Source organism: Colius striatus, chromosome 1, assembly GCF_028858725.1.
Source record: "Colius striatus isolate bColStr4 chromosome 1, bColStr4.1.hap1, whole genome shotgun sequence".
Taxonomy (NCBI): Eukaryota; Metazoa; Chordata; class Aves; order Coliiformes; family Coliidae; genus Colius; species Colius striatus.
Window position 1 is genome coordinate 58418869 of NC_084759.1, and position 576716 is coordinate 58995584.

The 576716-nt window shown below is 37.7% G+C and overlaps 1 protein-coding gene and 1 long non-coding RNA gene across 3 annotated transcripts; one reads left to right on the forward strand and one right to left on the reverse strand.

Moving 5' to 3' along the window:
* Positions 1–37170: 37170 nt before the first annotated feature.
* Positions 37171–411513, forward strand: MYO16 (myosin XVI). Its single transcript, XM_061996543.1, has 35 exons — positions 37171–37290; positions 137221–137484; positions 158910–158980; positions 162122–162265; positions 188732–188840; positions 199835–199959; positions 203766–203891; positions 220290–220365; positions 220971–221124; positions 225056–225206; positions 233177–233287; positions 235448–235513; positions 238217–238344; positions 247686–247791; positions 251437–251554; positions 255641–255788; positions 284161–284272; positions 287610–287727; positions 288502–288573; positions 289162–289303; positions 296707–296779; positions 307632–307784; positions 308400–308600; positions 319501–319576; positions 322031–322206; positions 326461–326541; positions 326780–326985; positions 349080–349182; positions 363071–363167; positions 366443–366689; positions 368527–368834; positions 370612–371814; positions 388092–388250; positions 395589–395680; positions 410633–411513. Exons 2-35 carry the CDS (start codon positions 137259–137261, stop codon positions 410864–410866), a joined length of 5712 nt encoding a protein of 1903 aa, XP_061852527.1. The 5' UTR covers positions 37171–37290; positions 137221–137258; the 3' UTR covers positions 410867–411513.
* A 17355-nt stretch (positions 411514–428868) lies between these two features.
* Positions 428869–450905, reverse strand: LOC133625477 (uncharacterized). 2 transcript variants are annotated; one of them, XR_009818761.1, is made up of 7 exons: positions 450445–450905; positions 449015–449097; positions 441449–441681; positions 440019–440137; positions 433378–433559; positions 431418–431547; positions 428869–429818 (listed from the first exon to the last, which is right to left on the reverse strand). It is a non-coding gene; the product is annotated as an uncharacterized LOC133625477 (long non-coding RNA). The 2 variants fall into 2 exon arrangements; XR_009818762.1 differs by lacking the exons at positions 440019–440137; positions 441449–441681.
* Between the last annotated feature and the right edge of the window lie 125811 nt (positions 450906–576716).

Genomic DNA, 576716 nt, shown 5'->3' on the forward strand with positions numbered 1-576716 from the left:
CAAACTAATGTTAGAGTTGCCTGGTTCTACAGAAACAGTGGACCTATACTGTGACCCTAAATGTTTATACAGGAAAGCACACCAGAACCCATATATAATTTGTAGGGAAATAATGTCTAAAATGCAATACTATTAGTCAGACTACTCAGGGGTTAAGAAGACTGTACCTGCCGGTTGAAAGCTTTGCTACATCCTTCAAAGACAGACCACAAAGCATTTCCAAATTTGTAGTTGCTGCACATGTAGGGATAGGAATGGAGCTATGGGAGCATGGATTTCTTATTGCTTAGCCAAAGTTTGTTATTAGTTGTTGACATCTTCTGTGGGCTTGAGAGCCTTACGAGCTTTTCAGACCATCTGTAGTATACCTGAATAACCTCATCAAGGTCATTTTTTTTCCTGGAGAAACAGAATAGTCAGTGACAGGTAATCTCATCTAGGTAGCACAAGGGTCCCCATTCAATAAGTAATAAAAATCTGGCCTACCATCTTCTTCCTAGGAGAGATGTGAGACAGCTTTGTGGATAGTCTTTGTTGCACCACACAGAGATGCAGCACTTTGGATAGTCCCACCAGGAATCACTGCCATAGTCAATTCTATGGCTGAGAAGATGATCCAGATAGACAGATACTTTGTCCTGTGTCCATGCATGGTTTAATACAAAACCAGAAGCAGATGCTACTCTCATTGCTTTGATGTAATTCAATAATCTTCCTACTGAAATTACAGAAAGTGTGGTTTAAGAAATGAACATGGCAGTAAATGAAATAGTTTATCCTATGTGCAAGCTAAGTGTGGTATTTGTCTTCCTGACAAAATATCTACAATGCAGGTCTCTAAACATGAGTTGGGTATATAGCTGTCAATTATAGCCAATTAAGTGAGCTATAAGTCATATTTCATAGAATCATAGAATGGTAGGAGTTGGAAGGGACTTGTAGAGATCATCTAGTCCAAACCCCCTGCAGAAGCAGGTTCACCTAGATCAGGTCGCATAGGAACATGTCCAGGTGGGTCTCGAAGACCTCCAAGGAAGGAGACTCCACAACCCCTCTGCGCAACCTGTTCCACCTCTCCGTCACTTTCACGGTGAAATAGTTTTTTCTTATGTTTAAGTGGAACTTTTTGTGTTCCAGCTTCATCCCATTACCCCTTGTCCTGTTGCTAGCTACTATAGAAAAAAGGGATGTCCCAACCTCCTGACACCCACCCTTTAGATATTTATAAATGTTAATAAGATCTCCCCTCAGTCTCCTCTTCTCCAGACTAAACAGCCCCAGTTCCCACAGCCTTTCCTCGTATGAAAGATGTTCCAGTCCCCTGATCATCTTGGTGGCCCTGCGCTGGACTCTCTCCAGAAGTTCTCTGTCCCTCTTGAGCCCAGAACTGGATACAGTACTCCAGATGAGGCTTCACCAGGGCAGAGTAGAGGGGGAGAAGAACCTCCCTTGACCTGCTGGCCACACTCTTCTTGATGCATCCCAGGATGCCATTGGCCTTCTTGGCCATGAGGGCACATTGTTGGCTCATGTTTAGTTTATTATCCATCAAGACTCCCAGGTCTCTCTCTGCAGAGCTGCTCTTCAGCAGTTCGACCCCCAGCCTGTACTGGTGCGGGGATTGTTCCTTCACAGATGCAGGACTCCATTAACAGAAATGGCTGCACACAAAACCAACACAGAAATAGCTCCTAAAATGTGCACTTCCAGCAATGTGCTATAAAGGAACGTATGTAGCAATTATTTATATATATTTAAAACTTCCATTCAAGTAAGTCTACCAACAATACCTGCTTTGGCTTGCCATCTTATAGTGACTTGCATTTCCATCAAGTAAATGCTTCTATAAATACATGGTTTCATCAAGCAGACAGTGCAGACAGAAAGAATATATAATGACAAATGACTCCTTTTCCTCTTTGTATCCTTCCCTAATCTCATTTTTGGTGCTTGTCATATACCTTCTACACCATATAGTACAAGAAGACTATGTGACAGTTGACCAACAGGGATAAAATCCAGGATAATGATGGATTTTGACCATGAAAATCATCAGTTACTCTTTTTCTGAGGCTTGGGAATAAAATGTATGCACAGCTGTGGTTTTTGTGTGCAGAGGAAGCATTAAGGTTGTACGTTAAGCTCCCAGCCATTTTCTCCTTGACACTTTCCAAGATCATCAAACCAGGAACTAACACTAATATGACAAGGACAAGCAAGCTTAACAAATTAGCTTGTTGGCCTCCCACAAACAAGGCCTTGTTTATGTTGTAAGAATTGTAATTTATTTATAGTGAATCCTTGCTTAGATACTTCCTCTACTTTTTTAAATAAGTGTATGAAGACAGACTGAGACAAATGCTGTCAGATGATTCCACGGGGTATGATTTGTATTGGTACATATGAGATGACCTTCAAATAGGAAACAAAAGCAACTTTTAAATTTTTAATTGGAACATATTAACTTTTGTCCTTGTGTTCCTCTGCATGAAGTTGGTAAGGATTTTGCAAGTCTGCCAGGAAAAACGAGCCTCAGATATTTTCTATTCAATGCACATCCTTTCTGAAGTACTGTATTATACATGTTATTGGATTTGCAATGCTAAACATAATTTGCTAGAAATTGCATAGTCCCTATATTATTTGGTAATAGTGCCATTTTATCCACAATAATCCACTTTCCTAGACTGATTTGATGTGTATTTATGGAAGACTGAAACTTCAGGTATTTGTTTTGCCCGAAGGGAAAATCATCTGTTTGTTTGTATCAAGCTTTGTGTCAGTGTGCATTTAATGTTTATTTTTTTAAATCACAATGTGTGAGTGTGAGAATCTCATATATGTTTGAAGGAGAAACTAAGAACTGATCTCTGCATTTAAGATTTAATCATAATTGGAAATCAAGAACAAATGTTAAAGGAGAGTTTTAAGTGTATTCTTCAAAGGAAGTTAGGTTTATACAACTGTGCTTTTTGACTTTGTATATTTTGAAGCTGCTGGCCAACTTCAAATAGACTTGGCAAAAAGTACAAAGAGATCAAGCACATTTAATACTTTAAATTTTGTTGAAAATGGGCAGCAGATTGCTGGTTTATTACCATCCACATAAAGTGAAAGGCTCATAATCTTACACTTTGTTAGATGTAAAAGAATCTGTGTGAATAAATAATAGTAACAAAGATATGTGGAAAATGAAATTTGATTAGTTGGTGACAGAACTATCTTTTGGAGTAAACTTTCCAGTCACCTATTTTTATTATTATTGGTATTAAAGACTTATAGTTGAGAATCCTAAAGAGAAATTGATTTTATCCTACTTTTAATCTGATTCTTCGAAGGTGTCTCGTCCAAAAGTTACTTCATGTAATTCCAGTGTCTCCATTTATCTCTATGTGGGTACTCTGTAAACTGACACATGACCAGCCTTAGTGTGTATTCAATGTGCACATTCACACTCATGGGAATAAAGAGTTTCTTAAGACATAAGATACTGTAAATTCACATTCTCACTCATGAAATCAGATTGTTCCAAAATAGACAAGCCCTCACAGACTGAGTACCAAAAGAGATGGATAAAGCTTTATTTTTCCATAAAACTGGGGGTTTGGGATGTTTTGAGTGATTTTTTTCCCTTAAAGTCTCAATAGAATTTTCCACCTGAATTGACATTTAGTTAGGTAAATATTGTATTCAAGATTTTATTTTACTTAGATCTTAGTACTCTTTTTTTATTTTGGTGAGTCACTGAGCTAGTTGCACAATCTACATGAGCATTCTGTCTGGTAATGGATTGCTGTGATGAGTTCACCTAATAGTCCTATGTGTATTACCATAGCTCTTTTCTGTGAACCTCTGATCATGTCAGAAATACTTACCTTGTTCATGGTACTCACATAATTAGATGACAAATGAGGCAATGACCCTTGATGACTAGGCTAAATATTTATAATATTACAAATTGTTCCCACTTTTCAGTTCATTTAATTTTTATTCAAGACCAAACATAGGTGTTGCTATGGTTGTCTAGATTGTAATTACTTATTTACTAAGTAATTTACCTTCAGTGTGAGGGTGACAGAGCACTGGAACTGGCTCCCCAGGGCAGTTGTGGAGTCTACTTCTTTGGAGGTCTTCAAGACCTACCTGGATACATTCCTGTGCAACCTTATCTAGGTGGACCTGCTTCTGCAGGGGGATTGGATTAGATGATCTCTAAAGGTCCCTTCCAATCCCTACCATTCTATAATTCTATGATTCTGTTATAAGTATTAGTAAAAAACACTATTTCACCTTTACAGATTTGTATTATTTTGATGAAAACAACACTTAAAACATTTGTCAATTTTTCAAATACTGATTAAGTCATATTTACTTTACTAATGAAATATGGGGGAATCTTCATTTTCTATGGAGTTTAAGCTTCAGAAAAAAACCCGAAAACTAACCTTAGGAGCGGAAGTATATGGTATTGAAACACGTAATATCTTTGTCTAAGCTCATGGTCATCGATATGTTGTGATGAATTGTTTCTGTGGAGAAATCTCTATGTGTCAAAACATATATGAAGTGAATCTAAATTATGGCAAATGCTTTAGTTGTACTTTGTAATATGACTTTCATGCTTTTATACTCATTCGATACTTGTTCCAAAAATATAGAACTTTCATTAGGCTTTTCATCTTAAACTTTTAATAATAAACTTTACAGATCTGAAATAGCATCGTAAAGGCAGGCAAGTATCATTTTTCCTGTTTCACTGAAAATTAATAAAACTAATCAGGAAGGACTAATTTCATAAAGTATGACAAGTTGTTATGGTTTGACATGAAGCCATTTCTGGTAAGGTGGAATGGGCTGTAAAGATGACTCCTGTAAGAAGTTGCTCAAAACTCTCCCCAGCTCTGAGCCAGACTCACTTCTGGGGCTGAGCCAATTAGACGCCTCCCTGATCACTTTTTAAGAAGAAGCCAGAAGAGGAGGTTTCCTCCTGTTTCGTCTTTCTTCTGTCTCTTCTTCTTTTCCAGCTGTTAGTGGTGCGAGGAGTGGGGAGAGATGGAGAAGCAACCATGCGGACCCCAAGGTCAGAGAGGAAAGAGAGGAGAAGATATGTTGGAGCAGAGACTTCCCTGCATCCTGTGGTGAGGACTGGTAAAGCAGTGATTTCTTTGCATTTTGTTAAACGCCCCACATCAGGGGCAGTGACTCATTTTATTAAAGACCCCGTGCCAGGGGCAGTGACTATGGCCAGAGGAGGCTGTGTCCCGTTTTAGGGACCCCGTATTCACAGAGGCTATAACTGTGGGGAGGAACCTACGCCACATTAAAATTATACCCACAAGAGGCTATGTCCTGTGGGAGGGATCCTGTATCTGCAGAAGCCACAGCCGCTGGGAAGAATCCACACCAGAGAAGTTCATTAACGACTATGTCCCATGGGAGGGACCCTGTATTGGAGCAGGGGAAGAATGCAAGGAGTCATCCTCCTCTGAGAAGAGAGCAGTGGCAAAGCCCATCTGTGAGACACTGACCACATTCCCCATTGCCTGCCCCCCTGAGCCGTTGAGGTGGGAGGAGGTAGAGATAGCATAAGCAGTGAGCTGGGCAAGAGAAGAAAGGAGGGATGGGGGAGGGAGATCTTAAAGTGCTGGTTGTAATTTTCTCATCATCCTACTCCCTTTTTTGCTTTTTGTTCTGTTCTGTTTCTTGTAGGCAGTAGAATAAACTTTCCTACTTTCCTCTCTAAGTCGAGTACTGGAGTCTGTTTAGCCTGGAACCATAATTGGCAGTGAGCTCTCCCTGCCCTCATCTCAATCCACAACATCCTTGGTTATCTTTTTTCCCTCCCATCTCACTGGGGCCCCTGCCATCCTAGCAAGGGTGGGGGTGAATGAGAGGCACCAAGCAAGAGACTGTCATAGTGCTTCATTGCTAGCTGGACAAAACCATAAAACTAGATAAGACATCTGAAGAGATTTAGATAGCTAGATAATGATCGAAAGCTGGGAAACAAGAAATGCTAACAAATCACAGATCACAGAATCATTTTCGTTGGAAAAGACCTTTAAGATCGAGTGCAACCACTAACCTCACACTGCCAAGCCCACCACTAAACCATGTCCCCAAGTACTTAATCTACACTTCTTTTAAATATCTCCAGGAATGGTCTTTGACATAAATTCTTTTTTGTCAAACTGTTTCCAACAGTTAAGGGAATGGTCACAGTGAAAAAATAATTTAATCACAGTCTCATAGGAGATTAATGGTAGATCTGTGGGTAAGGAGACTATATTAACATTTTGGCCCCCTCGAAGTTAAAAGGAATGTTGTCATTTTCTTCTGTAGGTAGAGCATCATGCTACTTCTGATGCCTTCTTCATACGATTTCTCACACTGCCTCTGAAAGTTAAGTATTATTGTAGGTATGTAGGTCATTCTCAAAAGAAAATCTCATGGAACTTTGTGAATTGCAAATCCCCTTTCATTTATTTTTCTTTTCTAGTTTTTTCCCTTTTCTTGTGAGATATATTTGTGTTTGGTCAAGAGGTACAAAAGGACTTCCATTAAATGAAACCTCAAATCTGCCTTGAAGGTCAAGTTGCCATTTGTTTGTCTGAAAACTCAAGAAAAAGTAATAGCTTTCACTAAACAAATACATTTTAAAAAAACCCAACAATCCAGATTGCTGGTTAATACAATTCTAAAAGAGTTGTGGTCTCAAGCAACATTGACATCCTCCACATTTTACTATTTATATATAAGTATCTGTCTGTCTGCTGAAGGGATGTGGGAGGGTGACAAATCTACAAGAAAGCCTTTAATTTACAATTGCTTTATTTAGACTGGATGGATTAATTTTCTGTACTGCTGAGAGGCAAGTTAATAGGTCCTCCTACTTAAATCCAGGAACAAAGTGAGTATTGCAGGCAAATACGGTGCAAAGATCAGATCATTTACTTGATGAGGGACTTTTATCTATGTTTTTAATTATTTTCACTCATTGCTAGCTATGTTCAGCTACATATTTTTAGTAGAAAACACACATCTGAGTTACACTGGCAATGTGGAGGCTGTAACTATAATGTTACATTACTGTGTAAGCACTCTTTCTTCTAGATTGAGCACCACTGGCTGATTTTTTTTGCTATTTCAAAATATTAGCCGTAGCAGAAATACTGTAGTATTACTTTTAGATATTTACTTTTTCTGTATTTTGAATGAATGACTATTGTATGAAAACCAATCATTTGTGACAAAACCATAATAATCCCACAGTTCAAGCTCAGGCAATTTCTTCCCTGCAAGAAGCTAAGGTGTAATCAGTGAGGAAATCACAGTAAGACTGTTTAGATGACATGTAGGGCTAAGAATAATGAGGAATTAGTTGACAATCTTGTCAAAGGAAGTCTCAAAATATGTTTTGAAATGACAGACACTAGGAAGAAAATGCTGGTATTCGAGCAAGTAGGAAATTTTAGTATGTTTGGCAAGTGTTTTCAGTAGAAAGCAAGTCCTAGATCTATAACTGTCTGTTACTCTTCCTTTCACACTTAGTAACAAAGAAAACATATTTCACAGAATTTCAGCACCAATCACTATCAGACCAAATCCTACCAAACAGCAGTGAAACAATAGTTTTTTTCTCTCTAGATTTCTTACACACATGTAATTAAATATATAATTAATAGAGATGATTAGTGTACTGTTTCCTTAAATCACAGAATCTCAAGGATTGGAAGGGACCTCGAAAGACCATCTAGTCCAATCCCCCTGCTAGAGCAGGACCACCTAGAGTAGGTCACACAGGAACTCGTCCAAGTGAGCTTTGAATGTCCCCAGAGAAGGAGACTCCACAACCCATCTGGGCAGCCTGTTCCAGTGCTCCATCACCCTCACAGTGAAAAAATTCTTTCTCGTATTTCTTTGGAATCTCTTGTATTCCAGCTTATACCCCTTGTCCCTTGTCCTATCATTGTACATCACTGAGAAGAGCCTGGCTCCATCCTCCTGACACACACTCTTTACACATTTGTAAACATTAATGAGATCACTCAGTCTCCTCCAAGCTGAAGAGCCTCAGCTCCCTCAGCCTTTCATCATAAGGGAGATGCTCCACTCCCTTCATCATCTTTGTGGCCCTGCACTGACCTCTCTCCAGCAGCTCCCTGTCCTTCTTGAACTGAGGGGCCCAGAACTGGACACTATTCTAGATGTGGTCTCACTAGGGCAGAGTAGAGGGGGAGGAGAACCTCTCTTGACCTACTGCCACAGCCCTTCTAATACACCCCAGGATGTCATTAGTCTTCTTGGCCACAAGGACACATTGCTGGCTCATGCTCATGCTGTTGTGCACCAGGACCCCCAGGTCCTTTATCCCTACACTACGCTCTGTTCATTCCCCAACTTGTACTGGTACCTGGGGTTATTCTTTCCCAGATCCAAAACTCTACACTTGCCCTTGCTGAATTTCATTAGATTTCTTTCTGCCCAACCCACCAGCCTGTCCAGATCTCGTTGGATGGCAGCACAGCCTTCTGGTGTGTCAGCCACTCCCCCCAGTTTAGTATCATCAGCAAACTTGCTGGCAGTGCCCTCTGTTCCCTCATCAAGGTCATTAATGAATATATTGAACAATACTGCTACAGCACCCACTTCTGAGGGACTCTGCTAGACATAGGCCTCCAACTAGACCCTGCCCCATTGACCACAACTCTCTGCCTTCTTTCCTTCACTCAGTCAACTATCCACCTCACTACCTGAACATCCAGCCCACCCTTTCTCAGTTTTACTGCCAGGATGCTGTGGGATACAGCGTCAAATGCTTTACTGAAATCGAGGTAAACCATGTCCACTGCACTGCCACCATCTATCCACTTGGTTACATCTTCATAAAAGATTGGTCACCTTCACAAAAGGTTGGTCAAACATGATTTCCCTTTGGTGAAACTGTGTTGACTGGTCCCAATGACCCTCTTGTCCTTCAAATCCCTGGAGACAGCATCCAGGATAAGTCATTCCATCACTTTTCTAGGGATGGAGGTGAGGCTGACTGGTCTTTAGTTACCCAGATCATCTGTCTTGCCCTTTTTGAAGACTGGAGTGACATTTGCTTTCCTTGAGTCCTCAGACACCTTTCCTGTTCTCCACAAATTACTAAAGATGGTGGAGAGTGGTCTAGCAATGACTTCCCCCAGCTTCCTCAGCACCTGTTGGTGCATCCCATTGGGGCTCAGGTAAGTTTCCTAATAGAGAAATTAGACATAAAAAGCTAAAGATTAAGAGATGATAAAAAGCAAAAAATTCTACACTGAATGAGATATGTTTCTTACTGTGTTTGTGACATTGTTCCATCTCAGAATCTGAGGAAAGTTTGTATCATTACAAATTGGCTCTCCTGCATGGGACTGGCTAATTCTCCCAGACCAGAGCTTGGTGGCTGCAGGTTACAGTTTCCTTATGGCGATTATGAATCATTATGCAATCTGAGTTATTTTAGGAAAATTTAATTATGTCACAGAAAAAATTCCTACTTTCTTAAATTCAGAATTTATTTCTATATGATGTTGAACTATATGTGTGTAAAAGGTAGTTTAATAATATCTTCTATACTGCTGAGCTTTCTTTCCTTTTTTGAAATTTAAAGTTCAATAAATGTAACTGACTGGGTAGATGAGGAGAAAGCACTGGATGTCATCTACCTTGACTTCAGCAAAGCTATTGATGTTGTCTTCCATAGACATTCTCTTCCTCGTGGAGAAGCTCAGGCAGTGTGGGTTGAATGAATGGATAATCAGGTGGATCAAGAACTGGTTGAATGACAGAACCCAGAGAGTGTTGATCAACATCATCAAGTTAAGTTGTAGGCTGGTGGCCAGTGGGGTACCACAGGGATGGGTTCTGGGAGCAGTCTTTTTCAACATCTTCATCAACAACCTGGATGAGGGGACAGAGTGTACCCTCAGCAAGTTCCCTGATGGCATCAAACTGGGAGGACTGGCTAATTCACCATAATGCTGTGCTGTCATTCAGTGGGATCTTGATCAGCTTGAGAGTTGGGCAGAGAGGAAACTCATGAGGTTCAACAAGGACAAGCACAGAGTCCTGCATCTGGGGAGGAACAATCCCATGCACCAGTACAGGCTGGGGGTGACCTGCTGGAGAGCAGATCTGCGGAGAGAGACCTGGAAGTTCTAGGGGACAGCAAACTAAACATGAGCCAGCAATGTGCCCTCATGGCTAACAAGGCCAATGGCATCCTGGGATGCATCAAGAAGAGTGTGGCCAGCAGGTCAAGGGAGGTTCTGCTTCCCCTCTACTCTGCCCTGGTGAGGCCACATATGCAGTACTGTGTCCAGTTCTGGGCTCCTCAGCTCAAGAAAGACAAGGAATTTCAGGTGAAAATCCAGCAGAGGGCTACAAAGGTGGTTAGGGGACTGGAACATCTCTCTCACAAAGAAAGGCTGAGGGATCTGGGACTTTTCAATCTGGAGAAGACTAAGAAGAAACCTTATCAACACTTAAAAATAGCAAATGGGTGGATGCCAAGAGGATGAGATGAATTATTTTTTCTGTAGCACCCAGTGACAGAACAAGGGATAATGGTCACAAGCTGGAAAACAGCAAGTTCCACTTGAAAATGAAGAAAAACGTCTTTCCTGTGAGGATGAGGGAGCCCTGGCACAGGCTGCCCAGAGGTGTGGTGTCTACTTCTCTGGAGGTTTTCAAAACCCACCTGGACATGTTCCTGTGTGACCTGATTGAGGTAAACCTGCTTTAGCAGGGGGTGGACTAGATGATCTCTAGGGGTCCCTTCCAAACCCTGCCAGTACGTGATTCTGTGATTCTATAACTGACAGATTAGTTTGTAACTAAATCAAATGGCTCAACATATTTTTTGGTTTTACATCAGTTGTACTTTAAATGGTGAAACACTGGCCGAGTATAATGTTGAATTAGGCCCAAAATCGTCATGGGCTTTGTGACGGCCACTTGGTCTATTCCTGAACAGCAGTGATGCCACACCTCTGTAAAACGTAAAAGACTACAACAAAAGGAAAATCACTATGAGTGATTAAGAATATCTTCTATTATGATGACAGGCATCTCAGCTTGACCTCAGACTTGTCACTATGAACGTGCCTGATGCCTGGGTTTAGGATTGCTCCTGGCTGCTGTCTCTCCTGCCCCACTCCCTAGCTGAGGTTGCAGGTCAGGGTCCTGGCTGCCCAGTCCTGCCTGCACAGACTCCATGGTGACTCCCTGTTTATCCAAGCCTCTAGGGGGCTCTCAGCCCCCAGTATCTACTTCTATGAGTTTTCTCTTTATATATTAATTTTCTAAAGTTAAAGCTAAGGAAATAAAAAAAGATTCAAGAAAACCTTTAATCTCCTTGCTCCCCATACACAGTCACCTAGGAAGAATGCTAGGAACCAGAAAACTAGATAGTTGAGGTAAACTGAAATATCTTTCCTTTAAGAAATGCATTTTAATGAGTCCAATCTCATTATGTGGTTTCCTCTTTAAATTGATTTGGAAATTAGATGTGGTAGCTGCTATGACTTTTACCAAATACAAAACAGCAGCAAGTTGAGAAGTGCTTATGAGCACAAAACTGACATACTTATTTTGTTCTGCACAGATTGAGTCAAAGGTTAAGGAGAAAGAAGAGACATTTGTCATCCTCATGGCAGAATATAACATTTCATGTTCCTCTGGTGATGCTTTAACAAAATTTATCAAATGGATTTTTCACAGACCTAAAATATGCCAAGAACACAAACAGTAACATAATACAGTGGCCTAAACAGAGAAATGCATGCTTTAGTGTGCTGCTGTGTTACTGGTTTGTCTCAATCACACCAATTACTTTCTCTAACTCCTTCTATACCATTGCCAAACGCTCACTTCCTCCTCCTTGCCCTGCGCTTTTCTTGCTGAGCACAATATCACCTTGTATGGAATATCCCCTTGGTTAATTTGGGTCTGCCATCCAGGCAAGCTTCCCTGACAGCTTCTTGCTGCTCCTAGTCTACTCACATTTGGAGACAGAGGGAAGAGGAAAACTTTGACCCCTGGGTTGGGAAGTAAAACGTACTGGGATGTTCCTGAACATGCAAGTAATTTCATTGAATTGGTGTGAGACCCAGCAGCTCCTAGGACTGTTTAGGGGCTTAGTCTCTGCCTGTTGAGCCTTTGTACATCACCATCACAGGTGCAGGGGAAGGAGGGCCTTTAAATTTGAGGACACCGTGGCTGAGGCAGAGACCCAATCCAAAACTTATCTTGACATCCAACAATCCAAAATGCTGCCTCTCTCCTGAGTGACCTTCTTGATGGATGGGGCCCAAGTAATTGACTCTTGTTATAGAGACTGGGTGACAGCATGGAATGAGGGAGTAACATCATGGCATAAGATATGGAAGTGCATATGTCAAGGAACAAGTGATAGCGGTTAACAAGGATGTGTAAAGCTGACTGTTAGAAAAGCAGTTTAAGTATGTAGTGCAAGTTGGTTTAGTAAGAGAGGATTTCAAGAGCAAGAGAAACAGAATGGAAAGGAAAAAGAAAAGTATGATTTGGAAGGCTCAAATATTGCAATGCAGTCTGGATTAGTTAAGTGAGCGGAAAAGTTTGAGTGGAGTTCAGAAATGAAACAATATAGGAATGAGATCATCAGAAAATAATTTGATGCATTGGATAATATGAGACATCATCATGATGCAAATGATACAGAATAAGGAGGGAAGATTGCACTAGGTCTGGATAGAATGGAATGACCCTTCTTCCTAGCAGCCCTTACACTGCCCTGCTTTGTATTTGAGGCTAAAAGGGCATTGGCTGTTGCTGGGCAGGGTTTGCCTGTTGCTGTGCAGTGCTTGCACAGCATCAGGACTTCCACTCCAACTGCTGGCCCAAAGGCCCACAGGCTGGAGGTGGAAGGAGGCTTCCAGGGTACATTGCCTGTCTGACAGACCCACATTGACCAAAAGGATTCTCCATATCACACGATGTGCTTCAGCAAGAATGTCTCAGAGCAAGCAGGAAGATGGGGGGATGTTCCTGGTGATGGTGTTTGTCTTTGCAAGAAAGCATTATGCATTCTGAGGCCTTGCTTGCCAGGAAGTGGCTGGACATTTGCCTGACAATGGAAAACAGAGAATTAATTCCTAATTTTGTTTGGCTTATGTGCACAGATTTTGCTTTCCCTGTTAAACTGCCACTAAGATGCCACAAGTCTTCTTTCCTTTCCTTTATCTTCTCCTCATTCTGTGGGAGAGGGGAGAAGTAGAAGGCTGGATTTGTGTTGGCTAGGATGAACCTGCTCCAGATATAGATGACAGTTCTTCCTTAGTACAAAATATTAATATAGTTTACTGTACTTTGAAGACATACAAAACCATGCTAAAAGCAATGCTTACATTTATTTAGTCATTTAACCATTTTCAAATAGATCTTAAAGCCATATTGACAGATTGGCATCAGATCATGTAATTAGTAGTTCTTCACTCGGCCCATCCCTTTCACAAACACTTTGCATAGCTTTCAAGATGATGTACTGCACTGCTGGAGAAATTAAAATATGCCTAGAGAGGCAGCATTTGAGAGTACAGAGCAGAATGCCTCATGCTGATGCCTTCTGAGGGCAGTTTGCAAAGGCTTAATGTGAGAACATGGTCACACTCACCAAAGATGTGAAATCTGTTGTCACGTTTAAAGAAAAAGTCAGTGAAAATGAGATTCCTTCAGTGAACACATTTACTGTACTGAATTCATAATCTTTTTCTGAATAAGAAGCTGGATCACATGGGAAGTGATATGAACAGTTATCTGACTAGTTAGTTGTAGTCTTTACTACGTAAAGTTATAGTGAAAATCTTTTATCCTGAAGTTATTGGTAGCTCTATCATTCTTTTTATTAATGGTAGGTGAGTTCTTTTTTTTCTCAGTATCTCGTTCCTTTTTACAGGGCAAACGTGTTTGTTGAACAATTACTATTTCTGTCTGTTTGCCTGTATTCTGTATTTTTTGAGCTTGGCAGGAAAAAATGTGAATGGCAAGAATTAGTTTCTCCAGTATCCCAGTTGACAAAGTTCAAATTTATTTAATTTTATTAAAAAATAAAGAGGGCATGGGAGAAGCACTTTTACCTGATTAGTAATGTATAATCTAAAATGAAAGTGGGAAGCAGGCAGGAGAGGGAGGAAGGAAGCTGATGCTCTGAGCAATAATTTGGCTTTCAAAGTTGTAAAACAGTAAATGTGTTATGTGACATCCGCGAGATTTGAATAGCACCTTATCTTTATCCATTTTTAATACTTGAAAGATCTGTTGCAGATCAGGAGACATGCATTCTGTTTGCAAAGCTGACAAAATCTGTTCTACAGTCTGCTCCCAACTACGTGATCAGGTAACTTAAGAGTATTCTGAGGCACTTGGCAGCACTATGATGTTTACAAATAAGGGCCTTGGTGGAGCTTATCTGCCTTATGCAGGATCTTTTTCTTTGACAGCCAAAGGCTTGATGCCAGTGAGATTGTTTGAATGGTATAAATGCTCTTAATGTAGAATCTTATATGCCAAAATATGTATTAATATAGCTTCTGTTGAGATTTTTATAAAGAAAGGTTCTGTCTTGTGTTAGAACTCTTGTAGGAATTTCAGTTTAAGAATAAAGAGGTATACATCGTGCACTTGCTGGAAAGACATGAACATGTATTTCTGTTTTGCTCTGCAATAAATAAATGAATTCAGATGATCTTAGCTGTTGTGGTAGCTGTGGGTAGCTCACTGTTAGGATGAACAGATTAGTGTACAGAATATAGGAAGCAAGGATAGACTTCCCAGCAAAATTAATTCATGTTTAGTACATGATCTGGTCTTAATCCTTTCATTGGGCACTGATGCCTCTAAACTTTATTTTGATGTCCTTTATTTTTCTCTAGGCTTTATTAACTTCATAAAAAGAAAAAAAAAATGTATAGGGGATTTTATGTGGGTCTGCATCATTTTGACTTCCTAGGTCAAGGTTTAACATACTCTTTCTGCTTTTAGTAACATGATTTCATGTACACTGTCTGCTTCTTTTTCTAATAATTAGATCTCACTAAGAATTGTGCCGTGTTTATGGTGTAAGAATGCCCAAACTACCTGTCACTTCCCCTCTCTGTGAAATAACTCCCTGTTTTCATCTTTACAATCTGTAAGCTGTCTGTGTATTTGGAAAAGAAAGCCTCAAAAATCCAATTTAACAACAGTGTAGGCTCTGTGCTCATGGTGTTCATATGAAATTTTAGACATTAATCTTACACCTTCCCTATCATGAGTTTCATGCTAGTAATCTTTCAGTGATTCTAGGACTCTTTTTTTTTTTTTTAAAAAAAAAGCAGGCTGAAATGCAGGTTATAGCCTAACAGCACTGTAACTATTCTTAAGATATCATTTAGAAAAGCCCTGAGAATATCTACTGGAGCTATTTTGTACTGTCCCCTAATATAAAGTAAAATACATACGCTGTTTAGTTTAGATACATGTTATTTTGTCCTCTGTTGGAGCTTCTTTTCAGATGGCAGTCTCTATGCTAATCAAAACAAAATGCTGAGATCAGACTTCGTCTACATATCTAGAAATAGAATAATAGCTTAAAAAATTAGAAATGCTTGCTTTTTTTTTCTTCTGTGCTTAATCAGCTTATTGTTATTCACAACATAAAAACTATGTTAACGACTAGTAGACCATTTCTGGCTTTCTGAAACTGATGTTCAAGCACATGAGAATTGTAGGTCTGTACTTAGGTTTGGTTTAGTTTGGGGTTTTTTTAAGATGTAATCTTATTCTTTGCCTTAGGTAGCATGTTGATCGCACATTCAGGGGTAATTCAATTCCATTGAAAATAAAGTTTCTCACCCCAGAGGGTTTGAGTTTGTTAGTAGGTGTCAATATGGTCAGAACATCTGCTCTATCGAAACAATATTTTACAATATTTATCCAGCTCCTTATTGAGACATGATGTGTGCTCTGCCTCCTTTAGAAATACAGGGGATGTATTTGTTCCCATAGACAGGGCTTGGCTTAGTAAACTGTTTGTGCTTGTGTTTGATGAATGTCAGGATCCCTTAATGAATGTAAGTTGTTCCAGAAAACTACCATTCTATAATAGTGGGACAAGAAGAAAGTAATGATATTAGCATGAAGGAAAGTTATTTTTTGATAGTACCCAATCCAAATGGATCTTTCCTGGGCTTATCAAAGACTGTACTGACAACCCAACATAATTTTAAAGGGAAAAAATAATTGCTGGATATCTTCTGAACTAAATTTCGCTGCTAACAACTACTCACTGCCTTAAATTAACTAAATTTTTTCTATTATACATCCTGCCTGAAGCAAGGAGCAAAATAAGTAACTGCAAAAAATGTTACAATTGCATCAGCAAACTGAAAACGACTGTGTTACTTGATGCAACCTTAAGGGAGTGCTACCATGTATCATGTGTAGCATTTAATTATACCCTCATCAATCATTGTATCTTAAAAAGCAATCTTATACCAAGTGTCTTCCTTCTTTTAAAGGATCATAATGCCTGTTTCCTGGATTGTCTTTTGGCTTTCACTTCACATAGCAGACAAAAGTAAACATCAGCCAATCTGGTAAACCCTATTTTGTCAGTGTTGCCCAATGACAGGATGCTGCTATTCCCCATTCGTTGTTGATTGGGACAATTAGAAGCAGCAACAGAATGAAATTGCCTGACTGGTTTTTGTTCCTCTACTGTCCATCTTTACTGTTCTTGTTTCATTACAGTTCTTTTATTAGACCAACTGGGACAGGAACAGGTTGATTTTCCGAGTACAAGCAAGGCTAGAAAGATTCTTTAGAGATTTTCCTCAGAAAGCTTTAGACATTTTCCTCAGGAAGCTCTCTCTGCCTGCTGTGGGAGAGGGAGTGACTTCAAATCTTCAAAGTCATTACTATCCTGGAAAGTTAACATTTTCAAAGTTATTATAAAGCACAGTTTCCTTTAAGACAACCAAATGGTGAATACAGGTTGATTTAAATAGAAGTGATAATAAAGTCTTCTTTTCCACATAACTTTCTTCAGCTGGAAGTCATAACTCACTAATGCATTGCTATGATTAATAAGACTTTTCAATTCTAAATGGTATGATATCCTTAATCTGTGAACATAGCATTTTACACCATTTTCAAGCTCAAAAGGCTTTCTTCTTTGGTTAATTAATACTAGCTAGATACCCACAAGAGCATAACCCTGTAATGCATCCAAATAGTGAGATTTAATTGATTCTTCTATGGCCTATTAAAAATGCATTGAGGGCCTAAAAGATTTAAATGGAAAAAATAAAAAACTCCCAGAGTGGCCTCCATCTGACACTGGGACTGCATCTGAAAATTCCAATAAATGGAAAACTACTCTATATGCAATTTTCCAACACAGAAGTAATGACATGGAATTTAAAACAAGAAATTGTTACTTAATGCCAAATATAGCCTTTTATTTTGTGGAGATTTTAGACTGAATGCAAGATGAGGTGAATAAGTTGAGTTCAGCCTCATACATTATTCACAGGGACTGAGCTAACATCATTCTTTTTTTGTTAAAGACACTGCAAATAGCACAGCTATTCATTTTAGCACTGTTAATATAACGAAGACATGTTAATATGGAACATCAGTGTCTTAAATCTCTGTTACTATTCTATCAAATCTATGTATGTTTAAAGTACTTTTTTCTGTATACTCCTATCTTTTCCAACTCTGATACTTTCTACTTAATTTTTTAATTATTTGAAATACATGCAAACACAGTGCAAACTTAAATAGTTTTCTACAAAGGTTTTTGCAATAAACTCATTAAACCCTGTTAGCTGCTCCTTATTTCTTGCATCGGTTTTGTATTGAGAGGAAATAATTAATGGTGGAATCCTTGTTAATGGGTGGCCTGCTGACAGGTCTCCTGAGTTCATGTTGACCTCTGCTTGCTTGCAGGCCAAAAACCTCCCATTTTTAATGTCTGCAGCCTTCCTGACCAATTTGGATACTATGGATCTGATTAATTGTTTGGAATGCAGTAGCCCTGGAGGCTCTAATCAGACACTAATGTTCTAGTAGGACAAGTATATTCCTTTTTACATGCACATAATAGTGTCTATGCACATAGTAGCAGTGCTCAGCAGTGTAACAACAACAACAAAATGGTTAGCAATTAATATTCCATTTTCTAACTTTCGTACATCTCATGAAGACATGAGGCAGAGTGGTAAAATGACTTTATCTCACGGAACCTGGATCGGAGCTTGAAATACAAACCAAATTTTGAGATCTACTCTACTGCCCTGCTTGCAAATCGAGTCTGTGCAACCTTTTTTTTTTTGGTCAGATTTGTTGGATTTTTAAACTACTTTGTATGACTACAAAACAGCAGTGAGCACAGTGTTTCGTAGCATCCTTAACAACACGGAGTAGTTGTTAGTTCTTAATTTTCAAATCTTCTTGAAATGATTGCATTCCTTGTCACCTTCCTGTGTGAATGCTGTAGTCCTCTGTAAGTTTATGAAACCTATGCAGAGTATAGAGTGATGTTGGATTTTTACAGCTAGCCACGAATATTTGTCTGTATAGGTATTCTACCTGGATGCTAGCTTAGAATGACCCTATGACAAATCTAAGAAACATATTATCAAAATAGAAATAGTCCGCTGTCATTTTAAGGTTCTTGCAAGCAGTACCCCAGACTATCCTGAAAGAAGAATCAGCTGCTAAATACCTCAAAAACACGTTTTGCCCCCTCTTTGGGAGATGTTCGGTTTGGCTTCTTCCTTTCTTTTCCTTCAGCTATGATATATGACAGACTCTCCCTATAACCCATAAAGAATGCTTAATGCTGTGGTTTTCTTTCAATTCACCCTTGATTTTATCCCAGTGTTATTGGTAAGGTTCATCTGAATTAGGTGTAATGGGTAAGAAATTGTTCCAGATGGGAACACATGGATACCCTCTTGACATGAATGTATGCAATCCTGACTGGCATGGACTCAGCAGCAGTTAGTTACGTGGTTGATTAACTTCTGGGGTTAGATTGTGTGATCTCGTGAGCCATGCTGTCAAGCTCAATCATTTGATGAAAGGGAAGGCCATATTAACCCTTCCGTTTCTAACAAGAACCAACATTTCCAAGACAATCTTCAGTGGCTGGAGGTAGTCAGCAGAACAAGGGGGTTTTGTGAGTCTGAAGCACCAATAACTCTGAGAAAAAAAGAAGGAAGAGCAGTTTCAAAATATAAAGAATGCAAATGAGTCTAATGGCTTGGTTCTGCAATTGCAAATACAAATTTAAATTTCCTCAGCCAAAGGAGATATTGAAGCTGGATCTCCCAGAACCCACAGATTCTTATTTTCTTTTTTTTCTTTTTATTTTCTTTTGAATGGGAGAATTCACAGAAAATGAAATTTCAAAATTTCTTTATGTGTAAAAAAAAAGGTCAAGTCATAATTGATTTTTTTTTTCTCACATATTTAGCTTTAGCTACTAAACTGAAACGTTAGTTCTTCCAAAAGTTCCCATCTAGGAGGTCAGGCTAGCTGACTGGAGGGATTTATCTGGAGAAATAACTTAGCAAGATTATACACATAATCATGTCCTTTCAGTATTTTTTTTTCAGTTTTGTCAATTCTCCTTCTCTTTCTCTCATATTTGGGGGGAAAAAATCACAAACTAGGCTTTTCTGTTACTGCTTGAGTAAATACTAATATATGAGACTGCTTTCCTGCTTTTTTCATTATAACCTGCAAGTCAGCAGATAACTCCTATTTAAAACTCAAACTAGGGCATAGATGCAGTACAGTGTATCAGCAAGCCCTTTGCCAGAGTTTTGAAGTCTAGCACTCAGTCAGCCATGTGAAATGTGGCTTGCAAGTCCTCCATTATTTGCTTACTAAACCTGCTTTTTGTTCCCGACTGAGCAAACTGCAATTTTCCTAGTAACTCCAACTAAGTGATCTGCCATTAGATCTAGTAAAAGGTAAGCTTTAAAAACTTCAGCACCATGCTATTCCTGTTTTGTAGATGCTGTTTGATAGCCCAAGGCTATCAAATAAAAGAGGAAGCTGGTCAAGAGTAGCTCAAAATTCAGATGAAGTGGAAAAAGACAAACAAGAGTATAAGACGTTCCAAAGAAACATAAGGAAAAACTTCTTCACTGTGAGAGTGACAGAGCACTGGAACAGGCTGCCCAGATGGGTTGTGGAGTCTCATTCTCTGGGGACATTCAAAACCCACCTGGGCGACTTCCTGTGTGACCTACTCTAGGAGGTCCTGCTCTGGCAGGGGAGTTGGACTAGATGATCTTTTGAGGTCCCTTCCAACCCTTAAGACTCTGTGACACAACTCTACTGAAAATTTTGACTGGGAATGGCCACCTCCAATGGGACATCCTGAAGTAATATAACAATTTGCCTCCAGGTAGGACCCCGTCTCCTTCCCAGCCACCTTTTGTCTCCAGCTCTTGTCTCACCACCAGTTTTATAATACTCATTTAGCTTTTTTTCTCCTTTCTTGCCTTCCTATTGCCTTTTCTTTAAACTCCAATCCTCTGAACACCCAAGTGCTAGCCTTTCAGGATTAAGTCCTCTGCACTTTAGAATCCATTCAAAACTCTACTCTCTGCCTAACAGTTGCAGAGTGCATCCATCTACACTGCTGTGCATTGCTTATAAGCACCAGTCTCAAGACACATTCAGAAACTGATTCCCACATCTCTGCTTTCCTCTCCAATGCTCTAATACACAATGATTTGTCTTCTGCACAAATCTGTATGAAATACAGTGAGATTTCACAGCCAATGTTTGTTGTCTTTCCTTCTCCCCAGCTATTTACTTACCTGATATCTTGTTCATCTACTGTCAGTTCATCTAACAGCAAGTCATCTCATCTTTGTTCAGTGCTTCAAGTAGAGAAGTGGATTCAGACGTGAGACGTTATCTGAGATCTGTGTTTTTGATTATGGCCCAAATGTGTAGTTACATTTCCTGGATTAGGGTGGAAAGAAGGAACGATGAACAGGACTAAGATACAGAGATAATAAAACAGTCATGAGTGAAATAGTGTGTCTATATGTTGTGACTATGAGGTCTAATGCAATAGTAGGGTCACAAGCACCCAAACAGCAGATTCCAGGCCTAGGATTCCTTCGCTAGATATCTTAGAGCAGCGTCCAAGCTAGGCAATATCAAATTCTGTAGCCATCTAAGGACTGTTCTGGTAGGTCTGAGAGAGAGTTGAGAGATGAAAAAATTGTTGTGGCCTCAACTGGCTGAATTCAAAACCACTCCAGGATTCCCAAGCATCCAAAGATATCTATTAAGCTAGCATTTCAGACGTCTTATACAATGGAAATTAAGCAGGAGCACTGTCATTACTGAGGTTTCACAATTGGAAGTAGTAGAAAAACAAGTAAGAGCAGTAAGAGATTATGATCATTATCACTGTTACATTTTGTCACCTGTGCATAGTTGTGAACGAGACAAATTCTACTTGCTCAGCCAACATATATAATTCATATTGGCAAAGCTGATGAGAGAACAAGAAAAAATTATGTAATATTTGATACTATTACTTCCTCTGCTCCTTCATTTGAATTCTCTTAGTATAATGGTAGAGTCATGCTAGTTTGAACTTGCCTTATTAAATGCTATAAATTGTTATGGTAGTTTCTGGTAGCACAATAACTGTCTACACATCAGAGAGTATTTAAATAATTTTTAAAGAAATAAAACTCTAAGTGCATTTTTTTTTTTCAAAACTGTAACAGTCTGAAGCAATGGGGTGTAGAAAATCTGAAACATTTTCATTTTTTGCAGTAGACTGAATTCAAATAAGTCTGGAAAAAAAAAAAAATTAGGTCTACCTTTGACTTTAAATAAAGTAGGGGAAATCACATCTTAGGCTTTAAGTCAGAAAAACCCGCTATTGCAAATAGTGCCAATGATAAATAGCTGTCACAGCAGGGAAAAATGATAGAGTATGAGGAATACTTCTTCACTGGAACGCTCCTTAAGATTGAATTATTATTTTGGTCAGTTTAGTTTGTTTCTATGTAAATACAATAAAGAAATTTAATTATTGCTAAGTGAAACTAAAATTATTGTCAATTTTCTTTGAAGAATAGGAAAATGATAAAATAACTTATCTTTCATAACACTGTGTGGCAACTGTAGGTGAAAAACTATTTGCAGTACCAGGTACTCTATTCACTGTTATGCAAATCTTTGTACTTAATGTACTTAAACTCGTGAAGCAGAGCATAAAATTTCATGCCTTGATTATGTCATGTCTGTAAAATGCAGCTTGCAGCTCAAAAAAGATCCCACTAAAACTGAAATCTGTGTGAAGAATTTGTAGGTCCAAGTTTGTCATCAGTTCATCCACTCCTGCTTCCTGATATCACAACCAGGAGAGAATGTATGATGCAGAGTGAGGTGCTGCTTCCCTGTACATCCAAGAGAAAGAAATAACCTCAACCATTAAAGTATGTGATAAGCAGTTTGAAAGGGGTCTAAGTCTTCCAAGTTAGTTAGGTGTCTGTGAGGCAGCAGCTGAATATCAGTAATAAGGCCAGTGTATACTTGAATCAAAATAGATATCAAAACATCTTTAAGAACTCAGATCTAACAAGCTCCATTTCATAAAATGACAGATCAGGTCCTCTCAGGAATGCGAACTGGTCGCTGGACTTTAAAGAGTGCTCTGTTTTTTATTTTATTTCAGCAAAAGCTAAGATGTGTTAGCACAGAGGCATTACACAACTTACTACATAGTAGAAACCTGGTTTTGCTCCTGCCTGAGACACAAAAGCTCTGACCAAAAAAAAAGCAGAATACAGGTAAGTTGCATAAGCTGTATGGAAAACTATTTCCCAAATGATCATCTGTAATTTATATTGCAGGGCCTAAAATTACTTAGTCCTAGTCAGCAAGTGTGCTACTAACATAATGGAGACCATTCCTCTTCTGAAAAATGGGCTGTGTTCTTACCCCAGCATCATGATAGCCCACTGAGACTAGTCAGGTTGAGCATCTCAGGCCAATACACATAATCTGTTTTGTCCCCTCCTGTGTTTCCAAAGATATTCTTGGATATTCTTGGAACTGCCGCAGCTTTACACTTACAGAATGGCAACTAAGTGTGAAATATCTTAGAAAGAATAAAGCAAAGCTGTTAAAAAAAAAAAAGGGATTTTTTTCCACCTCTTGTTTACCCTTTTGCCAATATTTGAAACAACAAAAACAATAATAAGCAATATATCAACTAAAATTGTGACAGATGAGACAAACTGTGAAAACGCTACCAACAAAAATTGTCTCAAAATGTATAGTTCAGATATGCAGTATACAATGTGCCTTAGAAGTTCTATAGAAGAAAATACAGAATTTATGGGATTCAAATTTTAAATTAGGAAATATTCCTCTGATTCTGGCTTTAGGAAGATATTAAAGAAAATACTCATCAAATCAATGGGGGTTTATATTTAAACTACATTTTAAAATCTCACTTGAAAATGGATGAGAAATGCAGATGTAGAATTGGAACAACCTTTTATGCCTATGAAAACAATAGCAGGATGAATGATGGGATGAACATACTTGGGAAGTGAAGTTTAATTTTGGCAGCATTTTAAATGTATATGTTTGGCAGCATCTACAGCCAAAATGTACTACATATCTGACAGCAGACAGAATCCAAAATCAGTTACTCCTTTTTTTCTGGTACACAGGACTGTTTTAATGCATAAAAGTACATTCACTCTAAATATATTCCTTTGCTTTTTATTCACTCCTTCATCCTTGTTGAGGGAAATACAATAAAGAAGCACAGACGAAATGTTGTAAAGAAAGTCTCTTTGGTTGTTACCGGAGTCCTTTGGCACAAGGTTTACAATAGGCTACATCAGTAGTGAACCCCAGAGTTATCTGACAGAAGACTCTTAGAGTCAGTAGTCTGTAACAGCTCTCAAATTTCCTCTTTCCCTCATCTCTCAGCGTCCCCTGTACCAAAGAAAGGAGAGCTTTCAGGACCACATCCAAAATAAGGCAGCACTACTTTTCTTTCGTGAAGTCGAAGGAGCAAAGCAATAACATCTTGCCTCTGTTTTGAATGATTTATGTTTTAATTTTATTTTTGTCTCAAAGATACCGATGTGGTTTGGTGCTGGCTTTGATCCAGAATAGAAATAACCATATATATATATATATATATATATATATATATATATACACACAAAAACCCACATATATGCACACTGATAGGATTTGTTTTCAAGATTTTCTGGCTTTTGCATGGTAGTAAATATGTTGCATTGTTTTGTGGATTAAACCCTTACAGAAAAGGTGGTGAGCAAATAAAAAAGAAAGAACTAACTAACAAAGAAGCCATCTGTTCTTCTGCCACAAATAATAACTATTTTAAAAAGTCTATTTTGAGTCACTTGCATGGCTTGGACATCTTGCCTTCTCAGTGTGCATATACAGTACATTTAAGCTCACACCAGAGACCTTCCTGGTTGGCACTGGCTAAAGAATCTGTGAATATGCTGAAGATATGGGCTCTGAGAGAAGAAAAACACAAGCTGCTGAAAACAAAATGTTAACACTTTTGTAAATCTGCCAAGTTTTTCAATATAACTGCCAACAGTTTGATGTTCAGAGGAACTCAGCAGAATTGCTAACATGCATGCTGCATAAATGGCTATTCATTAGAAAGATGCTGTAGTTTATGTGTGACTGCTTTCGTTGGCTGGTTAATATATCAAGTATGGTACTTGTTTTGTACTGTGAAAAACTTTCTCCATTACCATAGTAACCTCTTGCATGTTGGCGGAAGCTGATGTCATTCATGGTATTATTCACTCTTAGTGAATTGGTCCTCAAAGTGCTAACAAGTTTGAGGAAGATAAAGAACACTAAGTATACATTCTGGTTAAACATGATTTAACCCTTTCACCTCACCAGGTCCCTGAAGATATATAGGTTCATATACTTGATATGTACACATATTTAATTTCTTTCCTATTGCTAAGGAAAATGTTAGAATGTCATATTTGTCAAGTATAATTCTGGTTTAAAGAACAAAAGCATGAGTCCTCTGTCACCCTCTTTTTATTCTCTGATATCTCAGCCATACAGGTAAACTCATTTAAGGAAAAGTAATTCTATATGTTTTTTTCTATTTAGCTATTCACCTAAAGTTACTTCACTCTTCTTCATTATCAATAGTTTGTACTGTAAAATAGAAACTATTTGTTTTCCAAGTATCTTTACAGCTGCTATTACACATATCTAAAGTTTGAACAGGATTTGTATTATACATATTCTACACATATTCTGTTATTAAACTGGTAGCAAAAAAAAAAAAAAAGAGAATATGGTTTTGATTGAACAGGATCAAACTATAGAAAAAGGCAAATCTTTATTCAAGTTAAAGATAACCTAGAAACCTCAATGCATTCTAGAATTTTTGTCTATGAACTTCATGTCTCATATACAGTAGCAGAGGCATGTGTGTGGTAGCAAAGGACTCTTAATCAATTCCAGATCAAGGGCAAGGAGACAGCAGGACTGGATCCTCAAATTTTTTCCTTTGCCTTTCCATACATATGTACACATACACACAGGGAGAGGAAGAGTATCTGTGTCAAAGCCTGAAGGGGCAGAGAAGAAAAAGCAAGCTTGCCTTGCCACAGTGAGTACAGCTATATGACTACGAGAAGGGGAGACAAGGGTGGTATGGAAATGAACTTGCTGGAGATTGATTCCACTGGATTTGTTGAAACTGTCTCCAGTGTAGCCTTACTGGAAGATGTATACATTTTGCTGTACTTTTGTTTTTAGGTTTATACAACATTTGCTGGTTCTTCACCTTTATGACTAAATTTGCTGGTATTAACCTTCAGTCAGACTTAAAGAAGAAGATATTTTGATCCATATTCTGGGCTGATAGCATAATATGTTGTCACCAATGGACATAGCCTACAAACCAGAGGGTTCTAATTAGGCCTCTGTTTAAACATAGAGTTAGGCAGCTTACTCTTGAAAGTTGAGTCTTGCTTTCTCTTTCTGCTTGAGGTTACATCCAAATTGGGGAATTGTGATCCTGTACATCTTGTTGCAATAGATTGCAATGATAAAGGGATTAAAGCTGTGGACCTTATTCCAAGATATACTTCTCCCATCCTTTTGACAGAGACTTTTAAAATTCCTACCCGAACACAGAGTTATTTTCTAGTTTATTCATGAACCAAGGTGCCTAAATGTAGACATCTGAACTAGTAGTTTCCCACATATATTTTTACTCAGGTAGTGTCTTTCTATTTTATCATAATTAATTTCAATCCTATTGCCATTTGTGCAAGATGGGACTAAAAAGAGTAGAGTATTATACTGGAGTGCAAAGAGTAAGACTACTTCTGACTCAGTAACTTCCATACTCTATGCCCCATGTTTCGCATTTTCGTCTCTTCTTTTAAAGAAATCTGTCAGCCACAAAACACTAGCCATCAAGTCTAACAAATTTCCTGTGACCAAAGAAAATCTTCCTGAAATAGATGTGGGATTTCTGGAAGCCATATATTGCCATTTAAAATATTAATTTCTCATCTGTTGGCATCTTATTCTGTCACTGGTTCTACTCTCTGACTTTATTTCACATACTTCCGCTCTGCAGCTCCACCCTGCATCTGAAGCAGGGAATTCATCAGCTTGGATTCTTCACTAAGGGTCAAGAATGCCAAGAATCGCTTACCGTAGAATTTAAAAAGCTCTACTGATGTTATTTCAAAAGAAAATTTTCAAGAGCATGTTAACGCAAGAAGTTTGTTTCAGAAGCTAACTTGAAAGAAGGTAGCATCCTCCAAGCTACACATACAAGTTATATTCTGTTCGTAATAAAACCTTCTTTTAGGGCACAGTGAAGACATCCAATATGTCACCACATTGTTTGGGATAACTACTGACTCACAGAGTTTGAATGCATCTTCTGAGCTCCGTACAGTCATTTTCATCTCTGATGAGACACTTCACTGGTTGCTTAATGCTCAGGTCCTCTCAGGTAGGGGAAAGAGTTTGAACTTTTCTGTACTGAAATGTTGATTCCATCAAGCATATGTTCTATTTGTATTTTGAAAGTAAAAATTGCAGTAAAAACTTCTCCCTTATCCAAGACTACACATAAAATACAAGTTTTGCTAATGAGAGAGAATGTCAGGAGCCAAAACCTGCCAGAAAGATGTGCAATTCTCCCTTGTTTAATACTTTCCTAATAAATATGAAAATAGGTAGAGAACAATTTATTTTTGAAATAAGCTTTCAATTAATGTTTAAAAACATAATTTACCAGAAAATCACACAAATTTAGCTTTCATGTTTGGACAAAAAATCAGTCTAACTCTCTATTAAAAAAAAAAAAAAACAAAACAAACAGATTTTTCTTTCTCTAAACAAAATGGGCACCTCTGGTGAGATCCATTTGACTAAATTATTATTCCCAGTAAAGAGAATCACTCACTCTATTCAAAGCAGATGTACCTAGACACTTTCCTAAGGTTACAGCCTGGAAAGATTATTCTAAGAAGTTTCTACAAAGAATACCTACATTTCCAGTCCTTTAAGCCAATCTAGAGGACACTGGATCCAGAAGATACAATAATGGGGTTTTTTACTGAGTAATTCCATCCATTCCATTCCAGTAGCTTCATGAAACTCTTGAAAAGTCAGTTTCAGCCTAATAACAAATTGTGAATACCCAGTAAATAACTGAGCTATTGTTTAAACTATGGGCAAAGTTTAAGCAGTTTGCTGGATGGATATTTATCAATAATCAGTGGAGACAGCCAGGGTGGTTTTCCTGTGAAGTGGAAGAATGATGACTGAAGGCACTGTGTTCAGATGTGATTCTCTAGGATGTGGGTTGTTTGTAGAAGAAGTGGTCGATGGCAGGGTCGATACCATGGCTCTGAATAATGAGGTCTTCATCTTTTCATCCAAGATGATGACAGTAGGACTAAGGTTACATAGAGGTATGGGGCAGTACATCATAGTCATCTTCTCTGGAGATCTCCTCAGGGATAAAACTCTTTTTGTTGTCCAATTCCTTCCTTTCTTCCTCCTGCTCCCCTCTGTTCTCCTCCACCTTCAATTGTCATCATGAACTATGTGTCAAGTTCCTCTGAAATCATAGAATCACTAATCTCACACTGCCAGGCCAACCACTAAACTATGTCCCTCAGCACCTCATCTTTGTGTCTTTTTAAATATCTTAGAATCATAGAATGGTAGTGTTGGAAGAAACCTTTAGAGATCATCTAGTTCAACCCTCCTGCAAAAACAGGTCCACTCAGATCAGATTGCACAGGAACATGTCCAGGCAGGTCTTGAAGACCTTCAAGGAAGGAGACTCCACAACCCTCATGGCCAGCCTGTTCCACTGCTCCCTCACCCTCACAGTGAAATAGTTTTTTCTTATGTTTAAACAGAACTTTTTGTGTTCCACTTTCATCCCATTGCCCCTTGTCCTGATGCTAGGTACAGCAGAAAAAAAGTGATATTCCAATGGCCTGACACCCACCATTTAGATATTTGTAAATACTAATAAGTCTCCTCTAGACTAAACAGCTCCAGGTCCCGCAGCCTTTCCTCATAAGGAAGATGTTCCAGTCCCCTGATCATTTTGGTGGCCTTGCACTGGACTCTCTCCAGCACTTCCCTGTCCCTCTTGAGCTGAGGATCCCAGAACTGGACACAGGACTCCAGATGAGGCCTCACCAGGGCAGAGTAGAGGGGAAGCAGAACCTCCCTTGACCTGCTGGCCACACTCTTCTTGATGCATCCCAGGATGCCATTGGCCTTCTTGGCCACGAGGGCACATTGCTGGCTCAATCAGGATCCCAGGTCTCTCTCTGCAGAGCTGCTCTCCAGCAGGTCAGTCCCCAGCCTGTACTGGTGTATGGGGTTATTCCTCCCCAGATGTAGGACTCTGCACTTGTCTTTGTTGAAGATCATGAAGTTCCTCTCTGCCCAATTCTCAAGCTGGTCGAGATCCCGCTGAATGGCAGCACAGCCTTCTGGGGAATCAGCCAGTCCTCCCAGTTTGGTGTCATCAGTGAACTGTCTGAGGGTACACTCTGTCCCCTCATCCAGGTCGCTGATGAAGATGTTGAACAAGACTGGCTCCAGAACCCATCCCTGTGGAACCCCACTGGCCACAGGCCTCCAACTTGATTCTGTGCCACTGATCACCACCCTCTGGGTTCTGTCATTCAGCCAGCTCTCGATCCACGTCACCATCCACACATCCAAGCCACACTGTCTTAGCTTTCTGATGAGGATGTTATGGGAGACAGTGTCAAAAGCCTTGCTGAAGTCAAGGTAGATGACATCCGCTGCTCTCTCCTCATCTAGCCAGTCAGTTATACACTCATAGAAGGCTATCAGGTCAGTCAAACAGGATTTCCCCTTGGTGAAGCCATGTTGACTCCCCCTGATAATCATCTTTTCTTTCATTATGTTTAGTGACTACCTTCCATCACCTTTCCAGGGATGGAGGTGAAGCTGACTGGCCTGTAGTTTCCTGGGTCATCTTTCCTGCCCTTTTTGAAGACTGGCATGACATTGGCCTTTCTCCAGTCCTTAGGTACCTCGTCTGTCCTCCACGATTGTTCGAAAATTATGGAGAGCAGCTTAGCAACTATATCAGCCAGCTCCCTCAGCTCTCTCAGATGCATCTCATCAGGATTCATTGACTTATGAGCATTAAGCTCATATCTTCAGTCATAGTGACTCTACCACCTCCCTGGGCATCTTGTTCCAGTGCTTAACAACCCTCTTGGTAAAAAAGTTCTTCCTAATTTCCAATCTAAACATCTCCTGGTGCAACTTGAGCCTGTTTCCTCATGTTCTATCATTCATTACTGTGGAGAAGAAACTGACCTGCACCTTGCTTCAACCTTCTTTTAGGTAGCTGTGGCAAGTGATCATGATATCTCACAGCTATGCCTCATAACATCTTTTGCCAATTTACTATGATTTTTTTCACCATTTTAGTTTTGTTTCATATGCCTTGATTCAGTTTTCTCCAATTGGTCCACTCAGCACTCTTTGTTTCAGAACAGTCATCGTAAATGGCTTTGGGGAATCTGTGCTAGAGTACTCGAGGCACAGTAGTGATGTGGTTCACTTGGAAAATGTAAGAGTATTGTAAGAATTATATGCATTTGGCATTTGCTCTATGTTTTTCCAAGAGCATGGTCCAGAAAAAGCCTTAAACTAAGCAAGTTAAACATTTCAGGAATGTGACCTGCAGAGTACTACCACATGCCATGTAGCAGAAGGGCATAGATATAGACAGTAATTTCAGAGATAGATTCCTTTTGCTCAGTAAACGGCTTGATTAGCACTCATGTTTATAATACAGATGATATTTTCATTACTAAATAATATCTTTATTGGTAAATGTGGTGATTTAGCCCTGACTGGGTATCAGGTGGCCACCAAGCTGTAATATCACTCCCTCTCCTAAACTGGACAGGGGAAAGAGAAATCTGATAGGCGTTTTGTGACTCAAGATAAGGACAAGGAGATCATTCAGCAATTAGTGTCACAGGCAGAACAGACTCAACTTGGGGAGAAAAAGGCTTGATTTATTAATAAGCTATAAGAATGGGGAGATGTGAAATAAAACCAAATCTTAAAACATCTCCCCCTACCCTTCCCTCCTCCAGGACTCTCCTTCCTTCCCTCCCCTACAGCAGCACAGGGGATGGGGGCTGTGGTCAGTTCATTACAGATGGACTTTGCTACTTCTTCTTCTCAGGGGGAGGTCTCCTCACACTTCCCACTGCTACAGTGTGAGCCTGCTTTATTCAGACTAGGAGCTGGTCTGCATTGGATTAGTAAGGAGTAGATCCTTTTGTTTTAAACAGTTACACTGTCCATTTAGTAACCCTGGTAGGACAAGGACATGTACATTATTATTTACTACAGTTCACTGATTGCATTGTTGCATGTCCTTCTCTTGAGAAAGCCTTTCCTGACAAAATGTGGTTTTTAACTCTGAGTATTTGATCTCTAAAGGTCCCTTCCAACTCCTACTATTCTATGATTCTATGATTAAGGAACTGTTTTGGATTCCAATTATTAAAAAGTTCCTCTCAATGATTCACTAAGAATTTAAAATCAATGAAGCCATATTGTAATTGAACTCAGTCTAAATGCAGATATCCTCTGCCTCGCATTAGTACAACAGTCAATCTCCATTGACCGTTTCAATCTCAAAAAACCCCAAACATACACCTCATCCCAGTATAGAAATCACTCAGTGATGAAAATGGTAAGAACCTATGGAACAGTTGTCTGAAATCGGTATTTTGGGCATAAGTCTATAGAATGCCTAAATGTAAGTTTTCTCAATGATTTATCCTGCCAATGTAATGTATTTATTTCCCTCTGTAGAAGCCAATGACATCTAATTCAATATTTAAAATGCAGCTGTAACCAAGCAGCTAAAGCTCTTAGTAACTCAATCCTCGATTAACATATCAACAATTAGTAGTTTTATTGTTGTGATAGGCCCTAATGGAGTAATAAATTCACACCAGCAGTGGTGCTATTCAGAGGTAAGTAGCTGCTCCAGTATTTTCAATCATGTACTTCCCTAAACTAATTGTCAAGAAGATATGTAGCATATTAAAATATTACAGATCTTGATTAATGCAAACCCATGAACAGAAATCAATGTCTCTGTCAATTTGCCCAAGCTTAGCATCTGATCTACTCCACAGAGTGGATCTAGATACACAGAAAATCCATAGTACAAAAGTATTACGTGTTTTTGCACTGTGCTTTGCAGTATGGCCTCAAAGTAAAGCTTTGAATATGGCACAAGATCAACTTTGACATTTTTTAATTTACCCTGTTTATGCCAGTATTAAAATGACATACCCCATGCTGTAATTAGTTCACTGCCAGAAGAGAGAATGATACATGAGTCTCCAGGTTAGAGTATGGAATTTTTTAACAGGAAAACAAATTCCTATTGATGAATTCAGCTAATAGAGCTGGAGAAAGAAAACAATGTCATCAGGGCATGGTCTTTTCTGAAAAATCAAACGTAAATGAGTATAATTTGAAGTGACAGACCCAAAAATACTGTGAAATTCATACACACTTGAGTGGATACGAATTTTTTCTCCTTGACTAACTTTCGTAATGTTTCATTAACCTTGGTGGAAAACTTCAGCAAAGACGTTTATTCACTAGAAGTTAGTCAGGCTGCTGTGTATAGGTTACATGTAAATAAAGATGTTTTCCATGCCAAAAAGGGCAACTCCTTCTCCTTTCCCTTTTCCCTTTCTCTGTTAACTTTGCTCTTTTCCTGATGCTTCTGTGATGCTGCATGAGGTCTCCTCTAAAGATAACAATCTTTAATGTGGGTATTCATCGGCTTGGCAGTGTGAGGTTAGTGATGGACTTGACGATCTTAAAAGTCTTTTCCAGTTGAAATGATTCTATGATTCTACAATTCTACAGCAAGCAATAGAGAGAAATCCTTTGATGTGCATACGCTAGGTCACTTTCTTCTCTTCACTTACTTTGTCTTTTTGCATCACCTACCATGTCCATAACCATAGCGGATTATTTACCTGTCAGTTTATTTTCTTTGACATCACCTGTCTATTTGTGTCTATGCAGCAAAACTGGAATGCCTTCAAAGTCAGAAAACTAGGTACATCTGGCATGATTAAAAATATGCCCTCTCTCTTTCCTTGACTCCATTCTTCTTTTGCCCAACTTCCTTGCATTTCCTTTCTTAGATCACTACAGTTCTGACTGTCTAGAGACCTTTCACTGTCCTCACTTCACCTCCTGCAATTCACACAAACCAAGTGTCTCTCAGCTTCCAGGCAGTGATTCACACCTCCTACCTAAACTTTTAGCTGTCAAGCTACAGAAGATTTTCTCCCACAATTGACTATTCCCTTAAAAAGCAGACAACACATCTATGTGGCATGTGTAATAGCTACATAGGACAAGTAGAGGCAATGTCATGCCCTTATCACTCTAAAAGGCACATACCTGAAATTACATTTCTAAAAAAATTATCATAGGTTAATGTGTCCTGAGGAAAGTGTAGGGTTAGTATAATCTTTAGTTTGGTCTGGAGATAACATTACTCAATTAAAAAAAAGTGAAAAAGTGAAAGTCAATCTACTTTGAGCATAGGAGGGCAGCTTCAAAACAACCACAGAGGTTCAGTTCCTTTTCCTATCAAACAGAAACTTCTCAGCCGCAAGGAGGAATGCTGCTCATATTTATGCTATTCCAATGGCATGCTTGGCATTTTCATCTTCTTATGAATGCTCTCTACCCTTTTACTTGTAAAAATACCTGACAGACCCACACTAGAATTTCCCACCAACAGTAGGTTACAGAAAGGAGCTGATTGACAACAACTTCAAATGATTTCCAATTCCTTCTGATTCAGAATTTCATCTCCTGACTGATTTATAATGACATGCTCTGAGGGAGATGGAAGGAGCAATGACTTGGTGCAGGTTTGCGTCAAATGTGATAGCAATTTAGATTCATCACTATCAGTAACAGAATAAATGAATGAATTGTAATGGTATTCTTGGTAAGTTGCACACAGATTGGAAACATTCTGCTCATATTAGAGTTTGAATAGATGCAGTTAACACCACTGAGTAATCTTAGCTTACCATTACACAGGTTTTACTCCAAATTAATATTTTTCGTTGGAAATTAATATCAAATTATTTCTGCCATGAACGTTATTTCATATCTCTTTGGTGGTAGGGGTTTTTTTTGTTGTTGCTTCTAATCTGTGACTTTGCAAAAGCTGAGCTGTACACGTTTCCATGTCAGCAAACTTATGAAAATTTTAAAAATTAAGTAGCTTTATATACATTGGATATAATGGTAAGCTGACCTTTTAGGTCTTCTAATAGAAGAAGAATCAGCTTGAGAACCAGAAACAGTATTGCTATTTCAATGAAATATTACCAGTTTAGTGGAATAATTCAGTCTTTTATTAACTGTTAGAATTATATTTTAATAAGGACTGCCTGCAGGGTGCTGTGTCCTGCAAAGACACTAGGGCTAGCTTATGTGCAGGAACCACCACAGACCCCTGCATTCCCGCTGAGATGACACTGTAGGCACTGTACATGCTTCTGTGTTGAGAGCTAGGCATGTATTTCTCCCTAACTGAAAGTCTGGGGATAGAGAATCAGGTGCAGGAGTAATTGGGAACACTGCAGGAATAGGGAGACCTTAGTTTAATGACTTGCTCCAGTGGCTAGTATCAATTCTACAAGCATGTACTTAAACGAGGTCTTCCATCTGCCTAACAGAGTGTCCTAACCATGGAGTAATAGAATCTTTGTTTCTCTTAACAGTTCATTTATGCCACGCAAGGTAGAACAGTATATCTAGGAAGAGCAGATTTAAGGCATGCACTCTTCTGAGCTTGTCCTTATAAATGAGTTTCACAAGATGGTTAAGTCAAATTGGTGGCTGCCTCTGGGATAGTTCCTCTCACTGGCACTACATCTGTCCTCTGCTTCCTTTTCATCTCCCCAGCACTGACTTTCAGAGAGTCTGTTCAAGCAACTAAATTAGCTGTGAAAAAAAACCCAACCTTTAACTTTCTTTAATTTTGCTCCAACAGAGGAAGCATTAGGAGTAGGACTGTCACCTTTAGGACAACAGATAGCTCCAAAACCAGTTTAGCTGCATTGTAAAACTACACCCTTAGGAAAAGCAGCAACTCTACTGCTGGAGTCTCCTGCAGTATCTACACTTTAAGTGACCTAGGCACCAGCGAGCATGAAGACACAGGGGCAGTGTTTCTATTTCCCCTCTTACAAGAACAAAAAATGAATGGATTGATCATTTTGAGACAAGCAGTTCTGATTCTTCTGTAACTTTTTAAGTTTTCTCATTTTTGAGAAAGTCTTTCAGCTTGCAGGGACTTTCCTCTGAGCTTTGTCTCATGAGTCCCCTCAATAACTTGCAATACTATTATCCTTGTAAATAAAATACTAGATGTCAGTGTTTGCAAGAATGGGGCTTAGCTCAGTAATGCTGGCAATGATTCCTACTGAGTTGAAATGGTTACTTTGAAGTAATAGTCCAATGTGTCAGATAGGATATCATTGACATCACGTTTTGAAAACAAGATGAGCTGTAAAGAGATCTGGATTTGGTGTACCTTAACTTAGGTACTTCACACAGCTATTGCTTCATTTCTATTTCAGATTCCTAGTCCCTTAAGGAGGAAAGGTGACATTAGAGTAACAGTCTATATATGCAGTTAAAGGAAAGAAATAAGCCGACAAAGGCTTCTAGCAGATCTCTTCCACCTGAGACATCAGTCTTTCTGAAGTGAGTGTAAATCAATAGGAAATGACAGATCTTATTCATGAAAGTTGCTTACAGAGCACACAGGGGAAGTTACTTGTCTTTTGCATAACCCCTGATTCCGTAGAGCACTTGGCCAACAAGCAAAGAGCCATTATGGGTCTTCCTCAGCCCCAGAGAGTTTCAATCCACTTTCTAAGAAAGTGCTTCAGCAAGGCACTAAGGTATGCTAAGGCTTGGGTAAAAAGGAAATAAGGTGCTCCATTGTCTTCAGGCAAGAGGGCAGCCTGGAGTCAAGACTCAAAGCCTCAAAGACAAGGAGCCAGAAGACATCACACAGGCATTTAACCTGCGGAAGACTGAATGAGAGTCTAAACTCTCCTCCCTATATGAGATACATCCTCAGGATAAAAACTATCCTGGGAACACATTTCTTAACAGAGCACTCCAATCACAAAACTAGAGTAGGTTCCTCAGTCCCCATGGCTCCTTTACTCCTGCTGTGTACTAGGTCAGCTTCCAGGCATGGGGAAGAGTGTGGTCTGCTTCAAGCCTAACTTTATGTCTATTTAATCTGTCTAGAGAGACACTAAGTGTTCAGGCATTGGGTACTGGTGCCCTAAAACATCAGGTGAAGCTAGTTGTGGTCAAGTCCACAACTGTCAGCTTGAGTTTCTGGGGAAGGCTTGAGTGTATTTAAAAAGTAGGCTACTTACCTTTGAATCACAGTTGAACTTTAAATGAGGGACAGCTGCCTATGTTCCTAATGACCAACCTTGAGTCAGTGCAGGTACCATCATCAGGTAAGCAGGGACCATTCAAGACCAAGTGAGGGGTAACTAAATATATAGCTGTTTATACTTCATAGTTAATCCCTGCAAACAGATGCACTGTTGTGCATCAATGGATATTAGTTTAAATCAAAGTTAACCAGAGTTCTCACCTGTGTGTAAAATATCTTACCAGGCAGTCTCACCACTCAATCAGCTGTCAGAAAAGATTTTTCTGTTATCAGGACCTATGGCTTTGCTGCCTCTATGGGTTGGTTTGGTGGTTTTGGTTTTTTTTTTTTTTTCCCAAGATTTCTGCCTACAGTGCCAGTAAACACACAGCAGGGCGTGAACAAGCTGCTTATAGTACTGGGACAGAAATAGACACATCCAAGCTGCCATTTATTTTGTAACTACAAGCCTCGTAAGAAGTGTTGGTTCTGCCTTCATCCCACAGGGTGGTAATTATGACATTCCCAGCGTTTCCCTTTTGTTGGGCATTATGTGCCAGCAGGGAATCAAGTGGGTCTTTGTTGTGCTCAACTACATCTAGGCTACTCGTAGCCTACTCGATCCCATCCATCGGGCGGTTTGCCGAAGGAGAGAGGCGGACAATGAAGGTGGAAAAACAAAACAAAACAAGCAGCAGCCCCATGCGGCGTGTCCCGGCGGGTCGGGTGAATCCCAGGCACGGCGTGACGGGGTGGGGGGCGGTGCTGGGGGAGAGGCAGAGGGATGCGAGGTCGACCTCCCCCGGGCCGACTCAGCAGGTAGGAGAGGGCCAGGACTAGGGGCTGTGCGGGGAGAGCCGTCTCCCGGGCAGCGGATCGCATCGCATCGTGGGGAGGCGTCTGCGAGAGGCGGGCGAGGAGGAGTGGAGTGAGTGCCGGGGGCGGCGCGGCGGGGCTGGGCTGGGCTGGGCGCACCGTGCTGCAAAGAAAGACCCTGAGAGAAAGTGGAAGTGTGCCTCGGTCACGCCGCCGCCTCGCCCCGGCTGCCCGGCACCGGCGGAGAGGCGGCCCGCGCCCCCGCCACCCCCTGCCGAGGTTCCCTGCCGCCGCCGAGGCCGCGTCCCCCCGAGGTGAGTGCCCTGGGGGGGGCTGCGGCGGCGGCCGGTAGCGGGCAGGGGGCAGGCACGTTTGGCTGGTCTCTGTGGGTAGGTGATATTAATATATATACATATATATATATTTTTTTTTCCGTATCTTTCTGTCTGTGTGTCTGGCCGTGCCGTGCCTTGGTGGGGGCTTCCTCGGAGTAAGGCAGGAGCTGCTCGTGCTGCTGGTGAGGAGGGAGCGAGCGAGGGAGGGTAGGAGATCCAGTGTGTTACTGAAGTGCTCGGTTTAGTCCGCTCTTATTGTGCGCGGAGGTGAGAAAACTAACCTAGCCCCTGCCAGGTTTCCACTTTTCACTGGTGTAAATCAGCGCTGACAGGCAGCTGGATGGAAACGTTCTGATAAACGTTTTCCTTCATTGGTCGCGTCAGTTGGTTAATTCCCAGTGTTTTGTGGCAGCGTGCCTACCAAACGGCAAATGAAAGAAGGGTTGCAGAGCAGCGCGACGTGCCGGGCTCGTTTCCACCAGCCCTCCTCAGGTAGCTTCCGAGCCTGCGGCCCCCCGGAGGGAGGAATCCCGGAGCACGGGGCCGGGGGGCTCGCAATAGGCAATGGGAAGCTTGTGGGCATGTGTGAGGGTGGATACCAAAACCCCTGGCTTGACAGGGCGTGGGCTTGCTAGCCTTGGGAGCCTGCTGGCCTCAGGCTCGCTCTGGAGAGGAGTGACTTTTACTCCCCTCTGTTGAAGGCAGCAGGTAGTGTGCCAGAATAATCCCGCTTGATTCAGGCAGTGAATGAGATTTAGGTGTTTGCATAGCGTTTTACTTGAACTTTCTGTGGGAAACTTTTAAACTCGAAATTGTTGTTCCAAGGGGAAAAGTGAGACTGTCAGCCCTGCAAAACAGAAGTGTCAGCCCTGGAGCAGCTCAGGAGTCTGAGTCTCCTGCCGGGGGTTGTTTTTTGGGCAGAATATCAGGTAGGTTGTGGCTTCTTGTCTCCTGTTCCCATGTCTTTGTAAGAGAGTATTCTCCATATATTCTGCTGTAGATTCCTAGATATACATGCTATTGTCAGTAGCTGATACCTGAAATGAGCAGGCAGTGCTGAAACAGTAGCTTTTTAGGTGGTGTTTCACTTTGGGAATGGTTTTGTCAGTGTGAAACTATTCCCTTTTGTTGACAATAGAACAAGTTTAAACTTTATTGTCAGCATCTGAGATGTGACCTGAGGGTTTAAAAAAAACCCCCACAAGTGTGTATAAGTATATATGTGCATGTACACTAAGTTCAGAGTGATGGGACAAGTTCTCTTGACTGGACTATTGTTGTGGAACAGCAGGGGTGCCATTAAAAGTACCAGTAAAGACTGGGATTAGAGTGATTGGTAGAGCAGAGCTCTTGAACCATTGCAGTGATTTTGTGTTGTAGCAGCATTCAGAAATCCCAGCTGTAAATCACATTATACAAAGAGAAAGAAAGCCAGTCGTTGGCCTCAAGGGATGACACAGGTACAGCAAGCAATTTGTAAGAGGAAGAAAGACAGGGGAAGCCATTTGTCTAGTGTTACATAGGTTAGGCCAGCACTGAAAGTTTCCAGACTGAAACTGGCTTTATACATTCTGTCTCTCTTCTGGTATTTTTTCATCCTGAAATGAATATTTCCTGATTATGGAATAATTTTGCAGGTACTAGTGAGCATGTATTTATTGTGGAAAATAAATGAATGTTGAGAGATCAAAATACTTCCAACTGGAAGTATACAAAATTACTCTATCTAGAGTATAGTATAGGAATTAAATGGAGCTTGAGTTGCTTGGAATTTGTAGTGCTGGTTGAGGCAGCTGACCATCATGAAACAGAGGTTTACTGCGCTGCTTTGAAATCTCTCTTGCATTTTATGCTAGCATTATTTTACTTTAAGTAGCACCATTATTTCAAGCCCGCATAATGAGATGAAAAGCATTTGGCATACGCTCCCATAAAACAACATTTTTGTGCTAAATTCAGATCCTTGCTTGAAGGTATCTATAAAATACTATGCTTATGTAGGGAATTGTACCAAGAAAAATAGACATCTAGGTTAAAGCTGTCTTAAACCATTTTTGTCATGAAATAACAGCAGAACAGCAATTTCAACCACATTTTTCCTCTCTTGGAGAGGAATGGTTTCTCAGCTTAGACACGGAAATGCTGACAAAGTGATCATGAGGTAAGTGGCCATAATAAATGGGATGCTTTAATGAGATGAATTACAGATTTGAACATGAGCCTCTTCTGCTTCACCTGATTCTCCTAACCAACAAGTGATTTCTAGGTGCTTGTTTCACAAAAAGGTGTGCTTAAATATACATTCCATCAACACACAATGGGTTGTTGTTGTTGAATTGTAAGATACAAAAGAAAATACTTTTCCAATCCACATATGGCTTTTGTCCAGATTTTCATTAACATGTGGTTTTTTTGTGTGTCCAATTCTATAAAAAGTGGCAAAATAATGAACTTTTCATCTGCCTTGAAAAAACACAGCAAAGCCGATATGAAAACAGGCAGTATGGGCCAAAGATGCTTTGTGCAGTCAGTCAGTACTATCTCATGCTAAGCCTGCTTGTTGGCTTGTAACTGTCTTTCTGGTCACAGTCTAGCAAACCTTGCTTGCACGTTCTCTGTGATTTTTTTCCACTTCATCTTCTTTCTGCTATTAACTGTTATTAAGGTAATTGTAGCTAATGAACATAGGAAAATGTTGTAATCCTGCGTAAAATTAGCAGTAATTGGGGATGCAGTTGATGATGTCTGGAAATACCATGTTGTCATATGTTGTCAACAACAACAGCTGATGGAGATACTTGCCATTTTGTGGGCCAGATCTGCTGGTTTAAGACTGTGCCAAGTTCATGTGAAATACAGTTGGTTGCATCTTTTGTAAAAATATGACAAATATTTTTTTGGCTCAGTAAGATAAAAAAACCTTCCTGGCAAGCAGCTATCTAACCTTTGCACTTAGGTTTGTTAATTTTCCCTAAGGTGTGTGTTTCATGTGGTGCCAAGCCTAGCTGTTAATTCATTTTGCTTCTTAGAGACATGTCACAGCAGTCAAATAAATATCAATGTGTATATATGTGTGTGTATATATATATTTATGGCTACTCACACAGCCTTTTTGTGGAGTAATTGTTAATATATCATGTTCTGATTCATGCCTATAAGCGTGTATATTCCTGACCTGTCTTATTACACATGCAGAAGAGGAGCGTTGGATTACGGGTTTTGGGTTTTGTTCCTTATTTCTAAATGTTTCAGTTTTAAATGTGACTCATCCTAATGTTAGTGAAAACATTACATCTGTTTGATCAGGGGAATATTTTTCTCTTCCCTAAAATTTTGGGGATTGTGAAAGTAAGCTGTACAACCTGGAGTGTAAGACCAGGCTTCAGATCTCGACCGTGGCAATGCTGGGTCTTAGCTACTGGGTAATGTGGCTGAGATCTGTGGTCATCATGCTTTCCCTCAAAACTACATCCTGTGATACAGAGTACCATCCAGAGAACGGCTCTTTCTTCACCAAACTTGTTCCTTCTGACAAAGCACCTGACCTGTTTTTAATTACAGCATCTCTGGCCATCTCCAGTATCAATGAACACTTGAATGCAGAGTATTGAGTGTATCCACTAGAAAAGAATTGAGGTTATTGTTAAGTTACAGTAGGAGAAAAATATTTTAAAAAATCCTTCACTGTGTTGTGCTGTAGGGAAGAAAATGACTGAGTGGATTTTTTTTGAGGGATGTAGAAAATGTGTATGTTTTTGCTGGACTAAGCGCTGTGATATTAAAGAAAAAGAGACATTAAGAGGTCGATTAAAAGTAAATTAAACAATCCCAACAATGATGTCTAACAGGTAAATGGCTTCAGCGTGGTTGAAATAACTCTTGATATTTTTTTTTGGTTTTTTTGAGCATACACAGAGAAGCAGATGGTTATTTCTAGACATGCAGAAAATGGCTTGTTCCTCTCTGGAATGAATGTATGGCTAGGGTAAGGTATCAAATCTTATCTTCAGAGGCCTCAAAAAGATGGAAGAGCACATGCATCCCCAGCAGTGCAAGGCTGATACCTGTGTTGACTCAGAGATATGGACACTACAGTAACAAAGCTATTCTTTTTTTTCTGGTGCTTTTAAGCATAAGCCACTCTCATCTGAGCTTGTGGATGAAAGAGTAAGTGCTGGAGAGAAAATACAATTTTTTCCAAACTACAACAGTACTTTTAGCACCTGAAAGGTAAATGAATTTACTCTGCAAATGACTTAAAGCTTTTTTTTTTTTTTTTCTCCTCAATAAAAATGGCTAAGATGGCACAGCTGGGTTTGTCACTTGGGTATTTCTAGTGATGAGGGGCTACTGCTCAAAGATTTGTCTAAAGGTAATTGGGCAACGTGATTGCGGTCTGTAGTGAGGTACTGGAAGCTAGCTCTGTCCCAGGGGCATGCATGCAAGGGTTCCTTGTAGGCATCTCAGGTATGTTACAGCCACAGCACAAACATATAACGGAACCACATCAGACAGTAGAATCCAGGTGACTGAGAGTTGCTGCTTGAGATTCAGAAGATACAATGAGTTCTTTTGATGGTTGGCAGTGAAGTTTTCTATACAAATAGCAATTATTTTGTCATGTGAAGCAATATTCAGGAAACTTGAAATAAACTCGTGAAAAGCTTTTTTTTTTTTTTAAGAGTTTTTTTCCTTTTGATATCTAAAGATCTGTGCCTCTGCTTGTCTGAGATCATGGATGGTTTTCTTTTGAGAGTAGACTGGGACATAAAATGTTTGGAAAGACTGTCTGCAGGATGCATGGAATGCTAATATAGTTGTAGAGGTTTTTTGAAGCAGTTAAGTGTTTCTCAGATAAGCAGGCTATAAAGGAATTGTAAGTGGTGGTGTTTGTATTGCAGTAGTTTACTGTGGATCAATTCTAAATTGAGATGCCTTTGTGTCAGGTGCTGTTTTATTAGGTGTAATAAAACAAAAGCATCTCTCCACATGCATTTATCTTCGAGTCTGAGAAATACTGTGTAGGAGGAGGGAAGACCAGCAAGTATTGATAGCTTTATGTTTTTATGGTACCAGCAGCTAAATCCCATCACAGAAGCTTAATCTGAGCAAGTGCTCCTGCTCCCTATGTAATCAAGAATGAGATGAATGGTGGTAGGTGTCTGATAATATGGCCGTGACTCTATCTGTTATGCCTTTCTTCTTTGGAATCAAAGCAGGTGGGCACAGGAGTCGTTGCCTGTACCTGCACAAGTCAAATGAATGCTCCTTCCTGAATAGAGTGCTGTGGGTGCTTGACATGTTCCTGGCAGTGTCCTGGATATCAGCTGGAAAGGGAAAATTTGGGCAGTTTGTCAGATCTAGCAGGTCGATAAATGTGCACTGTGTCCTAATTAGTGGTTTTATTTAAGGAACATTAGTGATTTAACACCCTGATCTAATTACTCGTAAGCTTCTCACTAATTTTGTAATTAGCACTGGAGTAAGACTTTTTATGGAAAATACATACTTAAGGAAATTACAACCACTAACTTCCAGTGCTTATAGAGGGCTTTATTTCTGTGACAATGTTCTCTTGACAGCATTCGAAAGGAAACATTACTATTTTTTGTGTTTTTACATGATGACAAAAATAGATCATGTGCCAAGTGTTTACAAAAATTGACTGTAGTCAACTCTCACAACCCAAATGACTCTGGCTTTAGAACCTGTGCCTGAAGGATCAGATTCTGCTTCGTGGAGAAGTCATGCGTGAATTACTTTACACCACAGTTATCTTTGGCCTTCAGAAGGTGAGGAGGAGAACTCAGGATGTCGTCAGGGTTTACCGGCTGTGTGCTCTTGCAGTTTATAGCAGCTTTTTAGATGGTAAGGTGCAACTTGGAGCAACCATAAGCCAGCTCTAAAATCTAGCATGGCCTTACAAGGATAAAGCTGCTCTTCTAAGTTTGCTTCCAGGTAATCTACATAGTATGTTTCAATTGGACAGAGAACCTGGTAGAGCATATCAGGGCCAGGTGGATGAAGAAATTTGCTGCGCTGAGTTCTGGAAGGCAGTTCATGCTTTGTAGAATTAAAACCTAACAATTTGCTCTCTCTAAATGCAAAGTTTTTAATGTTTTTGAAGATCGGGAGTTTTGTAGCCAGTCTGAAGTAATGTAATATAAATACAGCCTGTAGAGAGAAATGTGTTTATTAGTTTAATAGATGTAGCTGGAAAAGAATCAAGCTCTCAGGCTCAGAATACCTTATTCTCTTATTGGACTGATGAAGCAATTAAGCCTAAAAGCTTGTCACTTGTTTTTTATTGCACAACAGTTGTAGTAGGCTTTTAAACTAATCTTTTGGTTGTTTGTCTTCGTAAAAGAAGACGGTTCACCTATAGGCAGAGCTGCCATGTGCTTGGTAGTGGGGCACTGAGTGTGGATCTGGGCATTTGATGCCAAAAGAGCCCGAGTTTCTTCAGCATGCAAGATCGTGCCCTGGACTCACGATTCCTCAGTCCTGTCACATCTCTTCCTTTCCCAGCAGGACATGCTCGTCTACATCCCAGTGTGCCAACACAGCCATATAAAGGAAAGGATACAAAAACACTGCAAGCTACTCTGCTTCCACTTCCTACTTGATGTCAAGTGGCCCGATACTTCCTTGACCCCTTTCACTATTTTTCACTGAATGTGTTTTAGTGTCAAATAATTTGGCTCTCGCTTTAGTTCCAGGTTCAAGTCTTCTGATTGTTCACATTGCATATATGCTAATTAATTCAGCATCCCTACCAGAGATAGAGAAGTAGTTCCTTCTGAAGAGGGGCAGGGAAGGGAAAAAAAGGCATTGTTGGCTAATTTGCTTCAAGTTCTGCTCTCGACAAACACTGTGGGTATAGACCCTGCCAAGTTTGGCTTCCTCTGCCTGGGACATTTCTCTAGCACTCTCCCAGGAGGTCTACTGCCCTTAACTGCCCCCTCATGCCTATGATGAAAAGATCTTGGAAGCACTCCTGAGTGCCTAATCTAGCTGGGTTTTAACACAAGTACTGTCAGCAAAGAGACATTAGCCCTGATGGTGGCTGTACCTTACTGTGCAGAGGGTAAGTGGATGCTGACAGCATCAGTAGTTTTACTCCAATTCTATATCAAGTGAGATTTTAGTATTTAATCATCTTTTCTATGCTTATAGACATACTCTGTCTTACCCTGTGGAAGGAAACGTGGTCACAAACAGCACACAGGAGCTGCAGGGTGCTCTAATAAACAGTCAGTATCTTGAGAACAAAACTGTTCATCAGGGTGGGGAATCCTCTCTCATTGAGTAAAGGCTGAGGAAGCCAAGCTGGCTCGTTGTTAACTTTCACCCACAGAAACTTTATAGCTTCAGAATCTGAGCAATTTTTATTTCTGTGTTTTGTCTATTGGTGTAACTACTAGCCAGAGTTTCTGATTTTATGCTTGCGTTAATACTTCTTTGTTGCAGCTACTGCCATCCAGAGTGCTGAGGGCCTTTTTTTACCCTGAAGGAAAAAGGAAGCTTTATTCCTTAGTACAGGAATGGTAACTTTTGCATTGGTGGTTGTCATATTCCCTCATCTTTTACTTGAAAAGAGAATGTTTGAGGATGATGTTTCATTTCCCTTAATAAAAAGTGCTAGATTGGAGTAAATGTGTAGTTATTGCAGAATAAGGAATCCTGGGCATGCAAAGGAGGAGCCCACAGCAACTGCACAGCATTGTGCTGACTGCTGCTACTGAAGCAGTCTGTGAGCTGCAGGGATGCCTGCATTTCTGTCTCTGATGAATGTCATGTTCCACTAGATCTGAATACCCATGATCTGAATACCTTGCCAATATTTTCCAGGTGAGTAGTGATGAAATGTCTACCAGAGGTCTAAGGACTATTACAGGGAGATTTCAGGGCATGAGGACATCAGGTTAATCGATCAGGAGCACAAGTAGTGTTCTCTTCTACCTCTTTGGTTATGTACAGGGATGAGGAAAGCACCTGGGAGGCAAAACAGATTAATACCTAGCTCTAATCCTGGTTCTGCTGACAAAATATTGGGTTTTTTCATCATAGGGCAGTTTAGAGGGCACTGAGGGTACTTCAAAGGGATGTGATACATCTATCACAAAGAAGGGAAAAAGAAACTGGGACCAGAGTTAGCGGGGCTCACTGGGAGGGCTTTAAACTAGATTCGAAGGCAGAAAAGGAGTAAAACCAGGCTTGACATAGATAAGCCTGAGAGCAGCATTCAGGCATCTGAGGGATGGCCTGCTCCTGACGTCCTGGGGTCTGCCACCTCAGTGAAGGCCAGAGATAGAGATCATTGTGGCAACAGGGAGGCAGGGGTTAATGTGTTAGAGGCCACAGAAGCATCTGCAAATGGTCGTGTGGAAGACAGGACATCTTCCTCCCGAAAAGTGGTGGGATCAGTAGCTCATCTGAAGTGCATCTACACCAATGCACGCAGCATGGGCAACAAACGGGAAGAGCTGGAAGCCATTGTGAACCAAGGGAAGTGTGACGTTGTTGCTATTGTGGAAGCATGGTGGGATGAGTCCCACCACTGGAGGGCTGCACTGGATGGCTACTGACTGTTCAGAAGGGGCAGGCAGGGCAGGAGAGGCAGAGGGGTAGCCCTCTATGTTAGGGAGTACCTTGACTGTTTAAAGATGGGGGAGGATAGGGTCCAGTGTCTATGGATAAGAATCAAGGGGAGGGGCAACAAGGGCAATGTCATGGTAGGAGCCAGGATGAGGAAGTAGATGAGATGTCTTTTTAGGCAGCTGGGAAAACACGGGATCACTGGCCTTCATTCTCTGGGAGACTTCACCTTACCAGATGCCTGCTGGGAATACAACACAGCAGAGAGGAGACAGTCCAGGAGGTTCCCAAAGTGTTTGGAAGATAACTTCCTTACGCAGCTGGTGAGGGAGCCAAGGAGGGAAAGTGCCTTGCTGGACCTGGTATTTGCAAACAAAGAAGGTCTGTTAGAGAACGTTTGATGACTGGAGGACACCTAGGGCATAGTGGTCATGAAATGATTGAGTTCTCAGTCCTCAGAGAAGCAAGGAGGGGACCAGAAGAAGTGCCACCTTGTATTTCCAGAGGGCAGACTTTTAAGGAAGATTATTTAGGCAGTTGGTTGTCAGTGTCCCTTAGGAGGCAGTCCTGGAGGGCAAAGGAGTCCAGGAAAGGTGGACATTCTTCAAGAAGGAAATCTTAAAGGCATAAGATTGAGCTGCTCCCATATGCTGGTGGGGCAGAAGACCACCCTGGTTGATGCGAGAGCTTCTGCTAGAACTCAGAAGCAAAAAGAGAATTTACAGCCTTTGGAAGAAGGGCAAGGCAGCCCGGGTGAACTCCAAAGCTGTGGTGAGGTCATACAGGGACAAAGTTAGAAGGGCCAAGGCTCATCTTGAGCTTATGCTGGCCACTACTGTAAAAGACAATAAGAAAAGTTTCTACAGCTATATTGGCAACAAAAAGAGGTCTAGAGGGAATCTATAGACTTTAATAGATGAAGATTAAAACTTAGTGAACAAGGATGAGGAAAAGGTGGAGGTACTTAATGCCTTCTTTGCCTTAGTCTCCAATGGTAAAACCAGCTTTTTCCTGGCCACCTGTCCACCTGAGTTAGAAGACAGAAATGAGAGACAGAATGAAGCCCACTTAGTCCAAGGGGAAAGGATGTGTGACCTACTGCTCCACCTTGATGCACACAAGTCCATGGGCTGGATGGGATCCACATGACTGTGCTGAGGGAGCTGGTGGAAGTGCTTGCCGAGTCACTCTCCATCATCTACCAGCAGTGCTGGCTCACCAGGGAGGTCCCAGCAGACTGGAGGATGGCAAATGTAACATCTATCTACAAGAAAAGCCGGAAGGAAGATCCTGGGAACCACGGGCCTATCAGCCTGACCTCAGTGCCAGGGAAGGTTACGGAGCAGATTATCCTGGATGCCATCCTGTGGCATATACAGGATAACCATGGGTTCAGGCCCAGTCAACATGGCTTTATGAATGGCAGGTCCTTTTTGACCAATTTGATCTCCTTCTATGACAATGTGACCCACTTAGTGGATGAGGGAAAGGCTGTGGATGTGGTCTTCCTGGACTTTAGTAAGTACTTTGACACAGCCTTTCACTGCATCCTCCTGGAGAAACTGACTGCCTATGGACTTACTCTGGGATGAGTGGAAAACTGGCTGGATGGCCAGGCACAGAGAGTCATAGTGAATGGAGTTAAATCCTGTTCTGTTCAATATCTCTATCGATGACCGTAATGAGGGTATTGAATCCCGCCCCCCCCCCCCCCGCAGTAAGTTTGATAATGACCCAAAACTGAGTGGGAGCAGCATGGATCTGCCTGAGGGCAAGAAGGTTCTTCAGAGGTACCTGGACAGGCTGGAGCAATGGGACAGGGCCAATTGTATGAGGTTAAACAAGGCCAAATGCCAGGTGCTGCACTTAGGCCATAACAACCCCATGTAGCACTACAGACTTGGAGCAGAGTGGCTGGAAAGCTGCACAGAGGAAAATGACCTGGGGTTCTTAATCAACAGTTGTTTGAATGTGAGCCAGCAGTGTGCCTAGGTGGTCAAGAAGTTTAATAGCATCCTGGCTTGAATCAGAGACAGTGTGACCAGTAGGGCCAAGGAAGTGATTGTCTCCCTGTGTTTTGGTAGTGGTGAGACCACACCTTTAATACTGTGTCCAGTTCTGGGTCCCTTACTACAAGAAGGATAGTGAGGTGCTGGAGCGTGTCCAGGGACAGGAAGCAAAGCTGGTGAAGGGTCTGGAGAACAAGTCTTATGCAGAGCAGCTGAGGGAGCTGGGGCTGTTCAGCCTAGAGGAGAGGAAGCTGAGAGGAGACATGATCACTCTCTACACCTACCTTGAAGGGGAGTTATAGTGAATCATGGAATCATAGATTCATAGAATGGTAGGAGTTGGAAGAGACTTTTAGAGATCATCTAGTCCAACTCCCCTGCAGAAGCAGGTTCACCTAGATCAGGTCACATATGAACATATCCAGGCTGGTCGTGAAGACCTTCAAGGAAGGAGACTCCACAACCCCTCTGGGCAGCCTGTGCCAGGGCTCCCTCACCTGAACAGTGAAATAGTTTTTTCTTAAGTGGAACTTTTTGTGTTCCAGCTTCATCCCATTACCCCTTGTCCTGTTACTATCTACTATAGGAAAGAGGGATGTCCCAACCTCCTGACACCCACCCTTTAGATATTTATAAATGTTAGTAAGATCACCCCTCAATCTCCTCTTCTCCAGAGTAAACAGCCCCAGTTCCCGCAGTCTTTCCTGGTATGAAAGATGTTCTATACCCTTGATCATCTTGGTGGCCCTGAATTTTTTATATTTTCTGCGGGCCGCTGGGGGTGGGTGGAGTAGGGGTCGATCTCCTCTCTATAGTAATGAATGAGGAAATGGCTCAAGTTGCACCAGGGGAGGTTTAGATTGCACATTAGTAAGAACTTTTTCAATGAGGAAGTTATTAAGCATTGGAATGGGCTGCCCAAGGAGGTGGTGGAGTCACCATCTCTAGAAATAGTCAAAAGATCCATACATGAGGTGCTGAGCGATATGGTTTAGTTTAGTGACAGGCCTTACAGTGTTATGTTAGTGGTTGGACTTTATGTTCTTAAAGATCTTTTCTAACCATAATTATTCTGTTAACTGTGAAAAATAAACCTAGTTAGTAACAGTGCAAAAAGGCAGAGTGAGTTAGTTTTACAGTGTTCTTTAATAAAATCATAGATTCATTTCAGACTTTGTCCTCATTATTAGTTTTAAATGTAGCTACTTCAAGTTGTGTCTACTAGAAAAAGGAGCCAAATGTCCTCATTATTTGATGAGGACACTGAAATGCAGTAGCATTTCAAAGCCTTTGGGCTTCAGTGGCCTAGGTCCTGTACAGGCATTTAATAGATGACAGTCCCTGCTCCCAAAAAAACTTTGTATCTATCAGATGAGAGAAGAGCAAGGGGAAATTAGGTAGTGTCCACAGGGACAAATGAGATAGTGAATACATTTGAAGTCAGGGGAGTTTCATTAGCCAAGAACACATTCCTTTCATTTTTTTTTCTGCTGTATTTAGTAAAGCCATCATTAGACTAGCTGGATCTCAATATTTTAAAGACCATAATTTAAATAAAATATATAGGAGTTTTTTAAAAAAGTCAGTTCAGTGCCAGGGAATAGGTCAGAATTTCTCAGCCACCCAAGAGCAAGGGCCACAGAATGCAACAGTGCCCTGGTACCAGGGGAGGGAATGGTAATGCTGGTCTACTTTTAAGGGATGAAGCTGATTTTTCTGTTCAGGTTGTTTGCAGATCTGTCAAGTCGGGCATGATCATACTTTCATGAAAAATAGCGACCTGTATGGCAAGTAAATTTGTCCTTCCTGATTTTTGATGCACAATAAAGCTTATATGCCACAGCAGCATGTTGTAGCTGTTTTCAGCGATTAGTCAGGCAAAAGGTGTTTGCAGCCAAAGACAAACATTATGAACCCTTTTGTCACGTGCCTCTGGCTTTCAATTCATACAGCGTCCTTTTCTATGCTGGGATGAGGATTTCTGTGAGGCCCATGTAAGGTGGCAGAGCGCTGTGGTACTGGTAGCATGGCTGTGCACATTCCAAAAGGGTTATTTGTGCTGATAAAAAGGCTGACATTTTGGAATGGCTAAGGGTGGGCCCAAGTGTCTTCCTATACCCATGCTTAAATGTTAGCTGATCTTCTCAGAAAGGAAGGACAACAATGTTGTGGCTGCTGTGGCAGCATATTTGCTGAACTCACACAGGGAACTGTTTCCTCTTTTTTTGGTCCTGCTGATGGGTTGGGTGCACAGATGTGAATTCCTTCTCGATTCAAACACATGCAGCTCTCTCACAGAGCCCACTGTTTGAGAGAGGCAAGTCTAATTCACAAAAGATGCAATTTTGCATATAAAATGTAAGGTTTTATAAATGTAAGCACAAAACACAGGTGGGAGTTCTGCAAACCTGGGAACCAGTGAGACTGAAAAAACTTGCAATACTGTAAGTGTAATAGTATGACAGACTTCAATTTGCTCTCAAAACCTTTCATTTATTCTTGGTAGTTTAAAAAAAGCTACAGATTTGCAGATTGTCTCCTACCGGCGCTTGTTAAATTTCAGCCAACGTACAACAGCTGAAAACTACAAGTGCCATTTCCAGCTCCCAGCTGGTGCTGCCACTGGCTACTGATGACCTTTCCTCTTTTCTTCCAGAGACATAATGGTACAGGATTGAGATAATAAGATAAGATACATTAAAGGAAAACAGAGGAAACCAATCTCTGCCTGCACCACCTATCCCCTAAGAGGGGAGTTTTTTGACTCCCCTGAATGTTTTTGTGAAAAGGCAGGCAGTGACTGATTGTGATTCTTCTGTTTCAAACATCATTTAAATTCCTTTTCAGAACTATTCTTTTAAAGTGCCATCGTGACTACCGAAAACAAAGACATAAGTGATGGTTAGGAGCCTATCAGTACATCAAAAATATGTAATTGTAGCTGAGATAAATGACTAAACTTATTGCATGTTAAATGTTATTGCCAGTATCAGTGTTACTATTCTCCCAATGATTAGCCTGGGACCTGTCTTTCCCCTTCCCCCCACCTCCTTAAATGATGTGGCTTCTTCCTGCAGGGACTTGATGACAAATAATCTAAAGTCAATTTGTTAGTGTCTTGAACAGGGATGAGCAGAGTATAGCTGTTCTCATTAGCTCTCTTATTGCCTAAGTGTCAGCACAAAACTCTTGAGGACCTGTTTGTAACATGAGTATGTCTTGATTTGTTTAATACACATTTTTATCCGATCGTGGAGATGGCATTTAACTGTGCTCTGGCTTTTGAGTCCTTTGTGAATTAGTCTGAAGTGGCCAAAATCAATTGAAAATGTCTAACAACTTAGCATGATTGATGGACATGGTTCTGTTTGCAGAATGACTAGGTTTTAAAAGAGTTCAAGGTTTGCTTAAACAGCTATCTACAGGATTATTTACTTCTAAGGAAAGAATTTCTGGTAGCTGTTCTCTATCAGGACATGCCTTGTGAAGTATACCTTTTTTGTTTTGCATTTGTCAAGTTAATGTTACTGTCATAGTGCAGAGCAGCTTATGTGATGCAAGATTAATACTATCGCATTCTCTGGTGCTGCTTTGGTAGCAGATTTCTTCTGGATCTTGTTTCAAAAGGTTTTTTGTGATGACAACTGATACCGAGATCTTACCTATTTGGACTGGCATAACCATGGGCATTGAAATGTACCAAATGTTTCTCGTGATTCTCAAAGAATCAGGAATTAAGCACGTTAATTTCTTTGGGCTAGGTATTTTTGGGGAAAAGAAATGTAATTGAAGGGATGAGAATCACTTAAAGACTGAGAGCCTTTTTTCGAAATACTATCTTTTGTGTTTATTGTTCTGACAGAGGGGAATTAGAATCTGTTGCTTTAAGTTACTTTTAAGGAATTAACAGAATTTAAGGAGTTAAAAATTGGATTAATATCCCAGGGTTATCTAAGAAACTGTTTGAGCATGTAATAGTCAAATATTGCTTTAAATATTTTATCAAGGTAGCACTGGTGGTTTCACTGTGAATTGTACATGTCCTAGGAAGGTGAGGGGACTGTGTATTGATACATTCGCTGAACAATGTTTAGTTAATGCACTAATGCTGCATCCCAGACAAAGTTGTGTTCAGGCTATGTTTTACATTAAAATAAAGGTATTTATAATATCAATATGACTAATGTACTCTGAGCTGTGATTTGCCATCATTTCTAAATTGTGGCATGGGAAGAGATCAAGTGGAAAAACTTGTGTATGTGGCTTTTTTCTTTTGTTTAAATCACAGCATAGACCAACATCCCTTGGAGCCTTTGTTTTCCAGAAAATAAGAGTGTAGCAGTCTATACTTGTGACGTGACAAATGCAGCCACAATTTCAGTCTTCCATAGCATGCTAATAACAGAGCTCAGTAAATGCAGGAACACTCATATATCACCACAAAAATTAAATTATTCATCGGGGCTGGATATGGCTTCCCTCAGTGCTGCCCAGCCTCTTCCCAGTTTGTAATTGTGACAACGGGGTTATGTGTTTATCGTCTTCAAACACTGAGAAGCTGCAAAAGCATAATTCTCAAGTGTAGCAGTATTGTTTTTTTTAATGTATGTTTCTGATTTATATTTCCCAAGAAGCTGGAAGTCATCCTGTGATACAAATCGGAAGTTTTCCTCTTATTTTTAAGGAGCAGGTGGTTCTTAAACCTCAGCAAGAGCGCCTCTGCAGTCCAACTTTGTAAAGTCTGAACTTCTCTGGCAAACTCAAACCCTGTAGGAAGCGGTACTTGTCGATGCAGTCTAGAAGGTAAAGTGACCACCTAGCATAAATGTTACTAGCTTGTATCCAGAGCTTTAGCATGCAATTAGACTTGCTGCTTTATTTTGGTTTTCTTTAAAGAAAAAATACGGTGCGTGCACTTAAGCGATTTGTCATTGCTTTTCAAGCTATTAACTCATTAAGTAGCATTTAATGAGGATAACTACAAAGTAATTAATTTATACAGTATGTTTATTGCTTCCCCAATGAATTTATGTATTTAAATGTAGAGTTTATCAATGAATATGTTAGTCTGTTTTTATACTTAGTATACATTTTATTCCCTAAAGACTCCCTTCAGAGTCTTTATTCCGGTCTAGGGATTATGTGTAAGAGTACCACCAGGTTTAAGCATAATGTAAAATTAAGTTTTCTTAGAATGGACCCTGCCAACATCAAAGCTTGTTAAGTTCATTGTCCTATTTGAAGTGTTTGGAAATGTCTTGCATCAGGGAAAAGTTATACTAGGATCCTAGTTTATTGTTTTTCCTAGTAAATGGTAGCTGTTTGATATCAAGTTCTTGCTTTGGGAGGCTGAAGAATTAAGCACTCTGATATGATATATGGAAACAACCTATTTGGCAGCAAATAATTGTGATGAGTGTAGGTGTTGGTAGTGATCAGGTTGCAGGAGTGGCCTCTGTGGGAAGCCACGAGGGGCTTCCCTGTGCTGAACACAGCCAGTTCTTGATGGCTACTGTGGATTCGCTGCAGCCATAGCCAAGTTCCTCAGCCCAGCTGGTGGTGTCTCTACAAAAAAAGGGCAATATACCACACAGCAGAGTGAGGGTTAAAAAAAGGTGTGAGAAACAACCCTGAGAATATCCAGATCAGGGAAGAAGAGGAAGGAGGTGCACACACCAGAGCAGAGATTTCCCTGCAGATAGTGGGAGGGATGCTGGTGGAGCAGGTATTTCCTTACAGCCCATGGAGAACTATGCCAGAGCAGATGTTTGCACTGCAGCCGTGGAGGATCTCACGATGGAGCAGGTTGATGCAGCCTGAAGGAACTGCAGCCAACGGAAGGCCCATGCAGGAGCAGATGTATCCTGAATGCCTTCAGCCTGTGAGAAGGACCTGTGTTGGCAGAAGGAAAAAGTATGGGAAAGAAGGAGCAACACAAAGGAACTGCTGTGGACCCTCCACAACCCCCCATTTCTCATCTCCCTGTAGGGGTGGAGGAAGGAGGTAGGGGAGTCTCAATGAGCCTGGGAACAAGGGATGGAAGGAGGCATTTGAGTTTTTGTCTTTGTTTCTCACCATTCTACTCTAATTGACAGAGAATTAAATTAATTTTCTCTAAGTCAAGTCTGTTTTGCCCATGTCTGTAATTGGTAAGTGATCACCCTGTCCTTATCAGGATCTGTGACCTTTTCCATCTTGTTTTCTCCTCCTGATCTGTTGAGAAGAGGGGGTGATAAAGTATCTGGGTGGGTGCCTGACAGCTGTCTGACAGCAAACTTCAACAATAATCTGTTCAATAATTTGCATGTGGAGTACCAAATGGTAAATATAAAATCCTGTAATCTGAGCTGTCAGATTAGGAATCTGTATATAAATTTTATGGTTCATCATCTATGATACTGAAGAAAATAATAAACTGAATACAGGGTTGGTATTCTTTTGCTCCTTTTCACAGACTTAATATTATAAGTACTGAACTTATGCTAGTATGCAATCATTCAACTCTTGGACTTACCTTTTAAAGAATGAGTAGTAATAATTTGTGATTTTTAAGTTACATGATTAATTTAAAAAGGAATAAAGTTAATTTAATAACATAGAGTACAGTAAATCTGAATTAATCTGATAAAAGATTACGTGACAGAAATGACTGTGCTTGAGAAGAAAAATACATAGATTGGCATAATAAGGTGATCATAAAGTGATCAATGGCTGTTTTTGCTCTTGTGGTAATCCTGAATCATGCCTCCAAATTACAACCTTTGTAGGCAAAGTAGGAGCTGTAGTCTCTGGCACCTAAGATAGTACAAGTGAAATACTCTTGCATCTTTATGGACATGTTTAATGTATCCTTTTGCCTTCAAACAATGTGTGGCTACATATACAAATTTGTGAGAAATTGATGTGCAGGATTAAAACATTTTTCTGGAAAAAGGATACATTTTGCCTGATGTAGTCTGAGTTTTGAGACATTGTAATGGTTTCCAGAATAAAGGGAAAGCTCAGCTATGTGGTCAGAGAGAAATTTTCTGCAGCCCTGTGGTTTTGTACATATTGCAGCTAAGACTTAATTATTCATCCTTTGAGGGACATCATACTGATCTTATTTAGTCTACTACGTTGTCTGTGAATATCTGATATTAACTGAATCCATCTAAAAAGCATATTAACTAGCATAATTTATTCAATATCTCCTTAGAAAAGAAAATTATGTGTATTTAAAGTAATTCAAAAGAAGCAAAGACTTCCTCCCTCATTAAATGGGATATCTACAAAATCTTGGGTCTTCTCTAAGCACATGGAAGACTGTAGTTTTTCATTTAATACCTTAATTTGTGTCAGTGTGAAATACTGCCTTGTTAACTGCAACCACTGTCACAGAATAAATGCTGTTCATTTTTGCAAAAGGACTGTATGAACTTTTTCATAAGCTACTATATATGATAGAAAATAGCAAGCAAAATCCATTAAAAATAGGATGAACTGCAGAATTAAATTCTATGGCAAAACCTCTTCATTGAAGGGGAAAATGTATCTCTCTTTGTGCAGGTATTAGTATTGTGGAATGCAGATAGTAGCATTTTAATCATCAAATTGTCTCCTCTTCCTGCCTTTCCTTCATGCAAAACACTTCCCTGTACTGTGTCATGACTACTAAAACTGACAGTTGACAAAAATTTATGTGAACAATTGCAAACTCCACATTCACAACATTCTGGCTTTGACTCCTAGTGACAGCTCTCTCCATTTTGACCAGGTTTTGTGGCCAATACGGTAAGTTGTTGTTGTGATTTACCCCAGCAAGCAATTAAGCAGCACATAGAAGGATGGGAATTGGGATAGAAAAAGTAAAACTTGTGAGTTAAGAATAGTTTACTAACTGAGTATAATAACAGTTTACTAACAAGAAATATAACAATATTAACAAAATATGTAATGCTAATTAAGAGGAATATAAAAACAACACAAAAAAGGGAAAACCCAAGGGAAAAAAACACAATCAAGCAAGTGATGCACAGTGCAGTTGCTCACCACCTGCTGAGGGAGGCCAGAGCAGTGATCTGCTCCTCCTGCCCAGCTCCTCAATGTTTTAATACTGGGTGTGACATCTTGTGGTATGGAATAGCCTTTGGGCTAGTTGAGGTCAGCTGTCCTGGCCATGCTCCCTCCCAACTTGTGCCTCCCCAGCCCACTCACTGCCAGGGCAGAGTGAGAAGCAGAAAAGGCCTTGACATTCTGCAAGCACTTCTTATGAATAACCAAAACATTCCTGTGTTATCAGCATTCTTCTCATCGTTAATCTGAAGTGCAGCCCTGTACCAGCTACCAAGAAGAAAATTAACTCTCTTCCATCTGAAACCAGGGTAGCTGTATAGGTTTACCTGCATGATTTTCTTTTCGTGCTGGTGATGGGATTAAGCCATTCATTCTCAGTTTGGATGAAAGGTAAATGCTATTAATGTCAGCTCTTGAGTGAATTACATTGTTTCTGCTGTAATTCAGTTTAGCTCCAGTGTAAGTCAGTGTTACTGTACCAAATTATAGAAGCAGATGCATGATCTCAAAAAGGCATTTACTGTAATAAATACTAATATTTATTAGTAATACAGTATAAATATGGAAGATATGGCTAGATTGTACCAGTGTTACTGATGCTTCACATGATTTCTATGATCAGAAGTCTTACAGGAGTGCACTGAAATTGAGTCAGTATTTTCTTGCTATAGACTTTAAAAGCTTGTGTTTGGTTTAAAAGTATGAAGATCCATTAAAAATACAACCCATTTATAAGCAAAAAAAAAAAAAAAACCTGTATCATATGCATGCAGAATTAGGACTGATTCCTTCCTTCTGCCTCCCAAATAGCTTGCCATGCTTTTACATAACTTACATTTCAAGCATGGAGTAGCAAAATTATTGATTAATGATTAGAGACCTATCCGTTTTTTTGTGGTATGTTTTGAGGTTAAAAGAGGATAGATACCTTAACTTACTAATATAGGTTTGAAGGGAATTTGGCACAGTGCTTTTAATACGAAAGCGGCAGAAGATGGATTCATAGATAAGATATCTAATCACCCCTAAAGCTGCCATACCTCAAAGTTCTCAAAGACATGATTTTGGCCACAGTTTTCTTGTGGGCAAGAAATTTTGTCCTCAGAAATGAGGGCAAGGTAAATATCTTAAAATATGGAGGGGTTGCTGTAAAATAATTGCCTTGTTTATGTGGAAAATATGCATCAGAAAAACTCCACTGAAAGTGGATCATGTGCACCTCCTTAAAAACAGAGTGTACAAAAGAAAAACCATGTCTATTCTTCATTTGGTCTCTGCTATGATTCAGAAGTCACTCTTTCCTAAAATTTCCTTTTGTGTATATTTAAAAAAGAAAATAGTTCTAGTTAAGGATTTGTGAGAATAAATATAGTTTGTATTTATTGTATTTTGTGAGAGATTTCCTATCTCTGGAACAGACCTCTTAACAACCATTTATCAGTCTTCCTTATGCGTGTATACTCCAGTCTTTGAATTCATTTATTATTCACAGTTATTAGCAGTACATACTTGAAGCCTGATTAAGTACTAGCCAAAAAGACGATCTTACTCTTCTACAGTGATGACTTTATCTGCCTAATGAAGGTAAGGTTGAATCTCAGCATGTATTTTAGCAGTATTGCTACCTCAGCATTTCAAAGTACTCATCATTTAATCATCATATATTGTCTTGTAGTCCCTAAATTAATATTTTTAGATTTTTAAGGATGCTTCCATGTGTGTATATATAGATTAAAAATATGTACATGTAAATATAACAGGAGTGTTAGTGAATTTGATTGTGTGAGAAATCCAGAAACTTCCAGAAAATAACCTTTTTTACCTAATGTTTTTTTTTAGAGCTTCTTGAGTATTTTTGTCAGAGGCACTTGTCCTGTCTTCTGAAAGAACAAGTGTGGACCTTGGATACCATACTTGAGAGAAGACAGGGCTAGATTGTACTGATGTTATTGGTGTATCACATGATAAAAATAAGACATGCACAGCTGTTGCACTGTGTTGGACATGCTCATGTTCATATTGTAATATGCAACATAAAAGGATTAAGGAGAGAGCTGTACTGAACTTGTTTGGGTTCTATGTGGAATGTTTATAGAAAAAGATTTTTTCCATTTTACCTGTACTGCGAGAGACTGAAAAAAAATGGAAAGTGGGAAGAAGAGAATTCTTCAGGTAAACAATCCTTTTTTGTGTTGCCAAAAAGTAAATTAGACAACCTATTGCAATTTTCTTATCTATTGGTTTGGTTTTTGTTCCCACTGTTTTATGAAAATGTTGATATGAGATTTAAAGGAGATGTGCATATGGGGCTTCTACATGTAAACAGAGATAGGATTTGCAAGCTGATAAAATATATTCCCATGGACAATCTAAGTGATGCAACCTGTCAAGGTAATGAATGAAGTATTGTGCTTAGGCAGGAATATTACAATGGCTAACGTATGCAGAGAGGATGTTTCCTAAATTGAAAAACAGGTTTATTAATGATGTTCTTATAAAGACAGGACTAATCTGAGATTCTACGACCGTATTTAATTAACAAGTCAACCATTAACGATCCAGGCAGTTCAGCCTGCAAAGTGAGGGATAATCAATTTTTTTTGCTGTAGCATGTTCACAGCTATGAAAGAGTGGTTGCAAACCTCAGAAAGCTAATTCAGAATCAAAGATCAAGATTTCATTCTGTCTTTTGATTACGCTAATTTAGTAGAAAGAAGTGTTCACATATCCTGAATTTTGTATATGATTTAAGCTTCCTGCTTATTTATCTCTTTGAAAATATTATTCTTTGACATAAAGACAATATAGTCTGATATTCTTGTATTGGGGAATCTTCTTGGGAGTAAACAGACTTTTCAAAACATGCCACCTTGCCTCTCAAATCTTGAAATCAGTGATTCATAAATTACACAATATGAACCAGAGGATGGGTCTCCAATTTTCCTGAGAAGAAGGGCATTTGTAGTGTTGGGAGCTCAGATGTATGCCCTCAGTTTTGGCAACTGGAAGCTGTCCCTGTAGATGTACACATGAAGGCAGACAGCAGAGGTACTGGACTGTGACAATGACAAGAGCAGAGGAAAGTGGCTGGGGCACAGTATTATCTTGAAGCATTTCTAGTACTGTGGCCACCAGCACAGATGGCAGGGGCACGAAATGGAAAAGTGAAGTTTGATTTATCCACAATTGCCTCTTCTCCTTTTGTTGTGTCACTAGTGGTATACTGAGGAAAAGGGCCACTAAAGGCACACTTTGGGAGGATATAATGATTCAGCAGTGGAAATTGTTAATGAAGTGTTGAAAAAAAGCAGAGTGGTTGCTTATCAGTATATTGCCTTTTTAATGGGAAGGGTTCCCTAACATTAATGGCCCTGATCCTGATTTAATGCAAAAGATTGCATTAACAGCAAAACATGCCACCTTTCAGTTCTAAATGGACAGAAAGTGGGAAGGGAAATGAGAAGGAAAACACGGAATTCTTCTGTATTTAAAGTAAACTTTAGTAGACTTTATGAGCTGTGAGTATAGTGGAGAAATGAAGGATGCATGAAGTGGTATAACATGGATCCTGAGAGATGAATTTAATGTTGAAAGCCTAGGCAAAACCCCCAAACCCTTGAACTTGCATAGACTGCAAAATTTCCAGTCAAGTGACACGAAGGAAAAATGGGGAGAAATGATTGGAGGACTGCATGAAGCCCCCGTTTATGCTGGAACAGTTGTACAAGGCTGGTACCTGGCCAGCTTTAGTCAAAGCAGACTAAAAGCTGTGACATTTGGCCAGAGTTCATTGTTGGATGTAGCTAAGATTATCCAAAGTACTTTATCACTAGGTAACTGATCCAATGACCTGCTTTAGGATCCTAAATATTGTAGTAGCCTCTAAAAGATCATCCTTTCCACTAGACTGGTTACTAGTAGTTACTGTACCAAACAGTACTGTACTGTACTGTTACTGTACTGGTTAGTAGTAGTATAATATGGTAGACACAGTTTCTTCTGCAAGGAAGGTAAGAGAGACTTGTTCACTTTCTTCTTCTATTATTTTACATCTCAGTCTGCACTGTCTATCTTTAGCTGCAAAGCTAACCATATATACAGCATTGCCATCCCACTGTGCTGGGCTATATATGCAAGAATAAACGTATAATGGGACAGTACTGATGAGTTACTGCATGTACAGAAGTTAACACATCTAATTTCAGTCTTCTTGTTTTTTGTGATATCATACAAGTACAAATTATTTAACGGGACTTTCCACAATGATATCTGTTTCCCTTCAGTATGTAATCAGTTATTCTGGGGATCAGACACTGTTCTTGTTTGGTTCTCTTAAAATTTAAAAAAAGAAGAAAATTCTTACTAATATATAAGTGCTATGCTGCCGTGTGGTTATGCCTATAGCTAAATACAAAACCATATAGCTTCCTTGGTAACAGGATCCGTAGCCCGCTTGCTTCTTTCCCTTTGCCATTATACACTGCATTAAAGAACTCGCACTCTTCAGGCTCTCTCCTCTTGACGCACAGGGAAGCGTGTGTGCAGATATTTATGAATGGAGATGAGACTGTACCCTGGAGTAAATGTTTAAGCCACATACGTCCTTATGCTGCATAGAGGTCTAATGTGGTGGAAATCGGCTGACGAGTAAGCAGGCTATGCGTTATTTTATGAGATAATGAGCTGTAGCAGCTAAAGGGGAAAATACTTGCTACACGGTGCATTCAAATGTAATCATCTCTTTATTGTCATTCTGAGCATTGAATAGTTCAGATAAGCATATGGAATTTGTAGTGAAATGCCACCCAAAATAGTCTCTAAATATTTTACGATACCTAGGCTGGTAAAGGGTAAGAAATCTTTAAAGCACATGCTGCCATATCTGTGCCTTCTGGCCAACTGTCAGGCCAATAGAAATGGATGCAGCTGCAACAGTATGTATTCTTACAGCAGTGAGGTGCTTGGATGCAGATTCAATCCAAAATAAAGCTTTCCCAAAGCAAGGTGCCACATACAGTAACACAATGCATGAGCATTAGGCTTCCGTCAAAGCATAGCAGCATTTCGTGCTAGAAAGTGATTTGAATAATAGTATTAAAAGTAATTTTTCATAAGTTAAGAATGTACTAACTGACCCTCACTGACCCCAGGTCTAAATATCAATCTGTTTCTTAGGTTGGACCTGCCTTGGGAAAGTGTGTTTTGTTGGCTGACCGATTGCTTCCTTCCAGGACTGACTACTAGTGACTGGTTAACTAGAGAAGTGCAAGGGAGCTCAGTCCTAGTATTTTCTTTCTCAATCTCTCAAATATGGAATAATAGAGAAATAGGGCTGGAAAACCTGGAGAACTTTTGTACTTCATTTTTGTGCTCCAGGGAAAAAAAACAACCAATCAAACCAAAACCAAGACCCTTTTTCTATTTTTTCTCAACCAATATTTGTCTAATTGTGCAGAGGCTGTGAACCTCAAAAGCAGGACTTCTAGGAGTAGGAGCTCACTGAACCAAATACAGATGTGGATAGATGTGACTGCATTTGGTACTTTGGAAAAATCATAGAATCATAGAATGGCCAACGGAAGCAAATTGTGCTGTTAAGAGATCCCTGAGAGGAGCTCTGCTGGTTTTGGTTGGGGTAGAGCTAATTTTCTTCATAGTGTCTAATGTGGGGGTTATGTTTTGGATTTGTGCCAGAAACAGTGTTGGTAATAAAGGAATGTTTTAGTTATTGCAGAGCATCAACAGCAATTGCCATCAGCTTGGTGTGAGATGGTGTGTGCATGTTTGACTGTCTCCATCCCTAGGTAAAACTTTCCCACAGAATAAGCAGTCGTATCCCCCTCTGGCCTCTTACTTCCAGCCTTCCTCATATAGGGAAGCCAAGCTCATACATTTACTTTGCTTTGCTTTGCCTTGCCTTGCCCTGTCTGTAACCAGTTCTGCATGAGTTCTGCCTTGGTTGAGTTCATGCACCAGGTTCTGCCTGTGGGATAAACTTGGAGAATCCATACCTACAGGTTTTGGGAATCCACAGCAAAATCAGCCCATCAGCAGCAGTTCTGGAGATGAGTCTCTTCTGCTCCTTAGTTAAACATCTCCACATATCCAGAGTGAAGGGGCATTGCACGTGCATGCTGATTTTTTGAGTAAGGTCATTTCCCGCCAGTTTTGTGAATACTACATCTTAGAATATGAAGAATTATATTAATTTGGGAGTTTCTTTTGCTTTTACTGTTTCTAGTAGACAGCATTTGAGTATGGTATACTGTGCCATTTACATTTTTTAGTTTGGGCTCTCTTTAATTGCTAAGAATTTTCTTAATGATTATTTGACTACATCATCCTGTTTGAGATTTTTTTCCAGAATATGTTCATATAACTGAACTTGCACATAGTAGTACTAAAGCAAGTGCCACTAATATTATGATTACATTTTTCTTCTTGTTTCCATTTCAAGATGCATGTTTCTAACACTCAAAAATTTGCTTCTTGAACTTTTAATGGTCTGCTCTTGCCTTGAATATTTTGGATAAGGAGAAAAAAAGGAGAAATTAGTTTTCAAGTAGGTCTTCCATAAAGAAGTTTTGAAAAGCAAAGGTGCGAATATCTCTTGGGTATTTTTTTGTCACTCCCATGGTACACAAAAGTGTACAAAGGCAGAAATTGGGCAGGATTAGGCAGGACAAACCCTCACAAAAAATGTAATGCATAGTCCTGTTTCAGTAAATTACTGTGTCTTTATTACAAAGCTTTGTCTCATAGGACTCTAAATCCTATGGGATGATGAACTGTTCTTAGTGCTGAGTAACCTTTTTAGCAAATGATGTTGATGTTCAGTGCCTTTCACTGTTGTTCTTCACAAAACCTTTTACATGATGTGGAGACACAAAATTAAGACAACCCATATTTCTTGGAATAATGCTCCTCTAATCTTACTACTATATTTACTGTATGAGAATACCTCCGAAAATTACGAACTCACCTATTCTTCTTAGCCTAATGACTGCTCTAGGTTTACACTTGAGCTCTGTTTTTAAGTATCCAACTGTTAGCTTGCAGAAAGGGGATCTCATTTTATTTTATTATTTTAGAATAATAACTCTTCAGTCATCTTCAGGTCTCAAAACACCACACTGTCAGCCAACTTCCTTTCGTAAAGCATTGTAATGATACTTTTGTTGCCAGAAACAAAACATCATTGCATTCTCATCTAACTGAAAAAAAACCACATCAGTGAAAATGTTACTGTGCTTTCAGAGTTATAAAAAGCCTCATGCCAGGTCTAAGTTCATATGCTCTCAGCCTGAGAAAATCCTGTAATGTCAGTGTTAACCCTCCTCCTGATTTCAGCACTACCAGGACAAACTGATGTGCTGAAGAGTAAAGAGTGAAAATGCGCAAATATATGTACAGTGTTTCTGTTTTATCAACCTAATGACATAGTAATGAATGGTTTGCAGAAATGTCTTGTTCTAAAAGGTCATATATCATAGTTAATTTATGCTCAGGAGATAAAGAATAATCAAAAACTCACAGCTGTCTACATTTTTCTTGAAAGCAGTTTTGTTCCACTCTTGCAAGTATTTTCAATTAAATGTTTGGCTTCATACAGATGAAAAAATATGATAATCCTAGACAAACTTGGAATTGGCCTTTTCTCCTACTACTATGCGGCATTTAAAGTAATGTTGTCATACTGATGTGAATTATACACACTAGCTTATTGACAAATACATTTATTTCTTCATGCCAAATCTATTAACAGTACTTGTTTGTGCTGCTGGTTTTTTATAACTAAGAATAATGTGTTTACACATAATCAATTTTTTTCTCTATATTATCATCCCTTTTTCAAGACACCATTGTTATCAAAGTGTCATGAAGTTGGTTCATGCCTCCAGAGATTAGGAATTTACAGAGCAAGTTCCAAAGAAACACAAGGAAAAATTTGATGGGTTGTGGAGTCTCCTTCTCTGGAGACATTCAAAACCCACCTGGATGAGTTCCTGTGTGACCTAATCTAAGTGGGCGTGTGATTCTGTAATCCTACTGGGCCTGCTAGTGACTTGTCTCCTAGCTCAATTCTGGAGCCTTTCACGTGGCACTTGGGAAACAGCTTTTCAAGCAGCATTGTTATTCCTTTCTTGAGGGCACTGTTTCCTTTGATGGTCTGTATCCCAGGGGGTCTGTTGACAATGTCTGTAAGCTCTTGATTTTTCCCTTTTTCTTTTGAATCAATGAAATTACTGATTCCTATTTGAGGAAGGTAGGACTTGAATAAGAGAAACCCTTATGTAGATAGTGTAGAGGCAAGGGAAATTAAAACACATTTATGGAACTGTTTCACCCACAATAGAATCATATGCTTGGGCTACTTTAAAGAAGATGATTCTTCAGCACACCTTTTTACAGGATTCCTTGAAAGAACAGAGTAATTTATTCACCCAAAATAATTTTTTTAATAATGAGATCTAGATAACAATAAGCTGCAAGACTTGCCTTGGTAACTTAGTGCTTCAGAAGTCTTATGCATAGCTCTAAGACTTAGAGGAGAGCTGAGGGGGAAAAAGGAAAAAGAAATCAGTATGCAGAAAAATGTCTGTCAAATGAAGAGAACTTGCAGAGAACTTTTTGTTTAACAAATTCCAGGATAATTTTTCTTTTTCACTAAAATGGATGCTAAAAATTTCTCTGGTGCTAGATCCAGCTCAAATAAAGTGATTTTTTTTTCTTTCAGACAAAAACAAAATCGGTCCCTAATTAGAAGACAAAATACAGCAAAATTGTGATTTCTTTTGGTTACCATATAGAGGCCAGATCAAGAGTCAAGGTTTAGTATTTATTTTCTGCAGATGAATTACAGAACGGACCATCACTAGCTCTACTGTATTTCCTTTCCCTTTATGAGGAGCCCTGTGTTTTTAAAGCACAAGAAGTGGTGGTTTGCCAACTGAAAAAAAAAAGCTTTTTTTTTTTTTGAACATTAAATCACTTAGTTTCTGATGACCAGCTGTATGCTCGGATTTAGCAGCATTTCAGGGCCACTTGCCCTGGGATAATTTGTGTGGAATGTTTCCCAAAAAGCTTTTCTTTTCATCAGTGATGAGTTGTTAGAAAGACAGAAACACGAGGCTCTTTTAGAGAAACCTATCAATTACAAAAGTTAAGAGACTGACTTCAAAATAGGTATTTCTCCACTTCCTTTAGCTGTAAATAATTAGGTATTAAAAATCTGCTTTCGTGTTAGTTGGTGGAGTGTAGCCTTAAAAACTTTTTTAAAAGATTTATTCCAGTCATAAGATTGTAATATAAGAAATCACTGGAGCTAACAGCAGGTTAGGGTTTCAGAGTAAGTGAAACTATACACAAGAATGAAAGAATGCACTTAAATTCAAGATTGTGCTTTTAATTAGAGTTTTACTTTAGAGGTGTGCAATTGCATGAGAGTAAATTTTGTTTCTTTTCTCAGTGTTAGAAAATAAGGAAATAATGGAAAAGATAAAACTCTTCACTTAAATGGAAAATAGAGATAAGACCATAGAGAATGTCTAATCTTACTGTCTTCCTTAATTAAAGCCATGGAAATATGATACACCAGTTGACAACCACATATCAGTGACTGCACAAGTCGTGACCAATTCACTACATTGCGAATTTGATGTAGTGTTTAACGTATCTATGCAGCATCTGACATTTCAGTAAAAATAGTCTGATTCTTTTGTTGCTCTTCAGGGAGGACTTGAATCAATCTACCTAGTGAATATGGGAGTATTTGTAGTTATTAGTTAAGAAAGGCTTGTATCAGTGAGATGCTAAAAGCTATACAAGTGCAAGGAATCAGGCCTGGTAAGTCTTCCTGCATCTAGCGTTGTTGGCTTTCTACTGTTTAGAAAACAAAAAGCCATGCATATGTTGAATAAAGTACAGCATAAGATTTGAATTGTTTATATGTGTTGCAAAATTACTGCTGGACTCTAGTGCCAAAAAAACCCCTAGTGTCAAAATCGAACTATAATGAAAATTGGATACACCAAAGTGTCCCATTGCTTTTATTCTTTTTTTTTTTTTTCCTGTTGGAAAAGAGATTATACTGTAGAGTTGTAGAAGCCAATTATAATGATCTCTCATTTATTGACACTTTGCTCAAAGAGTGAGCAAAGCAGGCAGTTGGTATTACTGCTTAAATTTTACAATGCCCTTCTTTATTAATGGATTTGTAACTTCATTTCTGCAGAAAGGATAACTTTTGAGTCACGAATTAGTCTGATATAATTTGATTGTCGGGACTCTTATCAGTCCCTTCAATTACTCAGCTGCTGCTGCATATTTAACAATTGCTTTCTAGTCCATGCCTTTTACCTCGTGGTTTTTCTGTCTGGCTTTAATTGTCTTGTCTTTCAGCTGTCTACTACTGGAAGGTCTAAATAGGTCTATTGTGAAATCAGAATAACAGTTTGCTCATCTCTCCAAAGAAACTGCAAATAATATCTATTTGCAGTGCTGGTATAACTATTTCCAAACAATGAGCAGTATTAGTAGAATCTTCTTTATGGGATAAATTTGTTTGTGAGGTAAACTTGAATTCCAGTCTTGCCCATATTGAGTAGGTACTCCACAAGTAAACTTATTTTTTATAGTAGTGCTCAGAGCAGATTTGTTATGTGAAATTAGAGGGGGAGTGAAATGTGATGTTTTTTGCAAATTGATTTGAGTAATACTTTTAGCATATTTCATCTGTAGATATTGATTAACTCCTGGGTGGAGTTAAAAAGATACCAGGCATACATAGCATGTAATGAGGGGCAATCAGAATCCTGCAGCTTTAGCATGGTGAATAAAATACTCCAGCAAAGCTGGAGTATTTTATCAATGTATTGGAATCCAGGCAAAAAATTTGCTACATCACAGCACCAACAAAAATATCTATTTGATATTTGACACTACTAAATAGAGCCATTGACAAAAACACAAGGAATAAATCTGTAGGGAAAACCAATAGCAATGCAATCCAGAGATACTGTTACATTATCTATTTCATTATCATATTGAATGCCATGTGTTAAGACTCATGAAGAATCCAACCAATGAGGCTTGGTTGTGACACTTCCTGCTTTTCATAGATTTTTTTCATAATTGTAACAGCAAGTGATAACACTTCTATGCTTAGTGAGCCCTACATGCCAAATGTACTCATCTAATGAACCCTGTCAAGTTCAAATATATGACAAAGTGTGTTTTCTCAGGCTCATCTTGCATTGTTTTGGCATATGAACAAATTTTACAGTGTTAATTTATTTTAGGAAAAAAAGTTCATTTTGTAGGCCTTTTAAGTATTGTGAATTTCCAAACATAAAAGTGAAACAGTATTCCCTTTTTTCAGGTGTTTCATTAATAGCACCACTATAGTGTCAGCATGCACAGGTAAGGGAGTAAAGGGATGAAAGTGAAATTTTGAAGGACCTAATCTCACAAGGAAGGATGGCTTTACATACTAATTTCTAAAACTAATATGATTGTAATTTGAAATATGAATTGAAGAGGGTGTGGCATCTCCTTCCTTGGAGGTCTTCAAGATGTTCCTATGTGACCTGATCTAGGGGGACCTGCTTCTGCAGGTAGGTTGGACTAGATGATCTCTAAAGGTCCCTTCCAACCCCTACCATTCTGTGATTCTGTGAAAATTTAACCTGGTCATATGAATGTAGTTATACATGATGATTTTGACTGTCCCACACAAGTTATCTGTTAACTATGATAAACTATTAACAATTAACTATCTATGCTACTATTATTATGTAACTGGCTAAATTGTATGTAATGTAGTCACTAAAAATAAGTGTGATGATGTAAGACATTCCTAATCTGAAAAAGGTAGAGGTGTAAAACCTTTGTGAGAGTCGGTAGCATTTTTCTGAATTGAGCCTTTTTAAACATTCTCGTTAGAAGTCCCTGTAAGGATTTGTCTTGTCCTTGTGATGCCATAGAAATCTGGATGCATCTGAATGTTCTCTTCCCTCTGATTTCTCTAACAAACTTCATTTAAAAAAAAAAGTTATTAGATGTGGAAGAAGAGCACATTATGCAGTGATAGTAATACCTCTTTGCCATATACATTCCATTGTATATCTGTGTTCATCTTGATGGAGAAGGGCACAATCATTAAAAAATAATATAATGTCATAGCAATACATGTTAAGCCTAAAATAGCAATGCTAATAAAGATCTCTAAATACACATAAAGATATAACCAATTGTTTTACTGGATAGGAACTGACTTGCAGTCCCTTTATTTTTTGCTTGCACAGCTTGCCTGATGTGACCTGATGATTGCTTATGTTGACATCAATTTATTTGCTGACAACCCATTTTGTCTGCTTGAATCACCCATTTTGTCAAGCTAATTTTCTGTTGTTGCAATACAGTCTGCTGATACAAAAAAAAAAAAAGCTGCTCAAAATATGAATGCTTTTCATACAGGGTGTTTGACAAGTCTCAAGGTTTTTACAGACTAAACTACTGAGAGTCTCAGCAAGTCAAAATCCCATTTGTACTGAACTGCATCTCTGCTGAGAGAATATAAAGGTATCTATGCGTGCATTTGAAATAATTATATATAGGGATTGGAATCTTTATGAGAAATCAGAGTCATTGCTCCCCTCATTTGGTCTAAATTAACAAATAACTGAAATTGAAGCCAAAGTCATGTTGTATGACCTTTCTGTTATAATTTAGAACAATCTAATTGGCAGCCCATGCGACAGATATGACTGAATATAAAACGCTTTTTGAGATGTGGCCTTGTGCAGTGGATGGAGATAAAGGAAAAAAAAATTATTCCTGGCACTGCATTAAGCCCAAAGCTGTCAAAACATCCTAGTGTGACTGTGTAGGCCTTGACACTAAGGTCTGTGAAGTACTCACTGTATCTGTGGGTTTCTGGCCCATGATTGTTCCCCAAAGATGATATCTGACCCTCAGCAAAAGCAAGGCTATGCTGTTGCAATTCAGTGACTGTGTGTGTTGGCTCTGTGACTTTAAACAGGTATTACAGTCTGATAAGTAACTAAAATGTTGCTTTTATTCTTTGCAGTTACATTGGGTTTGTAAGGGCAAGGTTTTGGTAGTGGGGGGATAACAGGAGTGGCTTCTTGAGAAGCTACTTGAAGCTTCCCCTGTGTCTGATAGAGCCAATGCCAGCCAACTCCAGGTTGGACCCACCACTGGCCAAGGCTGAGCCAAAGTGCAGCCGGAAAGAGGAGTGAGAATATGTGGGAGAAACAGCTCTGCAGATACCAAAGTCAATGAAGATGGAAGAGGAGGAGGTGCTGCAGGCACTAGAGCAGAGATTCACCTGCAGCCAGTGGTGCAGCCCATGGTGAGGCAGGCCCTGCCCCTGCAGCCATGAAGGCAGTGGAGCAGAGATCCACCTAAAGCCCAGGCGAGGGCTCCATGTTGGAGTGGATGGATGCACCCAAAGGAGGCTGTGACCTCATGAGAAGCCCATCCTGGAGCAGACTCCTGACAAGACCTGTGACACCATGAAGAGAGGAGCCCTCACCAGACCAGGTTTGCTGTCAGGACCTGTGACCCCATGGGGGACCCACACTGGAGCAGTTCATTCCTGAAGGACTAACTCCTTGGGAAAAACCCGTGCCAGGGCAGTTAAAGAAATGCGGCCTGTGGGAAAGACTCATATTGGAGAAGTTCATGGAGGACTGTCTCCTGTGGGAGGGACCCCACTCTGGAGCAGTAAAGGAGTGTGAGGAGGAAGGACTGACAGATACAATGTCTGATGAACTGACCAAAACCCCCATTCCCCGTTTGTCTGCACTGCTCTGCAGGAGAAGTTAGAGAAATCAGGAGCAATGTTCAGCATGGGATGAAGGAAGAGGTGGGGAGAAGAAGTTTTAAGATTTGGGTTTATTTCTCATTACAGTACTCTGAGTGGCTTGGTAATAAATTACAAGTCGAGCCTGTTTTGTGTGTGACATTAACAGGTGAATTATAAGTAATTACAGTGGTAGCAGAGAACGAAAGAGAAGTGTTCATAAAAAATAATATGAGATCTGTAAATCTGAAGATGAAAGAGCGTGAGAGAGTGTCAAAGCTAGCGAGACTCTATGCAAACTGAGCTTTCATTAGTTCATGTGACTGTAACTTTTTGCAGAACTTTTTGCCTCGATTTCCATGTTGCTGAAATGGAGGACTACTTTGGACCTGTAAGGAAATTACTGTATCATGTTCAATTGCATTTTCTTTATTTAACATTCGTAATAGTACTTATGAGTTAAGTAATTCTATAATTTTGCTAAGAAATTAAGTTTTTGCAGTTGCTGAAGGCCTGAGGGGCAAAAGGAGAAGTGAGGGTGGTATTTCAGAGTCCTTTCTTGAACTTTAATGTAGATTTGCATTAGGTTGCTGGTGACATTTAGATTTGGTTTATTGTAGAGTTAGGATTGTTTGCAGTTTCATAGTTTCATTTAAAGATAAAGTATTTATGTGGAAACTGTAGTACTACTGTACTATTCCTTGCTTTCCAGAATGTGTCCATGGGATGCATGCCTATGGGAATGATGCTGAGTATCTTCACATATTCATACCCCAGTTTTGGGCATGAGTTCACAATCTGTGTATGCACAGATAGCTCCCATCTGGCCCTTGCTGGAAGTCATTCAGATTAATGCAGATAACTGTGCTAGAGTCTGAAGACTCGGATTCTTTACTGAGAGGATGAAGACGAGAGCAGATAGCAGACCTGTTGCTAATGTTTAATTTTGCTTAGATGACTTTGTGGTATAATAACTGTAAGAGCAAAGATCACTGTATATTATGTACTTAGATGAAAGAACCTCTCACATTAGGCAGAATGTAATTTTTCTTTTAACTTGGGTTTTAGACCTTATTTGTCAAAGAGAAAGCTAAATACATTAAGATAATTAATATTGCAGGTTGCCTAGAAGTGTAGAGCCATCACAAATTTTACTGGAAGAGAGCAATCATCTAGCCATTTGCACTACTGTAAGAGTTGTCCCTAAGCAAAAAAGCCTAATTTCCTGGTAGTACGAACAGATGATATCAATTTATTGTTTTCTTCTTTTAGTACCCTTCCATCTTCTATATCATAGAATGGTAGGGGTTGGAAGGGACCTTTAGAGATCATCTAGTCCAACCCCTTGCAGAAGCAGATTCACCTAGATCAGGTTGCATAGGAACATGTCCAGGTGGGTCTTGAAAACCTCCAAGGAAAGAGATGCCACAACTCCTCTGGGCAGCCTGTGCCACCGCTCCGTCACCCTCACAGTTAAATAGTTTTTTCTTATATTTAAGTGGAACTTGTTGTGTTCCAGCTTCATCCCATTATCCTTTGTCCTGTTATTAGCTACTATAGAAAAAAGGGATGTCCCAACCTCCTGACACCCACCCTTTAGATATTTATAAATGTTAATAAGATCTCCCCTCAGTCTCTTCTTTTCTAGACTAAACAGCCCCAGTTCCCACAGCCTTTCCTCATATGAAAGATGTTCCATTCCCCTGATCATCTTGGTGGCCCTGTGCTGGACTCTCTCCAGAAGTTCTCTGTCCCTCTTGAGCCCAGAACTGGATACAGGACTCTAGATGAGGCTTCACCAGGGCAGAGTAGAGGGGGAGAAGAACCTCCCTTGACCTGCTGACCGCACTCTTCTTGATGCATCCCAGGATGCCATTGGCCGCCTTTGCCACGAGGGCACGTTGCTGGCTCATATTTAACTTATTATCAATCAGGACTCCCAGGTCTCTCTCTGCAGAGTTGCTCTTCACCAGTTCGACCCCCAGCCTGTACTGGTGCATGGGGTTGTTCCTTCCCAGGTACAGGACTCTACACTTGTCCTTGTTGAACCTCATGAGGTTCCTCTCTGCCCAACTCTCAAGCCAGTTGAGATCCCACTGAATGGCAGCACAGCCTTCTGGGGAATCAGACGGTTCTTCCAGTTTGGTGTCACTTCTCTCTCCTCCCCCCAAAAAAACCCAAACCAAAACTGAACTATTGGTGCTCTCAGTGGAAACAACTATTGAAGGATCAGTACTGAGTGTGGAGTAGTTACTATGTCCTGGAATTTGCGAGAATTATTTTTTGGATGAGAACAAATCAAAGCCAAGTTACAGGAGACAGTAATAGAAACCTCTTTGTCCATTTTATGCAATTAATGCTGCTGTTACTACACTGGAGGACAGTGGAATTCACCTTGGAACAATTTCGTTACTCTTGTGTTTGCTTGTTGGAGAATGTAGTCAGGAACTGTAACAATGTTCATTCAGAAACACTTTTCTCCATCTCTCCTCTGCTCCACATCTTTTCCTTGTTGTTATCTAAAGAAAACCCAGACCAAAATGAAAGCCCTTGGTTTCTAGTTCATGCAGAGATGTTTTTGTGGTACATATCACATCACAAACCTTTGTGTGTTATAGCAAGTGGCAGTAACTTGAATTTTGACTGTGAAACTCATACTGTCTCACAGATGTGTTTTACACTTAGCCTAAGGCAAACAACAACATTTAACCTTTGAGCTTAAGCACAGCGTGGTCTTAAACAGTTGTGCTGTTGATAGGTAGGTAGAAGGAGATGTCCTCATATGCTACCGCTTTCAGAAATGCATTTAGTCCTAAGGTATCACTGGTCTCCATTGTGCTTTTCTGTCTTATATGTAGTCAGATCTTCTGTGTTTTGTGGGACTCCTGCAAGAATGTCTGAGGACAAATAAACTGCTTTTCTTAAAACCCATTTAGGTCAAGCCATGGTGCAACCTAGTTCAAACATAAGGATGTTTCCACTGTGAGTAAGCACAGTTGTGGAACAGTTGCCAACTTGTGAAGATAAAGACTCAGTCAATGAGACATTTTCAGCTCCCACTCATACTACTGCCCTGGATGATTGCCTAGTCTCCTTGCGACGATCCAAATCTGTGTTTGGGAATGCCCTGATTTGCATAATATTGATGTAATAGACTTTGTAGCTTTAAAACCTCTATTGCTTCCTGCAGCAGAGATCCCACTTTTGTTCTGATATGTTGCTTTGTTTCGAGTTTTGTTTTACACAAATGAAGGAAACGTACTGTCTCCAGTTAGTAACTCAGAGCATGCTGCAAGCCCCCGCTGTTTGTGGGGAGGTTGTGGAAGCAGAAGCTGATGGAGCATCTCTCCCTGCCATCCCACGAGCTCAGCCTTCGCTGCATCCCCAGGAGCAAAGCACCACCCCTCTCCCTTACCAGCCACTAGCCAGTTTACTAGTGGTTTCCTGGGGAGGCATGATGTGGGAGAAAGGGTCTGTACTCCCTCTTGGCCACATGGTCTGATGGGGAAACTTCTTAAATTGAGCATGTGTGTGCTCTCATGGTAGCACAATCTGATCTTTGATTTGCCAGTGTTTGCTGCATGGGGTAAAAATGCAAGAACTGGAGAAGCCCTGAATCATGGGAGTAGGAGTAATGCTGTTTGGTTTTTGGGTTCAAAACACATTAGTTGGAATTTATAGTAGAAATGTATCCTGGTTTTAAATTTGAGGTAGTAGCTAATTTTAATAATTAAGCTAGGACCACTACAAATTAAATACTGTGAAGGTCATGATGCAAGATTGTTAAAAATGGTGATGTTAAGCCAGTGGCTTGATAGTAGGAAGCAAAGATCAATATACATTAAAATATTATGCTATATGTACCAAGCAGCTATTCACCATGTATTGGGAGGTGAGCAGCATTGCTTGGCTGACATGTTACCATGTTGCAGAGTTGCTATGGCAATATCAAACCAATGAATAAACCACATCACAGAGACAGGGAGGTGAATAAGTGTGAAATTGATTCAGTGGAACACAGGAATATGTGGGAGCCAAATTGGTCAACATAAAATTTCTGGTAGGAAAATCTATTTTTTTTTTCAAACTTTCAATATTTTATTATAATGACTTTTTTAAAAAATGGAAATCTTGTGGGTATTTTTTTCCACTATAGACTCTTATGTATATTTCATCTGATGCTATGTGTGTGTTTCGACATGTAGAAGGCATTGAAGAAATGTATCCATGCATAGTGACTATAGCTAAATACTACAAAGATAATTTTTATAAACAGAAATAAAAATAATTGATAATCATATAAAATCTAAGTAAGGTAAATTAACATGAGTTTAAGTTCTGTTATCAGCTGGAAGCTAATATTGCAGAAGTTGTATTTGAAAGCATGTTTTCAAATACATCAAGCTTAAACTTGCTCTTTATTTCTAAATGTACAATACAGTAATATAATCCACAGAAATGTCCTAGAAACAGTATGCATTTGGGATAGCACACTGTTATAACAAAAGACAGAGATCCATGCTTATAAATGGATTGCACAAATATTGATCATGCTTCATTACCCTATTTTGTGATTTATGTGATCAGTATTGGAATGTCTTAGGAAAAAATCTTTCTTTTTTCCATTTATTTTAAAACATGCCATGAAAAGAACAATTATACTAAAATGCACAATCAGCATTATATTTCTGTTACCTAGGAAGAATAAAATATGTATCAGGCATGTTTTAAATTAGGACTTCTGTTTTACTAATTCATCACAGTTCAGTTGGGTAATCAAGTAACGATAAAGGTTTTAGTCCTGTGAAAGATCCTATTGCAGAGAACTAGAAGGTTATTTTGTTGTATGTGAGTTATAAATGTTACATGTGGATATTTTGTTGTATAAGACATAAAGAAATCTATTTTAAGAACATTTTTAGACTGGCTGCTAGTTTTGGGCAGGAAATGTGGTTTAGTGCTTGCAGTTCATATGTTATTAATTTGATCTGAACTTGCTGTTTATTTATAGCTTTTTAAAAAAAAAGGACATCTTACGTGCTTTTCTGTTTCATCCTCATCTCCCCCTGGGAATGTATTTTTATGTCCAAGCCTTTTTATTTGTTCATGAAGAAAAATATACATGATAACAATGCAAAATTAAACACTATTAAGTTGAATTTTATTTTGTTTTTATTTTTAAATTCCAGAATGATCTTATCAAGTACAGTCAATAAAATGAAGAATGTAATTTGTCCAAAGTACTACTGCATCACATAAAAGTCACTGTGCTATTGCTTTGGTTTATTTAGTTAAAAGCAGACATGAATAGCTCAATTTATTTACAGAACAGAAACCAGTATTTGTTTGCTTTTACCCTTTTGGCTTAGATTTTAGAGATCAATGTTTGCCAAATTATTGGCAAAGAAGTTGCTGACCAATGCTTTTTATATTGAGAGGGAATGATTAGGTGAAGACAGAGTGTGTTGGCTATACACTTCAGTTTTTGTGATTTGGAGGTTTGAAGCTTGGAATAAAGCTCTTCTTCAACATAGTAACATCTTAAAGTCCTTCAGATACACATTTTCCTGCATTTCCCTGCAAGTGCTAAGCTCTGACTAAATAATGTTCCTAAATTCAGTTCATGTGATGGCAGACAGCTGCATCTCAAGGTATTGCTCATTTGTGTTGTTTTCAGATGTGAACAGAATACCCAAACTTAATTGAGCAAACCTTTAATGATCAAGGTTAAACAGATGCAAAAAGAAATAATACAGGCCAGGAGCTAGTTTGTATTGTACACTTCATGTGTCTGAAGTGTCTTTCTTCATTTGTCACTGACCATTTTAGCTGTACACAGCGTACAAGACCAGCCACACACCAGTCCACCCAGCGTGGACTTTGCCGAGGCAAAGTTGTCACTGTTGAAGCTCCTGCTCCCTGCATGGCTCAGTCCTATGGTCTCTCCTCCAACTATGCTGGGCACAAGACTAGCCTGAATGCTTGATGAGATTGTGCATACAACTCAAGTAGAGGAAATGTCTTTGAGGGATGGCTCTTTCAGAAGAGTCTCGGTTCTCACCTACAGATTTTGCTTTTTCACTTTTGATGCCTATGGTGCCAAATGTGGAGAAGATTTGTTCCTGATTTGAAAGCAAAGTCTGTTCCAAAGGGTGTCTATTTTAAAACATACTAGAGCTCAGTTAGTAGCCCAGGGTGTGCACAGAATGTTGTGCCACTGCAGACAGTGGTTCACTTCCAAAATCATCAGAAGCAGTTTTTAAAGCACAAGTTCATAGTGAGACCGATGTATCTAAAACAAGTTTTTGGGGCAGAGAAGGAAAGAGTGATTCTTCAGGAGGCCTGAAACCTGCCCCAGATCAAGTGTGCTTATTTTCTCAGCAATGCATATTGAATCACCTTCAGCTTTTTATTTCTAGCTTTTATCTCCTATGAAATGAAATTACTTAGGTTAGCTACCCTGAGTAGGCAAGCCTTGACAGCTTGTCCGTGAGTAGAAAAACCTGTATCAAGCTAGTGCTACCTCCTTATCCTGCCCTCTGAAGCAGATGGTGACAATGGTTTATTTTGGCAGAAGTGTGCATGCAGTCTTGTGTCATCAGAAGTACTAAGTGACAACTGCCATATGCTTCCTCAGCAGCATTAGTGTCCCCTTGCTGGCAGCTCTCATCATTGCAGCATGGTGCTCAAAGGTGTACCTGTAACAGCAGACACAGAAACAAAAGGCTGCAGGTTAGGAGTAATGCATGCAGGTATCTCTTCCCACAGTGGGGCTAGACACTATATGGCACTGGAAATTTTCTTCTCTCTGGACCACTCTTGGGCATGTGATGTCCTGCACTGTGTAACTGACCTTCATGCCACTTCCTCCAATAAAATTCCCAGGTATGGGCATAATGAGTGCATGGAAAAAAGTGCTATCTCCATCTCAGTAGCTAACTACAATACAGAAAATCCTGATCTGCACACTTTTCTAAGATTCAACAGGGTGGAAGTGGCATTCTGAGTAAAATTCTATTTGTTTTTTCTCACATAGAACTCAGCACTGATTTATTCTTGTCCCAGTCTCCTTTTCTTCCCCACTCTCTGTGTTTGAGCTTGGTCTCACCTTTCTCCACACAATCTTTTATGCTAGCAAGGAGGCACTGGAAGGAACGGGGAGAGTGCAGCTGCCTCTGCAACGCTCAGGGCTAAGCTGGTGTGGCAAGGGGCACAGGGCAGAAGTCAGAGACTCTGAGTCTGGAGAAGGCTGAGAAGCCTTTTTGACTTTGCTTGAGGAATGTATTTCTGGTATTCCCTGAGCATTTCTGAGAGTCTATAGTTTCTAATGCCTTTCGTATCTTCTTTGGGATTGGTGACAGCCTCTTCCCAGCCCTTTTGGGACATATGGCTCCTCCTTGAGCATAAAAGTTGCTGTGGAAGATTCTCTGTAGTTTCAGGAACATGTAGCCATTTATTTAGTAAATCACTTATTGCAGCCATAGGTGCCAGCCACCACTGTTTCCTGCACAATTGCCAGTGGTTTCTGTGGTCTAGCTTCAGTCCTCTTTGAGACAGCTGGTTTCTTACTTCATTACTCAATGCAGCTGTTTGGTTAAGGCTGTATTTTTATAAGCTTTTCAGACAAGCTGCATTGCCTGCCATTAGTGTCTGTTTCTTAAGGAATCCCATTAGCAGTTGAATTAATTAATTGTTATAACTGTATTCCAAAGCTTTTGTGCCAATATATGCAAATTAAAGTTCAATGTTCCTGCTAAATTGTTATCTTTTTGTACTGCACTACTGTAAAATGAATAACACACAAGAGTGGCTCATGTGGATAGCTTAGGTGGCAGAAATGAGAGGACAGATACAGCAGTGAGTTTGCTTTCTCCCTGGAACTTTAAAGAGAATCAAAGCACAGAATCACTGATCTTGTGAATGAATTGCAGTTGTGATGCTACTCGGTGGTACTTCCTACAGCCCATGGTATCCTTGGTTCTCTACCTGTTGAAACTGGAGCACCCACACTGGTTTTTTGCTCCTACTTTTCTACTGTCTTTTAGGAATCAGATGACCAGAAGACTGTCAGGTCATCTGCTGATAGTTATGAACTGACATGCATTAGTAATGGCTTGAATGCTTAAGTTCCCAACGGGGCACTGATTTTCTGACTTTCTAGTACCTGTACGTGTGGTATTTACCGATAAACTTTAAAAGCACCAGATTATTTTTTTTCCTGTAGTAGGGAACTTAATGTATTACAAAGAAGAAGACAGATAGACTCCAATGGATCAGAAAACAAATTTCATGGTTTTGTGGAGCTGTTTCTGGTAAGGGGGAAGGGACTGTAAAGATGACTCCCTGTAAGAAATTGCTCAAAACTTTCACCAGCACTGAGCCAGACCCACTTCTGGGACTGAGCCAATTAGGTGCCTCCATGATCATTTTTTAAGAAAAAGCAGCCAGAAGAGGAGGGTTCTTCCTGTTCCTTCTTTTTCTGTCCTTCTTTCTTTTCCGGATGGTGGTGGTGCAAGGAGTTGGAAGAGAGGAAGAGGTGACCATGTAGACCCCAAGGTCAGTGAGGGAAGAGAGGAGGAGGTATACTGGAGCATCCTGTGGAGTGGACTTATGAAGCTGAAATTTATTTGCACTTCATGAAAGACCTCATGCCAGGGGAAGTGACTATGCCCAGAGGAGGCCGTGTCTCATGTGAGGGATCCTGTATCTGCAGAAGCCATAGCTGTTGGGAAGAACCCACACCAGAGAAGTTCATTAAGGACTGTATCCCGTGGCAGAGACCCCTTATCAGAGCAGGGAAAGAATGTGAGGAGTCCTCATCTGAGAGGAGAGAAGCAGCAGAGACCATCTGTGAGAGAATGACCACATTACCCAGAGCCATTGAGGGGGGAGGAGGTAGAGACATCGGGAGTAATGAGCTGGGCCTGGGAATAAAGGAGGGATGGGGGAGGGAGATCTTAAAGTACTGGTTGTAATTTTCTCATCATCCTGCTTCCTTTTTGCTTTTTGTTCCATTTTGTTTCTTGTAGGTAGCAGAATAAAATTTCCTTTCTAAGTTGAGTACTGGAGTCTGTTTAGCCCTGAACCATAATTGGCAGTGAGTCCTCCCTGCCCTTGATCCACAACGTCCTTGGTTATTTTGTTTTTCCTGTTTTGCTGGGGCCTCTGCCATCCTAACGAGGGTGGGGGTGAATAGGGGGCAGTGAGCAAGAGACTGTTGTGTTGCTTCATTGCTGTCTGGGCAAAATGACAACTAAAGAGCAATAAATCCCCGTGCGTTACAATAATTTTGCCTGTTTGATTTAAAAAACCCCAAAATTGCTAAACCAAATTTCGTATCTTCTTGTACATTTGCAGTGCCTGTAGTTACCAGTGAAGCTGAGGTTTTAACTTGTCTTCCATTTCTACATAAACATTATGTGCCTGGTTATCTGTGGGAAAGTCAAGAGTTTCTTTTCTAGACTGATGAGAATGGATGCTACAACCCTTTTCCAAGAGTGCACCAAGATCTAGGTGGAAAGGTCCTAGAGACTGCTTCAGCAGGGCAGAAGGCAGTGTTTGACCTGGTTTTCCAGCCTTCCTGACTTCTCACTGAACTGAGCATTAGGGGATTGTGTATTCTTGGTGGATGGTGCAATGGGTGTGACCTGGATTACTTGGCATTAGAAAAATTGCAGGATGCGCTTTTGCCAAATCAGGGCTCTTGACAATAATCCTGTGTGAACTTCAACGGCTTTAATTACATGCTGATTACATTTTCCCTCTACAATTTTTATTAACTATTGCAGGCTTCACTTCTTGTTTTTAAAGAGGTAATGCTGTTGCTCTTAAAACCCTGCCGTGTTCTATATAATTGCTTGACCAAATCTCTTGCTCTCTGTAGTAAAGATCATATAGAACTTGAAAACTTCTATGCAAATTAAGTATTTGCATGTGAACAAGGTTTTTCCTAGGAGATTCAGAGTGTCATATATAGGCCTTAATATTTACAAACATTAATCACTAAAGATTGTGAACGTAGCTGTGCCAACTGGAATGTATTCTATCCAATAGAACAGGTCATTGCTTGTAGTGTAGGTTATTACTGAGAAGTTTTCACCACAGAGTATGTATATACTTCTTAGAGGCATGTTCTAATGAGTAAGTTAATATTTCTTTTTAATTGGATTAGGTATTTTTCTTTGTAATATTGAGCAGAATTGCTAGGGTTATTTACCTCTGACAGAAATTTCTGTCGGCTTTTCTACTCAAACTTCTGAGCTTGCAACTTATGCATGAAGTCTTACCCAAATAAAGGTGTTTCAAATAATCTGTAACTCTCTGGAAGATAGAACTTTACAAGAAATTTCTTACACTGATCATTTCACTGTAGTATGTAGTATTCCAATTAAACCTTAGATTAACTGGAATGCCCGTGGATGTTTGCTGGGTGTGGTCAGAGGGCTGTCCTATGAAAAAAGACTAGGAGAGTTGAGGTCCTTCAGCCTAGAGAAGTGAAGGCTCCAGGAGACCTTATTGTCGGCAAGAAGGAGAGACTTTTTATCAGAGCCTGCAGTGACAGGACAAGGGGCAGTGGTTTTAAACTGAGAGAGAGTAAATTTAGATTGGATGGACATTTGTTACACTGGAACAGATTGCGTAGGGGAGCTGTTGGTGCCCCATTCCTGGATGCCTTCTAGGTCAAGTTTGATGGAGCTTTGAGCAACCAGACTTACTGAAAAATATCGCTGGCCATGGCAAGGAGGTTGTTCTAGGTGATCTTTAAAAGTCCCTTTGAAACAAACCACTCTATGATTCTGTGATTCTTTGTTCCTCTGTCCTGATTATTTTAGCTATGGATAAAAAAAAAAGTTCCATCTTACTATTGTGAAAGATACTCAGAGTGTATTTCAGAAATTGTGACAGCTGAATTAGCTGCTATGTTAGTTCATCATTGCATCTCAAGGGGAAATGCCTCTCTGAGGAAGTGGCAATACCTCAGCAGGGCAGCTGCAGAGATCAAGTACCCACTGAGGTTATTCATCAGTGCTTTACATTGATTTGAAGGTCTGAGAGGGATAAAGTTATTTTGTAAGATTTTTTTGTTGTTGTTTTTCATGAGGAAGAATAATACTGGTTTATTCTGTATAACATTCTTGTGCATTTTTTTTTTATTCTTCTTTTGTTTTCTTAGGGCATTGAATTTACTTTCTTCTACACGAACTGTCTGTTGATATTATGAAAAATCAAAGGATAGGTATTTATAGATAAAGAAGGTGGGCAATCTTGTTCCGAAGCTGAAATAATTTAGTAGAACACAGTCTTTTTTTATCTTCTTTTTTGTCTTTTTTTTTTTTCTTCCATGTATACAAATCTAAATCTATGTATTTTTTTCTCTCTGAAGGTAGAATGGCAAACACTCAGGAGACTTCTTCCTCCATCTTCCCTCTCACTCCACTAAAAAAAGGTCCCTGTGAACCCCTTGAGATCTTACATCCTGGGAGACCTAGTTTACATAGGAAACTGTAATCAGAACGGAATGAAATATAAGATCCTAATCGTATTTCCCTACAGCCTTTTTGGTAACTCTGAGGACAGTAAGATTATGCTTTCTTAAAAAAAGAGAATTAATGTTCCTCTTTTGCAGAGATGCTGTCAGGAGAAATCTGTTGTGACTTAGAAGTATAGGCTGGCAGCCTGCCCTCTGAGCTCAAGAAGGCATGGCACCATGCCCAGACTCTTTTTCTCAGGGCTTCAACTGTTTTTCACATGGCTGTGCAAAACCAGTCAATACTTTCTTCCAACCTTGGTTCTTCTGCTGAAGACCCATCTGTACTATCTAGAGGTTTCTTCTGTTCTTTTCAACTTAGAATTCACTCCTCCTTGATGTCAGCTTTCTTCCTGTAGCCAGTGCATCTTAGTATCTTAACCTTCTTACAAAGACCAACTTTCTTAATTCAGCTCAGCTGTTGGATGGCTTTTCCATCCTCATAGTACTTTTTGATGAGCCTCAGGTAGGGGGTAGCTAATCCTCTGGTAATTGCTGGAACGATGGTCTGCCTTGCCATATAAACTCAGCCATTCTGGGAAAAACTTAAAGTGATTGGATGCTTTGGTAATGCATGCTATATAAATTCCTTGAATCACATTTTTTTTAGATGAGTCCAATGTGCTAGTAAGTGATTGGATTGCCAGAAGTTTTCACCATGCTGTGAACAGTGACCTTCAAAAACATGATTTTTTTTTTTCACTCTGGTAAAAGGAATTAAGCTTTGCTGGGATTCTGTTCCTAATGAAGAAAAAGGATTAACAGCAAGCAAGGAGGTCACACTAAATAGTATGAAAGGAAAGAAGAGTACCACTCTATTGGCATTTTTGAATGATTGAAAGTGAATATTCAGCCAGCCTAAGAGATAATCAGAAGACAGAACTTCTAAACATAGGTGCTTTAGTTGTATTTACTTCCTTTGCAAAATAGAACACTGAAAAGATTTTACAGTATTGAAATTTGTAGTATTATATCCACAATCTCTACAGATGGTAACTTCAAAACTAGTAAAAAAATGTACTGTGTGATATATTGCTATACATGCTGTGCTCAGTAATTCAGAGGAAAATGTGCAGAAAGCTGGTGCCAGTTGATGAAAGGTCTACCATAGACTTTTAATTTGGCATTATTTAGTCCCACCAGTCCTGAAGTACTTTCTATTATCTTTTTGCAATACTTATATGATGTGTCTTGCTAGTTCCAGGCAGGATGCAAAGGCATGTGGGGTGGAGCTACCTTCCTTGGCAACATTTATATGTCATGTATCATGTTTTCCTTGAATTCATTCATGGATATTAGGAAGAACTTTTTCACTGAGAGGGTTGTTATACACAGGGAGGTGATGGAGTCACCATGCCTGGAGCTATCTAAAATCTTTACAGATATGGTGCTAAGGGACATGGTTTAGTGGTGGGCTTGGCAGTGTTAGGTTAGGGCTTGGACTCATTGATATTAAAGATCTTTTCCAACCAGAATGATTCTATGATTCTATGATCTGGCAAGGGAAATTAGACAAAAAGAACACAGACCACAATTCCACTTATAGACTACTACAAATAAGAGCTATCTCATGCATGTCACCCTTAGTGAATTCAACATGAATTTTGACAGGGCTATGCTAGTAAAGGTCTTGGAGTCATCAACAATTCCTGATATCATCAGCTTAGCATGTAGCAGCACCAGCCAGAAAAAAAACGTTAAAATGTTGGACGTCGTCAGGAAGAGTATTGAGAACAAGACACAATCTCTGTGGTATACAACCTCAGTGTACCCAAATCTCGTATTTGCTCACAGGGATCAAAAGGATATTCAGATATACTTTTTTGGATGAAAAGGCTTGAAACTGAAATGCTGCTGAGAGAATATGATAAGACTAAGTGATCTTCCTTTTGACTGCCTAAGAAGATTCCAAGCCCAATTGTAGATGCTTCGTGTGGTGCGAACCTGCTTCAGCAGTCAGTGAGAAAAGCTTTATAATTTCAGGACTTCTTAATTGCTGCAAAGGGCTAACATTTGGTACAGACATTTAGGAAACTTGCACAAACATCATTAGCATTTGATGTTCTGGACATCCTAACGGAATCTCAGCCCAGAACCTTTCAGTTTGACTTACACTCTTCACAAAACCAAATAATGAACAACTGATTTCACTCTTGGCTAAAACAGCTATTGCCTTTTGCAGTGAAACATCCTTTTGCTTAGAAACATACTATATTCCAGATACTGAAACAAATCTCTTTAGACACACAGGTTGTGTCCTATGTAACTACCTCATAATATCAAACTTTCCATTCCTGAGCAAGTTCACAGGGAGCAAGTTAGACAAAAATGTTTTTATATTCTAGAAGTTAAGTCAGCATGTACTATGAAGTTATTGAATTGAGGTAGTTACACATACAGTTAACTAGGTGACAGACATCAAGTTTTAGTACTTAAACATTTTTCATCACAAGCCCAGGCCAGAATAGACTTTTCACCACTGTAAACCTGCTTATAAGTTATAAATTTACTATTTTAGGATTTTTGTTGGAATTTTGCTTGTTTTAGGGATGTGGGGTTTTGTCTTGTTTTGTTTCTGCTAAGTACCAGAGGCAGCTACCTCTTTCTTACAGTGAATTGTGGTATAGTAGTTCATACTGTTGACCGTGGGATGTTTATTTTTCAAAGATGTCTATGAGAATCAAGATCTAAACTCATTTCTAGGTAATGATGAGTATCTTTCCCTAGATGAGAACATAGAATAAGCAGCTGCAAAGTCCTTCAGCTGCAGAGCTACTTAAGCATCAGTTATCCCTTAGATGCTTTTTAGTGGTTAGCTGACAGCACAGACTTCAGTATCAGCAAAACAAAAACTAAACAAGAGTTCATTGAATTAGTGTTATTGGCATTTTATTACTAATGAAAACAATCCCATAAATGGAGGACAGCTGTTTGAAACTAAATACACAGGTGTTATGGATGGGAGGGGGAAAAAAAATGAGGTTTTGTAGCATGTGTATTCATGTTGCATTCCTTCATGTGGAAGGCATATCTCCAGAAATGGTGTAAACAAGGATGAATGGCTGAAGTATACATCTTTGTTAAAATAAGCTGCTACATATGTCTCAGACCAACACTTAACATCTCTGGTCACAGAGATTTCTGCAGCCATCTTAGGATATTCTTACTAAGGTTGCTTCTTCGTTTAGACTCAGGCTGTCCAAGAGACTATTTGAGGCTTTAGGGTAAAGATGATAGCTGTGAGTACCCACTGTATAGCATACCTTTCATCAAAAAATTTGAAATCTGGTGTCTACAAAGCTTGTTTGTGTGGGAGACAGAACTTGTGGTGGGATGTGCAATACCCAGGGATCTCATACCAGGGATCATTGTTCCTAATCCATGTTTGTGAGCATAAAATGTACAGCATAAAATGTGGAATACAGTCAACCTTATCTCCTCCTCACTCCCTTAAAAAGGACACTATTGAGACTACTGTTGTTTTCTTTGTATCACTAAGGCAATTTCCTTCCTACTGACTCATTTATATATTCTTGCACACAGTGTAAGTTTGCTTATGACACTATTATTGTACGCAATATTTGCATGTTTTCCCAATGTGATCATTTTAGTGTACTGAGATTCGTTTTTCACTTCTGAGTTTTTATAAAAGACAATAAATACATTTTTAAAAACCTAAATAAATACCAGTTTTACTTGTGGGACATAGAACTGTAATTCCATCCCTCACAATTTCATTTTGCTTGCTCTTTTGGGACCTGTTTCAAGATATTAACTATCCACCTGGGCTGCATGCATAGTGAAAGAAGTATCCACTGAATAGTGAGATTATAACTTTGTATATCTACCTGCTTTAAACCATGTGCAGAGCTAATTTTGATGCTGATGCTATTAACTTACTGCTTTGCTATCTCATTATAGAAAGACTAATGCCATGTATGGGTCTCTGCTTGTTTTGTTGGACTGTTGTACAAAATGATTGGGTTTTAACTTTCCCATGTTTTTTATTCACCAATAAGTTATTACTTGGTTGCAGTAGACAAACAGAATCCTCAGTTCTGTTATGAACAAGATGGTTTTTTTTAAAATCATGCTTATCTTTATATCTGTGTTGTTTTTTGTTTAACATGTTTAGAATTAAAGTACAAGAAGAAAGAATTATATAAGAACAAAACTGAAAGCATACAATGATCTTGTGAAGAAAGAGCTGAGAAATAAACTGCATTATTATTTAAGAAAAGGCTACTTTTGAACATTGAAGTTGCCACGCCAAACAACAGTGTATAGTTATCACATTGCAGTGGTCTATGACTGCAGTTCTCATAGGAAGCTGGGAGAAGGGGAGATGCTGTTTTCATTAATGAGTATGTAAGTATTACTGAGAGAAAAAAAAATGAGGCTTATTTCAGTATTAGCAAGAGTAGTTTTCACCAAAGTCTGCTTCCAGTTATATTCAGATCATTGTTATGTGTCTATTTCAGCTGGTAGAAGGAGGAGACTATACTGTGTCCTGTGTAGAAGCTTGAAAGGGGAAGGTCAATGTTTAAGAGTTTGTAGGGAAAAGGAGTTGATCAAGACATGACTTACAGCTGCATTTTCCTTCCTGACTTTGCCCCTTCATGCTAAATGAACCTCACTATATAGTTTTCTAGGGTTGGAGTCAAGCAAGGAAGTGCTGGAAGCTTTTCACCCCCTAGATCCAGGTCTTGGTCTTCCCTGCCCCAGTGCACACAGGCTGCTCACAGCCAGTAGCATCCCCTGTGTACCCACTCCCATCAGTAAAAGCAGATGTCATTGGGCACCTATTCCTTCTTACAGCCTGATGTACCTACTGTACATACACTTTACTGAAGCTTTATGCCGTCATTCCTTCTTTTGCCTTTCATCTGCCTAAAATTTGTTTGCTCGCATATTCTGGAGGTAGATTTGTCCTGCAGAACAGGAAAATGCATGTGCCCTCGCAGTCCATACAGTTTGGGCTATTGCTTTTCCAGCTACACTAACCAGTGCTCACTGCAAAAATACCAGCCAAAACGTGTATAGCCAGTTATTTGATGAAGTCTGCCCAGGTAGTCTAGACCAGTTTTCTGACTTTTTTGAAAGATCTTCATAAAATAGCCTCAGTTTGACAGCCTTCGATGAGGGGCAGCAACCCCTGCAGTTATGTTGGCAGAGGGTTATGATGAAGATATGGGAAGGCAGCAGTGGAAGCTGAAGGAGGATGCTTGCATAGTCCAGTAAAGGTACTGGCAGAAAAAATCCTAGGTTTTCCACGTGCAAATTGTCATAGCACATATACTATCAATGCTATTTTCCAACCATCTATTAGTTTGTTATTTTTACTTTGTGCTGACACTTTCAAGGTAATAAAGAATAGCTAAATCCTTTTAGACAGCTGTGTCTGATGCTAGACAAGGAATGGAAGTCATAACTACCTTGCCCTAGAGCCATTAGCTGAGCTGAGTGGTTTCATAGAAACTTTGGGAGAATACTTGGTGTTTGTTAGAAATGGATTTTAAATCTTTCTCATTGGTTTTCTGCAAAACATAAAATCTTAAAAGCAGGCAATACTATTTTGTAAACAATACTTACAAAGAATCATTCATCTTTTAGCTATCTTCTATCTTTCTGAAGGTAGAGTTGTAAAGATATTTAGTGTAAATGATGTAGACTCAAAAGAAAATGATTTTTTCAAAATCTGTATGTTTATTATTCTTTGTCTCATATCAACTTAGTGGCTTTAAATTAGAAACATTGTGTGACTGCAGCACTGTTATTTATGGAGAGTCAGTGAAGGATTTGTGAATTTTTTTGTTTGCTTTAGGTCTCTTCCTGCACCTTCAGAAGTTAATATGAAATTATAGGTTTCAATGCTTACAATGTGGCCAGATCCTCACACTGTACTTTAGCATAGCATAATCCTAATTTCTTCATCAAGCAGGAGCTTTAAACTTGTAGAATTATAGTATAAAATTCCATGTAGGCGAAGTGTTCAAACTTACCTGCTGTTCTTTGTTTTACCTCTGAACTTCTCGTTTCAGTTCCACCAACATGGAAATTTCTTAAATGGGATTTCTGTCATTCATTCTTTTTTTATGTTGTTCATTTGGATTTCTAGTTTTTGTCTTGTAGAAATAACTAGTACTTGTGGCAAACATTGTTAAATGTGGCATAGATGTACTTCAGAAAATTATCACCATGACTCGAAGGATCCTGGAAAATTCTTTCCTTTCTGAAAGATGTGATATACATATGTTTTTACAGTAGGCACTCAACAATGCACTTAAATTGCAAATAATATGTTCCTTGAGTGCATCATCTTTATTGAGATAAGAATTTCAGTTCATAGTAATTCCAATAATTTGTTACATCTTTTTGATACAATTGGTACTGTATCAAGTTATTTTGAAATTGAAAAGGTTATCAGTTTAGATTGACTATCTGGATAATTTCAGATTGTTCAGTTCTTCAGGTGCACTGTGTGTTTCCTAGCTTTTTACTGGCCTGTACCTACTTGTGTATATTACATATCCATGTAAACTTTCAGGAAAGAAAACACCAAATTTGAAAATACTTTATTCTTTATCAAGACATTTAGATATGTATATATCCGACAGTGTTTGTGTGTGTGTCCACATATGTGGAAGAACTGCAGTATGAAATGCAGTTTAACACCCATTAGACACTGCTCCTATCTCCAACAATGGTATGAAGCTGATACTTAAAAAAAAAAAGAGAGAAAATAAAAGTAGAGCATGTGTACAATGATTATTTTTCTTTCCTTTTTGGAAGTGTCAAAAAAGTTGCAAAATGTAATGATGTAACATGAAAAAAACACATCTTTAGTGTCAACTTCCTGCCTGATAATTAAGGACACTGCTTGTTTTTTATACTATGGTAAACAGTAAAAAATATTTTCCCATATACTGGCATTTCCATATTCACAGTGTCTTTCTCAAAAGAAGAAATTTATTCCATCTTGGTATTGAAGTTGCATTGTGCTTGAACTGTATACACCTTTTCTTTACTTTCTGTAGTTATGCTGCATTTATGTGTTTGAAGTGAGCCAAACTGCATAGGGTATATATATTAGAATATGTATAGAGTGAACATATTCTGAATTTATGGAATGAATACTAACAAAGTCCACAATGTTAACAAAGTGATTACATGTAAGTACAGAACATTAGCATAGCACAATGACTTAGGTAAATGAGCCTAAACAGATATGAGTAAAGCTCTGCTCCCGTGATTATGCCCATATAGTCTCCCGAAGGCTTTTGAAGTTCTTAGTCAGTGGATAGCAGAAGCTGGACCCGTTTACTCTAGAGACCAAAGTGAGTTATGGCTTTTGAATCTGTTTGTATATCTGAGTCTCTCCAGATCTAAGGTTAGACTTATGGAAACATTTAGTAGTTGTGGATTTGATATTGTTCTATGGGTCTATTTCAAATGGATGAGAGTACTGCTTTAGGTGCGTAACACATGGTAGGTTCTTCATGCTTTTTTGAATGTATGTTTTAGAAACTGGGTTTCCCAAACAACTGTGGCCACCTTGTGGATTCCACAAAAGAAAATTATATTTTATACTGTAACAGAGTAGCTAGGGCAGTTTTGATAGTTAAGAATTATTCTCATTGTGTTACTGGTCCTGATTAATAATTTTCAATCAACATTTCTTTTTTGTTAGAAATGTATTATTGTTAGTAGATACAGTAGTACCAGTTACCATCATGGGCAAACAGACCATGATGCCATCCTAGCAGCCTACCCTACTGCCAGTACCTTGCTATGTAAATCCAATAAAGAAGGAAGAACAGGTCTTTAAAATAAAGCATAGAGCTGATTTGAAAGCAAATAGATATAAATTACCCATTAACATATAAAGTCTTGAAATTAAAGATTTCCAAATTGAGTTGACTGAAAGCTGGTATTGTCAGTCTGTCATAAAAAACAACTTTGATTTTGGTTGTATTCTAGACAGACCATGCAGAATAAATATACATTTTTGCCACCTCCAATCGAATTTACAAATGCGGATGTGCTAAGGTTTAGTTTATTTTGAAAACACATACCCTTACTGAGATTCCACTTGGTTGCAATCTTTTTCCCATAGACACTGCTCAGGATAAGAGCATTCCTGGAGAGACTCTCTTCTGTACCCCACTTCTGAGCATATGGGAGTGCCCTGAGCAGAGACTCTCCGTGCAGAAATCAGAAGATGTATCAGAAAGTATACGGGTTCTTTAGGAGAATGGTTCTGTGGGAAAATGAAACACAAATGGTAGCTTTTAACAATTAATTAAAAAAAAAACCAAACAACCCTGAATGAAGTTGTGCCCTGGAAGTAGGGAGAAGGAAGTCCTTCTGAAGATAAGCAGAGAGCAGATCTTGTAGTGGAGAAGGGAGCTCATCTTAAGGGGCAGTACTACTCCATATGAAGGAGAATAGAGGATTTCTGTTGCTGCTGACCAGACAGGTTTCCCTGTTTGGTCTTGACATTTTAGGAGGTTGCTTACTGAGTCAGTTCAACTCACCTGTCACCTGAGACTCCTTGAATTGCAGTAAGAACCTTAATAAAAAACCCAAAGCTTTATGATTTTTTTGCAAATGTGAACTAATCTACCCGAAGATTTTTAATAAAGATTTAAAAGTTAACTGTTCAAGCATGACGAGATCCAGATTCTGTGTCCCCGAAAAGGCAAGGACAACTATGAGCAAGTGGGGAATAATGATTCTTCTCATTCCTTAGGTCACACTTCTTCTTGTGTGAGTTGTTCAGGAACACAAATTTTTGATGAAAATTATCCACTAAATTTGTTCTTCGACAGAACTTTCTCAGGGACATTATGAAAATCGTCTCTAAAACTGTCTGTCTATGAGGACTCTCAACTTCCCCTGTGTGTAAGTCAATACATAAATGGCTTGTGGTATTCTATGAAATACAGAATAATGATTTGTCTGAAGTCATGTAGCAAACTGAAGGAATTAGGGAATTTAAAGACTACATGAACTAGTTAGAAACCACTCTATTATGCATACGCTTACATGGCACATTGCTGGTAGTCTGTAATTCAGATGCTGGCTAAAGCAGGCTTCTGGAATTGAATCCTGATGAATAAAGCAAAGATGGCCAATTTAGTCTCAGGCAAAGCAGGAATTGAAATTAACGGAGTAAAGCCTTTAGATGATGTTTCTTGAGAAAGCAAGCAGTGTGGAAAATACATTTCTGATCCTGAACTTAGTTTAAGTATCACTATGGCAATTCCTAAGATACTGTCCAGAATGACTATATTAAAGGATCCATTCAGATGTACAGGAGTGCAAACATATCCTTTATTTTCTTTTTATGATAGCCTTGAGAGAAGTCTTTTGCTGAAAGATTTAAGTGTCTGACCCTTCCTTCAGACATACAAGCTTGTTGGGTGTAAGACATATCAGCCTGGAAGCAAAGTAGTTGTTATAAAATTGTCACTGGAGAGGAAAAAATATGTAATATTTCATACATAAACTGCATAAATTCCTGCCCACTGAAATGTGCCTCAAGATGAGACATGAAGCAGTTTAGAAGCTCAGGTGTACTCGTGTCACTTTGGAATCTTATTCTTTATAGTAGCATTGTTCAGTGGAAGACATGCATGAAAATAACAAAGGTCTCACTCTGACTGTGCAGTCAAATAGTGATCCTTATTTATCACTGTTAAATAACAGAATGGAAGCAGTGAAGCAAAAATTCCCAGCTGATAACATCTTTTTTGACAGCTGAAGTGAAAGATGCCTGTGCCATTAGAAGTGGATGCTGGAGACCTTAGAAACTTCAGGTTCTTTGTGAAAAGCAGAGAAGGGAAAAAAAAAATAACAGCTCACTGTGGCTTGAAATCTCAGACGCTGGCAACAGATAAGCAAAATGATGTTATGGATAATTACAAAACTAAGACTGAAACAACAGTGAGATGCCATTAAGTCATCTTTTTTTCTCAGTACTCTATACCTTTGTCTGACTTGGGTGCTCCTATGTACCATTGGAGATAGCTATTTACACAAACACTTTGGCAATGACAAAAGCTTGAGTGAACAGAAGTTGTATAAGGCATGGCTAGTCAGACTGTTGATATTAGCCTTGACTGAATAATCTTGTGTCATAGCATTCCTATAGTCTTGCTCTCTTAAATGTTTAGGTGAGCAACCTGTCCAAAATATGCAGTCATTCCCTTGGAGACAATGCATTTGAATATATTCCTGAGGGAAAAGGGTATTTGTCCCATGTATCTTATCCCATTGCATAGTGAGGATGTAGCAGAGGTCTTTACCAGACACAAGTGTCAGGCATGTTCCTGTATTGTGCAGTTCTGATGTAATGTGTTTTCCTTGACTTCCTTATATTCCTTATGAATCCTGTCTATTACCTATGATTAAGAAAGGAATGGGCAATGGTAACTGTGGAAGAGAGTCACCAATGGTAAGACATTTGTACCTTCATTATGTTCTTTCTCTGGAGAAGTTGTGAGAGCTTTTTAGGCAGTTTTGAACAACTACAGAGTAGAAACTAAAGAGGGCCAAGGGGTGAGTTACACTATGCACTGTTAAATCAAAGAAGAAATTCTCAGGAAGGAAAGTTTTTAAGTTGCTCCCTCTAATTTTCTTTTTAATGACCCTCTCAGTGTGCTATGCTCTCTCCTTGCTAATTAGACTAGATTATATCCCAGGTCATCAACTTTACATAAGCTTTTCTTTCTCACCAACATTCATGTGCTCTGCATTCTTCTGGCTATATAAACATTTAATCAGTTACAATTTGTTAGTTTAATGTTACCTTGAATTTGCTATTCCTCTTTTACAACTGTTTTATCAAAATGTCTGTGATGAAATAAACCTGAGACCTAGACCACGTGTCACCACCCAAAAGTCTTTATACCCCATTTTCCAATTATGCAAGGTCAATATTTATTTTTACAATTAAGATAAAGCTGGTTTATGCCATCTGGAAAGTAAACAATTTGTTTTATAAGAAATTATTTCAAGCGTTCATATTCTCTTCTGTTTGCCTCTAGGTCAAAAGAGGGACAAAAAAGAGCTGTGCCTTTAAAGAGGTTTTTATTAGAGCTAATTAGGATATGTTATTGAATTTTACAGAGGCCTTTGAGTGCAGGTCAGCTGTAATCCAGGCATGGCATGAAGTTAGGTTCTGTCAGGCATGCGGTCTCAGAGTAACTATTGGCACATAAAAATTGGTAGTATATAACCTTTCCTCTTGCATGTAGTCTTCTTCGAAGCACCTATAGTAGATCTTACACAATGCAGGTTAAAGCTGTCTGTAGTAGTGTAGTTTCTCACCATTTTATGTTTTTTTCAGCTGAGCAGTACCTTTTTCCTTTCATTTTTCCTTTCTGTATGACAAACAAATATAACTTTCATGAGTTTTTCTCAAAGATACATCAGAATTCTCTCAGTCTTTGGGGCCAAGAGGGAGTGTTTCATTCCAGAGCAGAGTGCTTGGGCTCATACTTTAGAAAGAGGAAAACCAGATTTAAAGATGCTTCGCATAAGCTTGCCTTCTGCCATTTTCCATGGCAATTCATTAGCTGCTAGGAAAACGTAAATGGGCCCCTTGGAGCTATTATTTTGACAGCCTTATGCTGGAATTTTGTCTTAACAGTGCTACATAATGCAAAGTTATCTTATATGGATGCTGTTTGGAATATTTTAAGGATTTGTGTTTGCTTTCAGTGTCAATACTACTAGTAGAAAAACAGCAAAGAAAACAGCCATTTGCCACGTCTTTGGCAAATGCTTCCCTCCCTTTTCTTTGTTTAAGATAGCAAATGAAAAATCTTGTTTTCTTACTCTGGCTTATGATGTTCACTCAGTCATTGTTATTTAATACATTTGCATCTAGATGATTATTTTTGTATGTAACTAGATTTTTAAGCTTATAAAAGAATATTCTTGGTATTTATAAAACTGTCAGCCAGTGATACAGTACATGTGATTTTTACAGCTAAGTAATCAAAAGAACTCAAAAGAGTAAGGCTGTTTCTACAGAACAATGAGGGAGAGGATTTGGTTTTTGGTTTTCTTTTTTCCTACATTAAAGCTCTCTTGCTCATTCTATTGTTTTTATCTTTCTGTATTGCTAATTCTCAATGCAAATATAAGTTCCTATGTATTTCGGTTACCTTAAAGAGTCAGTTTGTCTCCTGGTTCCAGTGTGTTTTGTTTGTTTTGTTTTGTTTTTTTTTTTAATAGACTTCTAATACAGGTATAAGGGTAGTAATAGTATTCTTTGTGATACAGCTTATTTGGAACTCTCAGCACTGTTTTCAAAGCCAGTACAGCTTTCTCTTTTTTTTTTTTTGGCATGATTGTAGAAAAATATTATCTTTTTGTTATTGAAAAGTGTTAAAAATGTGCCACAGTGTACTGTAGAATGCTGTGAAACTATCACCGAGGCAGTCCGTGGATCATGCTGGGTTTCTTTGTTTTGGTTTGGTTTTAATTCTCTTTTCTTTTGAGTAGCCTCTGACTTTGGCCCATAGTATTTTTTTTTAAACTAGATCTGGGCACTAGACTTTATCAAACCAAGCCAGGAAAGTGATTCCCAATGGGAATATTTAAATTCTGTTTAAACCTACTCACCCAGAACACTGTAAGCAAGTCACTTCTAGTTCAATATTTCCTTTGGAGTGCTGAGGAGTCCATAGTAGGCTCATACCAGTGCTTCAACATTATCTTTAATAAAAGATCGTCAAACAAACAGATAACAAACAGCTCCATTCTGATCAGGGTTGTACTCTGCTGCTGAAATTGTATTTAAGAAGAAATTGCTCACCTCCATGCTGATGTGTTTCCTTCCTGCCAAATACTTCTGCAAGAGACTTGAGTTACAAGCTCTTAAATCAATATAGCTTTCCCTTTCATATTTAATCTTGTTGGGAGAGAATTTTGCTAATTTGGGGAGTATCCCAAAGTGAGAGAAAACCATAGCAATGATTTTTAATTCTTTTCCCCAGCTTTCCCTCTCACTATTACCCTTCACTGTTACTATTTGCTGTCCATGACACAGGAAAATTCTGTAAAGTTAAAAGATATTTCTGGACTTTGAAGCACTGTTGGTTTTTTGTCTACTCCCTTTTCAGAATGACCTTTCAGACCCTTAGAAGTGGCAATCAGTCCTCAGGGTCTGCTTTCCTGGTGTGGGAGATGGTGAAGCACTGGGTGAGGCAGGGAGCCAAGTCAGGTGTGCCAGGGGTGCTGGGCACTGGCCTTCAGAATGAGGGCTGGAAGAGTGTGAGTTCAGTGAAAATAGCTTCTGGGGAGGGGTGGACAAGCAGTGGTGCCAGTGCAGGTGCCAAGGCAGCTGACAAAGTTGTGGGGAGCTAAAGCCCCCCTAGCAATCTTCTTCTCATGAAAAATACGAGCCCTGAGAGGCCTGAAATTAGTTTTACATGCATCTGAGTGTTTGTGCCATTGAATTAAGAATCAGCTAGGTATAGCTATGAATGTAATTCTTCCCTCCATTGACTTGTACCACAATCACGTTTCCTGCTTGGTCCACCTCAACACGAAGCCAGGTTGTGGAGTTCACACTGTTAAGGAATAAAAATATTAGAGCAAATTTACCTTACATTTTATTTGTACAAATATAACTGAAGTTTGAAGTGTATTGTTTGAAGTATATTGTGACGCGAATGGAAGCTTAGAGTTACATTATACTGTGATCCCCTGATGGCTGAGATAACTGGAGAACTTCTCCCCAAGAACGAAGGAATTTAGTGTTTCTTTCTGTTCTGCCATCTAGAACGTTCCCCAGGTGCCCTTGAGGGTAGTCACCTGCCTCCTAAGAACTTGGCTTAACTAGAAGATTATTTAGCATGTCTCAGGGAAAATTTTCAGTTCACTTCTAGTTTACAGAACTTTGCAGAGGACAACTGGCAGAAGAAAAAACAGATTTGGTCTTTTCCCGCAGCATCCAGTTTTCTGGTGTGTCAGGATACAGATGGTGGTGATGACGGCAAAAAGAAACAACTTGCAGGCTCTTCTTTTGGGGTTATTACTGTACAGGCTATAATGTCTTTTGCACCAGGGAATTGGGGATTCGTTAAGAGTGTCATAGTAAGAGAGGTATGATCTCTGGGTACTAAGAGATCATATTATTAGTGAGCACTGCTGTGAAATAGGGAGCAGTCTCAAGAGCACTCTAGAAGTAAATGTGAAGCAAGTCATACTGAGAATATTTTCATAAAATAATCCCATTGGGTTTTCTCCTGATGGTGATATTTTGGAGAGAGGGACCAAATGCGACTGTTTATCAGCATCCTAGATGGTATTGAACAGAATTTACCTGCTGTGAAGCCAAATATTCAGTATATGCCATAATGATCCTTTAATTTCAGCATAATGACTAATACTGGCAGCAACTGAAGTAGATAACCCAAAGGAACCTCTGTAAAGATTTGATCGTGATTAACTCATTTGTCATTAACTGGTATAGAATTAATATGGATTGAGAATTGCATTGCAATTTACCAAAATACGAGATGGAAAATAGCTAGCAAGCCATCTGACAAGGGAGATCTATCACTGCATGAGAATTAAAATCAGCAAAGCAAATGACATCACTTGATATAGCTGCTGACCTAATGTTCCTTCAGGCATCTGAGCAGCATAATTCCAGTGCAAACACAAGTGTCTGTGTTTCTACATTATGCATAGTTTTAAATCACCCCTCCCACATTTTAAAAATACTTGAATAGTTAACTCGTTGGCAGCAGAGTTTCGAACACTGTGTGCCGTGACAGCTGTCTGGAAGCTGGCTCTGTGGCAGGGAGGAAACAGCCGTCTTCTGGTAGGTTGGCAGCAGGTCCTGGCAATGAAAATGAGCTAGCAAAGGGGAATGACCATGTCAACTCCAAGGAACACACGTGCTAAACCCTCGTAGCTGTGTGGTAGTTAACACTTGGTACTGAATTTTCTGCCAGCTGAAGAATGTGGAAAATGTAAGTTAAATTTTAGGCACAGGCAGAGCCCTGAAGTTGATTGGATTTGGATGCACAGTAGTTGGAAACAGCTGGTCTGCTGTGTTTTAAGCTTATTATGTTCAGTTTGGTTTCACTGGCCCAATCTAGGTGAACTTGCTTTAGCAGGAGGGTTGGATTAGATGATCTCTAGAGGTCCCTTCCAACTCCTACCATTCTGTGATTCTGTGATGTTTTATCCTTTTTCTTTTGAGTCCATTATGATATCCGACCCACTAATTGTCTTTGGACAGACTCACAGCACCTCAGGGCAAAGACTGCTCTGCCCTCGGTGCCTACAGTTCCCGATAGACTGAGGCTTTGATCACGTCTTGAGGCTCTATTTAAAATGGATATAATTAACGATGTTCAATAATAATCAGCTTCTGTAAGTGCTGAAGTATACTTTCCTCATTCTTCTGCCACTTCGTGTTTTTACTTCATGAATATTCTTTCACTTAAAGCAGCAGGATCTTTTTATAATCTAGAACATACTTTTGGAGACTCATGAGTGTGGGGAAATCATTACCAGGCAAAAATAAAACTTTAATAGATGTGCAAACAGACTGCAAGCTTAAGCATCTGATGGGATACAGTGGGAAAAAAAGGCCTCAGGCAGCTTGCAAAAGGGACATGTGCACATTTCCAAGTTTCAGTTAAACCCTATGCAGTAATTTTCATTTGAATGTGTGATTTCACTTGAGTCTGAAAGTGATATAAATCAAAAAATAAGCATGTCATCTTCCAGTTTGAACAGACTTTTGTATTGTGTGAGAGAATGCCATAGGCTTTCTCACTCTGATAATCCTGTTCAGAAAGTGTGGAAGAGTAGGAAAAATCAGCAGGCTGGAGGGACTTTGTAAGAGCATAAAGTAACTACTGCAGCTTTTAATTTCCTTAATAAACATTGAGATACTTTAAGAAAAGCAATGACTAGATTTTAAAAAGAAGAGAAACCCAAGACGTGCTAATGTGGAAATCTGTCCGTTTTGCAGCCGTCCTGCAGACACTGCTCCCAGGAACAGAGCCTTTGACTATAATGCTTGAACCCAAAATGGGAAGAATGGTGGTAACAGCAAGCTCTTGTGAATGCTAGTGAAAAATAAGCAATTGATGGGAAAACAGTTTTCTCATATATTGTATACTAGTCTTGGCATAATTTCCTTTTGTTGCATGGCATAAATAGCAGATGTATTATTCATGCAAATGAAATTTCCTTGTCTGTCTGTCATGATCGCCTGTCTTTTTCACAGTGACATTGGAAGGGATACAATATGGATACCTAATGTAATATTTAGCTTGTATTAGATTTAATTAGAAGAATGTATTGGAATTTCTATTTTGCAGGAAATTTTTCTACAAGCTTGTTTCAGAAACAAGCACTGCAGAGAAGGGATAAAATTATTTAGGAATAAGATCGTGTATTCTAGTTCTATAGGAAGCTGCACACACAAAACTAAGGTTCTTGGCTCAGCCCTTGCCTCCTGATTCTCCCAGGCCATTTGCTCACTGTTGTCTCTAGCAGGAGTCAAGCAGTCTTGGGAGCTGGGACCTCTATCACGGGGAACTTCTTCAGACAGTGACCTGCAAGACGCCTCTGTGGCAGGGCTTTCCTGGAACTGTAGACCCTAGAGACCTCAGGATTCATGATGTGAAAGCAGTCCAGAGGGCAGGACTGCCTGGAGACACTGCAAGCTTTGTTCCCTTTCAGGTCACCAGCCAAGCTGGCAGGAAACCTGGCAGGCTTTTGATAGGACTTGCTCCTCTTGGAGCCAAGTCATATACTGATTGCTGCACTGTTGTCTGTTCTAGTGTTTTGATGTATTTTGAATATAAATTTTATTTTGGCACCTGAAAACCTTTCCAAAAAGAGGTTCACAAAAAGAGTTCCAAAAACCCCTTTTGATCTGTTTGAAAATTAAGCAGAAAATAAAAGCTTGGTCTTGTGCTCTCTGTACAGACGTATGTCTGGCTCTTCATGGTAAGGCTGAGATATGGCTTCTTTCCAAGTCTACATTAAATTTTCATGCAGAAACAAACCCTCAGTTTTCTTCATTTAACTGACATATCTACTTTTTCTCCTCTTCTCTGTATTTATGATATTATGCCCCCCCCCCCCCCCCCCCCTTTTTTAATATACTTTTTAAGACGGGAAGCTGCTTCCACCTGAAGTTAGAGGTCAGACCTCTACTTGGATAAACTCCAAAAGATGGATTTCATGAAGCTCATAGATTTGTTAGTTTATTTGTTAATTTTTATGAATGCCAATGAAATGTTAAAGGTTGTGTAGTAGTCTTAGCAGTTTTAGGTTTTACCTAAAAAAATATGAGGCTTCCAGAGACTGGTAGTTTCTTTCTGTGAAGGTGTCTTTAATAGAGGTGGCATCTAGCCCAAAAGCAAACAATTTATGATGCCTAGTGGTGCTGGAATGATTTTCCAGAAGGGATGTTGGAAATTAAATTTGATGATTGATGGGGGGGAAAAACACCCAACAGAAACTTGACTAAAAATTGTGCTACAAAAAAAGGTGACTGGCAACATGTTTTAACCAAACTTCAGAAAGATGACATCAGTGATGAGTATTTGACAAAGGAAATTATTGTTTCAGTTAGCAAGTATGTGATTCTTTAGTCTACACTATGCCAGAGAGATTAATGTTAAGACATTATAATTACAATTTTTTGTGGCAGTTATATTTAAAATCCATTCTTACTTAGTTCTTAATCTTTACTATTTAATGAGGCATTAAGATTCTGCATACTTTTTTTTTGTTACTATATTTTGTTATTGTATTTAGAGAATATGAGATGATATAACAAGGGTATAAACACAGGTTTTGTTTCTGTCTTGACTTTTATATTCCCTTGAAATCATTTCTTGCTGTCCTTTAAACCACATTCAGAACAGTCTATAAACTTTTAGTTAGTTTATGAAACTGCATATTCAAATTTTTGCTGACCATATTGGCACCAAAGTGACTCTTGATGCTGGTAAGATTTAAAGGACAAACCTTATTGTTCTCCATATATATATATATATATATTTATGTATGTGTGTGTGTGTATATATATATATATGTATTTCTATGTATATATTTAATAGTTTTCCAGTGGTTTGTTTGAGTGTATTCTGAAATCTTACCTTAGTCCTTCCATCACTGATCTCCATGGAGTCCCAGGGCACACATCTTCAATTATTTGGAAAGATGAGGAGCTGGATCTTCCCCCTGAGGCTAAACCACCGTTAGCAACATTCTCTGTCATTTAGCATGATCATTTCTGTCTCACTCACCCAAACAATGTTACTGGTCAAGAAACGTCATGGTAAAGGACTTGGGGGGGAAAAAAAGTACAAAATGCCACCAGAAGATTCTGCAAGTTAACTTCCAGACCATAACCATCCATCTTGCATCCTGAGTATGAAACATATTTTAGAAACTCCTGTAGTCTGGAAAGGTGATTTCAGAATGTGCTCCCAAGGAAACCAGGTGGAAGATTTTGACTGCTACAGATACACATGCCATGAAATGTCAGATGTGCTCTGTGCAGATCTGGAGGCCAAACTGATCCTGTAACCTGCAAAGTTTTCATATTCTCAGGCCAGGGTTAGTAGATTCTCTATCTCAGAAACCTTTTGTCTGCCTACTTTGATCCCAGCTTCCCAATCCAAAGGATGTCTTTTCTCCAAAACTTTAATCCACGTGTTCTGTGTTAGTTCTCAGCACCTTGGTCTTAGCATAACTTTCAATTTTACATATTCCTAATGCCATTGTCTGTGCCTGCTAGGTTTGAATAACACATTATGATCTCTAGAGACCTAGTCCAACACCCTGCAGAAGCATGTTCACCTAGATCAGGTCGCATAGGAACATGTCCAGGTGGGTCTTGAAGAACTCCAAGGAAGGAGACTCCACAGCCCCTCTGGGCAGCCTGTTCCGCTGCTCCGTCACCCTCTCTAAAGACTTTTCTTTCCTGAAGATCTTTCTAGTCTTTTTTTGCAGCCACATCTCTTTCTCTAATGTTCTGATCCTGTGATTCTGATGCAGAGTGTTAAAGACTGGTTCTCACTCATATGCTTTTTTCTTCCTTACTTTCAGATTTTTTCATGTCTTTCTTTTCTTCTTGGATTTCTCCTAAGGTTATCTAGGCATCTTTCATGATTCTTATCACAAGCTGTTAATAAATTTCTAGTCAGGTAGAAAATTCTTTGTCTCACGTCATTATGCTGTGCCTTAGGTAATGAAACTTTCCTTTGTTCTTACACTGGTGACTTCTATCCTATCAGATAAAACATTCTTCCCTAACACCGTAAGCAACATTAATTCATGAAATCCAATTCAATTATGCAGGTTTAAAGATACCAGCAGTGTCAGCGAAAAGAAAGGCAAAAAGAAAGGAAATGCAAAGATATCGGTTTATACAGTGTTTTGTATTTTCCTCCCAGTCTTTGCTGATTGAAGGAAGCTAAGCAGATGAGAAAGGTGCAGAGGATGCTGAATGAAAGAGTGACATTTTTTAAAAAAAGTGACCTCAGGTCTTAAGGGTAAGAACATATGAAGTGGGCTGAATACACTTTCAAGGTCCCTTCCACTCCTTAAGATTCTGTGATAAGTGACAAGGCAAGGCAGAAAGACTGTAGTGGGACAGCACCCACTACAGTCCCCACAGGTGCTCAATAAAATTCTGCTAGCTGTTTGCACTATGTTCCTTCAAACAAGAAAGTATGGAAAACCCCAGATTGCATCATAAATTTAATGGAACATGTGCACTCATGTAGACAGATGTATGCTTCAGAGCAGGGGCTAGAAAGGCAATACTGTCAAGTGTTTCAAGACCAGTATGCTTTGCCTGTGGATCAGATCATATCAATGAAATGAAAAATACCCATCATGGTAAAGGAGGCTAATAATTTATGATTCCAATTCAGTTCTGAATAAATTTATAAAGACTTTTTTTTTCCCCCCTCCAGACACCTAGCTGATTCAGGAGGGAAGTTTTCAGCAGATTACCAGCATCACAGCCTTTGTACACCTTTCCATAGATTATGATTTATATACTAATTCCTCTGATTATGTATCCTATGTCTGCTAAAAGTATTCCCTATTAATTTTTTTGCCTTCAGCTTCTTGAAAATAATGTCTTGTTGATAATATATGATTTCTGTGTAATGGGATATCACTTCTGCAGTACTCTTCTTGACATCTCCACATGAACATATACCTGCATAATATTTTCAGGTGAAACTGGTGTCAGTTATTTGTCTACTTTACTGCCAACTCTTGGTACATAAATCTTATTTGTGAAGCATCTGTCCTTCATCTCTCAGCTGCAGTTATATAACATGGATTGTCTGAAATAACTGAGCTTTTCTCACTTAGTTTATCAACAAAGAACCACCATGCAGTAAAGTCTTTGAGCTGCCTTTCAAAACTTCAGTATTTGAACAGTTAAATTGTCTTCCTTGATGGGTTATTTTTCCTTTCAGATGTAGATCTGAACAGAAACTGGAAGGAATATAGTCTAGTTCTCACACTGATTTGCTTCTTGAATACTTCATACTCTTTAAAAACGAACACTGATGTTCTTTGTGGTGTTCCTACATGGGTATAAGTACAATTGGGTCATCCAAGAGCAGTAGATGGACCATGACATTACCTATTCAAACAGTAGCCTGTATGTGTTTGCCAGCAAATCCTCTGTGTGCACAACTAATCTGTTTTGCAAGTTACAGAAGAGATTTTGTCCTCAGATTTTGTTTAGAGCTTCCTTGAGAAGATTAATTTATTTGTATGAATATTTATAAAAAGGCCCAGAGAGATACAGGAAATCAACTGTAGAGACGCTTGTCATTAGAAGAAGAATGTGTTATTAACTTCATGTACTAATCAGCGACAATATTCCGCAAGTGCCCTTCTTAGTACACAACTGCACAGTGAGTACTCAGAACAGGTAAGCAGAAGGAGCTGCCTCCTTCTTTTGGCTAAGAGGTATAGTAGAATGCAAACAAAAATACAATTCAAAGCCACACAACTGGTAAAAGATCAGAGTGGGGCCATCATGGTCAGGGATTGTGGAAGATTTTTAAGAGACATTTCAGAAAATGAAGCTTGAACAAGAAAGAGTTTGTGACCTTGTGTAAGGGAATATCATGCAAATACTCAAAGTGGAGACTTGGTGTCAGTCTAATGCATGCCAAAGCAGCATTATCTTCACCTCACTGCTATGAAACCTCTGGTCTCCCGCCCTCTATGTTTTCATTGCAAAGAAACATTTTTCAACCAGAAGAGACACTGCTGCTGCAGCTGCCAGCTGTATCACTCCTGTCCCGTCCAGCTCTGATCTCATTTCAGTCAAACACAGCTCTTCCCCTCCTTAACCACCAAGGCTTTTCACCCCTCACTCAGTCCTGCTTTCTCCTATATTCCAGCCCTTCATTTCCCTAGGAGGTGTCTGATAAGGAGGAGGAGGAGAATTGCTCCTAAGTCTTACAGCAAGATTCCCATCAAACATCATTGTTGAGGACTGATAAGCTGTCACCTGCCTGCAATACACAGAACAGGACTGTGAGCCAAGGGCCTCTTTTTTACCTTTGCTTACCCTCCCTATCTTTGCTGCTGCTATGTTGGGAGGCCCTGCTGGTGGGCTGAGCCAACACCTGAGGGCTGCCATCCCCAGCTCTGCTCTTGTCTAGGCAGCTGCCACAGCTTGTGAGCAGGCAGGGAGGTGGCCAACTGGAGCTAGACTGATGGATGTGCTGGTGAGAGCCCTACAGCTGTCAGCCAGCCATTCACCCTTCTCTCTGTTTTCTCTTCCCTTGGTATGTTTGGAGCAGCTGGTAAAGGCATAGGGTGAACAGCTGCAGATTTGCCTTTCCCTTCCATCATGACCAACTGAGGGCACATTCATCAGAGCAGACTGCAGGAAGTACACCTTGAGTGCCCTCTCTCGCCTTCACATCTCTGATACTGTTATCCACATTGCTAACAGCATTCTTCTCCAGCACCACTTCTTGGCATCTGCCTGATAAAACAGGGAAAAAAATACTGCCAAGTCTCTTAGGACATAATATTATGAAGAAGAGCCAGAAAATACAATACAAACTGCTTCAAATCAGAAAGGAAATAACCCCCCCCGACATTTGTTATTAAAACCTGATCTTTAAAAAGACACTTGTTGGGAGGAAAGCACTTGTTTGTCCTCTGTAAGGGAAAGAATGAAGGGAAAGGAAATGTCCTGTGAAGAGGATGGTAGCTTCCAACTCTGTTTACCTCTGGCAGTGGGCTATAGTATGATTGTTGCAGAAGAGTAGGTAGGAACTCTGCTTCTAAAAGCCGAGATAATCTGAGTGCACTTTGCTCCTTTCATGTATCTGTTTCAAGGAGAGCATTTTTTATTTACTCAGTCTATTTTCCACTCATTGCCATTGTTTGGAGCATCTCAGATTGCATCGTGGTAGGCTGCAGGGCTCTCAGTTTACAGGTGGAGGATCACCATGGGGCCAGGGGCTGCCAGCTCATCTGAGAAATAATGTGAGGTAGCTATCAGACAGATGGCTCTTGTAGAGGTATGTTCACACTGGTAGCCTAGTGCTCACTGCAGAGCCCTTTTACCTCTCATATTTAGATCATCATTGTTTTTACTAATGTAAAGTGCTTTGATATTGGCTAACTATCTTGAAATCTCTTATGATAACTGTGACTAAAAATATTTGTTTACTACATACAAAATATAGTTGCAAATATTTATACAAAAGAAAAACAATAGCAAAAGAAAAAAGAGCTATTAATCTATTGTTAAAATGTTGAAATCTGAAAAACCTCTTTCCTTTGTTCATCTGATTTGCTGAAGATTTTCTGAGCAGCATAGTCAAGGGCACTGCATTTTTGCCTCTCAGATTGCATTCATCACATAGCACTCTTTCTGGTGAAAAATGCTACCTTTTGGTGTCCATCTAGTTAACCTATAAATTAACTAGTCTCCTAAGTTAGTCTTTGAGAGGACTCTGTTTACTCACTTTTTTACCTGTGCCAACTTTGAGGTATTTGAACTGTGCTTATATGTTTTAGATTGAACCACAATAACCATTTATAACTTGTATGATATCTAGATGAAAATGAGATAAAAGAGGCAAAGCAAACCAAAATTCTTAATATTATAGAGCTTTGGACCTTTCCATATTATTATTGGTATATCTATGTGCTAAGCCTTTGTAGCTTTATCCTATGTTTAAAGTCCATTCTTTAAATTTGCTTCTGACGGCATCCTAATATGAAACTGTCATCAAAAACTGTAAATACAAGTTACTTTCAGACACTATAATTAGGTTCAGTAAATGCCAACATTTTTAGCAGATGTGATTATTTTTCTCCTTGAAACATAAGGAACTGAACTCAGTAAACCTGTGTTAATGTTTGATTTACATAGATGGAAAACCCAGAAAAACTTAAAGTAAAAGGTTCTGATCCCTACCTGCTCCTGACTTCAGCTAAGGCCATAAGGTTAGACCTAGAGTGAAAAAAATCCCACTAATTTCTCTAGTCAAATTAGCATTACCTACTGCTGTGTTGTCCTTGAATTTGACAAAAATGTTAGTAATGATAAGGAAAAGTGGGTTTGGAACGACAAAGATATTGAAAAATGGATAAATGCGTAGTATCCAGTTAACACCAAGTTCAACGGGAGCATTTGAAAGATGTTATGGAAATTAGTTTTGGTATGCTATGCATAATTGCTAATTATTTTTTTCCAAGATAGCTCATTTTTGTAATTTTCCAATAATCTTAGGTCATTCACATTAAAGGGTTTAGCATTGCTCTCTTTGAAGGCAATGACAGAACCCCTACTGATTTTGAAGTTAGAAGCTAGTAATCCTGAAAGAATGCCAACTTGTGTGGCTTTCTCATTTTCTAAGAACTTAAAATATTGAGTGGCAATCCTTGGAGATTTCAACATAATGGATTTTGTCTAAAGGGTGAAGGAAATAACTTCTCATGCAGTTTGCCCTCTGCCAGGATGGCAAGATACTGAATACGTCTTTTCTTATTCAAATAAAACTGCGCTATAAATGAAAACAAAATAAGCACCATATAAAGTTTTTGGAATGACATGATTTACCACGCTGTATAATTCTTCTTTACAGAAATGTTTCATCCCATTATGTTTGTGCATTTCTTTTTTGTTGCCTTCTCAGGTGTCCCTTGCTATTTGAAATGAAAGGTAATTACTATTGTATTTCCAAGAACAGAGTATTAGAATAGTAACTACTTTTTCTAATAGTGTTTGATTGAAAGAAGAGCTCATTTGAGAGTAAGTGAATCTTCTGTTTGTTATGAACAGTCATCTCAGTAAGAAAAGAAATGCATTATTCTGTAAGAATAGATTCACAAGTTTTCAAGTCATTGGGGAATGAAATATAGCATCAAGTACATTATTATAAAATAGAAAAAAATGAGCTCCAGCTATCTGAATTTTCACTAAACTGACATTGATTGCTTCTCTAGTGGTATATGCAGTAACTGTACGAAGCTGCCCTACACTTTCCTCATTCATGTGTAAATCAGCTGCTCACTGAGTTGAGGATTTATGTCTATTTTTCATGTTTGTACAAATCACAGAAATCCGACCTGAAATTGAGAGGAACTGATTATCGGAACATCTAGTATTTATTAATTAATCCTCAGCACCTTCCACATTCTCAGTCTGTGTTTGAGGAATCCTCTGTATTTCTGTTCGTACTCACTAGCATCTCAGCTGTGACCTGTCCACTGCCCACATGGGAGAAGTTCTTTTCCACCATCTTTCTGACTGCTTTTGTTTATAGCCTCACTGACTGCCTTTAATTTGACCTCAGATTTTTTTTTTAAATGACATTCTGCTTTCTCAGTGTTGCTTGGACATTCATGTAAATCAGTGCCTTTAACAGTCATCTTACCATGCCTCTATTTCTTAGCTTTTTTATATACTTCTTTCATTCTCCTTCCCCTAACAACAATTCTTGTCATCTCCTTATTTATTCTCTTCTAATTTGAGAATGGTGTAATTCCTATGTGTTCATGCTGAGTGCTGTAAATTCTACATCTCTCTCTTGTTCACTGAGTTTATCTACTGGTCTGTGTCATCTTCAAGCTATATCATAATATTTTATATCATCTCAGAAAGTTTTTATCATCGTACCCTTTGATTTGATTATCAGTCTGACCAATTCAGACTCTTACCTGGTCTCTGTAGATAGAGTGATGAATTAGGCATTGATGCAGACAAATTAAAGAGAGGAAATAAATACAGCCATCAGAGACTGGAGAAGGTGCAGAATCAGAGTGACCATTCCAGCTTCATGTAGTTACACTATGCATATCTGGCAGCATTGTCAATTTACTAAAAGTGACATTTTTCCACACCTTGCACCTCTTCTTTCCCTAAGTCCCATTTCTGCTCCATGCTTCATTCATAAGAAAAGATTGGGAGTCAAATATACATTAACAAGTTTTACTGATGAAAAATTGAAAAATGGAGTGCAGGAAAGCCCTGGGTAAAAAAAAAAAAGCGCAATATTGTATTTAGTATGAGATAAAAAAGACAGTAGAAAGATAACAAAAGTAAATAGGTCTTGGATAGCCCTTTTAACCTCATTTTAGTCTTTGCTTTTCAGATTGGCTTTTATATCACTGAATAATACTCTCTTTTGATTACAGTGCTTATATTGAAACAATTACAGAATCACAGAATCACAGAGTGGTAGGGGCTGTAAGGGACCTTTAGAAATCATCTACTCCAAACCCTGCAGAAGCAGGTCCACCTAGATCAGGTCATACAGGAACACGTCCTTACGGGTATTGAAGACCACCAGAGAAGGAGACTCCACAACCTTCCTGGGCAGCCTGTGCCAGGGCTCCCTCACCCTCACATTGAAATAGTTTTTCCTTATGTTTAAATGGAACTTTTTGTGTTCCAGCTTCTTTCCATTACCCCTTGTCCTGTCACTGGATACAGCAGAAAAAAGTGATGCGCTGACATCCGCCCTTTAGATATTTGTAAATATTAATGAGATTCTCCCACAGTCTCCTCTTCTCTAGACTGAACAGCCTCAGAACTGGACGCAATACTCCAGATAAGGCCTCACCAGGGCAGAGTAGAGAGGGAGAATAACGTCCCTTGGACATGCTGGCCACACTCTTTTTTATGCGTTCCAGAATGCTATTGCCTTTCTTGGCAAAGAGGGCACATTGCTGGCTCATGTTTAGTTTGCTGTCAACCAGAACTCTCAAATCTCTCTCTACAGAGCTGCTCTCCAGCAGATTAAGACCAAAGCAAAGAAAAGAAGAAGATGTTTTTCAGGTACATCAGTAGCAAAAGAAAGATTATGGGGAATGTGACCTGTTGTTAAACACAGAGGGTGCCCTGGTGACAGAGGATGCAAAGAAAGCCAGACTACTGAATGCCTTTTTTTGCTTCAGTCTTTACAGCCAAGGCCGTCCCTCGGGAAGCCTCGGGAAGCCCAGTCCAGCAAGGATAATAGGATGGCCTAGAAAGTGGAGGACTTGCCCTTGGTGGAACAGGAAGAGGTTAAAGACTTCCTGAGGAAGCTTAACACTCATAAGTCAATGGGTCCTGATGGGGTGCACCCAAGAGTGCTGAAGGAGCTGGCTGATGTGATTGCTCCATCATTTTTGGAGGGCAGGCGAGGTGCCTGAGGACTGGAGAAAGGCCAATGTCACGCCAGTCTTCAAAAAAGGCAGGAAGGATGACCCAGGAAACTACAGGCCGGTCAGTCTCACCTCCATCCCTGGAAAGGTGATGAGACAACTCATCCTGAATGTTATCACTGAACATGTAAACATATAAAGGAAAAGATAGTTATCAGAGGGAGTCAACATGGCTTCACCAAGAAGAAATCCTGTTTGACCAACCTGATAACCTTCTATGAGTGCATAACCAGCTGGCTAGATGAGGGGAGAGCAGCAGATGTCATCTACCTTGACTTCAGCAAGGCTTTTGACACTGTCTCCCATAACATCCTCCTCAGAAAGCTAAGACAGTGTGGCTTGGATGAGTGGACAGTGAGGTGGATCGAGAGCTGGTTGAATGCCAGAGCCCAGAGGGTGATGATCAATGGCACAGAATCGAGTTGGAGGCCTGTGGCCAGTGGAGTTCCCCAGGGATGGATTCTGGGGCCAGTTGTGTTCAACATCTTCATCAGCGACCTGGATGAGGTCACAGAGCATACCCTCAGCAAGTTTGCGGATGACACCAAACTTAGAGGACTGGCTGATTCCCCAGAAGGCTGTGCTGCCATTCAGCGGGATCTCAACCTGCTTCAGAGTTGGGCAGAGAGGAACCTCATGAGGTTCAACAAGGATAGGGTCCTGCATCTGGGGAAGAACAGCACCATGCATCAGAATAAGATGGAGGTTGACCTGCTGGAGAACAGCTCAGTGGAGAGAGACCTTGCAGTTTTGGTTGATAATAAACTAAACATGAGCCAGCAATGTGCCTCTGGGCTCTCTCATAAAAAATGATAGTTTCTTCATCTCATCCAGTTAAGGAACTGCTGGAGAGCTCTACACACAGCCTAAAAATGGTAATTTGGGGATTATGTGCAGATTTTTGTTGGGATAAAGTTAATTTTCTTCATAGTAGCTAGTTTGGGGCTATGTTTTGGATTTGTGCTGGAAGCAGTGTTGATAACACAGAGATGTCTTAGTTGTTGCTCAGCTTTTTTGCCTCTTACCCCACTCCACTAGTGAGTGGGCTGGGGGTGCACTAGTTGCTGAGAGGGGACATAACTTAGACAGCTATACTAAACTGATGAGAGTGATGTCCCAGGCCATACGACCTCATGGTCAGTGTATAAAGCTGGGGGAAGAAGGAGGAAGTGATGAGCATTTGAAGTGATAATGTTTTCTCTTCCCAAGTAACCATTCCACATGATGGAGCTCTGCTTTCCTAGAAGTACCTGCCGATGAAAAGCGGTAAATGAATTCCTTGTTTTGCTTTGCTTGTGTGTGCAGCTTTTGATTATTTATTAAACTGTCATTATCTAAACACACTTTGTTTTTCACTCTTACTCTTCTGATTGTGTCCCCTACCCCACTGTGAGGGGAGTGAGTGAGTGGCTGTGTGGTACTTAGTTGCCAGCTGGGGTTAAACTGTGATAGTGTGGGAAGAAGCAAGGAGTCCTCTCAGATGGCACATAACTTCTACTGGTAATTTTGCGAACTCATCTGTACTAGATAATAATGTTCTGTGATTTTAATTTACTGTTTCCAATCCATTAAAAATCATTATGGATTAGTCCACCTCTATACATACAGTTATAACAGTAAATTAAAAAAAATAAGAAAAAGGATTTCTTCACTTTTCTTGTGGGAAAGGAGGAAAGTGTAAAAAGGTTGGAGGAAGAAAAGAGGAAAAATCTCAGGTGGTCAGTCACACTCTGAATGACTAGATTTGGTTTGTTGATGCTATCTGAGGAAAAAACCTTGCATCCATCTTACAGGCCAGTTCATCTGAAAATGTATTCAGAAAAACTGCTTTGTTTTATTCTACTATGGAGCAGATTAATATAGAGCCCTTTTTGCTAAGTATCTGCATCTGCTGTGGCTCATCCCTAGCTTCCTGATGAGCATACAACTACCAGATGTTATCTGAAAAGTGGCTTGTTGGCAGCTGGATAGCATGGCCAAGGATTGATTGCTAAGCAGTATCACTTGTCAAAACATAGGAGCAATGTTAATGTTACTTTGCATTCCTTTCATTTTGTCTGCAGTCTTAAATCCATAAGTAATGCAGTGAAATTGTAACACCTGAAGGAATATAGCAAGCTTTGCTGCACTGAATAAAAATAGCATAAAAAGAGAGCATCTGTCATGTTTGTCAAACCAGTAGTTACAGTGTTTTTCTCATTATTCAAATTGTTTTCAGATAGTTTTGCATTTCTCTATCAAATCTTACTTAAATGTGAATTATAAAAAACTAAGACAATAAATATATTGGATGTTCATTTGTTTGCAACATCAGAAGACAGCAGAAGAGTAACAAAATATTTACATGACATGAATACAATATAGTATATCAGGTTTCGACAGGAAGACTTTATATTATAAGCAGTGCTTTTATTTGGTGGGTTATTGTAGGAAACATTTTATAAGTACTTTTTCTAGGAGCTACTTGAGAGAGTTCAGCACAGGACCACAAAGATGATCAATGGAGTTGGGCATCTCCCTTATGATGAAAGGCTAAGGGAGCTGAGGCTTGTTAGCTTGGAGGAGACTGAGGGGTGACCTCATTAATGTTTACAAATACATAAAGGACGGGTGTCAGGAGGATGGAGCCAGCCTCTTCTCAGTGATGTCCAATGATAGGACAAGGGGCAACAGGTACAAGCTGGAACATAAGAGGTTCTAAAGAAATAAAAGGAAAAATTTCTTCACTGTGAGGGTGACAGAGCACTGGCACAGGCTGCCCAGGTGGGTTGTGGAGTCTCCTTATCTGGAGACATTCAAAACCCACCTGAATTAGTTCCTGTGACCTACTCTAGGTGGTCCTGCTCTGGAAGGAGGTTGGACTAGATTATCTCTCGAGGTCCCTTCCGACCCTTTGGATTACGTGATTCTGTGACAAGCTTTGAGCCTTGGAAACTGAGATGTAGAAGCAGTGTCTACTCTTGAGATGAGAAACTGTAGATATGTGTTTATATAGTGATGATTGAACAGTTCCAAGATGCACTCTTGTGCTTCTTTTTAGACTTCAACACTGATGTAGTCTTCTTGGAACTGGAGGGACTGCGAATGAAAGCGTTCTTCTGTCCCATAGTGTTCAGAGAAAGCAGTTACAAGGCACTTGCAGCTTGTCCAGATATATTTCCATGGTTCACATGGTCAGATTTTAAGTGTTGTGTTTTTGTTTTGTTTTGGTTTGGTTTTACTTTAGAGTTCTTTTTTTCAGTTCTGGAGTTCAATTAGGAGAAAATACCAAACATGACTAATATCCTTTGTGAATAAGAAAATTGTACAATTTGCTTTGTAAAATCACTGGCAGCAAAATGTTCTTTCCTTTGGGCTCATCTCAGAAACGTAAATCTTTTTGTTCTCACACTTGAAATCTTTGTTTATGGCATGGACATCTATTACCATCAGTACTGCAGTTTCTTCTCTCTCTGTTCTCTCTCTGCTTTCCAGCCTAGCAAAAGGTTGCAGTAGAAATAATTTGTCTTTCCAATAGGTGAACCAGATTTCTTCCTCTTCAGTATTCATATTCTGGCTTTCTTTTGTCTCAAGTTTAGCTAGCTGCCACTTCTCCTCAAGGTTCATCTTACCTCTGCACTCACAGGTTTCCCTTGTTCTCATTTATCTTTTTTTTGTTCTCCATTTCACACCACTTACTCTGCCTACTGTTTTCATTCCATCATTTCTTTGAGACCTTTCCTACCTCATTTTTGTGCTGCTTTAATGTTACCCTTCAACATGGATCAGAACTTCCTGCTGACAGTAATTCACACTACTGTTTTATTTCCATTAAAACTTTTACTTCTTTTGCAAAGCCTGATAATTATATTTATCCATGTAGGAAAACCTTTTTTTTTTTTCCCCCTAAAAAGAACATGTGATTATTCTAAAATGAAAGGCCTTCCTGAAGTAGCCATCTACCAGATACCACCTCTGAAAAAGTTGGTGCCTTTCTTTCATTCATCTGCAGGCTGTCATTCACATTTGAGCAGCTGACCACACATTTTTGGCACATGGACTCCTGGAGAAGGGGAAAGTTGCCCTGATGTGGGTGGATATGTGCCACCCCATGGACTTGCCCAGTCCAAAAATCCAGCTGAAAGGCACAATTCCCTGCTGGTATTATGAACCCTTCCTTGCCAAACAGCCTCATGTACTTCCCTGCTTAGCATGGAATAGTGCAAGTTAGGAGGGAAGAAATCAGAGACATGTTTGCCATATAGACAGCAGCTCTGTTCCCGGTTAGTCTGATGTAAATATGAAGTCAACGTCTTGCAGCGTTAAACAGTCCTGTACCTTCATACTCTCTCTAAGGGACTACAGTACCATAGAATAGTCTGGGTTAGAAGGGACTTTTAAAGTTTGCCTGGTCCAACCCTCCTGGCAGTAAGCAGGGCCATCTTCAATTAGCTCAGGTTACTCAGAGCCTCGTCCAACCTGAACTTGACTGTTTCCAGGGACGGAGCATCTACCACCTCTCTGGGCAACCTACTCTGATGTCTCACCATCCACATCATAAGAAAATTATTCCTTATACCTAGTCCAAATCTACCCTTTTGTAGTTTAAAACCGTTATCCCTTGTCCTATTGCAACAGGCCCTATGAGAAAGTCTGTCCCTATTTTTTTAGTAAGCATCTTCTAAGTATTAAAAGGCTGCAATAAGGTCTCCTCAGACTTTCTTTACAGGAGAGGTGTTCCATCCCTATGATCATTTTTGTGTCCCTCCTCTGGACTTGTTCCAGCAGGTCCTTGTGTTTCCTGTGCTGAGGGCTTCAGAATTGGATGCAGTATTCCTGGTGGGGGCTCATCAGAACAGAGTAGAGGGTCAGTATCCCCTCCCTTGACTTGTTGGCCATGCTTCTTTTGATATAGCCCAGGATACAGTTGGGCTGTGAGCACACATTGCCGATTATGCCCAGCTTTTCATTCACTGGTAGCCCCAAGTCTTTCTCTGCAGGGCTGCTCTCAAATCCCTTAATCGCCTAGCCTGTATTGCTGCTGAGGATTGCCACTACCCAGGTGCAGGACCTTGCAGTTGGCCATGTTGAATTCTGTCTCATGCCTTGCAGGATGGAGCATGAAGTCTAACCTGTCACATAAAAGCTACCAAGTTCCACCATCCTAAATTTTAACTACAGCATTTCAATAGATGAACACATATATTAGGATCTGAAATGAGAAAAATAATTAAAAAAAAATTCTCTACATGTTGTTAAAGCCAAAATGAGAAATGCTGCCTCTTCCTTTTATCTCTGTCTTCAGGAAAGAATCTTTTGTCTATTGCTCATGAATGTTTAGAGTCCCCCTGATTTTAACCATCATGGGTTGATGGAAGCAATGGTCTTTCTGTCTGACAGTGCTACCAGAGATCATAGAATGGTAGGGGTTGGAAGGGACCTTTAGAGTTCATCTAGTCCAACCCCCCTGCAGAAGCAGGTTCACCTAGATCAGGTCACACAGTAACATGTCCAGGCAGGTCTTGAAGACCTCCAAGGAAAGAGACGCCACAACTCCTCTGGGCAGCCTGTGCCACTGCTCCATCATCCTCACAGTGAAATATCTTTTTCTTATGTTTAAGTGGAACTTTTTGTGTTCCAGCTTCATCCCATTACCCCTTGTCCTGTTGCTAGCTACTATAGAAAAAAGGGATGTCCCAACCTCCTGACACCCACCCTTTAGATATTTATAAATGTTAATAAGATCCTCCCTCAGTCTCCTCTTCTCCAGACTAAACAGCCTCAATTCCCATAGCCTTTCCTCATATGAAAGATGTTCCATTCCCCTGATCATCTTGGTGGCCCCGTGATGGACTCTCTCCAGCACTTCCCTGTCCCTCTTCCGCTGAGGAGCCCAGAACTGGACACAGGACTCCCGATGAGGTCTCACCAGGGCAGAGTAGAGAGGGAGAAGAACTTCCCTTGACCTGCTGGCCACACTTCTTGATGCATCCCAGGATGCCACTGGCCTTCTTGGCCATGAGGGCACATTGCTGGCTCATGTTCAGTTTATTATCAATCAGGACTCCCAGGTCTCTCTCTGCAGAGCTGCTCTTCAGCAGTTCATCCCCCAGCCTGTACTGGTGCCAGAGGTTGTTTCTTCCCAGATGCAGGACTCTGCACTTGTCGTTGTTGAACCTCATGAGGTTCTTCTCTGCCCAACTCTCAAGCCGTTCGAGATCCCGCTGAATGGCAGCACAACCTTCTGGTGAATCAGCCAGTTCTCCCAGTTTGGTGTCATCAGCGAACTTGCTGAGGGTACACTCTGTCCCCTCATCCAGGTTGTTGATGAAGATGTTGAACACAACTGGCCCCAGAACCCATCCTTGTGGAACTCCACTGGCCACAGGCCTCCAACTCGATTCTGTGCCATTGATCACCACCCTCTGGGCTCTGTCATTCGGCCAGCTCTTGATCCACCTCACTGTCCACTCATCCAAGCCACACTGTCTTAGCTGTCTGAGGGGGATGTTATGGGAGACAGTGTCTAAAGCCTTGCTGAAGTCAAGGTGTATGACATCTGCTGCTCTCCCCTCATCTAGCCAGCCGGTTATGCACTCATAGAAGGCTGTCAGGTTGGTCAAACAGGATTTCTTCTTGGTGAAGCCATGTTGACTCCCCCTGATAATCAACTTTTCCTTCATATGTTTAATGATAACACTGAGAATGAGTTCTTCCATCACCTTTCCAGGGATGGAGGTGAGGCTGACTGGACTGTAGTTTCCTGGGTCATCCTTCCTGCCCTTTTTGAAGACTGGCGTGACATTGGCCTTTCTCCAGTCATCAGACACCTCCCCTGTCCTCCATGATTGTTCAAAAATGATGGAGAGAGGCTTAGCAATCACATCAGCCAGCTCCCTCAGCACTCTAGGATGCATCCCATCAAGACCCATTGACTTATGAGCCTTAAGCTTGGCCAACAAGTCTTTAACCTCTTCCTCATCCACCCAGGGCAAGTCCTCTGCTGCCCTGGCCATCCTGTTATCCGTGCCGGACTGGGCTTCCTGAGCATCGGCCTTGGCCGTAAAGACTGAGGCAAAGAAAGCATTCAGTATTTTGACCTTCTCTGCATCCTCAGTCACCAGGGCACACTCAGCGTTTAGCAGCATGCCCACATGGACCCTCGCCATCCTTCTGCTGATGTACTTGAAAAATGCCTTTTTACTGTCCTTAACTTCCCTGTCTAAATTTAATTCTAGAAGGGCTCTAGCCTTCCTAGTTGCACCTCTGCAAGATGAACCTGTCAGGAATGTCTCTGACAAAAGATATTGCTCAAACAGCTTTTTGTCAAATTGCTTGAAACTTGCTCCTGAACTATGACTAAAATGGCCTCTTAAAACACTCTGTATGTTTATTTCATAAGCCATATGGTCCAAACTGGCCTCATGTTGTATAGGTGTGAAAGAAAGTCTTGATACATTTAATTACTTTGGAATTCTGAGCTTTACAGTAAAAAGTTTCCATGGTAATGTAATTACTGTATTGTGGTTTATATAATTTATCCCTATTTCCCCTGGTTATGTCTAGATATTTTTTTCTCTTTCTTTTGAAAAATTATGTTTTCTGGAAGAAAAACCCCACCTAAGTAATTACTTCTGCAAAATTATTGTTGTGCATACTATAGGTAAAACCAGATTTAAAGTATGTGGTTGTTAAGAGCTGAGAGATTTCACCTAAGGGTTTTGCTAGAGGATCACTTGAAGGCTGTGAATATGTATCTTTCTGTTCTTGTGGGAACTTTGCAGAATAGTTAATAGAATCTGAATTTGTAATCCTCACTAATGAGTTAGGCTCCTTTTCCCTTTGTAGTCCCTCTAACACTTTGTAGGTCTTAAAAATGATATGTATACAAAATAGTAGGTAAGAACCTTTCAGATGAATAAAACATTTAAATGTGTCTGGGCTATCAATTTCCCATTACAAGAGCTCTCACTCAGTGAAGTGACATACGGTAGGCAAACATAAATCTTCTCTGAGCAGAGTTTTCTTAAATTACTGTTTGATTTTATAAAAATAATTTTACTGTAGATTTGCTGTAGGTTTCTCAAAGAAGTAGTAACCAAATTTCCTGTTCTTGGGAAAGCAATGCAGGAATTGTGCTCAGAAGATGATGCAGCCTGGCTGTTTAACATACAACGCAGGTCTGCCTTTTGTGTGCCCTTAATCTGAAACTGGGTAATGCGTCACTATCCATTGACTTGTTATTCCGCAGTCTGATAAATAATTGTATGGACTTGTTCTTAGGGATGCATTTTCCTGGGCTTTTTTGTTTTACAATTTAATGAGTAAAATATCATTAAGTAACATGCACATGATTGTGATATAAAAAATGCAGAGCTTGCAGTTTCTTTCTTCTCACATAAATATTCCATCTGTGAAAAAGATGCAATGCAATACAAAGAAATGACAACACAAGAATATATCAAGGACTGTACACACAAGCATGTTTCTTAGCTCCATTTAAATGAATGCATGCATAAACCAGGAGATTCTGAAGATGGATGTGTGCTCTATCCTAATTTTTACCTTACAACACACTGAAAAATGATCTGTGATGCTAAAAGGCAGTTATTTTCAGCAGCCTATATCAATTTCCTATTCACACAGCAACTGGTGGCAACTAAAAATAATCCTGTTTTAGTACCGGCTAAGAATCTGGTCACATTTGGCACATGAACAACACGCACAAAATTTAAGATCCCTTGTTCTGCTATTTCATTCCAGCCCACTCATCAAGCTTAGTTTGCTGCCATTTGAAAGCTATTGAAAAGCCATTAACTGGCAGGACTGTGAGAGCCGCAGTGCAGCAGCACACCTCAGTGCTGGAAGAATGTGGCTGCAAGTGCACACCAATTAAATCTTTCTGTTCCCGGGGATGTGGGATTAGGAGCGGTGTCAATCAATTGTGCTACAATAGCACGTGCAGTAGTCATGGTTCAAGACGCACCGAGGTTTATCGTAACTCCAGCAGTCGGATGAGGATGACTTGGAAGCCTCTGCAAGATCCTGGAACAGGAACTACGTTAAATAATGTATTCTGAGGTATACTGGATACCTGAGGAAGGGCTCTAAATAATGCATTTTCTGGGCATGACAGTTGTAGCAGAAGAGAGTGCTGAAACCTGTAGCAAGACTACAGCCTGAGATGAAAGCATGTCTCATTATCATTTTATCAAATGCTGTAAGTAACAAAATGGTTATTTTTATTTTAAAACCGTCTTTTATTTTTCCGAGGTGTGTCTTTTCAATGCATATGCAAAAAGTCAAAGGCAGATGCTGCATGATGTCAACGTGCTAGTCGGGAAGGGGAGTTGTTACTTTGCATGTGAATATGCAGGCAGAGCACAGCGTGTTTCTTTTTCTCTGTTCAGAGGCAACTTCATTGTGTGTGTGATAAAGCTCTCATTCTCAAGTTCATACTGATCGGCTTTTAAAACTTTTGATTAAATTAATCAGTGAAGTAAATAATACCCAAAAACAAGAAACATGTCATTCATGGCATTATGTTAAAGACGACTATAACGGCAACCTTGGGCATGGCTCTTACACTTTACAAGGATGATACAAATGAGAATCGCTTCATAATTATGAGCGCGTGTTATCATCTGTGGTAGATCAAACGCTTGTATCCCCTCCTTATCAGAATATTGAGCTATTTCGTGTGACACTTAAAAAATAATAATGAACTTTTAACCTTGAACCATGCAAGCTGCCTCCTTAAGGACTGAAATTAGGATCTATGTTAAATGTACTGATTCAATGCAGAGCAAATTCCTAGCAGCATTTTCTCCTTTTTCTGTCTATCAAGACTGCTTGTCTTCCTAGCTGCGCATTTTTTCAAGCTTTTTGGGTTTGCCTTCTAAAGCATCCAGGGTTTGACTGGAAATTGCTGGTTTTACATCAGATAAATGAATTATTGTTTAGATACTTTTTTGGGACAGCCCTGGCTATTTTTTACTGCAGGACGTGGAAAACTTCCGACTTATAGTGATTATGTTGCTTTTTTTGCGTGACAAATAACAAATTGCTGTAAAAGGTTTTCTCTCCAGGCTGTGGTCTTTGATGACTTAAGTGTAACCAAGGACATTTCTGAAATTATTTTTAAATACTGTGTAACAGTTAAGAAACAAGTAATGTGGTTCTTTGATGTTTTAATATTAAATTAAGGTGACCTGGAAGTATTTTAGTAATTTAAAGAAAAATTATTTCTGAAGGTTTCGTCTTGTCCAGTGGGACTTGTGTATGGAACTGCTTTTAATCTGTTGAGACTTAGAAGCCTCTCTGTTCATGCAGAGAAGCACAGCTTAGTTTTAATGCATAGTTTTAAAGATGCATTCTAAGAATAAATCTTTGAGCTTGTCATGAGATTTGACAAATGCAAATGAGAAATTTGTGGCATAATAACTGTCTAGAAGATGTCAAAAAAGTATTGTTCGGTTTTTATTCACTTTGGAATTACTTTCTTAAAGTGAAACTGTAGTGAAAGTATGTGGGCATATGTGTGCTCAATAGCATATCAAATACACAACTCTACAATGAAACTATAGGTTCCTTTATTTAAAACAAATGAGTTCCATGAAGTTCTCTCATTAATAGGAAGGGGATGACTACTTGGGTTGTTTATTGTATTGGTTACAGGGCAGGGATGAAGGACAGCGAAGGGAAAGAGCATTAGTTTGGGCAATATTGTTTCCTCTTTTCAGACTTAGAATTTTGTAATTAGTGATTTCTCACTAAATCAGAGTGTTTTGCCTCATAGCACTTTTCCTTCCAAAATAATGTGTTTTAGAAAACAATGGGTGCTGGCAGGAGCCTGCCAGAAGGGCTTTTTACTGCCTGTGCTTCTCCATTCAGAATTGGCAAAAGTGTTTATTTCTTCACCTATAATTAGTGAAACACTTCCTCTCTCATCCTCCCCTCAGTGTTATCATTTCCCTTAACTTGCCAATAGAATTGCTGGTGTTTGTGTTTGGCAGGTAGCTGGGATCAAATATGGGCCAGGCCTATGTGCAGGGTGGCAGCACCAGTGATGTTCTGAGATCTACTGAGAACAGCTGAACCTCAGAGGGTTTGGGGTGGGACTTATGCTTTGTTTTTAATCCATTTCACTGCTGATTTATGTATCAGAAGGAAAAGAAGTTGACCCAGAGGAAGTGTGTTTGTGGACCACCATCTCTTGGTCTACTTTAGGGAGTGAAGAAGTTTCTAAAAGATAAGAATTAATGGCACTTTAAAGCTAGTATTTTGTGAACCGTAGCGCTATGTGCCTGGCTTGTTTGTTTGTTTTAATCTCTGTGGAGTTTAAGTGTGGAGATCTGAGCTGAGAAGAGCTATAGCTTTTCTTTTGTAGTGTTTGTATAATTTTACTATATGTTCTTCCATTTTTCAGTCACTGCTCCCACTAGGAGGCTGTGAAAATGAGATATATCGTCATCATCTTGTCATAGGATATTTCAGGTTGGAAAGATCTAACCTTGGTAGGTCTTCAGTCCACTGTCCTACTAGAAGTAGAGTCAGCTGTGTCAGATCAGACCAGATTGCTGGGGCCATGCTCAGTGGGGTCTTTCATCTCTATAATACTCTGCAATGAGGCCTGCTGCAGCCATCTTCTTGTCTTCAGCTGGCACCTGCAGCATTTATAACACAAGCTCTATGCGTGTCTTGCCTGTTTGAGTAGCTCATGTTGTCACTACTAGTGCCCATCTCCTTTTTGCAGCCAAGTGTTGTTGCTGACGAGAGCTGTCTCTGTCTCTGCTAGTAGCTTCTCTTTATCAATTAGCTAGCAATAGCTATTTAGAAGAGAGAACGGTGGTACATAGGAGAGTACTACATGTTATCTGCCAGCTGCTGGGTACCATTTTATGTCAATGATTTATGTGACAGACTATACAAATGATTGTAATTTTGCAAATTAGGCAGCACCTTGCTGTTATCTTCTCTGCCTTGTATATCTACTTATGATATAAATGTCATCATTTACATGTTATGACTGTGGTTTTCCACCTGTGCACTGGACTGCCTCTCATGTATCTGCAAAGGTGACTTAAGGAAAACAGTACTTTAGTCAGGAGACTTCAATTCATTACTCAAGAGTCTGATTTCTGCTGCAAATGCTCTAAGAGGTGCATAATTGCAAACAGAATTAAAACCTTGCTAAGGAGTTACAGTCATGCCAGCTGGAAGCCTGAGCCAAGTGAATTTATCCAAATATTAGGATCATCAAATCTGAACATCAGAGTCTACCTCCATTGTTTCTGGATTATCTCTGATTCTGATTCCTTTATCTTCTTTGTATGAATTATGAAACACTGAATTGCACTTTGTTACAGACCAATGCTTACAGACATCTGGGATGGAAATACTAATTAGATGTTTATTTGTGATTTCAATTCTAGATTGGAAAAAGATACAAAAGAAACGTAAAAATTCTCTTCAACATCTAGTTCTTATTACCTTCAGCATCTGAATATGTGTCAAGGATTGTCCATAAAGAAAATTAATAGAGTAGAAGATGCACTGAAATATTTGGCTTTTAGATCTTGCTATATCCTCTCCGGGTACCTTGTAGTCTGTGCTGGGTTATTTCTTCTTTTTTTGCTATTCCTAATCATAGTATTTAAAAATTCCATGTACTATGGGGGTCTTTCCTTATATTAAAAAGAAATTGGTCTTGACTTTAGTCCACAGTGCCAGAGACCTTAATCATATACTTCAACTTGAAAGGCCAAAGCCAGAGGTAATGTTCTTACAGATGTCATCTTGAGTGTATTTCACATTGATTCATGCAGTATTTGATAACAAAATTATCCTCATATTTGTGAACGAAAGAAGAGTAAATTCTGTGGATTATTGTTATGATTTCCATATTATTTAATTTTACCCCTTTCCCATAGCTTATCATTTCAATGCATTTTCTGTTTCGATAAAATTATTAATCACTAGAACTTGCAACATAGTAGGACAAGCATTTCACTCATTATGGTGTCTGTCCCTTTTCATTAATGTTATGGGACAGATTGCATTAGAGCATTCCAGAAAACTTTGGAGGAAAGCGGCATGTCATCTCAAACTCTCATTTAGCACTTGAAATTCAGTCTGTGCGCTTTACCCAAGGGATTCAGCCATTCTCACATCACCCAGAGTCTTCTGAGGCTCCAGACGTGTCACAGTGATGGCTCTATCTGACCCTTACGCAGCTTGGAAAGAAGTGGGGAAGATGTGATATGATACACTAGTTTTAGTTTACAGTGGATGGGGACTCAAACTTGATTGTCTCATGGATAAAGGGGCAATACTGTGGGTAAAACACATAATGCCTTCGTGTCAGCTTTCTTAATGTGAGATAGCCTGTGAAAATTTTATCTATGTTTCAATACAGTGAGTTACTGTAGCTTAGACTGAAAAGTGGAGAGGAGAGGAGAGGAGAGGGGAGGGAAGGGAAGGGAAGGGAAGGGAAGGGAAGGGAAGGGAAGGGAAGGGAAGGGAAGGGAAGGGAAGGGAAGGGAAGGGAAGGGAAGGGAAGGGAAGGGAAGGGAAGGGAAGGGAAGGGAAGGGGAGGGAAGCCTGAAAAGAAAAATTGGAAACTCTTAGTTGCTTTCTGATACAGGAACCCTTTGCCTCTGTGGTGATGTGTGCAGAAGGTATGACCCAAGTAACAGTGACCTACAGGTGCTCTGTCACCCTGGACAGTTAGTAATATGACAGAACTAGAAAAGTCTTCAAAGTATTCTCCCAATGAACAGGATTTTTTTAATTCCAGGATTGGGCAGGAGATGATAGTTAGTTAGTTTTATGGCGTCCTGGAGAATTTGTATATCCTCTTAAGACGTGTCTCTTGGCACCAAAAGTTTAAGGAGTTTAAGGCACAAAAACCCTAAAAATTTTACAGGTGGTAGTAGAAAGATCTGTAAATAGAAGCAGGATGTCTGTAACAGTCCTTATTCAACAGCCATAGATCAATCAACAGCTTTAGATTGATATTTCATGATGGTGTAAACTAACTCATGTCGTGGTTTATTTCTTCTGTAGGAGAGCTAAGTACAACATGGCTGCAGGGAAAACTTCCTTTTCCTAATACGTGTTTATGACATTGTGACCTATGACAGAAGGTTAAGATTATCACTGAAATGAGATGCTTGGCATGACTGAGAGATCCTGCCAGTGGGAAAATGAGATAGAGGCAGGAGTCATCTTACCTAGGAGTCCAGAAAGAGCGAAAGGAGCAGCTCAGTGTGATGAGCCACTGCTTGGGAGGTTTTAGATCCTGTAAAGATGTGAAAAGCATTTCTAGGGGAATAAAAAGATTTTAATGAAAGGTACTTGTTTGAGAAGTTTACACTATAAAAGACAGAAGAAGAATGGTAATACAGTACACCATATTTCTCTTTCCATTTTGACAAACTGAACCTGAGTGAGAGGTATAGGTGATATAAAATGCAGACTCTTTAAAAAATAAACATTTAGTCAGTGTGATATTAAAGATGTCTTGAAGGATATCTGAAAAATTAGGTAAAACAGGTTTTTAATTCTGCAGTAAATAAGCAGTTTTTGTCTTGCAAACCTCAACAGTAGAGCCATAGCTAGAATATTTTTACTTCTGTTAAACTCTTTTATGTCTCTATTCCTCTGATTGTAATCACAAGATAGGTGCAGGCCCACAAGAAGAAAAGAAAATTATTTACAACCTATGAAAACTAGTACTTCTGTACCAGCTTGGGGTACTAGACTTACTTATTTTTATTCTCCAGTTCCTGGGTTCATGTGACACTGACAGAAACTCCTGTGATTTTTTTTCTTTTTTATTATGAACTAATTTTCTACCTTACCAAATATCAAATGTTAGAAATCATCAAAATCATGTCACTGGATGCCAGGAAAGACATAAACAAGAACATTTAATTTAATATCTGTATTTAGACATGGGAAATGATATTTAGAAAAAATCTATTTTGGGCTGGCAGTATCCCAGTTATCTTTGTACTTTTGTAATACTGGTCATCTAATAATTTGCCAAGTGTGCCTCCAATTAAATATGACTTTCCTAAAAGTAACAACTAACAACAACTTTTCTAATAATAACAACTACTTAGGATAGCATTTGTACTTAGGATAGCATTTGGAATTTATAGTAAGATGCAGATATATATTAAATTGGTATTGGGAAAAATGGATTTAGAAATAACAGCAAGAGGAGCAATATTAACTTAGACAATTGAAGGCTACAAGATATCCAAGTTTGTATGCAAGTAAAAATAGGCTTTACTTATTTTTGATTGAAATTACAGTCATCCAAAAAATAACTTTTATGTCATCATTTTGTTTCCCACTGTAAAAAATCTGTCATGAGAGAGGTGCATCAGCATTTTCTGTGGAAAACATTACTATGAACTTATAAAGATGTTATAAAGAAATCTCTTATCTTTTTTGCGCTTTTTTCTTCTGATATAGTGAGTCTGCCAACAAAAAAAGTAATCTAGCCACTGAGAAAATAAGATGAAAGAAGATTTTAAAGGTCAAAGTATTGTATTTTCTCACCATATTGGCACAGCATGCATAAAACTTCAGAATTCTATACATTTTTAAAAGATTGCTGCAAGGGCAAAGAACAGCAAAAAAAAACCCCAAACCAAACATCTCTAGGCTCACTATGTGAAACTGTAATGATATAACCACTTTTCCACACAGTTCATGGAAATTTTTAGGCTAAAGAACATATTTTCACTTCTGAAGTAACTTCTTGCTCCAAATAATCACAATTCCTTTTCTTTCTTATTTCAGACAAATTAATATACTGCATCATGGTAAATTTTGCATAGTTGCTAAGACACAAAACCAAAAAGGAAATATTTGAAGATAATGAAATTGCCACAGTTAATTGCCACAGTATAAACATAGTTATTTTAAAGAGAGGAAAGTTTAAGTTGAAGTAATTTTAATTTGTTCTTAAAAAATGGAAATAAGTTAACTTAACAGAAGTTTAGTTTTACTGGTTGTAAATAAAGAGTTATCCTATTGCAAGTTTTTTAATATATCATTAAAGAGCACTACCAACTCAAAAAAAGAGTTTGATTGTTTATTAAAAGGTGGGTTTTTTTCCATTTGTTTGCTTTCAAGCAACTGCCTTGAGTGCAAACAATAGAAAAATAAGTCTTACTAAAAGAAATATTTATGTTCTCATATTTTGACTACTGGACATTGTGTTAGGTGACAAATGACATGGGTCAATCTATTATAACCTGCAGAATCACAAAGGCAAATTACATCACCCAATCTGTTTTCCTTGCCAGTGCCATTCTTGTACACTGAAAGACAACTGTTCTTGACAAGTTCTCTCCATCTGTAAGGTGATTCAGAGAGCTGGGATAGAGTCCATTTTAATCTCTTTTTGGCCAGTAAGAATGGGGAGCTGGCAGGGAGTGTGGATGGGAGGGCACATCACAGTAGTGAAAGAGCATTTGGTTGTTTATTACTAGATTTTTATCTAGCTAGAATACAGAAGTTCTTGTAGGGTTTACACTTGGAAGTGCTTTACTCTCTTCATAGCTGATTTTAAACCAGAAAATGTTATTCTTGGTAAGAAGGAAAACATGGAGTCTGATACCTTTGACCGTAAAACCTACTATGAGCATCTCTCTATGCAGTATGACTTTTCAACAGGAGAGATTGAAGTGATATTCAGAGCATGTACACAGGCAGTAGATCTGGGCCATACCACCACAGGCTTATGGAGTCCTGCTGTGGTCCCATTTGGTGCAAATCCTGTTATGAAATATGATATATAAAATATATATGGGATCTTGTAGAGGCATCCACACAAAATGGAGCAATCTATTAAGGTCGTATCTTGAAAGCTAATTGACGGCTTTCAAATGAGATCCTTTTACTATGTAAGGAATCAAAACTTTTACCCGTAAAAGTTTTGTAAATGTTGATGTCCAAGCAGAGGAAAAAGGAGGCATGTAGAAATTTCCCTTTTTCTCAGTCTTTGGAAAAAGTAGTAGTGTTGTCTTTCAGTAGCTTATTACTTGAGACTCTGAGAAAATATGTGAAAACAATGTATCCCTTAGTTACATGTAATATCAGAAATTTATATTTAGATTGCAGATGGAATTAATATCTTGCTTTTCAGGTGCTTTGCTTTGGACAATTATTTGATTTTGTTAGCTGAAGTACTAATAATGTTAGTTGCAGAAGTGATATGTGTAAATTGTATAGACAGTTGTGAGAAGTAAAGCTCTTAAGGTAATCTGAATGACATACTTGATTCCTCCTAATCACCAATGAATATATTGATTTATGGGGTCTTTGAAAGACACTTTTTCTATCTTGTGACCAGCAATATTGGAGGTGCAGTGATAATTTCTACTTGATTTCTACTTCCAACTCTTCAATAGCTTTGAAGCTTTTTTAAAAAAATGTTTCTCTGGTCATTTTCTCAGTGAAGGAATTTAAATTTTCATGTAGAATCCATCCACTGATACCATGATATTTTTCCTTTTTTTTTTTTTTAATTTGTCAGGTGAGGTGAAACTGTTCAGTTTCTTCTTTTTCCTCTTCTTCTTCAGATAAATAATCAACCAAATTTCCCCATTTTAACTTAACACAGAAGCGATATTGCTGTGCATGTTCACAAGCAATTGTGATAGTGATTCTGCACGCTTCATTTTCTGAAGCTGTATGTGCCCAAAGAGCTGTGCTATATATGTTACCACAAGCATAATGCTAGACGGTAGATGTGGAAGGTGACCTTAGCAGATTTGTAAACTCTGCTGTCAGGACAGTTGCACAGCCTGCTTTCATTTTCACTTACCCATGAAGATCCAGCACAGACTGGCAATCATGCTTAATATTCTAACCGTATCCTAGGACATACTCAATAAATATCGCTGCAGTGCAAAGGAGAGAGGACTTTCAGATGCCAGTGGCGTAGCTCTATGTACCAGAAGTTCTCCTGGGTTTCTTCTCCACTTTACTGTTCAGAATTTTTCAGGGCCATCTGGAGGTGCCAGATCTGAGTGAGTGAGCTGCCCTAAATACTAGAAACACTGGAATGCTGTGCCAGTGTTGGTGCTTTTGTGTGGATGTCCACCTAGTACACAAAACAAGGAGTCTTGAGATTTTACCTGTTATTCTCATCCATATGTGGTTGTTTTAATCTTGATATTCTGCCTAAATTGACACTAGATTTAATTCATTTTTTTGTTCCAAATTTTATTCCTTTTTATGCTATATAACCTTTCTCCTTCCCTTCCACCCTTCAAAATTCTGTTAACTTGCCTCTCCTTAGTCACTGCTTAGCTAAGCTATGCATATTTAATTCTTTTTATCCTTCCTCATAAATCAGTCCCTCAGGCCCCAGAACCATTTGTGATAGTTTCTTTTGAACTATTCCAATTTGACTGGCTAGAGTTGAATGCAATATTCCAGATAAGTTGTCTTTCTGAAGAAGGGAGGAGAGCCTGTTTCCAATCCTTTTGCAATTTGAAAACTGAGATGTCAGTCCCTTGATATACACTGAACAGTAACCAAAGGCCTACATATTAGCTCTGCTGCAGAATTTTTGTTAACTCCACTGTACTGTAAACTAGTTTTCCATCTGCTTTCACTTTACAGTAATCTCTGTAAATGATTAGATTGTGTGTAGAACCACAGTCCACTTGGCACAGGGTTTCTGTTCCTATGTGCTTGCCAGTCCTTATGGTCAGGTCTTTGAACCACAGTTTCACTTTTGACTTTTGACTATCTGTGATGTATTGTACTGAATATACTCCTTGTCTTGATCCACATATGCCTTTTTTTTTTGGTAACTAAATTTGCTACATGCAAGTTTTTGCAGATTTTGATGTATGTGGTTGTCTTTTATTTTCTGTAATTCACGTACGTTGTACAGCTCTTGATCCTTGACATATTTGCAGCCTAAATAGTGATATCTGAGAATGTCTGTGATGGATGCAAGAACTTCCACAAGTTTTGAAACAATCTGATTTTTTTTTCTTTGTCCAGACACTAATTTACAGTAAAACAGTTGTTTCTGCTACTGTTGGGCTTTCTCAGTACTTCCAAGGTATAGCAACTATAACTTTTGGCATCCTGTCACCATCCACCTAAGTGTTAATGCCCCCTTCAAAGTTGCAGATTTACAAGTATCAGACACAGTCTTAGTGTTCTTCATTATTTATTGCGATCTGAGTGTCCTTGGTCTTCATAACAAGCCTTTTATTTTATACCGTGATGGCAGGAAGAATTTTCTAGTGCATCTGTTCCCAGATGCATGTCCTCCCCTCTTCTCTGTCCTGTATCTGAAAGGGTGGACTAGAGATGAATGTATCATTACATCTCCATTTACTGCACTGTAAGGAAATAACTTTTATCTTCATAGATTAGTTGCAACTTCATAAGTTTTGCGTTGCAGCCAGCCAAATAAAGACAGCCAGGTCTGTACAAGGACTAAAAGAAAATATTTTTTTTCTAGAGGATTTCCTTCTGGTCTTATTTTTATTATTATCTGGAAAGCCCAGATATTCTTTGCCCTGATTTGGAGCTTCTTGAATTTTACTTAGTGGTGGTGTGATTTATAGCAGTTTAGTTATTAAAATAGGATCAAATATGTTGATGTTATTGTCTCAAAAGCTACACTGCTTTCTTCTGGAAATACCAAATAATGAGTAACATAAATTCATAGGTCCAAAACTGAGCAAAAGATCGTAAGATTTAGCTCAAACAGACAATTTAGTTTTTCTTCTAACTTTTTTATATAAAAACATATCTTTTAAAAGGTGTTAGTGCAGTCAGTTTGAATGAGATGACTTGCTTTCTGATTAAACTGAGTTCAAATCCTTGACATGGAGATTTACAACATTCCTTGAAAAAAAAAATTATCTGCTTTAGGAATAATAATGTTAATATTTGGGAAACAAATTGTTTCCCAACAGTTTCAGGTAAATGTAGAGAGTGATCATATCCCGTCTCAGCCTCCTCTTCTCCAGGCTAAACGTTCCCAGCTCCCTCAGATGCTTCTCATCAGACTTGTTCTCCAGACCCTTCACCAGCTTTGTTGCCTGTCTCTGGATGTGTTCTAGCACCTCTTTCTTGGAGAGGCCCAGAACTGAACACAGCATTCGAGGTGCAGCTTTATCAGCACCGAGTACAGGGGGACAATCACTTCATTGGCCCTGCTGCTCACACTATTTGTAATACAGGCCAGGATGCCATTAGCCTTCTTGTCCACCTAGGCACACTGCTGGCTCATGTTTAGCTGACTGTTGATTAACACCCACAGATTTTTTTCCCACAGGACAGCTTTCCAGCCACCATGCCCCAAGTCTGTAACATGGCATGGGGTTTTTGTGGCCCAAGTGCAGGATCCGGCACTTGACCTTGTTGAACCTCATACAATTGATCTTGTCCCATCTTTCCAGCCTGTTTAGGTCCCTCTGAAGAGCCTACAGATGCTACAGTACAGCCCTGAATCCAGAACAGGATTGCCTTGCTTGAGGACAAACTTTAATCTCCTAAAATCTTGATTATTTGGAATATTGTATGGGATGAATGAGTTAATGTGTTTTACTTATCTCTGAGCTTACGCGGTCTTTTCAGTTGGAAACTCCAGTGCTCCAGAGCAGACAATGGTGTTTTAGTTTGTTCTGTAAAAGGTTACGATGTTTGCAGGAGAGAATGTACTTGAGGCATACTGTGATTTGTGGGAATCCAGAGTGCACCTTTGTCTCAGACACAGCAGCTTTATCAAAAGAAGCAGTATGAGCTTGAGCAAATTGTCTGTTCATCTTGCTTGCATGTGAAACACCGATGAGGACTACTGGTCTGGGATATACAGTTTCTTTCAGATCATTCAGACCTGTGAGTTTCCTGTGCTTAAAGACAGGAAAAAAAAAAAAATACTGATTTTTTTTTTTCTTGAAAATGGAAAGAACTCCTTACATATGTATTTCAAAACTGTGTTTTACACATTGAAGGACAGTGCTTGGGGAGGCAGTTGGATTGTGTTTATTGAATAGGCTGGCACATGGTTAATGACTTTTACCTAGAACGTAAAATATCCATACATTACAGATTGCTACATGACATAAATCACAGATGACAATGCAGAGCTCTCTGTTCTATTTGATTCATTATTATTCAGGCTCCCTTCTGTCACTAGGAAGGCAAGATCCTGAAGTGGTTGCTTCTTTGATTTAAATATAATAAATTTCTAGAGAATGCCTCCGTAACTTCACTGAATGGCTGATAGGTAGATAATAGAGTCTATTAGAAAGCCCATAGAGTTGATTAATAGTGTCTGATAAGTAACTTTTCCTTGGTATCAAGCTGGAAGTTGATTACAGTTCCTGCTTACCAGTCCAGTCACATCAAAAAGCTCTTGAAGAGCAGCATACAGGAGTGAGGTTGTATAAGAGGATGGTTGCTTGAATGTGCTCAAGATTTTTCTTCAGCAGAGTTGGGTGTTAAGCAGAAAACTAAGCAGCTTTTTATATCGTGTCATTTAAGAGTCTTAAGTTTGAAATTACACTCGAAAGCAGCTCTGTGAAGCCAAGAACAGAAGCGCATCAGCTCCTTTACTGCAGTGTAATTTATTGGCAGAAGACTTGGCATTAATTGAATTCTTTACATTCTTTACAAGGTAAATAAATAGTTTACATTTATACTGCTCCCTCACATTTATATGGTTATGGAGTGGAGAACCAAGAAAAAAGAATAAGTCCATCCCTGCAGTGAGTAAAGCACTGCTGATGAAAGTACTTTAGCCATTAAAATCAGGCTGAGGGGTTATGAGTGCTGATCTTCAGTTACAGCTTAATAAACGTAATGGAGAAGCTTTTCAAATGGTAACTAATTTTCCCTGCACCGAACAAAGGATTTTCAAATCCTTATACTGACCTTAGCATTGCAATTTGAGATGGATTTAAACTAATCTAGCCCGTTCTGTGAGTAAGAAGTATGTCTTTTTGAAACTGGAAGATCAGTAGACAATACATAATAACTTCTGACTTCAGAAGAGGGTATCACTAAAAAAATGCATTGGTCTGTGGTCCAGACACTGTGTCTTCAATTAGGCGAAAGTATTTGTATCACTGATTTATTCTGGAATTCAATTCAGCTGCATACGTTCAAATAAATTCTTATTTCTAATGTAATACAAGAAATCTAAATAATATGCATTGTTTGTAGCAGAATATCATGATGTATAGTAAAGTCATTATGTATAGCAGCAATGTGCATTATCGAAAGGTACTCTAGTTTCTGGTCTGATTCTTGTTATCATACATGGGGTGTAAATTAATGCAGTGTTTTTAACTGGATGAAGCTGCACTGATTTACACCATCCATGTTTCTGATTCTTTAAGTTCCAAAGCACTTGCTACTCACTGCATGCTTTTCACTCATATCTTTGTACTACTTTGAATGTGTTTAGCTAACCAACTTTAAAAGTAGCTATTTTTGATTTTTTAATGAATGATAATCTATTTAATAGTTCACTGAAGTTGTTGAAATATTTTATCTTTCTGAAAGTCAGGACAATTTCAGGTATCTAAATCACAACACGGTGTTTAATTGTAGTTATGAAGAGGGGCTAATATATCTTTAGAGAGACCAAGACTGGAGGTGAAGTGTCAGAGGACTGAAGTTAAATGCAGTGTACATCTCAAAGAGTTTTTTACCCTTTTGGCTTTAATGAGATCAAGATACTCAAAGACTATTGTTTAGGTAGCAGTCTCAAGAAGACACATTTACAGAATCTCAAATTGCCATTTTTCTGGATACTTTAGGCCTTCTGTGGTTTGTTTCTGTGAAAACCATAGTCCCTCAAACATCCACAAGCTTAATTACTTATTGTTTAAAATGCTATCAAAAGCAACATGAATGTTTACATAAGTAAAGAAAAACAAGGCTTAGTATTTGCAAATTTGTAGTTTTAAGCATTATGCACTGTAATTCTGTGTCACCTTATTTGAGTTAGTTAGTGAAATGAACAGACAAGTTTTTAAACATGCCATACTTTCAAAACACACTGTTCCCAGTGTCCAGCAGTTATTGCCTCCCTGAATCAAAAGAGCAAATATTTATATCACATGAAAAATCAAAATATAATATGTATAAGGGTAGTGACCAACTTTTTTGTAGTGCCTGTGTGAACATGTATATAGGCATTCAGCTTCACATTCTGGAAATGCCTCCTGACTTGGGATCCAGATTAGACAGGAACGGAATCACCTCCAGGCAGTGTGAATTTTTTTTAGGATGATTAGGCTCTCAACTTCAATACCAGAGCAAGTAACTAAAATTAAATGACATAAATCCATAAGAAATGGAGATATAAAGAAAGGTTTTATCAACATGGTTTCTGAAAAGAGGTATACACACACACACACAAAAAGTTCCTACATGCTGTTAGGTTTCTTGGGCTCAGATCACCTGGAGATAATGGAAGAAAATTCCTGTAGCAATATTATTCTTTCCTGATTATGTCCCATCACCCGTTCATGTTGTTCAGCAACTGTTGCTTGTAGTGCCAAAAAATACTTCTTCTCTCACCTTCGTGTTGAGAACTGGTGGCAATTCAAAGCAAGTGATTCCTCTTTGCTCCGAAATCTCTTGTTCATACAGGCAGGATCAAGCTAACAATTTGTGTTGGAATACAACTGGCACTCTGCCCAATCATGAGAAAATTGCTACCCTTTTTTGAACGGATTGTTTTGTAGCAGTGATTCTTCTCTTTTGAGTGGTTTGGGGTGGACCCAGTCAGTGAAGCAGCTCTACTCTAGCAAGCATTCTTTATTTTTCCTATTACAATGGTGGTGACTTCCTTTGTCCTGTGCTACTTAATAACTAATGTGTTATAATAAAAGGCTCTCTAGTTTTGATATTTCAGGGTTTCATAAAGATTTTTTTGTATTGTGTGCTGATGCAGACCTTTAAACCAAATACATGCCAACAATAATGTTTATTCCAGTTGTTATGCTCCAGTGCATCTCATTAAATGAATAACAAATTTTTTTCACTGTAAGCTTTTTCAGAGTTTTGATGGGAGACACTGCTAATGAGATATTCAGTGCAACATACCGTGACAATCATAGTGGCCTCATCAACACTATACATAACTGTAGTTTGTCATACACTGAGGCAAGAATCATTTGAAATAATCTTCAAATACCTTGTGTAATAAGATATAAACTCTTATGCAAATTGATTCAGAATGCAACCTGTCTCCCTACACATAAACCATTCCTTGTTACTACACTGCTTTCTGACTAGCATACTCAAAGTCAGTTCTGCAGCATGCCCAAAGAAGCTGGTGAAGGGTCTAGAGAGCAAGTCTGAAGAAGAGCAGCTGACAGAACTGGGATTGTTCTGCCTGGAGAAAGGGAGGACCAAGGGAGACCTTATAATTCTGTATAACTATCTGAAGAGAGGCTGTAGTGAGGTGAGGTCAGTGTCCCAAGTAACAAGTGATAGGATAAGAAGAAAATGACCTCAAATTGCACCAGGGAAGCTTTAGATTGGGGATTAGAGATTTTTTTTTTTCACCAAAAGCATTGCCAAGCTTTGGAACAGGCTGTCCAGGGAGGTGGTTGAGTTATCTCTGGAAGTATTTAAAAATGTGTAGATGTTGTACTTAGGGACATGGTTTAGTGGTGGAAATGGCAGTGCTAGGTTAATGGTTAGATGCAATGATCTTAAAGGTCTTTTCCAACCTAAACAATTCTATGATTCTATGATAGGATGTTTTGCATGTATCTTCTGTTATTTGAATGAGTCCCATACAAGTTTCAGTATGAGAATTTGTGGCATTTTTCTCTTATACTGAAAAGGATGGACCGACCTGCTGTACATGTTATCCTTTAGGAAGCTCTCATGAATTCTCTTTTGAGCCTGTCTGTAGCTAAGTTGTCTGTCTCTAAACAGTGACAAGTTACTGTCTAATAAAGTTTGGGATTCTAGCAGCTAATTTTTCCTGGAGTTTTTTTGTTTGTTTGTTTGTTTTTTTTTTTACAGATGAAACTGTCATTGCTGTTGGCAATGCTCAGTTAGGACAGAGGGTTGGCATACTTTGAACAGTAGAGCTTAATCCCAAGGACTGGGCTGACATAAACTTTGGGCAGTTCAACAAAGATATTTTGACGTCTGAGACAGGATAACCTTATGTATTGGTACAGGCTGGGAACTGGCTGACTTGAGTTGCAGTCCTTTTGAAGAAGATGCAAGGATTACAGTGGACACAAAGCTGAATGCCAGCCAACCCTACACAGTAGTTGTAAGTAAGGCAAATATAATGAGCTGTATGAGGAGTATGGCCAGCAGAGTGAGTCATTGTCTGTTTCTGCTTAGGCTAGTGAAGTTGCACCTGCAAGTCTGTAGTCTTCATACCTCCAGTGTAAGATGGACATTGAGGAAGTGGAGTGAAGGCAGAAGAAGGCTACCAGGATAATTACAGAAATGACAAAACTGAACTCTTCTCAGTAGTGACAATAGTAACAAGAGATAATGGCCACCAAAAAAATCCAAGGCATTTTTTTCAAAAAACAGTGCAACACTGGAACAGGTTACCCAGAAAACTTGGAAGAATCTCTTGACAGAGATTTTTAAGACAAGATGTGATTACCTGATCTGATGTTGGTAGTTACTCCTCTGCTCAAAGTGCTACTAAGCAATCCACAGAATTTCCTCTAGAATATATCTATATCGCTCCTGGGTCTAAGTCCAGCTTTCTTGGGGTAATAGCCAGGAAACTCTGTATCTTGTGCCATTGGTGGTTCCCCATACTCAGTAGACCATACCAGGTTCTAAAACTAGGACTGTTGGAATGCCTTAAAAGATGGGCAACCAAAACTTCAATTCAGAGAGTTTGCCTTGTCTGCATCTATACTGGGTTGTTTAATCCAGGCTTAACCTGATAAGGTTGCTGACCTGCAGCCGTTATATCCATTCAGATACTGATCTCATCTGGGATGTGTCAGGTTCCAGATGTGCTGAGAGGCAAAATCCCATCTGCATCTCATTACTTCTCAGATGAGACCAGTGCCCAAGTGGATTGAGTCCTCTTCTGAATCTGCTTAAATTGTTTGGCTCCATCCACACATTGGTACATGTAAGACCAGTTCTGGCAGTCAAGCACTGTTCTTCAGGTAGCAAATAGATGGGCACTCATGCAGACTGAAAGTCATCTCAGTGGAGAGGCAGAAGACACTAAGCCAGCCACATCCTTCCTGAAACTGGAATCTGGCTGTATGAGCTCTTTTCTGCTGTGTTCTATTTGTCCGAGAAGTTAAGCTAATTTGTTTGATTTTTCATCCTAAGGGGATGCCGTGATTTAACCCCAGAGGAGCAGAGCACCACAGCAGCAAAAGTGTCCTACAGCTTTCACCAGTCTCAGTTGCGATGTGGCAGCAAAAACTACCCATTCCTAGTAAAAGCAGAAGCTGTACATGACTGAAGCTAAGAAAAAGCAGAGATATGATTAGGTTTAGTCTGTTGTCAGCAAACCATACCGATTTACAGCAAACACTAGAACAACTGCAATTCTCACCCTCAGTTGAGTTTTCGAGATATAGATGACAATTTCATTTGTAATCTGTTGTATCCCAAATGCATGGCTGCTCTTTCTTCCTTTCATAAAGAAGAAGGAAGAAACAGAGCAGAGGTAAAACTCTTGTACAGATGGGATCTTAGCTGCATTGTCAAACATGGTTTAACATAGCAAGTTGGTTTTCCCTCTGAGACTTTAAGCCTGGCTGGCAGGCACTATACCCAAATTTAGAAGTGTTAGGGTGTAAGCTTAGAATCTTACTAGCCAAAAATACTGTGTAGACTTAAGACATGAGTACTGAAATATTTTATACAAAGCACAACAGTTCTAATAGGGAAGATTTGAAATTGGCTCATTCCCCAGCCCTGTAGTGACAGAAAGGAGACACAGTTGCAGGCTACCCTGAGCTGAGGATGGTCTGAGTGCAAAGCTTCTATTTGATTGAATACTGTGAACACTGAGTCTGAAGGAGAGAATAAAGTTACATTTTTTGCAGATTTACAGAGCTACCCTTTCATTCCCTTCTGTTTTCTGATGTGTGCTCAGAAATGAAACATATCATTTAAGGTCAAAAGGAAAATTTAGTTTTATACAGAAGGAGTTCTTGCCTTTTGATGTGCAAAAGGAAGGGTTTATGTTTTGTCTTAATGCAAGCCAATGCTTGTTTCCAGTTTTTTGTTTGACAGCTCATTTTCTTTTAACTAGAAGGATATGCTAAGAAAGGAACAGAAATTATAGGGAGGGAAAGGGTAGTTTATGTTAAAAGAAGATGACTGACCCATAGAATTGTATTCTGTGTTTGACTCTGTCATGGTGTTCTCAAGAAAGCACTGAGCATTTTTTGCATAAATGTATGCTCCTCAACTTTGGGAAGTCTGATTTGAGACCTTGGATTGTATTTCATAGTGACTATGCATAATATAGAATAGAATATGTATTTTATAATATAAAATAACAAATATATAATTTAATAGATATAGAGTGTTTGGCATGCAGACCTAGGACTATCACTTTGATAGTGTTTTATTATGACATTACAATACATAGTAGTTTATATAATACTGTACCTCTAAAGCAAAAGTTTCAAGCAAAGAATCTAGAATTCTTGAATTCAACACCCAAAATTAGTGATTGAAAAATAAAATCATTGTCTTTCAGTTCTTCAGTAGAGAATGTAGATAGGAATGCCCCTTTATCCTTCTCATTTTTAATGAAAATAACTATTTGTGAAGCATTTAAATGCTGTAATGATATGAGCTTTACAAAAGCCTGTCAGGAAAATACTAATTATGCCTTCAGAGCATGATTTTAATGGTATCCAGTAGATTGGACATGTATTGTCAACAACAAGGAGAAAACAAAGTGGTCATTTAGTCAGCACTATTCTGCTAGTGCCCTGAATGAGGTAGAAGTCCTTTGATGATGTAATTCAGGATTTAGTAAAATGAGTAGACAAAATCAGGCCTAATTTAAGTTGTGCAATAATACCTAATCTTGTCATTTCTTAACTGCCCAAGGTGATTTGAATCTATATCTCCTTCAAGTGCTCTTCCATCAAACTAAGGAGAGAAAACCTCTTGTCTGGGCTGCTAATAGACCTTACATATTACAAATTTGGGCATCTAACCCCATATGTAAAAAAATTAAGTATGTATATAAAGTAGAACATGAGAATCAGAAGTGATTGAGTGGTCTCCAGCCACGACATCAAAGGATCTTCGGGTAGGTTATCTGGTATATCATTGACGTATATGGATTCACATCCAAGGACTCAGGTAATAAAGTACTTGACAACCTACTAGTCTCCTTTTGTAACAGAACTGCCACCTGAAAAGCAACTGTCTTTTACAGTCTTCACCCTTGGTGGAAAAGAGAACATACTGGAAAAGAACATCACTGTTATTGCAATGTCAGTAAAAATACCAGATTTAATAGCAACAACAAAAGAGGAAATCTGACTCAAAGGTAATGCTATGAATGTTAGGATTAACTGAACCAAAGACCCATTTGTGATCTGTTTCTATAGGAATTTTTCAGAATATGACAGTTTCATTTGAAGATTCCATTTGGATGGCTATATACAATGCAAAAAAAAAGTCATATACATAGTTCGGAATCTGAAATTACTTTGATGTTTCTAAATGATGGTTGCCTGTGTACCTACTGCATGCTAATGTAACTGATATGATGATTTTGCTTCTCACTGAGTAACAGGAATTTGCTAACCTAAAGAAAGGTGAACATGAATAAAAAGGAAGCATGGGCGTCAGACTGACATTCCTTTGCATACACTCTCTTGTTTGTGAGCAAATGTGAGCCACTTGAATTACAATGGATTATTTAGATATCTTGCCTATCTCACTTTTGAAGTTTTACACCTCTTTCTATTTGCATTTATTGACATGAACTGGGATAGCTTTTAAAAAATGCATTGGTGATTTAATGGCATTAAATGGAATTAGTTATTTTCCAAAAGTTGACAATGACATACTCTATAATAGTCAGCATCGGTCCTGTAGGAGGAGCTCGGAAGAAAATTAGTAGAGGTTTCATGGCACGTGTGAAAACATATTCTAAATTCCATAACCTAATTGTGTTTGTCTTTAACTTCTTACAGGCTGTTTCCAGCTATGTAATGTTTTTCGGTCCCATGAGATGGAAATTGAGCAGTGCTTGCTGGAGTCCCTCCCTCTCGGCCAGCGGCAGCGGCTGGTGAAGCGGATGCGCTGTGACCAAATAAAGGCATATTACGAACGAGAGAAAGCTTTCCAGAAACGAGAGGGCTACGTGAAAAAACTGAAACATGGAAAGAATCATCGAGTTCGTTTTAATCTTGCTGATATGATACAGGATGCAATCATACGTCATGATGATAAAGAAGGTACTCAGTAGTACTGAACTGCTTTTTCTTTTTGTATAGCTAAAAGTTTCAAGGGCAAAGCTTCCCTGTTCTGCTTACTTTTCTTTAAGAATAATACATTTTTACATGCTAGTAATCATAAAGCGACTGTTGTAATAGAATAGACAAGTGTGTATTGCATACAATGTATTGTAGCTTGTTACTGAAATAAGGTGTGGAGAATAAACCTTCAGAAACCTGATGAATTTATTCTGAGGTTCATATGTGCATAAACTAAGATATTTCAAAACCAGTAAGGACTATGATCATTATTACATGTGGCCTTTTATATACCTACAGGATCTATGCAATTTAACACAAGTTATTTGACAATTAGTTTCTCGATGTTAGAATCTGAAATGATTAAAGTTATTAGTGACAGTGGCCAGACTAGAGTAATGAGATGGTTTTGACTCATAGTCACTCCAGATAGTGGGTCATCTTTCTGATTGTGAAATGAAGTTTATGTCCTTTTAAAATATATAATCACCTTTTAAGCCTTCTTTTTTTTTTTTAGTTTCCTGGCATTGTTTTAATTCCTGGTGCAGCCAATAGTAATTCAAGGAGTTTTAGCATTTAGTCCTCAAAAGGGGACCACACCTTACAGTAAAGAATTCTTAAGTTTTAGAAGTCCCCAGGAATCCCCATACTGTTTTTGTGGGAAGGATATCAGAAAAGAACTGATGAAATGCTTTTAGCAACTCCTTTGCAAACAGATTTTATGTCAGTTCTTCTGTAATCGTATTATCACAGAACTACCTGGTTAAGAGAGGCTCTGAAATAGTTACATCATGCAAACGAACTTATAGTTTCATATAGTTACATCATGCAAAAGACAACTTTCTCCTAACTTTTATCACTTTGATTAGCTCTGTTTTTTTTACTCAATTCTGAATTGTCATTTTAATGGACATTTGCTATGACTGTCATAGCTTATCAATGAGGCACAGATCTACGCCTTTAGGAAATACAAGAAATTAATAGAAGAGCCCAGGGCATTGTTTATAACTAAGTTACAAATACAATTCATAACTTTTCATTCCACTCTCCTAGTGTATAAAAGTACAGGGATTACAAGTGAAGCTCTTTGTCTCTGTTCCCATAGCTCCAAACTTTCTAAAAACCCAGCAGAATATTAGATAAGACTTTTAGCATTCTGTAAAAGTCAGATACTTGAGGCTGTTTTTGACATTTATGTTGAAGAAATGTAGCTTGCTTATCGGAGTGCTGATGAGGGGCATGAAGAGTGTTTTCATAGAATCATAGAATTATAGAATAGTAGGGGTTGGAATGTTGCCCATACTTGGCCTTGAGCTGTACCTGAGTAAGAACAGAAAGTTCAGCAACTGCTGAGACTGAATAGCATGAGTATAAATGTAAGATACCTCAAGCAGAGGGAAGTAAGGTGGGGGAAAACTAGGGATGATGTCCTGCACTTGAAATATATAAAATAGGTGTCCAGAAGTGAGGAGCCTAAATAGCCTGCAGATAACCCCAGTAGGACTAACAACACTATTCTGAAGTGTGATTGTTGTCTTTAAGCAGATTGGGGACCTGCAAGCACCTGTTTGTTGTGATTTTAGCCAGAAGTTCCCAGACCCTGTTTACTTTGATGTGAGCAATACTGTACTAAGAACTGTTATCATGTGAGCCAATGAAAACAAAACCAATTTAAAAAAAAAAAAAAAATCAAACCATGGCTCTTTAGTGATTATATCTACATTAGGATTTCAGTTCAAATTAGACAAATGCTTTTGTAGTAAAAAATCATATCCATTTACTGTGTTTGGTCTTGTTTTATGGAGCAAATAGACTAGATTCCTTTCAGACGGAACTGAACTGGAAGATGTGTTCTGGAAGCACACCTAGTGCCTCCGAACAGGAATGGCTTTTCAGTCCATAAGGCCAGGCTAGACACAGGTTGAAGTAATCCCACTGAAACAGTTTTATCTGGGGAAGCTGGATTTTTGGCACCACCTGTTTATTTTTATTTATTAATATTTCAGTCATTTATTCAGACATTCATCATTCATATCACTCAAGGCTATTTACTAATAAGTATATATAGCCAGTAAACTAATTGTAATGGATTGTTATAATTGTATTGGATATTCTTCACCTCACTGCAGTTTCACATCAACTTGATCTATACAGCTGGAATTAAATACTCCTCCAGCTGATGTCTTCCATAGAAAATGAAGATCTGAACTCTCCTCTTTACTGGGCCTTATAGCAAAAATGACTGTAATATAGGGCTCCAAATGGGAATGAGCACATACTTCCTGGCTTTTCAAATATCACACCATCTCTTCAGCTCCCTGCTTTTGGTAAAACAGCCTAGGGGAATGAGAAAGAGTTTGTAATACTGGGTTAAGTGAACAAAGGTGGGAGATAGGTTTTAACAGCGTATTAGCCTTCTTCCCATAATGTCTAGTCTCTAGGATCTGGCTTTTACTGCACAGTGCTCAGTAATTAACAGCATTTGCAATTGTGCTCAGTTTGAATATAAGGAACCAAAATCAGTAATTAGTGTTTTAAAAATGCATCTCTTTGGAAAAGCTGGGCATTGAAGAAGCATTTTTTAAAAAGTAGCTCAATGCAAGTAAGTATCAGAGAAGTACCTTAACATAAATTAGTAATCATAATTTAATGACTTTGAATAAACTGTTTTCTACTCTATGAAAATTAGTTGTTATCCTGGGAAAAAATTGGATTCAGACTGATGCGAATATTGTATATTTTGGAATAAATGCTGAATGTAAACAAGATGAGTACTCAAAGTCTTCAAAAGTTCAGTTTTGTTTGCTCAATGTTGATAATCAGCAGCAGGGTATCTTAATGCAGTTTGAATGTCTTTACTTTTTCAGAGATAATTTTAATTCAAACTAGACGTTTTGTTTATAATGAGATATTTCATAACAAGCGTAAAGGTGTTGTACAATGGATTCAATACCAAAAGAGCTTTAGTCAACTAATTTTTTGAACTTGAATTGAGATTGCTTTGAAGAGATGAATTCCATTCAAGGTATAATGTAACTCAGCTGGTTGTGAATAAGCCCTATCCTGTCATTCAGGATATATGGGCTGACTGTGGTATCCAAGAAGAGGCCTATGCAACCTGGATACTTTAAATAACTGGATACAGATAGACTGAGTTATTTTTGTGATTACACTATTTTTTTTTCTGATCCTTGAGTTCAAAGTACTTAAAAGTCCTCAGACTTCACAGCTTTCAGGGTGTGGGGGCTTTGTAAAATGAAACTGAAAATTAAGGCTAAATTTCTGGGATTCATACAGATTTCCTCCAGTTTTACCCTTGGAAGAGGGTGTACAGCAACAGAATTACAAAAGAGTAGACTCATCCACAGAGAACTGCAGTTGAGACTGTTTTCTTCAATTTTTAGACATATTTAAGAATCTGCCAAAACTGTGTGCTTCCTCATTCTTTAAATTGAAGCACTTCCAAAGTCTGCTTGACTATCTTGAGCTCCTCTGAGACTATGAAGCAGAATTCTGTTTGTTGATAAATTCTAGACTAGTTTTACTTGGTTTGAGGCATGATTATAAATAAAATCTATGCCACTTACACATACTGATTAGTAGAAAATGTAGAATAAGTTGTGTGGAGCTCATAGAAGAGCAACAAAACGGTGCAGACTTACGAGAGTGATAAAGTAATGCTCACATCTGAATAGGTTTGAATGCAGCTTGTAACAACCCAGGAAGAAAGAACACAATTCCACAGATATAAAAGACAGCTAAAGAGGGACGTTTTACAGTTCTGGGAAGGGAGGGGTTTCCAGTTCTACTTTTCTACTAAAGTGTAATGTAGAAAGAGAGCACAACAAAAGAATATGATAGAAGTAGCTTCCCAGGTAAAGTCCAAAGGCATATTGCTTATGGAATATCATAAACTATACAGACTGGACAGCACATTTTGAAGTGGTGAGTAGTCTGGTTCAGTAAGTGAAATACATGAATATATATAAAGGTTCATTTATAATATGACTAGTGCAGAGACATTTTGCACCTGAGTCTGATTGGAATTTCACTCCTAAGAATTCATTGTCTTTGTTATTCATGAACAATGTAATATATCTTCTCCAAAATGACTAAAGCAGCTGCTACTGTGCACACAATGCATCTCTGATACTGCATGTGAATAGATGCGACCATTAGTTTGCATTAAAATTAATTGTAGGATGGGCTTTTAGAAATTTTTAGCAATGGCATGCTTTGTCTCAGGTTTAGAAATTAAATATATGCTCATTACATTTCTCACAAAGGTAAGAAACTAGCAAAATGTTGTAGCTTTGTTCTGTTTGGAGGCATTGACATACTTAATTGTGTTTTTTTAACTATTGTTCCTAACTGATATTTAGCCTTTTATCCAACTCAAGGAGACAGAAGAGAAATTCTCCTTCTCTTTCTCCTTGCAGGTTCCTGCAATTTCATTTTTAAAGTAATATATTTTTTAGTGCTGTTGATGGACCACATTCACCCACACTAACAGTGAGCATACTGAGAGATCTGAAACTATCATTGTCAATGATGACGTGTAGAAGCAGAAGCTGGTGAATAAGTGAACACAGTGTTTTCTGAAACTGACTTTGTATATCTTTGCAGCTGGCAAGGAAAATATCTGTAGTTTGTTTGCCTTTAAATCTTACATGGCTTTGTTCTATGAGATTTTAAGTATCTACTAATAATTAGTCATACATTTCTATTGCAAATTGGGAGATACAGCCAAGCAGGCTTCTGCATCCCATTCCTTCCCACTGTGAAGTTTGCACCTACACTTAGCATTAATGTGGACTCAGATTTTCTTCTCTAGTACATGTACTCTTATATTTGCTGAGCCTGCACATCAACTAGGACTCATGGTCCAGCAAATAGTATATGAACTGAGCAGGCAGGAAATAAAATGAATGAATCAGAGCCTGAGCTTCTGCTTCAAACACAAGGCAGTCATGCCGAATGGATCTTAGTGTTTTGGCTCCTTGAGAATAAGGGATATGCATCCTTTGTGAAGCAGTGGTGGAGTTATTGCCACTGACAACAACAGGTGCTTTGAAAGAGGTGATTTTTTGAGCGTGAACAGAGAGATAAACTTGCTATGATGGAAACGGTAACTGAAAGTGAATGTGACAGTCCAGTATCTGAAATCTAATGGAAGTAGGAAACGAAAGCACTGGGTTTAGTTTCAGTCATCTTTTGGTTTATTCTGTTACGGAGATTTTCAGACATCTTGTAAATTTATCCCAATCATAGTACTGCCAGAAATTCTGTACATGTAGTATCTTTTGTTATGAAAACTCATAAGCTGTAAAGAAGTCATGAAGGTCTGCCATGCTGGCAGAGTGTGAAAGGTCAGGGTTGGAAGTCCAGAGAGCCATCAACTCAGTTGTGAGACAAAAGAGTTACTTCTGTGAAAATCAGCATTTCTAAAGGGAAATACAGATTCTCTAAACCTAATTAAAGTCCATTTCATCCTTTTGATGGGCAATATGCTGATTCTGTGGCAGCAGATGCCTGGTTTAAAAAGCAGGAGATCCCAACATCCTACTTTTGCTGTTGTGTTCACTGTTGGGAGTGGGGAGGGAGGGAGAAGGGAGGGGTCCTAGTCTCAGCAACTGACTGACTGCAGAGTAGTGCTTAGGGAAGGGGAAAAAACAGGGATTTCATCTAACTTTGCCCTCCCCTGTATCTCAAGCCATTTGAAAGATTTAATGCTGTTGTGAGATATGGTAGAATGAGGACATTTGGGAGGACTGGAATAATCAATGTAACAGAAAGTTTTAATATTATTAGTTATTTTTTGTAAGCACTGTATAATGTATGATGTTATGATAATTTTCAGTTCCCCTAATTAAAGGGGTGTGTAAGGAAGTATAAAGGAGGTACAGGTGGGGCTGGTGCTGGAGTGTAATTTGCATCCTAACAACTTTGGGTTATAAAAAGGGCCCAGGGGGAGGGAAAGCAAAATCTGTTCAAAAGAACGATGTGTCTTTAATTTGAGGTGGCAGATAAGCTGACCATTAGCTTTCAATCTTTAGGGGAATGCACCAAAGATGTTACTGTGACCATTCCTATTCAGAGGAAAAAAAAAAAAGAATTTGAAACAGAAACTGAAGCTTAAACTGAGCTGAAGTAAACCCCACTTTTTATTGTTTCCTTGCATTGTTTCCAAACCTACTAACTTATTTCTGCATCTTATTACAATAGACCTGATTTTGCTTTGCTGTTCTTTTTTCCAGTACTAACCACCTTGGCTGGTTACAGACAAATTGTTCTACAAAACAATGGGTTGCACTGCTTATGTCTAGCCAACATATCAGGGCAAACTATACTGATCCTCAGACACCAGGTTTAAGAGTTGCCAGCAATCTTTTTAAATAGTTGCAAGAGCCAGGATGTGAGCTGTGGTGACAGGTTTGTGAACAGGTAGGTGAAGCCTGTTGTTAGGTAGCAGGAAACTGGAGGGGCAGGCTGAGGAGTGAAAACCACTGAGAGTGTGTGACATAGACTATTCATTGCAAACATTTCTATAATTAAGAAGAGTGGGAATATATTCAGTTAACCTGTCTGCCCTTGGGATTCTGACTTTCAACCTACCTTTTTAGATGTTTGATGACACCTCTAATTCATAAACTGATTGCAGGCAGCTTTTCTGATTTACTCTGTTGCATGTGCTGGGATGAGTGGTTAGAAAGTGAGGCTCTGAGCATGGCAATGCCTTGTTTTTTAAAAATCACCAAAGCCTTGGATGAGGATTGCTTTTTTTAATGTGTCAGTAGTTCAGAGGAATCTTTGCTACTAGACAGGATTGAAGGTTAAAAGATTATGTTTACTAAAGACAGAGAATTGCAGTCATAGAACAGATTTACAGAAAGACACAGCAATAATAAGAAGAAATAAGAAAACACATTATTATACTTAATATTTAGGAAAGAGGTTAAAATTAGTTGTAGTATTAAATCTGCCAAGTTACGTCTTTATCATTAAGCCATAAAAACCCTCCGTCTTGAGTTAAAAAAACAAGTGACTCTTGAAGGACCTCTGTGTAAAGAAAGTTCAGAACAATCTTCTGTGCATCCCACTTTACAATAACCCACTTGTTTACTTCCACCTTGAAAAATCTTCTTGCTCTGTTTCTTATTAATTTTTAATTAATTTTTAATATCAGCTTCTTTCATTCCTTTCTCCTCCCAAAGGCAGTTTAATTAGCATTTCTTTTGCATGCTGTTTCTTTCAGCTGCAGCCTTCTGAAGAGGCAGGGGTAAAATTTTAAAAGTGATATTATAAGAAATATTAAATACATGGAGGATTCTCCTAGCAAAATATAAACTTGTTATATATGTATTATCCCAAAAGAATAAAGGGCATAAATATAACACAACTGATGAATCAGGATTATGTTGTGTAATCTGTGTAGTTTTACCCAGTTTTCTATGTGCCCTTGATTTTACACTTCCCTTTGGGAGAAGTGTAAAAGAAAATCTCACTTCTCACCAATCATTCCAGCCCCAAGCAGGATAAAATGGCAAACGGCTGTAGTATGTTTAGTATGCACATGTAAACCTTCATGACAAAAGAAAGCCCCCCAAAATAAAGAATCTAAATCTTGTGTCAAAAGTGTATTAATAGAAAATGAGATCAATTTCAGCAATTAGTAGTTTGTTGCGTAATGATATCATGACGAGGAACAACAACAACAAAATCAATTTAATCTAATCTCGGTTTGAGGAATTTAAAACATATCATAGTCAAGGACATTTGAAACAGAACTCTGGGGCAGCTAAAATGTTTTTGAGAGATTACACACTCTGTATTTCCTAACATACTCTGTATTTCCTTACATTAAGATACTCAGTCCTTGTTAAAATTTAAAACACAAATAGGTTTTTCAGGTTTTATAATGCTTTGTTTAAGGATTGTGCTAGTAGTACTTAATATATTTGAATTTTAGATTGTTACTTGCTCTCATTCTAAACTTCACCTAACCTTTTTTTTTTTTCGTCTGTACTAGGAAAGCATGTGAAATTTACTATGTATGTAATAATAGAAACGTTCGCCCGTACAGAGCTATTTTGTGAATCAGAGGAGAAATCTGTACGTTGGACGATAATCTACAAGTGACTGTTGATAAATGTTGATTTACTAGGAAGTATTGTGGAAGAAATCATGATATATATGTATGGTAATTTATACAATTTAATATTTATTGCCCAATCCTTACGAGACATGAACACTAGACACAGAATAGTAAAGTCAAGAATATTCAAAATTAATGAAGTACACAAAAATTTGCTCAATTGGGTCTCTTAGAAAGAAAAATTTATAGTGTAAATGAATATATCCACAAAACAGACTCATGAATGCATTCTGTGTTGTGAGCTCATATGTCTGTAACTTTGGAATACACTAACACAGCTGACTGTCAGACACGCTGCTGGTGATTTAATCAGCTCTGTATATAGAAAAATGAAGCATCAATCAGCCATCTCAATCCACCCATTCATTGATGTAGAAGCTGTCTTGAAGGCCCAGGAGGTTAGAGGCACATTTAAAACCAGAGCAAGTCTTCAATCCTATAAGTTCAGCATGGTTGTTAACCTTGTTCAGCTCCATGTGTGCTGAATTTAGCAACACAAGGCACCTTTTTGTTATGATGCAAAGAAACATAATGCCTTTAGTTATTGGGTAACAGATGTTAAGTAATTAAAGCAGCCCATTTCAAAAGCAATCATAAAATCACAGGGAGATGAAATTTGAATACATTTGAATTCCTACAGGATTCTACATGGGCTTTTGGGTTTTTTTTTTTGTTCATGTGTTTACATTTTTAGTAATTTGATAAAGCTGAGATGAGAACTGAATGTTCAGCTCTTTACTGTTGATAAAAAGATGTATGACTCCTAATATACAACACTTTATTAATGGGAAAATGTGAAACTCACACAAAAAAAAAGGTATAATATATGAAAAAAAGTAAAGGATATGCTTGATAGTGTAGATATTATCTAGCCCTTTTGTTCTGTCAACTGCTTAACCATAGGAGTGCATCTGCTCCCTGACTGCTTTTCTCTTAGTCTTGAAGTCTTGCTGGGTTATTTCAGCTGCAGTTTTTGTTTCTGCACATGCCCAGAACTACTTTGATTTGAACAGCTGTCCTCTGCCTGTACCAAGTAGGGAACTAAAGGCAAAGCATCTCTCCATTTTGGGTCCCCTTCTTAGGAGGGAGATTCACATCAAAAGTAATTCATCTGTTTAACCATCAAATTGAATTATAGCTTCCTCCTTTTCTTCACGAAACTGAGGTGGAAGCTGTTACCCACTCTTTTTTCCTAGCCTACAGCTTGTGCTTGTGTGTTGCTCTGAGAGCCATTTCAGATCTGTGGATTTCTCTCTCACACTGCTGCTTCTTGCCTTTGCTCTCCCCAGCCCCCCACCTCAAGTCTGTTGAGCAGTGTCTGTCCTAGCATGGCTTTCTCCCGAGGAAGGGGCCTGAGAAGCAAATTGAATCAAGGTGGTCTTGCTTGTTGCATAAAAATTAAACTGTAGAAAGTTGACTGCCTAGTAAGCAGTTACTCAAAACCCCTTGATATTGTCATCATCTCCGCTATTAACTATTTTTAAAACAGTGGTATGTACTGGAATTTTTGCAGCCCTGTTTCACATGTTTAAGCTCTGAATAAATCAAGATTGAGATATGTGTTTGAATTTGGATGCCCATTTGATGTTTTTGAGTATCTCTAATTTGACCTTCAAGTATTTGTTGGATGACCCCACTGAAAAGTATGTCTTTTCCTTGTTAATACATAGGGGTTTTAGAAACTTGGATTTGGGATTTTTCTTTGAATTGCAAATCTCTAAAATGTAGGTTTGCTTTTTATGTTGGTAAGTCCATGCTTGCACTTTAACCACCTAAGTCCAAACAAGAACACATTTGGTTTACTCAAAATTGTAGTCTTGAATGTTGCCTCAATTACAAGTGTAAAGAATAATATTTATGAGGAAACCTTTGTAAAAATTTACAAATTTTCCTAAGAACTATATTTGTTTCCTTTTGAACACATTTTCAAAATTCTCAATTGTTTATTTTGGTGGACTATGACAAAAAGCTTTTCTTCAGTGGGACAGTATGTAAATTATTCATGACTTTGCATGATCAGATCTAATTCAAAGGGCTTTCACAAACTGAAATGTCAAGAAAAACTATTCAGAAGACCATTATGCCTACGCAAGAACCCAACTTCTTAAGAGTATAATCTGAACAGCTAACCTTTGTAGATGTATATCTGTCCTTTTTTCATTTTAAACCTATCAAGCTTATTTATAGTTCCATGATGATGTTTTTCTAAACAAGATCTTCCTTTCATGTACTGATAAAAAGTTTTCCGCTTAAGAATGCTCTGGCACCCAAAAGCAGCAAGAGAGAGGAAGACTAATCACTCACAAATTCACTGTTGAGCCAAAAAAGTATTGTTAAGCTATTAACCAACAAATTGGCACCTGGCATTCTTCCTATTTTTTTCAAAGGGATCCACAGTTGATTTTCCAACATTTTGCAGCAGGATGCAAGACTATATTGCAACATTCAAAAGCTTATTCTCTCAATGAAAGATGGCATTCACTGAGTGGCACGTACTGCTGACATTCCCTGGATATTGTTGTAAGTTACACTGATTAAAAGGAAAGATTGCTGTGATGACAGAAGACTGTAGTCTATACTTGTAAAATATAAAGATAGCAAGAATAGAATCTTTTCTATGCAATTTGCAGGTGATTTCATCTTCAGTGTACTTACTGTGCTTCAGAATGATTTCCAATATTTCAGCACAAAGGGGAAACTTCTCTGTATTCATCTTTCAGTAGCTCTTACTTTAAAGTGTTTTCATTTCAATCACAGATTATCATAGAAACTAAGCTTGGAAACTACAGAAATCAATAAAGAATAACCTTTTCTGTTTCCTTTTTTTTTTTTTAAAGAACAAGTCTTTAAATTAATAATGCAGTTCTTTATAAAGAATCAACTGCACTTCTAGTAATTCCTTTAAAATATTTTACACTTAAAAATTCAATTTTAGAAGTGTTTTTTCCAGCAAAGTATACATTTGCATTGTTACACTGGAGGAATTTGATAAAATGGAATACTTAAAAATAGGATAGGGAAAAGACCTTATTTTGTGGTCCTGCATCATACAGACTTCGGTTTGTCGCTGTCGTATTTATTGCCAGATTGAGGACATTTGTTCAAAGCTTTTGAGAAATTGAGTTTATTTGAAGATTTTGTGAAGTGGTACACGTGGAACACGTGGAGTAACTCCCTGTAGAAGCTCTAAATGACTATAGCCAGAGCTATTAAATGCAACAAATTATATTTTTAATTGATAAATCCTGTCTCTTTAAGATTTCTCTGTTAGCCTTCTCTTTCCTTCTACCTGAGTTGTAGTACCTTTCCCAGTGAAAACTCAACTATATCAGAGGCAGAGCCTGGTTTACTTGTATAGGTTTTTCAGGTTTTTCTCCCTTGATAAAGATTCCTAACGCAAAGTATACATACTGCTTATTATTATTGCAGTCACCTTTCTATTCTCTGACACATGAATTGGAGGATTCCTCTTAGTACATTGAGATGTGATCTTAAATCTGTCTGCAAGGCTTTTTAGCTCTTAAAATCTTTTGCACTTTCAAATTGACACTGGGCAAGCTTTGTAACTGTGAGAGAGAAATAAGTTAAAAGGTTGTATGGCTTAATGAATAGACAACTGTTTTTTCTTGATAATTATTATCATTGGCAGCCGTCACAGTAACAGATTATTCCTGTGGAGGAACTGAAGCTTGTAGGAATACAGTCAATGAATCTAAGGAAATGGATGATTTAGCTTATGTTTCTGTGTGAATTGCATCCAAGAATGGAAGTGGGAAGGTGAGTACTTAAGGTGAAATTGGCAATATTTCTAAATGTCCAGCTTCAAACAGGATTTTAAAGCATATGTAAAAGGTTCTAAGTAGAATTCAGACAGTCAGCCTGGGGCTGCATACTATTTTCTTACCATGTTCCAATAACTTTATTACAGTGTAGTGTATATGTGACCTTGAAGCAGTATATGCTGTCATTTTACAGAGCAAACAACACGATGGTTACAGGAAGCAATTTCTCACACTGTGCACTGTTCAGGGTTTAGATTACATTCAGACTCAAGAGGCAAACATGACAACTGCAGCATTAAATCTTTGAGATAGGATCTGTGCTTCAGATTTTAGCAAGCATCATAACTATTGTTGGCATATAGTGGTAGTTTTTTGTAGACTTCCACATTTACCCATTGACAGTATGGCAAATATGACTTGGAGTGTTCTTCAAGCTGGATGCATCTATGAAATTTGAACTGCTGCTTTGTTTCTTAGTCTAGTAAGGGGGCATCCTATAAGAAGGTACAAGCTATCAAACCTTTTAATAACTGCTATCTGAACTTCACTGACTTAGTTCTTATATGAGATGAACATTCAGTGTCTTTTCCTTTTAAACCTCTCCCTAAAAATCCTTAAAATACTTAGAATGATGCAAGTTGGGCAGAAACGGACAGACATAAAGTCCAACCATACATAAGCTCTACCAATGTTTATAAACGAATGGGCATTAGTTTATTATTCCAAAGATCTCTTTCTCCATTGGTAACTGGCAACTTTCTCTGTTAGTAACTTAGGCTCTTCCAGCACAAGGTTCTCTCTAGCTTCTCCCTGATTTATCAGGTTTATGTGCCAGATACATTTCAGGTGCATAGATGGAACAAGTGAGAAAGTTTGGCGTTGTGTACACTTGCGAAGCCTGAGCCTCTGCAGATGTAGCTCTTTGCTGTAGCCCAAACCTACTGTGTGGCTCCATGTGGACATAAATTTGATGGTATGACTTAGAGTTGAGAGGCAGTCTCTGTCAGATGATGTGATACTGATTATTCCTTTGCCTGGTAATATCAAGATTGCTGAATTCATAGAGCTGTAAAACTGATCAGGCTAGAGAGGACTTCAGGTCTGTATACCAACATCATACTGAGTTTTGGAGAGAACTGAGCAAACAAGGGTATTGAACTAAGGTAGCTCTTATTGTAATGCAAGAACAAACTCAGCAAAAGAGATTCCTATGGGCAACAACTGATAATTCTACTTCAAAGTCAAATGAAAATATCAACTTGAATGTCAGACTTTTGCTTTTCATAAACTATACAAAAAAAAAACCTATGTGAGTATAATTTTGTTCTCTCCATGAGTGCAGTCCATACTGGGACAATGCATACCTGTAGAAGCTTAACTAAAGCTTAAATAAAGCAAAATTTGCTTTGTAGTTTACTAGTTCATCCAGCTTTGTCATGACAGTTTGACCCTTCCAGAGACGTACTGGTGTCAAAGAAGAGGCATTAAGTATTAAATAGAGGAGGAGAGTCTGTTTCTCATCATAGATTCCCCTCAAACGCTTTACTGGCAACTCACGTTCACCCTGTGTAAGACTAGTATGCAGGCTTAGCCGTCTGTGAGTTTGGCAGTACTGAATGTTGAACTGTTTGTGTGCTTCAAGTTTGTGTCTTTGGTTGGAACCTACATTTAGATGAACTGTTATAAATCTGTCATTTCAGTCCCTGTGATGTCCTTGTATGATTTTTGTATTTCAAATGCTGAATGTTGAAACAATTTTTGAAATATATTGCTACAATCTTCAACTGCTCAAGTATGATAGCCTTACCTCAAAGCAGATACATAGATTCATTGGTAGTGGTGGTTGTTGCTGTCACTGATGTGAGGAAATGAAGGTGTTAACCAGAATGCACTGAACTTGCAAGCACACAGAAGGAGCTGTAGGATAAGAGTGAGTGAAAACAGGATGATTTCTAGGAGACTGAGTTTATGCAGTCAGAGCAGCACTGACCAGAAGAAATTACACAGATCTGTCTGTGGACAGTTTGCTCTCCTTGCTGGGCATACAGGTTATTCATCAGCTATCAGGGGAATTAACTCATCTGAGAGACTAATAAAGATTCCGGTATATGTTAAACCAAATTTGAGACAAAACCCTTATTGGTGTCATTAGGAGAAGCACCTAGTCTGTGTAAAGAATACACAACAGGTAAATGTCAAAGGTAATATATGGGTCACACTGTCAGAAATAGACAAAGGTTACAAATGTTGTTGTGTTATATTGTGAAATGTGATAAGCTTGTCCTTTGCCAAGTGTGAAAGAATTCTTCGAAGGTCAGGAGTTTGGGAGCCAAGATGTGAGAAAAGCTCTAGCTGTAACTGTCAGATCCTTCACGTCCCTGTGCTTTGAATGGAAAATGCTGACCTAAAATTAGAGAAGAATACGGAAGATTTGGAGACTTATGGATATAAAATCCTTGGATTATCACTAGGAAAAGCATAATGTATTTCAAGAATGCAGCAGTTCAGCCAAATCCAGTTTTGGGAAAACAGGCAATGAGGAATGAAAATTCCCTTGAGCAAGATGCAGAGGCAGGAATTAGAGCTGTGCAGAAAATAGGCCTAGTTATTTTCTGCCAAGATATGTGACAACTAGCCAAGATGTGAAAATGTTCATATTTGTTGTTCATAGTACACAGCCTAATAGGAGGACTTAGCACCTAGCCTGCTGCAATCAAATGCAATAAGTGCTGAATCAGGGTATAAGGAAATATTGGCAAGAGGTCACCAAAACCAAAGTATTCATGCAGCTTGTGTGCTTTTTATCTTTGTGTTTATATGGGAGACTTGTGTGACAGGATTACTTATCCTGCTTTCCTGTGGAGATCCTGGCTGTTTGCACAGCACAGGGTAATCTCTGCAGCTCTCAATCAGCTACCTTAGCAGATAGGTGAAGAGTAGGAGGAGCACCACACTGTATTTCCAGGAGCTCAGTCTTCTGGATGTGTCTCAAACTGAGGACAGGCCAAGGTTAGGCTGGATCATCAATCTAAGAGTAGAGTCAGGATCAGACCAATGAGTGGAATCGGGGCCTGACACAGCGACAGGATGGCCTGACTGGAAATCATCCAATATAACACCCATATATAAGAAGAGACAAAAGGATGACCTGGGAAATTACAGACCTGTCAGTTTGACTTAAGTGCCCAGGAAGCTATGGAGCAGATCATCCTAAGTTCTATTATGCAGCACATGCAGGACAACCAGGTGGTTCAGGCCCAGTCAGCATGGGTTTATGAAGGTCAGGTTCTGTTTAACAAACCTGATCTCCTTGTATGACAAAGGTGACTTGCGTGTTGGATGAAGGAAAGGCTATGGATGTTGTCTACCTTGACTTTAGTAAGGCATTTGACACTGTTCCCCACAGGGTTCTCTTAGGGAAATTAGTTGTTCTTGGCTTGGATGGGCATACACTTTCCTGGGTGAAAAACTGGTTAGATGATTGGGTCCAACAAGTTGTGGTCAATGGAGATAAATCCAGTTGGCGGCCAGTCACAAGTGGTGTCCCCCAGACCTCAGTACTGGGGCCACTCCTGTTTAACATCTTAAGGGAGTGCACCCTTAGTAAGTTTGCAGATGACACCGAGCTGGGTGCAAGTGTTGATCTGCTTGAGGGTAGGGAAGCTTTACAGAGAGCTGTAGATAGGCTGGATGGCGGGGCCAAAGCCAACACCATGAGATTAAATAAGGCCAAATGCTGAGTCCTGCACTTGGGCCACAACCACCCCCAGCAGCGCAACAGGCTTGGGGAGTGGCTGGAAAGCTTTGAGGCAGAGAGGGACCTGGGAGTGTTGGTTGACAGCCAGCTGAACGTGAGCCAGGAGTGTGCTCAAGTGGCCAAGAAGGCCAATGGCATCCTGGCCTGTATCAGGAACAGTGTTGTCGTCAGGAGGAGGGAGTAAACACAAAATTTGGAAAGGAATTGTCTTGGAGTTAGTTACAGCAAGACAGATAGAAATAAAATTAATAGTAGATAGAGCACAATAGGTGTAAATAAAGTCAAGGAACTATGTAGGTGATATTTAGATGATGAAGAAAAACTCTTTTTGGATAGTGATATCTGCCAAAAGGACCACGCAATATTTGAAACACTTAAAATTATATCTATATATATTTTAAAATGTATCAATTCTGTATTTTTTCATTTATGAAGTTATAGTTAACTATATAGTTAAAGTTTGGGGATTTTGTATTGATTACACTCTGTACTGGTCCTGTATGTGTCATGATTTGCCTAAAAAAGAATTGTATCGCTCGAGTCACACTATTTTAATTGAAATTGAACTGCTCACTCTCACAGGGGTGTATTTACACCAGTAGGCTTTGAGGTACTTCAGTGAGTTCAGTGCATTTCTCACTAGAATCAAGCTGTATCAATAAAGTCTTTGCATATTGTGGTATGCCTCTGTGCTCATTGGATGTTGTGCCAATGCTTGATTTTCTAATTCAGAAATTTTCATTCATATTTTTATGATCCTATTCCTACCACTGCTCCCACTGCATGCTCCTTGTATTTAGTAATTGTGTGGCTGCAGAGGAATCCAGTTCCACAAACTGATCCAAGAGGGAATGAACCAACTCCTCTAAATCAACAGTTACATTCTGTGTCAGCCCTTTGAACCAATTCACCAACCTTTGTCACAGCTGATGGAGCTGATGCAAAGAAAGAAAAGGGAATATACAGGCACCTTGAAGCCACTGATATAATTTTGACAGTACCAAATGACATTGGTAAAGTGTGTTTCTAACACGGTTTAAAACTAAGCTAAAATTGAGGTTGCCATTGGTTGCTCTCCTTTCTATCATGCTCCGCTCTGATTTACCCTTTTGTACTACTGTTTTTATGTTCATCTTGGAGTGTGCCAGGGGGCTAAATTAGCTTTTATAAGGTTAGCCTTCAACTGATTTTGCTCCTCATACCAGGTCATAGCGGAGTCACATTTGCTACTGCTATGCAAGGTCAAGGGTAGGGGCACGTGAATGGAAGTATGAACAAGAGTGAAGCAAGTCCGATTTTGATAATGTAAACTGTCACAGATTACATCCCATGAAAGGAGGTGCCTGAGCTACATATGTCAACTGGTGAGATATTCCTGGAACGAGACATTTCCTGCATAGCTGTGGTCACTCATACACTGCATGCACAACTATTTTGGATCAAGGCATGGATAGCTAATATCCCTAGTTTGGTTTGTACTGCCTGATTTAAGTTTGCTTTGTTGTACACACCTTGGAAATTCACTATACACACAAAATCTAACAGCTGGTAATTAGTACAGCTAAGCAGGATAATAGCCCCTTATCCTTGAAGATCTCTAATACAAATCGTAATGACTTGCTTACACAGCTTCTAAACCAGCTGGCATGAACTTGCTCTGCATGATGTGAGAGTTGAAAGAGGGTCTGAGTCTTGCTTCATATGGATTATAAGTCAGCAGTATTTTGATTTATGCCAGTTAAGTAACGTTGGCATAGGATCAACAGAAATGATGAGTGAAACAGAGGTGATGTACAGTCTGTTCAGCAGAAAATTTATGTTGTATGCATATTCTTTAACTTACTGTTACACTAGGGAAAAGCATGGATTGGCAATGATTTTCAAATTAGGCTATTGACCATGGAAGTGAATTATTTTGCTGGTGTAAAATAGTAAAATATTTGAAAGATCTGAAACTTTTACTCAGTTCTACAAACATTTGAACACACAATCAAATGTGTCTGTAGCAGAAAAGTTTGCCTAAAGTTTACAACAGTAATTTTAAGAGCTTTCAAATTGACACATACTTCTGAGGTGAACCCAGTAGGGTGTGTAATAACCAACAGTAGCCTGGTGACTTCTTTTCTGCATTATGTGAAAGGCGTAACATTTAACTGCCGAAATGTTGTTCATATTTCCTTATGGTTTGTTGTCTTTAGGCAGCAAAGGAGAGAATTTCTTTCCAGGAGTTCTTTAGGAAATGGGAAGATGAGGTTTGAATGAGATGAGGTTGCTGGTGATTGCTGGAAATCTTTCAAGGATGAGAAAATAGTATTACAAATCAGTTGTTTGAAAAGCCCATTGAGGGCATGACTGCTCTGAATAAGGACTGTCAAATGATAAGTATAGAGCTTGCTTTGAAAGAAAACATCAGCTATCGCACTAGTAATGGTGTAATAACAATATTGCTCCTTTAAAAGTGTGTGTTAGATAAACAAGACAACTTCAAAGAATAATTCAATTACCAGTACTGGTACTTAGGTTTTAAAATTTCGTTTTAAACTAATCATAGCAAAAATGTTAGATAAATATTTTAATAGATCACATTCACCAAAAAATTATGACATCTTGCTTGATTTCATTTGCTGTTCTGATTAAGAAAGATTTATCAGAGACTGGCATTGATCTGTTCTCATGTGCAGGTGAGTTGTGTAGCAAGTTCCTCATAAGTACCTTCTGTACAAGCTGAAAGTACAGAGTAACTACTAAGGAATAAGAGTAGTCAAGAGGCACGATGGTAGCAAGAATTACAAGTGGCTTATCTGTACAGAGTTATGATGCTAGTCTGGGACCAATGGTCTGACTATGGAGAGAGTAAAGGACAAACTAGGATACTTTCTTAACTGGTGGAAGCAAAGGAGATGGAAGTATGTTGTTTCTCTTCCTTCAGTATCACTTCTGTTGTCCAGTGGTTCAATTTTATGCTCAATTTATGCCCAAAGTGCTTTCAGACATTGACAAAAGTGGTGGCTACCCTGTTCTCCTATTTATACCTATTATCCAGTGCCACATTCCTAGATTATTGATCTATTTGAAAAGTAAACTTTGTAATATGCCAGCGTGAGGCAAGTGACAGAAACATACAGCCTGAGGCAGGAGGAAAATGGGATAATCCGTTCCAGCAACAGCATGGGCTTAGCTAGACTTCTACAGTAAGTCATGTTTCTGCACATAATGAACAAGTAAAGCCTTACAGCAAGAGTTATTCCTTCTAAACTCAAGAGAACAAAAATAGATGTTAACAGGAACAAAGTCTACACTAGCTTGCTGCTACTCCCTAGAGGAACGATTAATAGAAACATATATCGGCATTCATCTGTTTTACTCTATACCCAGCACAACAGATGGCAAACAGTTAAGTTTCACATATGTTAGGCATTTTTTTTTGGATCTTTTTTGTTACTACTAAAACTGAGTTTGCTGTGAATGTAATACTGCCCAGGTCTCAAATCTGCATTGCCATCAGTAGCTGATCACTGGTGAGTTATTGATAGCCCTGGGCCTGCTGAATTCATATTCCAGACTCTGCTGTCACTTCCAATCTGTACTCCTTTGGTGTATGGCATAGATAGTTCTACAATCCAGAGTAGCTAGATGCTATTCAACATAGCAGAGCATAAGTACTAGTTATTGCCGTATATAAAAAAAATCTTAACACATGGCCAGGGAGAGTGTGAAGTCTCCTTCCATGGAGTATTACCTCTTGAGGAGAATGTAGTTGCACACCTGTTTAAAGACAGAGTATTTACAACAAGATATTTACTCCATAGGTAGAGGTAGAGAAAGCCTCTCGATATGTGATCAGCAATTTAGGTATTAAAAGAAGGAAGTAACTTAGTTTTGGACCTTTATTTTTAATAGTCTCTGGATGAGGACAATTTTGCATTTTTAGTATTGCATTTGTGGATCTAAGAGCAGAAAAAATCCCTCTGTTTTTTGTCATTCATCCATTTTCCCAAGGTTACAAAAATTTTTAAATATTTCTCCACCTTTCCACTCTGTTTCAGTGCTTTTCATCTTGCTTGCAGTTGTTATACAGCTCATTTATTCTATGTTACTTTTGGTAGACATGCTGGGGACAACAGTGACTTCCAATAGATAGCTTTCAAAGTGGCATTTACCAGAACATTAAAGTCTTTTACAGTTATGTAAATGAAATGAAATAAAATCTTTGGTTAGGTACTGTGGAACTATTAATAATCTATGAATTTATTCAATGGTTTGGATTATATTTGATTTTTCAAAGCTTAAAAAAGAGCAAAATATTAAATGAATTTTTGTATAATATATATTTGTCCAATTTACCAGTGTGTTTACAATTTATGAAGTATCTAGTAATGATTATGTCAATTCTTTTCTATTCTGTCACTTTTATTTTATTGGTTTACAACTACTTAACTGAATTTTCTCTCTTAGACTGAATTTTTCTGGTCAAAGATCACTCAACATATAAAACATTACTTGTGTAAATTGACAATACCTGAAGACTGAACCCTTTCAAATAGGTCAAGTGAATGAGTGCTTAAAGACATGAAAATGTACAGTCAAAATGGACTTAGAAGATATTCTAGAGAGAAAGAAAAAACATGCATGGAAAAGGAGATGGTGTACATGAGTCTATTGACAGATTCACAGAGGAGCCTTGAGACAAGTTTTTGTGAGCTACTCAGAACTTAAAATTTCCTTGCAGACCTTTGCACAACTCCATCCAGGAATGTTAACTAGGAATTAAAACCAGGGTATCCAGGTGATGGAGGCAGAACTATCTGTGTTCCTATATAGGAAAAACTATTGTCAGTTCCTCCTGGAGGAAGGCCTTTTAATAGGGTTTTTCATACCAATTTAGTGAAGACAAGATTGCAATGCTGGTGTGGATTCTCTTGGTAATGTCTAGCATTGGTACTGTGCAATTCTGTTCCAGGACTGAACACTGGTAGCATGAATCAGACAATGCTTTGATTCCGATTGAAAAGATTATAAAGGCAACCAAGACCATGAGGGGAAAGAGCTAAATGTTCACACTTGAGTGAGCACCATTATGAAGAGATGTGATTTTGCTTGCGTTTATAAACCTGTTTTCATTTCAAAGGGGTTTGATGCATGTAACTGAGAGTGCAGTTTGACTCCACTATAAGAATTATGCTGCGTCAGTGATCTGACAATGCACTGGAAAGGTTAAATTGAGTGCAGATTGTTTCGCTTTGGTGTGATGATTAATTTCAAGTGATACCAGTTACAAACACTAGTTTTAATTATTTACTGAGAAATCCAACAAACCTCATGGGAACGCTTCAAAGTAAAATACAGTCAGTTGACTGTGAATTTGCTCCCAAATGAACTAATCAGATGATTGTGACCTTGAGACGGGATCTGTACACCAGATCACCCGTCCCTTCTCCTATGTACAGCACTGACAATGCTCATCTATCCGCTTGAGAAGTCCTTGATACTCTTCATATTTAACATCATTATCAAAGGTCTTTTGCTTCAAGGCTTAGCCATTAAAATAGATGAGATGGGAAATGCTGACATGATGGCTTTGCAAATGTTATCTGAGAGGTTTGCATGTATTATTAAATTTCTTAATGAAGATGATGAAGAATCAGCATATAACAGCTTGGAATTTGTTATATTGTGGCATTAATTCTTGCTCCTCTTTTCTTTGATATTTCAGTGCTACGGCTATTGAAAGATGGTGCTGACCCTCATACACTTGTTTCCTCAGGAGGCTCCTTGCTCCATCTGGTAAGAGTGATTGAAGATTAGTGTTAGTGACTCTAGATAAATATAGTGGGATACTGAGTAGCAGATTGCACATATTAACAAAAAGAAAGGCTTAGCAATAATTTTTGATCTATGCTGACCTACGTGGTGGATATGACTGCATCCAGCTATGTGTGTGAAATAAATGATAGTTTTCAAATTGCTTACAAAAGGATGATCATGTCATAGGAATGGTAGCTAAAAAAGTAGAATTAAATGTTTTGTTTAGAATATATTTGTGCAGTAAGAAAGAACAAAAGAAATACTGCTTGATCCCAAAGACAGAATTACATGATTCAGAAACTCCCAGGTCCTATATGAAAGACACAATAATGTAACATTTTTAGTTTTGTTTTTATGCTTGTTCTCTTGCACCAATTTCCTACATATGGATATTTAACACGTAATCTGCATTTAGCTTATTGTTATTTGCTTAGCAACTTAGATTAAGTAACTGAAAGATAAAAGGAAAACAGTTTGCATACAGTGACCAAAAACGAGTCAAGATTAAAGGGCTTGTTGAGGAAAGACTGACAGACAGAAAGAAAATACTGAAGACGTGAAATTTTGCCTTTACTGAAACTAATAGCAAAACTCATCATAAATTCTGAAGTCTTATGATCTTTTACTTCAGTCTGTGATGTTTCAATTGCAGATATGTTTTCTATTTGATATGAAACTATTTTAAGATATTAGGATCTAACTTTTCTCCACAATGATGCTAAAATAAAAGTGACTTTATGAACACAAATGTGTATCAGATTAATGAAAAGTCAGCAAGCAGGATGTTTCATTTCAATGTAGTTGGATTAAGTTTCTTGCAGTATGTACATAAAATAGATTGGTTTTTTGACCAAAAAAAAGAATTGTATAATACTGCATTTCAGCACATCTGCAACCATACTTCTTGAAAGATATAATATTTCCCTTGTGTAATTAAACTATGTTTCCATCTTCCATAACCATGCTGTTTACCATGAACTTTGAGAAATAGAAGCCTGGGTAAGGAGAGGATGCAGTAATGAGTTGAAACAGAGAAAATTTAAGTACCCTTTTCTCTCCTTCAGCTACTTGCCTGCTGTGAAGATGCTCAATCACTCTTTAAGAATGCAGCCCATATGAGGTGTTATTTTTGTGATTCCCAAAACTGAGGCATCCCAAATCTTATCCCATGATGAAAGCCCTAAGAGACTATCTTTATCATCTCTATTTTTTGTTATGTCTGTAGATAGTATCCCAATATGGCTGAATCTCAGGAAAGCTGTGGGAGCTTTAAAGTCACTGAACTCTCAGTAGACTCCTTGAGAGGAGAATTACAAGAAAAGGAGAGTACTTGCCTGAGTTGCATATTCAGTAAGAAGTACATAATGTCATATCAATTCACACAGGCAATCACTCAACCCACCCTAGTAACAAAAAATGTGAGTTCCAATTTTCACCTGAAACTTTGGCTGACACTGCCCAATTGTTTCACAAAATCCTTTAAATAAGGATCAAGGAACAGCAGCAATTAAATTACTGCTACAAATCTAGGCTGTTTTCAGACTGGTAATAAATCACAAAAGGCTTTGTATCTATTATTAATACAGAAAATGGCTCAGTGACATCTGTCATTTGCTTTGAATTGAAGGTCTATATAAAAAGCTTAGCTTAACAATGCCTTGAAAATGTGATTGGGATGAGGCTGTGTTGATCTATTTTATAAAATATATCTGATTTGTTAAAATTTTAATATTGAACAACTCCATTGAAGTTATACTACAGATAAAATGAATGGTACTGATGCAACAAAACAAAACTGTTTCTAGAGCTGTCAGAGAAGTTACAAAATAAAGGAGACACAACAGAACTTAATTTCTGTTCTATAATTTAATGGTCAGTATGTTTGGAAATCATTTAAATCAGGAGTGCTTTTTAGCCTGATAAACTCTTATTTTAATCTTCAGAGTTACTGTATTTATGATTGCAGTAGTACAGGAAGCCCCTACATTCAGTTGAGCATCTCATTTATGTCTTGACTTCACAGTGGAATCCAGTTAAGCACTTTTCCTTTTTCCTCTTTTCCTCCACTGTCCTGTATTCCATGCGAGATTCACATGGATCAGCAAACTAGATGCCATGGTGTGGTTCCACATGTGATATGGACATAACAACATGCTTGTTTAACCCTTACCTGCAAATTATCTGCATAATTCACTATATTTATAGTCTCAGTGTAGATGTGTACTTTTTGGGATGGGGAAATACTATGTAGTTCTAAATATTGAAAGAAGCATAGATATTAAGGATTATATTCAAAGCATCTAAGTATCTAATAATGAAAATTAGTCTCCCCAAACTTCTTTCCAGTGGGGAAAGAGAGAGAATCCTTTTCTAAAGAGTTACGGAGATGGTATGTTAGGCCAGATTTAGGATCTTAACTTAAGTGCACAGGTTGTCTTTTAAAGTGTTACCCATAAACACATCCATAAAGTCACAGATGTTGAAGCTTAAAACAATGACTAAGCCAGTTTCTACTTTTCTGCCAAAATTAGTGACCACTGTGATCAAAACAAAATATAGACACACACATGTGTGTGCAACCCTCTGTGCCCCCAACACACCCTTAGCATGCAGAGTATTTCTCTGTCAGAGAGGCCTGAATAGGGATAGATATAATCAGTGGATTGAAAATAGGAGTGGGATGGAGAGGAGTGAATTATTGCTGTGGGCTGCATAGAAGGCAGAAGTTCGTATACATGTGGACATATGTGAGTGGGTGTATGTACACTTAGATTCCACTACTTGTGATGTGATCATCACACACTGATGCCTGTGCAGTGTTTTGGAATACAAATATTGGACAGAAAGCAAACCTAATCTTTACTGTAGATTACAGCATATTTCACATAGTGCTTTTTTCATGAAAAGTAAGAGATTCTGTGAATCATGCATGTAGAACTTGTAGTCTCCATAAAACTAATTGTATAGATTCATCAGCTGTTGTCCCCTGCAAACACAGCAGTTCAATGACAGTGTGTCATCTGCTCCATTTAAATGTTAAATGGAGCAAAAACTGTATGCAATAAGTTCAGTTGTACAATGAGTAAAACACCATCCGTAATCTGCTCTTCTTTCTTCTAGTGTGCCCGCTACGATAATGCCTTCGCTGCAGAAATTTTAATTGACAGAGGAGTAAATGTAAATCATCAAGATGAGGATTTTTGGACATCAATGCATGTAGCCTGTGCCTGTGACAATCCTGACATTGTCCTACTACTGCTACTGGTAAGTAAATCAATCCAACGCATTGTGTACTTACAAGGAAACAGTGTAACACCGTAAGGTTTGAAACTACTGTATGAATGCGGTATGTTACTTCTAACCACTTCAATGAAAGCATATAGTGTGTTTGTTTGTTGACATTGTTTTGGTGCTCAGGATTTTGAGAACGCATTTTTAGGCCTTCAATGAGAATAAAGAGAAGGGAGAATAAACATCAGTGTCAAGTATCTCCAGTGTCTTCCCTGTGATCAGAAGCCTATATCTCTGATAAGCACTCAGTCCCAAATGGGACACACAGATAATTTATTTTCTTTTCTCCTTGTCACTTTCTGTTAAGAGCTGAGTTCACAGACAATCTTATAAAGCTCTCATTCTTAAAAGCAAATATTCACTCAATTATACTCAATATTTATAAATAAATGTTTGTGGAAATGGTCAAAATGAGGTGAATTTAACATTTATCTAAAGAACTCTGACTTTTTGAAGCAAGGTTTACCTAACATAGAAATCGATACAGTGTCCAACCTTTGTAGAGAACTGCATTGTTCATGCAATGCTTCTGTTCCTAGGATCATAGCCTCTAGTTTTACACCGTATTAATGAAGCTCTTTCTCCCAGTTCATTTCATATTCCTCTTTAAAACAGTAATACAGAAACAGTTCACAATCTGATTTACTTTTTTTAATCTAATCTGTTTGTATTATTTAAAAATGTGCATGTTTTTAATAGGTCCTTGAAAGCAGATCAACTTTTCTTAGCCTCCTTACAATGGTATTTCAATGTTACAGGTAAAATAAAAGGAGAAATATTTTTAAAGACTATATTTGATAACAGCTTTCATGAAATCACTTTGGGAGATTGTGTAGTCCAATTCCCCTTCTCAGGCCAGAGGCAGCTGCACCAACTTGCCCACGACCATGTCTCCAAGGATGCAAAGTTCAGAAACTCATTGGGCAACTTGCACAAAAAAAAAAAGAAACAGAAGAAAGGGTTTTTTTAGATTTAAACAGAATTTCCTGTGTTTCAGTTTGTCTATTTTTTTTTGACCTTTCATTGAGCACCACTGAGTAGAATATGGCTCCATCTTTTTTACCTGACCTGTCAGGTAGGAGCCTTCTCTTCTGAAGGCTAAAGAGTCTCAGCTCCATTGACCTCTCATTGTGCAGTTGATGATCCTGTCTCTTCATCGCCTTTGTAGCTCTTTTGCAGAACTCCCTCCAGTATGTCCATGTCTGGGAGCAACTGGTACCTCACCAGTGTTGGCCTCCCACCTGTGCCTAGGCCTGTTGGTAATGCAGACTAAGAAATCCATGGCCCTGTTTGATGCAAGGGCACATTGTTGCCTCATGTTCAACTTGTTGTCCACCAGGTCCTGGTCCCAGAAGTATTTTATGTGGGATGCTACTTAGCATAGTAAATACTGAAGTTAGTGTAGCCTAAGTTTTGTCCTTCACAATAGTTAGCTGCCTAAGATCATCTTGTAGGGAAATATTGGTCTCTGCATGAAGGTAGTAGCTGGGAACACTGTTCTGGATCTGTATACCTAAACTAGGTCAGTGCTGGAAATGAGGGCTTTTAACTAGTACATTACTGATTAGAGCACTCTTGAGTTTTTGAGGAACTTGAGCCCAAATGTCTCCTCTTCTAGAGAAAAGTCAGATCAATGTATGTCTTCTCCCAGAAAAGTATTTCACTAGACTGTTAGACCTCATAATGTAGTTGTTTTCTTAGGAATGCCTTGGTGCCTAATTGCTCATGCTAAAGCATAATCAGCAGATTAATATCATCCACAGAGATTAACATGACAGTTCACACTGTAGAGCCTGTCATTTCAGGCTGTCTTGATTACATGTGAGCTCCTTCTCTAATATAAAGATATCCCTTCTTCTAGCATATAGACTTAATTTCATAGAAGACAGGGTAAATAGTAACATATACTAAATTAGAAAATAAATTAAAAATAAAATCTTTTATTCAGTTCAGAATTATAGATACCTTCCTTCCTTTCATCTCAGTTCTGACTTCCTAAATTTCAACCCTTATTTGAAATCAGGACAAGTAACTCTTGAAGGTTTTCCTATATAGACTCTTATTTCCATCACACCAAATGGTGAAGAATTTCTGAATGGAGACCTTTTTCCACAAAAATGTTGTGTGACTCACAAACATATGTTGTGCTTTTGAATTGCTATGACAACTGTAATGAAACACAGGGGATCGTTATTGTTTTGTGTTTTTTAATAACCTACAACTCATTGCACTTATAATCTTGTAAGTGAAAACTATCACATTGAGTTATACTTTGTGGAATATATGAGTGTACTGTATCTGATTAGAATGACACCACAAGTAAATAGTCCTCAACAGTCTTGAGTAGTAGATGAGAAAATCATCTCATTTTCTTCAGTGAGTTATAGTAGTATGATATTCAGTTACTGCTTATGCTAACTATAATGAAATACCATATGTCAGAAAATACTGTGGCTACTATCTCACCTTTTGTAGATGGCATGGGCTTCAGCAGAATCCTTGTTTTGAACCTGGAATTACTTTTACTGTACTGTGGTTGCTTCTTCCATTCTGTAACTTCGGTTTTAATGTTGATCTGTACCAGAACTTCTCTGATAATCTCTTGGGATTCTGGTGGCCTCTGAGGTTAAACCTGCTCTAGAAAAGAGAAAGAAGTGCCCAGAAATCTGCCTGTATGCTGTCACCTCTCTTAGCAAACTGTTAGAATGTCCTCTGGCATGACTTTGGCATGTGCTATCTAGATTCCTTCCAGACAATTCCTTGGCATGGTTTTGAAGCAGGAAAGTCCCAGGGACCAGTTTGTATCTAGCTGTCACATTGTACATGCTGAGTCTTTACTGGACTAAAAAAAGTCTCTTGCATGCTAGCTGACTTCAATGCCTAGAATTTTCCCAGGTTCATTTGATTTAATAGTAGAGATACAGCCTTTGCCATGCTAGGAATGTAGTTTTCACGGCTTTTCTGTTACAGCTTCAGTTAAGTCCAGTAAATGTACAATGCAATGTGTATAAATCTAATTTTCTGTTCTTAGTGTTTAAAATAGTATTGCTTACCTAACTAAAGTCATCAGATATGTTTGGTAGGAGTATCCCATTCTAAACGTTTCCACTAGTCTTGTCAAATAAAGGACAACATTGCCAGGAGGTGATATTTTGTTTTGCATTGCCTTGATCAGTTCAATATGTATTCCTTTGGAAGCCTGTATGTTCTTTGAATTCTGTGTTTACTCCTAAACTGATAAACAAATTGGAACCGAGAAGCAAATCTGTAAAAATTCTTGTATTAGGGGAAACTCTTGTAATGTGGAGAATTTTCAGAAATTTTAGGGGTTATATAGGGCCAGTCTAATAAAAATGCATTCAGTATTTCTTCCCAGGGTTATGTACAAATTATTTTTCACCCCTAACATTTGAATATTGTTTGATTTACTCCCTGTATATGATAAGCTGTCTCCTTCTGAAGACTCTAAATATCTTCTGATAACATGGGATAAACAGGTCATCTGGTGTATTGAAGTTTCAGTAAGCAGAGGTACATCCATATGGATTTTTGTAGGTAGTGTTTGAATTGTCTATATTATTTGCAATAACTTCTGTTAAGTTTTCCCACATTTTAGACAGTCAGCACTTTTTAAGGCTGAATTTCCTTGACTACATAAATAATACCTTTATGCTCTCCCTTCTGGAGTGGGAATAATAAATAATGTTATAGCAGAGAAAGGGAAATATTCTTAGGTAAGCAATAATTTTTGAACCATGACATTAATGCTATCTTTAATAATGTTTGACAAAGTGAAGATGGAAATTGAGGTTGGAGGGAAGTATTTTTTGCAACTTTGATCCATTTTTGCATAAGCATTTGATATTAGGAATTTCCCTTGAGGTTAGAGTGTTTCCTGGGCCGTGTCTAACGTGTATCATGAGCCTGAATAATGCTAATATGAGCTACAGGCAGCTTTTGTTGTGCCACAATTTTTAGCTGTGAGAGAAAATAACACTTCATGTACCCATATGAATTAGTTTTAGGTAAATATTTATTTTGGATTGACTTTGCAGCATAGAAAATGTCATATTAACTGTTTAAGATGTGAGCTAAAAGGTAACAGTATGAGTCTTTGAGACCTGTACAAATTCTGATTCCTGGAAAACTGTCACAGAGGCCAGTGGAGGTTTCCTCAGTGAGCACTTCAAAATTTTTCCTGAAGGGAAAATAGGAAAAAAAAAAAAGATTTATAGGCTGTATGTAGATCCCAGAAAGCTATTGATGAAGACTTAATTAAGCATGTCCAGTTTCTGAATGTATCCCACTTTTGGTGGTCTTCATCTTTCTCTGACTGGTACAAGATAGTGACTTGTCATTCATTGGCTTAGCTGTGGTAACTCGCTATATCTGTCTTGTGGTAGATAGCAAAGACAAAAGTAAAGCTTGTTAGCTGAAATGTCTTTCAGTGAGAACTAGGAGGGGCTGTAGCTGTTGGTAACATGATAATCTGCTGTCATGTCCTGTTGGAAGGCTATTGGAATTGTAGGCACTGTTTTTGGAATAAATGCAGAATGAAATGCTTGAAGCTATTTATATGCATCTCGACATTTTACTTGAGGTGATATAGCTTACCAGGAACATATTTATGTCTTCTCCCTTTTGTAGCTCTGGACAAGGTTAGGGAGGTGGAGGGAACATGGGCATTGGACAGTACAGCAAGTAGATAATCTCATGACTGCTAAAGAGTCTGTCAAGGAAGAATTTGCCCCCTGAGGCGACTGTTAGCACAAGAGGAAATGTAGAGATCAAAGGTAATCTGTAGAGGTCTGGCTGCCATACATGCAAATGAGGTGTTAAAGGTCAGATTCATCAATCCTTGGCTGACTGCATTATGGTTGGAGGCTTTCCCTTTGGGACAGGGGACTGTTTTGGTGGATGTTGTACAAAGGAGACTCCTGTAGCAGGTTGAGGAGAGTGCTGAAGTGCCTTTCATTTAAGAACAAACATACATAGGCTTATATACATTTGTGCCCACATCAAATCTCCAAGATATTTTGAAAAACAACCAGATTTATTAGAAGTATGTGCTCTGTCTTTCCTCATTGATTTTTGAAAGCTCAGGACTGGACACACTGACAGCAGTTCCATCCAGCTGGCGTGTCTTCATTTTTCCATCATCTCTGAGCACAATTATGTTAAAATATTAGCTAAGATTTGTAACAATATCTAACAAATTTTGTCCTATTGAAATTGCCACCCACGTTACAGAATATCCAAGCACCAATATTTGTATACTGCTCTTGCTTTATTTTAGGAGGGAATTGTTTAGTCCGTTCTGTATGACTTTAAATGGTTGTAGCCTTAAACTGGTATCTAGTGCTTGCAGTCTAGTTTTTCCTCCACAACACACACTTTCTGGCTTCAAATACTTCTAATTAATACGTAAGAGTGGTTAACTTTCACTTTACTTATGTACTTATTCAAACTATCATCTGATAGTAACATTAATACTGTTACAGTGTAGTAAATTAATTTTAGCTACTCAGGCAGTAAGGTATATAGATCAAAATAACACTTTATAGAACTTTCTTTTTTCGTTTTCTCCTCATTCTTCAGTCTGACAGTATTACTTATTATCATTAATTCTCTGCTCTGAGTCATCACTAAATAGTTAAAAAGCCAAAGGATGTCAAGCTGTTCAGCTGCCTTACCTCCTGCCCTGTGTTCCTCCAATCTATTTTAAAATTAAATGGAAAAAAGGAAAGTGGTCAGATTCTAATTCACGTCTCTGCTATTCAATCACATATTTAGTTGGATCCTGACACACTGTTTTCTCTCCATTTTTGAAACATGCTGTTTAGGTACTTATTAAAATGTTCACAATCTAATTGAGCTCCTATGGGCTACTTCATATTCTCAAGATAACTGTGGTTTCATTACAAACTACAGGCTTATTTATGACACTCTGTTACAATTCAGTTTCAGAGTGTGTTATAGGGAATTCATCATTGAGCTACTGCACTGTTGGGTTCACACATACAAAGTTAATAGGAGTTTCCTTTTTTAATGTGTTGTTGGATCTGTTTTTGGAGGTGATTCTTTTCCATCCTCCCCACAATCCAAAAGTAATGGAATTTTTTTTACGTTATCTGGCCTAAAGCTGAGAGCTGCAGAATAAAATAAAACAAGTATTTTTATAGTATGATTTACTTTATTTTACCATCAACAGGAACCACCTTTTAGTGGGCAATACGAATGTAATGTTTTTACCATCTGTAATGGGGATCTTGTCAAACGAAACTAGGAAGGCAGAGACAGTATTTTAGCGTTTGTACAGCACTTTGCACAGTGGAGATTTATTCTTTCCTAAACCTGAAGGCATTACTTTAATAAACATGACAATTAATTGGAATGGCAGAGAACAGTAGTGCATCCTCAGGAATTTTTACAAGTAGATAAAGGAAAACTTGTGAGTAGAAAGATGGTTTTAGTATATTCTTTTAACTGATCTTACCAGGAAAAGCAAATGTAACTACTGTCTGTCAAACAACTAAATGTATTTCATCATGTGCTTTTTAGAACCTACCCTTGAAACACAGAATGCAATTCTGGTATGGAAGCCTAAAAGTACAGTTGTTTAATAAAATTGAGGCTGAATATTTTTTTCTCTTCTCTTTTTAAGAACTTAATAAAATCTGTACTCAACAGTGTGCAAAAGAGAGTTACGCTCAAATCATTCATTATTTTTAGAGCCACTAACAGTAGGTGAGCAGTGTTAGATTATTTGAACAGTATAATGCTATCAACTGTATGTGTAATCTGAATTTGCTGATATACTGTGAGAATAAACTGTGTGACAGGATGCTAATGGAATATTAAAAATCAAGTAGGAGCAATATACAGAATACAAGATCCTTTCAGTATAACTGAAATATAATTTGTCCTGCGAAGAAAAGACCTTAATACATTATTACTTACTATTACCTCATTTCAGGGGATAATTTCTACAGAAATCATAGTGTCACAGTATAAACCTCCCATTATTTCACATAGAGGGGTTTAGGTTAGTATAGGATTTGCTTTTGTGCAACATTACAAGTCTGTCTATAAATCTTTGTGTGATTTTGGAATGAGTTTTAGAAGTGTGAGACCCAAATAATTTGTTTAAATTCATGACTGTCAACTCTGTTGGACTGAAATTGAAACCAATATTTCATTCATTCTGTATGTTAGATAAAACATACTGGATGTAATTTTAGAGCCTATCAAGTAGCTTCAGGGGCAACTTCTCCCTGAGAACTAGGCTATATTTACAAGAATTTTGAGTAGAATACAATGAAAAGTTATCAAGAAATGCTGCATAAAAATTTCAACCAAAATGTTCATGCTGATACAATATGAAAAGTGTAATCAAGGCCTGTGCTGCGATTCCAGCTTGGGACTTGAGTTTCATTTTTTCTTATAAGCCACACAGCTTTCTCTAATCTTTATCAACTGTGTCTGTTGCTGCTCTGTATTTTTTTAGCTTCGCTTCTTGCTCAAAGTGTAGGTCTGTGACTTACTATTTCAGGTCCTTGTGTTAGGATACCTGATTTATCTAGAAACTTATGTCTTCCTTTGTTCTCAGTTTCTTGGGTTTTCAATTTGTTGCCAGAGATATTGAGAAGGTTTTTGAGGCAAAAATGGTGTTCCCAGAACGTGCTGGGTCTTCTAGGCCACCACCACAACAACAAATAACAGATTATGTGAAATGTGGAGTTTACTAGGGAGCAGGTGGGATGAAAAGTGGATTTAACAGTCTCCATCTCACTACAAGGAGCCAAGATGCTACAAAAGTGGTATTTAGACCCTGCAAGGGTAGACAGAGGTTTCTGCTTCTTCAGATTATGCTTGTGGTATCCCAGTGCCTTACAGGCTATGTGTTGGAGAATACAGTGAAGCTGCATATTAGACATGTGGATGTAGGAAGTATTTATCACAGTACAAACCGGCTGCTAAACAAAAATCTTGTTTATATAGGAGCAGTACAGCTGTGTCTATATTCTTTTGACCTCCAAAGGTATATGAGGTTGTCTTGGAAGGGCAGGAATTCACTATATCTGCCTGTGTTTTTCTTCATCTTGTGTGATAAGAAATAATTGAAATTTTTGAATTGTAAATTGTCAACTTTATTTCTAAACCTTCTCCCTCATCAGAGTACTGAAGAGCTATTTGGATTTTCAGTGCAAATTGCGCAATCAGCAGAGATAAGCTATTGTGGAAATTTAGCTTTTTCTGCACTGAAACATAATGATTCTACTAAAAGGTCATTACATGCTGCATAAAGGAAAGAATGCAGAAGAAACTACAGAGGATATGCCATTAAACAAAATAGGATTATACAAGTTCAAACTCGGTCATCTGAACAATTCCACTGTCTTACAAAACACAGAGTAAAATTAGTGCTATATAACATTTAATTTATCTTTTTCAAAAGCCTAGTACTTTAATTGCAATGTTGGACTATTGGTGATGGCTGGACATCATCCTCAGTTTTTCTTTTCTGAGTATGCTTTAATGTCATCTATCTAAGTGCCATGAATTAGCCTCATTCCACTCAGCTTGTGAAGCCTGATAAGATTGCAGTTTTGTATGGGGCTTTTGGAAGTGCTTGTTTAGAAGCCTCAAATAATTGCTGCCGTGTATTCACTGACAGGATCAAGGCTGAATATATTCAATCAGCCAAATTTGATTCCAGAATTAGTATTAGTTTAATGTTTTAAATTTGACTGCCTCTTCACTTATAGAATTTATTAGTTATTTCATCCTTTCCTGGTTTAGTCCCAACTTTTTTGATAGATATTTTTTTATATATTTTGTATGGGTTGTGTACATTTTATTTTAGTGTAAAAATCTTTTTTCCAAAATCAGATATAGTTTTACTAGAAAACATACAAGAACAGATTTACTGGTGGTAGTAGAAAGGAAGTTTTACGGCGTTATAATTCTCTTGTCTCTTTCCCCATAAACTCAGTATGACATGTCTGAAGTCATGTAATCCGACAGCAGTATCATAGTTATTTTGCCCTTGTTCTTTGCAACTGTGTCAGGCCGTTTTAGCAAGAAGAGATGATCAAAATGCTATTATCTTTAGAATTTAATGAAAGATCTTTATCTTTTATAATTTAAGAAACAAAGCAGAATAAACAACTGCTTCCTCAAAGGAAGTAGTTCTGTCCTCCCACTCAGTACTGCTCAGTATGAGTTCCTCCTTCATTCAATGTAAGAGGAAATGGTAAAGGAGAGAGAATGGAGGGCAGTTAGAGGTCAGGATAGGGCAATGGATAACAATTTAAAGTATACACTTGGCCTAAAAGAAAAAATATTCTTTTGCCTTTCTAGAGGCAGTTATCAACATCTGGGAGTTGTAAGAGATTTTAAATAGAACCTTTTTATATGAAAAAAGTGTGGATATCTATCTGAGTTTAGTCACAGTTTGAAGAGGGACCTTCCAGAGAGTGTGTACTACTGGCTTACAGCCTTTCATCATTGCTGACTGAGCTAAAATAGAACTAATCTATGTGAAGCCTGTTAATGAGCTACTGAACACCAGATGGCAACACAAGGGGAGCAAGTGGGGGTGGGAACTGTAGAAATATTAGTCTTTCTCCTTTAAAATTAAAAAAAAAGGGATGAAGCTAGTTAGTGATGCTGCACTAACGGTAGTCCAAGGAGAGAGAAGAACAGGAACCTAACTAGATATAGGAGCTTTGGAAAGCATTTTGTCTTTGAGCAGTATCATGGCAGTAATGAGATAGCTTCATAAAGAAATTAGGATACTATGAAGAGAAAGTAAAAAGCATCAGAAACTTCAATTGACAGAAGAAATAACCAGTGAAATAGAATCTGCAGTTCACAGTACAAAGAATGTCTTTTTACACAGGAAGTAGCCACAGAAAACCCTCTCTTCAGACATAAGACAGTGATTTTGTCTGAGGAGTCAATACTTGTTGGGTAGCTAAAAATCACCAAGAAATCTGTGGCGAACAGTAAGATAATTTAATCTTTCTGGCCAAAATCTCACAAATAAAACACCTACTTGGTTGAAGAAACATCATGAACTGTAGACTCTGGCTAACAGTAACGCTACTGAATATAATATCAATTTATATAGAATATAGTATATTTACAAGAAGATAGAACTTAAAAAAATTATCTTATTAAAGAGGGTGGAAGAGAACATGAATGATAATTAATTTTGTTGCCAGTAAAAATTCATAAGTAAAAATTATAGGTTGATAGCCTGGTCTATGAGTTGGGATGTCTGGCAATGCTTTAATACATGTCATGGATGGCAATACTCGGTCTAAGATTCATGCTTTTTTACAACAACAGTAAAAAACTAGGCCCTCCCCCCACCTCTCCCACACACACCCTGTGTAGATGGTGGCAGAAAATACTTGGACTTTGATTTTGGAGAACGTATGGGATTGGAGGGGAGACTTATGACATACACCAATACTAGTAACTAGCAGATCTGTGTTACTTGGAGTCCCTAGTAACAAAGCATTTCCAGAAAGTAAAAATTCATGGAGTTAGACCTGTTGGGAAAAGTAACAACTCCAATTTGGACTGGAGAAGGTCAGAACAAGTATGCAAAGAGTTGGACTACATGCACAAAGATGGGGAATTTAGGATCAGCTTCAATGTGATTCTCTTTATCCCCAGAGAAAGAGGATAAAGGAATGACAAGATAACGAAAATCAACATCTGGTATTTGATCTTCAGTAAACATAGTTTTATGCTATGAAGGAGGTGGTTTGGGGATGTTCCACCACTGGGGGATATTTGTAGAAGGTGAACTTCGTTCCTTATGCCAAGTGGCCTCTGCTTTAATCAGTGACAGAATTACCCTGTGAGTTGCCCTTATGGAGTAGCTAGGGAATATGAGGAAAACTGTGAGTTAAATTATAGAAGTGAAAAGCTGCCTGATAGTCAAGGACTTGGTAATGACACAGCAGCAGCCTGTCTATTAAGAGAGAAATTTGGGAGTTACTGGGTTTTCTTTAAGATCAGTCCTACAATGCTATTTTATTTAGAATTTTCAGTGATAACCTTGGAATTAAAAATAGCAGTATGATAATGAAATACACTGATGACACAGCTGTGATTTGTCAATTCAGGTGAGGATTGGAATGTCATGCAGAAAGAACAGGGTATCTTTGAAGATTTCACTAATAAAAATGAGTTTAAATTTGAGTGTGCAAAGTACAAGGTCATATTTGGAGTTATGACTAACAAGCATTTCTATGATATGCTCAGAAATAATCAATTGAAAATACAGAAAAAGACCTTGGAGCTTTAGTCAATTGTAAGATGATTATATTCTACAAACATATAGCTGCCAGTAGGGAAAAGAGATTCTTGGGTTTTCAGAATTAAGATGTTTCCAGTAGAAAGGAAAAAGTGTTGTTGATGTTGTACAGGGAATGACAGCCTGCAGTTAATTATATACAGCCATGTTCAAGAATGGTAAATTGTATCAATGAAAACTTGCAAAGATAAACAGGGGAATAGAAAGCTTATATTATGAGAAGGGTCTAAAAATAATATGTTTCACCTTTAAAAGAAATCAAAACAGAGGTTGTAAAAATTTCTATAAATATGTCAGGACAGAAGAAGATGTAAAAAGAGCTATTAAAGCTTCAAGTTACTACTGACATGAAAACAAATGATTATAAAATACCCAGGAATAAACTCAAACCAGAAATTAAACTAATTTTTCTGAATGTTGGGAGGCATAGACTGGAGAACAGCATTCTGTGCAGGAGTAATAGGGGACAAAAAGCCCCCAAAAATCCCTAATTGGCTTTAAAATTAATGTTAAAGTTGCGAATGAGATTATATGTTATGTGTTTACCTGCATTATCAAAGTAATGCCTCAGGAGATCCATTCTAGTATTACGTTCCCATATGACATCTGTTCAGAGAGCTGTGTATATATAATTATCATGGGTGTGTGCTTAAAAATAAGTAACATACAGAGGATCTTAAAATTATACTTTCCTGAACAACAGCAAATAAAGTTATGCGGTTATTTGATGCCTGTGAGATTGTGGATAAACTTCTGTGATCCAAAAACAGGGAGGAAAAAAGTTCATGGAATACGGAATTCATGGAATACTTGGAATTCAGAAAGAGAAGTTAGATATGCTAGCTAACAGGAAAACATTAGTGTTTTTCAAGTATTTGAAATAAATTTGTTTTTTAATATACTGTTGTCAGATATTTAAAAAGTGTAACAGCGAAGTAGTATGAAATCAAGGGAAAAAATTAAAAAAGGATAACTTTTTCTCAAGAAAAGAAAACTCAAAACCACAAATGATAATATATATAATTACTTGTAGTAAGTTGAGAATAATATTTAGATCTGTAATTAGTTGTGTGCTTCACCATTATTTGTAAGAGAAACTACAGACTGATTCATTAACCTGAATATTCTCTCAATAAGCGGTATGGAAAGACTGACACATAAGAAATATGCCAGCTTGATTAATCAGGAAAATAATCAAAAGAATTACAAGAAAATAAAAGTGCTATAAGACAATCTTTTGGTGACATTTTCTTGAAATTATTTAACAATCCCTGCTGAGTTTTTTATTCTTGTAGGGTTCCACGTTTTGCCAGGAGCTATATAAATGCAAAGAATATTGGAAATGAGAAGACTTGAATTTGTGAGGTCTAGTGCAGTCATCTTCAAAGTGGATGCACTACACAGGAGGTGCACAAAATGATTCATTGACAGTATTAGAACTTCTATTTTTCGTTACTGCTTACTATACTGCTTACTACTGCTCCAAAATGGACAAGTGGCTTTAAAAACCTTCCCAAAAAGAAAGCACAAATAAGATAATAAAGCTAATAATGGCAGCATTAATGAACAGGAAAATGGCAGAACAAGCAATTTTTTAAGATCTAGTATGAGCTTTTCATCTTTACATGATAAAAAACACTGTTAATCTAATCAGATCTGGTCATCAATATTTAAAGTCGTGCAATACTAAACACAGTATTTTACAAAAGTTCATTAAACTTAATGATAAATTTTCAGATGCCTCTGAGGCTTATTCATAGCAAAACACAAAAGACCATATACTCTTGGGTTCCTGCCACAGCAAAAATGGTTGAAATTCCTCCATCATGTCATACAGTTGGAAGATGTGTAGAAAGCATCATTGAAGATTTGAAGAGACAAGTATTAGAAAAAATTACAGAGTGTGGGAGGTTTGCTATGCAGTTGGCAGAAAGTACAGATATTTCTAACATGTCCATGTCTAAGCTTATGGTATTTACTAGATTCTATTTCAGTAACTAAATACATGAACTACTTTCTTGTGAGACACAAAAAGGAAGATGTGCCAAAGGAGATATAGTCTCAACAGTAAATGACTTTCATAAAAACAATTTTTTATGAAAAGACTGTGCAAGTGTAACTTAATGAAACAACTAGTGTGACTGGAGTAAGAAATGATTCTGGGGTGAGGCTGCAGAGATGGCACCGCAACTCAAATTCACTCATAATATGATTCACAGGCAAGCTATTGAAGACAGGAAGTTAAACCCAGAAGTGCACAAGGCCTTTGAATAGTAGAATCTTTACAATACTTTGTAATGAGATGGAGAGTGAACATGAAATTCTTTTGTACTCCACTGAGGTCCACTGGTTATCTTATGGCAAAACATTTAAAAGAGTTGTTGAACTTGGAGATGAGTTGTGCACTTTACAAGAAGACAAATATTCCAAATTTGCTGACCTTTTCTGTGTTCAAAAGTCACTATCACTAGTATGCTACCTAGCAGATGTTTTTGGAAAAAACAAGCACAATTAATCTGTCCTTTCAAAGTGAAGTTTTACAGTAAGTAGGAAAGTAATAGCTTTTCAAAAGACACACTACAGGGAGAACATTTTGAAAAGAGTTGTTTGATAACCTTTCCTTACTGAATAATGTTAGTGCTGAAAATTTTAGAATCATAGAATGATGGGAGTTGGAAGGGACCTGCAGAAGCAGGTCCACCTAGATCAGGTCACACAGGAACATGTCCAGGTGGGTCTTGATGACCTCCAAGGAAGGAGACTCCACAACCCCTGTGGGCAGCCTGTGCCAGGGCTCCCTCACTCTCACAGTAAAATAGTTTTTTTCTTATGTTTAAATGGAACTTTTTGTGTTCCAGCTTCATCCTATTACCCCTTGTCCCATATAGGTGTATGTTTTCCTTTTCATGTAATTGAAATTTGGCACAGAGTATACATTTCCCTTATTGTTGTTTTACAGAGTAACTTGCTGCAGTCCCATGCAGCAAGTTACTACTTTTTATATCTGAAGGGTTTTGATATCTGCTACACTTCTTCTTTTACACAAGCACGAGAAAATAATAGGATAATCAGCTGATCTGGCAAGTCCTCTAATTGCACACTGCTGTTCTGAGAAGCCAGTTCCATATTCAGATACTAAAGTTCCTAAATATATTTATTGTTTCACGGGATGACTTGTTTGTTGAGTATATAGATTTAATTACTAACTGGCAGAACAATGTCACCCTGAGTGTAGATTAAGCTGCCATACACTCCTTTCCCTGAGAATATGTTGATGTTATCAATCAACACAATGAATCTGTCTCATAACAAAAATGCAAATTAACTGGGTTAAATTAGCAGTTTTATACTCTTGGTTCCTTGTGTGAAATGAATGTGTTTATCTTTGCAGAAACTATACACTGTGCCCAGATATCATTTATTATGTACTATTTAAACTCTGTCTTTAAAACAGCAGGCATGAAGTACAGACTAGTCTTTATTTTTAAAGTGCATGTATATATATGCATATAGACTTTGACCTTTTCTCTGCATTAATAAAATTGTAATGTCTAATATCATGCCTGAAGTAGTGCTGTTTAATTTCTTTATGCCATTTGTAGCATATTAATGTACATATATATATATATTTGTGTGTGTGTATGTAATCTCAAGATGGACCAACCAATGAAAATCAGAACATTCAGCATCTTTATATTCCGAGTTGCATAAAATGGATATGAATGTGCATAAGTGGGAATAAAATTCTAGCTTCTCACACAGAGAAAGAAGACTATCCTGTTAAACAGTTAAACAGGTCTTCAATTTTTACCCTAGTTAGATTTTCCATCCTTGATGTTATTTACCTTGTGCCTGGAAGCTACCAGCTTTTCAAAGTCAGCTTCCAATCTGAATACTGAGACATCAAAATCAGCTTCCTTTCCTTGCTGCTCTATGTGGTCATTTTGTTTGTTCTTCCTTCATCAATGGTGGGTCAGGGTTGGAATCCTTTTGAGTGGATCTGCTAGGCAGAACTTTCCCCATATATGTAGACATGCATACCAACACACACACACAAAACGTAGTGGGAAACACCATAATAGTTGCTGTCCTATTTTCCTGTTTGTGCCCTGTACTTAGCAGTACTGTAGTTGATAATGAGAGGATGCTTTCTGTTGCTATTTTGCCTACAATAAAACTGTGCCTTACTAACTGTCCAGTGTTCAAATGATAGTTCTTACTAAGCCCAGGGAGTGATCTTTTTATTTCCTAAAGTATGAGATTTAGTTGACTTTATATAATTACAAGTAACTTTTACCTCTAATTGTAGTGCTGGATTTAAAGACTTTTTGTCAGGGAATCCCAAAGGCTCACTCCTTGCTGTGTGAAGGAGAATTTTCTTCTATTTGTTCTAAAAATCAAACACAATAATTTATTAGAGTGACCTTTTGTTGCAGTATCATGAGACAGGGACTGATCATTTTTTTTGTGTGCTTGTCATAATTTTGAATTATTACAATTAAAAATGAAAGTGTGTTCCTATACTGTTATCAGAGGCATTCAGTGCTTGAATAATTTCATTTTTTTTTCCATAAGCTCCACTACTGATGGGGAATGTGCAAGTCCCACGTGCACAAGCAGATGGGGAAATTTTAGTCTTTAGTCATCAGTGCTCTTTGAAGGTTCTCCTCTAATTCCCTTTTCTTGCCAAATAATTTGAGAGCTGGCAATATCAAGTAAAATACTCATCCTTCTGCACTTCAACCACCCTTTTAGTTGACCTTGTTAGAATCTTTTTCATTTTTGCAGCAGTGTTTTAAAAATAGAATTGAATGCTGTTGAAGGCAAATAGAATTTTTCTTTGTGATACAATATCATACAAATAGATTTTGCTGTAATTTCCTTATTGGCACTCTTTACCTCAACTTTCAGTATAAATACTAAATTACATTTCTTCTCAATTTTGTCTTGCCTTCAAAGAAAATTATTTGATTGAAAGATTTTAAAGTATGTCTTAGCTTATTTTTGTGACATTCAAACTGCTCCAACCAATTCATATCATTATCCCAACTAAACTTTTTTTTACATACTAAACAAAAAGGAGTAGCTGCTTCTTGCTTCTAGCTCCCTCCTGATAACCTAATGACTCTTTTTTGTCTCTTTTTTGAGAAGCTCTCACTAAAACTGTGCAACAAGTATTTTGACCTGAGTTAACTCTGTAAAGGAAGAAAGAAAAAAATATAGACACTGTTTTCTTTTTGTCATGCTTGACTTTGGAGATGAGAATCACGTCTATATAATTCTTCACTTAGCTGCTCTTTGGTATCATATATTTTTTTAATGCAAGGCAATTTTTTGGCAGGCAGAATATTGAAATACTGTTTTACATTAAGACAAATGCATCTCTTGGTATCAACATTCGCTCCCATAATTTCTTTTTTAATAAAACTTACAGGCAGAGACTGGAGAATTTGATATTTAAAGTCATTGCTATGTAGGAGCCCTAGTACTGGACTTAAATGTATTCTGCCCATAATCCAAGCTTATTGATGGAAATCTTAAATCCAACAAAACCTTGTAGATATATGCTAAGAGTCAGAATATGAAGAACCACCATGAAAGTTGACTTGCCACCTAATTAAAATCCAAGTAAATGTCTGTATGCCTTTAGAATTAATAGAATATTCCCAAGTTTTCTTGAATGTTGTAGTGCTAGGGCATGGAAATAGTGGTAACTTGAGGGAAAAAAAAAAGTTTGATATCTTCTTAGTAGGTATTAACTTTTCATCTCCTAACTGTATGCTTAGTTGTATTTTATTGGAAAGGTGTTACTGAAAACATACTATAATTTTGCAGTGTTATCAGAAGTGTTCAGTTGAGTGGGATTTTATTTGCCTTTTATATGCCTTCCAGCTGATGGGTGGAATTTAAGTCCCCATGGTGCACAAACAGATGGGAAAATGTTGGTCTTAAGTTTTCAGTCATTAGTGCTAATTCTTTTATCTTCTGAATGCATTAGTCAAACAGACTATGGCTGTCAAGCGATCCATAATATGTGCCATGACAGGCTTTTCTTTTTTTTTAAACTCTACTGAAAATCTTTTCTGTGAACTGACATTGCCTACATTCTATTAGTTTAAGTAAAAGATGCCTTATTCATGAATTAAATGAGTGTCAAAATGGTTGTGGAACTGAGGTGATTTTAAACTACTGTTTTTGTTATTCATGTGAAGTAATTCAACAGTCAAGAAATATGTTTTCAAATACAGTTGGATATTTTTGTGTGCATTTGTGATCATAATGTGTACATCTGTATGATATTTTTTATAAACAGACACTGTATTGGCACGTTTATTTTTAACCTTTCTGAACCAATGTGTCAGAGGTTAAGATGCCTGGGATTTTTAGAAGATTATAATGTTCTTTATGCACATTAACATGGATACATAAATCCTGATTTCTAGATTATAACATAAAAGTCCATTTTGGCTAGGGCTTAAGTTGCATATTCAGGTTTTGATGCCTGTTTCTGGAACTTGGAACCCTGAAGGGCCATGAGTTAAAGAACTTGTATCCACATGGCAGCTGAAATACTTTACGTACACAAGAATGAGTAAAGTTCCAACTACATTTATATGCAAGTTCCTTGACTGGTCTAGCATGTAGCTATGAGGGGAAAAGTAGTAATAGCATAGCATAAATTTGTATTAATACAAATTAATATATTTTAGCAATCTCGTATTGGTGTAAAAAATTCAGCACTGAGTTGTCTCCTGACTTCCTTTAAAATGTCTTGTCAAAGATAGGCGATTACTCCTGTTTCATTTATTTTATGTACCCAGAGGGCACTTACAAGGCTCTGAATTCAGCTTTGTTTCTGTAGGCTGTGTTGTCAGAGACATAAGGGATTGAGCTTTGTGTTTGTGGTTTTATGATGTGGAATCAGGCATGCTGAAAATGAATTCAAACCTTTACTTATATCACAAGTTAAGCTCATCCAGATGGCAGACAGTTCCTGCTTCTTGTGAAAGAATAATTTTGTAATGTGACAGGCATGGGTTTATAGACAGTAGCAACTCTTACAGAGTTTAAAGCCCTGAAGTAGAACAAAGATTGCAGACAGCTTATCATCAGAATCTTTTCTCTGAGAGAGGTGCGAACTCCTGCTTCCAAGGAGATGCAGGTAACCGTTGACTCAAGGTTATACAAGAAGTCCTTGTACGTGGTGTACTGAGCCAGCCCTGTTTAAAGAGCTGTGCTCTCTGCAAGTCTATTTAAAAGGAAGAAGTTTTTCTAGTTGTGTTAATGGAGAATTTGTTTTCATGAATATGCCTTAGCATGATGCCCTCCTATGGAGGAAATCACCTGAGCATTTGTTCTCTGCATTTTCTCTGTAGCTGTACAAGCCTATGTAAAGAATACACAGAACATTTGTTAGTTTCTCAACTTGCAAGCATGATAGATGCAGTTAGGTCTCTACAGTTGTTACTTTGATTTGTGATTTACAGAGTTGACTTCTGAATTGCTGTATGGAATTTTGATTCTAGTGTAGACTATTTTGCTAACAGATACTGAAAAGAAAGAAAGAAAATATTTTCAATTTGGAAGGTGTCCAGTGATAGAACAAGGAGTAATGGACATAAGCTGAAACACAATAAGTTCCACATAAACACAAGCAAAAACTTTCCTGTGAGAGTGAGGGAGCCCTGGCACAGGCTGCCCAGGAAGGGTGTGGAGTCTCTCCTTCGGAGGTTTTCAAAACCCACCTGGACATGTTCCTGTGTGACCTGATCGAGGTGAACTTGCTTTAGCAGAGGATTGGACTGGATGATCTCTAGAGGTCCCTTCCAACTCCTACTATTCTGTGATTCTGTGAAGTTCCAATCTGTTTGCATTTCTTTAATACTTTTAGAAGTTCATGTTTCAATAAATAAGAATTTACTAAGGAGAAACTTATTATTTTGGAGAAGTTATGCCTAGGTCTAGTATACATTATGGTTGGAGGATGGTGGTATTTGGATGTGGAACTTTACTACCTGCAAGTAACTGAACTACCTGAGAGAAGTTATAGTTTTTTATTTGTAAAACATAATACTTTGAAACTCATATCATCACTCTTGACTTATTGAAGTCCCCTTTTATTGAAGATTAGGTGTGTCCCCTCAGGCTGCATTGATTTTAACTGCACTAAAGAGGATGGAAAACAGACTTGTGTGAGGTTGCTTTTACACAGCTGTTTTTTTGGTTTTTTTTTTTTCCCTTTGAGATATATTAAAAGAGGCTGCTAGGATTAGCTGTATAGCAGATATCCCTGTTTGGGGAATGGATTTCTCAGTCCCACTCCTGTCTTCCATGAAAAGGAGTTCTGTTGTCTTTTTTTTTTTTTCTTTTCCTTTGACAAGCTACACTAAGGATCATTAAAGCCAAAACAGAAGCTAAAGCAGCTTTGAGGTGATTGTACTGTTTGCCGTGGACTATAGCAGAACTTAGGTATCTTTATAGATGGCTTATAAATATTTGGATCCCTCTTCTGTTCTCTGTCAAGCCCAGGGGGGAAGAATAAAAGTAAAAATTTAGAAACAGGTAAGCTGCATGGTAGACTCTTAGTTCTGAATCTGATCAGGAAGTAGCTGGCTTCTTTTGACTTTTTGTTTTGTTTCAGGAATCCTTGCTTTATTCTAGAGTCCATAGAAATAGGTTAACTATATTCCAAATATCTTAATAACTATATCCTAAATAGCTTAAGAATCTTATCATGGGGAAGGGGCTTCCTTAAAGATTTATGTGGAAAAAGTTAAAATGAAAGTATTAAGACTGCAGTTAGCCTTCTGAGAGACAATATGTAGATTTAGTTAAATAGTTTCCAGATTGTTCTATAACCAAAAAGAGAAAACAAAATAAGTAACAGCCTATGTATGTCAATTTGGTTCTTAGAAAGCATGTAAGCCTAGATTATGATGTGAACAGGTAGGGGAACTATCAGCAGAAGATGTATAATTGTAATCACTAAAAACCTCATTTGTTTTTTCCCAGCTCTTCTAGTAACTAAATTGTTATTTCTGTGAAATAACTTCCTGCCTACAGAAAATCTGTTGTTGAAATGAGTTGGAAGAAAAACATGCTTTTGAACTGAGAGCAGCTGCTCATCTCATTTAATCTTTTATTTCATTATCTGTGGTTTGCTAATGTGGAGAAAGCTTTGACTTTTTTTGACCACTGCCTTGAGAATAGTTCCTGTCCTGCTTAGTGTTGTGAATTTGTGAAAAGTGAGATCCAATGCTAATGACCTAAAACACAGTACTGTGTAGGGTAACTTTATCCCTTCTATGTTGTTAATGAATGAGAGTCAAACAAGTCCAATATGAGCCACAAAAAGAGGAGCTATCTAGATTTCTGGGATTTGGCATCTTGAATAAAAATTTATTCAAGCCTTTGATGTCAGAGAGCAAGATTGCATGACACCATGTGTGATTTCCTGGGTGTTTCCTTGACTTCAAGCAAATACAGCTTTGTATCCTATCCTAGTGTTGCTTTGTTTTTGAACTGGTTGCATACTGAGGGCTTTTGGAAGGATGTAGCATTGGCACAGTAACCATAGTATACATGAGAGCATGAATATGTGTATGTGTAAACTTTGAGTGTTCTTCAGTGAACAAAACCTTTTAATGAAATTAATGCAAAAAAAGTAGATTGATAAAGGGAGGAAAAGTAACTATTCATGTTACTGGAAGGGAAATGCAACAAATGTTGTATGAAGAACTACATATAGTGTTGATCTACTTACATGGTTAATGCCATCTTCTAAGAAGGAACAGTTTGTAAATCATGTGAGTATATTTAAAAATGAGGGAAAACTGAATTGTCCAAACTGTTTCTAAAAAAGCACTAGCCTGTCCCTGTTGGGGGTTAATATAGAAGCAAGAAATAGTGTGTAAATTTTGGTGTATTTATGCCCATATAAATATATAATTTTTTATATACATGGAGTTTGTATAGTATAATAAAATGGATTACCAAAATAAATAAAAATAAGAATATAAATAGATATCAAAACCTCAATTTTGTGGGAGGCTGACAGGTGACTGCATAAATTGCACATGGCTAGTACACTGTGGATTACTTGAAACATAGTAGCAACTGTGTAGAAACCTAGTAGTAGGAGAAAAAGGGTTTGGTTTGGTTTGGTTTGGTTTGGTTTGGTTTGGTTTGGTTTGGTTTTCATAGCAACAGGTACATTAATGAGGTGGTTGTTTCTGCCTCTGTGTTTTTTAAATTTCTTTCTTTTTTTGTAGCCCCGTATTCCTCAGTTTATTCGTTGTTTCTGATTGCCTTCATAAAGACTCATGAAGCCAATGGTGGTAATCCTAGGTAAAAGAGGCAATGTCTGGGTCATGATTTCTACAATGAAAATTATTTTGTAACACACCTGGACTTTTTTCTTCACAACTAAAGCTAAATTAGTTATTTCAAACGTTTAAATAATCTGCATAGAACATAAATTTGAAAGAATAATGTAAAGCATGCAACAGAATACAGGACTTTAAGACTGAATTTCAGTGGATCATATTCAGACTTTCTTTTGAATCATCTTTTCTGAAAACAGAAGGAAAATCTCTCCTTTCACTATCCAAAGGTATTTTCTCTTTGGCAACAGGCTCTGACTGGTCATACGAGGATAGTGTGCAAATCTGGCAACATCTACTCAGTTATTATTGATCACCAGAGTTAACTCTCATGTTTTGTCTACATATGGATGTCATTCTGCATAGCAGAGCATGCACATAGTTGCATTCTGTGTATTAAAATAGATGTCTTTGGGAACTTGTTTTAATAATGGATTTAAAGACGTTCCTTCTGCAGTCTTTCTGAAATTGAAGCCATTTGTCATTTCAGGCAAATATTTTTTCTGAAAAATGATTTTTTATATTTATGAGATATATTGGATAAAGTTTTGCAAGTCATTTATCTTTTTATTGAGAAATGACTTGAGAATAAGAATAACTTGAGGATGGATAAGCTGGTAATTTTTCAAGTACACTGAGCACTACATACAGAATTTCAGTGGGTGGATAAAACATTTGAACTGAAATGAAACAATTATGGAATTGCGTTTTGAATATAAACAATGTGTACATAGAAATTTGGAAACTGTAATAGCAGCAGCCTGGGGACAGTATTCCTCATATTTTCTTCAAGAGTTATGAATAGAAACCTAAGAACAAAGTAGGGCTATATTCAGAAACTTGGAATTCCATCAAATTCAGATCTAATTTCTAATCACGTCTGGCTTTCTTATTGTCTGGCCTACAATGCCATATATGTAACAATAACACTCAAGTTCTTTAGCACAGTTTTGATTGTCTGAATTTGAACTAAAAGTACAGTATTTGAGACATTTGCTACCTGCAATATGTTATACATCTTTGTTACACTTCGTTACACTGTCTATGCATTAGCTTGAGCCTGCTGCTTTTCTGCTTCTGAGTTTGCCCCTCTCTTTTATTTATTCTTCTGTAACCCCTACCAGTTACTTGTACCAGCTTCTACCAAGTCTTCTGCCACCTGTGGGGCTGCCATCTTTACTCGTACAAGTAGCTAAGTATGAAGTTGGCTTTATAATTAGAAAATAAGATTCCAAAGCTTTCAGGACTGGCAATATCTAACTGAACGGTACCTGGGGATAAAATAAATCCTGAGCAACTGAGAAGTCTATGTCACATTTAACAGCAAGTAATTTCCAATGTATTGCAAGCAAATGTGTTATCAGAGTGAAGAGCAAGAAATGCCCATACTATGAGAACTTTGAAATATTGATGTGTACAATTTGCATCATACTGACAGCCTGTCACACAGTTTTTGTCAAGATATTGCTCAATACACTAAGGAAGGGAAATACAATGGAATTTCCCACCTTTCTATACCTAGAATGGCTTTCTTTCTAAAGCACACAGGAGTTCGGTACTTGCCATAACCTACATGATGCCAGCAGTGGGAGGCTGCAAGCAGGGCTGGAGTGAAAAACCTACCCAAAAGTGAACCAGGCAGAAGTCTTAGGGGGAGTTATGTCTCTGGCAGGACTGTGGCTAGTGAATGAGCCCATTGCCAGGGCTATGGAGGAAGAAACAAGGAGCTAGCAAAGAAAGGAAAAAACAACATGCTGACCCCAATTTCCTGCACTGCCCACAAAGCATAGCATGTGGGCAGCAAGGAGATTGGAGACAGGAAAGGGAAGGAGTGCTGTTTCAAAAGGAGTTAAAATGATAACAGGGTCAGTAATTAAAATTTTGTTAATTGGCCACTATATTAAATAAAATTCCCCAAAACAAAACTTGTTTTAGAACCACTAACAAATTTTCCAAATTACAGTGTTTGTGGCTATTCTCAAAACTTTTATTACTGTTCTTAAAATTAGATTTGCTGGTCAGGCAAGTCAAACAGCCTTCTCCAATGAGGTGAGTATCTTGGTGGGTGAGAGTTGGATGTAATTTAACTCTATTTTAGTAAGGCTTTTGACACTGTGTCCCATGGCATCTTCATAGAAAAAGTGTGGGTTAGGTAAGTGAGCAGTGACATGGATTGAAAACTACCTAAGGATCTGGGCATAGAGCATTGTGATTGGCAGCACAAAGTCTAGCTAGAGACAGTTCACTAGTGATGTACCTCATGGGATAACAGTCCCATTCAAGGTCTTTGTTAGGGGTCTGGACAGTGAGACAGAGCACAGTAACTTCATAGATGATACAGAACTGGGAGGCAGACATGATACACCATGTTAAAAATGCTTATTAAAACTGTTTCTTGATGAAGCAAGATACTACTTTTCAATGTGCACCAGTGTCCAGAATTGCTTGTTTAACTGAATTCTGAGAGCTTCTTCTGCCTCTGCTGACACAGCTTTCTCTAAACTCGACCTTTTGTTTGGGAGCATTGTGAACATTTCTTAAGAAATGAATTAATATAGAACTACTCAATAAAAATTACTTGAAGCCAAATAATTGCATGTTATATCATTCTTTTAGTGACATTATATCTTAAAGGGGAATAAAAAATATGCTGCTGGCCAAGTTAATTATGCTACTTTTCTTGAATATGTTAAAGATCTTTTTCTTTCTTAATTTAACAAAGAAGAAAAAGTATGTAGGTTTGGTTCATTATTATCCTCCTGACCTCCTTCTGACATTGCATATAGATTATTTACATGAAGGGAAGGATAGATACCTTCAAGACTTCCTGCTTTTTTATTGTATGCAAGTCAACTAGATTAAAAAATATTTTACTTCCTTGATTTTACCATCACCAGCAAATTCATATAGGTCAGTGTGCACAAAGCAAAACTAACAAAAATCATGCTTCCTAGTAATGCAACAAATGCAATAACTGGTTCTTAAACCATCCTGCAAAGATATTATGACCTTCAAATCCTTCCTTTATTTGATTTTTCATCATTTTAAAAATTTTGTCTGGCAGGACAGGAAAGTAAAAATTTATTTTCATAGCAATATAATGAATATAAGATTTTATACTTTGTGTCTTTCCTTATAAATCTCCTTCCATTCGTTTTCACTAAGCGTGAGAGTCAACTCCTCTCATCTAATATTATTTAGCAATGTAAAAGCTACACATCTAATCTAAATTTGCTATCTAGGTTCCTTTTACAGTCACGGAAGCAAAACAGGAACTAAAAAAAAAGTCTTGCATTTAATAGCAGGATAGATTATTTTGTTATGTAGGATAGTGTCTATTAGGATATCTGACGTGTTTGAGATTGCTGAAGTGAGTCATTCCTTGATACCTGTCTGTCCCTTCAGCACTGTGATGGAAACCCAGGAGATTACCTAAGACCAGCAGTCCAGCCTCAACACCTTAGGTTTTGTGACTTCAACTCTACATGAATTTGCTAGTTTTTCGTGTCACTCAGAGTCAGGACCTGAGCACATTACAAGTTTTTCTTTGATACAGTCCTTATAGAGTAAGCTCCTGAAATAAGCAGTTATACCTTGTATTAATAATTCCTTAATACATTTGACCTCTGCTGCTGTGGTTTTAAGAAAGGCTGTCCTTGGTACCCCTCATTTTTAGTAGCTACACTTTTTATCATACAAGCTGTTAAGAAAAGTAATTAAATTTGCCAGAGGTCACTCTTCTTTAATAATTCCTTGCAGTTACAAGTCCTAGAGAGAACACTTGAAATGAATTAAAGTTATGACCTTTTAAAGAAGATACATGACGTTTCACTGTAATGTAAACTTTTATGCCCACCAGACATTTATAATGTTTTCAAGGATAAGGTGAAAACTTATTTTAAAAAAAGAAAAAAATGCCCTTCATAGTGCAAAACTTCACACTAACAATATTTAACATAGAACATACTAACTTCCTTATCATGCTGGTTGTTTCTTTTCAAGCTTCTCATGAATCTATTGTGATCTTGCCTGCCACCTCCCCCGCCCTCAACTCGGTCTCAATGGCTCCTTTTAGTTATCTGTCTTTTATATTGAGTTTTGAATGAAGCTTATAGAAATGTCAGTCTGTCTCCTTTAGGGACTACAGTTAAAATCATCAAGCTTACTTTCATTGTCTCCAGTTAGTGACAGATAGCAATTTTATTTAGCAAGGGATGGTTCTCTTTGAGGTTGGAGTGGTGTATGAGGCCATAAGAGGTTGGGCTGACTGTCAAGGTCAGCCTTACCAACTGTCTACCTGTCCCCACTGCATGGATGTCTCTGCTGCTTGTCAGTCAGCTTTTGAACCACTGCCGTTTACTGTATAGTGCTTTAAGGCAGACTGTAATCTGTGACAGCTTACTTTACTTTAAAATGCTGTGCTGCAAATAGTGATGGTTCCAAAACACACTCATGAGCAGCTGAGCAATCTGTGATTGGACAGCTAGGGTGACAACAGTGTCAGCTGTCCCAAACAAAGCTACTCCTTTTTGACATTCAGGAATCCTTTATTTTGTCTTTGCTTTTTATATGTTTTGATTTGATTTGTTTCAGGTTGGTAATCAGCCTGCTATCTAAGGACCCCAGCTTTGAAATATTTTTACATGGAAATGTGTAAGAACTCCAATAGTGGCTTGAAATTTCACTACAAAATGCTAAAATGTTTTTAATTCTCTTCTATAGGCTGGAGCAAATGTGCTACTGCAAGATGTTAATGGAAACATTGCACTTGATTATGCCATAGAAGGGACTGAATCTAGCAGCATCCTTCTAATGTACTTAGAAGAAAATGGTAAGTTAGCTCTTCAGCTTCTGGAGTGTTTTTACAGAACGTGATATAAAATCATAAAGGATGGATATTGATTTGATATAAAACAGCACTGAAGCCAATGAAACTATATCAGTTTGAAGGTGAACAGGTGGAAGGTGATTTGGAGTCACAAAAGTTTTCAGTGTGTTTAGATTAGAACAACTAAGAACAGTCAGTGGTCATTGTCAGATTTGCTTTGACCCACTCATATGGAGCTGCTAGAATGGGAATTCAAAGAAGAAAAACTGCAATAATACAGAAACTTTTTAAACAACTAATTTCAGTGTGAGGACCAGGTTTCACATTTATTTCATTTCACATGTGAGTAATGTATAGCCTCAGAGTACTTTTTCCAGCGACAGATTGTTAAATAAATAAATCCCTGCAAATCATCTGAATGGAAGTGTATGTGAAATTCCATAAATTACTCCAAAATGTTAGTATTGGGTTTGTTTTGTATTGAGAAAACACTGTAGCTCAATTTCTATTATGAAGTATGCTTAATATGTTATAGATGACAGGACCTGTATTGAAAAAAAAGGATTCACCAATTTCATAAGGGTTCTGAAGTGAGATTTCTAGCATTGCTTATGACTATTCTAGATTGTCCTAACATTGTGTGTGGCTTATTGTAACACTGAGAAAAAAATTATTAAGCAGAAGTAATGAGCACTAATATAAAAAAGTGTAATTTCAACATTGTTTCCATATAAGAAATAATTTTAAACAAATTATGTTTCCTTGCCAATCTAAATTACGTTTCCTTTCAAGTGTTCGTTAACAGGAGTTAATGAACACTTAAAAGAGAAGTCAGCTTCGACTGGCAAGGAAATCACACTTAATGTTAGGTCCTGTACTCTTAATCTGTATCATTTCCACTGTATTACAAAGATATGTTTTGTAATTTTGCTTCCTTGGTGCCTGGCAATGTCTTCACAACTTATGAACTCTGGATTTGGATTTTTCTAATGGCAAGACAGGTATCAGCTTCTAACAAACTTAATTGCCTTGCAAAATGCGGATATTTGGAGTCTAAATGTTCCAAACACTTTGGCTGATGTGGTATTTAACATGTAGCATACAGCAAGCATATAGCATACAAGAAGATATCTGCTTACGTGCAATTATTAATGCAGATCTATCAGAAAACACCTCCTCTTTTCTTGGTTTAACTCTCTTTTTTTTGTTTGGAAAATGAAATAGATTTGTGAGGAGAAAAAAACAGATTTGCTGATTTCTCAGCAACATGTCTACATTGAAAGAACTTATGTGGAACAGTGAAATTTTATGACTTACCACGCTGTCAATGTTACCAGTAGCTAGGAGAGGCACCATTCCTCATTAAGCAATGAATCTGTGAGTGTGAGAAGTTTCCAGAGAAAAAACCCTAAACATTATGAAGGTGAGAGCTACCTCTGCTAACTTTAGATGGCTAACCCTAGGCTAATCATCAAGACATTTTCTTATGGTTGATAGAAATAAATAAGAAATCATATGTGTCGTTTCAGCTCTTCCGAATCTGGTTAGGTGAGGGGCACCAACTTTCAGGACTGTTTATTTCTCCTGACTAATAAGAACTTAAGTTGACGCTCTATATTTTATACTAGTGGAGTAGATCAGTCCTGCCACTTAATTGCAGTACCCTGTGAAATCCTGACCTTTTAGTGATAAACTAATCCAAGATATCCAGGGCTATGTTAGGTTAGGGATTCTACAATCTCTCTGAACTTTCATTCCAGTACTGAGCCCTCTTCATGTAATGATTTTTCTTACTATTTTCAGTTAAAATTTTCTTTGTTATTACTTACACCTACAGCTTCATGTTGTTTCATTATTTATCTCCAGAAAGTGTCTTTCTTCAGAGGTGCAATGAAAATATTGAAAAGTGTAAAAAGGGTGGATTTTTTTCACTATTTGTTCTGTTTTATTCTGAACCTGGCTGATTATTGGAATCACTAAGGAAGTCCACCTGGCACCTTGCATAACCTTTCTTTAGATTAATATCAGATTTATGTTTTAAAGCAAAGCTTTTTGTTTCATTAATGCCATTTTAAAAAGTCAGCCTTTAAATGACAGCTAGCATATTCTTTATTTTTAGAGGCAGAATGTTCTACTGTAGAAGTGTGTAAGTGAAACACTGATGATAGCAGGTGATCCTTATATTTCATCTTTTTCCTTTAGTCTATTCTTAATATTTAATCCTTTGAAGAATGCAACATTTTTGTTGACTTCCTTTCTTGCTATTTAGTTGCATAGAGGATTAAATGACTCAGATATAAACTACAAATGAGTGACAGATATTTCTTTGTTCCATATTTGACAAGTGACAGGAGGTGACACATTTGCTGTGTAGTTTGTTTCCAAAAAAGAGGTTTTTCCCTCCAAGATCTCAGGCTTCATCCTTCAGAAGGATAACTGTGTTCCAAGAATATCAGTCTTGTTATTTGACCTGAGAAACAGTATCTGGGTATTCACTCTTTTTTCTTTCTTTTTTTTGACAAACTGAATGCCCTACACATCTGAAAACAAAATAGTGTATCTTTTTTTGTCAATTGTGTAGTGAAAGTTTATGCACTAGCAGATTATTTCAAAAATAGAAGAAAACAGTCTGTTGTGATATTGTTTGAAAAGAACAACCACCTTTAAATAACATATCTACCTGAAGGTATAGATGGCTTTTCTTTTTCTAGTGTGACACAGGTACAGGCAAAAAAATGGTTATTGCTTTTCTACAAAATACTCTTTTTGTTTTTAGCAGTTCTCTTTCTGTGAGGTAAATTGAATTTAAAATAACTAGTTATAGGTTATTGACCTCTGATAGTAATAGAGATTTCATGTACTTAATCAAAATCTTTTATATTATTCCAATCCATGTGAATAATGGACCTGTTTTGTTTTGTGGATATTAAGGGGGTCTTATTCAAATAACTTGGAAAACTGTATATAAAGCCGAAGACATGTGTAAGTCTGATTGATTTAGGTAGTTTTTTATGGTTTATATTAGTTAAAATATTGTGCAGAATTCACAAAAATAGAGCATGGTTTATTAAATTCTTTCAAGCATACGGATTATGTCTTACTTTTCTGCCACAAAGTAGAAGGAATAAATTTCTTTTTCTGTCTTGCAGCAATATGTCAAATCAATAAAATAGAAGCTGAAGGTTAGTACAGAATGCAACATTGAATACAGTGTTCAACATTAACCAGAAACAGCCAACCTATAAATTACTACAATAAGGAGATTTTCCCAGAAGTCAACAGTTAACAACCTAAGAGAAATGGCTTGTGTGGGAAAAGGTGATTCAGAAAGGTAGTGGGCAAAGGATTAAGGAAAAAATACTGTAAGACTGACTTATACAGTGATCTAGAACATGATAAGAAGATAGAACAAAAATTATTTTGGTTTAAAATTTAAAGTAATTTTAAATTATTCATAAAATTTGGTGTGGTTGGACTAAAAGCCAAACTCACATCCATCTGCTCTCATTCTCCATCCCAAGCAAGAGGAATTAGGATGAGTAATCTTGTGGTCCAGGATAAAGACAGGAAGATTGCTTACCAATTACTATCACAGGCAAAACAAGCTTGACTTGGGGAAAATGGCCAATTGGAGTAGATTAATGTAGTGAGAAACAGAAAGGCAAACACTGAAGTTCCACTTTTCCTCCCCCTTTCTCAGGCTTTACTTTACTCCTTCACTCCAGACTCCTCTACCACCGCAAGTGGCACAAGGGGATGGGAGAGCTAGTCAGTACATACCAGTTTCCTTCTGCCAGCTCTTCATTTTCACACTTTTCCTCTGCTCCAGTGTGGATTTTCCACAGGAATGTCCATCTGCTTTGCCATGGATCCTCCATGGGCTGCAGGGAATCTGCATTAGTACCTGGAGCACCTCTCACCTTTTCTGAACTGTTTCTCCCTCTTTTTGTTCTATCTGTCTCTCTGTCAACTGTTTTCTACTCTTCATTAGATACATTTTCACAGAGGTGCCCCATCAGCTAATTAGACTCAGCTGTGGAGCTGAGCAGACTTGTGTGTGGTCCACATGGGACAGCCCTTGGCCTCTTTCCACAAAAGCCACCCCAGCAGACCCACAACTGCCAACACCCGGACAATATGTCGGGTCATGTGTTTCTCAACACTGACACTTTCTATGAGAATAAGATCAAAATTAAAATCCCAGTTTTCTATATTTTTCATCAGTTTTGATTGTTTTAATTGAGAAATCATTGCTAATGTACTACAGTAAGAACTAAAATGTCAACATGCACAGATTGTTAGCACTAAAAATCAGTGAACTTAAACTAAAACTAAATCCCTTGATATATTTTCTGTTTTAGAGATATATCCAACATCATCTTGATATCTGCTTACAATTTTTGTATTCATAATATTGATGCAGTAGGTTGACAGAAAAAAGGCAATCAAAACCAAACAGCCTCAGGACGATTCAAAGTTTTTTTACTCTGATTCTTGCTGACTGGGAACCACCTACCCGTAAGATTATCACACACACAGAAAAAAATCACCTGTCTGTTCTCTGCAGAGGGCTTGAATAATTTATGATTGAGGTACGTGATGGTGTTACCAATGAGGTGTTTCTGTAATTCTTTTCAAGTCCTTAAAAATGAAGCACACAAGAAAATGTGTCACATTGAAAATGTCATAGTTGAGAATGCTCATCTGTCTTCCATTGGCCTTTGTGTTTGCTAATGTAAACTTTAACAAGCTGTTGTCATTTTTATATTTTTTAACTCTTGGGGAACTCGCTTTGAAGTCTTAGACTCCTCCAGATATTTTTGTGTTTTCAGCAGGCAAATATATGGGTATCTGAATTAAAGAAAAAAGTCCGTCATATGGAAACATTTTGTTACCCATGAATTTCTATCAAAGGGAAAACCTTAAAGTGTGCACTTTTGGCACTTGAATTAAGATTTGCAGTAACAGCCAGTAGTTAGTGATTTACTTTGTAACAGATGCTAGAAGGAAAACAGACATCTCCTTGACTAATACACTTTGCAAAGATTTGAAAAAAGGTTGTGGAGAACATCAGAAAGTGGATGCCTTTTAGTATCCTTTCAAACAACTTGCTGACGAATAGTCTAATTCTGTTACCATCAGAAATAAATTGTATTTTTGTATAAAACAACTGAAATGATAACCTTTAGCAATATAGAAAAAATATTTCTGTGCCTGGAGTGTACCCACAGCCCCTGCTTCCAGTGATTTGTCTGCCTGTGTTCAAAGTCAGCTCAGATATGGTAAAGCCATGTAACCTGGGAGCAGTAAGCTGAGAAAAGAGTAAAGTTATGAGGCGAAGGTGGGAGAAGCCTTGTCATGATCCTTCACCCATTCTTTGGCTCAAGAGACACATTTTGGCTCAGGTCCTTGACCTTGGTCTTTGCTTGAGGTATGCCTATGCTCAGTCATGAACCTTGCTGATCTCAACCCTGAATCACTGACTTGATTTTCCGTCATCACGTGATTTGGCTGGATTTGTTGTGAGAAGCTTTACTAGAAATCACAGGACTATTGATTTGCACTGATACTCATCAGAAAACCTGATGGATTTTGTTGTATGCATGTTTCTTTTGGCTGTGCTCTGGTCACTACCCTGCCTGCAAAGTTCATGACTGAGCATAGGAGTGAAAAGAACCTTCCTGTGTTTACAGAAAGTGCAGGTATAGACAGGGTGAGACAAAGCTAAGGAAAGAGAGATTTGCTTTTCAAAGCTGTTGCAAGTTTTTAACGTACATTTGTGTTTTCAAGATGATACTGATTTCTCCTAAAAACTGTTAAGCCTGCTGGAGAGTGAGACATGCAAGTTACAGAAAGAGTGGCTGCTGGATGCGTGCGATGGATATTTCCCAAAGAGTGCTTCAGTGTTTTGCTTTTTACTGGTGATAGCAATGAGTGTTCCTCTTGCAGATGGAGCGATTTGTTAGTACTGGACATTTCTGAGGAAAATATTTTTATAGCAATTCTCAGTTCTGTTTGCCATGTGTTTGTAACCACTCTTTGAAAGTTACTTTCCCTCTTTTTATCTGAGGTTTTTACATTCCTTTGGGTTGTCAGTTCTGTAATTATATGCAGGAGAGGGTGAGAGTGCCAAAGCACATGAAATGGCCTTGTCAGGTGTTTTTTTTAAACAGCAAGAAGTAACATAATTTGTAGCTTTTAGGTTATGCTCCTGCCTGTCATCAGCACTGATCCTCATCACCAAAAGCTGTGCCCTGCAGGGTCACTACTGTTTTGACTGTTCCTTCTCCATCTCACCTCCTTCAGAATTTGTGAGGGCATAGTTGTTGTTTTGATTTTACAGGGTATTTGGAGCATATTTTTCATCTCATGACTTTTTGTTTTTTTTACTTTTTTTTTTTTAATGTTACTCCTTTCTCATAGTACATGTCAATTTGATTTTCGTCCTCTGTTCATGATGGCAGTTGTCCCATTTCAGGTGAACATCTAAACTGAAATTCCCCTTTGAAAAGCAGCATGGAAGGTCATTCTTTGATGCAGGCACCAAGAGTTACTTACTCTATGAGTAACGTTTTGTTGCTTCATCAAAAGTCATGAAAAGTATCACTCCCTGAGGAGGGAGAGTGCATTCTTCAGAATGACAAACTTGCTTAAGGTAGGCAGTTATTGACAAGGTGTCCTTGTTTGGGCCTCAGAGAGTGATACATGTGGACATGGTAAATCTGCTTCTCAGCTCCCTGACAGAGAAGCCTTTACTCCACAGGCTAATATTTCCTGAGTTTTTGGAATTAAAAATTTCTGCAATTCTAAGATTGTAATTTAGATTATTTTTTCATGTTTTTATTCTCTTTTCTATAAAGGCAGAGGAGAAGAATCTCTGTTGCTTTTTTAACATTTTCAAAACTCCTTTGGAGATCTTATTAACATTTATGAGATCTTATTAACATTTATAAATATCTAAAGGGTGGGTGTCTGGAGGTTGGGACATCCTTTTTTTCTATAGTAGCTAGCAACCGGACAAGGGATAATGGGATGAAGCTGGAACACAAAAAGTTCCACTTAAATATAAGAAAAAACTATTTCACTGTTCAGGTGAGGGAGCCCTGGCACAGGCTGCCCAGAGGGGTTGTGGAGTCTCCTTCCTTGGAGGTCTTCGAGACCCACCTGAACATGTTCCTATGCAACTTGATCTAGGTGAACCTGCTTCTGCAGGAGGGTTGGATCTCTAAAGGTCCCTTCCAACCCCTACCATTCTATGATATTTACAAGATAAAGCCTGTGGAACCATGTGACTGTGGTACCTCGCTTGCCAGATTGTTTACTGCCATATGTTTAATGAAATGTGTATCATTCCTTTATACAACTATTAGTTGTATAGTTGTATTAGTAAAGCTATCTTGAAAGTCACATGTGCCTTTTGTTGCTATGTAGCATTATTTATGCATTTTTGTCTGAACTGATGTATCTAATTGTATTTTTGATAGAATGTATATAGCAATTGATGCAGCTGCAATCTTTCCTTGATTTTTTTTCTTCAGCATGAGCAAAATTAATCTTTCAACAGCCTTTTTTTTTTTTTGTGGCACCAGACAGCATGCACCAAAATTCTATAAAATGCAATTTACAAGATGTAAGGATCAATATTTCACTGTTAGTATAACAATATACTGAAAAGTTAATTCTCTGACTGTGATGAGCGTAAGTCAGTAGTAAATTACTAGAAAAGGCTGAGTGGACTCAGCTGGCCTCTGGTAGCTATTACTGAAATTTCCATAAAATATGATAAACCAAACAACCTGATAATAACTGTGTTTTGCTCTCAGTCTGGGTTTTTTTTACCTTCCTGAGCAAAGTCAGAAACTAGTATTTCTATTTTGTGAATTGTGAACATAGTTTTAATTTTTAAGTGTTTGAAGTATTATTCTTAAAGAGTTAGTATGTTAATTTCCATCTGTTGCCTCTCCTTGAAAGACAAAACTTATTCTAATTGTTTAATGCAGACATCAAGAGGAAGAAAAAAAATACATAATTTCTGACAGTAGTACTTGAAAATCACAGAGTAAGAGAATCATAGGTGTTTGAAGGGACCTCTAGTCAAACCTCCTACTAAAGCAGATTCACCTTGATCAGGTCACACAGGAGCATGTCCAGGCAGGTTTTGAAAAGTTCCACACCCTCTCTGGGCAGCCTTTGCCAGGGCTCCCTCACCTTCAGAGGAAAGAAGTTTCTTCTCATTTTCAAGTGGAATTTCTTGTGTTCCAGCTTATGCCCATTACCCCTTATCTTGTCACTGAGTGCTGCAGAAAAAAGATTCACCCCGTCCTCCAGGCTAAACAGCGTCAAGCCTCACAGTGTTTCCTTGTAAGAGAGATGCTTGAGTCCCCTGGTACCTTGCTAGCCTTCCATTGGACTCTCGCCAGAAGTTCCATATCCCTCTTAAGCTGGGGAGCTGAGAACTGGACACAATACTCTAGATAAGGTCTTATCAGGGCAGAGAGGAGGAGAATAATTCTGTCTCAACCTGCTGGCCACACTCTTCTTGATGCATCCCAGGATGCCATTGGCCTTCTTGGCCATGAGGACAGATTGCTGGCTCATGTTTAGCTTATTATCAATCAGCACTCCCAGGTCTCTCTCTGCAGAGCTGCTCTCCAGCAGGTCAATCCCCAGCCTGTACTGGTGCAAGAGGTTGTTCCTTCCCAGATGCAGGGACTCTGCACTTGTCCTTGTTGAACCTCATGAGGTTCTTCTCTGCCCAATTCTCAAGCCGATTGAGATCCTGCTGAATGGCAGCACAGCCTTCTGGGGAATCAGCCAGTCCTCCCAGTTTGGTGTCATCAGCCAACTTGCTGAGGGTACACTCTGTCCCCTCATCCAGGTCGTTGATGAAGATGTTGAGTAAGACTGGCCCTAGAACCAAATCTTGTGGAACCCCACTGGCCACAGGCCTCCAACTAGAAAAATGAATGCCTTCATCAGGTAAAAAATTATACATGTATTTTTAAAATTTAATCTTTATTACCTGATAATTTTGGGAAAAGCTTATTCATGATCAGTCATTTTAGTTTCAGCTGCTCAGTCTGTCTATGATGTTTAAAAAGTAAAGTCAGTGCTACAAATGTTAACTAATTTCGAGTGTGTATAGCCTTTCACACCACATAGTGTTTTGGAAATTTAAACTTAATGCAGTTGAGAGAGTTCTGTCACTGGGATAAGAGGATTGTTGATAGTTACAAGACTGTCAATTTACTATGGCAAAAAAAGAAACAGGAAACAGGCAGAAACAAAAAGAAAAAGATGTAATTGTTGTCATGTGGCATCTGTAGTCTGTAAATGTTGTTAGGTAGTTTTATATTGTAACTGTGAATTGTGATGATGGCATAAAAACTTCAGTTCTGACAAAATTAATACATTGATTGTTAGGAGATACTTGGAACATCCTATAAAATCTGCATTTTGTTCCAGTCTAGAAACTATAAGGTAAATTAGCACATTCTGTTTTTAGGTGGCTATCTAATTTAAGCTATCATAGAGATATATATATATATGTGAAAGATCACAACTTTTATTCCAGATACAGAAAACACTTCATTTTCTCCAGCTTAAATTTAGGTTTGTGTTTTACATTTGGTGTCATTTGGGTGACAGGTGTGAAAATATGAGAATAAGTAAATGTGTCCAGAAAGACAGTGCTAACAATGAACATCTCATTTCAAAGCTGAAACTCTTAGAAGTGCTACAGGCAAATAAAATTCAGAACATAAAGCAGTGTGTATAGTAACATCTTAGAAAAAAAGAATGATTGTGATTCTTTGATGAACTACGTATGTTATACCCGTTTACATGAGTTCCAAGGTAGATGAAAACTAACAAACTTATAATGTGCTTTTACCCTGAAACATGCTTCAATGGTTTAGTAATGTAAAAAACTACAAGAATTGTTAAAGATAAAATGTGAAATTAAATACTTATTAATTAAATTAATTGTCACTTTCTGGCTCACTGACAAATGTAGAAGAGCCTAAGATATTGTTTATTCATATATATTTTGTTATGCTGTGTCCAGGACAAAGGGGGATGATTTTTATACTTAAATTACATTTTTCTATATATGGATGTAATTGCCCATATGAAGCTAGTAGCAGAAGAGTCTAGCCCTGAATTTTACTTAGATATTCCAATCAAGACCCAGCCACTTGTTAATGTAACCACTTAGCAATTTTGTTGTACCCTCCATTTCTAATTTTAAATCTCTTCAGACTGGAGGCCATGCTTTTTTTTAGTTATAGACTGCTTTGCTTATCTTCCTTTTAAAACTGTACTTTGACAACTGTTTCTTTTGGTAGGAATGCTAACAAAAGCAATCCAGTGCCCTTCATTCCTTTAATCCCCTCCCATTTGTTCCTGCCTCCATACCACTTTTCCTCTTGGTTTATGGGGCTTTGCAATGATCTAGGCTCAGCTGGAGAACTAATCCCAGCTAAAAATAACCCAAGCAGATAAAAAGTGTTGAGTTTTAATGTCATTTGCTTCACTTCACAATCTCTCAAGCTGTTGAGACTACAGATTTAAGGGACTGGTCTGGAGACTGGGATGCTGAAAGTTTGCATCCAAAAATATTTTTTGTTAAATAAGACCCAAATACTTTAATGGGTTCCATAGATTATTTAATTCTTTTTCCTTTCACAACTATTTTCAAAATCCCAGTGGATTTAATGAGATTACAGCTGCTTTACCTACAACTGCTCTTGCCAGTCAGTAGGAGATCAGGCACATTTATTTGATGTTGCTGACTGACGTGAAATCATCCATGTAGTGACTGATAAATACAAATATGAGTAAACTTGGTAAATAAAAGTAAATAACTTCTATAAATATATATTGAAATCTGATTAGATGTTAATTAAACTTTTTCAAACCTGTAACACAAAATCACATGTCTATTCTTTATTGATGAACGAAAGAGCAGAAGGCTTTAGCGTTTTCTTCTTTTTCAGGTGTAGATCTGAATTCATTGCGCCAAATGAAGATACAGAGGCCTATGACAATGCTTACAGATGTCCGACAGCTCATATCAAGTGGAGGAAGTGTGAATCAAAAGAATGATGAAGGAGTTACCCTGGTGAGTGGGAATATGTAATCATCACCCTGTGGATATGAATGTACTGCAGCTGTGTACCAGTGAGCAGGTTTGCAAGGCAATTCTCTAAGAAGTGAAATGAGGTTATACAAGATTTTGTTTCTCATCTGGCCTTTGGAAAATAGATAATATGTCAACGTCACACATAGTGCTGATTTTAAAATAGAGTAGCGCAACATCTGTGCCATAACGAATTTGCAACACAAAAGTTAATAACAAAAAAAAAATCATCCTAGCAGTATAGTTTCAAACTGCAGTGGATACTTGTGGTGTCTGACATTCTAAGAAAGTGCCTGAAAGTTGATTCAGTGATTCCTGTTTTAGGCTTATATGTTCTGGCCGAGTCAGGCTAAAACAGTGTTTTGTGAAGCTATCTCAATTCAATGTAATAAAGCATCCACCATGTCAGTGGATAGGTGTTCTTTCTCTCAAATTTGCATGTTATTTGTAGTCACCAGACCTCATTATACTTTTTTCTGCTAACAGATCTTCTGTTCCTTTGTTTCGTTCATGATCACTGCTTCTTCAGCTGTCAATTAATTTTAAAAGTAATGTAATGAAATCATTATTAAATTCATGTATTTTTCCCTAGAGAGCATGTCTGTGGAATGTTCTCTTGCATACAAAATCTTCAACATCATGATCAATCAATAAATAGTCAACAGCAGCATTAAGATACTGAGTAACTTCTTAAAAATTCTTTTGTGCTTTTCTGCAAATATTGTACTAAAACAATTATAAAGGCATGTATCTATTATTGTTATTTTAGCATTTATGCTGAATTGCATTGCATGGTGCTGAATTAATATACTGAATTGCTAGTATTTAATTCAATACTATAATACTTGTGATGTGTTTAAACTACAACTGAAAATGTGAACAGTCTCATATCTGGAATTGTTGAATCCAGCCATTGTCTCTGTCTGTACAGAAAGTTATGACTTTGGAATGGCCACCAAACTAACTGCAGTTAACTGTAATTAAAACCAGGAGGGAAGCAGAGAAGAGATGGGAAGAAATAACACATTTTTTAGTTTAATTCATAAAATCATTAAGTTAACTTCCAGTTTTCCAAGACATTTAAGCTAAACTTCTAATCACAGTAAAATGTAAAGTTGTTTCTATTGTACTTTACTCTTGTTGCTACTTTAGTCTGAATTGGCTTAGTTAAACTGAGTTATGAACTTATCTAATTATCACTGTATAAAACTTTTTCTGAACTAGGAGAAAAGCATTGTGGAAAAGCGTTTTGTTTTCTGTTGTCTGGTTGGTGGGATGTTGACAAAAATGACATTTTTTGCATGAACAGTTTATAGGTTGAACTTTGGTATTTTTTAACTTCTTTCATAGTCTTGCAACAAGTAAAGAGAAGATCATTTTGCTTTTGTGTCAGATTTCTATTATGTGAAACTTTTGTCTGACAAACTGGTGGGAAATTCAGAGTTTGTTAAACTACTCTGTGTCTATTCATGGATGTGGAGTCAGCCAGTCTGTGATAGCTGTGAAAGCGTTCTGGTAATAGCTTTTTGCTTCTCTACATCTATCTGTACAGAGAAAACAAAAAATATCTCAGTTTTAAGTTATAAACAAGAATTGGTTTTACTTGATGGAATATGTCTAAGTCCACGTGTAAGTTAAGATGAATCAGGCAAAACTTAATGCTGCAAATATATACATGCACATGTTCTCATAGATCCATTCTCATTTACACATGCAATGAAGACATAGAATAATATATGGCAAAATTATTTTTTCCTATAAATTCTCTTGTAATATTTTTTCTTTTTAAGATTACAATCATTGACTATTTCCTTTGTCCTGCAAGCTTTTAAGCTACTTTAAAATAGCACTTGTCAAATTGATATCTGAATAGAAAATGTAATTTCTTCTGTTAAAACAGAAGAAAAGCTAAAGCTATGTCAAATTATAGGAAAGGTTTTAGAGCTTTGTACTTTTGAAATTAGAGCATTTATAGCAGACAGAATTGATGTGCTGCCCTTGGGGCAGGGATATTCTACTCCTTTTATGGGGGAATTTTAAAAATTTTTTTATGTATTTCATCTCTCTGCATCAAGCATGTTCCTGGAGAAAAAAAAAAAAAAACCAACCATACTCTGCAGGTAATTATGACCCAGAAATTTCAAATAAGGCAACTAATATCCTGGACTTTGGTTTTGGTGTCTCCTATGCCTTTAATGGCTTTACAACTACACAGTTTTTGTAACAGGTTTATTTCAAGACTTTTCTTGCCATTAGCTATACATTTCAATCCTCAGAAAAACAATCTCTGACTAATGTTAATTCAAAGGAAAGAAATCATGTAGTTAGGCAATGTGGTTTGAGGATACAGATTACTGCCTGTAATCTCAGTTTACAATTTCTGCAACCTTCCCATCCCCCTAATGGGGGATGAGCAAATTGAGACTTTGCATTTCCAGATGCAGATTTTGTCCCCTTTGCTCCCATAGAGGGAATGTTTGAAACGATAGCAAGAACCATGAGAAAATAAAAATCACTGGACTATAATTTGAATCAATCTCATCATGCAAAGTATGTGCCTTAACAGTGATTCACCATATATAGGAAACAATTTCCACCAACTCCTTTCAAATGACAAATTATCCCTGATGTAGAATTCCTTATGCATTTTCCTATTTTACTTGATTATTACCAGAGTAAATAGTTGTATTGCCCTGCTATGTCTTTCTCTCAGATAATTTTCTTTTTCTCTTCAGAAGTCCTTTTTTGGTATTATATTACCTTTATGTTGCTTTTGCATTTATTTTACATGCTATTTGTATTAATTAAATATAACAAAAATCTATCTTTTAAAAACAAATGCTAATTCTATGAATACCATTTCTAATGGAATTGATTGCTGATAGAAATGTCAAACACATATAGACCTTTAAATAGTAATATATTACAAAAGTTAATGTCCAGTTTCTCAAACCAGTCATTAACAAAGATACTTTTGAGTTGCCTCTTTCCCCTTCTTGCCACTACAGTTTTTAGTATCTTATCACTTATCACTGTATTTTCTGCTCAAAATAGCAAGCCACGTGAAAACACAGCTACCTTTGAAGTTGTCCCTGCTTTAGCAGCAAGTTGCACTACTTGACCTCCTGAAACTCCTGTTGACATGAGTTTCTGTCATTCTGTTACTGCATTTTCTGCCCTCTCTCCATTCCACTTTGACTCTGAAATGTTTACTGTTACGGAAAAACAACTAAAACTATGAAAACAAGTATCACTTAAAATAATTATCTACAGAAGCAATACAAGTAAAATAAATAAAATCTCTGTGGTTAAAAATGGAGAAAGTATTTTTGTGACTGATTTTCTGCTGCAAACTCAATGTGCTTGATTTGATTATATGTTAATGAATTCATTTTGCAGTAAAGTAGTGTTAGCTTACGTCTGGGATATTTGAGCTGCCACAGAAGAAAGTTGGGTCTAGGCCAAACTCTGTTGAAATGTATGAATCTACCTGAGTTTGTGTTTGAAAGGAGATATGCTTGACATTATATGAAACGTACCTAGTGACACTAGATGGAATAGTTCTTAGTAAGCTAAAAATCTTAATTGTTTTGCAGGTTTTGTTTATAAATACTAAAAAAAAAAAGGACTCTGGAGTGGTTTTGTATTCTGTTGTAATTGCATCTATGTATTGTGTTTGTCGTCATTGTGATTTAGCCAATTAGGTCTGTGATGTGGCCAAGAAATGCAATAGCACATCATGGCATTTTACGAATTCTTTAAGCTATTAAGATGCTTTTATATTGCAGCTGCATGTGGCCTGTGCTAATGGATACAAGAATGTTGCATCTCTGATACTGGATCATGGGGCTGATCTCAATGTAGTAGATAATCAGTACTGGACACCTCTACATTTAGCTGCTAAGTATGGACAGGTAAAGCATGATTTATTTTTTTTCAGTGACTTCTCTGTTCTTTGTGATAGGCTTTTGTAGCAATAGCAAACACATTCAAGTCAAGGAGACTGTTCTGGTTTTAATGTAAAAAACTTACACGTTCCTGTATTGTGGGTGGCATCGTAAACGACAGAGATCCTTTGGTAATAAACATGTTAAAGCTGTCAATCCAATATAGCTCATTAAAATCAGTCTACCATCCACAGCAACTTGTCTCCAGCAAAAATTAAATTTACATTGACATTTGAAAGAGAGCCAAAGTAAGGAGTTTTGTCTGTTATTTTTGTGTATTTTTATGTCAAACTTTTATTTTTAGATAACTTTTCTCCTGTGTCCAGGATTCATTTAACACAGCACTTGCCTAAACATGATTTATGCCTCTTAATATCCTGCCTTTTCACTTTGCCTTCATCCTCACTCTTCCCTGACATGCTCACTGAGCCTTTTTTGTAGTCTGATGACTTTGGGAAAGCTCCCCACAGCTCCCACTGACCTACTTCATGGCTCAAATCACCAGTTGCCCACAGGTACCTTCCAAAAACCTCTCTGATGCATCCTCACTCAGCCTCCACATGCTCCTGCCATTTCTCCTGTCAGGTCTCTGCTGTAGCTCCTGGAAAATTCATCCCGTCCTATCTCTGTCCTCCACCAGGGTGGACTGGACCTTCTCTGCCGTGGACAAAAGACTGAGTCTCCCAGTGTTGTTCTGAATACAACACACTTGCTTCTGTCTAGATTTCTGCTGGTGGCAGGGATACCCTTCCTGACACTGTGGTTGTAGGTGTACTGAGTTAATCAGAAAATGCTATGAATTGTAGCTTTCAAGCCATTCCTCTTTCTTAGGTACTTTTCCATCTTGTAATACCTATTTCTGTCACCATCAAACATGCTTTTAAAGATGACTCAAAATGGCAAAAAGTTGTTGATCCTAAACAGGACTCTGTTTTCTTTTTTAATTTTCTAGTAAAGAAAAATATGTACTTTTGTACTTCTAATGTACTTCTGCTGGAGTATGAACTCCATAGTTACATAATCTTAATTCTGGTTTTGATGTCAACAGAGACAATCCCATTCACTTAGCTTAATCTCTAGCCAACAATTGAGGAGCACTAGGACTTTCCTTCTTGCCCGTTTCTGGTACTTCAGTTACTTTTTCATGCTCGTGAGTAAACCTGTGAGTTACAAGATGGAAATGCCGAGAGTTACAAGAATGAAATTCAGAGATACAAGATCTGGGATGCAGCTGAATTTACTACACCCTTGTGATCTGAATATGAAGACAAGGTTGCTTTTTTTTGATGGAGGTTTGGGGTTTTGTTTGTTTGTTTTTGAGACTTCCATATGATAAGATTTAAGGAGTAGATTCTAAACATAACAAAATGTCTAATGAAAGGGGAAAAAAAAGACAAGTATGTAGGTAGAAAGATATAAATCAAGTACTGACATAATTCACTTGTCAGACTATCATCTTCAGAAAACTGCTACATATGCAATATATTTTTAGGCTTGCAAAACTGTTTACAGTACTTCTGTTACATATGGATTTGAGTCTTGTTGCTTATTAAGGTGATGGACATGTATTTCATTGTTGCATGTGTTCTCATTTTCATTGAATTAAATGTCTTCCAATCTCTTTTCAGACTTCAGAAAATAAATAATACACTTTACAGCAAGAAGACAGTAAAAATTTAGTAAAATAATAGTAAAAATAGATGTATTTGAGACTAGTTAGCTCTGGTGGGGTATAGATTTCTCCTATTGAGATACCTTGTACAGAGTATGAAAGTTCAGCATATTTTCAGAATAGATTGTCATTGATTATATATGTGTGTCTTGAAGTGTACTCTCAGTAATTTCTGGAAGGTTAAATTTACAGCGAAAATTTTTCTACAAGAATGTCCTGAACCCAAGTTTTATTAGCAAGGCATCAGTGATAATTTAAATATGCTGCAGTTTTATCTTTCTCATCCCATCTTGTCCTGTGCTGTTCTGTAGTTCTGTTCCCTCTGTATCCTCATGTGATACTGGGAGCAGGCATGCTCTCATTTTACCTTCAGTAAGGAAGGAATAGTTTTATCCAGAAGTAAAGTGATTGCAGTGATGTAATCTTGAACTGGAGCTGCTATTTCCTACATATCAGGATGGCATGCAAGTTCAGGCTTTGAACTTCATTGATGTAGTTATACAAAGGCTGCAAGTGTCCTCTAGTGTGACAACTAAACACTAGTTTTATTCAAAAAGACTTTAGAAGACTGACTTGAAAGGGCTAGGGAAGAACTTTTCTTTGATTATATGTAACATGTATATGTTTGTAACATCAACCCTAAATTACTTGAAATATATTTTTTATCATGAGGTTAGATTGGGTTTGGCTTTTAAAATAGATCTGTACAAGTGAAGTTTGTAATTGAAAGTGGCTTGGGAAAAGTGAAATTGAAAAAATTCTTTCCTTATGAAGTGTTCTAAGAGCTCAGAACGTTGTTTTGTGAGATAATCCTTCTTGCTGACTCTATGTTTCCCTTTACGTCCTAGATAATGGTGGTGGTGATTTGTACTATACCAAGAGTTTTTGGTGAGAAGTTAGGGACTAGTTGTGTTAGTCACTGCACAGAGACTCTGGGTACATGTAGACGAAGACAAATGAAGTAACATCGCACTCTTCCACAATAAAATTAACAAAATACAGAGCAAATACTTTTCCTTTGTAGCGTTAATGACGAATACATTTGGAGATACCTTATTGTCGTTATTGATAATTTTTCATCCTTATTTAGGAGATAAATTCTGGTTTCATATGGGTTTTATTCAGAACAAACAAGTAAATCATTTAAATTCCCTTAATAAGAGAGTTTTATTAAATATCAGAGAAAATATTTAATCCAGTGGCTAAGCCATCAAGGTGTTTTTAAAATTCCCTTTCCTACAATGATAATTTGAAACATCTTTTAGCCTTAGTATAAATTCATGTGCATATCATATTTATAATTATATAAATAATTATAAACAAATACAAACTTTGTTACTACTTTGAGAAAAAGTAGTATTGCACAGTAGGAATAACCTTGGTCAAGACATGATTTAGGTAGTCTATTTTAAATTAAAATATATTTATGAGGGAATAATTATTTTTTAGCCAAAAATATTAATATTCCCAGAGAAAGTCATTAATATAAATTATAGACTCCATCCCTTACATTTTCACTTTTTTATATTTGTGGCAGTTTATTTTTTCAAAAGTCTCACTTGAAGAACTCACTGAAGTGATAAATCTTTATGTTCTACTAGAAGACTGTAAAAAAAAAAAAAAATCTATTTGGATTTAGTTTGACCTTTTTTTTTCAGTTCTTGAGAGGATTTCTTTCTTTCGAGGATGTATCGGAACAGAAAAATAGCCTTTTCTTGTCTTCTGACATGTATAATAGGCAGTGATCTTTTAATAACTGGCCTCAGAAGTTTAAAGAAACCCGTTCTAAACCATTATTGTGTAGTAGTTTACTAGCATTGCCTCTGCAATACATGTAGTCAAACTCCATCCAGTGTATAATTAATATTAACTTCCATGAGTCATAAGGACTGATAGTTTTTCTTGTTTATAATGTACCTAAAAAATTCTTAGTAATTCAGATATATTTTTTAATTAGAGAAGCTACCTCCTTTCATAAAATGCAATTGGATTAGTTCTACAAATTACACATACTTTTTGAACCATTTTATGTTGTAGACCTTACATGCATACATTTTTTAATTATCTGATGAAAAAAATTGAGTATTGCTATTATTGTAAAGAAACAATTACATTGTTTTAAAGTGACATCTAGACCCAGTTGAAGGATCTGAACTCTATACTTATACAATTTTATGTTGGCAGATAGAGAAAATAGAAGAAAAAAACAAAACACTAAACTAAACAAATTCACAACATTTTAAAAAAAATCCCATATTTGGCTATTTGTAAGACCGTAACAAAAATAGAGATGGTCCTAATTTACTTTACCTGGGGAAAAAAAAGCATCTACTGAAATTTTAAATTTATGGTGAGAAAATTTAATTTGCATTTGTACAGCAGGAAACTTGTGAAGAATAAACACACTGCAAGCTTCTTTTTACAAATCTCAAGTTGTAAATTATTACACGATATAAGTGGAGTAAAAGATGCTTATTGCTCCATCTTTCATAGTAAATTATATGAGAAATTATTGAAGCAAAGATAGGTTATTCTAAGCAAGCTAAACACATGAAAGACATCACACTCGCACCTTATAATCAAAACCTGACTTGTAGAAACACCTCCATAATGGCAGCCTCAGTTTTATTTAGGGTGAGATTCATCTCAACCACATTTAGCAAAGTCAAAGCTTTGTTTTGTCCAATGTGAAGAATCACCTCTAGAGTGCAATTCAGACCAGTCTAGGAGGGGCATTTAAAATAGTTGAAATGAATAATTAATTAGAGGTCTGACCCTCCCTGATTATAGAGGTCATGGGGAACTAGCATATGTTAGAGGTGTAACTTGAACATTTAAAAATTTTATATGAGGAATCTAGACCAAAGTGCAGGGCAAATGGGTAAAAGGTTGAGTCTGTTGCACACTGGACGTGCTGTATCTGTCCAGTCATCATGAGCAGTGTGTGAAATTGATGGCTTACTGTTAGTATAAAGCTGCACAGAGAAAGTAGAGTTAAATACTTTAAACAATACCAATCTTATCAAAAGCAAGGTTGTTGCATTGTTTCCAAATGGGGAATAACTGATATTTTTAAGTGCTAATATGTATTAACTAAAATGTAAAAAAAAAAAGTTAAAATCTGTACCTGTCTTTACATGTTTGTGAAGAAAAGCAGTCTCATAAATTTACCATCTAAGATTTGCTAGAATAATATTGGTCCAAATATTGAAAAATAGCATAAGTGAGTGATAAATGAATGATCTCATTAGTGTCAGAGTGTATAGATCCAGAGTAGAACATCTTTCTTGCATAGGCATACAGGATATTACTAATATTTTTGAGGGTTATGTACAGAATAAGGCAACTGAGGCTACTGCCTGCAGATCAGTCTTTCAGTTTGAAAGATGAATATCTGCTTTGCAGGAACAGATTAGGTTACCACTGAGTGACTATTAATTGAAATACTACCAGATGCATACATTAAAAACTAATGATAATAACATAAAAAATAGGCATATTTTAAAGCAAGGTTATTCTGAGTTTCTAGGACTCAGTTTCCTCCCTATAACTATTAGGGCCACAAGAAGTTTTTATTATTAATGCACAATGAGATTCAAACATTGTACCAAAAATTGATATTATGGAGATATTAGGGTCAGAGTTGCCTACTTTAGTGATTTTTACCCAAATAAAATGGTGGAATACAATAACCTCTTTGAGACATATACAAATCTGCATCAGTAACACACAAAAACCTCTTCCAAATAAGATTATGAGAGCAGCAAAAGTAGCCTCAAGAAATTAGAATATACCAGGATTACCTGTTAAATTTAACAGGACTTTTGGACATATACATCCTTAATACTGATGGCAGTTTGAACTCCTTTGTCTCATTCACATGCAGCATGGGAAGTGCTGTTATGTATGTGGCTGCTGCACCAGAGCAGGGCATACATTGTCACTTGGGTGCCACACCACCCATGTGGGCACAGATACCAGCTGTGGAAGGGCAACTTGTATTTCTCAGGCTTGAATTTAGCACAGCAATCACTTTGTGAACAGCTAGTAATCTGGCATTGGTAGTGCTGTCCCCACTGGACATCTTCCAGGCTACTGTGATCAGGAGAGCACACACTTGCCCTCCCCATGGTGGGAATAGGCTGCAGCTCTGACATTTGCCTTGGGTACTTTGGCACAATTCCCAGGCACAAGCTGTTTCTTTGTTGTTTATCACAGAAATGTCACCTTTAAAACCAGCTATCAGAGGCACCCAGGTCAGAGCTGACTCCCCAGCAGCTCCCAAAATTTCATCCTTGGGGGATGCTGTCTTTGTCTAAACTGTTAAATTAATAAATAAAAGAAGGCTAGGGATTAAGCCAGGCAACAATCTGGCTCACATTTGTTTTGTTTAGAGCTACTTTCTTCTACAGGAGATTAGCCTTGTTTCTAGAGAGCTGGTTGGAGTGGCCCAAAGCAGACTCTGGGACAGAGCTAACAGTTAAGCAGTGCGGATTATAAGAGATACTTAAGCTTTCTCTACTGCACTGTCTTACTTAGCAGGACAGATTTAGCCTCTGGCTTTGTGATTTAACAGTTTCATGATGTCAAAAATAAAATGATAAGAAAATTGTTGAACTGCTGATTTTACCTCTCCAGGCTAGCTCCTGTGCTAGCAAGAATTTCTTCCCATCTGTAAATTGGAAATGTCCCAAATAAATTCAAATTATTTATCCACCTCACATTTCTTAACGTTACATGCTCCTGTGTCTTTTTCAAAATCTATGTGTGAGACTATCATTTTATAAGCGTATTCTCCCTTAACACTCATTTAATTGCCTTCTTTGCTTGAACTGAATCATACCCCTCTGTCTAGTTAGTTTATCCAAACACAGTATTTCTTTCAGATCATAGAAGGGACTCTGTACTTCTTAATGAAGTCCGAGAAAATGGACCTTACTGTGTGATCTATATGCTTATCATTACCAAAACACATTAATCATTCAATGCAACTGTGAACTTCAGCTTCATTTTCTTTCTTTGCATGTTGACCTCAAATTAGAAATTAGATCCACATCCATCATTATAATATGTCTGACCTCGTTGTAGGAAATTAATATTTAATCTCATTCAGGTTTGGCCACTACCGTGGCCATTCCTTTGAATGCAGTTTCTGGACTTCTGCAAACATAGTCTACAAATATCTTCAATGAGAAGAGCCTAAAGAAGGGAGTGCTTGTTCAGTATTTCAAAAGGAGTGGAGTATAGTCACTCAGGGAATACATATTTTCCCTGTCAAGCAGTTGAAATCTTTCATTTATGGTCAGAAAATCCTCTGGAGAATATTTTATCCAGACATATCCCACCCTCTTTTCTTTAGTCTTTTTGTTTGTCTTTGGCATGTGTGACTCTGCTCAGGTAGAAGAGCAGCATTTCCTTTCAGATCTTATTACACTCATTTTCCTCAAGCAGAGAGCCACTTTGGGATTTCTGCCTCTGATATCTTTCTTTCAGTCTCAATATATTCAGGTTCCTATAAATTATTCAAATGCTAATTGTGGTTATAGAACACCAAGACAAGAAAAGCTAGATTCACACAATACTAAATAATAAGAAAATAGATGTACAAGTTTGAGTTTCACATACAAATTAGAGACAAGCTCAATTTACAGACATGCTATAAAATTCCCACTGTTTACATGCATACTTTTAAAGCTAACATGTGCACAGACTACACTGTATACATATTTGTTGCAGGATCTCAGTCATCCATATCCATTTAGTTTTCCTTGAAATAGCAGTTACAGTAGCTTGCATATACAAGAAGCATATATGAAAAAGAAGTCTAATAAAACTGTTTAGACATAAACTTTGAGAAGCATCTCTCTGTAGTGTTGCAGGAACAAAGTTTAGAAGCTTATTTATTAACAGGATCACAAGTTTTTCCCTGTGCATGTTTATTAGGATTGAAGTAAAGATTGCTATGGTCTTGGCAGTTCATTCCTCCCACATATAACCTTATTTGTCCCATTGCCTCCAATTTGTTCCATTATTGTCTTTATTCTGTTGCCTTGTTGTCTGATTCATTTGCCTGGCGTCATGGCCTTTCCTTACACATTTTATTCCAATCCTAATTTCCTTGCGCAGCCAGTTTCTGTTCCTCCTCCTTTCCCTGGTTCTCATCCAAGCTTTGGCTTCATGCCAACCTTCCTGCCCTTCTGTTGTACTTATCCCTTTTTCCCACTTGCTCACACTCCCAATCTCCCAATATCAGTGTTTTTTCCTCACCTTGTCACTTTCTCCTTTCATTTTCTTTTTCTGCTTAGTCTGTCTCTACCTACATCCTGGCTCCTTGCCACATCTCTCTTCTTCCCTTTCACTTCATTTATTTCATGCTGTTAGTTCCAAAGGCCAGCATTTTATTCAGGCTCTGTTCTATTTTTTCCCCTCCAATCATTCTACCCTGCTGCTAGTCTCATTCCCGCAACCTACTTTTCCTAATCTGTTCCACTTTGCTGATCACAGGTGGTTATGGTCTCCTTTTTTCTGCACTCAATTGAAAAAATGTATCATCTATATTGTATTAAGAAGGGAGATCTGTAATGACTTTCAGACATCATTTCCTGTGTCTAGAGCAGTACTGTGGATGAGATTTGCAATTGCAGTGAAAAGGGTATTTAGCCTCTGAAAAATATTCCTCTTGTTTAAGGGTTTGTATATGAGACTTTAGTTTTAAGGGAGACTTGGACTTCTAAGGCAAACTATTATGTAATGGGGAACAAACACATGATCTTCAAAACTCTATTCATGGTAACTCTAATAGTTTAATAATTACCTTACTCTCTAATATTGAGAGTCTCTGTCATGGGATTTGGTTTGTTTGTTTCACTTCACAGTAGCTTGAGGTCCCTAACCTACACTTTTCTTCTTAATGTCCTTGATGCTTAGTGAAGGTCCTATTACCATGTAATTGCATTAGTTAAATAGTCTCCAGTGTTATTCTAAAGAGTTTTATCACTCTGACTTATCTGATAATTTTTTTACTCCATGACTTATCTGATCTTATATATTCCATCTGCTGAATATGCAGTTAATATGAAGCTACAGCACTTCTATCACAGCAGCTTAGTACTACTACTAATAAGAGTAGAAGCTACTTCCCTGATTTATATTTTATAATTGCAGGTCTTTTAAACATCCAAATGTATATTCAAAAAGAGCCACTGAGGCTGGTTAGACCAAAATTTAGGCCTACAATGGACCATATTAGCCAAAGTGGGCTCTTTGATTTATAGTCAAAAAACTGTCTTGTAAGCATCTGGTTTGAAACTTGGCTAAGTTTTGACGAGTTTCCAAACAGATAACAAAAGAAATATTCTCAGCCCATAGAATTCATCTTCAGCCTCATACAAAGTCTTCAAGTCATAAAAACATTGGAGCTCACAAGGGCCAAGCAATATATTTTCCCACACTTTGCTCCCAGAACTGGTTCATATTGAGTGGGTTTTTTTCCTGCCTAATTAAAAAAAAAAAATAAAATCATAAGCACTCAGAAGCAGCAGTCCTAACAAACTGCCTAACAAAAATCAGAGTTTGGTAAACATACACTTTTCCAGACCAGTGAAGTAGAGTTTGCTTTACTTTATATTGTTCATTACCTTATGAGCAATGGAAAGCTGATTCTTATGAGTATAAATGTAGGTTGTCTCAGGGGTGAGGACTGCAGATTATAATGGTGTAACCAGTGGAATTTCATGTGTTCTGCCTATGGGTTTTGTTGTTAGTGAATAAACACTTAGATATTGAAATAATACTTGGGGATTTCACTGTATTTCACAAGGTGAGACTGATGGTCCAAAACAACAACGATTTTGATCTAAGATTGTTGATCCACTAATTTCCTGTTACATGACTTTGTCTCATTGTGGATGAGGGCATGCAGGGAACCATATCCAAAGAAAATGGAGTGGTAACCTGAGAAGTGACAGCAGGTGGAAGGAAATTGCAGAAAGATGGTGGGAAGGCCTTAGTCAAAGAGAACAGAGGAATGGATGGCAAGAAGGAAAAGAAAAATAACATAAACCCAAAAAAAGGGATAAGAACACCAATAAAGAGTGGAAGAAAACAATGTGGGAATATACATGTAGGGAACTGGGATTATCAGAGACAGGGAACAGAGAAAAATGGCCTGAGGAATAAGAAATTATGGGAAGGGTGAATGAAAGGTTGATGATGAACCAGGTCACTGAGGATTATAGGAAATATCCAGTGTTGAAATAGAAAGAGAGGAATAGAGGACCAGAGAGAAATGTTTTGACAGGGAAGAAAATTGAAAGACTGAAGGAATTTACCTTTGGGGATACATGCAAATTGGACAATGCATATTCATTACTGTGCAAAATAGCACATCAGGACATTTGCATAAAACCTCCAGCTTTCTGCATTTACAACTTAAGCAGGTATCTCTCCAATGGTAAAGAAAAGAGAATAAATTATTCAAGTTAATGGCACTCAGGCTTGGATAATAAGAGTTCAAAGCTCAGCCATCAGCTTATTCCTTGCAGGTGCTGGCACAGATTTAGCATCCTGTGCATAGATTCAGAGGAAAGTATCTGACCAGATAGGAGAGCAAGACATTTCAGGAACACTGGTTCTGCTTCCCAGATAATTCACTAGCAATAAAACAAACATGGCTTGAGAGCAGTTTGGAGCTCCATTTGCAGCTATAACTTCAGAGTGACAGAGATTCCTCTCAAGTGCATAGGGAGGATTCTTCAGGAATCTCTATCAGTCATTCATACTCCATATTTCCTGACCTGTCACAGCAATCACTTATCTCTGGCAACAAGCCTGACAACCTGTCATCTGGCCAACACTGATGCTCCTAAGTCTGCTTTATGAAACTGAGCATTGGGTTTTCTTAGCTAAGACTTAATGTGTGGTAAAACTTAGGACTTTTTTGGCATGGGGAAACTGTATTTGAAGGCTTTATAATGTGCCTAATGCAGTAAATCTTCTGCCTTTTAGCCTCTGACAGCTTTTTATTTTCAGTGTTGCACTCCATGTTTCATTGTGTTTAAAGAGCTGCTCAATGCTCCCCTGTCCGGTCTGTTTATATGTGCATGTTTTTCTAGCTACTTAGATCATAAGTGTTGCTCCCATAAATGTGAGTTGCATTACATTTCCTTGTAACATTTGGTTTGAGGACTAAAGCTCAAGTTTACAGTAGTCAGACTGCATTTCTTCCCACTTGCTGTTTGGAAAAAAATACCACGGCTCTTTTGGTATAACTGTGGTGGTCTGCCTGCACATCTGATCAGGCATTCTGTTTTGTTTATCAAGCTCAGAGTTTCTACATGCACAAAGCCATTTTTTATTCAATCTTGTCTATGTAAACCTGTATTTAGTATAATCTTTCTTTATATATTTTTGTCAAAAAACTCCTGTGTTTGTAAACAGTCAAGCTGTTAAAGGTTTACTAACCAATTGATTATGATGGAGGAACAAAAAAATGATCAGTTCTGGAAAAGTCATAGGTAACTTTTACTCCATTACATAGAAACACAAAATGTTCGAGGTGGGAAAGGACCTCTGGAGGTTTCCTAGTGTAGCCCCTGTGGTCACCTAGAGCAAGCCTGGGGCCACATCCAGACAGCTTTTGAATATCTGTAAGAATGGAGACTTTACACCTCTCTGAGTAACCTGTGGCAGTGCTAGCTCACTGTCATAAGTGAAATAGTGTTGTGGTTTGGCCCAGCTAGCACAGCAGCACCACGACAGTCTCTCGCTCAGTGCCCCCATTCACCTCCCACCTTCATTAGGATGGCAGAGGCCCCAGTGAAAGGGGAGGAAAAGATAAGCAAGGTTGTTGTGGATTGAGACAAGGGCAGGGAGGGCTCGCTGCCAATTATGGTTCCAGGCAAAACAGACTCCAGTACTCGACTTAAGAGAGGAAAGTAGGAAAGTTTATTCTATAAGAAACAGAATGGAATAAAAGCAAAAAGGGAGTAGGATGATGAGAAAATTACAACCAGCACTTTAAGATCTCCCTCCCCCATCCCTCCTTTCTTCCCTTGCCCAGCTCATTGCTCCCAGTATCTCTACCTCCTCCCCCGTCAACGGCTCAGGGGGAAAGGGAATGGGGGATGTGGTCAGTCTCTCACAGATGGGCTCTGGCACTTCTTTCTTCTCAGATGAGGATGACTCCTGGCATTCTTCCCCTGCTCCAACACGGGGTTCCTCCCCTGGAACACAGTCCTTAACAAACTTCTCTGGTGTGGGTTGTTCCCAGCAGTTGCAGCTACTGCCGATACAGGGTCTCTCACATGAGACGCAGTCCTTGGTGAATATCTCACACATGGATTCTTTGCCACGGTTGCAGTTTCTGCAGTTATAGGGTCCCTCTCTTTGGACAGGGCCTCTTCTGGGCATGAGTTTAATGAGCTGCTTTGTAGTGGGTTCCTTCCCACAGTTACAGCTGTGGATATTGGGTCCCTTCCTCAGGACATGACCTGCTCCGGCCATAGTTTTAAAGAAGAAAATCACTTCCTCTGGCTCGGGACCTGCAGTGAAGTGACTGAGTCTCCCCCATGGGACACGGCCTCCTCCAGCCAGTCACTGTCCCTGGCTCAAGGCCCCCAATGAAGTAAATCACTGCCCCTGGTCCGGGGCCAGCTTCAGCAACATGAGTCTCTGCCCCTGACACGAGGCCACCATCAAAATGAGTTTCCACTGCTGATGCGGGGCCTTTAAAGAAATGAAAATAAATGTCAGCTTCACCAGTCCTCTCTGTAGAATGCAGAGGAGTCTCTGCTCCAGCACACCTCCTCCTCTCTTTCATCACTGACCTTGGAGTCTGCATGATTGTTTCTCTCACTGTTCCTATTCCTTGCACCACTACCAGCCAGAAGAAGAAGAAGGGACAGAAGAAGGAAGAAAGAGGAAGAAGAAGGAGGAAGAAGCCTCCTCTTATGGCTTCTTCTTAAATAGTGATTGTGGAGGATTGTCTCAGCCCCAGAAGTGGATCTGGCTCAGAGCTGGAGAGAGTTTCGAGCAACTACCTACAGGAGCCATCTTTACAGCTCCTTCCCCCTTACCAGAAAAGGCTGGCATGTCAAACCATGACAAATAGTATTTTCTGATGTTGAGATAAAACCTCCTGTGTTTCAGTTTGTGCCTGTTGCATCTTGTGCTGTCACTTGGCACCACTGAAAAGAGCCTGGCTCCATCCTGTTTGCACCCTCCCATCACATCTTTTCCTACATGGATGGAATCCCCTTGAGCCTTCTCCAGGTTGATTACAGCTTTCTCAGCCTTTCCTCTAATGTGAGGTGTCTAGCCTCTTAATCATCTTAATTGCCTTTTGCTGTACTCTCTCCATATCTCTTTTGTATTAAAAGGCTACAACTGGATACAGTACTCCAGGTGCAGCCTCACCAATACAGAGTACAGTGGAAGGATCACCTCCCTTCACCTGCTGGCAACATTCCTCCTAATGCATCTCAGGGTAACATTAACCTTCTCTGCAGCCAGAGCACAATGCTGGCTGAAGTTCAAGTTGGTGTCTGCCAGAACCCCCTGGTTTTTTATAAAGCTCTTTTCCAGCCAGGTGAATTCCAGCTTGTACTGGTGCCTGGAGTTGTTCATTCCCAGGTGTAGGACTTTGCACTTCCTCATGTTGAGCTTCATGAGGTTCCTGTCAGCCCATTTCTCCAGCCTATCAGGATCCCTCTGGATGGCAGCATGAGCCTCTGGCCTATTCAACACTCCTCTCGGATTGGTGTAACATGCAAACTTGCTGAAGGTACACTCTATTATATTGTCCTGATCATTATTGAAGATGATGAACAAGATTGGACCCAATATTGATCCTGGGGGTACACCACTAGTTACTGGCCTCCACCTAGACTGTCTTCCCTCCAGGGCTTTATCCCATGGTACTCTACCAAGCAATTCTCTGAACAGACCAAAGTCTACTCTCTTAAAGTCCAGGATAGTGAGCTTTCTATGAGCCCATCTCACTGCCCTAATGATCTTGCACTCCACTATTTAATTTCCATTCATTTCATGGTCACTGCAACCAACCTGCCTGTGTGTTTCACATTCCCCCTAGCCCTCCTTCTTGGTAAGAACAAGTATAGCACCTCTCTTTATTGGCCTTTCTATCACAGAGAAGGAAGATATCATCATTGTATTCCAGGAACCTCATGGATTGCTTATGCCCTGTACCCAGTAAGAGAAGTCAGAGAGAGGTAGAAAAATTATAATTTGGCCAGAACACCAAGATCATAGAGATAGCCCTGCTTTATTTGGACAGAAAAAGTAACTAAGTTTGTCTTTTGTGAAGGAGACTAGTCAAAGTTCTAAAAAAAAAGGAAAGAGGTTTCTGTGAGTCCTGTCAAAAATGCACTGAATAAATAATTAAGGTCATGAGAGGAGAAGCAAGATGGGTAATATTTTGTAAGTAGATGTCCCTTTCTCTGAGGACATTCAAAACCCACCTGGATGAGTTCCTGTGTGACCTACTGTGTGAAGTGGTCCTGCTCTGGCAGGTGGGTTGGACTACATAGGTCTAGCAGAGGTCTAAGACCTAGCAGAGGTCCCTCCCAGCCCTTCTGTGATTCTCTGACAAAGATAACACTGGTAAATAGGCATCTCTATATATATTAATATTATTCTTAGGTTCTACAATACATCATTAGATGTTGCAGTTTCTCTTAAAATAGTCATATTTGCTTTTCCTGTAACTCTGCAATGGAAATTCCTTTGGATAGTGGTAATTTGCTGTAATTATTCCACAAATATTTCTACTGTTAAGAACAATTCTGAAGATATGGCAATTAGATTTTTTAAATACTCCTTCCGAGACATGAGTGAATGAGGTAAAAACTAACACAGACTGTTCTATGTATCCAAAAGCAGGTAATTGAAATTGCCTGTGACCTGAATACCTTAGTCTTGGTGATGTGCATGAAGGATTCCCAGCTGGAGATATTTCATTGGCAGCAGGAAGGATTGATATTGGAGCATGGAATTTCTTATGGCATAAATCCAAAACTTGGTAACCCAAAAAACTGTGTATTGTTACTAAACTGAAACTCCATTTAAAACCCTTCTCCTTTGATAGAAGCACAACCACTTTTCAGAATGGCTGTTAACAAGATTATGCAACTGCTACTGATTTAGTCATCTCAATGAGTAAGCATGTTCCATTTTTTCATAATGAAAAAACACGGAGATACATGTATTACGGGTTTTCAGTTGAAAGCAGGTCTAATTGGATTTGGAAATAAACATGTTACAGCTTCTTCCCTGCTTCCACAGTTTGCTGAATTTTCTGCTGTTGCTGCCAAAATGGAAAGCCAGCATAAGAAAGCTGAGGAGAATAATTTTTTTTTTTTAATTTATATAAAAATTTGAAACAATATTTTCCTGGTCTTTTTCTGTGATTAAAAGCTTGTGAGGTTTTTTTAATGTTTTAACTAATTCCTCCTTATCATAGTCCCTTGTAGCAAGTCACCTTCTGGGTACTGAATCCATATTGAAGTTTAGTATTTTTACTGCATTGATTTCTTTCCTCTTTAGCCTTTATTTATTTATTTATTACTTGTTTTTATGCCAAATTACTATCCTTTCCCTTAGCTGCCTGTCAATTCAGTTTTCATTTATCTGTAGTTCACTTCTCTGAAGAACTCTTTCTATTCTGCAAAGCTTATTTTTTCCTATTACTCATCCTGGCTTTCCCTGCTGGTTACATTTATGTTATATATTGTTTGTTTTAGCATATATCCAAAACTGCAAACAATTATCTCATTTACTTAAGCTTTATAGTCACATTATAAATGGGATTATTTTTTTTTTCCTTAACAATTTCTTACTCATTTCTGACCAACCAATTTATCAGGGTAGATATCGTTACAGCCTTTGATAGACAAATAGCTCTAGAGACTTCAATGCAAGGATAGAAGAGCTCACTAAAAACAGTTGCTTGAACCATTCTTGCAGGAGTTGAAAAATATGTCTTAGACTTTTTCATTATGAGATACTCTACCCTACTTTACTATGTTTGCTACCATTACTAATACATTAAATGGATTTGATAAACATGAGATGAATGTGCCAAATTCTACTACTGACAGAGAAAAGGTTTACTTCCATGATGGCTGTGAGTCAGACTCCTTTGGCAGTGGTGGTAGACAGTTTTTGAATTAGTGAGGCACAAAGAAATATTTGTGATCTAAGTCATACCAAGTGGTGATAATGGCTTTTTTTCCTTACCTATGCAGATTTGTTTACCATATAAGGATTGAGGGAGACTGGGGGTATAGTTGTGGTGAGGATACACTGAAATTGTAGGAGAATTGTATTCTATCTGCCTCTTGTGATTTATGCTAGTGTCTATAGTAGCTGAAGAAGGTGGGATTTTTGAGGTATTGCCTATGATTTATAAGCTTTGCAGTTCACTTGATTGCATTAGTTTGCTTTCTTCCCACGTGGTCTTGTAGGGCAGCTGAGATCCAACTTTAAAGAAGTGAGTTATCATGAGAGTGTAGATGTGAGACTTTAGAACATGGTTTAGTGATGGACTTGGCAATGCTAAGTTTATGATTGGATGCAATAATATTAAAGGTCTTTTGCAAATGTAGGAAGGAACAAATAAACTGAATGACAGATCCTTCTGCCATTTCAAACATCTCTGGTTTTATCTATTTCAGACCAACCTTGTGAAGCTACTTTTGATGCACTGGGCAAATCCCAGTCTTCTTAACTGCAATAATGAAAAGCCTTCAGGTAGGTGAAAATCTGTGTAAATTATGTATGTACTAGTTACTGTGACCCTGTTTTCTTCCCTTCTTACTCTCTTAGAGACACATATCTATGTGTATACATATAGTTTATATAGTGTGTAGTGTTATCATCTAACAATACAGATAATCTAGCAATATAGCTAGCTAATCACATTTGTTATGTTTTTCATGCAGTCAACTGTATTTCTCATCTGCAAATGCAACTGATTTTAGCACCTGTATATGTGCAAGACACAAGTCTAGTTTGTAGAAATGTTAAAGGTTTGAAAGGGATTTAAGTACGTTTTCATTGAAATACAGAATTGAAAGCAGTTGTGAAGTCCTATGAATTATCAAATAATATTTTCGTTCACTACACAGTGAGAATTATTTTGAGGTTTTGCAAATGTCAGCTTAATTCCATACTGAATTTACTTCACCTTTCTTTTCCCAGTAATTTCAACTAATATTTTATGATCCATATTTGAGCAGTTCTGTTCATTTTAGCTAGATCAATGCATAAACTTAATCTGATCTAGAGATTTGAATTTACAGAATCTTTTCTGCACTGTTTTCTTTGTCTGATATCTTGATGTTCCAATGTCTTAGATGTTGCAGCTTCTGAGTTTATTGAGGAAATGCTTCTGAAGGCTGAAATTGTTTGGGAGGAAAAGATGAAAGACCCTCTAGCTGTTTCTACTTTATCTCAAGAAGAGCCATATGAAGAGATCATCCATGATCTGCCCACAATTTCCAATAAACTGTGAGTGTTTCTGTTGTTAGAGTCATGCACTGAGGCCAGATTATCATTTGTATTTGTCAATCTGTGACTGCTGTCTGTGTGTCCTTGGAGATAGTAAAAATCTGTGTGCACATGGTTAAAAATTTTGAATCTTGATGTATGAAACTAAGGCTTTAGATTCTCAAAAAGTAAAAAACAAACAAACAACTTTATTTTCAGGGTGACAGAGCAGTGGAACAGACTGCCCAGAGGGATTGTGGAGTCTCCTTCCTTGGAGGTCTTCAAGACCCGCCTGGACATGTTCCTTTGCAACCTGATCTAGGTGAACCTGCTTCTGCAGGGGCATTGGCCTAGATGATCTCTACAGGTCCCTTCCAACCCCCAACATTCTATGATTCTATTGATAAAGTTTATAATACCAGAGGTAGAAGTTACTCTTGTAACTGTAATAACACCTAACAAAAGAGTTATTCTTAAAGGTTTTAGAGACTTTGAGAACTTTCTCATTTGTTTTGCGTCTAGATGATGCGTTTCCATATGTTCATATACTAGAAATTCGTGGTGTGGTGCACATGTTGGATACTATTCTTTGGTGGTAAAACCCATCAACCTCTAAAATACACAACTTGCACATGTGATTGCACAAGTGGTCTGAAAATCTTCTTTCTCTGCCCTTTTCTTCCTGAAACACATGGATGAAGAGAGATACTATTTGAGAGTTTCAGCATCTATTGGCAGTTAAATCCCAGTGTGTGACTGCAGGTGGTTTGATGGTGCCTCCATGATAACACATCAGAACCAAAGATCTTTAGCCTTGTGCACTGACTTTGACAGCTGCCCCTTGCAAATAGCTAGGCTACATATATATATATATATATATATATATATATATATATATAAGGATATGCTAAGCTGGAAGTAATGCCACTTTGGCACATTCTCAAAACTTTCATCAGTCTTAGGTCAAGAGACCTAAGAGCTCAGCCAGAGCTTTGCATTATCTATCAGGCCTGCTATGAGGGCAGGAAGGTATCAGCAAACTTACTGGACAGCCAGCAATTGTGAGGTGGGAGAGCTCTTGGAAGATAAAAGTATTGATGTATTTTGTCTGTGCATGACTCAGCTATAACTACTGAAAATGTGGAAAGTTGTAAGTGAACTATACCACACTGTTTGCAGAATTCTGTTTTGCTTAGAAATCCATTGAACTTACTTTATAATCACCTGAAAATCAGATGTCTTTTCAAAGCTAGTTATCTTAGATCTGTAGTAGAACACTTGTTCAATAGTGAAAACTAAAACCATACAGAGAGTGATTCTTATAGTAGACATATGCTTAAGACATACTGAATTATCCTCCAGAGTGCTTGCTGCCAGGCTGCCTTTTAGAGAGGGAAACTAGATGATTGATTTCAAGCAAATTTTTACCTTTCCAGTGGTTAATGTTGAAGGAAGCAGTTTTGTCCTTCATACTCTATTGAGTCTACAGAAAGATTTGTAATATGCTAGGATGAAGATGAATGTCTCTACTATTCTTGTGCACCAAACCAAAGTTTTTAGTGCTGCGAAGTGAAGTGCACAATAATAACTCAGTTATCATTGCTTTCTTCTATAGTGTGTCCATTCTCCATCAAGTCTTCTGACATAAGGAAGTATATTTAAACTGAAGGGATAAGTAAATATAACCCTGTGTTGTGGCTGTATTGCTTTGTGCCCATCTCTTAGAAGAGGAGAATGTTCAAAAGCAGACTCAAAAATGATGAAAAAACAATTGTGAACAGCATGTGCTCTGTCAACACACCTAATTTTGTTGACTCTAGGCTAAATTACAGTGTTCATAATAATAAGATCTCCCCTCAGTCTCCTCTTTTCTAGACTAAACAGCCCCAGTTCCCACAGCCTTTCCTTGTATGAAAGATGTTCCAGTCCCCTGATCATCTTGGTGGCCCTGCGCTGGACTCTCTCCAGCACTTCCCTGTCCCTCGAGCTGAGGAGCCCAGAACTGGACACAGGATTCCAGATGAGGCCTCACCAGGGCAGAGTAGAGGGGAAGAAGAACCTCCCTTGACCTGCTGACCGCACTCTTCTTTATGCATCTCAGGATGCCATTGGCCATTTTGGCCATGAGGGCACTTTGCTGGCTCATGGTCAGTTTATTATCAACCAGGACTCCCAGGTCTCTCTCTGCAGAGCTGCTCTCCAGCAGTTCAACCCCCAGCCTGTCCTGGTGCATGGAGTTGTTTCTCCCCAGATGCAGGACTCTACATTTGTCCTTGTTGAACCTCATGAGTTTCCTCTCTGCCCAACTCTCAAGCCAGTCGAGATCCTGCTGAATGGCAGCACAACCTTCTGGGGAATCAGCCAGCCCACCCAGTTTGGTGTAACCAGCCAAATTGCTGAGGGTACACTCTGTCCCCTCATCCAGGTCATTGATGAAAATGTTGAACAAGACTGGCCCCAGAAAATGTCGTTGTAGAATCTGTCTTGATAAGGTTCTTTTACTGCATCTTTGTACCAAGTAAGAAGCTACTGTAATGATTCAAATACTGATGATAAAACTGCCAATTAATTGACTGTCATCTCCAACTCTTTTGTATGATTCTTTTTTCTTAAAAACCTTTTATAAAACCATATCAGATTAAATTTTTAAAAACTCACCTCTACACAAACATTCCAATTAATTCCCTATATGATGGCTTATATACCTAAAAATTAAAATGATTATTCTTCCATATAACATGCAGGATTGTTTTTCCTGGTTAGGTATGACAGTAGCAACAATTCCTACCTTGTTCAAATAAGATTAGCCTAGATAACTCTCCTACCTGTCTATTATGCAATGTTATTTTGGCTTAACTCTCCCTTTGTGGTGAATTATCTATTAATTATCCATTAATTTTCATAAAAGAAGACAATTCATGCTAATTCACTTGCCTATATTAACATAAATTCTTCTCTTGTGTTGTCCTGTGGTTCAATTTTAAATGGCATTGCTTGACTTCACTTTGTGACTAATAGAAATACATGTGAATATTAATAGAAATAGTTTTCTAAAAAGCCACTTTTTTCTGAAAATATTTTATTTCAGTTTGTTTTATTGTTTGCAGTGTCTTCTTGAACCTGAGTCATAATGAACTCTTGGAGTAATTTTAATATGTTTGGGTTTGTTTTTTTAATCATTCACATTTTTGTCATAGTATGAATTGCATGTCAGCATTTCCATTATGTAAATTCCCATATTTCAAAGATGCACATAATTTAAAATCCTCCTGTACATCAATACATGGAAAATGGCTGTTAAATAATATTACAATACCAAGATGATCAGGAGACTACCAAGATGATCAAGGGACTGCAGTATCTTTGTTATGAGGAAAGGCTGCAGGAACTGGGGCTGTTTAGTCTAGTGAAGAGGAGACTGAGGGGGGGATCTTATTAATATTTACAAATATCTAAATGGTAGACTTGTTTGAGTGTATCACAAATTCAGAATAGCTTTTGGTCATAAAATACATCTTGGATATTGCCTCATTAAAAGTAAGCTGAAAAGTTGTGGAATTTAATTTTAATAACCACAATGGCAATATCTGTATTGAATTATTTAAAAATATTATTTTTCAAAATAGTGTTGCATAGATTGTGTATTTGAAATTCAGTTTCAAAATTGGCTATTGATTTGCCAGCCTAATGCTGTCAAAAGCAGATTCATGCATATTCTCTTTGGCTTGCTCAGTTCTGCTTCAGGAACGATATGCATAAAGGTGAATTTTAAAGCAGTCTTTTGGTCTGTTTCTTTGGGAACAGAACAACCTATGTGAACAGTACAATTTCTTTGTACTTGGACCAGGAACACGTGTCTCAGCCCTGAATTTTGTGTTTGTGCCACCCACATTTGGCACTCTTTTGTTTGTCTGACATCTGAGTCTAATTGCTTTATTGATTCTCCTTGTAGCAATTCCCTGGCTTTACCAATTGCCAAGCAAGACAGTTTGCTGGAGAAAGACACCATGTTTAAAGATGCAGCTAAAGGCTTATGTAAGCAACTATCTCAAGACAGTGCGTCTGAAAATGTCACCATGAACACTACAACCAAACTTGAACAGGTAACGGCATGCAATTTCTTGAAATGTTTCTTAGCACTTAGATCTGGAAACTGTAAATTTAATGAAGCTGAAGACCATAGTAATTTTTTTCTCATCACCACACAACAGTATCATTTGCACTGTGAAGCCTTGTCTCCTTGATTACTCCCTGCAATCAATCTGGCCCTGCAGTGAGCTCCATTTCCTCAAATTGGGCAGCTGCTCCTGACAGCCACTGGTGATAGGTCTGGGGCTGTTTGGTCGGAGGGCTCAGAGCTCTTCAAACTCTATTCATGGTTCACAACAGGAGAGGGACAACTGTTAACACTGCCCAAGGTGCGCTCTTGTTTTCAACTTTGGTTTACAAAGAAACACAACCTGGGAGACTGCAAAAACAAAAAGAATGCCCAAGGAATATTAAGTTTCAAAATAAGTGACTGTAATTTAAAGGCAGGAATTGCTGGATTTACAGCGGCAGTGTTAACTCCCTTTCTTGTGCCAATACATTAGGATACAGGCACTGATTATTCAGATACCCTTTGCAGTTTTCTCCACAGAATCACAATCTCAGTTGAGGTATAGAGTGAATGCTACAGGAGGTAATTATCTGTTGCTTGTAAATGTAACATGTTCTAACTTTGAATGTTTAGGACTTAAATATTATTTGGATTTTTTTTGTTGGTTTTTTTTTTTGCTTTTGTTTTTGGTTTTTTTTTTTTTTGTACAGGGGTTTTTAATTTTGTTACATGCATTTGGGAAACACATATTCCACAAGTATTTAGCCTTTTAAGATCAAGAAACCTTAAAATATGTGTGTGTGTGGGGTACACAGGATGATGACAGGGGATGGATGAGGAGGGGAGAATTTCCATTTCAAATAATTTATTGTGAATTTGAAACATAACAAAGGAGAAAGATATGGATTACATTTAAAACTCATTCAGTGCAAAAGATCTGCATTACTACCTTTGCAGAAGCATGGATACTACACTGCCTCTTTTTGAACAGAGGGGTTGGACTGGACTATCTTTCAAGGTCCCTTCCAGCCCCTGTGATTCTATGTTTCAGAGAAATATGTTGATCATATGAGGTCAATCAATGAGTTCATATGGCAATCATATGAGTCCATCTCTGAAAGTCATCAGCTTTGTAATCCTGTAGAGCACTCAATTCCCCATTCAGTCAGAAGATATCACTTGTTTTGTAGTTGGCTTACATCTTATTTTCACATCATATAATTTCTGGCCTTGCTGAATGTGCAGTGATGTGATGAAAACATAGTTAATCCAAAAGAGAAGCACTGCTGGTCAGAAAAGCAAATGCTTGCAACCCTATTATGATGAAATGGGTTCCTATAATTGTAGGAAAAGAGAGGGAGGCATTTAGCTTAGGGTCTTGCTGATACTATTGGTTGCTTCTAGATATTCAACAGAAGTGTAGTCAAGAACACCTATACTTTCTTCAGCTTGATTCTCTTTTGGTGAGAACCTAGCTAAGATTATGCAGGTCTTCATTATCTCTAGGCTAAACTTTTGCTTTATAGTTTGTGCAGTAAAACATATGCAGAAAGAACAACTAATATTCCATGTGAGAAAGAGTGACCAAAGTCACTTCAGAGTCCCAGGGCAAAACTTTACTTTCGGCTGTTTCACCATACTGCAGTGAAACTTTGCACAACAGTTAGAATTCAAAGACAAGACAGCAGAATTAAAGGTGAGAAATTTCTGCAGAAAACACTCCATAAAATTCTGCTCTATACAAGGTAGAAGGAATGTCTTTCTTGTGGTCCTTCAGAATCACCAAAAACTACAAACTATGCCCAATATCTGCAGTTGCTGAATAAGAAGTGATGATCCCTTGGAAAAGAATAAGAACAGTCCTATCTGGGAAATCAGCACTGGTAGGGGATAGGTTAGAAACCCTCCTATTTCAGTATGTGTTTTAAATGACTGATTGCATTACAAAAAATCATAGACTAACAGAATTTTTCAGTTGATAAGGGCTTAATGAGCTTTAGCTCTTGTGAACAAAAGAAGGTGAAATAGCTTAATCACTTCAGGAAATATTTTAATGTTAGTAAACTGAGGAATTCTCATATTTTGCCAAATGAAAATTTGACGTTTTTGCTTCTCTGAAGTGACATAATTGTGATCCTGGAAATATGAGGAGTGTATTTCATACTACTTGCCAAGCATTATTAATTGTAGGCATATGTATACCTTACCCATATTCCTGTATGTCATATGTAGCTCTTAATATTCAGAGATTTTATTTCCAGGTAACACATTATTTATTTATTTTTATTTCACAGCTTGGGAAGTAAAATTTTTATTGAATTTTGATACCAAAGGAAAGCTTTGAACAACCCTTTCATGCTGTCCTTGCCTCTTGAGTATACTAATTCTAATGAGTTTTACTATCTTTTATTCTTGCCAATTGCGTTCCAAACTACACTCAAAGTAATCATGTTCTGTTTTAATTTTTCAATAGAATATGTGGAGTCATTACTTAGATTTTATGTTCATATATTATTGAAACAGACCAGCATGATGTTTTGTATGCTTTGTGTCAGACATATCATACATTTTTAGGCAATATGGCACGCAGATTAGGCCTTTATTGGGGGATCAGAGAGAAAAATTTCATCTTATTACATTTGAAACATGCATTTTTAATAGAGAAAGCTTGTAACTTTTTTGGCTTTGAGAAAACTAACAGCTCGAATTTATATGTAGCCTCAGGGTTTTTTTAATTGCAAAAAATAATGAAATAGAGCCTTAGCAAAATATTATTTCTCATGAAATAAGATTTTTATTACATGAAGTATAGGACATGGGAATCAAATGGCTACATTGATGAAGCATTTTGTTTCTCTCTTGCCTGCTATTAGCTTTTGTGTTTTTCAAGGTAAAATATATTCTTTGATCATCTGTAATGTCAAGGTCTGTGCTGCCAAACCAAGCAAGCAGTATGAATAATTTCCAAAATTTTATCATAGCTGATAATTTCCTTTCCTCTCAGCTGCGAAGGACAGTTTTTTGGTAGCAGATTGAAATGACTGCCCTGGAAATGAATTATGTGGTTCATGCTGCAAACAAATATGGCTTAAATATTTTCTTTCTCTTTGTCCTATAAGTCTTGTTTACATATCGTTGTCCATATGAGTTGTGTGATAGAGTATCCCCCAGTGCCCTTTTGATTGTTCTAGCGTCACATACCACATACACAAGGGACGATTGTGTATATCATAGTATTGCACAAAAGAGCTAGAATGCATACTTATTACAGTGACAGAAGGATGTAAAAATTAAAAATCGTTAGATAATTATATGAGCAGATTGTGAATGTTGTTTAAGTGTATGTAATTTAAATATGTAAGTAGGAATCTTGATTGTTAGCATTACAAAAATCTCAAAACCTAGTACCTTCCAGAAGCATAATTATATTGGAACTTAAGCAGTACTTATGGCATTTTTTCTTTTATATGTTGTAAAATATGAATAATGCATCTGTATGATAGCTGGATATCTGCATCAAGGTGAAAAAAAATCAAAACTCACTTGTATTCTCAAAAAAGATAACAAACAGAATTTGAAGATGCTTACAAATAAGTTATTAATATTGTAAATAATGTTTACTACCAAATCAAATTGATTGTGAGTTTAAAGCATTTAGCTTTTCTTATTTCTGTGTGATTTATTTGCACATTGAGCTGTAAATTTTAATTCAAAGAGTCTGCTAGGAAATACCAAATTACTGTATGCTAAACTTCATATAAAAAAAATGTTGATGGAAAAAGATATTTATTCCGTTTTTCGGAGTTTCACTGAGCACCTCAAATTTCTAACCATCTATCTATAGAGTTAACATCTTTGACTATATCTAGATTATGAAATAAATGCAAACTGCCCTAGCCCTGTTCTCCCTCAAAAGACAAGGACCAAACAGCCTGTTGGAAATCATACAATCATAGAATGATAGAATGCTAGGAGTTGGAAGGGACCTTTAGAGATCCAACCCCACTGCAGAAGCAGGTCCACCTAGACCAGGTCACATAGGAATGTGTCCAGACAGGTCTTGAAGACCTCCAAGGAAGGAGGCTCCACAACCCCTCTGGGCAGCCTGTGCAAGGCCTCCTTCACCCTCACAGTAAAATAGTTTCTTCTTATGTTTAAATGGAACTTTTTGTGTTCCAGCTTCATCCAATTACCACTTGTCCTGTTGCTAGATACCATAGAAAAAAGGGATGCCCCAACCTCCTGACACCTACCATTTAGATATTTGTAAATATTAATGAGATCCCCCCTCAGTCTCCTCTTCTCTAGATTAAACAGCCCCAGTTCCCACAGCCTTTCCATGTATGAACGATGTTCCAGTCCCCCGATCATCTAGGTAGCCCTGTGCTGGACTGTCTCCAGAAGTTCTCTGTCCCTCTTGAGCTGAGGAGCCCAAAACTGGACACAGTACTCCAAATGAGGCCTCACCAGAGCAGAGTAGAGAGGGAGAAGAACCTCCCTTGACCTGCTGGCCACACTCTTCTTCATGCATCTCAAGATGCCATTGGACTTCTTTGCCACCAGGACACATTTGCTGGTTCATATTTAGCTTATTATCAATCAGGACTCCCAAGTCTCTCTCTGCGGAGCAGATTGACCAGTAGGTCAATCCTCATCTTGTTCTGGTGCATGGAGTTGTTCCTTCACACCTGCAGGACTCTGCACTTGTCCTTGTTGAACCTCATGAGGTTCCTCTCTGCCCAACTCTCAAGCCAGTCGAGATCCTGCTGAATGGCAGCACAGCCTTCTGGGGAATCAGCCAGTCCTCCCAGTTTGGTGTCATCAGCCAACTTGCTGAGGGTACACTCTGTCCCCTCATCCAGGTCGTTGATGAAGATGTTGAACAAGACTGGCCCCAGAACCCATCCCTGTGGAACTTTACTGGCCACAGGCCTTCCACCAGTGACCATTTTCATGAAACCTGAATGATATAGAGGTACTATCTGCATAAGTGCTAGCTGCTACGAGCCAATGAACCTGTGAGGAAGTGTGCTAACAGTTTAAAAAGTATGGAAAATCCCAAGACAGTGGTCAAATTCAAGCCATTGTTTTATGTTCAAATGAAGATATTTATTTCTAGCCTAGCATAGGTTTAATCTGTAGAGACAGATTAAGAAAAGCTTGTTCTCTGACACAGGTGTTCTGAGTTTTGATAGTACACAAGGGAGTAAAGTGAACAACTATACCTGCTTTGTTCCTGCAAGCCAAGTGAACACACTAATAAGGGAAGCAAGACACAGGCTTCTGTCTTTCATTTGCTTTCCAAGACCCTTTAAAAAGTTCTGGGTATGCTTTTGTTCATTTTGTTCTATTCCAGCATGCATCATCAAAAACAAATGTCAAAATGTAATTTATCTTTTTTTTGCCAAGTGGAATTCTTGCTTTCTGGCCAGCTTTACATCCAACTGTCATGATTAAAAAGCAAAAAGAGCAAGGAATGCCATTTTCTGTGTGCATCTGCATTCACCTTAATGAGGTGAGGAATAAATCTCTAGAACAGGTAGACAGAAAGACACAGAAATAACAGGCAATCTGTGTACATTCATCTTGTTGAAAACTCCTATTCACTCTTGTTTTAAGAAGAAAATATTTTAAATAGACAGGAAAATGGAGAATAGTCATAGTAACATTTTGATAGACTCCACCATTTTAGAGTACATCTTTTTGGGAAAAAAAAAAAAAAGAATTGGTGAGATAAGAAGTATGGGAAGACACATAATCACATTTTCAGCTGGCATGTTTCACAGTTGGTGCGTTGGATAAATTTTACATGTATGTGTAACAACCAGTCATTACATTAGCTAAGTCTGGTAAATAATCTCATCTTGCATTTGTACACTTACTGCTTTTAGGTCTTAATGGAATGAGAGGCCTTTTTTTTCTCAGTTTTTACATGGAAAGACATAGAAAGCATACTAAATTGTAATTGGGCACTACTATCTTCTTGTCCTTGTACATTGATGCAGCTAGTACATTAGAGCTACTGTTGCAAGATATATTTTCCTTACATTTTTATGGGTTGCTATGTTATCTGTCTAGTTCCACATCTGTTGCAGATTAAATACAGATTAGATGCCTGCCTTTCTTCTTTTAGTGGGTGAGTGGAAAAACATTGAAAAATCTCTTGCTGTTACATATGAGGTTTACATATACTATTGTAGTTATCAAAATTTATTGCCTGTTGGTAGAGCTGATAAAAAGGCAGACAGCTTTCTGTGAGGAGTTTGCCTGTTTCCCTTTATCCTTGTTTTAATCATTATTTTCTACTGAATATATAGATTTTTTTTTTAGAGGAATAGTAAGGAAATTATTACAGACTAAAGGAGAGGTCCCCAAATTTTTCCAGTCACTCTGTCAGTCCCAAAATGAATGTTTTTTGAAGTCTTCAATATTATTGTGAAAATCTCCAAGACAGTATTATTAAAAGAAACAAAATGCAATAATCACTGTAACACTTGAAGTAGAGACAAAAGTCAAAGTATGCCCTCCATGAATGAAAGGTACTGCAGGGACCTGGGACTTAACAGAAACTGGGACCTTGCAAGCCCTGCTTACATATACTTTACCTCTGTGTGGTGCTATAGCTTCATACATAGAATCATTTAGTTTGGAAAAGGCCCTCTGGGACATGGCATCCTCTGGCCGTAGTCACTGTCCATGACTTGAGGCCTTTAATGAAGTGAATCTCTGCCCCTGTTCCAGGATCAGCTTTAGCAACATGAGTCTCTGCCCCTGATAAGGAGTCATTATCAAAATGAGTCTCTACCACTGATACGGGGTCTTTAAAGAAATGAAAATAAATCTCAGCTTCACCAGTCCTCTCCGTAGAATGCAGGGGAGTCTCTGCTCCAGCACACCTCCTCCTCTCTTTCATCACTGACCTTGGAGTCTGCATGGTTGTTTCTCTCACTGTTCCTACTCCTTGCACCATCACCAGCCAGAAGAAGAAGGGACAGAAGAAGGAAGAAAGAGGAAGAAGAAGGAGGAAGAAGCCTCCTCTTCCGGCTTCTTCTTAAAAAGTGATTGTGGAGGTGTCTAATAGTCTCAGCCCCAGAAGTGGGTCCGGCTCAGAGCTGGAGAGAGTTTCGAGCAACTACTTATAGGAGCCATCTTTACAGCCCCTTCCCCCTTACCAGAAAAGGCTGGCATGTCAAACCATGACACCTACATTTTAAGCATGCATCATAATTTATAAGCACACTGCTTAATGTATCAATGTTTATTTTGTCTTTAAATAGATTTCTATTATCACTGATTCTTTTTTCTTCTCTCTCCTAATCTGTCTTTTGGATTAGTTTTGTTTTGTTTTGTTTCTTTAGCATTTACCTTGTCTTGCTAAGCTTATATTATTCCTCCCAAATCTCAAAAATGTTAAGCTTATTTGATTCACCAGTTTTAGCTAAAGAAGCTGCTTCTGAATATCTTCCAGTCTCCTTGACAACATGATTCCCACTTCTTATTAGCTTCCTTCTACTCTGCAGTAAAAATTCTAATAGAATTTTAAGTCCTACTTAATGAAGTGTAGGGTGAGAGCTTTGTTAAGTACTAGGCAATAAATAGTTTACAAGTGGTCTAACTTTTATAGTCTTGATTTCTTCTGCCATAAGCATATAATGAAGGGAGCAAGAGAACTGCATTTGAATGGGGAATCTTTATGGGTTTAGGGATAGCAAATGCCACTCTAGTACGGGTCTATGTTCTTAGGAACCCAACAGACTCATACAGTTATATACCTTAACACAATTTTTTAAATTCTTCTCTTGGTTAAGAATAATGATGTGTAATTATTTGGGAGAAATAACAACTTTCCAGCTTCCTAATGCTTTTTTTTTCCCATAAATTCTAGCGATTTAGGTTTATACTTCAGGCTAGATCCTTATGGTACAAAATGAATGGTTGTGAATTTACTTTATTTCTCTAATTTGTGTTTTATAGATCAAGCTAATGCCACCAGCTCCAAATGATGACTTGGCTTCTCTGAGTGAGCTAACAGACAGCAGCCTGCTTTATGAGATCCAGAAGCGTTTCAATAATAATCAGATCTATGTGAGTTGCTATTCAACTTTCAACAGTAAGCTTTCAAAAAAAGAGAAAATGAGACAATGGGAAAAGTGAGATTACTATCATAACTACTGGACAGTAACATGACCTTGAATCATGACTAATATTTAAATAGATCAGGACATATCTGTGTGTAAGCCCTGCAACTTTTGAAGTTTATGTAGGAAAATCAGAAACAAAAGAGGTAACACTTCAGATAGCTTTGGATACAATTTATGTGTTTATTTCACAGAGGAAACATATTGGTAAAAACTGATGGGCACGTGTACTCTTCCTTCCCAAGCCACTGAAAATATGCTTCCATCTTTATCATTATGATAACAGTTTTAACACAGCACATTTTATAGGTGGTCTTGCTCTTGCAGTGGGGTTGGACTAGATGATCTTTCGAGGTCCCTTCCAGATGTAGATGACTTCTGGAGAAAATTCTGCACTTGAAAATTTTAGTATCTTTGTTCATATCTTATTCAGAACAAATTTCTAACTTACTGAACAGCTGAGTGTCACGTTTAATGTGAAATATGCAATTTTTCAAAAAATAAGTTGATGGCACTGTTGACTAAAAGTATATGGGGAATTGTCATGTTGCTGTGAATATCTTTGAAATGATGGGAACTTGAGTTCTAGATGTTATGGCATTCAATGGTAATAAAAGTTGTGGTAGTATCATGGATCAAATCCTGTTTTAAGTATCTCTTTTACTTTATATCACTTCCAAAGGTGACAAACACAGATAACTTTAACTGAATCTACAGATATTTGATATTTATTAAAAGGGAATTGTCTGAAAACCCTTGCATCTTTCAGTGATTTCTTTCTCAGAAGGAAAATTCCAAAGCAAAATCCTCCTTAGCAATGAAAAATTCCTATTTCATATTCACAGAATCACAGAATCTTAAGGTATGGAAGGGACCTAGAAAGATCATCTAGTCCAACCCCCCTGCCAGAGCAGGACCACCTAGAGTAGGTCACACAGGAACTCATCCAGGTGGGTTTTGAATGTCTCCGGAGAAGGAGACTCCACAACCCATCTGGACAGCCTGTTCCAGTGATCTGTCACCCTCATAGTGAAGAAATTTTCCTTTATGTTTCTTTGGAACGTCTGATGTTCCAGCTTGTACCCATTGCCCCTTGTAATATCATTGGACATCATTGAGAACAGTCTGTCTCCATCCTCCTGACACCTGCCCTTCACATATTTGTAAACATTATGAGATAAAGTTCCATTAGGAAGGAAAACCCAGTAGTGAAGTCAGGATGGGCGAGAGAGAAAGTAACTTATTTTCACAACAAAAATAGTATATTTAGAATGAAAGAGAGTATTTTCTACCTCCCTAGGTCAAAATATTTTATTTTGAAAAATGACTAGAGATATTCACATCATGATTTGCTGTCTGATCTCTTCAGAGGTCTGACATCTTTACATTCTGAGCAGCAGTGATTCAGCAGCAGCTTCTTATGTGATGTGGGAAGTATAGCAGCAAGGGTGACCTACAATCTTATGCTTAAGTACATCTTTCACATATGAGTGTTTAAATATGAAATAATAAAAGTCTTGTCACCTTTGCCATAAGTGGATGGTTTGCTATTTTTAATATAGCTGGGACTTATTTTGTGTATGCATGTACATATGTTCATATATACCTACCCTTGCATAAATACTGATATAAATTGCTCTGTCTTACCCACAAGCAACACATTTCAATGTTTCAATATCTGGGTAATCAATATAGCACTTTGAAATTATGTCACCTATCCCATAAAAAATTGCTTGAGAAACTTGTTTGTGTGGGTAGCGTGTCACATTTTTGTAGTTTAATGAACAGTAAATTCAAAATTAACTTTCAGATGATCTACCCATAATATATGCAGTGCAATTCCTCTATGAATAATTTTCCATTAGGAAGAACTCAGTGTTATAACAAAAAAGCATAATTAATGCTGTCTGAATTGTAAATTTAGATCTGTATTTAAAGTTACAAAGTTAAAATTCTGAATTCACGAATTATATTTAATATGTTGATAGCTAGATACAAGAGGCTTTGCTAAAAGTCTTTTCCACAAGAAAACCCGTAGCCTCCTTAAAGACTTAATTTATTACTTAATAAAACAATTATATACTTCTGTTTTTTTTTTTTTCCCCAGACCTACGTTGGTGATATATTGTTACTTGTTAACCCATTTAAAGAACTTCCTATTTATTCTACGGTGGTAAGTATTCTCTCTTTCAAATGTTACAGTGTGGCTCTTTTTCATTGGATTGCTATAGTTCATTTAGCAGGCCAAACCCTAAAATTAAGTAACATATATGTCATTTTTTATGTAGGAGTCATCTCACTTTTACCATTTTAGCTAATTTAAAAAAAAAAATCCAAGATAAAAAAGTTCTTCCTGTGTCTTATTTGTAAAACAGCTGTCTTGTTATGTTTTATGTGAGCAATTCCACCTTCAATTGTTTAAAAACAACTCTTGATAACCTTGGTGGTTCTGCTGCAGCCAAGCTTGCAAAAATAGCTGTATACTTCATGCACTGGTTGTTTGAATTCACTCTTCCCGTTTCCAAAACTTAATTACCAAGATAATAACTTTCAGTGGTACAGAAAGGATCAGAATGGCTGTTAGTGCTCTACTATGTTGTCTTTCAGACACCAGAAAGGCAACAAGTGCTAAGTGCTAGGCAAAAGACCAGAACTACACAGGGGCAATTCTACAGAGGTGGCTTGTCTTGGGTACAGGCAGCGTGTAGGCAAAGGGGACCGGAGTCTGTGTGTGCACTGTCATATATACAGGGCCACTTAAGAAGTGCTTCAGATATTTCTCTCTTAAATAGTAGTAACCTTATCTTCCTAAACTTTCCCTTATGAGATAGACTAGAGGCTTATCATTTTACTAGCTAGACACTGTTACTAAGTTAGGTGGATTTTTTAGATCAGTGGGAGTTACATAAATTCAAATGATATGATCTTTACTTCCTCCTCACTTGGACATTTTAAAGACAGCATAAGCATCCATTTCTTTACCCCTCTCCCTGTTATTTTCTCATTGATGCACTGAGATCATGTTATTGAACAGAGATCAGACACCTTGTTATGTTAGGGAGTGTTTGAACGTGTTTATTTAGTTCACAACAATTATATAGTGTTCAAAATTTGGTAGGCAAATGTAGTCTGTGGTTATATGCTATGTCATGTAGCTTCACATGTTTCAATAGTAAATTTAAGAGGAAGAAATGCTGTGTCATTCACTGGCAGGAGCAGCAGATTCCAGGTTGGAAGTCTAAATTGAGTTTCTAGAAATCAAAATCATCTATCATCCCCAAGGTTTTAACTGATGGTATTTTTTCCTGTCACTGTCCATTTTACATTAGATACATGAGTTTGTGCACCAATAAAGAACTATAAAGAAAAGAATTTAGGTGGCAAGCTTATATATTAAAATATTTCCTGAATTTTGCTGCATTTTCTCTTGACTTCTCTGTGATAGATCTATTTTAGCAAGTTTAACATGAGGCACTTGTTGTCTTGTAATTGTTTGGGTCAGTTGAATGATCTCTACTTTTATTCCATCATTATCTGCATGCTATTGTGCATTAAGCAGGTATTTCCCAAAAATAAACAACTCAGAAAACCCCAGGGTTGTAAAATAGCTTTGTTTTCTCTGTTTTTGAAATGCTCAAGCATACTGCAGCAGGTGAGCTGGTATTATATTGAAGTCTGTAAATGTTAGATGGTCTATATATTAAAGTGATAAAAAATGATTATGTCAATTCCTCAGTAGGCACTGATATGTCATTTGATGTGGCTCATTAGTTAGTATTTTTGTTTCAGGTATGTGGTTTGTTAGCTGTCAAAATAAATAATGCATTGATGTATTGGGCATGTTACTATTTTAGGAACCAGGAAGAAGTAATGAAAAGATAATCAGTTTTTAAAATCAATTTTCATAACTTCTCGGAAGTCTTTGTTATCCTACACTGACCTCCCACACTTAATTCCAATAGAATACTACTAAAAGAAATCTTTTTATAAGCAATTATTCATGGACATGTTGGAATGGAAGAGATTTGGTTATTTAAATGATAGCATACAGTATCATTCTAGATGCTTCATAGTGTTCCAGTTGTCCTCCCACGTGCCATGGTTTTCTGTAGAGCCTGTGTTAATTTTCTAAACTCATGAGAATGTTTAATAAAAGCTACATAAAAAGATAGGTTAAATTATTTAAGGATATTTGTAAAATTGTATGGTGTTTCTGCTCACAGTCTTATGTAAATCACATTCTATATTCTTATATTTAGTTATTCAGAAGTAACAATTGTAGATATTAGCAAACTATCATTTTTTTCTAAATTCTGCTTGGTATTAGCTAAAATTTAAATCAGGATATCCTCAGAAAACATGGAAGTTTCAGTAGTAGATTATTGGTTCCTTTCAGACTCAAGCTTTAAGATTACTACATGTTTCCAGCTACGTGTATTACAGAAATTACTCTGTATTGGAGAGAGAATATTTTTGAGACACTGCTCTGTCATGTAATAAATGAATTATTTTATAACTTAAGCCTTCAATTTCAATTTTAACTTTTTATGGAATGATATTTAAGTCAGGACATTGAAGAAGTATAAATGTGAGGTATGAAAAAATTAACTTACTAGTTTTTGTTTTACTCAGTGCACAAACCGGTATTGTTGAGTCCTCTAGTTATGTTTCATTTTGTATCTTAATTAGATCTCCTGTGCTTAAGCTCTGTTTTTTTAATTAAAATCTTCATAGATACTGAAACGGCACCACTTACGTACATATAGAGATTCTGTTAATAGTGCCTTGAGAGCTTTACAAAAGAGCTAGGATTAGGGGTGTGAAACATAATTGGTTTAAAATGTATTGATCATGTTAATTTTCTACATTTTTTTAGGTCACACAGCTTTATTTAAGTAACTCTGGAAAACTGTGTTCCTCACTTCCCCCACATATATATTCCTGTGCTGAAAGAGCTTACCACATGCTATTCCAGGAGCAACGTCCCCAGTGCTTTATCCTCAGGTGAAAATTTATCTTTCTGTTAAGTAATTTGTAACTCCTGCCTTTCAGCTGTTTCCCCCAGGACTCAGCATTTAAGATTTCCTTTTTATTTTTATCTCCAACTGATTGCTTTCTGTGTACTGATCTCTGTATCATATGTTAGAGCAAAATAGAATTGAAAAAGGTTTAATTACATCACAAGTTCATAAATTCTCCTGGGGAGTTGCCACTGCATCTGATTAAGAACAAAGAGTTAATGGTAAAGAATTCAAAACTACTTTGTGTGTTTGCTAATATTACATGGATCAGGGTTAGAAATAGAATCGGATGACCTACTCTAGGTGGTCCTGCTCTGGCAGGGAGGTTGGACTAGGTGATCTTTCAAGGTCCCTTCCAACCTTTAAGATTCTGTGATGGCAATGAAAAATAGAAAGTCTTTGTCTAAATTATAAAACTCTTGAGTTGGGGCACCTGTGCAGGAACTTCCTCTCTGCCTCACATGTTTGTGCAGCCGTGAACTTGTTACTTAGCTTTCCAACTTCAAAATGTACTTTAACCAGTTCCTTTATTCACAGTGTTGTATCAATCATAAATAACTTCAAGATTGTGAATAAATATGTTAGAAATCTCTAGTGAAAACAAAGTTTCATCTAAATATACTGGGTTTATTATGGTGAAACTTAGAATTCACATAGCCCTTTTGATATCCAAATCTGTTAATCCCTTTGCTGAAAGCAATGAGGCTGGTGATTTAGATGTATTTGCCCAAAGAAATTTGTTGCTCAGTCATGTCACTTTGACAATTACTGTTGGCTGAAATATTGGCAAGGATTTGCAGAACTTCATGGGAGGTGGAGGGAAAAAAGAAAAAAAGGTTGATTTTGATTCATCCAGGAATAAAGGCTGATACATTTGATAATCTTATAATTGGTCTTGAGTTACCTGTAATTATAAGAAAATTGAATACTGTGAAATGGAGAGGATATGATACTATAAAGCAACTAATGATGATGGTTTAGAGTTATAAGAGTTAAGCTGAACACATAAATGCAATCATATATACCCATTTATATTCCATTTTGTTGATGTGGATACAGTCTGAAGTGAATATTTGAAGTTCTGTGTATTAAGTCTTCAAATATATCTGAATATTGTAATTAAATCATTCTTTTAAAAGCATAGTTTATAAAAAACATAGTTTATAATTTTGCAAATTATAGATGTATAGAAACTGACTGTGATTAGTGGAAAAAAGGGTAACCTGAGTTAGTTATTTAAACTAGTGGAAGCTAGTTATTTAAATTAGTGGAAAAAAGGGTAACCTCAGTTATTTATCCAGTGAGCGGTAGTACAAGCAATAATAGGAAATAATTACTGTATGTTCATATTATCTTCCTCTTTAGATAGAATAATTTTTATAAAAATAAGAAATATCTGAATGCACTGTTTTCAATAGTTTTTTTTAAATAGGAACTTGGGACACTGTTAATTGATTACAATCTTTGTGAAGTTGCCTGTAAGTGTAGACAGAGAAAAAGCAGAAAATAATATCGAGTGACAAAGAAAAAGGCTAACTGCCAAGTTAGGTATTATTTGGCAGTGCAGAGAATATTGTAGTTAATAATAAATGGCTTTGGTATCAAGGACTAGTTGCTACTGTTGATTTCATATCAGAATGTCAAGGAATGTGTTAGGCCCCACTGTCTTGATCCCTCCCAAGCCCACTGTAGCTTGTTATAAATCAGTGACCTGATAGAGAACGTGACAAGAGAGTGCTCTGTTGATAGCAACAGCACTTGGCAAGATATTTGCATATCACAGTAAGGCAACCCATAGATATGCCGTCCTAAAGTATCCTTTATGTGGTTAATTAATTAGATCTAAAGGTCACTTACGAAAATGGAAGCTGAAAGGAAAGCATCTGGTAGTTTGAAATATGAGATAAGTATAACTGCAACTTAAGAGAAATGTCTAAGAACAGTTTTTTGTAAGTACTTTTCTTATGCTAGCACTAAATGAGAAAACAGAAGGGAGTTGAGATCTTTTAGAGGTTCATAAATAGATATTAAAGATGAATTATTCTCATTATATTAGTCCATTGTTAGAATCTAAATAATAACGTCTGGAAATGACATTCAGCAAGAGAAGGTTCTTCCACCTTTGTGAGTGATGATTCTTTGGTTACATCTGCACTAATAAACAGCATGGAGCAAAGCTTATTTGCCTTACTATGCTGAGGGCATATGGTAGAGCATCCAGTCAGTTTCTCTTTCATTTTTCACATTGAGGGGTTTGTGGAGATGTTTTCAAGATTTCATTTTCATTTACTATCAAAACCAAATAACTGCAATTCTGAAATATACTCTTAAGCTTTTTCTCCAGCCTCTCTGAGTAAGAAATTCTGTACATGTTTGACCTATGGGCTGTGATTTTAAAATACCTCCAGTTATAAAACTTGAGTTGTGGATATATTTCTATGCATGCATGTGTTGTGCTATGAGTGTACCAAATCACAAATTTAAAACTCAAGAAAATATACTTCCCTCTAATGTGGAATCACAGACTGAATGAAGATCGGTGGGCTCCAAGAAGCTCTCTATAGCTAAAAAGGCTATTTCATGTCAGTGGTCAGAAGCAAGGTGTTTGATGAACAAGTGAAAAGGACTCTCAGATCCTTGTGAACATTAAACTGGAATAACCTGGCTAGGAGTGCATCTGTCACTCTACTTTTGCTGCTCATTTCCACACCATCCTTTGTGTCAACACAAGCGTTCAAATGATGATATGGTGAACTCAGCTAGAGAAATACTATCAGGTCAAAGTTGTACTTGGGAGGGTGGGTGATGATGTTGAGGAGCTATTTTAACCTGAATCTGTTCCAAAGCCAAGTTCCCCTAGAAGTGAAATGAGTTGCCAGAGTAGGATTGGTGAGCCCCCCTGTTTTTGGTAGTGGTTATGGCTTAGATTAAATAGTTCCTAGTACTGTATTTGCTGCTGATGTAATATTGGAATGGTTTGCCTGAGGCACTATCCAAGTCGGAGCTCTAATGATAAGGAGTATCAGTGTGGCACAGAGGAAAATAGCCACACCATATTGCAAGGGTGTTAGTTTTGTTTGGTTTTATTAGTTGTAAATCCAGTGAAAGTAAATTATCGCTGTGGGTATGCACTAATCTCATGATTAAATTCCCTTGATGTCTGTAAAATAGGCCATTTTGGCACATAAGCACTCTTGGAATTGTAAACCGAGAGTACGCTTTTGCTTTCTGTGGTCATCATTAGCAAGTGAAACATGATGCAATTATAGAATAAAACCCTAAAATCTATATTTATTTTTACATCTACTATAAGAAATTTTTAGTAGAATTTATAAACACAATTATGCTTTAGTTTTATTGTAAAGATTTTCAATGAGGAAATGCTACTGTTTTGATGTGCATGTTATAGAATCATGCAATCATACAATCATTTTCGCTGGAAGAGACCTTTAAGATCATCAGGTCCAGCCTTTGTCCCAGCCTTACCAACCGCTAGACCATTTCCCTAACATCGAACCGTCTCAAACCCCTCCAGAGAGGGTGACTCCACCACCTCTCTGGACAGGCCGTTCCAATGCCTGACAACCCTTTCAGTAAAGAAATTCCTCCTAATATCCACCCTGAACCTCCCCTGTTGCAACTTGAGGCTGTTTCCTCTTGTCTTATTGCTTGTTACTAGAGAGAACAGACTGACTTCCACCTCGCTACAGCTTCCTTTCAGGTAGTTGTAGAGAGTGATAAGGTCTCCCCTGAGCCTTCTTTTCTCCAGGCTAAACAACCCCAGATCCCTCAGCTGTTCCTCATATGAGACATGCTCCAAATCCCTTACTAGCTTGGTAGCCTGCCTCTGGATCCAGCACCTCAATGTCCTTCTTGCAGAGAGGGGCCCAAACTGGACACAGTGTTCAAGGTGCAGCCTCACCAAAGTCGAGTACAGGGGAATTTAATATGGAGCAGCTAGGTTTAGTACAATAGCAGTACTTTACTTTTCATGTGCAAGAACCAAGTGACTGCAGTATAAATGTTATCTGAATTCCTCCTGAAAAGTTTGAGTTTGTCATAAACAGCAATTTATATAAAGATGACTCTTATTTTCAGTACATAGATTACCCATTATCTTTTCAAAAAGATAAGACTGGAAAGAGTACCAGAAAATGAACCTCGATTCACAGTAAACTTTTTATCTCATGAAGCTCTGTAGCTTGTTTATTTCTTGAAGATAAACTTTATTTTCTCTTAGCAATGTTTTTTCAGTTCATTTTTCTTCTACCAAAGATTAATTTAAAAAAAATATTTCCCATGAGTTTAGTGGCCATTACTAATGATTCTTGAATTATTCTTTTACTGGACACTTAACAGTGCTAATAAATTTTGTATGCAGTGTAGCCCTTAATGATACTGCTTTTCTTAGTCTGATCTTTTTTGCTTTCCACATTTTCCTAAGACATGATAATGAAAAGAGATGAAGGCACCTGAAATTGTTTAAGTTGGAACTTAACTCCTTAAGTCCAAAGCTATGGTTTTGAAACCTTTGCTAAACTACCAGACTCTACTCTCTAACCTCAAATTATAAGTTCAGTTTTCAGCCCATGTGTTTGTTCAGGAGAGGTTTAGTTTCTGGCAGGGCAAAGTCCACAGCACTATTTCATACTTAAGCCTGTACCCAACCCTCTACAACAAAGTTTGAAAAAATATTGCTAACTCACATCAGTGAGATTAGTATCTTTATAAATATGAGCAGTTGTGCTTATTGTATATGATGCTGCTATTGGAATGTTCATTCTCATTACATTTCCATCTGATTTTTATTTGATTTTAACTGATTTTCTTCTGCTTGTCTCTAGTCATGTTTTTTAGAACTTCAAGTCTAGACCATTTCTATATTGTATCCTTAGCCAGATACGGTTGAAGTCTCCTGACTTCACACCAATGATTGTGATAATGATAGCAATTATATATGTGGAAGCAAAAATTATAAAGATACAGACAAAATGGCTAATATGCAGAAATTGAGGGTAAGAGAAATGTACCTCTCAGTACTTGCAAGAATTAATTCTTAAAATTTTGCCTGGGGTTTGCTGTTTTCTGACTTTTGTTGCTTGGTTAACTACTTCTATGTGATGGTTCTGTCTGTCCCCTGTAAGTCTGCCTTTACCCATTAACTTTTGCAACTGTGACTGCTAACAGATGGTGATTTCAGAGCCAGGGTGTTCATACAGGCTTTGTGGGTTTTGGGAGCTCTCATGAAGACAATTGTAACTCCAGCAACAGCTATGCTAAAAGTGAACAGACAGGCAGCTCATGGCAACTGTCTGGTGAGCACATACTTATTGCTGAGCTGCCCAGCATGGCTGGTGCCAGTGGCCCACTTAGACTGGCACAAGACAGCAGAAAAGCTGGAAGATAATCCACATGCAGTGAATTTACAAGATGTAGCTTCTTTAGTTCCCCTGGTTGTAGAGCATGTTGTGTTCTTTGCTTCACATGTTTTTGCATTTTCATTATGCAAATTGGACTTTTTCCTAAAAATTTTACTTCTGAATGTTTTATTTAAAAATCACAGAATCACAGAATCTTAAGGGTTGGAAGAGACCTCAAAAGGTCATCCAGTCCACCCCCCTGCCAGAGCAGGATCACCTAGAGTTGTCCAAGTGGATTTTGAATGTCTCCAGAGGAGACTTCACAACCCATGTGGGCAGCTTGTTCCAGTGCTCTGTCACCCTCACATAGAGCTTGTTTTTTGCTTATTATACGCATTTTTTAAGAAATACCAACTAGAGTTGTAATTAAGGTTGTGTTAACAAAATATTAATAAATAGTGACAACCAGGCCTTCTATCAGTCATATAGGAAAGCTAGAAAGCCAAAGGAGGAATAAAACAAGAAAACTTATTGGAACTTGCCTAAAGCCCATGGTGAGCGTAGGATTCCAAATTCTCTGTTCATTTGCCTTTCCCTTGAAGTATGCTGTCTCTAATTTAACCTTCTTTATCTGAAATAAGCCTTCTTTGCTTTGCCTGTTACATAATGCCTTCTAAGGAAGTTTTACTGTGGAAGAATGCTTTTCTGCTGCAATGCTAACTTATCCTCTCCCTTGATAAGGCAGCCCAATCAAAAGTTATAAGAAAATAACAATTATATTATACATTCCATTTTGAAAAATACCACGATGAAACAGTTATTTAAAACAGAGAAGAGGAATTGTTCTCTAAGCAGAATTAAATTGTTATAGCAACAATATTGTAGACGATGGGAACATTTAAAAAATTTTACTCAGCCTCAAAGGAAATGGAATAAACAAGATCTGTGTCAAAGGTGGTCAATTACTTTTTCATTATTAAAGTATTTACTGCCTCAAATATTCTGAACAATAATATCAAGAATTATTAATTTCACCTATCATGGCATTTATTTCTCAACACTTCAGTCTGTATTTCACTGGGAGTGAACATCACCCTTTGAAATACACTCAGCGATCAAGTTCTAGTGAATTCTAACCTCTGAATTGTACATTAGCAAATACTTTAGCCAACAAGCTGTGACACTACTGGAAAATATGTCAATCACTGTGAAATTAACAGTTGAACTAAGAATGTCAAAACTTTGTAGCTGTGTCACTGCAGCATTCAGGAAACAGCAATCTTGAGAAGATATATTCAGGAAGAGACAGAAACTGTCCACTTTTTGCACCCTTGCATGGTTCTGTGTTGTCTGGGCCAATTAGCTTTCAGTGAAAAACAAACATAGATTCATTTTAAAAGTGAAAGAAATTAATTAAGTGGGTAAACTCATGGTTAACACTTCAATTCCTTTGTTTAAGGAAGTATTTTTCTGGTTTCAATTACGATTTGCATGCTTGCTTTGGAATACTTAAAAACAATCAAGGGTGCATGGAATGTTATTTTGGCATCCATTTTCCCTTCTCCCTAATTTCTCCAGTTGAGAGAAAGATTGAAAAAAAAAAAACCAAACACAAATCAACAAACAAAAACCCAAAAACTAGTCCCACCTTGCCACTCCTGGAAAAGCCTTCTGTTAAAGAACCTATTTTTGGCAGATGAGGTTGGGCTTAAGCAAACATATTAATAAAATTCTGCAACAATTCATTAAATATCAAATCCTGTTCAGCCCTCAGAGGGATACAAATACTTATCTTCTGAATATAAAAGACAGTGCACATTGGGCCAGCGTTGAGTTGTTACAAACAAATTCTTTCAAATGAGATTTTGAAAGATATATGAACACTTCTGCTCAGTGGCATAATTTGTAACTGTGACTGTACTAAACCTCAGAGATGTTTTAAGTTCAGGGAGCTACTGTTGCTAATCGTGTTAACATATGGTATAGTGATAGCAGATTGGAATTGTGATTTTTGGATTAAATATGTTGTGGACCGAGAAAATTATTTCATCATCATGACACACAGGTGCCAGTGGACTGGCCAATGTGAGTGGACAAAAGGAAGAGTGGTGCAAGATAGATTTATATCTGTCTGTAAGCTCACTGATTTTCTGGATAATAAAGGCATAAGACCTGTAATTTGCAAGAATATGAAATGTTTCTAGGGAGGGAGTATCACAGGACTAAGGCTCTATTTCACTTTTTTTCTGTTTCTGATAGTGATAACAGGAAAAGCAGCATCGAATTTGGAAAGTACCATTAAGAAAGCAGAAGGGCAATGCTACTTCTTAACTATTAGCACTTGGAGAGTGAAATCATGATTCAGAGGGCAGAGATGCATGCAGATTTTAGATGGTGTCATCAATTGTCAACTGACTTTCAAAACTCAGGAAGTCAGAAGCTGATGATCTGAGCAAGGGATAATGCACTTATGGAGAACCTTCTGTAGAGATGCTAGTTTTATATTAGCTTGTGACAGTGACCTTCTTGACTTCACATGATTTCGACTTGGTTTAAATATGACATTGTGACCTATTATTTGAGGTCTTTGCATAATAAATCCTGGTTGCAAACCTTTGCACTCTTGAACCGCAAACCTCCTACTGATGCCAAGAGGAGTTTTAAGTCCAGGGTGAGACTACAGCTCATTACAGAAACATGGATAACAGAGATAGAAGCAGTTTGACATATCACATATAGTAATGAGACATCTGTCTTGTCACCCAAGACTACAGTTTACCAGGCAAACAAAAAAGATAGTCACTAGACCTGCGTGTATGTCCCATAAAAGCTGTATGAGATTAAATGGTATGGGGATTATGAAGATTGTTTTGTCCTCTGGTCTTTTGTTTCTTCCTTTATTTAACTGATTTCTCCTTGGAAGTGAGATTTGAATAGATAAAGCAATGGCCAGACAGATGCTGTGTTTTGCCACCCTCTCATTTTCAGAAACTAAACTATACGGATAACAGACTGACCAGTCAACACGGCCATTGTACTTGTGAAAAATCTAATTGGCTGTTATAGAAACAGCCTTTTAAACTTGATCAAGCAGGCAAATGAAGGAGGAGCAACAAATAACTTCTTTTTGTTTCAGTTGTCTGTAAGGAAAATAACTTCTTATTATTCAAGTAAGAAATTCTTGCATTAATTTCTTAGTCAGACTTCACTAGTTTCCTTTCCATCTCTTTTGTTTCTTTTCCTTCCTTCTCCATGCCTAAAGTGCACTACTGAGTTTGCTTCCCTCCTCCTTCCCTCCACTTTCTTGTTGTTTCTTCCCACCTTCGTTGTTCTTATTGCCTTTTACCTTTGTTTTCTTTGCTCATTTCCCCCCTCAGAGATTCTCTTTCTTTGGAATATTTGTTCCACACCATGAACAAAAATTTAAGTGAAACAGGATCACTGAAGTCAGAGTGTATTACACTGCAGAAACTGGGCAGGTTGTAAAATCAATAAGCTTTTTCTTTTCTTTCTTATTCTTTCCCTATTTACTTTCCCTTCTTCCTATTGTGTTCTACACTTGCCTTTCCTTCTGGCTCCCATCATTACCACAGTAGTATTTCCCTTTCTGCAAAGAGAACCAGGCAGCATAAGCAAGCTCCTTTGCTGGACAGAAGATAAAGGAGAAGATAAAATCTTTACTGTAAATACTTTCAAAATGACTTGAAAGCTTTAGATTTGTTTGGCTTGGCTTGTGATACAAGATAATATAGCTTGACAGGTCTGACAGTCATTATGAACACAGACTATCTCCTACATTCTGTTCTTTATTATTTGCCATCCATAAACTTTCTGTTATTTTAAATAAAAGTTTGACTGAAATATCTTAAATCCATTCAAACAGAGCTAGAAGAGAATATAAATAACATATCAAATGTGAAAGTAACAATGATTCCCCCTCTCTTTCTTGCCTCTCATCTTGCAGTGGAGAAAGTGGTTCTGGGAAGACGGAAGCCTGCAAACAGATAGTAAAGCACCTCACTTGCAGAGCCAGCTCCAGCAGAAATATCTTTGATACAAAGATAAAACATGTAAGTATCATTCTGTCCACTAAGTAGAACAAAGCAAAAACCTAACCTCGTGGACAGGCAAAGACATTTGAGCTGTAAGGAAAAAGACATCTGCTATGCAGAAATTCATAAAGGGTTTCTTTTCACCATTGGAGTCAAAGAATGTTTCTTTCCCTGAATGAACCTGAATAGGGGCAGGATTAAGCTCACACTGATGTGGTGAGAGGAATCTGAAAGTGGAGGCCAGTTTTGTTTCTCTGTTTAGGTGACTTTGGAAAGCACTGTTTCAGAGAGTAGGAAGTATTTGCGTGGTAAAGTACCGTCTCCTAAGTGTGTACTAATTGCCTTCAATAAATAAACAAATTTATCTGTATGGTTTTGGTGGTACTTCTCTGGACAGTATAATAAGTGCTGAGGCATCTGAAGTAATAGTAGACAGAAAACGGGAAATACAGAAATTGGAAAACTGCCGGAAAACCCCAAGGACTCAACAAAGTTCTGCGGTCCATTGTTTGTTTACTAAATATGTTTATGAAATAGGCAAGAGTTCTGAATATTTGCTCTGTCATATTTAATCCCCACAGCAGAACCAACTTCTGTCCAATGTATGTCACAAAATCATATGAACCACCTTCACATTGTTTTCATTTGACTGAAAGTTGCAACCCATGTTTCATTTTTACAGCAGTAACACCAGTTTAAAGTTTCATACTGACATTAAGTTATGCTTAACCCTAGATTACCAATTCAAATTATTTTTTAAAATTACCTTTCCCGATGAAACTTGTCATCTGACAATCCAGCTCAGAGACACAGTTGCACAGAATGTTTTAGCACAGTCTGCAATGTCATAGTTCAGGTCTGAATTTCATACTAAGAAAAATATGTTTAGACTCTAACTTACTTTGGTGACCTTCCTCTACAGCACTTAAAGTCAACATAAGGTACTGGTTGGTGTTTTTTTTAGCTTCTGTTTGCCACATGCATGACACCCAACAGACCTCTAGAATCATTCATTGTGAGATTTTTTTAATAGCATAAAACACATCGTTCAAAAAGCACTGCTTCCTTCTTGAGTTATGAATTATTTAGTCCAGAAAGAAGGTAGCATCAGAAGTACAGCTGACACTAACAGGTGACCTACAGATTAGGAATTTTGGGATGTGAGAGGACTACATATACACTGGTTCATATTTGGTACATTCCAACTGTTAAAGTAATAAGAGTTCTATGGATTCTGGGTAGATTTTAGAAAAGTGTTGCATTTGTGTTTTTTGAAGATATTAAAACACCCTGATGACACTGAAAATGCCATAACTGCATAAGCTGTAGCTTTACTTTGGGTAGTTATATAATTGCCATGTTAAAGTATTTTTCACAGTGTCTTCTGATTCATTGACAATATTCCTAAACTGACACATTTAATCTAGGTTTCACATGACAATGTTAGGTTTTGTGTTTTTTAACTTCTTTAATTTAATTTTTAAAGTATATAAAGTGTTACAGTAATACTGCTATATAGGAACAGCATACTTTATTTTAAATCCAGAAGCTAGATCTACAAGTGACATCTATTTCTACTGTGATTTTTTTTTTTTTATATACTACCATAACAGACTTATAGTAATATCAGGCCATAGATATTCAAGTATAACTATAAAATTTAGGCCAGGTCCTCCATGTCCTTTTCTTTCCTAAAGTTTAGATTAAGTAGTGAGTAGAAGAACTAATAAGTAATTTCATGAAGAAGCCACTGAAAACTATGCTTTGGATACAAATATGGCAACAGTTGGAATCAGGAGATGTGGAAAGTAGTATTGTCTGTAATCTGTCTCCTGACTGCAGGAAAATTCCCAGAGACAAATGAAATAAGATGTTGCCCTCAGTTAAGGAAAGGAAGCAGTAGAGGAGAAGTTGACCATGCCTGTTTTTCTCCATCTAAAATAAATTGACTTTGTAGACTACTTTAACCTTCTCTACATCTGTGTAGTAAACTGAACAGCAACATATATGTGCTTGTTACTCTGTTCCCCAACACAGTTTAAATCTTAAGAGGTTTCCTAGCAACAGTTCAGAGGATAATGTTTGCCAGGGACCATTCACAACAATATGTCCACTCTATTCGTCAGACAAAGAGGTGTTAGATGTCTGAACATGAACCTCGTCATGCCACTTGCCATTGAGTTTAGAGATATTCATACACACACACACACACACATAGGGAATCTCAAAGGCTGGAAGTGAAAAATCATCTAGGCCAACCCCCCTGCTAGAGGAGGACCTCCTAGAGTAGGTCACACAGGAACTCATCCAGGTGGGTTTTGAATGTCCCCAGAGAAGGAGACTCAACAACCCATCTGGGCAGCCTGTCCAGTGCTCTGTCACCCTCACAGTTCAGTTTAATAGTACAGATATAGTCATATGTGTCCATGGACATTATTAGTTAATGCAAGTGGAAGAGAATCGTCACATACTCAGAAAAATGAGCTGCCTTTTGATTATAGGAAGTTCCCTTGTAACTAGCTTAGATGAGACACATTTTTGACAGTGAAGGTAGATGTGGCAGATCCTACTGATGGGGAATCAAGTAGGGATTTTTGTTTAATTGCCTTTTAAGGCGCTTTGATGAACACAATAGCCTGAATTCATTCCTGCTGCAATTATGCATGGCATCATTAGAATTAATAAAACTACATGAGTTAAACAAAGTGCTGAATTATCCTAATGAGCAAATACATCCTGAACAACACTACTAGAGTGGATGCAAAACTAGGCTGACCAGTTTGCTGCTGCCACCTACTGCACAAATAGGTGGTTTAATTAATAAATCTGAAGGGTTGGATTTTTAGAGCTTCCTTCTTTGTTATTGGAGTCATACATTATCTGTGCCATTTTGCAGCCCTCTTCCCTCCCCAGCCCACTTCTGCAAACCACTGTTATATCAGAACAACAATGTGTTTGGGCCACAATGCAATCAATTTCTTAGGATGAAAAGTGAAAAGTAAAGAAGGAAATCTTTCAGGGTATAAGAAACTAATAATACTCAGAAAGCTAAATACAGATAAAATATGGAATAATGGTGACATATTCAATACTTCTTTTAAGATGCATTTTTTTCAAATAATTGCTGAGACCATGGAGATGTAACATGGAAATGCATGACAGATGCTGTAAAAAAGTCTGAATATTTTTTCCTCAGTTTTCCACTGCTACAATGCTGAAGTAACTGTATTTAAAATCAATAATTGATGCCATTTCTAGCATCATATAAAGCTGGTAAATTCCTTTGATTGATTATTACTATTGATGGACTGTGACTTTACAAACGTAGCTGCCTTCAATGACTCTAATTGTTTTGCTAAGTGTTCCAGTGCTTGGAACGTTATTCTTGTTACTTGTGCCCAAACTACTGGTAAAGATACAGGTCACGTGTGAGGCATTGTCTTCCACCTTCTATTTACAATTTCCCCTATTCTGGCAGCACTTCCCCCCCCCCCCCCCCTTTTGAGCTATCCTATTTTAATTTCTACTGAGAAAAAAGAACTATCAAGGATTTTTTAATGGATTTTTTTAATCCTCAGTTATTGATAACAAACCAATCTTGCTATTGATGATGATCTTGTTGTTTATTTCCTCTCTTATTACTTCTTTATCATCATCTCACAGGTAAATTGTATCCTGGAGGCCTTTGGACATGCTAAGACACCCTTGAGTGACTTTTCCAGCTGTTTTATAAAATATTTTGAACTACAGTTTTGTGAGAAGAAAAAAACATTAATTGCAGGTAAATATCATTTAACTTGTTTATTTTGATATCACTCACAGACTAGTAGATTGGGTATCCCTATGTGCCATACATATAGTTAGGCATCCATGCCTTTGAAGTATATGAAAGAGGCAAGTGGGGTTTAGGTAGTCTTAGGCGAATTATGTTTAATAGCACGTGACTTCATATCTTAACGAGAGTCGTGTGCAGTATTGAAAGGGAGAGCCCTGCTCTGTATAAACACTAGGTGGCAGAGAAAGACAAAAAACCCCAAACCTGACACCACTGATTCCTCTTCTATTTCCCAGGAAATAATTTCCCTGTGCATCACTTTACTAAGAAATAAAAGTAACAGATTATTTTGTGCATTTGTGAATATTTTAAGTAACCCTTTAATAAGTCCTAAACTCATCTGTTTAGGGCAAACAAAATACAAGCATCACTTCTGAGTGAAAATGTCCCAGATTTATGCCACTGTACATGAGAAAAGAATCAGTCATATTGTCTTTTGCAGGTTTAAATCCCATCCAGTAATTCTCTGTATCTATTTGCATGATCATTTGCAGCAGTATTTACTGTCTTGCACTGTTTAAACATGAATGAAAAAAAAAGGTAAATATGCAGAGCACCTGATTCTGCTGAGACATGACTTTATAACTCAGTGAGGCAAACTGGGCTAAATACGTCTGGTTTGTAAACAAAATAATAAGTGACACTAGACTGCCTCAGTGAAAGGTTTTAGGTTGTTTAAAGTCCTTCAAAGATAGACCTTAAGGGCAGAAAGCCAGAACAGTTTACGAAGGAAGAGACATGCAAAGTAGATGTGTACGTTTTTATTATAGAGGGAAAGCTCAAGGTAGCATTGCTTGCGTTTTTGTGTGGACATCAGTGAAGCACTGTCAGCTTTTTGTTCATGCTGAAGTTCTTTTATGCCTAGACCCTGGAAATGCTTGCACTTCTGTCACATAAGGATTATTCTTGTAGTGGAAAGTCCAATATACCAAAATAATGGAAACATTCCTCAGAATGCTAATCTAGAGGCTTGATTTGGTTTTTCTCCTAAACTGGATGTTTACCAAGAAGTTTTGAAAACAAGGATGGAGCTCTTGAGTGTAGTTCTACGCAAAGCTAGTACAGCTATTTGTAGAGGTTTTGTACGTCTTCTCTGATTTATTTCTGATGAGGTGTGCTGCGATGTTGGGTTCAAATGGGAGTTTTTCTATGACAAGTGGCTTTGTGGCAAGGTAGCTTTCATTGCTTTAGCCCTATCAAACAAATTGAGAAGGTATAATCCAGGTTACGTCACTGTTCTTTGTGACTGGATAAGACAAAGCAGTGGGAACTAGTAAAAAAAACTTACATCAGAACAATACAAAATAAACTACAGCCCAATGATGTCACTAAAATAAAAATAAATTCCTATCTAACAGAACTCCAAGTCTGACCTTTTGCTAAAAATCATGATCATTCCTAGATGATGATCCACATCAATGTAGTAAAAGACCATTTATTTATTTCCAGAAGTTAAAACTACTGCATTTTATTTCTATTTGAAAGGGAGAGAGTAAATGGTCTTCAGGTAAGGTGACATAATTCCTAAGGTGAAAGGTAAGGCTTCTGGCAATTTCCTCAAATTACTAAAAAAGCAACTTAGGAAAAGAACATCAAGCCTGACAATCTTATTCTCCAGATTTTCCTGCCTTACTTTTCAGGTTTTGCTTTTCTCAGTCTTCACTTTTTGAAAAACAGGGCCTGATTTTATTTTATTTTTTCTAACTTGCACTCAAATGGAAGGATCTAATTTGGTTTTTAAAAAGAAGAAGAATGTGTATTCACCTGTGTTTGTTATAGGCACTTTTAATAAAATAAAACGTTTCAGACATGAACTTCCTTTTTTGGTATAAGAAAGACTGTGTCCAGCTAAGGTCTCTGATGTGTTTTTGTACCATGTTTCAGCTCTGAACTTTCAAATGTTATTTTGACTTTAGCAATAGCTGTGTTTAAGACAGCATGTTTTTTGAGAAAAAGCAATGTAGTTTCAAAGAATGAGCAGCTGCCAGAAAGATTTCATTGGCCACATTTTCAATACAAAGTCTGCTTGCTGACTTTGTAGCTGCTCGGTAGATCAAGTCGTCTGTTAAAGGAAGTACAAATTTCGTTGTGCCATTGTGCACAGTTATCATTGCACAAAAATGGCAGACTCACTCTGGAACTCTATTATTTTTTCATTTTATTTCACACATAGCTATTTCACACGTAGATTAATGAACATGTCGCTTCACTTTGTAGAAAAGCATATTACCATGATAGTTTTATTTTAAAGTTACTTTAGCTCCATTATGACACTGGTGTGTCTGATTCTTTATGATCAGAAATTCAACTTTTCTTAATAGCTCTTCCCATTGCTGGAGATGCTAATTGAGATGAACCGTATTTACCCTCATTAAAGTGGGTGACTTTAAGCACCTGTAAAGGGCTAAATTAAATTGTATCATCGAAATAAGTGGTGTTGCCTGTCATTAAAGTTAATTTGATTAATTTATCTGATAGATGATCTCCAGTAACATTTTTCACGCTTTTATTAATCAATCGATGTTGAAAATGCCTGAATGATAGTTATGCAAGCCTTAGTGAAGATCATTGTATACACAAAAAAGTAATCAAAGATTACTAATTAGTAAATTAATTGATGGTAGGGTCAGTTTTATTGAGAAATAATTTAAAAGCACAATAAAAGATGGAAATCATCCTTGAGGTTTATCTATTCTGTTTTACCTTGTAGGAATGGCAAAAAGATAATGATTGATTCTGATGAGTGTGTGTGTCTGGACCAGTCCTACTGTGATAAGTTAAGACTGCATTGCTTCAATTTGCAGTGTGCTGCAAAGTTACTGGAGCGAGAAGCACATCCTGCTGCCAGCTTAATAATTTCCCAAGTGTGTTCTTTTGTTTCCAGCACAGTTCTTTTCTTCTGTAGTGTAACAACAGAAGACTAGATGGTTGATACACATTTGCTCATAATATGAACCTCAAAGTAGCAGGAGTTCACTTCTTTTTTTGTAGGACGATTAAATGGGCCAGATCATGTCCTCTTGTTCAGCAAGTCAGCTGTACAACTCTTCTCTGTTACTCCTATCTCCTCTGTAGCTAAAATCCTAGGTTGACAGTTGCATCTGGAACTGCATGGTGCTATATGTTCAATGGAGGGCTAAGGAGTAATCTACCCAAAACAGCAAATCTCCCTATCTCTTCACATGTACCTCTAAAATGCCTGTAAGACTGGTGAAGCAAGTGAATGGTTCTGATGATCCAATATTTACTTTACATCTGTGCTTTGCCTCTTTCAGAACCTTAGTGGGCCTGAGGTTATTGTACAATTCTGTAATCAGCACTTCTGTAAGCAAACTGTGGACAGGTTCATGCTCCTTCACCTTCCCAGATGTGCTGATTCATATGGCTTCTTATCTGGTCAGCTCATCGTAGCTCTTCTGAAATGCCCATGTATCCTCAGGCATAGGTTAGTGAGCTTATTTATGACCAGTTCTGCAGATGATTTGTCTCTTTCTAGCAGTCTAGAGGTAGCCATCTAGGAATTAGGTGGTTTATCTAAACTATTCATCTTAGTGTTCTTGATTAGCAAACAAGAAAGAGAAAATTATTTCAAGGAGCACTTTTTCCAAGGTGTCTGAAGTCTCTCACATCTTTCTCTCTCCATTAAGAAGCTTAGAAAAGATACTAATGCTCAGATGGCTGGTGAAATGATTAATAGCCCGTATCTTAGAAAATCTTGCCAGATATGACGACTCCTTTCTTAAATAAGTGAGAGTACAAATCAACATAATTATCTTTAAATTAAGTAATTTTAAATATAGTGTGAAACAGTAAGTAAGGTATTAGTTCCATTTTTAATGGAATTAGGGCTTTAAATGTGATTTATATAGAAAACCATGGTAGAATGAATGATTTTTTTTTTTTATATTTTGACCTCAAACTTTTATAAGAAATCCTGTTTATTCTTCACTGTTGCGGTGATGAATGGTTTAAAATAGATAAATTTAGAGCAATCAATATAATGATGAATTTATTTGTTTGTTTCTCAATCAGCTAGGATTTATACATACATGTTGGAGAAGTCTCGTGTCATTATGCAGCCTCTCAACCAGAGTAATTTTCATGTTTTTTACTTGATGATGGATGGGCTCTCTGCTGAAGAAAAGTACACCTTGTACCTCAGTAATTTGTCTGCACACAGGTAGGAAAACAACTTTATATTTAGCATTAATATTTTTCTTATTTTAATGCCTCTTTACTGTTGAGATTCTTTCTCCAACAGTTAACATTTGTGTCCTAACTTTTCAATGAGCTCTGAATTTTTGTTACTATTGAGTACCTGCTCTTGAGGATCTAATTCTAGAGTACATATACACTTTCTTAGCAAGATCAGAGTGTTCATTATGATTATTGTCTTAAAGAAGAAAAAGGAAGGAAAGTTCATAGTTGTTTTTCCATCTTCTGTGAACTAGAGTAGGTTTGAGGTTTGGGTTTTTTTTGTTTTGTTTTGTTTTTTCCCGAGGAAACGTTTTTTCTTCATGAAAAAAGGTTTTCATAAAATTATACTTTTATTATGGGATATATTAATTTTGATCAAATATCACTATGTGCAATTGATATTTTCATTTTGATATTTACTTCATATTATTAAGACACAAAATTTTGAATGCTTTAAAACCAAGAATAAGATTCAAAACTCAACACCTAAAATTAGGTCTTTGCATGTGTCTTCACATAGCATGATGGTCTTAGCTCCCATTTGCAATCAAAGGAGATTGAGTCCCTATGCACAGATGTACATGTAGGGATATATATACATTTGTGTTTCGGAGTGAACTGAACCACATTTGGGTCTTCTTAAACTGTGATGACTCTACAGTCACTTTAACAGTAACAACTTTAATGTAAAGAGCTGCATATAGATATCTAAATGGAGTTTCTAAGACTGAATACACTCCAAATGTTTCATATAAGGGGAAACTTGTTTTTCCAGGAAATTTTGGGAGTATCTTAAAACTTATTAATTCAGACTTGTTTGGAATCAAAACATTCCTGATTTATATAATTTGCCTTTCTTTTTTCAGTCCTTCAGAAGAGGTATCACTGAAATGAAAAAAGCCTTTTTCAGCCATTAACGATCTTCTCTTAAGTTGACTCTGACTCTTAAATTGATTAAGTTTACTCACTAAGATTGAGTAACTATAAAAAGATTGTGAATAAAGTTATAGAAAATGAGTGGTTTGTGTTTTTCATATTTAAGCATTTTGCCCATGGGTTTTCCTCACAACTTTTCTATCTCTTATTCTGACTAGCACTTGAATAAAATAGCAGTTCTAGAATTGCAGCCTATAAATACAAGTTTACTGCATTATTTTTTTTCAGAAAAAAAATTACTTGATTCTGATTTTTTTCTTAAACCCAATATTTCAAACTATTGTTCAGTAATCCTTAAAAATGTCAGCACTTCTGGTGTTATACAGAATTCTGTAATGCACTAGCTCTGAAGAAACCTGAGGCTAAGTTGCTTTCCTAAAAATTACCCTACCCACTTGAAAGCTGATGAGGGGAACGGTTACATTCTATACTATAAATCCTCTGAAGACAAAAAGAATTCTGAGCTCCCAATCACTGACTTATTCCTGTTTTAGCAAAAGTTGTTTGAAATCACTAAGTTTATTTAGAAAATGAAGCAGTTTGAAGTCACTTTGCAAGAAGCTCCAACAGGAAAGAACTTAGCAAAAACCTGAATAATTGGATTCACATGAACAAAGCTTTATCTGATAAGATATCTGATGAACAAAATAGTGTTTCTAAATAGATGTCTGAACACTGTAGTGCCAAGTCTTTAGAAGCAATTTATAGCTGAATATTTGCATAAAGCTGCTGTTATCAATAAAGCTTTGCTCTGCCTGCATAGAGTAGATTGTATCTTGTGTTATCTAGAGTTTAGGCCAAATATTTCTAGCCTTAAACTCCTCGGTGTAGTGGTTCAGTGGGCTAGACGCTTCTTGGTTGACAGGTTAAACTAGGGGTGAATTTCTACTGCATCAAACTCATCATAGAATCACAGAATCTCAGGGATTGGAAGGGACCTTGAAAGATCATCTGTACATGACTCAGGAAGACAGAAGTTGTCCTCTATTGTAAATTTCCTCTGTTGTAAATTTCTGGCTTAGTCAAATGTTGATGAGAAGATATTCCAGTAACATCAATAAGTGAATTTGTCATGTTTTCTTTGGGCAAGTGTAATCTTGACTCTAATAGTAAAACGAATTAGATAACAGCCCTTTTGAAACTATAAGTGGTTCATGCCCAACTGAATTTTTTCATAATTTTCCTGTTACTCTGCATTGTTTAATCATGCAGCTTTATGTAGAACATTGAATAATTGTAGTAAATAATGGCTGTTAAGATCAGAAGATACCCCTATTTTTTCATTGTTTGTTTAAGCCATTGCAATGTGAGAAATGAGACATAGCATTGGGCTTTTTATTCTCATTTTTGATAAAAAGTACCCTAAAGAGTCAAAATAGTACTTGCAGTAGTGGTTGTTGTTAGACATGATGCTGTAAAAGGTGGGAGATAGTTCACGTGTTCAGCAGTATATAATCCTGGACTAAGAGTTAATGTAGATAACTAAAAGCGGAAATCCCTCCCCTTTGGAGCCACTGAAAGTTTCATTAAAGCTGATGTTTCACCCCAATGTGCAGAGGGAGTTGTTAGGTTACAATTCCATGCTATTTGATGTCATCCTGAGAGGGAGCTTGAGCTCAGAAACTTAAATCTATGTTCCTCCTGGCATTTTGACTGATAGGGCATCATTTGAAGACAAATAGCTGGCCTCTTTTTGTTGAACCTGTATACAATCAGGATCTTAAAGTAGCAAGCCATCTAAATCTAGTTAGAGAGGGCTCTGAATGAATACATCTCACACTGTATCTGCATGTGGGTCATGATGGATAAGGACAGAAGCAATTCCTGAAAGGTAAGATCGTTTTTGAAGATTGTGCAGGGAAGCATGTCAGAAACAGAGAGGGAGTCTCGAAAGGGCAAGTCAAGGCTTTTTGATTGACAGCAATGACTGCTGTGTGTTCATTACATTCAGAAGCTGATTTTTATCAGCAGATGCTCGATTGAAAAGGACTGCAGAATATTTATTTTGCTGCTGATGTGTAATACAGAAATATTAGAGATTTGAAGTTATATTCTCAATTTGCTCTTATGGTTTTTTGCTGCGTGCAGATACAGTCTATTACTGTAAGCATTGCTTTTCTGGCATGTGAAGTTTAGCCTCATAGTAAGAATATGAACTACCTTTTCTAGCACATGAAGTTTAGCCTCATAGTTACAGTAGGTACTACCTTAGTGGTGAGTCTTTCAAGCAAAGTGAAAAAGAGAGCAAAGAAGAAAGGTGACAAGGGTGATAGGTCAGCTTGTAAATGGCCTTCAACTCTGGCGAAAAAAAGGGTATTAATGGAGATCTTAGTCAGGAAAGAAAAAAATGTGATAAAAATCTTGCAGAAAAACATGGAAAGTCCTGCTTATATATATTTTATATTTTTGTAGGGCCAAATTGCTTCGTATTAGCATTGATGTTTCAAAGGTGTAATATATATAACAATATATTAATGTCTTTGAGTATCTTTCTTATATGTATTACACAAACATACTGTCATTAAAAACCATGTCATTACTTTTATATATGTATATTAGAAATACAGCTTAAGGCTACTGAACTACAGGAAATGCTTTCAAGGAACAGTAGTGGGTTTGGCAGCTGTTCAACTTGATGTCACCATTTTTAGTTTAAACAAGGCTTCTAGTTCTCCTAACTGATCATACTGTAATGGCTTTTGGTAGCATAGGTAAATTGATAGAATGCTCTCAGTATTGAAAGGCAATTCTGATAGGCTTTTTAGTCCTCCCTTTTAATGTCACATCTGTCACCCAGTATTTAGAGGTTGAAATATACTGCTTGTAAATAAGCTATATATGTAAAACTAAACAACTGCAGGCTGGGGAAAATGTTAATAAACGGATCCATGCAGAAGCTGGATTGTGCTCAGGGAGTGCATTTTGTATTTGCATTGTCAGATTGCTATTCCCAGTTGTATAAAACTTTCCTTCCTCCCACAGAATAATGATGTGCACTGCAGTGTGTGCTCTCCCTGCCTGTGCTGTTTCTCCCATTACTTAAAAAGTAGTGAAATTCTTCTGCAACAAGAACTGTAGATCAGTTCACAGAACTGATGTATCTTCTTTTACAGTTTTTCAGTGCAGGTACTCTCTTCACTAAGAAACTTTCCATTAATTTAATGTGTAAAGTAGTAATTGTAGTGAAGTGACTGAATTTCTTTTTAAAGTCTAAACTGTTCAGAACCTCTTTGCTTGGTAACTGAGGAAATCATTCCTCACTCTAAATTATAAAGTAGGTCTTCCAAAAGACCTTAAAAATTACAGTGCAGGAAAATGAATGGTATAGAAAAGATCCTAGTAGACAGTTTTCAGAGGTATTAAGTGCAAAGCTGTATGGCTGATTTTTTGTGTGTTTCCAGTTATCATCTTTTCTAAGAAACATTAATACAATGTGTGGAAAATGATGTTTATTCTAGTACTATCCATGTTGATCTCTGTTCTTTCTTTCCCTCACACACAAGAGCTCAAGATGAGTGTTTTCAAGACTGTGAGACACTAGTTACAACTCTCCCCAGTTTAAAATACTTTGCTTTCTGTGTGATATAGATATAAAACCTGGAGCACATTGCATATTTCCATGCCCTCTCTCTTTCTTTTCATCCTTTTTATCTTTGGATGACACTTTTCTTTCCAATAGTTTGATTATTTTCTCAGTTAAAATGCAACAGAAAGAAATAACAATCCTGAAAATAACAGTTTTCTGTACCTGTGCCTCTTCTCTGCAAATGTAGCTGTGGCAGTCTAAAGATACAAGGTAAATTCATAGAGAAAAGTTGGGGGTTTAATTAGACCCACATAATTGGAAAATGAGACATTTTAGAGATGTTCTAGTCCTCTATTATTTCATGCTCTTTCCTTGTATTCAAACCTGATAGATCATTTTTTCCTTATTTATAGATTCCTCATAGATTTCCTCATTAATTTTCCTAATTCACTTTGAATGAAACTTTCAGTACCCCCATAACACCAAGCTGTGTCCATAAAAATTTATAATGATGGTTATACAGTACCATTTTGATTCCTTTGCTTCACAAATTACCTGTTGTTGATATCTGTGTCTGATGACTAGAGGAAGATCGAAACAAGTGTTAGACTTGTATTACAAAATTGGTTGGATCTGAATACTGGGAATGAAATAACTAGATCGGGAAAGGTTACATCAGATTTTCCCACAGGTGGTAGTTCGGCTGTAGTAAGTTTCTGTGTGAAAGTGCCAAGTTACATCACCTGATCAAACTGCCATTAGACTTTGCAAGCTGAAACTCAGTGTACGTTCACAGTACTAAAACTCTCAGTCTCACTGCAATAAAGTCTAGTGTTGAAGCTTCATGAACTTCGCTGTTGAGGATCAACTTTGGTTTAGAATGTTGATGACAGAATAAAGCTCCAGGCAATCAGGAAAGTGGTATTCATTGTATTTAAATTTAGGAGGAAGACAAAGATCAGATTCAGATATTCCTCATCTGTGTTTCATTTTTCCATTCTGGGAGATATGGGCACAAGAGGAAAGAAAAGCTGTAGTAGTTAAGCTTACCATCCCTGCAGCTGAACGACCATAATGGTCAAGTCTTTCTCATTCTTCTGTGACAATAGAGAAATCATTCTGGGTGAGACTTTCAAACCTCGGAATCATTCTCATATGCTAGTAACAGTTCTGTTACAGCTTCTCTGAGCTGTGAGTTTCCAGTGAGATTTCCAGAATTTAGCCAATTCTGTGTAATGGTCAGAGAGAAGCTGAAGCAGGTGCTGCCCTGTGTGAACAGGGGAGATGTGAAGCAGGAGATAGAGGCTGAGGGAAGGCAGGCAGAGCCCTCATCCTCCTGGCACATCCTAACAGCACCCAGCAGGCCTATGGATGGTCACTAGGGTTAGACACAGCCCTGGATGCTGGGAAGGGCCATGCAGATAAGGATGGACCAAGGTCAGACTAGGATGTTGGCCTACATAAAAGGAGTCAGGAGGATCCATGGCCGGACATATTCATGGTTAACCCCAGCTCAGGCCAACTCCAACACTTGAGCTCAGAAGCTGCTCCTGAACTAAAGGGGATCCCAAAAAGCTTTCTTGCATAGCTTGGGAAGCAAAAGCCTTGAAAGAGGCAGAGGGTATTCAAAGCATCTGCAGAAACATAAAATATGCATCATAAATTTTTAATGACAATTAAGGAATGTCTAATTTTTTCCCACATTATCAATAAACATCTAAATCTTCAAAGTGTTCTATTAATTGCTCTCCTTTGCATACGTGCATTTTCTTCAATATGTGTACTTTCGTTATCATACTGCCTGTAAAAATTTACAGCTCTTAACAAAGATGTGAGTGAAAAAGAGGCTAAACCTTAGTCAATCTCCCACTTATTTTTGATATCCCAACTTATTTTTAACCTTACATTTTATACTACAGATAACTTATCACTCATTTCTGCTTTATATTCATTTTCCTGTACTTGGTATTGACCACCCTAGTAAGACATGAGCCAACACCTTCACAAATTGGAAGTGCACTTGAAATTTTACAGTGAATAATAAATTTCAGGACTAGATGATTATATTGGAGTAATGCTTAAAGACAGTGTCTGAAATTTATCATCTTGCTAATATCCCGTGCCAACATTCTTCTTTTATAATAAAAGCTGAATAGAAAGTTGTTTTTTAATTAATATACTGGAGTTGTTCTAGAAAAAGTAACTCTAGCACACTCTGAAAAAAAGTTATTTGTCTTTGAGTGTCCAAACTAAGTTTCATATCTAATACAATTTATTTTTTTCTTTTTTTTTTTCCTGCTTTTAAACTTTTTCATAACAGATGAGGGGTTTAGAGTTGAAGCTTAGATTATTGTAAAATAAGATTTTATGACACGTTTTCTGGAGTCATTACAAATTTTAAAAAAACTTTATTAGAGATTCAAAGTCAACATTCTTTACTTTTTATGTCTTGGTTGGCTCAAAGTAATGTACCTTGAATTTGTGTGTACATGCACATACGTAGACGTATTGCATATTACTTAACTGTTGTTTCCATTCCTCTGCTTCTTCCGTGTTCTCACTTCTCCAAAGAACTCTTAAGTTGGAAACAAACATTCAAATTCTCGTTGAACAATCAACTCTGTGGATTTTAGGTACCGTGCAAGTTTTCCTGGTCTGACTTGATTACCTGCTTTTCTCCAGAAAAGCTTGCATTTTTATTTAAATACATTAACACTTACAAGACAATGCAATAACACATATAGCACAAGCTATGTATGTATGTATGCCCACACAGCAAGGGACTGTTGGGGTATAAAAACCTTTCAAACACGGTTATCAAACTTTCTAAATAATGGGGTAATGTGAAGATGCAAGTTTTAAACACAGATATAAGAAATAGAGTGAGTTAGCTCTCAATTAATTTTGCCGGAATTTGGGTTGGAGCAATAAGTGAATGTGGATAGGTGAAGCCCTGATTAAAAGTGAAAATAGTTTGGTGTTGTGTTTTGTTTGTTTGTTTGTTTGTTTTAAACTACATGGTAGCAAATAACATAAAAATTATACACTTCCATCAGTTTGAATCTTCCTTATATTTCAACTGTCTACCGTAAAGCTTTAACTGTGAGTTTTTGTTTCTTCCTCATATGGTACTACTGTGAAAATCTCATTCACAGCTAGCAGTACTATCTACAGACAAGATCTGTAGATTTTGAATGAAATGAGGCAATTCCATTTACTTAGATTCAACTGAGATCTGACAGATAAAGTACACCAGCTAGTTAGTAAGAAGGTAATAGAGAGAGGAGAAGCAGATATATTTGTCTGAGATTCTGAGGCAGTTATAAACTTGCTTCAGTGAGTTTTCTATCTATGTAACCTGGAATAATTTCAACATCAGAAGAATTCTCAAAATTTTTTCTGTTGTCTTTTGCTTTTTTAGTTGTTTTGTTTACTTTTGCTTCACACCATATTTTTTCGTGTTTACTCTGCATTTAATGATATACAAATTTTTGACTGTCCATTTTTTTTGAGATTAAACACTCTACTGCATATATAACATGCATATTCAGCAGAAGGTGCTTTCACATTGTTCTCTTTAACATGTTTTTTCCTGTCCTTTTACAGCTTCAGCCTTTAGTTCCTTTTTATTTCAACTGGTAGAAAGAGTACTATTACTATAGTACTATTTAGTACTATTACCTTCTTCAGTTTTCCTTTGTCTTCCTCATTCATGCAGGTTTTCTGAGTAAATAGAGTTTATGAGGTTATTCAACTGGTTTTATTCTATTTCCTCCCCAGAAATGAACAGGCATTGAACCAAAAGAAACAAACTTCTTTCCCCCCCCTGCCCCCCCTTGGCTTTCTTGTCCTATTGTTGCTCTGAAATCCAGGCTTCATTAAGCTCTTGGAGCATGATGTTCAAGCATCAGTGTTGCTCTTTACGCTTCAAAGAAGAAAGATTTGAGAAACAATACCAGTAAATGGCTGGTGTGTGTGATGTGTTATGCTAGATAGTAATAATTATTATATATATTATAATAGTTATTACTAACTTAGTTTTGTTAAGGATGGACACCAGAAAGTACATATTGTATTTTCGGTTGTATTAAGATGCTTCTTCATGTTTTAAAGTTATATTGATTAACCAAAACTAAATTTTATCTAACTCCAGTGTAGCATTTTTCAGATATATGAGATGGAAAAAAAACCCCAAAGTATAAATAAATTTGGGGTTTTTTTACAGTTGTTGTTATTTTTTTAAAATGTTATTCTATGCTCTAATTTGTCTCATATTTCTTATTCTTGCATTTCTGTTCAGATAAGCTTTTAAGCTTAGTCTCTCATATTTTAAGGCTTAGACTCTCATGTTTTAATGAATATTAGATCGAACCTTGAGCAGCCTATTAGTGTACAGAAGCTAAGAAATATGTCAGTGTTTTTTAACCAAGCGACTTTGACGACTGGACTGTGTAGACTAAACCTTTCTAAGACCATCACTGTGCACCTTAATATTGAGGAAATAGCTAACAATAGTGTCAGCATTAAAGTTAATATTACACAGTATCTTTTTGAAAATTGACTACATTTCCTCTATCTAATATTACACAGTATCTTTTTGAAAATTGACTACATTTTCTCTATCTTAAACTCCCTCTTTCTGTGAGATATTTGTGGATAGTTGTGTCCTGCAAGATACATTGCTAGGAGGTTAGCACTGCAATTACAGAAGATATAATCAGGATCACAGCCTAGGTTTTCAAAACAAAACTAAGTCCTCATTTATGTTGTCTACTTTATTTTGCAAATTAAATGGTTATTTTTCTATTTGCAGATACCTACACCTCATGCATAAGGTATACCTCTATATTATTAACTTTATTTCACAATATTTGTTTTGAGTATCTAACTGTGCAGTTGTTTTGAGTGGTTCACCCTGAATTCAGGGTTAGTTATATGCACACACCTGTGCACTTGCATTGTAATTACATGTCAAGATATCCAAAACAATATTTTTCTACTTGAAAGCAGAGGTACCTTAGCTTTAGATTTGATGATTAATTTATTTATTCCAGTTTTGACATTATCTGCTTTTGAAATTACTGCTTTATTCCCAAAGGATCCTTTAGGGAAATATGACTGCAATGATGTTTAATAATCATCAATTTACATGTAATCCAAGAATAATTTTTATTTAACAATGTAGAGGTAGTAAATAAGTCTGAGACTTAGCTCAGTGCCTTTGTTTTAGGTCCCAAGTGGACTTGTTATTTGTCTGACTTTCAGAATAAATGTGATAGAAATTCTCCTTTGTTCAAGAGTGTAAATCTAAAACTCATATTCCTCTGGGTGTTTTCTTTCATTTGATGTTAACAATCCCCTCTTCATTGTATTCTTCTTCATAAATATTGATTGAATGGTTGCAGAGGATGTTGCGTGCTCCATTGACAGATTCTCAGAGGTAAAGAAATCATTAATTGCTGTTACGTTTCTTTTCAATAGCTACTTTTTTCTCCATTGCAATTCTAACAGGCCAAAGTTGTAGAACTAATCATGTGTAAATGAAGAAATGAGATTTTTTTTTTTCAGGAATAAATTGTATGTTTAGGGTGGTGCAGTAGAGCCAAGACCCTCCTTCTATTTCTATATTGTCCTAAAGGAATTCAGATATCTGGTAATCTTTAGTATTTTATGTTCCATTGATGCCAGTGAGCAGTTGAGAAGAGAAAAAAATAACATCAGACCATATAAAACCATTTTGACTTTTGCCTTTTTATAGCTCTAGTCAATTTACTAATGCATGTTTTGTTTTAATGTTTGCACTTACTTCACTTGACTTGGCATGATACTGTTTGCTTGACTTGGCATGATACTGTTTGCTATTTCTTTGAGAGGCTTTGTCTTTCTTGTCTCCTTTCTAGTAGACATGATATGGAGACACATGCAGAAAATAAGAGAGAAATAATCTGTCTGTGGTATGGAAGATAAAGAGTAGGAGGCAAGAAAAAATGAAATGTGTTTAACCCAAGAGAAAGAAACAAACTTGATAGTTAAGAGCACTAAGACCTATAGAGACTACTGCAGACAGAACATACGTCTGTCTTAGTTTTAACAGATAACTAAACATACAGTAAAACATTGTTTGATATATATTGCCTGAAATGGAGAAGGAAGATGCAAAAATAAATATTACATGAATCATATGACTTTTCAATTAATTCATTGTGAATTCTGTTAATGAGGAGATCTTACATCTTAAAGTTTCTGGACCAAGTTCAATCTTTTGTTGGAGAAAAGAAATCTCTGGAGATTCGTGAAAGTTATGTATGTATTGAGGTTCAACTGGGTCCTTGTCGAAGAATTTAAGTGTTTAGACAGTCCACCGGTGTTTAGTGTTTAGACAGTCCACCGGTATTTCATGCCAGACTGAACTGAAAATAGATGTAACTCTAAGGGATAAAATTGCTATAGAAACACTAGCTTAAAAGTAGTTGTGATTACTCGCTTATAAAAATGGTAGAGGAGCCCATTTGGCTTTTACTTTAAGTAAAAAATGCATCTCTGCACTTTACTGGGATGATAATCATCTCGGATGGGGAGGAGATTCAGTGGATTCAACTCCTGAAACCACTTAGCTATTACATTGCATAAATCTAGTGCAATAATATAGTTCTTCAATTTATGTTTCAAAAGTCACTCTTATATTCATCCTCATACAATTATTGTAGATGAATTTCCAGTCAGGAATGGGTCATTTAAGAAATTATTATTGGCATTTGGAAGCTCCAGTCATTCAACACAACTCATCTGAACTTAATGTCAGATCTAGGAGAGGCGATACCTCTCACTGTTGTTTGAACTTACTGTCTTTACTGAGCTCCCTGAGCTGGCTTGAATTTTTCAGTGCACTGCAGCAACTTTACAGTTACTGTAGCCAGGTCTCTCCGAGAAAGTTAGTCAAAATCAACCTATAGTGTTGCATAGTTCTCTTCAGAGTTCTTTCTTTAATCATAACTCAAAATGACCTCTACACCAAGGTTTTAAATGTGATTGTGTCAGTTTAGTACACAATTTCCTTTGATTGCTTCTGAATTTGCACACAGATTTTTTTTAAGTTAAAACATAACTACTCAAACCAAATTGTATCTAAAGCTGTGTTTAAAGCCTACAAATAACAAGTGAAAGTCTTCTGAATTTGTTAATGGAATGCTAATGATCAGAAGATGTTAGAATCTCAGTCTTATACAGCTGCTAAAAATGGCAACTTCATCAGTCTGGCTTCTAAAATTATTTTATGCAATGTAATACGTGACAGAATGGTGCAGAAATATCTTTTACTGAATCACTCATCTCCCAGATGATATTTGGAAATTCTTTATTCTACATATAGTTCTTGTCTATCTCCAGTTAGTTTATGACATATCTCTTGGAATCACAGCACTGAAGTGTTATTGCTGCAGCTCAGTACAACATAAATCATTGAAACTCGATGCACTCAGTGACTGATATCAAAAGTCAATGAAAATAGGTTCAAGTATAGTGTCAATAGTTTCAAGTCACCTTTGGTAGAAAAAAGATGTAAAATAGTACAGGGATTTGGGGAATGCTTAATGATTTTCACAGAAATATTAGCCTATCTGATGAGAGAAAGCTGTTATATTTGTCAGATCTGTGAAAACAAGAAGCACTGAGGAGAGATGAATGGGAGTATTTCAGAATGTTTCAAGGAAGAGACATGTATGAGGTTCTGTTCTTCCTAATGTACCATTTTGGACTCTGATCTTAAAAGTCTTTTCCCACTTATGTGATTCTATGATTTTGGTTTGTGACCTGTCTGTGCTTATTAAGCTTCTGCTTATTTGATTTGAAGTTTCAACATTTCTTGAATAGCAGTAATATGGATGAGAAAAATTGTTAGAAGAAATCCAGTTTTCACAAAGTCCTCTAAAGTAAATAACTTGACAGAAATTTTCTACTGACTGAAACAATGGAAAGGGACACTGAAATGATGTAGAAATACCATTTGACAAACAAAATGCATTTATAACCATAATTACAAAGAATTGTAAGTTATGGCTTATGACAAATACCAGCACCTTCTAATTTCTGCTCTAACCTTTATGAAATTTTAACATACGTAAATCATTAATTGGATAGAAATCAGTTTAGCAAGCTGCTGTTGCAGCTTACCATGAAACTTAGACAATAATTACATTGTTTATTTTGACACCGGTACACTCAGACCAGTTTCAGGATCTGTTTTGTTCACCCAGGGTGAGGATTACAAAGACTAAGAACAGTGCCAATAACTTGTTAAAGAAAACCCAAAACAAACCAACAAAAAACGATGACCTTTCACAGTAAAGTGAATACTTAAAATTATATTATTAAATAGGAACATTATTTAGTGCAAGAATTTGTTGAAAAACAATTGGAGTCTCTCTTAAAATTTTCAGTAATGACTAAAACACAGAGAAGGTCTGTGTGGTCCTTATTTGATGTGTTTTTTTATTGACATTATTGTTAACTTGGACTTTATTTTCTACCACTTTCCTGCTCCAAATCCAGATGGGTTAACAGTGCTACAGATTGTACATTTTTACCTCAATATTTCTGACTGTTTTCTTCTGTATAAGTCACATCATTAGTTTCAGGTGCAGCTGCAGAAACCAAATTCACTATTAAAGATTCATCTGTACTTTCTTGTACCTGCAGTCCTTTCCTTGTTTCTATCATACTCTCAGTGATTGCTTTCCCATGGTATTTTAATCCCCATTTTATTTGCCATATTTCCAGACCTAACCTCCTGTTTAAACAGGACTCCTCAATTAGGTAGGAATTAAGAGGAATAGAACAACATCTAATAAAGTATGTACTATGATAAACCTAACTTCAGTGAGTATGTTATGGAGTTAGATTAGTCCTTAAGGTGAAAGTGGAACAAATGGAGCATCTTATCAAATACTATGGTTCTGTAGTTTATTCCAGAGCTTGTTTTTTAAACAGACAATTATAATCTTCTTCAATTTCTTCCCATTCCAGCTTCCCATATGTCTTAGAAGGGAAAAAAGAGGCTATTCTGCAGTATAAGTTATTCTGCTATCCTCTTTCTTCTGATTTGATTTGATTTGTTTCATTTTTTCCTTTTATTTCAAAAACAATGTATTTTAATACAAACCTAGCTTGCCCATGGAACTAAACAGCACAACCTGCAAATCTGTATGTATAAACACAATGTGGATTTTAAGAATAGAACTCAACAGGGAGCTCTTTGTCATATTTGGATATGCAAACTATGAAAGTTTTGAAATAAATCTGAAAATTCTTTTGATTTAGGAAGACCAGTTCTTATTATACAGTGTAAGGTCATTGTGATTTCAGCATGTAACAGGCTTAGGTGCAGCCCTTCAATTGAATTCTCAATGTGCAACCTGTAATGTTTCCTTCAGGTTTGCTGAACGTACAACTTTTGAATCTTTAGTACTTTCTGGCTTAGGAGAGACAATGGAAGACACCATGGGAATTTTAATGTCAGTGGTTCATTTGTGAGCTTTCATCCAGTATGATTTTACTGGGGAAGCTGAGAAAATGTGAAAGAAACACACACACACACATGCATCCATCCTGTTGCCATTTTTGGTGGTCCTGCAATGCACTTGAGGCAGAAATGGGTCCTGGGGCATGGAGAGGCAAGGCAAGTGTTGCGGAGCATGGGAGAGGAGCTGTGTTTTTTCCATAACTGCACCCTGTGTTAAGTGTTGTGTAGCTTGCCGTCTGTGCAAAAAGCAGGACCCTCTGCTAATGAGGTTGATTGCTAAACACATAACTTACATACATACATTTGTGTTTACTCCATTTAAAATAAAAAGGAGGATATTCTTGCTTTGTGCAACAAGTTGGTAAAGTTAGGAGCTATACCAGCTCATACTTGTGTATTGTGTGAGACTATCTTAGCCCATAATAGCTAAATAATTATTAGTGATTAATTAATTTTATTAATCCTTCTTAAAAATGTGTCATTCTTGTGTAAATAAGATATATTTCCCAGAATTTCAAAAGTCATTAGGATGACTCGGGAGCCTAAACCTTTTTTTTCCCAAGTTAATGGGCTTTAAAGGGATCTCACAGTTCAAAATTAACTTCTTTAGTATATATACCTGAATATAAATGGCCATGCCTGCATATACAGGATGAAGGGACGTTCTTGTAAATCGGTTGATCTGAAACTGATCCTTGAACTACAATCAGCAGTTATATGAAATAATTTTAAAGTATATTATCAAGGTTTTAACTGGATAATGGGGAAAGTTATGAGCAGGTACCGAGAGACCTGCGAAAGTTTAGATCTGGTACTGTGGCTCTTAACCCAGTAAACTTTATTTAATGAATCAGCATTTTCAAAGCAGCAAACGCTGGTGGATAAATGCCTTGAGGTTCATAAACTTAATGACATCTACCTGGCAAGTAGTGCCAAAGTAAGTCTGAACATAGGAATACAAAATTACTCTTGGTTGCAGGAGCAAAGTTCAAATACAATTTCTGAAGCATTTCAGGACATGGATTAGACCAGTTTGCACTTGCATGCGGACTGACTTATTTTCTTTATGTGTTTAGCAGTGCTCACTATTTGCTTCTTTTTTATCATTATCATTATGATCCTTATTTAATATATATTCGTCTTCAAAATTATGCTTATAAAGTGATAGTTCACAAAATTAAGATCTCCTGGGTAATTCTGTCCTATAAAGTACTGAATGATATGAGTCAGAGAAACAGTACTAAACGTATACTGCCTTTATAATTTCTTTTATACGTCACCAGAAGTGCGTAGAATTTTAAGTAACTCCTGTTGTGCATTCAGTTTTTCCTTTAATAGAATTACCATAGAATTACATTTTGACATAATTTTAAGAACCAAAGGCTTGGGTCTCTGGAGGAAACCTATTCCACAGGAAGATCGATACTTTTCTTTTTTAAAAAAATAAGACATTTGTCATTTTGAGAATAAAGACCAAGCTGTATTTTTCATTTTCTGTTTGTCTGTAAAAACTTAAATACTTCAAAGTACAGATGCATTTAGAGAATTATTTGAAATTTCGTCTTATGACAAGAGAGCAAGACAAAGGCTAATATGAGCTCTCTGTGCTGAAACCAGTTTATAAAAGACATATCTTAGCGTGTGATTTTCTTAGTTTTAAAAAAAAAAACCCAACTGTGTTCTGGAAATCACCAAATCTGCCTGCAGTGTTTAATTCATTAATGTTATGCTGCTACTTTACCTCTTGACATTAGCAAAAGTGTTTCTTATTTTTGAAATGCCTATTTTGGTGCTTTGTTACACTAGTCATGAGCAGAAATCTGTGCACTTAAATGGTTAGGAGTAATTCCAGCTCAGTGCTACTGTGTAACACGGTTCAAAGGGTGTAGAATTTGTTCAGATTGGAATAGGCTTAAAAGCTGGAAACAAAGGAAAACAAGGCAGTAAAATATACCCCTTTTCCCTCAGAGAAAAAAGCCAGAAGCTATTCATTATCATGTTCTGTAAATGTCTTTACTTCATTGATGTCAACTGTTTTGCTTTGTCTTTATCTAGTTCCTGTTTACATATCAAACAGTGCTAAGTGCAAGGCAGCTTTTCCTCACTAAGCAGAATACATTGTCCTCCTATTCACATGAGACTTAAAAGAAATAAAAATGTTTGTTGTAATTTCTGATTCTGTGACTTTTTAAATATAGTAGAGGTTATTGGGATTTATTTTTCAAAGGTAAAGTCATTTTAAAAGAGTCACACTCTTTAAAAAATATATATATTGTAAAGGTATGAAGCGTGTCATTCTCAGTCTGGCAAAACAGTCTTTAAGTTCAATGTTTAGTTATACCTGAATTAAGTCTTGAGATCTGGCAAGTAGTCACAGGAATAGCTAAGCTTTTAGAAAAATGTAGTGTATTTCAGAGAAAGACTTCACAAATATTTAATTTGAGTGCAATAAACTGACCTAGTTGTAAGAGAACGGGTTTACAAATGGTTTTATTACGTGTGGAACTGAAAAATATTCGAGATACTTTTATTTTGTCCTTAGCTTAAAAAATTAGATGATCTGGTAATGAATTTTCAGCAACAACCACTGTGCTTAATCAGGGTCACTACCCTGAGCTGGATGACAATGAGGGGTAGGGACTGCAAAGGCAAAAGCCGCACGCATTCACATGATTGTGCAGGTACATGGTTCATTGGACAGCACTAATAAGGGGAAGGAAGGGATTTAGCTTGTTAATCCATGCTTCTTAATGCAATGTCACATTAAATGACACCCAAAACATGCATATTGATTGTGTTAGAGCTGGAGCCTGATTATGAAATATTACTTATTCTCCTGTGATATCGACTCTCTTAACAATTTTCTCTTGACAAAATATCACTTAATGAAGATTTTGTAATAAGAAGAGTTCAATTAAAAATTTCTTTGTTTTAGACTTTATATAAAGGCAAAAAGTTTACATAGAAGCAAAAGTTAAGGCTGTGTGATTCATTGTGGAGTGTAGCAGAAACACCTCAGATGGTGTTGTGTAAAAAGTACCATACCTATGTTGTGGCTGTGACCCATTTGGGGTAACAAGCCTTGCTTATTGTGCTTTCTGTACTGCACGTAGGTCAAAGAATCACAGCATCTTGAGTTGGAAGAGACCTCAGTTCAAGAATCTTTGTGTAACACTGCATTGCACTATGTAGAAATAAATGTGTGATAGGATGATGTGCCTAGAAATTATTTAGGCAATACTTAGGGCAGCCTGAAGTCTAGGTCTATAGTATTATCTCCTACACTCACTTAAACACCTCATCTGCCTTTTGTTTATAGTGAATCAAAGCTCACAGACTGCCCAGAGAGGTTGTGGAACTGTGGAGTCTCCTTCCTTGGAGGTCTTCAAGACCCACCTGGACACAAAAAGTTCCACTTAAACATAAGAAAAAACTATTTCACTGTGAGGGTGACGGAGCAGTGGCACAGGCTGCCCAGAGGGGTTGTGGAGTCTCCTTCCTTGGAGGTCTTCAAGACCTGCCTGGACATGTTCCTATGCAACCTGATCTAGGTGAACCTGCTTCTGCAGGGGAGTTGGACTAGATGATCCCTAGAGGTCTCTTCCAACCCTAATAATTATGTGATTCTGTGCTGCTGCAGGGGATTTGGACTAGATGATCTCTAAAGGTTGTTTCCAACCCCTACCATTCTATGATTTTATGAAAGCTCGACTTACACTGGTCACTTATAACTTCCAGTTGTGGTTCGTGTCAACATTTATTACAGCACTAAGATTCAACTGAAATAAGTAGGATGAAGCATGGGTTTAAAGTCACTTACATATATTTTGTTGTATTGGAATGATATACAGTAGTGGAATGAATCATTATTCTACTTCACATTACATGTAAACATGTCAAGAAAAAAGAAAGTCTTCACTACTTTCTTGTTGCTCCAGTGGTCTGAAATCACTAAATATGATGTCATGATGTGCATGGTCTGTGTTTGGTTTTAGAACACTTTATAAAAACTAGCACAGAGAGGATACTTGTGTACATTTTTTAATGGCACATTTTAATTAAGCTGTAATAAAAGCATTTGCAACACTAGAAATGTATTCATGCTCCCAATAGGCATATCTGAATCCATCCAGTCTTTAAGTGATATGTTCTCCTCTAGGGTGTAAACACAATATTTCCTACAAGTTGCCTATAAAGCTGACTCTTCAACCAGCTCATGCAAAGCAGGTGACAAGTCAGTTCTATTTCCTACCTGTCACCACAATTACAAAGGATTTGAATACCTCTGTGTGAGGGAAGAGGTATGCAGAAAATCATATCTAGGGTGAAGATAATGTTGAGGAACAGCCTTATTTCGTTTCTCAGTTCTAACTAAACATCAGGAGAAGTACTTCATGACATGTTTCCACATGATTACAGTATGATATTGAAAACAAAAAAAAAGCGTGGATGTTGCTTCTTAAGTGAGAACAAAAACGTTCTGTCTTGTATAAACAAACATGAGAAACAGGATCTCATTTTTAATAGCTATTTTGAGTTAGTGAATGAATATTAACAGTTTCATTTGTACATCACTTTTATGAAAAAAATAAGGGATATATAGACAAAATCCAGAATTTCTGATTCATAACATATCTGCAGTGGCTTGTATTGCATAATTAAGTATTGATGCAGAGTCCTTTATTTAATTAGTTGTTATGTTAAATATTTGTTTATTTGCTATTTCAGTGGGAATTCTTTACCCATTAATCTTGAACTCCTTTTAGCAAAACTATGTTGTCAGTTGTGCTAGAATACAATTTGACAGTATTTTGTTTCTCTCAGGGTTACCTAAGAGAAATCTTACTAGTAGCAGAAAAATGACACGTGGGCAAGTGAATCAGAAGAGGAAAGCAGACCATAAAAGTTCTGATTCCTCACAGGAACCAGTTACTCTGGTATCTCAGAAAATAACATGACATTCAACTCTTCTGATGTGTTTTGGGGTTTTTTTGCTTTTTATTTTTTCTTTCACCAACGAAAGGAATATCAACAGAGAAAAATTATATTTTGCTTTTTCCTTCTGTTGAAAGGTACTTCCAGAGATCTGGTCCATCTCTTTGTATGGAGACAAATAAAAGTCATTTTTCCTCAGATACCTGATGCCTCTAAGAGCTGTATTCAGTTTTTGTTTTAGGGACTGTTCAAAGGTCAAGGTAGTGTCCCCATGAATTTGAGACCTACCTTTTCTTGGTCAGCTACTTTTCTGGGGCCAAAGTTACTGTTTTTGTCGAGGATTCAAAAAAATCTCAACATAGCTGAGAAATAAATTTAATATGTTTTGTAGTTTTGTAGGATAATGAATTTTGGCAGGGACTTTAGGAGTTGCCTAGTGCACTGCCTGCTCCAAGCAGGGCCGGCTGTGACATCAGATTAGGTTGTTCAGAGCTTTGTTCAGTCAAGTTTTGAAAACCTCCAGGGATATTTGTGTCTCCGGAGCTCCCCTTCCCTGACTTGAACAAGTTTGCTCACTTAACAAGCCTCCCACATCACAGGGCCAGTCCTGACCATTGAAGTGGCTCTCCACTGATCTTACTCCACTTTAGCAGTATCTCCTGTGTGTTGTGTGTGTGTGTGTGTGTGTGCATGCACAAAGCTGGCTCCAATATAGATGTAGTCTAACAGTGAGTGCTAGGCAGGGGGAAACAACCCTCTGTCTCCTGATAATATTCCTGGTGATGCGGCCCTGGCTGCTCTTGGCCATTTCTGCTACCTGGGCTTGTTGCTGACCCCTATCCAGCTCACTGCCCTTGAAGCCCCCAGGATCATCTCCTCAGAGCTGCTCCCCAGCTCATCAGCCTGTATCATTCCAAGGGCTTATTCCTTCCCAGCTGCAGGACTTTCTACTTGTTGTTACTGAATTTCATGAAGTTCCTGTTGGCCCATTCCTTCCACCTGCAAAGGGCAGCCCTACCCTCCAGCATATTGACTGTTTTCCCCATTTAGATGTCCTTTGCCAACTTGATAGGGATGCAGTATCAAAATCCAGAACAATGTGAACATTGGAAAAAAATCCAGTTTCCAATGTGAACATTGGAAATTATCTTCATAGCTTAGCTCTAGGATAGTACCTTCATAATTTGCATTTCCTCAAGATTGACTTCTCAACAATCTTTTTCATCCTCTGTCATGGTATTCTTCTGCGTCCCTCAGGTCAGCCACGTAAAGTGTGTACTTCCATGTCTGTGGTTTTGAGCCCAAAGGAATGTAGGACTTTTCCACTTTGCCATATCTTTCTTAGTGTTCTGTAGGCTACATTTAATGAACTCTTTTGCTCAAAAGTCATTTTTCTGATATATTTTTCAATTGCTTTCCAGTGGATTTTCTCCAACTGATATTGATTTACTTGCTCAAAATCATGCCGAATACTACAGTTGAAGCTTTATCGTGCTAGATATTTCATGCTTCTTATATTGTCATATGTAAATAGAGGTATTACAGATGATTATTATTTGTTTTGCAATATCAAAGCATACTTGACTCTCATTTAGTTTATGATAAATGCTTTTATGATGACCCACTGCCTAGTCAGCTTTACCTGTCTTGTGTCTATACATTGTTATCCCTTTGTCTTATTTTGTAATTGTTCTTAGTTGAATTGTATCTTTATAGTACTCATTCCTGTTTGGCTTAATCCCTTGATAAAATGTGCTTTGATCTGGTCTCTGACCAATAAAGTAGCATAAATAACCTCATTCAGCTCCTTTCTTCTGTGATTTTCTTTTTGTATTAAAAATATCTCCTCAGTTTCTAGTCTGAACACAGCCCAGGAACTTTAGAATACTTTTAGACCTAAAACGGAGAATCGTTCTGAGTATAAGAAAATTAAAAAACTAAGTTTTTTCTCCATAAGCAGAGATTTTTTTAATGAAGAGTTTTAACTGTGATCAGTGAAATCTTGTGACACAAGCAACATTTATTGCACTATCAGCTAAAATTAATTTTCAAAACTAGCAATCTGGTATTATATATCCCCTATATCAAGCCTGCTATAGCCCAGAAAACTTTACAACAAAATGCGACAGTGTTAGTGCTCAACCTCTATCAGGAAGGAGTCAAGTAGCAAGCAGATAGATGCTAGATTAAAAAAAGAAACAAATCAAACTCTTTTCTTTCATGTAGGGCTGTATACTAAATTTTTATAGTGATTTCTCTTAATAGAATTCTCTTAATTATTCATGACAGAATGTATTTACTTCAGGAAAGACCTCTGAAAAGAAGTATTCATTTGGCTAAACCATTCTTCCTCTTCTCCTTTAACTGGAATCTAACTTTAACCGTCCTGACAAAAGGGAGTTTCTGACAAAGTGGACTCAACCTACTAATCTCTTTCAGACAGCTTCACTGTCAGATATGAGTTGAACCACTATAATGAACCAGATATTTCTATATGATCAACAGCAATAATGTATATAGATATGTGGCATAATGTGGTTGTTATTATAGAACATTTGAACATTTCAGGTGTCACATATTACAAATGTGGAGTGCTTAGGTATCAAGACAGTAATGCCAAATTTGCTCTGTTAGTGAAATATCAGAGTTTATAGCAATCCTTAGGAAGGCTTGCCACTTCAGGGCCCTTGTGGCAAGCCTTGAGATCTCCATGACTAGCATTGTGTACCAAGGTCGTCTTTTCCCACTTAACAACTACAGACAATACAACTTGAAGTATTTTATGATTATAGTTGTCTAAAGATTGATTAGTGAAAAATGTAATTAATTTGTCAACTTTTATTTGCTAGAGATCAGAAAGGTTACTAATGCGACAAATCAAAAGTTGGGGTCTCCCTTGAAACGCTGATAACCACAGTCTGTAGACTTTGATGACTATAGCCAGGAAGTTTGTAGATATATTGAATTCTTTACTCCCCAGCTTTTCAAGGCTGGGGAGTAAATCCAGGGCCAAAAAGTGATTTTCTGCCTTTACTTTGACTATACTTAAAAATAGCAAGAAAACTTATTTTTGGAAGCCTGTGGTATTCTTGAGTTTCCCACAAAAGAAGGTGAAACTTCCTGTGAAACTGTGCTAAGGTTTTCTGCATCACCGTGAGCTAACTGGTAAGTTGCAGCACTTACTTACCTGGGACATGAAACGTGAAGGTTTAATATCCCCTCGTGCTCTGAATGCTTTGATCTCACTTTGAAAATACCAGCCTTACACACTGAGTTGGGAAGCTCCAATCTTTTATGAGAGTCATGCTGACTACGTGACACTAACCAGAAAAGGGATACCCTATTCTCAATTAAACTCCCTAATTAGCAAATTTGGAAATTGTGTCTTTTTGTCTTTTCATATATTTTATAAAAACATAATAGTTCTAGTAGGAAGAATGAAATAAAAAACTCTTTCACCTTTTGTAAAAATTTTGTGAGTCCTACTTTTTATTTCCTTTCCTTCTCTTGTAAGGAAGTGGAAGGATGTGTTTTTCTTATGTTGAATGAGACAATGCTTCATTTGATAATAAAAGCTATTGGGTTACCATTTAAAAAAAATAAATTCAATCTAAATCAAATTTTGATTTGTTGAGTTTTTGACAGAGCAGCAAATTGATAGTCAAAACTTTCCTTTATAGACTCATCTCCTTGTTATTTGCTCAGTCATCTAGGTAGATGGTAGAACTTTAAATAAAGTTTTAAGCCAGTGGGGTTGTGTAAGACATTTTGAAATATTAAGTCACAACAACTCAGTATTTTTCAGGTAAGCTGACATTTGTTCCTACGTATTTCTTCTTCATATTTGAGATGTATCTACCAAATTCTGAACTTTACCGGGGGAATAAGTTGAATACTTGAAATTATGATGACACATAATAATTATTATGAGTTAGTTAATACATAAGGAATTTACTATTGTAGTAAGTACTTTTTTATATCATTAGGCAGACCAGTCACATCCTTACCTCAAAATGTGATCTATTGATGTAATTTGTATGATGGCTGAAAAATTTTATATTATGATTAGTAATATACTGAAAAATTACCACCATTCATTTTTTTTCTTCTAGTATTTTTTTTTCCTTTGAGACAACTGAAATATATGAGATTGCTACAATGCTGCAAATCAGAACTGGTAGAAGAAAGATCAGAAAGAAAAAACAGTTTAGATAGTCTCTTTTACTTTTGAAAATAAATTGTCTGTCTAGTGAAGCATTATGTTTTACTGAAAGTGACTATACTACAGTTATTGACTATCTTCTTAAAAAAACCCACACTTTGTGGATCAGTCAGTTTTTTCTTTTTTTGAAGTAAACAGTCACAGATCACGTGCCCTCAAAACTTTTTGAATGCTGATAAGCTGCCTGTCAAGAGTACTAGTCCAATACAAATGGTGACATGGTTTCATTTTAAATAAATCCTTAGACAGTCAGTAGAAAGGAGTTAATTATTAGAACTGCACACACTATTTGGTTTGTCACTTTCACCAGAGACATAAGTATTTATCTGAGCAGCTACCTTCAACTAAAAACCTCAACTTCAGGCAAAATCATTTGAACACAGGCTACCTCGTTGGAAACTTATAGTAGCATTGCATACACTCTAGTAACAACATAGATTTTCATAAATCTGATGCCTATAACACTATAGTTTGCAATAACAAAAATCTAAGTAAAAACTTAAAATCTCCATGGTAGGTTTGCAATGAAAAGTTTAAGAATTTTTTTCCCTTTTCATCACTAGCAATCCAGGCCACTTCAGTATCAAAAGACAAAAATGCTCTTTAAATATGAGGAAAGCTGCACGTATTGGGAAAAAAAAAAGTTTACGTTTTAAGGAATAATGATGCAATGAAATGATTTTTTCATTACTATTTGGAATTTTGTAATATGACACATCTGTTTCCTTATTTTTGCAGGAAAGATCACAATTTAAAATTTGTTCTAAACTCTGATTCTTAAAAATAAGTAAGTGATTGTAGTAATATCAAAACAAAGGCTGTCTCAAGCCCTTTTGATCTTCAGATCAAGGGCAAGGAACTGTTTTACAAGCAAAAAGAAAGACTTTCTATTTCTTACTAAATCTCACTGTTTCTGAATGAACTGAACAATAATTAGAAAAATGTGATTCCTTGTATAACTAGTACATATTACATACCCACTCTGCTACATTGTGTATTTTCTGCGTTTTGAGGGAGTTGTATAATATCCATCAGCAGTTCCAAGTACTCCATGCAATTAATCCATCCTTAATATACTTCATATTATAAACATCTACCAGCTGAATGTGCATATCTTCAAAGCAATTTTCTTCTTTCAGTAGTCCTTAAATAGTTTGGAAAATGAGTGGGCCTCATGATATGTTAAAAAAGAATTTGCTTTTAGATGGGGGAAACATTCTAAATTGAAATGCTCCTTAGAAAATGTCCAACTGCAGCCCTTTCCAAGGGCACCAGTACATCTGCTGATTAAATCTTCACGAGATTTATACAGGAAAAGTCAGATTCTTTCCAACAGGCATGTCCTGGCAGATGCTACAGTTTATGGACAGGTTGTTGGAGCCACAGGCACCTGGTTTGGCAGGTACCCAATTTGCCCCCCTGCTATATCAGCAAGAAGTGCTTGTGCTGAAGGCAAGAGCTGATGCGTGTTGGTTCATATCACAGCACAGCGTTTTCTCCAAAGGAGTGAGCGTTCTGGGTCACTTTGCTGTGCCACAGCCTGCTGTGATATGTGATGGTGGTGTTCACGCATCTTTTTGCTACGATACCCCTGGCTATGCTAAAAAGAGCTGGTTAAATGGTGTTGCTTAAATTAGAGAAATTTGCAATATTCTTTTCACAGGACAGGAAAGAGTATGCCCCCATCAGTACACAGAGAGAGTTATTCAGGGGGAAAAACCAGGAAGGAGGCTTTTTTCTGTTTGTTTTTCAGAAATTGCCATGAGCTTGCAATTCCTCCAACTCAACGATGGGATATATTGTTGGCAGGGTAGCTGCCACCATGCAGCTCCTAATTATGGATCAAAAATGCCACAGAAACATGATGCGTAACACTGAACTCATAAAAGCTCACACAGCAGTTCAGAACAGTAGAAAATTTTCTGCTGTAATAACCTTTATACCATTGGGTTCTATGCCAAATGCAGTATCAGATGTATTCTAGCCTCATTTTGAAACCTACAGGTAATGTTAAAAAAAAAATCCCAGAAAAGAACCATAAAGCTGACATGCACTTTGTATCATCTGCCCTAGCTAATTTGACAGCTGTGCTATCATTTCTATCTACCCGATTTGGAGAAAATTAATGTTTTTAGTAACCTCAGGGAAACAGTTCAGCATTCTGGCAGTGATATTCACAGACCCACATTCTCAAAGGTTGTGTTAATTCACTGGCTTTAGCCACTGATGCAAGGTTTGTTTGTATTTGAGATATCTGCTGACAGAGTTCTCCTGTGGGTGCAAAAAGTACTTATGCACCCAGGCACACATTTTTTTCCCCCCATCATTCTTCATCTGTCCACCTGCTGTGTAACTTACACTATTGGTGCTCCAAGGGAAATTCACACTGGTAAATCTAGTATCAATCCACTAAAAATACACTTTGCGTTTCATCCTGTGTACCTCATAAACCTCATTATAAGTTAGAAAAGTGCAAAAATGACCTTTACAAAAGCTACCACCTTTACTAGATTGTTGCCAGACTTTCTGTGGCGATAAGAGTTTTATTTTGAAACCATGTCTCCTCTGTAGTGCAGATAGAATAAGATTGTGAACAAGAATTGTCAGAAATTAAACCAGTGTTGTTTGTCTATGTGACAGATCATGAACAGCACATTATTAGAGAGCAGAATGACTGTGAGGAATTTTTGTTGTGGTGAAGGGATGAGGGGTGGAGTGTGTGTAAATTGTCCATCTTTGTTGGTGTTGTGATGACATTAGTTTAATTTAGGTATGGGGAATTCTTTTATTGATATAAGTGATGTTTGTGAAGATTGTATAATGAAAACTTACTCGGCAATGATTTTTGCTGAAGCATAGCGTGTATGAAATGCAGTGTGGCTGGTCTTGTGTGTTTGAAAAAGTAACTTTTATGTGATGTGTCTTAGTTATGAAAAACTGGCATCTTGTTTTCTCTGAATTTGGTGACAAGTGATTATATTCAAAGACCTAGAATCATAGAATGGTAGGGATTGGAAGGGACCTTTAGAGATCAGCTAGTCTAACCCCCCTGCAGAAGCAGGTCCACCTAGATCAGGTCACATAGGAACGTGACCTAGGCGAGTTCCTGTGTGATCTACTTCTATGTGACTACCTAGAGTGGGATTGGACTAGATGATCTCTAAAGGTCTCTTCCAACCTTTAGGAACCTGTGTGATTGTAGATTTTGTGATGTATATTTTAATGATCATAATAATGTAATGATAATGATAAAAAAAGCCTTCTTACATTCTCAGCATGATGTAATTAAAAATCACATCTCATAAGATATTCAGATATTTCATTCTTAGTGATTTCAGGGGTCTGAAGATACCTGAATACTTTTATAAATCTAGCCCATAGACATATTTCAAGAGGGTCAAAATACATTGTTGTAAAGTTTAGATTGCTGTTTTTTTCAATAGTCTGTTTTGCTATATTTTTATTCTTCTGACTTGTGTTACTGCTTTTTGTGTTGACTTGACTTCAGCAAGGTTTTTGACACTGTCTCCCATAACATCCTCATCAGAAAGCTCAACCAATGTGGCTTGGATGAGTGGACAGTGAGGTGGATCGAGAGCTGGTTGAATGACAGAGCCCAGAGGGTGGTGATCAATAGCAAAGAATCCAGTTGGAGGCCTGTGGCCAGTGGAGTTCCACAGGGATGGGTTCTGGGGCCAGTCTTGTTCAATATCTTTATCAACGACCTGGGTGAGGGGATGGAGAGTACCCTCAGCAAGTTCGCTGATGACACCAAACTGGGAGGACTGGCTGATTCTCCAGAAGGCTGTGCTGCCATTCAGCGGGATCTTGACTGGCTTGAGACTTGGGCAGAAGAACCTCATGAGGTTCAACAAGGATAAGTGCAGAGTCCTGCATCTGGGAAGGAACAACCCCCTACACCAGTACAGGCTGGGAGTCGAGCTGCTGAAGAGCAGCTCTGTGGAGAGAGACCTGGGAGTCCTGATTCATAATAAGCTAAATGTGAGCCAACAATGTGCCCTCGTGGCCAAGAAGGCCAGTGGCATCCTGGGATGCATCAAGAAGAGTGTGGGCAGCAGGTCAAGGGAGGTCCTTCTCCCCCTCTACTCTGCCCTGGTGAGGCCTCATCTGGAGTCCTGTGTCCAGTTCTGGACTCCTCAGCGGAAGAGGGACAGGGAAGTGCTGGAGAGAGTCCATCACGGGGCCACCAAGATGATCAGGGGAATGGAACATCTTTCATACAAGGAAAGGCTGCGGGAACTGGGGCTGTTGAGTCCAGAGAAGAGGCAATTGAGGGGTGATCTTATTAACATTTATAAATATCTAAAGGGTGGGTGTCAGGAGGTTGGGACATTCCTTTTTTCTAGAGTAGCTAGCAACAGTACAAGGGGTAATGGGATGAAGCTGGAACACAAAAAGTTCCAATTAAATATAAGAAAAAACTATTTCACTGTTCAGGTGAGGGAGCCCTGGCACAGGCTGCCCAGAGGGTTGTGGAGTCTCCTTCCTTGGAGGTCTTCAAGACCTGCCTGGACATGTTCCTATGTGACTTGATCTAGGTAAACCTGCTTCTGCAGGGGGGTTGGACTAGATGATCTGTAAAGTTCCCTTCCAACCCCTACCATTCTATGACTCCATGATTCTATGTTGGTTGTGGTTTTTTCTTTCTCAAGTTAGCTGCAGCTCTCGGCGTCTTTCTCTCTTCCAATCATTATTTTTGAGAAGGTTTGTAAATTTTATTTTGCTTCACAGTATGCCAAACAGTACTACTACTTACTACTTTGTTCTAAGAGATGCTGAGTATACCTGTTACTCATTTGGTTGTTAAGGGAGAGAGTGATCATGAGATCAAACAGATAAGAGCTAATCTATTCCCTAGACAGCAGGAAGGGAATTTAAAGTAGACAGTTATCAGAGGATCTCCTCAAATCTTCCTTCTGGAGGGGAATCTCTGGTAGTGCAAAAATTACGAAACTGTCAGTGGTACATATTAAATCTGAAGTTTTAGCTTACAGGTGGGGCTAAAGTTGGTGGGAGGTAGCCTTAAGCAAAAGCTTAAGGAAATGAGAGCATTTTGTCATTGGTACTGTTCCTTCCAAAGACTGAGAAAAATCTGTAATAGTCTTCTGCTTAGAAGAGCAAAGCTGGCTTTTAACTTCAAATGTTCAATTTTATACCAGCCTTGTAAATACTATATAGACTGTTTTTCCTCTGTGCAGATATCTGAGCCGGACCGTACTGGAAGAGACGATGTTAACAGCCAACCCTCAAAACAGAGAGAAATTAGCCATACTAAAACAAGCTCTAGGTGCTATGGGATTCAATAGCCTGGTAAGTTACACAATCTTGTGTTATTTGTGGCTAAAATCACCATATTACTTAAAAGCAGGCCATAAGGAACTCTCGCTGGTAAGATTTGTGGGGAAAAGAAGTGCCTTTCTGTCTTTTTTTTTTTTTTTTTACTGTTCATTAAGAGCTTGAAACAGTATACAGTACATGAGCACTCCAGGGAAATTACTGTAATCACTTTTAATTAGACACAGCATCAACAATGTAAATCTTTTTCATTCTTAAAGATTCACAAAACAGCTTCAAGGTATAATACTGTGAACAATTAAATTACATAGATAAAAAGAAGTAATCAAATCTCATATGACAGAAACTTCATAAAACCCACAAGGAATTTTTCTTTTTCCTGATTATCTCCCTGTCCCTTTTAATTTTGTGAAACACACATTCCAACTGCCTTTGCGAGCAGCACCTGAAAATAAGTAAATATGTATTTAGCCAAACAAAATTATAGCTGGGTAACTTGAAAGAGCAGACTTAACCTCCAAAAAGCAACAAAAAGAAGAATCTGATGCTTGTCTTTAATCCTATAAAGCTAATGAAGAAGATAATTTTGAAAATTAATAAAGAAGAGATTCTAGAGGACAGAGGTGTAATAGGAATCAGAATAAATGGAGGACTGAGTATAAGAACTCACATAAGCTGTGTTAATTGCCTTTGGGATGCTAGAATACTTGACAAACTCTTACAAAATTCTTACATAGGTTTGTGCTACCTAGCACACTGTAGCTAGGCCACTTGGCAAAATAAATGCATAAGCAACAGCATTTCTAGAAGGACGTAAAATTTGTTTACCCCTACATGATATTTAGCTTCATTTAAAAAAAATGCAGAGGAAAAGTTAATATAACAGTATGTTAGATTATAAGATGAGATGACAGATGGGTAACAGTTGTAATAAAAAGGGATCAAGGGCTATCAGCAAAATAAATTGTAAGCTATTCACAGAGGTAAACTTCTGTGGTGGTGGTGCATCAGGTAGTTATTTGGCATCTCCTAGTTAAGGTAGGAACAAATACGCTTTGGTAACCTATATGACCTTTTAATATAGAGGAGTTTGAGGTTTTTTTCATGAATGGCCATGTTCAAATGTGGACACATATGGCTATATTTGACAAAATTATTCCTTCTTCTTAGTGGTTCAAGCCTGCAACTGTAGATTTGATAGCAAAAGTTCCAGGCACTTCTGCATTTTGCCCAGTGTTCACAGATAAATGTGTCTCTCTAGCTCTTTCATTAACCTTTCTGTTATGTTGAGGAAGGGGTTCATCCTATAAATAAGTCATTGGTTGCATAATGAATTACATTTTAGGGCCTGCAAAAACTGTCTGAGAACACTTAACATACAGTACTCTTTTGAATCCAGCACTTCACTTAGCTAAGGTTTCTTGAAAGGAAATAAATTACCTCTCAGAAAAACATAAACCATTTAGCAGACCAGAAATCTGTGGAGTACTGCAGGCTGATCTGCTGTTCTGGAGATTAGAGGGAAAAATGTACATAAAACACATCTGAAATTTCTACGTATTATTATCTGAAGTACATGAAAATGACTGTGTGTATTATTCCTTGACCATCTAGCCACATTTCATAATGGATTATCTTTTTGAAGAGTTACATAAAAAATCCTTAACAGTCTTTAATGGTATCTTGCAAAGTATGTTAAGGTTTATTAAACAAAAAAAATTAAGTTGAGGGAACATCTGAGAGCACAAGGAGAAAGTATTTGAGAATCTGGAAGGAGAGCTAAACCTGAGGCCTTGCCAAAATCACTGGAATAAACAAACAGCTATCCCAACCTACTGTAGTAGGTCATCCCCAAACCAGTTCTTAACAAGGTAAGAAACAAGCAAGAAGTATGCAGTACTAGTATGCCATTCTACCTGGCCTAAGAGGCCTACCCAAGAAGCAGTGTATAGCACCCTCGTTTGAATGTCATATTAGCATGACAGTTCTTCTGTTGTAGGAGCTAACATATTCAGGCTTTGCCTGTATATATTGCTTTTTTTAATCTTCATTTTTGGTACTATATAATAGAAAAATATAGTTACCCTTTTTCTGCCCATCTATCTCATATAGTATTGAAGTTCTTGTTTTAAAATGTAGTTTAGAGAATCAGACTTGCTTAAATAGAGTCAGAGGGGCTGTAAACTGTATCCCAGAAAGACTGTGAGCTTTTTGAAATATCTTCTGATGACAGGCATATTTATTAGAGAAAGGAACAAGACAAAGATGAAAAGTTGGAGTTTTTTTGACTTGTTGCTTTTGAAAGCTGTTGAAAAGTCATCCAAGCTTGGTTTTGGTGTATTCTGAATTCATTGCAGACACCTGAGAACAAAGAGGACATACTAGTGAAGTATTTCATTTGTAGTGTATTTTTTAGTCTTACTCTGAAAATTACACTAAGTGAGACTTCTGTCACTTCCACTGTTGCAGTAGAACCAGGTTCTAAATATTATTCTTCAAAAATATTTCGACAATTAACATTTAAGTTTACTGTGCATGATGTCATGTAATGCTATAGTGGATATGAAGTTTCCTGTTTTATAATTTGAAAGGAGCACCATTTTTACAAAACCAGCCTTAAAAAAAAACTTCCAAAACCACACATTTTCCATGTCTTAGCATTTTTAGTTCATATTTCATGAATATTTCTTTTGTTTGAATTTAAAAACATCAAAAAACAAACAAACAAACAAATTAGTTCTCTTCTTGATGTGGTTAAAATGAGATCAGGAAAAATTAGGCCTAAAGGTAACTGCTTCAAAGCCTTAGAGGCATCAGAACATAGCATGCAGTCAAGGGGAGAAAGTGTATGTGTAAGGCAGGTTGTTTTTTTTGTTTTGTTTAGATCAACTTTTACTACCAGAAACCTGTTATATTTCAGAGCTAGACACTTTGTATGTGAATGCAATTGACTGAGGTAAAACCAAACCTTGCTATTCCCAGATAAAGGAATTGTCTTGAAAAAAATTCTCTATGGAGAAGGTACATTTATTTCTTGCAGAAGCAATGCATCCATTAAAGACATTTCAGTATTTTTATCACATTCTGAAAAACTTTATTAACTCAGTAGTTAACATGGTTTACATTTAAAAAAAGGGTAAAAAATAATGGTGTTAATTTATGTCCTAGGTAGATGCCAGTTTGATTTCTAAATCCCAGTTTCCTGTTAATAGTTCACAAATCAATACTTTCTAATTTGGCAAATGCCAACGATGCAAACTATTAGAATTTGTATTTTTATAAAGCATTGCCTTCCACTGGTGTGGCCAACAGATCTCTTCTTTATCTTTAATTCTGCATTAAATATATGCAGGAGGTGGAGAACCTGTTTGTCATTCTCTCAGCAATTCTACATCTTGGAGACATTCGCTTTACAGCTCTGACAGACGCTGAGACAGCATTCGTGTCAGACCTGCAGCTACTGGAACAAGGTCAGTAGAACGTGACCTCGGAGCATCACCTGCCTCATCCCACAGCAGGATCGTTGCTCAAATCTGCCAACAGATGGAAACACAATTCCAGGGAGACAGAACAAATGACTTCAGAAAATTCATAACTTACTGTAGGGAGAGTACATCCAATTGACCTGGATGTTTTATAAACTACCAATTTTTATGGGATGAAATAAAATGCTAGTATCACAAATTATTTAATTCAGTGTCATATTTAATGCTATCATTTACCAAAAGAAATTGTACGGTGTACATTGTGCAGTCTTCTTTTAAAATGCTCTTGTACTGCTTGTCAACAGCTGAACAATTTGTATTGAACTGAATTCCTTACATTCAAAATCTATGTCTTAAAAAGGTCTCTTGTTTCCATTCTTTAAAGTGTGCCCTCTTAGTCACTAACAAATCTCCTCAAAGTGGCTTATGGATACAGAATGTCAATAAGTAGCATATCTTAACTCTTAATAGGAGAGACAGTCTGCCAAGCACTGGGGAAAGTCCTGAGTAATCTTTAAAGAGGAAAGCAAGCTGTAATGTAATATACAGATACTTTCAAACTTCACAAAGTGCTGATTATAGTAATCTGATTTTATGTGTTCATTAATTTTGATTACTCCTATGACAGCACAATTCCCTTTAATGTGTGGGTTCTTTCACTATTCAAAAATAAGATCTACATAAGAAAATCTGTTATAAAAAATAAAATACAGAGTAGAGCACAAATCAGGCTTTGTTTAAATTTTCTTTTTATTTCAGTGGCAGGGATGCTGCAAGTTTCACCAGATGAATTTGCTTCAGCCTTAACAACTGATGTTCAGTATTTTAAAGGTAATCTTTTCCAAGCTTACATTCTCATAGATCAGACCTGATGGGATTTTGGTCTTTCTGAATTGAGAATTTTAGAAGCAGATAATCTTTGTTTCTTATTTCTTGTATGGCCTTGTACACTTTCTCTGAGGAATATGTAGGATTATCAACCACTGAATGGAAAATGTCTTTGTAAAATACAGCAAAGTAGTTTTGCACTTTGACACTCTGGACTCCTAACTTGAATAATCTTACAAAAGTGTGTCAAGATAACAGATTAGATATTAATACTAAGAACTCAAAGCAAGAGGAATGTCCTGGAGGAAAAAAAAGTTTTGAAAAAGTTCTTTTCAGTAAAACGATAGTTCTGTGTGGTACTCATACTCTTTTCTATTGAAAAAGAGTACAAATGTATGTGTTTCCAAAATGAAGATCTTGTACGTGTTGATAGTCTTCTCATGTTTCACTGGAATCTTCAGAAGAAAACTATCACTATGAATAGGTTTAGTGAAGGAGAAGTAATTGTAGCTAAATGTACTGTAACTAAAATTACTGAAGGTGATCTTTACAATATACTTTCATCTCCTTTTTTTTTGCTTTCTCTCTTAGGAGACATGATTGTACGGAGGCACACTATAGAGATTGCAGAATTTTATCGAGATCTCTTGGCAAAATCTCTGTATGGTCGTTTATTTAGCTTTTTGGTCAACACCATGAACTGCTACCTTCAAAATCAAGATGAGACTGGCAGGTAGAAGTACTGTTACAAACTATTAGCTGTACCATTATCTGTTCAAATCTGATCCATAAAAGAAACATAATTTCATCATTGAAAGTATTTTATGATAGCATGACAGTGATGCTTGGATCTTTAAATCATTGGCCAATCCTTTAAGTCATTTCTATGGTAACATATTTGTTTATTTATTTGTTTGTGTAGAGGGACATGCTACTTTATGTTGTAATCTAGATTGGTAGTTAGAGTTAATGGCCTTTTAAGAGCTGAAAATACTAAGTCTTTCAACAAGCAAAAAGCTATTTGGTGTTTTTTTAGTGGAAAATATGCTCATTCTTTCTCCCCAAATCAATAACCTTAGCACAGGGTATTAAAACCAGAATTTTGTTCAAAGGCCTTCAAATTAATGTTTAAACTTCACTGAATTAAATGTTCTAAGATTGTTCTGGATGTTTACAGGTTATGCACTGCTAAACTCAATGTTGTTGCTATCCAGTTTGTTTACAATACACCTGATTAGATGATCATGTTCACCAAGGTTCAACATCTCACATGCTCGGATAAGCTTTCCTGTGAACGCTAAGCACAAGGTGTCATTGGTAAATGAAAATCTGCAAACCACAGGTGTGGAACCTCCAAAGAAAAAAGATTTTTTTCCTTATATCATATATGCATTGGATTCATAGGACAGGTGTTTATCAGCTGTTCTCTTTTAGAGTTTGAACATGTCACAGTCTTACTATTATTTCCATCCTATTTGTAGACCAATGAGTAATAAATCACATTTCTATAGGAATGGCTAAGACTGCACGTAAAATATTTATGTCATTATATATATGACCAAAGTGCCTAGCTTCCTGCTGGAGGTTTGCCAGCAACATGGAATGGTTTTATTTGGCTGTTTCTGATTGTACAGCCCCTTACAATTAACAAGACAAGTTAAATTTCAGCAGGCCAATTTCAGTTTTAGCTCCCTTTCCAAACTTGAAGCTAAATAGCTTATTTTAAGTAAAAATGAGATTGACTATTCTTCACTGATATTTCAACTTCAATTCAGATAGTTTTATATAAAAAAACCTCCTCCTCTCCTAGCTTTCTTTTGGTCCAGTGTAATCATATTGCAATACGTGTAGCAGTAACTCAAGGCGTAGCACAGTTCAAGAAGCACATTGGATTAAAACAAGTCATAAAGCAGTGATTTTTTTTTCAGATTTACTTCATGTGCATTTGAATAGTTCTATCAATTAGCAGCATTATATGTCCAGTTTGGTGTGGTTTTAATAAACTTCTGCTTAAAGATCCAGCAAAGACACTAACTAATATGATTAAATAAGAGTGATACATTTCAGGCCACACTTCATTCCTGGGTCAGAAATTTATGGTTACTACTTTTCAGATCATAGAATCAAAGAAAAGTAGGGGTTGGAAAGGACCTCTAGAGATCATCTAGGCCAGCCCTCCTGCTAAAGAGGATTTTCATCAGAAACATGGAAAAAGGTTTCTAACTCAGTTCTCTTGTTTTGTTGTGAGGTAGCATAACTCTACTTCTATCCCATTTCAGTGAGAATTTATGATGCAATAAAATTAGATTTATTGGCTTAGTAACTCTAGCAGAAACATTTGGTCTTGGTATTTTTTAGGAAGATAGTTACCTGGGTTTATCTTTCATGGTGAAGCTACCCAATTTTTCGCTATTAATGTTGATTTATATTTACATGAAATAGTTTGTGACTGATTTTAGGCAACATAAAAGTGATGATTGCCATTAGATCTATGGGAGGGGAAGATGGAAAGTTGCAAGCTCTGGATGTGTAAAGTATAAAAGATAAAAGTGTTGACACATTCAGCAAATTTGTTACTTTATAATACTATCCAATAAAGATAAAGCTAGATGTTTAGTTTCAATGTTAAGTGAGATCATACAGCTTCAAAAATGTTGTTCTTTATAAAGTTATTATAACCATGGATGCTAGTTTAGACTGATTGCAAGATATTTTGAGGTTTATTACTTTATTCATCTTGTTATTGTTTCAAAGAAATTCACTAAGGAGAAACCATTTTCTGTAACTGACATCTAGAATTGGATTAGAAGAAAGCTATTAAAAATTATCACATGTGCTTAGAATTATTTTTAATAATGAATGTTTATGTTAACCAACTTATGTAATTATTTCCTATTCTACTGATTTTAGTATTATAAAAATTGCCCAGATTAACTTCTTCTCAAGAGTCTTAACTCTTTAAAGTTTAGTAGTTTTACCTCCATTCAAGTAAGTATGCTGATTTTTCAGTTTGTAGTTAAAAGAGACTAAAATATTCATGATTACCTAGATGTGGCATTTCAAGGTATTTGATTGCAAGCTGGCAAAGTTGTTTTTCCTATTTTATGACAGAAAATAAGCTAAGTAAATTACTCACTTGCTTGAGAAAATCTTGTTTGCCTTGCCTGCGAGTAAAAGGCATGATGTTTTATCAGCTAGTGAGCAGTTTCTTATGTGGCCCGAAGATGGGGCTAATGCCAATATGCCTGCTGTATTACAAGCAAGCAAAGAAAGCTAGCACACAGTTACACTCCAGGTCAGTCATACGAGATTTCTGTTTCAAATGGAGCACATAGACTATTTCTAACAGATATTTTCTGAAAGCTTATGTATCTTATTCCCAGCAAAATGAAAACACTGCCAGAAATTAGCAGTGACAATACCTATTTGAGCAAAAGAGAGATCTCAGGAGTCTCATTTACAAACTTCTTAATACACCTAATCTGATTTACAGAACAAGTTATGCCGAAATGAAAATCTTCCCATCTTAAACAAAAATTGAGAGCATAAACTAAAACATTTATTTATCTGTTATTGAACCCAGTAGAAGAGTATTGGGAGTGCAGTAAGGATAGAAAGAAGTTTCTTATTCAGAGCATGAACCCATGGCATAATGAGAATTTTCTCTGTATATGGAGGTAGGGAAATCTTTAAAGCAGGCAAATAATACAAAGCATCTAATACAGTATGAGGTGTCATAAAACATCTCATGTTTTGAGTTCTACTTTAGTCTGGATCATTTCCAGTGTTGCCTCAAACAAGACTGCCATTTTTTAAAGCATAGACCAAATTTTGCTTCACAGAACTGGGGAAAAGTATGTGATGAGGACATTCTAGATCTTGAGTGTATTAGCAAACATATTTCTCTCTTTGTGCCATACCTGTCAAGTCACTTGAAGAAACATTCATCAGATACAGAGCCAATGTTTCTTTCCACCATGTCCAACCATGTCCCTATCTGTGCCACCCATACTTGAGTAAGGTAATGTTAAAAGAAAGGGGAGAGCTGTTGAGCAAGATGACTGAAGTGACAATGACACCAAATCTCACAAAAAAATCTCATAATCTTAATATATTCTCACAAAAATCTCTCTCAAAAGTCTGAAAAACTAGTTTGATTTAGTAATTGAGATGAAGAACATATCTAACTGGGAGTATTCAGCTTGTTCGCTTCAAGAACTGTATTTATGACAAGGGGTGTAATCTGTCCCCTTGGGAGAACTGAGGGAGTTTTAATTAGGATGCTGAGGGTCCTCATTTGAAGGCTAGGTTATATGCTCCATCTAATCATAAAAATATTTCCTCATTAATCAGTATCACTTCTAGTTTATCCAGATCAGACATAAGCCTACTGGCTTCCTTCCTGTTTACTGCCAGAAGTTGACGAAAGAGCACGAAGCATTATATCTGGGGCAGATGCAAATGCAAATAAAATAATCCTGCCTTAACAGATTCACCTCACTGCTTTATGTAGGCAGATTACAAAAAATGACAATGGGCATGAACCCTATGGATTTTAGAACTGCAGACCATCTAGGATGAAAAAACGGTGATCAAATAACATCCTGTAGGCTTGTCTGAAGTTATGGGTCAGAAGTACTGTGAAGGGAATTCTTTCCACCTTGCCAGGAATGGCTAACAGGTCAAGAGCTTCTCTTGATGAATAGCAAGATGTCTGCCAAGACAGTAGATGATCAGATGGGATGTCTTCTGTATGTGTTGTTTTTAGGAGCTATCAAGTACTTTTATGTAGTTTCTTTATAATGCAGTTGTTAAGTGTAAAACATCAAAAGATATTTCTAGCCTGTAAGGACATCTTTACAGAGATGTCACTCTGAGGAAAAAGATATAACTGGAGGCATTATAAAATATTATCAGTCAAAATGCTGATAAATCAAAAAATCAAATGAGTTCTGGTTAATATCCATGCCTGTTTTTAACTATTCATAGTTACATACTGATCTTTCTTCAAATATTGACAAATTGCTTTTTCCTCATTTCTATGCTAGGAAATACTGTTGAAGTCAAAGTCTTAGTCCCTGCTAAAACTATAGCAGTTTCATTTATACATGGTAAATATTAAATATCTGAAACATAATGAGAAAAAGTGTCAGTGCTGTTTAGTAACCATAAAATAATAAAACAAAATAAGGGGATTTTTCAGAACAAAAACTGCTCTTTTCTAGTATTTGTTCTTTTAGACACTAGTGATATGCCCTTTCATTTGTAAATATGGGATCATTCATGCTGTGTTTTGCTTTGGGAATCTCTCTACGATTAATTTAAGGAAAGTAATTTTGCTGGAATTAATAAGATTGACAGCTAGCCAAGAAAAACATATATGGACCCTCCATCTGAGAAGAAATGTGATATAAACCAGAGGAAGATAAGAAGAAAGAAAAAAAAACCAAAGTAATTTATAGCCACATATAAAACAACACTTCTAAATTTGATATTGTGCTGTCTGTTGCTCTTTATTTTCAAAATCTGAGAAATAATTTAATACATAAGATGTATTACCATACATGTGACAATAACATGTACCACAATGTAGTAATAAAATGTCACTGTTGTAGAGGTTGCAGAGCCTTGTTCTTGCCCTGTAGGCAAGATATTAATTATGTAAAACCTCCAGCTCTTTTCATGCAGTGTGTGCATCTTCTAACAATACAAGATTATGAAGTGGAGTACATTGGAAAGATTAGAATGCCATGTTTTCCCTGTCAACAAAAGTATCTCCAGCAAATTATAATATTTCTTGGAAATAGCACATTTTTTTAATAAGGAGTGTTATTTGATATAGGCAATGGGCTGGTTGATAACGCTTTTACCTGGAGTTTTAGAAACTAGAGCCAGGTTACTGTTTTTGCCTGACTTTTAATAATTCATTAAGTCAGTTTGGTCTGGTCCTTTCCTTACGCAAATGTTTATATATTCCTTGAAAGAAAGCAAGAGAGACTAATTTAACACAATAACAGTCATAGCACTCACCTGGATAAACAATCCAGCGTCAAATCTACTCATTGAATGAGACAGAGAAGAGATAAGCTGTTCCATCAGTGTTAAATCACTCTTAGTAATTATGAAATAAAATGCAGTATTTCAGCTATTGTGCAATACTGTTCATGTTTGGCCTTCCTATTAGGAAGGGTATAGATAAATGCCAAAAAAAAAGCCAATTGAAATCTTATTAAATATTTGGAAGTTCTAAACTAGCTTTTTTCCCAAAGTTTATTTAAATAACATAATAATTCTGGCTTTTAACTGTTAGTCTGAAGTTGGTTGTTTTTAAAATGTACAGTTCTTATCTGTAGAAACGAATTGGTTTTGTTCAAATGCGACAAGCAATATACACCCATCTCAAATCAGGAACACTTGAGAATGAGGCTTACATTTTAAAACACAATTGAAATAGCACTCATTGCTAGAGATGGAGGTGCTGATATATCTTTATGCTTCTTGTTACAGAAATTCCCTTAGAGGCTAATCAACCTCATGATAACCTCTCCTGCCCAACAAAGTCATTCTAGACTAGATTTATTATGCAACTCTCTATGTCTGACATTTATGCACATAGCCGGTCTTGTGATGATCAGTAGTGCATTGAACTAGTATACCACAGAGATTAAGACAAACGTGTTGGGTGTGATTTCTGAAGAAGGCTTTGCTTCTCCCAGAGGATTGATTTTCCTAGCTTGTTTTGTAGTACACAATTTTTTTATGACTTTATTTTTTGTTTGTTATATAGGGATTTATTTTCAGGGCTGGAACTTTGCCTAATTAAGTGATAGTGTTTACAATGGCTGTAATAAAACTATACCAAAGTGCTTCAACAGCAGATCGTCTTTTTCCTTTCTGGCTGTATCCTGGTATATGCATAGATTTAGACATAAAGGAAACGTGGAACATGGAGGACAAATGTGGAAGGAAAAGTAGATTTCAGAAATGCTAGGCTGCAATGTTATTTGTGTGCATATAAACCCATACATTTACAAATTATGTTGGCAAAGAGAAAGGAAAACTCATCTTCTTTCTCAGAAAGCTGAATGATCTTCCCTTTGTTGATTTTTCCTGTTCCAGAGAACTGTTTGATATAGTGCAAAGTCTGTCATCCTGCTGGTAGATAATTTTACTCTGGACAAAGTCCTACTACATTCATACAGACAATCTGCAATAAATTTTTGACTGAAACTCCCTTTTTATATTCTCTGTCTAATGATGCTGTGAAGAAAATGAAGAAAAAACGGGCCTCAGTGAACCTAGACCTTTCCTATAGAGTTCTCAAATCCTTCCAAAGTAGGCAACATTAATTTTGCTCCCTGTGATGAACTTAGTTGCTTCCCCAGATCAGGTTTGCAATGACTAAGTCCCAAGTAAGTGCAGAATAGTAACACCTCTATCTCTTTCCCATTTCTTCTGTCTAAATTCCAGGTGACTGCCCTGCCCTAATCTCTCCACTGGGACAAAATAAAGGCCCTTCACTGGCACATTAGGAATTAGATGCATTGCCAACAAGTGTTCTTTTATATATACAGAGAAGAAACATCTGTCTTCTTTGTGCCCAAATCCTGACTGTTCTTTCTCTTGAGATATATAACCTCTTGTGCTGCCTGAGCTCGCAGTCTCTACTTGATGCTGGCACAGAGAGGCCTTTGGCTTAATAGGTTTCCTTAAAGTACATTTAGTAGGAGCAGTTCTGGCTGTCAAAGTAATATAAACTGGAAGGAGGTAACTGAGTGCAACCAAGCAATTTTGAAACTTCCCCTAAATGGCTATCCCTCATATGAGCAAATAGATACCTATATCTTTAGAAACTGGTCTTTAAAGAAGCTAGGATTTTTTTCGTTCTCTTATAAATTTAGTTTTTAACATGTCAGCTAAAAAAACCTTGAGCCCTGCGTTTTTGTTTGTGTTTCATATAGTAGGTCAGCAGGTAGAGTTTTGATTCTGTTCTATACATGGTCTGCCTGTGTATTTCATACTGTGTTTTTTAAATACAGCATGCTTTCATCCTAGAACATAAAAGCCTTTGTCAGAAACAACACATATATTACTCACTTGAATTCTTATGATCTGTAATATCTCTTTTTTCCCCAGTGACCAGATATTCGAAATTGGAGTACTGGATATTTTTGGATTTGAAGAATTTCAAAAGAATGCTTTTGAACAGGTAAGTGACTATGTTTTTCTGAGTTTACTGTAACTGTTGATGTTAATTCTTCTATTAAGGTTTCAAGTTTTAGCCAAAATGAGTGTTTTGATCAGAACATAAGCATACATAGTGGCAAAAATTTGGTCTTAAAATGGTTTTTTCCCATTCTGCCTATATGAGTGTGTTGTCTGTTTTCATGCTTGTGGAAGTGATACTTTAACTAGGTCAGTGAACACAAGATCTGCTGTATTGGAAGAAAGTTCAAAAGGTCTTTAGGAGCCTTGGAGAAAAAACAGAATGAAAATACTACATTATTCTAAGTGCCATTACTGACAGTTTCACTTCTGGGTGAATTTACAACGTGTCATTTAAAAAAAAATTGAATTATAGCCATGGAAAAGAAATTAAACTTTAACCTACTGAATGTTTAAAAATCCAATTAAATATCAAACATTTTTTGAAAGTATGGAATTATTTGCCCACCTTCGATGTCATTCTCTGAACACCAAAGCTCTTGTCAATTACGTATTTCAGAAAGCATTAGCAACTGTACACAACACATTGAAAGAGATGTCTGAGTTATTGTTCAGTTGTTCATTCATTCTGTAATGCAGCAAAAGAAAATCAAAGCACAGAATAGGAGATTAAAGCATAGAAAAGAATAGAGCTGGCATCAGCAACAACAAAGAACCTGTTATTGTTTGAAATCAGAATTCGTCCCTTCATCTCAGTCAATCCATTGTTTTATGGCTCAACTTTCTCTTTCTAGTGAAATAGAAGTCATAGAGCTGTGTTAGTTCACTTTGTGTAGCGTGTTTACATCCCTACCCTGTTTCCAAATGTTTGAAAGCACGGAGTGAGCTTACCTTCAAAAGAGGGTGTACAAATACAAGAAAATATCTCTAGTCCCCTGCTCACAAAACTCCTTTTGCTGTTACAGTTCTATCTTGCTTGATTCTATCTATTTGCTAGACTATTGATATATGCCAACATTTGCCGTTATTTACTCAGTGTGAATGTCTACTTTGGGGGAAAATGTGTGAAAAATGAAAAGCATTTTAACAGATAATATGTGCAAAAAGAAAATCCATAAAGCCTACTGATTAATAAGGAGAAAGTATTCTACACATTTTAAATGCAATCAAAAGGGAGGGGTGCATCTTAGGACTTACTGGTTATTTTTCTTTGACTCTGTTCTACATTGTTTCTTGTCATGAAACTTGTATAAGTTCAGCAACTGACATCATCAGGTACCATGAATTCCAGTTTCTGGGGTAAGTAATTTTCTGACAAATGACTGCAGAAGATGCTTGAAGAGAAAAATATGAGACTTAAAGAAAAATATGATTCCTGCATGGCAAACGTGATAATTTCAAAGTCAACTTTGCATTTTTATTTTATTTTTTCTAAATAAATATATTTTAGGAGACACTATCCCTCCACCTGGACTGAATGCATTTTATTGAGTAAAATTGAGTGATATTCTGAAAATTTCCTCATAAACTTTTAAACTGCATTCCTCAAAAGATAGAATAGAGGTGAGGGAATTACAGAGTTCATTGTTATATGGGCTCTATAATGTGATTAAGACATCTGATTCTTAAAGTGATAGGTTAGGTTGCAGTTTCAATGAAGAGAAGCAGTTTGTATCTGCACATGGCACAATGTAATCATATGTATGCAGACATACCCAAAACAGCCTGCCCTCAAAAGCTCGGGCTGCCTAGCAGTCTAGCCTAGTTCCGTATTCTGCCCGGGCTCGTTAACCCTGATGATAAACAGGCTTGTTAGCCCAGATAGGGTCCTTATGAAAAACATTGCATCATGTCTGCAAACATGCCCGGTGTCGAGGCCTTTGAATGCAGAATGTTAATATTAAATGTTACAGCCAAATAATGGAGGAGCCATAAAAATTACTTTTTCGTCACATTTAGATTAACATATTTTAAAATGACATTACAGAAGTAATTGGGGGAAAATGAGCCTTTGGTTTCACATTAGTGTAAGACAAGACATTCTTTGGGATATCTATTTGCCTGCTTTCTTGGAAAAAAAAAATTACAGCTGATTTCAAGAAAAATTACAACCTCCCGGTTGCCCAGATCTGGGGACATTCCAAGCAGCTGCATGAATCTTTCTGGTGCTTCAAATCAGGTCAGTTGATAGTCAGTTTAATATCATAATTAAGAGAGTAATATGATACTAAATTGCATGTCAATTTAGGCAATTCATTTTAATAGACTGTGTTTGAAAATATTCAGGAAGAGTGAGCTAGATAAACCAGGTAGAATAACTTGTTCACTGCAGTGAGTGTGTTGGAATGACAAGGCATTAGAGTATTGAATGTCAAAGGCAAGCAAAGAATTGGTCTAGGAATGGCTCATGAACAATGTATAGGACAATAGGTGTCAAAGAACTAGCAAAGTAAGGTTAATTATGTCTACACAAAGAATCTGTTAACTTCTGCATGCAAAATGATGTGACTGACAGCTTGCAAGAATAAAAGTTTTATAGACAATTACAAAGAAGAAGGCATTAGAAGTTAAAACCAGTATTAAGTAAGTATTCAGTTTTCTTTGTACCTGGTGAGCATTAGTACGCCTTCATTTTATAAAATATGTGTGATACATATAAAAAATAGGATATGTAATTCTAAAATAATAGTAAATAAGTACATGGGATTCTTTACTTTCGGTATGAAATTTAAAAGCTGGAAGACAGGGCAGAGTGTTTTTGAAAGCCACAGTCTGAGGGAATCATTGCTCATTAAAGACTGAAAGCTTCTGAATTACCACAACTCAGTGAGTTACTGCTCATCAGCTGAGCTATGGTAAATGACTACTGTACAATTTTAGCTCACCTCACTTAAATTTACTGTCACTTCCTAGCAGTGATCATTAGCTTGGGAACAGCATTTTCCTAGAGCAGCTGCATACCTGCTGTGCCAGAACAACTTTGTATACCGCCATGCTGGAACATGGTCAGAAGTGAGCACAGATTTTCTGTCCTGTTCTGTACAAAAATGGCCTTATTTTCTGATCATTTCAGGAAATATGAGTGCTCTACCAAAACCAGTAATGTCAATTTTGAGTGTTTTCTTTGGTTTTCTTGCTTAGGAGGGACTGTATTTGTTTACAGCTTAATCTGCATGTTTTTAAAAGTAAAAAACATATGCTTCTCTTCTGATAGACTTCAAAACTAGGTTAGATCTTATTCTTCACTGAACAACTCCAAATAATGCAGTCAAGGAAAGCTGCTGTCTTCATTATACCTTCATGCTAGTGTGTTCTTTGACCATAAGAGCATGTAACTCAAATGGAGAGAACTCGTGGCCAGTGAGCGTAAGATGAGGGACAGTGCTTTACTATCTTAATTCAACCTTTAACAAGGAAAAACAATGTAATATTTTTTTCCAGAGTTGTTCTAGCCTCCATGCACAAGAAGATCTTAATATTCTTATATTTTTGGTGCAGTAAGTCGTCCTTGGCATCACAGAATCAGAGAATCATTTTCATTGGGAAAGACTTTTAAGACTATGAAGTCCAACCACTAACCTAATACTGCCAAGCCCACCACTAAACCATATCCCTCAGCACCTCATCTACGTGTCTTTTAAATATCTCCAGGGTTGGTGACTCCCCCACCTCCCTGAACAGCTTGTTCCAGTGCTTAACAATCCTCTCGGTGAAAAAGTTTTTCCTAATCTCTAATCTAAACTTCCCCTGGTGCAACTTGAGGCTGTTTCCTCTTATCCTGTCACTCGATACTTGACAGGAGAGACTGACTATCACCTCTGTACAGCTTCCTTTCAGATAGTTGTAGAGAGCAATAAGGTCTCCCCTCAGCCTCCACTTCTCTAGGCTAAACACCCCCAGTTCCCTCAGCCATTACTCGTAAGACTTGTAAACTCTAGACTCTTCACCAGCTTCAGGGAGCCAGGCACTAGGAGGACCCCAAGGCAGGCCATGCCCTCCCTGATGGACATCATCTTGCACTGAGCATTGTGAACAGAGCCAGGACTGGTAGTGGTGTGTATTAGCAACACTGACACAGCAAGCAGTAAGCCAGAGCTGGGATCCTGTCAGGAATAGCTGGAGATGGGGCCAGAAACTGGCACTGCCATGGTGCCGCCTGGGACTGGAAGCCTGGTCAGGGTGCCAGTGGGAGTCCCAGCAAAAGCTAAGTAGGGCTGTAAAAGCCTATTCCTGCTTTCAGGGGGCTGGTGATCCTGTGTTTTAATTTATTCCTCGACTGAGTTCCTGTGGATGTTTTACTCTGTATGACTTTTGTCATAGTGTACCCTAGTTCCCTCAGTCCTTTTGGCCTTGTTTTCCACTCTGCATGCATTTTTTTCCCTTTGTAGAGGACACTGTTATCTGCCAAGTGTTCCAGACAACCACTGGAAAAGTAATCTTTCTCAGTTTTAAAGTTGTCTTATCATGTACCTGACATTAAAATGCCCTTTTTTTCTTGTTTTGGGGATTTTTTTTGTTATTTTATGGTAGATACTTTGTGGCCAAAAATAAAATAATTTGTCTAAAGCTGAGATTTTCAGCTAGGTTCAGTTTGTGATTGCTTGGTGAAATGCTGCACAAGGACATTTCTTACTTTGCTTTTCTGCAGCAGCACTCTTTTTTTATCTTGCAATACTTAGTTGCAGGACAACATTATGAGTGAAAAAATAATTTGGAAATATATCTTTGATTCCACATTCTTTCACGGAAAGACTGTTGTTCATCTTTATTTGCTTGTTTGTCCAGTACACTTACATGTATAAAATCAGATGTTGAACTATTCCACATTGCATTGAAAATGTGTCCCTTTTGAAGAAGCTTTGCAGGCCCTGCTTGCTGGAAGTCTTTTCAGGAGGCAGCTACCCCTAATAAAATTTTAATATAGCACTGGGTTCTGATTTACTTTATTTGAGGAACACAGATCAACTAAGGGCAACTGACCCCAAAGTCAACCTGAATTCCCAGTAAAATAAAGTTTTTCTGACAGAAGAGCAGAAGGACTATGTTTCAATTTGTGTTGGAGCTGCATGGAAAACAAGAAGGCTGTATTAGATTCTGTTGCCCTTAAATGTGAAGGAAGAAATGAAAAAAAAAAAGTCCAACTGATTTTCTTATACTTTCATTAAAATATTCTGAATGCTATTCTACATTAAAGAAAAAGGATGCAGAAATGTTTCAGTAGCAGATATAAGGGGGAGCAGTGATCAAGATACTTCTGAAAAATAAATGAATATCAACCGTAGGTTTCAAAACATTTTCTGAATCCAGCCTCATTAGATATGAGATGATCCTGACTTCCATATTCTTGGAATTACATTTTTGAGAAATGTTAGAGCACATCCTTGCAATTTAAACTTGACATTGTAGCTTCATCATCTTGACCCATAACACACAGCCTGACAGATAGATTGATATGACAGCTGTAAGCTTTACTCCATGCTCTGAATACACATCCCTTGAGAGAGCTAATCCTTCTGTATGACCAGAGGACACAGGGTACAAGAACGCAAAGGGGCCAAAGATAGTTGGTCTCTATTCAAAGATCACTTTTTCCAGGCTCAGGATCAGAGCATCCCAGTGGATAGGAAATAAAGAACAGGAGCCAGGAGACGTGCATTGTTAAACAGGGAACTGTTGGGCAAACTCAAGTGGAAGAAGAGAGTCTATAGATCATGGAAGGAAGGGATGGCCACTTGGGATGAATATAATGCTATTGTCAGAGGATGTAGGGAGGCAACTATGAAAGCTAAAGCCTCGTTGAAGTTGTGCCTTGCAAAGGAGATTAAGAACAACAAGGGCTTCTTCAAATACATTGCAGATAAAACTAATGCTAGAGGTAATGTACACCTACTGTTGAATGAGGTGAGTGCCCTGGTGACAGAGGATACAGAGAAGGCAGAGGTACGGAATGCCTTCTTTGCCTCTGTTTATACCACTAGAGATTGTCCTCAAGAGCCCCAGACTCCAGAGGAAGTCAGGTTAAAGGAGAAGTTTTGTTTGGTTGATGGGTACTGAGTTAAGGATCAGTTGAGCAGTCTGGATGTCCATAAATCCACGGGCCCTGATGGGATGCACCTGCAGGTGCTGAGGGAGATGGAGGAAGTTATTGCTAAACCACCCTCCATCATCTTTAGTAAGTTGTGGAGAACAGGAGAGGTGCCTGAGGACTGGAGGAAAACAAATGTCGCTCCAGTCATCAAAAAGCATAAGAAGGAGGAACCAGGTAACTATAGACCAGTCAGCCTCACCTCCACCCCTGGAAAGGTAATGGAACAACTTGTCCTAGGTGTTGTCTCCAGGCATTTAAAAGACAAGAGGGTTATTAGGAGCAGTTAACATGGATTTACTAAAGGGAAGTAATGTTTGACCAACTTAATAGCCTTTTATGAAGATGTAACCAGGTGGATAGATGGTGACAGTGCGTGGATGTGGTTTATCTTGATTTCAGTAAAGCATTTGACACCATCTCCCACAGCATCCTGACAGCAAAACTGGGAAAGTGTGGGCTGGATGATCAGGTAGTGAGGTGGATCATTAACTGAGTGAAGGGAAGAAGGCAGAGAGTTGTGATCAATGGGAGAGGGTCTATTTGGAGGCCTGGATCTATAGTAGAGTCCCTCATGGTCCAGTGCTGGGACCGGTTCTGTTCAGTATATTCATTAATGACCTTGATGAGGGCACTGTCAGCAAGTTTGCTGAGGATACTAAACTGGGGGGAGTGGCTGACACACCAGAAGGCTGTGCTGCCGTTGAACGAGACCTGGACAGGCTGGAGAGTTGGGTGGGGAGAAATCTGATGAAATTCAACAAGGACAAATGTAGAGTCTTGCATCTGGGAAAGAATAACCACAGGTACCAGTACAGGTTGGGGAATGAACGGTTAGAGAGTAGTGTATGGGAAAGGGACCTGGGGATCATAGTGGACAGCGGGATGAGCATGAGCCAGCAATGTGTCCTCATGGCCAAGAAGGCCAATGGCATCCTGGGGTTTATTAGAAGGACTGTGTTGAGTAGGTCAAGAGAGGTTCTCCTCCTCCTCTACTCTGCCCTAGTGAAACCTCATCTGGAACATTGTGTCCGGTTCTGGGCCCCTCAGTTCAAGAAGAACAGGGAGCTGCTGGAGATAGTTCAGCGCAGGGCCACAAAGATGATGGAGTTGGGCATCTCTCTTATGATGAAAGGCTGAGGGAGCTGGGGCTCTTTAGCTTGGAGAAGAGGAAACTGAGGGGTGATCTCATTAATGTTTACAAATATGTAAAGGGTATGTGTCAGGAGGATGGAGCCAGGCTGTTCTAAATGATGTCCAATGATAGGACAAGCGGCAACAGCTACAAGCTGAAACATAAGAAGTTCCAAAGAAACATAAGGAAAAACTTCTTCACTGTGAGGGTAACAGAGCATGGGAACAGGCTGCCCAAATGGGTTATGGAGTCTCTTTCTCTGGAGGCATTCAAAACCCACCTGGACGAGTTCCTGTGTGACCTCTTCTAGGTGATAATGCTCTGTCAGGGGGTGGACGAGATAACCTTTCAAGGTCCCTTCCAACCCTTGAGATTCTGTGACTCTGTGAAAGGACGTAAATGAGATTTGCAGAGGTTGTTTACCTCCACTGTTGTCTCACTGGTTGACAATCAACATGTTATCTTTTTACGAATTCACTTTTTTTTTTTTTGGCTATGCCTGTTTGAATAATTATTTCTGTAAAGTAAATAGATAGAAAATTTCATTACTTGTAGGTGTTTTTCTGTCTTTGGAGTATAGTACAATTCTGTTCTTCTACTTAAATTTTAATTTGGAACACACTTAATAACAACTGGTCAAATGTGGTGAAAGTAGACAGGTCAAGCTAACCCTGTCTAATCTGATATATGCTTTCATCAAATGTCAGTATATTATTTTCCAAATTCTCCAATTTAGTTGATAATACAAATTTCCTAAATACTTTACAAGATTTTTTTATTTTTAATAATATTCAGTAAGTACTTTTTAATGAGGACTTGGACAGATAGATGGTGTATTTGTTTTTATTGAGACATGATAGTAAGTTAGAATTAGAAAGAAAGAAAGAAAGAAAAAGGATAATTTCTTGTAGAAGAGACATACAGTGGAGTCAGTAAGGGATATTTAAAGAACAGTCTAGCAATGTTTAATGACAAAAAGTAATGTAAGTAATGTTGAGTAATGCTGCAAGGTAAAGCAGTGCCCAAAGGTATTCCCACAACATTTTGTTATGTAAAAATTTAATTGTGTTTATGTTTATTACTGCTATATTTTCATCTAAATTTTATGGATATAATTAAACATATATTTAAAAGATATTGTTTTCTGATTTTTTTGTATTTTTGGAATTTCATTGTTTTATATAATATATCATGTGGCGTGAAGCAAAAGAAACTGGGTTAGCAGTTTCTACTAGTTAGCAGAAACTAGCTCATTTTCATCTGATTTCTATATTTCAGCTGTTTTTATTATGTCAACCTATGTCAAGCTTTTAACGTGAAGCATTAATCTTATTACCTTTTGCAACAAGCTGTATAAAGCTTTGAAATAGAGAAAAATAAGAATCAGAGTGTCTTGATTATCAGCAGTCTCTGGCTGGTCTCTTGCTTCTCATTCTGCAGAGCTGTTACTTACAACCACTGCTAGAGAGAGCAGCTTGCAGTTTGTATAAGCAGTTGAGCTTGCTTTCTGGACCAGTCATCATGGCAACTCTGCCACTCTGAATGACAGTATTTCCTATATTATATATATATTGCTTATAAATAAAAAGTACACCAGTGTATGCCATAATATACTAATTAGTAGAATTTATAAATGTGGGTTTTCTTTACCAGCCTAGCATGTTATGTGTGAATATTTAAGCAAAATACAATGCCTTTTAGCAGTTAAAACCTATGCTATTTAGCAGTCCTTTTTAAGATATGCCTAAGATAGTGTTTCCCTTCTGCTCAAATTGTGGAGTTTAACAATTTTGCTGCACAGGCAGGTCCTCAAGTACATTTATTTGGTTTATGCATCTTAAGACTGGCACTTGATGAAAAATAAGATTGAGTTTATTGTGAATATATCAACTTTTTTATGATAAAATATACCTGTGAAGTTAAACAACATAATTCTCTAAACAACTCATTTGCAAACAGATTTACACAGCATGCATCATTTTAAGACTTTACATATCCTGTGAAAATAAGCTTGTAGTGTTATGTCTGCCTTCTAAAATAATGTTAAGAAGGTTCCAAAAAGCTGTCTTTTTCCATAAAATAAGTAAACACTGTAAGTCAATTGCATACTTCCATTGTTAATAAAATGAGATAACAATTTGAGTCTTTAGAAATCCCAGGTTTTAAAAACTGGTGGTTTTATTCAAGGCTGTATTTGTCTGCAGTATCATGCGTTGGTAAAGACAGTCATAACAGACATTTGGTTATAAAATGGGGTTTTGTTTTATTTCTTCTGTTATTCACATTAGTCCATTTTGTTATATAGCAAATGCAAGCATGAGATGTTAATGGAAGATTCAGGCAACTATTACACATTATTTGGATATTTTTCCCTCATCTGGATGTTGAGGCATATAATTTTAGAGCTGATCTAAATATTTTGTAGTTTTTAACGTGACTTGCTGGCAGAATTTTACACACTTTATTCACGGAAGGTATAGTTTGTGGCCAAAACAAATATGTGACTACTTTATTCTGAAAAGAGATTGCCTATAGGCATCTCTTGCACCATTCCTCATATAAACAGTCCTTACAACCCTTTAGGAGTTTCTGTTTTCTTAATTTGTTAGTGATGGTATAGTGTTGGAGGAGATTTTCAGATTTTCCACTGAAATTTCCACTTTGATATAAATAAAAGTTAAAACATTTATTCCACAAAGTTATTAAATATTTACTTTTTCTCTTTCAGCTTTGCATAAAATACAAAAGGTCACAAAATAAGCTGATACCACTCCCAGCTGTTTTTAATTGAAAATCAGATTCCTATAAAACTTTATTTTGAAAAAGTAGCACTACATCTCTTAGAAATCGAAGAAAATATTTAATAGAATCATAGAATGGTAGGGGTTGGAAGGGACCTTTAGAGATCATCTAGTCCAACTCCCCTGCCAAAACAGGTCCACCTAGATCAGGTCACACAGGAACACATTCAGGTGGGTTTTGGAGACCTCCAGATGAGGAGACTCCAGAGGCCTTCAAAACCCACCTGGATGGGATTGAGAGGTTTTCTATTATTAATTTCTCCAAACTTTGACCTTCTCTGTTGAATACTGTTTGCTAGCCAACATTCCCTTAGAATATAAATGAAATGATGAAAAGCATGTAGTATAATGTCCCTAAGTGGTTTATAACATAAATTTGGGCAAAATGCAATGGGTTCTTCAGAGAGTGCTTTAGACTTCAGAAGCATTAGATGTGGAAGCAGAGTTTGTATGTGTTTTTTTATATTCAACTAACTACAGAGTGGGGATCCTAGTCAAATACATAGTTACTTCTTCTAAAAGCGCATTGGAGAAGAATATCAAGGTTAGTAATTTATACATTGAGTTACCCCACTTCAATCAATGGAATTAGTGTACATTTGCACTATATTTGATAATACTGGTATTGATAATTCTTATGTAGAATTCACAATGAACTGTGGAGGCAGGAAATTGTTTATTCCCAATTTAATACTAATAGCTGTTAAAATGTAAATTTCCCTAGAGTTTTGCTAATCTGTGGTCTGCCAAGAGATAACATATTGTGCATTGACATTTCATCACATTCAATATTCCACATGCAGTAAAACCTACACCGATGAACTATCCATTAAACTTCTAATAGTACCCTTTTTTTTTTCTTGTTTTACAATAGCTGTGTGTCAACATGACCAATGAGAAGATACACCAGTACATCAATGAAGTGCTTTTCCTACAAGAGCAAGCAGAATGTGTACAAGAGGGAGTTGCCATGGAAACGGCATATTCTCCCGGTAACCATACTGCAGCCTTGGATTTTTTCTTTCAGGTAGTTTTTACATCTGTTTTACTCTATGTATATTTATGCATGGTCTCTGCATGCCTCATATAAACTTTTGCCTGCATTTTCCAATTCATGAATCTATAGATATTTTATGGGTCCAAGGAGACCATGGAGAGAGCTGTCGTAACTGCCCTCATAGCTTAAGGGCTAACACCTCTCTAACATTACAGGATTGAAGAAGATCTAACAAAAATTCCTTGCCTATGCTGATTCACACATAGCATCTGTGTATCGTGCCATGTCCTCAATGCAGCTGTAGATCTCATGAATCTCTCTTGTAAGCTTGACAGTTTCTTTCTTTTGCCTGGAGCTAGTTTCTGGAGTATAACTTCTAAGGAAGTAGCCTAGTTTCCTAAAAGATCATCAATACCATTTTTGGCCGCTTACTATTTGGCAACTATTACTACCTACGTTTCTTGCAGAATTACTTTATGTGCACAGCCTTAGAGACTTACAAGAATATTTCAAAGTTCTTTTTTGTTTTCTTTGAGGTGATATATGTTTCTATTTACTAAATTACAAGCTGGTTTACTCTGCAAGGAGCAATTGAAGTCCTGCTGTTCCTGTATAAAATGAGAAAAATCTTTTTTTTCATTTCAGAAACCATCCGGCTTTTTGTCAATGCTGGATGAAGAAAGCCAATCTATTTGGTCAGTGGAACAGAGTCTTTCTAAACGCATTCAGTCATACCTGGATACAGCAGACACAAATACAGTATATTCCTCCACAAAAGATGGAAACGGTAACCTTGCCCCAAAGGATCAGGGCTCCACCTTCACTGTTATGCATTATGCTGGGAGGGTAAGTTGTTTGAATGATTGGTTACAAACAGTTAATGTAAAAGAGAAAACAAAACAAAATTCTGCATGGCTTCTCCTACTCCCAGCTATAAGTAACAATTCACTTTCTAGTGATGAATTTTCAAACAACTCAATGCAGTATCTAGTATATAAAGTCTCTAGTTCATATCATATAGTGCAGGATGCAGGCTACCTAATTCTGTGCCCTACATTGTATCATCATTATAAGCACTTCATATACAAGGGGATGATTTGGATACCTCAGCATAAATGTTTAATGCCATTTTAGCTGACTGTCACTTTGCTTTCAGATGTTATTCCAGAACAGTACAGGTTCCCTGTAGATCCTCTGCAGTATGTTTGGTAGGTTTAGTATGTTTAGATACCTTCGATGCCAGCATGCATCTGTTAAAAAAGAGAACAACACTTCTTTTGTTAGTAATCGTAATCAAAATATATATGTTTCTTTTTTTTTTTTTTAAATCCCAGAACTTGCTAACTGTCTCTAAACATGGGTGTGAAACAGGTTGAACAATTCACATTTATCCTCCTGCAATGTTCTCATGAAAAGTGTAATCAATTCTGTTAAATAGGCCTCTTAGCCTTTTCTTTCTAATACTCCCTCATTTTCATAGTCTCTACAATCATCCAAAGCCAAAGCAGGCAAAATAGCTATGTGTTTAAAGGGATAATATTTTCTTAGGTAATCCGACAGATTGGCCCCTCTGTGGTTAATCTGACATGCTGCTACTTCTCTCTGTTCAAAGTGTGTTGTGTAAAACGAGCTAATGAATGTAGATTATGTGGACACAATACAGAGAGGAGTTTTCCAAAATTTCTGCTGCAATCAGGTGAGATCAGAAACTGAAGGTTGTAGGGATCAGTCTTTACATCTGAACAACTTGTTCTTTGACCTTTCACACCTCCTAAGTGTTATGCAGATGTTTCCATGAACTGTCCATACACTGATGGAGTTCCATAAAACTTTGTGCATAGCACAATTAAAAGCTGTTTTAGCTGCTGTGCTTTAGAATCATCTCATTGTGATTGTATGCACTGTGCTGTTTGTAAATACTGTTGTGTTGTTAGTTGTTGACTTCACGTAGTATGTCACTTTAAAACTGAGATCTCAGGAAAGCCTGTCAGGCAGAACCTGACTCTTTTGGGATTTAGTGGCCAGCACATGATATACTTCAGAATCCTTTATGGAAGACTGCAGGTGCATCAGAGCTGAAATCTGGATGATCCTCTTTTACCTAAGCAACACATAGAAGAGATGAGTTGGATGAGCAAGAAATTGGGCTGCTATGATAAAGTCTTTTGATAACAATGCATATTATTTACTACAAATGTAATAGCTTCACCACTGCTTATTATGAGAAGAAATTAGAGCAGCCTTCCCTCAGATGGTTTTCGGAATAGCAAATGTTGGGTGTTTATCTGGAATACTGCTAAAAAAAATGGTTTAGATTCAGAAGGGAATTCTATGTGCTTATTTGGTAAGAATACCAGAAAAATATCTCTTATCCATGCTGCTAAAGGTACTGGATGACACTCTTTCTGCTTTGATGAATATTTTAGGTGGAACAAATTTAGGCTGTCGAATACCCAGTCAGTCAACTGTTGGTAGTGCTTACTCCTATGAGATGTGTTCAAGACTTGAACCGAAGACACCAAAAAAAAGACTTTCTGGGTCTGTCAGTAACATCACATGCCCTGAGTATTCTATGAGAGTTTGGAATGTGCACGCTTAAGCTTCTTTAACCAGATTAGGGTCCATTAGAGCAATAAAAATGGGGAAAAGGCTATTTTGTGGCTCCTCATTTGGAAACAAAGTCAATGGAAGTGTTGAGTAGTGTTCTGACGCATGCAAATTTGTTCCTGTCCAATCATAGAAATGTGGTCATTATGGAAAGGATTAAGACTATTTGGACAGTGCTTAAATTGTTAACCTAAATAGTCTGAATAACTCCCTGGAGTCTCTCCTTTCATCGTAAGGCCATCTACTTAGACTGAAATTATTTGCCAAAGTTCAGTAGTTTCCATACCTTAACTATTGTGACTTTTCAGTAGGAATGTAGGCATGCAGTGGTTAGATAACAGCACAACAGTTTTTGTGACACTTTTTAGCACCTGAATTGATAGAGTTAAGAGCTGACCATGGACTGCAGATATGTGAATTAATTTGTAAATCTGTTCTCTGCTTGTTAGGTAATTTTTTTTTTCATGGAGTTCTACTGTGACTATATAAATTGATCACAATAGCTTTTAAAGGTTTTACAGACAAAAAAGGACTGACATGAAAGCAGCAGCGAGGCAGCTGCATTAAAATAATAACCAAAACAATAAGAAAGTTTCTGCAAAATGAAAAAAAGTTTATCTTGTTCTCTGAAGAAGCACTCAGTAGAAACATTTATTATGATCAAAATTTCAGGTGCCTGGTTCTGAAAGTTAAACTGTGAGTTGCAAAGTATACACTTTTCATTAACGTGTGTTTTGTCCTTGCATGGTTGTTTAGATATGTTTTTTTTGTAACATAGACACTTGATTTGACCTTTTCCTAATAATAGTAATGACATTTAATCTAAAAGTATGAATAAATAGACAACTCTCCAAGTAATGTAAATTCACACATTCTTTTGAAGTCAATGGAGATCCTTTGATTTACATTGGCCAAGGAAATAATCCAGACAGTCAGGTTGTTCTTTGCATTCTTAGAGCAGTAATATGCTCCCCTGCCAAAACAGAGGAGTTCCCTGCAAGTGCTTAACTCTCCACACTTCAATAGTAATTCAGCAAAATCCTTAAATACACTTGCATTTTTGGTGTCTCATGCAATCTAGCTATCACAGATTAAAACTTCCAGTGGTTTATTTATGTAAATATTTACACAATATCTGATGATAGCATTACCATACTAAAGATTTATATAAATGGAGTTTATTCTCAGACTAGTATGTCTGCAGAAGTTGGTAAGTTGAATAATAAAAACTGGGATTTTGAAACCGCTGATGCTGTTCTTTAGATTGTGCTATTACTACATTCAGCAGCTTTTTATAGAAGTCATTTGTGATTTATGCTTTATGAAAATTGTTAAAGGATCAGGCTTTTAAATATATCAGATTTTATTGGCACTCAAAAATAAGAATGTCACATATAAAGTAATGTATAGTTTGTCAGGTTCTGAGAGTCATTTTTATAGTCTGATATCAATTAAGTGTGTCTAAAGTAAGTGAAGTATTAAAGCAATCCGTGTCATTACCTTCAGAGGTCCCAAATTCAAAACAAAGAGGCTTGATTTTGTTCTTACTTACCATAATTTTTCACTGACTGTAAATCCTTTAACTTGGTAAAGCTTCTCATTATTTACATGAGTATAACTGAAAGGTGAATCAGACCCAGAGGGTAGAAAAAGGATTACCAGTAAAATGTGAGAGGTAATTGAACATGAAATTTTTCACTCCTAGACTTAATCATTTGTATGCAGATGATGTGTCTAGGCTGGTGTTTGTGGAGGAAGTTCCACTGAATGCAGGTTCTATGTTAGAGAGTGAAGGGAGACATATCCTGATTTCTTTAGGTAAGGAAAGGTGTAACTGCAGTGAGGTTCACAGCCAATGTGAAACAGCCAGTGCTTCAAATAAGCTAGTTTCTGCTGGTCCTGATATGAATCTCATACAGGCTCTTACAATTTGGACTCCTTTTCATTAGTAGTTTATGTATGTAGCTCAAAGTCCAGAAAGAATTGGGTTCATATCTTTATTCAGACATTTAAAATAACTATTTTAGGAACTTGGAAGTGGAGTTACACTGGAAAATGCAACAGTTAAAAATACTGCCTCGCTGAAGAGTCCTCTTTTATATATTTAATTGAGATTGGCAGATAGCTTTTTGTGAACAAAACTGATATCTCTAGCTTTATATTTTGAGAGAATTACAATTGATACATACATGTCCATGCAGTTTGAAAGACCTCTAGCATATGGGAAGAAGACACTGAGAGTAATGTGTAAAGGAGAATATCCTGAAGAATTTGGACTCTATGCTTGAATTTCTGTTAAAAGCAATGCTTTATCAAAATCTAAATGTATGATATCCTTCTGAGAGAGACCTTTGACTGTTTCTTACTTTCTTTACTGTTTTGGAATGAGGAAGGAAGAACAAAAGAGGGAAACAATATGCACAAGTAAGCTTCTGCACATAGAAGAAATCAACACAGGGATGAGAATTTTCAGTGGAAACTATGATAGAATACTATATTACACAAATGTGATGAAATGATGCTGTGGAAGAAAGAAAGCAGCTTTTTATTAATTTCTCTTGAATTTTACTATCATACCTGTGCAACAGTGAATCTGTCTTTTTCTGTATGATCAGTATGATACAGTTGTTAACTATATGAACACATGCTCAACAAAGGCCACTGTGAACATTAGTGCTTGATCATATCAGGTATTTTACTTTATCTCCCAGTTTTAATTTTGCAGCTGAACAGAATCCTACAATGCCTTGACGCATTATGAGTCTCTTGTAAGAGCTATTTAATGTCTTGGTATCTGAGTGCTGTAAGACAAAAAGCTTATCTATTCTTTTCAGACAGAAGGTAGAGAAGAATGATTTAGATTTTGTACAACTAAAAAAAATCCTAGTAGAAGGTTTTAGCTGAAGGTTGTTTAACACATTTTCCTGAATACTGGCAGACTGATCTCTTCTGAAAAAAAATCTGCTTGTCTAAGGCATTGCTTTGTTTTTGATGCCTAACATGAATGTGGTTATTCTCCATTGCTTCTCATGGAGATTGCCTGCTTGGCAGCAGCATGAGAGAAAAAACATGCCAATTCCATCCTGCATGCTGCAAGCTTGCCTTGAGGAAGTGAAGTATTTTATGGGTGTACTTGATCAATGCAGCTAGCTGTCAGCTGAAACTATAATAAGAATGTGTAATACTGATTTTGTAGGTATTTAATTACATTAATATTTACATTGTGGGCTTTCCTGTAATGAAGAACTTTGCATGAATTATATCTCTGAACTATCAGCCTTATTAATAATCCTGATTTTTGAAGAATAACATTCCATCATGAACATCTCTCTTATGATAGGCTGAGGGAGCTGGGACTCCTGGAGGAGACTGAGGGGTGATTTTATTAATGTTTACAAATACATAAAGGGCAGATGGGGAATCAGCCAGTCCTCCCAATTTGGTGTCATCAGCGAACTTGCTGATGAGGGGTACACTCTGTCCCCTCATCCAGGTTGTTGATGAAGATGTTGTACAAGACTGGCCTCAGAACCGATCCCTGTGGAACTCCACTGGCCACAGGCCTCCAACTCAACTCTGTGCCATTGATCACCACCCTTTGGGCTCTGTCATTCAGCCAGCTCTCGATCCACCTCACTGTCCACTCATCCAAGCCACATTGCTTGAGCTTTCTGATGTCATGGGAGATGGTATCAAAAGACTAGCTGAAGTCAAGGTAAATGACATCTGCTGCTCTCCCCTCCTCTAGCCAGCCAATCATGCCACCATAGAAAGTTATAAAGTTGATCAAGCACGATTTCCCCTCGGTGAATTCATGTTGGCTCCCCATGATAACCATTTTTTCCTTCATCTATTTTGAGATGGCATCCAGGATGAGCTGTTCGATCACCTTTCCAGGGATGGAAATGAGGCTGAGCAGCCTGTAGTTTCCTGTGTCCTTCTTCTTGCCCTTCTGAAGAGTGTTGTGACACTGGCCTTCCTCCAGTCCTCAAGCACTTCGCCAGTCCTCCATGATCTTTTTAAAATGATGGAGAGTGGCTTAGCAATAGCATCAGCCAGCATCAGCACATATGGGTGCATTCCATCAGAACTCATGGATCTGTGGGTGCCCAGCTTGCCTAGGAGATCCCTAACACTATTCTCCTCAAACAAAGGAAGGTCCTCCTTCCTCCAGATTTTCTCTCTATACTCCAGGCTAGAGGAGAGGCCCAATCTTAGGAGTAAAGACTAAAGCAAAGAAGGCATTCAGTAGCTCCACCTTCTCTGTACTCTCTGTCACTAGGGTATGCACTACATTCAACAGTGGACTGACGTTGTCCCTAGTCTTCCTAGGGACTTAAAGTTCTTTTTAAAAATTTTATGGAAGAATTAATATATCACTAAGTAAATCAGAAATATATTGTCTTAGCACAATGATGCGAGACACAGCTTAACATGATAGTGGTATTTAACATACTGGCATTCAAAATACCAAGCTCTTTGCCCATTGTTCAAGTAATCAGAATAATATATCATCATAACTTTCCACAGTTTAAATTTATACTTGAATTTACGAATCAGATATGCCCCTTATCACTATTTTCCTTGCCACTGTTTTGACCTATGTTACTGTAATAAACCAATCAGACCAAAAGACCAATTTCTTTGCTGTGTAAACTAGTGCACATAAGGTCCTTTAAGTGCAGATCAATGTCTTTTCCGTTTCTCAGCTATATGCATTTCAAAAATACCTCTCAACTGCAAGCTTACCTTCACCAAGGCAGTCTCCTCTGAAGACAGACTCTGAAACTGAACTTCTAAATCAAAAGGAGATGAGTTAATCAATAAGGATGCTTTCATTTTCTCTATTTTTTCCCCAGGCTGAATCCCCAGACATAACAATCAAATCAGTCTAGCCTAAGCTATACCAAATCCTATAAATGTTCCTTGACAGTCATGCTTTTTCTACCTTTCTCACTCTCTATGTTTTAAGTAGACTTGATTTTGGAGTTCCACTTAAAGGAGAAAATAACACTTCTCCTCATGCTCCTATTTTGTTTTGAAATACCTACTATTTTCAATATGCTACTATTTTTTTTACGGTTAAGATGTTACAAAGTAAAATCATTTACTTCACTCATTAGTGAAGAAAACTTGTTTGGGGAGGGTATGAAACCCAGTGATCCAAAGAAAAAAAAAGACATTCAAACTTTTAAATTATTATATCACTGTCATTTAAATACTATCAGAAAATTAACAATGACAAGTGACCCTCTGCACATTGAAATTGTCCTTGGACATGGTCTCAGAATTTTTTCTTTTATGTGTACGAGCTTATTATTTTCTTATTAACTAAATACAACAACATGCAAAACTGTGAGTTTAATTTTCTTATTAAAATAGTAAATTTTTCTCCTTTAACTGTGAATGAAGTTTAATCAACCTGAAGATTCCAGGTAGCTTGTTTCAGAGTTCCTGATGGATCTGCTGTTAGCTATGAGTGCTTTTGGCCTATCAGAAAAGAGGAAAATTTTTTATGAAAAAAGAGTATTTGAAGGAATTGATGAAACTTATGTGTAAAGGTAACCTTGTTGATACAGTATATTGGGAAATTGAATAAACTTAGATAAAGTCCCCTACAAATGTCAGATATTATAAAACAGGATACTTCAATTCAGAATAGAAAATTCTAGATGTAAGATGGAGTCACAGGAGGATGACTGATGAATCAAAGGGGCTAAAGTATGTAAGAAGGTAAGGGGAATATGTAGTTCCCAGACTTAGTTCTGTGCACATATGCTGTGTGAGCCTTCTGTTTTCTAGATATTGTTATTTACCTCTTGTCTGTATCTACTAATTTTCATTATATTGAAAACAACTGTGCCAACTTAAATGACTAGAAAACAATTTCAAAACAAATAAAATTAAGTAATTTTTTTTTTTTTTTGGCATAGCTAGTGGTTACTGAAACTCATTGGCACAGAGTGTTAGAGATCCTGCAAAAGTTAATGAGTTTTGGAAACCTAGAAATAAGGAGAAAATGTCAGTCAAGAGACATTAAACAGAAAGATGAGATACAGCCTGTAGGTTAAGACCTCCCTAATCGTCAGAGCCCTGGAAGCTGAGAGAGGGACTAGTGGAAGACAGAATGGAAGTATTCCTCAATATTTTTCCCTAAATATCCAGGACTAGATGAAGGTGTGGCCTTCCTCACTACCACTTTGCTTAGGTTAAGGTCACTTTTTTTTTTGTGAATTTAAATCACAAACAAAAGCAAATCCAGTCCCTTTCTTGTTTTAATCTACTGTAATGAAATAAAATGCATTATGAGACTGCATACTGTTTTCTTTTTTAATAAGAAACATTCAGCTACTTTGAACAGCATGTAAAGATCTTGTTTGCTTTGGTTAACACAGACTCGTAGGTTTACATACTGTCTACACTGAAGTATTCATCATGTAAAGCAAGATAGGGCAAATGGCTACAATAAAAAAAAATTAAGAGTGAAGGATATGTTTTACCCTTCTGGCACCATGATCTAAGCGAATGCACATTTCCTGTCTGAATCATATAATATTTGTTTAGTTTTTGTCTCCTCAGAATAACTATCCACTTTGCCCAGTTGCCAGTCAGTGCAGAACTTTGGCCAGGTTTATTTTAGGAAACCCAGTGGAAACTTTAGGCAAAGTGCTATGTAGGTTGGCATCTTGGATGAGGGCAAGATTAACAAAATTGGCAGCTAGAAGAGGACTTCTTTCTTTCTCTCTTTTGTAGGACTGGCAATGAAAATGAAACCCGAGAGTGCCATTTCCTTGAGTCCGTTTTCATGTCTTTAGGCAGTGAATTAATTTACCAAGTCTATGGGAAAACTATTAGAGAGTTGGCAATTTCTTCATAAAGGGGAATCCTCCTAACTTTTATGTGTTTTATGTGATATGAGAGATGTCGTATGAATTTAATTCTAGAAGCTGGTGATGTATTATATGAGCAACAGTACTGAAACTTTACCCTGTTTCAGTCTAGGCACATAATCATGATATAACATCTCCCACTGCTGTACTTACCTACATTTCCTACCAGTACTGACTCTCTTCTTCTAATTTAGTCAGTCTAAGGCATGCAATTAGGAACTGGCATTATGGATTTGTCAAATAAGTTCTGTTAATTCCAATTATCTTTTATGGACCAGTATGATAGAACATTTACTTTAAGTACACTAAAAGCATTTAATAGTATACTTAAATTATTCTAATAGTTTGTTAACTATGTTGTATGTTCTTAGAAGATGCAATTAGAAAATTCTATAACATTGCATCTACCATGTAGAAGAACATAATTCTATTGTTATGTCTTTTCTGTGTCAGATACCATACTAATTACATCATTTGACAGTTACTGGCTATAATAGATTATACACATCCAAGTTGTATAATCTTTTTTGTGAGTAAGGTAGCATTACATAATTGTCAAGTGACCCAATGGAAAAAGAAATTAATGCACCAATTAGTATTACTAATCTTAATTATATATTTACAACTTTATTAAATATAAAAGGATAAAATTTTCCCAAATATCTAAGGGGCTTACAATATAGATCCAATAAAAAATACAAGATAGAAACATGGTCTCAAGGTAAATAAAACCAAACTGTATTTTTAGATGTTCCCATTGTCTGCCTAATCCCAAAGTTACTACAATCCATAATTTTCTTTCTTTTTAATTTAAAAATTCACTTTGGGTTCTACTGCTGTGCAAGCCATAGCTGTTTATGTCTAAAGCCTATGAATTATCTAGTTGTTTTTATTCTAACCCTATAAAAAAGTACAAAAAAAAAAAAAAGTGGGTGCATTGAGTACTTTTTGGTCTTAGAGCTGCTCTTCTATTCAGTGCCTCCTGGGATGAGCTCATTGTTAAAGCAGTCACTTGGTCATATTTCTTCAGTTTGGATGTACCCTCAGGAACTCTGGCTAGAACCTTCAGTTTTCCTCACTTCTGAGAGTGCCTGCCACATATGTTAGTGTTTATGTGCAGTCAGAGGATAGATGGAGTGACAATCCAACTGTCTGTTCTTGAAATTATTACATCAGGCAACTAAGGTGATCTGAAATCCTTACATGCACTTTTGTTAGAAAGGTCCCCCTGTTCTCAACACTGGTGAGGCTACACCTCAAATACTGTGTTCAGTTCTGAGTCTCTCAGTACAAGAAGGACATTGAGGTGTTGGAGCACATCTATAGATGGGCAACAAAGCTGGTGAAGGGTCTGGTGAGCAGGTCTTATGAGGAGCAGCTGAGGGATCTGGGGATGTTTAGCCTGGAGAAGAAGAGGCTGAGAGGAGACATGATCACTCTCTACAACTGCCTGAAGGGGAGTTATAGTGAGGTGGGGGTTGGTCTCTTATCTCTAGTAATGAATGATAGGACACAAGGAAATGGGCTCAAGTTGCACCATGAGAAGTTTAGATTAGACATTAGGAAGAAATTTTTCACTGAGTTATTAAACATTGGAAGAGGCTGCCCAAGGAGGTGGTGGAGTCAACATCTCTAGAGATATTCAAAAGATGCATATATGAGGTGCTGAGGGATATGATTTAGTTAAGTGAGAGGCTTAGCAATGTGAGGTTAGTGGTTGGACTCAATGATCTTAAAGGTCTTTTCCAACTGTAACGGTTCTGTGATTTGTACAAATGGGTTATGTACAAATACATACTGCACTTGCCTCCAACGGATATATAAATGGCTGGAACTTGTCCAGAATGTGAACTGGGACCTAGATTGCTCCAGGAGGTTTTTGTCATAGTCATAGTAGACAGTTCCTTTTGATGAGATCTGTGATTTGGGGGCAACTTGCTCATCCTACAGGGAAAGTGATGTTTAGGTCACTATCTTCTGCTCTACACTACACTTTTGATTCAAAACCTTGAATTGTGGAAATGTTTTAGAACCAGTCTGATAAAATTTCTGTATACTTTCAGGGCCAAACAATATTCAAGAACCAGTTCTTCTGTTTAATATTCTTGGCACTAAGAAGGGAGCAAAAGACACTACCTGCCATCAGCCTTTAACACTGAGTAGAAAAAAGCAACTTCATTTCTACTGCTATAAGATTTTTTTAAAGATGCATTGGTCACTACTAATGATGTTGCAATATTTTATTATAGGTCACTTATGAAATTGCTGGTGCAATAGAAAAAAATAAAGATTCCCTTTCACAAAATCTCCTATTTGTAATGAAAAGTAAGTAAATGGTTTTATGGTTGCTGTTGTTAGAAATCAATATATTATGACTTGAATTTAGTTTTCATTTTCATTTTAACTGAAATTTATATTTAATTTCCAGTTTTAAAAGTCACTTTTATTTTTTTGAAGTATGTATGCATTGTTTGAAATTCGCTCTAATTTATAAGGCCTTTAGAATTCATAAACATAAAGCATCTTCATCATGTGATGTGCTGTAAAGAACTAGAAGTTATAGTGTGATAAATATGACTTAAAGAAATAAGTGACTATGAATTTAAAAAAATAAAATACAGAAATAGGGAAAGCAAATAAGGTTCCCAAAATCACAGACTGCAGGGGGATGCATTTCACTGCTTGAATGCCTTTCTAAAAGAAGGTACTTGTGGGTGTTCTTGTGCTTTTCAGTGAATAGATACAAATGTCCATTGAAATAAAAAATTAAATACCTTTCCATGTGCATATTGTATAATTATGCCTAATAATTATGCTTCAGAGTTTATTAATTAATTATTCATAATTAAGCTATTAAAAACCTCTATCATTTAGCCTTTTCTGTGATGAAAAAACAAAACATTTCCTTCAGGGAAATGTCAGTGTATTCTGAGATGTTATTTGTCTTTTCTCCAACCTATGCAGTCTTATAAGACTTATGTACGTATATTTCTTTCCAGAGGAATAGTGATCTTTTGGAGATACTATTTGCTTTCCAAATCAGCCCTGCTTTTACAATGTATTCGATTTTACAAAATTTGCCATTAAATTAGGTAAATTGTCCAGTAAAATAATTGAGGTATTTTAAAGGCAAACAGTGTGCATTAAGGATTAAGAAAGAAATGGAAGATTTGATCTTGAACATCATCCCGTTATTTATAGTTTAGAGACATTGCAACTCTCACTACTCGGATTTTACATGATTATCTGTATAGAGTAAAAGAAGGTATGGCATCTTCCAGTATGTTCTGCAGGAGAACATTCTTTCATTTTCCAACATAGTCTGGTTTTGCACTCTCATTGTTATTTTGTGAAATCAGTGATGTTACTGTTAAAAAGGAAGCATGGAGGACTGGATTAGACAGAAAATGTTTGATATGCTCAGAGTGTATATATAGTTAAGTCATAATAGTAAAAATTATAAGTAAAGAAAAAATTCTGAGGGCAGAATATTTACAAGCGTGAAAATCATTTAAGGACTATGTTCCTTCTTTTATAAGTGACTTGGACTTAAAGGCTATTGATTGTCATTGGAATATTTCCTTTAGGGTCAGTTTCATAAGTTATTTAGATGTTATACCTTAAGTATATGCTTCCTTTGATTTACATTGAATTTAGTTTCTTTAATCAAGACTATGGAATATGCAAACAACATTAAAGTAATTTGCATATATTTGTAAGAACGTTGAACATACCTGTCTAACAAAATAAGTCAGGAGAGATTATTGACATAGATTCTGTCTGTTGTAATTTGAAGGACATGATTTTAATGCCTTTCCTACTTCTACTTATTATATTTATCCATGTTTTTAAAATATGAAATCCCATTCATTTTTTTCCATTGTTTTATTCACATAATGAATGTGATCATAATGCCAGTTTTTTAGTTCTTAAAAAAAGTAAGAAACATTAAGGATGGTTAAGAATGTATCACACAACAGCTTTTCAATACTTGTTGGTGCTGTTGATGGTACAAGCAACGGGTAATTACTGTGTTCTTTTAAAAAGCCTGGGACCATAATCTCACAAAGGATTATATGCCTAAAACTTGAATAAGTAGACTATCTGTCTTAGAACTTGGAACTTTTATTTTTAAAAATACCTCTTGGAACTCTACTGATTTTGTCTAGATATCATCACTGCATCAAACATATATATGGCAGTGTCTTTTTTTTGTAGATGTTTGTAAGTGTGGTCTTGATGTAGAGAACTGTGAACTCAGCTTGCTACAGTTCTGTCCTTCACCTTTTTCTTTATCTTGCCTTTTTTTTTCCCTCACGTCCCATTTTTTTTTCATATTATTCTCTTTTTTTTTATGGTGCAGTGAGTGTCTACAGTTTATTTCTGTCAAGTGCCTTGCTTGTCTGTAAATCCTAGATTTTAGGTAAATCCATCTCTTGCATTGCTTTAATAGATGGTTAAATTGAGAGTCCATTATGGAACTAAATTCAGAGATGATTATCACATATGTAATTTAGGTCACACACTGAAAGGTTTTGTTTTCTGCCCTAATTTGTTCAGCACAAGACCTGAACATGTTTTAAAATAGTGTTACTGATAACACACATCCTTAGATATTGAACACTCTGATAACTAACATAATAGTTCATAGGTTTCTTCACTTGTCATGAGTTTACTTATTTACTCCTGTCTCTTACTGTACATCTTTTAATTCCACATACAATATACATGATTTTCTAACTTGGATTTTGTCTTCATGCATTTATCTTTTTTTCCCAGCCAGTGAAAATGTAGTCATTAACCAACTGTTCCAGTCCAAGCTGACACAAACTGGATCACTTGTTCCTCCATACCATTCCCTTAAAATCAAAGGATGTAAAGCAGCTTTGCTGAGTAAAAAACCATCAGTAGCCTGTACAAGTGGGGATGCAAAGAAATATATTGAGCTCAGCAAGGTAAGAATTTTGGACTTTTTCTGTTCTTTTCTTCTTGAAGATTTTTCTCTGTTACTTTACTCTCTGAAAGTTCCTTATTCTCTGCTTCATTCTCTGTAGTCATCAAAGAATTTAAATAATTTAGTACTTAACACTAAACCAATAGTGAGAAGGTTATAATTTTCTAACACTAATAATGCCGGTTCTAGAACCTCTTTCTTGTGCTCTCTGAGCATAAGGTTTGGTAAGATGATGAGTTCCCGTCAAGTCTGAATTGTTCTGATTTTTTGTTTCCAGGGCTTAGCAGTGAACACAATATTGTGATTTTTCCAGCTATATAGGAAAACATTTTTTATTTGTCTCCTTGATTGCCTTCATGATGAATAGTTAAGTAAATTAAGATATAAGAAATGCAAAAATAAAAACCTCAGCATCTTTATTCTGTTAACCTGGAAAGATTTCGGGTTTGAAAAAGATAGTTTGTGTGGTTTTGTTTGAAGATCAACCCTGTTCATTTTGGCATACATTGTTATTTCAAATGGTCACCTGCATGCAAATTTTCCCAAATCAAACTCTCCTTATTTCTGGACTTGTGTCTTTTTCTGCTAAGTCAGCTAAAAAAGTTTAAAAAAACCCCAAACAAACAAAACAAAAGGGCTGGAGGGGAAACTTGGGAGGCTGTCAGAGAATTAATTGTTCATGTCACATGGAAGTCTCCCTTTTGAGGAGAAATAACATGATTTGCTGAGTCCATTCTTGACAGATCTTTGGAATTCCTCCTTCTTCTCGAAAAGAAACAAGCAGTTCTCACAATACATCAGCTGCCTCACCAGGCTTCTTGAATCTTATGACTCTATTTTTGGCTTACAGCTGCATAAAATTGATTCTGTCATGGAACTGAGGAGCCCGCTCTCATGTGTCATTGTGGAAGGCTTTATGCAAGTACATACATAGAATAGCAATGACACTCTCCTTATACCTCCCCCTCCTGATAGTAGCATAATTCCTATCTACTGTTCTTGTCAGTAATCTCAGTGGAAAAACTTAAGTTGAAGTGAATGGTGTTGGTTTAAGTCTATATTTAGCAAACAGCTGAGGCATCACAAGGTGCATTTAGGTCCCTTTCCACTATAGTAACAGCTTCCTAGAGGAAGTTTCCTAAGGCTGTGAAAAAGATCCTAGTCCCATACAAGGAAGGAAGTATGAAAAGCCCATCTAAGTTCAAAGCTTAACCAAGCCAGGAGGAAACACCACACAGCTAGAACCTCTAAAACTGTTTTCGGCAGTCCAGAGTAACTTTTAACCTGCAGTTACTCTTTTGAGAGATAGAAGACATATTCAAATTTCTTTGGGAAGCATGATAAATTAAATCACAAATTCTAGATTCAGTGGAATGCTCTAAAATTTTAGGTATTAGATGGAAGGTGGGAAGAACTTCATCCTTCATCCACCCACAGAGACAAGGATAGCTTGGCTTCTCAAAGGTAAGCCTTGGTAAGAGTTGTGCAGGGAAGACAGAATACCACTTAGTTTGTAGATACTAAGTTGGCCTAATTTGAGCAAGATGCTGTGCTACCCTGCAGGATGGAAGCAGAACTTTAGGTATATATGTTGTTCCAGTGGCAAAAACCAGACAATTGTTGTTTTGAAATAGGCATCTGATGCAGGAGCTGGAAGTAGGTAAGTGTTTAAATTCATTTGTGAATCAAGACCACATCTGTAACTGTACTGTCCCAAATAATTTCTTCCCTTTCCCAATATAGCCTTGAAAATCCACTGTGATGGGCTGCAATAATATTGGCTTTGGGGTTTTCTGTTGTCATTATAATTGGAAATGCAATGTAAAGGGCATTTTCATATCAGTCTAGAATTAAAATGACTGTATGGTGGAAAATCATAACCATTGCTTTTTTATTGGAGTTTATCCTGAGGTTGTAAAGGCAATATTTTTTTTTTTCTTAAGGGGAGTGAGGAAGAAGGAGAAAGAGGGACATTAAGGCAAGAATTATCCACTAGAGACTGACATTCCTTTTATATTTAGTATTTTAGTATTAACATACATCATACTGAAAGAGACGTGAAATGTTTCTTCTTGCTGTGTCTGGTAATCATCTAGACTTGCTAGGTTATATAATTATAGATGTCTCTGTGTATGGCCATATATCTACCTGTTTACCTTTCCATAAATGACACTTTGATTTTAGCCATGCTGTCTCAGATAAGGATGGTCTTATCTCTTTGAACTCACCACTCTACTTGTTGTAGGGTCCAAGAGAACATTCTAAAATAAACAAGAACAGATCTAATGGCTGGCCAGAATTTTGAGCACATAAGAAGTCATAGGAATCAGTGGATGCTACCTCAAGCCTCTTATGAAGATTGTATCTCCTTCTCATATAAAATAGAATACATTTTTATTGATACTCTCTTTTGCTCACATCAGCTCTTGCTCTCTTTTTTTTCTGTAATCTTTTCCTAGTGCTTTGGCCCTGTTGCTTTCCCTTCACTTCCTTTGGAATGAATCAATGGGTTTCAGAGTTCATACAGCAGAATTTTAGTCACATGAGTGCACATCGCTTACAGAAGGTGTTTCTTTCCATTGACTTTTTTTTTCTCTTTGTGAACACTTTGTTTTATTGTTTCTAGAACTCACTTATTGCTAAGTTTCTTTTATGTCTTCTAGCTAAAGATTTAAAATATTCTGTTAAGGAGAGATTTTCTTAGGAGATTTCAGGTTCTTAACAGAGATTACAAAGTTACATATATGTTTGAGGTTTTTCCTGTAGATTAGAAATAAAAGATTTTCCAACATAAAACTGTATATTAGAGAGTAATAGAGAAGTACAGCTTCAGTGATATAGTCTTGCTCCTTAGCCCATAGATGAAGATGTCCAAGTTTGGTTTAGATTAAATTAAGTTTTTTAATTTGTCGCTTTTTCTTTATTTTCTCTCCCTCATTCTGGACCAAACACTTCTCTCCTATGGGAAGAAGTATGCAACACAGGACAGCAAGCAGGAACTTTAGCATCCATACTGTTCTTTACGGATCTTCCACTAACTGATCAAGTAGTCTCGAGCTAGTGGCTAAATCTGTTGGGAGGATGGCTTGAATGCCACTTATTTATATTCCTCAATCATTTTGCAAACTTCAACTGAAAATTGCCATTGGCATCTTAATGGTTCTTTTAAAGAGGGGACATGGAAAAAGCAAGTCGTGTACTTTTCTATTTTGAAGTTGGAAATGAATTTGACTTTAAAATCTTACTGCATTCCAGTAAGTGAGATTTGAAATTTAAAAAATGGTCTGACATTTAGCACAGTGGGTACAGGACTGCTTGCACTGCAATATTTTTAACAGAGTTTGGCCTGAATGGACCAAGCTGAGGAAATTTACAATTTTTTATGTGACTTGAAAAAGACAGGAGTAGGCCAGAACATGCTGTCTAGATAGAATGGGACATTCACGGGGTAAGTGGACTGGAGAAAGGCAATGGAAAAGTCACGAGGAGAAAAGGCTGCTATTGATACAGAGGACTGAATTTAAGAGCTTGGCTAAGTCCTGGAACACAGTAATTTTGCCAACCTTCTGTACTTTCATAGAAAATTTAATAAACCCCTGATTTCTGAGCCCACTCCCCAAAATAGGAAATAGAACAGTAAAACATAAATTTGTTCCCCACACCCATCTCTGATGTAGGGAATAAAATTTATTCTAATGAGATATATTGTTGATAATTTATGTCTGTAATAAGTTGAACATGGGGTTAAAAAGGAAAGATGGCTAGCTGCAATCATTGCAGGAAGAAAAGAGTATTTTAAATATTAATATTATTGTTTTCTCTTGAAGCATTTTTTTAATTTTTATGATCTGTGCTTACATTTACTCACTTGAGCATCTGCCAGACATAAGGAACCTTTAGAGAGAGTTACAGATTTATGCGACTTACAGGCAGATTGCATGGGATAATGACTGCATAAGTCCTGCTTCTATAATAGAGTTCCAGATCATATTGCTTTCCCCAGTTATTTGGAAAAGGTATTTTATCCTTCCAGTTTTATATGGCTGCTTTCAAAATCAAAACTTTCTTGCCAGTCATGGCTTTGCAGATGCTTGAGGATATTTATTCACTTTCACAATAATTTTTGAAACTCAAATAATTCTCTGTGATGTTGATTTTGTGTAAATGTTTGCCTTTTTAGTAAATTATGTAACAATGAAAATGAAGGTTTACTGCCCATCTTGAGATAATGTGTATGTGCTTTTTTTCCCCACAGCTGTTGAAAAAGAAAGGAACATCCTCATTTCTTCAGAGACTGGAACGTGGGGGCCCAACCACAGTGGCAATACAGCTCAGGGTTAGTGAACATCTTTTGAACAGAAATTTACCAAAAAGAAACAGAAACATTCTAAAAGCAGGATTACTCTTTATAGAATGCACTGAAAGAAAGTAAAATCGTATGCTAGAGAAAGGCACTTGCCCAGCCATATCAAGCCTTTCAAGAAAGTTACGTTAAAAAGTCACAAGATCATATTTGTTGAGCAGTTTCCTTTACTGCACAATAATGATCTATACCTGATTTTTTTTCCCTGCAGAAATCACTCACAGATATTATTGGGAAGCTGCAGAACTGTACACCACATTCTGTTCATTGTATAAAGCCTAATAACTCCAAGTTGCCAGATACTTTTGACAATTTTTATGTGTCTGCTCAACTGCAGTATATTGGTGTCCTAGATATGGTCAAAATCATACGACATGGATATCCAATACGTCTCTCTTTCACAGACTTCTTGTCAAGGTAAATTCTTTCACGTTTCATAAAAACTTTTTCTTGCCTATAGTACAAGCCTGGTAGTGCTTGTAGTGTTGTTTTACTGATGAGTCTTTCAGACTTTCTTCAGAGAAAAATATATCTGACAGCAAAGGGTGTAGGCTTGTAATTTTTTAATTGAAAGAAAAATAAACTTTGTGGAAATGTAATCCTAAAGACTATAAGCAAATGTATTCCATTTTTAAAATTCAGCTTTGTTAAATAGTTATGTCTTTCTAATTTATGCTATTTATACAGTGTATAAAATACAAAATATTGCATGTTGTCTCTAGGTGATTAAAAAGCAGGAGAAAAGTCTAATTTTTCAAGTTTATTAGTGTAGGTGTCAAGATTTCAATATTTGTATTTCATATGCTAGGATTTGCAGGATGATGAGTTATAATGCTCATACTACAACTCCATTTTTATTATTGTTTCTAGAAATTAGTGAAATTTTGAATTAATGTGAGAAAACAAAGATATATAATTCACTGCATCTGGCTCTAGGCAAGCCTTTTTCCTCCATCCCCAATTTGATTTGGAGATTTTGGGTCACAGTCTCAAATGCTTCAGCAAAGAGAGAGCACAATATTGTCCAAGAGGTGTTTGCTTATCTGCCTCATGCGCTCAACACACGTTTCTCTTCTCTACATGTTCTATTCTACTCCTTGAGTGACACATCAAGCAGTGATGATCTCACCTATGTATTTTACTTCTGAAAAACAACATGGAAACATCAGCTGCTCACACACATCTAAATTTTCAGTTGCCTTCTTAGAAAAAGGTTGTAGACGTTAAATTACTGCTTGGACAGAATTATATTCTCTCTGACAATTCTGTAAATATTGAAAAAGTGCCGGAGTGTAGGAGTTTATAATCCCACGTGTTTCAAAAGTAATCTGTCTCTGGCCTACCTGCAGCATGAATCCAGAAGTGCAGGCTGATTTAGAAGATGTAGATAATGGTAAATTTGGAAAAGCAGGCTGCTGGTAGGGGCAATTCCTTTATAGCCATTTCTGTATTACTGAACTGAACACTTCATGAGCCTATTACATGAGCACAAAACCACAATCTTTTCTAATGTGATACAGTGATTACAGTGATTTTCTGGCAGGAATTTGGTCCTTGCTACCTAGCTTTTCTCAGTCCAATTCCCAGATACAGGTTTGAGGTTAGCACAGTCTTAGGACCATTCTTGATGGGTAGTGTGGAGGTAGCTGCTCTCTTTCAAAGGACAGAAGAGAATAACCGTGTGTACAAAGGTCATTTCATTCAGTTGGCTTCAATGACAGAGAATGGTACCATACATGTTCACTCTAACAGTAAAGTCATGAGTCTTGTATGTTGTCTTTTTGGGAGAAACTTTATTTTTAAATATCACTAAAAGCATGTTTGAAGATTCAAATATAATTTCTTTTTTTTTCTCCACTCCTTTAAGTATGTCCCAAAGACCTAAAAGTCTAGAGGACATCTAGTGTCGCACAATAGATATTTGCAGTAGTGACAGTAAAACAAGAATAGCAACAAAACCCAACAATACAATGACAGCAACGTTTATGCTATTATTTCAAAGTGTTATTGGTTTTGTAACTGCCCATCATTATACCTTTTCCTCCACAATAAATTATCTTTATCAGTTCTTTGCAGCTGAGCCCTTGTCGTTTTATCTAATTACACTTGAACCTAATAATTGCATTTTATAAATATGCATATATATAAAATAGCAAAGAATATATTATACAATAATATATTAATATTCTAGATTATCCTATATAATAGCTATAATTATAAATGTATAAATATAATTTATTAATTTAAATGCAGTGTATAATTATATGTAGTATAATTACAATATTTAATATAATAGACATATTACACATATATATATATTACACATATATATATATTACACACATATATATATATATAAAAACAATGTTGGGGGTAGCATAATACCACTGAAAGTGAAGTCCATTTTATAATGTTCCCCATGAATAAATGTTGAACCTGCTCAAAAGTTCACATTAATCACTCTGCATACATTTCGTGACTCTACTGATTTTTTAGATTTGTATACAAATAAAAACACATGGCTCTTGGCCCAGCAGTACTGAAAGCATTGTAAGGCTTTTTACAGTAAACATTCCCACACCACAGGCCAAGCCTTATCTTACTTTGAACAGCACAACATGTTTATTCTTCATGAATATTCTTCTTTATTCACCATGACCAGTTAACCTTCATATTCACATTCAGTGTGATGATTCGGATGATTCCTTTCATTTGAAGTAGTGCAAGCCTGTGACTGTTCTGTTATTGGCTGAGCAAAAATGGTATTTTGAAACTTTAGAAATACTAGATTACATTTCAAAAGTAACATCAATTCTTAATGTTGTGAGTTTTTTAGGCAATAGTCTACAGTCTTCTAAAATATGTCACTTGGACTACATCTCAATATTGCCTCACTGACTGGTTTGTATGGTTTTGGAAACAAGATAATTAGTTTTGGCAATGTTCTTGTAAACTGGATTTGCTTTCTTGTCTGTTCAGCCTAACTTTGGTCATGCCTTGCTATTCATTGATTGGAGTCAGAAATTATTTTGTCGTATTTCCATATTTGCTTATAGACCTGAAGCTGATAACTTTCTCAGCTTCCATTTTTTTAAATTTCTTTTGATGTCAAACTGGTATTTCAAGTGTTTTAGTACTTGGGAAAAAGAATACATTCTCTTTTTCTGGAATTATTTGTCATGAATCTTCCACTTCTTTTGTATGGTTCAGAATGTCCTGTAGTTTCCAGTCCCTGGGTGGGCAACAGTGGTTACACTGGGTATGCATTTGGGCAGACTTTGAGCACAGGCAGTGCAACGGGTTTCCGAGAGCTACTTCTTGCAGAACGGTCAGGATGCTGGACAAGAGTTGTTTTGAGATACTGCTTGTTATTCCTAAAGTCACAAAAGAGAGAAAAGACAACAACAACTTAAATTATACTTAGAATCACTCAATACCAAACTAATACAAATGCCATACAAACATGTGAAATATAAAATGTCAGTTATGACAAGTAATGATCACAACTAGACACAATGATAATGGTGTGTATGTCAACAGACTCCATTCTGATCTAACCTAGAACCAAGAAAAATAAGGAAAAAAACCCTAGAAAAACCAAAACCAAACAGAAACAATATTGTTTTAGATACAGATTGATAGACGCTTAGTTAAAACCTCATGACTAAGGAAGAATCTTGAGCAAAATTAGGATCTAAAAGACAATAAAGGCTTGCCAATTACCTTTGAGCATAGAAATATGCACTGACTTACAGGGCATCCAGTTTGGTATTTTCACATCTGGAAGGAGATGTCATACTCAGAAGCCTTGGGTTAAAATACAGCTTTATCATAGCCAGAGATGATGAATTGTTTTATTGTTCTTGTTTGTTCGTTTTACGAGGGAAGCAGTGTATTTGTTTAATATTATACTGATTATGCTGAGGTGGAGAAGAAGAAAAATTGGGAAACAAAACACAGGGAAAGATGAAGGAATTGTTCTTTATTCATCGTAGGAAGTTGTAAATAAGTGAATGTTCTTACCAAGTGCTCTTACTAGGCTGAAAAAGTTTAGACTCTCTGACTTGCCTCAAAAAGCAAAGGAATTACTTCTCATTACTCTGGGGAGAAAGGCTTTGACAGCTGACAACAGAAAAAAACAAAAAGGGAGAAAGGAAAAAGTTTAATTTAATGAGACTAATTAAATTGCCTATAATTTTTTTTAATGTTTTGTAAGAAACAGAAATATAAGTTTGTTTTTATTTTATTTTTTCATGCTTTGCTGTGGCCTTGTTTGTAAATACTAAATGTTAGTAAGAACTCTTGATTTTCATGGATGTTTTCTGTTAAAGAGGAGGGTTTCCTCCCCATTTGAGTCATGCTAACTAGCAATTTGACTGTGTCCCTAAAGGGGGAAAAACAGATGTAAAACACAAGATATCCTGCAATCCTCATGTAGTTGATAAGTGTGGCCCTATGAAAAAGCGTCCAAGAGTGTCCAAGAATGACAAGACTTAGAGGCGGAAAATGTATCCCCAGATGGGTGCTCATGAGAGTTTTACTCATAACTGTAAGATTTTCACCTTCAGTTTGTATCTTGGTTCCTTCTGAAGGGCTGAGTTTCAGTGGATGAAGGCAGCTGCATGGTTCACAGCTTGGCTTAGCTCAGCTGCAAAGTGTTTTATAGGAGTGTTGCAAGGAAATCTTATGTTTCTAGAGCTGAATGTACTATGCAGTTCTCCTGGGCTTACCTGGCTTGAGAAGTAAAGGATATTAATGGTAGTTCTGAAAGCACTATGCAAAATGAAAGAGAATTTGTGGCCCGGATCCAAACTTTAATTCCCAAAAGACAGTGAATTGCTATCCTTCTCCACCCTGCCTGCAGTTATTTTTCATTTTCCTTTAGGAACTTCCTTATCATATAGGTAATGTGGACAGAGTTTCAAAAAATAATATAAAAACGTTGTTGTTGTTGGAAAATAAAAAGAACGTTTTAATTAGGATCCTTTGAAGTGAAGGGATAGAATATCAGAAAACCTGGATATTCTGACAGTGACATTACTTTCTTAATTGGATTAATTTGAATAAGTTTCTATTAATATCTAACTAGAGATTAATATGATTGGTTTCTAGCGTGTATTTATGAGTCACATTTGAACTCTTAAAATGAGCAAAGAAAGACAATAGCTAAGAAAAGGTCAGATTTTGCGAGAGCATTTCTTCCTGGGCTACAAAGCTGAATTGTTATTTCTATTGCTGGTTTTTTTTTGTTTATTGGTTCTGCTTCTGTATTATCAAAGTAAAAGTTGACCGCTGCCAGCTGAATCCCTCAGTCACCAAAGTTCATTGATCAGAAGAGAAATCTTCTGGAAATTCTGGTTAAGTGGAAACTGTGACAGTTACTGTCAATGGTGATATAATAAAAATGAGAATTAATAAGGTCAAATTCTGTTAAATGCTGTAAAAACAGGGAGCACTAGTATAATTATGAAATGATATATGTGAATTCAGTGGATTTGCCAACTACCGCTGCAGTGTTTCTGCTGAATTTGCCTGCAGTGTTGGCTCGATTTCTAAAGCTCCTTGAGTAGAGAGATAGAAATCAGTTTTTACATTATCTTTAAAATAAAAAGGCTTTAGTAACATTCATTTTAGACTCCTGGAAAAGTTTACCCTTGTATTTTATGTTCATATCTTCAGAATCATTCTCAATGTGTAGATTTAGAAATCCTAGCTTTGCTTTTAAGTCAATACAGTGCCAGCAACAACTTGAAGAGTTTGAAGTTTCCAATTTGCAGCCCAATTTGTCTGCATAGGTAAAGTATCCTCAAATGTCCTTTTCCTGGAAGAAAGGAAAGAAGAAAATAACCATGGAATTAGGAGCTGTCTGCAGATAGCAGCATCTTTCCAGCATTTAGCAAAATAAGAGTTATTCCACCTAAGATATACGAAAAGCACTTCAGTAGGAATGTAGTAATTTGTTATGCTTTTGGTATTCCCTGCAACAGCAAAAAACAAACAAACAAAAAGGTAAATATCAGTGTGTGCGCTACTGCCAGTGTAGAACAAGTAGAACAATGGGGCTCAGAAACTCTCTAGTGTACAGTCAGAACCTGGCTATACAATCTTAATATCTAGAACCTAATCTCTTTACATCAATTAATAAAATGAATCCTGGCTGACTTTCATGTCACCTCACTTGGTGGTCAAGAAAGAGATGTCAAAGCTATTTGGAAGATATTTTTTTTAAAATAATGATACTGATCAAGGACTCTTCTCGAGTAAGGAGTGAGCTTATATTTCTTGCTTAGTGAAGTACAAGAATATAGCTGTTCAGGCAAGCTGTGGTTAAAATGAGGCAGAATCTTTTGTGTTTTGCTCATTCTGAAAAATTTTATTTTTCATCTTCCTCTACAAATACTCCTCTACCAGTAGTGTTTTTTAAATTGGATTACAAATTAAATTTCCTCTGTCTTTCTTCTTTAATGTGGTTCACCAATTTACTGAAATATACTAATTGTTTTGCTTTACCAGTGCTTTAGTTTCCTAGCTCAAGGAAGAATTTATGAACTACTGCCTTAGGAACCAAAGTTCACACATTACTCATATTTCTTGTGTCTAGGACACTGCTTAGCAATGGAAACTGCAAAGTCCAGTTGCACAGGTCCTGAAATAAGACATCTATGTTAACCTTCCTTGCCAATTTGCAGAAAACTTTCAGGGCTCTTGGACCTCAGGATACGCTCTGTGGGTAATGTGAACTAATAAGCAAATTGAGCCTTTCACTTAGCTGATGAGAATTTCAGGATTTCTATGAGAAAAAACCCACGTTACTGACATGTAAAAACACATTAGAAAATATTTTCTAACATGTAAACATGTTTTCTAACATATGAAAATATTAGAAAGACCAAATAACTGTCTGCTAATGTGATATTCCTTGTCCTTTTTTTACTTTTTGAGTGTTTCTTGGAATTTCATTGCTAGATTACCTTTTCCATGCCTAGCTCTTTCACTCTGTCTTGTATTTTCCATCATGGAGCTCCCATCCTGCCTTCTGTTGCTGCTAAAGGAACAGCAGAGAAAATTTCATACTCTGAAAGAGAGCATGAAGGCTGTATGTAGCGACATGTATTACATTATTGTTGCAAAAAGAGATAAGTCACTATAATGTTATCATTTACCATTTCCAATTCTCTTTTTAAATGCCTTAAATTGTGTCCATCTAATCTTTAGATTTTACCTATGGATATGCAGATGTACAGCTTAAATTATAAGTAGATGTTTGTGCTAACCAGTAAGACAATGTTAAGTATAGATTTAGAAGTACAGTATCAGACCACCTTTTTCTTTTTCTTTTTCTTTTTCTTTTTCTTTTTCTTTTTCTTTTTCTTTTTCTTTTTCTTTTTCTTTTTCTTTTTCTTTTTCTTTTTCTTTTTCTTTTTCTTTTTCTTTTTCTTTTTCTTTTTCTTTTTCTTTTTCTGTCTTTCTCTTTTTCTTTTTCTTTTTCTTTTTCTTTTTCTTTTTCTTTCTCTTTTTCTTTTTCTTTTTCTTTTTCTTTTTCTTTTTCTTTTTCTTTTTCTTTTTCTTTTTCTTTTTCTTTTTCTTTTTCTTTTTCTTTTTCTTCTTCTTCTTCTTCTTTTTCTTTTTCTTTTTCTTTTTCTTTTTCTTTTTCTTTTTCTTTTTTTCTTTTTCTTTTTCTTTTCCTTTTCCTTTTCCTTTTCCTTTTTCTTTTCTTTTTTCTTTTTCTTTTTTCTTTTTCTCCTTCTCTATTTCTTCATTCATCCTCTTCATTTCTTCTTCTTCTCTCTCTCTCTCTTTATCTTCCTCCTGTTTTCTTCTTTATTCTGCTTCCTTTTCTTTATTCTCTTATGGGAAAAGAATATGTTCAAATAATTGAATTACAATATATAAGCTGTGTGGAGGCAATTAAAAATAAAGAATCTCCAAGATCTTAGTGTTTTGAAACTAGTATGTTAAAAAGAGTTAACCCTGATGAATTTTTGTTTTAAAGTAACTTAAAAAGATGACAAAACATCCATTTTAATAGGAACACAATGGAACACAATGCTAATGAATTCTTATGGTAATCACAGTAGTGAAAGTGAAACAATATGTTCAAAGCTAATTATAGGTTTTCCTCTGATTTCACTATGAAGTTCTTAGGTGAAATTCTTAGAAATTATACTTCACTGAAGATCCTGAAGAACGAGTAGTTCTACTCATTAATACTGAAATGCTCTAATAGTGAATTTTAGATAAAAATGGCTTTAGAGCACTTAATTGTACTAACTTTGCTTGGAGATTATTCCGAAGAGATACCTTTTTTTCTCATTAAAGTTTGTGTTCATGCTAGTATTATTACTTTGACAAATAATATCTGTCCCTCTGCAACTGGCATTAAGCTAATTTTACTAACACTTGTAATTTTTTAATCATTTTTTTCCTGTTATTAGCTGATGCTGTATTCCACAATTGTATTGTTTATGTTTGTGAATCTTGTATGGGACTCAATATTGCATTTCTGAACTCTCTTTGTCCAGAAGCTTTTTCGTATTCTTTTGTTTTTTCTCTTTGTATTTCATCTCTTCTTTTTTTCCCTCTTGAAAGTGGGGAAGTTATAATATTCTATAATTCATCATTTGTGAATTTTAAAAGTGCAGCAAAACATTTCAGTGTCTCATGAGCAAGTTAGTCAGGGCATTAGTGAGAATGATATACTGAGTAGATTGCAAAGTGGTAGGTCATCACACTGGCCCTTTTAGCTTTATTGTCTGTTATACTGTAATATCATCAGGCTTCTTATAGAGCACTGTATTGATATGTGCCATGATACCTTAAATCTTTGCAAGAAGTGCAGGACATAATCTCACTGGTGTTACGAAACAATATTCCATTAAAGCAGATGTAATTATATCAATTTAAACCAAATGGCAACCTCGACATTTTGTAGTTTGTTACTTCAGATCTAGTGATATTTCTGGTTAAGCGTAATCATTTTTGTTTGTCTTTCTTTTGTAATGTAAGAAAAGGTGAGTAAATTAAGTATTTTGAAGTCATCCATTTTGAGGGCACCTTAAACCCAATTCATAAACGTGGTAGTGACCAATTTCCTGTGAAAAACAAAGGTCATCCACAAAGTTTTAAACCATGATTTTTAAAATTACTGTGCATTTGGTAGTTTTAGTAATCATCATTTTTATAAAGAAGTGTGATGGGTTAACCTCAGTGGACAACTCAGCCCCACACAGCCACTTGCTGATTCCTTTCCAGGTGGATAGAGGAGAGAATGATTAGGGTAAAATTTAGAAAGCTCAGGGGCTGAGATGAAGACAGTTTATTAAGAAAAGCAAAAGCTACGTACACAAGCAATGAAAAATAAAGAATTCATTCTCTACTTTGCATCAACAGGCAGGTGTCCAGCCTTCTCCAGAAAGGCAGGGCTCTTTCACATGTAAAGGTTACTTGGGAAGACAAACTCCATCACTCTAAATGTCTGTCTTCTTCCTTCAGCTTTTCTCATAGTGGTGTCAGTTTGGAATAATTTATTGCAGTCTCATAATGATTCTAAATTACTAAATCCTTGTGAAAGCTTGCTGATAGGGGATAGATTACACTGTAAGAGTGCACCCACAGTGCACTGACATTCTCCCTGGCAAGCCACATGTATTGGAATTGATGTACACCACCTGCAGAGTTACCTACGTACAAGTAGGTACCTGGGTCTTAGAGGCTATAGGCCACTTGAAATGTATTTGTACAATGTCATAGTGTAGTGATAGCATCTGAGACATTCAGATTATGAGCAAACTAAATAGCTCCATATGTTATACATGCATAATATGGGGGACTGTAAATAGACTATTCTGTTTTACCTTCTTTGGGGTTGTTTCGTTGTAGCTGTTTGACTTGTTTTCTCCATTTTTCTCCTTGGGTCCTCTTTAATACTTGAAAGACAAGAAATGTACTAGATATCTTCAGATGTCTATGGTGACTCACCTAATTATCCTGGACTTAATATACAGTGTATAGAGAAAAATAGTCATTTTTAGAATAGTGCTTGGTTTGGGTTTATTCATTTTGTAGGTATTTCACAGTCTCAATCTATCTCCCATCTATGGTGAGAGGCAGAATTATTGATTTGTAAAAGACTCCAACAAAATCAGAGAATAACATTTTGTAGTTGAAACAAAAGCAGCTTTTGAAGTTATACCATTATATCATCAGTTCCCTAGCCCACAGAATAAGTAGTATTATAGATGCAAAAAATAGTCTTTATGTTACATATCACAGAGCTGGACTGTGGGAATATAAAGCTGCTGGTGTTTCTGTGTCTTACTGACGGTGCAAAATGAGTGTAAGAGAAAATGAAGTCAGGTCAGACATCTATCTTTATTCTATATTTAGAAAGCAAAAATGAATATCAGCAATGCTGGCTGGATATCTTCTTAGTTTCATAATGTAACTCTCATTTGCTAAAGCAATTACAAATGGGTGTAAACTACAGTGTCATTCCACTGAAATCAGTTGAATTATTTATGTCTACCACATACTTAGAGTTCTGCAGAATCGACAGGAAAAGGGGTCCCTAGTGCAGAGCAATTTAATTAGGTAATAAAATAGACAGATACAGGGAAATAAAGGTGATGTGGTCAGTTTTAAGTCTGGTGTTTCCTAACTTCTGAACATTTGGTGTGCAATCTGAGTAATTTTCCAGCATTGTTTATATTACATTTAGTAAAGAATGAATAAAACTAAGTAAGTGGAGATTTTTACAGGGAGTTTGTTGTTTTGTGCCCAAGAGAATGTCATGACTTTTAGGCAGTTTCAAAGAGAATGTCAAGGTATTGATCTCTCTGCACTAGCAGGGATATGGAAGGTGGTTTTCCACCCTTTTTTCTTCCTCCTATTTTTTCCCTGCTTATGTTCATTTTCTTAAGCAATGGTAAATCTATTTAACACACTCAAACATAATTCTGACTGAACTGCTTCAGCAGTTGTATTGGGTTTTTTTATTATAATTTAAGGAAGGATCTGTGAAATTATGTTTCCTTCATTTCCAGAGTAAAGTTCCACCTTTAGTATCTCTGGATTGACGTTCAGTTTCCCCTAGCATTTGACATTTCCTATCCCTCAGGGTTAACTAAACATTTCTTAAATCATTAAATAACCCCATTACTCTATGATATCCTTATAATATCTATACATATTTTACATCTGTGAATTTAAAAGATTGTACTGTTTCTAAATAGGGATAAATGTTTCCAGAGTACAAAAATACCTACCACAGTACTGAACTCCATGTAAAAGTCTGGATTATAAAAACAGATAAAATTATATTTGTGTACAGCAAGAATATTGTTATAAGAATGTAAGAATATTGAAAGTTCTTTACTCAAATCTCAGAAGATAACTGAGTTCTGTGCTTATAACAAGCAGCTAATAACATTAAATTATTTCAGAATCTTGATGTTTCAATGAAAATGATTACTGAGTACATCATAATTTGCTGACATCACATAACGACAAAGATAATGGACATAGATTTATATATAGTAGTAAGAAGTTCAATTAAATGCCTGCCATAGAAATAAACCTGTTAAAAGAAAATATTATCAACCACTAATATCTTCACTAATCCTTATACATTGAAACCCTTTTAAGGAATTGCCTGTTAAAATAATAGACTTCTTAAATTAATACAAATAGCCTGTCTTTAAAATAAACATTCTCAAGATGTAAGTATGCAACATATTAGTTAATGCTAATGGCACTATGCAGGAACTTTGAATTATCTAATTAAGGTACAAATTGTCACATGAATAGATTAATTTTACTATCCAGTTTTAAAATAATTCCTTTGTATTCATTGATTAATTAAATATAACTGTGTGCTTTCAGTGCCTAGAAAAATATAATTAGTTGCTCTTGAGTGCTTTCTTTTCTGCTCATAGAACTCATATAAATGCAGTCCAGCTGCCCCACACTCAAAAGCAACTGTGACCCTCCTGCTGCTTTTTTTTTTCCTGTGGTGCCGCAGCTGTTAAATTCTTTCCACTCAACTCAGACATTCATGGCAACACTTTTTCTCCTTACCCACATCTTGATATTCTTTACAGCCATTTAATCTCCAGCAGAAGAACCTGGAATGAGGCTTCTTAAAGCTAGACTTACTAGTCAGACTGAATAATAGTAGGCAGTTAATACTGGTGACACCTGAGAACAAAGACAAAATCCTATGGAAACATGCAGTCCTTTTATGTATATTAGCTGTTGGATCTTGCTTTGCTTTTTCTTCTTGGAATAACATGGTATTAATTTAACATGATCAACTTTAGCAGATTTACTGCTACTGTACTCCACAGTAAACGACCGAAGGATCTAGTCCGGTATTGATACAGTATGGCAAGGGTACCAGCTTAACCTATCTTCAAAAGTGTTATTTGTGTACAGCTTGTCTAGCCATTATACATTTCAGAGCCAGTCCTGTTGCTCAGACTGATGGTATTCACAAGGTTCAGAGAGCACAAGGGAAGCTCCAACAGAAGAGAAGATAGAGATGATCTCACAGAGCAGTATCGTGTAACAAAGTCCTAAAACACCTTTCTTATAATCCAAATACACCTTGCCTGAGCTACTGGAGAGCATTGAGGGAAGGATTTTATGGACTTCCCTTCCTCTTTGATTCAAACTAAAAAAATAATAATAATAAAAAAAAAAATAAAGCATTCTCTGGGTGGAACCTCAAATTCAATCCTATTTCCCTTTAACGTCAAATTTTCCATTTCACTCTGATTCTGCTCTCTGCTTCTGCAATATATGTCTATCTCAGTATATTTTCAAATGAGATGCAAAGTCCTTTCTTGGCAAACAATGAGCCAATGAAGTAGCAATCCCTGCAGGAGACCAGATGGGAAAGTGTATAAGCCCATTTTCATGTTCCAACTCAGTATCACATCACGTTTCTGAACAAGCCTTGTGTATTTTTCAGAAAAAAATCTTAAGTCACTTTATACAACCTGTTTGCAGTTATTTCAGACACTTGATTCCAGGCTTCCAAGTACTAGGATCTGATCTAAGCCTAAGCACGTCTTTCTCTGAATACCATTTCAAAGTCTTCTCATAATTTCACTCCCTTGTAATGCCAGGCAAATCACTGTGCCTGCAGATCTGTAGACCAGCAATCATGACCTTGTCCTGTGCCCCTTGCAGGACAACTTTCTATCTTGACCTCCTCAAAGCTGGCCTGCTGATGAGGCCCAAAAGCAACTTGCCTGGAAGCTAAGCACACATTACTATGATAAGCGCCAAAACTCTGTAGACTTGTAGTGTGACGGTAAAGAAAGAGATGCGTAAGACATCTTCTAATTCCTTATAGCTTGAGTAGCAAGATGTGGTTCAGACTCACAGGAGAGGTTTTATCTGTATGGCAGGAGAGGGAAAAAATGTACTCATCTGTTTACTCACCTTTTGACTCCAATTACCAGGCATTCCTTTATGCTGCTGTCTATTATTAAAAACAACAAAATGGTACCTTTTGATTATCTATTACTTCAGATATTTTTGTTTTACAGGACTTTTAGTTTTGACACTCCATTTTCTATGGAGAAGGGAAACTAACCTCACTACACACCAGTCCTAACCTCAGTGTTATGCAGAATCAAATTAGCAGATAGATAAAGTTAAATTTTGTTCTGTAGTCCATGCATTCTGCGTGCAGTGAAACATTTTACTGCTCTGTGTGCATCTGTGGAGTGCCCAAGCATTGAGAGGCAGTTAGCTATGGAGAAGGCCTACCTACTGAGATGTAAATGTAAACATTTACAGAGTTAGAGGCAAGAGTTCATGTAGTAGAGCTTCTCTGTTTGATGCCAGAACGTTTCTCGGTTAATGTGTCATTTTTGCCTATTTCTTAAACAAATATATTTTCACACTGTTTTATCAAGATGGAACGGAAATGCCAGCTTTAAGTAAGAGGACGCAAAAGTATTGTGATGCAAATCTTTAGCAGATGTTGTGAATTCATTCTTTATTTGCATAGCTGAATTCAGTAATCCCAAGAGATGAACTATAATTTATATTCTATTTATTATTCTGCTGCCACATTGTCTGAGATGAGGAAGCCCCTGCTTAATTACTTGAAGTAGATGAATAAATATTGTAGGATTAAGATACACATATCTTCATTATTTCTTCTCTCCAGAAATTGAAACTCAGATGTCTAGAAAAGATTGAGTGACAAAATCTTAATGCAAAACCATAAAATTTATGAAAGGGAAAAATAATCCTTCCAAGTCACATGTCTGTCACACATCACAAAATACTATCTTTATCTGAAAAATTAATTTTACTTTTTATTCATTCTAAATAAAAATATCTCAAATGGCCACTTCTTATGCAGAGATATTCTGATCCAGTAGATTTCATAGCCCTGATCCTTCCTCAAAAGTCTATATTGTGTTCCACATGGAGCTATTGGCTGACTTGAATGCAGATAATTGTAAAATTTTGTTCTGGGGATTTTATAAGTCTTTTCCACTTTTATTTCTTAGTTCTTTATTTTGATGTTTTTTATTCCCAGATGCATATAATTTGTGTCACACTATTTTCCCTTTTCTGTAGACATATTGAAGCATTGTATATATGCCCTTATACCTCTTTATATAGGAAGTTAATTTTTAATTATTGAAGTAAAAAATCGGAATGTATCACCAGTTGCAAAATCTCTGGCTTCCAGTGGCATATGTAAAAACTTTGTGATAAAACCATAATATCTTGTCATTTTGCAGTAAGCTCATTTGTGGTATTATCGCTTTCTGGGTTTCTTTTTGTAAGCAAATATCTGTGTTCCAGACTAACCAGAATAAAACAACTTTGAATTTCTACAAAATTACTCTATTTTTATATTCTCCCTTAATTCTTGTTACTCTGTAGGTCTAGCCATTTAATCCTGTGTTGCTTGAGATCAATTAGGATATTTTAAAAACAGTAGTGTGGTAGGCAGATACTCTAAAGTTTTGGTTCATTGCCATATATATTTATCATTGTTTCAAATCTCTCAGGCAAATTAGCCTTCTTGCTCACCTCTGCAACAGTCTGATTTCTGTAATTCAGTCTAAAGCAACCATAATGCAAAACGTGTTTTATGTAAGGATGGACCCTATATTCTTCTTATGCTATATTTGGTCTGTTTGTTATTTATAAAGATATCCTTTTCTTCTCTACATCCAAAGATTTATTCAAAAATTTTGAATAGCTGTTTTGGTTGTTAATATTTATGCACTATAATGAGATATTTATGTCATATATATTGTATGGAGATTGACAGAATCATTTTTATTTTCTTTGAAAATATAATAATCTATTTTCCCTTTTCTAGTTATCTGGAATTTCCCATGTTCCTCATATTTCAAAAATAATTAGATTATTCCTTCAAGAAAAAAATAATATAACACAAGGAAGTAGAATGAATGTGTATCTTTTAGATACATAACATTAATTAAAATTCCATCCTATTCTTTGCTGCTGAATGATTTTAAAAGATCTCCAATACTTGAAAATTTTCCAGACACCTTTTTTAAAAAAAAAAAATAGAAAAAAGAAAATGTTTCTCTCTTCAGAAGGTAGGTCTTCTAGCTATTTCAGTTCTCATTTGATAGATTTTTCAAATACAAACCATGCCTAACCCACTATCCCCATCCTCTCCAAGTCCAAACAAACAAAAGTAAAGGTTCTGAGTTACAGGCACATAGTGACATGTTTTGCAAACAAAGTCCACCTCTTTCACATACTTCACAGGCATAGTAATACATTAGTCTGTTACCGATTGTCAAAGAAAGAAAAGAGGAAGTTTAGAAAGGGAAAAAAGATAATTTAGTGAGACAGCACAACCTGGATTTACTCCCTTGTGGTGACAGTTTTTACATTTATTCTAGCAGAAATACAGACTACATGTTAATTTTGATTGCTGCCTTTTATTCACTACCTTTTAAATAGATCTTACTAAATCGTGCCATTTTACCTTGGCAAACAGAATACATTGTAGTAAACAAAAGGAAAGATAAAATGAATCTACAATAGAATGTATTACACTGGTAGGACTCTGCATAAGCTGTGTTAAACTACATTACTTAGTTCCCTATGATGCAATTATATGCCAGCTATATGTGATTTTTATTTTATAAATAACAAGACAGAGACGTGGAGAGAAGGAGTTGCTTTTGGGGAAAGTCTTGAATTCTTGTGATAGAAGCTGTCCTCTTACTGAGGACACTGGATTGCAATCGGTAGATACCTCTGACTTCGTCATTTTTCACCTTTTTTTCTCTACTGGGCAAGAGAGAGACCTGAAAAAAATAACAAACAAACAAACAAACAAAGTAGTTCTGAGGCTTCAGTTCAAAGACATCTCTGTGGTTTGTTTAAGCTGTTGATTTGGAGTTGCTTATTTACACTCCCTTTGTACTTGCCAGTGTTCTTTCCATTAGTAGTTTCTATCACGTTGATGTGCTATTGAAATGGAGTTCATGGTGTTTATTCCAGTGCTTAAGGATTTGCTGTGCATACAGAACTGACAGTACAGCCCCACAGCCTATTTGTGTACATTCTGTGTAAATCAAATAGCGTGCTGAGCCTTCAAATATTACTGTAGGTTACTGTGCCATAACATAAACTAGAGAATATTCTGTCTCAGGGATAAACAACTTGCTGGATCTTGTCAGCTGAGCACTTAGGGAAGTGAGGGAGAAAATAATCAGATAACATCCTTATCTGTGAAGACCCAAGAGAACTGAGTTTTCCATATTCACAAGCTACCTGAAGGTATTGGCAGTGGTATCTAGTCCAAACAAACAAAAATTCTCCCTGATAAAGTGCATCATTCAGAAGTAAAGAGAGGTCAGGGCACAGCTTCTGCAGCACCAGAGGTTTCTGGCCAGTCTGTACACGCTCACAGCTCTAGCCTGTCTAGCCAAAAGGTCTTTCTTCTGCTTTGGTGTGTAAAAATTGCAAGTTAGGACAAGGAGGGTGTTAAGGACAAAGCTGGGGAAAACGAACTTCTCTCACACCGATTTCCCATGAAGGGGTGCTGGGGAGAGACCCTTCAGTGGCAGTGTTTCCTGTCTTAACTTGTAACTGGAAGAAGTCTTGCATTTATTTCCTAATCAACACAACATTAGTCTTGACATGACAGTGAAGAGGTATTGATTCATTATAATCCTTTAAATCTTCCTGATTTGCATTTTGCAACAATTAGTTGTCCTGGCTAGGCCATGAAATACTGATTTTTATCAGCTTCTTGACTTGATTGGGAAAGGAGAATTTCTCTTTGACTTATATTGGATGTCTGTCCTGGAGTCTAGTGCATAGACTGTCTTTATACTCAGTGGAAAGAAATGCAAGTCTTACAGTTCACAATTCATCTGACCTGTTTTAACCATCAATATTATAGTAGGGTATGTGACAATAGTATCTTCTACCGCCTCTTAAGAAAGTCTAGACAACTAACTTATCAATCCAAGTTTAACTGAACTCTATTACCTGATTAAAGATTTTTTTAGTGAGGTAGCACTGAGTATGCTCACTGGATTCCTCAGCCACACAAATATGTACTACATTATTTACCTGGGGCAAAATGTATGACCTGTTGTCGTGGTTTGGCCCAGCTAGCACAACAGCACCACGACAGTTTCTCGCTCGATGCCCCCATTCACCCCTACCCTCGTTAAGATGGCGGAGGACCCAGCAAAATGGGAGTAAAAAGATAAGCAAGATTGTTGTGGATTGAGACAAGGGCAGGGAGGGCTCGCTGCCAATTATGGTTCTGGGCAAAACAGACTCCAGTACTCGACTTAGAGAGGAAAGTAGGAAAGTTTATTCTACAAGAAACAGAACAGAATAAAAGCAAAAAGGGAGTAGGATGATGAGAAAATTACAACCAGCACTTTAAGATCTCCCTCCCCCATCCCTCCTTTCTTCCCGGGCCCAGCTCACTGCTCCCAGTATCTCTACCTCCTCCCCCCGCAACAGCTCAGGGGGGCAGGGAGTGGGGGATGTGGTCAGTCTCTCACAGATGGGCTTTGCCGCTTCTGTCTTCTCAGATGAGGATGACTCCTGGCATTCTTCCCCTGCTCCAACACGGGGTTCCTCCCCCGGAACACAGTCCTTAACAAACTTCTCTGGTGTGGGTTGTTCCCAGCAGCTGCGGCTTCTGCCGATACAGGTTCCCTCACACGGGACACAGTCCTTGGTGAATATCTCTGACGTGGATTCTTCACCGCGGTTGCAGTTTCTGCAGTTGCAAGGTCCCTCTCTCGGGACAAGGCCTCTTCTGGGCATAAGTTTAATGAGCTGCTTTGTTGTGGGTTCCTCCCCACAGTTGCAGCTGTGGATATTGGGTCCCTTCCTCGGGACAGGGCCTGCTCCGGCCACAGTGATAAAGGGTCCCTTCCTCGGGACAAGGCCTCCTCCGGCCAAAATCACTGTCCCTGGCTCGGGGCCTTTAATGAAGTGAATCGCTGCCCCTGGTCCGGGGTCAGCTTTAGCAAAATGAGTCTCTGCCCCTGATGCGGGCTCATTATCAAAATGAGTCTCTCCCGCTGATGTGGGGTCTTTAAAGAAATGAAAATAAATCTCAGCTTCACCAGTTCTCTCCATAGAATGCAGGGGAGTCTCTGCTCCAGCACACCTCCTCCTCTGTTTCATCACTGACCTTGGAGTCCGCATGGTTGTTTCTCTCACTGTTCCTACTCCTTGCACCACCACCAGCCAGAAGAAGAGAAGGGGCAGAAGAAAGAAAGAAGATGGAGGAAGACACCTCCCCTTCCTGCTTCTTTTTAAAAAGTGATCGTGGAGGCGTCTAATTGGCTCAGCCCCAGAAGTGAGCCTTTTCTGAGCTGGGGAGAGTTGTGAGCAACTTCTTGCAGGAGCCATCTTTGCAGCCCCTTCCCCCATACCAGAAAAGGCTGTCATGTCAAACCATGACACCTGTCAGTGGGAAGAAGCCTGGTATTTAATTGTGTTTCATTGTTCACTTCAGAGTGAACTAAGTAGTAGGAGACCCTTATCCTCTGATAAGGTCTCCAGATTACAGTTCTCCAGAAGCAAGCCCCATTGTCTGCCAGTATCTCAAGTTTAACTATACAAGTGTGGAGTATAAATTCAGTATTTTTTAATTACTCATTTCTATGATACAGTACATTTGAAAATTACTAAGTTCTTTGGCTGTTCTTGAGACCATGAAAGGGTTAAATTTTAGAGGCCACTGCATTACAGTGTTTACATGGTAACAAGAGCTCTGTTGATAGCAGAAAGTATCTGGTAAACTAAAGATTAGTCATTTTGCATTCAGATAATAAGATCTGATTTATAGGTTTTTATTTACTTCTATCTTAGTTTATTGTCAGTTTTGTTTTGCTTTCTTTTTTACACTTTTTTTTTTACTAAAGGTAAACGTAAGTTTAGAATACAAAGAAATCTCTAAGATAAAGCTATAGTGTTTGGTTATCTACCCATAAGAAAACAAAAATGAAGAAAGTTTAAATATTTAAACTTGTTTAAATAAAAAAAAATCAAATAATTTCATGATTAGACCACAACTTTTGTCCGGGACAAATTTGGACTGACACCAACAGTTGTGGTCTGCTGATTCCCACTTACCCATTCCCATTACTTCCCTAGTGCTGTGATATTTGTACAACTGGGCTGAGAATCAAATTACGGAACTGTTTTGGCTGCAAAATGGCTACAAATTTTGTATTGTTTTTGGTTAAGCGACCTTATACAAGGCCAATATGAACTGAGGTAGCAGATGATGATGCCAAGCCTGAAGGTGCTTTTTCATCCTATGTGCTTAGAGAGCCAGTGTATTTGAACAAGGTAGAGAGGAGAAGTCAGGAAGTTCTGTTTGTCCCTCTGTTAGTTACTTTGCAGACGAGTCAGTCAGACAAGTAGACCTAAATGTGAAATTTCTCTCAGGTTCTGAGAATGCAAGTACCCAGCCTGCACTTTCATACAAGGAAAGGCTGTGGGAACTGGGGCTGTTTAGTCTAGAAAAGAGGAGACTGGGGGCGAACTCATTAATATTTGCAAATATCTAAATGGTGGGTGTCAGGAGGTTGGGATATCCTTTTTTTCTATGGTATCTAGCAACAGGACAAGGGGTAATGGGATGAAGCTGGAACACAAAAATTTCCACTTAAACAGAAGAAGAAACTATTTCACTGTTCAGGTGAGGGAACCCTGGCACAGACTGCTCAGAGGAGTTGTGGAGTCTCCTTCCTTGGAGGTCTTCAAGACCCTCCTGGACATGTTCCTGTGCGACCTGATGTACGTGAACCTGCTTCTGCAGAGAGGTTAGACTAGATGATCTCTAAAGGTACCTTCCAACCCTACCATTCTGTGATTCTATGACTTCTGAATCCACCTATGGTCAGTAGAGAAAGGTACCTCCAGAGGGCAATCTCTTCTTATTTTAACAAAAATATCTAGAATGCATAGAACAGGTCACCCTATGGAAATACATGTCTTCATAGGCAATCTTGAGAACAAGATGACTTCCTCAGGCCAGGACTATAGTTTTTCCGTGGCTAACGTAGGAAAGTGTAGATCATCCTCCAAATGATGCGCTATGTTCACACAGGAAGCTTGTGGCAGAGTTAAATTTCCGTAGTTAGCTCTTTCTCTGCTACCACAACCATTAGCTCATCCTCTCTAAGATAAAGCTCGATATAAAGTAATTGTGAACATTGATTAGACTTCTGGGATAATGTGGTAGAATTTCAGAGACTTTTAAAGCTGAGGGAGTACAGTGGATTATTTTTGTCTGGCTTTCTGTATAATACAGATTGTAAAGAAAGTTTGATTGTCCTTGGTTTTGGTCTTGTGATTTGCATAGACCTATAGTAAATCTTAGAATTTCAACCTTTTAAATTTTAATTTGCCTGTTTCAGGAATGAAATACTTTTTTTTGTTGAGTTTATGCTGTAAGTTTCAGGCTGACCACTTTCACAGTTCCTTCATACTTTCTGGGTCAGTGCTGAATCATTTTTGTTTAAGTCAGCAGTTGCTAAACATTCCAGCAGTTGTCTCTCTAACACCTCTGATTCTCCATGATTTCTAAGACAATCCAGTTGATACAAGGACAGAAATAAGGTAGCCCCAGCCTTAATAGCAGTTCATAAACTCAATAGCTTTGGGCTGCATCAGAGCTATAGGTGAATTTATCTCTAAGGAACTAATGAAATAAAATGTAAGGAAGTGTAGTTAGTACGTGAACTTCAAAACTTACCTCTGTTTCATTTAGAGTTTAGTCAAAAGTGACGTAGTTGAAAAATTTTCCTTTTCAAAATCTGGCTTTTTATATTGAAAAACATTCCATCTCATTACGTGTAGCTCAATCTAGACTGAGGAATACATTCAAGAAAGTACAATAGTAATATGAAGCATCAAGGTGAAACATTTTCCTTAAAAGGAAAGGCTGCGGGAACTGGTGCTGTTTAGTCTAGAGAAGAGGAGTCTGAGGGGGCATTTCATTAATATTTACAAACATCTAAATAGTGGATGTCAGGAGGTTGGGACATCGCTTTTTTCTATAGTATCTAGCAACAGGACAAGGGGTAATGGAATGAAACTGGAACACAACAAGTTCCATTTAAACATAAGGAGAAAGTATTTCATTGTGAGAGTGATGGAGCAGTGGAACAGGCTGCCCAGAGGAGTTGTGGAGTCTCCTTCCTTGGAGGTCTTCAGAACCCACCTGGACATATTCCTGTGTGACCTGATCTAGGTGAACCTGCTTCTGCAGGGGGGGTTGGACTAGATGATCTCTAAAGGTCCCTTCCAACCCCTACCATTCTGTGATTCTATGCATAAGATTCTTCAGTAATATATAGTAACAAGTCCACAGTTAAAATTTGAAATTTATACTTTATTTTATTTAAATTTCCTACATCACTTGTTTTATCTGATGCATCAAAAAGCCCTTTAATGTCTAGAATTTTTTTCTTTGAAGACACTCAATGCTGTGATCTTCTTTCTAATAGCACAAACCAATCAACTTCCTTAAAGTGTCTTTGCTGTAAGACTTTTTGTCCAAATTGAAAAAAAAAAATTCAGATTGCTGGAAAACATTTTTATATATGTCAGTTTCTTATGAGCTACTCTTTAATAGGCATATGTTGTATGGCACACCCTGAATAAAATATTTTCCTCCTTTGAGTGACCCTGTTCAATACCAAAGAAACAATAGGTGAGGCTGTGCATTCTTTCTGCATTGATTTTCAGTGAGACCAAGAACTGACAGGATGCAAACCTGGAGTTTAGGCATAACTTGTGCCACACTGTAATTAACCAAGGTCATGTCTAATAATTCATAAGATTTAAAGTGATTTGTCTTCTTACTTTCTTCACTCTTTACAGAATCCTAAGCTGCCAGTTCAGATATCAAAGATTTGATAGTAATAGGGAAACCAACAATTATTGCAAAGATGTCATCCAGGCCAGCATTACAGTAACTCTACTTCTGATTTTTCTAGGTATAAAGATTTGGCTGATACAGCAGCAGGAGAGAAGAAGAAGTTATCTGCCAAGGAGAGATGCCGTCTTGTTCTTCAGCAGTCTAAATTACAAGGCTGGCAGGTTTGTGATCTACAGAGCAATTAAAATATTCTTTAAACAAGCTAGCTGAGTCATTTCCATTGTGGCAAGCAACCAGACCCTTTGCAGCAGTATATTCTTTTGACATTTAATATATGCTTTGGGATAGAATCATACTGATTTTCTGAGTTTTGTAGCCTATGAGTAACTGTGATCATTGTGTCAAAAAATCAGTGATTCTTGTGGGAAGGAAAATATTTCAATTAAGTATATACAGTGTGTAAATTTGCATCCAGGTTTTTAAAGGTATCTGGTGTACACATTTTAGTGGTTGAATGGTTTCTGAACATGTTGCCCATTTTCTTTATATAACATCCTATGCCAAATATTATACTGTCATAAAAAAAGGAGACCAAAAAAAACTACTTAGAACTTCTCGTCTAGTTCACGTAGATACCTTTATAGGCACCAGCATGCTGATCCAGAGGTAGACCAAAGAACCTAGGGTTGCTATACATCAAATAAAGTTTTTTTTAAAAAACTATAAACACTTAACAGGAAGCTCTCAACTTCCTATCCCATCTCCTTACCTTATTTATAACCTATGTAATCCTCACCAGTGTGAAGATTGAATGGCAGACGTCTCCATTTATCCAGAGTACTCAGTCGTCTTCTCTAGTTAGCTATGTAATCAAGCAGGACTGATGTATTAACGTACGCGATTTCTAAAGAAAATGGCGTTTCCCTGCACACTGTATAAGCTACTGTGCAGAAAGGAAACTTTCTGTTCTGCATTCTCCCAAGCAGTGTGAGCTTCAGATTCAGGTCTTTTCCTAGCCTAGGAAGGCTGAAATCTATTCCACATGATAACATCCAGATCAGTTTCAGGGACAGGTGTGAAGACTGGACCTGAAGTGGTTAAGGCACTCTTATAGGCTTATTTGGGAATGTTAGTTTAAATGGTAGAGTTAAAATAAGTCATTTATGACCTCTAAGCATTAATATGCCCAGAGAAAGTTTCTGCAACTGTTTGTGAAGGACAATGACTATGTTGGACTTCATGCTACGGATGTTTTTCAGTGGCCTAGATTCCTTTGTTATAAGGGAAAAAAGGTAGACTTCCCATTAGGTTGGGGGGACATATAAGAAAATACTGTATAAGTCCCCTTTGGCCACTGAAGTAAAGAATAGGCACATATATCCCCACTCCCTCAATGGCAAAGAGCGAAAGGATGGACACTGAAATGAGAACAACATTAAAATAGACTTGCTTTCCTCACTCAGGTTTCTTAAGTCAGCTCTTAAGTCAGTATATTTGACACTCTTACCACAAGATTCTATTAAATTCTCTATTAAAAAAAAAAAAAAGAAGCTCATTAATATCTGGAAGTTGTGCCTTCACTTACAAGTAGCTTGAGCTGAGAGCATCACTAACCTTCAGAACTTGTGTGCGAATACAAGCTTGACATTGGGCAAAAACTGTGTGACAGTGGTTGTTGTACTCCAGTCACAAAACACAGCAGAATGCATATGGGATTTATTTCCCCAGGTGCTGGTAACAGCATTACAGCATGCAGAAAAGCAATTGGCTGTCAATGACAATCTACAGCTCAAGACTAGTGATTCTGTAGTGATTGGCATTTGAAAAACAAGCCTGAAACCTTGAAAGACCAAAAAATGTTAAAAGAAAACTGCAAGACAGAATCCCTCCATCATGCAGCGGCCTGGAGCTTGTGATTTCTAACAGATCTTAGAGATTCTGACTCCAGAATCTCATTAACGCCAGAAGAAGTCAGGTGTGCAGTACTACAGCACTACATAATGCATTGTCCTTCGAACCAGAATGGAACAAAACTCTTAAGAGGTACTGATAAATTAAATGGAATAGTAGGGTTTGAGAGTGAGTTATAACATTGTCACTCAGTGACTAAGAAGCACATGGCAACAGACTAAGCTGAAAGGAACAAGGTCTGAAAAAATGAGTGACCTTCTTCTTACACCTTTTTTAAGCCATAGAGAGTTATGACAAACAAATGGAAAGATGATGATCATGAAAGAAAAATCAAGGAGAAAATTCACTCTAAGTCCAGACAGTTTCTTAGATACAAATGTGAATACAAGCTTGTCACCAGTATGTTTTGTATAGGTGATACAAAACCACATACTCAACTATCAGCAGTAGTGACTAATGTCTGTGTCACATAATCTTCTCTCTCAATTATCTTTTTGATTCATTTGACTAATCATGAAAGCTGAACTTTAAATAACAATCTAAATGAGGAAGATTATACAATCTACAGTTGTCATGGGTGCCTTCTCCTATGCTTTTACAGCAGAAGACTTTTAAAAATGAAGAAAAAAAATTAAAAGGGCAAAAGAAGGGGGTAGAAATGAAAGAAAAAAAGGAATTAGGAACACAGTATGTTGTCAGCTAGCAAATACAGAGGAACAGTCATCTGTAGCGCATCACTAAAATCATCGAAAAAGTAGGGGGTTACACATATAACCAGCTTATTCAGCTAGCAGTACTGTTGCCAGCAGTAGCAACTTCAAATGAGTCACTGCTGGAACCGAAAACCTATTTGATGCAGAGTTTCACGAATAAGTAAAAAAACCTTTTTCCCAACACTGTTACCTGCATTTCCCTGAAGAGCTGTTGCAGATTTGGGTAGGTAAATTGATAAAAAAAATAGGTGGCTAAAATATTCTCATCAAATATGAGGCAGTTTTGGTTCATGAAGTTGAGTGCTGGAGTGTGTTCAGAGATGGCAACTGGTGAAGGGTCTAGAGAACAAGTCTGATGAGGAGCGGCTGAAGGAGCTGGGGATGTTTAGCCTGGAGAAGAGTAGGCTGAGAGACATGATCACTCTCTACATCTACCTGAAGTAGTTGATCTCTCCAGTAATGAATCATAGAACACGAGGAAGTGAGTTCAAGTTGCTCCAGGGGAGGTTAAACATTAGGAAGACTTTTTCACCAAGATGGTTTCAATCATTAGAATGGGCTGCCCAGGGAGGCAGTCGAGTCACCATCCCTGGAGATATTCAAAAGATGCATAGATAAGGTGCTGAGGGGTATGGTTTAGTTTAGTGATGGGCTTGACAGTCTGAGGTTAGTGGCTGGACTTTATGTTTTTAAAGGTCTTTTCCAACTGTAACAATTCTATGATTCTATGATTCTCTTTTATGAACTTTAAGAAAGCAACGCAAATTTGAAATCAAACTCCTGCTTGTATGTTATCATCAGTGAGTGAACTTGCCAATAAACTCCCCAGCAGAGGGGGGAAAAGAAAGATCTTTACAGTTGAGTGAATGTGACTTGTATTTTGTTTAATTTCCTTCTGATAAGTTAACTCACCATCATACGTTTTGAAAGGGAATTTTAACTTAGAGGAGGGGAAAGTATATCTATGTTCTGAAGTGAGAGCCCTAAATGAGTAAAGAAAATTGTTTCTTTGTATTTATTTCCTGCTTGATAATTTATCTTTTCTTTCTCATGTAAGTTGCCTTTGGAGAATGTCCTATTAACCAGCAAAATAAAAAAAAACCTGGAGCCTTCTCACATAAAAAGTTCCTTTGCCTCTTGTAAATATTGCCGGCTGTTTAAAAATTGAGGACAAATGCAGAAGATCCAATACCAGAATCCAATTTTGGTTTGTTTTCTGCCTTTTAGTAGAGCATAAGAGCAAACACTCTCAGCTAGCCAACATCTGGTGCTTGATTCAGCAGCTTCTGTGTTAGAAAAAACTATTTATTTGAAAAGTGTTGATAGGTTTATGAAACGTTACTGTTACTTGAGTAAGCTGAGCTGAAGATAGCAAACTAGGACAAGAAAATAGCTGTTTCATTGAAGCTGGCATACCATGAAGTTGCAGTCATGAACTTAACTACTGGACTTATAAAAATGCAGAGCTACTAATGAAGGGCAGTTTTAGCATCCTGACTGTATGCGGCCTAGATAAGGTGTTCTTTCAACTTAGATATATGCCTGCTTGTGACAAGCAGACATACTTGCTATGGCTTTTAAGAGACCCTGTGTAAGAGAAAATCAGTTTTCTAAATCAAAACAAACCATTCCTACTCAAGACAGAATGAAACTAATAGACTTGTTGAACCTCTGGAGAGGTCAGTGAGAGTTTCGGTATTAATGTTAGAAGGAGCAAGATGATATGTAGAAACTTGAGAGTTAAATTAAGTGGAAGTACTATCTATGCCATGGAAAACATAAGAATCTCATCTCTTGCTCTCCAGAACATCTGAAGGCCTTTATATTAGGAAACCCACATTTTCAGTGCTTACTTTTCTTTACTGTCATGCAGTGATGTATTAACTAAGCAGAGCCTACAATCCCAGTATCACAACTAGCTTGCAAACATTATCATGCTCTTGGAGAAGCACAAGACAAAGACAGCCCTTGGCTTTTTTTAGTGACATAAGGAAATTTTCATTTGTTTGGATTATCATTCCTCACACTGTTAAGCTCAGAAATACACATTCAATAAAGGAGAGTTAAGTTGTAGCTTACTGACTTTCTCATCAAAACTTGGAGCTTTGCATTTTATTTAGCTCTAAGGTGAGTGGTCTGCAGTTAACCCTTCTCAGTCACTTCAGATGGAGATTGCTGAAATGCAAATGACTTGTATTATACCAGAAGTAAATGAAAACATCATCTTAATTTGCTCTTACTACACAATACAAGAGTTAAATGCAAGCACTGCAAAAGACAGATTCACTAAAAGTGAATCCTTCAGGCTTTGGCTGCTAGAAATGCATGTGTGAATAAAAGATAGCAATTTTTAAAATTGTCTAAAAGCTTTGTCTTCATTTATCTTTCCAGTTTTTAGCCTGCTTCTTCTAGTTTGTAGTCATTCCTTCTTATCACTATCCTTGCATTCTAAAAACAAGAGGTCACTCATTTTAGAAAGAATAAGAAAAGTCTTAAGTTCAAATAGGATGATCCAAAGACTCATTTGATATGAAATAAGCAGTACAGAAAAGTCAGTCAGAATGTTTTCATGAAGCTCCAAATAATCATCAGGTATGAGAGATAATGTTAGTGCGAGTTCACATTTTTACAACTACGGACATTGCTAAAGTTGTTACAAGAGCCTGAAGGTTTCTGAAGAAATTAACTTTGCCAATGTGTAGCTGTATTATTCAACCTCCACTCAAAAAGAACATTAAAGCTGAAGATAAGCCCTCAATAAAGAGAAATCCCAGAAGTCTATCTAGAGATTGTAAATTCCTGTAGCACTTCTAGAGCTGCAGAAGGAAAACAAAGCCTAATCCACAGTTCTTACTAGAGAGGACCATATTTCATTACTGATCTACAGGTGTTTCATATATTGAATTTGATATAGATGTCTTTAAGGTATTATTGTGGTTTTTTTTTAATTTCAAGATGTTAATATACAATATTAGCACACTAGAATCCTTTTGGGGAAAAGTGTATTCACAATTAAATAGAACAGTATAGAAAATAAGTAGCATATGATTAAATAAGAGAAACAAGAAGTATATGAAATTGTTCATATGTATATTTTATGCTTATTTCAGGGGAACTTTTTTATTATTTTTAAACAGAACTGTTTATTTTGTCTTAAAATGAAAGTAGTCATACTATATTGAAATACTGATTGCCTTGTACATGATATGATAAAAGTACTAGAGTATTTTGCAAGCAATTTAATATACAAAGGATTCTTAACCCTTATTTTCCTTCAAGTAGCAGAACTTTAAGTGCTTATAAATTGTATCCCAGTTCATTAATTTTTTTTTCATTTAGTAATTTAAACAGTTCCTGAAGTCACTTTCATTTTTATTTTGAATGTCTTGTTTTTAGCATCAATTTTCTTATAGACAATTTTAAAATTAAGCATATTATGAAGATCACATATCCCAGGAGAAGTTTCCAGTCTAATAGTAAATTATTGAAACACCAATGTCTATATTTTCTTCATACTTTAAATTATGTCAGCAAAATCACATTGTCCTGTTATATCTTTGTCCAATTATATCATCCTATTCTATTTTGGAAATAATTTGCCAGTAACAGAAATGATGACCAAGTGACCTCACCAGTACTACTACTAAAAGGCTGGCCTTGGCCAGCCATCACCAATAAGCTTTCTCAGCTTATTTTGTGAAACATAAGTCTATCCTATCTCCTTGGGCAACAAATAGGATGGGTAGTTGCTTTGACCTCAGAATGCTGACAAATTCTGTCTTTCCACACAAAGCTTTATTTTTTATTCCTGTTTCCATCTTTTTTTTCCCCTCTAGAATATATTCCTCCCTATCTCTGCCCACCTTTTGTGGAATGCCTGTGATTACTAGTCTTGCAAACTCTTTATTTTCTTTTTAATATCTTTTGCATCCAGATCTCTCAAATATGGATTCCATAGCTCTCTCTCTCCCTCTGCCTCTCCCACTGCTTCTCCTGCTTTATCTCTCTTGACACTTTTCTCTTGTTTTCTTCTCATTTTCCTGGATGCTTTGCTTCATAGTCGGTCTCAATATTCAGACCTTATTTGTCTGGGTTGAGTTTTCCAGTTTTCTACGTCAGGGTTTGCTTTCTCTGCCATTGCTCTCCTTGTTGCTTGTTGCCTTTATTTTTCACTTGACACAGAGAGACACTTTGATATTGTTAACATTTGGTGCTATTTCTAGAATTTTGAAAGACTTGAATGATAGGTCCAATAAGTACAGAACTCCTGTAAGATAAAGCTGGGGTAGCGTTTCTTCCACTGAGAATTTCTTACATACATCTTCTACTTCCTGATCACTTCCTTTCCTGTAAGGCAGTCCTTTTTGTCACCTCCCAAGTGCAAAGAACTGTGAGGTTCATACAGATTTTGGAAAAAGAACAGCTGTTTTTCTGCCCTTTCCCTCAGAGCTGAATGACAGTTTTTCTCCCAGAAGTCCATCTCCCGTCAAGAACTTACATAAACGCTCATTGTCACTAGCATGAATACTGGACTATTCATACTTTATATTAAGACTATATACAATCTAAGTAAACTGTAGGTTTCTCCACTATGTACCACGATGCAAGGTCACGAGTTTGCCAGAGACAAAGGAGGACTCTTAATGTGTGTGAAGAAAAGCTAACAAATAAAGCAGAGAAAGTAAGCCTATATTTCAGTCCTTTTGAAAGATCAGTACCCTGTAAGTGTGTTTTCCGTTATAATATTTTTGCAGACATGTACACTGCAAAAGACACATTTTACAATAGTTCTACGGCTTCTTTTTTTTTCTACATGTCATTAATGCACTGTGAAAATATGTGTAATTGTGTAAAATATCATTAGATTATAGTTCTCTGTCTTTTGTAGGTAGCTATTTTGAAAGTACTGCCAGAAACACACAGCACTCCCACAAATTGCCTTTTTTAAACTAAAGAACAGCTTTACTGATTCCCTTGACACCTATTAAGTATGAGCTAATACTGCCTCCATGCCACCTACACACCATCTCAGCATCCATTCCATAGTTTTGAATGTCTGTACTTCCACATCCTACACCTTTTCTGTAAAATAAAAAAAAGGGAAAAAAGGAAAAAGAAAAAAAGAAAGAGAGAAAGAACAGCTCCCTCCCATCCTTTCTCTTTCTTCCCAGGAAAAAAAAAAAAAAAAAAGGTCTGTAGCAGTAATTGAAGCTTTAGTAGTCATCAATGACAATTTTACTTAATCTTTAAAAACTGTGTCATTTTGAAAAATAACATTTAAAACCCTAATGCTTTTCTAATTAAAATAGCTATGACTGTAATTCACAGATGGTTTACTTTTACAGGAATCTGAATGACATTAAAATTTCAGTCTCAGATGAGAGCACTTTGTAGTCCAGAAATTACTGAAAAGTGAGTGGAAGAACATTTTAACCTTTTTTTTCCCTTAGGCAAGCAGAATACGTTTTGTGATTAGAGAAAAGACCAGAATGAAGACAGGTGGGAGCCTTAAAAACTGTTTTGATATCTGACATGAAATTCCAACGTTTTTCAGTGTTATTGCTTTCACTGAACACCAGAACTGAACAGAGGGCAGCGAGAGTAGCTTGTTCTCGGTCAGCTTCAGAGGGTATCAAATTTAGTTCAAAGACTGAGCAACACAGATCTCCAGCTATACTAACAGAATCAAATGTGTTAAAGCAGTTTCTTCTATACCTGCTTCTATCTAGATCTCTCTCTCAATAGACCTGAAAAATGATGTAAAATCTATAAATAGCTTTTATCTGAATGTAAAAAATGAATTTGTATTGACATTTTATATTTCTTCATTCACTTAAAAATTGTAACAGGCTTCTATTAATGAAGTTCATAGCATAAGTGATGCCACAATAACTCCATTTATATTGTTCCTAGGCTGTAGCTCAGGAGAAATGAGGGCCAATGCTCTGCATTTAGCTTTGTGACTTTACAAAGACAGACATTTGTAGCTAAACTGACCAAAAGCTTGAGCAATTGTCTTGACTGTGGTATTGTGACTGCACACTGCAAAATAAATTGCAACTCAATTTTCAGTTAAGTTATACATTTGAAATATTGCCTAGATGTGACCACTATGTTAATTATGAAACTAATCAACAATGGGATTAATTTTGCCATGAGCATTGCTAGTAATAAGAGGATTTTTTTAGGTTTCAAAATGTTATGTTTCATCATCTTTTCTACTGTCAGAGTACCAGAATATTTCCCTAATAAAGAGGAATACTTTAGAAACTTCCAGTGAGGAAGTAAAGGAGAGAGATGGGCATTTTAAGGAATGGAAGGAAAGTGGCAGAAATGAGGAAAAAGTGAGTAATTTAACATAGGCCTGAGATTGACAAAGGAAAAAATGTCCAGTGTGATGTAGAGAGTCTGTAGAAAGAAAAAAATGATGTATTAAAAAAAATATAGTCAGAGTAGATTCATAGAATTGTGGAATTTTTTAGTTTGGAAAAGGCCTTTAAGACCATCGAGTTCAACTGTAAACCTAGCACCACCACATCTACCACTAAACCATGTCCCTAAGCACCACTTCTACGTGTCTTTTAAAATCTTCAGGGATGGTGATTCATTCACTTCCCTGGGGAGCCTGTTCCAGTGCTTGACAATCCTGTTGGTGAAGAAATTTTTCCTAAGATCCAATCTACACCCAACCTGCCACAACTTAAGGCTATTTCCTCTTGTCTTATCTTTTATTATTTGGGAGAAGACGCTGACTCCCACCTCACTACAGCCTCCTTTCAGGTAGTTGTAGAGAGCAATAAGGTCTCCCCTCAGCCTCCTCCAAAATAAACACCACCAGTTCCCTCAGCTGCCCTTCATAAGACTTGTGCTCCAGACCCTTCTCCATCTTCACTACCTGTCTTTGGACATGCACTTCCATGTCCTTCCTGTAGTGAGAGACCCAAAACTAGACACAGTATTCAAGGTGCAGCCTCACCAGCACTGTGTACAGGGGGACAATCCCTTCCCTGGCCCTGCTGGTCACACTATTTCTGATGCAGACTAGGATGCCATCGGCCTTCTTGGCCATCTGGGCACAATGCTGGCTCATATTCAGCCAGCTGTTGACGAACAGATGCCAGTTCATATTCAGGCTATTATTGACCACCATCTCCAGGTCCTTTTCCACAGGACAGATTTCCAGCCACACATCCCTAAACCTGTAGCATTGCATAAGGTTGTAGCCCAAGTGCATGTCCCAGCACTTGGCCTTGTTGAACCTCATATAATTGGCCTCAGCCCATCAATTCAGCTTATCCAGGTCCCTCTGAAGAGCCTTCCACAAGGTTGCTGTTGATCTGCCCTCAAGCAGATCAACATTCCCTTCCAGCTTTGTGTCATCTACAGACTTACAGAGGATTCACTTGATCCCTTCATCCAGACAATTGATAGAGATAGGAAACAGAACTGGCCTCAAAACTGAGCCCTGGAGAACACCATTGGTGACTGGACACCAACTGGATTCAATTTGTATCACCACCACTCTTTGGGCCCAAGGCCTGATCATCCCCACAGTTTTTAACCTAGCAAAGATTACTCTCATCTAAGCCATGAGCAACCATTTTCTCCAGGAGAATACAGTGGGAAATTGTGCTTTACTGAAGTCCAAGTAAAAAACATCCACAGCCTTTCCCTTGTCCACTAAGCAGGTCACCTTATCATAGAAGGAGATCAGGTTAGTGAAGCAGGACCTACCTTTCATAAACCCATGCTGACTGGGCCTGATCACCTGATTGTCCCATAAAGGCAGTGTGATGGCACTGTAGTTCCTGTAGTTGCCTGATTCTCTTTTCAGTCCTTCTTGTAGATAGATGTCACACTTGCTTACCTCCAGTGAAATGGGACCTCCCTTTTTAGCCAGGAGTGCTGATAAATGCCTACTCCTTCTTCCAGAGACTATTTTTCTTTTCCTGAGTTTCAGCCAGTTCTCTGTTTAGACAGGCCAGTCTTCTTCCCTGCTGTCTTGTCTTTTGGCATGTGGAGACAGCCTAGTTTGAGCCTTGGAGATTTCCTTCTTGAAGACTATTCAGCCTCCCTGGACTCCTCTGCCCTTCAGTACTGACTGTCAAGAAATTCTCTCAACCAGCCTCTTAAACAGGCTAAAGTCTGCTCTCTGGAAATCCAAGGTAGCTGTTCTATTGACCCTTCTCCTTCTCCAAGAATCAAAAACTTTTACCATTTTTGATCACTACTGCCAAGACAGCCTCCAGCCATCACATCAGTGGAGTGGTTTCCTTAGTCCACTCACTCACAGCTATGTCAAGCAGTTATCTTCCACAAACTTTAGGAGCCTGCCAGACTGTTTCCTCTGTGCTATATTGTCTTTCTAGCAAACATCTGGTGAGTTGAAGTCCCTCATGAGAATAAGGGCTAGTGTTTGTGAGACTTCACCCAGCTCCTTATAGAATATATCATCTGTCTCTTCTTCTTGGTTGAGTGGTCTATAACAGACTCCCACTGTGATATCTATCCTGTTGGCCTTCCCCCTGATTCTTACCTGTAAACATTCAACCATCATTAAGCTCTATATGATCTAAACACTCCCTAACTTACAAAGTGACCCCACCACTTCTTCCCTGGCTGTACCTTCTGAAGAGTTTAGAGCCACACATTGCAGCACTTCAGTTGTGTGAGTCATCCCACCATCTTTCTGTGATTGCAACTATGGCATAGTTTTCTGGTTGCACAATTACTTCCAGCTCCTCCTGTTTGTTGCCCACACTGTGTGCATTGGTGTAGTTGCTCTTCCATTTGGCTATTGATGCCACCACTTTTTGGAGGGGATAAATTGTAATTCATATGGGACCATTCTCAGGTGCTTCCATGATTTCTCACACATCAATAATCCTTGTGTCTTTGATACCTCATGGATTTCTTTCCCCTACCTCCATTAAACAGAAGACCTTGCTAGCACGTTGTCACAACAATCCTTTGACCCTATGAGAACGGTGGCCCCCAACTGGTGTTACATAAACCAACTCATGATCAAAAGAGTAGAAGAGTATTATTTTATTAAGTATTTGCATCCAGGCTTTGGTTGGGATTTATTCATATACAAATGGTAAGTATAACAATGACATGATAATTTAATTACAGTTAACCATATGAATAATAATTCAGTTATTTTTATAGAAGAATTCTGGATTTAAAGTGATGTAGGAAAGAAGATAGAGGGTCTAGTAGCTGAAGCTAGTAATAAGGGAAGTTCAATATGTATTTTGACAGGATGGATGGAAAAAAATGATGAGCAGTTATTACAGAATTCACATGGTCTAGTAACAGAGTGGATATGGTGAGAGGAGTCAAAGTGGATTTCTAGTGTCCTAGAGGAGTGTTGAAGGCACCAAAATAGAATACTTTTGGGGAAGAGATGAGAAAATTGACATAGTTTCCTGGGAAAATGTGAAAAGTTTGCTTGTTCATGATACAGGATTAGATATCTAAAAAAGAAGGAAATTTAAACTGAAGAAAGATGTGGTTGACCCCTTTTTCTTCAATATTTAAAGAGGAAAAGAAATGGGGACAAGGAGAGATATGTAAGGAAATTTAGCAAGCCCTAGGAAAGAAGCAGATTCCAGAGCAGAAGATGGACAAAGAAGGAAGTCAAAGTGCTAAGACAACCAAGCAAAGAGAAATTTTAAAAGCACAGGAAGAAAAGTGAAAACTTTTGTTGGAAGCTTCCAGTCAAGTAAATGAGGATGACTATGTCTTGAAGAGAGGAGTAGGAGAGCACAACATCTCAGTGAGATTGCCTCAGATAAACATGAAGTTAGAAACTGAAAGGCATCTCTCAATACACTAAGTAAATACAAAGATATCATTTTAACAGGCGAACTACCTTTGTAAAAACAGGATCTAGGAATAGGTAACGCTGTTCTGGAATAATAACTCAAATCTGTAAGCAGAAGGTTTTATTGGGAAAAGGGACACTATTGGAAGAAAAAAAATAGAAAGCGCTTTTTCATTTGAATGCATCGGATTTTAACTAAAAACCTAACAGTTACACCCTCACTATCTGTCAGCTCAAACTTCAGAGTTATAGGCTTTTAAAACATTTGATTCAGAAAAGCTGCTCTCTAGAGTAGAGAGAAGGGAAGTCAAGGGACAAAAATGTGCCAATCACTTCTGAATTTTGTTAATGGAGTTTAGACATGATGTATATGTCCTGGTTTTCTCTAGTTCATCACTACCAGTGATGTACATCTGACAGTAGTGTTTGGATAAAAACACGTAGCTGTTAAGATGTGCAAATATCCTTGCTGATACCTGTCTCCCACATCTTTATTAAAAACACAACAGTAGGGCAGGGTGGTGCAATCAGAGAGAAAGAGCTTGTGAGATGCAGACAAGAGTTGGAAGTAATTTCTGCAACTTCAGCCAGACTTATTATATAATGTATTAATTAATCATTATGCCTCTTAGCCATACAAAATTAATAGCTAGAGAGAAGCTATAATCTTCACTGAATAGCACACTTTTCTGATACTTGTCCTTTTATTTCTAAGAAGCTCAGGAAAGTTTCTTCTACATAATTCCTCAGAAAAAAAAAGGTATAAGGAAAGCCATTATTTATCCCATTTTTTTAGTTACTGTTTTGAAGGTAGGTAGGTTGTGTGTGGTTTGGGCTGGGGGTTTTTAAGGCTATTAGAACGGAATGCTTTTGAAGATAATACAGAATTTTTAAGGATTGTTTCAGCATGTTCAGAGGTATCAAAAGGAAGGTGTTTTATTTTGATCTAACTAACTAAATTTTCTTGTAAAGGGGTATAACATCTGGCAATAGTTATTAAGACCCTCAAGAACCAGATGAATTAAGTGAAGCATCAGAGTAAGCTCATATGCTCAATCAAGACTGAGATTATTTTTCACAAATGAGTCTCTCTGATTTCTTAACCTTGATTCTAAAAAGACACCTGATTCGTAATTTTACTGGACATTAGGATTATTCACACTAGTGACAGTGAGTTTCTCTTATCCTTCAGGTTGGGCTAAATTCTTCCTGTTTCACAGATGACAGCTACCTGTTACCATTTTTGTCTCCACATGGGTTTACAGCTTGTCACCTTTCTCCTTGTCCACATCCCCTTGTTTTCTAAAAGCTAAACTTTCTTTTCTCTTATGTTGTCTAGCACATTAGCATAAGTACATTCAGGAGGTTTGTTTTTTCCAAGTTGTATTTAACTTGAGGATTGCAGTGTTTATTCTGGATGTTTTTGGAACTGAAGGGGGACTGATTGCCTGACAGCTTGCTTGTCCTTTCTAAATACATCTTTTATTCAACCAAGTGATGGTACCTCTCTGTACAAGTGTTGGCATTGTTCTGCTCTTAAATTGTAGGTCTCATCTCAACCCTTAGCTGGATTGTATGCATACTGCTGTTATTTACTTGCCATTGTTTTGGCCTTTATTGTTGATGGTGAACGTCTCCCTGCTGTTTGTATTCTAGATAGGAGTCCGAAAAGTGTTTCTTAAGTACTGGCAAGCTGACCATCTCAACGATTTGTGCCTTCAACTTCAGAAGAAAATTATAACCTGCCAAAAAGGTAACAATTACAGAACAAGTATTCCTGAGCTGTCACTTTGTACACTGAGTAGAATATTGCATACCAAAAAACAATTATCCTTTGAATAGTTACTGTATTTTATATATTTCTCTACAGACATACTTGCAGCTAAATACCTTTGCAGATTTTTTTTTTGGTGATGATATTAATATTGGTGATGCTTGCCCTTTTTGTCCATCAAAATAATTTTATGGCAAATTATCGACTGTAATTAAAACTTATGAGATCTTGAATATTTCCTTTTTAAAACATGTTCAGTGATTTTTCAAGGCGTTATTATTACCTTTAACTTTTTGTTGCAAGTGAAATAGCATAACAATAACACCAAAATTGCAGTGTATTCAAACAGTGAATCCAAAGCTAATAATTTAATAGGTTTAGTTGTCTCTATTTTTCCCCTTTTCTTACAGTTTTCATATTTCCACTGCTATTTATATTTAGGCATTTCTTCTCTCCCATGTATGCCTGCTTTTTTATGAAGGTCATGCTGACCTTTTTTGACACTTTTTAAAAGAAGATATTATCCACTATCTCCTGATTTCCTATTCCTTCTGTTCCATTTCCTATCAAAAATCTCAAATAACTGCTGTAAATGTGAGTATTGCTTTGTTTGAAGAAACTACCTTCACAAAATGCATTATTTATCTAATTGGCTGATGTTTGCAACAACTCCTGTTATCACCTTTTTAAAGGAAATTAAAAAGACAAAGACTCATTTTGGGATTTTTTTTTAGTCAGATAAATAATATTGCAGATTTAATATATAAACCCCTTTCATTTTAACTCTCTGCTCTTCACTGTGAGCTGTTTTTACCTCAGTTTTATGAACAATCTCCAGCATTTCCAAAACTTTGGGGAAAAACAAAACAAAACAGATAAATCTTTTTCTGTTGTCCTGAAAGTTACCTTACACAAAGAAAGGGGACAAACTAAAGTGAAAGTCTGCATAGACACATTTTTTTTTTTTTTTAAACAAAACTGTGAGGTTGATTTTTTTTTACAGATATGAGAACTATTTATGGGTAATTTTGCCCTTATTGAATTACTGAGAAAATTGTTTGTACCTGTAGGGTAGTCCATCAAGCCTAAGTTCTTCTGTCAGAGTTCATGTAAATTAGGAATTTAATACATTGTATACACAATAATTAGTACATTTCTGGCATAACTCAGATTCATGGTCTACTTTAATTTTTATTATTCTGTTCCTTATCTGTAGATGAACTGTAAAGAACTAGATATTTTTTTCTGCCCTGTGGGTGCTAACCTTGATTTTCTTAAATTTGCATAAGTGAGAAATATTTTAGAGCTACATAAATGAGGCATAAGTTAAGAAGACTATCTTAGTACTCATACAATAGTAGATGAAAATAAGCAATAAAGGTCTAAGAGATGACAGTTTATATTCACAGCAGGTTCTGAGGTTACGAAGTTGCTTTTTTGTTCTATGTTGAACTGAAGACAAAATCTTTCAAATGTTCCCATAGAGAAGGAAATGTGGTGAAATGTCCATCTTCTCATGAAAACCTGAGCTATTCAAAGTACCTGAACCTGAATGTTTCCAAACTCAGTGAACTTTGAATAGGAGTGGTATTAGTCTGTTACTATTAACCTTTCCTTTATTTCTTCAGCACTGAGCACCTCTGAACAACAATAACAAAAAAAAGTGTATAAACAAAGACATAGAAGGTGATGCAAAATACCCTACATTGCCTCATGTTTTAGGTGTTTATTTTGTTTAATAAAATGTTAAGTTAATGGAAGACTAATTGTATCTTTCTTTGTTTACATTTTTCCTTTAGATTAATTCAGATTGACTCTTTGTCTTTTAATGTCTTTCTGCAGTGGTCCTAAGATTGAAACTTAATTACATTGTTAAAAAGGCATAATACATTTTAACATTTTTGTATCTTACTGTCTTAATATTAGTATTTAAAGTATTTGGCCCCAAACTCAAACATCTTATAGAGACTGTTTTCTACTGACTTCATTATGGAAATTCTTTCAGTTGACCGAAATGAGAGGAGCTGTAATAAGCAATGACAAAGTTTGACCTGGTTTTAATATGTGTAAGTCAATGTACTGAAAATCAGTGATAATGTTTCAAGCAATGGGTGAATAATTCTAAAACTGGTACTTGCCTGTGAGGAACACAGCTTTGATTCTAGGTCTGGCAAGAATTCTGATCTTGTGTAACCTAAAAAAAACCCCAATCAAATGAAGTACCTTTAGTTAGTGTGTTTCTTCCTTCTAAGCCACAACATATGTTTAGAGAGTACTAAGAACACCTGTTGCAGGTGGAGTGACTAAATTGGTGCTGAATTCATTATGGCCACGGAAGTACTTGTGCTTTGTGTTTCTGATCGGTTGGCTACTTCTGAAAACTCAGAGGACTAAGTGACATTGTGGTTGGGTAGGATTTATTGTAAGGAATGCACATGCTTATTAAAGTAGTACAGATCTAGGTGGACCTGCTTCTGCAAGGGAGTTGGACTAGGTGATCTCTAAAGGTCCCTTGAAACGTCTACCATTCTGTGATTCCATGAATATAGGAGATACACCAAAATCTTCTCCCAACAAAAGCCTGACAAAGAGTATGAAAAATAGGCCTTCTAGATACTTAAAGCTGATGCAATGCAGATGAAAATTTTAAACTGAAAAATGCAGACATGATGTGACAGATACAATTGACAAATCTGCATTAAATTAATCTAGTTGTTTTTACTGAAAGGGTATGAGCAACAAAAGGTCTTTAAATCATACTAAAAATCTTGTGCTGTTTTTTATTTTTTTCAGGCACACTGAAATATTTAAAGCATTTTTTAAAGTTGTCTGAAAGCAAATGATCATTTAATTCCTACTGCATTCAATGCAACGACCATTTACTCAGGGTTTTATTTTGAAACAGTCGTTTGACCTTTGCAGTATAAATGTATGCTTTCACAATCTGTAGCATACATCTAATTTTGCAGCTGTAATGTAATAAAAATAATGTTCAGTGAAAGTAAACATTTTATGTTCTGATAGCTCAAATTTATGAATTAATTTGCTGTTGATACTTTGTTTTAAGCACTGTTGGTAGGAAACAGAAAGAGTTCCATTTTAGTGTGTTGTTTTTATGCCGTCACATTTCTTTTGTTCCTTGTATAAGACATTGACTGAACTTGATTTCCTCATGTTTACAGCACAGTAATATTAACTCACCAATTAATTAGTTATCTTTCATTGGTCTACATTTTCTCCTTCTGTTATGGTAGTTGTAAGAGGATTTCTAGCTCGCCAGCGCTTGCTACAGGAGATGAACGCCAAACAGCAAGAGGTCACCTCAATCAAAAGCTTTTTGCAGAACGCAGAGGATATGGGATTGAAAACATACGACGCCTTGGTCATTCAAAATGCCTCTGACATTGCTCGGGAGAGTGACCGGCTCCGCAATGAGATGAACGCCGCTTACCACAGGGAAAAGTTAGAGGCTAGAAACAGACCAGAGGAAGGCCACAAAAGGTAAGATGAGAAGACATCTACTGTGAAGAATTAAAGTGTTGTTTTCAGTTTTAATGATTTCCTTCCCTGCTTAGAAAGTGATAGAAGTGACTGAGGAATTGCAAGAGGTTTCTCAAGTATATACTCAACCCAAATCAATGTTAGGCCCTATTTTTCTGAATGTCTATCAGGTAATTAAGTGCAGAATCTTGAGGACATCCCTAATATCCTATTCATGGGACAGAGAGCTTTATAGGAACTTATTCAAGTCTCTGAGGCATTTATTTTTTACATAAATATTTTTTAATTCTATGATGAATCAATTATAGTTTAATTTCCATCAAGCCAAACAAACAAAAGCAAAATTACTCTAACTTAAAATTTCAACATTGGTAAATTGCCAAGATTATGAAAAACAAATAGGCAGGCATTAAAAGATAATGAAGTTCAGACTTACTGTATTTTATTAATATTTTTTAAATCTCTGTTATGCACTGAGTTATATAGATTGATTGTGAGAAGGGTTCTTTCATCTTATTTAAAAATAGGGAAATGTTCTGGTTTTTTTTCCTCCCATCAGAGCATTCAGGAGTATCTATTTTACAAATCCAGCAAATGCTGGAGTGCCTTTCTCTAGGAACTGAGTCCCCAGTCTCTTTTCTCTCAGACAGTTGAGTGGGCAGGAGTAGCATGGGCAGTTAATAGGTATGTGTCTGTAGCAGGAATGTGTCTGTAACTTGCTGGACATATAAATGTTTATTTTTTCATGAGAACTTAATTTTCATCCAGAATTACTCCCTTTGCTTTCATTGCTTTTGTCAGTGACTTCTATTAAAGTGAATATGGCAGTGCATCTGCTTAATTAGCTTCAAATATCCCAGTGATTACATATTGGAGGAAATGCCTTTGTAGGAAAGATTGTAATTAAACATTACAGTGAAAACAAATTATCCACTGAACACCATGCTTTCATCTTTAGCTGTTTCATTTACTTCATGGGCAGCCAGCTATATCTTGTGCATGAATTTCAGCTCTGCTGGTGATTTGCCATACAGAAATACAATTTAAAAACCTGAATGCCTTTGGTTTTGTTTATAAATTGATGGTGTAGGCACCTTCTGTCTAATACATGTCCACTCTAAGTTAGTGTTTTCAGCGTTTTGAGTTTTGGAGGCATAAAATGTTAGAAGGATTTTTGTTATGAATTTGTTGGAAGAAGCTGATAAATGTAATTTGTCAATACATATTGAAATAAGGGGGCAAAAAAAGGAAAAAATTGGAATAAGTGAACCTCCCAAACTGCAATTGAAATGACTAAGCATAATGTCATAATTAATATTATTAACATTATAAGTATAATTAAGCTAGCAATCGATGTAGCTGATTCAAAAGGTCATCTAATATTTTCAGGATTTGCATTATCTAAATAGAATTTATAGTTCTCTTTTTAGAAAATAACGATAAAGGCTGAGCATTTGCTGCCTCAGTAACTTTCTATTAAAATGGATTTCCCAGAAATTATCATTCAGGTTGAAAACCCAGCTTTTGATTGTGCATAACAGTCAAAGTGTGAACAATTCATTCAGTGAATGTCTGATCAACAATATGAAACTGCTTAAGGAAGGATGCATTTGTGTAAAAAAAAAGAGCCGGTGTCCTGATTTATCATGAAACAGGAAATGGAAGAAAGCTAGCAGCTTGATCTGGATTTGTTTGTCAGAAGATTACTATGTACATCCCCTGGACACAGCAGGGGAGTTGTGAGATTGTTTACCAAAAAGCTGTTGTTATGTTTGCATGAACAGGTTCATTGTTGTCGCTTGAATAATGCATCTGGGCCTCTTTTCTGTGTTTTCAGAGCCGAAGACAAGGGTGGAAAGGTCTCTGAGGACAGCTTTGCCGGCTGTCGAACGCCTAAGCACTTTCATTCCAGCTCTGTCCCTGTCCCCATGGCAGTGGACGGCTTGGTACATTCTGCGGCTGGGTCATCCATCAGATCCCCCTCCCTGCACTCTGTGTTCAGCATGGACGATAGCAATAGCCTGCCATCACCAAGGAAACAGCCTCCTCCCAAACCAAAGAGGGACCCCAACACACGACTGAGCGCTTCGTACGAGGCTGTCAGTGCGTGCTTGTCGGCAGCTTCTAAGGAAACCGCTAATGAAGGTTAGGCATAAAGGCAGAGACAGTCACAAATCTTCCCTCCATTATTGATTTATTCTTTTCACTTTGATCCTTTTAAACGCAGTCAAGCATCTTTGAAAAGTCCTGCTTCCTTGAAAGATTTCAGTGGCAGTAAATAAAATTAGCCAATTTGCCATTTGTTTCCAAATCAGCAAACAATACTCGTGTTCTAATTGCCTAGTTTGTCAACAACCAAAACCTATTTGCAGAACTCCCTCTAGAGATAAATGATCTGTCAATTGGAGCTATTCTACCCCACTGACCATTTTATTTCACCTTTTAAACTGTATGTTGGAATATCTTACATCACTAAAATGGAATGCTCAGATCCTGAATTTCACCAAGTTAAATATTAAACCTTCTCCTACTTTTTCCCTATGTTCCTGTGAAGAATTTATGCATTCTGTGGTTTATGCTTGTGCCGTAACAGTAAAGTTTACAAGGAAAGTGCTACGGAAATCCCAAAATGCCTCAATGCATTATAGTACATATAGAATGGATTTGAGTTCAGTTATTCTATTATTCTTCACCCTTGAAATTAATGAGTAGAAGATGAAGGGAATGTATTCTGCTTTTCCTTGATAAGCCTGACTTGGCATGCTTTGTGTGAAGGATCTTCTAGGCTCATCAGAGAAGATCCTTCAGGTTGTTTAAAGCTACCATTCCCTAATCCTGTATACAATGGCTGGAAACTTTTGCAGCCCCCTCTTGGAAAATACCATTTTACATCCAGTTCATTAGATGCAAGTCTGTTTTTCTTAACTTCTTTCCTTGCTCATTAAAGCTCTATGAAACGAGACATGAACTATGTCAAGTGTACTTTTAAACCAGTATGGTTTAAGGAGCTCCGTAGTGCTTTTGGCCTTCTTTTCCCAACTCTGCAAGAGAGTTGAAAGAATAACAATTGAAAGAATAACAATTTGAAAGAATAACAATTTATATACTTATGTGTGATCTTAATGCTAATGCTTGTATTTGCTCATAAAACAGTTTTGGAGTTCTTATATGTATGGAACAACAGGGCCAGTTTCCCTGCTGTGTACTCATTTTCCAAGAATTATGTCAGTTTGCTGAGTTTTTGTCAAAAAACAGCTCTGATTTATGAAGTCTAATTTGATCTTAAAAGAGCAATCACCTAGGTATCTGGTCTCTCCCACTCCAGTCATGCCTGGAGGCTATGAAGAGACTAGTTTAGTTAACTGTATATTCTCTTGGCAATTTACACTTAGACTATAGGATTCCCTAATTTTATAAATTATTTCCGCACCTGCAGTAGGAAAGAAGAAGAGATAGGTATTATACTATCTGCCTATAATTAGGATTTTTTTAGATACTACATAAAAGAGGGATACTTCAGTTACTGAAAATAACTTGTGTGTCAAAGTAGCACTCTGCTAAACCCCCTAGTTGAAAGCATGCCTCTCCCTAGGGGCAAAAGGAGTAAAACACACATACTTCCACATCTTACAGATCTTGCACTGAACATTTGAACATTGATATCGCCTCAGGTGTTAGTTCTCATCTTTAATGGCAGTAGATATTACCAAAGCAGATTATATGCCGAAGTAGCAAAAGCTTGTGATTTGGACGCTGAAATTTTTGCATTTCATTCCTTGAAATATTTCTACTTTTGATTGAATCTCTGTGGTTTTGATTGTAAAATTATATGGGCAACATATGAATGCTTAAAGTACTAGATTTGTGTAAGAAAAACCTGACTTCAATTTGTTAATAACACATATCTTTTCCACTTTCCTAGTACTGACTCGCCCAAGGCCACACAGTGATGACTATAGTACCATGAAAAAAATACCTCCAAGAAAACCAAAACGAAGTCCCAATACAAAACTTAGTGGCTCCTATGAAGAAATACCTGGCCAAAAGCCTGGGGATGTAAAACAGGCAAGCACGGTACCTAAACCAGGTGGCTATGACACTGTGACAGTACAGAAAGCAACTTCTGCTGATGTGCCACAACATGGCCTGTTGAGTCTCTATATGTCACAGGAAGAGGAGGAAAATGAGCCTGTCTATATTGAAATGGTAGGGAATGCAATGAAAAGCATTTCTGCTGAAGCAGAAAGTCCAGAACAAGGAGAATCTGTGTATGAAGAAATGAAATATTTTCTACCAGAAGAAGGAAGCAATGGTAACGGACTAATTCCAGTAGTGACTGGATCTCCTCCTCTGTTGTTTGAAAGCAAAAAAAATGTTATCGTAGAAGATGGAGCATTGGATGGAAACAGTCAGGCAGCTTTGATCTATAAAGATTCATGTGACATTCCAGCACCTTTCCCTAACTTGCTTCCTCACAGGCCACCACTTCTTGTATTTCCTCCAACCCCTGTCACATGTTCACCTGCTTCTGATGAATCACCTTTAACACCATTAGAAGTCAAAAAGCTTCCTGTCTTGGAAACCAACCTAAAATACCCTGTGCAGTCAGAAGGCTCAAGTCCATTATCACCACAGTATTCCAAAAGCCAGAAAGGAGAGAATGAAAGACCAGCATCTCCAGGCTTGGTTGTGTTCAGTGTTTCCAGCAAAGTGACTCCTCCTTCCACACCACCTCCTCCTCTTCCACCACCCCCTCCTCCTGTGCCACCTCCTGTTTCCTACCGGGCTTCCACACATTTTGCATTTCCTCCAGATACTTGTGCTAGTTTTCTGATTAATACAGGGAAAACAGGTACAAACTCAGATCTGTCTAAAGTACCTCAGAGACCAAATCCTGCTCAGCTTGGATGCTCATCTTCTCCATTCTCCAAACTGCCTTACTCCCCAAAGGTGGCAAGAGCAGATCACAGGAAACTGAACTCAAATTCATCACCTTCATTTCCATACAGCCCTACAAACTCAAGGTCATTGACCAGTCCCCTTGATGAGTTAACTAGCTTGTTCAACTCAGGACGGAGTGTTCTACGAAAATCTGCAGCAGGACGTAAGATCAGGGAGCCAGAAGGTAAGACAGATCTCTGTGTTTCTGTGTAGCATATTTCTTCATAAACTCCCTTACATTGGAATCTGATAGAATAGGCAAAAATATATTAAAAAAAAAAAAACATAGTTTGTTGTTGTTTGAGTTTTGTTGGTTTCTCTTAAATAAAGATCTGTTGTAGTCATAAGAAACACAGAAAATACGTTGTTTATATAAAAAACACTTCCTGACATATAGGGATACCTCAGTGCCTCTCTTTCCTTGCCTGTCCTTTCTGAAAAGTTTGCAGTCACTCAGTGCAGAACTCCAGTGGTGTAAGTCATCTCACTGTGTTTGCATGGTCACAACTACGTTGTAGGTTTCAAGCTGCACAATCACTCCAGCTCCTTCCATTGACTATACAGTATGCATTGGTGTAAATGCACTTCAGTTGGTCTATTCAGTCTACTAACTTTTTTGAGGGAGAAGTCCAAGACTTATTTTTTAAATCTAAGAAAACCCACTAGATAATGGAATAGATTGTCTTCTTATTGCTTATTTTCTTAAATATATTCTGCTCATTTGATTTTACTGTAATACTCTGATTTATGCAGCTACAATAGAAACAGGTATTCATTACTCTAGATATTTATGTCTGTCTGTGTGCCACCCTATCTCTCTGTCCCTAAGAAAACCCTCTCAACCAAGTACAACAGGAAGATAAAGGTCTCAGACCTCATTGAGGGTTTTATAGGTTTCATGAAAGTTAGTAACTAGATGGAGAAGAGAGACTTACGCTGGGAGAAATATTCCTACCTGCTATCAGAGAATTCAGAGTAGACAGAATCTTGTTAGTCCTCCGGACCTGGAAGAAGCTTTAGCTGAACTTTGCGTGTTCCTAGATAGAGAAATCAGTCAGCCATCAGCTACAAAATGAGATTTCATCAGCTTTCAACCCCAAGAGAATGCCTTGTTTGTTTTTATGTGTATATGAATTCATGAAATTTGTAAAGGAGATATTGCAGAAGTTTTACATGCTTTGGCAAAATTATTTGGTGCCAAAGCCAATTCAATTCCCATAAAAATGGGTACAATGTTTTGTTGTTTTGTGGTTTTATTTTTTTTAGAGTTGGGGATCTTGCCTTATTATATAGATTATATGTTTTTATCCACAGGGAAGTAACTGTTAAAGTGAGCTCTTTGGATGTACCTTGTCAAGGTTCTTAGAATGTATCGGGTGAGGAGCTGTAATAAACCTACTCCAACCAAGTCACAAAACTGACCTTTATCTTAAAAATGAAAAAGTTGCTTTGAGATGGAAGATTTTTGCAAATGCAATTTTGAACTAAATGTAACCAAGATAGAGTTCAGCTTGTGTCTCCTGTGGCTTGAAGCTAGTGCATTAACAGAGGCTACCATAAAAAAACATCTAAATTTACCTTTCGCATGGAAAATATTGTACTTCTAAATATTTCATCAAGGCAGCACTAAGTATGAAAGATCAAAGTTCAAGAGAGATATACGATAAAAGACCTGAATCAATATTTTATGAGCTAGGAAGCTACTGTATACAAAGTGTGGTTACATATGAATAGTTCAGTGATGAGCAGATGGAATGAAAGTAACAAAGAAATGCAGGTGAATATATGTGTGTGTTTTTACATTTGCCTTTTTTCATATACTTCGTCTGTTCAGTTAATTTCTAGGGTAGTGCTGTAAAATATTTTACAATTAACCTCTGATGCAAAATGATAAGATGGCAATCAGCAGGGTAAATTCTGTTACGTAAGACTAGAAGTTGTCTATGTCTTACCTTTTTCTTTTTTATCACCTATTGCCTAATGCAGATTAAGTTCCTAGAAGATTCCTCCCTTTCTTCTTTTTTTAATTTGTACTATTTTATTTATAGGAGATAAATTAATTTTAACAGAAATTCATTTAATATGAAGACATGTCCTAGAGCAGCACTCTGCAGTGTGCAATTTCCTTTATTTCCATATGTTATAACCTGCCAAGAATTTTAACTAAAACCAGAAAGTAAACTGTGGCCCATTTTGAAGTCAAGAAGACGTACCTGTGTGAATCAATAAGTTTCTTCATGGGATCATCAGCCTTAGATAGAAGCCCAACAGGCCATGTGCTGAGCACATATACAGGTATTTCTAGACAGGACGTTAGATTTGAAACTAGACTTCATGAAACTCAATTCAATGCCTTAATGACAAACCCACGCTCTCTAGCAGAATGCACAACTATTTTTAATTATTTAACTTACAAGACATTTCTTATACAAGGAAGAGACTATTATGTGTTTAAGTGTTTCATATTAAATATTTGTGGAGCAAGGGTAAAATTTTCTTTACCTCAACGTGGATAAATGATACTCAGATTGTTACATCATAGTGTTATTTCTCTTGACTAGTACAGTTGCTATTAAATTATACTATACAAAGAGGAATGATTTTAGCTTAAGAAAAAAAGATGGAATAATTACCAGCCCATCATTCATACACAGATTGGCAGAGTGAGTATTCATGTGGATTTTATTCTCTACTTGCCCTCAACAGGCAATGTCCATCCACTTCTTGGGAAGCAGGGCTTCAGTACACATAGCAGTTGCTCTGGAAGACAAATGTAAATCACAAATGCTGCCGTGCGCTCCTTTCTCCTTTCTTTTGTTGCTGAGCAAATGTCATATGGTATGGAATATCCCTTTGATCAGTTTGGATCAGCTCTCCTTTGGATCAGTCCCTTCTCAAAATTCTGCCCACTGCCAGCTTACTGGAAAAGGGGAGTGGAGAATGTTGGAGAGACAGCTTTGGTGCTGTGTAACCAGTAGCCAAAACACTGATGTGTCATCAGCACCTTTCTAACTACCAATAGAAAGCACAGCACTATGAGAGCTGCTATGAGGACAGTTAAATCCTCCTCAGACAGACCTAACACAATGCTTGGCTTCTGTGACCGAGCAAAAGAAAATGTGCAGGTTCACAACCCCAGACTTAGGTGCCTAAGAAATACAATTAGGAAAACTTTTCCTTTATGTCGGTTATGTCAGTCATCAATCTATAGGCTTCCAAGTTTTATGAATTGCTCTTAGTGTTTCAGTACAAGTAGATCTGTATATACAAGCCTATACATGCTTCAGTGACCTTCTTCTTTCCAAACAGTTTAGTAATTTATTTAGTAACAGAAAAGACATGCAAACATTAGATTGTTAACAAAATATCACCACTGTTTACCCAATGTCTTTGGCATTTGATAACTATGTGAATCCCTTCTAAGGATTCTAAGTGTGATATTTCCAGGGCAGGTAGCTTCACATATCAGTGAATTATTCCACATTATCCAGTTAGCTTAAACACTGGAAGTCACAGGAGAGTGTTTAAAAATGACAACTAATACAGATATTTATACATACCTAGTTGGGGCTAAAGCTTGCCAAATACTCTTTATTGAAATTGACTCAAACTTGGAAAATAACAGGATTTAATGTCTATGTATGGGGAGTACTGTCTTGTCAAAGGCAGATATCGCTTTGAGAGCTAGTAAATAGTTTCCCTCTATCATCAGATTAGAGCAAGCTATTGTACTCCTAACATCTCAACAGTAGATTGCAAATTAAGTCCGCATTGGGGTTTCACCGATGAAATCCCAGTCTTTTATCCTCTAAGCCACTCAGCCTTTTCTCTTAAGCAACTTAATAAAGATAATATTCATATCTACATCTCATTATTCATACATGATATGGATACAATGTAACAGTTTTACTTTCTTTGTGGCAAAAGCTAACGACTTAAACCTGAGTAATACAGAAAGCTGTGTTTTCACCTTTTATCTTTTACTTGTGAATGCTGGAGGAATAATTACAGGAGGTGTTAGATTTCTATAACATCTTTCAAGTAAAATTTTCAAATCATTAAAACTTTAATGAATTAAGCTTAGCAACACTTCTCAGAAAGAGATTAATATCTGTTTATATAATTGCTGTAATTACCAGGGAGTGAGGGTGACTTTCTGTGACTAATTTTCAGATTAGATATCAAAAAACACAGAGAGTCATTGCTCTCTGATTCACTATGGCCTACTTGCAACTCTCAATCTGAATCTGTTACAGTAGATACAGGAATGTGGGAGGAAGCCAAAGTACTATTAGTAAGAGTTTCATGCGAGTCATGGAAAAAGACCCATACTTGGGTAGCCCTAGATTCCCTAGGCAGGAGGTTACAAAGGAGGAGACAGAACTGCTTGCAATACGGTTGCTGTCCAGCCTGTGCTGACTAATGTTTCTGAGGAAATAATTGTGGTTTGCATTATTGCAGCCGAAAAAGGGGTTAAAAGTGTCTGGAGAAAGTAGCCTCCATTGCTGTTTGCAGAATATCTATGATTTTTTTTACAGTCTGAAAGATACCACCACAACCTGCAGTCTTCTCATCTGTAAATTTGCCATTATCTGGATAACTTCACATATTACAAAGAGCTGTTGTTATAAGATAAATACGATATTCAAAGAATAATTTTCCATTTCAGAATTTTTGAAAACTAATATGTTTTATTGTCATGTTTCTGTCATTACTTTAATTTATTTTTCACTGTAACATTTCTCTTCCTGTTTCCTCTTACTACTTAAAATTATATAATGTGTAATTGGTTTTGCTTTTTTGTTCTGATATGGAAAAGAGGCTTTGTGTGTGATTACCATAAACAATTTCAACTTGAAGATTATTAGAAAAACAAATCTTGTCTCAGTTTCAGGTGAAAAAAAGAATGGATATTTTCATAATCTGTTACTATATTTATTTTGCATTTAAAATCCTTATGCTGGAAATCAAGTCAAATCCTTAGCACACCTCCACACATTTTGAAAGCCTATATCCAGTCAAATAGGGGCTGGAGGAGGGAGGAGACTCTGCAACCCAAAATCACGCAGTATTTTTTATATTATACTGTAAGATATATCGCTGTGTTTTTGACGTGACCTTATATTGTATCTACAGCTTCCCAAAAGGATCCTGGAGTAGACCAACTCTAGGTCTGACCCAGTATAGGCTCTCACATTCATACCTAGTGACTGCTTAACAGGAAGGAAGCTAAGGAGAAGTAATTGCCCCAGATTTTCTGTTCCTTTTACATAACCAGTTTTTGAGAACTGTAGGCATTCCTTTTAAATTACTGATTCGTTTTTGCTTTCTTTCCATTGGGTTGGATTTACTTTGTGTACCCTTCATCCTGTCTGATTCTGGAGCACAATGACCAGACCATACTATAGCGGTTCAGCTTAGTGCGTTTCAAGCCCATAGATTTTAGTAATATTCCTTCTTTAATAGTGATTTTGGTCATTGAGGTAGACATTTATAGGATTATTCTTTTCATAACAATATCTTTTGTTCACCATCTGATGCAACATCATTGTTCCAAATTCAGCAGTAGTTTGGAAAGTTGTCTCATTACTAACAATGTTGTGAGCTTTTGAAAGTGGCAAACAGTCTTCAGTATTTTAAATTTGTGATCCAAGGGGCAGAACCACAAATGGCCTTGTTTAGGAACCGCTTCATTGCTAATTGTGAACCAAAGATTCATTAATGTGAGAAATTAGCCATATCTGATAGAACAAGGAACTTGAATTGTAGCACACTTCTGTTCACAATAACAACCCCAAATATAGCTATTTAACTGTAAACATCAAATCACTTGGTTTTACAGGCCTATAAGCACTTGGGACATAATGGAGAATGAAATTTGAACATACATTTTAGTAAAAGTCTCTAATTAAATTCTCAACTTGAGTGAAAAATCTGTCCAGATGCTTTTAACTTATTTACATCCATCTCAGCATTAAATCATCTTTTGCCTCGAGCCTCAGTAGAGAACAATAATTCCATTTCACAGAAAAATGTCAAGATTGTGACATTTATTTTTGTTTTGCCCTGGAATGAAAATCAAGCATTCTGAAATTCTGTGCAGAAATAAATATTCTTTCATGTCCAATCTTTCAAAAATGTTTGGAAAGAATTGAAATAGTTTGCCTTGAATGTAGTAAAATTTTTCTTGCAGGAAATGTTAACAATCAAATACATTGACTTTTTAGTTTTGGACCTAGATAGATTTAAGAGTGGCCATGTCAACACCAGTCAGGTTGTCAGTTTGGAGTATGTCTACATATCAACCAAATTTGTGTTATAAACAAGCCAAGCTACTTCTAAACTCACTAGCTCAAATATCCAAGAGCTGTGCAGTTATGACTGCACAAGCTTCAGCCCCTCAGTGATGACCCACAGTTCTTTACAGGACTCATCCAGCTCACCATGAAACTCTATACGCCCATGTGTGTGGATGCATTCCAGTGCCAGTGTTGGCATTTTGTGGGGCTGGATGGAGAGGAAAGAGAAGACAACTGGAAAGAGATTGGGAAAAAGACTTGGTCGTAAACATGAGAGTGTGTTGACCCTCATGCTCTCTCTATAACCTTGTATTCTGCTGTTGAGAGGGTAGTAAAGTGTTTGGAAGTGGAACACTGGAAGTAGGAGTAGTAGTTTAGGGCATCCGTCTTCCCGCTGTGCCCACTAGTGAGTATGAAAATAAAGAGTTCAGTGCTCTTTTGACTTGAGTTTCCTTCACTCTATTTTAAAATCTAAAAAGAAAATTCATTTTGTCCTTTGTGTAGTGCAATTATTAAAAGAAAAGAAAAGAAAACGTGAAAAAATTAGACCTGAAGTTCCACATTTTGTTATTTTTTTAATGAAGCCCTTTCCTTGAAGACTGGTTGCAGTATGTTGCTCACACACTAGTAGTGTGTAGTGACAGATTTTAGCCACAGGTTGGCTACATTTGTGCACAGTAAGGATGCTTTTCACACTGAATCTGTGATAAGCCATGTGTTCTTGCTTTGAGGTTCACAGACACGTCATTGACCACCACTGTGTCCCTTCAAAATGAACTTAAGAGCAAAATAAAGAAATATCTAAAATAATGTTTTCTTCTAGAAACTCACTTTAAAAGCAAATTGGGAGTACTGTCCAAGAGGTTTTCCAGAATAGCTGACTGTTTTGTGGGCAGGCTTACAGTACAGATCCAAAATTATTCCTTAGATTATCCCTCAGGATCTGCTCAAACAATTTATAAACAGTCACTTGCACTAAGACTTCTGCATTGCAGTCAATGCCAGAGCTGGTACGAGAAGGTTCCTGAAAAAATCTCTGTAGCAGTATTCTATGAGAAAAGTAAATAGAACTGATGTGGTGCTGTTGGCAGTAGCAGAACCCTGTCTGTTTGGGTTTTTGGGGAGTTTTTGTTTATTTTTGCAATATTTGCAACTGTGTTTGAGGGGGAGGAAGGTTGAGACAGTGTCTCATCACATAATTCCTTCCAACAGCAGCTAAAGCCCAGCAGTAATGGCTGTTCTGTTACTGAGATACCACACACAAATGTAAACAAGCTTACATGTCTGCCTTCAGAAAGAACTGTTGCATGCACATTAGTTAGAAGAAAACAGTTTTAAAAAGGGAAGCTGTGTTTCTTACCAAATTACCACCTCTTTTTCCAACACAGCAGCAGCTTTTTAACCACACAAACATGAGAAATAGGCTCCTTGGTCAGCCAATCAACACACCTTACAGTAAACAAAACTATTACAGAGTAAAATCAGCTACTTGTCTCCATATTAGACTTGAAAAGGTGGGGTACCTGGAGGGAAAAAAATGTTTCTCCTAAGTCAGGAAAATGTCCCAAGCAGTGCTGTCCTTCTCCTTACCCTCTGTGGTAGTAATGAACCTCAGAATGGCTTGCAGAATTCTGGAGAAGGTGGGGTGAATGAAATCCCTAGTCTCTGAAACATGTGCACTGTCTGGGCTCTAGCACACTTGCTACATTAAAAGGCATTCCAAGTTCTTCCTCAGATACTCTCAAACAGGAGAGGGAACCTGTCCAGATGTTCTTCATCCAATACCAGAGTTTGTTTTCTCAACTTCAGCAGGATTCTTTGTCTGCTGTTGGGAACAAGCCTAATTTAAACAATCCAGAGTCCTCCAGACAAGGAAGAAGACACTTGCTTTATCTATCTCCCCCAGCAACTCTGAAAATTTATCTGACCCAGAGATGACCCTAATGCTACTTCTTGGAAGGAGGGAAAAGTTAATAGTTTGTAATGATTGTAATAAAAGGTAAAACAAGACCACTATCTTCCTAGCAGCAAAAGAAACTCTTCTGTTCTAGCTGCATACTTGCCATAGCTGTGAAGTGATTTCAAAGAAGTGATTGAACTGATGGTTTTTAAGGGCTTAACCAGACTAAAGAGTTACTGCAGGCACTTCAGCAGCTTCCTTCTCACTACCACCCTTCTGAACTCTGGTTGATCAGAGTCACACTAACATAATATTCTCCAGAGGAGCTCTCCAGCAGAGTGAGTTTTGTCTCTTGATGTTCTTCATGGCCTGCATCTCATCTCATTGCTTTCCAGTATTCCTGTCAGGCTTCCACAAATGCAGAAGTGGTCTGTTTCTGTATTTACCTACTGCATTGAAAAATGCTGCTTCTGGGAGGGATTTGTAACACCATCTGGTAGCTCCACTTACACAACTCAGAAAGGGTGATGTAATCATAGAATCATAGAATGGTTTGAATTAGAAGGAACCTTAAAGACCATCTAGTTTCACCTCCTTGCCATCGGCCGGGACACCTTCAACTGAAGAAGATTGCTCAAAGCCTGATCCCACCTGGCCAGGTATGCACCACCTACAGCCTCTCTGAGTAACCTGTTCCAGTGCCTCACCACCCTCACAGGGAAGAATTTCTTCCTAGTATCTAGTCTATATCTCTTTCAGTTTAAAGCCATTACCTCTTGTCCTATCACTACATGCCCTTGTACAAAGGCTGCTATAAAGTCTCCTTGGAGCCTTCTCCAGGCTGAACTATCCCAACTATCTCAGCCTGTCTTCATAGCAGAAGTGCTCCAGTCCTCTGATCATCTTCATGGACCTCCCCTGGACTCACTCCAACGGATGCATGTATTTCTTACATTGGGGCCCCAGAGCTGGTTAGAGTACTCTAGGTGGCGTCTCAAGAGATCAGAGTAGAGGGGAGCATTCACCTCTTGACCTGCTGGTCACACTTCTTTTGATGCAGACCAAGTTACAGTTAGCTTTGTGGGCTGTAAACATGTACTGCCTATCCTAGGGGCATCATTGCAGGGGGAAATCCTAAACAAATGCTGTTCTGAGGGCAGTCTTTGTGAGGTGAAAAAAATCAATGAATAATTATTGTCTCTGACAGCAGTGTCAGCTGGCAGCACAGCTCTGAGGGTGAGGCAGGCAGTATACTCTAATAGGCTGTGGGAATCCTGGCTTGACACTTCATCCTGCTCCATTTCTTTCAGCAAATAAGATGCATCTGTTTGCCTCCAGCTCTCAGCAGACAAAGTAAACAGTCATATTGTACCAGTGACTTCATGTGGGTAAGCTGAACTACTCTGAAGCAATATGCATTTATCCAGTGAAAGAACACACAAGACGTGCTGAAGATTGCTAACAAATGCAAGGAGAGGAATGTCTCAACAGTAAGTCAGAGCAAAACAGGAATCACCAAGTGCAATTGTCAAGATGCAACAAAACACAGTGGTAAACACTTGAGCCAAAAAGAAATACCCTGTGCTTATTTAACCTTCCTCTGCTTTTCCTTCATCAAAAAATATCTGTATGATTTCTGCAGTCACCCTCTGTTTTTCTTTTCTTTTTTTCTCACCTCACAATGTCTTTTTATCACAGTAAATACAACAAGTATTCAGACTTGACTGCTAGGATTCAGTATATTCTTGACTCTCCCAAGGAATAGAGAGAGCATAGATCAGTAATCTCTTTTATCTGCAATGTCTAGTCCTTCATATGCTGGTTAATAGGACCTATCAGTTCTCTCTTATTTACATGTATAATGACAATCTGCTCAATTTGAAATTTCCATTTTGCTGAATGCCAGCCACAGGTTTCAAGGAAGTCAAGCTATTTTGCTTTTAAATTCCAAGGTAGCTCAAGTAGCTCTCCTTTGTTTTATTGTCTGTCAGAATGTGTGTGTTTTCCAGATTTCATAGTTACTAATAAAATGTAAATAACTATGAATCTTGATAACTAAACCCATATGTTGATTATTGATTACAGAAAACCATGTTTTCCATGAATTAAAAAATAATGTTTGACATTAACCTGGGGCTTATTGAAGGCATTAAATTACAAGAAGGGGATCTATTTCCTCCTTTGTTTATATATTTCTTTCCATAATAATATGTTATATAGTTTTCTAAGTTTCTTTCTATGCTATTTATGGATTCTGTTTCAAGGGGCTGATGTTTTTGCTGACCAAGGCAGAGATTGCTTGTACTTTGGGACCTAGATGCCCAGCTTGTGGCACTGAATTTCCTCATCTGGGAGCTCAGCCTCAGATCTCTATGTAATTAATGAAATGGACTTCCCTTTACACTACAGTAAGACTAGGGAGAACCTACTCTCTCCATACAATCAGGATGAAACTTTTAAATCTCGCTTCAGAAGAAACTGTACAACAGTTCAGTACCCTACTAGTCCCACATGGTTTGAGGTTGCTTTTCTTCCATATTTTTCTGGTTTTCCTTAGATGGTCTTAATATTGAGCACTCATTTGTGATTGTGGTAACCAGTGCTGTCAATGTGAAGGGCTACATCTGTTTTAGTAAATGAGCTAGTGCCATGGAAAATCTTGGGTATGGCAGCTCAATCGTCTCTGCAGTCAAAGTGCTAGAGCAGTCCCTGGCATGGTTTTGAAACTGGCAGGCTGGCCAGACAGATTTGGAGATGATTCAGGAAGTGGCACAGACCACAGGCTATTCCCAGTAGACGACTTGGATGCAACCTCTCAGCTGTGGAGGGCAAGAAAATGTAGCAGAGTAGACATGGGTCTCTTACCACTTGCCTCAGTGCCAGAGAATGGTTATGATTGCATTTGAATTACCAGCGTAGACAAAGCAAGAGGCCCTCTGTATTTACCCTGTATTATGAATCCCTCGGTGCTTCAGCAGTGCTGCACAAAGCACCCAAGGTAAGCATGAATATGGTCCAAAACTCACTGAAAAAGTAGAGGCTTTCCTTTCTTACTGAGTTTTCAGTCAGACTGTAAATGAGCACTATGTTTTAAAAGAAGTATTTGAAAAAGATGGATATAAGGACAGATATACATTGTGACTGTACCTACTTTTAAAGAAAGGAGAGCAAAACCAAGAGCTTTGATAGAAAAGAAGAATACAACCCAACCAGGTGAGATGTTGCTGGATTAATGATATAGCTTTTTCATGTCTTGCTGCACAAAGAGATTATGCTGATTTCACCTAAATGCTGATCATAGAATGATAGAATAGTAGGAGTTGGATCTTTAGAGATCATCCAGTTCAATTCCTTGCTTAAGCAGGTCCACCTAGATCCCCTTGAACAGGTCACACAAGAATGCATCCAGATCAGTTTGGAAAAACTCCAGAGAAGGAGGCTCCACACCCTACCTGGGCAGCCTGTGCCAGGGCTCCATCACCCTCACAGTGAAGCAGTTTCTCCTTATGTTTAAGTGGAACTTGTCTTCCACTGTTTGCCCATTACCCTTTGTACTATCACTGGACACTACAGAAAAAAGTGTTACTCCATCTTCTTGACATACACCTTTTAAATACTTGTAAGTTATAATGAGATCTCCTCTCAGTCTCCTCAGGCTGAACAGCCCCAGTTCCTGCAGCCTTTTCTCATAAGAAAGATGCTCCAGTCCCCTGATCATCTTAGTGGCCCTGCGCTGGACTCTCTCCAGAAGCTCCCTGTCCCTCTTGAGCTGGGGAGCCCAGAACTGGACACAGGACTCCAGATGAGGCCTCACCAGGGCACAGTAGAGGAGGAGGAGAATCTCCCTCAACCTGCTGCCCACTCTCTTCTTGATGCATCCCAGAATGCCATTGGCCTTCTTGGCCACGAGGGCACATTGCTGGCTCATGTTTAATTTGCTGTCAACCAGGACTCCCAGGTCTCTCTCTGCAGAGCTGCTTTCCAGCAGGTCACCCCCAGCCTGTACTGGTGCCTGGGGTTGTTCCTCCCCAGGTGCAGGTCTCTGCACTTGTCCTTGTCAAACCTCATGAGGTTCCTCTCTGCCCAACTCTTAAGCTGGTCAAGATCCCACTGAATGGCAGCAAAGCCTTCCGGTGAATTAGTCAGTGATACCTGTCATTGATTTATACTTTGCTTTAGACTTTGTTAAATAAGCTAAATATATAGTTTTTCTTACAGAATAGCTTCTCAAAAAATATCTCAGTATAGTACTGTAATCTGTCATCTGAATAGAGCCTATACTGGCCCATTTTCTAATTTGGTGTTAGCAGCATTAATTCATCCTAAATACTACTTATGAAATAATTGTGATGTTTAGGGTTCTACATTTTATGTCTGAGAAAAAAATAGAGCTTTATAATCGGATGCCTAGAAGTCATAGCTAAATTAAAAGAGCTTAAGATATTCTTTTGAAAAAGTTATATCATGAAGACTTTCAGTGCATTGAGTGTCTTTTGAGAGTAAGAAAATGTCTCAGAATGGAAAATAAAAAGCAGATTTGTTAAATCATTTTCATACTTGTCAGAAACTCATCCATTTTATGCAAAGTCCAAAATAAATGATCAGTACTTGTTTGCTAGGGTTATACTCTGTCTTCTCCAGGAACCTTTTAAAAGTTGCTAACATATACGGTTAAACTTTCTCCTACATTCACATCACAAAATAGCAGAATCCCAGAATCATAGAATGGTAGGGGTTGGAAGGGACTTCTAGAGATCATCTGGTCCAACCCCCCTGCAGAAGCAGGTCCACCTTGATCAGGTCACACAGGAACACATCCAGGTGGGTTTGGAAAACCTCCAGAGAAGGAGACTCCACACCCTCCCTGGGCAGCCTGTGCCAGGGCTCAGTCACCCTCACAGTGAAATGGTTTATCCTTATGTTTAAGCTGAACTTCTTTTGTTCTAACTTTTGTCCATTACGCCTTGTGCTACCACTGGACACTACAGAAAAAAAAGTGTTGCCCCATCCCCTTGACATACACTTTTCAAATACTTGTAGGTATTAATGAGATCCTCTCTCAGTCTCCTCCAAGCTGAGCAGCCCCAGGTCCTGCAGCCTGTCCTCATAAGGAAGATGTTCCAGTCCCCTGATCATCTTGGTGGCCCTGTGCTGAACTCTTCAGAAGTTCCCCATCCCTCTTGAGCTGAGGAGCCCAGAACTGGATACAGAACTCCAGATGAGGCTTCACCAGGACAGAGTAGAGCGGGAGGAGAACCACCCTCAACCTGCTAGCCACACTCTTCTTGATACATCCCAGGATGTCATTGGCCTTCTTGGCCACGAGGGCACATTGCTGGCTCATGTTTAATATGCTGTCCTCCAGGACTCCCAGGTGTCTCTCTGCAGAGCTGCTCTCCAGCAGGTCACCCCCAGCCTGTACTGCTGCATGAGATTGTTCTTCCCCAGATGCAGGACTCTGCACTTGTTCTTGTTGAACCTCATGGGGTTCCTGTCTGCCCACATGATTCTGCTCCAAAAAGGAGCTCAAGATGCTTATATATAGGAAATTAGTACAAGTATCTTTATATAATCCACAATATTTTCAAACAAAAGGATTAATTAAATGAGACACTATTAAGCATATATATAGCCTTCTATTTGGAAACTAAAGGCTTTCATTTCTTTCTATGAGTGAGTAGATTAAATGGACTAACAAATCTCTATCTAGATAGCCATCCCAAAAGATACACTGCATATCCATACACTCATTTCTGCAAATAGTAGCTATCCACAATTCTTTGCAGTATTTCATCTTATAAAGGAGAAGATATATTCTTTTTTTTTTCTAAGAGCCCTTCATGAATGCCATGAAAAGATATCAACGTACCTGTGAAACAAAAGGCTTCTGCAAATAGGAATGTGAGGGAAAAAAAATCTTTCTACTTGGCACATTCTCAAATAAATTGCAGATGTCAGGCAAATCAATAAATCTTTTGGATATTAAGAAAAATAAGGATCCCAGCCACTTTCCCTAAGACTTTTTATATAAAAGGTAGCACAATAATTATGTAGGTGGATTATGATCTATAGGCGAGTGCACTCACTGTTAACATCCAAAAGTGACATTTCCTTTTCAGACAAATTTAATACGAGCTGCAAAATGCATTTTGCAGTCAACTTGCTTGTGCAAAACTGAGTCAAACGTGCCGTACTGTGTGTATTTTCCAGCTTAGGCTCTGGTTCTACCACCTATCCCAAGTCAGTTATTGTGGATAGAGCTGGCCAGATTTCTTCAATGCATTTAGGCCCATTTGCCTAAATACACAGTTTATGAAACGGTGCCACTGGAACACTCCAGTCAGATCTGGCAAAAAATAATGATCAGGGAATGAGGGCAAGGGAGAGAGAGAGAGAGAGAAAGAGAGAGAGAAAGTCATTGAAGTGTTTTATTGTGACAGCTTGGAAATGAACCTTTTGACTTTCAAGACAGCTTTTTTGTTAGAAAAGGAAATGTTACGAAAGATTCAGAGTTAAATAACTGAAAGCTAAACAAAAATAAGGAAACCCTTTTCAATGAAATGAAATATTTCAAGTTAATCAGAATAGATATATAGTTTTAATTTCATTAATTCATTTTTTAAATGTTATCACTTTATAAGCCAGATGGGGTTTTTTTCAGTTCAGGCACAAAAATAGAAAATCAAACATACAGTGAACATTGAGTTTGAAAACGTACAGGCAAAATATCTGCCACCTGGTAAAAAAATGTTTTTCCTGTCCCTTTGTGAAATGCTCATGTGTTCAAGACTTACATGAATATATATAATATCTTTGGTAGAGCTGGAGATATCATTGGAAGTATGGATCAATGCTGTAATGTTGATTTTAATACCTCGTCTTTTGGCCTCCATTGGTGGTTGGTGTCATTATGACAATGCTTAAGTAGACACAACTAAAATCAAGGAAGGACTCTTTGAGAGCTGTCATGAAGAAAAATTTCAATTTTGGAGTGTTAAATGAGGACCTCTGCACACAGATGAGCCATAATGTCAGCTCTGCCACTAAGGCCAGAGCTCAGAGGCGGTGGAAAGCGTTAGGAAAACTGAAATAGAGCTAAACAGAGAGAGAACTGAATTCAGCTTTGTCTTCCGTGAAACAAACTTGATTATGGCAAGGAAAGAGGATGTATATGTAGTCACCACAAAAAAAAAAAAAAATTACACATAGAAAAGAGAGATCTAGAAATGCATAGCTTTGCCAGTACAGCATTTCATGCAGAACCACCAGCTCTACCACACAGGAGTGGAATAGGGACAGACAGGGATTCTGGAATTGCAGTGGGGGTCCTTCCTACCATCCCCATCCATTCATGGTCTGGTCTCCCAAATCCAAACCTGCCTCTGGCTCCTGGACTCCAGTGAGGAGCATGACTAGGGCACAGCATATGGCTAAGCCCTCTTTCTTGTGGTGCACTGGACTGACAAAACCAGACGAGCTCAGGGCCAGCTCCAGGCACTTTGCTGTGAGTTGTTCTGCTGTGTGTGGCTGTGTTGTTAGTCGGAAGAGGAAGAAGAGAAGGATTTCACCCTTCTCTTTGAAGAAATGCCTGTGCATTGTACATAGCTTGGTAACTCCTACAAAATCAGACCTCCTCTTGGTATCTTGAAGAAATTTAACTAAGAGACTGTGATGTGAAAACCTGAACCTTTATAGAAAATGACAATTGATGGCTGGAGAGCCCCGAGGCAGGGTAAATAATGCCCAGGGGGAGTCTCTACTGGGGGGAATCTAGCTACATATGGTTTCCTATCAAAAGCCTTTTTTCATTCCTTGTGGGAAGAGATAAGAGAAAAAAATAAACCCACATTATAGCTTTTTCCAGTATCATGCAATGCAATGGTGAAAGGCATTACAGTGATGACAGTGGCATGTGAACTCACGTGAAATGGAATAGAAGCTAAAACAGAGACAATACAGAAATTTATTGAGTTTTATTGACTGGTATTTGCATGAAAAGAAGTAGTACAAATGAAATATTATTAATGCCTTTCACTTCCATAATCTCTACAGGACTGCAAGTGGAACACTAATGAAAAAATAGAAAAACCTTGCAAAAATCACTGGCTTAAGTTTTCCACATTTATCACTGGAGTAATTATTTTAGTGATTAATTAAATTCATTTGATGAAGTGACTTGATTTCTGTGTGTTGTTCTACTTATATGGGAAAGCCAGTAGTTAAGAGGAAACTGACAAGCTTTTTCTCTGATCTCTGCATCAGGTGCTGAAACTAATCTGAACTTAAGGAGCAGGGAAGATCCAAATACATCAGATATTGCATCGGAAACCCAGGATAAAAATGCAAATAACCATGGAACTCAGTCATCTAATCCACTGTCCAGTTCTGTGTCTGCTGAAAATGGAAATTCAGTATCAAATGGTAAGCAATTTTTAATCCCAAAGCTCTTCTAACATAAAGTTGCTGAAGTGTTTCCTTGAATGAGCTTTCTAAGAAATAGTCAAGCTGGAATCTTCTGAGTTGTGAAATATCTGTGTTTCTGGAACTGGCTTAACTTTGTTATGTGTGAACTGATAAACTCCTCTCTGATAGAAGCTGAATGTGAAGAAAATAAAGCTGCCTAGGTTGAAGAATTTTTAATGAGCTCAACTCCAAGTCTTTAAGCAGCTTGAGGCGATGTAGGCCTAAGATTTGAGATTCTAATCCTGTAAACAGTACAAATGAGACACAATATGGAAAATCAATATCTCCCTTTGCTACAAGTTACCTGCTACAAGTACCTTAGGCAAAGACAGGTTTTCTGTCATTGCAATAAGATGATGAAAATAGTACAAGAGCAATGGCAGAAGGAATTAAACTTTTCGAGGTCCTAGAAGCGTAAATCCTAAGGCTGTAACAGCTGTATTACCTAAGTAACTATCTATTCATACTTGTGTATGAATAGATACATGACAAATAGAAAAGTTTTATTTCAATGTCTAAATACTTGCATGACACTAGGAACAGTTATCTTCATGCTGAAAACTTCAATCTAAATATGGTTTCTGTAACAATTGTATAGCCTGTGCTGTTAAGGGTAGAACATCACATAATGCAGTTGGAAGTTTGAAAGCTATACTGGAAAAATCAAAGGGAAAAAATATTAGGACAAATGAAATATCGCATTTTGTTTTCCAAGTCATCTATCTTTTCTTTTTTTAAAGAAAAAAAGGCTAGAACTGCTTAATATGCAATGTTTTAAAATGGCAAATCAAGCTTTGATACCAAAATGAAATGTTTCAAAATAAAATAAATAATTTCTTTTCGAGAAAACCTATTCTCGAAATTCTGCAGTCCTTGGCCAAAAGAATTATTCCTGCTGTCCCTGACAATCAAAGCAGATAACTCATCCAATCTGAGAAGTTATACAAGTGTTCCTGTGTGGAACCAGGAACACACTGTGACAGAAGAAAAAGGCATCTTTGTCTGTTACAGCCGTGTCCCCATTTGTATCAATATAATAATTTGAGGAAGAGGGGAGCATATTTTCAGTATATGTAACAGCCAGATTGTTAAATTAACACAAAAACTCTGGGTAGACCCAGTCTTTGATTCCTTTCTATGTATGGTTTTAACCATATATTCCAATCTCCTAATGGGACCTGTGGGAGATCAGCTTTTTGTAAGAGCAACCATTTTATCCCCAGACCTCTTAACTGGGAATTTAATCACACGAGCTGTGTTTCTTTCAGCTTAGAAGTGAAATGATACTTTAAGTTTATAATTTGTGATGATTATAGTTAAGTTAGTAAACTATGTCAGTTACTGAAATTAATAGATATTGCTTGAAGAAAAGGCCAACTAGTTTATAATTGTGTGAAGTTTTTGCCAGTGTGTTTGCAACCGCTAGTAGCCAGCACTGTTGATACTGATAATGCACAGTATCTATTATGCATAAACTAAATCTTTTCAAACCATTTGTACATGGAAATTTTAATCAAAAGGTGTAATGTCATGCAATGCAATTTTCCAGTAAGATTTTTTTACCATTAAAAGCCAACGATTCATCAATCCCAAACTATTCATGGAAGGTTCTCAATTTCAATGCAGCTTTGATAAGGAAAGCTTTTGATATTCATTGTATGTTATAAATAGAAAAAGACCCCACTTAAGTCTGACAGTATCCCGCTAGGTAAGGAATTAGCATTATTTGTAGTACTTCAAAGTTCAAATCTATGTTTTGCTTGTCAGACTGTTGTAGAAATGATGCAAGTTCTGATTTTATCCTGATGAAAAGCAAAATCAGATTACAAATTTGGGGAAACAGAATGCTAGTTTTCTAGACATCCTTAAAACTAATTGAAAAAGGTAGCAGTTTTGAAAATTTTGGTGTATTTTGATTATATGAATTCAGAACTAGTTTACCAGTTTTTTAGGAAAAAAATCCTTCCAGGATTCAACCTTAACATCTTAATGATTTTGGAATCTGAATCTTGTTGAATATATCTAGGCAATATGGACAATACCGATGTTTAAGAATGTGCCATGAGATGTTTCCATGTAAAATACTTTTCCATTTCTTTGTTACTCTATACTGAGCTTCTCTATCTTTGTGGAAAAATAAACTTGAAGTGCATTATTAAATAGTTGATACTGAGATTACAAAACTCTTGAACATAATCTGCTTCCCACTGTTACACAGTGCAACTATATAATCTAATTTCCACTGATAGAACTGAAGTGTAGATTCATACATTACTCATGAGTTAATACAGAAACAATTTCTTAAGTAAAACTAGTCAACACCATTCCTCTGAAGCATCATTAAACTTGAAGTCACTGTGGTCTTAAGAATAATAATTTTGATGAAGATGTTAATCTTACTTATAACTTGATGAATTCTTTAGAAAACTATTATTAAGTGGCTAAAAAGCTCACTGACTCAGCTTCCAAAAGAGATTAATGCTGTATTACTTTCAGAAGCCGAGTTTAATTTCTGGCACTGCTGTTAGTTCAGAATTTTAATAGAAGTGGCTTTTTCATTTTATATACTGTAATCCTCCCCTTTTCTAGTTTATCTTTAATATTAGGAGTAACACCTTTCTACAGCTCTGTGCTATCAAACTGTGACTTTTCTGCCACAAATCTTCCATACCTACCAGAGTTTTTAGTATGAAAGAAAGAGGGTTTTTTGATATCTTTTGTCCAAACACAAAGAGTAATCAGAATGCTTATAATAACCTTTTACATTACAATGCTGAAAGGCTCTATAACTCCTGGAAACCCCGTACCTCCTGACCTCCAACATCCATATTTGCAAAACAAAAGCAACAGCACAGAGTCTCTGGATCTTTGCAACTCTGACCACACATCATTCCCCAAACCTTCTACCTTCCTCCATGATGCTGCTTCCACACACAGATTGCATCTACCTATCAACTCTGATACACTGGTTGCTATAGCCAGAAAGAGACATCACCAGAAAAAGGCAATATTTAAGGCTCTCTGCTCAACAGTAGGTAGCCTGTGTCATAGTGACATGCCCCTTTTCTGTCAGGTTATCTGCTGTGATACCTATCCCATTCTGTGACTTGTTGCCTGATGTGCTTCGAGCTGGCAGTAAGTTTCAAGAGGCTACACAGCAGGCTGTAGCCCACAGGTGACCTGCTTAGACAGAATGGCTATGTTCTTGACAGCTAAAATTAGACTAATCCCCTTACCTGAATAATGCATAGGGCTTTTGGTGAAACAGACAGATTCTTGCAGTTACTCTTATACCAATCTGCATAAACTGCATAGTAAGTCCATTCTCATGGATCTCCATACACAAGCAGTAGACCTTAGTTATAACTGAAGAAATAAATAACCAAGAGTCTTCCTTTGAGGAACAACAGAGGGTTACAAAAAGTATCTCTACAACAGACTCCATTAGGGATAAAGAACTGTCAGATATCTGTGGAATGTCTCCCTTTCACTAACTAAAGGTTTGATCACCTCAGTCACTTACCAAATTTAAATATTTCACTTAATGGTTAAAAACTTTTCTATATCCTGTTAGATACCAGTCAGAAATGACCACAAACTTCAGTTTCTCCCACTACAGGATTGGCTGTTTGAGATGACTGAGAATTGAGAGTGGGATCTTCCTTTGAAGCCATAAAGAAAATGTGTTATAGGAATATGTAGGTAGAAGGTTTGTTTTCTAGTTTGGATACATATATTGCTTGGGACAAGGCCATATTCTCGATTATGTGAAAAAAAATTTTAAAAAATAGAATGCATGTCTTTCATTTAACTTCTCCAGTTAGAGATCATTAATTTAATTGTATTCCTTGCTATCATTTTCACCACCACATGGAATTGCAGAAATGATGTTAGCAAGCATAATTTTGCCAAAAAAAGTTGCCAAATTAGACTTACTTTTGTTAACTCGAGGATAGTTGCAAGAAAGCCAAAATGGGGCAATTTGTGCCCCAGCCTGAACCTCTGATTAACTTCTCTTTTTCTAGTTCTGCCCCTGCCCCTGCTAAACTGATGCTTCCAACCTTGTGCTGAGTTAAGCAAGGTCTTATTCAATGCACAGCTGTGGTATCCTAATATTTACTTAGGTGTACGTAAAGGAAAACTCTCAGAATATAATCAAATACCTCATTTATCTTTCCAGCCTCCACTAAGCCTCTGCTTGCCATTTCTGTGACAATATACTGTTGCTGTACATGGAAACTTTACTTTTTTGATAAGACCTCTTATCAAACTGCTTTTCATAGAAATAAACAGAAAGTCATTGATAGCATTATTCTTAGCTCAAGGCTGTCATGGATAGTAGATCCTAAAGTGTATGAATATTGTGCAAAAACAGTATATTTTTCAAAACATGCTATTGGCCTAGGACAGAATTTTCACTCATTTATGATGGTCTAGAATCATATAAATATTTTACATTATACCTTTTATTTGAATTTAGTGAATAACACCTACTTTTAAAAGGCATTTTGCATTAAAATTAAGATAATTTTTTTATTACTTTGTTTGGAATGTATTCAAACTGAAACTATGTGAATTATTATTAGTTAGGGAAATTATTTTTAGGGAATGATTTTTTGTGTTGACAAAACCTGGATTTTGAAGGGAAATTTGTTTCAAGCATTTAATTTGAAAAAAAATGTGTGATTTTGCTGAGAAAGAATTTTAAATTGGAAGACACAGGAATTTCCACTTGAACATGAGAAGAAACTTCTTTCCTGTGAAGGTGACGGAGGATTGACACAAGCTGCCCAGGGAGGGTGTGGATTCTCCTCTGATGACTTTCCAAACCCTCTTTGATGCATTCCTGTGTGACCTGATGGAGGTGAACTTGCTTTATCAGAGATTTACACTACATGATCTTTAGAGATCCCTTCCAAGTGTGTATATGTTGTGTGTTTGGAGCATGGGGATGGGGAGGTATGAATTTAACACAAATGTTTTACTGGAGGCTTTGAATGTCAGACCTCGATGCAATACATATCTAATACATCATGGACCAGCTTCAAGAAGTGATAACTCCACCTCAAAACAATGCATAGTTCAAATCACTGAGAGAACAGGGTCACACTCCCTTTCTGCATCAGACAGAAAGAGACTAAAATGCTGCATTCTCACAAAATTTGACCTGGCTCCTGGGCTGCAAGCAGGGCTTGTACCTTCTTCACTGCCTATGTGTATCCGGAAGAAGTCTAGATGATTTGAATCTGTAGAAAAAGATCCATATTTATGCATAAATTTTATCTATACAAACTATATTCAAGAAAAACAATTTTTTTAAAAAAACCTAACTGTCTCTAGTTACAAAGCTGTGGAGATGCACCATTATAAGGGAGAAAGTAAAAGCGGTGTAGAGGGGCTAAAAGGAATAAGGATCATTCATAGAATCATAGAATGGTAGGGTTGGAAGGAACCTTTAGAGATCATCTAGTCCAACCCCTCTGCAGAAGCAGGTTCACCTAGATCAGGTCCCATAGGAACGTGTCCAGGAGAGTCTTGAAGACCTCCAAGGAAGGAGACTCCACAACCCCTCTGGGCAGCCTGTGCCAGGGCTCCCTCACCCTCACAGTGAAATAGTTTTTTCTTATATTTAAGTGGAACTTTTTGTGTTCCAGCTTCATCCCATCACCCCTTGTCCTGTTGCTAGCTACAATAGAAAAAAGGGATGTCCCAGCCTCCTGACACCCACCATTTAGATATTTATAAATGTTAATAAGATCTCCCCTCAGTCTCCTCTTCTCCAGACTAAACAGCCCCAGTTCCCACAGTCTTTCCTTGTATGAAAGATTCCTTCTCTTTAAAATGCCTGTTCTATTTCTCTTGCAAAGTCTGGTTATTTTATGGGTTTATTTATGCAATTTATATTTTCACAAATTAAATCATATATCAATAACCACATAAGTTAATGCTCATTTATCACAATAAATTAAAAAAAAAACCCTAAAAATAGCAGATTGAAGGACATGCGTGTCTCACAGCATGTTTCTATGCCAGTTTTGTGATTGAACAAGAAACTGAACTTGAACATGAAACAGGGCGATGTCTAGTGCAGTACATAGTCACATATATTGATTACAACTCATTGCATTTAAAAATTGAATTATTTACATTATGATTCTGTGTATGTTTTATGGAACATACAGTGAGTGATGTTCACCTCATTTTTTGTTCTTATCTAAGAGTTACATATTTAGGCCAAGAATCACCTTACCTAGTTTTAGCCACACAAAAATTAGATACCTAGCCTAATGAGATACTTCAGTTCTATATTATCCATTTCTAGTTAGTAAATCTCAAGTGATGTACTGAGAACAATTCAACTTGCTTATCTCCTACCAGGATGAATTCTCTTCTTTTTGTGGCCAGCTCTGTTCAGTTGACTAAAAAAGGAATAGTGATGCTGTTTATGGATGCCAGAGTAGCAATAAAATTTGGCATATATGCTATACGAAGCAATACCAAAATTGCTGCATACCAGACCTAGCATGGTGTCTGTGATTCTAGTTTGTGAAAGGCTTAATATCACCTATTGTGTTTCTGCTTCTGCTTTTGGTTCCCCTTATCCCACTTTTCAGATCCTCTTTACTTTTGAGTGAATGGTCTTTCCACTCTTACAAAAGTGATGGGGAAGCATTGGCAGCGAGTCTCTCTCTAGGATCACTGTGCAGAGGTGTTTGTTTCTCTTGAATACAGAGGGAGGATACCTAGCAATTTTACACTGGATGGCTGGTTTTAACACAGCTAAATTTTGGGCAGCTAATCCCCACATGGAGAGTGCACAATAAGTACGAGAATTACCAAAAACCTCTGCACTGAAGAGCTGAAGTTGTAAGTCCTGGACCTACTATTAGACTTCTTGTGTGACCTAGAGACCTTAACTTAAGAGTGGACCACAAGTCTTTTTTCTGTTCCCTTTGCCTCGCTTCTGTGGTGGAAAGAAGCCAGGGAAAGACGAGCCAGGGATTTCCACATTGCAGGAAGAATCCCTGGCCAGTGTATAGATAATGTGCTATTTGTAGACTTTTCCAGTACAATTGCTCCTTCTGTAAACCAGCATACATACCTGTGACTCCATACCTGTGATGCTATTCGTACTTAGTAAACAATAATTGGGCCAGTTTCAGTAAGTATGGAAATAGTGAACAACCAGGCAAATGTGTGATCTGAGATTCTGTGATGTCAAGGTCTTTTGAATCTCGTGATGAAATCAGACAATGCATAAATGTCAGATTATATATTAGTATTTTTCTGCTTTAGGCTTGCCAGAAGAAAATGAATATTCCAGACTGTCAGCCAGCACTACGGCAGGATCATCAATTCAAAGACACAGGGAGAGCCACACTAGTCAGGTAAATATTTCATTGACGGTCTACTAGAACCAGTAAAAGAGAAAAAAATCATAGCATGTTGAAAGCTGTCTTGGTTCAAATTTGTATGTTGGCATTGAAAAATGCAGACCTCTTTTCCAAGTTTATATTGAGCTAAGAGCAATAATAAATTTACTCTTACCATTTTTTTGCTGGGAGGATAATCATCCTGACAGTGGAGTTCAGAGTTTATGAAACCTACTGTTGCTGGTTGTGAGGATACTATTTTCAGACAGGAAATATATCACTCCACCTTGAGAGGAACAAGGTATTATACCTCTCAAGATATTCTTTCATAGTGGAAAGAGTTGCATGATAATGAACCTCATAGGGATAAATGCATGATTATATCATCCTTTTATATATAAAAGCAGTGAAGACTTCAAAAATGGTCTTCACTGTTTTTATACAAATCTCAGTAATATAAAATTAAAATAAAAATATCTATCAAAGCAGCAATAGGTACTGAGGTAATGTGAAGCTTGCACTTTGGATCCTTTAAAATTTCTGTTTCGCTAATGTCACTTTAAAACAACACAGAATTAAGTTCTATGTACATTAAGTGAACAAAAAAGAATAAGATTAGTTGTATTCTTTATTTTCTGCAGTATTTTATATATAATGTGAAACGCAACTTTCTAAGTAGCCAGTTCACACATGAAGGCATTCAAGAAATTTTATTTTATTTCATTTACATTTCATGACTGTATTCTCCTTTTGTCTTTATGTCTTCAGTCAACTTTTTAAAAAGGGTGGTTCTTTTTTTATTTGAGATGACTGTAAGAATTTTACTGTAAAGCCAAATATTGTCCAAAGAGAAAATATATAGGAGCTGAATGTCCTCAACAGAAACCTGTCATTAACCAATATTACAATTTTCAAACTGTTTTAACATAAGGTAGGGGAAATGCTTTATCAGTTTAAAAGCTATTTGTTATCTGCAGAGAACAGCTGACATTTCAACAAAATACTGGCCCTAGCCAAATGACTGAACGTTTGGCTGTTGACTCCCACTCCAGGAGCGGGATTCAAACTTCAACATCATATTCAATCTTAACATAACTTAAAAAATCAATAGTGTTTAACTGGATAAATACAGGAGCAAACTAGTACAAAAGTCTTCACTTTTTGTTTTTCTTCCCCACTGTCCAGAACATAGGCATATCTGCAGCACATATATTGATCTGAAAAAATGTGCCACACTCAGCATTATGTTAATATCTTCAAATATGTAAGTGAGGCCAACCAGAGCTTCCCTGGCACACATGGAAGAATACCTGTCTTGGCACACAATAACAAATCTTTACTATCATCATATCTCTCAAACTCTCAAAATGTACTTTCACCATATTGTTAAAAAAACCCTACAGATCTACTATCTCCAGATCAGTATATGGGATTATACAGATGACTGGAGGCAATGTTTTCAGGTGTCCCTGTTAGATTTTTTAATGATCAACCAAATACTTATTAGGCATGGGAGTGGCCAAAGAGCCTTCTATAGTGAATGAAAAATGCATGTCCCAGACACTGTTCTAGTTATAAACCTTGAACAGTAAGACACTTTTGTTCTGGAGCATGTTGCTTAAATGCTTGCCTGGGATCAAGAAGGATCAATTACTACATCAGTGCAGTACATAGAGTTAAATGAACTGGGTATAGGGGAGCCATTATCATCTTATCTTGGCAAATTGAAACTGTATCCTTATGTGAAATTGGTCTGCAACATTTAAATGCTTTATTTTAGAAACAAATCTTTAACCATTTACAAACCTGTATTTTTTATTTTGCCAAAAATACTTGCCTAAAGCTGAACACAGTTTCAGTTCAGTCGTTTGAAATGTCACTTTTCAGTAAATCGTTGCTTTGCCAAAGTGCTTCACAAACACTTTCACAAAGTGTTTCTTTAAAATAGAGTCCATGCCATGTACTCAGAATATATAAGGGCCAGGCCTTAAGCTAAATAAGAACTGTGAGAAGTTTAGAGAATAAACTTGCATTTCTAGGATTTTTGATACAATTGCCTTAATGAATAAACATCTTCCAAAATGATGTTGCCAAAAGAAAAAAAAATCTTCCTCCCACAAAACAACCATCTTAAAAAAAAGTCTGTGCTCACAGGGCTGTGAATTCTTACTGTAAAAAGCATTCCTCACCATTTCCAAAGCATGACATGTATTTGAAAATGATTGGTTTTAATTACAGTTGACATTTCTTAGCATGCTGCTGGTTACTCTAACAGCATACAAGCCTATTGTAAAAGCCGTTGCCAGGCTTCACTGCAGTAACCTTATCACTTTAAAGAAATTCTTGCACAGACGTATGAAATAAGACAGATTGCTTCACAGATCTGTGAAGGTACTGATTGACTAATTGCTTTAGAGAGAGAAACATAGACTGGGTCCTTGGATTTCTTGGCAGGCACTCTGTCATTTCAGCTAAAGGAAACTGGTTCATTAGCTTTCAGGGACTTCTAATATTTATGGGTTTTTTTAATATCTCCCTGCTAGTTCCTTGCTGAAGTGACAGGAGTTAATTTATTTTTGTCACAAGATCTCAAGGCTCATATACATTCAGCTAAAGTTTAGGCATTGTGGTTTACGGTACCATCATGTTGTCACATCAAGTGATAATTACCTGCATCACTGCCTGATACTGCATACTGCAAATCCACACACTTCAGAGTGCAAATTCTTTAGCTCAGTATCTGTTGATATGCATCATAAGGATCAATCTTTTAACAAATGCTATTAGAAGCAATTACCAAGTATAAAAAGCCATGCAGATGTGACCTCAGCATCTTAACTGATCATCTCTCAAGTAAAGTTAAAAAAACCCAACCAAACAAAAAAGTTCACTGTGGGCCACCAATACTACTTTTCTAGGGCAAAATCATTACTTGAAGGTCATATTGCTGCAGAATGTAAAAGGACAAGAATTGCACATAATTGTTAAAATACTAACAAACTATTTCTTATTTGAAAGTTGCTGGGAAAAGTGGAAAAGTATTAACCATAAAGGGTTTTTTTAATCTCATCAGAAATGAAAAAACTTAAATCAAAAGAAATTATAGTATTCCATGTTAAAATAATATAAAATTTTATTTTTAATTAATAACTTTTCCTTCATATCATTCTGTGGCTGTACAATTGTAGATTTCAAAGTTATTATATCTACAGATTGCAAATAAGTATCACATAAAAGCATGAAGAACCTAACATCTGATATGTCACTGTAGTATCATCGTTATCTTCAATGAAGATGAAAACTAAACCATGAATTTGGAGCACTGGAACGGGCTGTCCAGATGGATTGTTGAGTCTCCTCTAGAGACATTCAAAACCCACCTGGATGAGTTCCTTTGTGACCTACTCTAGGTGGTCCTGCTCTGGCAGGAGGATTGGACTAGATGATCTTTCGAGGTCCCTTCCAACCCTTAAGATTCTGTGATTCTGGGATTTGGCTAGTTTATCTTTAAAAAACTATTTTTTATCAGAGATACATAAATTCTTTTCACCAACACCAGCTGCAGGTGTACCAGTTTCTGTGTATTTTTTGCTTTCCTTGTAAACCAAAACATGCTAGTCAAGGAAATCTTTAAAATGTAAACTAGAAATCTACAGTAAAATGATACCACAAGAAACAATATCCTAATCTACCTTTACTTTGCTCTTAGTGACTAAGCCCACATACATCAGCTGCAAGGTCGGCATCTAACTCAGCTTCTACAGAGAACCTTTTGGTAGCTGTGCTGCATTTCTTGCTCCCTGAATAGCTCCTCTGATTGTTTGAGCTATAATCTTGCTTAGATGGAATTTTTTTTTATGACTAAGTCTCGTTTATATTCAGTCACCCTCCAGAAAGTGATCCCAAAGCATACTGGAAACTCCACAAATGTTGAAAATTCCTTAGCAGGATCCAAACCCCAATATCTCCTCTAAACTAAAAGAAGCTTTTTAAAATATTACTTATGGACTCTTTTTCTTTTATATGAAGCATTTTTCCATTCATTAGCCAGTCCAGTAGACTCTCTTCTCCAAACTGTATTTATTACTTCCTCTGTTCTTGTTAGCTCTTACGAGTACATATGTTTAAAAGTTAGACCATAAAGACTGTTGAAACATGGAAGTTGTTTGAAATGTCAACAAGAGCAGCAAGATGAGGTAGTCAACAAAAGCAAGACTGTATCTTTGGCACCTCACACAAAAGCAAAGCGGTCCTGTTGTGTTCTTTTTCAAAGATCCAGGTTTGGTTGGTTTTTTTTTGGGGGGGGGGGGGGGGCTAAAAATATTTTTAAGTTGTTATTAACGTTCACTACAAAGTGGGATGTGGTGTGAGAAAGATACAGTGGAATGAAGAAAAAAAGGCCAGCTAAAAGACTCCTTGTTTCTTATGTGGGCAGCAAGTAGCAACATGGTCTGCCTGTAACAGGATGAGATGGACAACCTGGAGATAATGAACAGATGGGAAGTGAGGGGCAGATTAAAGACTAGAGTGTGTGTGGGGTGGGAGTGGGGAGTAAAACAGTCACCAGATAAAGGATGATTCAGAGAAGTAAGGTTTGAGGAAAAATAAAACGACTGAGAGAGAAAGTAAATAACAGGAGATTTAGAAAGAGGGAAGAGACAGAGAGACCATGGAGTAAAAACATAGAAAGTCTAAGTGATGTTCCAGATATTATTTTAATCTTCATACATGTATCAATGTCATCTTTTATGTTCCATAAAATAATAACAATTTTAATAATTTACCTACATTTAGAGGATTGCTCTCTGTGCAGGTTAGTCCATGACCATAGTCTCTTGAAGATTAAGCCATCCAAGAGGAAACATAGAAAATTTCCCATTAAAAGATGCAAAGCTTCTTTGTGCAGTTTAGCTTTCTAATGGCTGAATGTTGCCTTATCTGGAATCAAATGTTGTCACATATGTTCAGCATCCTATGGAAATAGTCCCAGAACAAGACACAAAGAAACAGCTTACAATCCTAGTAGGCTAATATCAGACATACAATACACCCTGGCACAAGGTTTTTGTTACTCACTTCTAAAACATGTTTTATCTGTCACATGCTCAGAGAGGTAAGATAAAAAATGATAGTTATTTTTTCACATATTGTTATATTAAAAATTCTGCAGTCTTATCTCTTCTATTTTGTTTAAACCCCATAGTGCAGGTTTGCAGATTGCAGTAATATAGAAGCCAACATCTGACAATGAAAAATGGGAAGTGTCTTTTCATATTCTTGAAGAATGTATTTACTGTTTCATTATTGCTTAAGCCATAGCTCTTATTTCATGAAATCTCATTGCTTTCAGCAGTCTCTTCCCTCAGAAAAAGCTGCATATTCATTATAGTTTCAAGGGCTCTCTTTGTTCCTACTTGATTTAATATTTGTTGCCAATCACTTCTTTTGTTGACTGTTCAAAAGTTTAAAAAAATTAATAGTCAAGAATGCTATGTGTTGCTACCCCCCACCCATTGTCACAGTTCTAAACACTGGGCTCTAACATTCATAATTAACGTCTGTCGTGTTTGCCTATTAACTGGAAGTAATCTTTGATCATCTTTGAAGCAAAACGTGGCAATCAAACAAGTCTGGTATAAGAAAAAAATCAGTAACGCCTTTGTAAACACATAACATCCTGTAACATCCAAGACAGGACATAGAATGTTATATATTTGTCTTTGATCTGCATCAATGTATCTTCCTGAATTGTGTTTTGTTTATTGTTTTGACAGTAATGTCAAAGAATTCTTTTTGTAATGCCACATACAGACAAAAATCAGGTCATACAACAGTGTGGCATTATTTTTAGAAGATTTACAGTCCAAAACATGTGCCTAATAGATGAAATGGTATGAGATAACTCATAGTATAAATTCATCAGTAGTTAACAATATCTTGTGTTTCTGTATCAAGAACTTTTGGAGACCTGATGCCCCATTCCTCAGCAACAATGTCCTAGATCTGACTGCTGTGACTTCTTCTAGAAGGCAAAGTGCAGATTCCCCTCTTTGAACCATTAATGCCACAGTCAGCTCCCTACATGTTTGAGGCTCCTTTTCTATTTCCAGTGCTTCATCCTCTTAGCATTTTGATTATTCAGAAGAGATGAAAACTTTCTGTGCTGTCTCTAAGTTCAAGTGTTGGATTAAAGTGTGTAGTTTTTCTCCCTGAACTGCCACAATGGCCAATGGATCACCTTAAAAAAGCTTACTTCACCTTTGAGTACAATGGGAGTCTGATCCACTACCCCAGAGCACCTATGGAGAGTAACTTCACTCCTGACTTAGTCATAAGTGCTTGGTGTGAGAGAAAATACTTTGGTCCTTCTGCCCAACGTGCATTGCAATGTGCATATAGATTAGCAAATGTAGGCTGCCAACAGACCACAAATTAAGTGGTGTTTGCCTCTAACATTGTTTGACCGTAAGAGTAGTGATTTTATACAAGAAAGAATGATACACAACATTAGGAAATTGGAGTCAATGATTGTTTTTGTAATTACTTGAAAAGCATTGTGGCGAACATAGTCTGTTAACTGATTAAGTAAAATATCTCCATTAATACCACAAAGCAGTAGTGATCAATTAAGTAGCAATTTGATTTCATTTTTCAGACACTTTTTTTTTGTTAGATTATGTAAAAAGCAGTAATAGCATTGTTAGGTCAGCTGTTCTGAAGACCTCTACAATAAATGACCAGTTTTCAGAATTCATCTTGAGAAAGGCACAGTTGCTGTTCTGAACATCAGCTTTTTCTCAGCGTCAGAGGTGAATTAGGAGGATGCTCTGACAGTTTTAAAGAATACTGTGTATTCACTTTATCTGGAGAAAGAAGAATTACTTTTGAGAAAAAAAAGCAGCATATTTCACTATCCATTAATGTTTCAGACACTCTGGGAACGTGTCATTTTGTAGTTGATAGCAGAAATCTAGAGATGAAAGAAAATCAATCAAAACAAATAATAATAAGTAAGTAGTTGAAATCCACAAGGTCCAAATAAATAAATAAAATACATCCTTGTTTTGAACGTATAGTCCTGTCCAACTGCATTTGTAGCTCAGGTAATCAGAGTGCCTGATGTGTGCTGTCATATATTATTGAACGTTGCCTACCTTCTAATACTTTCTGCCAGATTACACATGACAGCCATACTCAGGATTTGAGAGCTGGTTTTATTTTGCAAGGATAGAAAATCTTTGCTTGATTGCTTGAAATACCTCAAAACTGTATAGCAGATGCTTTACCTAATTAATTGAAAATATTGCTGTCCCACGCACATAACTACTTCACTGTGGGAAAGGTATAAAAGTACGGAAGACCAAGACCTGTTTTTGCAAGTAAAATTTATTCCCCAAAAAAAACATTTTTCAAAAAATCTTTCTGACAAATACGAGAAGATGCTGCTGCCTAGGGAAACCAGAGAGCTATGGGGAGCCTCTTTTTCCAGTGTGATGTCTCAGTTTCCACAGATCTATGAGGAAGGACCTGCTGCAGAAAGAGTTAATTTTGTAAATAGCAACCCTTACTGGACTGTTCTTTCATACATTTTTCTGGCAAATCCTTTCAGAATGCCAGACCAAGGCAAACAGTGGAATCGATGTTTATAGGATGAAGCCTGAGAGTTTTCCAAATGCCATGTGATAGCAGACAGCTGGACTAGATAATCAAAGATGCCTTAGCCTGCGTGGTCTCTGACACCAGAATATCCTGCTTCCAGCATCACTTCATAACTGATATTTGGACAAAAATTAAATTTCTTCCTCAAAAAATGGTGAACCTGGAACACAAAAAGTTCCACTTAAACATAAGGAAAAATTGTTTTACTGTGAGGGTGAGGGAGCCCTGGCACAGGCTGCCCAGAGGGGTTGTGGAGTCTCCTTCCTTGGAGGTCTTCAAGACCCGCCTGGACATGTTCCTATGCGACCTGATCTAGGTGACCCTGCTTCTGCACGGGAGTTGGACTAGATGATCGCTAAAGGTCCCTTCCAACCCCTACCGTTCTATGAATCTATGAAATACAGATAGCTGAAAAATACTTGTCAGAAGGGAAAATATTTATTCTTTGCTCTTGTGATAATCCAGCTTTGTTCAGGATTGTAGTCCCTTTTTAGTTTTATTTAAAATACAAAGTTACTTTTGAGATTATCCCCCAATTTTTAAGTGTCAGCAAAGTTATAACTTCCTTTGGTATGTCATCTATGTAACACCTGTTCTGAAGGTAGTTTATTCTTTTGATGTAATAAGACTTTTAACCGAGAGGTAAAAGATACTTTCTTGTTCAGAACAAAGCAAATGTAATATATATATATCACTTATGAATCTCACATTTATCTCTATTTAAGCTTTCTCCAGAGCAATCCCAGATTTGCACCAGACGGAGCACCTGTCTGCCTTGTAATTTTCGCCTTTCTAATAAAGCCATTTGCCATCCATTTGGAGAGGGGTTTTTTTTGTTTTGGGTTTTCTTGAGGTTATAAGGTCGGTCTAACACAAAGAAAAATCATCTGCAGTTTAGAAGAACAATTAACTAAAATCTCTTTATTATTACATATCACATAGCATGTTATTATGTCCACTGGGTCTGAATTTACAAAAAAATGCATGTCCCAGCATTCACAAGACAATCACATGAATCAGCTTGGATCCCAGTGGTACATTTGTATTTGAAGATTTTTAATTGGAATTTAGAAGCATGTAAACTCATCTATCATAGCTGCTCTTTACTCCCTGCTGGGGTATTACATGGCCCATGCAAGTTTCCCAATCAAAGACAAATTTGCATATTGATTTGATTTACATTGAATGGTTGCCTAAGCTTCTTAATACACTCTCAGTTTACTGTGTGGTTTCCCCTTGTATCTTTAAATGAATACTGTATTGGTAAATAACGTGTAGGCTGACAGGTTTGGGGTTTTTTTTTAGTGATTCAAGAATTGGTGGAACAGCGCTCCTTTCCTACTTTATGCTTTTTTTTAGTAACATAGAAGAAAACAAATATATGTCTTTGAAGCTGAAGGAGCAGGATTTTTTCAGAGGTTGCAATGTGTCTATACCATAGTTTGGAAATGTGCCATGCGTGTTTAAAAGCAGTCAGTGTAAAGGCTCGTCAGATGCAAAAAAATAAAGAAAGGAAACAGATAAAGCCATTAAAAGGAATTAAAAACGTTTTTGTGAGATAAATGCATTCTTATCACAGGTTGAATCAAAATGTGTTGATATTGCTGATAATCAGATACAGTATGAATTATTTCCAGATTTACTGAAGTAAATTGTGCCTTTAATTCTGAAATGAGAGATGAGAGCATCCTGATCACTTCTATCTTCAAAACTGATGATCCACAAGAGACCCACTGGGGTTTGTAATCTGCTTTTTAGGTCTCTAATAAGGATAACTGTGAGTCACCTATTGGCTGAAATTCATTCTGCTTACATTTTTAGGCAGCTTACAAACTGGCAAAAATTTAAAACATGGGTTTTGTCAAGGTAGTTCCATTTCTAAGATAACTATGATAGTTTATCATCAAATGTTATTGCATAATTCACTTCAGATCCTGACTAAATTTTCGAAAAGTAAAATTGTTCTTCTTAACACAATCTCCCTATGGATTCTGTGATGGGACCTCAACTTTACTAACAGTTTAACACACTAATGGAAGGAAACTTAATAATTCTCTAATCATTAATTGTGAGCATTTACTGACAGCTATTTTAAAGCACGAACACTGACAAATCTATTAAAAAATAATTGGCAATATTTCTCTGAAAGTAAAAAGTAAAAGGAATACCTCATGCTAATGTCTCATGAGCACAGGTTTTTATGCTTGATAAGTCCTTAAACTGTGTTGTGGTTTAAAAATCTATTTTCCGTTGTGCTTACCTGTTTATATTCAGAAATTTCACTAAAATTTACAGAAGCAACTAAAAACAGAACTCTGCAGAGCTACTTTTTGTACAAAGAAAAGTATTTGCATGTTTTAACATACAGGGATGTAATTAAATACTTATTTTCATTTTCTGTTCAATAGTAGCAGAAGAATCAGTGCGATCTCAAACAATAATAAAATTGACTAGAGTACAATACGCACATACCCTACGTTTGGTCATGGAGAGAGCAAAATTATGTGAAATACTCAAAATAATCTACTGATGCAAATTTATATATCTCTGTTTGGCAGACAGTTTAATGAGTCCTGTAGCCGTAGCTTGATGTTTAAGACAGTTGCATTTGACACACAAATAGATAATATATGCTTTTTGTTACATTTGAATGTTACAGTGTCCTCTGTAAAGTTATAGACTTTCATCTTTTAATGCAAAATTAATTTCCTGAGGTTCTAGAGACAAAGCTCTAAATAACTCAAATTAAATTTAATTTCAAATGGACCTATTAATCTTTTTGCCTGCCATACCTTTTGTCACAAATGATTTTAAAATGTGAAACCTTCAACTTTCCATAATTAAAAACTCACTGGATTTTTTAACTAGCCTAAGAAATCAGATTATAATTAAAATAATTTATTGACTTGCCTTATAGCAACTCATCTTGATTCTAAGATGAAGTCAAAATCCAGTGTATTTACTTTAGGCTGTAAAGTCAAAGTTAGGCAGAATAGAAGCCTAAAACCAGAAAGCAGTTCAGGGTCTCATTCTACAACAATTGTGCAATTCTTAAATGTGTGTAACTCAGTCGGCAAAACAGTGCTCTATGATTTTCATGGTTGCCAACATACAACCAAACTGTTCTGTCTCCACTGTCTCTTGTGCTCTGAAACCACAAGGAACTTGCTCTGAAGGATTTCCTTTAGCATACTTATCTCTCATGAACAGCAAAAGTACAAGAGCCAAAGTCCTTTGTTTCACTCAGAGTCCACTTCTTGTAATCACAGAATCTTCTCAGTACATGTGGGAACTCAGTCTCTTCCTTAACCTGTGAGAAGTCAAATCCACATCCTCTGATTTCCCAGGATGCTCTAACCACCAGGTGAAAGTCTTCCATGCATGCGTTGATGAAACCAAGTCATAGGTTCTCTGTCACCAAAGAAAATCACTAGTGCCAGGAGAAGAGCTTCTGCAGTCTGATAGATTGAGCTGGGAGGTGGGAGCAACAAATCTTGAGATCTCTTCTCTGGACTTGTCATTACAAGTTTATTTTGTTCATTTTGCCATATTTCAAAGTAGAAAATAGGGATCTTGTTTAAATGCTTCAGTCCATTGCAGCTTCAATGATTATAACAGATCCACATTCTCTTCCCTTGTACATCACTGTCTGTGACACTTCAGTCTTTCTTTTTTGCTCGGTGAGGGCTCTGAATACTGAACATAGGGATGGCGTTTCCACCAGATGACAGAGCTGTTAAATGCTAGCTAGTCAAATACTGTATGTTTTTGAGGGTTTAGCCTGAACGTTATGTTGTCCACGTCTGATTGACTATTGACTTTGAGTAGCAAAATCCTGGCCTACAGTTGTTACCATTTCTACCCCTTAATAGTTGAAGTTGTTTGTTCGGTGTTCAGGATATAGAATAATAATAAAGAAATATATTTTGCTGGATTACATTGTGCTTCATGTAAAATTATTCAGCAAGTCTTTTATATAGTGAATACATATAATCAATTTTTAGTTTGTCACAGGTCTAGTCATGAATGCAAAAGATAAAAAATATCATGTTATTCAAATATGTCTAACTAAATTAACTGATTCATTTAAAGCTTTGCCATTTCTTATGCATTTTCCCGCAATTCAATTACACTGAGTTTCCATTGCATGTCCTTCACCTGGGTTGCAATATAAACTTTTTCCATCTTACCTACCAGATCAATCTTGTAATGAGTTAAATTTGAGATATTTTTCCATCCTTGTTTAAAAATACGATAGAAAATGCACACTTATTTGTGAGCTGGACCAACATTTGTCCACTATACACTGGAAAATGAGCTCTATTGTGAAACTGCTGACCCAACATTTATTTACAGCTTGCATAAGCAGGGCAGTGCCTGTAAGCTATAAATAGGATTCATTTGTCAATTGCCTTGCCCAGGCAAAATGTACCCGCTTTTCATCCTGCACCTGTGTGCCTTCTTGTTTCTTAGAATAGCAGCAGTGCTATCCCTGTTCAAATACCTTATCCATCTTTCAAAAGTGAAAATTACTCTGTACTACGAGATTCATGCTCTCAAACTTTTGTCACCTGAGCACATCCAATAATACAGAGTTTCAATATATCTTTCCATTTAAGTGTACTTACCTAGATGTTCAGGCACATGTCTCTGAAACTCATTCATATGAAACTACTGCAATGAGAGTCTAACACAGCTTGCTCTTTGTGTGTTCCAGCACCTCTCTGAGAAGCATGCCTAACACAGCTTCATGACATGCCTAGAATGTAGGTTGTCTATGCAAATACAATGTCTAAATTGGAAGACCAGATTCCCATCTACCTGTTTTCTAAACTGGGTTATGCCTGTAATTTAAACCCACAAAAATATGCAGAAATTTGCCACAGTAAGCTGCAGTGCCTCCCAAGCTATACATCTGTTCTATAAGATAAAGCTACCTGACCTGTCTTTCATGATGAACTATTTCCATTTACAAACTTTTCATTTATCTTCTAATCTTTCCTAGTAGTGGATGTGACAGCACTACCTTAAAAGTTAGACTTAATGATCTTAAAGGTCGTTTCCAACCTAAGCTGTTTTGTGATTCTATGTTTCTTCCACACTGAAAAAGAAAACCTTTTTTTAAAGAAAATGTAATATGTTTTGGTACACTAGAAATCCCTGATATCCCTCTAATATTTGTGGAACATTTTCTTTTCCTTTGAGTCGCTGAGATGCCGTGTTGCATTTTGTGTAAAGATAAAAGAGGTTTTTGACTTCATAGTGGTATGCAACTGTGATGGTACCAAAACATGCTTTAATGAAATCTTTCAATGAATTTCTTTTTTTCTTAGAAATGCTGAATTTACAACTGTACTCAAAAGTAGAAAAGGTCTGATTTAGACATTATATAGGTTAATAAATTTCTCTCTGAAGCATCAACCAATCAGAAGTTATTCAGATTCCCCTTTGATCTTCAGGCAAGTCCATGTAATGTCTCATTCCTTTTCTAACAGCAAGTGTGAAAGATCTGACTTTCACAAGACAAATTGGAAGCAGCAGTGTAAAGCCTGCATAAGTGTCTACACCCAGGTAACTGCTATTCCATGAAGGAACAGCAGGAGCCACAGGCAATAGCTAAGTCCTTTATGCTGGGAATCTCTTTGCCCATCAATGGCAAAATTTCTCTTCATGTCATTCATTCCTCCTTGCAACTGGAACTGACCACATGCATAGCGTCTCATGAGCATTTAAGGGCACTGCACGTCAATTCATCGTGGTAACTACTGTGCGGTCATCTCTCATTACAACAAGGAGGATAAATGCAATATTGATAAGAACAGCCAAACTTCTCACGTGAGGTGAAGTATGGACATTTTAGTCATGTCATAGGTGCCTCTATACGTGCTACTCTAGGATCTTTAAGAAGAAAGGTAGCAAGGTAGGGGCCATGGACCATTAGCTGTGATGGTGGATTTGGTTCATGTTCTCTAGATAAGCCCCTTCCACTATAAAATACTCTCAAGTAAATAGTTCTCCGTACCTACTCTAGGTGCTGGTGCTTCATGGACTTGTGCTGCCATGAGGGCTTCAAACTGGCTTGAACAAAATAAATAATCATTGGAACAGAAAAGTTAAATGGGATGGAACAGTTTCTTCTTGGTAATTATGAATCTAGTACAGAACTGTTTGTCTGCTTTAGAATGAAATTATAAATAGTTTCAGGCCAAGAGAAACTACATTTTAAGTTGTTAATGTGTTCTCTGGAGGAAGACAAGGGCCAACCCCTGTTTCTAAGGTTAGTGGTAACCTGAGACAAGTAACATTATGAATTCTGAATAGGAAAATAGGTTCTAGGTTCTTGATTGTGGCTCTTTGGGTATTTACATTTAAGGTCAGATCCTTACTACTCCCATGTAACGGTGTTTTGTGAGTATATGACAACAGTTTCAAGATCAAGTTGTTAGGAACTTGGATCACTAATCACTGCAGGCAGTCTGTTTTGTTTCAGAGGACTCTGTTCATGTACCCTTTGCTGATATGGGAGAGTTTTTTCAATTTGTTTCATTTTTGGTAGCTACTTCACACAATCTCATTTCTGTGACTTTTGGACATGAGACTGAAATAAGGCAATTCTAAATCATGAATTTTCTTTGTTTTCAGTGTGAAAAATGATAAATGGGGAGTGGGGGTGGTGAGTTAAGCACAAAGTTTTAAATCGCTTTGGAGGACAAGGTAGCTTCAAGTTATTAACAGGGTTGTTTGATCTGTTTTCTTTCAGCTGTAGTACAAATGAAAGACACTTTCCCTCAGAAAAAGGGTAGAAATTGAGTGCTTACCCACATGCACCTATTAATTTGTTTAACTGTAAATATTAGAATTGAAGCACTCATAGCCACTCACCATCTAACATGGCTAAGCCATGGCACATTGTAGCAATCTCAGGACTTTTGTTCATCATCCTACTAGAATGGGTTTATAAGCTTACAATGCTTCACAGTGCCCTTTGCAAATAATGCACGGAGAGCAGAAGACAGTTCCTTCCTCACACAGGACTTGACAGTATACAACACCTTGCATGAGTTCAAGGGAAGGTTATTTTGCTAAAAGTCGTTATTGTTTATACATCATTATACATGTTGCTGAGCTCCTTACAAAGGAGGTAAGAAAACAAGATCTGAATCTGCCCTGCCCACAGGTTTACCTCCATGAGAGAAGAGACAGACGATCCTATGCGAAGTATCATTCACCATGGACGTTGCAGTTTTACACTGCCTGGCAAATTAACTTTATCCACCTTTTTAATTATTGTTTCCTTCTCACTACCAGGTTATTCACCAACTTAGACTTTCAGAGAATGAGAGTGTGGCTCTGCAAGAGCTTCTGGATTGGAGGAGAAAGCTGTGTGAAGAGAGAGAAGACTGGCAGCAAATCTTGCACAACACTGAGCAAAGAATCACAGCCCCACCTCCACCCCCTTGTAAAAAGCCAACTCTGCTCAAGAAGGTGGAAGATACCTCCTGCAACAGACTATCTTCCGGCATATGGGATACCACCATATGATTCAGATGTGTGTGTTTGCAGACTGCTAGGAATTCAACCATGTAATGACTTAAATCTGCACAATCAGCAAGTTTTCTTCCCTTTCACAAAGCGTGCAGAGATTTTTTTATAAGCACTCGTTGAAGACCACAGAATGGAGGAGCTATTTAGATCTGTCATGTGTGCGTGTACGTGTGTGTGTTTGTTCTTTTCGTATATATACACATATACATATATGTGTGCAGATGTGAGTGTATATATGTATGTGTATGTGTATATATCTGCAGAGACAAACTGCACTATAAGTCCTTAGTTTAAAAGTATAAGGCGGTCACTTAAAGTTTTCCCATGGACAATGAAGAAACTACATTAAGCAAATGGTGATGGGGAGAAGTGACTGACAGGCATTTTAGAGAGATCTGGAAAGTCTGTGTGCACACTGTACAGCTGTTTTATACAGGACAAAAATGCGATGTTTCTTGTTCCCTAATGAATGGTTTTATTATATTACATGTATACATATATATATATTTCTTTGTAGATGTCTGTGTTCTATTGACGTTGCAAACCTGAAGATTATTTACGTTTATTACTGGTGTTTTATAACTTTATGCAATTGGTGCTGTCGTTCTTTCTTCAGAATACAGGTAATAAATTCGGTACTCACATTTTCTTTCATAGTTTATCTTTAAAAACATACCAAACAGTTTCAATAATGTGTTTTTTTTCAGAACTGGCAATGTCCTTTCCAAAACCCAATCCTGAAGTTCTTGCAAAGTTCCTATATGCAGGTGTGATTTGATGCTGTTCACAGTAATGGATTTGAGAGCATGGCTCCTTTTTGGTGGACCTGTGTTTCTGAATGTGTGAAATGAGAATTCTGCAGTTACATCTCAAATCTTATTTCATTCTGGATAATGTAGACTAATGAGGCACTCAGATTATCAGCATGGTTTGAAATTCATATCTGATGATTCGTAAGGTCAGGTGTCAGTGGAGAGATACATAATGGTAATGAGGTATGAAAATAGGGCTGTGATTTACTGTTACAAGCCAGAAGGCTTTATGAAGATGGGTATGTCAAAGGATTATGTTTTTATAGTGGTACAGTGATTAATTTATACCTCAGATTCCATGTAATGCACTGTTTTCTGAAATGGGAGCATTCCAGTTGGTGAGCATCAGTTCTGAGCAGTAACGTTAATTTATGAAAAACATACTGCTGGAAACTTACTAGCTACTGCTCGGCAGTCTTTTGAAATACTGCTTTGCCATTATAAGGTGCAATTTATATATATACACAAGTATTTTGTCAGAGGCCACTTATTTTTAAGTTCTTGGAGTAAGTAGTGCCAGTGTGAAACACTTTTCTTGGCTGTTTGCCCCATTCCTATTGGGATCCAGCAAAAAGTGCTTTCAATTTTGCAAGTGGATGTAAAACTAACATTTTCAAATGTAAGCAAGGTTTAAAAAAGTAAGCTTGTCCTTGGGTGGAAATTGTTGGGAAAGGGAAAAAAAATGCTTAGAGATGTAGGTTTTTCCACCATGCCTGACAGAAGCTTCCAGCAGGAAGCAATCACGTGCTTGCTTGTTTTTGGTTTTTTTTACAGAGAAGCAAAAAAACCTCAAATTGTTCCCATGAGAATCATCAATCTGTAGCCAGAATTAAGCACCTTCTCTTACTGGAGATGAAAGTAGACATTTTGAGTGGACTCGGAAGGGGAGACACCAAGTTAGCTCAGAATTTTACCTTGTTACCCCTCTTAGCTTCACAGAAGTTCTCTCTGAAAGATTACTCATTTCCATTCTATGGAGGAGCAGGGATTCTAGATTGAATCTTGCTTTCAGCTGATGTTAATGGCTGTAGATCATGACTTCATCCAGGAGAGACAGCTAACCAGTTTTGATACAGAAAACAATTTTCACATGCTAAACAATTTTGTGAGGATGAGACTTTGCCTGTAAGAATTGAGGTTTCTGTCATTTTTGCTCAGGTAAGTAGGGACACACAGAGATCCCTGTGTGACAGCAAAATGAAATAGCTGCAGAACTGGATGAGAGAGAGCTAATTAACCTAACCTTGCGATTACATCACTTCCAGGATACAAGTTGCTATCCCTACATGGCACCGGCATCTTTATACATAGCCATTACAACATCTAGCCAGCTAGCTTAGCAATCCTGAACACCTCTCTGCACTGAGACATGCAGACATGCCCTCAGGCTTATTGCTCCTCAAACAGGCCTGGAAAATAGCACTCTCATAAGCTCTGTCATAATGCCCACTGGCTGGCTTGGTGACTGGTAGCAATCAATCCACAGCAGCCTAGGGCAAGCTGTAAAAGCTGACTGGGAATCCAGTTCAAATCATGCCAAGATCCCTGGTGCAGCAGTGAGCTTGCTACGATTTACCAGACTAGCTATTTGTAAGGTGAGCTTGTGTAGCTGCAGATGACACCATTGTCATTGCTGCAGTTGTGATGCAGGAATACCCAGAGGGGAGAGAATACATTTGCCAAATGGAGTTTCAATAAATGCCCATTTTACTACTTGCAATCCTTACTAAAAGTTATGTTAGAGCCACGATCAACCTCAGCCGCAGGAGCTCAAACGGGGACCCTTTTGCTATTCTTTCAAAGTCTGAACCAAGTATGAACCAGTATGAACGAAGCGTGGAAAAAAAGTTATGTAGATTTCCTAGCAATTTCATCAAACCTGTTACACAGGAGACGCCAGTACAAACTTGATTCGGGCAATCAGATTCTCCAAACAATGAGCAAAGCAGATTATTCCACCCATGTGCAGAAGGCCTTTGTTCTATTTTTTGTCAGACTTGGGAAAACATATTTTTTGTGTCTCTTCCTTAAAGCATGTCACTGCAGTGCAATACTTATAGACTCATAGAATGGTAGGAGTTGGAAGGGACCTTTAGAGATCATATAGTCCAACCTCCCTGCAGAAGCAGGTTCACCTAGATCAGGTCACATAGGAACATGTCCAGGCAGGTCTTGAAGACCTCCAAGGAAAGGGACTCAACAACCCCTCTGGGCAGCCTGTTCCACTGCTCCCTCACCCTACAACAAACTACATAGCAGAAGATATGAGACCTTTTGGATTTTTTCAATCTTGTTATTAATTCCAGGTTATGTAACAGTTAATGTTTTATTTGGAAAGATTTTTCATTATATTTCATTAAAATATAGTTCTATAGGAAGAAAGTGTTTATGTTAAAACATGTTTTAAATATTTCTCCAATGGCAGTAAGACGCTCCAGAGTGTGACTTATGATGTCATAATTCACACCTAGTGTGTTCATTGGTCCCTTGGCCTTTGGCCTCATGCCTACAATGCAGTTGGTAGGGAATTATTATACCATAATTCACACCCTACTGTGTCTTATTGCTTAAATAACCATACCCCCAGAGGTGTCTTAAAACTACCATTAAAGTTTATATTGTGTATCAAAATGTGTTTACAGGGCTGAGAAAATATACTATTGACATTTTTAAATGTTGAGAAGTAGTTTTAGCAGAACTGTACAGTGCTTGTAAATTAATCTGCCCAGTGGAGTATGCACCAGCCAGTTACAGTATTCCTTGAGTATATGAAGTCCTCTCCTGCACATTAAAAAATAGCTTAGACAAAAAAAAAAAAAAGGAAAGCCTTATGAATTTAATATTCTAAAGGGAAAGATTAAACTCTATGAGCATGCTAATGCCCTTAATATCCAATGAACAAACTAAAATATATTTATATTTGCAATAAAGCAATTTCAGGAAGCTGGGGTTATCATCAGATAATCACTCCTCCACATTGTGCCTTATTGCTTAATTTTTAATATGTGAAACAAACAAAACTTCTAACAAATCAGTCACTCCTTCAGTGTAAGTTAAGAAGAATCAGATATGTTTTACACTTTAAAAAGTCATTGGTCTTAAACCCAAGGGAATTCTGAAACCATATGAAACTGTATTTATAAAATAAAAACAACAGCTGTTGGCGTGAGAAATTTTTAAAGCTTGTAAACTTTACTTGTTACTCCTGAAATAGCACTTGGTGATTTTTAGTTGTTGTAGTTACATTCCTATTGCAGGTTATAGCCAAAATTTTATCTTAAAAACGTTCAGAGAAATACGTGCACCAATATTTCACAAAAGATCTGTGTACAGCATGAAGTGATAAGCCTTTTAAATTTTGTATTGTTTACAAACAATGGTATGATTGTTGAATAAGTGAATTACGTTTGCCTTTTTGCCAGTGATCCTTTCTTATTCTTTCTAAGAGGTTGACTTATTTTCATTAATAACTTTATTATACTGCAGATCCTTTGTGTGTGGGACAAAGAATTTCATTAACTTGCTAAGAAAGCGTAATAGATTGTAGCATAGTTCTAAAGTGGTAGTAATAGCCATATTCATTGTAGTTTTTAATTCTGCTCTCTAGTACTGACATCCCTAGTAATCCTGTTATTCTTATCTCTGTAAAGCCTGCTAATATCTGAAATGCTCTGAGGAACCTAAAATAAGTTTTGCCATTCGCTTGTTAAATACTAAATGTAATTAAACTCTGTACAAGTCAGTTTTACAGAATGGTATTAAACATTTTGTGGAATTGTGTTCTAAATATATAGTTTTTAAAAAGAAAACACCACCTGAGCATAACTATTTGACAATAACTGAACAAAACAGAAGAGCGTATAAGCAATGCTTTTCTTCTAGTTTTGCTGTTCTCTGTATACTCAGGATTTTCTTTTTTGAGAAGAAATAAATAAACCCCAGTGCTAGCTTATTCTGTGGCTGTGAGAATTAGATCATTAGCAAAGACCGTCTGTCCTTCCACCAATGGTTTGGCCCTTTCCCCAACTGGATGAATGTATGCTGCATCTGGCTGAATCACGGATTTTGCTGTGAAGTGTATTAGGCAAAAATTTTGTCACATCACGATTTGACATTTTGAGGATTTTTTAGTGTACTAAAGTAAACAAAAATAGCCTCCTCTTGAATTAGCTAGAAGTATTTACTTCAACCTTAAGTAGCTCGTTTTGGATCACATATAAATCCTCTCTTAGCCCTTTCTTATTTCCTTTCCTGTCAACTCAGGTTAATTTTCAAAGAGATTTTATGATGAAAAAGAAGTGATTGAATGAAATCACAACTTAACATAATTTTTAGAATGAAATGTTTTCCATTAATAGTACTGAAACAGAATGTTTCAAAAATTTCAACATCTTTTTCACCTTTACCTACTGAAATTGTTGGAGACAGTCTGAATTTACGCATAATTTGAACTCCTCACAGACATACTTTTTCATGAACCTGCTCTTTACTGAAAAGACTGTGCTAGTGAATATTTGTTTTGAGATGCAGAAGAACTACTGAGGTTATGCTTAGAAGCATCAACAGGGAAAATTTGACAAGTACAGGTTCATTATCGTCAGAGCAATGTTCATGTGACAGCTATTAGCTAATGCTTCTGCCCTCACTGCTTTTGTTGATGCTGTACCCCCATCATTCAACTGCAGAAAGAAAAGGGCTAAACCTGTCATACACTCCCAAAGAAAAGGGAGAAATATACTCCAGGCCCTTTCTAATTACTGATAGTATACATTACTTAAATATTTGTGAAAGTGACAATTTGAATGCAACTTCCTCACTCTCTAGATGTGAACAAACCACTAGGCTAGAAAGCTGTGATAATGAAGCAGCCACAGCTACTAAATGAACAGCTGTGGAGGTATAGCTCCTCTATCTCACAACACAGTATAACTTGGTGGTCAAGAAAATACTCTGAAAACTAGAGGACCTGATTTTACATCATTTCAGGAAGAAAATTCCATGTGGATCATTTGAATTAAAACCATCTCTAAGTGGTTTTAGTGCAGAGCCTCCCTAATAGAGTCATCCCACAAATGAGAGAGAGACTCACAAAACAGATAGGCAAGTTTCAGTGTGAGAGGACTAGGATAGAACAGTCACGCACGGGTGGGTAAGCTTGGGTAAGTGTTCTGAAAATCACCAGACATTACAACCTTCCTTGTGGTTCTGAACAGCAATCTGAAGCTAGATTTTTTCTAAATCCTTGTTTTATGAATCTAGTCCAGATCAGTTTGTGCAGTTAAGAATATGTTGAATAGAAATTCCTCCTCTAATTTATTACTCTTATTTTATTTTAGTGATCAGATTAGTAAAAGTGTTTCTTCAAGTCTAGCATTTACTGATACAGCTCCCATGTCTGTAATCTGAATTTAACATTTAAAAAAGGGGGGAAAAAAATAAAGGACAATATGGAAATAAATGTATTTGAAACATATCTTCTCAGTCCATGCTGAGATCTGGGCTCCCTGAGCCTCAGACCTACCATCAGTAACACGTGAGATGCCTTGTCGTCAAAGATCAACACAGCTACCTTCAAGTAGCCCTCTTCTGCCTTGATTTTCCATCCTTTATGATTCCTGAATCCTCATCAAGCAACTTAACCAAGGTCAGACATCATGCAGCTTGAAAGAAACTGTGTCTTTTTTGCCTTTTTTGTCTCCTGGGGGCGACAATCTAAACCTCAGCTTCTCTGAGGTGGGAAACATTCTCTTTAGTTGATCAGAGGCACAATGATGGATGCTTTAGATCAGATATCTCATTCAGATGTGCTTGCTTTTCTGTACCAGATATCTTTCCTTTAAACATTCTGCAGCAAGTTTACTTGTTCAACATAAACCTTGATTTGTAGCTGGGGAACGTGGGTCTAGTTTAAGTCCATGATTTTACAAAGAACTTCAGTTAAGTTCAGCATTTGATCCCAGCTGATTTTTAAGGCCCAGAGGTTATCTACTTATTTCTGTTTATGTTTGAAAGTCCTGCCTGAACATCCAAATAAGCTCAGTCAAAACGAAAGCAAACAAAAAAAACCCTGAACAAGAAATCACAGCAAGTCTTTAGATCTAGTCTTTTATTTAATGGGAATAAAAGGCCATGCCTTTTATTCAGATCTTGTAAGGTAGTTAACACAAGATCTGGATTTTAGATGTCTTGGCCCTGGAAGGACATATATGACCAAGCTGGTTTTCCATACTGCCTGTTCTAGGCTTTAATTTCTGACTCTCTCTGACTTATTTCTCACAGTGGAAGAAGCACTGTAGTTCAGGGATAAAAGGAGAGGACCTCATCAGCATGGAACCCTATGCATTCTGATGGGCATATGTTGGCACACAAAATGAGGAGACTCCATCTTCCCAGGAAGTTCCGAGCTAGGACAATAAATATTCCCACAGTTCTTAAAGCTCCTTATCTGCTAAAGCACTGGGACGCTGTGTTAAAGAAAAGTGCTATCAGACCTTTAAGAATGAGAGTACAGGCGTGTATCAAGGTCAATGTTCTTGAAAATACCCCCAGGTAAAAGTGAAAGCCCAGGCAAGGACACAAAAGTCCTTGAGGTGAACTGCCCAGGATTATACTTACAGTTAGGAACAACTATTCATAACTTGTGGAGTATGCAAAAGATTATAAAGGATAAAGAAGAAAAGTACTGGAGGTGTGGGAGAGATGGGAGAAACCAGATTTATAGTCAGCTTTGTTTTATTTTGGTTTATCCCATTCTAGTACTAGAAGAAAATATATATAACAGATACCTGGAAGATTAAAAGATTAACGAACAGCTCTTATGGGGTGATATGTATCATTTCACCACATTGTTGTCTTTAGTAAAGTAACTGAACTGGTAGAGAGCATCAAAAGCCTTATTAATGTTAAAAGACAACCCAGCTACTGGGTGGGTTTTTCTTTTTGTCTTGTCACATCCCTGAAACAATCTCAGATAAGGGCTGTCATAGAGAAATTTAGCTTGGAAAGAACATCTGGAGGATCAGTCCTTGTAAGTTTTCCTGTGGCTGCACTTCTGTTAGCAGAGGCCAGTAAAGGGCTGGCATTCTTTCTTACAGAAGCATACTCTCAACTTCTTACTCCTGTGGACCCTCATGTCTTTTTGGGAAAGCTACTTCCTATACAGTCTGTCCCCAGCTTGTACTCTTGTACAAAGGTTTTCCACCGAGGATCTAAAATGTATATTTGCTTTTGAACAATGCTGTTTCTTCTAGACCACTCCCTCAGGCTACCAGCATATACTGTCCTCCAGAGCTTCACTGAAATATTAACTTTTCTTCATTCCAGCACATACACAGAATTTGCTATCAATACACAAATTTAATGAATTTCCAACTCATTAATAAAGACAGTACTTCCCCGTATTAGTCCTGTAGGAATGCTACTATTTCACTGACAATTGGATTTTGTGCTGTTGTCACAGGCTTTGAGTCCAGTGGTACAGCCAGTTTTTTACCTGCCTTGAAGTTCACCTTCCCAGATCAGCTTGACTATAGGATGCTGCAGTAGACAGCAACCTTGATTTACAGTGTAGATAAATAGATGATTGAAAATAAATTCTTGGAAAGTAATCACTGGCAAACTGGCAGGAAAGTGAGATTTCATATGGGATCTCTTCTTAGGAGATATCTGAGACCTGCTTCTTTTCCAAATTTTGTGATCTGAATGGATGACTGATCAGGAAGAACATATATAAAAGTAAGGATGACACCAAACTCAAACGAGTTTGTAAGTGAGCCAGAATTCAAAGTGATGACACAAAAACTTCCACAGGTTCTCCCACACTGTGGGAAAATAAGAGATGTCTATTTCTCTCCCAAAAGAAAAGCATACCCACAGTCTCAGAGACAACAGAGCTTCAAGACTCATAGCTCTCCAGAGAGGCAGGGAAAAAAAGGAGTTTGGAAGACCATGTTTAGGAACTGAGTAGACTGGTAGACTCTGTGTGTAATGTGAGCTGGTGAACTGTGGCATACAGCAGTCAACATGAAAATACTGGTGTTTTCATAATTGTGGTATCACAAGGAGATTATGCTTTGTGAATGTGTGTGTGTGTGTGTGTGTGTCTCTTTTGCTGTCCATGTTTGTAACTTTAACATTTGCTTCTTAGCAGGTAAGAATACAAATAAATCCCTTACAGGAACACTGGGATTCACAATTCAACCTTGACAAAGGGTCTGCAGATGCTCTGCCATTAAATGACTTCATGGTGTTAGAAATGTCCTCCTTTCCCTGTACAGCCAATGCAGGATAGCTCTGAAACCTGATATTTAGAGAAATAATATTTCCATTGTCCTCTTTGGCTTTTCGTACAAGAAAATAAAACGTGGATGGGAGTTCTGTGAGGAGGTAAAGCAACATTTAGTTCCATTTGTGAATAATCAGAGAACATATACAAAGGTATTACTGGACAAGGAAGTATCTTCATGAGACAGCTGAAAATGAGGTAACAGGTGATTTTATCTCTCCCTTTCAATATTGCTTTGCTTAAAGGAACAAGATTTTGTTTTAATATATTCATTACAAACAATGAATTACATTATGACAATGAAAAAGATCTTGAAACTACCAAGAGCAAGGAGTTATCATCTTTTTCTTCCACGTACTGCTATTACAGATCTGTTTTGCCTTTCTGCAGCCTTGACATGAACACAACACCTTTAAAATATGATAAGATAAACCTCTGTAATCATTCAGCTTTCAAGGTCTATGAGATTACAAGCTAAGGGTGAGCTGTGGTAGCTCTCCAGCACGTGATGAAGCCACACACTCGTTTCCCCACAAGACTTCAAACTGCCAACAAGCTGCAGCAAAAGTGCTCACTTAATTTAAATGTTGAATGTTGTTCCATATATAGAAGACAAAAGATATGCTGCTCCTTGCATAAATGTTCTTCTGAATTAGAAATTATTACTTACAGATTTGAGAATGTCTCTCACCTTAACTGAGATTAGTTGTCCTAAAGAGGCTACTTCACTATCAAAAACAAGTGGCAACTACCACAGAAAATCTTTCCTACAACTTGTCTGGGTCAAGTGAGTATCTCTGAGAACTTACTATGGCCTCTAATAAAAGCATAGCTCTTGCTTCTAATCACAGAACCTCGTTCATTATGATTCCTAATATCCTGTAAACACATATAGGTATATAAAACCCACAAGCTATGACCCAAGAGCACTTGCAACATGAAGGGGGGCACCCGGACACATGGAAGTTTCCAGTGCAAAGCATGTCCTGAAAACTTCTGTAGACAAGATGCTTGTGGCTTTGGAAGTTTTGCTTTTTCCCTTGATTACAAAGTAAGAGTCAGTAAAATAGCACACCTTAAGACATCAAACATTGAAATGTAGTGAAGTGCAGATCTGAAGTGATGAGCAATCAGGTTCAGCTCAGATACAGTTTCAGTGGAATTTGTGAGTGCTTTTGCTGTAGGTTGTGCAAGATAAGGCTGAAAAGGTCTGCTGAAGGATAGGTTGGTTCTGAGAGCTAACAGCAACATTCTTATTTAATAGATCTTTTCATTCCATGTATTTCACTTTATCTACTCTTTTTAATGGCAAAAACCAGTTTAGCTACTGGTAAATACACAGTTTAGCTGTGTATTTGTTTTTCCAGTTGTGCTTCATCATTTCACCTCAGCTCAGTTGGATCATTAAGACTTTTTGCAGTGGGAATGAAGACAGTTGCTGATCAACAATTTATTCTTCAAATATTTAGATCTGCATGTGTTCAGTAATGTAGGCTTGGTAGCCTCTGTGCTTGTGAGCAACACTCCTTTTATTTATCAATTATCAGATGCAAAACAACTTGTTTTCCTCATTTGAGACTGATTTCCTTGCCAGGTAAAAGTATTCTTATTGTGCTGTTCCTAGAGTCTAAGACATCCACTAACATCATTTTTGAGGCATCTGTTGAACACGCTTGGTGCTTCGGATTCTTTTTCAGTAGGATAGACAAAATTTCTGTAGCAACATTGGTAACCTTAGTAAATTCAGATCTCTGTGAACGTAATACATGAACTGTTAGTACATGCTGTGGCTTTAAGCATTGTGGTTAGAATGAAATCTCTTTCCCAGCCACATAAGCCACCGTGCACTCACACTCATCACATTAAGAAGTTGAGTTTTAGCCCTGTCATCTTCTAGCTATTAAACTGTAACTTGTTCTTTAGTTTACATGTGATCTTTTAAAAGAAGGTCCATTAGTGCGCTAAGGCAATTGTATACTAGGAAATAAGGATAGAAGAACATTAATCACAAAATCCTGATAGTGTATTAGATGCCAACAAATAAGCAATCAAGTATATAAAAGCAACTTGGAATATTTCTCCTTTCATATTCTTATCACTTTTCATTCAAATGGAAGTTTTGGCCTTTCAGTATCAGTATAACATGGAGTCGAAGACACATTTCTACTTCATTACATGCAGCAGGAAAGGATCATACAATAGAGAACTATTTTCCATCTCTCATGTGGATATGGTCATTATTTACTGGAGGCTGTTTTGTAACACAATGACCATCTGTCAGTAAGCACTGAAAACACTCAATCCTGCTGGCTGTTATTGTTAAAATGCCAAAATCAGTGACTACTGTGAGGGATTAATAGATTTTTTTGCACTAAGAACAATTACATATTTAGAAGGCCAAATTAGCTCTCATTGGAGCCTGTATAAATCCAGAGCTACTCCACTGGAATCTAAGTGTCATCTCTAGATTTATAGCAGGGTAGCAGATGCCGGATTTTGACCCAGACCTGCAATGGAAACATATCAAGGAAGAAGCTCCTTTTGAATCAGTTATTTTTTGAAATATTTCTGACTGAAAACAAAATACATTTACGTTAAATTGCATAATGAAAAGAACTGAGACCGTGTTTTCTCCTCACGTTGGAGGGATGGCTCAGAAATATGTTCTGCTCTTCTGCAGTAAGGTGCGTACCATTGTTGTTAAAGAGGTTCAGTTTGCAGTTATGTTCATGAAGGTTTTCTTTCATGCGTTGCATCACATGTCTGTGCATACTTGGTCGGGAACATTGATGCTCAAAGGACCCATTAGCCACACTAGTAGACTGGCTTACACTAGCAGTCTGGATTACAGCTGGAAGTGATTCTGCACAAACTGGTATAATTAAACCCTTCAAGGAAAGTCTGGAATGAGATTCGTTCAAATGCAATCATGTGATTACAAGTACATCATTAACATTTTTTTAATATATATAAAGGGAAGTGGTGTCCTCAGGGTGGCACAGGAGCGAGAAATATGGCCTATACATTGAAGGTCATATGCTATACAGGGATGGGAAAACATTTCTTAATCAAAAAAATCCCCTCTCCTTATCATTTATTATGACCATGGGCTATAATTACTTATCCTATTAACACACTTAACTCAGTTAATGATTTAGTTGGTAAGTATTAGACATTTCAACTGAAGGAGGAATAGGAAAGCAAAACAAAGGAGTGATGGTGGGGCTCTAGAAGCTGAATATCTCCAAGAAGTCTTTGGAAACCCTCAACTCTTTTTGGTTTCATGGGCCATTGCGGGGCTTGCAGATAATCCACATTTCACACGGAAGGCTCTTTCATATGGTCCTTATGATTATCATAGAATCATAGAATGGTAAAGGTTGGAAGGGATCTTTAGAGATCACCTAGTCCAACCCCCCTGCCAAAGCAGAGTCACCTAGATCATGTCACATAGGAACATGTCCAGATGGGTCTTGAAGACCTCCAAGGAAGGAGACTCCACAACCCCTCTGGGCAGCCTGTGCCAGGGCTCTCTCCCCCTCACAGTGAAATAGCTTTTTCTTATATTTAAATGTAACTTTTTGTGTTCCAGCTTCATCTCATTACCCCTTGTTCTGTTGCTAGCTACTATAGAAAAAAGGGATGTCCCAACCTCCTGACACTCACCATTTAGATATTTGTAAATATTAATAAGATACCCTCTCACCTCAAAAGCCTCATCTCCTTGTTAAATCCCATCTCCTTCATTTCATACTTCTCTTTGACACCTTATTGCCAAATGGCACATAGCACGCAGACTTTCAACACAGATGAGTTGCATGAAACAATTTCATAAGCCTCTATCACCCCATCACATGTGTGAGACAGTAGGCAAGGAGTGAATGCAGCAGGGACAAAGAAAGAGAATATCCCAGCATGCATCCTGGGAGGAAGGGCATAGCTCTGCATCTTCCTTCCCTCCATCCATATATATGCTTAGCATGGAGTGGGAGCACGAGAAGAGAAGCAAAACAGGATGTTTCTGTCATGTGGCCTGACAAAACCATGCTCATTGGAATGACATCTTCCTGTACACACAAGACAGGGGCAAAAAATGTAACTAGCTGAAAAAACAGAAGTATTTTCTTCCAAGTCTACACAACTTCCACATGCCCAGAAGCAAAGATCTGAAAGCAGCTACACCTGTCCATCTCTCCACTCTTGCCTTGAGAAAGCATGACAGCCACTCTCCCAAAGGGCCGCCAGGTGTCATTTTGCAGCTACATGCAACTTACACGTACTTCAAACATTAAACATTTACTTTTTTGATTGCATGCAAGTCTTATCAAAGACCAGCATTATGTGGCCCTGGGGACATCACTTAACCAGGTTCTCGTGGACTGAAGATCATTTATCCAAACCTTTGTTATCACTCACAGTTATTTGTTGACACAAATAGGTTCTTGTGGTAGTCAAGCTCCATGGTCAGTCTTTTTTGGCTATGATTGGTCACATAAGTCACAAGGGGTTGCTTCAGTTTCCCACTCAGATGACATAAACTTTATAAACAGGCAGAAGCTTGTTTAAATTGCTAGGCTTTGACTCACATGCTGATAGAAAGCTAGGTGCATAGTAAGCAGGGCAATCCCACAGCCACACAGAAGACAAGGGCAATTTTATTGGCCAACTGCCCTCAAATGCCATGCATTTTCATCTCAAACATGGTAATAATTCAGGGAGTCTTAAGCAGCAGATTTCCAAGTGGTTGTGGTTCTGAGTATTAAAACGAACTGCTCAAGAGATTTGTTAACACATGCAGCAAAATGATTTATGGAAATAATAGTCAGTAAATAAGCCCCAGAGATATTCCAAATAAATTATGCCATATCTGTTCATTTACATGAATATTGCCTTCAACAACTTCTGTGACTGCTAGCTGCTAAAATAACCTATGAGCTGATGTATTTACTGTACTCTTGTTACATGATACCTTATCTGAAAACAGTGAGGGTGATGAGCCATCTTAGGTTAAGATGTGACACTGTATGACATTTAGCTTTTGTGATGCGATGAGGTAATGTGACATGACATGAGCGTATGCCATGAACCAAAGGTCAGAATAGACTCAGATAAACACACCTGCTTTCAGCCTGGCCAGTCACTGTCAATTTGTAAAAAAGACTTTGAGAGCAGCACACATTTCTGACAACAATTGATGGTCATGAAGTAGGTGTATTAATTTATTAGCAGCAGAGCTTACCGCCTACTTATCCATAACACCTTTCCATCTAATGGATATTGGTAAGAAAACATTTCTTTTCCTCAGAAGTTTTACTTATTTGTATGTTTAATTTTGGGCAGCTTCCTGAGCCAGATTCAGAGAGATAGTCTATACCGAAGAGCAAAATACTTGTTCCTCAACATCTGCCACTGTCTTATGCAGGAATAACAAATACATTGTCTCTATTCCTATGCCTGAGAGATCACTTTTTCCATGCTGCATGTCCTCAATGGTAACCTACTTTACTCAGTCTGCCTCTCTCATTCATTTTGGAGACTTGTTGAAACTTGCTGTGACTGTCTTCTTGCTTGTAGACCTGAATATTCTTTGGCTGAAGACCATAGCATGGGGAGGAAAGGCAGATGGTATGTACCTAGATTCAGTTTCAGGGATGCAGAAGCTGGCAGGCACTTTCACATCCTACAACACTGTCAGAGCCAAAGGGCCTTACCAAAATCGAGACATGCACAGAACACATAGACATCCAAGTCCAAAGCTGTGATCCTGCTCAGCTGCTCAAATTTTGCTAAATCCCATTTCAATATTTCAGTTTAAACTTTTCCAAATACATTGAGTAACACCTCAGTTCATGCACAGCCCTGCTCAACTGTCAGCAGATGGGAACACGATAGTCTCCATTCTGCAGCACTGATGTGAAATTAAAAAACACGTCTGGACTTTGGCATATGTGTGCTGTGTGACCTCATAGACATTTCAAATGAAAAGGATAAGGCTTTTTAGAGTGTTGTAAGATGTGAGGTCAGCAAGCCAAATCCTCTTTCTATGCACTGGGTCAGGACTAGTAGGATCTGCTATCTGCAGATCACCACTGTCAGAGGGGATGACTTGCTGTTACACAGTATTTTACACACTGCTACAACTCCAGTTTCCTTTTCCATTGTTATGCCCTTCTAATAAGTGAGGATTATTTCCTGGTGCCCAAAATAATTATTTTGTATTGAAGAATTCAAAAAGATGATTTCCTCCTGCTTTACCCTGTGACTACACAGGTTCTCTGTGTATTTTCCTCTTTATCGTGCATTTTGTGTTACCATGCTGAGATCTTACTTGATGAAGAGAATGAAAAGAGAGTGAAAGAAACAAGAGAGAAAGGATCTTTCAGTAGCACATCTTGCAAGAAATGCTCATGGATTTGCATGTTTCATCACAGTGTCCAAAACTACCAAGTGTATGAACTGTGGCATTTTAAAGCCAGAGCTCTCAATATGTTACCACTGACATCAACAGATGCCTTTGTAGATGTCAAGCTGTGATCCCTCTTACTTAACTTTAACTGCTTAACAGTGAGATGAGCACTTCAACATTTTTGCATTGGCTGAGAGGCAAGCACACTTAAAAAGCAATACATTTTACCTCCTTGGATGCCTGCTTTAGAATTCCAGTGTTTTCTGTTCACACCAGAAGCAGGTTGGACAACAAGCTTAGACCATACACTGAACTTTCAGGTGTTAGATGTGATATTATCCAAGTAAGCTAATAAATATACTTTGTGAATAGATACTTCACAGTTATTAGGAAACAAAAGAGCAACATTCCCAGGACTCTCTCTTCCAAAAATTGCAGATATTTGTGCTACCACACATATACCCATTTTTCTGAATTTTTACTTCTGATACTGAAATCATCCTCACTTTGGCTAGAAAGTTTATGCAGCTTCAAAACTAGTAACACAGTGAGTCAAAGGTAGAACAGACATTTTTCATTATGCCAGTGGATTGTTGTCATGGGTTTGTATGGAGCTGCTTTTTGTTTGGTAACAGGGGGAGGGAGCTGCAGTGCTGGTCCCAGGAAGCAGTTCCCCAGCTCTGAGGTGGACCCACCTCCAGCCTGGCCAGGCCAATCTGGCACCTCTGCCATCAGTATTTAAGGAGGGAAATCTGCAGTGAAGGAGGAGGTGGAGGAGTGGTACAAAATGAATGTAACCGTGTGGACCCCACAGACAGAGAAAGAGAAAGAAAGGAGGAGTGCTGGACTGGAGACCCTTCTAAAACCTGTGACTGGCCAGGACACAGACTGTGCCCCTGCAACCCATAGAGAACAATGACAGGTTTGAGAGCCACTAATAGCTCCAGGTGAGTGCGCCCAGATGGGCAGGGGACTGTGTGAGGAGGTGGCCATGACACAGGCCGTGCTGCAGAGCCTGCGGGGCCCAGAGACACACACAAGAGGTGGAGAGGAGCTGCAGCCCTCAGGATGAGCCCATGTCGGAGCAGCCCATGCAGGGCTGCCTGGCCTGTGAGGGACCCTATGCTGGAGCAGGGAGGACTGGCAAGGAGTCCTTCTGCCTTAAGGACAGACAAACGGCAGGAGCCATTGGGGAAGGATTGACTGAAACCTCCATTCCCTGCACACCTGAGCTGCTCAGGGGGAAGGAGGTAAAGACGCTGGGATCAGGGCTGTGAGCCTGGGAAGAGGGGAGGGATGGAGAGAAGGAGATCTTAAAGGCCCTGGTTGCACTTTTCATCATTCACCTGACTCTGTATTGGTTTTGGTTGGATATTTCTGTTTGTTATGGTTTTGATTTGTGGAAGATTAAATTCATTTCTGTTATCTTCCCCAAGCTGAATAGTCCTGTCTGTTTTGCCTGGGACCATAAGTGGCAATTGAGTCTCCCTGTTCCTTACTTAGGAGGTTCCAAAGGTCCTTGGTACTTACAGCTGATTGTGCTCCTTTGTTCCTGGATGGACCTAAACCAGTACAACTCTTTTTCTCTCATCAGTTATTTTTTATTATCTTGCTTACGAATTTCAGAGCCACAAATCCCGACAGATCTGAATACTACCTTATTCTCTACTTTTTACCCATTTATCTGATCCAGGTTTACATAAGGACTTTGTTATTGAGCTAAAATGTGTTACAGCAGTCAGAACAATTTGATGACCTGGAAATATTGGGTGGTTAGACACATGTTAGATGAGTAATTAAAAATGTCTTTGCATGTCTGGTGTTAGCTGCTAGCCTTAAGAATTATAACTGAAATATTGGATAGACCCTTAGGTGTGGTCTGAATTTATTCTCCACTCTGTTGAGAAGAAACATATTTCTCATTTTTTGGGCTTCCTTAGTCCTGCTCTGATGTATGGCCAAATCTGAAACAGGCTTGAAATTGTCATTTTTACATTCAATGTTACTTATTTTTCTTTCCATTCTTTGATAGTACCTTTGATACTTTTAGTTCTTAAAACTGAAATTGGTTTTAGTGGCTTCTTATCTTTATTTTATTCCGACGTAAATGGCAAGTTTGGTGTATGGCACATTCTCAGAGGAAAAGCAGAATATCAAGGAAAATGAATCTGAGAATGTTCTAAATTCTCGGAATCACATATTAGAGACAGGAGTCAAAAATTGGTTTTGTTTTCCTCTCTATAATCAATGTAAACTTAATTGGATGCAGTATATGCCTTTTTTTCCTATTGATTTTTTGTGTTATTCTTCATGTTTGACTGCTGGTTTTCTAGCATGTCCGAGCTTTTTGAATATTATTTTCTTCATATGTTTTTTGAGTTCTTCCCATTTAACTGCTGCTGAATTCTTTTAAATGAAAAAAGTAATCCCAGACAACACACTTGATCTAATTTTACAAACACATTTAATTCTGCAAAGCAACAGAACAATCACTGGGTATGCATTATCCCCCTTCCATTATTAAGACCTTCAAAGGTCAAACAAGTCTATCTGTTGAATCTGAATGCGAGAATTGTAGAGACGAAGGTTACTTTAGCCATCAACCTCATCACAGAAAAGCCTGTAATGAACACTCAATTGATATGAAAAAAAGAAACATCTTGTAAGCTGAGGTCTCTCTTGACCGAACAGTATCTTTAAGTACTCAGGACCAGAATCTCCAGGAAACCTGTGTGATGCAGGGGTACAAGATTACATACTTGCGCTTCCTGTGACTGGACATCTGAGCCATGATCTTCTGTACAGACTGTGCATACTCTGAAATCTCTTACAAGCTATATTGAGTGTTAAGACACACAATGTATTGGTGCTCTCCTGCTGTCCTGACCACTTGCTGACCACCTGCCAGCTGCCTTGTATGGGTTTGCTTACTGACTCATTTGGTGGTTTAGAATTTACATTCCAGGCACAGGGAGGACTGAGAACAAGAGGACAGGAAGAAACTTAGTGAGGATACCCCGTCCTGTTGTTATGCAAACCCTGATTCATGCCCCAGCGACAGCTTCTGGACACCAGGGTCTGCACATTATTAGAATATTTTACATAAGCCTAAATGACAGATAAGCTCTCCAGGAAAGTGAGTTAGTCCATCCTATTTCCTTATCAATTCTCTAGATTAACACTCACTGCAGCTGCTATTCCACAAGTAACTTCCCGATGAGCTCACTGTGCAAGGCTGAGATGTTGTGTCTTTATTTGCTGGAAGGTACCATGGCAAAGTCTTTCTCACAGAGCAATTGAATATTGGAATAAAAAAGTGTTTGGAGTTCATCACTTCACTGGAAAAAAAACCCAAAAAGTCTCCAAAACAAATAAGCTGAAAATCCATACATGTCTTTACAGTCCTGTATACGTGCTTCTTTATTTTCATTATTGTGTTCAGACAATCTGTACAGTGAAAAAAAAGCAAAAAAAATTGCAATGAGCCTTATTCCACAATGCCACGCACAAAACCGTATCATGCAGTAGCATTTCGCAAATCTTCTTGATGCCTGGATACTTGGTCTATGAGGAAATTCAATTCCTTTCATATCTACCAAGTAATACTGGCCTTTTGAGGTTTATCTTCTCAATAGGCACCTTTGTCAGCATGTTTTGGAAAGCTTCAGTACCAGGGAGGTCCCTCCTGCCCTTCACTGTAATATACTGGTGAGGGCCTGCACATCAGCTCTGTAGCCCCTGACACTCTGAGACGGGCCTAATATGGTGTTAAACCTGCACATATGTTGCTATTTTCAAAACTGCTCTGTAGTACCAGGCATGTGAATCTCTTTAGCGGCAATGCAAAACTCAGCTTATGGTCTCTGACCTGCCTCTGCAAAGAAATCTGAAGCAGGATCTCAAATAGAAACTTCTATCAGAGAATTTAGGTCCAATTTCATAGCTGGGTCCAGTTCTCATTCAAGCAGAAAAGTAATGTATTTATAGTGGAACACTCCTACAGGGAACACAGGAGCACTGTTTGATCAAATAAATCATGGGTAGGACTCTCAGGGTGATTTCATACTGGGAGCAAGTGAAGTAATGGTAAAAAACTTGATTGCTTTTAGAAAGCAGAAGTTTAGTATTTGTAATATTCTCAGCTATGCATAAAAAAAAAATTAGCATCATCTCTTTCCAAGTCAAAATATAGAACTGTTTTAGACCCAGTAAGACAAACTTAGGCAATTTGTGCTAGGCCTTTTTAACCTAGATCGATGAGGAAAGGTCAGAAGGAAAAAAAGGACAGGAGGTGAGACACTATGTACAACTAAGCACCTGCACTCCCAACACAGCTGCAGTGGATGGGTAAGAACCTCTGAAAATCTGTAAAGGAAATTTTCACAGATGATTACTCATGTTAACATGCTTACTTCTTTACATTGACCAATCCAGCAGGAAAGCTTGGGGAGTTTTGTGTACATGTGTAATGACTTAAAAAAAAAAAACAAAACAAAGGAAATAATCAGTTTTCAAGCGCTTAAGCCCTTATCTTTGAAAGGCCCCCACAACACTGAAGTCCTTGTAGTCAGCACCTGTACTATCATATAATTCAAATTTCCTGACTCATGAACCCATATTGCTGACAGCAAATAAACACTGTTCACTCCTCTGGAGCAAACCATCTCGTTCTCTCTGAAACAAATCCCGCATGCTGTTGAGGGATTAGGTTCTGCAAAGCACCAACTCCAATAAGCAATGTGAACGCAAATGGATGAGTTTTGGTGGTTTAGACTTTCTGGTAGGTGGCCTATACAACTTGAATCTATGTATGGTAAAATCTTTCCATGGGAAACAGCTTCTGTCAAATGGTGTGGGAAGCTTTATCTTGTACTGTCTGTTCCATGGGACACAGTCCACACAGTCTTCAGAGAACAGGAGCTGCAGGTTGTTCTCTTTATGTGACACTGAGAAACTAAACACTACAAAACTTTGCATCCTCTCTCTTTCTCCCATTACCCCATTGCTAATTTATGGTGAGAGAGCATCTGCCCTTCAAAGACTTACTGTGTTGTAACTTTAACATTGCATGGAAAGTTGAAAGGTACTGTGTGGATTATTGAATCCATGTCCCCTGAAATGCAATGTGGTTTCAACGTTGGCATCCTTGTCTTAATCTGCAGATTCTCCTTTTTATCTGGAGAACAAAAGAGGCAGTCCTCTAGTTTGGGGTAGAAATACACATTTATCAGCTTTTACCATACAATGACAATTTGTCAGTGTCCTTTAACCCTAGCGATTGTCTCTAGTTTAAAGCAGTTTTACTATAGCTTTACCATGTCCTCCAAGGTTACACTGGTTGCCATCCAGAGATCGTATGTATGCCAGGCTTCACCATCTTGAGTAGCAGAGATATTATTTTTCCAAACTTGCAGAATCTAGAGGCATTACCTGCTAAAACCTTACCTCTTCAGAAAAAAAAAAAAAGTTCTGCTAAGAAGGCAAACTTGACGTTATCTTAACCCAAAATCGCAAAACCAATTTAAACAGCATAAAGCAGCAATGCCACAGGTGGAGCCCGTTTTAAACATCTTTCTCCCCTCTCTCACCCTCCTCAACTCCACCTCAGGCTGCCCCCTACCTTGTGCCTGCACCAGTATCAAACAGTATGGCTGAGCAGCATACAGCAGCATGAAATGGGTTGAGCTCCTAAGCCAGCCAGTTTCAAAGCTGGATTATTCTCTGACCTGCATTCCTGTGCCAACGCCTGGACAGTTGTTCTGACACAAGAGTCAGCACAGTGCAAAAGGCAGATGCACACCAGAGAGGGAAAGATGGGTAGAAAGAGGGGGAGCTGCTGCTTTAAGCAGCACTGCTATTTTCCTCTTCATCAGGGTGCTGAGGAAATTGACGATTTAAAAACCCAGTCTTGGAAAAAATGTAGCTAGACTCAGTCCAGACTAAGGTAGTTTAAGAGATGCTTGAGTTCCCATTTATCAATAGAATGACAGCTTTTTAGTTAGTAACCAGCTCTTGCTGTAAAAGGAATGAAAAACCAAATCATTGGTTTCTGCCTGGCTTCTTAGGCCTGTCTCTTTACAGTATCAGCTCACTCTTAGTTGAGTCCTAGATCAAATTCATGGAAGACACAGTGTCATTTGCCTACTTTAATGAGACAGATGATGAAATGAATGGACATTTATCTGAATGTGCAATGTCTATTTCTATACAAATAAGATGAAAAATAACGAAGCTTATCAATGTTTATACCTATTGACATGAATTGATCACTGCTGTAACTCAAGAAGAATGCAAACTTAGGATTTCACCTTTGTCTAACTCATTACAGAGTACACGAGTCTGTTTTCTTTCCAAAAGATAGAGACAATTGCCTAGAATAATGTCCATAGTGTGGTCCAGAGTGGAAATTCCAGTGTTCCTCTTCCTGGGCAAAAAGTGAAACCCTTTTAAAGTGACTGCAAAAGCCCCAAAGTCAGAAAGATCTAAGAAGGAGTAAATAAAGTAGAAGAGGGCAGCCAACTCGCATAGTTTCCATGTCATATTCTCACAGTCTAACATTCTGTTCTCTCCAAGGAGGAAATAACAATATAATGTACAGTCCTGCCACTACTGCTATTAATATCTTGGAATGTATCCAGAAGCACATGGGTGCAGGAGAATATGCTGTTCCTAGTAATCACATAAATATTTAGTTGTTTTTTCTTTATGAGACAGAGCCTGGATCTCTTTTCTATGCTGCACCATGTAGATACTTATTTTCCAGCTCCTCGAAGGCTGGTCCAATCAAGCTTCCTAATTTAAAAGTCCGGTTGCAACATAACAGAAGTACTACGAGTACTATAGTTATTTTAGCTATTTTAGTGCAGGAAAAAAAAGAGGGAGCAGGATGGCAAGTAAAAGGAAAACAGAAAAGCAAACAGGGACATAGTGAAAACAGTTCTTCCTGATGTTAACAGACTATGCATGTGCAATTGCCCTAGAAAAAATCTTAATGATTTAAGGTTACCTTAACAAGGTAAAACATTTCAATACACAGCTGTATATCCTTTTGGAGCCTCTGAAATTCTTTCCTCGGAGGTTTTGAAATGGTGAACTTTCCCAATGTGGCCTGTGTGCTGAATGCCTTCATGGCCAGACAAGAGTCTTCATTCCAGGCTGCACTTGTCCAGCATTAGATACTCCTGGGCCCTAGAAGGACAAGAAAAAGGGCTCATTTCTTCACTCTAGAGGTGAAAAGTGACCTCCAAGCACAAGCTATCAGCTTATTAGGAGGTACTACTGTGCCTACCCCCACTGCTTGGAATTTTCCCCTTCCACCAGTTTAAAATTGAAATCTGATGGAAGAAAGTAAAAGGAAGCCAGAAGGACAAAATGTTACATCCAGTCCCCAAGTGGCATCCTGACCACTAGCCGGGGTACTTGTGTGTCTTGTAGAGCACCTGAAATGGCACGTGCCTTTTACAGTGATCCAAAATTGGCATCTTTGTGTGCAGCTGACAAGGGAGAGACAAAGGATTGCCAAGGGCAGGTGGAAGTCTTAAAATCCTTGCTCAGCAAGCACCAGTAATGCATTGCTGTTTGCACAAGATGGATCAGATCATTTTCTTTTAAAGCTGTGAAAAGTGGTTGTGCGCTCTCTGTCCTACACAACTGTTTGTAGGAGCGAGTGATCCGGACAGACTTCCTGCATCCTCCCCTCATCTTGAAGTGATTCAGACCCACACTTAGTCTTACTTTTCTGTACAGCACCCTGTATCCACCAACTGTCAGTGTGTAATCCAATGCAGTTTATTAGGCTTGCCTGGCCTCCCAGAACACCCACACAAGTAATCGACCTGCTCAGCCTGGCCATGTATCTACTATGTTGCAGATGGGGCCAGTTCTGCTCCAGCAGGACTGATTGTCTCAGATACAGCTTCATACAAATATTGCTTTGGATCCCAAAGCAACGTAGCTGTGCATGAGTGCAGTATCTGAGGTCTTCAGCCTTGCCAAAGCTGTGCTGGGAAAAGACAGTGCAGTGCCTCTTGCACTTGCATCCACAGCCATAGGACACTGGTATGATGCCACAGGGTCTTGCCATGTGGCACTAGTTCCTGGGAAACTTCTCTCTGGGGACCTAGAGCACTGGAACTGCAGTGCAGGTAGACCAATGACAAACCATTGCCCCCCATGGATCTGAATTCATCCCAGGAGATAAGGTGTCTGTGAGCCTATACTAGATCCATTCCACTACCAAAGCAAGCTGATCTGAAGACTAGGGATTTCTACAGTACCACAGATATGCTATTCAGAATAGCTTCCTTCACTCAACTGAATAACCCCAAGGGTACAGTGTCTTTTTTTTGTAAATTGTAGAAATGTGTGGAAAGGATACAGAGAAAGCTTTTTTCCTCCCCCTCTTATATTATTGTTATATCAAAATACCTGAAAATACACACAAAAACCCCTCACTTCTATGTTCAGATATGAGTTTTCTCTGAGATCTCTGTTGCAAAGATATTAACCATTTTGACACTTTGGGCTGAATTTCTCCCAAAATCATTTCCAGACAGTTTTGAGAAACCTCATGCAGACTACCTTAAACACTAATGACAAGATGCTCAAAGATTATTTTGTCTGAAGCAGAGAAGAATATTTGGTGCTGGAGGGGAGTCCATAAAGAACAAGGTACTGCATTCCTGGTATTTACCACAAGCAGGTAGCAGGGAGCTGAATTAAACCTCTGAATATTCTGTCTTTGTCAAGGATGTTGTTAGGGATGCTCCTTTGACCTGTGGTTTTGTTTTCTAGATTGATGTGTTTGTTTGTTTGTTTCTGGTCTAGTATAATTTACAGTTACACTGCCACTCAGTAAATTTGAGTCAGATATTGGACATATTCAAAAGTGATACAAAGATATTAATAGATCCATGATCAGTTCATTGTAATTTCTCAGGGAAAGAAAGACAGAGAGAATGCATAGCTTACAAGACTGTGCAAAGCGACCTTTTGGATTTGCCAATCCTGGCATCACAATAATTAGGAAGGAATCCAAAAGCAATACTCCTCAAAGAATTTGGCCATGAAACTCTCCATGCATTTTCCTGGCCTCAACATGAAAAAATGTCTTGCTCCATCTTAGGAAAAAACTTATCCTACTTAAATAAATTCATCTTGTTATTTCTGGCCATTTGTAGGCAGGATGAAAATGTGATGGATTTTATTATCTATTATTATCTATTATTTCTCTTCATGTGAAGGTAAAGTGTCACCATGGATCTGGCCAGACACAGATGCACGAGCACAGCACAAGGTCAGCATTCCGTATAGTACTTACACAGATCACACAAAGGTGACAGGCTGTGAAAGAATTGTGTAGACTCCTAGTGCTAACAATAACAGACATGTCAAATAAAAACATGTAATTAAGCCTGAAAAGCACAGTGTGATATATCAAAAATTTTTCTTCCATTAAATAAGCGTATTTCAGATTCACAGGAAGCATGCTTTAATCTGCTAGGTCATAGACACAAACATAATTGGAGAGAGAAAAGCATAGTCATCTTCATAAATACAACCCCACTTCAACAAAGACAGAACAGAAGAAGTTGAAATAGTGATCCCTCACAAACTGACCTGACGAAGAAATTAAAAAAAACAAACCAAATCAAAAGAAACGTTCAAGCAGCAACACACAAAACCCAAAGAACTCGTACGTGTTATGACACCCTGCCATGTTCTGGAGGTGGATAAAGAGCAGACATGAACAATTAAGTGAAAGCAGCAAATATTTGTGCCTTATTCAACATACAGTTACCTGTTGCAAACATCCTCAGTTGTCTAGTGCCCTTCAGACCTTTCAACCTGTGTTGACAGCCTCTGGGCAATATTTTTGCTTGCAAAGTAAAAAGGTATACTCAGAGCAAGGAAATGGTCATTAGTAAAGAACATAGATCTATCATTCTACTTACCCAGTTTTGAATCTTTCTGGGCAGAAGATAAGAAACTGTTGCTAGGACCCTGTACACAGCTCAGCAAGATAGACAAAAAAATATGGAAATACAGTAAGCGAGAACTCCAACCAGCATGAATGTAGCTAAACACACTCAAGGAAATCTCTCTGTATCAAGTACCATCACTGCACTAGCCACAGTATCAAGAAGATTATACTTGGAGCTAAGATGAATCTCTTACATTTCTGTGACTCAAAATGGCTGAAATTATAACTGGAAGAGAAAGCAGTATGAGTATGAGCAGTACTTTTTATCGTGCCCTAGAGATCTCCTTAAGCAGGAAGACTAAATCTCTAATACAAAGCAGCTAGGATTACTGTAGTTAGGAGTTGGAATGAAGATGATCTCTTCTTATAACATGTTTTCACTCTACTAGAAGTGACCTTCTGTTACGGAAGCATCCCCTTCAGAAGAGGAGGTATACTTATGATGAGCTACCTATTTGTCTCATCAGTGTTATAAACTGGTCACTGTGGACCTACTGAATTGTCATGGTTTTACCCAGCCAGCAATGAAGCACCATGACAGTCTTTTGCTTGGTGCCCCCCATCCACCCCCACCCTCGTTAGGATGGCAGAGGCCCCAGCGAAATGGGAAGAAAGAAGATAACCAAGATTATTGTGGATCGAGACAAGGGCAGGAAGGGCTTACTGGGCCTCTTCTAGGCATAATTTTAATGAGCTTCTTCAATGTGGGTTCCTCCCCACAGTTATAGCTTCTGTGAATATGGGGTCCCTCTCATGAGACACGGCCTTCTCTGGCCATAGTCACTGCTCTTGGCATGGGATCTTTAATAAAGAGAATCACTGCCCCTGACGTAGGGTCTTTAGCAAAATGATCGCTGTCGCTGATGCAGGGGTTTGCAAAATACAAATAAATCTCAACTTCACCAGTCCTCTCTGTAGAATAAAGGGAAGTCTTTGCTCAAGCATATCTCCTCCTCTCTTTCCTCACTGACCTTGAAGTCCACATGGTTTCTTCCCTCTCTCTTCCCAGTCCTTGCACCACCACCAACCAGAAAAGAAGAAGGGACAGAAGAAAGAAGAAACAGAAAGAAGCCTCCTCTTCCAACTTCTTCTTATAAAGTGATCATAGAGACATCTAATTGGCTCAGCCCCAAAAGTGGGTCTGACTCAGAGCTGGGGAGAGTTTTGAGCAACTTCTTACTGGAACCATTTTACAGCCCCTTCCCCATTACCGGAAACAGCTTCATGTCAAACCATGCCATGAATGAAGTTAAATATACATCTGTGGTACAGCCACTGCTGTCAATGAAACATAGCATCAAGCAGTTTGAGTTATATTTAAAACAGCTACTCATAGTAGAAGTGTTCCAGTCAGAGCAATCAGTTCATCAGAAGTTGCAATCTAGACAGCTCCATAGTCAGGCCCAATATGATCTCAGTGTTGCAGCTATAGCATTCATAAAAAACACTTACAACTATCAAGTATCTCTGCATTTTTTCCCACTTTATACATGTCTCTATATATGCTTCACTGACAGGTTTTGAAGATCCTGAAGTTATCATTACAGTGTGCTTGTCAGTTGTGCAAACATGAACATAAACCTTACAAGTGTCATTTAAAAGACAGATAGGCCAATTGGATATGAAACCTGTGTTTCATAACCCTTGTCAACTAAAATTAAAATCTAGTTAAGTGTTAGGTTTTGCTTGGGATTCTCTGAACAATTTAGAGGAAGTAAAAACTTTATTAACCAATAACTAATTATAATGAAAGCAGTTATAGCCGGTTTACCCAAATTGGAAACAACTCTTTGAGGGGTCTTTTTTCTTCCCCAGCATGGACTGAGAAAATTTGCAGGACAAATTTGAGTTCTACTTTTCCCCATGACACTGCATGCACATATCTGTTCATGCACTAGAAGGGTTCAAAGCTAGACACGAGCACTCCTGTAAGTTAATGCTTACCTAAATTAAATGATACTGTGGGGAAAAAAAATACACATACTTTGCCTCAAAGTAGCTAACAGAAACTGACCACAAGCTTACATATACCCACCAAAATGGATCCTTTTAGCAGTGGCTCCAGCTCTACTTCCAGAAGCTTGTGGGCAAGTTAACAGCAACTGCTAGTGAAATGCATCAGGCTTATTGAAACTATTCCTCATTGATAACTGATCATAGAGCAAAGACTATCAGCTAAAAATGTCTGTGCTAGACACCAATAACTGAAGACTGCATACCATGGTGAAGAAGTTTTTATGGTTAGTTGCTTCATAGTGGATTGTGGTTAGTTACATGATTGTCTGTGGAACAGAAGCAGGAAATATGCTATTTTGTGTATATATTAACATTGTTCAGAAGGAAGCAAGCGGTAAGTTCTGGACATGGACAAAAGTGATCAAGCAGCTCAGAAGAGTTAGGGTGATTTATGTCAGGTGTGTATCTCATTGTATCTTTGATGTTAGTACTATATGTCCATTTGGTTCACAAAAGATGAAAAGAACCTCCAGATGAATAGTGGTTACTGTGCCAGATGAAATACAATTCAAATAAACATACACATGAAAACCAGTTCAGATACCCGTGTTGAAAGGTAAAGAACAATCCATGCTTTCTAAATGATCTCAGGGTTCTGGATCATCATAATAGCCTATAAAAAAATAGACTTGAGACTCTCTCTGTACCTACGGAAGGCAAATTTAACTTTATTTTTCAGAGTCCCATAGATCTCATTACTTAGTAAATAGCAACAAAGAGTCAATTCTCTCAGTATTGCCATCAGGTTCAGAGGAGGAATAAGATGATGCATCTCAGAGCCTCTCACCACTCAACACTATTTGACATTTTTTTGGCAGATCGAGTAATCCCAGGCAAACTGACAGATTAGTTAAGTGTGGATTTGATAATCAGAGCCAAAAAGCCTCATGAAAACGTTATGAAGAGCAAATCACATTTGCTTTTTGCTCAAGAAACAAAATTTATCTATGAGTTTTGGAATTTGAGAAAAGGAATTCCCATAGCTACATCTGAAAAGGTAAATTTGTATGTCAGTAATTCTCCCCTCTCAAAAGTACAGTTCACTCATAGAAAGAAAACAGGTACAGAATGCACAGAAAATTGGATATAAGATTCTTTGGTAAGGCTGAAACAGCCAGTGATTGATGATGAAGGACTCACGGGTGCTGAGCTCTGACTCAGCTCAAGTTCAAGGCCTCTCTCAGTAGTTTTTACCGTCTTCTGTAAGTAAAAAGTCTTCTGACTGCAGCAAAACTCTCTTGCTTATGTGACAGCTTCCACTTTCTTTGCTGCATCTCAGAAGTTGATGATTAACTCTAACTGTACATATTGTTAACACTAGTCAGTCAATATGCCATTACCTTGTAGATCAAAGGGAAAATTGCATGATCTCTTCTGGAATCTATATGCACCATTTTGTTCTGGTGAGAAGCACTCTGCACATGCCTACTTTGAGTCAACATTATTGTTATTATTTTTCACTTCTTACTTTATCACTGCTATACTTGGTGGTCAGTAAAGAATGCCTATGCATAAGTGTTCCAAAACCAGTTTTAAGCTACATTAGCTGAGGTAGAGGAGCAGCCAAAATATGCCAGTGAGAACTTTCGGGCAGGATTCCAATTGTGCCCATGAACCCAGGGATGTTAGTGAACCAGATGGGAGGTTACCTTGCCCTCGCCTACTCCTGATTTGGATAGCAACTGTGTATCCACATTTCCACCTTCAAAGCCAGCTTTGATATGCTGCAGTCACAGTAGTCATAAACCCAGGCTCAGTTTTGGATCAGCTGCAAGAAATAGTTTGGATAAGACCAATACAACCAAAAATATTTTTTATGAAAGGTATTTCAGAAAGGAGATGTTAAAGTAAGCCTCTTGTTTTTTCATATCATAAAATGCCATAGCAAAGTGATGACAAAATACACACCTTTTTCTCTGTTCAAAATGTATCTTAAAGGATACCTGTGTTTTGTAGCTAAAGTAGAGGGTGATTCAGATGTTTATTCTATACTTCTACTCCCTCATACTCTGGAAAAAAGTTGAAAATAGTGTTGTGGGGGTTGACCCCAGCCAACAGCCAAGCTAACACTCAGATTCTTGCTCACTCTGCCACAGAACAGGGAGGGGAAAAAAAGAAAGTGAGAAGACTCATAGGTGGAGATAATAACAGCTTAATAGTGAGAGCAAAATCTGTGTGCATAAGCCAGACAAAGAATTAATTCTTTATATTTTATCATGAGACAGATGTCTGGACACTTCCTGGCAAGGAGGACCTTAGTACACATAATACTTGCTTTGGAAGACAAATACCATCACCACGAATATTCACTTTTCTCCTCCTTGCTCTGAGCTTTTCTTCTGGAATTTGACATCACAGGGTGATTGATGGGTACAGAATACCCTTTGATTAGTCTGACTCTGTTATCTAGGCGATGCCCCCTCAGTATCTTGCCCACCCCCAAGCCTACTTGCATTTGGAGGTGCAGAGGGAGAGAGGAAAATTTGAGCCAAAACACTGGGGTGTTACCAACATTGGTTTAGCCCCAAATGCAAAGCACAGCAGCATATGGGCTGCTATAAGAAAGTTAACTCCATCCCAGTCAGATCCAGTACAGTTGTTAAAGTTGTTAGTACTTTATTCAGAGATAAATTGACTGTAGATGACAGAAACAAGTGTCCTAGAGCGTTTCCAGGATATGTGTACTCTTGATACTACACAATCTTTCTGAATTATCCATGTGATGAAGCTCACATCACTGTTGAATACTTTCAGTATTCAGGCTTTTATTATTCTCTTGTCCTTAACATTACTGATGTTTCCAGAAATATGCAGTTGTATTTTATCCCGATTACTAAGATGGACTTTGCAAGCAACTGTTTGAATTGTATGAAGCAAAGAGATTGTGTTGGGAAAACAGGCCCAGTAGACACTGTGCTTTGCTAATAGGTATTCTATCCTTTTTTTTTTTTTTCCCCTCAGTTCTTGTGATTCCTAATGGAAAAGGTCATCTTCACAGATAACAAAGCAGTTTTTTATTTTCGTAAGAATAACTTTGGTTTGGTTTATTTGCTATTTGCATCGTATCACCAGAAGTTACCATATCAGCAGAAGCTGCAGACAAGCTTATATGTGGCAAACTACTCAGACTTTCCATCATCAGGTACTTTATGAGCTTGTTTCCATAAACACAGGAACATGTGACATTTATGTATAGATTCCTCAGGTTTCCTCTTCAACAATTATCTCCAAGTGTTTCTTCTTTTCTTGGAAAACAGCACCAAACCAAAAGGACTAAATTAGGAGACATGGAGAGAGGCTGTTGTTCATTGTCTGCAATTAATATAAATACAAATATATCCTGAGACAAGTGTGATACACAACAGGAAACAATATTCTGCTTCACTGCCACTGCGTGGCAACTGGAGAATACAAGATTGCCACAGGCAATGTATTTGGTCGGTATCTATAATTTTGTTCCCTTTGCATGCAGGTTTTTTGGCGTGGGTCTTCAAAAGACACAAAGTTAGAAGAGATAACAAATAGGAAAAAATCATGTGCCCTCCTTAAGATACTTGTCTGAATTAGATTCCTGCAGTTCATTAAGATCCTGTCAAAAGAAATTTCAAATAAAGGTTACTGTGGAATATTAAGCATACCTTTACTGCACACATAAATGCAATCAATCTGAAGGTAATATGAAGATAGATTAAAACATCAAAAAACAAATTACTATCACTAAACAAATTATTCCATCAGTTACATGGATTGGACTAAGCCAGCTTATTAGCATACCAAGTTTGTGGGACATTTTGCATATCAGTTATACAGGAACCATCAGTCTATATGGAGAAAACATAGCTTATACTACCACTGAAGATGAGGTAGCTGTATTGTTGTCCAACATAACACATAAATCCTCTCAATCATGATATCTTCCATGCAGCAAACAGTTGGGTTTTGGCCCAGATCGGATGTTAGTTGTAGTCTGCAAATCACTCAGTGTCAGTTCTCTTTTACACTAAAAAAAAAAGCTAAGAGTTTGTTTGAAGTTTGTTTGAAGTTTGTTTGCAATCCAGGCTCTAGCACACACACAAAAAAAATTCTATGCTGCAATATTATGCTATCCTCAATGACTGGCCTAGAGAACTTTCGTAGGCATTCAACACATGGAAAATAGAGGGTTTGAGGGATATTAAGAATTCAAATACCCCCGCAATTATACATGTGGAAAGTAACAGAAACTCAAACCATTTTAAGCAGCAATTCAAAATGAGGTTTCCTTATTGACTTGACTTCTCATTATTATCAGCTTATACCAAAAGATAGACCTTTTCCCCTTCCTTTCTCCTTCTTTTCTGAAAGCAAAGGCAGTGGTCATTTCATTGCCTTGAAACCTGATGTTAGGAGATATTGCTGTAGTATTAGCAGTTTGTTCATTCTGATAAATCTCCTGAGAGACAGTTATTTGTTTAATTATGGGACTTAAGCCAGTTTGATTAAAATATTAAATATAAGCAAGACAATAATCTATAACTCTTTTCTCTTTAAGGCCTGTTTTAGTGGGTAAATACTCTGAGGTATGATTTTCTAATTTCAGTTCATGGAAGATTTATTTGCCTACCTACTGTTCCATTAGTAAATGTCGTGCTGAATTTTTAAACACATTGCACAGATATGTTTGGACATTTGCTGTAGTAAAAATCTATCACCAGCATCACAGAATACAAAAATATTATAAATATGGTATTAATATACAGAAAATCAGAGTGGTGGAAAAACAGTGGGTTTTAAAGGGAGGAAAAAAATAGAACTAGGTAGAGTGGTGGAAAGAAGTATTGCCCCAAGTTGAGATGTCAGGGTCTTCTCTTTTATTCATGTTTAAATCACAAAATGAAATGCCTCACTGTTGTGGTTTGGCCCAGCCAGCAATGAAGCACCATGACAGTCTCTCTCTCAGTGCCCTCCATTCACTCCCAACCATGTTAGGATGGCTAAGGCCCCAGTGAGATGGGAGGAAAAAGATAACCAAGGTTGTTGTGAATTGAGACAAGGGCAGGGAGGACTCACTGCTAATTATGGTTCTGGGCAAAACAGACTCAAGTTCTCAACTTAGAGAGGAAAGTAGGAAAATTTATTCTACAAGAAACAGAACAGAACAAAAAGTAAAAAGGGAGTAGGATGATGAGAAAATTACAACCAGCACTTTAAGATCTCCCTCCTCCATCCCTCCTTTCTTCGCGGGCCCAGCTCACTGCTCCCAATATCTCTACCTCCTTCCTCATCAACACCTCAGAGGGGCAGGGAGTGGGGGATGTGGTCAGTCTCTCACAGATGGGCTCTGCTGCTTCTCTCTTCTCAGATGAAGACGACTCCTCCCCTGCTCCAATATGGGGTACCTCACACACGACGTAGTCCTCAATGAACTTCTGTGGTGCAACAACTTCTGCCAATATAGCATCCCTCACACAGGACATAGCCTCTTCCGGGCATAGTTTTAATGAACATCGTTGGCATGGGTTCTTACCCACAGTTACAGCTTCTGTGAATATAGGGTCCCTCACTTGAGACACAGCTTCCTCTGACTGTAGTCACTCTATCTTCTCTCTGTCTCCCAACTTCTTGCACCACCACTATCCAGAAAAGAAGAAGAGCAGAAGAAGTAGAAACAGGAAGAAGCCTCCTTTTCTGGCTTCTTCTTAAAAAGTGATTGTGGAGGTGTCTAATTGGCTCAGCCCCAGAAGTGGGTCTGGCTCAGAGCTGGGAAGAGTTTCGAGCAACTACTTACAAAAGTGGGTCTGGCTCAGAACTGGGAAGAGTTTCGAGCAACTACTTACAAAAGCTATCTTTACAGCCCCTTCCCCCTTACCAGAAACACCTTCATGTGAAATCATGACACTCACTAACATTTTACCCTTACCAGTTCTGAACCTAAAATATTTGTAATGCTGTTTCAGCATCGAGCACTACACCTACTGATTTCCCAAAGATCCCCTGGAGCACTGGATCAGACTCTGCCTTTGGTAACCAACATCCATCCGTTTTTGTCTCTTTAGTGGCTGCATGCTGCATGCACACTGACAGTGTTAACACCTGTTTTAATGTTGTAAAACACTGAGAAAGAAACAGGTACTAGAGTGAAATAGGTCTCACATCTTTTTCTCATTGTCATGGATCCCAAATGAATTTACATGGGATGAGAGTGACTGAGGCTTATTTCTGTTGTTTAAAGTGCTTTCATGAAGAATGCAATAAAGATTTTGGAAAACAGTAACTACAGTAGTTCATATGCACAACGTGAGTGCAATGATCTAATGTAATCTCTCTCAGAATTATACATAATTGAGTAGATTTATTCTTTTAGAGATAAATTCAATTTCCAGTAAGGACTTGACACTCCTTATCATTACCCTTTAGAAATAATTTCTTCTTTTGGCTTATTGAATCTAAATGTTTATACACAAGAGCCTAAGCTAGAAAACTTTTACGATGATTGTGTAAGAAAGCTAAGTGCAACAAGAAAACCCTCAATATTGCTGCAAAAAAGTATGTCATCGACAACATCACCAGCCCCTCAAAGCAAACATTGCCTGACACAGCCTAGCTAAAGAACTGATCACAAGGCATAAAGCAACCTTTTACAAAGTTTGTCCTTACATCTGGTCAAAATTTAAATATGTATATATGTGTTTACATTTATATAAACATTTTAATGATAAAGTCTAAACTAGGGGGCGGTGGAAAGTGCATGTCTACTGCCTTCCCACACAAGAGTATTGCACAGCTTGATGCCTAGAGCAGTTTTGTGAGTCTTCAAGTTGAAAGCTGATAAGTCAGCCTAAATAAGAGAAGTGATTTGTGCCTACATCTCAGTGTGAGTGCTCTCTAAGGTGGTATGTTGTTTCCTAAATGAGAATTGTCAAAAGGTCACAGATTTTTATCCTTGTGTGGAATGGAAAATATTTTGAAATTTCAAAGATTTCATGGGAGAGACAATTTGCTTTGCTGCTCTGCGCAGCTTCCCTATCTAATTAAACTGTGAACCACACAGCTCAGATAAAAACACATAGAAAAAGCTTTAAAATTAATAAAAAGTGCTACAAAGTTACTACTATTTGTCAAGCTTATCTTCCAGGGGATTTGTTTGTTTATCCTGCTATGGCACCTGAATTCATCTCCGTGTTATTACTTCAGCTATTTTCAGTGAATGATTCTACAACAATTTCCATTTCCATTATTGTATTCTAGGATGGAATAGAAAAAAAGGCATTCAAAACTATTCACAGTAAAAAAAGGTGGTGGTATTCCAGATAAGACCTAACCTAACTTAAGAATTTTTTTTTCCACAGTTGTGTTCTATATGTTAATACATGCAGCATTTAATACTGCCCTAGGCTTGCTACAGTTCAAGCCAACTAATTAAGTTAAATAAATGTTGGGATATTGGCACTAACAAGTAGTTAGAATATACTCAGTGAGAATATCAAGATAGAGGCACACAATTACTTTGAAGAGGGAAAAAAAGGTCAAGAGATAACAGTACATCAACTGTTATACATATTATAAACCAATTTTACCATATTTAGACAGTTAAGGAAGAAAATCTGTGTTCAGGGGCAGAAAAAAATGTATATTTTGCACCCATAGAGAGGAGCTCTTTTCTGGTTGATAGACAGGGTAGCATCCTGCCCACTGCCAGGACTTGAAGAGGTGTGAATGTGGAAAGAAGAGGCTCAGAGTACCACCTACAAAGGAAGTGATACACCTAACTCCAGGTATAAACTAGACATTTCTGTCTGTGTAAGGCCCAGATCTCAGTACCTACCAAATTAAACACATCTATAGTTACAATGGTAGCTAGACAGGTGTTTTCAAAATCTTCAGTTTGGACATGATTAGATTTCAACATCAGAGGGATCCTTCAAGCTTTCTGGGCATTGTCTTGTAGGCAATGATGATTAGGCTCACATAAATGTTCGCAGCTACCTAGATGGTTAGGAATGTGGATGACTGAGCAAAAAAGATATGGAGGGAGTGACAAGAGCTGAACACACCAATCAAGCAGAAAGAAAAAAGAAGCAATGGAAATGAGAGAAGAAAAAGAGATTGAGAGAGAAAGGGAATTGTCTTTCTTCCTTGGTTTCTTGCCAATATCTTACTTTATCAAATGCCTGTTTGACCAAGTTATGAGTATACTCTTATTCTTGTTCTTACCCAAAATGAGGTACACTCCCCAGTGTTGTCAGGGAAATAAATCCTGGGCACTCCTTGTGTTTTTGTAGGTTTAGATGTGATTTAGAAGTGCATGTTGGCTTTCAGTGATACTGATGACTTCCTTCATCATGAACTGCAAAACTGCCTGGTGCATGAAGGAAAACCAATTACTGCTGCAGAAGTGTGTACTGGCAATTAAAAAGTTGGTTGGCATTGGAAGCTTCTCTTTCCTGATGCTTTGTGTAACGCTTGCTCTTTTTTTGATCCAAGTTGCTTTTGTGTGCACAACTAAGTTCTCTGAAAAAATGGACTAAAATTCAACACGGGGACAGTCAGTAAATATTTTTTATATTTGAATTTAAGTGGATGAATGATAGTTTTTTTTTTTACTTGTTTTCTGAAGATGATAAGTAAACATAGACACAATCAACAGCTTTCTGTAGGTGACATATATGGTGACGTCAATAGCCCATTTCAAAATATATCCGGTAAACTGTTTTTTTTGTAAGCAAGCACTTAGCAATTATCCCCAGAACTTGTTGTTACACGTTACAAATAAATATATTGTGGTGCCATTTATTTGTTCATATTTTTCAAAAATAGAATGCCTCCTCATTGTACTTTAGATGGATGTCTTTCAATGCACAGTATGTTCTGTGATTCAAGCTTGCATTTCAAAGATGCTGTGAATGCTTTCCTTAAAGCTGCCAAAGTCTGGTTCTGCTCTGAACAGTGTGTATGCAAAAATAGAACCTCCTCGTACGTCTGATCTTCTCACTATGTTTACCACAGGTCATCAGCAGTACAAGATCAATATTGACCGTGCTTTTTCTGCATTCTGCTGTTTTAAGATTGTAAAGCCAGGTCAGGAAGGGGGAATAAGCTTATTTAAATTCACTCTTTAATACTTGCACCAAACATAATACCAACAAAATAGTTCACCAAATTGAAACCAATTCTGCCTGTGCAAAACCATTCAAATCAAGGGAATGAGTGAAAGTGTCAGCGGGAATACATTTTGCAGTCAGTATGATTGTAAGTTTAATATTTTTCTATGTGAATTATTCAAAACCTATCCACCTAACACTAGAGACAAATGAAACTGCAAATATCTTGAGCCAGCTCTGACAAGGGAAATGCAAATCAATATACAGAACTTGGAAAGAAATGGATTATTGTTTGCATACTGATTCACACTAGAAACAATTTTTTTTCTTTTGAAGTTTAAGGAAGCTTAAATAATTATCTCAAAATTATATGCCTTTCTTACTTTTAAATTGAGTTTTGATGCAGTTTTTTTGTAATATAATGCTTCAATATCAAATGTGTGAGTAAAAAAATATTTTTACAGAATTGATTTAAACCAACACAACATATTTTTTTGTATTGACTTAATGAAAATTGTCAGAGTTGAGCTTTTTTTAGGTAAGCAAAAAGAAATAATTTTAAGAAAAAGAAGTGTAGCAATTTTCAAGAGAAATTTGTCTACATTCATGATTTTTTTTAAGTGACATCAATTAGTAGATCCAGATATGTGAATGTGAATCTAATACCAGTCCTTTACCTTAACACCTAAATGAAGGTCACAAAGGCTACCTGGTTTTTACCAGATCACTTAATGATCTTTGTGACTTTGGTTGCTTATGGTCAACTCTCTCTAGCTTGTTGATTATTGTAAACAGGAAGCATAGGTATCAGTTTTCTGTGTCCAAGGTTTTCTATAGATGAATGCTCTAATTAGCATTTAGTTGTAAATGTGGACAGTGAACACTCTTGCTATCAAATCAAATAAACTGGTTTTATTAGTGTTTGAGTTGCTAGGCACAATCTGAGCTTGCCTAATGAATTAGGCACAGGAGGAAACACATATATAGGGATATTAACAATCTGGATGAGGGGACAGAGTGTATCTCATCAAGTTCACTGATGACACCAGAAGGCTGTGCTGCCATTCAGTGAGATCTCAACTAGATTGAGAGTTAGGCAGAGAGGAACCTCATGAGGTTCAACAAGGACAAGTGCAGTGTCCTGCATCTGGGGAAGAACAACCTCATGCATCAGTACAGGCTGGGGCTGACCTGCTGGAGAGCAGCTCTGCAGAGAGAGACCGGGGGAGTGTTGATTGATAATAAACTAACCATCAGCCAGCAATGTGCCCTCGTGGCCAAGAAGGCCAATGGAATCCTGGGATGCATCAAGATGAGTGTGGCCAACAGGTCAAGGGAGGTTCTCCTCCTCCTCTACTCTGCCCTGGTGAGGCCTCATTTGGAGTACTGTGTCCAGTTCTGGACTCCTCAGCTCAAGAGGACAGAGAACTTCTGAAGAGTGTCCAGTGCAGGGACAACAAGACGATCAGGGGATTGGAACATCTTCCTTATGAGGAAAGGCTGTGGGAACTGGGATTGTTCAGCCTGGAGAAGAGGAGACTGAGGGGGATCTCATTAATACTTACAAGTATTTAAAAGATGTCAAGAAGATGGGGCAGCACTTTCTTCTACTGTCTCCAGTGACAGGACAAGGGATAAAGGGCATAAGCTGTAACAGAAAAAGTTCCACCTAAACACAAGGAAAAACTGCTTTACTGAAAGAGAGCCCTCGCACAGGTTGCCCAGGTAAGATGCAGAATCTCTTTCTCTGGAGTTTTTCAAAACCCACCTGAACATGTTCCTGTCTGACCTTATCGAGGGGAATCTGCTTTAGCAGTGGGTTGGACTGGATGATCTCTAAAGGTCCCTTCCAGTCCCTACCATTCTGTGATTCTGTGATCTAAATTTGAATTGAAAGTGACCACATAGGAAAAGTTGGTCAAGATGGTGAAATTTGAAGCAGCCTTGTAAATACTAAAGTCTTAGCTAAGTTCCATGTTGATAACTTAGGTGTCTACATTTATACCCTCACAGACATGAGGTGATACACAGAAGTACTGGCAGGCAAGCTCTTTCATAATTGTTCCTGTCTGCTGACTTTTTGGACCTCATGAGCTGGTTGTCATCTTCCTCTCTGTTGGAGACACTCATAAACCTGATTTACTTGCCTCTGAAAAGCTGCAACCATCTTCTACTGAAAAATAGAAATTGTGACTTGTCCAACTGGATTTGAGAGCATAAAGGAGTAGAATCTCAGCAATGTGCTGCTGAAGGGGAAATTCAGCATCCTGTTACTGACAAGTCAGATTAAATATGTTTAATGATAATGGGCTAGTGACAGCTCCTTGGACTGCAAACAGCTCTGAATCAGCAATTATGCCTTTCTTGTATGTGTTAAAAGCGACAGCTACTTGACTTCTTATCTTGGTATTTTCTTCCTGTCTTGGAAGACAGTCAGAAGCAGTAGAAAAATATTTCATACAGACCTTGTGGAAATGTGGAAATAACAAGTGCCTCCTTTTTGTTAAACAGTGAGTTCTAATGCCGCAGAGACCTCAGAAGGAGATTGACCCTAAATGTTCTAAGTGTCTGCCCCCTGATCCTTTGAAATATGTAAATCTACTGAGAAGAGTAAATTATTCTTCAGCTTCTAAATTAACACAAATGAGTAATCTACCTCATTTCAATAGTGCTCCTCAGTTCCCAAGCCATAAGTGTTACCTCTGGTTCAAAAGGGAGGAGACATTGAGGAGACATTTTATTCAGAAGTGAGTATCTGGTTCAGAAGAGCTAGGTTTAGACTTCCTTTAGTAGAAAAATATGTGTGTCTATACCATTTTCTAATAGATTTCCTCAACAGAGTGACTGGTGCCAAGCATGAGGAAAATATTTAACAAGTTAGAGCATTTTAGGAACAACCAGTATACCACTCTAATATCCATACAGAAAAGCAAAGAAAAGCCAAGAAAAGATTTTTTAAAATCTGTGACACATTAAAAAAGTTGTGTTTCCCTACCTTGTTGCTGTTTTTCAGATGTTCTTATCTTTGCTTTTCTATCCCAGTTTTTTACTGTGTCCAGGAGGAAGACTCGAGGATGTATGCAGATTCTACGGTACTTTGGAGAATCCACTTTTTTCCAAAAGGCAGCTCCCTATGTTGACTGTAGCAAAGCTGCAGCTCTACTATAGTTTTGGGCATCACACCCAGACTGATATACTGACTCACACCTCATGAGTATACACCACTATACAGATAAAAACAGATTTTGAGGAAAGTAAGGACTACAGTTAGTGCTAGGTGATCCTCAACACAAAGAACACTGAATTTGAGCCAAATTAAATGGAAAGCTGAGTATGAAGCTTATTTTAGAATTATTTTCCTAATGCATGAGACTTTAGGGAGGAATGCCTTTAAGCAGGCATGCTCAAAATCTAAGAAAACAGGAAGCAACTAATACTGCTTCTCATCAGCCTAAGTCTCCTTCTTTCTACTACTCGCAATCAATCTATGAGCAGATCATAAGTGTTTATTATGCAATGGTAACGCTGAGACTGCTTGTGAACAGTTCTCTATATTTATGCAATGCCTGATATTTGTTTTTCTAGTTGCGTTGATTAGTTGTGACTGGTCAGACAAGTCATATGGTGTTGTTTCTGTTCTCAGATTAGAAGAGCGCACAAATACTCTCTCATGTGTCAAGTAGTTTTGCTAATACTTACTCTGCCAGCTTCAAGTCCAAGACACATGGTAACAACCCATACTTTTTTGAAAATGAATACAAAAGGAGAAAAAGCACAGCTGAAAAGAAAACAAACCCTGAGCAAACAGTCACATGAAACTGCTTGCCGTGATTGCCTGTGGAGCTATACACATGCACTTTCTTTTATTTCTTGTTAAACATGAACATGTGCTAGGAATCCAGGTCGTTACTTTTGATCTTGAAAAAGTATTTCAAAAAGATCTTTTGTGTTTGGTTTACTTTACATACTTTGTTGGGGTTTATTTATTTATTTTTATTTTCATGATTATAAATGCACACCAGGTTTTGAGACCTCAAACTTTACAGCAGGATTCTGGCCACTTCTCTTTGAAGTCCTGAAAGCTTCTATTGCACAAGGAGAGAGCATTTGCTCTAGAAATACTTGAACCATAGAAAAATATGGGCTTACTTTCTAATCACATCTGAATATAGAAATCTTTATATCTTAGCTCTGATAAGGAGTGCTGGCTTTCTGATAAACATCATTTTTTTCAAATCCTTTATAATTTCAATCATCTTTTTGAAAAGCCGACATTATTACTTTCATGAAGGTTAGTTTTGTCCCTGAGCCACAACATCTGTAACAATAAAAAGATTCTTTTCAGGATCTCACCAAAGATGAAAATACTTTCCTCAGAAGGACCAATGAAGTATTCACTGCCAGATCAAGGCAATGAAGTTTTGGCTCTAACTTTAACTTAAGAGTTACTCCCTGTGACAGATGGTTTATCTCAGGGCAGCACTATCTGAACTTTTATAGAAACTTATTGGTTGCATTCTATTGTCCAGATGGCTGATGGTTTCAGGAAAACATTGCACCGTACCTTTGTATGCAGGCTTCAGATAGCCTGAGTGGAAGGATGTAGAGAGTCTAAAGGATGGATGACTGTAGCTGACATTGAACTGGTTAGCAAAAAAGAGAGACAGGAAAGTGATCTATGCTACAGAGGTCCATGGCAGCTGTGCAGGAAATCCTCCCCACATAAGCAGTGGAGAATAATATAATGTCAGAGACCAGAGGGAGTATGTTGAAGGATCCACATTTTCCCGTCTCCATCAATCCTTCCTACAGGCTGGTACAGTAAAAGTGATTGTTTTCACTGATTATATCCAGGTTTTGGTGCTTCTGTGAGTGCAACACTTCTCTAAGCAAGGTGCAGGGAATAGGAGGCAGAGCTATCTCCAAGAAGGGAAGTAATTAAAATCACAAAGATCAGAAAAAGTTAAAGTACTTCACAACATATATTAAGAGATATGAGAGTTGAACTAGATAATCTGGGTTAAAAAATAGGATTATTAAAGATCTCTTCCAACCCAAATCATTCTATGATTTTATAACACAAACTCAGATTTTTTTTCCTCTATATTAAGCAATTTACTTAAACCTTAAAAATCTCAGGAATTAAGGAGGAAAAGTGTATTCTACTGAGACAATTACAGCCCAGAAACGAGAAGACATTTAAATATTCTCCTATAGTCTGGGCTCCCCGGTTCAAAAGAGACAGGGAACTTCTGGAGAGTCCAGCAAAGGGCTACCAAGATGATCAGAGGACTAGAACATCTCTCTTACAGGGAAAGACTGTGAGACCTGGGGCTTTTCTGCCTAGACAAGACTTAGAGGGGACCTTATCAATGCTTATAAATACCTAAAGGGAGAGTGTTGAGATGATGGGGTGAGGTTTTTTTCTGTATTGCCCAGTGACAGGACAAGGGCAAATGGGCACAAGCTGGAACACAGCAAACTCCACTTGAACGTAAGGAAAAGCTTCTTTGATGTGAGGGTAAAGGAGCTCTGAATGGACTTCCCAGGGAGGCTGTGGAGTCTCCTTCTCTGGAGGTATTCAAAACCCACCTGCACATGTCCCTGTGTGATCTGATTTAGGTGAACCTACTTTAGCAAGGAGTTTGGACTAGGTGATCTTTAGAGGTCTGTTCCAATCCCTACCATTCCGTGATTCTGCGAAAATAGTTTTGTTACTGATATCGTTACTGATCTCCCAAATATTGACCAGATTTTTATACAGTTCCTGTGCCAGAAACTTCATAAAGCCATAGCTTTCTGCACCATAGAAATGCTGGTTGGAAGGGAGTTATGGAGACTGCTCCAAAGTCATGGGCAACATGGATTGCTACTAGGTGAGGTCAGCCATGGCTTTGTTCAACCAAGTTATGAAACTCTAATAATGAGTGTTGCATAAATTCATTGAGTAACCTGCTTTAGTGCTATAATAACCTCTGGGTGAAAAGTCTTTCCTAATGTCCAATCTGAGCCTTCAACATTACTCGTTGTGGCTGTTGCCCTTTCTGTATCATCTGATACTACACAGTAGCTCATTTCTCATCTTTATAGCTACCTTCAGTTAAATATAAACAGTTCCTTTTGATGATCTTTAGTTCATTTTAACCAGGTTAAAAAAGCTGAGCTCCTTCATCCTCTTCTACCTCATGTCCTTCTTACTAGCTTTTAGCTAGACCCTCTTCAGACACTCATCTCAACAGGGAGGCCCAAAACTAGACAAAATATTCCAGATGCAGCCTTAGAAGCACCAAGCAGATTGTAAGATTACCAGATCGACAGAGCAGATCAATGTCCCTTGACCATGCACCAGCTCAGCATTCAACCTGCCTTACTCATGACAAAAGTGAACTTTTGGTTTGTTGGCAGTTCAGGTCACTTTTCAGCATGACTGCTACTCAATCACCTATCTGCCAGACTGTAACACTGCACAGAACTGCTGCACATACCACACACAACATGATACATCTCCGTGTTGAATTTCATAAGGTTTTTGCTGGTAGAGTCCTTCTGTTTATCGGGGCCTGCTCTTTGTTGCTGAGGGTACACTCCAAAATTATCCAGGTCTTTGATGAATATGCTAATAGGTAAAGACTCCAGGATCAACCTCTGCCATTCTCTGCTAGCTGCTGACCACCAATCAAACATCTAACAGTTGATTATTACCCTCTGAACTTTACATATCTGCCATTTTCAACTCACCTAACAGTCTGCATTATTTCCTGTGTTCTTCAGAGCCTTAAAGGCAAGATTGTTTTACTTTCAGTTAAACTAAGATGATCTGGAAAGAAATAACACATAGATGCCTATGTTTAATGGTATCCTTTCAACATAAGACAGGTAGAACCAGGCCCTTCTTTGTTGAACTTAATGGAAAATGTGTAAGGAAATACACATTAGATCAAACTCCCAGTTAAACCACAGCTCCTTGATGGTGATTTTCCTATGCACAGTTTCCTATGCACAGTGGTTTAAGCTAATGGATTTTACTTACCAAATGGATTCTACTAGGGTGTGCACTTTGCCAGTTACCACAGCTCAGCTGTTGAGTAGTAATTCAATAAGACAAGGTAATTAAATCATTTTTGACCTTGTAAGTATACCATATATGAGTATAGATGTTGATCTCATTACTAAAAAGATCAGATAGAATTGTTTTTGTTGATGTATTAGCATGCTGAATCAGGCATAGAAGGGCCTGAAAGTTGGGAATGTTATCTTTGGAGGGTTTTAATAACAAATGTTAGAGGTGCTATCCTACAGATTTTAATTAGAGGCATAATCAGTACATGGCAGAATTAAGGTAATGGTAGAACTTGCATGCAAGTTCATTTAAAAATGAAGTGTTACTTTCTCTCTTTTTCTTTGCTACATACAACTATAGCTATTGTGGTATATGTCTTCTGGGAAAAAATTATCTATTCACATGTTTGACCTATTTATAATGTGCTTATAAAAATATATTTTGGTATATAGCTCTGTATTTCTTTTCTATGTTTGTAGTATCTATACTTAATGTGATGTAATGCTTCCTGTCCTTTTCATTAGATATATTTTTTCATTCTGTTTCAAAACCAAAGCATTCTAATGACATCTCTCTAATAATAACACTTAGCATTGCTGTTTGTCTTTTCTGAGACGTTAGTAGAATATTTTTAAGGAACGCAAACAATACAGTTTTTATACGACCTAAGATGAAGAGTGAAAATGTTCCAGCTTTGTGTAACTGCTGACTATAAAGTATCTCATGCAGGAGTACTACAATTATGTCTTAAGAGTGCAACACTTTTTAGATATTTTGATAATTCCATTCAAACATGAATGACATGATTGGCTTGCTTACTAGAGACAGAGACTTGGAGAGGGAATGTAACTCCAAGACATAATTGCTGGATAGCCATGGCCAAAAGAATTAATCTGTAGTTAGCACACTTGTCTTGCTTTTAGGGATACATTTAATCTAACTAGTCAGTAAAAATCACATATGTACCCTCCCACCTGCTCACTTAGGACCCGAAGATGTAAAGGAAGGAAAGTAATGCATGCATGCTGTGTTTTTGTTCTTAAACAAACTTTTACTGGAATAATTCTTTCTTAATAGTTTAAAAGGATTGGGGGGAGCTCTTACATAAGTATCTTTTTTGTTTCTTCTGGTTTTTAGAGAGCCACCACTCTATTTTTAAATAAATAGCCTTAAAATGTTCTTGAGCTAATTTATTTATTGCTTTTTTCATATGACTATTATTGATATTTTGATGCCTTAGAAGTTTTGCCAGTAAAGTTTGCAGAGTTCAGGTTGAGTCAATTCTTATGCAAAAGATAGTTTCAGGCAAGTTGGAAAGAGCATCAAAACACAAATATTTTGAGTTTGCAACATTAATTTGGGAATCTCTTGAACAGGCTTCTACATGCAATCTGTAGGAACTACTGTTGAAACAAAATTATCTGAAAAGTTGAGTCCATTGGCTATTTTGCAGCACTTTAGCAAAACTAAAAAAAAAAAATAAAAATCACTCAGCACATTCACTTGTTATTGTATTAGGAGAAAGATCACTATCTGCTAGTCTTACTGGTTGTACTGTGCCATCTGTGCTTGTAGAAGTAATAATAAGCAATGAATTGCATATGCCATCTGTAGTCAGATCTTTAATAACAATTAGGTAATAATAACCCCCAAGAAATCACTTGTTAACAGTGATAATTGATTAAATGTAATTATTTTATATAATAAACTCTAATCAATGCTTTACAATGCTGATAATGTCTTCCCCTCTGCTTTTTTTTTTTTCCTTAGTAAATGCCCCAGTATGTTTGAGCAGCTGTGCAGGAAAATTACTGATTTTCCTGGGTTAATGACTGATTTTCTATCCAATCAAAATCCAGAACATGGTCTGCTAGGTTTATAATCAATTTTTGCTTGTTTTTTTCTGAACAAGGTACAACGTAAATACAAAGGAACACATGACAAATTACTTCAGAGTAACCCCTTGTAAGTTTAATAAGGATGAACAAAGTTAAAAGTACATTGCGGTGCACTGCAGTATCAGTGGATTGTTCTGTTGCAAAGGTGTTTCCCCATAGAATTAGTGATAAGAAATAACCCCAATACATAGAAGGTAGTCTATTGATTCATTTGCAATTCCAATCCTAAGGTTGCAGTTCTGCATAGACTTCGACCCTAAATCAAGTGAAGCAGTACATCTTTTGATTAATGCCAGCATGAGTCTGAATTCTAACTTTAAGTATGAATTTCAGTGCTCTAATGACCTGAATCTTTACACTTATAATTAATTCTGCACACATGAATAGGGTCTTGTGTTCCTACAGCATATTCCTTTTCTTAAAGCTGAGTTTAAGTAATAACATTTGTGAGATGAGGAGCTACATATGAACAGTAAAACAAGGGACATTTATCCCAACAAAAAATATCCTGAGAAGTGTTCAAACATGCCTCTCTAAGAAAAAGAGGAAATATTAAATTTATATACTATACTGTGACAGTTTAAGAGGGAAAAAGAAATCTTGATTTAGTTACTATGACAAAATAAATCTCATCTGTATAACTAATGCAATTAAATCACATGCACAGCTCCAAAAAAAACACTTGGATTTTTTTCTTATTTGAATTATTAGAGATGTGTTACAGAAGGAAATATGAGACTCAAAATCCATCTGACAGTACTCACCAAGCATTCATTAGATGGAAGCAATTCTTGTTTCTCTACAATGGGTTCAAACTGGTAGAGGATAAATTAGAGTTCTGTATGCAATTGCAGGGCTACAGTCTCACTGGGATCACAGGCATGACGGGAAAGCTTCCATGACTAGAGTGTTGCGATCACAGAAATGTTTAGGTTGGAAGAGACCTCTCCAGATTATCTAGTCCAGCCACACTGCTCAAGCAGAATCAGATAGAGTGAGCTGCTCAGGTGTGTATTCAGTCAGACTTGAAATATCTCCACAGATGGAGGCTCTCTGGGCAACCTCTTCCTGCACGTTTTCTTGTGTTCATACTAAATTTTATGAGTTTTGATGTGTGCTCATTGCCTCTTATCCTGTCACTAAGCATCACTGAAGGAGAACCTCTCTCACTCATCCTCATTTACTCCATTAGGTATTTATACAGTTTTATACAATCCCTTTGAGCCCTTTGTTTTCCAGACTGAACGGTCCCAATATGTCCTTGCAAATCCAGAAAGAGACAAAGAGGAGAATTTACAGAGAAATAGTGATTGTAACTGAAATATATATTTTTTTCAAGTATCTCTAGAAGAAATATATTCACTAAGAGGATTTTATTTGTTTTGGTTTTGGGTTTTTTTTATTCTAGAAATTAAAATACCTTAAAATTCAGTCCAAGTAAAATAGCTCAAAATCAAAACTTTGGATTTCTTTTTCAGATGCTTGTTTTCAGTTTTTTTTTGCGCTATGAGTTCATAGTCATACAACTAGACTCCCTGATTTAATCAATTAATCCTTGCACATAGACCAAGAACTAGATGGAGAAGAAGGAAGATATTACTCTTGTTTAGAATAAGAACATTAATTCAGAAATAGATCTACACAGAAAACTTATTCTAGCTTGCTCACCCTTAGAGTCCCAAAAGATTTTGTTGAGCAGGATATTTAATGTTTTATAACAGAAAATTCATGTGTCTCAAATAGTAAATACTGGTTTTGTCATTCATGACAAATTATTGCTAAATATGTAAATGAACTGTGTGCAAATGAACTGTGTGCAATTAACTGAAATGCTAATGCAATGGAAACCACATTTACTTTTTCTTTTCAGTAAGTAATCATTTGATCCTAAAGTGATCCTAAACTTCATGTATGTTTGTACTTGCATTTTGAGTCCATTTCAGGTTGACTTTGAAATACAGAAATTAATACAAGTTTTGCTGGAAAAGCGTGTTCCATGTACAATTACAAATGAGAAGACCTGACATTCTTTAGACTCACAGCCCATCTGTTTCATGTTTTCCTGGTATGTCCCATGGGTTTTTTAAACTCATAAGGCTCCCACTATTACTCTGCATATGCTAACTATTTTCAAGCAAATTCTTTGGGTATACAGATGTCATATAAATGCTAATACAATTATATCATTTCCAATGTTTTTCAATTCAGTGTAAATATTTCCTACATTATGCTTCATATTGTTTATACTCAGAATTATTTATGTTTTCATCAATGTGCAAAATAAAGGGGGTAGAGGGAAAATACATATCAAATGTTGCATGTAGGTTTCCATTTTTCTCAGAGTGGTTATTTTTATTTTAAAATATACTTAAAGATTATTGCTTGTGGCTTAAATTGAATGTCAGAAATTAACTACATAATAGGTTTGTTGTAAAGTCTGTCCCAGCATCATTATGCTAAGATAAATGTAACAGCCAAAAAATAAAACATTCTGAAATAATTGTAACCCACAACAAAGAAAATACTGCATACCCACTATCTGTGAGATTTCATTCTTCACTAGATAATACATAGAATATTGTTTTGCAAGAAGATGGAGGTAGACACAGAAACATTTGAAGAAATGTGAAGGATTTTTGAGTTTTCCCAGTTTCTCAGTTGAAAGTAAAGTAGCAGACCACAGCATAGTTTTTATATCAACATATTTAAAACAGCTTGCCTATTTTCTTGTTGTAGCTACAGAGAAATGCCTTATATACACTTCTATAAATGAAAGGAAACAATGGATCATTTTCTACAATGCAGAATTTTGCTGTTTCAGCAATCTGACATGAGAATGTATGAGCCTTTTTTCTAACAGCATAAGCCAGGATAATCAGTAGTACACCTGACAAGAGCAGGGAAAGATTAAAAATATGTACTTAATGTTTTCATAGAGCATTGCCAGTCTTATAAATGATAATATAGACAGCTTCTTACATTGTTGTAGACTTGCAGTTCCATCAGCTACTGTACAAGTACTTAAAGTATAATAGAAAAGAGACAATTTGCAGCATTTTCAGAGTAGCCCTTTACCTATCACAGTGGCAACTGATCACTTTACATAGAGACTCAGTTACTTGATTCTCTTGGCCTATAATTGCAATTTCTAAGATAGATCTACAGTTTAGAACAGTATGTGCCGCAGATTATTGCTTTACTTTGCAAGATGAGTAATTTCATAAGGACCAAACCTGTTCCCAGCAAACATAATTCATCTGGACATTTTCTTACTATATGATTTATATAGTCCAGAGCATGCACTAGGCATTACGGAGGCTTTCAAGAAGTTGTTCTCTGTTTTGGTAGTTTCATTGTTGTTTTACAGTAACACAGATAACTTTAACATTGAAACATTGATAACATTTTTAGACTACAAGAGAAGCACTATGAAACAGTGGTTAACAGTATGGTGGTTGCCCATCAGTTTTTAATTTTGCAGACTTAAACCTTTATTCCATTAATAGTGTACTGGAAGACATTACAGCTTGCATTTCCATTTAAGTCATTGTGAATATGTTGGAATGGTTATCACACTTCCCTCTGGGCTGCACAAGCAAGCAGGTTTTGAGCTGAGAAACAAAAAGAGGTGAATTGTTCTTCAGTACAGAGGGAAAGAGATTGATCTAGACAGGGGCTTAGCAGAATAAACTGGTATAAACCAGGCAATGGATGCCAATGGATAATGACTATCCCAGTAACAAGCCTCTGGCCAGCAACAGGAGGCTACAATGGAGATTTTCCACCTTATCCCTGCTTTCCGTCATGGAAAAGAAAATAGTGGGAAGAGTTCTCTTTGATTGCACTGAGAGGTCATTTGACATTTTCAAGCAAGACAGTGCATGCATAAAAATCTCTGACCCATTTTTTTGGGCCCTAGGACAGGAGTCTAGGCTCTTGGGAAGGAACAGTAGATGATGCCCTGTACAGTTAGAGCATACAGATGTTAATATGAGTCTGAGCTGGAAAAGCTTTTCCACAGCCTTTTAAAAAACATGAAGAGAGATGATAAGGGAGACAAGCTACTGAGAGGAAATGAAAGGGACTTCAGACAGAAGAATCTCTGAAAGGCTTCAAAGATGGATAACTTCCTTAAAATAAGCATAAGTTGAGTGATTCCTCAGAAATGGAGGAAGAGAGAAACAAAAATTGAATTCTGAGGCTCGTTTTTTTTAGGCTATTTTCCTTTTTCAGTTTTCATAAGTAGTTGTGAAAATCAAGCAATGATGCTGAAAATCTTCCAGAAAGGAGTGAGCCTCAGAAAACAAATTCACAACTCCTGTAGAGAAATGGTAAAACACCAAAGTCAAAATGGCAATTATAGTTATAGTTGCCATGGATCTGTCCAAAATTTCTCCATTGATCTTTACAACAGAGGTACTGGGTCACTTAGATGTGGCCCCTGGTCCACGGAGCAGATGACAGAGTAGGAGAGAAAAATCCATGTCTTATCCTTGAATGCTCAGCTGCAGTTTGCATGAAATTGCATTCTTGGTCAATTACTTGGGTCACCTGGTCATAAGGGTGAATCGAGAAACTGTCACACTTGGCAAAAAATTTGTGCAAGAGGTGACTACGCAGGAATGGCAAAAACAACCACAGAACCAGAGAGTCTCCAGGCTAAACCATGCATTAAATTGACAACCACTGGAAGGTCAGTTGAAACCAATTTTTTATTAAGTAAACATTAGTCAAAGTACTTTTCTTCCATATATTATTGTATAATGTGCCATGTGTTCCCTGCCTGAGGATTCTCACAAAGAATGAGGTGATCTTTAGGACAGGATCATATTACAAACCTTCTGTGAAATATTCTACTGGAACTTTAAGAAACAAACACTTCTCCAAAAATCTACAGATACAGAAGACTCTTTTCCATTTCTTCTTCCTTTTTCACAAAAGAGTCTCAGACAGTACATGTCCACTTCAAATCCGCAGGAAAAAAAAATTGTTCATGCAGCCCTGGGTTTCCACTCCTTTCCTAGAAGCTTTATCTTATTCCTCCATCTTTCTTCCCCACAAAATTAACTTTACTCATTTGCTTCTTACACATGTATTGGAGAAGTAAAGTTTGAGAATAATTAGCAGGAGCTATCTATGGTAACTTATAGACCAATTCTAGGAGAGTTTTTAAAGTAAGTAGTGGGTTGTAAAGCTTGAAGGAAGGTGAAACTTCCAAAGACAGTTATGAAGTTAAAATCTAAGGCTTCAGTGGAAGTTTTGGTTTGAAATGCTTTATGAATATGGATGATGCCAAATCTGAGCCATCCCCTTAAAGCAGAAAGTGATCTGAGAGATCAAGGCTGAACACATCCAAACGGTGGTAACTCAGAGGGCAAACTCAGAACAGTAGCATACAGAAATGCCTGTCTGTTCCCAGCAGTTATCCAGTGTTCCAGGTCTCTTCGTGTCAGGAAAAACTGGTGGTGGAGACAGATACTTGTTTTATGCAATCCTTTGTATAATCAGAAAGAGTTCATATGTCTCAGTTCCTCTAAACTCTGTAGTAGTCAGTAGTATGCAGCTGTTATCTGTTGCAAGTCTTTCGCCACTTTAACCACTGCGTGTGTTGAACTGCTTTTGCACTGTTTGTACACTCTTTGTGCTGATTGTCTCACCAGCATCCTCCTTCTTGCTTTCCACTTAGCGGGTTGTTATTCCTCTGTCTGCACTGAACATATTTTTGCTGTTTATCTTTCACATTCATATCCAACCAATCCCTCTTACTTCACAGCACCAAAGGGTATTTGCTGAATTGTATTAGGTAGTCCCTAAATAGTCCTATGCAGTAGCTTCTTTTGTTTCAGCTATTCTTAAGCTAAGGTGAATGTAATTGCCCTCTGATCTAGCCTGGAAGTATGAAATGGAAGTATAACAACACAAAATGAATGCACTGACAAATTTGGCATAAATTCTAGGTAAAAGCTGATTATCACAGAAGAAAATTATCTAGCTGCAGGGACAGAATGGAAGTTTTGAATTTAAAATTTACAGACTCAAAATGTATTAAAGTTTACTGGATTTGCAAACATTACTGGAGATGTGGGGCTGTACCTACAAAGGAAGAAAAGGCATAAGTTTATCTCTGAAACAGACTTTATGTGTTTTATGACAAAATGTTGAACACAATTCAACAGTTTGGGGAGAAAAAAAAAATGTGGCAAAAGATACATAAACTACTCATGTTCCATGAAAAGACTATATATGAATTTCTTAGGCAACTTCATGAAATAGTGCTTTTTTCCACCATATGCAATGTTTGTGTGGCAGAAAATCAGAGCTGGTATGCAGTCTGTTGATCTAGACTTTCCCCACGCCCTCCAAAAGTCATACTTGCAGATGAATACTTCCCTGTCTCTACGTAGATTGTAGAGAACTTTCATGGTAGTAGTACAGCAAGGGAAAACAGCTCTTACAGTATGATGGTTGTCAGAAAGACCTCATAGATCACAATCAGGGAATTATTTTCACCGATTTGGCAATTTAGGTCAAATTCCTGCTTCTGCATTTTTTTTATGTTTTTGATGTGAAACAACAGTGTAATTTCGAAGGACTATATTCCTGATTATCCCTTTTTTATCAGTTTGACTTGCAAAGGGTTTTTGTTGGATGAGTGAGATTCTTGTGAGAAGAATTAAGCTTGAATCTCTCTTCTACATGCACGCCTTCGTATTAAAACCATGACAAAACAACACAGTCTTCGCTGGGAATGGTCCAGAGAGATAGGAGAGAAAAACAAACCAGCAGATGGGAGAAACATGGAGACTGTCTAGCAACACACCTACTCAATCTAACTTCTCTCTGGAAAACCCATACTTCCAGGTGGGCACTGTCACAGTTATCTCTTGCACAGCAGTTTCACAGATTCATACTTTGAACCCTGTCCGGTATCTCTTTGAGACCCAGTAAAAAGGACTTCATTATTGGGTTTTACACAGTGATTTTCTTCCCTCTCATCATTTCTGTTTTAATGTTCTGATTTTTGAAATTGCACATTTCCTTATCCTCTGGATGAGATAAAATCTTACGTGAAATTCAAACAAGATTGATTACAAGACTGATCAAGTTTAAGACATTCGGGCCAAGCTGCAAAATAAAATCAATGGCACTTGCTGCTTTTCATAATCTGTTTACATCCTGACTGTGTGATGCTATTAAAATGCTCCATCTCCAAGTAATCTTATTGGTCTTCTCATTTATGCTATGGCTGACAGGATTAGCACTGAAAAGCACTTACATATTACCTGTGATATAAACAAGTAGATTAGTGGATTGTGCTCTGGGCTGAAGTTATTATTTTCTTTATGATTTTTTGTACTGGATTCCAGGAGCAGAACATATGCTCCTATACAGGTAAAATGTTTGCCATAGAGGCAGACATTCTGGAAAGAACCTACTCCTCTTCTTAGAGGCCTTTTTGAACCCTTTCTGTGAGACAAATCTCTTCTTCCCTGAGTTTTCTGCAACAGACTATTTGAAAACCCAGTGCCAGTGTAGCTTGTCTGGAAGTGCGCTCCAGAAAGTGCAAGGAAACAGGAAGGCAACAACCTGACTAGAACATGGGATCATTTCCATAGTCTGAATTTTATCCATCTAGTAAGTAAATTTTGCAGAAGAACTTAACTTTCCATGACAAATACCGTACAGGAATTAATGAAACTACTGTTCCACAATGAATATTTGCTAAAACTCAGGAAATATAACACATAATATATGTGATATGTGATACAGCATATATGATATTGTAAATATGTACACATAATTATATGTAGCTAGACAGATCTATCTTCTAAGTCTACAAATATGTGTGTGTGTGTGTGTGTGTGTGAGTATACACACATATAAATCTAAACTAGAGAGGGTGGTCTGCTAAGGGCCTCGTTTCTATTAGTCTGGTACTCTTTTTCATCTGCTCTTTCTCTGTAACATAATATGTAAGATGATAACCTTGATATTGTCATAATCAGTATTCATCAGTCTGATAACAAAGAGGATATGCCTCTCACTCCAGTAGTTTTTGTAATACTATTATAGGAGAGGTTTGTTTTCTCTTATTGATTGCCTTATGTTTACTAGCAGAGGGATATTCTTCAACTGAAGATACTAGCTGATAAATGAGTGTTCAGTTCTCATGACAAGATCTGTTTTCTAAAGCAGGATATTTATTTTTTCTGCAGTGCAAAGCATTCACCCTTTTGTCACTTCCTTGGCTTAGATGGCTGAGGTTATTTTGAGATCAATTTTCATCTTGTATTTAAATCATATGGCTCCTGATTCAAATCCAGCTTGGGTCAGTAATTCTGCCATATACATGAAACAAGTTCTTGGCCATAGCCAAATATTCCTGTTGAAGAGGCTGTCATGCTACAGGAAAACAATAGCAGTTCCTTTGGCATCCTTCCTACCAGCCTCACTGAAGACATGACTGAAGAGGTGTACAGGCTGATCCCTCTAAGTCAGGACTGAGACTTGCAGTGCATTCATAAAAGAACTGTGGGAAAAAAATAAATATGCCTTTCTTTGCAAAAGCAAAAGAGTTAATCTACATAAAAATAATGAATCAAAATTCTTATTTGCTTATGGATTCAATGTATTTCAAAATTAAATGTCTTAAAGAAAAACAGTGAATTGTCAGCCTTGACAAACCCTTATGGAAAATGAGAATTACTAAAAATTAAAAAGTGCTTAAACCCCTCTAACATTAGCAGTGACCATCTCTGTTTTAATGTTTTCTTCCTTGCTTTGAAAAAAAACCAATCTTTTTTCTACACTGATATTTTGGTTCCAATCAGTTCCAGTGGCAAGCAAGATCTGACTGATTTCTGCCACACAGGTCATTAGGTTAGTAAATGCTGATAAGCTTTAATGTGTAACTGTTTTTAATCTTTCTAGCACTTATCTAGGCAGCAGGAAGCCTTTTTTGGTCAGATTCACGTCTCAAATAAAACCTGGAGAGGTTTTTTTCTTTTTAACATGTGTATTTCCAGGGCATATTTTAAATTCCCACCTGTATGTGTGGTTCTGGTATTGTGACACCTGGTAATGGGAATGGAAAGTTGCTAGCCTTTTCCTAAAGGTGAGATCAATGTCAGGCTGTGCTTGTGGCAGAGAGGGGGAACTGGCATTTGCCTCTCACCTCCTAGGGAGTGTGGAAATCCTTGCAGCAATAAGGGGCCAGTCCTGCACCTGGCTCCCACTGCTACCAGCCATGCCGATTTGGATCACCTCCACCTGAGAGCCATCCATGGGGCTAACAGCAAGCAGCAGGGATGTGATCACACTGTGTGAGTCCAGAGGTAGGGCTTCCTTCCCAGAAGACATGCTGCTGGGTTGTCACGCTCTGCGGTGCAGCAAGGTGCAGCTTGTTTGAGATCTGAGAGACAAAGTCATAATGGAGGTGGGAAAAGATGAAGCAGCCTCAGGGCCATCCAAAGATGTCTGCATGGGCTGGATCTTCTGTACTACTGGTAGGGATTATTCCCCCTCCCCTCACTGACATAGCTAATTGGGGAGCATATTCCTGCCAGCAGCTAGCCAGCAAGCATATACCCAAGAGGGCCTTTGATGCATTTCAGTGAAAACATGGGAGCTAAGTGGAGCTGATAATCTGCCCTTTTGCATGACACCGCAGAAGTTACCTGGACACTCACTAACTTGAAGAACAACATGGAATCTTAATAAATAAATAATGAAATAAGCCTTGTACCATTTATAAGTAATGAAAATGGAATGTGCCTGATAACGTGAACCCATCAGTAAACAATAATGCTTTAAAAGGACACTGCCAGGGTCAACAGGCCAGAAATTTGAACTTTTATTCCTGTCTCTCTTTGTAAGAGTATGTAGATATCATACTACAAACTTAGATGTTTAGAACAGCCTTATATTTCTGTAACAAACCAAGCAAGATTGGCTTCACAAGGAAACAAAAGTCAATATTAGCATTTCTGCAGTCAGGAGGTTTCCTGATGAATAATGAAAACGCCACAAATCAGCAAATGATATAAAAATGCATATGCATTTTTTACTAGAACGTTATTAAAAATACAAATAAAATATATTTTTATATTTTGAAAAAACGGTTCCCATTACTCACTGCAACTGTAATTTCATACTTCAAGCCATGTACATATGCTTATTCTGAATCTCATTCATGAAAGGAACAGTGGAATTTTCTTCATGAAAGAAAGACACTTCATTAGCTGTCTTCTTCTGAATCTGATTGCAGTGTTCAACAGAGTTAATATTATGACACTTTTTAAGGACGGTAAAATCTGCAGATGAAATATAAATCCCACAAATATAAATGAGGACCACTTTGGCAGTATAGCAGCTGAAATAAATCACATTAATTTCTATTTCTATGACCTAATAGCCTGAACTTTGTTGTAAAGTTTAAATTAGGAATAGAAGGTTGAATAAATTTGGATGTGAATCTTTGTTTAAATGGAATGTATAGTTTTGTCAGAGGCGGGGGGGTAATTTTGGAAGAAATAAGAAGAATTTTATAGTTGTTCTGATTTCCAGAGTTCTACTTGAAAATTGAGTTTCTTTTCTTATGTCAAACATTGTAATAGAAGGCCTCAGGAGCAAGTAAAGTATGTTTGTTTACTTCTTACTTAAAAAAAATCTTAAAAGTAGACATTTAAATAACTATTCAAATTCAACTATTATAGAGTGGTAAGTAAACATAACATCAGATATGGCTTTCAAGATACATGTTCCCTATTTTTATACTTAGATAGTATAAAACAGACCAATTTTCCTCTCACGCAACTTCTTTGTTGAAAATAAATATTAATGTTTTGTATACATGGAGCCATTCTTTCAAGACACTCTGCAGAGAGGTAGAGGCTTTTAACAGGTGTGTTTTACTGGCCATAGTGATAGCAGAGCTATTGTTCTCTAAACAAAGAAAAAAAAGAAAAATTATCACTGTTCTAAAAAGTTTTAAACAGGATCACTAATGACAAAGAATATCAAATATCTAGCCATTAAATTTCTGAAAATGAAAACCATCTGTCCATTACTCTTTCACTGAATCTAGCTCAACGTGTCATTTTAAAGTGTTCTGTCAAGCTACATCAGTCACTTTTCATTACATTCCTCCCACAACACCCAGAGACATGGTAGGCACTGCCTGAAATTGTGTCAGTCCCAGCTCAGCCTTTCTACAGCTTTTTGAATGACCAAATTTTCATCAATATTTTTAGTTCATGCTGAATTAGAGGCCCGATCCTGCAAATCTTATTGAATACATTTCAATTTTAAGGATTTTAATAAAATTTCACTCTGCCATTTCTCAAGCAAACTCCCATAGACTTTCCAAAAGTCCTCCCTGACTGACAACTGATTAAGTGCAGAGTAAAAGTGTCAAGGTTTATCCCACCATTTTCAGTGTGACTAATAAGAACTATTAACCTGAATAAGAGAAGGAAATATATGACATCAGGTCAGGATTCTGTAGGCATTTGTCACCACACCTACAGCTTAGAGCTTTGAATAAATCCAGTGACAAGAGTCTCACATCGTTCTAGTTGCAAATGTCATTCCCTTCTTAAAATCAGTCCTGTTTTTAGAAATTGTGAGGAAGACATATATTTTTCTGTCTTCTTTTCAGAAGAAAAGGGGCTATTGTGTATGAAGGCCAGAAGAGTCTTCCAAGGCAAAGAGGAAAGCAAGCTCGAAGGAAAAACGTCTTTTTAGGAGGGTCTAATTGTTATGCAAGAAGTATTCTTGATATTCCTGCAACATTTTTCTGTTTTAAGCAGAGAGAACTGTTTTTCTTTCCTGGATTTTGAATGGATGAATGAATGAAGGAAAACAGAATTTTTAAAAAATGTGTATTAAAATGAAGATAATTGGATTTTAAACTATAAGCCTCACAGCTTTTCCATATTTTTTTTTTTCAAAATGTTTCTTTTGACAAAGTTGTTCCAGGGATCTGGCTGGTAAAGTCACATGTTTCTACTATAATTTTCCTAGGAAGAGAAACACTACCATTAATATAAAAGATAGCTTAACTTTTTGTTAGATAGTGATGAGGATAGAATTTTAACCAAAAATAGGAGTAACTACTCTTAGATTGAATGCCAGTCTGTTCTATCAACTTTAACAATCTCTCGTGAAATTAACTAAAACTCAGGTTGCTCCATTTTTCACGGCTATTTTGAGGACCATTGATTAGCCCAGAACACATTGGATCATTTCGGCTAGTTGTGTAACTTAAAAGTGTAGAATTTTTCAATGTGAATTATTTTAGAGCAGTAAGTAACTGAAAGGTTGAATACTAGCTCCTGATAAGAGTCAGTGTGGTCTTTCCAGTAAAAATAAAAACAACAACCCGTAAACTTGAGTAGCATATCCATTAATCTATGTAGATTGGAAACAGTCATCCATATGTCAGGTTTACAAAGGGAACTGTATTAATTTAAGGATGATTAAGATGTGTTAGAAACGGTGATTGATACACATTATAATGTCAGTTAACTGAAAAAAAAAAATACAGGAAAAACCTTCCTCCTCTAGAGTTTGAGGCACTGAAATGTCTCTCTCTCAACACCTTTTTTCTCTTTTCATTGTTTTGCTAATATATTTCAGGTCTTTGAATAAAAATTAGTTACTTCTGTATTGCTTCTTGCCAAGAATAAGGATCTGCTAGTTCAAACACTATGAATTTAATAGACAATGGAATCTAATGATGGATATGTTAGATATAGGGTTTTTTCTTTTTTTTCCTGTCCTTTATGCATACAGTAGTATTAGTCATTATTTTCAATATAAATCCAAGTATTATCACATTATAGAATCGTAGAATCATAGAATGGTAGGGGTTGTAAGGGACCTTTAGAGATCATCTAGTCCAACCCCCCTGCAGAAGCAGGTTCACCTATATCAGGTCACATAGGAGCATGTCCAGGCGGGTCTTGAAGACCTCCAAGGAAGGAGACTCCACAACCCCTCTGGGCAGCCTGTGCCAGGGCTCCCTCACCTGAACAGTGAAATAATTTTTTCTTATGTTTAAGTGGAACTTTTTGTGTTCCAGCTTCATCCCATTATCCCTTGTCCTGTTACTATCTACTGTAGAAAAAAGGGATGGCCCATTATGACCTCAACTGGGAAAGAAGTATTGTACATTTAGAAGACACAATCAGTACAGTGCAACAAAGTCACAGACCTTAAGTCATTGACCAACAGGCAGTAATATTTGAGAAGTCACCAAAAAAATCTTGCAAACTCTGTATTTATTAGTGCCTTTTCATTATGCAACTATTATAACCATTTTTTGAGAATAGCCTTTTACTCATGAATACACAGAGGATATATCTTTATAAGGGAGCATAGCTCAGCAGTGAGAATATGTTTTTTTAGTCTTACCTTCACATCTTCTAATTTCTGGCATGCTCATCTGTTTAACAAGAAACAACTGGTTTTGCATCAAATAGGAACAATGACAACAAAAAAGCCTAAAAGTGAATTTTCAAACTGCAAAAATCCATTATGGTAATTTAGTCTGATCATCAACATAAAACAGACTGGATGATCCATAATTATCTTAAAGATAATTTCTGATTGGATATATTGCTCAAAAAAGCAGTCTCTGGTCAATTTGTGAACAAACAGTGATGTAGAAGGAGCTACATCCACAGGCGAGTTGTGCTCATGATTGATTATCTACACTGTTGCAACCCATGTACTAACTCTCACTTGAATTTGCAGAATTTCAGGTTCTAAATACAAATCTCAAGATGTTACATACCATTACAATATTACCTTTGATTTCCCATCTACACATTTCAGATAGCATCTGGACAGACTATCTGTTCTGAATAATCAACAGATATGTCTCTTTTCACTGTTTATAGGTGATCATTGGTCATGATCTTTATGGATTTGTAGTAATTGCTTCACAGATGAGAACCCTGGGCTTATTTGAGCTGGATGCTATTGTGCAAATGCTGGTCTTGGAGTGTGTTTCTTCAGCTCACCATTGAATCACAGCATCCCGGTGTCTTGCTGTGTGATTGGTCACATCATGAGCTATTTTAACAAAGATGTGACATCCATAAATGCTGCAATTCCTGCCTCAATGAGCTTATGAATGACTCTCCGATTTGAATGTAACTGGAGGGCTTGACAAAACAATAGACCAGAGTAAACACCAGTAAGATACAGAACAGAACAGGATGATCATTTCCTGGTAAACTTAAAAGTTTGGTAAATTAAAATGAATATGCAGAACACGGGACTGTTTCAGGATTTTATGTGCTGATAGGTAGCTTTTGAAAGACTAAAACCTAGGGAGATTTATTTATTTATTTGTCTATTTATTTATTAATTTAAAGAAAACACTATGATTTTGGAAATGTGGAAGAAAGCATAGAAATAATTTTTAAATCAGACCAAAAGCGATAGTATGAAAGCTGACATCTTCAGTGTGGACTGTGCAAGGGTGAGATTAAAAGAGGCTGTCTATCAAAAGCTCCACACAATATACAGCAGAGAAAACTACGTCTACACATTGTCTACTGACAATGCCTATATCTCATAGTTAGAGAGGCCCACAGAGGGAGTGTAAACTGGCTACAGTCTTAATCTAAGCATCCTCAAAAATCTCATAATTGCAAAAAACTAATGCAGAACCTTGTGCTTTTAAATAATGCAGGGTTAGCCGCAATTTCATCCTGCAGGCAAAGAGACACTGAAGTGTAAAGATCAGTTAAGACCTCAGTACATAATGTCCTCTTTGACTGGGTTCAGAGTCTGATCCCTCTTCCTAGGTTTTGTCCCACACTATGGGTAGGCCATGCTGCCTTTTCAGTCTTAAGCACACTAAATGTGTCACTGGGACAGGAAGTTTGCTACTGTACCACTATTGTCCTTATGTTACACCACCACACTTCTGCTCCTCCCTGTCCTGAGTGACATATCAAAAGTTCTTTGAAAGATACTGGCATTCACACTTGCTATTTTTCTCATCATGAACTATTCTTTGCTCACACGAACAAGCAGTATGCAATGCTCAGGTGAGATCAGCCTGAGTGAGGCCTTCTGTCTCTTGTTTGCTCACAAATTTCTGTCTCTGTTCCAATGAAAGCACTTCTCCAGGTGAATTAAAATTGATTGCATGAATATTCATAGGCAAAAAAACCCCGTTATTCTACACATAATAGGATTGCACATGCTTGTAATAACCCAGTTCCTCATGAGAAGATAAAATTATCACTTTTTTTCTCTCTCTTCTGTAATACAAATCTTCTTATCTTACATTCTTTTTATACGTTTCCACTGTTGTGTCCCCCATCGCTGTGGTTATCACTGCATTATGCCGTGCAATGCTGACAGTATGGCAGGCATAAAATTGTTCCTATGCTCATGTATCACATAAGAAACTGATGTTAAATGGCTTGTCAAATAATGTTCTGAATGTCTGGAGCAGAACAAGGAATTAAACTCAGATCTCCCACTTCCCCTGCCAGTGACATCTCCGTTCATTTTTTAGTCCATCTAGCACCTTCAACGGGACCTCAGCTTTCTCCCATTTTTAACCCACTGTCTTACCAAAGACAAATCTATCAAACTCTACAGTTTTCTGCTGAGCAGTCTTTTTCCAGAGTCAGTAAGACAGATCTATTGTACTGAGCAGTATAAGAAGCAAGTGCGCAGATATTGTGGTGTGAGAAGGAAATATCAGATGTTCTATGTACTGCAAGGAAGGCAAGAGGTCCTGAGATTTAAAGGTAGGAGTGGTATAGAAAGAGTCAGAGGTAACTAAACTGAGAAGGGGATGTAGCACTGTGATGACAGTGCAACCTTTGTATAAGAAACTAAAACATTAGTTAACTAATAGCAGGAATCACTGGAAAACTGGCTTCATCTCTGGACGTACTCCCCTAGAGCTGCTAGTGGCTCTCAGTCCTGCCGTTGCTCTCCATGGATTGCAGGGGCACAGCCTGTGTTCTTGCCTCAGGTTGCAGAGTGGTCTCCAGTCTGGGGCTCCTCCTTGCTTCCTCCTTCTCTGACTGTGGGGTCCACATGGTCACCCTCGTCTTGCACCACTCCTCCACCTCCTCTTCAGCTACAGATTTCCCTTCTTAAATACTGATGGCAGAGGCACCAGATTGGCCTGGCCAGGCTAGAGGTTGGTCCACCACAGAGTCATTGAATGTTTCGAGATCTGCTTACTGCTACCAGCACTGCAGCTCCCTCCCCTTGTTACCAAGCAAAAAGTGACTCCACACAAACACATGACATGGAGCAAAAAGATCAGAAATGTGTTGCTTAGTTACTTTAAGAGCAGATTTGAAGCACGTGGACGCAAGGCAATAGTAGCAACCTACACCGTCAATAATGACACACTTGGAACCATGTAAAAGAACTGTTTTAAAGTCTCAACACAACTATGTGTGTATAAAGTTGCAATGTCATATGACACTAATTTGGAGGGGTTTTTTTCATAAGATTGCAGAAACATAATTTACCATTGCAAATAAATTAGTCACTGAATCACAGAATCTCAAGAGATAGAAGGGACCTTGAAAGACCATCTAGTCCAACACCCCTACCAGACCAGGACCACCTAGAGTAGGTCCCTGATTCTTTTATAATTGATCCAGTAAATATCCCAAGAAGCTTTCTTGCCCAAATTGAGTGCTCCTTAGGATTTCTGCCAAATGACAGGAATTTACAGATTGATGCCTGACGGCTTTTATTCACAGTAGAATCAATTTCTCCCATCAACAGTTCCAGATAGCAGTTCCAGGAATAATTTGTGGGATGAAAACACATTACACAAATAGTAATACTTAATCTTAAAAAGTAAACTTGCAGGATTTCATTTCCTTTTTTTCCCACTTATTTTTTAATTCTTCAAATTACAAAGAATTGCTTAAATTGACACAAAGGAATGAAGAGATCACTATTACTTCAGATTTCAGGAAAATATTTCAGAATTTTATAAAGACAAAATGCAAACCATATAAGATCTTGCCTCCCTTAGCTCTTATCTTGTTTGATCATCGTCTGATTTATTTTTAACATGAGAAGCTTAATAGTACATAGATTGTTTATACAAGCTAATATGAATTCAACTACATGGGCTCCAATGAACAGTTTTTTACTCTGCAATATTGATGAGAATACTCATCAATAAATGGTAGATTTATTCCTGAAAAGTGCATTCTGGCATTTATTTTCTTACAAATAATTAAAACAAGACATTTCTTTTAATTTGAGGGCTGGCTTGGTGTTTTGCTAATTTGTGCGGTTTAGATCCCACATAAAAGACTGATTCCCTTTTTCTTGCACAAAATGAAATTGTTTCAAATGTGCCTCTCACACAATGACAGACTATTGCTATATGATTCTAAGGATGGAGCAAAATGCATTCATAAATTTCTGACAGGTATTTGTTATTGTTTCTCTTTTTTTACCTATTCTTTTTAAATTGTCAAAATAAATAAATAAACCCTGAACCTATTAAATACTAACCCCATGTGAAAAAACCTGCATGATGTAGGGGAAGGAAAAGAAAAATAGTGCTTTTAAAGATAATTTTACAAGCGGTCACCTCAACACTTCCTCTTGACTGAAACAGTCTGTTTAGAATGTATTATGGAAAATGTCTGACATGTGAACTAAACTAAATATGCTGCAAAAATAGTGGGATCTTTATTAATGCAAATTAGCAAGCCCAAATATTTTGTTGCAGGGTGGTCAGTTGGAAATGCTGTAATCTAATTACTCTTCAGTTTCATTTATGTGCACAGACATTTGCTCCTGTGACAGGGAAGACTGTTTCTTTTGGCAGCAGCCACGACGAGGAAGCCTCCAGTATTTGCAGGCTGATAATAGGACTAATGTGCTGGCGCCCTGACAGAGGGCAAAGGAGGGCATGCTATTAGATAAGTGTTTCTGCTACATTACCCAGACAGCATTGCCCTTCACAGAATGTTCCAGCCATTGTGCAGTTTGATATCACACAGCTATAGAATGCTAATGCCAACATAATTATGTATTTTGGCTTCCTTTTTGGTAATAACCTCTACTTAAGCAAAATTTAGGACCATCTTATATGCTCTTACAGCTGGATAATTAAAGGGCATTTCAGTTTTCAGAACAAGGAGCTAATGATATGAAGATCTGTGGCTATTTAAAGAGTTATTCACTGTGCTTAGGGAGTCCTGACAATGAGGTCTGTTTTCAGACACAAAATATATTTGGTAACAAAACAATGATAGTTTGGTGCAGTTTAACCTAATTTATTTCTCCCAGGTTAATGTACATGTCACATAGGCTTCCTTGTAGTTTTCCTTAGTAAAGAAAACTCTTGCTTTCAAGTGGAACTTGCAGGTGCATAGCTTTGGTTTTAATATGTGACAAACATTATGTGAGGAAGCTCCAGGAAACTCAGAATTAAGACAACATTTTCACAAAATGACACAGACCGGTAGTGAAGGAACAATGAGACACTTGCTCCTGTCCCAAAGGAATATGATGTTCTCGCTGATCAATTTAAGGAAGTCTCTGTGCAGTACAGGATATCTGAAAATGAGATAAATCTGCAAAGAAGGTGAAAGTATTAACTTGATTTATGGATCAGCTTTCTGACTTGTCCTCATGGGCACTCAGCTAGAAAGTTACGTTCAATTCTTATCTGTTGGTGAGTATCAGCATAGAGATGTTCACAGAAGACGTCTGGGAGCTGTAGGTGTATTAACGTACTCTGAGCAAAACACAGTCACTAGAAAGTAATTCAATTCTGGTAGCTGACTTGGCCATGAATGTGTAAATGAAAGCTTAGGTTGGATTCCTGCATTGAACTAAGCAGAAACTCAAGCGGCAGGATTTGAGTTACCACCCACAATGGTTTGAAGATTAATTTTAAAACATTAAATTACTGTGAGTTTAGCAGCAAACAGTGCTTCTGCATGCAAATTGCTATGTTCTGAAGGAGGAACAGAGGCCATATGTGTTTTGCGCCTGCTTTTTCCCCGCACGACAGCAAGGGCGAGATGTGTCGGCATCGTATTGCTTGCAAGCATGTGGCATCCACGGCTGCTCTCAGCACCAAGGAGGTGCTGCCTGGCAGCTCCACTTGAGCCTCACTGCTGAGCCTTGTGAGCTGCCTGGGGAGCCTCTCCATAGCCTTAGAAGGTTCCCTGGCTTCAAATGAACTAAGCTACAAATGACAGCCCATCACACAAAGCAGCTGCTCCTTCCCTCTCCACCTTCAAGGCTGGCTCCCGACCCCAAATTCCCATGGAATTCCAACCCTGCGGTGTTTACATGGAGGGAGAACGGGGAGTACGGGCCCCGGAACACAGTCGTGCCCTGCTCTGCCTCTTTGCCACTGTGGGCAGTGAGAGGGGTGGCTCAGAACAGATTGCAAGCAGAAAGGATTTTGCTACAAAAACATTTGCCCGATTACAAAAAGAATCATTATTCTCACCTTCTCAGTGGCTCTGTATCTATTTAGAATGGAAACAGATTCCCCCTCCTCTCACCCTCCACCTGGATCTGTGGCATACAGAGATTCATGTGACAAAACATTCCACAAAACAGCGTTTGTATAGCCTGGATTTGGATCCATGTATTCTCAGCCATATTTTGGATAGAGATTTGGCTGCAAGAGATCTTGAAGTATCTCTTTCTCATGCAGAACTATCAGAATTAGTACTTTATAGCTGGTGTCCTCAACTATTTAGTCCTGCAGAGAAGTGTCTAAAATAATTGCACTTCTACCTTCATTCTCATGCTACATGTCTTTTGATACACAGCTTATCAGAAACGGTAAGGTATAAATCATCAAATAAGGTGTACCTAACCGGAAATTGTTTAATTCTGATACCTAAATGTTATCAGTGCTATGCAGCTTATTTGGTATTAATAGATGGAGCAAAATTTTGTGGTCAGCCCTAACAATCAACAATGAAGTAACTTTGTAATTATATATTTACATTAGGTAGCTATGCTCACAAATTCCCTTTGAAAGGGGGTACCAGTAAGTGATTTAACCATTCTGGGATGGGTAAAAACTACGAGGAAAGCACAGCAGAAATGGAAACAAAATCACTAGCCAGTAAACTCTAACAAAATATTGTTTCTGAGCATTGTTATATCAATGATCAGTTCGCATCATACTTAATAGCAGTCATCATTAAAAAAGGAAATGTGTCAATTACTGTGTATATATACTCACCCATGCTTCTGAGAATATTAAAAAATGAAGGATAATTAATTAGAGACCACACAGTATTTCATCTTTAAAGTTTTATCTTGTGATTTTTCAAAAGAAGACACACTGTCATGCATCTGAGGCTTGAAGAGGGAAAGGAGCTCTGCACATTGACAAGAGTTGCTTCAGTCCTAGCAGCCACAGGAGGGTCTCCTGTTTCCTTCCAACACTTCTCCCACTCCTGTTCTTCCCTGCACCTCTCCCCCAGTAAATCTGGTAGCAAGTACAACCCTCTGAGCAGATGGGTAGTAAATACAGAGCTGGAGATTATGTCTGACGATTAAATTAAAAGTGTCTGACTTGTCATTGTGAGTTACATTACCTAAAGACCTTGTACGAGGCTCCTCTTTTAAATGCCTGCATTTTCTAAGTGTGTACTTTTTTTCCTCACTAACCGTTTAAGAACGTGCAGTATTTAGAGATACTTATGTTTCAGAGTGCCAAACTTGATACCATATAAGGGTCCGTTTCATGGACAGAGCCAAGAGCTCTGCCTCTCAAGGCAGGCCCCTCACAGAAGGCCTGGGGTGAGCACCAGCTCCTCAGTCCCCATCAGCATTCCAGCCCCTGGCTCACACTTTATCTGCTCCAGCAACTGGGTGCATACAAGTGTTAGGCAGTACACCTGCAAAAGCAGTTGGCCCCTGTAAATTTTACAAGTACAAATTCTAACACTTGCCCACCCCGCTGCTGTGGCTACTGCTGCTGCACTGCCAGCAGCGTTTACTCTTGTGAAATGCAGGGAGGTTCAAGTGGAAAATTTGCCATAGTGCATTTATGAGTGAATGCTCAACCTGTTGCCAAAAATTCTGCCCTGATGCCACTATTAGAACTTCACACCTCACACTGTTCTGCACCGATGCTAATAGTGCTCCTGCTGAGCAGGTCTTAAGCAAAGGAGGCTTGTAAGCTTTTTTTTCTCATGAGGTGGAAGGTATCACCATCAACAGCAATTTTGTATTTGTTTTATGTTCACTGAAAACAAGAAGTCTGTTAGCCTTGTCAGAAATCAATCAGATTTATCCCCAAAACCAATGAAACCACTTAACTGCCAAAAACTCTTGGCAGTATTTCATAATCAGGTATATCACCACATTTTAGGATTCTGATCTGTTTTTTTCTGTTTTCTTTATTGTCTTGGTGTTGTTCTAATGCTATTTGCAGATGAAAACATTAGATAAATTTAAAGGCTGCATTGCTTAAAATTTACATGATACGATTTTCCTGGCCTCATAGCCATAAACGGAATGGAGAACAGGAGTAAGCCTTCTATGAAAGTGGAATTCATACCTGCCAGAGAGCTGAAACTGGAAGCAGTTTGTTCCCAGATTTACTTTTTTCTATTGGATACAGTTTGAGCAGATGCCTGTAAAGAGCTATTGCACAGTAGTAGCTACTTAGAAGGACCCTGGGATGCATTGGAGTACTGCTACAAACAGAAGTTTCAAGGGCTAAAGTCACATTTTGAATAGACAAAATGGCTGTAAAAAACATAAACACATTTCTCTAACTATTCATCTTCTGCCAAATGCTGAGCCACTGAAAGCATCTGAGAAAAGTTCAGCACCAGATAGCTTTCTTGGCCATAAGCGTCTTTGTGTTTCCTTCTCTGTCATGTCAATATTATTTAGTCATTCCATCTGCAACAGTAGTAACTAACTCCCATTGCCTTGTCCCAGTCTCTGTAAGTTTCTTTGCCTTCTTCAGCCTTCTTATTCTTAGTTCTCTTTCTCTCTGTTGGGACCTTGGTAACTTCTCATTGAGAAGTCCAGCATAAACTTATCACTGCTTTCTTCTTTTTCAACGTCTTTTCTAACTCTCCTGTTGCTCTGTATGCTCTGGTGTCCTGACTTCTCCCTGCTTTCACAGTTCCTGCCTCAGTTTTCTGGTCTTCACCTCCTAAGCGGGTTCAGGCCACCCTGGATCTTGTCTGTTACCTGCACCAGTGCTTTCAATGATACTTGTGGGTTTAAGAAGTCTCCAGCTAAAGGAATCGCCTGCATATCGAAACACCTTACTGCTTTCAGTAGGTGCTTTGTTATAGCCTTCTCGACTTCTGGACTCCTATGCTAACATCTCCTGGTTCGCTTCTTCAATAATTTGAAATGTTACTTCCCTCCCACTTCCTCTTGGCTTTCCATAGGGCTTATAGAAACTATCAATTAAATTTAGTCTGTTGGTTATTGTTCCTTACCTAATTTTAAAGATGTTTAATTCATATTCCATCTCCATAGCAAAATATCCCCAATGTGGTTATCTCACTTGCAAACCTGATTTGATATTTTACAAATAACATTTTGTTTCAGAACTGATGAACTTACCACATGGGTAACCACTCTAACATGATAATACATGGCACATTTATCGTTCCTCTCTTGGGATAAACTGCAAATGTTCTGCTGCCCATTGTAGGCACTATAGCATTGAATTGCAAACAAAGGGTATTCACCTGAGATTGTGCTGTTTGTAATCTCATCCTGCTCTCTCCTAAAAACTCTGATGATGATACAGGTTTTAAACCATTGTAGGGGGAGAATTTAAAAAAAAAAAAAAGAAAAAGTTTTGCAGACTTTTCTCTTGTTGAACATTTGGATTTCATGTTTGGCCCAATCTTATCACATTGAAATTAGGACACAGCCAGGCAATGTCTCAGCTGGGAGGCAGAAACTGATAGCTTAGAGCTGATAAGAAGCAGTTTCTTAAAGGTACCTCCTACCTGCTCCTGAATCTGTAAGCACTATTTCTCTGTTCCATTTTTAAGTCTAACAGTGCTAAAGAGCCAACTATTTAAACTAATCTGTTTGCTTTTCCACTGGATAAGAAGGGATGGAAGACTGGCATCCAGGCTTGGCCTTCCCATGCTCCATGGGGGTAGATGCGTGCCATCGGGAATGTGCCTCCCTTCCTGTCCAACCCTCAAGTTTTCATTTCCACGGGCACGCAGGAGCAGGCTGGAAAAGGCTGGTGTGCAGATCTGGCTTCGATGCAGAATTGGGAGTTAGGATGTAGCCAGAAACATAGAAATTCTCTCAGATTTCAGAATGCATGGGTAACTGGAGCCATGAAATCATATCAGCTGAGGTACAGGGAATCTTGTCAGCCCCAAGATTTCAGCTGTTATTTTCCATCTCTCCCTCCAATTTTCTTTCACCAGTTAAGAGGGTTCTGGCTAGGCTGCACCATGGAGACAGTTCCCCATTGGTCACGTTGGCCAGCTCCCTTTCTGATCACCAGCTTCTCAAATGAATAGTTATGGCCAGCAGGGCAGGATACACACTGAAGGTCATCCTGGATATACCTGAGTATCCGAGCACCAAGGGAATGACCGGGCCACTTGATGACCATCAATTATTACAACATTTAAAGAAAGTCAGAAGCTTGAAATATCTGCTTCACTGACTGAAACACATGTTAACTGTCTGAAATCCAATATTATGAGAGGGCAGTCAGGGCTTGTGTGACTTTCACAGTTGAACCCTGCCAAAGTCAACCAGACAGCAGTTTAAATACAAAGAAGAGAGAAGATAAATTCAAACATAATCTTCTTCTGGGAAACAATAAGCTTACTTTATTACATTTTGTGCAAGTGATCTTGAAGAACATTTCTATATTGCAGAGAGTAAGATTTTATGTGAGAAAAACAGTCAGAAAAGGAACAAAAGGAAAGGGACTAAGTTTTGCCTGGGGTAAACAGTTACCACTGAAGCTGTGCCAGTTCACACGACGACTTTGCTAAAGGTTTCTCATGTTCAAAAAAAAAACCCCACCAAACAAACCAGCACCAAAATTTGGGCTGAAAAAAGAACCACTCCACAGCAGAGAGTCTAATACATCAATATAAACCCGATCCACAGAGCACTCAGATTTATTCTGTAGGGAGCAACCCTTGCTGGCCGGGGCACTGCTTGCATGACCTAAAGTGCTTTTTCCATCTATTTCGGTGATGCACAGTTATTTTAGCAGCTTCATTTCTTTTCTCCTCTGCTGGGTAATAGTATTAGCGGCGGATCTGCCAGAGGAAACCAGGGCTCTTCAGATAGTTGTAAAAATAGACCGATGCATGCAGAGCACGTGAGCCAGCACCTCCTCACAGCCCGGGCTGGGAGCAAACTGGAAGGAGGAATAGAGGGAAGGCTGTCATCTCCCTGCCTGCTGCATGTGCACTTGTTTACTACAGATGGTAGACTTCTGCCCTGTTTTGTTGCCTTGCTGCTTTGCTCCCATTCATTATTTTCCCTGTTTGTTTATTCTGCAGCATTTATGGATATCCCTCCAGGGATCTGAGGAATCGCATTAAGGACTCGTCTATCTTATCGTGGGAGACAAGCTTTACACTCCAGAGGCTATGCTATCTCTGTCAGGGCCCCAGAGCCAGAGGAGGCACTGCTCTGTGAGAGGCACTACACCATTTCAGGCAGCAGTGAAAGCTCCTCGCTTTAACCCTTTCCTTGCAGATGGCTTCTGAACAAGAGAGGTAAAAGCAGCCCTTCCTCCCATGCTCCAACATACAAGCGCTGGCTGAAGTAGTATGAGAAAACTAAACAGGACTGCTTTAAAGGCAGGTGAACTAGAGTAATTGCCAAAGATGCTGTCTCAAAAAGTAGTGGAGTGCTTCAGCTGTGGATGACAGAAAGTGGGGCTTCAGACCCTACCACCACCCCAAATTTCTTCCCACCTTTGAGAGGAGACAGTCCTTCACCCACTGATTACCAGGACAAAGCCAAAGGTAACAACAAACCTCCCTTGGTCCAGTGCTACTCCCCAGCCCAGAATAAAAGCAAGGTTGGAAATTTTCCTGTTGTAAACCTACTTATCTCCCTTCAGGCACCTGACTTAACACTTAAAAGTATTGTATATGTGGGCTAGCATGCAGACTGTAGCATCTTATACACTGCTTTTGTCAGTACAGGCAATACTAGGTGAGCAGTTTGCACACACAGACACACACAAACATACAGCAATGCAATTACAAGCTAGAGTGTGCAATGCAAACACATGAGCCAACAGCAGAACTGGCAGAAGGCAAATATCTGTTTTAGCTGTTGGCTCTTTCCTGAGGTAGCAATAGCACAGGAGTCATCCAGCTGAAGCAATGTAATGGAAAGAAGTTTATGATTCACTTCAGTGCATTTCTCATGTATCACAGATTCTTCCCTATCTGAAATCAGAGGGGCAAAAGTATCCCAGGAATCTTTCTGCAGGGGCTGTCCTTGCACAACAAAAGCATCTCTGTTTGGACTATGAAATAAGCTCCCTCATTCTACCTGAGAATTTCCTTCAAAATGTCCAGTCTGAAAACTACTGAATTCTATGCAGCAGCTTTCAATAGTTTTAAAGGCATGAAAGAAAAAGATCTGTCAAAAATATCCTAACCTACCATCTATTTTTTTTTTTTTTAAAGGGTCTGAGATATCAGGATAGAGGTGTTTACATGTAAAACAGAGTTCATCTCTCAGCATACAATTTGCAAAAAGCTAACATGGCCTACTTGTTTACAAATGTATTTTCATGACAACACAAAGAACAAGGAAGAGAAAGTCAGTTGCAGAAATCAGTGTCATGTAATGATAGTACAATCAAGACCCTCACAGCTCTAAGGTCAATGCAGGAAAGTCTATGTGCCCTGGAGATGTTTTGCTTTGCTTCTAAATAGTATTTGTAGACAGCATAAAACATGGCATAATAAGGGAAGCTTACTCCAGTTTCAGCTGTGTTGTGTTCCCAAGCTGAGTGAACAGATACCCTTTACTATTACAAGAGATTGGGAAGATTGCTGATTTGCAGTCCTTTCGCACAGCAACCTTAAGCAAACAGAGTTTAATTAGATCAATAATGATCAAAGTTACTTTGGGCAGAGAGGACTTTCAGTTGCTTTAATGGTGATGAATCCACTGCTTCAGAAAGGAAAAACAAAAACAGAAGAGAAAGGGGATTTTTGCCAGCCCTAATCATTTAAAATAGTTTTGTTGTTCTCCTTAGTTCAAAACGCTGGGTACCATCACAATAGCTCTTTGATATCGGACACTGATATTGATCTGGGTGCATCTGTCTCGCTCAGCAGCTGATAATGACAGCACACGTGATTTCCTGTTATTGAAGCCCCACAGACATTTCTGGAGCCAGAGCTTGGCAGCTCCAGGGATCCTTTCCCATCAGCAGCCCAGTGTCCAATGCTCTCATTGCCTTTCAGCCGATGTAAGGAGGATACGCTGCAGCCCCGCTGAGTTGTAAACAACTTGTTTACCTCCTTCTCCATCTAATCTGTCCCTGCTTCTATCGGCTCCTGTGGCATCAACAGAGCATTAAAACACCCGGAGCTCATAGGCTGATGTGCAGAAAACAACACACAGAGCCTTTCCAGGCTCTTGCTTTGTAGGGCATGGGAGGTTATTTATACCTGTTGTTTCCAGTCAGCCAAAGCAGCCCTGCTTTTGAATGTGGTTAGCTTTGAAGAAAACGAGTTTTCTATGTTCATTTTGCTGGTTTGAAAATGCAAGCACTGTGGGCCTGAAGCTGCTCTTCCTGCAGAGCTCCATTTGGGCCAGGCAAAACCAGACACTGTCATTTTCACACGCTGTTTATATTTGAATAGAAAATACCTGAAAGCTGTGTATGATTTACAGATCCTCAAACGCCAGGGTAGCAGCCCTCAAGACTGCAGCAGAAGGGTGGGTTGAGAGGTAAAACCCCTACAGGTTTTAACCAGCATGCAAAAAGGAGAGGAATCTGAAAAGATTTGGAAAGTCTTGAGCCTGTTCCCTCCAGGTTCCTGACCGGGACTTTGGAACAACTGCGCAAGACACTGACCCAGAAACAACTTCCCAGGGGTTTAGTTCATCATCGGGCAGTGAATAGGAGTGACAGGGCTTCCTGTACTAACGAGCTCACTGTGTACCCAATGTGCAGAGTATCTCTCAAGTGCCCTCAGAGAGGGTGATCCTGATCCTGTTGAAATCGAGAGCAAACCTGTAAGCAGATTTGGGGATTTTAAGAAGTGAAGAGTATTCATACAGTGCAGGTTGGAAGCTGGCTGTAGCTCATGTTGCTCTGCACCCATGCATCTGAGACAACACCATACCCATGCAGGGGAACCTTTCACTGTCAGTCTCCCATCTGCAGAGCACAGAGGATCAGTAAGAGGCAACTATTTTTGGACATGCTCTTTACGAGTGATTCTTAATTACTTTTGAATACTCGCTCTGGAAAGTAGTTGCTCTTAGTATAAAAAATGTCTTTTCTTGTGTTTTACAATACTAGCTTGTTCAGTTTGGTGAAAAACTTGAGGTGCAACAAAATAAAACCCGAGCACTTACTTTTAGTGCTCAAGCTTGAAAACAGAAACTTGTTTTTTATAAATGCCAGCTTCTGTTCCCCTCAGGCACAATAGTGTCGAGACTTTTTGATATTTAAATTGATCTGGAGCTGTTGTAAGATGGTGACAGCATATTTAGCAGAATAACCTGAACAGGGTGGTAATCCAGGCAACCTCATTTAGGCATTGCTTCATCTCAGACAGGTGCCCTTGGGAGAGGGTGGATGTTGGAAGGAAGCATGAGGAAGCATCTAATCTGCCCAAACAGAATTGCCTTGGTTCTCTGGTCTGTCAAAACAGAGAGCTGGAAATTGGTAAAGAGAGTGCCAGTGTTCCTCACCTTGGCATGTCCCTAGTAGTATCTGTGCAGCCAACTCAGGGAGCTCAAAAAGGTGATCCAACCTATTGTTAGTCATCCACCTCTTCTGCTGATGAAAAGTTTGTACTGGATTACTTTTAGTTTTACCTCTTCTCTTGAAGTTTGGCCACTGTTTTGACAGATATGTGACTGAAAAGCAAAACCATTGAAGGCCTTTTCCCAGTGGCTAGGGAACTTAGCTGTGAGTGTGATAGGATTAAATCCTTGTTTCCACTTGGTTTTTTGTCCTATACTCAAGTAACAGGTGCAAAAAGTGGTTACCTCCTGATGATTTCAGTTACCTGGAGGGGTTCTCAGGGAAAAATAGGTACATTGCTGACTAAATCTGGCCCATAATAGATATGTCATTGACAAATCAGGACTGACTTGGCCAAAGTGGGTAAATTAAGGTAGATCCTAGTGAAAAAAAGGCATTTGCAGGGCTAGATCAGCCCTTGAAAGGAATAGACTGCTGCCTCGGTATTAGATGACTTTTAGACAGTATTGAAAAGATTTGACTGAAAGTATGAGAAACTGTGCAAACTTCATGAAATTCAATAAGGCTTACACCTGAGTCAAGGCAATACCAAACATGGATGTAAGTTGTGTGGTAAAGTGGATTGAGAGCAGCCCTGTCAGAAGAACTTGGAGATATTGCTAGATGAAAAACTGGGTATTAATCTGCAATTCATACTTGCAGCCCCCAAATCCCCAGAAGCCGACTATATCCAGGGCTGCATTCAAAGCACTGTGTCCAGTAAGTTGAGGGGGAGTGAATCTCTTTCTCTAATCTGCTCTTGTGAGACCTCACCTGCATTACTGCATCCATCTCTGGGGTCCCCAATATAGGGACATGAAGCTGCTGAAATAGGTGCAGAGGAGGGCCATGAAGATGATCTGAGGGCTGGAATACCTCTCCTATGAAGATAGGCTGAGACAGTTTGGGCTCTCCAGCCTGGAGAAGAGGGTCTGGGTAGACCTTCCAGTACCTGTAGCAACTTTCCGGTACCTAAAGAGGCCTGCAGGAAGATGGGGAGACATTTGTTATCAAAAGGTGTAGTGATAGGATGAGGGAAAATTATTTTGTACTGAAAGAGGATATATTTACCTTGGACATGAAGAATAAATGTTTTATGATGGGGATGGTGAGGCACGGGAGCAGGTTTCCCAGAGAGGCTGTGGATGCCTTATCCCTGGAAGTGTTTAAGGCCAGAATGGATGTGACTTTGAGCATTGGAAGGTGTGTCTTGGCAGGAGCGTTGGAACTAGATGGTCTCTAAGGTCCCTTCTAACCTAAACCATTCTATGATTTTATGAAACAGAACTTCCCATTTTTTTTTCTGTACATTAATTCAAATGGCATTGGCACTGAAACTTTGAGGTCTACTTCAAACTCAACTCATTGCCCACTCTATGGCCTGCATTAAAGAGTTACCTTCTGTGTCTTACTTGACCAATGTAAGAGGAAGCTATTATCTTCCTCTGATTGAGGTTTATATAATAAATTGATCTATGGCTGACAAGGTGATGTGTTTAGTTCTTTTAAAAGAACTAGATGTGTTTGGCAAACTGCTTTCACTTTGCCTTTTTCCTGTTTTCGTTATGATAATATCCTCATGAAAATATCACTGAAAGCAATGTGAGGGTATAGGTGGAAAAGAACAGACGGTTATAACATTTTCAGATAGTTTAGAGTCATATGATTCCTAAATATATTCTGCAGCTAGCTTCTAGGTAGTAAATCATTATTTAGTCAGAATATGAATAGTGAAGAAAAAAATTTTAAAATCTTCCTTTGTTGTAAATAACAGCTAACATTCTTTTACTCCACGCTAAGTCTCCTTCTTTGGAAGAAGGGAAACACATCCAGCTCTTAAGTTTTGTTTTTCATTGTGGTTTGTAGTGATATGGTTAGGAGAAGTACATAATAAATTAATGATAGGAAATTGCAGAATAGGTCAAGGTCACTTTGTGCATAAATTGGAGGTCTAGGAGTTGTACATTTTGTGCTATCTGGCTTATACCACTTTATTGATTTTTCACTCGGAGGGAAAAAGAGAGAGAAGGTCTTTAATAGATTTTTATATCCTCAGTCTGTTCTAAATCCGCCTTTGTTCTGATCTTCCTGATGTTCCCACACTTTCGTGGCGATAGTAAAATCCTGCTAAACTGCAGCATTGTTGCAATACAATGATTCCAAAAACCAATGGCAATTTTAATCTCATAAAAAACATTTACTAGAAAAGCCAGAGAGACTTGTAGTCCACATAGCCCAAGAGAGGATGGACAGGGAAATCTCTTTTAACCTTTTTTCTGTCTCTGCAACAGCAGTCTAGTATTACCTGCTTTCTCCAACTTGCTGTATCCTTACAAAGCAAATTACAATGCAGTGTAGAAATTTAATTACCACATCCACAGGTAAAGCTTAGCAATAATGCCATATTGAAACTGATTTAGATACAATTGAAAAATAATTCATAATGAGGTCAAAGTAGAAACAGATCCCTGTGAGTCGTTTACAGTTTCTGAAAGGACAGAAAACAACCCTGTCACTGACCATTACTGGATAAGGAGCAAACTTTTATACCTCTGCAATAGTCTCTGACTCTTGGAGGGGACAGTTAGCAGAAGGGGGCTGATGCGAAATGAATGCCAGCAAGGATGCTTGGTTACACAGGAAGAGATCATCTGATGAAAATCACTAGGCTGGCTCTTCGAGGATCCAACCATTAAAGGCTGAATTGCTCCATATTGAAAGAATAGATTTATCTGAAAAGTTTTTGTCACTAAATGATTAGCAGGGGAGGATCTTAATAGTATTGTCAAGTTAAACTTGTCTTAAAGGATGTTGTCAAACCCTAGTCTATCCATATGGCAGTGGTCAAATAATTTTTTTACTTGTGAACAAAAGACTTTTTTGGCCTACAGGAAAATAGTGACAGCAGTTGAATGGAAAATTTCTTGTTCCTAGATTGGAAACCTTTATTCTATTCTTTTTATCTCTTTTAGAGAAATGGAAGTATATAGATAAATTAAAGGACATAGAGAGCTTGTTCTGCCTTCAGGAAGCTTTCAAGCATTAGCATTTCATTTTTATTTCTATTTTCTATAATATGAGCCTAATTTCTCTCACTGTTCTTAAATACTTTTGTTCAAGCTTGTTGAACAGTATAATTAAATGCTTCCCGAGCTGAAGGGAAGGGCAGCATGTGAGACTACTTTCTAACACTATTAACAGTGTGCCAGAATCACCATAGTGCTGAGAGCCAAAAAACACATGCTCCTATAGTACAGTTCTGGAAATAGTTGAGCACAGGAGATAATAGCAGCTCCTCAGCCACCTCATTGTCATAGCACAGGATGAAGGCTGAAGGAAGGGAATTGAGGTGAGCTGGGCCACACAGTAGTCCAGCAATGTCAGTGCTATCTGCCACTGCTGCCAGTGTTTCTCCCAAGAGAGGTGAATAGGAGTCACCTGGCACAGCATCCCCACTGTTACTTGCAGCATGTGGTACCAAGAAAGTAACGAGTTTGTCTGTCCCAGACTCTCTGATAAGGAAATTCATCCAAGTAAGACACTGGGTTGCAATCCTTTCTGCAGTGTACATTTTTGTATGACATATTGCTTTGGGTGAAAGCCAGGATTTTTCCATCTCTTGTCAGGCATGTAAATTCTTATTGTTTCCAGTGAATTTTTGTTCAATTTCTTTGATGCAATGGCTCTTTGTCTGTGTCTATACTGCTATGTAAAAGGTGCCTAATGTAGCTTTACCTTCTGAGTAGTTTATCTTCACACACTTGCCACCAGCTACCTCAGAGTAGATTTCCCAGTCCCCTGTCAAGTCTCTGACTGGGCCACTGCCTGTGTTTTTCCGAGCATGATTGTAATCTGAACACAGTCTTTGTTAGATGATGAAGTAGTGTAGTCTAAAAATCTGCATCAATAGAAGGGAACCCATTCCCTTCTCACAAACAGACCCTCTCAGGGTGGAGAAGGTTTAACACAAATCGTTACTGAGCCATCTGTGAGAAATAGCTGTCAGAGAAACTAAGCATGGGAAGGTGCCTCAGAGCTGATCAATGGTCAGTAGTGCCTCAGGCCCAGAAATGAGACTTAATAATCACTTAAAGAGCAGTGCTTTTTGGTAGTTGGTTGCCACCTCAGATGGTACTGAAACTGGAGAACAAGAAAAAGGAACCAAATGAGAAAATACAGCTGGAGAGGTCTGGCGATGATAATAAAGTAGCATTTAAATAGCAGATTTTGATGACAGTGGAACCATGCTGGTTTGGGAAAAATCTTTTACTTAAAGATAATGGTTTATATAAAGGAGATGAGGAGACACTAAGAACACTTAACAATACAGGTCACAATTTCTGAATGCTAACATGAAACGGTAAATGTATTCAGTTCATGTGAAATATGTTGTCAAATTTACAATCATTTAAGTGATTCAGAATCATTAAAAATAGTATAAAATAGTATAACTATTTATAAAAGAATTTCATATTCTGATAGGAGGAGGTTTTATTTCTCATTCACTGAGTTTACAGATTTTTCTATAAATCTGATCTGGACAAAAGAATTATAAATTACGGATTAGAGAATAATTATTTTGTTGGCATTTGTTGCTCTGTTCCCATTAAGTAATCAATAAATGCAGGAAGATATTGCATATAAAGCTGACAGAATTCTTAGTATTTTTTCTAACATTGACTATTATTTAAAAAAAAAAATTGAAATAGTTTAGAAGTTCTGGCACATGGATTTTAGATATATTGAAATGTTCTAAGTGCAGGTTAAACCAAGAATTAATGATTAAAATATCAAGAGAGAATGAAGCGTCCTTTGGATAATTTCTGGATTAGTAGGAGGTGAGGCAGTCAACAAGTGGGTGGTGAGGGAACGTTCCTACATATTTAGTTGGTATTATACAGGGGACAAAGCTTGACAGGACCCTTGAAGTTTGGCCTGCAAAGTTTTACAACAGTGGTGTGCCATCATTCAGGTCTAATTTGACTTTGATGAATTCAGATTTCAGAGAGACAACACAAGAACTGTCATACCTGAAAACAGATTTAGTTGACACACTGACAAGTCTGACAGCAGGGACCAATAACAGATGTTTGAGAGCATTCATAGCTGGTTTCAATTTATCTCACAATTGTCTCCTCCCAATCCAGTAACTTCAAAATACCACAAAGAGGACACAGTGTTAAAACTAGCTAGTGGAGGAGAGCCATACAGTACCATCCAGACACATCTGCATCATTTCCAAAAGCTGTATAGATATACTAGCAGAGTACTATGTTTGAGGTAGGCAGACTGTCCCTCAGTTCCACTAGTGATGGTTGAAAGATCTCCATACAGCACTAGATTGCATGATCCAGTCTGTGAATACAGTAGTATAATACAGAATCACACTAACTGATTAATTATGGTGTTACAGGCTATGCCAGCTTCCTCAGATAAAACAGAAACTTTTTCAATCCCCGGAGACAAATACAATCTTAGGCCTAATAACTGAAAATCTTTGGCTAATGGCTTACCATCCTACACAACACTATTCTTTCAGTGTCTTTACATGGGCGGAGACAACTGTTTGTCTGTCCCCTTCTGCAGAGAAGTTTACTCCTACACAAAATGCCTCAAAATCTGTTTTTTCTTGCTCTAAACCTTGTCCTCAGGATTGCTTATGCATTTTGCATTATACAACCTGCTGCTGAAATGTATATATTGTGTCAGACTCTACCAAGTGAACATCTTCCATGCTTCTTCTGGCTTGCTCTGTCATTTTCTCAGGGGCATGATGGACGCATATCTTTTTGCAGAGCAGATTACCGCATTCTTGCTTATTAGTGTTTGCCCTGGGTTGCCTCCTGCCCACTTTTGTTCCATAATGCCCAGTGATAGGAGCCTGAGGAAAACACAAAATCAACCTGGATTTCATTTGTGAGGGAATGAAATTGGGTCTCTCTGGAACAGAGACCACAATGCTACTGACATTTATGCTGCATGATAATCAAGCACCAAGGGCAGCTAAATTATCTAATAACATATACACAGTCTCACTTTAGGACTTTTTTTTTCTTTAATTTGTTATGTCAGGGCCATAAACATTAGTTCTAAAAATGTGATATCCTCAGTGATTACTTATACAGGTGGCATTCCAATAGGAACAGCCATAGACTTTTTCTGATTCAATTTTATTGAGGTTATTTATCCAAAAGCGAGACATTACCTACATGCCTTCTGGTTTCTCTCTTCAGTTGGGAAGGGTCAAACTACTCAAGAGTACTTCAGAGCAACATTGTCTCAATCCCTTTTTTTTAATTATTATTTTTGGCTGATAAGTGGAATGACTGCAAAAACTTGAGTGGAAAAATGTCTTTGATATCAAATTGGTTTTAAGACTGGTGTAGCTGCACTGACTTTTCTGGAATTTGTCCAGGGCTTCATCCTAGTCTGAGCTAAATAACTTTTGCATCATGTGTGTTTTATTTGGAAGAAGAGTCTAATCCTAGTTTTATTTACACTGAAGTCGACTTTGCAGATCCTGCTCCAGAAGTTGTAAAAGGCAATCTAATTACAAAACTTTTTTATGGAGAAATTATTACTTTTTGATTACTTAAAAAAAAAAAGAAATATCTTTAGGCACGAGAGTCTTTTAAGATTAGCAGGAGTCTGGCAAACCATTGCATCTATGTACACATTGCTTAGACATGGCTACACTGTACATCATTGTAATTCTGGTGCCAAACTACCACAAGACAAAGCAGATAGGTTGTGATGTAGGTACTCTTCAATATAGTTAAAGGATTTCACCAAAGCTAGTTTAGGGTAGGGAGATCAAACAGATCTAGTATGTCTTCATGTAAAACACAGCCAAGGTGTAGCTCTGGGCTGAAATATGGCAATATGAATTTGAAATGACCTGTTTTGGTGGATTTACCAGTGGAAAACAGTATTTCCACCTTCTGATTTTCCAGATGAGATCTGGAATGACTAGATCACATCTTGACATTTTGACCTTCTTATGTAATCACTCATAAAATTCCTGTAGAAAAAGTTTTACTTCAACTCTTATACTGGAGTCTTTATTTGAGTCATAAAAGTTAGCTTCTGTAAGACCAGATGTACAAAAAATAGGTCCGTTGAGCACAAAGGACTGTTCTAAGGCTTTAATTCAAAACAGAGCCAGCAGTGAAGGGGTTTTTAGCTTTCACGTGAATGTAAAAAAATAAAAGCACTGGAAATATGAAAGCTTGTTTGTTCTGCAATCTCCATGTACTCTCTCACATTACCAGACTATTTTTGCAATAGATATTGTAACTATAGCAACATTCTTTAATGGATAAATAGCATATTAGCAACTGAGCTGAAATGGCTTTTGCAGAAATAGGCTTGAGTAGAATAGTTTGTCAATTTACCTTCTCCTCATATAAATATATATACATGTGTTGTAGTGAAAGAATTTAGGATTTAAAGTCATTATGTGTCATTTTACCTCCGTAATATATACATTTTATTTGTTTTCAATGTTCACAGCTACATTTCTGTAACATTATTAGAAAGCATATGCTCTGATATGGGGGAGGAAAAGAGGAAAAACTTTTCTTTATTTATTGGATCTTCATTTGCCAAATGTTTTTGTTGTATATTTTTTCCTATTTCGAAGTCACTTATTTACCAGCTTAAATAAGTACGAACCAGTTTTACATGCACATTTTTATTAGCTACTTAAATATTACAGATAGCAAGCCTTAAAATATTTTCTGCTTTCTGCCAATTATGCAAACTAAGTGGCTGTTTTTGTTGCCATTGAAGTTAATGGCAGTTTTGCCACAGACACCAGTGGGAACAGAATCTGGCCTTGAAGAACTTGAAAATGCAATCAAAGTAAATATATGTTCTTCTTTTACAAATAAAACTGTGATTAAGCTGCAGTTGTTTCTGTGCTGATATCAGTCTTCAAAGGAAGTCAGAGCAGCAATGTTTCAAGTGATTGGTGTTACTTGACTCTAAAAACATCTGGGGTGCAGATTCTGCACAGACTGAGTACACAACAGCAAGGGATTTCACTAAACTGCTACAGGATAGGAGTTTCAGATCAACCTGATGCAGAATCTGAAAGAAGGAAGAGAATATGACATTTCAGGAATCACAGGCATCATATTGCCTCTAACTATAGTTAGGGCCAAGACAATTAGCACAGAATAGCCTGCTACAGTACTAAATTATTATTTCCTTGGGGAGGCATCCAAGTTACTAGGGGTTTAGTTTTTGCTATATCACCCATAATTAGCCTTCTGAAGTTGTCTTACTAGGAAAAGGTGCCTCTGGCAATCAGTGGTATGATGATAAATAGAATAATCCCTGATGTCCTGAGCTGGACAGTGGAAAGTGAATAAACAATTTTTGCTGAAACTTTAAAAAAGATATTTTTATTTACTTTTAACTTCGCCATGAGTAAAGATGACATGTCAGATTCTGAGTCTACTGTACACTTTGTCATTTTGCAATGGAGATATAGGAAAACATGCCTGTGGACTTCTGGCTGTTGTAAGATGTAAATATCAAAATCCCTTTTTTCAGCTGAAGGGACATGATTTGGTTACCATAAAAGCCTTCCTTAATATAAATTGTATCCCACAGCTGTCAGTGTGTTTTATGACCATCAAGTCTCCATGGAAGATGGATGGGGCTGCCCTGAAAGTGCCCGTGTTTAATCAGCTTGGCTATGATAAATTGTCTTTCAGACTCTTTTGCAGATGTGCATATAGTATGCTACATATAGCTTGAGTAAATATAGGTCAATTTCTGTCACTGAAGGCTGTGCCACAAAACCTCTAATTACAAAATGCAATGCTAACAGCATCTAATTCCATCCAGGAGGGGAGTAGTGGAAGAGTATATTGATGAGGATCATAGGCCAGGCAAGAACTGAGAAGTGGCATGAGGTTTTGCTGAGTCATTGTATTCCCATAGCAAATTAAAACAGACATTTTCCCTTGTCTCTTACGGAGATTCTGAGTCACAAAGAACCTACTCATCTATTTCATCTATTGTGTATCATATTGCTTGGAGGAGGATGAAAAGAAAAGAGGAAGATGAGAGGTAATTTGGAAGAGAGGAACCATATCAAAATATTTCTTCCACAAGCTTAACATCTAACCCATGTCTTTGTGCTACTCTAATTGACTTAATTTCTTACAAGGTGTTAAGATAGTGCTCTTATGTAGAAATACTTACTGGGACTAGAGGTGGCAGGAGGCTGGCATGGCAATAGCTCAAAAACCTCAGTGTGTACCCTGACTTAAGTTACCCATCCATCAACTTTACAGAGGATCCGACTTCAAGTATCCAGAGTAAATGCAGTAAAGAACGAAAAAAACCCTTGTTCTTTGTATGTGTGTATGTTTGGGAGAAAAGGTATAGCCTAAAATTTAAAGGCAGAGTTGGTATATGTGCTACTCATCAACACACAATATGCCTATTATTGACAAGGTATTATTCATTGACAGTTTAACTAGTACAGAAAAATGAATGGGCATAATACGATTTCTCTAGTTTCTTGGGAGTTTGACTTAGTTCGACGTAGAATTGCACAACATTTTGATTAAAATTAGCACTTCATAAAATATGTATGTATCAAATGAATTAAAAACCAGCTGAGACATCACAGACTATAGGGAGAAAATATGAATGAGCAGAATTGCTTATGTCTTGCTGGTCAATTTTCGTCAGAGTTTCTCTTTAAAAATTTTTATGAATTACTTGGAATCTGACATTAAATTGCAGTCTGTGAAATAAAAATGCAGCTGAAATAATGTTTGATTATATACTAATTTATAACAGGTTACAGTTGCAGGACAATTTGGTTTGCTTATAAGGTAGAGACAAACAATGAGGACTTCAGCACTCCACAAAGACTATAGAACAATAGAGGGGCTATGATCTTCCTTCTCTTTTGCATTTAAGTTCATAAACTTAGAAAGATCTACAGGGAAATATACCCAGTTCCTTGGTAGGAAGAATGAAATGTGTAGGTAGCTGGCAGGTGTAGTGAAGTAATGGAGCCTTTCCTAGGCTCCTGCCCAGCTCCTAGAGCTGTTTCCTAGAGGTGTTTCCCTAGAGATGTTTCCCAGGTAGTCTCCTCCCCAGCCTTTGTCATTTCAAGAGATTCTTCTTTCTCCAGGTGCATAACCTGTCCTTGCTGAATTGCGCAAGGCTTCTGCTGGTCCATCCTTCAAATCTATCTGTGGCTCTGGATGCCCTCTGGATGGCAGCCCTATCATTGAGCAAATTGAAGGGTCCCCTTGACTTTGTGTAATCTCCAAGCTTAAAGAGAATGTCCTTTACCATCTCCTTCAGGTCATTGTTAATAGCATTAAGCTGCACAAGTCCAAGGATAGAACCCTGAACTACCTACTCTATTGCCTCCTCCAGGAAGACTACAACCCATTGGCCAAAACCCTCTGAGCCAGACCTACTCCTGTTTTTTTTCCTGCCAGCAGAGTGATCAGGGTTAAGGGTTAGACACGCTACAGAACCAGCTTGAGTGAGGGGACATCAGCATACACCAGAGATGGAGGAGAAAGGGAGTTCAGGTGGGACAACCTGCCAGCTTAAATTTGTGAACCTGCCCTTATGCAACGGAACACTATGTTACACTAAGACATTTTGCTTCTGAGCATCCGACTGATTTTTCAAAAAGACTTCCCATTTTGCCTCCCCACTGAAGGTGATAGAGACCAAGCCTTAGCTAGGATAAATACAAAAGTAATCTGGAGTAACTCACTCCACATGAGATAAAGAAACCCAATGAAGAAGGTGATGCAGTCTATGTTGTAAAGGGCCTAATTCAGAGAGCTGGATATCCAAGAAAGCCAACAGTGGTTTGAGACATCAATCACAAAAAATTAAAAGACTTCATATATAAATGCCTGTATAAACTAGATATGCATGTATAGATGTATCTGTATAGTAATGCATATATTTAGCATATATATTATTCAGTAGGATTACTTTCTTAGATTGGTTTGTTTTGCCAAGTGTTTTGGTACTTTTCTTTCTGCAAAGCTTTTATTATGATTGTATATGTAGGGTAGTAATAGTTAGTGAATCTTAAAGATCTAAAAAGTGAAAGCTTTTAAAGACTAAGAAACCCATCATAAGGATGATTTTAAACTATTGTTGATCACAGGAAACTTAAGCTGATCTCTTTGCTTACATTAAGGAAAAGTGAAAATACCATGCTCTATAAAATGGGGAATAAAATAATGATGGAGAGAACACAATTGGGATAGCTGCATGACAAGAGAATCATGTGTGAGGGGGTGGGGAAAGAAAAAAGGAAGGATGACTGTTTTCAGATTGGAATACCACTAAAATAATCCAAATTAGAATTAAGGGCCCACTTCTTATGTACATGATTTTTTCCATGATCATTAAAAATCTCTTTCCCTTGGTGAAAAAATGATGTGTTTTTTCAGGAGACATACTGTGAGGGTGGTTACTATCCATTTCTATTCCTCTTCAGCATGCAGATATACACATTGATTATTCCTACTGGTTTTACTAGCAGTGGATGGGTATAAAACCCCATACATCACCCTGCAATGCTATCATGAAAAATATTTTTATTACTGGCACATTGGAGAATACTCAGTGAATTCACTTACATCTGCTCTCTTTGGTGCTGTCTCATTTATTGGGATTTTTAAATCTATTGAAATTAATCCTATGATCAAAGAAGCACAAGTATAATTGTTGTCTTCGTAAACATTATGGAGAAACAGTTGCAAAAGTCCTGAAAAAAAGAGAAAGACACTGAGAGACACAGTCAGGCAGGGAACATACGCTCAGTGAATTTATTCACATGTTTATTTAGCAAATGATTTTGAATATTCTCTAAAGCAAAATAGTAAACAACATTTTTATCTCTTTACTAAATAACTTGTGGGAAAAGACTGATTTGCTGCCTCATCTTTTTTATTCATGATTCATTTTTAAGTCTTGAAATATTGCCTTATGTAGTCCTAAGTTGTCTTTATCTCTCCTTTTCATGTTTCTTTGTCTTTTCCTTCTCTCTTTTTCTTCTTTTTCACTCATTTTTCTCCCTTCCTTCTTTCCTCTCTCTTTTTCTTCAGGACCAGCAAGCAAAGCCAATCTGTATTACATTAATTGTCATGCGGGCACTGCAGTTGTTTCCCTGGTTTTGCTCCCCGTCCCTGCCATAGTTTGGTACTCCCAGCAGCCTGCTGCTACATGAATAGCTTGGCCTATGGAGACCTTTCTGTCTGGGACAGTACCATTCCATCCAGACAGGGAGAGACAGAGTTTTTTTGTTCTTTAGAAAAAAAGGGAAAAAAAACCCTCAAACCCACAAGACAGACCTTGCTGCAGCCCTTTGCTTAGGATTCTTCCTCAGGAATTCTAATTCCAGCTGCACGCTCCAAAGGGACTCATGGAAGCGATTATTTCAGGCATAAATCATCATTCAATAGCTTCGTGTTCACACATGAGTTCTGTAGGGATTTCTTTTTGCTTTTTTTTTTTTACTTTCATATATTGTACTGTACTGTTTGCTTGCAAATCATAATCCAGCATAGTAATTGTGAGGGGAGATCAGAATTAGTAAACACTTGGTTTTAAAATAATTGCTGGTTTGCGAAGTATCTTTAAGAAACTATGAACAGTAGAGTTGTCAGTAACAGAAATTATTTATTTATTGAATGAATACATTTGTATTTTACCTATATGGAAGGGAATTTTACTTAGCCACTGTTCCCTTTTTCTGGGAATGTTCTCATCTGCTGTTTTACAGCTATATTTTGATCATCTCAGTGAAAACAATTTCCTTTTACAAGAAGCTTGTTTCTTAATAATAATTGTCAAAATATGCATCCTAATTTCTGAAAAGCAAGACTCAAAGGTGGGCTAGAACTCATTGATTTACCTGATAAGAGGTTAATGTAGAGCATACCCTAAATTCTCTGCTTTGTTTCAGGGCCGAATCCAGATGTCTCAGCTCAGAGTCTCCAAAATTATGATTTCTTAAGCACCTACACTTTGTTCCAGCTATATAAAATGGACAATGGGTGCTTCATCATGTAAATGTTTCATCTAATCAGAATGTAAAAGCTGCAAGTTTTTGTAACCAAAAATTATTTCCTTGAATTAAAATCTTTCATCTCCATAATTATTATACATCCTTGATGTACTGCATGGTCTTCATTTGCCTATAATCAAATATCCATAAAACTAAAAACAAATTCCTGTGCTAAGCACTTCTGCCAACTGTGTTTCACAGATTAAAACCCAAAGAGCAGATAATTCTTCTGTTGTTATTTATTAAACTGAAAAAGATCACTGCACATTGGAGAGTCTACTCGTGTGTATATGTATTGTAATAGAAGTAATAGGTTTATCTGAATAGCAATGCAATGTACCACATATCTGATAGAAAAATATGACCAATAAACCTAGTTAGCTCACTATAAACTAAGAGCACATTCAGGGACATTTATCATTTCTCATCCTCACGTGGATAATGTTTTAAAGCCTATTAAACTGAGCTAAGATGTTCTTGGGGAAGGCAGCAGACGTATGCTATACTTCCCTTTCCCCCTCTCCTTCCCAACACCATTTCCCACTTTGAGGTCTTGCATTCTTAGGGGAGGGAAGCAGCAGAGCTGCCCCACATTCCATTCTCACCCATCCCTCCTGTTTAGGACCACAGACAAATCTGTATTCAAGTATAGCCTCTTTAGGCAGTGACAGACACCTTCTTCTTATTGACTGACTGATATCTTTTATTAGAGCTAAGACTACACATGCAAGCTGCCAGGTTTCCAAAATATTGACTGTGCTTACCTGATGGACCAGCCAGAACTGGAGTTCAGTGAAGGTAAAGTGTATAAAAAACTTGGAGAGGTTTGGCCTGAAATGACACATCAGAGGTCACAGAGGTGATCTGTGGCAAAACAAGTACGGGCACATAGATATTCAGATTGTGGGTCTCTATAATTACTGGGGCATCTCCTGCTTCCTACAGGGATAGTAAGTTTCTTTTACCCAAAAGTCTGATGACTCTTTGCAGCAAATAGAATTGTCTGCACTTGTTCCTCATTACAGTCTGTCCTTTCTTCACTCTTGTTACTGCAGATTTGCAATTTGTGTACAGGAAACCATGAGCCTTGGGAGTCTGACCTTAGGAGAGAGTCTTCATGCACAAGGTATTCCCTCGGGAATACCCTGGCTTGTCTATGGTCATTCACTTGGCTTATGTTATTGCTTTGTCTGAGCGGCAGAAGAAAATCTTCATGGAACAGAGAAACCTGCAGTCTGCTTTTATTTCTAGAACAATAATATGTGTGTAAAAATAAAATATCGCCTAGGGAAAGTCAGCATTTGGAAAGCAACCAAAGATTTGAGTGTACAGTATCTGACACCTGCTACTGGCAATGCAGGCATTCACTAGTTGATAATATAATATCATATAATATTACATCATTATTTGCTTTTCCATTTGACAGAAAATTATGATGAGTTTTTCACTCAGTAGTTACCCTTTCTAGGAGGGAATTTATGTCTCCAGGTGCCTATTACAGTTCCTTAAAGATTTGTATGCTGACAATAGTTTTGAAATTCCAAAGTGAGATATTACAGTATGGTACTCCCAGAGAGTTGCAGACAATGTTAGTTTAGCTGCTTTTTCAATATATTGAAATGCCAGGAAAAAAAGAAGGAAATCCAAGCATACCCTTCTAACACTCCAATCTCTTCCCCATACTTTATCTAAATTATTAGCTGTGCTTCAAACATGGGTACAGGCCCAAACTTGTCAAGCAGTGATGCTGTTTAGTGGCAAACTCAACCAGGTCTTGAGGCAAGGTTCAAATCATCCCAGCTATGGAATCTCAGGACTTTGTGGCATTTAAGCATGAACCTACTTGGTACATGGACTAACAGGACCTTCCAATGTTTTCCTAGTATTCCTCCATGTTCCTTCTACTTTTGAGAGCTGTCATAATTTCAGAGTCTATTGGACAAGACGGGTCTCTGGCCCTGCCTCTGGGAGCATGCTGAACTCAAACTGGTTTTCTAGCCACAGTCTATCAGTGGAAGTGATATGGTAACTCTCTCTATGTGTCTGTTTCCAATATTATTTTTTGGGACAAAACAGGAGAAAAAAGAACATGATTGCTGCTGGTCTTGATTGCCTCTCCCTACCAACTGCTGACTCCATGCACACTCATGACGGTCTGCGGTAGATTACATCACACACTGGTGCCAGCTGTGAGGTGAAGTCCTCACCTACACTGTGCCACAGATGTATTAATGAGATTACCAGTAAACAGACTGGCTCATTTTTTCCATGTCTGCATTCAGAGAGTGATGTGGTGTGCAGAGATTGAATTTAAGGACAGACAGGCATCCTGCAGTCCAGCAGCTCCCCATGGGAAAAGAGTGGAGAAATACGGCAGACTTTAGAAAACAAAGCATGTGCACTATTACATATCCAAAGGATACCGCAAAAATCTAAAGCTGGTAATAACATCAGAAAAGGTATACTGTTACCCACCTATAACTTCTCTTTCCTGAGCAAATCCAGACTTTTTATCATTCCTGTAACTTCTGAGTTCCATGAAGACAGTCAGTGGTGGGATGCTGACCATTATCCCCATAGGAATAAGGAAAACCATCTCAACCAGTTGAGTTAGGAAGAGCTCTTGGCTGATTTAGTAACAGAATCACAGAATGATTGATGCTGGAAGGGAACTTGGGAGGTCAACTTGTCAACCCCTGCTACTCAAGCAGGACTACCTAGAGTCTGTGCCCAGGACCATGTCCAGACAGATTTTCATTATCTCCAAGCACGGAGACTCCACAACCTCTTTGGCAACCTGTGACAGCGCTTGGTCACCTTTACAGTGAAGGAGTGTTTCCTGCTGTTCAGAGGGAACCTCCTGAGTTGTGTCCATTGCCTCTGGTCCTGTCACTGGCCACTACCAAAAAATACCTGGTTTTGTCCTCTTTGCACCCTCCCTTCAGGTGTTTGTATACATCAATAAGATTCTCTCAAGTCTTCTCTTCTCCAGACTGAATTGTCACAATTCTCTCAGCCCTTCCTCATAGGAGAGGTTCTTCAGTCCCTTTAATCATCTTCCTGGCCTTTCATTTGACTGTCTCCAATATGTTTGTATCTCTTCTGTACTGGGATCCCAGAACTGAGCACAATATTCCATGTGCTGCGCAGAGAGAAAGGATCACTGCCCTCCACCTGCTGTCGATGCTTTGTCTAATACAGCCCATGATATCATTTGCCTTTTTTGCAGTAAGGGCATGATGCTGGCTCAGCCTCAACTCAATGTCCACTGGGACCCCCAGAACCTTTCCTGTAAAGCTGCTTTATAGCTGAGTGGCCCCCAGTCTGTACTGGTGCGTGGAGTTGTTCCTCCTTGGGTGCAGGACTTTACACTTTCCATTGCTGAACTTCATGAGTTACTTGTCTCCAGCTGGTTGAGGTCCTTCAGGATGGCAGCACGACTTTCTCGAATATCAGCCACCTCTCCCAGTTTTATGCAATCAGCAAACTTACTGAGAGTACACTCTGTCCCATCATCCAGATCATTAATGGAGATGTTGAACAGGACTTGACTCAGTATTGACCCCTGGGGTACATTGTTAGTTACCAATCTCCAGATATCACTGTGGTGAGTGCATCCTTGACTCCTGACCTATACATTCTGCAAAAGTTATGCAAATTCCTATGTGGACAGAGTCCACCCAAGGTACTCTACACATACCATAGAGGTGTATAAATGGTTGTGAGGATGTGGTGCAAAACAGGCCTAAAGTTCACTATGCTTCAAACTCCTTTCATTTTCTTATCCTCCTTTCCAAAACAAGCCCAGACACCCTCACTTTATGTTGGAAGTTGACTACAATGAATTCCAGCTGCCTGCTTTCCTTTTGTGCCTCTGGCACTGGAAAACCATTCCCTTCCCTTTCTCTAAAAGGTTTCACCCAACCCTGAAAAACAGTCAGTCTTTTACTTTTTTCCTGCCATTTGCTGCCCTGTCCTCTTCTTACTAGAGAAAACAGCACAAAATTAATTTAAAATGCTTGTTTTTGAGCAAATATCCCCTAGGTCTTTGCAGGTAATTGAAAGGGAATCACATTCTTCAAGGAAATGGACTGGATGCTGGCTTGTCCCCTTTTCTTTTTCCATGACATTCTACTGGCTCAGGTAAAGTGCACGAATGAATGATGGTAACAATAACAGCAATAATAACAAGAATAATAACCTACCTTTTACCTAAAAAAGAGTATTCTTTTTATATTTCTCAGATTATTATCTTTAATCTTTTATCCAGTCAGGTCTACTGTTTCTTTCATTGTTACAGTAGCATTCTGATGATAAATGTGTACATTTGATTTTCAGAAATAGTTAGAAAGGACAGTAAAAATCATTGCCAGCTTTAGGAACCTGTTTTTCTCAGGCTGCTAAACCTATCTAAATCATACTTTTCCCACGAGTGTTGCTAGAAATTCTAAACAAACAAAATTCAGCATGTAGTTCCAGTTGGTTATGGAATAATTGTCCTAGTTTAGTAACTGCAAGTTTCTTTCTGGATCTCGAAAGTTTGATTATCATATGTCTTTTAAAATGAAAACCAAATAACCGTGACCTGTGACGAAGGTGTGAGTTCAAAGCAATTCTGAGTCAACTCTTGAAATCAGCATGTCTTGTTTCAATTTTGCCTTAAATGATGAGTGTAAAACCTCAGTTTATAGCAGCTACAAATGGATATTTTACTACAAGTCTGTTTGTAAACTAGCCCTAAAGCCACAAATTCTCATACATAACTGCAATGCAGACCTGGTAACTGTTTTGCATTCAAAAGTCCTATCTGCTGGAGCAGAGGTATTCATGCATATAAGCTTTGCTGTCAACTGCAGAACCTCATCATAAAGTCTATAAAAAATAACCAGTAACACGAGGTTATTGACTAGTCTTACTGCATTCTGCAAAGTATTCTTGGATGGCCATGGACCAGTTTCAGTGCAAGGCATGCAGATGTTGCTTCCCCACTGTAATGTGCTCATCTGATAGTGCTACTTGACAGTTTGAAGACTCTTAAGTCTTGAATTTTATTTGACTACCATTTGCTGACATATCCCCATCCTCTGGAGTCACACAGTGTCACAACAGTGTTTTCTTTCAGCAAATAAACATGCCTGTTACACACCTGCTTCCAGATGAAGTTACCCACTATTTAACAATGAATTATGGAACAGTATTTAAGAGCTCAAGTGGCATTCCAATCACGCGTTCATAAAGGAGAATCCACCTTTGTATTTATTGCTGCAAAACAGACTCCCAAATCTAGACATTGCAAGCATTAAGTGTCAAAATACTTGCAATAAATAATAACCAGCAAATTGTAGCAAAACACAAAGCAACACCCCTACTACCCTGTAATTCCATAAAGATGTTGCTAATAATATTTATTTCTATAATTTTCTTGCTAGAAATCAGAGTCTAATCATTACAGCTATGAAAATTTTGTTTTATTTTGATAAACATAATACTGGGCTGAAACAATATGGAAAATTATTATATGTGTTTTTATTTTAATACAAGGAGAGAACGTAATGCCACTACTTCAATTTTTCCTGTGGGAAGCAAAATGTAAAACTAAAGAAGCCATGGATATGATGAACTGCTTTAGGATCGGGAAAATTTTCTATTTTTAATTAAAAAAACAATCTCTCTTTTCCCTTACCCCAAGGAAATTTGCACATTATAAAAACTACAGAAATTAAGTTTATATTTATTCTTTATGGCTATGAGGTGGAGGAGAGGACAGTTATTGTTCAGCATTGACATCAGCCTTAAGACTGCAGACTGCAGACCTTTACAATAGAATTAGACTTTCTTGTTGCATAATGAGATTCATTATAATTGACATGCATAATTCCAATCATGTTCTGTGTTGATTCAGCCTTTTGTTGTCAAGACAGCCTGTTATTACATACTGAACTAACCTTACTCACATAGAACAATCAAAAAAAAAATCTTCAAAGATTGCTGGTTTGGGGTTTTCTTTTTCTTAGGTACTCCTTCTCTCCCCACACCCACCTCCCTGTGGCATTTTCTTGACTAAGACGGAAAATCTATGTACCACAGACCAGTCTTTCCTCAATGAGAAAACGATGATCCCACAGGACAGTTTCATAAATATTCACTCTATATTACAGTGTAAGAAACAACATTATAATAAATACAGAAATTAATAAAGGCAGAAATGGATCTCCAGTATTCACATAATTGAGAAGCATGGCAATTAGTAAAGACTATCAAGGCTGTTAATGTTCTTAAAGTGCCAATCAAGGTCACTCAGGGGTACTAATTCACTAATATATGACAAAATCAGAAGGCTTGACCTTTTCAGCTGATAAGCATTTCTCTTTTTTTGAGGATAAATTGTGAAATGCTGGCCACACAATAACACTTTTTTTTTCACCATTTTTTGGAAATTATATTGGTAGTTTTACACTAGTTTTTTCTTGTACAATTTCTCACCAGTAGAACTGAGCACTAGATTTACAAAGGGAACTGTAATGCCTAAACAGACAGTTCACAGAATCACAGAATGGTTGAGGCTGGAAGGGACTTCTTGAGATCATCTTGTCCAATCCCGTGCTCAAGAAGGGCCATGGAGAATCCCTTGCCCAGGACCACATCCAGGAGGCTTTTGAATTTTTCCAAGGATGGATAATCCACAACCTCCCTGAGCAACCTGTGCCAAGTCTAAGTAACTTTCACAGTGAAAAACATTTTCCTGATCTTCAGAAGGAACCTCCTGCATTTCAAGTGAAGCCTCTTGTCCTGTCTCATATTTCCATACCTACCAAGACACAAAAAACTCCTTCATCTTACCTGTAAAATCAATGGAGGGGACATTCATCTAGCCAAAGACATCTGTGATGTAGATATCAACATCTAAGTTGGTCAGCACCTTTCATGGTTAATAGAGAAAAACAGTTATTTCCAGGGATCCATTCATCTAATTTTAAAAAAGACATCTAAGATAAGTCAGATGAATCATGTCCACACATTGTCCATTAGCTCCAGCAACTTTCAGGTAAGTCTAAGCTGACTTCTTGTAGCAGTAGACATCTGTATGAGACCACTGTCTGATGTTCTTTCAAGACTACATATACATTGGCAAGGTCATGGGCACATGTGAACAGCCAGAAATATTAAAATATTACTAAACAAGCAACCTAATTTTCCCTACTGTTTGGCAGGATTCCAAATTAGATGTTCATAGAATCATAGAATGGTTTGGTTGGAAAGAAATTGTAGAGATCATCTAGTCTAACCCCTCTGCAGAAGCAGGTCCACTTAGATCAGGTCACATAGGAACGTGTCCAGGCGGGTCTTGAAGATCTCCAAGGAAGGAGACTCCACAACCCCTCTGGGCAGCCTGTGCCAGGGCTCCCTCACCTGAACAGTGAAATAGGTTTTTCTTATGTTTAAATGGAACTTTTTGTGTTCCCTCATTTGTCCCATGCCTCACATATTCAGACTTCTCTGGTCATAGCAGAGCATGCTTTGGAATTACAACCTGTCTTAAATGTATAAACGTCAACATAATTGTCACTGTACCTGTCACTTAAGAGACACTAATGAACGGAAATCAGGCTAGAAGCTGAAGGGTCATACACCAGTACCTACTTTTCCCACAAAACAGCTGAAACTGTTTCCTTTTGCTGAGCTACCAAAGGAAATTTTCTTGGAGAGAAATGCCAGCATGACGCAAAGTTCAATCAACAGCTCTGACAGCTCTGGAGAGGCATACCAGTGAGATTTCAATGAGACTCACATTGAACATTATTACAAAATGAAAAATAGCTACCAGTAAGGCAGTCTGTCTGATGGCCAGTTAAGCAAATTAATCACCCATCACCTCCTCTTGCCACAGGTGTACTACTAAGAAATAACATCTGAGAGAATGTCTGCGAGGAGGCAGATCAGAAGAGGGACTTTCAGCTAGACACCCAGGGGAGACTCAGACATGGAGAGGAGGAAGAGGACAAAGCGGAGACAGGCATTAGGAGACTGGTATCTGCTAGAAGCAAGCCTTCATAAACGTCTGTGAAAGGCAGAGGATGGTACTTGCTAGTGGCCCACACACCTTAACTGAGGCAGAAAGCCTCCTGTGCAACTCTGGTACTTGCTGAAGTCACTTCTCAATAGTTGTAAAAGAGCAACCCCTTAGCTGTTTGCTAGGGGTTAGGAGCATATAATTAAGCATAAATTAAAACACAAAGTCCCAGCCATGAATGTCATTATCACTCACGTGTTGATTGCTCTGACTGAATAGTCTGAAGGCGCAGTTTATTCAGTGAGTTTGGGGGAAAATTCAAAATTAAGGCTAAAAAAAAATAAAGTCTTAAGACAGGGTCATAGTCAAGACTATGAAGAAAGTCTTCTCTTGAGCTAACCATCAATGTACTCTTTGCCTTCTTGTTTTACTCCTATTTTATTTTAAAGGAGATCACTTGGGAGATGCTGTAGCTTCCTGCAGTGCCTTTGCTCTGGCTCCAGAATCTCAACTCTCATGAGAAAAGCTGCTTGATGAACTCTGAGCAAATGCCAGCTCTCAACATGGGGACCTTGCTGTTGATTGAAAACTTTTACAGGAACTTTCTTCAGAGTAGGGACATTTATACTTCTTTCAGTCACAGATTTCAAAGCCTATTAAATTAAATTGCAGCCTTCCTTCAGTCAAGAAGCCAAATGAAAGGGAACAAGACCAGCAGACAGGATTTATAGGACCTACACCCTTTGAGAACAGCAGTGAGGAGACGGTGTCTACAACAGTACTGACATGTGGCAACTGCATCTCCTACTTGGGCTGGGATTTAGCACAAATTCAGACAGTCAGACTTAGCCATCTAAGAGCCCACTATAGTCACTGAAGATCCAGAGCTTGATTTAGTTGCCCTTTGTAATTCATAAGGTATTTGAACCATCCTCATGGTATGATAAGGACCCACTGCATGGTCTTCTGAAGTGGCAGCTGGAGGCTGAGAAATACATTAGGGCATCTCATGTGGCACTAGATGCCTATATTTAGACAGATGACTACGACTTCAGATTGTCATTGACTGTAGTCTGAGGCAGTGCCTGATGGACAAACTGACAACATATATTGAAAGCTCCTAAAAGAGGGTATCCACAATTAAGGCACATTTAGTATCACATTTAGGGCATCTATCCTCAAGTTATGTTTTCTTGTTTTTTAGTGAGCCTTCCAGAAAAACATTTGTCTTTGAGATCTTCATCTCTGTACCAAATCTGTTAAAATCAGCCAATGGATGCTAAAAACACAATGTGAATGGGGTGTTTCCTTGGTATTACACTAACCCCCAGCAGATAGCACACACCTAGTTTTCAAGCCTGGAAGAAAATAAAGAGCAAGATAAATATTAAAAATAACTGCAAGTTCATGATCAGCACTTCAAAAGAAAAATAAATATTTTAATGAGCTTTACAATACATTAGCAATAAAAGGATATCACCCAATCAACAGTAATTTGTGGAGCTCTGGGACTACAGAAGGTTATCTTAATAAAGGTAAACAAGGAGCTCCTCGTGTGGCAAAGAAAGTAGTCCAAATAAACACTTTTCTTCACAAACAGTATCACTCACTTCTGCATTAGACTAGGTAAAAGTTCTTGTCTGTTCTTTAAGATATATAAAAAAGTTTACCTTTAAACTTTCTTGTATATACACGTATGTGTGAAATGAGGCACATAAGTTTAATTTTTCATCATCACTTACTTTTACAAATGGGAAAACTTATTTTTCAAAAAAATACACAAATTAATCAAAAGACAACACACAGAAGAAACATTAACGGGCTTCAATTCCTGAGATAAATGAATCTTCAATAAATTATACCTCAGAGACATTCATATTTGTAACATGAAGTGCTACATACAGAAAACCCCTGTGCCTCCGAAGGTCTATAGAAAACCTAATGAGTAAAAAGACAGCCTTATTAGAGGAAAACCATCATAACATTCACTGTCATTAGGTAAATTTGGTAAGACTGGAGAAATCCACTTGAGAGGAAGAAATAGAAACAGGCAAGGGGAAAAAAAAGAAATTATGAACACTTTTTGCTGTAGGTAGCTGAGGTATTCTATAGCTGAGGTTATACTATACCTATTTATGAAACTATTACAGAGGCTGGTATTTATATTTTTATCAGATTAACAAATCAAGGGTTTAAGTACCTTTGTTGATCTATTATTTTTCAGTTTTAACTGAGTAAAACAGTTTTAAACCTCAATGTCTAATTTGTCATCTCCAATCCGTCTCTGTGTATGTATTTTTTTTCTTTAATACATATCTTGAAATTCAAAATTTGCTTTCTTATTCTAATTAAATCTTCTCAAATGCTAGAGAAGAGTTTCAAGCAGCTTGAAAACATACTAGCAGATTAATAGTAGAAAAGTGTGAAGAAATTATTTTACTTCTTCTGCTGACTATGATATATATCTATGTGCATATGTGTGAGTAGCATTCTCTATTGACTTTTACTCCTTTGCTTCCAGTGCTATCCCTATCAATCAATGGCATTCTTCAGAGAGAGTCTGTCAGACTCATTAGCTGAATTATACATATAATCATACGTATGCAATACAGGGGTTTTTCTAATCATTCTCATAAGTTTACATTTCCAGCATCTTGATGAAGGTTTATGCTGTGGATTCCCCTGTTCCAGAAGTATAAATATAATGAGACATATTGAAATAAGCAAGAATCCCTTTCACAGTACAATATTGGGTTTTTTTTTTCTTTTGCTATTTGGTTTTAAGTAAATATCTGAGCTTTCCACAGGGACACCTTACATTAGTGAATGAGTCCTGCATCATAGTTTTGTTTGAGGGCTCCTTTACACCAACTTGGAAGTGCATTGAAATCTTACAGTGGGACTAAATACAGATACATTCACTTTAAGACCTTTTTGCACTCCTAGGGAAGACAATTCAGAATCTGGCTTTCAGTGAATGAACACCTCAGTTCTGCAAGGTTATGGATACCCTTAAAAGGTGCTAATAGATACCAAGACCATGTGGTACCTTACAAGTGTTTTTCTTCATTTAAACACATGCCATTTATGAATGGCATATGAAGATGTAGTTTAGAAACCCAACAAATTTTGTCTGACAGACAGGGAGCTTTCTGCGAGAGCTAATATGCATGACTTGGAATCTTCAAACCAAAAATGTCTATCTATGAACACATAAAACCATATATATACAAAAAAGTACTACACATTCCTTTCCTGCTGAACATTCAAACAGGGTTTTAAGGCCTTTGGATTGTCCTTTCCCTAATGACTCTCTAAAATATGAACAGCATTCATTGCTGCTTGATGATAATAGTGACCTTATAATAGTTTCCATGGAAAGAATTCTGAGATCATAAACAGTGACAAAGTGAGTTTGTTAGTTACCAAACATACACATTCCAAAGGTACATGACATTTAATTCTAATCTATTTTTAGAAATCATAGGAAAATAAAGACAAATTAACTTTTTCCAGCAGAAGCACTTACATTGAGTTTCCAAATACAATTACAGAGAACTTCTAATTGACTATTATTAGAAATCAAGTCATTTCTATTACACATTCTCAGCTCTTCTCCAGGATGATGTTTAAAAGGCAGCATTTATGATGAGCTTGGTGACCTGTATGTGAGTCAAATGACCTAAATTCCTTTAAGCCCCTGTGCCCAATATTTTGTGTTAGGTGACACTAGGCTGAGAGTCATTCAGCACCTTACTTAGGCTTTCTGAACTCCATTTCATATTATGGCGCAATGTGTCCTCACATATAGAGGCCAGAAAGCATAGTACTGGGTCTGGGACTCTCATCTTTGACATAAAGGAGTATTTACCTTCTATTGCAGAGTCTCTGTTCCCTATATTGTGACCTTGTAGAGCAGTCTGCTTTTCTCCACAGAGAGTACCTGGAGCAAAAGAACTGCTTCCATTTAAGATGAAACCTTGGAACAAGAAAGAACAATCATTTTTCATGCACCTGTCCTTATAGGCAGTGGGAACATACTGAATACAAGTGTGATTCTCCCCTTCCCCTTCACTGTCAAGTTCTCCAGCTATTTCTCCAAGAAATTCTCACATCTCCCAAGACCCTGTCAATAGCATCTGATAAAGGCTGACAGCAACAACTGAGCTGATCCAGTGCTTTGCTTTAGAACACAAAGCAAATACCTTTTGTATCCAAAGAAACAGTCCTTTCTTTTGTAATGCCCTTTCTTTACACTGACTGACAAACCTTTCTGTCATTGTCATTTGTACACTTAGAAGTTTTGCCAGTTTAGCTCAACTGTTCAGAAACATGGAGTGAAAAAAAACCAGTCCTTTACTGATATGGCTATAGGGTGAAATAGTCTTGCATGACATGGCTATAGGGTGAAATAGTCTTGCATAGAAGCAATTATACCAGCATAAATTCCTTTAGGAAAGACAGATTCTTTCATTTGGAGGAGGCAGTTAAATCTACCTCTGAAGAAGAATCCTGTTACCTTTATGAACAGCTTCCCCTGGGAGTATGAGAGGAAGGTAACGGGAGATGCCATGCAAACATTAGGAAGTACTGACAAGGTCACCATGGCTTCCTTGCTGGATGGAAGGTAATAATTTTCAGCCTGATAGGCTATTGTGAAGCTAAATAAAGATAAAGGGAATGTGTTAGATAATGAGCCACTCCATAAACCACAGTGAAAAGGGCCATAGAAGTATCCAGAGAGCAGAAACTATCCTGGAGAGGAATGTCTAGTGGGCAAAAGCTGAAAGTAGCTTTTATGGAGATAAAACTGCCTGTGGTATGTATGTATTTTAGTAACTGTATATAATCTGCATCCTCTACACAATGCAGAAAATCACTAACAATCCAGAAAAACCAGTAGTAGTTCTGAAATCCAAAGAATAAGTTTAAGAGAGAAGGTAGACTCTAGAATTGTGCACAGCTGGGGAAGCTAGCAAAATTTATGATATAGTGACCAAGAATCGAGAGCTACTAAGTCAGAACTGTGGTATAGGAAAAGAAAGACATGGGGTTTGAACCTTCTTGAGTGAACATTGGAGACCTTCTCTGCCAGTTTTCCTTTGCTTGCACCTGTATGTGGAATATGGGAACTCCTCCCATATGCTCTCAGTGTTGTTCAGGAGTATCCTGTACATTTCCCATAACACACTGAGAAAATCTCACCTGTGCTACTGACTCCAGGCACTGCTGCTTTCAAACTCATGTCCTCCTTCAGACAATGTTTAGCGGTAGAGAATTCAAAAGAAAGCTCTAATATTCCATTAATGGAAAGACAAGGATAAAGCACTTTGTCCTAGTTTCTGACAGATAAGAGACTGGTTTCTGTAGATTAGTGTTTTAGTGCTGTCATATTTGTATAAGGGACAATGAAGACAAATTTCTTTGTGTTCCAAAGGGTATTCAGCTCACACAATTATAGTTATTGTTGTGTAACCTTAAATGCTTTACAGTAGGATGACAAACTATGATTGGATGATGTTTTGTTGCTAATATTAATAAAGGCATTGTGTTTCATTTTCAAAACAGGCACTAGAAATCATCTTTTTGAACTAACAGCTGGATTTTCCAAGAGTGGGATTATTTGTCATCTATGGATATCTCTTTTATTACGATAATGTTCTTGATAAATTCAAATGAGCTTAAAACACAGCGAAAAGCTGGTAAAAGGAAGGAAAGGTGTTTTTTTTAAGCAGCAGAAACCCTACAACATTTGGCTGTTAGCTTGTTTTATAAATAGTGCAGTAAACCGTGATGCTCACTTTTCTCTGAAACATCTATAATTAAAGGGTGATGGGCCAGATCGTGAATGCCTTATTCAAAGTGAGACTGCTCGTGGTACAAAGTGCTCTCCAGAGTGAGTAAGTGCATCATAATTTGGGCTGGTGTTGTCAGAGTTTAGTAATAGACTGCTATACAAATAGGTCCTTGGAAAGTACCAAAGTGTTCAAGCCATTGTAATTGCATTAATATAGCTGACAGTAATCAGTAGGGAGTATTCTGACGTCTTCTGGTAAATTCTGATTGTATCTACATAAAGGTAACTCTTGCAAGTCTGTGTTGGCATTGAGAAATATGTATGGCTTGCATCAATGTTGCTGCTCAGAGGCAGTTGTGCAGACATAGAAAGTCCTTTGTATTGCTCACAAACCTGAGAATCCAAAGTCTTAATTTAATGACATCCTTCTGATGAAGATGAGAGATGGTAACTATTTAGAGCCCCTGGTTGCTGTTGGACTTCATTGTTGCATGCATGTTTACCAGGGATCACATTTTCAAGGTACTTATACTCCTAAGGATGTAGAGATATGCCTTACAAGATTTTTCAACAGACACTTTATTTCTAGTCCATGGGATTTGGTCGATACAGAAACTGAGAATTAACCCTTTCCACGCAGATCTTGAGAATCTGACTTTACAAAACACTTTATCTCAAATTAGTTTATCTCTCATAAATTCATTTCCTCATTAAAAAAAATATTGACACTTTCTTTGCACATCACAAATATTTGCAACATTTCAAGTTTATTGCAACAAATAATAGAACTTTAGCTTTCAAGAGCTAATGGTTGGTACTCTTTTTAAAAATCCTAGTAAAAATATGATCCATTGGATTCATTCATGCTAGTTATCTGTCCTGAATCACATGCTCTGAAACCTCCTTTGGCCTCACATTTCTCTGATCCATTGGTCTCTCTGGCACATATTCTGGTAGTATTTATATTTTTGTTACCCATTCACATAAATGGGATGCCACAGTGCAGACTGGAATGGCTAATTTACAAGCAGGTTAAGGCCACGCACTCCCATATCTGTAGGATTAAGGATCATGTGGCAGCAGTTACAGTCACTAGACATGCAAAAATCCCCAAATCCACCTTTAGGTAACTCGTTACTTAAGTAGTACAAGAAATATATTGATTTACATGATGCAATAAAATACTTGTGTGCATTTGCTTATCCCAGTTTCACCAGTATTCTTAAAAATAATTTATACAAATTCTGTGCTCAGTCAGGAATTTATAATCCCTCTTTCCTTCTGTGGCTCTTTTCCTTAATTATGGTGCTTATCTGCCTCCACTTTGCAATCTGTTCCCTTCCTTCTTAGCTAACATAGAAAGTTTCCCTTTGCTATAAACATATTCCTTCCATTTTTATGAATTGTTCCTTCACTTCTCCACTCATGATCTCTCTTTTTCCCAGGCTGTCAAGTGCCATCTTTTTGGGTGTCACAGTGCCAACATCTTGAATATCTTTCTGACAGAACTGTCCATGTCCCAGAGTCCATAGACCCAAGGCTAACTGAAATAGACAGCTCCCTTCTCTACTGGTTAGAGTTACCTCATCCAGAGAGAATAGCCCCATCTTCAGTATATGGCTTATTTCTTGGTCTTCTTTTGCTCTCTGGCCTGCAAAAAAAAATGTTGTCTTTTGCTATTAAAGGGGAGAGGGTTCTGTTCAAATTCACCAAAATAATGTGAGACCACAGGAACAATGTTTTTATAGGATGAAATCAACAGTATGTGCTCCAGCTCTGGGAGCACATAAGAGGACACAAAGCCCAAGAGCATTTCAAGCTGATGTACTGCGCTCATTTCCAAGAATGGTCTTGGAAGTCAATGCAGCTGAACACCGTATCCAAGCACTGTTGTAAGCAGCTGGATGAAGCCATAGGGAGCAGAACAAAACTAGGGAAAAAGCCAACAAATAAACTGTGTAGAAGTGATCAATGATCAAATACTAGTATTCACCTTCAGATATTTTGTTTAGCAACATAAATGTACTCAAACAACCTAAATTTTCACATCCTGTTTCCATAGTTGTGTAACTTCTTTAACTTTGAATAAGACACTCTTCATTTAAATTCACTTAAAAGTAAATAAGACATAGAGGTTTCAGTCATCAGAGTTACCTTACTATTTATGTCTTATTTTAACAGTAATAGTTGTTAAAAGACCATCCACCCTGTAGCCAGAATTAAAAAAAAAAAAAACAAAAACAACCATTCTACTTAAAGTATTAAGTGCATAAACTCAATTGCTCTTAATACAGTTTTGGAACCTCAAGTGTAACCACTGTTTCACTTCTGTCAGTAGAAGTAAGTATATTTGTTTTTTTCTTTTAAGAAATGTTTTCTGAGATCCTGCCTTTGAGTTCTTAATTCTATCTAATGAAGCATCTCCATAGCTTACATGTAGTGCGCTTAAAAATTACCAAATTGCACCATGGTAATTGTTCCAGACCTGTACTAACAATTATTCCAAGAAACTATATGGAAGAATGTTAGTTGGCTTACACAAAAACAACGTCAAGGACTGTTCAGGAAATTTAACAGTATAGAGGGTTGCATTTCAGCACTCTGCAAAATCTGTTGATATTGTTTAATTGATATGGTTGTGGTGAAACTGGATGAGTGAGATGCAGTTGTATTACAATTGCACATTAAAAAAACAAACAACAACAAAAAAAAACAAACCACAAAGTGTTTAAAAAATACTTTTAAAATTCATAAAGCTTCTATTCTATATACACTGTGGATGAACAATGCTGTCTGTAGACTCTGAAAACCTGATTGTATAGAGTGTCTCCTGGCTTCCAATACATCATGTAGGTGATAAATGCAAAAAAGCTACTAGCTACCTAAGTAGCTTATTTTCCATAACGAAAAAAGAAACATCCATGTTGCTTGTTTTCAGGTTAGCATCATTATTTCCATTCTAATCTCACATTATGAACCATTTATACCACTCCAGAAGTCATATATTTTAAAAGGTGTATCTTCCAGGCCTGTTGTCTCCTTGAAGATCATTTCACTTTGATTTATCCTTCAAGAAAGAAAAAGAGTTTGTGTATTGTGAATGTAAGAAAGCAGTGTAGGCTATTTTAATCAAACAAATAAAATCATGCAGATCTACACAATAAAAGTTTGTGGAGCGTTGTGAGTCTGAGTTTTTCATACAGAAGATTTGTGATGAATAGATCTTTTGAAAGTTTTAAAAATTGATGGACTGGAAAATATTCTGAAAAATAACATACCTGGCATGCACAGTAGCCTCTCCATTTTATCACATTCATTTACAGTTGTACCAGAAGTCTTTTCTGGGGCATTTCCTGACTTTTAACTGCACCGAAGTGTAGTCCTATAATCCACATAATACAGTCTTTTTTGAGATTCCAGAAAGGATATAATGTGTTGCATAAGTGATCAAGATGGTCAATGTGTTAATTACATGCTCTCCTATGAATACAGATATATAATCAGAATATAAGATATATTCATGATATACAACTATATCAGATGATCTTTCAAGGTCCTTTCCAACCCTTAAGATTCTGTGATTCTGTGATTTGGTAAATGGGAATCGTTCAACACACGATCCGATCCCCTACAAAGTAGAACAGTGGTATTTGTGCCAGTTTTTGTAATAAAATAGTTCTGAGTAATGTGTGGAATGAAAAAAAAAACCCAAACAAAACCAATTAAACATTCCTCTAGGGGTTTATAGTTTTCTCTTTCTTTCATTCTTTTGTTATTCCATTCTTTTATTCTTTCCAGTTTTCACTTAAAAGCTGTAAAGACACAACCAATAACAGATCTGATGAATCATCAGTGTAGAAAGTCCTTATTTGATTTTCTTCCAGGCACAATTTTTAAGCTAGTCATATAAGCCTGTGCAAATATAAAATAAAACTGAACTATTTTAATGTGGATTACATGCTAATTACCATCTCCACTAACAAAAGCTCTTTTTTTTTGTTTGTTTTGAAAGATGGGTTGATATTGGATTGCTTCTTAAAAAAATCCTACAGCCAGTGAGGCAAATTTATTCCAAAATAAAAATAGCTTGGAGAAAAATCTTGCCCTGTCTTCAGGTTTGCTAAAATTGTGATAATGTCTGTTCATGATTTGACTAGCTGGGAAACATAGGTTATGAATTAGTAGGAGGACATGTGTACGCACTTTTCAATGATAATGAGAACAGCAGAGAAACTCTTTCACTCTGAATCTGTGAATGAATGTAGAAATTCAAAGCCCCAGCAGTAGATCTCTCAGTTATTCTGGTCATCAAGATTTTAAAAAGTTTTAGCAAGTGGGATTCTGTCCTTCTTAGATTACTTCTATTCTTTGTATCTTTGCATTAGAAACAATTCAGAGCTGCAGGAGAGAAAAGAAAAACTGCTTACTGAATAAAATGTATAAAATGGCAGGTATAAAATCCTCTGAAATAAAATCTCTCTGTTCTTACAGATGGAGTTTCTGTTGAGATGAAGACTGAATTAGCACAAAAATGAACTCCTCTTTTACGTGGTCTTCAAATCAGAAGTAAACTGTAAAAGTGAGGAAGTCAGAACCATTGCTGCAAATAACTTTCACATCAGGGTTTATGTTGGGTTGTTTGGCTTGGGTTGTTTTTTTCTAGTGATAAATTTGCCAGCCTGTTCATTATGCGGCAGGAATTAAAACCAACCAACCAACCAAAAAACAACAAAATCTTTACACTAAACTGCCTTTTTTCTTTTTTTAACATCTAAGTCATAATCCTTTTTCTTTTGTGTTTTTTTTTTCCACGACTTAATTTCATGGGCCACTTTTGTACCTCAGCGTGATTATATATGAATGAAATCCTTGTCACATAGAAAGGACAAGGTCAATCCAGATGAAAAATAGACACAACAATAATCTTTTTAGAAAGGAATAATGCCATTCATATTCATAATGGTAATTTTTAATCAAATAGCACAAAAATGTCCAGGAACACAAAAGCTAGCTAGCTAGTGAAGAACTCCTTACTCAGTTATTCTTGGTAATAATAATGACAGCATTCATCATTTGATTTTAAATGTCAGAATAAAACAAGTTCACACAATCATCTTCAGGGAGAGAAAAAAAAGTAAATGAATTGGGACTGAGTTTTGTTTGAGGCCCTTAAAAAACTGGAGAGAGAAAAAGGGAAGGGGACAAAGACCTTTGGAAAGAGACAAGTCAGAGAATAGGAATGTGTTGCCATGAAAAGCATTCTTAGGGACATTCCGAGTGAAAATCTGACATCCTCTGAAAAATACTATGTGTTTTGCAGTGATGAAAGCCTGTTAAGTCAATGTAGTATCATTGAGTTTTCAGGTAGTTGCATGGCAAAACCTGAAAGCCGATCTTAAATGTTATGTAGCAGACTGTATTTTTTAACACTCATTTTCACTGGGGCTAGTGTTCTTTCCCATAGTATTTATAGTGACCAGAAGAGAGTTTCAGTGCAAGCTGAGCTTTTACTATTGTTTTGGTTTTAGTTGCCAGGAAAAAACTGACCTCTTGCAGGCTTCAGCAAGTCTGGCTTGTGTTTAGATGGATGATCAACTACATTTCAAATTAAGTGAAAATAGCTTTATGCAGAAATAGGTCAAGGGCCAGCATTCTAGACATGCAGGGAAGGAAGCTCTAAACAGTCCCTCCTTCATCCTATTACGTGGTCAGCATGAAAGGGGATAACAAGAACAGTCCTTGCCTTCAAGAGAGGAAAGATTGTTTCCCCTGTGGAGTGCCTCACCAGAAAAATGATGTAGAGAAGGAGTTCAACAGGAAAAGCAATTGCTCTTTTTCTTCTGCCTTTTGGCAGGCACTGTGCCTGATTTGCTATGGAGGGGAGAGTATGCCACATCCCTCAGTAGACTGTAGGAAAGAAATGCTTTGCACATAAGGGAAATCTGAAGGGGCGTTTTGCTTCCCTCATGACCAACATCTTCTGATGATCCCCTAAGGACAGTGTCCATTCATCACTTCCTAACCAGATGTCATTGTCCTGAAAGGCAGTCGAGTTTGGTGTGAACTGCTAAATACGTAAACAGTACATAAAACAATACAGAAACCCAAAGTAATTTTTGGCAGAAGACTTGATTTGCCTTCCTTTAGGCAAGTTGTCCATTAATTTACTGTAAGAGACCAAGTCTCTGTGCAAGAAACAAATCAAGTATGACATAATCCTTCACAGAGAACCTCAAAAAGAAAAATAAACATACCCTGTCAACATGTTAGCTGAGACTGAAATATAAACAAATGTTAGGAGATAAAGGAATGAAGCATATTCTCCTGGAAAATATGAAAGAGAATATTAAACCAACACACTAACAGATTGCTGTTTGTGTTCTGGAGTGTCTAATCAGAGTACAGACTGAGAGTATAACCATACAGTCCCATCCACAGCTGAAACATCCTTGGCCTAATTTATTAGCTCATGATCACATTTTTGTGGACAACAAGGTAAATCTGAATGTAAGACAGTGCAGTGAATATGTGAGCAGTGTTGAGAACATATGAAAATTATTTCCATAACTGCATGTCAACTACTCCCACAAACTGTTTCATAAGAAATCAAAATGAATTTTTCAGGTGGGCAAATTTTCTTGCAATTGTCTCATTTCTCCTAAGACATTTGAAGGCAAAATGGTGCTACAGGGTTAATATCTAAGAAAATCTCTTGGTTCAGATTCAAGCGAAGAAGAAAATGGAAAAAAATAAAAGAACACACCAAAACCCACTGTTTATTTTATTGCAGCTTTAAACTTATCAAATAGTCACACCTAATTATTTTGTATTTGGAAAAAAAAAAAGAAAAACTAAATGCTCACCAAGACCAGATGCTTTGTTGCCAAGCTTTATTCTCCAGTCAAACTTTATGGCAAATTTATAAGCCGTATAATATGTTAGATTTTAGCAAGTCTGCTGACACAGCCTTTTGCTATGATGCTCACAGCGGCAATAAATAAGCCTTGCACTTTTGATTTATGGTAGCATAAGAGCTTGATCTACATTCCATCCAACTCAATGGGATTCTCTCCATTGACTTCAATGGAAACTGAATCAGGCATATAAATGGGGTGGGAGACAGTCTTGGTGAGCTTAATTCAGAGCTGAAATCATCAAGGATCCAAATAGATGGGAAACTTTTTTAATTTCCTTTTCTCACCCTACAACAGGTCATCTGTAAACTGAGCAAGAAAATTTGATGTACATTTGAAGCTTGTGTTTATGTGTATGGTGCCTGAATCAGCCTTGTTCAGAAGCGCTTATGGTATTTTGTAAGTAGCAAGCCATTTCATTGTAAAAACTGGCATCAAAGGATTTCTACTATTCTCTAAAGTATACAGGGAAGAGTAAAATTGTGATGATTTGAGTCATGAATGAATCACAACTCCCAACATGGTCCTTCAGCAGTTAAACTTCTCTGTGAAATGCAGGCTGAAGCCAAGAAGGATGTTGAGATAATTGGTGCTGCTCTCATCATAGGTTGCAGAAGAAAAAGTAGAAAAGGAGTCATCAAACAGCAGACTTCTCTTGTCTTGTTAGATGCTGAAACTCAACTGCCTGATATGAAGGACACATATAGAAATAGTGAAGAGGCCAAGAGGTACAAGGAGGTTGACTGGTTACTTCCATGCAACCAAATTCCAGTTGGAAATTTGTAAATCTAAGGTTCCCTGTCACTGAAATTTCAAAACTGAGTTGACTGCTACGTAATCACAAGGTAAGTTATTTTCATCTTTTTCTAACTTTTACATTCCAAGATAGACCTGACCAAAGTTACAAACAATGCTCTAGGGTGAAACTATCATACCTCTGTTAAGTTGACCAGGAATTTCAAAGCTCTATAAAAAAGTCTATGAATTATCTGCAATCTTCACAAGAAATGTTACCATGGAATACTTTTGTTACCTTTTACAGTTAGATTCTTACAGCTAGGTTTAATCTCATACTCTTTCTGTGTCACCGAATGCCAGTTTCATTGCTATTATTCACCTATACTTTTGTCAGAGTGCCCTGACATTCTGTTGCTGCATTTGATTTTAAAATTATATTGGCTATTCAGGCTTTGTGGTGAAAAAGTCACTTGGACTAAAATTTCTATCAGAAAGCTGCAGTCATTAAAAAGGTCATAAAATTACTATGACAGCATGGATTTCTTTATTTTCTAACAAACAGGTTTCCCATAAAATTCTCACCAACTGAAGGTGAGGTTGTGCAAATGGAAGGTAATAGAATGCACGTGATATGTGAGAAATTAAGATGTACACAATGAAAGCCATTCCTGTATTTCATACTTAACTTCATAGAGTCACAGAATGGTTTGGGTTGGAATGAACCTTCAAAGATCATCTAATTCAACCATCCTGCCATCAGTATGGTCATCTTTCACGAAATCAGGTTGCTCAAAGCCCTGACCATTTCAGCACAACCAAATACTATGCAAAATTTGATCAGCATGGATCTATTGTTAGACTGAAATAAATAAATAAATAATAGATAGATAAATAGATAAATAGATAAATAAATCAATAAATAAATATCTAATTTCAAACTCTAAAAGTCTATAACCAGGTCACAGAATTGCAGAATCAGAGAATGGTAGGGGTTGGAAGGGACCTTTAGAGACCATCTAGTCCAATGACCCCTTGCTAAAACAGATTAACTTAGGTCAGCTGTCTGGTTTCATTTGCAAAAGAAGGTTTTGTAAAATTACAACTGTGTGGATATCTGCCACAGAAGACTCCGTATGAGATCTGAAAACAAACAAACAAAAGTCATGCTAGGAAAATAGCTGTTTAAAGATGTTACACAAATGGATCTCTTTTTTTTTTCAATGAAAACGTGCACTTCAGTGTGTTAATTGCATTTTGTGTGTGTGCATTTGGAGGCTATGATTTTAACAGCTTTCTACTAATTTATCTTTTTTATGATCAGATGAAAGGTATGTTTTTCTGTTCTGCAAAATGAGTACCCAGTTGCTGGCTAAAAGCTACGTGTCTATTAAATTTAACTAATAACAGCGTGTGCTTTGCTAGATAGAGTATCCTGGGAATAACTCCAGGAACTCAGAGCTTCACTCTCACCTTTTTTTTTTTTCCTTTTGAAGCAACTTTATTTACTTGAAAGATTCTCATAGGAATGCAAATGACTGTTCCATCACTTTTCCTCCACCATTACTTTTCTTCAATCTGATGAGTGCCTAATAAAATATTAACTTAGTTTGTGCCTAGGGTAAAATATACAATAGGGACATGACAGTGATCTGTGTAATCAACCTAAGGTTACTGTTCTTATGCCAGGAAAAGTGCAGACAAAGCAGTTCTTTAGGCTTTTCTTCAGATGACTAGTGAAGAATCATTTTTCCCTTTAATTTAGTCATGAATGTTGTCCACTACTGTTGGTATTGGACTGTTTTCAAATACAAAGAAGAGTAAAAAAGTAAACGCCATCTTAATCCACTATAAACTAAATGTTCATGTTTATTATTTAATCAGATTACAATTAGATATCCATATTTTCAATACAAATATTAAGAAGTTATTCCTTTGTATGCTTGATTGATTTCCTGTTGTGTTCAACATCCAAATCTCCTACTGGAGAGAACAGAAGCTGAGAATTTTCTGCATATCTGGAAATATCAAGCCCCTTTTGCTTGAGAGTCTCAAGATTTAACTGCCTGCTTGTAAAAATGCAGACCCTACGCCTAGCAAGTAGAAGAAAATCTCCAGTTGCAAAGCAACTCATTGTATTTTGCATTTTTACGCAGCAATACAGAATCACAGAATCATAGAACCACAGGATAACAGAATGTTAGGGTTTGGAAGGGAGCTCCCTACTAAATTAGGTTCACTTCGATCAGGTTGCACAGAAACGTGTTCAGGTGGTTTTGAAAACCTCCGGAGAAGAAGATTTCATACCCTCACTGGCCAGCCTGTGCCAGGGCTCCCTCATCCTCACAGTGAAACAGTTTTTCCTTAGGTTGAAGTGGAATTTTCTGTGTTCTAGCTTTTGTCCATTACTCCTTGTCCTGTCACCTTTGATTACCTTTTCTCAGCAAACAGCAAAATCGAGATGCTCTCCGGCATTTGGTAGATACCACAGGTTGCAAAAATAACACTGGAATCTGGGCAGTTTCAGTTGAAGTCAGAATAATAGGAAATATCTTTTTAGAGAAGAATATCTTCAACTCTAGACCTCAAAAATTGGTTAGAAGGCTGTTCTGAATTACAGAACAGATGACCTTATTTCCATTACTTCATCAAGTTCTTCAGATTGGTATTCACTCAGAACTAATGCTGAGTTTGCTGCTATTGATTTGTTCCTATTCATACACAAAATTCCCTCAACTTTCAGGAGACTTTTATTCCAATTTTCATTGTGTGTTCAGTATGTGAATCAAAATTGGGGTATGACGTTCCCTCAGTCTCATCAGTCGCTGTTCCTTTACCCTTACAATCCTCTCATGCTTCACATCCTTAGGGAGATAGTGAGTTCCATTGGCAAAAGACCACAGGGATGGTAAGTGTATACCCAGAAGTCTAGCAAAATATCACATCCATTGCCCCAGAGCACCTCTGGGGCAACTTTACAAGTACTCTTTCCCCTGAGGTGAGGTCAAGTAGATGTCACTCTTTAGCTGCCTTTGTAGCACATGCTGCTGCCCAGGGGTCTGAATCTCATTCTTTTCTTGTCCTGATTCTACCAGAACTCTCAAGAATCAACTCGGTCTGTCTTCCCTCAGGCCTTCACTCCATTCTCTGATGGCACATTCCATCAACTAGAGCTTTATGTGGACTATTGGAGAAAAGTGGGCAATTTCATTTACCCATACAGGACAACATGGCATGTAACCATGAACCTTTCTATTTATGACTGAGAAGAAAATACAGAAAGATGCAAAACAGCCTTGGATTATGGCCATATGTTCATCCATACATTTTTTGGCCCAGTCTCAAATTCATCTCCTGCAGAGATGAAAACCGGTAGCTGCAGAGCAGTACCCAGGAACTCACTCCAAAAGTTCAATCCAGGAAGTGTAGAAAGCTATGTGAAGTAATAACTGTAGAGGACATTTGGAGTAGCAATATATAATAATCTATTTGAATAGCTGCGAACTGTAATTTGGCCATGGTTAACAGGTCCTACTGCTGTAAAAGTATTAATAGACCATGAAGCCAAGCCCTTGGCTTTACATCAACTAGCAAATATTTTTAATAGCACTTTTTATCACATTCGTATTCTATTCATATAAACCCACCACTATTCTGAATCTTTAGTAAGGCAACCAGCAGACAAGATTCCTTTAGTTGCAAAGAAACTTGTTAATATAAGCAAATACTCAATTTTTAATGAAGACAGACATGTTAATTTCCAATGACATGACTGTGGTCATGGAACAAATTAATCAAATGACTGTATTCAAATGACTGCATTCATTTTGGCTCCAAAAGAAGACATCAGCTTTTGTTTAAATGGAAGAGAGTTGTGCCAATCAGTCCCTCCAGGCCAGTAGTGAACTCTTTACCATAATCATTGCTCAATTGTCCACCTTAGTAATCCTATTACTAAATAATCACTTAGTCCACACACATTCAGACCACAGCATTAGTCTTCTTAGGCAAAAAACTGTTTGTGAGTGTGAGCAGGATTTTCACGCTCTGGTCCTTTGACATCTATATTCATGTATGGAGTAGGCATCTTTCCTGTTAAGCAGCCCACATGCATATCAGTGCCCAAGCGTGCAAAGCCAATCGCGAGTCAATTGCTATTGTCATTAGAGTACAGTCATCATCTATTTTATGCAGTTATCTTTCTTATGAATCATAAGACATCAAATATTTCATTTTCAACGGTACCTCAGTATTTCCTACCACCTACAGACAGACTATATCACTGAGTATATGTTTAAATAACCAGCAACAAAATTGGTTGATCCTATTTAGACCTGGATTCACTGCTAATATGTGTGTTCCTGGAAAGATCATAAAGCAACAACTGAAGATGGGATGAAGAGTGAGTCTAATATAGTTTTTCTATTATTTTATTCATGAAACTTTCTGCCTATATGGTTCTGTTTTACACATGCATATGTGTATGCTTATATGCAGAGCTGTAAGGAGATGTTGTGTCAGATCTGTGCCCACTGTCCTGTTCCTGATCAGTCTAGCTCAGTTTTCCTCCCCCACTCTCAATATGGATGTCCCCTCTGCTGGGCTCATTTCAGCTACTCATCCACTATTTACATCTTATTTTGGTACTGCGTTCCTTCCCACAGTCTTTCATGATCCCAGTTGAGCATTGTCACGACTGTGTGTGTGTGTGTGTATGAAACTGAGACTAGGAGCTGCATATACCAATAGTAAGAGGGTAACTGGTAACAGGTAACTGGTGGTCAGCATCTGTGGTAGACCTCTGCAAAGGAGTGGCCTTTTTTCACACAGATGTGCTGGGTTTGGTAATGCTCCAATTTTACTCAGGGAGTAATCACAGCATGGATAAAAATGTTTATGGTTGTCCTTGGAAACAATTCCATAAAAAATAATGTTTGCGTTGGTTTCACGTTACCATTTCAGAAATTGTACGTTCTTGAAGAAATGGAAAACAAAGAAACCATGGTAAAAATAATAGACACATAAAGGATTGGTTTCGAAAATATACTGGTACATAATGGTGCTCAGCAGTGCTATTATTATTATAAGTTGTTCAAAGTTTCCACTCACAATCACTTTTTACAGAATGCAATGTCCTGGACATTTCAAAACATGGTTTGGTCAGGCTTGATATACAAGCCACCTATAATCTCAGTGAGGCACTTTTAATATATCTTATCTGCTTACACTCAAAACTTTCTTGACCTCAAGACCCTTTGTAAAGCACAATATTCTTCCCACTGAAGAGAGAAACAGGCACAGAGAAAATGAAGGCTTGGGGTTTTTTTTCAGCTTTTACATTGATAGGCTTGCTTACCAGCAATGAGGACCAGTTCACAGGGAGCTGGAGAAAAGGCAGTGAAAGGTTTGAGATTTGAAATGAACTACTCAATATAATCAAATGGTTACTGTGCTGGAGGAGCTGCAACCTCCTACCAAGAAACAAGCAGCACCAGATCATTAGTCTGCCTGAAGGTGGTGTATGGAAAGAATTCAGTAAAGCTATTTGATTTTCGTCTGGTGGGAGGTTTGGGGTGGATTGCAGAATGAAGTAGATGAGACATATGAAGCTTTAGAAACCCACTCTGTAGATGGAGATTGCAAGCCACATACTAATTGCCTACCCACACAACACCAGTGGCAAAGCAGAATCGTGGGTGCTGTGAGTGGGAGTGGCTGTGAATATGAAAGATCTTCCCCAGGCTCTGCACACTGGCAAGAAGTGGTCAAAGCTGAGATGGTTTTTGAGACAGGTGAACAGAATAGACTGCACTTAGCATATTCTTTAATCTTGCAGGCATCCCATGAGAAAAGGTTCTGTGGTTTAATACACCAGTGATAAAAAGGATTTTGATGGATTTAACCAAACAGAACATGGTGAGTGGCAGCAAACTGGATATCTAGAAATAAGACGCTCTTCATCTTTGCTTTATGTATTGTGGAAGATGCAGGAGCACTCTGCCATTCTACAATGTAACAAAATTTGTACTTAAAAAACATTAACATCTCAGTGTAAGGTACAGGAACTGAGAAGCTATAATAGGATCTCTGAATTTTAATCTATGAATGTTTATTTTTGAGGGACATAAGATAAAAGAACAAATTGAAGGAAACAATGCTGCAGTCAGTGGCCCTTGAACTAATACTTGCATTTAGTTTTGGACTGATGACCAAGATCCTGACATGTCTCACAATATTTCATTTAGAACATCATCTGGGCTTTCTGCTTCTCTAAAGTTGTACAATTGCTTGTATTCCGCATCCTATCACTTTGCTGTCTTCTAAGAATCAGCATTATAAATGAATAGATTTTTTTTTTCCTGGAACATAATTTTTGAGGTGACAGAAGTGTAACTTGAGAGAGCACAGTTTTATCCACAACTGTCATAATTTCTGTCATTTAAGACTGGCCCACTGATGAATCTGAAGTCTTTTTTTTTTTTTTTGTCTTGTGAATTTTATGTATCAGCAAACAATCTGACCTATTTTTTACAAGATCTTTTGAACTTTGTGTATTCTCCACTGCCACCAAATTGAAGTAGCTCATAACAACTCCTGATTTCCATGCTCAAAAAAACACTCTCTATTGTGGTAGTGTAAAAAACCCTGTGTTTTACATATAGGGAATGGAGATAAAACACAATTAAATGTAACATAATATCATATAGAAAAATGATAATTAAATACAGTTCTTTGGCTAACACCCTGGGACACCCCTCATATTATGCAATTCTCTAGAATTCTCCTTTTCAGGACAAAGATGTATTGCAACAAGTAGTTATTTTTATCCTGCTTTAACTTTGAGCCACACAACTGGTTTATTTAGCCATGCAAGAAAACTTCAACAAAAACAATCATATGCAAAATTTAGCAAGAATGTCATCTACTTTTGCATATCTTGATTATGATCTCTTCAGAGTCTGACGACCAGGGCTGTAGGCCGCATCAGATGTCCTTGGTACCTTACATCCACTGAAGAAAATATTTTCTGGAAAGCTGATCCTCGTTGCATTGAATGTTACTTCACTAAAGGTATTAGTACCCTTCATTTTGTGAAAAGCTGTTCTGAGCCCTTAAGGGCTGATGCCTTGTTTGACGACCTTGAAGGATGGAGGAAAATTTGCATGTTTTTGTCCTGCAGATATGTGGGACCTCATCCAAGTCCATTGGATCTCACTCCAATCCACACTTTTGTGTATTCTCAAATAAATCTTTTTTATCTGTTAATTGTTGCCACATCTGTCTCTCTTTAAGATTTATTGTAATGGTTGTTGAGTCCCTAATAAAACAAAGCACATATTGTATTTGTTTCTTTTTTTTTATTCAGCTCTAATGACTTACATATTGACTTTTTTGTTGTTTGTTTCCATTTGGGAATTTTGTTGGTTTGGGTGGGTTTCTTAATTTCTACAGGAAACCCTTCTCTCTGAAAAGCCACATGAAATATCATCCCAGTATTGAGATGTTTGAATCTTTACAGCCACTTATACATCTTTAATATTAAAACCTTAATCCATAATGATCTCCTCCAGCTTTTGGCCAGCCTGAAAGTGCCTGGTCCCTTTGGCTCTATGTTAGATCATAACCTTTTTCTTAGCTTTAATTTTTTGTATCACTTTTACCAAGTGAGACTAGCCTGAGGCTTTGCTTTTGGGTGCTTAAAAAATGTCATGGGTAATACTTTTTTTCTTTATAACTAGTCCAAAATAGACTGTATTCTGCCAGCTGCAGAGGTATTCTCCCTTCTGTCATTACCAGAGAGAGGTTCTTTAAAAGTCTTGTTCACTATTTACAATCTATGGTCAGAACTTCACTCAAGGAGATGAAGACTTCTCTGTACAGTCAAATCTTCTTGGCACCAGAAGCTGAATCAATTCATTTTTAGACTCTTGTCTTTTGACAGACACTTATTCCTGTGGCATTCTTCTTATGAACTCCCTTGGAAATGTGCCTAGGATTATTTTTGTTTATTCCTTCCAAATTCCATTCCACCCGCACTAACACAGAATTTTAATCCATCCCTTCTGGCAGTGAGGGGGTTTGTTACAATACTGGGTAAATATGTTAAAGAAACCTTTCTTTTAATGTCACCCTCCAAATTCTTACTCTGTGTCCATAGCTTGAAGGGACACTCTCTTTACAATTCATTCCAAGCTGACCAAGACAGACATTGTTCTGCTTCCCTTGAAGCTCAAATCTGGAGAGAGTGTAAGAATGTAGGAGAGGTGTTCCCTTTCCATTTACACACACCAGCTCCAAAGCACAAGGAGAACTTGAGCTGTACAGCATCCACTTTTTTGACAACCTATACACATCTGGGATGTTCTTAACTCTTTGAAATCAAAGTTTGGTTCTTTAACAAATCTAATTCAGGCTGGCATTCATAACAGTTTCTTCAAGATAGGTTCTCAGCACCACATGTAAGAATGCGAGCAGCCCCGTGCCTTACACTCCTTAACTTGTTTATGCCAGTTTATGCTTTGGATTACCTCTGGGCAAAATAGTGCCAAGCCCTTCTGTAAACAAACACAGCTATTACAAGGAGATTGCACAAAGAAGTGAACCTGATATTTTGTCTGAATGGTGACAAGGTGCAAATGTGCCTTCAGCACTGAGATTAAGAAATGCCACAGCTGAGGATACTGTGCCATGTGTGGTGGCAGAGCTTCCCCTGGGGGCTCCCTCAGCTGCAGCATCCCCATTAATCCCAGCTGCCTTGAGGGGCACAGGAAAGGATTTGTTTTGGAATAGACATCTTGAAGCAATTTTGAGCTACCAGCAGGAGCCATGGAAAGGAGCAGAGATCTGGTGTAATGTTCTGTCTACCGTCTAATCCTTTTGGAAGGCAAGCTGCTGCAGGCTGAACCAGTTACCTCTCTCATGTGGCTTTCCACTTAATCTCCCATAAAAGCCAATTATATTGGGGTTTGATTCTTCACCTGGTTGTACCTGGCACCTCTCTTGCATATACCCTTTTTGATGATGAAACATCTGTTACTCAGATGCTTCACTGCGGTATTATTACTACACTAAGTAGACATATCCCCTTCCCTCACCCCAAATAATGGAAAAAGTACAAGACGCTAAATTCATCGGATGAAGAATATGGTCCATACTGCAAAGACTAAGTTCTTCATGATGCACCACAAAAAACCAATGTATTAGACTTCCATGTGGTTCTTTGGCAGTACTGTCCATTTGCCAGTCTAAGTAATAGAGGGGAGAGTCCCTATCACTATCCAGAAGGGGTCTAGAAGGGGTCTAAGTGTTTCAGTTTGTCCCACATAGGTTTTTGATTTACTGACTAAGGTGATGGCAATTCTTGATAATGATCTTAGAGATTTATTGGATGCCTTTCTCTTTACTGCTACCAGTCTTACCTTGTGTCTCTAAGATGGACTTACACCTACTTCTTTATGTGTTATTGATCAGAAGAGATGTGTAGGCATTTTCTCACCAGTGATATTGGATTCTGGCCCTTTTCCTAGTGTATTCCAGGAAGCATACATTGCTCACTATTGGAAATGTTCAACGAACATGATTCCTGCCACCTTCATACACAGCATTGGGTAGAAATGTTTACCTTTTATAACAAAGTTCAGAGTTTGCTTTTCCATCAGCAAGCAGTGCTTGTACCCCTGGAAATTTCAACACATTAAGGAAACTCACCCCTTTTAAGTTTCTGGATTATGTATAATATTCTTAATCTGCTAGAGAATGGGCCTTCATAACAATATCAGCATTTTCATCCACTACTTGGAATAAAATGTAGAAACCAAGTTTAGCTGTGTCTTGATTTGTTATCCAGTATGATAAAGGACAAATAGTGTTTGTCTTTACCATAACTGTTTATCTGATCAGTTTCTTGTTCTTTTCACTTTTACTTTAGTATGGAAAGAAGATAATGGGCATTGAAAAGCTATGGAATTTACATAACCTCTTAGTGATGCTGCCTAAAAAGTCAGAATATGGGAGACAGGCTTATTTTATTCAGACAATGTCCTAGTTCACCGTCTATATGCCTCAGGTCAGACTCATTAGCAGACAAAATCAACTGCCTGAGGAACTTGTATCTCTATTACTCAATTGACAATAAGCAGAATTCCTTGAAACGGCAATCTTAGAGAAACCTCATTTTGTTTGTTGTCCTAGAAAGCAGATTCTACCTGAAACTGATGTGAAATTTCATAAATTATGTTTAAAGATGAAAAGATGTAATTGGATTCTGAGGCTGATTGCACTTTAGTTTTCAGAGTATATTTAATTTTGTTTCTTATGGCTTATTGCTGCTCTCTTTTGTCTCAAAACAATTATTTGGTTTGCACTATGCTGTGCGTATCGATGATTCTGAACTATTTCACATCTTGTCTGCGATTTCTTTTTCTAGTTATTTTGTTACTTGGTTAAGAGATGTGGGGTTTTTTAACTGGAATTAGCCCTAGATTTATTGAGTCTGTAAGTCTACTTGCTATAGTTTTTTGTTCAGGCAACCCTGCAACTTGCTCAATGTCTACCTATTGCTCTGGTTGTGCCGGATTTTGTACTCTATTTAAAATGCAGATGCATTTTTCAGCTGTAGAAAATCATACAAGATGTCTCTAGTGAAAACACTTTTTTTTTTTCCCCAGGAATGAGATAGATCAGACTGTAAACAACAGCACAGGTCATTGGCTTCTTTTTTTGGACCATTTCTGACTGTATCCCGTAAGTCTGGAGTAAAGGATATGTACATGAAAAATTATCATAGATCTAGAATGACTTCTTCATTAAATGGTGCATAACAGTGTCCTGTAAAGAGAAGGGCATCCAGGTCCCCTGACTGAGATGCTTCATTCTTATCTTGTTCAAGTGCCTTGTTATACACACCTCAAGAATTAAGTGTCAGTTTATTTCAATGGAAGTACCTTCAACTGCATCTGGAGGGACACATGATTCATCTAATGCGTGTATCTAACTTAAGCAGATATCTTTCTTTAGCTCTCATTTTTCAGTTTTGGATTTAATTAATCAATGAAATAAGGGCACCTTTCTATTTCTTTCTCTACTAACAGTATTGTGAGTTTTGAGGCTTCCTTTAGGCACAGTTTCAACAGGTAGCTACGCTAAGCACATCCAGATCTGGTCCTCCCCATAAGAACTTCTGTGAAATTAGGATTCCTTTACGTTTAGTTTAAGTTTTGTGAGAAGCTTCTCCAAAAAAAAAAAAACCAAAAAAAACCCAAACAAACAAACATACATTTATTTCTGTGAAAACATAACAGTTATTCATTTGATCATTACTAACACTGTAGAAGGTATTGTCCAGGATCCAAAAAAAGACACTTCAGTTCACTTAAAATTAACACAAGCAGGAAAATAACTTCCAGGGTTTTTCAGCTTTTATTTGGGAATTAATCTCTTGGTTTTATTTCTTTTTTTTTTTTTTTTAATCATTTTATCAAGGATATGCTAATTATTGACTACAGACTGTATCAAGTTTTGAAAGAACAAATAGAGGATGCCAGGACAGTATGTTAAGCTAAGGGTTTTGCAAGGTGAGGGTTGGAGGGGGAAAGACTGTAGTAGAAGACACAGAAAAGACTCTAATGAAAGAAAAGAAACTTAAAGGTGTTACTGGACTGAAAGAGATATGGAAAGAGTGGTTGAAAGTGAAGAAATAGCACATTTGCCTCTGAAAGTAAAACAGAACCCTACAACACTATGCGACTATTCAGATTGGAACTTGCTGCTTTTGAACTATGACTTTCTATCTAGTAAGTGAGATGTTATTGTCAAATGTATGAACATAAAAGCTTTCTATTATTCCTATGAGATGCTCTTTAAAGACAGTAATCACAATTAATGACTGAAATAATCACAAATAATTAATTATAAAATAAATGAAGAAAATGTCTTTCCTCTATTTTATTGCAAGCGAAAGAGATATAAAAATTGAAGGAATATCTGATTATTTTTCCTGTGTTCTTTTTTTAGCTGCCAAAATAACAGGAAAAAAAATCACCATTGTGTCATTTAAAGATGACTTTGAACAAAAGCTGCATTTCTGAGGTGTGTTCTTCCACAGAAATGCAGGGAAAGATAATGTTGTTAAAGGACTCATTCAAATACTGTCCCATGTAGAAAACAAAGTACTTTCTTTGCTTATTTTGATTCTGAATAATAAATCATAAGAAGTCTGATTTTAGTAGGATTTCAGACTTAGTCATTCTTCAAATCATCTAAAAGCCATATGCCACCTTCACATTTTAAAAGTATTTGTTCTCTAGTAGGAATACTCACTCACTGATCTGTCTTACCTCTAAACAAGCAACAGGAAGGCCTATAAGATCCCAAACTCCTTTGATTAATATGTTGCACATAAGGAAGAGGCATGAATTGAAAGGGAGTGAATTTGAAAGAGGAGAGGGGAGTGGTGATGGTGAATCTATGCACACGTCTTCACTTCTGTAAGAGCACACTCACTCTACAAGCAATTGAACAATGAGTGCAACCAGTCCATGGCCTGAAAGTCTATGCTTTCTCATTGAAATAAATGCATATTAAAAATGTATTTGAATGCTGTTTCAGAAAGGATTTTCTTTCTTGATAAAAGTGTTGTATTACAGAGAGACAGGTAATAGGTTCTTGGAAAATATCTGTAAAACATAGTATAAAGTGAAGACAACAAATAACACTGCCTGAAGCCCCACCTCTCTAATAACGATTAACATCTGCAATTGGTGATACCTCTTTTACAAAAATATAGATTTTGGAGTATTTTAAAATACAGACATCTGCCTCTGTATTGTGACACACCAACCCAGCAAAGCACTGACATGCATTCCCAGGCTTTACTGAGGTTTCTTTTTGTACTTACATTGCATTCATCAACACTTGTTTGATTTGTCCCAGAGCTTTCAGCGCCTACACGAGCAAGCCTTGAGTGAAATTAAAATGGCTCCTCCTACAGCCATTAGAACACAGAACAATAGCTGAATCATACTGATTTGACCATATTTCAAGTACTGGCTTCACAATGCTATCTACCATTTGGAAACACAGAATTGATGGCTGTCAGATCTTTCCTGGCTATCCTCCCTGCCCATTTTGTGATCCTATAATGTGAGAGATGTAGATGAAAACTTGGCCTTCATTGTCATCTCTTAAGAGTAGAACAATTCTCTGCCATCCAGATCACTGACCCCATCCTGTTCTTATGTCTGGCTTTGCTCCCAGTGAAAATAATAGCAAAGAAAGGATAAGGGTAAGGCACTAGGTATTTTTGTCAGGATATACCCAGAAGACATACAAGACACTAGAACTATAAAGGACTCTTTGGATTCATTTTTAGCAAGAGACATAAAGTCAATGCAGTCTTTTGTCACTGTCTTAATAAAAGTCAAGATTTCACTCGGTTTCATTTATATACAACTAAATAGAATTATTACAGTGAGCTATGAAAATTGCAGAACTGAAGCACATTTGGTTCGTCCTGTTATGAAATCTGAAATAGTTAGTAGGCTCAGAGTGATAATACCTTGAAGAAAAATAAATGAGAACATCTCACTAGACTAGTTGGATAGAGAAGACAGGGGAAGGAGCCAAAATCTCAAAATGATAAAAAGCTGTTTAGGGCTATAGCAGGAAGTATGGTGTCAGAATTGGACTCGGAAGCACTGGGAAGATGCCTAGCCAAGGATCAAGCATAAAAGGAAGGGGGAGGTCAGGACAGGTGGAAGACATCTGCCAGACTCTCCAGTGGGTAAAAAGGTCTCCACTTCTTCCTGTTTCACCTCATCTTCCTAAAGACTTCCCCAGTTCTGTGGGAAGTTCCCCCTCAGGCCCAAGGGGTAATGCGCACTTGTGAATGGGAGGGAGAGAGAGAAGCACATTGTGGGCCTGTCTCAAGCATAAGGCACGCTGAAGGCTGTAGTCACCTGAAGGAACATGGCTCTGACTGTGAAGCGCACAGTCAGGTGGAATTATATGTAATTTTTACACTGACTTGAAGTGATAAAGAAGCACAATGGAATTGATGTGAAAGAAGTGGATTGTTTTTTAACAAAACCTTACAAACGCTTTCAGCATAATGCCTGGCATATTTTATGGTGACTCCACAGCTAATCCAGAGTATCTTTGATGAAGTTAATGTATTCATGCTGATGTAACTAATAGCAAAATCTGATTCCCTGTGGACGTTTCCCATCCATTCACCCTGCTTGCTACTGCTCCGCCCCATCTGCTCTGAAATGACGGATTTTCATTAAATTGAAAACATCTCCTCTCCTCATGGTGTCATCACAAGTACCATAATGTGCATGTGTTGTATTGCCAAATATTGCTTAGCAACAGGACCCTGTGTTCTGCCAACTTTCTTTTCACGCTGTCAATCTGAATTTAACTGAACTTGCTGTGTTGTGTTTCAGAGGACTGACTACATGTCAGTAACGTGACTGATGAATACTCCAAATATACAAACAAAAACTGGCTCTGACCTCCTTTATTTATTAAAGTGTATGAATTTCAAAAGTCACTTTACATTCACCTTATTTGAAGACAAATTGTTTACAATCATGGAAATTAATCTTTATAAAGCCTCATAAAACACTAACCAATTGAAAAGTATAATTAGGCACTTTCGGTTTTGACAGTATATTCAATAGGACTCTATGGCCCAGCACTCAATGGCATCTACTAGTCAAGTACTGCTGTTGTACTAAAAATCACCAGTCATTTATCACACAGTCAAATAAAGTATTGAAACTTCTGCATGTTTGCATTTGCAAAATCACCTAGTTGCTGACACTGTTGTCCATTGAATAAGCTATATGGACTTTGACTCTGTGGAGAACCTGATGATGGCTTCTCATGCCACCGTGAACAGCTTTCTCTTTTCAGTGCTCAGAGCACTGTAAAATTGGATGCAGAGGCAGATATCCTGGTGGTTAGGATGCCCATTTTGCAAAAACAAGTCCACTGCTCTTTGCTGTAGTCTGGTTGAACAACTCCAGTTCTAGCTCAAGACATTTTGGGTTCAAAATCTTTGAGAAACTGAAGTTGCTCTTGGTTTAAAATCATATGCTTAGATTCTGTGCTGGTAAATCTGATTCAACTAATTTTCAGTTAATATTTATTAGATAGACATTTGAATATTTGCTAGTGAAAGGTTTTATCAAGACCTTTGAATTACTATTTCTACATTTTCATTTTTACACCACTTAGCTTTTTCAACTGATGCAATGGACAATGCCTCTCAAACTCATTGCTTCTATCCTAATAATTAAATGTTCCTGGATTTTTATTTCGCTTGCTGCCATTGAAAAAAAAAGGAGCTGCTATAAGAGGAGAAGGGCATTCAACATAAAGATAACTTGCAGCATACTTATATTTAGGTGACATCTGTCAATTCAGTCAGCTAAACATTGGGGCTGTGTCATCTGAAATGCACTACAGTATGCAAAACACCCATATGGGGCTGCAAGTATTAAAAAAGACTGAGATGAGCCTTGTGTCTTTCTGAAGAGGCCATTGGTGTCCAGACAAAGTTCCAGAAAGCAGATCTTGAAGGATCCCTATATTGCCACAGTGAGGATATCTCTAATGAACCTATACAATTAAGATTCAGCACTATATTCAGGCTCTTGTGTTTGTCTATACACATGTATTTCTGTGGATTCAGCCCATCTAGGAACAAAGGACCACGATCAGCCATAAGTACCAAGGACCTTTGTAATCTCCTAAGGACAGGGAGGGCTAAATCACTTCTGTTTCTGGGCAAAACAGACAGGACTACTCAACTTGGAGAAGAAAACAAAAATTAATTTAATCTGCCAACAACCAAGCATAACAATACTTATCCAAAAACAGTACAGATAGAGTAGGGCAAATGGTGAAAAGTGCAACTAACCCCTTTAAGATCCCCTTCTCCCTACCCTTTCCCTCTTCCCAGGCTCGAGTACCTAATCCTGGTGTCTTTATCTCCTCCCTCCATGAGTGATGAGGGGAGGAACCGGGGGATGCAGTCAGTCCTTTTCCAATGGCTCCTGCCACTTGTCTCTCCTCAAGGCAGACGAGCTCCTCGACAGTCCTCCCTGCTCAAGTGCGGTGTGCCTCACAGGCTGGGCAGCCCTGCATGGGCCACTCCAACGTGCATTCATCCTGAAGAGTGCTACTCCTCTCCGCTTCCTCTGGGTTGGCATCCAAAACACTTGCCCCCTGTGACACAGGGTCTCCAACACACACTCCCTCTTGCACATAGTCCTCCTGGAGCTGCTGGCAACTGTTAGTCCTATCATTGCCCTCCATGGGTTACAGAGGCACAACCTGTCTAGTACCCACAGGCTGCAAGGGGATCTCCAGTCTGGTGCTGCTCCTCCTCCCTTTCTCCTTCTCCAACTGTGGAGTCTGCACGGTCACCTGCATCTTGACCTAGACTTCCACCTCCTCCTACACACTACAAATTTCTGTTCTTAAATATAGTGATGGCATAGATGCTGGATTCACCCAGCCAGGCCAGAGGTGGGTCAAAACTCAGAGCCAGGGAAAGTTTCAGGAACTACTTACATGGGCTTCACTGCAACCCCTCCCCCTTTTACCAAGCATAGGCAGCTTGGTAGATGGTTATCTATATGCAATCCAGAACTTTTGTACAGTACTAAGACCTATTAATTGCCCTAAGGTAGGTGTATATAGTTATCTTACTATGCCACTTTTAAAGGATGTGAATCTTCCTCATATCCTGTACATCCAGTTCCATGCAACTGTTTTAGATATCCTCAAATGTCACAAATGGCACTATGTACCTGTGTTTCCACAACTGAATCCTACTTTCTGTGCCTCAGATATGTGCCTATCAGTCAGCAAGCATATCCTATTAGAAATACATCTATGTGAGGTAACAGCTTTTTGTGCCACTCTCATGCTTCCTTTGAAAGTGAAAAAGAAAGGAATATTGATGTTTTGCTAGGTTTTGGAAAGACTGGACCAAGGGTTTGAGTAAATCAAGAATGGGAATGGTTCTGTCATGTTTTGGAAAACTTTTGCTGTTGATTGTTTCCTGTAGTGGAGGCTCCTCAGAGACAATTATTGAACCATTGAATTCACCAATATACTACAATACTGATATTAATGAGAGCTGCAGAGGAGACAGTTCTAGAAATCTAGTATTGCTGCCGGTCCTGCTTCCAAAATCAAATCCACCTGAAAGGATTAATACAGAAATCCTTTGAAGAATCATGAGCTCTATGAGGAGATTTTGAGCATACAAGAAAGTTGTTCTTGCCAGGTAGAAAAACTCTCCCCAAATGCTTTATTTCACTGGAGCAAGTTACTAAACTTTCAAGCGTAATAATGAGGATGACAATTGTGTAAGTGAAGAAAGTCTGCTTGTACCCAGAACATATGAGAGGCAATACTTATGTGCTGAGGGTACAGGCTGTTCAGAGGCAAAAATTATGATCTCAGTGTATTCCTGAGTTCTTGTCCAGCCTCATAGTTTTCAGGGAATCCAGTGTGATATAAACTCATATTGGTATCTCTTCAAGTCCTATATTTCAGTCTTAACATATGCAACTTTGCACAGGCCAGTGGTAAGTTAGGAACTGTTTCTTCTTCAGTAAGAAGTAGTTTCTTGGAATGTTTGTTGAGGTGTTTTTTTTAATAGTTAACTGCCAAACTTTGCACTGTATACACTGAATGTTCATTAGATTTTGACCTGATTGAAACTTGAGTTTAAAACTTAGTTTTTAACTCCTCCTATGTTGTCACTTCACCCTAGTTTTGCTCATACTTTCTCATCATGTAGGTTTTTAGTAGAAAAATTCTCTAGACACTTGAATGCCCTAAATTGCTCAATGTATGTTGCTAAGCATCTTGATCTCTTGGCACTTTAAGCAAGGGAGAATACCTATGTCATGCAAGGAGTATAGGAAATGTTCTATGAAGCATTCAGCATTCATAATGCTTGTAGGTATATGCTTATTTCTGAAATGTCTGCCACTCTTTCCAGATTGATTGAATTTGTCCAGCTCATTCAGAGTTGATTAGGTAGGGACTGACAAGTAGTGTGATCACAAAAGCTCTATTTTCTTAGGACATCGGATTAGATTAGATATTTAATAATTTTAAGTGAACCTGAACAGAACCCCCATATCTTGGGTCTGAACATTCCTGGAACTTGGTAAAATTTGGATCCATGTCTCAGATTCACAGTCAGCTCACAGCTTTATAACCAGCTGAAGGAAAACCCACTGTTTGAATACTTCCTAATTTGGGGAACATTTTTGCTTATGCCAAATGTGTGACTCAGAGCCATTTCTAGTTAATTCTGTGAGTGGAGAATGTTACAATTTCTTTCATGTCTTCATATAATGTTGTCATATAAAAGGAATATAAAGAATAAATAAAGACAGATAAATATTCTTAAATATTACTTGCTGCTGCTGACCTAAGGGGATGCCAGTAGGAAACAAACCACTTGTTATTCCATCAAAACCTTAGTTAGAGGAACATTTTGATTGCATGATAAAGACTCAAAACATTAAAAAATGAGAAAAAAGCAGATAATCTGTGACACAGCAAAAGGTGTCTTATTTCAACAATCTCTCATACACACAAACATCCCTTGTTGATTCTAGTAAGTTTTTATTAACTCTAAAGTGACATCCCAAAACTCACCTATGCTGCAGTCACTGCTGTGACTGAAACACTATCTCAGCTAACTCCAAAAAACTTGCTTGCATACCTATATCCATCTTTTTGCAGTATCGTTGAGCTTTGAACAAGCTAATTTATTCCATTTTTCAACAACAAAGACAGAAGTGTAGGCTCCAGAAGTGAGACTGGCTGGAACTTAAAACCACCGTCAAGACCTTGGGAGTCCAGGATGGACTTCGGGTCTGCAGTGCTGCAACTTCACTCACCTCTCTTGAGGCCATAGACTTGGCAGATGTCTCAGGAGGTCTGCTACAACTGCACACACATCAGTTCTTCTCCCTATGTGGCCCTGGAACCTGGTCTGATTCCACAGTTATCAAGGTACCTATTTTTCCTGCAGCTGCTTGCTGCATTGGGTGTGTTCTCAGAGAACAGAAGGACTTGAGATTGAGTTTTGAAATAAAGTCTGTGGATGAGGTCTTCTGAGGTACGCAGGTAGAGAGCATTGGAGAGGTAAGACTTAAAACTCATTTCTGACCTTTCGGCGGGTGCTTATAGAGCTTTCTAAGCATGGGCTGCCCACAACTCCTCAGTTCTCTGCAAATTCTGCCTGAAATGTTCTCAAGAGCTTAGACAACACTTCTTTTATGCCAAAACTTGAAGGTATTTGAATCTTTATTAGATCTTTCCCTAAAATTCTATTCCAGGCCTGAAATATTATTGATTTTATAAGATTACTTTTGGAATGTGAACACATCCATTTGTGTGACAAATTGAAGTAAATAATCTTAAGTCACAAGCTAATTATTTCAAGAGGTCTCCTTTACTCTCCTGATTGCATTAGCTGAGTCTGTAGGACGGTAGTGGCAAGATCTAGATAGTAAGTTTTTATTCTGAGAAATAGCTATAATTGAATAAGAATAAACTAAATACCTTCTGTGTAAAAGCACAATTCATATTTTATGCTATTCATCTTCCCATAAATGGCATTCAGACATATACATATAATAGCTTACCGGTAAGCCAATAGCATCAACTATCCCTAAACAGATGAATATTGAATGAACTTAACAAACAGCTCAAACAGTCATCATATACATCCACAACTGCATCGGTTTATAATGAAAAAACACATAATCCAATCATATAAGAAAATTTTTAACTTGACTGAGTTAATATAATCCATGGGAGAAGCACTGCTTAAACTTTTTCATACATAAACATTTTACTAAATGCTTACAATTAAATTAAGTTGTTAAAATTAAGTTGTTGGATAGAAAAAATGCTTCTACTTGAGAACATCATATAAGCTGATTCGATGTTTTTGGACTTTGCCACACAGCTATAATAAAGAACAAATTTACCTGAAACATGGAAGATAGCCAACCTTTTAAGGGAATACATAGTTAAGTAATTGGTTTTGACTGCAAATGGGCTCAGAGGACTGGAATAGATCCTTTTGCAACTCTTACAGAGTGGCTTTGCAAATATTTCTCCAGTGCTTAGATGGCTTTGTATCTTGTTCATGTGATAAATTTTTCTGAGTCCTATTTTTTCTGATCCTAAACTCTATCACTACTTGTCCTGACAGCTAAAGGATTTATATATCTTCAACGCCTTTTCACACTATCATGCTTTTTAACTTCTGATGGAAGTGTAGTGTTCACTTTAAGCAGCTTCCTGGTCAAAGGAGTTTTTTATTTTTTATTTCATCTCTGAAATGTCCAAATCTTCATGGGTAACCACAGGCAGTGAGCAGAAACCTCTGGTTTAGAGCATAGCTCTCATCACACAACTGAGGCACTTGTCTCAGACGAGACAGACTATAAAAGTCTACCGACTTAATCAGAAGAAATACAGAAGAATATTATGCAGCTGGCTCTTTGTTTTCTTTCTGATGGACAAGAGGTGCAAAGTCAATTGAAGTTGTACCAAAATGTAGAAAATAAAATGTACAAATTTTTCCTACTGGAGATTTTGAAACAAATATAGGAAAGAAGATTTTAGCAAGCACTTGTAGTATCCTCATGGATAGCATCACATGGATGCTGTTCTGTAGCTTTTTATAGAATGAAGTGTAGGAGTTGTGGAATATGTATGCTTTTAGTAGCCTGCTCCCAGGAAGAAGCACTGTACAATAGAGCTTGGAATTAACCAGAACAAAATTGCTTCAAGAAGACATGCTTTAAAAAAATACTTGTCTCATTACTCTCTCCAAAATGCTTATGCATTGACTCATTGCATAAATACAATTACCTACATGCACATGTAAGTGTAGCGCAAAACCAAAGTGTGTAAATTTACCACTTTATCAATTGATCTCTTTTGTACTTGTGTAATAAAACAGACCTCAGAGAAATGTGACTATTTCAGTTAATATTTCTGAAAAATACAAGCTGCTTTTTTTTCTTTTTTTCTTTGAAAGCAAGTGTGATTTTATCTAGTGTAATAAAATGTGAAGGAAGCATTTGGTAAACAAAAGGACCATCCAGTGCTTGAGCTACTGACTGACACTCTTCCATACATAAACTATTAACTAAAGGTAGCTATGTTCTTGAAACCAATATAGCGAAAAAGAACCCAACCTATTTTTAAAATATTTTCAAAGATGTAATAGGCACAATAGTTTGTGCTAAATCCTCTGAATCAACCCCACCTTTTCATTGCTTTCTCTCAATCTCAGCTTTTAACTGCTTGTCTCTGTCTGTATGAGCTTGGATCATTTCTCTATAAGGCAGTGACCAGTAGTTATTTCTGACATCACTGACATTAGAATAGCTTAATTTCCTTCAGCAAGTTTGATTCACAGAGCTTTGAGGTCAGCCTTTTATACATTCTAGAAAGCAGTCTCGAAACTGCACTGAGTGAATGTTTTTATAACCACACTTATTTCTCAAGATGGGATTTAAGTTTGGGGTTTTTTAACCTGTGCTCTCCCATACTAAAATTCAGCACAGATGACATGTTTAGGGCCATTTTATAATTCTCTGATCAGTGACCAGACTGCTATCAGCATATGTCTACACTGTCTGAAAAGGATCTGACAGCAGATGCTCTGACACCACTTCTGAATTCCGCTCACAGTCAGGAGCTCAGCATCACTCTGATCACCTATCACACTCCAGCTGATAATAAATCCTCCATAAATATGAAGACCAAACAAGGAGCAAGAATCCTGCTGAGAAAGAAGACTTTCTTTCCCAGATAAGCAGCACCAGCAACACTGAATGATAAAATTAACTCAGAAGCGATGAGCCACCGGATGATTGTGTCACAGGAAACAGAGTCAGGAGTGCTGCATCATTCTCTGTATGTAGGTGTCGTAGGTGGTGTTACACAGAGAGAAGTGAGGTCAGAGATGGCTGTGTCGTAGCAGAGGATGACTCAGATGAGTAGGGGAGGAGCTCCTAATTGCAGTTGGCTCAACAAGGAATGAGGACAGCAAGTTTTGACTATTCTGTGGACTGCTGCATCTTTTACAAAAGAAAAAGCCTAGCAGTTCTTCACAGAAGTCTACAGGAAATGAATGGAAGGAGGTGTGTTTGGTGCGTGGGAGGCTATGTGAGGAGCTATGGGGGAACAAGGAGAAAGGAGTCTGAGGCAGGCAACATGAGTCACAGCACCCATCATGAAGAATGTGAAAAGGCAGTAAGCAAGCCTAAGACTACACATGAATATTCATAGGGAGGAGGTGGGAGAAAGAAGCTGAATGACTAAACTACAAGTGTTTAAGCTTCATGAAATACAGTATGCCATGCTTCAGCTTGAGGATTTTAATTTTTGTCATGAGTTTCCACACCCAAAATCTTCTTCTGCCAGCAACTTGCACAGCTGTATGATATTCACATAGGGCTGTCTAGAGCATGCCCATGGAAGCATTTCTCCATTTTATTCAATGCATGGCTTCTTTTGAGCCTTCTCCAGAATTATTTCCATCTGGTGTGTCTGGAAACAGATTCACTTAAAGCAGAGATGCAGCAGTTGAATGACAAAGTGATCATGTGAGAAAATGCATCTCTCCCTTTAAAAAGATGAGTGGGTTATGCCTACCGGGTGGGTATGTCCTCACTCACCCAGCAACAGGCCCTTAGTATATTGAACAGCTTGAAGGATCAAAAGAGGTTTTTAAAGTTTTGAGGGCTTTTACCTTTATGGTTGCTTATTCATCATCTCAACCAGATGGATGGAAGGTGAAAGCTGTTACAATCTGAATGTTACTGTTCAAGAGTGCTTTGTGAAATGAGCTGGGGCATTCAGCCAAGCTCCAAGTGAAAATGTGTCAGCAGTGCAACTGACACCTGAGCTGTTAATCTTAGTTGCCAGTGACTGCAGTGGATTTTTGCTTCTTGGTATTCTTTCTGAAGAAAAAAAAAAAAAAGTCAAAAAAAAAAGCTGCAGCCTAAAAGCCCTGTCTACAGGGGTCACTAAGTCTTGATTCTCTATTCAAAATCACAACTCTAATAACAAACATCTCTATAGGAATTGTATTTGTTGCAATATGTAGAACAGAAACTCGATGTACCATTTGGGTTTTTTTCCGAGCAAACAGAAAGAATCACGACTCTGGAGAATGGAACACCTCTCTTGTGAGGAAAGGCTGCAAGACCTGGGTCTGTTTAGCCTGGAGAAGAGAAGACTGAGAGGGAATCTTATCAAAGCTTATAAATACCTAAAGGGTGGGTGTTGAGAAGAAGGGGCAAGTCTTTTTTCTGTAGTGCCCAATGACAAGACTAGGGGTAATAAGCACAAGCTGAGACATAAAAAGTTCCACTTCAACATGAGGAAAACTTCTTTCCTGTGAGGCTGAGGGAGCCCTGGCACAGGCTGCCCAGAGGGGTAGTGGAGTCTCCTTCTCCAGAGGTTTTCAAAACCTGCCTGGACACTTTCCTGTGTGACCTGATCGAGGTGAACCTGCTTTAGCATGGGTTGGACTGGATGATCTCTAGAGGCCCCTTCAAACCCCTGCCATTCTGTGATTCTGTGAAGTATGCAACCATTATTCTTAAATCACTTACTTAAAGCCTGTCACTCTGATCTTTTACAGAACTTGTGTAATGTTACAGTCCCAGCTGGAATCATGAAAGAAGTTGGATGCTTTTCTTTGTATAAAGATTCAGGCCAAATATTTCTGAATGGACCAATTTTGCACAGTTATTTTGAAATCTTCAGAAAGACAAAGAAAAACGTTCGGAGCCAAAAAATTGATAGGAGTGAATGTGAGATCATAGAATCATAGAATGGTAGCGTTGGAAGGGACCTTTAGAGATCACCTAGTCCAACCCCCCTGTAGAAGCAGGTCAATCTAGATCAGGTCACACAGGAACGTGTCCAGGCGGGTCTTGAAGACCTCTGAGGAAGGAGACTCCACAACCCCTCTGGGCAGCCTGTGCCACTGCTCTGGCACCCTCAACAGTGAAACAGTTTTTTCTTATATTTAAGTGGAACTTTTTGTGTTCCACCTTCATCCCATTGCCCCTTGTCCTGTTGCTAGATACAATAGAAAAAACCAGATACTTCAACATCCTGACACCTATCATTTAGATATTTGTAAATATTAATAAGGTCCCCCCTCAGTCTCCTCTTCTCTAGACTAAATAGCCCCAGCTCCTGCAGCCTTTCCTTGTATGAAAGATGTTCTGTTCCCCCGATCATCTTGGTGGCCCCGTGATGGACTCTCTCCAGAAGTTCTCTGTCCATCTTGAGCTGAGGAGTCCAGAACTGTACACAGGACTCCAGATGGGGCCTCACCAGGGCAGAGGAGAGGGGGAGCAGAACCTCCCTTGAACTGGTGGCCACACTCTTGATACATCCCAGGAGGCCATTCTCCTTCTTGGCCACAAGGGCACATTGCTGGCTCATGTTTAGTTTATTATCAACCAGGACTCCCAGGTCTCTCTCAGCAGAGCTGCTCTCCAGCAGGTCAATCCCCAGCCTGTACTGGTGCATGGGATTGTTCCTTCCCAGTTCAAGACTCTGCACTTGTCCTTGTTGAACGTCATGAGGTTCCTCTCTGCCCAACTCTCAAGCTGATTGAGATATGTTGAAACATCTAATCTGTTCATTAAATTTACACGCTTCTGTGGGATTATATATGTACTATGTTGACATCATTTTGCCCATTTTTAAACTACATTACCATGGCCAATCAGAATTTAAAGATTATCTCAAAGCTATAAGGTGTCTATATTTACTTCATCTTATTTGTCAAGACCATTGTCAATGGGTTAAAACTTACACATATAATCAGTACATAGAAGTTACGTATTTATAATAATTGTAATTAGTATACAATGGAAATTTTGTAATCAAGCCAGCCAGCAGCAGATCACTCCTTTATTGATAACTTGCTGTTAATAATTAGGTTAACAATTCCAGCTGACAGAGACTGAGGTTTTCATAAAGTTAATCTGTTTGCAGAAAGTTAGCAGCATTTCTCTCAAATTGAATTGGATCAAGGCTGCAGAGCAAGTGCACCCCACACCTCAATTCTCCTTTTCCTTGTGGCTGTGCTTTGTGTTTCCTTCACTGCCTGCATACCAGGACTTCCCTCACATGGAAGCCAGAGTGCTAGAGCAGACTGACATGCACTCAGGTCTCACCCTGACAGGAATTTGGGATGCAGCCAAAGTGACCTCGAAGCTGGGACTTATTCTCAGGTACCTCTGTACAAGCACAGTTCCTGTTAGCTCTCACTTAGATTCTTTGGTTTCATCGCATTTTTCTTGTTCTTCCACATGGTTTGCTGGTTCATTGAAGACATTTCCCAAAATTGTTTTTGGCATATTCATTGTCCCTTGTGGTAATTTGCTCTAACGCTTTATTTGTTCAACAGTTCAGACTTGGCTGCACGTTGCCATTTGATACAAGAGGGGATATAGATGGGTTCTTTCTCCTGTGTGTATGAGCCTAATAACAGTTCTTTCATGTGAATTCCTCTGAGATTCACTCTGCTTTTTCAAGAGCAAATCACACTTTCTGCACGATGATCATAGCTGTCTATTTGGAGTATTTCAGTACGACTGCAAAATGTGCTGTTGTGTGTTGCTGAGTTCTCAGTCCTACCATTCAGTCCTTTCCCTTCTTCCTCTAACTCCAAGAGTTCACCTCTCCTGGAGCCATCCCATTTTTCACCTCCACATTACACAAGTTTCTAACCTCTTATCAGAGGAGGACATTTGTGAGCTGAGAATGTCTTACTCTGTACCGTGTACAAAATACACACTATGATTTATTCACAAGAGGAATTAAATCAGAAAGTCAATGTGAACTTGCTACCAGAATGGATCTTAGAATAGTACTTTATTTTCAGCAGAAATCTCATCAATGCATATTTCAGTAAAATCTTGGCCAATCTGTTTATCTTTACCACAAGCCTTAGTTAAGTTCTTTTTATTATTGATAAAACCTCCATCAATATGATTTTCACATTCTCAAAAAAAAATGTATTGCAGGAATATGCAAAGTAGAAGTTAGGCAAAACATTGCCCAGCACTATTTGCTCAAACATTGCACTTGCACACACACACCCATATAGACGCACGCACACACACACAGAGGCACACTGCCTAAAACTAATTACAAAGCAGCATTATTCACTCCATGAACTCCAAGCTGAGAATAGCTGACACAGAAAGGAATGAGGCATAAAAAGTTCTCTGGTGCTGCAAACAGATACTGCTACCTTCTCTCTCCCTTGTGTTAGCTTGATATATCATCACACACATTACCCTAAAACATCAAGACTCCCTGAGAAAGTCTACTGCCTGGTTTTATCAAAACTTCCTCAATTCTATTTATAGACACGTGGTCACTTCTTTCAGACCCTGACGAAAGAAAACAGATGCAGCAGTGTCGTGCTTTAAGCCCAGCCATCAACAAAGTACCACATACTGCTCGCTCACCCCTCCACACACTCCACTCTCCATGGTGGGATGGTGGAGGCCTCAGAGAGATGGGACAAGAAAAGATAATGAAGAGCCTTGTGGATCGACACAAGGACAGGGAGGTCTCACTCACCGATTGTGGTTCTGGGCAAAACAGACTCAACTATCCAACTTAGGGAAGAAAACAAGATCCTTCTCAGAGGAAGAGGATTCACATTCTTCTCCTGCTCCAACGTGGGGTCCCTCTCATGGGATACAGTCCCTAATGAACGTCTCTGGTGTGAGTCCTTCCCTGGGGCTGCAGCTCTTCACAAACTCCTCCAGCGCAGATCTCCCCCTCCATAGCACAACTCCAGGCACATTCTGCTCCAATGCCACCTCCCCACAGAGTCATGGCCCCTCTGGAAACAGACATCCATTCTTCCCTGGGGTCTACCATGAGCTGATCTCAGCTCCACCGTTGCCTTCCATCAGTGTCAGTGGGACAGATGCTGTCTCTCCAAGGGATGCGGGGAGGTCTCTGCTCCAGCACTCCTTCCCCTCTCTTCCCTCACTGACCTTGATGTTTGCATGGTGGTTTCTCTCTCATTCAACTCCTCCCACCACCTTCAAACCCCTCTTCCAGCTTCTCCTCCTTAAAAAGTAATTGCAGAGATGCCCAATGGCTCAGCTCTAGTGATAGGTCCAACTTAGAGCAAGTGCTGTCTTAGACTTGTCTCTCCTTTCCTGTTTCATCCAATAGCCTTTTACATTTGCTTCAGCAAACACAAGATTCACCAGCTCCATCTTACACATGGTGGAAAAATTGCCTGGGTAGAATCAAATGCTTTCCAGTAAGACCCTTGGAACAGCACTTAGGACCCTCCAGACCTCAGTGCCGACACTGTGTTTTACCATCCACTTTTTCAAGTAGCCTAATAGGAGGAAATATGTTTGTTCACTGCAGCTCAGAATCACTTCTTGGCTACAAGCCATTGAGTTAACTCTCCTTCATCCTTTAATTTAAACTCCTATTGTTTGTAGTTCTCAGTGTTCTAGACGTTCTCAGTGTTTGCAGTTTTGGCACTGTTTGTACTGGTTGCACTTTAAAGACAATATAGTCATGTTTTGTGAAATTACAGAGCACTTTAATTTTTGCCTATCAGCTAAAGCTCTGCTGTAATATCCACAAACCTTATACAGCAAATACCTATGGGAGTGCAGACAAACCATTCACTCCTGCAGTCCCAGGTGCTGAAAATATCTGTGCCTTTCAATCTAAAGATCCACAACACTTAAAAGTTGTGAGAGCTCACAGACCATGTACAATTCCTCCTATAAAGTGATATCCTCATCTAGAGCCAAAAATGTCCTCAGAGTACAGTAAAGTCCCAAAATTCCCACCCTTCCTCAAAGCAGGTGAAAAAGATGTTCTTCATGCTGTGTCCTGGCAACCAAAACAGTGCTCAGGATGTCTTGATAGCTTCTATTTCCCTCTTACAAATCTTTGGCAGCCCTTCCTTCACATATTCTCAGAGCTGTTGTGTAGAAAACAAACAGTAATAATTTGAAGCTGCTGTTATTCATCTATCTCAAGTCTAATGTCTGCCATCTACTTCTGAATTTCTCAAAGGTGCACTCTAGTCTCATGCCACTGCTGCTAGACTGCAGGTGGAAGTAATTCTTCCTGAAGGAAAACATCCACAGTAAGAAGTTCTTCACCTACAGTTGTAGGTGGTAAAGAGGGTTTCCTAAACATCTTTAACCACACAAGGCAAATCATCCTGTTCTCATTGGATTCCTAGCCAGACCACTATTGTGCTATTAGGAAGTTTTCCTGTGTATCCTGTCTTCATGTTGATAAGTCTGCTACGGTATCTAGTCTTACAGAACAACAAGGAATTTGTTTTCAAATAGGGGAAGCATTAATTTTTTTTTCTACATTCTGTAGAAAGCAAAAGAGAAGTCCTTGCATTTCCTTTCACACACGGAGAAATACTAGTCATGCAAAGCCATCAAGAATTCCCTGAGGACTTGTAAATTTTAAAGCCTTTTTAATAATGCTACACATGCTCATCTGAGCAGATTGATTAGCATCTGGAGTTGCAAGTTTCCACACAGAGAATCTGTGTCTCAATAGTCAATGGAAATGTTATTCAGCCTACCTGGTGACAAAGTTGAGAATGCAGAGCATGAACGCTGACTGTTTATGGATCATGAGCATGTGAGGGAAGGATTAAGGAACTTTCTAAAGGGTTTTATCACCCTGTCTTTGGCTAATTTCCCCTGGCTATTACACTGTGTACCTCAGGAACAATTCCATAGGACTGAGGGCAGAAAGTATAGAATATATCCACTCCTAATGTTAAATTCATGCTTTGGAAGAATTAATACCATGAGGAAGCAATGGCCTATAGTGAAAAATAGACAGGTTTCTTTCATGAAAATTTTTTCAAATATGTTACTTTGAAAAATCTCTTTAAAATATAAATCTCTGCCCTGTCAATTTTGAGAATAGAGTCTGAAGTACGTTTGCAAATAAGTCTACATAATTTTCAGACAGTACCAACAGCAGACTTCTGTGGACACTTTGCATGTCTTTTTACTTTGTATAGACTGCTAGAGCTTGATTCAATGCTTTAAACACAAGAACCTAGTGGCACTTGAGATATTCAAGGTAGTCCTGCCTAGCCTCCTGCATGGTCTGCCAGATCAGGTAGAGATAGACTTCCATAGGCCTTGTATGACCCAGCCCCATGTGGATACTTCAGATCAAAGGACACTATGTCCTATATTTAGGCAATTGAGCCAGACTCCAAGGTTTAGAAAAAGAAGGTATATAATACAAAAAAAAAAAATGCAAGATCTTTTTATTTAGTCTGCTATTTGTAATTTAAATGTGAACAGCTGCATAGGGAAATAGGGTAGAAAAGAAATACATTTAGAATTTGAGTTGTGTTTAATTTTTTTTAAAAAGCCATCCTGCTTACCATTAAATAAAGAGCCAATAACTACAGAAATGATGATGCCAATAGGATATCATTAACCCTGAAGACTATTTCTGCTGCTACTGAAGTGAGTGTCAAGAATCACCTTTGTCCTGATAGGGCACTTGATTTCAGTTTTTGATTGTTTTAATCCTTCTAAGACGTGCCAGAGTAGTGCTCCCTGAGAATAAAATATTTGCTTCATTTCAGTCTAAAGGTGAGGTTGAAACCATTTGTTTTTAAACCGCATGCTGTCAGCTATAATTAATGGTATGACCCTGACTACAGAGCTTGAAAGGAGTCTATACATTTTTGGTTGCATTTCTGGGGTTTTTGTTTGGCAGCTAGCCAGTTCCTTAAGCTTTTATCTTTGAATACAAAAAGTTACTTCAAGATATTGAGCACTTGGTTTATTTTAGTATTTTTATTGTTTTCATCTGCTAGGATCAGCAGTGAACGGACTTTTGCTATTTCAAGCTGTTGGTTAAGCCAACATCTCTCAAATCAGAAGAGGAAGATTAATTTTCCTTCAACAAGAATATATGCCAGCAGCTCTTCTGCCATTTTACTATTTTTCTTTTAAATAATTAGTCTGGTAAAGCATTGCCATTTTGCCAGAAATGCAATGGGCCGTTTCTCTCATGGTAGATGTACCAGCACACCAAAACAATGGTCTTGTCACTCCAAAAGTCATAGATCTAAAGAAAATTAAGGCCTTGTAACATACAGTAAATATGAGCTATGCAATTAAAGTAACACTTAGTGGTTGGAAGGAATTACACTACAATTAGATTATTGTAATATGTGTTTGAACATGTTGAACTGAGTTGGAAAAAAAGCACATGCAGCACAAGCCTATGCTCATAGAAGTCACTGGAAGTTTTGCTTCCCGCTTCTGGAAAACAGAATTGATTCTGACATTATAAGTCCCACATACACAGCTCAAGAGGGACAGAGAACTTCTGGAGAGAGTCCAGCACAGGGCCACCAAGATGATCAGGGGACTGGAACATCTTTCATATGAGGAAAGGCTGTGGGAACTGGGGCTGTTTAGTCTGGAGAAGAGGAGACTGAGGGGAGATCTTATTAACATTTACAAATATCTAAATGGTGGGTGTCAAGATGTTGGGACGTCCCTTTTTTCTATTGTATCTAGCAACAGGACAAGGGATAATGAGATGAAGGTGGAACACAAAAAGTTCCACTTAAACATAAGAAAAAACTATTTCACTGTTGAGGTGAGGGAGCCCTGGCACAGGCTGCCCAGGGAGAGTGTGGAGTCTCCTTCCTTGGAGGTCTTCAAGACCCACCTGGACACATTCCTGTGTGACCTGATCTAGGTGAACCTGCTTCTACAGGGGGGGTTGAACTAGATGATCTCTAAAAGTCCCTTCCAACCCCTACCATTCTATGATTCTATGATTTTAGACTAATCTTGCATAAAACACCAGGAATATGTATTTAGTATTTATCTTCAAAATGCATCAAAACTTTGACCTATAAATGAGGAAAAAAATAAGTATGTGTACCTTCTGGCATTAAATGTTCATCTTTGAATACTGTTTTGTTTTCCAATAGAATTAGCAGACAGGATTTACAGATCATAGTAAATATCTAATTACATGCACATATGTATAATAGCTAATTACCGCCTCTTTAATTTCTTTTCCCTAGGGCAACTAAGATAATAATACCAATTTTTTAATTTCTTTTTTCAAGCTTTGTTGAGAGTTGAAAGGCCTTCAGGCTATGTAAAATTAGAGAATTACATTAATTTATTTCTGTCAAATTAAGAGCATTTGAAAAAACCCAAGCATAACATTTAAGATCACTCTCGCTGTATCTTTATTTTAATAAATGAGGGCTTAGTTTTTCCTCCCTTGTGAAATGCATTTAAAAATTTTATATTAGCATCATGTATCTTCTGGGATACAGCTGTGAAAGCTCATGATTCTCAATTGAATTTTTCTTTTAACAGGGACAAGACCTTCCTTACTGGTAGACCAAGAGTGGACAACAATCACGTTCAGCTTCTTTATGGAAGGAAATGTTTGACCCATTGTTCTCTGTTTCCAGAAGCAAAAAGGAAATTGCAGGTTTGGAAGGACCTTTGGAAGCAAAGCCAGTGTAGCAAACCAAGCAGTCTATGAAAGTGCTTCTTCTATCTTACTGTGACCTGTGTGATTTCTTGCACAAATGCAGTGACTCATATGCACAGAGATGAAAAAAAATAAAATGGTTTGTTTTCCTCTCTGCAGTCTGATTCATCTTACTAGATGCAAGATGGGTCTAAAACCAAGTAGGTCTTTCACTTGCACTAAGGCCTCAGTATTTTGTGTGGAATCACATTTTCAAGGTGTTGATACAATTGTCTAGTTCAAACCACACGTCTCCTATGTGTTCTTCTTTGTGGGAAAGCAAAGCTGTTTCTGGTGTCCTAAGTAAATTTATATTCCTTAGAAATTAATGAATTGTACCTCAAAATTTTAATGGAGTTTTCCAGATGAAAATTAATATAATAAATTTTAACTGTAAATTTAGTCTTGTTTCCTGAACAGCTGTAGCCGATGCGGCCATTGTTTTGGGGCTGAGGGAAAGGTGACAGGACAATGTGATCTTGACTCTTTGTGCTGTTGCTTCAATCAGATAAGTGTGGTCTGAACTTGTTCCTGCTCAAAAGTTTAAGTCATTGATCTGCTAGATGGACACAAAGAACAACAACTCATTCAGTTCTGAAAAAAACAACCAATTCCATGGCTTTCACCTTCATGATATCTAGGTTTATGGTGAGAGATGAGACATACATGAAAAATAGATTCTTGTGTTAATAGCTTACCTTCTGGGACCATACAGGAGTCCTGTTCCACTTGTGAGAATGCTGATGTTGAGAAATATGTGCAAGCTCATATTTGTGTCATAGAATCTCCCCTCAGTCTCCTCTTTTCTAGACTAAACAGTCCCAGTTCCCACAACCTTTCCTTGTAGGAAAGATGTTCCAGTCCCCTGATCATCTTGATTGCCCTGTGCTGGACTCTCTCCAGAAGTTCTCTGTCCCTCTTGAGCTGAGGAGCCCAGAATTGGACACAGGACTCCAAATGAGGCCTCACCAGGGCTAAATATCAACATAGTCATATTTTCACAGCTTTATTAAAGGTTTGTTCATGAAATTACTGTCTCCTCAAGATTAGGAGGACAATAAGATAGGAAATAAGTGCTTTGGCTCATGAAATATAAAAAATTACATGGAATGTATTTTGTCTCTCTTACATGGAAAAAGCTTCCTACTTTGAACACCAACACCCGCATAGTGAAAGTCAAGCATTAAACATATGAACTGCCAAATGATTGCATTGTTCCATTACTTATAAAGTAACTTAAAACTAAAAGTTCAGATAGGACTCCTTTGAATTATACACTGGGGATGGAAAATTATGTAAAGTTGAAACATGTATCTGAAGAAAAAGACAGAAAGCGAAATGTGTTACCAACGTCTATGTTGTATTTCAAAACACCAGGATTCAAATATCTGTTCATTAAATTGCTTTCACACGTTCATTTCTAGGTGTTCTTACAACACATTCATTATCTGTACTTGCAGAAAACAGACTTAATGGTTTTCCAGGTCTGTACAAATTGTTTTAGGAGGAACATCTTGTCAATGAAACCAATATATTTTGCAAAGTATTCTGTAGTCAACTTTGAAAAGAAAATGTTTATTTTGATCTCAGTAAATTATGCTCAACTTTGTATTAAAGCATCTTTTACTGGACCAATCCTCAAACCAGGGTATGTTTTGGTGGTGAAATCCTCAGGCTAACTTTCCTGTCTATGTCCATCCTGAAAACGTATTTGATTTGCCAATTGTTAGTCTTCATTAAATACTTTTTTTTCCAAATAGAAATGAAAGTAAAACACAGGGTTATGGAAGCAGAGGCCCTGTCTGTCTTTCCAAGGACTGATGTTTTTGCTTTGTAAATCTGTGGGAACATTTTGCAGGCCTGAACAGCACAGATTCAAGCTCAGGGTTATTCTATTCAGAAAATTCCTAACTTGCTCCTACTCTTCCCAGGATATTCTCCTGCTCTTTCTACAGATGTTGTGAAGGGTGAATAAATGGGAAAGATAGAAAGCTGTGCATGAAAAAGATGAGTTATCACAGGAGGATGAGGAAAGAGAAAAAAATAATGGGATGGAGAAACAAAGAATAAAATAGAATATTTTTTAAGTGATATATGTGATTTTAATTTGACTAATGGTACATTGACTTACTGCTGTCAATTAAATCAGCAATTGGCAGATTGTATGTATTTCCTTATAAAAATCTTGAAACTCCTCTGAAATTGTTTCTGACATGACTTAGCTGGACTTCCTCTTTATTTTTTCCTAATCAGACTGAAAGTGTTTGAATGAGGAAGAGGGTTTAGGTAAGCAGATTGTAATTACTTCACTAGATTAATTTTCTTACAGATCGAATCTTTTCTCAGCAGAATGAAATATAGTCCTGATATCTCATCACAGTCTCTATCCATATCACAATGAATAATCTCATTATACTCTGTACTCAATTTCCTTTCATGACAGATCCTCAGTTTATGCTGGTTGGTATAATTCTGTTGAAAGATCAGACCTATGTCTACATTAGATTTATAAACGTCCTATAGAAGAACTAGCTATAGATTAATAACATCTTGAAATAGGTATTATAAATTCAAAACATTTAAAAAATGATCACATTTAATTGTAATCTCACTTGTATCACAGCACTGCAACTTCTGTGACTCCATGTAAGTCGTTTTTGATTAACACCAATATAAATTAAATGAAAATCAGACCAATACATGATCAGTGCTTGCAGGTATGTGAGACTTCAGCTTATTGGCAATTTTTTCTGCTGTTGTCAAACTTCTCTTTTGCACACACAGCTTGTAGTACATTTAAATCTGAGGATCTCAGTGCACTTTATGAAGACTAATGGATGATACTTCACAACAACTCTATCGAGTAAGGATTACTGCTACTGTTATTTGTCATCTATTGAAGGTTACAGCGGATTTGGGTTTATTGATTGATGTGATATATTGCTTTCTCTCTTGACCTTAGAAATGGAACGGGTGTTTTTGTTGTCAGTTGATGTGCTTTAAGGAGCAGTAAACAAGCATTCTGTATTTTCAAGTTTCTGTATTTGAACAACAAACATTATTGGTGTGCTCCTTTAAAATGCACATGAGAATAACATGTATGAATAGATGAAAAGCAACCCCAAAGAAATACAGTCTAGGGATTGTTTTTAACATCTTTCTTTTGGGCCTAACTTCTCCCATCCCTATCTATGACACCTGCATTCTTCCCTTATTTTTCTGTTACCTCCCACACAGTATCCACAGCATCTAAAGATACCTTAGCAACAACGCATGACTGCAACCTCTCTCTTGCTACCAACAGCACCATTCACATAAGAATTACAGTCCTTGTCAGCCTGAAAGACATGAAAACAGGATATTTTCTAACCACGCTCACCTAAAGATTTTGTACTGGTTTGCCACAGAGACATTAAGCTTAGTAGCATGTCTATATTACATGGACAGCGCTAACTAGTTTTAGAAACATCATCTATCAGCTGTGAGCAGAATCCCCAGTTTCCCCTTACACACAATTATTTCAGCTGGCATGGTGCACACATCAAGCCAGCAGCTTTTGAAAATGCAACACCATTCCCTTCACATTGCAAATGAATATATTCACCATGTCATAAAAAGCTACTGCTTCAACAAAGGAAGGGATGACAAGTCAATTCGGCTTGTGTCATCATTTTAGCGCAAGTATTAGCCTGTCCCTCTGCTCAGAGACATGTTAAGGCATCAGCTAACACCCAAGCTTACCCACTGTGACTAAAGATGCAACACGTCCATGGTATAGCCAGATTCCACATGGCAATTCATTGCAATAGATAATCACTCCTCACACATGCATGGAGCTTGTGACAAATCAAATAGGGCACCCTATGCATCTGTAAATGCAAAACTGTCACAGAAATAAGTAGGAAATTTCTCAACATCCAGGATCAAGATTATTTTTAAATTCCATGGTAAGTTGACCACAGCTAGCTGCTAAGCCTCATGCAGTCACGTCTTCACTGCTCTTTCCCAGTAGGATAACAGAAAGAACAGGAAGAACAAAAGTAAGAAATTTTGTGGATCAAGATGAAGAAACAAACAAAGGCAAGGGGGAAAAAAACCCAAGTTACACAAAGGGCAATCAGTCACTGCTTTACCCTAGTAGATCAGTACCCAGTCAGTTCCCGTGAAATAGCTACATCCCACAGCAACCACCATCCCCTTGTTTTTATTGCAGGACATAGGATAATATAGTACAGAGTATCCCTTTGGTCAATTTAGGTCAGTTGTCCTGGATGTGTTTCCTCCTGATTTGTGCCCATTCCCAGCTGACTTGCTGCAGGTGCAGAGTGGGAAAAAAGAATATCTTGATGTTGTGCAAGTACTAAGCAGCAAAAAAAAAAATGCTACTGTGTTATCCATACTTTCTGGTCTCAAATCCAAAACACATACAGACTGATGTGAGGAAAACTATCTCCATCTTAGCCAGAGACAGTACACTATGCAATTAAAAAAAAAAAAAAAAAAATCAGATGTGGAATAAATTCCCAATAAAAGAAGAAGAAGATAGTCTGAAATTTGTGTCTTCATCCTTACTCAAGGAAGCAGGCCATCCACCTAATCACCACGTGCACTAGGACCCAAAGTAGCTTTTTCCTGTAATAATACTGCCACCCACCTAGACTGTTCATCCTTTCTTAATTTTCTGCCATCTTTCCACATCTTGAACTCTCATTCTCTTTTGAGTAACAACCTTAAAAGCTCTTCATCCTTGTTTTGGACATCTCAGTGCTACTATTACTAATAGTGCTGGAATAAATTGAATGAGAAGAAGAACTGACAGTAAGTCAAATCCTATTTACTTCAGTAGAATGATTCCTATTGTAATGTGCTGCTGTTAGTCAGATATGACTCTCTCCCTACATCAGTAGGTTTTCTGGAATTTTAAACTTTAAGAAATCACTCACTGGTAGCCATGAACTCACATTACCTTCTCTTTGTGAACAACAGAAATATTGAATTTTTTACCTGAATATCAAATATGACAAACCATTGTATGTGCATTGCTTCAGTTAAACCACTTTCATACAGTAACTTATTTTCTTAAAGTCCTCTTCAAACATCTCTTTTTAATTTATTACATAAGTGTACAGAAACATATGGGAAAGAAATTTAGTATTTTAACCCAATATACCATTCTCAGTTTGTAGACAAGTCAGTTGAGATTGATTACCTATTTCCAGACCTGTTTATTGTATGTATGCTATATTTTGCCAGTAAAAAGGGGAATAAATGTCTTCTTTGCAGTAGAAAATCTTGGTTTACTAAAGTAATCATCATAGAATCATCAAAAATTACTTGGCCTCAGTATTTCAAGACATTATGGCAGGAGTGTTCCAAATACGACAACTGAAGGAGCTGTAAGTGTGACTTCAGAATTTGATCTGATAATAAGAGTTGTGGAGTTGTAGTTCTGAAGTTCTGCCTCCTTTAATGTACTTTCCACTTTGTTGATGGAGTTTCAACACATACACTATAGACTGGAAACAAAAGATGGATGTTAACTCTTTAATGACAGTCCACTGAGAGAGAAATAACTTTGGGAAATGAGGTATTGCTTCTTTCAATAAAGTTTAATTTGGTAAACATATGGTAAAAACATCATCTACCTCATATCCTAGAGGTAACACAGGAAGGAGAATGCTTAATTTGGTTATCCGTCCATCACAAAGTGTTAGGCAGGTTTATAAAGTCTTGTAGAGCTCCCTTCATACATGCAGAAACCATGGAGTACTTCTTCCCAGAGTGTTCACAACTGTGTGACATATGCATCAATCTGTTATGTTCCCCTTCCTACTCTCAGATTGCATATGAGAAGAAGATAACACTTGAAGTCAGGCCATACACAATGAACAATTAAAATTATTTCACTTATTTCAATTATGAACTCCGAAAAACGGCCCATTCTCTGGAAGCACTTGCAAGCCTCACATACCTCTCTGATGCTACCATACCCCCCATAAACTTTGAAAAAGTTGTTGACAGTAAAACATTAATGCGGTTAATGGCATTTCCATTCTATCGTTTAGTATTAGCATTTGATCAACATTTTAGATCTGAAAGAGGAATGACTTTAGAAGTTTTTAACATATTACAGATATTTATTAGCTTCTTTACAGGGTGGTTTGGGACATAATAACAGATGTTACCAGATGGTCCAACCAAGATCCCTACCATCTCAAACTGTTTTGTCTGCAGTATCCCAAATGTATATTTCCCAGGAGAAGTAAGACATCTGAGATTCCCTATGAACACTATCTCATGTTACACATATGCTCTAAAATCACTTGATTTGTTTGCTAGTCAGGCTTCTCTCTTTCAGAACAGCTTCAGATTGCCATGGGACCAAAGCTGTGTCTACCCTTAGCCTCTCATTGACTTTGAGAACAAATGGCATTGATTGTTTTTCTATTGTTGTAGGCATCCCTGGTGTATACACACCAGAAATAAGCAAGGAAAAAAACTCAGCACTTTAATCAGTAACAATTCGTTCTGTTTGTTGTTGCCAATGCCTGGAATGTTTAGATTAAGCAATTCTTGAATATGGTAACTCACATCCTCTCTCCCATTTTCTAGTGATGATATTTGCAAGTCAATCTTGATGCATGGTAAAATAGAAGCACTGAAAATTTGACTTACTTCTCTAGAGTATTAGTTCATCTTGAGATAAATATGAAATTAAGTTCCATAGAAATGTCAAGTTAGTAAATTCTACCAACAAAATAACTGAATGTTTCCTGAATCCACTTAAGTCTGAATATGATTTATTACTTCTTTTTTTCTGATCTCTTCTGTTTGCCATTTCCTTAGCTTTGAGCAGAAAAAAAAAAAAATGCTGCTCTTGCAGTTCTGTTAACCTTTGTATATATTCCCTCAAAAGGGAATTTTGTAAATTTTGTAAATTCACCACAGGCTTCATGACTCCTGGGAAGGTGGGATAGTACCTGATTTCTGGAAGTCTGGAGAATTCATGTCCTTGGGATTTTTCATGTTAGTCAATGTCATTTTCCCAAGTTCTAACTCAAATGCTCCTTTTTATGTGAGAAATTCAGAGAACTGACAAGTAGCAGAAGACTTCTAAAAAGTTGTGTTCTCAAAGGCAAGAGACAATCTCAGGAATCAGGCACAAGTATAATTCTTTTTGCCAGGAACTGTAATGTCCACACACTCAACAGCAGTGGAAAGCAGCAAGTCTCGAGGCAAGGTGGTGTTAGAAAACAGAAGCTAGCTTCTGGGTTTTCATCACCATCCTCAGAAGAGTGAATATGATATTCCAAGAGTGTTTATTAGTGCTTCCCAAATCTAGACAACATATCTTATGACAGTGACTTTTGTTTAAATGTATGTTTATTTCTATTACCTTAATTCAAGCCTTTCCAAACTAATAGAGACTGGTTCCTTCTCAAGAGTTCCAGGTTTTATTGCTGTTACCATTTAATTCCTACAATGGACTTACAGTCTAAACAATGGTGTTCTGAAGATCATAGAATCATAGAGTCATAGAATGGTAGGGGTTGGAAGGGTCTTTAGAGAGTAGCTAAGTTCTGGAAATCTCATTTAAAAGTTTGGCATTCTAACTTTCAAATAATTTGCAAGGCTAAAGTGATTCTTGTGCTTAAATATAGGTGAGGATCTAAGTTTGACTCATTTGAGTAAGATTCTTACATAACCAAGTAGTCTAGTGTACTTTTTAACTCTGTTTTGATTATTACAGGATTTTCGTGACCATAAACAATTCAGCTTAGGAATCCACATAGAAATATTTTTTTCTTGCTTTTTAGAGATATGGCTTCATCACAGTTTTCACAATGTGTAAGGAATCTAGGCTGGGGCTGCTCAGAGTGTTGGATTGAAGGTGGAATTTTCAAGGAGACTGTCTCAGGATACTTTATTGTAAGGATCACAGTAAATGACAATTTTTTCCCAAGTCCCAGCAGCTTGAACGTAGAATTAACGTGGAACAGAGAATTAAAAGAACGCATAGTAATCTCACCTTTCATTTTAAATATGTGACTTCCTAGAAATTACAATTACAGAAAAATTGTGAAACTGGAACCATGTTACTTCTCAGAATTTGCAAAACCAGAAGGAAAGGCAGAGAATAAGGCATTCATTTGTTTAAATGTTAAGATATTTAATCCTCCTTATTACTTTTGCAAGAGTGACGCATGATTTTTAACTTACATAATTAGTAACATTTCTTTTCAAAAGCAGAGTTTTGAATATCAAAAGTTACTTAGGCACTGCATTTATACATATTCAGTTTCAACTGAGGTTTTTTTGTCTCTCAGTTACCTTGGCAAAATTCCTCCATTTGCTATTAATTTACATGGGAGATTTGTATCTAGGTTTTCCAGACTAGTCTGAAAACACTGAAGCCTTAGGACACTCTTGTGCTATTCTGTCACTTCATTCGGTTTTAACCCCTCAATCATCCATCCAAGTAGTTACCTATGAGAAGAGCCATAGATCAAAGGGTCATTGTACTCTGAGAAAATTGACACCCTTTGATCACTTGAAAGTTGTTTTTCTCAGGCTATGCTGGACATCCTCCCCCTCTCCCACATTCCCCCTCACACACAGGCAGTTTATTCCAAGCAGATGTTAGCTAGTGCATCTTCCACTTTCCTTCTCAGATGACTTGCAGAACCACATCTGCTCAGTATGAGCTAGTCACCTCTGAGGCTTTCTGTCTGTCGACTTCCTATAGGATGTTTTCATTTTTAGCCACTTCCTATACTCCTTTGTCTCTTCCATTTACTTCCCATCTTCATCTTCCTATCTTTGCATCTATTCTAAGCTGTTGCCTTTTTTCTACTCTGTGTTTATTCTCATTTTAAATATTCTCATTTTAAAAAATGCTGAGCAAGAAGAAAGCTTAACATTTGCTAATTGTAGATAAGGACAGAGATTAAGTGATTTGCCCAAGGCCACACAGAATTCTGCAGCAGAAAGGTGAATTGATTTTAGGCCTCTGTGACTCAACAGACTCATAAAAGAAGTCTTATTTGAAGAATATATTTTAAATATCAAATCAAACTTTGAGTCTAAATGAAAACAGCTCCAATTACAGGGCTGCTTTTATCTGCTAGTTTAATCTTAGTACTATTAGGCACATGGTAAGTCTAGACTTACCAGGTGAGGCAATGCCTGTCTGACTCATATGCATGGCTTTTCCTTCTTTTGGTCTCACAACATGGCTGAGGCACACACCCAGGCCTATGAGCTGAGGGGTGTAATATAGATGTAAACATATTAAGGTAAGTATCAAAGCTCCAGGAACTATCTCTGAAAAACACAAAGTTCTCAAGGACTTGGTCTGTGTCAATCTAATCATTGAAATATGACCAAAACTTTTTTTTTTTAACAAAGAAATTAGTTTTTGAAACAGAATAGTTCATTTGTGTTAAGACAAACCACTAGTTTACCCAGGGTTTCATTGGTATGACTTTTAGGTAGAGTGTAGGTGTTTGCTTACATCGAATTTCTTAATGTATTGATAAACAAAACTGTTTATTTATACCACTCAAAATAGCATCTAATGTTGCTTTCTGCTATACTCCAAGCCATTATGTCATTATCCTTGGCAAAGAACTGCTAGAAAATGTTGTCAGCCTCTCCACAAAAAATTAGCTCTGCAATATCACTGAATTGTAGAGGCTAAGCCAGTGCTTCAGCCTAACAGAGAATATCTCTGTTCTTCAAGCCACCAGAGAAAGTTCTCTTAGAAAAACAACAACAACACAAGTTTATGATTCACTTTCAGACTTTGTTCACCTAAATGACTTGTTTGTGCACTAGAGAAGGAAAACAAGAGATTCCAGAAAGCTGCACACACAGCATGTCCTTTTAACTACATAATAAATGCACACATATATGTGTACATAAGGGAAAGGTTGGGTGATCTTTCAGTGAAGTTTTCCAAGTTAATTGTCCTTCACACTGACGAAGCATAGTCCACTATGACTGAAGGTTTAATGTCTGAATTTAATATTAAACTGTGCAACAGGGAAAGTGAGGTAGGGTTTTCTGAGTTTTGTCTTTTTTTTTTCCTAAATGCTGAAACTTGATCTGAACCGAAAGCATGACTACAATTTTGAGTTGGTTCAGGGAAAAGAATAGAAGACCAGGAATTCAAGACATTATGTTTACTTCAGTGTTTTCTATTCTAATGAGACTGTACAACTTACAAGTTTCAAAAGAAGTTTAAACATCTGTTTGTCTCCAATTTCCTAGTTACTATGTAAAGAAAGTCTCAGATTTGCATTGTGTCCTGCAAATCTGTATATCTTTCTTCAGATTAGTTCGTTACATTCACTCTCCCTCTGCCTTGTCTTTGTGCTGATGTCATCTTCCCTGCCATAGAATGTTTTAATGAGCAATATCCACTCACTCAGAGAGACTGGGTACAGGAAAAGATAATTGAGGATGTACAGAAGACTGAAAATCCAGACTAGGAAAGCAAAGAAGTTGAACCCTGCCAAATTGTAAGTTCCTTATGATATGTCCAGTGAAGTCGATTAAACTTGATTGGAAAAAAGATTGATTTCGCTTGGCAAAGGTTCAGTTAGAGATGCGTAAACTTCACAAGGTTGTTGTTTATATTATGGTAACATCCAGAAATTTCAGATCTCAAAAGGAATTGTTTCCCACCTTAAAAGATTGATAATCTGATATGAAGACACATACTATACCATTAGGGGTGCTTTAAGAGTGCTTCAAGGACTTTTAAAGAAAGAAAATATAGGTAAAATAAAAGTATAACTGAGGATCGGTATAAAAGAAGAGTAGAGGTATAAATACACAGTCTTTACAGAAGCCCTTGCTAAAGCTGAGGGCATAATAAGCAGTTGGAAATAGAAGAGGTAAAGAAAAGACTTCAGTTAGAATGTTGAGTAGACAAAGGAACACATCACTCCATTAATGAAGGTAATAGCAACTGATTTCATCCCTTATCACAAAAAAGGTGAGTGGATAGTAAACAAGTAATTAAAAAAATAATAATTTTAAAGAAAGAAATAGGAGCAAAGGCTAGAACAGTGAAATAACAAGTTACCAAATACACTGGATGTATTCATGTTGACAGTCTGTTGAAATTCACTCAAGAATGCTGAAGAAAACAGGCAAAGTGATCTCAGAACTTTTAGCAAAGACCTGAAGAGTTTACAGGGAGAAGAAGACACTCCGAAGAAAGGAAGAAAGGCAATAAGAGAATGAACTGTTGTGGAAAAGTGAAAGGAATTTAGAGGAAGATAGGTCACTTAAATTTCTTTACACTTCTGAAATATTGAAACATATTATCGGTTAATTTATTTGTAAAGATTTAAAAATAATCAAGTGACAAACCAATATCAATTGGTCAGTCCAAACTGTAATACACTAGTCTAATTTCCTTCTCTACCTGTCTTCAGCCTATTGGATAAAGAATTAATTTTGAATTCATTAGAGAAGACATTATGCATTATTTATTTTGTCTTTAATTTCAAACTAACCTACATGAAGAAAACTGGGAATAATGACTTTGGTTAAACCCAGGTCATGAGAGCGGTGCATGTTGCCTGGGGAAAAACAGACTTTCAGGTACTTACAAATTGCTTCCTAGTCAAACAGTTATCCAGAGGACATTGAAATGGTGCCCTCCTGTACGTGTTCTGAGCCTGGTTACATTCAGTATTTTAATGTTCTGCTTTGCGCAGGTGCCTGAGTTTCTTGTGTCATCATTTTTACTATCTAGCAAAGTAGTTCTAATGTATATGCTGTCTCATCAGATGAAACAGAAATCAACTGCCTGAAAGGTCTCAAGAACAAGATCTTGCCCACTTAGGAACGGAGGATCTTCTTCCAGATACTTTCCAAAGTAGTTATTTTTCATCATTGCCTAGTGGAAACAGAAACGCTTATTTTAGGAGGACAACTTTACTAAACATCTAAATTGTGGATGTTTAAATGAGAAAAGCTGGATTCAGTCCTTTAATAATGAAATTGAGCATGCTTCTGGATTTCCTAGGTAGCTGCAAAAGTGAGAGTTACAAAGCAGTTGGAGGAGTAGAAGTTGAATGATCTAAATTAATTCTAGAAATTACTTCAAAAGACTAGATACAATTTTATAAACACAAGAGTACAAATTACTTTGAAGAAACATAACTCCATTCTACAAATACAAAATAAGAAATATGTTTAATTGCCATGCTGCAAAAAGAAAAATAAAGTGATTCATAAATTGAATTTATGCCTCTTGCAGAAAAGACAGCTCTTATTCTGATTTTAATGACTAGTTACATAAATAACTTTCAGGGAATGTTAGGGCATTTTCTGCTCCAAAGAGGGTGGCTAAAAGACTTATTGAGGTAATTTTGACTTCTGTACTCTTTTGATACAGTAAATATTCTAGGAGAAATACAGGATGTGAATCGAAAGCTTTATTATTCACTCTCGATAGATAGGAAATCAAGGTATTTGAAAGGAAAGTAACCTACACAAGTCCATATAGAATGTCTATGGCAATGAGCCAGGAAGAAGATGTGAATCTGTTAAATACTCTGGAATTTGACTACAAAGCCATTTTCTTTCAGGCCTTTGTATTCAGTGTTTATCTAATACCTATCAAGAGTGATCTTCCTTTTCAGACTACATGCCTTTGCACAACAGGCCTAGCTCCCCTTCCTGAGGGAAGAGCAAGCAAGTCCTGTCTCCTCTTACAACGATGACCTTCTTTTAGATATTCAGTGAAGCATCTTGCTACCCACTTTTAAACCTGCCAAGTCTGAGTGTCTCATAGGTTCCTGCATGAGAACGGAGAAATCACTTTGCATTTTGGGCCACGTTAGCCTCAAGGTGCATTTTAGGTCAATTTGGAGGGTCAAGTGGACACCTCAGGACAGCCATGGGCAGATGAAGACCCCAGTGCTTAGAACATGTACTGCTCGTGTTACAAGAAGGCTCTGTGAGATTTAAAAAATCTGTGTCTGTCAGAAACTTCCTGTTCTGACAAAAGCTAACCCAGTTATGTAAGAAGGTGTTAAATGTACACGGAAAAAATATGCTTTTCCAAGAAGCCAGGCAGTGATTACATTTGCTAAATCTGCAGTCATTTTCCAGTAACAAATAAATAATCAAAGACAGCACATTCTGTGGGGAAAAAAAAAAAAAAAGTGTTGAACTAAAGGAGGCAATTGCCATTTCAAATCAGTAAAATGTAGTTCCTTGTATTTTAATGTTAAACAAAAAACAAGACTTGCCCAAAGAAAGCAACAGCTAAGCTGTTTGTTTCTACATTCTCTTGGATCTTCAGATCTCTTCCAGGCAGACTTGGGGATAAACAGGTTTGTTTATGAAAAATCTGCTCGTTACTGCATCAGCTATATCTACAGCATTTCGGTTTCAGATGAAGTTGTGCTTCAGATATTTGTTTGTTTAAAATTAGGGGATGCATAGCCTAATGAATAAAAGCAGAGAGCTAAAGTGACATAAGTGAGATTCTTAAATAATACTTTCAAATCTGTAGGTTCATCTTGAAGCAATTCATCGTAAATACAGCCCAACCAAAAAAAAGTCAATAAACATTAAATATGTAAACCCATTCTGTCTTTCTATTTCCTGCTGTGTTTGACACTATTCCAAATGCAGGTTACTAATATTGTTAACGCAGAGTTCCTGAGAACTGGAGGAGACTACCTCTAAATATCACCCCGCTTCCCACCTGTTTTCAAAATACTTCATTTCTTTCAGGGCACACAATTCCTTTGTAACACTGATCTTTCTCTGTGTCACGTTGCTGTGAGACAGTGTGTAACTGAAATGTTTAGATTAGTTTCTAGGACTGCATCCATCTTTGAGAACATCCTACCCCTATACTTCCAGGTAAATACTGAAACACATTTTGTGAAACATTTGTGAAATGATTCTGTATTTTTATTTCTTCTCAATAAGGATGTTAATTGGGCAGGAGGGAAGAGAGTTGGCAGACAATAGTACACAGCCATCTACACCCAGCTGACAACTGTGTTAATAGGCTTTTTAAAAAATGTGTTACATGTCACTGACTTGACATAGAACAGCTGTGTCCAGACAGAGAACACTAAAACCTACCACCTGGCAAATGATATATTCTTTATGGACAACAACTTGTCTTTGGAAGACCAGAGATGTCACTATTTCTGCTTTGTTGAAGATGGATGGCCACCTACTGAATGAGAATGTGCTTTTAAATTGGAAAGATCTTACTCAACTAATGAATACCCATATCCTCACATACAGCATCAGTAGAATTAGAAGTCAGAGGATGTTCTTCAGTTACAGTTCTCTGCATAACCTGTATAGTTTGGGAGGATTGTTTTGTTGAGTTTGGGTTATTTTCCTGAGTGGATTTCTTTTTATCTCACCCGATAAGCTAGTTTCCTTCTTGCAAATAGATTAATGCAAATTACCCTTTCTTCACAGGGTATTTGTCAACAGTTATAGTAACAAGGAAGAAAAATATCAAAATGCTGCTGAAAAGGAATGTGACCTGAAAAACAAAGGGCCTGGTGATTTCTAATGAACATCCTCTCCTCATGACAGAAGGCCTACAGGTTTTAGTTCAGAATAAGTTGCTTTTGTGACATGCAGTGAACAACCTCTAAAGAAAAGAAGTTAACCATCTTGTCTTCTGAATCCTGAAACCATGTGCTGACACTAAGCAATAACTAATCATGACCAAATATCCTTATGTTCTACAGCCTACATAAAACCCTCTTATGCATAATAAAGATACTGTTATTATTTCCCTCTTTCTTCTTGCACTTATATTTTCCAAGGCTGGAGGAGCACCCTTATTATTTCCCCTTTTGCCATTTTCTTTACAGTTTCTGTTGTATTGACTGCCTGGAGTGTGTGTCTTCTTCCTTTCCTGCATCACAGGCTACAAAGCAGTGCACTGCTTTGACTTTCTTTTCACTATTCATTTATAACTTATAACTTTATGCATTTCATAGTGCAAACTTTCATTAGAAAACACTATTCTTTTTATAAATAGCAAGATAATCCATTTTCAGTGCACTGGCTCAACCTCCTTTTAGAACAGCGAGTGTTTAGTGATACCACATAGTCTGTTAAGCAGCATGTCTGTTAAGTTCTCCCATTCTACTTATTCTCATAAGGGAGCAAGGAAAGAGTACTCAATAATATTTTCTTTTCCTGGAACTCTAAGATTTACCAGTTTCCCTAAGGTTACTTTTTTTCTCCTGAGAATAAATGCATTGCATGTTACAGGGCCCAGATCTTTAATAACTGTAATTAGCAATTCTTTTCATTAATTTGAAAGTAAAATCATATTTATAAATATCCAGCCTGTACAGGACAAGGCTGATGTTGAACATGCACTGGAATCATACTATTAACCAGTATAACATTACAGTAAGTTCACTACAGGCCTTGAGAGCATATTTCTATGTTTCCACGTGAACAGAACATCCAAATAGGAGTTTTGTAAGAATTAAGATTGCAAAAGCACCCATTCCCACACTGATACTAACTTTGTTTTGCTAGTAAAACAATGTGGCTTTCTCTTATGATGTGCTGCATTTTCTGGTCTACATTAGAAGGGGCTTTTCAGCTGTTCACTGATGGAGAGAACTGTACTATAAGCTGCTGGGTTTATATTTTGCATGTTATAATTTGTGATAACATAAAATCATTATAGATTTATATTGCTACTGCAGTTCAACTACAAAACAAACAAGAAACAACAACAAACAGACAATATAAATAGAAGCCAAATAAAATAGTATAAACAGGAGAAATCTTGAGAACACTCTGTTTTAGGAATGCCTGTTAAGAAAAATTCACCTTTTGACAACTAAATCTAAATACAACATTCTTATTAGTTTTTCACGTAAAAGCAGAAGAGGCTTAGACCAAAACACAGGTGTTAAGTGGTGTTAAGTTCAAACATTTGCAAACTGAGTTTTCTATTCACACATGCACATCTTGCAAATGTGCACACAATAAGACAGAAGGAAACATTCTGATGTGCAGACTGCATAAAGGCTCCAGCTAGCAAACACAGTCTTGCTTTTCAAGGCAATCAGACTAGTTTAGCCTTAATAAACATTAGTCCAAGAGTGACTAGGCTTTATAACTTACCTATGTTTTGCTGGAAAAATGTAAAAATAGTGTGAAAAATATGGTTTTAAATGGGAAAAGTGGATATACCTGTAGGTAATTGGATAGTTCTGAATCTGGAGACAAAAACATTAGAAATTAAGAACAAAAGAAAACGTTCATCTAGAGTACTGTGTCCAGTTTTGAGCTTCCCAGCTCAAGAGGGACAGGAAACTTAGGGAGAGAGTCCAGGGCAGGGCCATCAAGATGATCAAGGGACTGCAGAATCTTTCTTATGAGGAAAGGCTGGGGGATCTGGAACTGCTCAGTCTGGAGAAGATGAGACTGAGGAGGAACTTCATTAATTCTCACAAGTATTTAAAAGGTGTATGTGAGAAGGATGGGCCAATACTTCTTCTATAGTGTCCAGTGGTAACAGGCAAAAGTTGGAACACAAAAATTTCCACTTAAACATAAGGAAAAACTACTTTATTGCAAGGGTGGGGAAGTCCTGGCACAGGCTGCCCAGGGAGGTTGTGGAACTCTGGAGGTTTTCCAAACCTGTCTGGATGTGTTCCTGTGTGACCTGATCGAGGTGAACCTGTTTTAGCAGGGGGTTGGACTGGATGATCTCTAGAGGTCCCTTCCAGCCCCTGACATTCTGTGATTTTATGATTCTGTGATTATTGCTACCATATGTGGCATCATATGATGTTTGAAAATTTCTCTTCCAGTTTATTAAAAGCAATCTGGGATCTCTGACGTCTACTCTAGTCCACCAATACATGTGTACATATTAGTCAAGGTATATCATCTTTCAATTGCAATTATTTCCCTTTCAGGTCTTAAAAAAAAAAAAACCACAAAAAACCAACATATTCCTTTCTGACTCTTGAATTTCAGCACAGCTCCCTGAAAGTGGTTTCCAAATGGCATTGCTACAGTTGCCTGCTATGATTTGCCACGGTTCAGTTTCCTGCTCAGTTCTGGTCCCTAGTGAAAGGACTTGATGCAACACAGGTTGCCTATCAGCCATGGGCCACACCTCTGGACTCTGCCATTTCTTGCTCATCTGTACTGGGAGAGTGGTTATCCAGGCGTACTCGGAAGCATAGAATGTTCTCTCTGTGCAAACAAACCTGCAGGAGTAAACACCATATCCTTGGCTCATGGTGCTTGTGAGTCACTTTTTGTTGATGAGTGGTGGTTTCAAGTGTGGGATTGTAGCAAGGAAACTGTTTTGTTTCTGCTTTGCTTTTATTCCATGAAAAGAATATAACTACCATACTTGGCATTCTCAAAGCTTTGTACAAGCTAATCCTTGCAACATACCCATGAGGTACGCAAGTATAATTAACCCTATTTCAAAAGACATGGAAGCCAGGACATAAAAGGATAAGTCATTTGCCCAGATCCTAAAGGTAAGTCAGGATCTGAATCCATAGAATGGTAGGGTTGGAAGGGACCTTTAGAGATCATCTAGTCCAATCCCCCTGCAGAAGCAGGGTCACCTAGATCAGGTGGCATAGGAACATGTCCAGGCAGGTCTTGAAGACCTCCATGGAAGGAGACTCCACAACCCCTCTGGGCAGCCTGTGCCAGGGCTCCCTCACCTGAGCAGTGAAATAGTTTTTTCTTATGCTTAAGTGGAACTTTTTGTGCTTCAGCTTCATTCCATTACTCCTTGTCCTGTTGCTAGCTAGAATCCAGAAGAACTATCTTTTGCCAGACAAATTGGTAATGGACTAGACAAACTGCTTCTTGAGCCCTTTATCAAATACCTGGTTAAAAACAAGTAGGACGATTAAAATAGCAGGAGTAGTGCAGGCTGTGGATCCAATTGAAGCTTGAAATTCAAAAGCAATGCCTGCCTGTACATCAGGGGATGTTTGAGTCCAGACCACTGAGCATAATACAGTTCAGCTTTATGCCTCACTCTGATTTTGTGTTAAAATTTAGTGAGGTCCTAACATAGTGAAACTGCATCAAACAGCTTACAATTTTTTCATTTTTCCACCCACCACTATCATCTTTCACTTCTTTCCTCAGGTCTCCTATGTTCTCCTTCACTGTCACTCACTCCACCCTTAAAATCTCTGTCAGCTACTTACCTTTTCCCTTCCTCTAGAAACTCTTTCTCGAAATCACACCCCTCCTTTAAGCCATTTAACTGACCTCATAGAGGCCCATTTCCTCCTGTCATGCTCTCCCCACCTAGGAAACATCCAGCTTCTGCCCTGAGTGAGGTATCACAGAACCCTCCCACCCTTGCTGCTCACTCCTTAAGCACATGACAATACACAGGCATACTCTGCCTATCCCCAGGGTCTGGGTGGTCCTTCTGCTCATTTGTCTGCCTTTTTGTCAGCATGTCTTTCCACTTGTACTACTACAAATAGGGTCAGATTATCTGGGGAAGGAGACTGTTAATTTTATCTGAAATAGTTACAAATGCATGAGAGGGAGTTGGGAAATGCAAAGCAGATCATATTGCATACTAGGAAAAAAGGGGATGTCTTTGATTTTGCCAGGGAAAAGGCAAGTGAGGTCAACCAAAAGAAAAACTTTGCCATCTTGAGCCATTTTTAATTAAAAACTGATAATATCTTTCTCTGCAGCATGACTCTGCATATGCCTGTCATTCCACTTTAGAACCAGAGGAGATCACTTTGTCTGTATAACCACTTTGTGCAAGTTTGTTTATATATTTAATGCCAAGGCAGATTCATTTAAATTTACTATTTGCCTGCACACTAAGCTTGACAATTTGTAATACATAGGAGGCATAAGAAAACACTGAGCAAAAGTTAAAAGCTGTGCTAAGATTCCATATAATTTCACCGAATGTGTTGGAGCCTTACTCTTTTTTTAAGGGAAATGACCTCTTAAGAATGTCCACTTAATTTTTTAGAAGGCCGAAATGTGTAATGTATAAGATATCTTTACAAAAACACGTACAGATGTGTGTGCATGTATGATTGTGCATCTGCATCCCTATATGAGTATTCCTCTCTCTCTGGTGTGTGTGTGTGTTTGTGTAGAGATACATTTAGATAGACATGACATTTGTGTAAATGATCCTGTTTTCAAAGTCTACCTTGTTAGTATTGAATAACTTATTCTAGAAACTTCCCCTTCACAAAAAGTAAAGTAATTTATCTTTCAGTAGAGTCTTTTCAGCTTTCTCATTTAACTATGAAACTGAAACCTCTCTCTTTCCAGATATTATCCTGGCAATTAATATGTGTTCACTAGTTCCCAGGCAAACATCCTATGCCTAAATCAACAAACAGGTTTGGATTGGATGATTGCTAAGGAAAGGTCAACATATCCTTTGACATTTGGGTTACTGGTTTATACCTAGCTGAGTTTGTTAGCCACCAAATGACACACAGTATTGCCAAAGCAGTAGTTTTCATTGGTATTAAATCTAAATTTTTTTTTAAAACATTGTGAAGAAAAAACAAGATTTTGAACTCTGTCATGTTTTACACTATTTCAAGGAAACAGTTCTAATGATCTCATCTTTTATTCTTTTATATGTTGTCTCTCTCTTCCAGTAATCTCTTAATTAATGGTTTATTTGGCCTAGCTTTTCAAGGCCTTTGCAACCTGTGGAGAGGTTAAAGAAAATACTTCTGAGAAGTTTTAATTGAGCAGAAACTAACTTCACCTCTCCATCTGTGAACTGCTTCTCAGGAAAAAAACAAATCGACATTCTGCATGTGAATAAACCCATACTTCAGGTAATTGCATCTGAACTGAAATTAATGAGAACTGTTCTAGGAAGAGACCTAAGTATGGCTATGAACTGGGAACCTCTTCAACAGATTAAGTGAAAAAAGCCAACACTCAGGTGAGCTATAGAGTCCTTTTCACTGAAAAGGTTATAAATACCACATAAAGGAGATGTCCTGGCCTAAAATACATGTGATAGCAGGAACAGACAACACTGAGAGACAGAAGATGGTTAGACACAGGCAGGTCACACAAATGCTGCTCTAGTAAGTGACCTGAACATGGCTTGTTTGGTGCTCCTGTAATCTGAGAAACAACAGCAGCTCTCCCTTTAAGGGAACAGCCTGGAGAGAGCAAGAAAGGAAAAAAGAAGGGAGGGATAACATATGCAACAGAGAAAAACAGAAAAATCAGCTAATTATGTAGATAAACTGGCCATGACAGTATGCAAGGAAGTTGAGAGTAAGGGAAAGGTTGAAAAAAAGAACAAGAAAAGTAGCCAAGTTTCAAAGATTTATCTTAAGTCCACCATCAGATTTAGATGATTCAAATAATTTCTTTTCTTGCCCTGCTTCCAAGGTTGTTCTCTGGAACTGCAGGCTGATCTGTTCAGAGAGCCTATTTTTGTTCTCCATATATCACTTTTGTAGTAAACAGAAAAACCTTTGGCATAGTAAGGGCTATTTAATTGCAACATATCAGTAACAGATAAGTGCCTAGAGGTTACCAAGCTCAAAACAGTGTGGAAGCATTAACTAATTGTATTAAGTATTATTGCCTCCATTTTGCACATGAGGACATAGGGCAGAGAGCGGAAATACCACACCCAAAATGACAAAGTTCGAAGGGTTCATAAGCCTTTTGACCCTACTAACTCTGCATTTTACAGATCTGTTTACTAAAAATACGGAACATTTTTGTTTATGAAAGATGAGGATTAATAATTTACCGAGGACATTAGGCCCTTTGTACCTGGTGTACAGTAGCATGCATTGGAAGTTTTTGAACTTTTTACAGAGAACTGACAAAGTTTAAATTGGCACACGATGCCTAAGGCCACGCCGGAGCCATGCATGACCTTCAACTGGTAAACGCACGTACGTGTTGAGGGTGTTTGCAGGGGGATGTTAAAGATACAGAGAAAACTTCAGTTAAAGTGTTTGCTGCCTCATGTAGTAATGATGATTGCATGCTAAGTCACTCAGGGATCTGTACTGTGAGAAGCTTAGCTGTGTCTGTCTCGTGGGTGAAGAGGATTATGAGTTTAAACATGCAGCATCCTTCTGCCTTCCTCTTGAATCTTTTTACTGAAATACACGCAGATACCAATAGTAATATCTATTTCTAGTTATCCATGTTAAAAATGGACTTGAGTTGTGCACCAACTACATTGAAACAAACTGCTTGAGTTCATTACCACCAGCTTTTTTCGTCAATAAATTGTAGCTCAGATCAAAAGAACAGGGTTGCTTTCTGTTTTCTAATGCAACCACTTTGTTCAGGCATTTGCTTTCCTGAAGTCTTAAAGAACTTCAATGAGGTAAATGATTTGTATATAACTCACTCTCCAAGACGCCAATATAGTCTAGCTAAACAAGGACTTTATATGTGTGTATGTACACGTATTTGTGTGTGTGTGTGTATATACATATATATATATACATATACACATTCCAAATAATAGTATTTGGTGACTGTCTAACAAATTGTTTTATAGAGAACATTTTTATTCTCAAAAGAGAAACTAAAGCATTTTCTTCTTTTTTCACCATATTAAAAATCTACTTTCTCTAAATGTTTATCTGTTTCTCTTCAGAAACTCCAGTCTCCTACAGCCTGGAATTTGCCACCTCACCTGAACTCAGCTGCTCCGTATCTGTCTGTTTGAAGTCACTCAAGTCCTAGGTACTTTCCAAAATCAATAGCTTTTAATAGACCTTCGTGCATATTCTAAGTTGTCTGCTATTATATTGCATCTGGGCATTTTCATCAGACTCACTCTTTCTATATCCTTTGTGTAACATTTTTTTCTGTCTTTTTTTTTTTTCTAAGAGTTAGAAACACAGATATGAATGCTGACCCTCCTTCCTGTATTACTGATGTTAGTAAACCAACACTGGCAGATTGCTGGATCTGTTTTGTGATAAGTCCAGTAACATGATAGTGATATTTTACCAATAATCATCATTCACATCATTATTTATGCATCACAAAATGCTCTTCTGAGGACCTTTCTTAACACATTATCTATAACCTGGGTAATGAAATTCTGAAAACAAACCCATGTTTAATCTGCAAAGAAAGGAGCAGCCCCACATAAATCATGGCATCTTGACCATCATCTCTTTCTTCGTATGCATACACACACACCCCCACACATTTATGCACATATATATATAAAAGAACTTCTTGACAGCATATGTTCATCTCAAAGTCTCAGTTCCTGGAATCAAGAGACTACCCAGGCATTTCATCTTTCATTTTTTACACAATGTTGCAAAGGCAGATGCCATGACCAAAGTATTTCCTATGACTTTTAGAACCCTTAAACCAACACAAAATAAAATTAAATTACATCTCTGAGTTCTTTCCTTAGTCACCCAGTGCATGAGCCAGTCACACGATTTAGAGACCTAACTTAAGACTGTGGCCTGTTTAGGGCCAGGTGTATGGTAGTAGAGCTAATGTTATGCCTCAAGTGTATGCTTTAGAATTTTTCAGATTTACATTTCAATACACACCTGTACATAGTAAACTGTACTTGGGAAAGAGCAGTTGTGCTGCACTTTGTCTGTCCTCAGGGAAATCACTTCATTTTCCTTTCTATGTCCAATTTTTACAGCCAAATCCAATGTGCCTGTATACAGGACGGAAAGCTTGTGTTTTCTTACTGCCATGGGGATGAAGGGGTAGATATTAAAAAGTTGGGGTTTTTTTCCACTAATCATGTTAGGAAGAGGGAAGGAGGCAATGAGTGTTAGGCAGTGATACCGCCCCATACAGAAGCATCTACTGTGCTGCACATCCTGTCCTCAGTCTCAGCAGCAACAAAAGAAGATTCTCAGATGGGTAGAGGAGACAGATGAGTGATTAAGGACGAAACAAATGTTTCTTGTCTCCATCAGAGTAGGCAGGCTTGAATATACTTGGAATTTGCTTTCCTGAACAAGCATATGCTTCTGACAGAAGCACAGATGGGGAATGTGGAAATTTTTTTACTACCTGCTACTCTGTACAGGCACAGCCCAGATGTGACCAGCTAAGACACAGATGAGGAGTGTGTGACACATCAGTGCTGATACTAAGGGTGTTAGAGGAAAGCAAGGCATCTCAACTCATTGAACTTCCTCAGTAAATCTGAGCTTGTGACTTAACACTTCTGCTAGTGCTTGCAGCAGGTGGGGAACTTTAGACATTTGCATTGTCAACATCTGTACCTGAGACAGACGATATAGGCTCCCCTTCTGTGCCACAAAATCCAGTGAATTGTATGGACACCTCTAGGTTACAGTTCCTTTCTGTCTACATCTGGTCAGATGAGTTGCACCCAAAAAGCAGTTCTACTGTCTAGTAAAGGTGTCTTAAAGCAAAGAAGCAATTTATAGGCACAGAAGCTCACAACACACAGTAGGTGGGATGAAAATGGTGCCTCATTGGAGAGGGAGTAAAATCAAATTGTGATGTTGGAGTCCCATTCCATCCTCCTGTTAGTCACTAGGCTCTATGTAAGAAAACAAGTGGGAAGAAAAGCCAACATCTCAAAGTCTCTAAAATGTCTCAACTATGACCTCAAAAATGAGATCATACCTAACATTTGGTATTGTGCAGTCTGCAACAGTACTTGTCCAACTGGTCTCAATATTTTATCTCACAGAGTAAATAGTGAGTTTGTGACTACAACCTGCAAGCATGTTGTTACCTGCAGTGGGATGCTGGAGCTCGGAGCAGACCAAGCTCAGATGCAAGTAAAGTTCATACTCTGCATTAGGAAATTATAGGGGCTGGCTAGAAGATTAAGAGGCTGGTTACCATGGAAGGTTTTCCATCCTTGCATACCTGTACATCCACATAAAGAGCCCATTTCACTATAGAATCAGACTATTACTGGTTACAAACCAGAGACTCGCAAATGGAACTGGCCAAATACTGAAGTAAAAGTTTGTTTGCAGTTTGTGATGAGAAGAAAAAATACAAAATTGCTACTTGAATCTTGATAAAAATATCAAATAATATCTACACTAAGATAGTTGTGACACATGACTACTTTTGTTGATAAACTGACTGAACTTTTTAGTTATATGGATTATTTCAGTGAAAATAATGGAAATGTATCCATGATCATAATACTTTTCCACTGTATCTGAATTTTTTAAATCTGAATCTAACTCATAGTGGCAGGAAATATGGATACTAAAAAATAAAAATATGTAATTAATCTCTTGCTTGTTATTAAGTGAAATTTATCGAAGTAATGCTGTGCTTTCCATCAGACACCCATAATTAATTAGTGCTCTGTACTACAAAAATAATTCCCAAACACTCTAACAGATTTCTGCTCATGATATGCCACTAAATATAAAAATAGCTAAACTGCAACTGTTCTGTCTGTATGGGAAGTGAGTAAACTCTATAATACCCAGACTTAGAAGTCACTCACTTTTTAATGAGCTGGTTACATGATGGAAGGATGCTGTTAGAAAACAATGACATTCTTAAGCCTTGGCAACAGCATATTGATGTTCTGTACTAGCTATACATTCTGGTTGTTGTAAATGACAGTCTCCTCTTACCCTGCAAGCAAGTGGTCTTGAATCGAGGATTTATGTTGAAAAGGGAAAATGTGTTACCTCTAAATTTGTCTGTCTACATGTGTAGATATTTCAATGGACTCACACTGATCTTTGTGCAAGTGTTTGCCTTCCCCAAGCATCTGTAGACTGAGTAATCTTTGCTCAACAAACTAGTCTGAGCATAACAAAGGGAAATATGGTGTTACAGAAGACCATTAATGGAGCTGTGTCAAAAATAAGCTAGCAATGGATCAATGCCAAAAGACTTGCTTCCTAGAGCTAGATTAGATGAAATTTCACTTTAGGTTTTTCCAAAAAAAAGTATTTTCTTGAAATACTTGAAACATCTCAAAAATACTGTAATTTCTGTTCTACATCCCAGCAAAATGTTTCACTGTTTTTAAAAAATTATTTTCTGTTCTTAAATAAGGTGGTTCAGGAGGAGACGTGAAAACAGAAACGAATCAAGATTTAGGTTATTCTAGGGAATACCAATGTCCTTGCACATGAACATAACAAATGCAGAAATACAATGAATAAAACACATTAGGAATCTCTCTGAATGGTGTACACACTGCCATTGCAGCTAGATTTTTTTCACCTGAATTATTAATATCATTTAACTCATTTGAATTAGTCATCATGCAAAGATTATCAATGTCAAATGTCCTTTTCATTTCAGTCAGGTTTGTCCCAGGCAAGTCTGACCAAATATATAATCAGGTTTTCGATACTAAGTCATCCATTTTTAAATTGGTCTTTTTCTAGAGAATGAATTCTATTCCAGCACTTACAAAGGTTTAAAACATAAAACAATAACCTTTCCTTCAAGATTTTTCAATGTATATTTCAGCTCTCAGGCTGAAGGTTCTCAACCTCTTGTGTAATAGGGGATCTCAAGTGTGGAAAAGGCTAGAAAGGAAGGCAATTAGCATTTGCTATTCAGATGGAAGTGTAGTTAAGTGAATGCAGCTTGTGGATGCTGAATTCCTGAGGAGCAGCAGAGAGAGCACAGGCCTCTGCGAGGCCACAGAAGGAAATTAATTCATCTGCTTTATTTGAGGATTCTTGCAAATGAGGGAAAAAAATTCCACATAGCCGGCCCCCATAGCCCAGCAAAACAAGACACCCTAAATATAGTATAAGGGTCCAGATAAATACCAGCCCTAGGAAGTGGAGCATTACTGAAAAATATGCAAGATATATTATCCTGCTGCAGGTATTGTCCTGTTCCCACATGTCTTCTACATACCATAGCTACAAAATATGCATCTCTATTTCCATGAATCCACTCATAAATGTTTTTGCTTGGCTGATTTTTCAAGTTAATGATAGCCAAGGCACTTGGGAGAAAGATTTATGTCAGTGATACACAGGTTCAGCAAATTGTCAAAGAGTTCTACTGTGTAATTAATCATCTTTTCTCCATTACAATTTGTAAGTGCCAAGCATATACATAGAACCATTTTTATGATATAGATATCACAGG

Coding starts and splice junctions, on each gene's coding strand:
- MYO16 (XM_061996543.1), top strand. CDS start 137,259: ATGGAAATTGAGCAGTGCTTGCTGGAGTCCCTCCCTCTCGGCCAGCGG. Junction 238,345..247,685: donor CCCCAGTGCTTTATCCTCAG/GTGAAAATTTAT, acceptor CTCATCTTGCAG/TGGAGAAAGTGGTTCTGGGA. Junction 349,183..363,070: donor CTAAATTACAAGGCTGGCAG/GTTTGTGATCTA, acceptor TTTGTATTCTAG/ATAGGAGTCCGAAAAGTGTT.